At 44.8% G+C, this 555,678-nt stretch overlaps 2 protein-coding genes across 3 annotated transcripts; one reads left to right on the forward strand and one right to left on the reverse strand.

Annotated features, from left to right (window-relative positions):
* Positions 1-203: 203 nt before the first annotated feature.
* On the reverse strand, positions 204-247,023 carry TDRD1 (tudor domain containing 1). Its single transcript, XM_030204712.1, has 25 exons — positions 246,739-247,023; positions 246,254-246,340; positions 231,884-231,954; positions 205,608-205,761; positions 201,444-201,549; positions 189,821-189,884; positions 186,564-186,674; positions 176,229-176,411; positions 174,360-174,503; positions 166,894-167,065; positions 144,348-144,419; positions 143,393-143,581; positions 135,002-135,109; positions 113,461-113,631; positions 86,846-87,097; positions 72,380-72,502; positions 70,875-70,985; positions 68,151-68,321; positions 55,602-56,138; positions 21,494-21,613; positions 21,284-21,400; positions 10,104-10,271; positions 5,048-5,272; positions 4,717-4,757; positions 204-345 (listed from the first exon to the last, which is right to left on the reverse strand). The coding sequence occupies exons 2-25, from the start codon at positions 246,285-246,287 to the stop codon at positions 244-246; spliced, it is 3,546 nt and encodes a 1,181-aa protein (XP_030060572.1). The 5' UTR covers positions 246,288-246,340; positions 246,739-247,023; the 3' UTR covers positions 204-243.
* Positions 247,024-310,992: 63,969 nt separating this feature from the next.
* On the forward strand, positions 310,993-504,927 carry CCDC186 (coiled-coil domain containing 186). Of its 2 annotated transcripts, none has more exons than XM_030202692.1 (17): positions 310,993-311,223; positions 335,698-335,776; positions 340,801-341,492; positions 361,390-361,516; positions 375,387-375,515; positions 377,537-377,749; positions 384,073-384,192; positions 404,319-404,423; positions 424,737-424,835; positions 428,381-428,467; positions 438,498-438,640; positions 442,556-442,811; positions 447,315-447,504; positions 477,440-477,520; positions 484,370-484,589; positions 496,532-496,751; positions 503,675-504,927. In XM_030202692.1, exons 3-17 carry the CDS (start codon positions 340,819-340,821, stop codon positions 503,747-503,749), a joined length of 2,739 nt encoding a protein of 912 aa, XP_030058552.1. In that variant the 5' UTR covers positions 310,993-311,223; positions 335,698-335,776; positions 340,801-340,818; the 3' UTR covers positions 503,750-504,927. The 2 variants fall into 2 exon arrangements, with proteins under 2 accessions (XP_030058552.1, XP_030058553.1); XM_030202693.1 differs by having other exon boundaries at positions 484,382-484,589.
* The last annotated feature ends 50,751 nt before the right edge of the window (positions 504,928-555,678 follow it).

Below are 555,678 nucleotides of genomic sequence, written 5' to 3' on the forward strand. Positions count from 1 at the left end.
TAGATGGTAAAGTGAAGTAGTTATGCATAGGAAGAAAACGTATGTTTAAAGATAGAAGTCATGCAAAAAAAAAAAAAAAAAAGTGGCTATGAAGTGGGTAAAAATACAAAGCTCTTTGCACTAGGCTTTTGCAATTCAAGTTATGCCATATAAAGCCTGAGGATATTCTTTGATAAACTGAGATTTATCTTTAGGCAGAAAGATAACGACCACAAAAATACATCTTCTACCAATGCAAAGTGACTACTCTTCTATTAGTTTCCGGATTTGGTTCAACTCCTCCGATTCCATACGCTTTGTCAGAAAGAAGAGAAGAGCCTGCTGAATCTGTTCTACCTTTTTCACCTAAAAGGAGAATAAAACATAATCAATACATTTGTGAGGCCATGAAGGTAGGTTACTGTTGTGTCTACTTTCAGAGGGTTTGGGTGCCCAACTTCTGACATACCCAAATCAGCTGAGTAAGGCTGAGAACCTAGAGGTAGACGGTAATGGGGTAAATTAATATCGATATTGAACACCAGACACTTAACTTAGGACCCTACATGTATGCTAATGAACTGGCTCCAAAATTTTAAGTTATCTAGAGGGTCTTTTACTAAGCTGCGGTAGCGTTTTTAGCTTGCGGTGCAAATCAGATGGTGGTAAACGCCAAGATGCCCATAGGCATAACAACGACATTATGCAGTCTGTGTGCGCAAGGTGGGGGCAGTATATTCCACAAACAACACTTCTTAGCCCAGCACCAATAATCTCCAAATGTAGCAGGTATAACAACGGTCATCAGTCTTACCCAAACTTTTAATTATTATGAAAATAGCAAGCAATAACAGATAACCAAAACAAGGCTCAACATTAAAACTAACACTTGTTACACCCTGGGTAGCAGGAAATACAGCTGCTCACAGGTTATAAAAATGTAACTACTCATAGGGCCACAGTGAAGAGATCTTTCTCTCTCCTCTCCTTATCTGAGACTAAAGATTACCTCATAGGTTAGGTGGGAAAAAACTGGAGTCACTTCTGTAATACAGTTGCACAGGGACGGAAATCTAATCTGTCCCTGCCTCAAGTAACCTCCTCTATCCCAGTCTCCGGCCCGCCCTGCCCGTCGTCACCATGACCCCCTCCCATGAAAGTCAGATTCTATAAGCAGTAAAAATACTACTAAAAGTAACATAAATCATTTTCTTCCATACTCTGCTAAATACAAAATTAAGATACACATATCCATGAATAGTGAGAGTTCCCCTTACCTCTCTATCCCTTCTACCCCATGTGCTCTATTTCCCCTTCCCCACTCCTCCATGTATATTCCCCTTACCAATCTTTTTTTCCCTCTTACCTGCTCCCACACTCCCTCCACCCTTTTTACGAAGGAGATTAGATAAAACAGGAGATGGGGTGAGTTTATCTAGCCTGTTATATGGGCTGAAGCCAGTAGGTGGAGATTGCCGCCACACTGGTTCACTCAAAATAATAGCAAAAAGATTATTAGAAATAAGGGACTGTTTTTTTCATATCACACGTTATACCAAGCAAACTCATATTCAATGTAGCTTACATTTGAAAATACAGTGAGACAGAATAAAAGAATTCAGTTGCATCATGGGATCAAATAGATGGATATGTCAGAAACATTTAACAAAGCTGGGATTAGCATATATATCCAACTGGGCATTTAAAAAGAAGGCAAGTGTATTTTTATAATATAACACTACAATCTACAAAACAGAAGGAGCAAGTTCCCACAGGCCATTTTTTTCTTCCCACTGTTGCTGACCCTCTTGCTGTCGCTCCGCTTCTTTAAAATGGCTACCGAGACTTCTGCAGAAGTCTCACGAAGCTGCGGCTGGAAGTCTCTGCAGCCCTTTTTAAAAAAGTGGTGACAAGAGGATCAGCGGCAGCGGGCAGAAAGGAGTGGGGATCTTTCCTGCCCCGAAGAATCCACTAGACCACCAGGGTGGCTTAAGGCATGTGCCGGGAGAGCACCCTGTGGTTCGGGGGAGGGGAGGGGAGGCAAAGCTCAGATCGCCATGTATTTCTGCAGAGACACCTGGTTTCATCCCCAAAGGAATCCCACCGTTCCCACTCCCGTGCAGCTCTCTATTCTGTAACAGCTTTTTTTTAAAAGTCACCATCTGCTGGCCAAACAAGAGAAATGCACTTAATGAAATAATACAATTCACAGGCTTGGAAACCCACTTTTTCGCCACAGACATCTTGAAATTAAAACAAGGGCAGTGCTTAGCAATGGAAAAAAAGGAAACATCTTGCTGAAGAATAAACCAACTTAGGGAACAAAGCACATGGCACAGAAGGAAAGAGAAAAATCCATCTGAGCCAAGTGACTAACTTGGGAATTTTGACAGAATCAAAGAATTAGATGATTAAGACGACCCCAATCTGAGGTAATTTTTCTCTGTGATGTACAGCCATGGAGAAACATATTGAGCTCTGAAGGGCAGCATGTGTTCGTGCATGTTCAAGAATTTCCATGCATGCTCCAAAAAGTCCTTCAGTCACTGACAATTCACTGAAAGACTCATTTCAGCACACCAAATGACATCATTTATGGTCTATGCCCTATGCCCTGACTGGGCAGAATTTTACAGTCTGTGCTCTGACTGTGGCTGGCCAGATTCAGCTTCAGAAGTTGGAGAACAAGGCCAGTGCTGGGCAGATTTCTACGGTCTGATAATGGCTGAATAGATTTGGATGGGCTGCAATGTTGCTTTTTAGGGGTTTCGATGGCAACTTCAGATGTTTTAGAATGATAGTGCCAGGCAGACTTCTACAGTCTATGCCCTGAAAATGGCAAGGACAAATCAAGATCAGGTATATATATGAAGTACCATACTTTATGTAATTTGTTTATCTTGTTGGGCAGACTGAATGGACTGTACGGGTCTTTATCTGTAGTAATCTACTATGTTACTATGTGAGGCTGATTCATCCTACTTGGCCTCAAAAAATGTGGATTTCTTCAGAACCCCTTACACATACTTCTTAAATAAGGTCACTATCTATCACTTTTGTGCAATGTCAATGACTCCCTTCCTCAGTACTTGTGAATACTGGTATGGCAGTATCCCATCCCTAACCTGTCTTAAGGGGCTCAGTAATCAAATCAAAGCTTCCACACGTGTGTCCTGTGTATGGCCCCGCTCAACAAACTTTAAATTGGGTCAGTGAAAATTAATGATGAACTTCACCAGTGTCTATAGTACAGTATTCCACTACAACAGATTCAAAGAGTCACACCATCAGAACAATACTGGTACTGGGGAAGTGTCCTACATACTTATGTATAGCACTGCTGCTACAGAAATAAGTAGGAGCAGTAATGTCTACCACCACCTCAAAAACTCGGAGCAATGTGTTATTTTGCTCCTCTCCTTAACTGGCTTCTCTTGTATGTGCACCTTTCTAAAATCCACCACTTGCACCTGTAGGTGCCAGCAAATATACATGAATGCTATAAAATCTGTACATACACATGTACAGGCTGACAGCTACAGACAAAGCCCAGAGTGAAGCCACTGTTTTTATCCAAGTGTGAAGTAGATTTCTAAAATTACCTGCTCCCACTGGACATCCTTGCAAATATAAGGGTCTGCATTTGGAACAGAGCATGCCTTGAACTTGTCTCTCATTTCCTATCCTAATAACGAACGTAAAATGAGCCTTCATGTCTTGAAGTAACAGGCAATGGTGAACTGTATCAAACACTGCAGATAATTCAAGTTGAAGAAGGGCATTAAAACCATAATTGGCCTTCAGCCTAATGATGTTCACCATGGATTACTGGAACAGACGCATCACAAACGACAAGCAGGGCTAGCTGGTGGGACCCTGGGTTGTCACCAGATGTACAGCTGAGATCTCTAGCTACTACCCTTCTACTTTAGGGCCATGCCAAGCATGTGCAATTCACCACACAAAACCTGACAAACATACAATTGGGTGGCAGAGCCAGTGGTGGGAGGCGGGGCTAGTGCTGGGCAGACTTCTACCGTCTGTGCCCTGAAAATGACTGATACAAATCAAAAAACAACAACAAAGAGAGTCCAAAATCTCCCGCAAAAAAACAAGACCACAACAAAACGAGCGGAAGCTATCCAGAAGGACCAGACTGAAGCCACAAATGTTGGAAACCAGAATAATTTATTACGATCCAACACGGTCCGTGTTTCGGCCGAAAAGGCCTTCTTCAGGGGTCTTCAGACTGGCTTATACTGGTATTCCTCCAAAAAGGTCTCACAAAAAGAGTGAGATGATCTTCAGAGAATCTCTTGAAGTCTTCCTCTTAGCAAGTGAGAAACACTGACCACTATCACAGTGTTTCTCACTTGCTAAGAGGAAGACTTCAAGAGATTCTCTGAAGATCATCTCACTCTTTTTGTGAGACCTTTTTGGAGGAATACCAGTATAAGCCAGTCTGAAGACCCCTGAAGAAGGCCTTTTCGGCCAAAACACGGACCGTGTTGGGTCGTAATAAATTATTCTGGTTTCCAACATTTGTGGCTTCAGTCTGGTCCTTCTGGATAGCTTCCGCTCGTTTTGTTGTGATACAAATCAAAGTCAGGTATCCACATAAAGTAGCACATATCAGTTTATCTTGTTGGGCAGACTGGATGGACAGTGCGGGTCTTTCTCTGCAGTCATCTACTATGTTACTATAAATGCCTTTTATACAAAGTATATGGTACTCACTCGATTTTGGAGATCTCTGCAACAGTGCTCATTTGTTTGATCTGGGGGGGGGGGGAACACAAACATTAGTACAAATGAACATCCAATTTCTATTAGAACTGCTGCATAGGTACAAGATGTGTGCAGAAATAACTGCTGATCTGTAGCAGGACAACTAACTTGCTACAGGAATACATATTTCTCTTTGAACACATGTACATTATATATTACAATTCATATTTTAAATGCAAGACTTTACACAGCTCTCTATTAAGTAGCCTAATTAGTGATATAAAGAAAAAAGTTAATCTAGTAGAAATTCCTACTGCATTATCAGAAAAAAATATTTTACCCTGATCTGGAGAGTGACTCTTGGAGTTACTGTATTTAGCCAGATTTTCCTTGATGAGTTTCTCAGCTATGTTTATTCGCTCATCCTTAATCTCCATTTCCATAGAAAGCACATGAGTGTTATCAATGACTCTTAGCACTGTGGCCAAAATACTTGTCCCCAGCATGAGCTCTCTCAGCATTTCTTTTGCCAGTGAAGTCCAGACTCCAGTCAATGCCACTATTCCTTTAAAGAAAAAGGAACACAAATAAGCTGGTTGAGCTCTGTGTGGATAATGTTTTAAACATCAATTTTAACCCATACATTCCTCCATTTTTTTGAAATATGGAAATCACCCTAATTTTATCAACTGTAGCAGCCTCATTTTAAAACTCACAATCCCAATTGAGACTGCAACTGTAGCCCTAGCTCCGGCATAGACAGCAAGGAAGTTTTTTTTTGCAGGCTGCTGTCTGCCACAAATGGCCACAGCCAGGAGATAATGGCTATGGCATGCAATTACAAATGACTAAGGGCCAGATGCATCAACCAAACGTAAAAAAAATCTAAAACGTAAAAGTGCTTACCGAATTTGAATAAACGAAGAATGCACCAAAAAAACAAGTCGCACATGTTCAGTGAGGTACTGTAAAGTACAATGCACTACAGATTCGTAATCGGCTCCTAAAACATGCGCAGAGTAGCCAAGCGTTATGCTGGCTGCTCTGCGCATGCCACAAACTGTCAACACAAATGTATTAAACCTACATAGGTTGCTTAACTCAGATGGGGGTGTGCGAGGTGGGGGGGGGAGAGATCGTGCGAGCATTTAGCTCTGTGATCCTAGCAGGAGAGTGCAGTTGAAGACGTCTCCTCAAGACTCCAAAAGGACATCCTTCATAAACCCCCTTTCTAACAAAAGACGTCTTTCACTGTGATCCCGTTTAGCTCAGCAAAGAGACCTGCCCCCCCCCCCCCCGGGGGAACAGAGGAAGGGAGGGGGACCTGGGCTGCTTAAAGTTGTTTTCAGAACTGGGAAATTGGCTTCAGAGGAGAGCAGAGAAGCAGGGGAGCAGCGGCGACCTGGGGGGGGGGACAAGGCCGTCCATACGGGACGCTCCTGATGAGCGCCTTGCCCCCTTCCCGATCCTTTTTTGATTTTTGTTTAGATTTTATGCAGGGGAAAGCGGGGAGGTGTTGTTTATCTCACTTTTGTTTCTAAACATGCCAGCTTGGGTTTTTATGGTGCAGGGGGAAGCGGGGAGATGACAGCTCTGGCCTTTACGACTGCTCTGACCATACGTTAAATATGTCGCGGTAAATGATTCGGTGTAATCATTGGTATTGTTAGTGCATCCCGAATCGTCCACATTACAATGGTAGTTACTCTTTTGTATTCCATTTTCATTAGCTGCTTGCTTCGTTGGAAAAAGGCCTTTAATGCATGCTACGGTTAGGAATTCCCTTCGTTAAAGGGTTGTTAGAGGGCCGTTAAGGTTTAGTGCATCTGGCCCTAAGAGCCAGGAATGCCAGCCAAGAGTGATCATGAGCAATGAGGGCTGTAGGCAGTGTTTAAAAAATAAATACAATAAAAAGGGGTGCTTAGAAAAAGATTTTTTTTTTTGGGGGGGGGGGGGGGGGGAGGGGAGGGGAGAATGTGGATGTGGATTAAGGGAAGTGCCAGCAAAGCCCTATGCAAGAACCCAGAGGGAAACACCAGCTTCTGTGGCTAAATGGCCTCTACCAAACACTGCTGCAGTTAGAAAAAAGGCTCAGTAAATGGGGCCCATAATTAAAGGCCATTAAAAAGACAATGGAAATGCTAATGATATGTTTATGGGTTTTATCATACAGTATATCAAACAGCTGATTTAAGGGAACATAGCTGTATACTAAAACAACCATCTCCCTGAAAAAGAAAACATGGTTTTGTCCTTCTTTAAAAGGAGGCAGAAAGGGTAGCAAAACACCTTTTTCGAGGTAAGTGGGATCAAATTTTGCTAGCTCTACCCCCTAACTCCTACCTTGATTTCACACTCTACATTTCCACTTTATGTTATTTATACATATGTTATACAACTAATATAGAGTATATTTTTATTCACATGGGTCAATCTCAGACTAACCAATAAAAAAACCCTACCTGTAAGTGCAGAGCAGAAGTAGGATACTCTACTTTGCAGCTCAAACATACAAAAACATTCTCGTTAAATTTTGGAGTCATGTTAGTAACAGCAATGCAAACTCTCTCCACTACTAGAGACTGTGTGAAGTAAACACATTGCATAAAATGCAGAAGCTTACCTTACCATACCATTCTAGCACTGAGTCCAAGAACTCAAACTGCACCAATCCTACCTATAAAAAAACCCCGTCAGCCCTGCAAATACTCTAGAACACTAGCACATTAACTGGGAAAAGAGCTGAACTGCTATAATTTCTACAAACAAGCTAACATAATCCCTCACCTCAGTTACATATGCAAAATATACATCATCAAGAATGAGACTACAAAATTGTAACACAGAAAAAAAAATTAAATAGAAAACTCAAGAATCCAGATTCTGAGAGACCGGAACACTGAAGAAAAACAGAAATGCACTTCCTCCTGTTCCAAACAAAATACAAAGGAATGCACATTTTCAAAGCTGACACTCCATTCTCTTAACAAAAAATTGTACTTGTGTCATCTGATCATTTAATTTTTCCAGCTGGGTTGGTCCTGGTTTTTTTTACTGCTTCCTCCTGTTGAGATCCTGGAAAAGGATCTAGGAGAAACCCATTTCTATTTTCTGTTTCTTCACTATCCTTTTCTTCCCTTCCTCCCCTACTTATCTCTAATGATATTGATCCCTTCCATATAGTGAAGATACTTATCTGTAGCAGCAATTCTCCAAGGACAGTAAGAGACTGACCCAGGTCCTGTGGGATCCCCTTGGAAGTGCCTTCCCTCCCTGAGCTGCAGGGTGCCTTCCCGGCACATACCTCAAGGTACCCCCTGGTGGTCTAGTGGTTTCTTTGGGGCAGGAAACATCCCTACTCTTTCCTGCTCGCTGCCGCTGATCCTCTTGCTGTCTCCACTTTTATTAAATGGATGCTGGGACTTCAAGATTGGAAGTCTCAGCAGCCATTTAAAAAAAAGCGGAGACAGTAAGAGGATCAACGTTCTTTATTGTTGGTGGCATTTTTATTTAACGTCGCTTATATTTTCAAACATGCCACTTGTGTAGCATATGGATGTACACAGAGGAAGTATAATAATGGAATAACTTTTCATAGGTAATCTGTTATAAATCGTAATCAGTGTATCAATTGGAGGGGCTGGCTATAGGGACACTAGCACTTTTATACTCATGCAGAGATTTTTTTTTCCCTGGTAAAGGGCCACTAAAACAGACATCATGTTATGAGGTGCTCAACATTCAGAGTTTCTGTTTAACTTATGACATTTATATCCCACATTAAACATGAATTAGGTTGAAACCCGGGAGCATTTAAAATATTTTTTCCCCCTGTGCTTAGATCAACAGAGAAAGATGGCTTGTGGGAACTTGCTCCTTTTGTTTAGCAGACTGTAGTGGTACATTATAAAAATGTACTTGCCTTTTTTATTATTACTTTTTTTATTGAGAGAAATTGAATAATGAGAAAAGAGCTTCCTTCATGCAGAAGTTTTGTCTGGCGTCAGTCTAAATGTGCCAACATCGTCCAGTTCAGCACACTACTAGCTGCCAAGTTCATACAAAGTTAATTATGTTCAGTAGAAAATAAATCTGTTCCCTCAGACTGCTTGCTATGTGAATATTCCATCACTGTTTCATTATTGCTACCAAGTATTACATATTAAGGACACTTGCTTTAAACTTTGTTTTAATTCATTTATCCAGTCCTTACATGCATATGGTTTTGCTTTTTAAACCCAAAGGTGAATCCTAAGGGTGGTTGAACAATTAGGTATAAACTATGTTTCTGACTGTTTTGGAATTTGGAATGCTTTGGGTCGTCTACTGATTTGTATATCTGCTGTCTTAGCAGATTACGGAAGAAAATGATTTCTGTTACTTTTATTAGTATTTTTACTGCTTACAGAATCTGGCTTTCTTGGGTGGGGGGGGGGGGGAGAAGAGGGGTCAAGGTGGCTGCAGCATGGCAAGGGCTGGGCAGGCTGGGTTACATTCCTGAGGGGACGGGTTAGATTTCTGTACCCATGCAACTTCTCTAGTCAAGACTGGTGCCACTTAAAAAAAAAAAAAACTTCTCTATACCATTTTAAGGAAGTGTAATGTGTGCATGCAGCCAATGTTGAACCAGAACAGATGTACCTGAAGGTGACTGCCTTTCAACCTGAAGTTCACAGACTGAGTCATTATTATTATTTGTAGCATTTGTATCCCACCTATTTGCAGGCTCAATGTGGCTTACATTTGCCGTTATGGCGATTGCCATTTCCGGACTTCAGATATGCACATGATTTTGCAATCAAGTGCGTACATACATGGTGGAAGAATGCATTGTGTACTTGCGTACTTGTTAACACGTGGTTTTACAATCAAGTGCGTATATATGTGGTAGAAGAATACATTGTGGTCTTGTGTAGGTGTCGGCTTTATGTAGTTGCTCAGGTGATGGTATTACGGTGAGAGTAACAGTGTTGGGCAGTGATTAGGTCGTTTCAATCTTATTCTTCATTAGATGGGTGGGACATTTTTTGGAAGCACAAAAAAAAAAAAAAAAAAAAGGTCCCAGTACTCAGTACTGATGCATGACGACTGGAATAAAAAAGCCCTATCCAAAACTATTTCACTTCAAGTCATGAATAGTTCTATATTCCACTGTCAAACATCTTATTTTCCACCACACTACTGTGAACCGTTTAATAATAATCATATTCACAAAATAACTGGGGGTATAATTCAACATGTTTACTGTTCTCTTTTATGCATGTATGTTTATGTACTATTATGTAAAATTTCATGACCTGTAAGAAAAGTAATGAAAAAGAGGAAGTTATTAATTCACAGGCAAGTGAAAGCAGGCAATACAAGATACTACTATCATAGCAAAGGTATCCTCTTACCTGCCAGGGAACACCTGATTATCTGAAATGGGAGTTGCAGGCAGCTAGCTTTGATTGGCAGCACTCTTGTGAAGGGAAGGCTTTCAACGTTTCCATAGTCTGCAAAAACTACTTTCACAGCAGATTCCAAGGTTTCTAGCACGACTGCACGGTACCAGTGATTATCACCTAGAACAGAACAGTAGAAGCTACATATTGAGAACAATTTTTAAAAGAATAAAATTCAGACACATTTCATTCCCCAAACAATGAACCCTAATTTGAAAAATATTGTAGAGCTAATAAGATGATTAGCTAATAACTACTATACTCGGAGCTTGTGGCTTGTGTCCTCTGCTTGCAGTATCATTTTGCCCTAAAGTGCGTAAATATAAACACAGAAGGACAGATATATTAGGATGTCAAAAGCAATAAGGAAAACTTAGAGCAACACTTACCAGTACATGGTAAAACAGTAAATCAGCAATATCAGTGCAACTAATAATTATTCCTGAGATATAACTACCGGTGCTACCCTAAGACAAAATGCCAAAAGTTTCTAACTTTTGGAACTTGGCAATGCTTTCCATCTCACCCCCTATTATAGGAAGGATAACTGACCTCACCCTGTAGGCTGCCTGGAAAAGCCCTTTAGCTCCCTCTCTGTGGCAGGTCTCTCCTTTCCCTCTTGGACTCCAAGCTGAAGTTTCCCAGCTGGCTCCTGCACAAGGCTCTGTAGACAGACTGCCTGCTCCACTGTGTCTTCAGTCTAGTTGTGGAAGGCTATCAGCAATGAAGTTGGAATGCACATAGCTCTTCTCTGGAACTATCTTAGTTGAAGCTAATATGCTACCCAGTACTGGCACATATTCTTGTTCCATTCCTTTATGAGCAACGAGGGCTTTAGCACCTCAGTAATACTCAGAGGAACTACATGCCAACTAGTGAAATAACACCCATCCAAGAAAGCTGTCTGTCTGTCTCTCAGGGCCTGATACACAAAACTTACCGGGCTGGCAATGTTTGCTTTAAACTAGTTGTAGCCAGTCTAAAGCAAACGTTATTTAGTGAGTAATGCACAAAGGGGTTTTCCGTGGTTCTAACGTGTGCTTTTAGCAGCTACCGAAAACCGTATGCAAATGCATTACAAGGACCTCATTAATATTAGAATAAGCATTCCAAGCAATGCACAGACTGAGTGCCTACCTTTAATGTGCAAAATTTTACGGAAGGTCTGGACCTGTCGTTAAGGGGAGTAGCCTGCTTGCACTGTGCAAGCAGGCTGCTCCCCAGGGTAGGCACTCATGGTAGACCTCCCCCAACCCCATAGAACTGACACGACCAGCCCCAACCTCCCCCCACCCCCCCCCCCTCGACGACACATACACCCCCTCCCAGCCCCACACCTGCACCCCAAGCATAAAAACCCTGGTGGTACAGTGGACCTCGCAACCCAGGCCCCCCCACCCCCAAGCAAAAATATCCTGGTGGTCCAGTGGACCCCAACCCTCCCCCAAGCAAAAATCTACCAGGGGAACTAGAAACCCCCCTCCCCTCACCATCCCATACCTTAAAATGTTGGGGGCAGGAGGAACAGCTCCTCCCTTCTCAAAACGGTGGTTTGCCCAGCCCCTGCCTGGTGCATCCCTGAGAAAAAACCCTCCTGATATGGTGCTTAGCCCCTCCGGTGTGTCCCAGGGGCTGAGTGCCACCATTTTGTTCCAGGCGTACCCAGAGGCAGGAAGGAGAAGGTGTTAATCCTGCCCTACTGCCTTCAACTTTTCAAGGTATGGGGTCAGTAGACCACCAGATAGATCTTTGCTGGGAGAGGCCAGGAGAGAGTGCAGGGTCCATTGGACAACCAGGGTGTTTTTGCTTGGAAGGGGGTTGGGGAGAGGGTGTGGGCGGGGAGGTTCCACGGACCAACAGGGATTTGTTGTGATGAGGGATCACCAGGGATTTTCTTGTTCGGGGGGGGGGGGGGGGGGGGGGGTAGATGGTCCAACAAGGGATTTTGTTCTGTCAAGTGCATTTGACAGCTTCGACTCGCAAACAATGACCAATGCACAAGAGGGGGGGGGGGGGGGGTGGATCTGTGATTTCATCTGCATGCAATTCCCTTTGTGCACTGGTCGCTGTTTACGACACTTATTTTTTCCCACAGCACCTATATTTAATGGATGCTGCTGTGCATCAGCCCCTTGGTGTCACAAGCTAACTGCCTATGTAGCTCTTGTGTTACACCTTCAGAAGACTCCCCTCCTGTACACTAGTTCTGTGTGCATGCTATAGAGGACGTCGTATCCCATGTAGAACAGTTCTCTGATTGGATGAGTTGGGCACAAAGATTTACTTGCAGAAGGGGTGCACTTTAGACAGTAGGGTAAAGTTTTGGTCCACTAACTCACTGAGCTAATCAGATGGTAACTGTCATTAGCTTAGCACAGGAATGCCTGTACAGATGATGCAATGAGGCCCCTGGCCTTGGTGATGGTCCTCCTTATCAGAAATGGTACTGCTGGCACCTCAAGAGATGGTCAGCCAAGATTACCACATACCAATCAGTGTAAATTACAATATCCCACTACAGTATATGTCCTTGAATTTCAGTTAAGTAACAAGTTCTGAAAAGGATGCTGTACATGAATTAAAAAACAGAGTTACAAAGAGAACATGCAAAGTTCTGTGATGGAACAACATTGGCTTCCCATTTTAGGAAGGATCAGATTTAAATGCCTCATACCAGCTTTTGTTTGTTTTTGTGTTTTTTACACTAGCCCTCTGCTCCAAGTTGATTCCATATCAAACTTAACATAAGCTGTAGTCTTCGTGATCTGATCTTCTCGTCATACAATCCTACTCCAAGCTATGTTCAGGCATGCTTCTCTGTTCTGGACCCTACTCTTTGGAATTATGGAATTCATTACCTGTCACTTACAAAGGGAAGATTCTTATTGCAAATTAAAGACTGGGATTAAGACTTGGATTTTTGAGCAGTTTTTCCTTGCCCAATGATTTAGGGATCCTGGAACCAGCAGCCTACCTTTCAATTCTTTCCTCCTCCTCCCCACCCACCCCCCCCCCCCAAAGACGTAAATACTGTTTCATTGTGCTACTCATCCCCATACCATCACTTTCCCTTGTGTGTTGCTTATTCTAGTTTATTGTAGATTTTCACCCCTACTGTAAACCATCATGCTATTTAATTTAATAACAGAATTTATATCCCGCTTAACCACCAAGTTCAAAGCGGGTTACATCAGAGACGATTATACAGTACAAGGGCACATTCAATAACATAGGTATATTTTGTGACTGCCTCTGGGAAAAGGTGGCTAAAGTCTGGGATCCAAAATGTTGAAAACAGCTGATTTTTCATGTCATGGGTCCATAAGCAGTTTGAAAAAGTCATGTTTGAACTTCTGTAACTTTTCTTTTTTAACGTTAAATTTTTTTTATTGAATATATGGAAAATTTACAAAGAGTATATGCTCATTACAACTTAGCATATTTAATCCAACTTTTTAATTTTTTTCACAAATTGCTCTAGCGGAATTCATAAAAACCTATTTTGTTTTGGTTTCTAGTGACTTTAGTCATCTGTTCCCAGAGATGGTCACAATTAACTTTGAACAATTTCCCACAACTGGCCCAAAAGACTTGTAGGGACAATATGTTGGTCAAAGCAGCTAATATCAATACAGATACTTGATTTCAGGAATAGAAGCCATGGAATTGAGAAATTTGGTCTATCAGAGAAATCTTTCGGCTTCAAAGAACGCACTTTAGAATCTAGAACATATAGTTTTAACTTTCCTAGAGTATTAGCTTATAACTTTCCTTTCTTTTGCATCCAGATGCAAAATTCAGAAGCTCCAGATCCTTACATGGGAGGAAACCAGGAGTGTGTTAACAGTCATGCAAGCTTCCACAGAAAGCACGTTACATTGTTACATGGGAGTGTGCATGCGTGTAATAAAACAGCCAGAACTGCAAAAGGTTTGCCAGACTTGGCCTAAGTTATAATGGAAGTTGAACTGTTCCTAGGATTTTTCCTAATGGAAAAACTAGAACACAGCATTTAAAAAATAATTCACCAGCTACTAAATGGTTCCACACAGTTACTCGTGGCTTTTGTTCACCCAAAGCTTTTAAACATTTCTAAAGAGTGTCAAGCAGATCTGGAATGGAGTTTATGACTTACAAGAACAATACTACATCAGAGTACATTTCCACATAAGCAACTCAAATTCTTCTATTTATGCCTTTAAGGACCTCTATAAAAAAAAAAAAAACAGCAGCAGATACTGTTACAAACCATCCAAAATATTATTTTTCCTAAAACAATGACCCTTATTGAAGGCATTACTTTGGCAACTCCAGCTGGAGGATGAAAATTTGCGAAAAAAAAGAACACAATGGCATTACAGCTGGGAAAACCAATGAGAGAAACCCAGTTTACAAACACAAATGAAGTGCTGCAATGATGTCTTAGAAGGACAATTTTCCAAGTCCATCTTAATAATGGCATAAGGACTTTTTTTATCCAAACTTTTTTTAAACCCTGCTAAGCTACCGGCTTTTACCACCATTTTCTGGCAATGCATTCTAAAGTTTACTTACAGGTTTAGTAAAGAAATATCCCAGTCATTTACACTATAAGAGACCAACTAAGTTGGCTCCCAAATAGGGGACAAGTAAACCTCTCCACATCAAAAATTATCAACTCATAATTCTGATGCCCCGACTCTTCACAACTTGAATATCACTCTAATAAGAATGGACGGAAACCACTCAAACACAAATGTCAATTAAAATTATACCTCTGAAGGACACTGATGAATCTTATTTACCAATTCCCACAGGATATACTAATGCAAGATCAGTCGTCAATAAACCAGAAATCAAAGATGATAGAGGAGGAACAATTTGATCTCACCCTAGTCACTAAAACTTGGCTACATTCTAAAGATATCTATTATCCATGATATTTGCCCCCAAGGATATAACATCTTAAACTTAACTAGAAATAAAAGGAAGAGGCATTACTGTAATATATCAATCTTTCTTTCGAATAAAATCAGTCTCTAAATTAATGTCACCACAACTTGAAGCCTTAGCACATCACATCTCAGATGAATCTTTATCTAAACAACTCTGCCTTGTATTACTCTACCATCCTCCAGGAAACTGGGATTTAGCAGAAGAGGAATTACATGATTTTTAAACTTTGTGTCAATTCTGAAATTGTCTTACTGGTTGGTGACAATCTACATTTAGATATAATTCAACATCCTAATACCAAAAGTTTCTCAGATTTTCTCAATGCGTGGCAAGTCACTCAACTTACTGGAACATCTTATCACATTAAAGATCACCCACAGGACATACTAGCACATAGATTCTCCAATCCAGATTATTAGGATTTATTTACCGCATTTTTGAAGGCATTCACTCAAGGCGGTGTACAGTAAGAATAAATCAAACATAAGCAATAGACAATTACAGCAGTAAAAATATTAAAATACAAACTATTGCATAGTATACTACTTACAATTTCAACACAATACTAATAAGACACTTTAAATAGACAGCATATGGTATAAGCAAAGATGGAACATAAAGATAGGAAAGAGAATAAGAGGTAAGAGTAAGAAGATTTAGAAAATAAGGAGACATTTAAAGAAAGTTTCATACAAGGTAAGAGAGGTGATTAAATATTATATGGATAGACATGTCCTGCTTCAGTATGTGTAGCCTGTGTCCTTCATTGTATGTGTGTGTGTGTGAGAGACTAACAAGTTAGTTACTTCTTCCATTAAAGGCCTGGTTGAACAGCCAAGCTTTCACCTGCTTCCTGAAGTAGAGACAGCCTTGTGTTAAGCGGAACCTTTCAGGCAGTGCATTCCAGAGTTTGGGGGCTACTCCGGAGAATGCTTGCTTGCGGGTACCACATTGTGTAATGTCTTTTGGAGAGCGTGTGGTTGGGGATACAACTTGGGAGGACCTTAGTGTCCTTGGAGGTGTGTAGAGGGTGATCCTGTTCAAGTACTCAGGGCCATTTCTTTAAGGGCCTTGAAGATCAGAGTTTTAAATTTAGCCCTGTATTGTACTGGTAGCCAGTGAAGGTTTTGCAAAAATGCTGTGATATGGTCACGTCACTTGTAACCTTCCATTAGTCTTGCTGCAGTATTCTGACTCAACTGGAGCTGGAGCAGACCCTTTGTAGTCAGACCAGTGTAGTGCGCATTACAGTAACCCAGTCGATGTTATCATGGAATGAACGACTGAGATAAGATTTGCCTTTTCAATGTAAGGAGAGAGACAGTGTAGTTTTCGCAAATAGTAGAAACAGCTCTTGAAGGTTGTTTGGATTTGGGGAATCAGAGAAAGTGTTGAATCTAATTGTATTCCAAGGTTCCCGACTTCTGATCTGAGGGGGGAGTTTGTACTTCCCAAAAGAGATTTTGATGTCAGGTATGTATCCACTTGTGTTACAGACCCAGATAAGCTAGATTTTACTTGGGTTCAGGCAAAGTTTGTTGTGTTTAGCCCATTCTTGAATTGATGTTGACAAGTGTAGAAATCTCTGTGCATATGATACCTACTTGTTATGAAAAATGGAAATTGAGTAATTCTTTAACCCATGAGTGAAGCAGAGTTTGGCCAGCTTTGTTTCACTAGGAGGCTGTGCGATAAAAATAGCAGCCTGCCAGGGAAAACTGGTAACAAGTGAAGACATCAGCAGAATACCAGAAAGGTGAAGATGGACTGTAGACTCTAGGGCATAACGTGCAGCTCAGAGATAAGAATGTGAAACTAGCATTTCTGAAGGAATGGAACTGAGAAAGTAAACAAACAAGAAAGAGGGTAGGATGTAGAAGTAATGCAGATTCAGCAGAAACTAAAAAAGGTGGGAGGGGGTCAGCAGACGCTGAGCTTTGCACATATGCAGTTAGAAGTGAAAGAAAAAAAGGTATAAAAACAAGGCTAATGAAAGAGGCAGCAGGAACTTTAGTAAAACCGATCAGCGACTTGCTGCAGATTTTGCTTTAGTTCCCCTCACAGGAAGAAAGAAACCCAATTGCTTGTTACAGAATATATGTTTTGTGAAATTGCAATGTAATTGGCTTTGTCTGATTGGTGTCTAAAAAGTTTTTTTGAAAGGAAATTTCTTTCACAAATTCAGAGTATATCTCTTCCTGCGATAATAGAACAGAAGATTTAAAGTGTAAAAGAATGAATCCAGGGAGAAGCACACACTGAAGGTTTAGTCCGTATAGCCTTCCACCGATTATCCTTACAGGAATTTGGGAAGGGGGAGTAAACACAGGTAATCAGTTTATTCAGGGCTGTAGGTAAGTCAGGTTCAATGAGTATGAGTACATGCACATAATCCGTATAGATGTAGAACTGAGTGTCCACAATGACCAAATCAGCTCGTCTAGTGGCTTGAGGTAGATATTGAATAGATGACAGTATTGATCCTTGTGGTACCTCACAGGATCAGTTCCCATGGTGGTGTGGCCTGTCTGATAGATAGGATCTGAACTAAACAAGTACTGTTCCGTTGATACCTGCTGTACTAGCATGATATCTTGATCCACAGTGTCAAAAGCTGCTGAGAAATCCAGCAGTACTGAAGCAAAACCAGTCTCGGTTTCTGTGAAGATCATCTAATAGAGATATGAGGACCGTTTCTGTTCCATAACCAGGTCTAAATCCAGATTGACATGGATCTAGCCAGTTTCTCTCTTCTAGCCAATCACTGAGTTGAACATTGACTCTCTTTTCTGTAAGTTTTCCTACATATGGGATGTTGGATACTGGCCAGTAGCTTTCAAGTTTGTGCTGGTCAAGGTTTTTTTCTTTAGCAAAGGGTGAACCACTACCCTTTTTTAATGATGTTGGTAGTTGCTCATTAGAAAGAGAGGAGTTCACGATTTTTGTGGCACCTTCTATAAGGTCCACATTTGCCTGGTGTACTATCTTTGATGGGCAGGGGTCGAGGGAGCAGGTAGTTGGTCGAAGGTCTCTTAGGATTTTGTCAAGGATCTCCTGTTATTGGGTTAAAAGAGTCCCATATTTCTGTGTCAGAAGGGGGCGAGTTTGTGCACTACTGGTTAGCTGATTGGAGAGGGGGTGGGACTGCCTGTAAATCCTGGCAGAGATTTTTAGTTTTGTTGGCAAAGTATGCTACAAAATCATTGCAGTTCAGTTTTGACTGGGCAGGCTGGTTCTGTTGTGGGGGTTGCAGTAGGATGTTTACTACACTGAACTGCTGCTTGGTTGAAATGGCAGCCTGTGCAATGCATTGAGAGAAATATTGTTTATTGGTTGCTGTTAAGGCTTGGTGGTACTTTGTCATGTGCTTCCTACAGTTTAGCCTGTCTTCATCCAAGTGAGATTTACACCATCTCCTTTCCAGTTTCCATCCTTCGCGTTTTAAGGATCAAAAATTCTGGCGAAAACCAAAATGAGCATTTGTGAGTGGGGGCATAAGACATTTTTTAGTGGTGCCATTTTCTCTAAGGTCTTGGCTAGGTGTGTATTCCAAACGACAACCTGTTCCGACACTGTAGTTGTCTTTTCATCCACATATGGATAGTCAGGACTCTAGGAAATTCTCAGCAGTCAGCTTTTTTTTTTTTTGTCTCTGATCTCCTTCCAAACTCTGGGAGGTGCCATTTTATTTCATGTGATCGCTTAGGGAAAACTTAATTAGAAAATTTATCTCAAATCCAAAGTGTTTGCCCAATCCATAGCCTGACCATAGTAAACTTACTCTCACAATCAACTGGAAAGAAGTTTACAACACCATTAAATCAAGGGGCAAAATCAACATAATAGGCTTTTGGTCCAATCTGCCTTTCGACAATCAAATTCCCATTATCTCATTCACCAGACTTTATTCAAATCTGGGATATTTGTTGTGTTACACTAAATAAGATAGCACCAGAAAAAATAAAACTTAGACCCACTAATAAAAAAAACAAACTCTCTCCCTAGCTCACTTCAGATATTTTGGAGGTGAAGACGTTGCACACATCTAGAAGAGAACCTATCCTCCCAAATCTGTTCTGACACTGATACCGACTTCACCACTGATTATATCCAACCCATCTCCCTATTTCCGTTTACTCATCCCCAACCTTTTTCTTCTCCATCTCTCCTTTTTCATATCCCTCCTTACCCCCTTTTCCCTACTTATCCTATCCTGTTTACCTTCCCTTATCCTAATCATACATTATTAAGCTTTACCATTACTATTTTTTTTACAGTTTGAAATTTTTTCTCCTTTAAGACTTTGTATTTCTGATTACTGTGTAAGCCGCATTGAACCTGCTGTGTGTGGGAAAGCGTGGAGTACAAATATAAATAATAATAATAATAACATGGTTGAAAGCCAAAAACACTGAAAACTGGAACAATTGGAGGAATTCATTAAAAGAATACTAATACAAAATTTAAAAAGCCAAATCTACCCATCTAGGCAAAATTCATTGGAGGACACTCACTAAATACAAGAATACTTTATGCTCTAATGAACAATCTGCTAGATACAAAACCATTACCAATGAACCAACTCCAACTGCTAACCAACTGGCGAACTACTTCAAACAGAAAATAATTATAATTAGGAAAGTAATGAAGGACTCTAATATCAATATAGAAAAATATTTATTTGTGACAATTATATCCCACATTATCCCCAACAAGTTTGAGTTCAATGTGGCTTACAATAAACAGTATTTGTTACATTTGTATCCCACATTTTCCCACCTATTTGCAGGTTCAATGTTCTGTCCCAATGCTGCTGGATGACACCATTTGAGTGCCTGACTCAATCCTGCATGCTGAAGGAAAGATTGCCTACTTTGCAAGTTTATGGCGTCAAGAGGGCTAACAAGATACAATTTCTAAAGATTCCTCCAAATCATCCTGCAAAATTAAGGCAATACAATTCTCTGCTTCAAACAAAAGCAGTCAAGAATGCTGCTCGGGAGACAGGGAAAACTTTATTCCAAAACAATCTGAAAGAAAAGTAGAGTCTTTGCCCCATCTTAGGTAACAGCACTGTAATCAAATATTTACAAAAGAAAACTCTCAAAATGAGACTGACCATGATATTGCCACTGTAAGACAAGGAAAGACAGGATTCCAACTGGTTGACCTTTAGATCAGCGACACTGCAGTGGATCAATACTGTATCCCACTTTGTTTAAAATTTACAGCTGCATGCAAAAGTTCAGGCACTTTTGGTCAAACTGAATGTTTCAATGAATCTCTAAGCGAATATAAGCTGGTGCACTCTCTACGTGGTAGAAAGAAAAACAATGGAGTCATTATTCTAAAGGGTTTAACTGGACTATCAGCGGAACTTAGCAGGATGAATACTGGTTCTAACAGCCGTAGTGAAACCAATCAGTTGAAGGTTGGTCCCAGAAGGTATGTGGGCAACAGCAACATTCAGTATTGGTGCCTGCATAGCTAGATGGGCAAACTGGATCGCGCAAAAAGTAGTCCTAACTTTGCTGAGTTAGCTATGCAGGTACGGCACAGAATATCGGCTATACTTGCATAACTTCCAAGAATCAAGGCTAATCCAGATATAGCCAGTCATTGAATACCTGAGACTAAATCTGCCAGTAATGGTCAGCATTAAAAAAAAAAAAAAAAAAAAAGCTCACTGCCACCAGCTAAATATTGACCCCAACATCTTTCTGCAAATTTTAATGCATAATTACTATTGCTGATTTTAATAGATCTAAAGAAAGAGAATAAATACAGCAGTCCTCGCCCATTCCCGATAGTGACTTTTGTATCAGGTGTTTAGTGTGTGCTAACTGCGGTGTTAACAGTTAACATGGTGTCACAATAACTGTTAAATAATCAATGCAGAAATTGGCAAGTGCAAATTTAGGCCTATATATGTTAAAGTAAATAAAAATCTAAAGGGATGTAATGACACTCTTATGAAGAAAGGCTTAACGAGTCTTAGGCTCTTCAGCTTACAAAAGAGGGGATATGATAAACATTTATAAAATTCTAAAATGCAACAAATGGATAAAAAATGGTTACTGACTCTCTCAAATTGTAGAAGGACATTCATACATTCATCACATGACTATTTCAGAACACTTTCATTCATAGTGTGCTCTCCCCAACACAAGCCAACGCACACTGTTGGCATGCTTTACCTGTAAATCTAGCACAGCATGCTTCCCCGATTTTGGGCTGATACTCTTGATTGTTACCTTGGTGACTGCAATATTCTGCTATTTCAATCATTACCCACTGTAACTTCTCCTTATCCACTAAAAGAAAGAAGAATGAAACAAAATGTGGTCAGTAATTCAGAAAAATATGTTCCTATAGACAAGAAATTAAACCCGAGAAGCACAATTTACCTGTGTTTTCATTTGGTAAAACATAAAACAGATCAGGGCTTATCACCTCTAATACATGTCCTGAAATCACTGTATTTATTGGTAATTCCAGTGTCTTCCACTGCCCCGCCATGAAAGTGCCTGACGGAAAGAAGAACCAAAAGTCAGTGACTGAAGTGCATCTTGTATTCAAATGCATGTGCTATAAGGAGAAATTGTCTTATCTGATAATTTTCTTCCCTTTAGTCAGCTACACTGTTCTACACAAATGGGTGTTAAAAGAAAATGGTTTACCAGCGACCTCAAAGGTATTAGCGCTGGTGGTGCTCCCAGGACAGATCAAGTATGCATCTGCCAAAGTAGCAGAAGGTTCCTTTATGTAATAAACTCATGCCCCATCAACCACTGCAGCTGCAATGAACAGCAGGCAAGCATAACACAGAAGGGCACTTGTTACTCTGCATACTCCTGTATTGCTAGAAACTAACACTTGTGACTTTACTTCACATATATTTATTTGAGCACATCCCGAGTCTGGTGACCTAGTCTTCAGAGCACAAGATACAGAACAGTGTAGCTGACTAAAGGAAATAAAATTATCAGGTAAGACAAATTTTCCTTTCTTAGCATCAGCTCCATTGTTCTGCACAAATGGAATGTACCAGAGCAGACCTAGTGGGCTGGGGAAGACATACATGCCAAAGTCCGAATGGACCCAGGCTTCCATGTCCAAGTTGTAGTGCTTGATAAATGAATAAGAGCACTAACCACATTGCTGCACTACAAATTTTTTCAGACGTCACTGCCCAGGATGTGGCCTGAGCCCCCGTGGAGTGCGCCTTCAGGTCCTGAGCCATCGACTGTTCTTACAGATGTAGGCCGACTCAATAGCCGCCTTGATCCACCTCACAATGGAGATCTTAGAGCCTGGCTCTTCCATGGGCCACAGAAAATAACAAAAAGGTGATCCAAGAGGTAAAAATCATTCATTTCCTTCAAGTACAATAGCAGAGCTTTCCTTCACAAAGGAGGGCAAACAAACTTCCTGATTCACATAGAACAGAGAAAAAGGAAAGAAAGGGACCATGAAAAGAGAAACGGAACCCTCCGCAGTAGAGAGATATGGGTCTCAACAACACAGCGCCTGCAGCTAGGAAACTCTATGAGACACGGTGATGTCGATCACAAAAACATCTTGAGAGCCAGGTCTTTAGCGGAGGGCAAGCAGAGGGGCCCAAATGGAGCCAACTACTACTACTATAAATCACTTTTATAGCGCTACCAGTTGTATGCAGCGCTTTACAATTGAACATGAAGAAGAAAGACAGTCCCTGCTCAAAAGAGCTTACAATCTAAATCAGGACAAACAGACAGGACCAAAAAGGATAAGGGAAGGACAGACAGAAGGACACATAAGGATAAGATAAAAGTTACAAGTCAGGAGTTGAAAGCAGCATCAAACATGTAGGCCTTTAGCCCGGATTTGAACCAGACTGAGGTCCCATGAGGGAAGGGAGGGATGTAATGTTGGGGGGGGGGGGGGGGGTGCAAATGCACCACACCTCTCAGGGATGTGCCTTTCACCCAATCCCAAAAATCGAACAGAGGAGTCACCTGGACCCTCAGGGAGCTCAACACCAGAACCTGGTCCAGCCCCTGCTGCAAGAATCCTAGAATATCGAGGACCAGAGCCCTCCAAAGGGGACAGAGATAGTCCCACACACCAGGTTTCAAAAACCTTCCACATCCTAACATAAGCCAAAGATTTGGAGGACTTCAGAGAGCGGGGCAACATAGAAACCACTGCAAGAGAAAAACTGCACTTCTCTAAGCGCCTCCTCTCAATGGTCAGACAGTAAGCCAGAAGAGATCCGGATCCTCCATTTTACCAGCTCTTGCCTGAGAAGGCCCCAACCTCTGGCAAATTGGAGAGGATCACCCTCCAAGAGACGCATAAGATCTGCATACCATGGCTAGCGACGAAAATCCAGAGCCATCAGCAAAAGGATGGCATGTTGTCCTATATAACAGACTGCCTATCAGAGGCCAAGGAGAGAAGAGAGGGGCTCCTACGTCAGCTATGGTTGAATTAGGGCATGCATTCCTTGAGACCGGTTCCCTCCAATGACTGAAGAAATTTTCCGAACTATGGAGAGCCCTAGCAGTCCAGGATGTCGCTGTCTCCTGGATCCAGTGACATAAGTATGCTTGTACGTTGTCCTTGCCTGCAATATGGACCACTATGAGGGCCAACAGTAGCAGAAAGTGGGAAATAGACCGACCAGGACGGTCAGGAACAAACGAGGAGACTTCTAAGGATAGTAAAACATTTATTGGTGAAGACTCGACACAGCACTGTGTTTCAGAAGTTAGCCTGCTTCAGGAGTCTAAATTAAAAACTATGAACAATAAAAGAATGTACATAGGAAAAATATATATACATGCAAAAAAAATTTAAAAAAATATATATATATAAACAAAACTGTAAACATATTAAAAATTTTTATATAATGTATGAACAGAATAAAAAAAAAGTCATGTACAAATAAATATAAAAGACTGACCTTCATATAGTGTATGTAAAAACATCAAAATGTGAATAATGGTTGATAAAAGTGGATGAGAAAATCTGGTCTAAAAATACAGATACATATATATACTAAGATATATATGCATAAAGAAAAAAAACATTAAACAAGTAAAACAAATATACATGTTTTGGTTAGGTGCTCTATAGAATGATTGCTCACCAGTTTGCAACATGGAATATATAGCAGTCAATGTGGATATTTACAATTGAGTAATATAATACAGACAATGAATTCAAGGGCACCTGTTTAATGTGAGAGAATGTGTTCTCCATCGTCTTGAAAAATTAATAAAAGTCATAAGGAAATAGGGTCGGGTTAGGCTGACAGCCACAACAGTGTACACAAAATGGAAGTGAGACAACATGATTACACTGGGACAGATATGGAGATATAGAAAGCTCTTTGTAATGACAAACAGCTAAAAAAATAAAAAAAGACCAAGAAAGCTGAAGTTGTATATTTAAAACACTGTGAATCAGGAAGTGCTTGTGAATGTCAGGTTATGTGTTGCAAACTGACACGTGTATGTATATAAAAAAAACCAGAGTAATAAAGCATGAATGCTCTGATATGGTTATTGGTGGTGTGGTAATGAGTGACAAAAAATATGGTTACGTCAACATAATGAAATTGTACGCGCATAATATGGTGAGACAAAACTAGGAAAGGAGAAAATGAAGTGATGCAGTAAGACAATTTAGCACCAGGAAGGGTCGGGATAAATATATCTGCAGTGAAATAAAGTGGGTAAAAACGACAGACAAAAAATATGGGCAATGTGAACTGAAAAAAAGGGGGGGGGGGGGAGGGCGTGCAATGTAAAAAATGAAAAACTGATAAAATGTGTGCGAGTACAGTCAGGAGGTAATAGTGAGCATGAGAGTATGAATAAGTATTAAAAAATATGTTGTGAAGAGAAGCGAAATGAACTATCTACAGCACTGTGAGACTAACAGTGAGAGTATAACAATATCAGAAACAAGCGCTGAAACTATCACAGAGAAATCAAATGGAACATATAGTGGGGAAATGGACAGCGAGGTTAAATGAGTGGAACATACCTTGAAAAAGATCTCTGTAGAGAAATAAGAAGTGCAGCATCAGCGAGCTGTCTCTGGTCCAAGTAAAAATTCCAAAATGGTGACGCAGTGATTTAAATGGATAAAAAAAGGCGCCAAGAAAAGAAAATAAAGTGGGGGAAGGGACACATGTGAGCAGACATGAGGGCCTGCAGGTGTAATTCTGCCCACCAACAGAAGCATGCTGCTTCCAAGGCCACCGCCTGATGACTGTTTGTTGATATAGTGACACTGGACAACACCCTGACCACCTTTCCCTGAAGGAGCAGCAGGAATTCCAACAGGGCCAGGCAAAACACCTGGGTTTCCAGATGACTGGGACCAAACACTCTCCTGTGGAATCCAGGCTCCTTGAGTTACAAGGCCCGGACAATGAGCTCAACAGCTGAGGAGACTTGCATCTCTGGTTACAAGCAGGGACAGGTGAAATATGATACAGACATTTAAATACTTGAAAGGTATTAATATAGAAACAAATCTCTTCCAGAGAAGGGGAAATGGTAAAACTAGAGCACATGAGTTGAGGTTACTCAGGAGTAATATCTGGAAATTCTTTTTCATGGACAGGATGGTTGATGCCTAGAATGCAAAAACAGTGACTGAATTCAAAAAGGTGTGGGTTGAACATAGAGGAACCCTATTTAGAAAATAGATGGTGGAAAACAAAAAACAAATAAAAAAAAAAACCCTTAAATGGCTGCAGGGGGTGAATGTGTGAGTGACACTTGGATGGCTACTCCGGCTGTGAAGAACTAAGGCCGGTGACAGGCAGACTTTGTAGGTCTGTGTCTGTATATGGCAATCCAATTTAGGATAGACAGAAAAGGGTTTCAATAGCAACTTCAGTAGCTGGAACAGTGCTGGACAGACTTTTATGGTCTGGGTCCCATAAATGACAAGACAGATTTGGATAAGCTAGAATGAACTTTGACGGCAACTCCAGTAAGTGGAACATAAGGACAGAGCAGGGCGGACTTCTACGGTCTATGTACCAGAAATGCCTTTCATAATGAAGTATATATTATCAAATCACATTCATTGTTGATTTAATCATGAATTGATAAAGAGTGTGACTGTTGGGCAGACTGGATGGACCATTCAGGCCTTTGCCTGCCATCATTTATTATGTTAAGCACCCACTGGGGGAGATCCAGCAGCACCACCCCTATGCTGTCCCGCCAGGACAGACTGAGCCCCACCTTGGGGGAAGAGGCAGAGGATGGTGGAAGCCCTGAGAGACTGGAGCCCACTGAGACGAGGGCCCACAGTAGGGGCTGCATTTGAGCCTTCACTCAAGGCACCACCTCCAGCGTCACTACCATTGAGCCCAGGAGTTGCAAGTAGTCTCATACCATAGGAACTGGAAGATTGCACAACCTGTGCTTCTGCGCTCAAAGTTTCTCCACCCATTTCTCTGGGAGGAACACCATCCCCTGGACAGTATTGAAGCAAGCTCCCAGGTACTCCAGGCCTGGGAGGGAATCAGGTGACTTGCTCCAATTCACAACAGAGCCTATGGTCTCCAACCAGGAAATAACTTGAGAAGTGGCCAGGCTGGTCTACACTGCTGAGTCCGCTCAAATTAGTCAGTTGTTCAGATAAGGACAGACTAACACCCTGGCAGCACAGAAAGCCATGACCACCACCATAACCTTGAAAAAGGTGCAGGGGGCCATAGCCAGACAAAAGGGCAGGGCCCAAAACTGGTAATGATGCCCAAGCACACAGAAGTGAAGTGAATGCCTGTGAAGATCAACAATGGGAATGTGCAGATAGGCCTCAATGAAGTCCAGGGACATCAGGAATTCGCCCAGCTGGGTTTCCAAGCGAAAAAGCTTAACCCACAGGCAGGTGCCAACATCTTTCAAGTCCAAGATAGAATGGAAGGAACTGCCATTCTTCAGGAGCACAAAGTAAATTGAATAACAGCCCAGACTAAGCTCTATACGAAGCACCTGCTCGAAAGCAGTGAGCTCCAACAGGTGCACGAGAGTAAGTGTGAAAACCTGGCACTTTTGCTCGGATCCACATTGGAAAGGAGCAGGTAAGCTCCAGGGAGTATCCCTTCTTGACCACATCCAGAACCCACTGGTTCTGAGGAAGTGTGGGCCCACTCACAGTGGAAGAGACACAACCTGCACCCCCATCTGCACCACCAAGAGACCCAGTGCATCCTCACTGGGCAGGACATACCACTGGAGCTCCACTTGTAGGGGCTGAAGGTCCGGCTCTCCTAGGGTCCCAAAAAGGAGTCTGATGAAAGGGCCTCCCTAAACTGGAGGCCAGGGTTGGAGCACGTGCGGCTGGCTGGAACCTGCTCCCCCCCCCTTGCTCATGAAGATGAAGGGGGGTCTAGCCTCCCCCATATCCTTCAACTTCTCCAGGTCCTCTCCAAATAGCAAGCACCCTTGAAAGGGCAGCTTGCAAAGCAGCTTCTTGGAGGCCGCTTTTGCCACCCAATGGCTGAGCCACAGCCAGTGACGGTCTGCCACAGTCGAGCACACCGACCAAGACGACAAATGGACCAGATCATAGAGGACATTTGCCAAGAAGGCAGGAAACTTCTGCCTATTCCAGCTGCTGCTGCTGCAGCCAGCACAGCATGGCATGTGCCACAGAGCCATCACAGATGGCTGTCTGGATGGCTTAATACCCCTACTGAAAAGGCTAGGCTCAACCCCATTGAACATAGCAGCCACCTTGGTGACTGCCAAAATGAGAATGACCACCTTAAGGTATACCCAATACGTCACCTCCTCAGGGGCAAAGGAATAAAGGCAGTCGAGGGCTCGAGTCCCCTTGAGAGCCCCGTCTGGGGCCTCGCACTCTACCATCATCATGCAGGTGCCTTATGAAGCAGAAAATGCTTCAAAGGACAGCAAAGACCTCTAAGAGACAGTCCCCCTCCGAGAGGTCCACAGCGGTCAACCTGAGCATCCCAAAAGTCTTTTTAACCCCAATGAGACAAGAAAGCTCCTTGAAACAAAAGAGCCTGACCACCTCCTCCTCTCCCATGGGGGAATTTCATCTAAATCTGAGAGGAACTAAGGATCAGAAAGACCTCTAGGTCCTCCCTTGATATCCCAGACCTGACCAGGACATTCAAAACCCCCGATCCCCTCTGTGGTGCTAGACTCCTCCAGGGGGCCCTGGTCAGAAGCATCTGGGCCCCTAGGGGCCCCACTGCTAGGTGAGGGGCTAAAATCTTCCTGCACGGCTTGTTTAACCATTTGAATCAAGCTCTGGAGCCAAAACAACCCCTGCAGGTGGACCTGAGGTGGGTGGGGAGGCAAGGCCTCCCACCCCCCAATAGAGGCTGTGAGGGATCCTGAAAAAGTGGCTACCATTCCAGCTGAAGTTATTGAGACCGATGCCTCAGAGTAAGGAGATGAGGAGATAGTTCCGGTGGCCCCCTACGACCCTTCTCCCAGGACACTCATCACAGGAAGGGAAGACAGGGCTCTTGCAAACACTGCAGCATCTGCTTACAGCCATGCCCGGCCACATAACTGGCATGTGTAGGCTTGAGTAGTTCCTCAAGCCAACTTGGACCTGGGGTTCTAGCATCTCTGCCGATGCTCCTGCTCTTATCACATGCACATATTTTTTTCCTTTCAGCAAAAACCTTATTTGCTGCATACAGGAATAAAGCTAAGCCCGGCAAACCATTTAGGAATTTTGTCCCCCCAAGCCCAGCAACTGTAGGAAAGCATAAGGAAGTATACCCAAACATAGCAGGCAGGCAAGTAGGCGTGGGGGAATGGGGACCCAAATGCCTCAGGCAGGGTCCTGCAGGATCAATCCACAAGCCTCACCCAGTGGACATTAAGTAGCACGACTGGGGGCAGCAGAACCAAACTCCAAGCTCAACCAGGTCTGGTCCAGGAAATGGACAGTCAGGGAGCCACCCTTAGGCTCAACCAAGCTGTGCACATACAGCCAACAGAGCAGAGAGTTAGGCTACAGACAAAATCACCAGGCAGCACACCTACCATCTGCTGAGGTAGAGAAAAATATTGGGTCTTTCCAGGGAGCACCACCAGCTAATACTGACGAGGTCACTGGTAAAACTCATTTTTTTCTCTTCCTCCATCTACTGGTAGGAGGGGATAACACCCACTTGTGTAGAAGAGTGGAGCTGACGTTAAGGAAACAAGTATAAAAAAAAATTACATCCAGCACCATTTCCCCAAATATATATTTTTGGATTCTGAGACTACAACATGTGTGGGCGCATGATTTCATGTGACCTGCAGTGAAATCCCCATAATTTTCAAAGCCTACTAATTAAAAGGACTAACTAAACAGGAATATTAACTGCTGATCTGGCTTGTTTGTTTCCTGTCTATAAAATACTGAGTGGAGTGGAATAGGTAGACATGAATTGCATATTTACTCTTTCCAAAAATACTAGTACTAGGGCTGCATGCAATGAAGCTACCAAGTAGTAAATTTAAAGCAAACTGGAGAAAATATTTTTTTCACTCAATGTGTAATTGAACTCCAGAATTTGTTGCCAGAGAATATAGTGAAAGCAGTTAGCAGTTAGCATGGTTTTAAAAAGGTTTGGATGATTTCCTAAAAAGAAAAGTCCATAAGCCATTAAGATGGACTTGAGAAATCCATTGCTTATTTCTAGGATAAGCAGTATAAAATGTTCTACTGTTCTGGGATCTTGCCAGGTATTTGAGACCTAGATTGACCACGGTTGGAAACAGGATACTAGGCTTGATGGACCTTCAGTCTGTCCCAGTATGGCAACGCTAATGTTCTCATATCTCACAGGATGGCTTACCTTTAGTTTTCATGAAGTATTTTTGGACTTAATAGCTTATACTCTCTCCAACCCTATTTCTAAATTCCCTTATCTTCACTCCCCTAAATAGCTGGAGGAAAAGTGCAGGCTTAACAGTTCAGCAACATTACTCATTTGCAGAAAGCAGGTCCTATGCTTTCTGGGAGAAGAAAAGCTCCTATTTCTGCCAGTTTAAAAGAGAAGTCCAATAAAAATGAGGGTAAATTTCTTGCTTTCTAGTTGTCTTTTTTAATAATACTGCCAAAATACAAGGGCACTTCTCTACTAACCTCCGTTCACAGGATAAATCCCTCCTCTCAGTACCCTTCTCCACCACCGCCAACTCCAGGCTCCGCTCATTCTGCCTCGCCTCACCCTATGCTTGGAACAACCTTCCTGAACCCTTACGCCAAGCCCCCTCCCTGCCCATCTTCAAGTCTTTGCTTAAAGCCCACCTCTTCAATGCTGCGTTCGGCACCTAACCCTTACCGTTCAGTGAATCCAGACTGCCCCAATTTGACTGCCCCTATCGGACCGACCGTTCACTTGTCTATTAGATTGTAAGCTCTTTGAGCAGGGACTGTCTCTCTTTGTTAAATTGTACAGCGCTGCGTAACCCTAGTAGCGCTCTAGAAATGTTAAGTAGTAGTAGTAGTAGTACTAAAATATAAATTCAAAACAGCTCACACAGTAGAGGATATCAAAAGTACAGTTATGTTGTAATGGGTAAGTCTCATAAATCTGCCACGGCTGGTATCACTTCACTCTCGCGGTGAAACTCTCTCCGTGTACATATTCTAATCACAGACTTTACCCCCTACCAACCTGTTGGAGTTTGAGAGCACACCAGTTTGAAAATAAGATAAGTAACATATTGCCTCAATTTTTATACAATGCCAGTAATAAAGAGTTAAGAAACTCAAGCATTGGTTGGTAGGGGGTAAAGTCTGTGATTAGAATATGTACACGGAGAGAGTTTCACCGCGAGAGTGAAGTGATGCCAGCCGTGGCAGATTTATGAGACTTACCCATTACAACTTAACTGTACTTTTTGATATCCTCTACTGTGTGAGCTGTTTTGAATTTATATTTTTTAATAATACAGCAGCTTTCACAATTACCTTAATGAAATGAGATCACTGGGTATTTTGGAAGGAGCATTAAACATTAACCCCTCTGAAAACAAAAACTGCAGGGATGCCACTGAGATACTGAAAATAGAGATATTACAGCATATTTCCAACTGGTCTTATTTCATTACAATATGACAAAACCACTAACAGAAAACCAACTTGATTTCACCAGGTCATCTAATAATGACATTTTATAGAAAGTTCTTGTTTTGATTTTTATATTCTGAAATTTTCCAACTGGCTGTTCAATGGGGATCATAGAAAATAGATAAGTTAATAACAGATGTCACAAAATAAAAACATCTACAAAGTTGTGGCTAATAGCTTTATAAATATCTACTAATATAATCTAAAGGAGAAAGCTATCTGTTGTTTCACTAGTTGCAGATTTGTACCCCTATACCAGACGCATTCAGCTGTTAAAAGCCTCTGCCTCTGATATCCGTACGTTTAGGGCTGGCCTTGGAATCCGTGCTCTCTCTTTGGAGGATATATCTCTCTGGTATAACTCTGGTTTTCCAGCTGGTCTCCTGCAGTCTCAAACAGCGGAATGGCAAGAGAGGGGTGTATGGCAGCTGTCGCAACTGTATATTGCTGGTACTCTGTTATCGCCTGCTGCTCTGTCTGCATTGTATAATGTTTCTTTGCTAGATTCTGGCACATGGAAGGACATCTCCACATATATTGCAACCTTTCAGGTCTCCAATTCACTTATCTCGAATCCTTCAGAGTTTATCTCCTTTTGTCACACCATTACATCAGGTCGTAAGAAGGCTTCTCTGCTATATAAAAAAAATTCAGGATCTACATGCCGATGCAGTTGCTCCATTGAGGATGTCTTGGGAAGCGGAGTTCGGTTTGGATGCGTCTGAATTTGATTGGTCTACTTTCTGGGTTAACTCCATACGTCCCACGAAGTCAGCAGCAATATCTCAATCCTCATATTTCATCTTCCACAAAACCTATTGGACTCCTGCTCGAGTGGCCAGAATCACTAAGAGTGTCAACTTCAACTGCTGGTCTTGTCAGGAAAGAGATGGTTCACTGGCACATATGGTTTTCTACTGTAAAAACGTCAGAGCTTACTGGCAACTAATTTGGTCAAAAATGTGTCTTATCTTTCACTTGCCTGAGTCCACTGCGCTCTCTTATGAGGTTGTGATCTTACGAGCTTCTTGTCCTACTATCCCTCTTTTGGAGTCTGATAAGAAATTGTATAACATACTGCTAGCTGTTGCCTTGCATTTAATTGTCTCCAATTGGAAACATAATGTGTACCTGAATTATAATGAATGGTGGAGTTATGTATGCGTGATCAGAAAATATGAAAATTTTGGCCCATAGACGTCTAAATATTAGGTCTGTTTTGAGGACCTGGGCTCGTTTAGACCTTTTTTGTCAGGAGCCACATAGCACTCCTTGAACTTGTGTAACCCTGCAATTTGTCTCCGGGTATTGCCATGGAACTTTGGCGTTGATTATACTTATGATTTTTTTTTTTTTGGGGGGGGGGGGGGTTAATTTCCGGGGGGGGGGGGGGGGTTGTTTGATTTTGTGTTTACTTTTGCATTCTCTGTAGACAAAACCTTTAATAAAAATATAATTTAAAAGAGGATTTTAAAATATGTTTGGGATACCCTCCATTTGCAAGTTTGCTCATACAATGCTTGGCTTGATTCTTAAAAGTCTCCTCGTCTAAGCATATTCTTCTGAACTGGATAAATTGAGAGAAGGATAAGTTGACTTCAATGATCTTGAATGACTACTATCAAAATGAAGTATCATGCTATGATTGGTGGAATTAACATAAACTGAAGTTCTAAATCTTCGTGTCACTAGTTGTTCTATATTAACGTCTAAAAAATGAATTTGTTGTTCAGAAAACTGTACGGTAAATGTGATGTTACTGTCACAAGTAAATAGCCAATCATGGAACTCGTGTAATTGTGTAATGTCACCCTTCCACAAGAAGAAAATATTGCCAATGTATCTCCACCATTTATGAATGTAACTTTTCCATTAAAACTATTTCAGCTACATCAAGTAAAAACATGGCGGGAACTTGATGAGGTCTATCACAATTAACGTCCACTGTAGTATATCCAAAAGATGATAAAAATCAACACATTTGTGACGTGTTACTCTGATGGAGCCAGGAAGGCTACACAAATAATTTGTACACACTGGAAAATCATGCAAGTTCACCCTATTTTGGAAGATCAACATGTAAGGATCGCCTATTCCAGAGATCCTAATTTAAACAAATTATTAAGCAAAGATAGAAATTACAATATCAGAGAACCCTTACAACAAGTTACTGGACATTTTAAATGTGGATATTACAAAACATGTCAGATTACAAAAGAACTCTCTGAATTCTCTCATTGAGCATGTGAGGCGTCTTGGTTGAGGGGAGGAGCTTAATCAGACTCCCCCGGGTCGACAGAGTGAAAAAAGTCGACTACTGAAATAAGAATATGTTCTCCTGAAGACGCCAGTAAGGCGAAACATGGCACCGCGTAGAGAACAGCTGATATTAAAGAAATCAGATGACATTTTACTGCACTGACAGCACTAACACACAAACAGCGCCAGCAGCACTGATAAAGAACTTAAACACACAAGGACCAGCAATAAGGTAAGTACTATAATGCCTCTACCATGTAGTGATATGTGGTTCAAATCATATACCAGCAATATATAGAACTGGACTTTACCATCTTAGGAACCGATACAAGGGCTAGAACAAAGGAAGGTAGGCAGGGTCCAATGCAATGATGGGAATACATTTGTAGTGTTATATGCTGGTTCTGTGGAACAGAATAGTTAAACACTTCAACACACTGAGCACTGCAATATTTTTTTAATTTGTAGAAGTCTTTATTGAGCATTATGAACATAACACATAATATACTTAACTCGGCTTGTTACATCTTACTCCGAGTGAGCCAACCATAATACTGAGTATTAAACAAAGAATACCTTATACAGTCATCGGTTCCACTATAACATTTTATACTTCAATTTTTATCCATTTTATTGAAACCCTCCCCCCACCCTATTTACCTACCCCCCTTCTACCTCCAAGAATCGCCCTACCTACACTTCCCACTACCCCCTCCCTCCCCTCTCAGACCAACCATCTGCTATCACAAACATTCAGTCAAGAATGGCAGCCACACTTTTTCCCATTTGGGCATAGTTCTCTGTTTCACAGCTGTCAATCTCTCCATCTCACATATATATCTCACCTTGAGTATTGTGTTCAATTCTGGTCACCGCATCTCAAGAAAGATATAGTAGAATTGGAAAAGGTGCAGCGAAGGGCGACTAAAATGATAGCGGGGATGGGACGACTTCCCTATGAAGAAAGACTAAGGAGGCTAGGGCTATACAGCTTGGAGAAGAGACGGCTGAGGGGAGACATGATAGAGGTATATAAAATAATGAGTGGAGTGGAACAGGTGGATGTGAAGCTTCTGTTCACACTTTCCAAAAATACTAGGACTAGGGGGCATGCGATGAAACTGCAGTGTAGTAAATTTAAAACAAATCGGAGAAAATTTTTCTTCACCCAACGTGTAATTAAACTCGAATTCGTTGCTGGAGAAAGTGGTGAAGGCGGTTAGCTTAGCAGAGTTTAAAAAGGGGTTGGACGGTTTCCTAAAGGACAAGTCCATAAACCGCTACTAAACGGACTTGGAAAAATCCAAAATTCCAGGAATAACAAGTATAGAATGTTTGTACGTTTGGGAAGCTTGCCAGGTGCCCTTGGCCTGGATTGGCCGCTGTCGTGGACAGGATGCTGGGCTCGATGGACCCTTGGTCTTTTCCCAGTATGGCATTACTTATGTACAATCTGTCAGTGAGGGAACCCGCAATGCCCTCCAGTGCTTTGCCAGGTTAATCCGGGCAGCATGCAAGGATCCCCTCACCAAAGACCATTGATGCAAATGTACACCCTCTGGCTGCCGCCCCAGTACAAAGATCAGGGGATGCCACTGCACAGACCGTCCAATCCATATTTGGAGCCTAGACTGAACACCACACCAGTACGCCTGCACCTTATGACAGGACCACCATATATGTCCCATAGTTCCTACCCCCCACACTGCTTCCAGCATTCCCTCGACACTGATGGATACATATGGTGTAACCTTACAGGCGTAAGATACCATCTGTAAAAAGACTTTGATTGCTTTCTCCTGCAAGGCTACCGATCGTACAGACTTCAGTATACCACTCTCCAACTGCCCCCAGCTTTTCTCTGGTAAAGTTCAACTCTTGCTCCCACCTCTTCCTGTGTATATGAGAGGGTCTGTGTCGAGCTAACTGGTGTGCATATAAGGAAGATATCATTCCACGTGTGGTCTTAAAGTCTACACACAGAAGCTCCATGGGGTGAGCCTCCTTCTTCATGCATCCTACATAACTGGGTCCTTGCATTAAGTATAGGGTCTGTAAGTATGCGTAGTGATCCTCCTGCCTAAGTCTATAGTCCTCCACCAAGTTCTCAAAGGGTATCACTCCTGTTCCCACATGCAACTGCCCCCACGTCTAATCCATTTTTCGCCCATCTACAAAAGGTGGCATCCCCCAACCCCGAAGGGAACCCCGGATTGTCCACTATCTGCGCAAGGCTGGAGATTGGGGGCTGGCGTTCCCCAAACATAAGGTCCCAATAATAAAATGTGGCCTGCACTGTGGGTGGGAATTTATCTACCTGACCTCTATACCGTGCCGACAACCACATTAGATGGCCTAATTTACGGGAACCCACCAAGGTTTGCTCCATGTGGACCCACAGTTTATGTTCATCTCTGCGAAACTACTCCACCACCGCCCTTGACTGCGCCGCACAATAATACCAAAAGAGGTTAGGGATTCCTCATCCCCCCTCCTTTCTACTCTTATACAAGAGCGCTCGGGAGAGTCTCGGTCTCTTCTGGTTCCAGATGAACCTATTTAAGCTATCCTGCAAGCTTGATAGAAACGACCTAGCCACACGCATAGTAACATAGTAGATGACGGCAGAAAAAGACCTGCATGGTCCATCCAGTCTGCCCAAGACAAACTCATATGTGTATACCTTACCTTGAATTTGTACCTGTCCTTTTCAGGGCACAGACCGTATAAGTCTGCCCAGCAGTATTTCCTGCCTCCCAACCACCAGTCCCGCCTCCCATCATCGGCTCTGGTACAGACCGTATATTTATTTATTTATTTATTTTATTACATTTGTACCCCGTGCTTTCCCACTCATGGCAGGCTCGATGCGGCTTAAGTCTGCCCTCCCCTATCCTAGCCTCCCAACCACCAACCCCCTCTTCCCCCCACCTGCTCCGCCACCCAATTTCAGCTAAGCTTCTGAGGATCCATTCCTTATGCACAGGATTCCTTTATGCTTATCCCACGCATGTTTGAACTCCGTTACCGTTTTCATCTCCACCACCTCCCGCGGGAGAGCATTCCAAGCGTCCACCACCCTCTCCATGAAAAAATACTTCCTGACATCTTTCCTGAGTCTGCCCCCCTTCAATCTCATTTCATGTCCTCTCGTTCTACCGCCTTCCCATCTCCGGAAAAGATTTGTTTGCGGATTAATACCTTTCAAATATTTGAACGTCTGTATCATATCACCCCAGTTCCTCCTTTCCTCCAGGGTATACATGTTCAGGCGGGGAGAGTCTGATAGGCACGGACGGGGAGAGGGATCTTGGGGTGATAGTATCTGAGGACCTGAAGGCGACGAAACAGTGCGACAAGGCAGTGGCCGTAGCAGAAGATTGCTAGGCTGTATAGAGAGAGGAGTGACCAGCAGAAGAAAGAAGGTTTTAATGCCCCTGTATAAGACGTTGGTGAGGCCCCACCTGGAGTATTGTGTTCAGTTTTGGAGGCCGTATCTTGCGAAGGATGTTTAAAAAATGGAAGTGGTGCAAAGAAAAGCTACGAGGATGGTATGGGATTTGCGTTCCAAGACGTATGAAGAAAGACTTGCTGACCTGAAGGAATTACTTGAAATAAATACAGGAGCCGGGGCAACACATTCATCTTAATTGTGGCAATCCGACCCAGCCAGGATAGCCCCATAGGCGTCCAGCGATCCAAGTCTCTTAATATTTCTCTCTTAAGTCCCAGGTAGTTAACGTCAAACAGCTCTGACAAGTGTTTAGGAATTTGCACCCCCAGGTACCTTAAGTCCCTTTCTGCCCATTTAAAAGCAAAGGATGTCTTCAGCGTTTCCAACAAATTCGGCGAAATGCCCACTGCCACGCCAATCGATTTGCTAGCATTCAACTTGTATCCGGATATCCTGGTGTATCCCTCTATCTCCCTCATCAAATTGGGAAGTGAGACCAAAGGCTTTGTCAGATACAGGAGAACATCGTCTGCAAATAGTGCGATTTTGTGTTCCTGGGCCCCCACCCGGACCCCAGTGATGTTGACGTTCTCAGGTACTGCCGCCGCCAATGGCTCCATTGCCAGCGCAAACAACAAGGGAGACAGAGGGCAACCCTGTCTGGTTCCTCTTCCCAACCTAAAAGCCCCTGAGTTCCCCCCATTTATTCTCACACAGGCTTGTGGGGACGAGTAAAGTGCTTGGATCCAGGATCTGTAATACTGACCTATCCCCACTCATTGTAGTACTTTGTCCAGGTATCCCCAATGGACCCTGTGTCAAAGGCCTTCTCCGCGTAGTCCTAACAACACTACTGGAGTGGCCTTTACTTGTGCACTATACAAGTTCAACGTTCTGCATATATTATCCGTTGTCTACCTCCTAGCTACGAATCCAACTTGATCCGGATGGATTAGGGTGGAAAGCACCCCGCCCAGGCGGTTAGCTAGCATCTTTGCCATTATCTTGACATCGGCGTTACGTATCAAGATAGGGCAATAGGATGCACACTCTGCCTTATCCTTTCCTGGTTTTGGGATTACCGCCACCCAGGCCTCCATCATGGATTGGGGGAGCCTAGCCCCCCTCCCTCATAGAATTGATAACCATCACCAGATATGGTGCCAGTTCCCTCCCCCCCGAAGGTCTTGAAAAACTCATTTGTGTACCCCATCTAGACCCGGGGTCTTACCAGCCGGCAGTAATTTAATTACCTGAAGCACTTCGGCTACCTGCATCGGGGCTTCTAGGTCTCTCTTCTGCTGTTCTGACAGCACCGACAAGCCTCTGTCTTTCAAGTATTGCTCTATCTCCCCAGTCTGTACAGCAGCATCCTCCCTATATAATCATTCATAATACTGAGCAAATCGCTCCCTAATCAAGGCTGAGGTCTGCACCAGGGTCCCCTTATCATCTCTCACTCTCAAGATTTGCCAGTCAGCTCTCGACTTCCGCAACTTGTTGGCCAACAACCTTCCCGGCTTATTAGTGCTTTCATAGTAAACCTGTTTTAAACGGGCATATACAAACCACAAGCTCTCTTCATGCCATTCAGCCATCTCCAGCCTCACTTCTTGGAGCCTTCGGTAGTCAGACACAGAGCCAGTTGCCCTGTATCTGTCCTCCAATGCCCCCAGCCTCACCATACATTGAACCAAACATGCCCTTTGTACCTTGGCCCTTTGACTAGTACACTTGATGAAATAGCCCCTCGCTACTGCCTTAAAGGCGTACCATACTGTGCCCAAGGTAGGGCCTGATTCCATGTTGATGTCAAAGTATTCCTTCAGGACTGGGACAAATCTAGCCACAGTGTCCTGGTCTTGTAATAAACAGTTGTTAAGGGACCATCTTCTGTCTCTAATCTCCTCCCTAAGGGATGGGATGGTAGCCCAGACTGGAGCATGATCTGAAATAGAAATATGTCCTATAGAGGAGTCCCCCCCACCCCCACTTAGCAGAGTCTTATCAACGAACACATATTCCAGTCTGGAGTAGGATAAATGCACCCGGGAATAGAAGGTATAATCCCTCCCTCTAGGGTGACCCTGTCTCCACACGTCACATAGCCCCAGCCCCTCCATGTTTTTCAAGGCCAGAGAGACCATATTATCACTTGAGGCAGGAGGTGCGGACCTGTCAAGGCCGGGGTGCATGGTCGCATTAAAATCTCCTGCCACCAGCACCCTGCCCCTGACAAATGCCTGCAAGTCCCTCTGGAGACGCAGGAAGAAGCGTTCCTGCCTCTTGTTGGGCGCATATACACATGCCAATGTACATTCCTCCTGTTCAAGCATGACATGTACAAAGAGGTAGCGGCCTTCCGCTTCCCGTGCAATATCTGAGCCTGAATATCTTTATGAAACATGATTGCCACTCCTCTTTTCTTTGCTCCCTTCACATCCGATGCACAACACACCAAGGGGTACTGCCTTGAGGACAATAACCCCTCGTTCTGCCTGCGCAAGTGAGTTTCCTGCAGAAAGACCACCTGTGGGCACATCGGACGTAATTCTCGCCCCCAAGGCATGTCTCTTGTAGGGTGAGTTCAACCCCTTTATGTTATAAGTCAGAGGAGTGTGGTAGCCGTGTTAGTCCACTCTTAAGGTTATCAATAGAAATCAAACAAAATAAAACATGGAAAAGAAAATAAGATACCTTTTTTATTGGACATAACTTAATACATTTAATACATACTTAATACAGTTATGTCCAATAAAAAAGGTATCATCTTATTTTCTTTTCCATGTTTTATTTTGTTTGATTTCTATTGATAACTGTTATAAGTCAGAAATTTTAGGTCTGCCATCCTAGTGAATCATTTCATAACACAGTGTTACAAAAATATTTGGTCTGTTCCCTACACCCCGCCCCCCCCTCCCACCTACCCCCAACCCTGCCCTCACCCCATTCTACCCCCGCCCTACTCCCTAGAACCCCCCTCCCGTTCCCTTACCTCCTACTCCCCTCTACGGTGTCCACCCACCAACCAGTGTGACCCCACACTACTTGGGACTATAGAGAAAGAAACCCCAACAGCCAAACAAATAACTAATGTAAAACCCTTATCAATATACTTACAGGCGAAGTACACCACAATCCCCCCTCCCCGCACCCTACCTCCCACCCTCACTGTATTCACACACTCCCAACTGCCCATCACACATTCCAACCCTTGTAAAATGTCCTTTCGGCACCTTCGAGTCGTGTGCCCCAAATTGTTCCCCAAAGGAGCAATGGTACCCGATACCAGCATAGTCAGTCAGTGCAACCTCCTCTCATGTCTGGGCCACATTCTTCTTCGATGATTTCTCCACTCTTTTTCACTGCTGAAGTCGTGCCTTAGTGGAGGGTGCCATCCCAGTCGGCAGGGCCTCGGTCGGGGCCAGTCCCGCTGAGAACAAATACTGCCACGCCTTCTCCACTTTTCTGCAGCGAGCCCTATCTCCTTTAATCTCCAAACAGATGGCGAACGGAAAAGCCCATCTATAGGGTATCTTTTCCTTGGTCAAAATTTTAACTACTGGTTTCATGTCTCTTCTCTGGTTCAAAGTAAACAGGGAAAGATCCTGGTAAATCGTTATCCGTGCCCCATTGTATTCCAATAGAGGGTTCTGGTGCGCATTCTGCCATATCTGCTCCTTGCTCCCATATGCGGTAAATCTGACCACTATATCCAGCGGTCTATTGTCTCTTGTTTTCCCCAATGCTCTATGGGATCTATCGATGCCCATTGCTCCTGCGTCGAAGCTTTTTCCCATCAGCTGTATACAAATGGCGCGCACCACCACTGGGACGTCATCCATACCTCCAGCCTCTGGGACCCCGCGAAAGCGGAGATTCTGCCTGCGCCCCCTGTTTTCAATGTCGTCCAAATGGTATTGTAGCTGTACTGCCTGCTCCGCCATTTTAGTCAGTCTCCTATCTGTATCCTCGTTCTTCTCCAGCTAGTTATCTGCCCTCTTTTCTAACGCCTCCACCCTGCCCCCCCCCCCCAGTTCTCGCAGATCGACACTCAGGGCATCCACGTGTTCGAGGATCTCCTCCTTTGACGCCAGGATTTCTGCTCGAATCGCATTAAAGCACTTCTTCAGTTCCGTCAGGAATGCTGTTGTAGGGGCAGGGTCCTCTCGCTCCTCTCTAAGGGCAGGCGGCTCCGAGTCCGATGTGTTCCGCAGCTTAGGGGACGCAGGATGCGACAGGCCCTTTGCCAGCTGCCTCGTGGACAGGCACTCACTGTCCCGTAGCGGCCCGCTACTTTTTTTACTCATTGTAATGGGGTTCGGCAATCTCCACCTTTCCGCAGCAACTTCACTCGAAAGGCGATGCGAATGACCACAATTGGTGCTGTATTTGGGTGAGAAGGTGCGGAGCTAAGGAATCAAGCGGCCATTCAGCCTTGTGACGTCACTTCCTCTCGCACTGCAATTTAAAAAAAAAACAAAAAAAAAACATATGAATGAACAGACTGGTATAAAGTATAAGAGAGTTAAAATTTAATGCCAAGAAGTGAAGAGTGATGCACTTGGGGTACAGAAACCCAAAAGAGAGATACCGGATTGGAGGGGAGAGATTAGTAAGCTCGACTCAGGAGAAAGACTTTGGGGTGTTGGCGTCCGAAGATCTGAAGGTTAAGAAACATGGCGACAAGGCAGCAGCTGTGACCAGAAGGATGTTAGGCTGCATAGAGAGGGTTATAACCAGCAGAAGAAAGGAGGTGTTCATGCCCCTGTACAAGTCGATGGTGAGACCCCACTTTGAGTAATGTGTTCAGTTTTGGAGGCCATATCTTGCTAAAGATGTAAAAAGACTAAGCAGTGGAAAGAAAAGCTACAAAAATGATATGGGATTTGTGTTGCAAACCGTACGAGAGACTTGCCGACCTGAACACGTATACCTTGAAGGAGAAACAGGGGTGACATGATATAGACGTTCAAATATTTGAAAGGTATTAATCCGCAAACAAACTTTTTCCAGAGATGGGAAGGCGGTAGAACTAGAGGACATGAATTGAGGTTGAATGGGGGCAGACTCAGGAGTAATGTCAGGAAGTACTTTTTTCATGGAAAGGGTGATGGATACATGGAATGCCCTCCACGGGAGGTGGTGATGAAAACGGTAATGGAATTCAAACATGTGTGGGATAAACACAAAGGAATCCTGTTTAGAAGGAATGGATCCACAGAATCTTAGCAGAGATTAGGTGGTAACACCAGTAATTGGTAAGCAAAACCAGTGCATAGACATCTACGGTCTGTGCCCTGATCGTGACTGAATAGACATGGATGGGCTAGAGTGTAAATTTTAAGGGGCTTCGACAATAGCTTCAGAACTTTTAGTACAAGAACAGTGCCAGACAGACTTCTACGGTCTGTGCCCTGAGAATGGCAAGGACAAATCAAACTCAGGTATACATATTAAAGTCTATCTACTACTACTACTACTATAAATCATTTGTATAGCGCTACCAGTCGTACGCAGCGCTTCACAATCTAACATGAAGAAAGACAGTCCATGCTCAAAAGAGCTTACAATCTAAATCAAGACAGACAGGACAAATAAGGGATAATCAAGACAGACAGGACAAATAAGGGATAAGGTACAGTCTTTCATGCAATTTTTAACCGCTTTTTGTATTTCTTGAAGTTTGCTTCCATAATAATTTGGTTATTCTACCCCCTTTATTCCTCCTCCTCCACCACCATTCTAACCATCTACATTCTGATTTTTTTTTTTTTTATATATTTTTTATTTATAGCTTTTGAAAATAATACATTCATATCACTATAAATGCAAGGTTTAAGATTAATTGAACAATATTGTCATATCAAAGGAAAATTAAATCATATACATAACGACCACCATATTTGGGAAAACAAGATATCAGAAAAATAGAAAGGAAATAAATTTAATCAATCAAGGTGGAGAGCGTTATCCACACACAAGCAGGCATTAACAGTATCTTTTCCTATGTTGTCATTCAGGGTAGAACCTTCCCCTCTTCCTTGGCTTTTATAAATACAGCCAATTTTTGAGGGTCTAAGAAAACATAGCTAACATTTTCAAGTGTAACCAAGCATCTACAGGGATACTTCAGCATATATAATCCGCCTAAGGCAATAATCCTTGGCTTTAAAATTAAAAAGTCATGACGTCTTTTCTGAGTATCCCTGTTGAGGTCTGGATAAATCTGGATTTTATTTCCCATAAATTTGGCTTGCATATGCTTAAAATACAAACGAAAAATATTATTTCTATCTACTTCAAAAGCAAAAGAAACTATAAGAGTCAATCTCTGTGTCACTGTCTCTAAAGAGTTCTCCAAAAAAGCTGATATATTTAAATCAGGTGGGACTTCTGGTAAGGCAGATTTAACTCCAAAAATATACTGCGCCTTGGCAACCGGTGGTAAGGCATCCTTAGGAATATTTAAGACTTCTTCCAAATATCTTTTAAACATGTCAACTGGCGGAATTAACGGTATTTTAGGAAAATTAAGAAGTCTAAGGTTATTCCTTCTTGCTTGGTTGTCAAGGTATTCAACTTTTTTAACCAGTACCTCTTTATCCTTAAGCATTGTAGTTGTTAAGTCATGGAGAAGTTTAATTTCACCATTCATTGTCCCAATTTGTTCTTCATTTTTCTGTGCTTGAGAAGCAGTAAGATTCTGAAAAGTTTTTAGGGAATTTATATCCTCTTTTATAACATCAGTTACCTGGAGTAGGTTGTTGTTCATGCCCTGGATGGCGTCCCATAGGCTCTCTAGAGTGATCACTGCAGGTTTTACCGGTCCACGAATACCCCCGGAGGCACTTCCCAATTCACTGGTGTAGAGAGGGTTTACTACCCCTTCTTTCCAGGTAGTAGTCGTAACTGGGGTCGCCATTGTAGAGGGCCCTCCTCTCACATTCTGTCGGCCTGCCTCTTCGGACGGCTCTACAGGCTGGAATCCCGCTGCAAGCAAACTGCTTCCGGGTCGTGGAGGAGCAGAGAGTAATGGAGGGCTTAACGATGCCCCCTCGATACTGCAGTCTGGCGATCCAACGTCAGAGCTGGCCTTCGTGTGTGTCTGCGGCTCAATTCTCTGTACTCCACAACTCTCAAGTGTCAGCTGCCGGGGAGTAGAGCTTACGGGAGCTGAGGAGGTTAGCATCGCCGTCTTCCCTTTCCTCTTACCCATGATGTCCGTCGGGTAGGGAAATCTCAACCTAGAGCTTAGCGAGAGTCAGGAGCTCAGAGACCAACATCCTCCTCGAACGCCATCTTGTTTTCCCTCCTACATTCTGATTTTTGTAGAGCTAAGGGCAATTGTGAACCAAAGAGAATGTCTTTTAAAGGAACACTTGATCAATGGAGACAAGTTGTCTAGAGTAGACTGAATGATACTGATCCATTGATCTAATCAGCAGCTGACCATGAAAAATTAGCTGACCAAAATTGACTAGGGTCAATCCTACTTTTAGAATAACAACTCTTTAGGATAGGCGTATAGTTGTTTTCCAATCCTTTCTAATCAAATATTTCCAGTAGTTAATGATCTGACCATATTTTTGGAGACAATTTAATTTGAATAGAAAAAGATCTGTAAAGACGATATGGAATAAGCAAACAAATCCAGCGGATGACCTTTAAGATGTATACAATTAGTTTGAGAAATAAACTCTAAGGAATACAAGAACTGAAACATCAGCAACATTTGCAGCTGAAGTCTTATCTAAATGGAGACTATCACCTAGTATAATACAATACTGTAAGCACAGGCGGTCGGTGGTCCAACTGTTTGGGGAGGCTAAAGGGGGCAGGGTTAGGGGTGGGGCCAGGGGTGGAGCTTAAATCCATAATTGTCTGATAACACACAGAAAAAATAAAATAAAAGTCACATTACCTTTTATTAAATTTAGATATTAGATATATATCATATGTCAAAGAATAAAGTGATTGCTCAAAGCATATTCTAAGCACAATCGCTCAACTGCAAACACTATGCACAACTTTGAGCAAAAACACACTCAGAACCTTACTGTACGATAAATATTACACTGGGCAGAACCTAATACACCAATATACCACCCATACGGAAAATGCAGACCGTCATCAATATGAAACAAGGGATCATATCATCACAATTCTCATGTAGAGCCACAAAACACCCTAATTCATGTTTAATATGGGATAAAATGCCATAAATAAGTAAATAAATATAAACTTTTAATGTTGAGCACCTGATTCTCAAAGTGGACATATTCCAAACACTATAATGAAAATAAAATGATCTTTTCTACCTTTGTTGTCTGGTGACTTTTTCTGATCATGCTGGCCCAGTATCCGATTCTGCTGCTATCTGTCCTCAGTGCAGGTCAGGAAGTCATCCTCGTTAAATATCTCCCTGGCAACCCAGGACACCTCCAGCCAACCCCCCCCCCCCCCCCCCCCCCCTAGCAGTAAGGTAAACAAACCATAAACCAATTTCTACAACTGGTTACACAAGGCTAGAGGGCTTTCACTGCAGCTCCTGCTGTGAGGATGGAGGTAAATCAACAATTTAAACCCCTCAGAGCACAGCAGGGGAGGCTGAGCCTCTCCAAGCCTCTTATACAGGGCGCCTATGTCTGTAAGAGTGAAATATGTCAAATAAAATATTTTTAGAAGACAGGCTTAGAGCAATCTGTACAACAGGTCAGAGGGGTGTGGAAAGGGTAAATGTGAAGATTCTGTTTACTCTTTCCAAAAATACTAGGACTAGGGGGCATTCAATGAAGCTACAAAGTAGTAAATTTTAAACAAATCGGAGAAAATGTTTCTTCACTCAACGTGTAATTAAACTCTGGAATTCATTGCCAGAGACTGTGGTAAAGGCGGTTAGCTTAGCGGGGTGTAGAAAAGGTTTGGACGGCTTCCTAAAGGAAAAGTCCATAGACCATTATTAAAATAGGCTTGGGGAACTCCACTGCTTATTTCTGGGATAAGCAGCATAAAATGTTTTGTACTTTCTGGGATCTTGCCAAGTATTTGTGACCTGGATTGGCCACTGTTGGAAACAGGATGCTAGGCTTCATGAACCTTTGGTCTGTCCCAGTATGGCAATACTTACGTACTTATGGGAATCGACAGCACAGCAAAAAAGTGAAGTTGGCCACAAAGTGGAATGAAAGGAGTAACTTTATTAAGAGTAGAGTAATTTAGAGATTTTTTTAAAGTATTTTTGTTATGCTGTTATAGACTTAATATGCTACCATTTATTAAATTGTGTTATTTCACCTACATATATTGAAAATATGGTTCCTCAGATCTATGAAACCATATAAGAAATTTAGAACAGACTATTCAATGTGACAATTCTGCCATTTTCTAGTGAAGTGGAAGGCTAACTCACTGCTTTGCGTTTTCAGGTTTCTTTCTTTTTGTTTTGTGGAAACATTGAGAACACTGACACAGGCATTTCTGCTGCAACCTGGCCATGTGCCCCATTTCTACAATAAGTTCATTTGGTGCAATCTCAAGTGGTTCCTCCTTTCTTCCTCCACACTTCTGTGATTTACCCAGTGTTGTTCAAAGGACTACGTCAAGGTACATAATAAGTAAAAATAAACGGTTCTTTAAATACTTAAGTACAGTGAAGAACAAACAAAATATTTTACTCATGTGAAAAAGTTACTGATCTAAATTAAATATTTGCATGGGAATTTAAGAAAAAATGTTGCTCCAATAGCCAAAACTGTGTTTTTTAATTGCAAAAAAGGTTTCTTCCTTAACTGAGTTGCCTTAGCAATGCAAGGAAAACAGAATACTCTGCAAATGTTTATTTTCATATCAGAATAATCATTATGGGCTTTTTTTTTAAATGAATTTCAACTAGAATCTTTTTTGTGGGATAATGTATCTGTGGAACAAGTTAATATTACTTGATTTTGATTTCTAGGATGTCACGATGGTGACTGTTTCCTTGTCTGTGCTCACCTCGCCCTCTGGTGGCCAGAACCGGTGGCTGCTATGGACTGTCACACGTTCCAGACTTCAGCCCAGTCCGGTCTGGATCTTCCGGGCTGCTAGACTTGCTTCTCTTGTTTGTGCCTGAACAGCACCCATAGCTGCCTTGTGATTCCTGCAGCTGAACTTCAGCTGCTGATGGGCTTTATTAACCACCTGGAAACTTCTGTGTTTGCCTTTGCATCGTCTAAGGTCCCTGGTATGTGGGTGTGCTCTGTGCACTTCTGCCTAGTCCAGTTATAGTCTGAGTTTCTTGCCTGGTTCTGGTTTGTTTGTGTGTAGTTAGCTTTGGTTTTATTGCTTAGTTCCTAGTCTTGTTTCTGGTCTGCATTTCCTTGTCTTGTGTCTGTGTTCCTTTTTAGTGGCTGCCTGGCAGCCTTCAGTCCTGACTCTCACTTGTCTGTGTTTCTGTCTTAGTGGCTGCCTGGCAGCTTTCAGTCCTGACTCTGTTGTGTGTTTCCAGTTGGTTTCCAGTGGTCCAAGGGCTCACAAACCCAGTGCTTCTGTGAGAAGCCTGACATAGGATGAGATAGAATTAAAAGGTCTTGATAAATATTAATAGCCTGTTTTCCAGCTAGTATATTTTTTTCCTTTTCTTTCCATACTGTAGACACTTAATGTGAACTTTACACTTAAAATTATTTTTTGGATGATATTCCTATAGAAACACAGAACAGGAAATTGCACATCATCTTTCCTCCACTAAACTGACTACCTGAGCCTCTGATCCTATTCCCATCCATCTACTCAGCACTCTCTCTCCTGCTGTCATCCCTTATCATATCCTCAATCTTTCACTTTCCACTACAACTGTTCTTGATGCCTTCAAGCATGCCGTAGTCACACCACTCCTCAAAAAAACCTTCACTGGACCCTAACTGCCCTTCCAACTAGTGCCCCATCTCCCCCCTCCCTTTCCTATCCAAGATACTTGAACGTGCTGTTGACCGCCTTCAGAGGAGAGTCAGGCTTCTCAGCTTACCTCCCCTCCTACCCGAGGCTCTACTTCCAGAAGTAATGGAGAATTGGCGAGACCTGCTATGGTAACACTAGAACTATTATGGGATGCGATTCAGCGTTTAAATTCCTCCCTCCTTCAGGTTTCTAACTCTTTTAAAGGAGACATTGTGGATTTGAAACAATTAGTTCAAGTTTTGTCTGATAATTTTGAAAATCAGATGCATAAAACTGAAGGGGAGATAGCATAGAGCCTTTAAAAGGGAAGCGAGCACAACTTAGACTTGGAGGCTGCGTCTGCGACCCAACCTCATAACCAAAGCGCCCATCATGCTACCACGACTAGGGTCATGTTCTTAGATGAAGCCTGCAGCAAGTCGTAGAGAGCATCCGATAAAAAGGAACAGCCCATCTCTAACTTAGCTAAATCCTGAATCCAAGAAGCCCTGTCCACTACCGAGTCATCCAGAAGCTTCTTGGCCCAACAAAAACACGCTTGAGCCACCAATCCCCCACACACTGACGCCTGCAATGCCAGCGCCGATAAATCAAAACTACGCTTTAGAAACCCTTCCAACTTTCTATCCTGGGGGTCGGAGAGAGACTCCACCATCTACGGGAATAGCAGTAACTTTAGTGACCGCCGTGACCATCGCATCCACCGTGGGGGCTTTGAGAGAATCCCTATCCTTCTGGGGTAAAGGACAGAGCCTAGCCATTGCCTGAGCCACCTTACAAGGAGAGTCAGGGGAAGCCCATTCCTGGAAAACCATCTCTCTGATATCCTTATTCATAGGGAATGACCGAGCCGTACGTCTAATGCCCTTAACTAAAGGGTCAACCTGCTTTACCTCCCCTCCGGGAGCTTCAACCGGCTCAAACTTGAGAGTAGAGACCACTTGCTCAATAAGCTCCGAGAGCTCCTCCCTATGAAAGATACAGACCACCAAAGGGTCCTCCCCTGGAACCGTACTGTCCTGCTCAGCAGCAGAGTCCAATAGATCATCTTCCCCAAGCTCACTGAGGACCCCGTCCGAAGCGCCTGGAGAGAAACACTCCCTCTCATCCACCCAGTCCAGCCGAGGCCTTTTAGACACCACTGAAACGACCCCTCCCCCTGAAGGGTCCAGCTGTGAAGGCTCCAACTTCCAAGCCTGATATAATGTCCACACAAACCCATCAGAAAGCTCACCTCCGTGGGTCCTCCAGCACCCGAAATAGACGCCGAAGGGGGTGCAGCCGATTGGCTCCCCACAGAGCCAACACGGAGTTCCCGGCGCCTCTATACCCCAGCGCAAACATTCCCGACAACGAAGGAGCTTGGCTGCAGACATTAGCACCGCAGGCGGGAGCAAGACAAGAAACGATCCTGAGCCCTAGCTAACAGCTCTCGCGAACACCTCCTAACAAAAGGCACCAGCTCCTCCGAACAGCCCAGCAAAGAAGGCAGTGCAGCCAGACTGAACTGCTATGCTTCGTATTTTTTTTTTTAAAAGAAACAAGCACACTGGAGCCTGGTTGCTGCTGACTGAAGAGGCACTCAAGGCTCCCGCCCTGACACGGAAGCCAAGGCACAAGGCTGCCTAAATCGGAGTGAGCAGCACAGGGGGAGGGACCCGGCCAACTAGGTGCGACACCCCAAGAGGAAAAATGCAAGCCCCACCAGACCCGCACCCCCGAAGCACCCAGAGAACCAGTACAGGATTCTGCTTCCTTTCTTTCTCTTAATTTCTATTATAACCAAAGGCCTAACAAGACAAACCCCCAGGCCTACCAGACTAGTCAGACTGCACAGGCTGCATGTCTACCCTCTGCTGGAGACAGATATACTGGCTAGTTGGGGTTCTGCACAGGTTACATATGCAGTGTTCAAAGTTCAGTGTTTCTCAGTCTCCCTCTGCTGGTAGGAGTGCATAACCCAAGCGTCTTGACCGGTTTGAAGGGTCGCTGAGGAACAGGCAGTGGTGTGCTGGAGCCGGCTCGCACCGGCTTGTTAAATTTTCTTCCGGTTTGCGAGCCGGTTGTTGAAAATAGCGAGCCGGCTCTGGCTCTCCTCCCTCCATCCTCCCTCCCTCCGGATCCGCCTCACCGCCTGCTTGTTTCGTGAATTCTTCGGGGCAGGCAGTCATGCCTGCCCGCTTCCAGCGCTGACTGTCCTCCCTTGCTGATTCGCCCTTTAAAAATGGCCGCCGAGACTTCCAGAGGCGGCCTCGCGAGACTTCGCCTGAAGTCTCGGCGGCCATTTTGAAGCCCGAGTCGGCAAGCAAGGGAGGACAGTCGGCGCTGGAAGCGGGCAGGCAAGACTGCCTGCCCCGAAGAATTCAATAAACAAGCGGGCGGTGAGGGACCGGATCGGGAGGGAGGGTGGGAGGGAGAAGAATTCACGAAACAACTCGGGAGGGGGTGGCAGGGGGGAAAAGGGAGTCGCTGCTGGCCATGGGTGGATGGAGGAGGGGGTCCCTGGGTATGGGTGCATGCAGGGCAGGGGAGAGGAGGGTACACTGCTGGACATGGGTGCATGCAGGGCAGGGGAAAGGAGGATCACTGTTGGACATGGGTGCATGCAGGGGAGAGGAGGGTCACTACTGGACATGGGTGCATGCAGGGGAGAGGAGGGTCACTGCTGGACATGGGTGCATGCAGGGGAGAGGAGGGTCACTGCTGGACATCTGGGTGCATGCAGGGCAGAGGAGGGTCGCTGGGTATGGGTGCATGCAGGGCAGGGGAGTGGAGGGTCACTGCTGGACATGGGTGCATGCAGGGGAGAGAAGGGTCACTGCTGGACATCTGGGTGCATGCAGGGCAGAGGAGGGTCGCTGGGTATGGGTGCATGCAAGGCAGGGGAGTGGAGGGTCACTGCTGGACATGGGTGCATGCAGGGGAGAGAAGGGTCACTGCTGGACATCTGGGTGCATGCAGGGCAGGGGAAAGGAGGGTCACTGCTGGACATGGGTGCATGCAGGGCAGGGGAAAGGAGGATCACTGTTGGACATGGGTGCATGCAGGGGAGAGGAGGGTCACTGCTGGACATGGGTGCATGCAGGGGAGATGAGGGTCACTGCTGGACATGGGTGCATGCAGGGGAGAGGAGGGTCACTGCTGGACATCTGGGTGCATGCAGGGCAGAGGAGGGTCGCTGGGTATGGGTGCATGCAGGGCAGGGGAGTGGAGGGTCACTGCTGGACATGGGTGCATGCAGGGGAGAGAAGGGTCACTGCTGGACATCTGGGTGCATGCAGGGCAGAGGAGGGTCGCTGGGTATGGGTGCATGCAGGGCAGGGGAGAGGAGGGTCACTGCTGGACATGGGTGCATGCAGGGGAGAGGAGGGTCACTGCTGGACATCTGGGTGCATGCAGGGCAGAGGAGGGTCGCTGGGTATGGGTGCATGCAGGGCAGGGGAGTGGAGGGTCACTGCTGGACATGGGTGCATGCAGGGGAGAGAAGGGTCACTGCTGGACATGGGTGCATGCAGGGCAGAGGAGGGTCACTGCTGGACATGGGTGCATGCAGGGCAGGGGAAAGGAGGGTCACTGCTGGACATGGGTGCATGCAGGGGAGAGGAGGGTCACTGCTGGACATGGGTGCATGTAGGGCAGGGGAAAGGAGGGTCACTGCTGGACATGGGTGCATGCAGGGCAGAGGAGGGTCGCTGGGTATGGGTGCATGCAGGGTAGGGGAGAGGAGGGGAGAGAGAAGAAATGCTGACATGGATGGAGGGGAGAGAAGAGTGAGGAAGGAGATGAGATGAGGGAAAAGGAAGAGAGGAGAAAAACTGCACATGGATGAAGAAAATAGGCAGAAGCTGAGGACCAGAAATGAAGAAGAAAGGAGGAAAGAAATAAATGGAAAGGAAGCCCTGGAAATGGAGTTAAGAGGACAGATAGCAGCAGAATCGGATACTGGGCCAGCATGATCAGAAAAACAGTCACCAGACAACAAAGGTAGAAAAAAAAATCATTTTATTTTAATTATAGTGTTTGGAATATGTTCACTTTGAGAATCAGGTGCTCAACATTAAAAGTTTATATTTATTTACTTATTTTGGCATTTTATCCCACATTAAACGTGAATTAGATTGGAACCTGGGATCATTTAAATTTGTTTCCTGTGGAGAGAGTAATGCATTGCCCCCCCCCCCCCCCCCCCGGCTATAGCCAGCTCTGCAATTTTGGGGGGGGGGGGGGGGGGGCGCCGAGGTGGACGGGGGGCGCCGAGGTGGACTGGGGAGAGAGCCTGTTAAAAATTTACCAGCACACCACTGGGAACAGGCAATTACAGCAGTAAATATATTCAAACAACAATACAAAGTATGGAATAGTATACTACTTACAATGTCAACACAATATGTAATTGAACATTTTAATTGATAGTGAAGGATATAAGCAAAGATGGAACATATAGATAGGTAAGAGTAAGAAGAGTTAGAAAGTACAGTAATTAATTTAAAGAAAGTTGAACATTAGATCAGAGAGATGGTTAAATATCTCAGTAAGGTTAGAAGTGGATAAACATATCCTGCTGCAGTATGTGCAGCCCGTCTCACTTGTATTTGAGTGAGACTAACAAGTTAGTTACTTCTGCCATTAAAAGCCTGGTTGAAGAGCCAAGCTTTAACTTGCTTCCTGAAGTAGAGATAGTCTTGTGTTAAGCGGAACCTTTCAGGCAGTGCATTCCAGAGTGCGGGAGCAACTACGTAGAAGGCTCGCTTGCGGGTACCACATTGTGTAATGTCTTTTGGAGAGGGTGTGGTTAGCAATAGTCCTTGAGAGGACCTTAGTGTCCTTGGTGGTGTGTAGAGGATCATCCTATTCTTCAGGTACTCAGTGACATTTCCTTTATGGGCTTTGTAGATCAAACAGAGTTTTAAATTTAGTCCTGTATTATACTGGTAGCCAATTAAGTTTTTGCAAAAATGGTGTGATGTGATCATGTCGCCTGCAATCTTCTTATGAGTCTTGCTGCAGCATTCTGAATCAACTGGAGCTGGTGCAGGACCTTTGTAGTCAGACCATTGTATAGTGCACTACAGTAATCCAGTCTTGGTGTTATCATGGCATGCACAACTGGGATAAGATTTACCTTCTCAATGTAAGGAGAGGGGCAGCGTAGCTGCATATCAACCAATGCACACATGAAAGTTAATGGTGGTTTTTCCAAGTACTTTGAACAGGAGCAAGGGAAGAGGCAGGGTTGCCTACAGACTCCTTTAATATTCATTCTTTTCCTTGAACCACTAGCTGAAAAAATAAAAGCAAACCCAGACATTACAGGGGGGGGGGGGGGGGGGGGGGGAGTGGACACATACAAAACTGCACCTTTTGCAGATGATATGGTGACTCTCACCAAACCCAGAGTTATCACTACCAGTACAAATAAACTAAGAAAAAAATAGAGAAGGGAAGCAGGAATTAAAGTAAACAGACAAATAGAGACCACAAATATCTGTGTCAGATCACTAGAAGCAAATCAGAAAGCAAAATTGCTTGGGTTCAAGACCACTTAAAATACCAGACACTCCAGGGACATGTCCATGTTGGCAGAGCAAAACCACTTCCTTATTATGGATAGGATCCTTCAAGAACTCAGGGCCAGGCAAAATCATCATATATCCTGATTAGGCAGGATTACATAAGTACAGATGAATATCCTACCAAGATTATTATACTTGTATCAGATTTTAATGATAAAAATACTAATGCAATAAAGAAAAAACAGAAGAGGCTCTTCCCCTTTACCTAGAAGATTAGACCATCATAACTCAAAGTATTTTATATAAAAGCAAAGAGGGCAAAGGCTTCAGAGTTCTTAATCTAATATCATGCCTCAATTTTAAAACCAATGTAGGATCGGAGGGACTGCTCCCAAAATAAGAAATAGTTGGAAATAGAGCAGTTGTATGTATATCCTCTCTCTCAGTCTTTTAAAGCAAATCTTTACTGAACACTACTAAACCAGTCTTCACAATCCTAAGCCTTTGGTTTAACAGTGCGCCAAAAGGGGTCCTTTTATAAAGGAACGCTATCGTTTTTAGCGCACACTAAACGCTAGAGACACCCATAGGAATATATGGGTGTCTCTAGCGTTTAGTCTGCATTAAAACTTAGTGTGCCTTCGTAAAAGACCACCTGAATTATGTGTGCTTCTCTGCAACCTTCAGCTTGGGAGTCACCTCATACAGCTGTACAGATCCTTTATGTCCGTGGAGAAAAGCTTAGCTGCATACTTGTAACAGATGTTCTCCGTGGAAAGTAGGATCCTACAGTCACACAATTTTCCCTTCCCACCCACTGTTGAAGCTTGCTAAAGGAAGACTGAAAGCAGTTATCAAGAAGTGGAACACAGAAATGTATGTGCAAGCTCAGAAAACTTTCGAGTTTTCTGGTTAAGTTTAGACTTCTTGGATCTGCCGTCTGCGACATCACCACTTGTCTGGCTGTAGAGATCTTTGCTTTTCATTGAGAACATGCATTTTCTTAAAATTATATAAATTTACTTAGCTGAAATAAAATCCTTAACATTGCATTAGGATTGTGCACTATTAGCATTTGTATTGTGCTACCAGGTTTACAGAGCGCTTTACAGGTAATGAATGGTGAATCTAGACAAAACAACCATGGCACACAACAGAAAACAAATGAGGCTCTACATTAAAGCAGGAAGGTTATCTGCCCTTCAGATAGGAATCACTTAATGTTACTGGATAAACTGTAAGAAATCAGGACTGTCTTTCCAAACAGTCTATAAATGAAAACCAAAGATAGGCAGGACACTGAAGAAGGCAAGCAAGAGGGACCCAATAATTCACAGAAAAGTCAATACTAGTGAAGTATAAATACAGCAAAAACTGAAAGATGGGCTTAGGCTAGAAGGAGTGGAGGAGTGGCCTAGTGGTTAGGGTGGTGGACTCTGGTCCTGAGGAACTGAGTTTGATTCCCACTTCAGGCACAGGCAGCTCCTTGTGACTCTGGGCAAGTCACTTAACCCTCCATTGCCCCATGTAAGCCGCATTGAGCCTACCATGAGTGGAAAAGCGCGGGGTACAAATGTAACAAAAATAAAATAGATACTATTGGAGATTCTACATGGAATGTTGCTATTCCACTAGCAACATTCCATGTAGAAGGCTGCGCAGGCTTCTGTTTCTGTGAGTCTGACGTCCTGCACGTGCAGGACATCAGACTCACAGAAGCAGAAGCCTGCGCGGCCACATTGGTGATCTGCAAGGGCCGACTTCTACATGGAATGTTGCTAGTAGAATAGCAACATTCCATGTAGAATCTCCAATAGTAGCAACAGTGGAGGAGTGGCCTAGTGGTTAGGGTGGTGGACTTTGGTCCTTGGGAACTGAGTTCGATTCCCACTTCAGGCACAGGCAGCTCCTTGTGACTCTGGGCAAGTCACTTAACCCTCCATTGCCCCATGTAAGCCGCATTGAGCCTGCCATGAGTGGGAAAGCGCGGGGTACAAATGTAACAAAAAATATATATATTTTAAAGTAGGGTAGGTGTTGAAAAACAGTAGGTGTACATATTTGTTTGCAAGGAGGGCTAAAATTAAAATACATGAGGACAGAATAGGAAGGAAGTTAAGGAACAGGACCAAATGAGAACTCTTGGAGCCTTCTGATTTGTAGTGGTTAAACTATATGATGCCCAAGTAGGCTTCTGTGCTAACCAATTTTAGTCACCTGTAGATTCCACTCCATCACCACGTTCTGCTCCTAGCATCATGCTGACCATGCTTCCTGGTTTTCTGCTTAGCATTCCAGAAATGCCCAATTGCTCTCTCTTTGGCATTACACTGACTACGCCTGCCAATTCCACCTTTGGCATTACGCTGGCCACGCCTGCAAGTTCCACCTTTGGCATTACGCTGGCCACTCCTGCAAGTTCCACCTTTGGCATTACGCTGGCCACTCCTGCAAGTTCCACCTTTGGCATTACGCTGGCCACTCCTGCAAGTTCCACCTTTGGCATTACACTGGCCACTCCTGCAAGTTCCACCTTTGGCATCTCAAGTTTGTCCACTTCCTTTACAGCCATGTGCTCACTGACCAACAGTTCATTGATGCTCTGTGGACATTCCGAAGAATTATCAAAGATCTCAACTGCCACCTTATCTTGTTCAACGTAAATGGTACGAGCCTGCAGCTCTACCCCATCAACATATGTCTGAAATCTTTCAGTTGCTTCTCGGCTCCATTCCTTGGACACAGGTTTTACACCTAAGACACAAAGTAAAGAGACAACAGGTCTGATTCAAGATGGATTCTCCTTTGAAAGCACAATATTTAAGTAAACAAACTTACATGTATTCAAATAACACATGTGTGTGGGAGGGAGCTATTTTGGCTGTTCTCTGACCTCAGTGGAAAATGTATTTTTATAGCACTAAAGAGGAGCACATAACCTAAAATAAAGCATTTGCAGCAATAATATTTTTATTAACTTCCCTAACTAAATGTCATCTCCCCCTAGAAAATTAATATTAAATTGCTCAGTTTAAAAACAGAGGTTGAAGAGACTTAAAACCTATAAGGAAAGGCACAAAACATGAAGCAAATTGGTGATTCAAAAAATGGAGTAGAAACACTGGAGTCTCATTGTTATCAAGCAGCTTTCACATCAACTATTTTGTTGGGCAGACTGGATGAACCATGCAGGTCTTTTGCTGCCGTCATTTACTATGTTATTATGTTACACTTAACATTCAATGCATTATAAAAATCTTCAAACTCTAGTTTAGTTTTCATATTCTGCAGTCTAAAAATTTTAAATGTATTAAAAAGCGAGCTTGTTTCACTGATCTACATAACATTTACACTTTTAATGTGAAAGAACAATTACAGTAATATTAAACTAAAAAAAAAAAAAAAGTCTCAACTCTTAAGATTGAATAGCCATTGATTCAATACTTGGCAGAAGCAACCATGAGCCATTTAGGATAAGTGGTTACTAACACTGCACAGCAGGATCCTGCAAGTTTTGCCCACTCTTCTTAGCACAATAGCACCAGCACTTTCGAAACAGTCTGCAGTTTTCAAGGTCATACCAAAAGATTTTGGGTCTGGATTTAAGTGGGCCACTCAAGGACATTCTTTCTTTTTGATGAGCCACTGTACCATTTCTTTTGCTCCAACTGCAGACTGCTAAAAGATCAATCTTATCCTTGGTTCCAGGTCTGTCTAGGGTTACCATATTTGCCTTGACCAAAAAAAAAAAAAAGGACACCAATAGCGATGTCCCCTCCCACTCATCACGTCCCTCCCACCACACCCTCTGCCACGCCCCCACCCCATGCCACACAGTCTCCTTGATTCCCCCCCCCCAAAAAAGAAAGCCTCCCTCATCCCCTACCCATATTCCAACCATGATCCACCTCCCCTCCACTACTATATTGTGCCCTGGTTATATAGTGGCCTCTTCGGGGCAGGAAAGGACCCCATTCTTTCATGCCTGGCGATGCTGCTGCCCTCTCGGCGCGTCCCACCCTCCTCTGATGTAATTTCCTCTCCGCGAGGGCAGGACACACAGAGGGAAGGGAAGTGAAGCGAGTGAAGAGGCGAGCCCGCCTGCTGCTTTCACTGCCTGTTCGCAGCGACTTCGGGTAAACAAAAGTTTTGCAATGCAGGGAGCACGACCGGATGCACGAACGGAAGGGAGCGGGCAGGTGAGCCGGACCGCACAAAAAAGGTGCCAGTACGCTGTACCGGCACAAAAAAAGCACTGGTAATATACATACTTAACATTCTGATAAACAAAACATTTGAAGGGAAAACGCAGCTGAAAAGATGCTCCCCATAGCAAGAACTAATTGGAACAAGGCAGAAATGTTTTTCTTCTCTGCTGCAACCATCTAGCTACATCCCCTGTCTTCATGCATATAGACTGACTGAAATGCTTTGATGTTTTGCTCATATATACTGTTATCTACCAACATTTGCTTATTTCCGATCTGAGGAAGAAGGGCAACCTTCGAAAGCTAATCAAGTATTAAGTTATGTCCAATAAAAAAGGTATCATCTTATTTTCTTTTCCATGTTTTATTTTATTTCTATTGATTGCCTTAGATACATCAAGAAATACTGACACTTTACCACCATAGAACACAGAATTCCCAGACCTATAAAACCTCAGAATAGCCTCTTTATCTTGTTCAGTGAATCCAGAATGCCCCAATTTGACTGCCCCTATCGGACCGACCGTTCACTTGTCTATTAGATTGTAAGCTCTTTGAGCAGGGACTGTCTCTCTTTGTTAAATTGTACAGCGCTGCGTAACCCTAGTAGCGCTCTAGAAATGTTAAGTAGTAGTAGTAGTAAAAAAAAAAGAAAAAGAAAAAAGAAACCAGAAGAGTAGCTCTTCCTGATATCTCCACTTGAGAAGATTCCCATAAAGTTGAAACATCCAAATTCTCCTGTTGTTCCACAGATGAAGAATATAGTAGATCTTTTGTAGCGTAGGCATATTGAGTCTAGATATTTTAATACTTATGCTAAATAGTTTATTCCTTCAGTTAAAGCAGTCTGATTGGAAAATTAAGTAGACACAAATTCAAATTCCTATTTTCATTCTCCAGGTTTTCTATTTTACAAAAAAACCAAAAACTTTTCCCCAGGATGCTCATCTACTACTGTTTTGATATCAGAAACTGACTTCTCAAGTGTTCCCAGCCTTTCAGAATTCTGAGGCAGTATCTTTCCCAAAACTTTCAGCCAAGAAGACGACTCAGTCATAGTGGAAAGAAAACTGGAGCATACCCGATGAAGATTTTCCAAGGCTCCCCAGATAGCGTCCATATCCACCACAGTGGATTTAACCAGTAGCTTGAGAGAACCAAAGACCACCGGACTAGAAGCAACACTACCAGCCAGTAACAGATGATCTTTCTGAAACTCATAACTCACCACCACTGACCACTGGGGGAGACAATCCTCCCTTAGACACCAGTGTTTTTCTTCTGGGGACGACTGGGAGACATAAGTACATAAGTAATGCCATACTGGGAAAAGACCAAAGGTCCATCAAGCCCAGCATCCTGTCCCCGACAGTGGCCAATCCAGGTCATGGGCACCTGGCAAGCTACCCAAACGTACAAACATTTTATACATGTTATTCCCAAAATTGTGGATTTTTCCCATGTCCATTTAGTAGAGGTCTATGGACTTGTGCTTTAGGAAACCGTCCAACCCCTTTGTAAACTCTGCCAAGCTAACCACCTTCACTACATTCTCCGGCAACGAATTCCAGAGTTTAATTACGCGTTGGGTGAAGAAACTTTTTTTCTCCTATTTGTTTTAAATTTATTACACTGTAGTTTCATCGCATGCCCCCTTGTCCTAGTATGTTTGGAAAGTGTGAACAGATGCTTCACATCCACCTGTTCCTCTCCACTCATTATTTTATATACCTCTATCATGTCTCCCCTCAGCCATCTCTTCTCCAAGCTGAAAAGCCCTAGCCTCCTTAGTCTTTTTTCATAGGGACTGTAGCGATGAGTTCGGACATGCTCCCGAACTCCTTTTGCCGTCGTTCTTGAAACTCCTGCGATACTCCCTGAGACAAGGGAGGAGTGAGAGGCCCTGGAGGGCTCAGTGAAACTTTGCTAAGTCAGACTCCTTCCTGAGTCTGATAGCAGATTCACCCAGTGTAGGGGCCCTTAAAGGAGGTAATAAGCGGCTGACATAGAGAAGTTGTTACTGGGGCTGCAGGAGGAAGAGCCCACTGTTTCTCCTCAACATTTAGGCATGAAGTCAAACAGAAAAATCACAAACGAGAAAAGGTAAAACTGAAGAGGGCAGGAGCTTCTTTCAATCACATCCTACTCAGACACTATCTTGGATCATCTCCCCTTGACTTTTCGGCACCAGGGTTCTTTGGTGTTGAAGAGGACGACAACGAATCCAGACATTTCCTCTGTGTTGGGTCCGAATGAACTCGATCCACAGGCCCACTATCAGCACTTAACGTCAAGTCAGGCGAAGATCTCCTCAATGCTGGCACAGCTCCAGAGGCCATAGTGACTGATGTTTTCAATGCTGATGTGGAAGAATTGGACTTCTGGAGGGCAAAGAGCCTCTCTCACCACCTCTCTGGATTTCACGGGCCTCTTCTACATTTGGGACCAAAGAGGACAAATTAGTGAGTCATGGCCCCCTCTAAGTACTTCAGATATACGCCATGGGGGGGGGGGGGGGGGGGGGGGTCGGTGATTGACACAGTCCGAGTACACAGTGTACCACTTCTTGAACCCATTTGGCAGGTCCTCTGGGACATCGTGTGGAAGATAGGTGCAGCAAAGTCAAAATGACTCACTGATGCAGAGAAGGAAAAATAGGAAAGATCGTATAAAAAGATAAGTAAAATTTATTTCAAACAATATGTATATATAAACAGCCCGACACAGGCCGTGTTTCGCCCAACTGGGCTGCTTCAGGGGCTATAAAAAACATAAATAACAGTTATAATATCAAATTCTACATATAAAAAACATATATAATATAATTATATATACACATATATGTACATACATGTATATGTACATACAACAGATATAGATCTAAAATAATACATACCAGGACATGCTTTATATAAAAAAACATATAGACGGATTAAATTGAATAATAATAATAAATTATAAATTAATAACCAGGAATATCAAAAATGATATAATTGTGTCCTATATTTATAGTGACAAGTAAACTGAAGTTATTAAAACCAACCAAAAATAGAAATATAGAACAAATTACAATAAGTCAAATAAACAAAAAGATATATATATATATATAAAAGAGGAGAACTTAAGACACCCACCTATATATGTATTCTTTGCTACCATATATATGGTGCACTTTGCTACCAGATATAAGGCACATATACGATTGACCACTATAGGACAAGAAGAAAGTTTTACAATTAGAAGGATATTACTTGAATTAGTGCTATTGGATAAATACTGTTGAATAAAAATAGTAAGCACCTTTTTATTATTTATTTTCTAAATTAGATTAGCAAGCTTTGCTTTTGGTATCTCCGGCTTAGCTGTTTTTTTCAGACCAGATCCATTCTTCATACACGTGAGTTTTTATTCACAATTATATCATTTTTGATATTCCTGGTTATTAATTTATAATTTATTATTATTATTCAATTTAATCCGTCTATATGTTTTTTTATATAAAGCATGTCCTGGTATGTATTATTTTAGATCTATATCTGATGTATGTACATATATGTGTATATATAATTATACTATATATGTTTTTTATATGTAGAATTTGATATTATAACTGTTATTTATGTTTTTTATAGCCCCTGAAGCAGCCCAGTTGGGCGAAACACGGCCTGTGTCGGGCTGTTTATATATACATATTGTTTGAAATAAATTTTACTTATCTTTTTATACGATCTGCTCTTTTTATTTTCCACTTTGGAGTTTGCAGACCGTCTGCCTTTGTGCTTTCTTGGAGAAGGAAAAATAAACAGGCTCTGCAGTGAAAGAGAAAGCACCCAGTAGGGAGCTCTGGCTTAAAACAGCTGCATGGCACGGAAAAAAGAAATAAAATCAAAAGTGCCGAAAAGACTACACAAGGGATAGGGAAGGACAACAATCACCCCGAAAAGGCAAGCTAACTGAGGGAGGCACAGAAAAATCAGAGGAAAACCTTTCAGGTAACCGTGCTGCAAGGACGACAAGATTTATTTATTTATTGCATTTGTATCCCACATTTTCCCACCTCTTTGCAGGCTCAATGTGGCTTACAGTACATCATGAATTGTGGAGATAATCGTGTCAGCTCCTCAAGAGGAAAAAAAAAAAAAAAGAGTGGAGATCCTGTGCGACCTCTGGCAGCTGGGAAGGTACTCGTGCCCACTAAATGTTTGCTGAAGTAATGAGAACACTGCGTAGCGTCTGCACCAGGGCTCCACTGAAGATGTCCCCTCATGTGAGAAACTAAGTCCTGCTTGTCTTTGGAGAGAATCGATGCTACATAGGAACAGCCCAAGAACATGAAGAGGAGGAGCAGAAAGGGTATGATACATACCTGTAGCAGTTGTTCTCCGAGGACAGCAGGCTGATTGTTCTCACGACTGGGTGACGTCCGCGGCAGCCCCCACCAACCGGAAAGAAGCTTCGCGGGACGGTCGGCACGCAGGGCACGCCCACCGCGCATGCGCGGCCGTCTTCCCACCCGTGCGCGACCGCTCCCGCCAGTTGAATGACTAGCAAAAGATGAAACACACAACTCCAAAGGGGAGGAGGGAGGGTAGGTGAGAACAATCAGCCTGCTGTCCTCGGAGAACAACTGCTACAGGTATGTATCATACCCTTTCTCCGAGGACAAGCAGGCTGCTTGTTCTCACGACTGGGGTATCCCTAGCTCTCAGGCTCACTCAAAACAAGAACCCAGGTCAATGGAACCTCGCAACGGCGAGGAAACAACAGGAATTGACCTACGAAGAACAACTAAGTGAGAGTGCAGCCTGACCAGAATAAATTCGGGTCCTGGAGGGTGGAGTTGGATTTACACCCCAAACAGATTCTGCAGCACCGACTGCCCGAACCGACTGTCGCGTCGGGTATCCTGCTGGAGGCAGTAATGTGATGTGAATGTGTGGACAGATGACCACGTCGCAGCCTTGCAAATCTCTTCAATAGTGGCTGACTTCAAGTGGGCCACTGACGCTGCCATGGCTCTGACACTATGAGCCGTGACATGACCCTCAAGAGTCAGCCCAGCCTGGGCGTAAGTGAAGGAAATGCAATCTGCTAGCCAATTGGAGATGGTGCGTTTCCCGACAGCGACCCCTAGCCTGTTAGGGTCGAAAGAAATAAACAATTGGGCGGACTGTCTGTTGGGCTGTGTCCGCTCCAAGTAGAAGGCCAATGCTCTCTTGCAGTCCAATGTGTGCAACTGACGTTCAGCAGGGCGGGTATGCGGCCTGGGGAAGAATGTTGGCAAGACAATTGACTGGTTAAGATGGAACTCCGACACCACCTTCGGCAGGAACTTTGGGTGAGTGCGGAGCACTACTCTGTTGTGATGAAATTTAGTATATGGAGCATGAGCTACTAGGGCTTGAAGCTCACTGACCCTACGAGCTGAAGTAACTGCCACCAAGAAAATGACCTTCCAGGTCAAGTACTTCAGATGGCAGGAATTCAGTGGCTCAAAAGGAGGTTTCATCAGCTGGGTGAGGACGACGTTGAGATCCCATGACACAGTAGGAGGCTTGATAGGGGGCTTTGACAAAAACAAGCCTCTCATGAATCGAACGACTAAAGGCTCTCCAGAGATGGCTTTACCTTCCACACGATAATGGTAAGCACTAATCGCACTAAGGTGATTCCTTACTGAGTTGGTCTTGAGGCCGGACTCTGATAAGTGCAGAAGGTATTCAAGCAGGTTCTGTGCAGGGCAAGAACGAGGTTCTAGGGCCTTGCTCTCACACCACACGACAAACCTCCTCCACTTGAAAAAGTAACTCTTTTTAGTGGAATCCTTCCTAGAGGCAAGCAAGACCCGGGAGACACCCTCAGACAGACCCAACGCAGCGAAGTCTACGCCCTCAACATCCAGGCCGTGAGAGCCAGGGATTGAAGGTTGGGGTGCAGCAACGCTCCGGCGTTCTGCGAAATGAGAGTCGGAAAACACTCCAATCTCCACGGTTCTTCTGAGGACAACTCCAGAAGAAGAGGGAACCAGATCTGACGGGGCCAAAAGGGCGCTATCAGAATCATGGTGCCGCGGTCTTGCTTGAGCTTCAGTAAGGTCTTCCCCACCAAAGGTATGGGAGGATAAGCATACAGGAGGCCGGTCCCCCAATGAAGGAGAAAGGCATCTGACGCTAGCCTGCCGTGTGTCTGAAGTCTGGAACAGAACAGAGGCAGCTTGTGGTTGGTCTGAGAGGCGAAAAGATCCACCGAGGGGGTGCCCCACTCTCGGAAGATCTTGCGTACCACTCTGGAATGGAGCGACCACTCGTGCGGTTGCATGACTCTGCTCAGTCTGTCGGCCAGACTGTTGTTTACGCCTGCCAGGTACGTGGCTTGGAGAAGCATGCCGAACCGACACGCCCAACGCCACATACCGACGGCTTCCTGACACAGGGGGCGAGATCCGGTGCCCCCCTGCTTGTTGACGTAATACATTGCAACCTGATTGTCTGTCCGAATTTGGATAATTTGGCAGGACAGCCGATCTCTGAAAGCCTTCAGTGCGTTCCAGATCGCTCGGAGCTCCAGGAGGTTGATCTGCAGATCCTTTTCCTGGAGGGACCACAGACCCTGGGTGTGAAGCCCATCGACATGGGCTCCCCACCCCAGGCGAGATGCATCCGTCGTCAGCACTTTCGTGGGCTGCGGAATTTGGAATGGACGTCCCAGGGTCAAATTGGTCCGTATGGTCCACCAGAGCAGTGAAGTGCGGCAACTGGTGGAGAGGCGGATGACATCCTCTAGATTCCCGGTGGCTTGGAACCACTGGGAAGCTAGGGTCCATTGAGCAGATCTCATATGAAGACGAGCCATGGGAGTCACATGAACTGTGGAGGCCATATGACCCAGAAGTCTCAACATCTGCCGAGCTGTGATCTGCTGAGACGCTCTGGTCCGCGAAGCCAGGGCCAAGAGATTGGTGGCCCTCGCTTCGGGAAGGTAGGCCTGAGCCATCTGGGAATTCAGCAGCGCTCCTATGAATTCCAGAGACTGAGTTGGCTGGAGATGGGACTTTGGGTAATTTATCACAAACCCCAGCAGCTCCAGAAGTTGAATAGTGCACTGCATCGACCGGAGGGCTCCTGCCTCCGAGGTGTTCTTGACCAGCCAATCGTCGAGATAAGGGAACACGTGCACTCCCAGCTTGCGTAGGTAGGCCGCTACCACCACGAGGCACTTTGTAAACACTCGTGGGGCAGAGGCGAGCCCAAAGGGCAGCACACAATACTGAAAGTGCCGTGCGCCCAGGCGGAATCTGAGATACTGTCTGTGAGCTGGCAGTATCGGGATGTGAGTGTATGCGTCCTTTAAATCCAGGGAACATAGCCAATCGTTTTTCTGAATCATTGGCAGAAGGGTGCCCAAGGAAAGCATCCTGAACTTTTCTTTGACCAGGAATTTGTTCAGGCCTCTCAGGTCTAGGATGGGACGCATCCCCCCTGTTTTCTTTTCCACAAGGAAGTACCTGGAATAGAATCCCTGCCCTTCCTGCCCGGGTGGTACGGGCTCGACCGCATTGGCGCTGAGAAGGGCGGAGAGTTCCTCTGCAAGTACCTGCTTGTGATGGGAGCTGAAAGACTGAGCTCCCGGAGGACAATTTGGAGGCAGGGAGGCCAAATTCAGGGCGTATCCGTACCGCACTATTTGGAGAACCCACTGGTCGGAGGTTATGAGAGGCCACCTTTGGTGAAAAAATTTTAACCTCCCTCCGACCGGCAGGTCGTCCGGTACGGACACTTGTAGGGCGGCTATGTTCCCATGGATCCAGTCAAAAGCCCGTCCCCGGCTTTTGCTGTGGAGGCGCAGGGGGCTGCTTAGGCGCACGCTGTTGACGGGAACGAGCGCGCTGGGGCTGTCCCTGTGCCTGACGAGGCCTTCGGGCCGGCTGGTTGTACCTACGCTTCGCAAAAGAATAGGGTGCAGCCTGCCGGGCCCGGGAAAAACGCCCGCCCGCGGGGGCGGGTGCTGAAGGCGCCCGGTGGGAGAGCTTGTCGAGAGCGGTTTCCCGCTGATGCAGTTGGTCAACCATCTGCTCGACCTTCTCGCCAAAAATATTATCCCCCCGGCAAGGGACGTCAGCCAGTCTCTGCTGGGTGCGGTTGTCCAGGTCAGAGGCACGCAGCCATGAGAGCCTGCGCATCACTATACCTTGGGCCGCAGCACGAGATGCCACGTCACAGGTGTCAAAAATCCCCCTGGACAGGAACTTTCTGCACGCCTTCAGCTGCCTGACCACCTCCTGATAAGGCCTGGACTGCTCCGGCGGGAGCTTATCGACCAGGTCCGCCAGCTGTTGCACATTGGTCCGCATGTGGATGCTCATATAGAGCAGGTAAGATTGGATGCGGGTCACGAGCATGGAGGATTGGTAGGCCTTCCTCCCAAATGAGTCCAGAGTGCGAGACTCCCGCCCCGGGGGCGCCGAGGCGGTATCCCTCGAACTCCGTGCCCTCTTGAGAGCAGAATCCACGACCGCTGAGTCATGGGGCAACTGGGGCCGCATGAGCTCTGGGTCAGAGTGGATCCTGTACTGGGACTCTGCTTTCTTGGGAATGGTGGGGTTAGTTAGTGGTCGCACCCAGTTCCGAAGCAGCGTCTCCTTCAGGACATTGTGCAGCGGTACCGTGGAGGACTCTCTAGGTGGTGATGGATAGTCGAGGACCTCGAGCATCTCGGCCCTCGGCTCTTCCACAGAGACCACGGGAAAGGGAATGCTTATGGACATATCCCGCACAAAGGAGGCAAAGGAGAGACTCTCAGGAGGTGAGAGCTTCCTCTCCGGTGATGGCGTGGGGTCCGAGGGAAGGCCCGTAGACTCCTCTGAGGAGAAATATCTCGGGTCTTCCTCTTCCCCCCACGAGTCCTCATCCTCGGTATCGGACATTAGCTCATGTAGCTGAGTCCGGTACCGGGCCCGGCTCGACGTCGAGGCACCGAGGCCTCGGTGTCGTCGAGCGGTGGACTCCCGCGCCGGCGGGGACGGAGCTCCCTCCATCGACGTCGACGGGGACTCCACCTGCGTGGCGGTCGAGACCGGCACCGCAAGCGGCGGCGGTGTCGACAGCCCCGGCGCCGGGCTAGAGCTCGCCGGCGCCACAGTCATCGGCGCCGCATCAGCCCTTCCAGGATCCCCGGAAGGATGGCTCTGAGGCACTCGTCCAGGCCCGCTGCCGGGAAAGGCGGTGGGGCCGGTAAGGGTGTCGGTGCCAGAAGCTGCTGGGGGCCAGGAGACGGCACCGAGGTGCCGGAACCCCGACGCGTCGGTACCTCCACCACCGACGGAGATCTCTCCTCTCTACGATGACGCTTCGGCGTCGACTCCCCTTCAGGGTGCACCGAGGGCTCCCGGTGACGGCGCTTCTTGTCCTTTTTCCGGTGCACGTCACCGGCGCCGGAGGGCATGGAGGAGGAGGAGGTCGATCCCCCTCGGTCTCGAGGTACCGGGTCCGACAGGGTTCGGTCCCGTGGCTCACGAGCTGAGGGAGTGACCGGGGCCGACAGCCCACGCGGCCTCTCAACCCCACTCTCACCGGCGGACCGGCGGGCCGACGGGACCTGTTTCTCCTGGGGTCGCTGCCATCGGTGCCGATGTCTCGGGCATCGATACCGGTACCGAAGATCCGGCCTTCGATACCGATGCCGTCGAGGTCGACGTCGAGGGGCCGGCGCAAGTTCCAAAAAGACGGTCCCGCAGAACTTGCCTCGCAACCTGAGTCCGTTTCCGGAGACCGAGACACAGCGCACACGACTTGAGATTGTGCTCCGGCCCGAGGCACTGGAGGCACCAAGCGTGGGTGTCGGTCTGCGAGATCGGCCGGCCGCAGCGACCACACTTTTTAAATCCACTCGGGACCTTCGAGGACATCGACGGAAAAATCGCGTCGGCGAAGTCAAAGTCGGCAATGGTGGCTAAAATCACACCACGAAAAAACTAGCCGACCGAGCGGCCACTAGGCCGCAACAAGGCGTCCCCGCTGGAAGCGAGGGAAAAGGGGAGCGCGTGCTCCACACGCGCAGTCTTTTTTCTTTTTTTTTTTCGTAACAGAGAAATACTAAAAGGAAATTAAACGAAGCGCGATCCGCGTATACGCGATCGCAAGAATCCGGCGGCTGAAGTAGAGAGAGCGGCAAAGCACGACTCTCTCCAGGCGCGGAAAAAAAGGAACTGGCGGGAGCGGTCGCGCACGGGCGGGAAGACGGCCGCGCATGCGCGGTGGGCGTGCCCTGCGTGCCGACCGTCCCGCGAAGCTTCTTTCCGGTTGGTGGGGGCTGCCGCGGACGTCACCCAGTCGTGAGAACAAGCAGCCTGCTTGTCCTCGGAGAACTTGAGAGGATGTGAGCAAAAAACAACTAGGACTATATACAAGGTAAGCCATGATATGCTACATTATGATACCATGAAAAACCAGCCATGCTTTCTAAACATCCACAACTATAATTTGCAAGAATTCTGAGCAGAAGCATATCCCAATTTTAAGATCTCGTATAGGAGACAGTCTACAAAGAATATTAGTCTGACCTGCCAGCTTGCATCGGATTGCTTGGAAAGGCAACTTCAGAAACTCAGAGGAGATCATATGCAGTTTTTCCGGAGCAACTTCTTCCATATTGCCATAATCCACAAAGTGCACTTTAATAGCACCCTCAGGGTTAACCTTCTTCACCATACCTCGGTACCAATTCCCATCACCTGGATTTACACACACAAAATAGTTTGGGGATCATTACATAGAGAAAAGTTCACTGCTCATATCCCACCCATTGTACTTACATATGCAGCAATATGCTTACCGGGGACAGAAGATAAAACAGCCAAGAAAGCACTGTTCATACATGTTTTAAATAAGGCTTCTGAACCTAGGGTATTTACGATTTGGAATTTTAAGGGATTATTTTTGAAGTAATTAGATGCATTCTCAGGGTCAGAAAAAAAATAGTGGTTTATTTGTGTATTTGCATTATTTAAAAAATTTGGCTTAAGTGGATTCCATTCAATCATCCAAAATGTTTTCCAGTATCACCCATTTCTTCCAGCCACAGAATCAGGGCTGCCGAGGGGGTGGGGCAGGGGGGCAATATTTCCTGGGCCCGGCCTTCAAGGGGGGGGGGGGGGGGGGGGAACCCAGGCTCGGGCCTAGCACAAGCAAACTTCTTCCTGCCGGCTTCCGGGTCTGTACTTTCTCGAGCTTGCTGCCCAGGACCCAGATAATTACATTAATGTGAAAGCATATTAATGTAGTCATCCGGGTCCTGACTCCTCCCGAGTCCTGGCACACATGAGCAGGTGAGGACAGAGCAAGGGAGCTGCACAGTAATAACAGAAAGGTGGTGGGTGGGGGCACATGTGCAGCAGTCCAGTCCTGCCCCGGGCCCGGCTGTGTCTCTCGGCGGCCCTGCTGCGTGGCACAGTGGCAGGAGTATGTGCCTTTGCCCCAGTTGCCTTCTGCTTTTTCAGCCAGCTCTGCTGCAAGCACACTGGGAGGACTTGAAATGTGAGAACAAGCACTTCGTTCTGTATTCTCACAAGAAACAGAAGTGTGTGTTCTCTTGTTTTAAACTTACACACAATGTTGGCACTAGAGTCAGCTGAGGCAGAATGTGGTGGGAGCAAAGGCACATGCTCCTGCTGTTACAAAGGAACAGTGGCCTGCTCTGAGATCAGAGGACAAAGAGGAGCTGGAATCCCCAACTTCACCATCAAAAGTATTGTACCGGAGCTTTCCAATTATAAACAGAAATCAGAAGCCCCAATTTTAAGCCACACTGAAGCGTAAGATACCAGTTGGCTGATGATCAGAAGCAAACGTAGGAGCAAGAGGCTGTTAGCGCCGTACTAGAAACTGCGTTTGCTACCGCCCCATGATCAGAGCCCCCAAGCGCATGAAACAACGCACTCACGGGCTCTGAACGCAACTAGCATGCAAAACAGGGCTCATAGCGCAAGTAACAGTGGGCCGTGGTCAATCCACCCAACTTAGGTTGGAGGAGGGAGGTGGCCTCCCTTCTTTTCCTTTGGTGCCGCCCGCAAAATGGCTTAGGCACAATCCTCCCGCATCTCTACCCCATGATCAGAGAGAATTGCGTGCAATCATCTCTGATCATAGCTGCGGTAAAGCCCTGCACTATTTTTAGAGCGCTGTTTGGAACAGCGAAGGGCTTTTGATCATCTGCCTGTAAGTGCGTACAAGGGAACATTTTTCACTTTCATTTACAGTGGGGGGTTTCTATTACTGCATATTATCAGGGAGCAGGTACTCAGTGTGGCTGCAAAGGAAGCATGGTACTCACCAGAGCCACTGCTATGCTATGTGCTGGCTTTGAACAGCAATAGAAGCAGCCGTCACTGATGTCTCCTGCCATGGAAGTAGGGTTACCATTCGTCCGGATTTCCCCGGACATGTCCTCTTTTTGAGGGCATGTCTGGGACGTCCGGCGGGTTTTGCCCCACCCGCCTGTTTGTTTGGATTTCTGGACAAACGGGTGGGCGGGCACCGCCGCATGGGTCTCCCCTCCCCTTCCTTACTATCTGCCCTGGTGGTCTAGTGACCTCTTCGGGGCAGGAAAGAGCCCCCTCTTTCCTGCCTGGAGCGCTGCCTTACCCTTCATCCTTCTCGGTCTCGGCTGGAGATTCAAAATGGCCACCAAAGAGTTGGTTGAAGTCTCGGGAGGCCGCTTCAACTCTGGGCGGCCATTTTGAATCCCCAGCCGAGACCAAGAAGGATGCAGGGCAAGGGCAGGCAGCGCTCCGGGCAGGAAAGAGGGGGCTCTTTCCTGCCCCGAAGAGGTCACTAGACCACCAGGGCAGTAGAAAGTAAGTAAGGGGAGGGAAGGGGAATATGTGACAAGGGGGAGGGGAGGTGATGGGGGGAGGTGACGGGAGGGAAATATGTGACAGGGGGTGGGATGAGGATCCGAAAGGGACGTGGAGTGGGCAAGGGCGGGGCAGGGGGCGTGACGTGTCCTTTTTTCAGAGGACAAAATATGGTAACCCTACATGGAAGCAAGCAGCTGTTGGAATGCACCTCAACAGGAAATAGGTGGAGCTTACAGAATACTTACTTAACAGGATTTCTGATACACCATTGCAGCAGCATTTGACATATGCAAATCAGTTTGTACTGCAGAGGACATCCTCAATGTACCATCAAACCATGTAGGATTATATTGAATCAACTTTTTTCGGGGGGGGGGGGGGGGGGGGTGTTAAACACCACAGCTCCCAGTCTTAAAACATGGAACTCACCTGAGAAGGCAGCACAGCAAACTTTACCCTTTTCTGGCTTATAGATACTGGTGTGTGTTTCCTGGCAGAACTGACCCAAAGACATGTTCAGTTTGTTCAGTGCATATAGATCTGTGAGCGAAATATGAACTGCTATCAAAACATACAAGAAGCACATATTGCAGTCAAAATACAACTATGTAGATGATGTCGTGTCTGTTTATTCAGTCAGTATGTGAAAGGTCTGGTTTTGAGCTCACAACCTTCAAATGCTTTTACACAGATTCAACACCAATAACTGAGTGACCTCAAGAAAGTCACACCAAGTGCAAGGCAAAGGTTAGCCATGAAATGCTTCTCAAAATAACAGAGCCACATTCTTAAAATAAAAATCAGCCCTATTACAGTTTTTCCTTTTCCCATTTTTGCTCCAAATGCCATAATTCCCTTTTCATGACATGAAGCCCATCACGAAACCAAGGAACATTTTTAAGAGGATTAATCTGAAAGGACTTCAAAAGCGCTACCTTGATTAGGCTCTATTTTGTGCAGATTTAATCTTTGGAAAAAGTTCAATCAACACAGCCTAATTATCCTATAACCAACAGAAAGGTGGTTAATGGTTTATTGCAGTGGTTCCCAAACCTTGTCCTGAAGGCACCCCAGCCACAGGTTTTCAGGATACCCACAATAAATATTCATGAGAGAGATCTGCATGCAGATCTCTGTCATAAATATTTATTGTGGATATCCTGAAAACCTGTGGCTGGGGTGCCTTCAGGACAAGGTTTGGGAACCACTGGTTTACTGAATGTTTTATACTGCCTTTTGTTTCAAAAACAACAAAGCAGTTTATAAACTAAAACAGACAGAAAACGCCACCAATTCATGATAGGAAAGCAACAAAACAGGAGGTAAAAGACAGTGAGAGAGAGCAAATCAAGGGTGAATAAGATCAGGTCAAGACACAATTAAAGCGAGAGGAGGTACAGGCACAGGACATCACGTCCTAATGCTCCATGAGACTTTGCTAATTTACCAGAAGCCTGATTAAAAAGATGGGTTTTTAATGCAGAATTATATTTAGAAAAAGAGTTCTAAATGAAGTGTGGGAAGAAGGGCATTAAAGAGTGATGGTGCAGTGCAATAAAAAACTATAACAGGTAGTGCAAACACTTTTGTTTTTAAATAAGACTCCTACTTGCCACAATTGTTGAGTCTTTCTAAAGAGCCAATTAAAATACAATTCAAAATGAACTATAAAAATGGCATGACCAGGAAACTGAATGTAATGCAATAGTGTTTAATCCACGTTAACAGGAGACATGAAAACTAAATCAAAGGTATGCACAAAGAGATTTTTAGACAAAAGTTGAATGCAGGCTCTTTTATGTGTTTTCATGCACGTTAATTTTCAGTTGTGAATTTCTTTGAATGGCTGTTGCCAAGGAAGTGTTAAATACATTTTAATGAACTGAAAACAGACATGAAAGGTCCAAGACAAAGAGCTGGAATAGCACACTTACCTTCTTTTTTATACAGCTGACAGTAGAAATCTCCAGGATTGTACAACATACAAATCCTAACAGATGTTACTTGATTCACAGCCAACTCAGCCCATACCCACTCAGACTTTTCTGCAATTTCAGCTATAGGAAAAAAGGATAAATGACTACATCAAAAAAACGGCATCAACACAAGCCCCTGAACTAACTTCTCAATAATGAAGGCAGCTTAGGAATATGGTGGTGTTAACACACAGTCATGAGCCGTTCATCACACCCACTTCCATGAGTACAGGTATCACTATTGTTTGAAATAGAAAACTACTTAACATTTCTAAAGCGCTACTAGGGTTACGCAGCGCTGTAAAACGTGAGGCTTATTTGGTTTTATTCTGTTTTATTTGCTCTGTTGTGTCCACTGATAGTTAAAAAAATTGTTGAAGGTTGTAATACCTTCTTAAGGTATTCTGGGATGAAGTGGAGCAATTTCACGGCTCCACATACTGCACGAAATACGCTCATGGATCAGTGGTCTGCAGTCAGGGCATTGTTGCCAGATGGCAAAAGTTTGTCCAACCCAATTTGTGACCAAAGCAAAATTGCCCAATATGAACATTAATACTGTAAATATGAATATTAATATTGTAAATATGATTAATACTGTAATCACCATAAAAGATGGCATGTGGGAACTTGCTCCTCTAAGCACAGGGAAAAAAGTGTTGTTAAATGCTCCCAGGCTTATAAATAGTAAATCTGATTGTTAAGTACCTGATTCTCATAACATAACAACTGTTTTGATGGGCCCTTTACTAGGTGAAAACATCTCTGCACAAATACAGGGAGCCCCCTAAACAGCCCCTCCAAATGACACAATGATTTACAATTTACAACTGATTACTACTCAATGAAATCAATACTTCATATGATGTACAAGCATGTTTGAAAATACTAGCGAGATCAAATAAAAATGCTGCCAAGAATAAAGAACGTGGATACAGCAGCTGGGTGAACAGGGAAGACGGCGGCTGCGCACGCAGAGGAGAGCCTGTTGCAAATGGGAACAGGCTTTGGACATTGGAACCTGTTGGAAGAGACATATGGCCCTCCAGGGCATGGAGAAGAAGGAGGCGGCTGCAGCAACAGGGCAAGGGTGAACAGGGCATGTAGTGGAGCACAGCCCTACACTTGGCTCTCGTTGAGTGCTGTCTTCAGACAGAGGTGGCAGCAACCGTGGCGCGTCCTTCTCCAGCCCTCCTCACATGTTGCTCAATTCGGTGCTACTCCCACTTCTCTCCTTCTCGCAGCTACTGCTTGGTGGTGGGCTACAGCAGCAGCGGTCGACGCTGGTTCCTGCCTGCCGTCCTCATCCAGGTAGGGGGGGACTCTTCTTATGCACAGAAAAGATATGGCCCTTCAGAGCAGGGAGGCGGCAGCGGCAGAAGTGGGTGCATGGGGCACGTCATGGAGCTGCGGCTGCGCGGCTCTATCCTCAACTCTTTGTTGTGTCTTCCTGAGGCAGCAGTGACTGTGGTGTGTCTTCTCCAACACTTCTCATGTGTTGCTTGCTTCAGCTCTGCACTACCTTCTATCCCTCTCGCAGCCCCCTTGTGCACAGTGAAGTGACAGAAAAGAATAGAGAAAATTCACTAAAGCAAGCCCGCGCCAAGCATTTAAAGCGGGCCGGAGGCGGATCCCGCCTCCCTCACCATCCTACTGGTCAATTGACCAATAGGATGGTGAGGGAGGTGGGATCCGGCCTGCTTTAAATTTGACCAATTGGATGGCGAAGGGGAAAACCCACCAACTGCCACAGGCCCACAGCCCAGGCGGTGAAAACTGCCCAAAACACTGCTACCTGTAGCTTTTCAAATTTTTCCGTGACGGACCATTGGAAACCACCCAATTCCATGGTTTTACCACAGACATGTTAACTTTGATTCAAGAGATTCTCTAAATCCCCAGCCTGCCCAACCCAGCTCTGCCCTACCGACATGCTCAGGGCTGGTCTTAGCAAATGCGGGGCCCTGTGCAGACCAATTTGGTGGGGCCCCATCCTAGCCCCACCTGCCCCGCCCCCACCCTAGCTCCACCCCATTGATAAGCAAAAATAATATGCACCTTGATCGCACATGAAAAACACATGACAACAGATATGACACAAGGAACTAGAAATCAAAAAATATGAAGGCAAGAAGTCAGACTCAGCATGCAGCAATACCAGAAAAATTGAAACTTATATGCAACATATCACAGATGCACATTTCCAAAAGCTGACATATTCCAATTAATAAATTCTGAATAAAATACTTTTATCTACCTTTGTTCTCTGATCATTTAGTTTTTCTATTCGCTTTGGTCCCAGTGTCTTCTGTTTTATGCAGTGTCTTCTTTCCATTTGATATTTTTTCTCTCACCATGTCCACCATCCTCCTGTGTCCTTATGTGTCCTACCATCTGTAGCCCTGTCCCTTATCCTCCTCAAGTTTCAGTATCTGCCCTTAACGTGTTCCAAACCAGCCCTTAAACTCAGCAGTTTCCCCTCCATCCATATCCAGCACTTCTCCTCACTCCCCTCCATGTCCAGCATTTCTACTTCCTGTCTTCACTCCCGTCCATCCATGTCCAGCATTTCTCCTATCTCCCTTCCCCTCCATCCATGTGCATCTCCTTCGTCTTTCCTTCCCGCCATCCTTGTCCAACAGTTCTCCTCTCTTCCCTGCCCTCCATTCCATCCATGTCCAGCATTTCTCCTCTCTTCCCTCCCCTCCATCCATGTGCATCTCCTTCCTGACTTCTCTTCCCTCCCTCCCTCCCTCCATCCATCCGTCCAGCAACTCTCCATTCTCCCCTGCCCTCTCCTCCATCCACCCATATTCAGCAAATGTCCTCTGTCCCCTGCCCCCTCCATTCATCCATCCATGTTCAGCAATTCTCCTCTCTCCCTTGCCCTCTCTCCATCCATCCATATCCAGCAAATTTCCTCTCTCCCCTTCCCCTCCATACATCCATGTCCAGCAATTCTCCTCCTTCCCCTGCCCTCCCTCCGTTCCATGTCCAGCTATTTCTATTCTCTCCCCTGCCCTCCTCTCCATCCATGTCCAGCAACTCTCCATTCTACCCTGCCTTCTCCTCCATCCATCTCCAGCAAATTTACTCTCTCCCCTGTCCCCTCCATCAATCCCTGCTGTCCAGCAATTCTCCTCTCTCCCCTGCCCATCCTGTTTCTTTCCATCCCCTTCCCCATTCTATCTAGCGTCTCCCCCCCATCCCCCTTCACAGCATCTCCCATCTCTCTCTTTCTCTCTCCAAAAAAGGACGACAACTAGGATGCAGCAGCTCATAGGTTTGCTTGCTGTGTTTTGAGTGAACAGCGACGACTGCGAGGGAGTGGAAACAGATTTACCAAATGGCTTCCTTCCGTTACAGTGGACTAGATACGCTGGCTCACTTCCATTCCACTCTCACCAAATTTGCAGCGGCGAACTGGCGGGCGGGGTGCAAGTAGTAAAAGCAGCAAACAGGCAGGCTCGACTCCGTCCTTCATTTCCATGCCCTTTCTGCATCCCGCCTGCCCGAAAGGAAATGACATCAGAGGAAGGCGGGACGCAGAGAGGGCAGGGACGCGAAGAACGGAGTTGAGCCTGCCTGCTTGCTGCTTTTACTAAATGGCGCCCCGTCCGCTGCTGCAACTTCAGGACAGAAGACTAAGTCGTTCGTTTGCGCCCATGAGCGGAGGAGGCAGAGTTGAGGCGCGCCGCGCGGGGCCCCCTTAGGCGCGGGGCCCTATGCGGCCGCCTCGGCCTAAGACCAGCCCTGAACACGCTATTTTACCTTTGATTCAGTTGGTCTCTTCCCTTGTCAGCAAGAGCAGACAACACAATTGGTGCAAAGGAGTAACCCCACCTCACAGGGACTTCAGCGGATATACTGACTTTCCAAAGGTTTAGGGGGATCCTGACAGATGTGCTCAGGATTCAGGAGACTAAGACTGCCAACTGTCTGGATTTTTTTCAGGATTCTAAAAATGTGTAAGTGTGTGGATATTTATCAGAGCTTAGCCCAATTCAGGTCTCCAATTTCCCTTTCCTCTTCTAGTGCAGAGGCTGTGGTAGAATCCAGCCAATGGGAAGGCTCTAGTCACAGGAAGGATGGGCTGAGCTGCAAGGGTTGTGGGAACTAGGAAGATGAGCTCTTTCTTTCTGGGGCTGGGAGACAAGGGAAGGAGATTATTGAAAAGAGTAGGACTGAGGAATGGGGGAAAGTGTGAAGGGTCTGCTGTCAGCTGAGGAAAAGGACTGGCGGCAAACGCCAGAATTTTATATGATGAAGGGGGGGGGGGGGCACTACTTGAATGAGCACATGTGCAGCAGGACACCACTACAAAAGAGCTACAAAGTGCATGCAATTGTGTACATTTCTGTGTCTCTGGTGAGGACAGTCTGATATAAATAAACTTTCTTTCGCCTTCGAAAATCTAGGCTGGAGTGAAAAAGTTCAGTGAAGAAAAATCTTCAGCCCATGGAATGTACCCTGTTATTAAATTACTTGGGCAAAGTCCTTTGAACACTTTCTTAATGCTACCTACATTCTGAAGCATTAAAAAAAAAAAAAAAAAAAAAAAAAAAAGATTATTTTATTTTGCTCTTTTTTCACATGTAAAACTTTGCCCGAAACAGTGAGATTTAAGGGCAATGTGTTCAAGATATAAATTTACAATGTGTTCAAGACTCTCTAGTTTGTATCAGAGGCAACAGAAAGCAAATGTGACTTGCCCAGCTTCCCTGGTTTTCAGCCCACTGCTGCAGAGCTGCCAAGTTACCTAGCTCAGGAGGGAGACTGGTCAATCCAATTTTTGAACTTATTTGTAGTCCCTGATACCACCACTGAAATCAGACTTCAGGTCCACGTACCAGGATAGGGTTGCAGAAATCCAGGACAGGCTCAAAATTTCCCTCCTGGAACTAGGTAACTTGGCAGCTCTTCAGCTCTAACCAGTGTTGCCAGATGGGTGGGTTTCCCACCCAATTGGGCTGGTTTTTAAGCCAGGATGCTGGAAATTTTCGAAGGCTGCGGGAAATTGGGCTTCTTTTTCGTTGCAGCTGTGCGGGGTTTGGGCTCTTTTCCGGGGCTTCTATTGGGCCAATTTGGTCCAATAGAAGCTTTTCCGGGGCTTCTATTGGTCCAATTTGGTCCACTAGAAGCTTTTCCGGGGTAGGGTTGACATCGGGGCGGGGTTAATGACATCAGAGGTGACGTCAGGGGCGGGGCTAACAGCATCAGAGGTGACATCAGGGGGCGGGGCGGTGACGTTGGAGGTGGGGTCGGTGATGTTGGAGGCAGGGTTTGACTATGGGTGGGTTTTGGGCTGCTTTAGGGCCGATTTTGGGTGGGGAAAATTTTTCCCATCTGCCCACACTGGCTCTAACCATTAAGCATGTGCTTGCATAGTCTCCATGCTCACTCACAAACTTATCATACCCACAGCTAGGCTGTGTACTTTTTCATGCTATTTCTGGAGAGGTGAAATGATGGTGGAGGATGGGGTTCCTCAAAGGGGGGCCCACAAATTTATGTTTGCCTTGGGAACCAAACCAAGAAACACACAACAGTTTGAGAGACAACGGGCTCAAAAGCATTTTCAAAAGCATTTAGACTTACAAAGTTCCACAGGATACTACAGAACTTTGTAAGTCTAAGTGATTTGAAAATACACCTCTATATGTCCCTTCTCCCCCTTCCCTCCAAGTCTGTCAAAGGTCTCCTGCCACCTCTTCCTGCTGCTGTGCTACTTCTTTAGGCTCATATAGCCCAGTGCTCCCACTATTTCTACCTCTTGTGGGATATAATGGGGTGATATTTTTTTTTTAATTTTTGTGAGGAACAGGAATAGTGCTAGTCAATCTGTGTATAACTCTGAAGGATAGATTTCGGAAAAGCGATAGTGATACAGAATTTAAGTTTCTTCAAATCAACATAGAAGTCAAAAGGACTGGCAAATGTTATAGGTGACTCTCGGAAAGAGACCAAAATGTGACACTGGTCAGCACAAACTGAGTACATTAATCTTAGTTAAGGGTATACATTGTACAAATGTTTATCACATCTACTGAATCCCCTATGTCACTACATGCCACTGTCATGGAGTGAATGTCCCTATGACCTGAGATAGGTAATGTCTCTTAGGTTATACTTGATTTTTGGAAGGCTGTTCATTACAGGGCAGAAAAACAGGTCCCTCCTGTGTAAAATATGATCATGGTTACTGTCAGCATTACCTTCTACTGTGCAAGGTCCTAAGAATTAGTCTGAGGCTTCAAGGCCTACTCTGCCAAAGACCTCTGGGAGAGCAGCTCTGACATTACCCCTTCCCTATCGAGTCAGAGAAAGACAGATGTCTCCTGAGCAATAACCAATGCTTAGGAAAAACAATAGATAAAACCACTGTCTCCTTAAACTGTGCTAGCACAGGAATTCACACTTCCTTGGTGAATCAGGAGACATAGGATCAAAGCAAACCAAATTATATCGCAGGCTGGTGCAAGGGGAAAGGAGTTGAATTATTTAAACTATGAGGGACAAAGAGGGAAATATACATTTAGGTTCAGCAAATTGTTCTCTTCCTAGTTTCAAAAAATGATACCGAAACAATCTCCAAAGCCTCATAACAAAGCAGCAGCAGCACTTATTTTTAGCAGTAATCTCGACGGGGGATCTCCTCTTCACTGAGATGGATTCATTAGGGGAAAAATTCAGGAGCACCATCATTCACAATTTTCATTCATCCATGTTCAGAGCTGCAAATTGCATTCATCCATGTGCAAGACTCAGAGATATTCACTATGACACTGACATCGTGATTAGAATAGAGGTCATCTGATATTACCTCAATGATCTTGAGTGTGAAGACAGTTTCAAGGTGTGGAGGACGTTTGAAGGCTGATTTTCTGAGCGCAAACTATCTTCCTTCTCTGCTCAGATCGCACACATCCTAGCATTTCTCCAAGCAGGTCTTCAGAAAGAATTGGCACTGGGCTCTCTAAAGTTCAAGTTGCTGCTCTGGCCTGTTTCAGGGGCCAACTACAAAAGAAATCTCTTGCGACTCACCTGGATATCATTCGATTTTTGCAAGGAGCGGGCTTCCTTACAGTTTCTTTTTCATATACCATGTCCAGAATGGAACCTTAATTTAGTCCTTTGGGCTCTTCAGAAAACTCCTTTTAATCCACTCCGGAAGGCCTCCTTGAAAGATCTTAGGCTAAAGAAAAAGTTCTTGTTGGCTGTGGCATCGCCACATAAGGTTTCAGAGCTTCAGGCTCTTTCGTTGGGATCCCTTTCTTCACTTTTTGGAGGCAGGCGTCTCCCTGAGCACATTCCTTCCTTTCTTCCGAAAGTGGTATCAACATCATCTCAACCAATTTGTGGAGCTTCTATCCTTTCACAGAGAAGACAAAGAGACTCAGTATTCTTCCTTGAAGCTTCTTGATGTGAGTAGAGTCCTCATATATCTAGAAGTCACGAATAAGTTCTGCAAATCAGACAGACTATTTGTGCTTTTTGGTAAACAGAGGTTTGGCCTCATGGCTTCCAAGCCCACAATTGCTAGATAGCTACTACTACTACTTATCATTTCTATAGTGTGAAGATGAAGCTCCTGCTCCCACTCTCCAGCAGGCCTCACTGGCCTGTGGCCTCTGAACAGATCTCCAAACAGTCTGTTCTTAGCATCCTGAGCAATCCAACCTCAAGCTCCTGGGCCCCTTTTTCACTCAGGGTGAGCTGGTTCTCAGTATGCAAATTATATGCAGATTAGCCAGCTACCCTTTCACACTCAGGGTGACCTGGTTCTCCAGAGGCAAAATTAAAGAGGTCTTACCAACAGCATATTCAGGCAATTCTTTATTCCATCCCCCTGGGCACACTTCGTCTAGCTTAAATACTTTATAAATTCACATATCTTCACACTGAGCCTCCCCACACAGATACCTGGGCTCAGTGCTAACTTCAATACTTTGGGGACTTCTAACCCCAGGCTTTGCAGCCTGCGTCTCAGTACTGGGACACACAGCCCTACTTCTTCTTTGGACATACAGTCCTATTTTTCTTTGAACACACAGTTCCTCTAAGTACTGAGGCTACACAGTCCAACACCAATGCTTTAGGGACTTCTTTCCCCAGCCTGTTTTTCTTCCTTGAGCACACAGTCCAACAGGTCCATAGGGTTTAGCCAGATCTGTCCAGGGGGATTCTCTTTCTTCAGTTACCAGCTCTCTTCCTTTCCTTTCCCCTCTCAGGTGGGGTATAAAGTGGTTAATTAGCTACACAGGACCCAGCCCATAACCTCCTACACCTGTGGACCTCCCAGGGCTCTCCCCGGTCCTAGCGCCCTCCACCTATTCTCCTAGCGCCCTCTAGTGGCCTACCCCGGACATCCTGGACATTTTTAGGGGAACAGCGCCATCTAGTGGCCTGCCCCAGCTAGGTCAGCCTCTTATCACAATAGCGCTACTAGACGTACACAGTGCTGTATATATACCACAAGGAGGCTATCGCATCAGCTACAAGGCATACAGTGACATCATAGGCAGATATGAAGCCCATACAAACTAATAGATACGCACCATTACACTCTCTCCTGAAGTCTCCTCTCTTGCATTCTTACCACTCTTAAAACCCTACCCATAGATAAATCGTTAGACATATATGTTCTCTCAATACTGTTCTGCCCCCCTCTCTACTCACCACTGTTACACTCCGTTGTTCTATTCCAAAATGATATCCCGAATTTATTCTGTCTTTTATAACTCTTCATAATGTAACCCATAAGCGTATTGCAACCAATTGTACCTCCATATATTCCGCAGTTCTATTCCTAAATGATATCCTGAATCTATTCTGTCTTCTATAACTCTTCATAATGTAACCCACAATCGGACTGCAACCAATTGTACTTCCATCATTCACAATGTATTGTAAGCCACACTGAGCCCGCAAATAGGTGGGAAAATGTGGGATACAAATGCAAATAAATAAAAAAAAATAATATCTTACTGTCTCTGGCGGATATTTGCAAGGCAGTGATGTAACTGACACTACATACCTTTGCCAAGCACTACAGTGTGGACACTGTGGCGCACTCAGAAGCCAGTTTTGGGTCTTTAGTACTTAGGGCAGTGGAGAAAGGATCCCACCCACCCTAGGGATTGCAACATCCTACAGGTTCTGCAATAGTAAGAAGCTATGTAATGGAAAGAGAAATTAGGTCTTACCTGATAGTTTTCTTCTTTCTATTAGTCCTTCCACTATTCCAGAAACCTGCCCGAGGTTTCTGAGATGTTTAGTTGGGGTGAAGTAATAGGTCAAATAACAGTCACCTTGCACAGTGCTTCCTGCATATCTCTTGCTCTCTACAAATTGTCCAGAGATCAGAGGTCCACACATGTTTACTCATCTGGTTAGTGTTAGGTTAGCAAGCTGTTTAAGGTGGTTGTGTTTATTCTGAGTTTCTACTTACTGCTTGTCTATATAAAGTTTTCAAGTTTATTAAGCACTTGCTATCCTGCCTATCGGCAATACCAACTAAGCAGCTTATAAACTAAAAATAAAGAGGAAGAAGAGAGAAGAACTGAACAAAAAGCAGAGGGAAGGAGGGAGAATTACATTGTCATAGTAAAGAGGGGAAAGGGAAGCACACTAGGGAAGGGGAGCAGTCTCAAAAACCTTACAGTGTCAGGGCCAACCCATAGGGTATTAGGGACATGGAAAAGACTCTAGTAAGAGGTGAATCTTTAGTTTGCCCTTAAACCGTTCCAGGAAAGTGTGAGACCTCAGGTACTGTGGGAGCCACTTCCAGAGCTCAGGGCCTTCAACATGACCTGCAAGCCCTGATAGAGGCAGACTTAGACACTGTTGCAATCACGGAGACATTGCTCAATGATTCCCATGAATGGGATGCAAACATACCAGGCTATAATCTATTTAGGAAGGATAGAGATGGTCGAAAGGTGGAGGAGTAGCTCTGTATGTGAGAAATGATACCACAGCGACTGAAATGACAGGAGCCTGGGGAAAGGAAGATGCGATATGGATCACCTTAAAAACAGATGATGGAACCTCTGTCTACATAGGTGTTGTCTACAGACCTCCGACACAATCGGAGGAACTAGATAAAGATCTGGTCACACATATCCATAAGTTGGGAAAGAAAAGAGAGGTGCTGTTGCTGGGAGATTTCAATCTGCTAGATGTGGATTGGAAAGTTCCATCTGTGGAACTGGAAAAAAGTAGAAAGATCATGGATGCTTTTCAAACTGCTCTACTCAGACAAATGGTGATGGAACTCACAAAAGAGAAAGCGACGCTGGATCTGGTGCTCACAAATGCGGATAGTGTGTCAAATGTCCGAGTGGGTGCCCACCTGGACAGCAGTGACCATCAAGTAGTTTGGTTTGATATGACAGCTGAAGGTGGGGGCAGCCACTCAAAACTCAAAGTCCTGGATTTCAAGCATGCTGACTTTAGTAAAATGGGGGAATACCTGAGGAAGGAGATGATGGGCTGGGGGAATATACGAGAAGTGGAAGGGCAGTGGTCCAGGCTGGAAGAAGCTATAAATATGGCCACAAACCTTTATGTAAGGAGAGTAAATAAAAGCAAGAGAAAAAGGAAACCAATATGGTTCTCCAAGCAAGTGGCTGAGAAAATAAAGGCTAAAGAGTTGGCGTTCATGAAATACAGAAAAACTCAAGAGGAGGAACACGAAGAGGAATACCGGATGAAACTGAAAGAAGCCAAGAGAGAGATACGTCTGTAAAAAGGGCTGACAAAAATTTCTTCAGGTATACTAGTGAAAGAAGGAAGACTAAAAATGGATTTGTGAGACTGAAAGATGATGCGAACCGCTATGTGGATAATGATGAAGGAAAAGCAAATTTGCTAAACCAATACTTTTGTTCTGTTTTCACTGAAGAAAATCCTGGCGAAGGACCACGATTGATTGGCAAAAGTACATATGAGAATGGAGCGGATATAGCACCATTCATGGAAGCGAGTATGAACAACTTGAAAATCTAATGGTGGACAAAGCCATGGGACCGGACGGGATCCACCCCAGGATATTGAGGGAGCTCAGAGAGGTTCTGGCGGATCCTCAAAGATTTCTTTAATAAATCCTTGGAGACGGGAGAGGTTACGTGGGATTGGAGAACAGCGGATGTGGTCCCTCTTCACAAAAGTGGTGACAGGGAAGAAGCTGGAAACTACAGGACGGTAAGCCTCACTTCGGTTATTGGAAAAGTAATGGAAGCGATACTGCTTATCCGACATTGCTGCCTGGATGTCCAACCGCCACCTGAAGCTGAATATGTCCAAAACTGAGCTCCTCGTCTTTCCACCTAAACCCACTTCTCCTCTTCCTCCACTCTCTATCTCAGTTGATAACACCCCCTCATCCTCCCCGTCCCATCTGCCCGCAACCTTGGAGTCATCTTCGACTCCTCCCTCTCCTTCTCTGCGCATATCCAACAGACTACCAAAACTTGTCGCTTCTTCCTCCTCAACATCAGCAAAATTCGCCCTTTCCTATCTGAGCACACCACACGAACTCTCGTCCACGCTCTCATTACCTCTCGCCTTGACTACTGCAACTTACTCCTCACGGGCCTCCCACTTAGCCATCTATCCCCCCTTCAATCCGTTCAGAACGCTGCCGCTCGTCTTATATTCCGCCAGAACCGATATACTCATATCACCCCTCTCCTCAAGTCACTTCACTGGCTTCCGATCAGATACCACATACAATTCAAGCTTCTCCTCCTTACCTACAAATGCACCCGGTCTGCGGCTCCTCACTACCTCTCTACCCTCATCTCCCCCTATGTTCCCGCCCATAACCTCCGCTCACAGGACAAATCCCTCCTTTCAGTTCCCTTCTCCACCACTGCCAACTCCAGGCTCCGCTCATTCTGCCTTGCCTCACCCTATGCCTGGAACAATCTTCCTCAACCCCTACGCCAAGCCCCCTCCCTACCCATCTTCAAATCTCTGCTTAAAACCCACCTCTTCAATGCCGCTTTCGGCACCTAATCCTTTCGTGAAATATAGTATGCCCTATCAGACTGACTCTACACTTGTCTTTAGATTGTACACCTGTCTTTTAGATTGTAAGCTCCTTGAGCAGGGACTGTCCTTCCATGTTAAATTGTACAGCGCTGCGTAACTCTAGTAGCGCTTTAGAAATGTTAAAATGTGTTAAAATGTGATAGTGAATTTCCTGGAAGCCAATAAGTTGCAAGATCTGAGACAACATGGCTTTACCAAAGGTAAATCGTGCCAAACGAATCTCATTGAATTCTTTGACTGGGTGACTGGAGAACTGAATCAAGAACGTGCTACAGACGTAATCTACTTAGATTTCAGCAAAGCTTTTGGCACGGTTCCCCACAGGAGGCTCTTAAATAAACCTGACAGGCTGAAGATAGGACCTGACGTGGTGAACTGGATTAGGAACTTGTTGACGGACAAACACCAGAGGGTGGTGGTAAATGGAATTTGATCGGATGAGGGAAAGGTGAGTAGTGGAGTACCTCAGGAATCGGTGCTGGGGCCAATTCTGTTCAATATATTTGTGAGTGACATTGCCGAAGAGTTAGAAGGTAAAGTTTGCGTTTTTGTGGATGACACCAAGATTTGTAACAGAGCGGACACCCCGGAAGGAGTGGAAAACATGAAAAAGGATCTGCAGAAGCTAGAAGAATGGTCTAATGTTTGGCAATTAAAATTCAATGGGAAGAAATGCAAAGTGATGCACTTAGGGAGTAGAAATCAATGGGAGACGTATGTGTTAAGCGGTGAGAGTCTGATATGTGCAGACGGGGACAGGGATCTTGGGGTGATAGTATCTGAGAATCTGAAGGCGATGAAACAGTGTGACAAGGCGGTGGCTGTAGCCAGAAGGTTGCTAGGCTGTAGAGAGACGTGTGACCAGCAGAAGAAAGGAGGTGTTGATGCCCCTGTACAAGTCATTGGTGAGGCCCCACCTAGAGTATTGTGTTCAGTTTTGGAGGCCATATCTTGCTAAGGATGTAAAAAAAAATTGAAGCACTGCAAAGAAAAGCTACAAAAATGGTATGGGATTTGCATTACAGAACGTATGAGAAGAGACTTGCTGACTTGAACATGTATACCCTGGAGGAAAGGAGAAACAGGAGTGATATGATACAGATGCTCAAATATTTGAAAGGTATTAATCCGGCGACGGGAAGGCGGTAGAACTAGAGGACATGAAATGAGGTTGAAGGGGGGCAGACTCAAGAAAAATGTCAGGTAGTATTTTTTCATGGAGAGAGTGGTGGATACTTGGAATGCCCTCCTGTGGTAGGTGGTGGAGATGAAAACGGTAACAGAATTCAAAAATGTGTGGGGTAAACATAAAGGAATCCTGTTCAAAAGGAATGGATCCTCAGAAGCTTAGCAGAGATTGGGTGGCAGTGCTGGTGGTTGGGAGGCGGGGCTAGTACTGGGAAGACTTCTAGGTCTGTGCCCTGAAAATGGTAGATACAAATCAAGGTCAGGTATACATATAAAGTAGCGCAAATGAGTTTGTCTTGTTGGGCAGACTGGATGGACCGTTCAGGTCTTTTTCTGTCGTCACCTACTAGATGTTACTAAATAAAATGAACTGGTTTAGATATTTAGGGCCATCTCAAGTGAACGTGCAAGGAGGAGACTTGGAAACAAAAAAAAAAAAAAAAAAAAAGGAGGAAGGAACCCTGAAAGAATTTGGTAGATGAGAAACACCTGCATTATTATGAAGCTATTCCAGTGCTTATTTGTCTAGACCAACCATTCCCAACCCAAGTCCTCAGAGCACAACTAGTCCCACTGGGTTTTCAGGATATCCACAATGAATATTTATGAGTTAGATTTGCATGCAATTGAGAGTGCATGCAAATCTATCTCATGCATATTCATTGTGGATATCCTGAAAACACGATGGGACTAGGTGTGTCGGTTGGAAATGGCTGGTCTAGATATCTTATCTGCAGCTACAATGCTAATTATCTGGCTGGATATTGTGACTGACTACTGAACTAGATCACTTAGGCTTACAAAAGCAGGACATCAATAGAAATCAAACAAAATAAAACATGGAAAAGAAAATAAGATGATACCTTTTTTATTAGACATAACTTAATACATTTCTTGATTAGCTTTCGAAGATTTGCTTATTTCCGATCTGAGGAAGAAGGGCAACCTTCGAAAGCTAATCAAGAAATGTATTAAGTTATGTCCAATAAAAAAGGTATCATTTTCTTTTCCATGTTTTATTTAGTTTGATTTCTATTGATAACCTTTAAGAGTGGACTAACACGGCTACCACACCTCTCTACTTAAAAGCAGGACAGCAAGCGAGAATGATAAAACTATGGGCCAAAATACTACAGATAATCTGAAAGGGAAAAATACCAAATACCATATAACACTTACTACTTATTTCTTCTGCCAGGTTATTTGTTTCAAACTCCAGCGCCTCAGTCTTCCTTTCTTCTGCAGTAAGGCCCATCTCGATAAGACAATGTGCCACATTCACACATGGCGAGACTGATTCATCTATCAGCTCCACTACCGATGTGTTCTCATCCTTGCCCACCACTTTTACTGTGACAATTTTATTATTCACCAGCTGCTTCATCACAGCAAGAGCTTCTGGTTTCCATGTTTTTGACAGTGGCTTCACTCCTAAAGCATACAAATTGAAGAGGGGAACAAAGAAAATAAAATTGCTATAATATGGAGCTCAATGCCACAGCAGCTAAAAAAAAAAAATTGTTTTATTGGTGCTGATGTTAATGCAATAGATATCTATATAAAGTCCTAATTAAGCATATTTTATCTCCTCTTTTTATGTAGCTTCTGTAAGGTACACCTCAATCTTTCTGGTGTTCGCACTTTCTAACCATGAGCGGGGCCTCACGGCTCAGGTTTTCTGAAATCAGATGACATTTGTTTACAATCTTTATTTATTTATTAGGATTCACTTCTCCTTTACCCTTGGCAAGCTGCTCTATTTAGTCACTTCTAGATCCCATGCCTCATCATTTTACATTCATATACACCTTGGATAAGTCAATTTAGCTTACTGTAATGGAAGGAGAAAGCCATTTACTACAGTGCTACATCCAGCTTTATTTACTGAACACATTTATAATCCACCCACCACAATATTTAGGAGGAGTACAACCAAAGCATGCATAAGCTGAAAACACTGATCAAAAAAATCATCAAAATAAATATAAAATAGAACAAACATAACTAGCATTTGGTACCTCCATGAGAGAAGTCTTCAGCTTTCTCCCATTCCTTTTCACCCTCTTCCCATAAAAGGCAGCATGGCTAGCCCTAATTCTCTTAAGGAGCAAAGCAGCTGGATGGATGGGAATTCAAAAAGTCTTTGTACCTAGCGATGAACAATCTAGCCAGAGTCCATTTGTCTGGTCATCCACCCAATAACTTAAAGAGCCGTCAATCTTTTCTCAACAATTTTCAATATAAATATATACTTAAATGCCTTCAGCTGGGTGGTATTTGTAAGGTTTTATTACATTCTGGAGCAAGGTGAACAGGAAGCTATAAGAAATTTACAGATGGGATCCATACTAACAAAAAAAAAAAAAAAATTTAATATGCTACAAAGATCTTACTGAAATACCATTTCACATGCAAGATATCTCACCGCTAGCGCTACTACTTTCCAGGGTGGCTCAAGAATTAGACTAGGTGAGGCTCTGGCCCAGGGCACTAGCGATGAAAATAGCCAGCCTCTGACCTCATCTGGTCTACAGGTTAAGCCTCTTCACTCCCCCCCCCCCCCCCCAGTCCAGTCTGTTCCCTTCTCTCTCCCCCTCCATCTCCCATTGGTCTGGCACTGGTCCCCTCACCAATCTCATTTTTAAGCCAGCTTTTTTCATGAGAAACTGCAGATGCATAAAGTGCCTCTCTCTTTAAAAATACCACTGGGCACTCTAATGTCATCACATGGCAAATGCATAATGCCTTAAAATTGATAGATGTTCTCTGCAGTAACATTTGCGCTGGATGTGGTATATTATTCTAGTTTCTACCACTGGAAGAAGAGGAGGCACTGCCAAAACAAGTTGGTGCAACTATCCTTTGAGCTGGCCCTGCTAATTTTTATAATACTAGACATATGTTTTACCAGTTTATTGGAATATAAACTATTCTATTATTTTATATATATATATACACACACACACATATATACATATACATACACATAGTACACTCCATTTAAGTGCACGTCAGATAAGCGCATGCTCTGTTTAACTGCATGCCGTACTTCGGTCTCATTTTTGGCACCATCAATTTCTAGGGGGACAAACTTCGGTTTAACGCACCACTGATAAGTGCAAGATTCGCTTATATGCATGGTTTAAGACCGCTCCTCTGCAGGAAAGACTCTGCATAAGCACATGCATGGAATATGGAAGCCGATTGGCACGTGACAAAGGGCCAGTAAATTTGAAATCTTGTTGGCTAACTGCCACAGGCAGAATAAGCAAAAGAAGAGGAGTCGTCGCGCAACTGTAAGATTTAACACTGGCTGAACGAATAGAAGTTCTTAAAAAATTAGAAAACAAAGTCAAGCATCTATCGCTAAAGAATATGGTGTCAATCCCAGTCAAATTTCACGTATCTTGAAGCAGAAAGAACAGCTTCTGGAAGACTGGCAATACAATACAAATCCACACAGGAAACGAAAATGGGCGGGAAAAGCTGAGGAGGTAGAAAATGCTTCTCTTCGGCGGTTTTCTCAAGTCAGGAGCAGACAGTTTCCTGTCAGTGGTCCACTGCTTATGGAGAAAGCTAATCAGCTAGCTGAACGTCTTATACTAACTGAATTCAAAGCCACTGTTGGATGGTTGGAAAGATGGAAGAAGAGGACCAACATAAAATTCAAGAAACAGCATGGTGAAAAACAAGACGCTGATAACTTTGGTGCTGAAAATTGGGTTGTTTCAGTTCTTCCTACCATCTTGAACGAGTTTGCACCTCGTAACATTTCCAATGCTGACGAAAACGGTCTCTACTGGCGAGCGATTCTTGATGGAACACTTGCATTCAAACGAGCCAAAACTACAGGAAGTAAAACGTCGAAGGACCGACTGACAATCCTATTTTGCTGCAACAGGGTGGACACCCTGGAGGGTGTGAATGAAATGAGGAAGGACCCAGCGAAGCTAGAGGAATGGACCGATATTTGGCAACTAAGGTTTAATCCCAAAAAATGCAGGGTCATGCACTAGGGTCGCAAAAATCTGAGGGAACGGTACAGTATAGGGGGTGTAGTGCTTCAGTGTGCGAAGGAAGAGCGGGACTTGGGGGTGATTGTGTCTGACGACCTTAAAGCTTTCAAACAGGTAGAAAAAGCAACGGCCAAATGCAGAAGGATGCTTGGGTGCATAAAGAGAGGCATGACCAGCAGGAAAAAGGAGGCGATAGTGCTGTTGTATAAGTCTCTGGTGAGGCCTCATTTGGAGTACTGCGTGCAGTTCTGGAGACCACACCTATGGAAAGATATAAACAGGATGGAATTGGTCTAGAGGGCGGCTACAAAATTTTGAATGCAAAAATTATAGGGACAAGCTTATGAACCTCAACATGTATATGCTGAAAGAGAGGAGGGAGAGAGGAGACATGATATAAACGTTTAAATATGTCAAGGGCATTTATGTACAGGAAGAGAGCCTTTTTCAAATGAAGGAGAGCTCTGGAATGAGGGGGCATACGACAAAGTTAAGAGGGAATAGGCTTAGGAGTAACCTAAGGAAGTATTTCACAAAAACGGTGGTGGAGGCGTGGAATGGCCTCCCGGTGGAGGTGGTGGAGTCGAGGACTGTTCCAGAATTTAAAAAGGCATTGGATAAGCATGTGGGATCGCTTAGTAACAGGAAGAATAAGGGGTTACAGAGGACGGGCAGACTGGATGGGTCATATGGCCGTTATCTGCCGTCATGTTTCTAAGTTGTTGCTCATCATTGGAAAGAGCAAACAGCCCCGTTGCTTCAAGAATGTTAAGCGACTTCCTGTGTCATACGAGGCTAATGCAAATTCATGGATGACGGGAAATTTGGAGGCAGTGGCTAAAGAAGTTAGACACTAGAATGCGGGCACAAAAGCATCAGATTTTGTTGCTTTGTGATAATTCTGCTGCACACAGTGATGATGTCAGGCTGTCTAAAGTCAAGATGGTCTTCCTGCCACCAAACCTACCTCTCTGATCCAACCTATGGATCAGGGCATAATAGCCAATTTCAAACAACATTATCGGACTCTTGTGCTACGTCATCTGATGAGCGTTATGGATGACCAGACTGCCAAGGATAAATGTGCTGTTGAACTGGCTTGTAATCTATCACTGTTGGATTCCCTACATGTTCTGTCCTCCGACAGCCTCGCACTAGTTTATAACGTGATCCTAAAATGTGTGTAATGCCTTTACTGTTATTCTCAGTTCTAAGGACTATCATTGCTGCAGTCACACTGCAAAAAATACATGAGCAATGAACTGTGGGTAATGTAGTTCACAGGCAGTGCAACCACACTTGTTTGGCTGTGTAAGAACTGTTACCACAGGTTGTGAGGCTATATATTTATATGTCTTAGCCATAAACCAGTAGTAGAAACCAGAAAAAAAACACATCCAGTTCAAATGTCTGCAGAGAGCATTGCCCAACCACATTAATCAATTTTAGGGCATTATTAGGATTTATTTACCGCCTTTTTGAAAGAATTTACTCAAGGCGGTGTACAGTAGGAATAGAACAAACATGAGCAATAAGCAATTACAGCAGTAAAAGTATTCAAATACAAAATATGGCATGGTATACTACTTACAATGTCAACACGATATGCAATAGAACATTTTAATTGATAGTGAAGGGTAAAACAAAGATGGAACATATAGATGACATTAGATTGCCAATGCTGTATCCCTTAATGAATTTAACATTTTTTTAAAGACAATTTTATGCATCTCCAGTTTCTCAAGGTAAAAAGTTTGTTTAAAAGTAGTCATGTTACAGACCTGAGAAAAAGTTTATCAACTGCCAGGATGATCCATATTTCAGGGCCGTAGCAAGGTATGGGAACCCAGTGCAGATACACAAGGGATGCAGGGGTGCCAAAATTGTGCCCTGTCCACTGACTCCCCTGCTTGGCCATAACACAGTGGCAGGGCAAGTGCACTAGGGGGCATGCCATATAGTACATTTCTGTATTTTAGAACAATTTAGACTTAAAAACATGATTAGATCTTACCCTAAAAGCTTGATCAGAAAGACAAATAACCCACTGAACACAAAACTCAAGACAAAAAAAAAAAAAAAGGAAAAATATGGTCTTACCTACTAATGCTCTTTCCTTGAGTCCTACCAGACCAATGGGGTTATGCAAATAGACGACTGTCCAGAACCAATAAAATTTAACAAAGCAGCCCCTTAAAGTAGGTGGATCCTGAAACTCCTACTCTAGCACTCTTGCACCAAATGCTGACTCTCCTCTGGCAAAGAGATCTAACTTCAATTGAACAGTGAAAAGTATGCAAAGTAGATCAAATAGCAGCTCTGCAAAGCTCATCTGGACAGACAGCATGAGACTCTGCCCATGAGGCCACCAATCCTTTGGCCTAATGCACCCTAAGAGTTTGAGAAAATACTTGACTGACCTATTTTTGCCTTTTATGACACCCAGTCTGCCTGGCATTGGTCGTACTTCCCAACCTCTGAAGCTGCCAGCAAAGCTCACTCCAGTTATGAAGTTACGGGCACCACTCTTTTTTCCATATAGTGTTCCTCTTTGTTTATCCCATGCATTCTTGAATTCAGTCACCATATTTGCCTTCACAACTTCCCACGGGAAAGAATTCCAGGCATCTACTACCCTTTCTGTAAAAAAGTATATCCTGATGTTGCTCCCACCCTGCAACATCAAATTATGACCTCTAGTTCTACCACTTCCACAGCTCTGAAAAAAGATTTGTTATGTTAACACCTTTTAAGTATTTAAACTTCTGTATTATATTATTAGCATTTGTATAGCACTATCAGACGCACGCAGCACTGAACACCTGATACAAAGAGGCAGTCCTATCTCTTCTTTCCTCAAGTCTTTTAATGTCCTTAGCGAGATACGGCCTTCAAATCTGATTACACCAATGAGACCTCACCAATGACTTGTATAAAGGAATCAACCTCTCCTTTCTTCTGCTGGATATGCTTCTCTCTATGCAACCTAGCATCCTTCTGACTACAGCCACTGCCTTGTCATATTGTTTCACTGCTTCAATGAAATATCTGTCCAACACACACTTCGTCTTCATTCTCCTATGCAGCACTGTTCCCCTCCTTTGTTTATACTTCAAATATTTGCCTCATTCTTTTACGGTTTCTCCCTGCCATGGTTGTCGGCATCACAGACACTTGTTTTCCTGGACCTCTCCCGCATGCTGAGTTAATTTCTTCATTTCACTTTAGGCTATTCTCTGGTACCTATTCCATTCCATGTTTGATTTTTAACCTTTTTGTTTAGAGAGACTTTCTGTACGAATCTGCTTATTCCTTTGGCAGTGCAACATCTATATATGCAGGGCCATTTTAAAGACCTAACCATAATTTCCAGTCCCCGTTAGCACCATTCCTTTTTTCATTTTTACACCACCTGGTCAGTTGTTCCTTTATTTTCTACTATTTTTTTTATCATTCCAACGTTTTTATGTTTCATTCTATTTACGTTTCTTTTTTTTTGTACACCAGTAATACTAATAAGGTATTTTTATACTTTTATCCTTCTTTTACTCACAATGTGAAGGATGTTTGCATTTGATGGGGTTTTTTGGTATTTTAATGTACTTTAATATACATTTTATGATTATGTTCATATATTTTTGTTACATTTGTATCCCACCTTTTCCCACTTATTAGTAGGCTCAAAGTGGCTTACATAGTTCCGGAGAGGTGGTTACAGACTCCTGTGTGAATACAGTAGAGGTACTATTACAGTGACAAGTACAGTAAAGAAGTATTGGCTACAACCGAATCACACAAAGGAAGCCTTGCCTGCTCTCTTCCTTGGACTTGAGCAAATAATCCTTTATATAGTGATTATTTTGCATCCCTTTCCTAATAATTCCTAGCATCCTGTTTGCTTTCTTGGCTGCCGCCACCACCGCATGCTTAGCAGAATGACACCTAGATCTTTTTCTTGAGTGCTGATTCCTAAGGTGGACACTAGCATTAGGTAACTATGATTTGGATTATTCTTCACTTTGCGTTTGTCCACATTAAATTTCATCTGTCATTTCGATGCCCATTCTTTCAGTTTCCCAAGGTCTTCCTGTCATTTTTCACAATCCGCATGAGTTTCAATAACTTTGAATAGTTTTGTGACATCTACAAATTTAATTACATCACTCGTTCCGATTTCTAGATTATTTATAAATACGTTGAATAGCACTTGTCCCAGTACAGATGCCTTTGGCACCCCACTATTACCCTCCTCCATTGAGAAAAATGGCCATTTAACCCTATCCTCTGGTTTCTGTCCAATAACCAATTCTTAATCCATAGAGGCGCATTGACTCCTATCCCATGACTTTTTCATTTTCTCGGGAGTCTCTCATGAGGAACTTTGTCAAAAGCATTCTAAAAATCTAGATACACTACATTGACAGGCTCACCTTTATCCCATGCTTATTCATGCCTTCAAAGAAATTAAGCAAATTGGTGAGGCAGGACTTCCCTTGGCTGAACCCATGCTGACTCTGTCCCATTAAACCAAGTTTATCTATGTACTCCTTAATTTTATTCTTTATAATAATTTCCAGTATTTTGCCCAGTTTTGAGGTTCAAGAAATCAACAATTCCCCCATATCTACTTAGAAACACAGAAACCTGACGGCAGATAAAGGCCATATAACCTATCCAGTCTGCCCATCCTCTGTAACCCCTAAGTCTTCCCTTTCCTAATGTCTTTTTAAATTATGGAACAGTCCTCGACCCCACAACCTCCACCTGGAGGCCATTCCATGCCTCCACCACCCTTTCTGTGAAATAGTACTTCCTTAGATTACTCCTAAGCTTCTTCCCTCAACTTCCGTTATATGCCCCCTCATTCCAGAGCTCTCCTTCAGTTGAAAAAGGCTCTCTTCCTGTACATAAATGCCCTTGAGATATTTAAACGTCTCTATCATGTCTCCTTTCTTCCTCCTCTCTTCCAGCGCATACATGTTGAGGTTCATAAGCCTGTCCCTATAATTTTTGCGTTCAAGACCGCTTACTAATTTTGTAGCCGCCCTCTGGACAGACTCCATCATGTTTATATCTTTCCATAGGTGCAGTCTCCAGAACTGCATGCAGTACTCCAAATGGGGCCTCACTAGAGACTTATACAATGGCACTATCACCTCTTTATGCACCCAAGCATCCTTCTGCATTTGACCATCGCTTTTTCTACCTGTTTGGAAGATTTAAGGTTATCAGACACAATCACCCCCAAGGATGCTAGGCTGCATAGAGAGGGGCATAACGAGCAGAAGAAAGGAGGTGTTGATGCCCCTCTATAAGTCGTTGATGAGGCCCCACTTGGAGTATTGTGTTCAGTTTTGGAGGTCGTATCTTGCTAAAGATTTAAAAAGACTGGATGCTGTGCAAAGAAAATCTACAAAAATGGTATGGGATTTGCGTTGCAAACCGTACAAGGAGAGACTTGCAGACCTGAACATGTATACCTTGGAGGAAAGGAGAAACAGGGGGGGACATCCAGGCTAAAGGCCTACCTGTTTGATGCTGCTTTTTGACTCCTAACTTGTCACTTGCTCGTAACCTTTATCTTGTCTTCCTCTCTTCAATAGTCCCTTTCCCTATGTGTCCTTCTGTCGGTCTTACCCTTATCCTTATTGGTCCTGTCTGTCCTGATTTAGATTGTAAGCTCTTTTAAGCAGGGACTGTCTTTTCTTCATGTTCAATTGTGAAGCGCTGCGGAAATGATTTATAGTAGTAGACATGATATAGACGTTCAAATATTTGAAAGGTATTAATCCACAAATGAACCTTTTTCAGAGACGGGAAGGCGGTAGAACTAGAGGACATGAATTGAGGTTGAAGGGAAGCAGACTCAGGACTGCCAGGAAGTATTTTTTCACGGAGAGGGTGGTGGATATGTGGAATGTCCTCCCGCGAGAGGTGGTGGAGATGACAACGGTAATGGAATTCAAACATGCGTGGGATAAACACAAAGGAATCCTATTTAGAATAAATGGTTCCATGGAATCTTAGCGGAGATTGGGTGGCGACGCCAATAATTGGGAAACAAAACGGGAGCTGGGCAGACTTCTATGCCTGATCGTGACTGAATAGATTAGGATAGACTGGAGTGTAAATTTTAAGGGGCTTCGACATTAGCTTCAGAACTTAGTACAAGAACAGTACTGGGCAGACTTCTACGGTCTGTGCCCTGAGAAAGGCAAGGACAAATCAAACTCGGGTATACATATATATACCCAACCGTATGCCCAGCCCATACTTGTTGGGCAGACTGGATGGACCGTACAGGTCTTTATCTGTCATCATTTACTATGTTACTAAGTCCCGCTCTTCCTTCGTACACTGAAGCACTTCACCCCCTATACTGTACCGTTCCCTCAGATTCTTGCGACCCAAGTGCATGACCCTGCATTTTTTAGGATTCAACCTTAGTTACCAAATATCGGTCCATTCCTCCAGCTTCGCTAGGTCCTTCCTCATGTCATTCATGCCCTCTAGGGTGTCCACCCTGTTGCAGAGTTTGGTATCATCCACAAAGAGACAAATCTTAGACAGCCCTTCCGAAATATCGTTCATAAAGATGTTAAAAAAAGAGCCGGACCTAGGACTGATCCCTTCGGTACTCCACTGACATTCTTTTCTTCAGGGCAAGCTCCATTTACCACTACCCAGTCTCCTTCCATTCAACCAATTTTTAACCCAGTTACTCTCTAGGTCCCATACTGAGGGCACTCATTTATCAGTCGCCTGTGCGGAACCATGTCAAAGGCTTTGCTGAAATCCAAGTATACCACATCACGCACCCCTCCCACATCCAACTGTTTGGTCACTCAGTCGAAGAAGACAGTCAAGATTTGTCTGACACGACCTGCCACTAGTGAAGCCATGCTGCCTCGGGTCCTGCATTCCATTTAGTTCAAGAAATCTCACTATCCTCCTCTTTAGAAGCGTTTCCATTAGCTTACTCACCACCAAAGTCAGACTAACAGGTCTGTAATTCCCAACCTCCTCCTCACTTCCACTCTTGTACAAAAGGAACCACATCCGCCCTTCTCCAGTCCGCCGAGACCACTCCAGTTTCAAAGGAAGAACTGAAGAGGTCTGTCAGCGGAGCAAACAGAACTTCCCCGAGTACTTTGAGCACCCTCGGGTGTATCTCATCCGGCCCCATCACACTGTCTACTTTTAGTTTACTTGCTCCTCAAGAGCACAGTCCTCCGTAAACGGGTCTTGGTCTACCATACACCCATCCCCTTTAGCCTTTGTTTTCTGCAGCCCTACCCCCGGTCTTTCATCCGTGAACACAGAGCTAAAATAACTGTTAAGCAGTTCAGCTTTATCCTTGATGTCAGAAACGTTCTCTCCATTCGTAAGCACCAGGCCCTGAATAGCTCCATCCCACGTCGGTTTCATTACCCACTGCTGGAACAATTCTTCCTATAGGGAATCTAAGATCTCTTTGCCTCTAGACGACCCCGCGGCCAGGACACCCCAATCAACATCCAGCATATTGAAGTCTTCTATCAGTACTACTTCCCTTTTCCTATCTTGCGGATGTCTTCAATTAAGTCCCTGTCCATTTCCTCTAACTTTAAATTATGAGCATAGGATTTAGATTTAGAAATGTAAAATCCTTTGTGCCCAATCTATACTCTTCAGGTCAAGAATGGGCAGAAAGGAGACTTCCTTTTCAGCACCATGACGTATTGTCTTGTAACACAGTCTGCTTTGGGCACAGGAACTACCATACCTAAACTCTACCACTTCCCTAAAATTGTTAATGCAGCTGCCATTTTGGCTGGAGCATGGCATAGAGAAGCTACAACAAAATCTGCGAGATGGATTTACAAGTAAATCATCTACTGCAATTTATATTGTTCAAACTTTGCCAATTGCATATTAGGTGTTACTTTGATAGATCTCATTTTGCCATCCTTGTTCAATCAAGTATTTTGAGTTATCTTGACTATTGTAATGTTCTTTATTCATCTTTAATGGTGAAATTACATCTCAGATTACAACTATTACAGAATACTGCTGCTAAACTCATTTTGGGTCTCAAAAATTTTTGATAATCCGAATCAGTTACCTGATGCAAGGGTTCACACCTTGGGAGTCAGCACTCAAGAAAACGATCTGGGTGTCGTTGTAGATAATACGTTGAAATCTTCTGCTCAGTGGGTGGTGGCAGCCAAAAAAGCAAACAGGATGCTAGGAATTATTAGGAAAGGGATGGTGAATAAAACTGAAAATACTATAATTCCTTTGTATCGCTCCATGGTGCTTCTGCACCTTGTGTATTGCATTCATTTCTGGTCACCATATCTCAAAAAAGATATAGCAAAATTAGAAAAGGTTCAAAGAAAAACGACCAAAATGATAAAGGGGATGGAACTCCTCTCATATAAGGAAAGGCTAAAGAGGTTATAGCTCTTCCGCTTGGAAAAGAGACGGATGAGGGGAGACATGATTGAGGTCTACTAAATCCTGAGTGGTAGTAGAAGTAAATCAATTTTTTACTTGTTCCAAAAGTACAAAGACTAGGGAACACTCAAGGAAGTTACATGGAAAAAAACTTTTAAAACAAACAGGAGGAAATATTTTTTCACTCAACAAATAGTTAAGCTCTGGAACTCTTTGCCACAGCATACGTTAACAGCGGGTTAGCGTATCTGGGTTTAAAAAAGAGGTTTGGACAAATTCCTAGAGGAAAAGTTTATAGTCTTGCTATTGAGACAGACATGAAAAACAACTGTTTGCCCTAGGATTTGTAGTATGGAGGAGTGTTGCCACGATTTGGGTTTCTTCCAGGTACTTGTGACCTGGCTTGGCCACTGTTTAGAAAACAGGATACTGGGCTAGATGGACCATTGGTCTGATCCAGTATGGCTACTCTTATGTTCTTATGATAGTGCAACTGCAGCACTTGCATCTCTGCACTGGCTCCCAATACATTTTATGGTTTTATTTATGTTGGCCTGTGTGGTTTTTAAGATCTTTGATGGGTCATCTCCCAAGTATATACTCAATTTGATTATGTTTCCATCTTTTCATGGAGTGACAAGAATTAGAGATCCTTTTTGCCTGCTAAGGCGTTCTTTTTCTGGCATTAGATATCAACAGATCCTGGAGAAGTCTTTTTGCTATCAAGCCCCTCAGTTCTGGCTTTCATTTCCTATTGAACATCAAAGCTCTTATTTTTTTTTGTTTTGGACGAATTTGAAAACTTTTTTGTTTAAACAATTTCTTAATTTGGATGTGATATTTTTTAGGTTTATAACAATTTTTGTTAATTGCTTCGAACCACTGATAATTGGGATTTGGCGGTATAAGTACATAAGTAATGCCATACTGGGAAAAGAGCAAGGGCCCATCGAGCCCAGCATCCTGTCCACGACAGCGGCCAATCCAGGCCAAGGGCACCTGGCAAGCTTCCCATATACAAGAAACATATATCACATCACATCACAAAAGCCTACTGAACCAAGCTTGGTTTGGAGGCCATATTTGCTGAGCAATTTCCATAGCCACAAAGACACCAACTGAAACCATGATCATAACAACTCTGGCCAACGTCCAAATCAGGTCATACAATGCATCTGCAACATAATAAGTCAAGCCCCCAGGCAAGTCACTTTTCTCATGTCTCAATCCTCATTCTCCCATTCTGCAAGTCATAGGAGTCTGCTGTACCTAGCGTAAACGGGTCCCGGATACATAAGCGCTGCTCACAGCTGCCTATAGCTCCAACACTGCAAACTCAAATGCTTGCTTTAATAGACTTCCAGCTTACAATCTTAGATATCCTTCAAAGCTGCACCACCCTTAATGGTATAACTCATCTTTTTAGTTACCGCTTTAAACAAAGCTGTTCACCTCCATTTGCTTCAGCTTTTTCTTTTCTTCTGGGACCAAGGGGCATAGCTTACCTATAGTCCTGGCTAGCTGGAGACTGGCCTCCAGAGCATCTCAATCGGCTAGATCACTTGGTGGACTGGAAAGGCCTTTGTGGGCTTAAGTATAGAGTCCAGAATAGGGGTATTCCGAAGTCCCTGGCTCCTATATCACAGACTTAAATACTGAACACTTCCCACACCTGTGGGAAAATGGCTAACAGCTCTTCTATCCAAAAGAGTCATACCACCTAAGATCACCTCCTTCCTCTTTTAAGGTATCCGCTAAAGAATCCTTCCTGTCAGTTACACTGAAGGCCCTCTCTTGCTCCAAGGCTACACTAGAGTGTACAGACTGGGTCCTCCCAGTCTTCTCCTCCGCGGCCCTGCAATTTTTTCTTGTGCAAGCTCCTCCAAACCTCCAGAATGATTACCCACAGCTTGGGCCAGGGGAGATCCCTGAACCTGTCTCAGCCAAAATGCTCTGTGGAGGTATATGCTCAAGCGAGGGAAAAATCTCCTTGATTTAAAGATCCAGAAAAGCTCACCAAATCTTTTGCAGCCAAAGACAGAGGGAAGGGAAGCTGCCTGGACACAGAGGGAAGGAGGTGCTAAAATGGTCACTACTCCTGTGCTTTCTACATATTCCACACAGTTCTGTGAGATGGCCCCCACACTTTCTATTGCCAGTACCAGCTGTCTCTCTGCACTCTCTCAGCACACCTCCAACAGCCTGACAAGTGGTCCACATGCCTCACTGTGGGAAGAAATGCATCGACTGGAACTGACTCATTGCTCTTCACAGCAGAAGCAGCACTTAGAACACCTCCATTACACCTGTGGCCCAGCAAACTCTCACTGAAGGCAGCGATGCCAGGAATTGTCATGGGTCTCATTACCTGCACCACTCCCAATTCACGGCTTTGTTCCTTGGCATGGCTTGGTTCCTCAGCAATATTTATTTAGATTTTGCTCACATCTTTTTCGGTAGTAGCTCAAGGTGAGTTACATTCAGGTACTCTGGATATTTCTCTGTCCCAAGAGGGCTCACAATCTAAGTTTGTACCTGAGGCAATGGAGGGTTAAGTGACTTGCGCCCAAGATCACAAGGAGCAGCAGTGGGATTTGAACCGGCCACATCTGGATTGCAAGACCGGTGCTCTAAGCACTAGGCCACTCCTCCAATACCCTCTAAGCACCCTGATGCACTACCCTAAGTACAGTTTTGTTCCTCAGTGCCACTCCAGACACTCCAAAACTGCATGTGGACAGCCCACAGAAGTTACTTCCTGCTGCCCCAACCTCAGGAACTGGCTGCTGTTAACCCCAGAAGCTGACACTTACTCTTGCAGACCCTGCTCCCAAAGAGATCTTACTAAACTTTTACAAGGAGGGGGAAACCAGAGATCCCCAAGTCCTCCTACCCAAACGGTGAAATTAAGGTCAGGCGGAGAGCCCCGAGTAACCAGCTTTCCAGCTGGACTCAGAAGCAGCCTCACAAGACCAGATCAGAGCCAGCTGAACAGAATGTCCAACCCCCTATGCTGGAAATAGAGAATACTAGTAATGTAGCCAACTATTGGTCAATTTCCAACTTACTCTTTTTAGGGAAACTAATATTGTATGTACATTTGATGATTATTTCACAAACTCTGAAGACAAACAAAAGTTTTGAAGTCACCAAGGACAACACACAATCCCTCCACTGCAAAACACTAAGCACAAACTTGTGCAGAAACACACCCAGAACCTTATTGTACCATAACAGCACTAACCTCAAAGATGCAAAGAGAAACAACCTTATCTGTGAAAAGGCAGCACTGTAAATATTTCACAATACCCTAAAATCCCAATACGCTATCTAGTGAGAAAAAAAGGACTGCTACAGATCTCTACACAAAAACTACATGCTAGCCAAGCAGAGTAGTGCACTTTGCTCACAAATGTGAAACACAATATGAAACAAGGAATCACAGACCAGCAATAGAGATACAAAGGCAAAAATCTGAACTAGAAAACACAAGGAATCAGACTCTGCATATACAACAATACTAGAGAAACAGAAATGGAAATACAGAATATCCGAGATGCATATTTTCCAAAGCTGACATGTTCCAACTGATAAATTCAAAAATAAATTTTTTTCTACCTTTGTAGTCTGAGCACTATTTTTTTTACATTTGATTCGGTCCATGTTTTCCTGGATCTCCTGTTCATTTCACTTTTCTTCTCTCTCCATCCCCATCTTTCCTGTCCAGCATTTCTCCTCTATGTTCCTGTTCAGGATCTGCCTTCTTAGCATCACTATCCACCCCCTTTTCCAGCATTACCCTCTATCCCTTATTCTTATTCTATGCCCAGCATCTCTTGTGTGTGCTCTGTCCATTCCCTCTCTTTCCTTCCTCCCCATACCCCACAGGTCCAGCATTTCGATCTCTCTATCCCCTGCACTCCTCGTGGTCTGGAATAACTTCTCTCTGTCTGTGGGTCCAGCACTTCTCCTCTTCTGTTCTACTCTCCACTCAAGATCCGGTCTCTGTGTCCTCCCTCCCCTAGTCTAGTTTTTGTCTCCTCTCTTGTTGATCTCCTTTCCAGGGTCCAAATCACCCCCCCCCATTTCCATGTCCCTCCAACTCCCTCCTGGTCCAGCACATATCCGTCTCCATCTCCCTCCAACGCCACCTCCCCCCCCCCCAGTCCACAACATCTCCATCTCCCTCCTAGCCAGTGGTGCGCTGGTAAACTTTTAACAAGCTCTCTCACTGCCCTGCAATTTGGGGGGGGGGGACGCAGAGGTGGACTGGGGGGGGGGGGGCAATGCATTACTCTCTCTCCCTTTCCCCCCCTCATGTCAGAGCACCCATTAAACCATAAGACCCCCATTAAACAACAGATCTTTACAGCCCAAATCAAATGATAGATAGATAGATTAAAAGCTTTCAAAAAATACTGCCCAGCTGTTCAGCTTGCACTTTGGAATTTCTCCCCTGAGGCTTCCCATCATGAGACCCATCCAAAAAATCTTTAGGGTCCACACCTTCAGTTTGAGAACTTATTTCTGCCTGAGTAAACAGCTTGAATCAAAGAAACTAAAGGAGAAGGTTGTCATGCTGAAGTACAAATTTTGATAATGAAACAGTGATTGAATATTCACATAGCAAACACCCTGAGCCAACAGATTTCTTTTCCACTGAACATAATTAACTTTGCATGAACTTGGCTGCCAATAGTGTGCTGAACTGGACAATGTTGGCACATTTAGACTGACTCTGGACAGTTCTGCACGGACACCTTTCCCTCAATACTCAATACCTTCTTTGTGAAATAGTAGTAAAAAAAAAGGCAAGTGCATTTTTAAGCCGCATTGAGCCTGCGATGAGTGGGAAAGCGCGGGATACAAATGTAATAAATAAATAAAATAATATATCACTGCATTCCACAAAGCAAAAGGAGCAAGTAACTACATGCCATCTTTTTTTCTTTTTGTAGGCACAGGAAAAAAAAAAAAAGATTTTAAATGCTCCCAGGTTCCAATCTAATTCATGTTTAATGTGGGATAAAATGCCATAAATAAGTAAATAGATAGAAACTCTGAATGTTGAGCCCTGATTCTCATAACTTGATGTCTGTTTAGTGGCCCCTTATCAGGAGAAAAATATTCTCTGCACGTTTACAGTATATTTATTATTATAATTATTATTTGTAGCATTTGTATCCCACATTTTCCCACCAATTTGCAGGCTCAATGTGGCTTACATTTGCAGTAATGGCGGTTGCCATTTCCGGGTAACAGAATTACAAATGGTATTGCATTAAGGTGCATAAATACATGGTAACATACATGGAGCATAATATATATGGTAATGCTTGATCATTAATAGTAGAGAGGTTAAGCAGTCATGCGATAAAGTTTGGTTTTGTATAGATAGTGTATAATGTTGTTATTTAGTATATAAGATGGAGGTTTATAGTATGCCTTCCTGAATAGACCTGTTTTCAGCAGCCTTCTGAAGATGGTTAGGTCTGGCGTTGTTTTTATGGCCTTCGGCAATGCGTTCCATAGTTGCGTGCAGATGTATGAGAAGCTGGTCACATGTATGGATCTGTATTTTAGCCCTTTGCAGCTAGGGTAGTGGAGATTGAGGAATGTGCGTGATGACCTTTTTACTTTCCTAAAAGGCAAGTCTATAAGGTCTGACATGTCTGTCGGGGCTTCTCCGTAGACGATCTTGTGGACCAGGGTGCAAACTTTGAACGTAATTCGTTCTTTTAGTGGGAGCCAGTGTAGTTTTTATCTTAGGGGTTTGGCGCTTTCGTATTTCGCTTTCCCATATATAAGTCTGGCTGCTGTGCTTTGAGCGGTTTGAAGCTTCTTGATAATTTGTTCTTTGCATCCGGCATAGATGGCATTGCAATAGTCTAGATGACTTAGCACCACTGATTGTACTAGGCTGCGGAATACTTCTCTTGGGAAGAAAGGTTTGATTCTTTTAAGTTTCCACATTGAGTGGAACATTTTCTTTGCTGTATTTTTCGCATGGTCTTCGAGTGTGAGATTTCTGTCAATTGTGACTCCCAGAATTTTCAAGCTGTCTGAGACCGGGAGTGTGTAGTTTGGGGTGTTTATGGTATTGGGTTTGTGTGTGTTGTATTGTGATGACAGGATGAGACAGCATTTTTTCTGCGTTTATCTTTAGTTGGAATGCGTCCACTCATGAGTTCATTATTTGGAGGCTGTGTGTGATTTCATTTGTGATTTTGGTTATGTCTTGTTTGAACGGGATGTATATCGTGACATCATCAGCATAGATGTACGGGTTAAGTCCTCGGTCGGATAGCGATTTGGCTAAAGGTGTCATTAAGTTGAAAAGGGTTGGTGAGAGCGGTGATCCTTGTGGTACACCACATTCAGGTTTCCACGGTGTTGACTTTGTTAAGTTTGAGATCACTTGATAAGATCTTGCTGTAAAGAAGCCTTTAAACCAGCTTAATACGTTTCCTCCAATCCCAAAGTAGTCTAGGATGTTCGGGAGTATTTGGTGACTGACCATGAGGCATATTTTCAAAGCACTTAGCCTTCCAAAGTTCCATAGGTTTCTAAGGAACTTTGGAAGGCTAAGTGCTTTGAAAATATGCCTCCATATCGAACGCGCTGGACATAGCAAATTGTAGGAGTAGCACATTGTTTCCAGTTGCAATTAGTTGTTTAAATTTGGTTATGAGAGTGGTTATCACTGTTTCCGTACTATGGTTGGATCGAAATCCTGACTGTGATTCATTTAGTATTGCGAGTTTGTTTAGATACTTGGTGAGTTGTTTGGTTACCATACTTTCCATTAGTTTTACTATCAGGGGAATGGATGTTACTGGTCGATAGTTGGTTGCATCATTTAATTTTTTCTTTAAGTCTTTGGGTATGGGTGTAAGTAGAATATTTCTTTTGTCCATGGGGAAAAGTCCATGTTGTAGCATCTAATTCAGATGTGACATAAGGTCTGTGATGAAGCGTTTGGGGGCGAACCTCATTAGATTACTGGGGCAAATATCCAGTTTGGAATGCTTTTTGGAGAATTTGTTGAGTGCTTGAGTGATGGTTTCTTCAGATAGCAAATCGAAGTCGTTCCAGGTTCGGTCTGTTGGGTATTCACCGGGCGTAGGGTCCAGGCAGTCCATAAATTTTTCGTGATCAGTGGTATTGAGTGGTAGTGTGGATCGAAGTTTTATAATTTTCTCATTGAAGTATTTGGCAAGTTGGTCTGCCGATGGGGTGTCTGTGCTGGTTGTGGTAACCGGTGTGGTGTCTTTAAGTTTATTCACGAGTTGGTGGAGTTTATGAGCGTCTTTGTAGTCTGGTCCTATTTTGGTTTTGTAGTATACTCTTTTGGTTTGTCTTATTGTATATTTGTATTTTCTTTGCATTTGTTTCCAGGCTTTGAGTGTATGGTCATTTTTTGTTTTTTTGCCATGCGCATTCGAGTCTCTTGACTTGTGTTTTTAGTTTCTTCAGTTCTTCGTTGAACCAAGGTATTGAGCTGTGTCTTCGTGTAGTTCTTGTTTGTAGTGGTGCAATTTCGTCTAGTATGTTCCTGCATCTGTCGTCCCAGTTTTGGAGATAGTGTTTGGAGTCTGTCTGTGCTATCCAATCATTTTTGTATATCTGTTGCCAGAATGTAACAGGATCAATCTGTCCTCTAGTGGTGTAGGTTGTGCATTCTTGCTTGGGTTGCGTGTCTTTTTTCCGCCATTGTAGGGCTACGTTTAGCTTATGGTGGTCTGACCATGGTATGGCCGTCCATTTTGTATCTGTTAGTATAAGGTTTGAGTCTGAGGATAGTTTGTATGTAATGAGATCAACTGTGTGTCCTTTGACATGTGTAGCTTGCATGTTAGACAAGTTAAGGTCCCATAGTTGTAGGAAGTCTTTGCAGTCCTGTGTATTGGTTGCATTAGGGTCTTCCAAGTGTAGGTTTATGTCACCTATTATGAGTAAGTTGGAGTTGGATATGCATGTATTCGATATAAAATCCATAAAGTTTGACTGGCATTCTTGCCAGTTTCCTGGTCTATAAAACAGGACCACGTTTAGATGGTCAAGCAGGGTAGCATGGTGGATTCTGAGGCAATTTCGAGTACTGGTGTTATAGACTCTGCCGTTGTTGTTACGGTGAAGTGGAACCTATAGATTAGTGATATTCCACCTCCTCTTTTTTCTTTCCTTGTCCAGTGTGTAATTTTGTAGCCTGGGGGACATAGATCTAGGATTATGAGGTCCTTGTGATCGTGGATCCAGGTTTCGCTGATAAGTACTAGGTCAAGATTGTCTGCCGTAATCCAATCAGTTATTGTTGTTTTATTTACTACTGATCTGGCATTTATGTATCCTACTTGAATTGTTTGGTAGGGGTCTTTTATGTTCGTAGTTGTGATGATTTTCTTAAGTTGTCTGTTCGCTTGTTGTATAGGTTTGTTATGTCCTTTCTTTCCTTTGTGATATGTTTGTCCCTGTGGGTTGTATTTTTCATTGTTTTGATTATTGTTGTTCTGATGAGGTGTGTTGTGCCTGGGTAGTCTGAAGAGGTTAAGTCTTGTGGGTATGTTGTTGGTGTTTGTGAGGGGGTGGTTAGTGTTTGGTGGATTAGGGATAGTATGTAGGTTATTATAATTAGTTTGGTAATAATCATTTTGTTGTGTCTGTTGGGACTCTCTAAGTTGGGAGTGTTGGGGGCTTTTTTTGTGAGGAGTTTCCTAGGGGTCTATGAGGGGTGATCTTAAGGTAGTCTTCAACTCTCGTAAAGCCTAATGTCAGTTAACTGAGACAGTATACTATATGTATAATAATAGTACTGCAAACATGTTTATCAGATGTCAAGCTTCTTTGGGTCACAACGGTCAAGTGCACGCTCTGGTTACTGCGTGCATTTCCATGGTCCCAGGCCCTTGCACTTAAGTGGATTGCATTGTGTGTGTGTGTGTGTGTGTGTGTGTGTGTGTGTATATATATATATATACTAGTAAAAAAGGCCCGTTTCTGACACAAATGAAACGGGCGCTAGCAAGGTTTTCCTCGGAGTGTGTGTGTTTGGGAGAGTGTATGTGAGAGTGACTGTTTGAGAGTCAGAGTGAAAGTGTGAGTCCAATCCATGCTCCTCTGTCACCTGGCCCCTCCATTCATCCCTATCCAGCAATTCCGCTGTCTCCCTGAGGCCTGCCCTGCAATCGATATGCATCCATGGCCATCTGTCCCCTCCATTCATCCCTATCCAGCAATTCCCCTCTCCCTGAGTCCTGTCCTTCCAATCCATGCCCATCCATGCTCCTTTGTCACCTGGCCCCTCCATTTTTCCCTATCCAGCATTTCCCCTCTCTGCCTGAGGCCTGGCCTGCAATCCATATCCATCCATGGCCATCTGTCCCCTCCATTCATCCCTATCCAGCAATTCCCCTCTCCCTGAGTCCTGCCCTTCCAATCCATGCTCCTCTTTCACCTGGCCCCTCCATTCATCCCTATCCAGCAATTCCCCTCTCTGCCTGAGGCCTGCCCTGCAATCCATATGCATCCATGCCCATCTGTGCCCTCCATTCATCCCTATCCAGCAATTCCCCTCTCCCTGAGTCCTGCCCTTCCAATCCATGCCCATCCATGCTCATCTGTCACCTGGCCCCTCCATTTTTCCCTATCCAGCATTTCCCCTCTCTGCCTGAGGCCTGCCCTGCAATCCATATCCATCCATGGCCATCTGTCCCCTCCATTCATCCCTATTCAGCAATTCCCGTCTCCCTGAGTCCTGCCCTTCCAAGCTCATCTGTCACCTGGCCCCTCCATTTTTCCCTATCCAGCAATTGCCCTGTCTCCCTGAGGCCTGCCCTGCAATCCATATCCATCCATGCCCATCTGTCCCCTCTATTCATCCCTATCCAGCAATTTCCCTCTCTCCCTGAGTCCTGCCCTCCCAATCCATGCCCATCCATGCTCCTCTGTCCCCTGCCCCCTCCATTCATCCCTTTCCAGCAATTGCCCTCTCTCCCTGAGCCATGCCCTCCCAATCCATGCCCATCCATGCTCCTCTGTCCCCTGCCACCTCCATTCATCCTTTTCCAGCAAGTCCCCTGTCTCCCTTCCATGACCCCCTCTTGCATCCATGCTCCTCTCTCTCCCATGTCCCAGCCTGGGCCGCCCTCTTCTTCCCCCCCCCCCCTTCGCATCCATGGTGTCGTTTCTCCCCTGCCCTCCCGCTCCCATTGTTTTTCTTTTGTGACCACCCTCTTCGCTCCCCCCAACATGGTTTTTATTTTTTTTTCTTGTTTTTAAATGTACCTCCGTGGTTCCGGCAGCGAAGCGTCAGGGAAGGAGGCGGTGCTCCCGACGTCTAGGTTTCCCTTCGCTATGTTCCGCCTTCTTTTGACGTCATCCTTGACGTCAGAAGAAGGCGGAACACAGCGAAGGGAAGGCTAGACGTTGAGAGCGCCGCCTCCTTCCCTGACGCTTCGCTGCCGAGCGTTGCGATTGGATGAGTGTCATTGCTCCGCCCTCGACGTCATCACGTTTGACGCGTGGGCGGGGCAGACACAATGCGATCTCACCCCCTTCACTTTTGGCTAACAGAGGCTTCATTCGAACGTTGGAGGTGCGTTTTATATAGAGATATATATATATATATATATATACACACACACATATACATACATATATATATATACATACATATACACACATATACATATACATATTTATACATACATATACTCACATATACACACCCACATACATACATACATACATATTGCATCCATGTTAAGAGATACATGGCCAGTGTACAGTAAATTAGAGATTGTAATCTGCTTAGATTAGAGAAGATACTAAACTAGTAGAATATTTCAAATAATCAGTCAGTCTCCAACAAAGTATTTGAGAGCGTTAGGGGAGTAAATCATCAAACATTTCAGAATTGCATCAGTATTGCAGGATGTAATCAAATATTGCAACCTGCATAGTCCAGAGAGCGATAAGCAAGGTGGATACGACAGCTAGTCAATCAGTCTGTAGCAAAGCGGTCCAACTATACAGTGAGTCAGCTTCTGTACTCTACATAAACTAGAGAAGATGTTTAGCTAGGAGGATAACTCAGTCGTCCGCTTGCTAAGAAGTCATCCCTCGTGAAGAGAACACCGTCCGTCCTGTCCACTGTATAGCGCTTCTTTCAAGCGAGTTTGCGCTTCACCCACGAATTTCAGGCATAACAGTACTCTTCGCTTCATACGTGGGCAGTTCACGGACAGATCGCGGGCAGTTTGGTGGGGGTCTCTCTCGCCTCTCTGACGCTCTCGTGCGGCGTGGCCAACGCTGGATTTCCAGGCTTCTAAGGTCTCCCCTGCAGCTCGATCCCTCCAAGGCCTGTGGCTCCACCACGAGGTGTTCAGTTTGTCCCTTGGCACCCTCGGACGTCCGCTGAGCACGGTTTCAGGCGGCCACTGGTCCTCCGAACCCCGTGGGGAACGGTGCTGGGCCTTACGAGTCCAGGAGCTCCCCCATGACTCAGCCTGCCACCCGATCCGTGACCCGACTGTAGGGCCTCAGAAACCCAGGAGCTCCCCCGTGGTTCAGCCCGCCTCCCTATCAGTTACCTGACTGCAGGGCCTCACCTTTCCAGCCGGGCTCGGCTCCAAGCACTCGTCTGTCTCCTGATCCCCGCGAGGGATGGTTCAGAGTCGGTTCCCGCAACTGCTGACTTCTGACCCCTCGGCCGGTGTACTCCCTTGCCTGTTGCGCAGCTGGCCCAATACCTCTGGCCGCGTGGTCCGGCTTGGGCGCCGATGGTGCTGCGTCCCGGTGTTGGCGTTTTTGCTGCGGTGGCCGCTCCTGGCCCCTCGGACGGTGCAGTCCCTGCCAGTCGCGCAGCTGGCCCGCTACCTTTGGCCGTGTGGCCTGACTTGGTTGCCGATGGTCTGGCTTGGGCGCTGGGGAGCCGCTTGAAGTCGCAACATGTGACTATGGCTTACCCCTGTTCTTTCCCTGCCACTGAACGTCCCAGACACTCTCCAAGTCTCGACCCAGAGGGCTGTGTCAGCCTAGGAGTGCTTCAGGCTCTGGAGCTATTCACTAAGGCTCTGGTTTGTCGGCCATCTTACCTAGATTGGTTAATATTCCCCACCCCACAGAAACTCGTTGAGCACCTGATTCTCATAACATGATGTCTGTTTATTGGCCCTTTACCAGGAGAAAAAAAAACGTCTCTGCACGTTTACAGTATCCTCCCCACCCCACCCACCTATTCCAGACCTTCTTCCCTCTCCCCCAGTCCGAGCCGCGGGGTGCCCTCCTGGCACATATCTGAAGCCACCCTAGTGGTCTAGTGGATTCTTCAGGGAAGGAAAGATCCCCCGTCTTTCCTGCCCGCTGCCAGTGCTGACCCTCTTGCTGCCACAACTTACAACAGCGGCCTCGTAAGACTTCAGCGGAAGTCTCACGAAGCCACTGCTGGAAGTTTCAGCAGCCATTTTTAAACAGCGATGTGGCAGCAAGAGGGTCAGCGCGGGCAGAGAGCAGGAAAGACTGGGGATCTTTCCTGCTCCGAAGAATTCACTAGACCACTAGGATGGCTTCAGTTCAGGTATGTGCTGGGACCCTGCAGCTTGGGGGAGGAGAGGCAAAGATCGCGGCCGTGCATAAAAGAGCTTAACTGGCTCTTGTGAGCCGGCTCCAGCACATCTTCATTTCTCTCCAATGCCCACCCTCCTCCTACTTGACAAGCACATGCCCATCTCCCTCCAGCCCTGCACATATCCATCTCTCTCTAGCCCCCCCCCCCCCACGGGTTTAGCATATCTCCTTCTAGCATTCCCCCCTCCCCCCACCTAGTCCAGTATGTATCCACCTCCCTCTCCCCCAATAGGTCTAATATATTTCTCCCTTCTCCTCCCTCACCCCAAAACAAGTCCACTATATTTCTCCCTTGCTTTATTTCACCTAAAATCCAGCATATCTCCCTCCCTCCCAGATCCACTAAACTTGCTTCATCCCCTTCCCTGATGTCAGCTGCGATTAAGACACGCTGCTGCTGGGGCCTTCCCTCAGTTTTTCCCTCCTAAAATGACTTCGACTCTGACGGCCAAACAGGCGGAGGATTTACATAAGATTGCATGCTTCTCTGGACCTTGGTAAATTGATTGCTCATGTCCTACAACAGACTTATGTGAATATCAGTTTAGTACACAGTCTGTGCCCTGAAAAGGACAGGTACAAATCAAGGTAAGGTATACACAAAAAGTAGCACATATGAGTTTATCTTGTTGGGCAGACTGGATGGACCATGCAGGTCTTTTTCTACCGTCATCTACTATGTTATGTTACTATGTTACCTCCAACATTCTGAAGCTGACTGCATGGCTGAGGCATTCCTGCTCTCTGTATCCATCTCCTGAATTGACATCACGTACTTCCGGTTTTGTCACAAGCAGAAGTGACCAACCACATGAGGTTTCTCGGCTTCAGAATGTTGGAGGTGCATTCTATTAAATAGGATTGGTCAGTTCCTTGAAGCACAGCCAGAGCTCAGCCTCCTGCACAGTAATGCTCAGACACCAGAGAGGAGAGGGGGGGGGGGGGGGGGAGGTATCTCTGTCACACACACTCTCTCTCACAGTCAATGTCTTTCTCTCTCTCACTCTCACGCACTCTATGTCTCACACTATCACATTCACTCTCTATGTGTCACACAGTCACTCACACACCCTCTTGGTCTCATACACTCAGTCTCACAGAGTGTGTCTCACACACTCTCTCTCTCGCACACACTGTATCTGTGTGAAACACACTCTCTCTCACACTGTCTCACATACGCACTTGCACACACACACTCTTTCTCTCACACTGTCTCACATACGCACTTGCACACACTCTCATTCTCACACACACACACTCTCTCTGACACACTCGCACCCAGACTCTCTCTCTCTCACACACACTCGCACATTCACTCTCTCTCACACACAGTCACTCTCACATACACTCTCTCAAACATACACACTCCGAGGAAAACCTTGCTAGCGCCCGTTTCATTTGTGTCAGAAACGGGCCTTTTTTACTAGTGGAGTATATTTCTCTCAGATCCAACTGTTTCACATGGGCAGCACTGACACTCCCCTTTGTTTGAAATGTTATCAGCCTAATTCTCTCTTTCATGAGTTCTGAGAGTGCCCTGTGATACATCGTTTGTGGACACAAGTGGTTCACTACTTGGAAGGCCTGCTGAGTTCGGGTATTCCAATGTCAGCTGCTGTATTTTTTACTGACAAATGTAAGGCAGCACTTTTTGGGAAGAAATCATTTCTTAACGTGTGGACAGCATCAGATTCCCCTTTTTGGAGGGCGAGCTCGTGTAGCATACCCCACCACAATATGTTGTTGTTGAAGGGGTGGGTCTCTCCTTTAAGCGTAAGAAGAGTTTCTTGTTGGTCTGGGAGCCCTACATCTCCTTTCTTACTCCTAGGGCTTGCAGATAACATACGCTTTAGCTTTCTTGTTTGGTGGTTTGGTTCCTTAGCCTTGAGAGGTTCTTCCTTTTTTTTGGTGGTGGGGGTGGGGTTGGATCAGGAGGGATTGGAGGCTCATGACAGAATGATCTTTGTTAGGAAGGGAAGACATAAGAACCAAAGTCCATCCTCCCTTATTTTGGTATTTATACACCATCTTGTTGCAGTTTGTTTTCCCTGGTATTGCTCTTTTCTTGATCTGTTTCCTACTAGTAGTTACTATGATTCTGATCTGGCTGGGAGGGGAAGGAGTTGGTGGGTGGGGGTGACTTCTTCACGGCTGGTAGCTTTCATATGGAGTTATGGATTCTCGGTTTAGGATCGGTTTGCCCATCTTTGGTTATGCTACAATGTTGAGGGGGTTTGGGGTGGGGTTAAGTGGGAAGTTAACACTGTTTCAAGTTAGAGATGCATCACTGGATAATTTATCTGGTTATTACCTTTCAATAAAAATGATTTACACTAAAGGTTTTCATGGCACCCCTAGGCCACACATTTCCTCTCACGTCTTCATCGTCCCCTTCTCCACCTCCTTCAGTGTAAACAGGAAGTCCAACCTTTGCTAGCAGGGATGCCCAAGTCCCATCAGCTGAAGCAATTTGCTGACTGAGCTCCGAGCCCATTCCACCTGAGAAAGTCAGCAGAATGCACACTTCCTCAAGCAGCATGGAACTTGGGGGCTCAGGCAGTGGACCACTTCCACTGGTGGGGCTTGGGCATCCCCGCCAGTCATTCCATGGGTGCCACAATTATGAAGGAGGTCTTAAAATAAGGCCCAGGACACTAAAGGCACAGTTTGGGAAACGCTGAAATAGGCATTTCTTTACATATGATTTCATACCTGCTAATGTACACTTTATAGCCTGCATTGGCAGTTCCATAAGTTTTGTTATTATTGGACGAAGTCTAGACACTGAAATGACTTCACAGTTCCCATAGTCCACATAGCCCACCAAGGCAGTATCAGCTGAAAGGTACTCCAGAACAGTGGCTCTGTACCACTGATTGTCCTCTAAATGGGGAAAAACACAAAGAATAAATTAGTGCCTTGTAATGTATTACTACTACAATTTCTATACTGCTGCAATTAGTGCCTTGTAATGTATTACTAGTACAATGTCTATACTGCTGCTAAACACAGAAGGCAATCCCTGCATGACAGAATTTACAAATATAAATTCTGAAACAGGAAGATTCTGGAAAAAGAGAATGCAGGTATATAAAACAAAGACAGTGATACATACTGACATTCATACACTCATACACCCCTCTCCTCAGACACCTACAGAAAGACATCCACACATTTACTCACACACATACCCTGATCTTAAAAATCTGTTTTCAGTACTAAATAATATCATACAGCATAAATATAGGGACTTGGCCTTGTAAAATCTTGATTACCCTACAGTTTATTATAAAAATAATTCAAGGTGTTAGTGGTATCAGCGCAACTTTTGAAAAAGCAGTTACTCTTATTAAATTTACTTACATCTCTGATTTTTTTAAAAAAATTTTTGTGTGTGAGCACTTGATGCATCTGGAATGACCAAACAAATAAAACCCTGAGAGGGAAAGATGTGATAAACAAACCACCATGCTGAGTCAGACCAATGAATCTAGCCCAGTATCCTGCTGTGGCCAATCCATGTCATAAATACCTGGCAGAAACCCAATTAGTAACAACATTCCATGGTTTCAATCCCAGGGCAAGCAGTAGCTTCCCCTATGTCCATTTCAATAACAGACTATGGACTTTTCCTCCAGGAACTTGTCCAAACCTTTTTTAAACTCAGACATGCTAACCGCCATTACCACATCCTCCAGCACATGCTTAGGTGACTCAAGGTCACCTTGAAAGGTCATCTTGAGCAACAGAAGAGAGAGGTCTGTAAAAGGTGCCATCTGAATGGCATCATCAATGCTGCCTGCAACTTTCCTGCTGGACAATGGAAATAGGCTTTCTAGCCCTTTGTAACTCTAGTTAATAAATATTCCAACAACTACATACAGTGATATGAAAAAGTTTTTCTTCCCTACTCATTTCCCATCATTGCATATACATCACTCTGAATGGTTTCTAATCTTTAAATGTAGATTGAACTTAATGGAGATCAACTGAAAAAATGTCTCAACTACATGGACTACAACAAAGTGTTGTGCAGTGGGAAATGCAATAGTAACATAGTAAACATAGTAGATGACGGCAGAAAAAGACCTGCATGGTCCATCCAGTCTGCCCAACAAGATAACTCATATGTGCTACTTTTTGTGTATACCCTACTTTGATTTGTACCTGTGATCTTCAGGGCACAGACCGTATAAGTCTGCCCAGCACTATCCCGCCTCCCAACCACCAGTCCCGCTTCCCACCACTGACTCTGGCACAGACCGTATAAGTCTTCCCAGCACTATCCCCGCCTCCCAACCACCAGCCCCGCCTCCCGATCTTGACTAAGCTTCTGAGGATCCATTCCTTCGGCACAGGATTCCTTTATGCTTATCCCACGCATGTTTGAATTCCGTTACTGTTTTCATTTCCACCACCTCCCGCGGGAGGGCATTCCAAGCATCCACTACTCTCTCCGTGAAAAAATACTTCCTGACATTTTTCTTGAGTCTGCCCCCCTTCAATCTCATTTCATGTCCTCTCGTTCTACCATCGTCCCATCTCCGGAAAAGGTTCATTTGCGAATTAATACCTTTCAAATATTTGAACGTCTGTATCATATCACCCCTGTTTCTCCTTTCCTCCAGAGTATACATGTTTAGTTCAGCAAGTCTCTCCTCATACGTCTTGTAACACAAATATAAAAGTGATAAGGTTATACATTCCACTTTATAAAGTGTATAAAGCCACCTTTCAACAACATGATCACTCTTTGAAATGCTTCCAAAGTAGAGTTAACACTTGGACATATGTTTTGGCATTGCCCTCTGGTAGCTCAATTTTGGAGGACCATCTGCACTCATGTATCTCATTTGTGGCACTCTCATTGGATTTCAGGACTCTATATGCTATTTGATAAATTTACCCTTGTTGCCCGGTCCCAAAGGGCCACAGAAACTTTAAGAGGTCAATACTAATGAGGAAAAAGAGCAATGTTGGTTAATTTCAGACCCACCCTCTTTGACCCACTACTGATCACTAATGGTGATGCAAGCATCTTTGGAGCGAAAAGACATTACAGACATACAATTATGGGAAGGAAATTTTGTCATGCCTGGGAACCTTTTTAGCATTCACTTGCACCACTGGCATGCAGTAGGCTTCTTAATGTCTGAGCAATAAGCAAGATTTCTTTTTGGCACTTACATTACATGCAACTTAAATTGGGGGGGGGGGAGGGAGGGAGGGTTTGGGGTTAGTTTATATTTCAGTTTGGATATTGAAGGCAGCTTTGTATGTAACATGCTATGCAGGATGTTAAACATTTTTCTACATATCCTATTGTATAATGTTCAAGAAAACTATTGTTTTGTATACACATTGCACTTTGTTGCATATCCTTAATAAAAGATTTAAATATAAACAAAATGTAATATCAGATAAAGGTACCCTGAATAAACACATAATCCAGTTTCTAAATTACTTAAGAGTTGCATTGTTATGGTTTGTAGTCTTCTCTCGTTCTTTGTTCCTTTTCTTTTAGTCCCAAGTGTACTTCTCGGAGGCAGTGGGGTTCGTTGCACAATACAAACAGCATGGAAAAAGGTATTTTATGTGGAAGTGTACAGCACTTAGAACTAGGGCTGCATTTCTGAAGTAGGCTGTGAAAACTGTAAGGCTGTTTATAGCTATTCTGCATGCTGTTCCAGATTTTTAAAGCACCTGCACATAATGTGAACAGTGCTGCATACGTCTAGTAGTGATACAGATAATTTGTCAATTTGTATTTTGTATTTATTTTTTCATTACTTTTTATTCTTTTATTTAGGGCTGCATTTTGACTAAAATTTGTAATCACGATTAATCCCTCGATTAACCACGTGATTAAAAGTATGTTATTCCCCCTCCCCCAACTCCCTCCACTGCAGCTCCTTGTGATTCTGGGCAATGCAGGGTTAAGTGACTTGCCCAGAGTCAGGAGATGCAGTGAGAAAAAATTAACACATCTTTAATTGTGCAATCCAAATGCAGCCCTACTTAGAACAGAAAAGTTATTACAGAGTTGCTTATGTGTATGGGTCTCAGCGCTGAATGGTGCAGGGGAGGAGAAGGACATGCAAGACACGGTCTTTCTCTCTCTCCCCATGCAAAATTGCCCCTATCATTCTCTCTCTCCGTAAGTTTGGTCTCCATCTCTCTCCCCCACCATCCAGTACTGCCTCTCTCTCCCCCCCCTTGGTACGCAGCACTGTTCCTCTCTCTTTCTAGTTTCCCCATCCAGAATTGCCCCCCTCTAGCTCTGACTACCCCATGCAGTATTTCCCCTCTCTGTCTTCATCCCATTAAGCTTTGCCTCTGCCTCTCTCTGCCCCCTCCCATCTACTATTGCTCCAGTCTCAACACAGCTAGCACTGTTCCTGTTTTTCTCTCTCTCCCCTCCCATTCAGACTTGCCCCATTTCTTTCCTCCCCAACCATGAGCTAATATTTCCCAACTACCTCTCTCTTTCTTCTATCTCCTAACCCCCATCACAATGCAGCACCTTTTTGGCTCCGTTCCTCCTGTTTCCACCTCTGCCAGGTTCATGCTAGTTAAAGTGAATACAAGCAAGACCAGTTCTCCCTGCCCTGCTACTTCCTCTATCCTGCCACCTCCTTACAGCACCTTTTGTTTCCCTTCCTCCTGTTTCCACCTCTGCCAGGTCCATGCTAATTAGCATGGACCCTGCAGAGGTAGAATCAAGAGGAAGGTAAACAAAAGATGCTGTAAAGAGGTGTCAGGTTAGAGGACTGAAAGAGAGAGCAATGCAATACAGGAAAGCGATTTTCCAGTGGGTAGGAAAGGTTGCAGTTGGGGCTGGGGAGACTTAGCCACATTTTCCCACCTATTTGCAGGCTCAATGTGGCTTACATAGTACCGTAAAGGCGTTCGCCATCTCCAGTAGAGAGACAGATACAAGGAGTTGCTGTGGTCGATTAAGGTGCATGTGTTGTAGACACATTAGGAATCATAGAGAGAGTTATGCAGAGTCTGTAACAAGCTTTGGTTTCGTTGTGTTGCAGGGTTTAGGTATTTAGGTTGGGTCGATAGGGTATGCCTTTTTGAACAGGTTGGTTTTTAGTGATTTCCAGAAGTTTAGGTGGTCGTACGTTGTTTTCACGGCTTTTGGTAATGCGTTCCACAGTTGTGTGCTTATGTAGGAGAAGCTGGATGCAATTTGTATTTGAGTCCTTTGCAGCTTGGGTAGTGAAGATTTAGGTATGTTTGTGTTGCTCCGATTGTGTTTCTTGTTGGTAGGTCTATGAGGTCTGTCATGTAGCCCAGGGCTTTGCCGTAGATAATTTTATGGACCAGGGTGAAGATTTTGAAAGCAATATGTTCTTTGATTGGTAGCCAATATAGTTTTTCTCGGAGGTATTTATTTATTTGTTGCATTTGTATCCCACATTTTCCCACCTATTTGCAGGCTCAATGTGGCTTGCATAGTGCAGTAGTGGCAGTCGCCAATACTGGCATGAACAAATACAAAGTGAGGTTCAGACAGACTAATGATCAGAATTGATAGACATATTGGGGGTCAAGGGGAAGAGTAGGTTATGTCCAATATGAACATTTATATTGATTGTGTTGCGGGGTTAGGCATTTAGGTTGAGTCATTTGAGTATGCCTTTTTGAACAGGTAAGTCTTTAGTAGTTTCCAGAAGATTAAGTGGTCATATGTTTTCACAGCGGTCTGAAGCGCATTCCATAGTTGTGTGCTTATATAAGAGAAGCTGGATGCATAGGTTGATTTGTATTTAAGTCCTTTGCAGCTTGGGTAGTGGAGATTTAGGTATGATCGTGTTGATTTTGTTGTGTTTCTGGCTGATAGGTCTATGAGGTCTATCACGTATCCCGGGGCATTGCCATAGATGATCTTGTAAACCAGGGTGCAGATTTTGAACGCAATACGTTCTTTGATTGGGAGCCAGTGTAGTTTTTCTCATAAAGGTTTGGCGCTTTTGAATCTTGTTTTTCTGAATATAAGCTTGGCTGCTGTGTTTTGAGCAGTTTGGAGTTTCTTTATGATTTGTTCTTTACATCCCGCGGAGATTCTGTTGCAGTAATCTAGACGGCTTAGTACCATGGATTGTACCAAGTTGTGAAATATTTCCCTCGGGAAGAAAGGTTTCACTCCTTTGAGTTTCCACATTGAGTTAAACATTTTCTTTGTTGTGGCTTTCACTTGGCTCTCCAGAGTGAGATTTCGGTCGATTGTAACTCCGAGAATTTTCAGGCTGAGATAGGGAGGGTGTTATCTGGGGTGGTTATGTTGGTGGGTTTGATTGTGTTATATTGGGATGTGAGGATGAGAGTGTGTTTTGTCTGTGCTGAGTTTTAGTTGAAATGCATTCACCCAAGAGTTCATGATGTTCAAGCTGAGTTTGATTTCTTCGGTGATTTCCGTTAGATCATTTTTGTAAGGGATGTACGTGACGTCGTCCGCGTATATGAAAGGGTTAAGGCCTTGATTGGATAGGGGACTTGGCTAGAGGGGTAATCATTAGGTTGAAAAGGAGCAGTGATAGTAGTTATCCTTGTGGTACCCCGCAGTCTGCTTTCCATGGTGGTGATATGGTTGATTTCAATTTCACTTGATAGGTCCTGGTCATTAGGAAGCCCTTGATCCAGTTAAGTACACTTCCACCGATCCCGAAGTATTCTAGTATGTTTAGTAGTATGTTTTGGTTCACCATGTCGAATGCTCTAGACATGTCGAATTGTAGGAGAAGTATGCTTTTGCCTGTTGCAATTTCTTGTTTGAATTTGGCTAGGAGGGTAGTTAGTACTGTTTCGGTGCTGTGGTTGGAGCGGAATCCTGATTGTGATTCGTGTAGTATTGTGAAATTGTTTGTGTAGTCAGTGAGTTGTTTGGTAACCACGCTTTCCATCAGTTTGACTACCAGTGGGATTGAAGCTACTGGGTGGTAGTTGGTGATATCGTCTTGTTTTTTTCTTGGTATCTTTCGTTATTGGGGTAAGTAGGATGTTGCCTTTTTCCTTGGGGAAAAGCCCATGTTGAAGCATGTAATCTAAATGGGATGTGAGGTCTTATGAAGCACTTTCAAATCGCATTTTTCCAAATATAAGCCTGGCTGCTGTGTTTTGAGCGGGCTGAAGTTTCTTTATGAGTTGTTCTTTGCATCTCGTGTAAATTCCATTGCAGTAGTCTGCATGGCTTAGTACCATTGATTGTATCAGGCTGCGAAATGTTTCCCTCAGGAAGAATGGTTTCACTCGTTTAAGTTTCCACATTGAGTGGAACATTTTCTTAGTTGTGGAGTTAACTTGGTTTCAAGTGTAAGATTATAGTCGATAATAACGCCGAGGATTTTTAGGCTGTCTGAGATAGGGTGGGGTGTTTATACTTGCGAGTTTGTACGTATTGTGTTGGGATGAGATGAGACAGTGTGTTTTATCTGTGTTAAGTTTTAATTGAAATGCATTTGCGGTAGAGAATCCAAGATGGCGTCGGAGTAGGAGGACGTTATTCCAATCCCTCCCGACTTGTGCATAAAAATTAATTTCGGTGTCCAACCGCGTTTACCCAGAAAGAGCAGGGCAATAGTGGCCGCAGCAGTGAGTGGCCGGGAGAAGTTGTTTGGAAGCGGCGGACGGCGGTGAGCGGCGAAAATCGGGAGTGAGAGATTTGTGCTTGCACGTGGCGGGCGAGGCTGACAAGTGCGTACGGGAGTGAGGAGAGGAAAACGCTGACAGGCGGGCGAGGCGCATTCCGAGAGTCCACAGCGGAGAGCCGGCGAGAGGGACGACAATTGCAGCAGAGAGAGAGAGAGCAGTAAAGTGCAGCGATATCTGAGGTCCGTAGTGGGTGCTGGAGGCGGACTGGGGCCTGGCGGTGGTGGTGTCTTATCGAGGGGAGGAGGTGCAGGCCCAGTCGAAACTGCAGAATAAAGAGAGAAGCATAATAGTTGTCTTATCGGAGTGAGAGGCCAGGACACTGCGGGGAGAGGAGTGATGGTTTATTGAGGACTGTGAGTAGCTCCTTAACTGATAGTATTGAAAATAAGCCTGTTGCAGAGTTCAATTGTGTACTGAGTAGAGAGAATATATTCTATAGAAGAAAGTGGCATACTGAACTGTGTATTGAGGGGGAAAGGTCCCTGAGGAATGCCACCAGAGAAGGGATTGAAGCGGTTTCGTTTTACAACAGAATAAGGAAAAAAAAACTCCAGTGGCGTCAAAAGGGACAGAGCGGAGCGAAACAAAGTCCAGCAGTGGCCGTGGAGGAGCATGTGGAGGTGAGCCCTGAGTCTGGTGAAGTTGTGAAAAGGAAGATGGTGACTTGGTTTCAAGACCTGAAGGCAGATTTGGCAGGGGTTTGGCTGGATATACAAAAGGCCCTCAGATATCAAAGCTGACATTTGCGATTTGGGAACGTGGGTTGGCGAGATGGAGGAAGGGATGAAAAACTGCAAGCAAGACTTGGGAGATCTGCATAAAATGGTGAATGAGGAGACGCGGGAATTGCAGCAACTTAGGGAGCAGGTGGAGGACCTGGAAAATAGGTCATGCCGCAATAACCTGCGATTTAAAGGAGTTCCTGAGACGGAAGGGGCCAGCAACTGTGCAGCAGTGACTCAAGAACTGTGTGGATTCATTATGAAATCTAATGGAGGTCAAGGTCCGGACTTTCATATCCAGAGAGCATACAGAGTGGCTGGCCCGCAGCGGGATTGTCGTCAGAGAGACATTGTGGTGTGTTTTGCAGATTTCCCTTTGAAGGAGAGAATTTTGGCTAAAGCCAGGCAGCAAAAGGAGATTATCTGGAAAAATTGTAAAATTGAGGTATTTCAGGATTTGGCCTGGTCTACATTGCAAAAGCGTCTTTCCTTCCGAGAAGTCACAAGATTTATGAGATCTAAAGGGATTAGATTTAAATGGCTTTTTCCGTTTGGGATGTGGCTAACGGTGGATGGCAAATCGCGTGAGGTCCAGACTACAGATGAGGCATGGTCTGCTTTGCGCTCTTTGGGGTGCGGGGATGTTCCAATTCAGACGGAGAGCCCACAAGGGAGTCGGCGTGGCAGAAAGTGGTGAATTGAGGGAAGGCTACCGACAAACAAGTGACCTGAAGGATGACTGTGGACTAGTAGTGAATGGTTTGAATCAATGGGGGGGGGGGGGGGGGGGGAGTGTGAGATGTATGAGTGTCAGAATTGCGGGTGTAAGTAAGGTGTCGGGAAGGATGGGGATTTAGCGTTGGACAGGTCGAAGTTTGGGAGAGTGTGTGGATTCCTAGTGTAATGGCTGATTTTCTGATAGAGAGATCAGTTACAGGGACGGGGAGGGTAGGAGAGGACAGGGAACAGAGAAGTGCAGGGTTGGGGCAGGGGGAAGGGCATAGAATGCTTGTGGGGGAGGTGAAGGGACATGAGGTGGGGGGTGGGAGGGGAGAAAGATGACATGTTGTTGGTGGGCACCTAGAAAGTGAATGGATTAAATAATCAGGGAAAACGCAGCAGAGTATTTAAGGAGTTGGGTAGACTGAAGTGGGATGTAATGTTTTTTCAAGCAACACACTTAAGGCCGATGGATACTCATTTGCTGCGCCGTAGGCCTTTTTGGGGGTTGGTGGTACATCAGGGAATAGGACCGAAAAAGATGGGAGGTGTGGCTATACTCATTCGACAAACTTATGGATTTGTGATTAGAGAGAGATTTCGCGACACTAGTGGGCGGTGTGTGGGTCTTTGAGGGTGGTTACAGGGGAAAGAGTTGACATTGATTAACATTTATGCCCCAAATGTAGGGCAGAGGGAATTTTTTCAAACACTAAAAGAGGAAATCTTGGGATTTGTGAAAGGGCAAGTTGTGGTAGGAGGGGATTTCAATATTGCCCCGGATGTAAGGTTGGATCATTCGTCAGGAGGGTAGCAGAGCAGTCCGGGGAGGAAGGCATTGTTACAATTTTTGAAGGGGTTGGAGGTGGTGGATTGTTGGAGGTTGATACATGGGATGCAGCGGGATTACACCTTTTACTCACATGCAGCTCGGTCGTACTCCCGGATAGATAGATTATGGGTGCATCGTAATGGATGACATATGGTGGAGGCTGCTGAGATAGAGACCATTTGTGTTTCTAATCATGCGCCAATGTGGATTAAATTACATGGGGTGGGCCAAAGTAGGGGACAAGGAGCCTGGAGAATTAATGAATCATTACTTGGGGAAGAGGAAAGTGAGGGAAGATATTCAGCGTATTATCCGGGAGTACTGACATTTTAATGATAATGGGGAAGTAAAAGATGGGGTACTATGGGATGCGCTGAAGGTAGTGGTGAGGGGTGTTTTGGTCAAGTGGGGGGCACGTAAGAAAAGGGAAAAAGGTCAATTGGTGCTGACTTTACAAAAGAAGATATTGTATTTAGAGCAGATGCATAAAAGGAACCTTACACCGCAGATATGGGCAGAATTAAAACAAGTGTGAGGGGAACTAGCACAATTACAGATAGCAGAGGTAGATTTTATGAGAACTAAGCTCAAGCAACAATATTTTGAATTTGCTAATAAATCTAGTGCGATGTTAGCCCGTTATCTGCGGGTGAGAAGAGGACATTCTTTTATTCAGAAGTTGAGGGATGAGAGTGGAGGATGGCACTATACTGATGTAGATATAGGGAAATGTTTTGTGGAATATAGACCGATTTCACTTTTGAATGTGGATGCAAAGATAGTGGCTAAGGTCCTGGCTAACAGGCTGGCTAGGGTACTGCCGAACATGGTACACATCGACCAATCGGGATTTATTCCGAAGAGACAGGTAGGGGATAATATTAGGGGTACTCTTCATTTGATATGGGAGGCACAAAGATCCCGGGTTAGTACGGTCCTGTCGGCTATAGATGCAGAGAAGGCTTTTGACCGGGTGACTTGGGGGTTTTTGCATGTGGTGATGAATTGCATGGGCTTGGGAGACAATTTTGGGGCTTGGTTGGGAGCTTTGTATGCAACACCGAAGGCACGCCTTAACATTAATGGGGGTTATACGTCTTTTTTCCCAATCGGTAGAGGGACCAGGCAGGGATGCCCATTGTTGCCACTCCTTTTTGCTCTGTATATGGAACCACTGGCAGTATTGATACGACAGAATCCGGATATTCAGGGTACAAGGGTCAGGGGAATGGAACATCGCATCACGTTATTTGCAGACGATGTGTTACTTTATGTGGAGGATCCTGAGAGGACACTATCTGTTGTGTTGGGGATTTTTGAGGAATTTGAACGGTATGCTGGCCTAAGAATTAATAAGGAAAAGAGTGAACTACTGGGGATTTCTTTGCAACAGGGGGAAAAAGGTAGATTGAGAGCATTGTTCGAGTTTAAGTGGGCCAAGCACCATATTCGGTACTTGGGGATTCTGATTCCTAGGGATTTGGCTAGGGTGTATAGTCTTAATTATGGGAAGATCATAGACCAAATTCAGGGGGAGTTGTCTCAATGGAAGAGACTGTGGCTTTCGTGGTGGGGGCGTATGGCAGTGGTGAAAGTGAACGTGCTGCCTAGATTATTTTTGTTTCAGACGCTGCCCATGGCGGTTCCGAAACAGATATTTAAGCAATTGCAGGGGTTGGTGGCACAGTTTATATGGGGGGGGGGGGGGGGGGGGCAGACACCCTCATTTGGCTAGACATGTGCTATGGGGTGCCCCGGAGAGGGGGGGGGGGGGGGTAGAGCAGTACCCAATATTGAATGGTACTACATTGCTGCGCAATTGAGGATGATTATGGACTGGGAGAGGGCAATAACTAAACCTGCTAGTCAGTTGGAACACTCATATAGCTCGCATATGCTGATGAACACTTATTTATGGACAACTGAAGGAGTGGGAGGGATCTTGGCAGGGATACAGAATCCATTTGTTAGGCATCTGATGGAAGTGTGGAGAGGAGTGAGGAGGAAATTGGGACAGTCTGATGAGGTGTCGACATTGGCTCCCTTGAGATGGGAACCAAGGTTTGGGCCAGGGAGAGAAAATGCTAATTTTGTGCGGTGGGAGCAAGCGGGCATTGTGAATTTCCGGCCAATATTGCCGGGGGGGGGGGGGGGGGGGGGAAGGTGAAGAATTTTGAAACGCTGTGCTCCGCAAATAGTTTATCAGGGCGAGACAATTTTCCTTATATACAGATTCAACATTTTGTGGGGGCATCGGGTTGGAAGGAGGGAATCCTCAGGAGAGGGAAAGTTTGGAAAATTTGTGGCTTTTATTGAAGGTTCCCAGACCAATATCAGTGATATATAAATTTTTGAGGGGACATGATCCTAGGCCATTTGGATTTCAGGGGGATTGTGAGGAAGATTTAAATTATCGATTTTCTGATCAGGAGTGGGAGGTTATATGTGGGGAGGTTCAGAAAACTTCAGTATGTGTTTTGGTGCAGGAAAATGCATATAGTGAATGATACATACCTGTAGCAGGTGTTCTCCGAGGACAGCAGGCTGATTGTTCTCACGACTGGGTGACGTCCGCGGCAGCCCCCACCAACCGGAAAAGCTTCGCGGGACGGTCGGCACGCAGGGCACGCCCACCGCGCATGCGCGGCCGTCTTCCCGCCCGTGCGCGACCGCTCCCGCCAGTTGAATGACTAGCAAAAATGAAGAAAACGCAACTCCAAAGGGGAGGAGGGAGGGTAGGTGAGAACAATCAGCCTGCTGTCCTCGGAGAACACCTGCTACAGGTATGTATCATTCACTTTCTCCGAGGACAAGCAGGCTGCTTGTTCTCACGACTGGGGTATCCCTAGCTCTCAGGCTCACTCAAAACAAGAACCCAGGTCAATGGAACCTCGCAACGGCGAGGGTATAACAGAAATTGACCTACGAAGAACAACTAACTGAAAGTGCAGCCTGACCAGAATAAATTCGGGTCCTGGAGGGTGGAGTTGGATTTACACCCCAAACAGATTCTGCAGCACCGACTGCCCGAACCGACTGTCGCGTCGGGTATCCTGCTGGAGGCAGTAATGTGATGTGAATGTGTGGACAGATGACCACGTCGCAGCCTTGCAAATCTCTTCAATAGTGGCTGACTTCAAGTGGGCCACTGACGCTGCAATGGCTCTAACACTATGAGCCGTGACATGACCCTCAAGAGCCAGCCCAGCCTGGGCGTAAGTGAAGGAAATGCAATCTGCTAGCCAATTAGAGATGGTGTGTTTCCCGACAGCGACCCCTAGCCTGTTAGGGTCGAAAGAAATAAACAATTGGGCGGACTGTCTGTGGGGCTGTGTCCGCTCCAAGTAGAAGGCCAATGCTCTCTTGCAGTCCAATGTGTGCAACTGACGTTCAGCAGGGCGGATATGCGGCCTGGGGAAGAATGTTGGCAAGACAATTGACTGGTTAAGATGGAACTCCGACACCACCTTCGGCAGGAACTTTGGGTGGGTGCGGAGCACTACTCTGTTGTGATGAAATTTGGTATATGGAGCATGAGCTACTAGGGCTTGAAGCTCACTGACCCTACGGGCTGAAGTAACTGCCACCAAGAAAATGACCTTCCAGGTCAAATACTTCAGATGGCAGGTATTCAGTGGCTCAAAAGGAGGTTTCATCAGCTGGGTGAGGACGACGTTGAGATCCCATGACACTGTGGGAGGCTTGATAGGGGGCTTTGACAAAAGCAAGCCTCTCATGAATCGAACGACTAAAGGCTCTGCAGAGATGGCTTTACCTTCCACACGATAATGGTAAGCACTAATCGCACTAAGGTGATTCCTTACTGAGTTGGTCTTGAGGCCAGACTCCGATAAGTGCAGAAGGTATTCAAGCAGGTTCTGTGCAGGGCAAGAACGAGGTTCTAGGGCCTTGCTCTCACACCAAACGACAAACCTCCTCCACTTGAAAAAGTAACTCTTTTTAGTGGAATCCTTCCTAGAGGCAAGCAAGACACGGGAGACACCCTCAGACAGACCCAACGCAGCGAAGTCTACGCCCTCAACATCCAGGCTGTGAGAGCCAGGGACTGAAGGTTGGGGTGCAGCAACGCTCCGTCGTTCTGCGAGATGAGAGTCGGAAAACACTCCAATCTCCACGGTTCTTCTGAGGACAATTCCAGAAGAAGAGGGAACCAGATCTGACGGGGCCAAAAGTGCGCGATCAGAATCATGGTGCCGTGTTCTTGCTTGAGCTTCAGTAAGGTCTTCCCCACCAAAGGTATGGGAGGATAGGCATACAGGAGGCCGGTCCCCCAATGGAGGAGAAAGGCATCCGACGCCAGTCTGCCGTGCGCCCGAAGTCTGGAACAGAACAGAGGCAGCTTGTGGTTGGTCTGAGAGGCGAAAAGGTCCACCGAGGGGGTGCCCCACTCTCGGAAGATCTTGCGTACCACTCTGGAATGGAGCGACCACTCGTGCGGTTGCATGACTCTGCTCAGTCTGTCGGCCAGACTGTTGTTTACACCTGCCAGGTACGTGGCTTGAAGGAGCATGCCGAACTGGCAAGCCCAGCGCCACATGCCCATGGCTTCCTGACACAAGGGGCGAGATCCGGTGCCCCCCTGCTTGTTGGTGTAATACATTGCAACCTGATTGTCTGTCCGAATTTGGATAATTTGGCAGGACAGCCGATCTCTGAAAGCCTTCAATGCGTTCCAGATCGCTCGGAGCTCCAGGAGGTTGATCTGCAGATCCTTTTCCTGGAGGGACCACAGACCCTGGGTGTGAAGCCCATCGACATGAGCTCCCCACCCCAGGCGAGATGCATCCGTCGTCAGCACTTTCGAGGGCTGCGGAATTTGGAATGGACGTCCCAGGGTCAAATTGGTCCGGATGGTCCACCAGAGCAGTGAAGTGCGGCAACTGGTGGAGAGGCGGATGACATCTTCTAGATTCCCGGTGGCCTGAAACCACTGGGAAGCTAGGGTCCATTGAGCAGATCTCATGTGAAGACGAGCCATGGGAGTCACATAAACTGTGGAGGCCATATGACCCAGAAGTCTCAACATCTGCCGAGCTGTGACCTGCTGAGACGCTCTGGTCTGGGAAGCCAGGGACAGGAGATTGTTGGCCCTCGCTTCGGGAAGGAAGGCCTGAGCCGTCTGGGTATTCAGCAGAGCTCCTATGAATTCCAGAGACTGAGTTGGCTGGAGATGGGACTTTGGGTAATTTATCACAAACCCCAGCAGCTCCAGGAGTTGAGTAGTGCACTTCATGGACCGGAGGGCTCCTGCCTCCGAGGTGTTCTTGACCAGCCAATCGTCGAGATATGGGAACACGTGCACTCCCAGCTTGCGAAGGTACGCCGCTACCACCACGAGGCACTTTGTAAACACTCGTGGGGCAGAGGCGAGCCCAAAGGGCAGCACACAATACTGAAAGTGCCGTGCGCCCAGGCGGAATCTGAGATACTGTCTGTGAGCTGGCAGTATCGGGATGTGAGTATATACGTCCTTTAAATCCAGGGAACATAGCCAATCGTTTTTCTGAATCATTGGCAGAAGGGTGCCCAAGGAAAGCATCCTGAACTTTTCTTTGACCAGGAATTTGTTCAGGCCTCTCAGGTCTAGGATGGGGCGCATCCCCCCTGTTTTCTTTTCCACAAGGAAGTACCTGGAATAGAATCCCTGCACTTCCTGCCCGGGTGGTACGGGCTCGACCGCATTGGCGCTGAGAAGGGCGGAGAGTTCCTCTGCAAGTACCTGCTTGTGATGGGAGCTGAAGGATTGAGCTCCCGGAGGACAATTTGGTGGCAGGGAGGCCAAATTCAGGGCGTATCCGCACCGCACTATTTGGAGAACCCACTGGTCGGAGGTTATGAGAGGCCACCTTTGGTGAAAAAATTTTAACCTCCCCCCGACCGGCAGATCGTCCGGTACGGACACTTTGAGGGCGGCTATGTTCCCGTGGATCCAGTCAAAAGCCCGTCCCCGGCTTTTGTTGTGGAGGCGCAGGGGGCTGCTTAGGCGCACGCTGTTGACGAGAACGAGCGCGCTGGGTCTGTCCCTGTGCCTGACGAGGCCTTCGGGCCGGCTGGTTGTACCTACGCTTTGCAAAAGAATAGGGTGCAGCCTGCCGGGCCCGGGAAAAACGTCCACCTGCTGAGGTGGATGCTGAAGGCGCCCGGTGGGAGAGCTTGTCGAGGGCGGTTTCCCGCTGATGCAGTTGGTCCACCAGCTGCTCGACCTTCTCACCAAAAATGTTATCCCCCCGGCAAGGGACGTCAGCCAGTCTCTGCTGGGTGCGGTTGTCCAGGTCAGAGGCACGCAGCCATGAGAGCCTGCGCATCACTATACCTTGGGCCGCAGCACGAGACGCCACGTCACAGGTGTCAAAGATACCCCTGGACAGGAACTTTCTGCACGCCTTCAGCTGCCTGACCACCTCCTGATAAGGCCTGGACTGCTCCGGCGGGAGCTTATCGACCAGGTCCGCCAGCTGCTTCACATTGTTCCGCATGTGGATGCTCATATAGAGCTGGTATGACTGGATGCGGGTCACGAGCATGGAGGATTGGTAGGCCTTCCTCCCAAACGAGTCCAGAGTGCGAGACTCCCGCCCCGGGGGCGCCGAGGCGGTATCCCTCGAACTCCGTGCCCTCTTGAGAGCAGAATCCACGACCGCCGAGTCATGGGGCAATTGTGGCCGCATTAACTCTGGGTCAGAGTGGATCCTGTACTGGGACTCTGCTTTCTTGGGAATGGTGGGATTAGTTAACGGTCGCATCCAGTTCCGAAGCAGTGTCTCCTTGAGGACATTGTGCAGCGGTACCGTGGAGGACTCTCTAGGTGGTGATGGATAGTCGAGGACCTCGAGCATCTCGGCCCTTGGCTCTTCCACAGAGACCACGGGGAAGGGAATGCTGATAGACATATCCCGCACAAAGGAGGCAAAGGAGAGACTCTCAGGAGGTGAGAGCTTCCTCTCCGGTGAAGGCGTGGGGTCCGAGGGAAGGCCCGTAGACTCCTCTGAGGAGAAATATCTAGGGTCCTCCTCTTCCCCCCACGAGGCCTCATCCTCGGTATCGGACATAAGCTCATGTAGCTGAGTCCTGAACCGGGCCCGGCTCGACGTCGAGGCACCGAGGCCTCGGTGTCGTCGAGCGGTGGACTCCCGCGCCGGCGGGGACGAAGCTCCCTCCATCGACGTCGACGGGGACTCCACCTGCGTGGCGGTCGAGACTGGCGCCGCAAGCGGCGGCGGTGTCGATGGCCCCAGCGCCGGGCTAGAGCTCGCCGGCGCCACAGTCATCGGCGCCGAGGGCGCAAGCACCCCCGGCGCCGGCACAGCCTGGCGCATCAGCCCTTCCAGGATCCCTGGAAGGATGGCTCTGAGGCACTCGTCCAGGCCCGCTGCCGGGAAAGGCGGTGGGGCCGGTAGGGGTGTCGGTGCCAGAATCTGGTGGGGGCCAGGAGACGGCACCGAAGTGCCGGGACCCTGTCGCGTCGGTACCTCCACAACCGACGGGGACCTCTCCTCTCGACGTGGACGCTTCGGCGTCGCCTCCTCTCCGATGTCCGGATGCATCGAGGGCGACCGGTGACGACGCTTCTTATTCTTCTTGCGATGCACGTCACCGGCGCCGGGAGGTATGGAGGAGGAGGAGGACGATCCCCCTCGGTCACGAGGAACCGGGTCAGACAGGGTTCGGTCCCGTGGGCCACGGGCTGAGGGAGTGACCGGGACCGACTGCCCACGCGGCTTCTCACCTCTACCCTCACCGGAGGACCGGCGGGCCGACGGGACCTGTTCTCCTGGGGTCGATGCCATCGGTGCCGATGTCTCGGGCATCGATACCGGTACCGAAGGACCGGGCGTCGATACCGATGCCGTCGAGGTCGACGTCGAGGGGCCGGCGCAAGTTCCAAAAAGACGGTCCCGCAGAACTTGCCTCGCAACCTGAGTCCGTTTCCGGAGACCGAGACACAGGGGACACGACTTGAGATTGTGCTCCGGCCCGAGGCACTGGAGGCACCAAGCGTGGGTGTCGGTCTGCGAGATTGGCCGGCCGCACCGACCACACTTTTTAAATCCACTCGGGACCTTCGAGGACATCGACGGAAAAATCGCGTCGGCGAAGTTAAAGTCGTCGATGGTGGTGGAAATCACACCTCGAAAAAGGAAAAACGACCGTGCGGCCACTAGGCCGCAACGCGGCGTCCCCGCTAGAAACGAGGGAAAAAGGGAGAGCGTGCTCCACACGTTCAGTTTGTTTTTTTTTTTTTTTAAAGAAAGAAAAAACCGGAGGACGCGGTGTAGAAAAACTAAATAGAAAAAACGATCCGCGTAAACGCGATCGGCTTTCCGGCGGCTGAAACAGAGAGCGGCAAAGGCACGACTCTCTCCAGACGCGGAAAAAAAGGAACTGGCGGGAGCGGTCACGCACGGGCGGGAAGACGGCCGCGCATGCGCGGTGGGCGTGCCCTGCGTGCCGACCGTCCCGCGAAGCTTTTCCGGTTGGTGGGGGCTGCCGCGGACGTCACCCAGTCGTGAGAACAAGCAGCCTGCTTGTCCTCGGAGAAAAAGTTTTATCCACTGGGGAGATTGAAGAGGATGTACCCTGGTGCATCGGATTTATGTTGGTGGTGTAGTTTGCAGAAGGGTTCCTTTATGCATATATGGTGGACATGCTCTGGGGTAGTACCCTTTTGGCAAGCTGTCATGAAAGCATTAGTAAAGTTAACTGGATCATCCTTGGTGTGTAGCCCTGTGGTGTGTCTTTTGGGCTTACATAATGAGAGGGCAAGAGCGGAAATGGATGCGCTGGGGGTTGGCAGCAGCAAAGTGCCTACAGCTCAGTACTGGAAGAGGGTAGATCTCCTGCCCGTTTTCAAGTCCTTACTCAAAGCCCATCTCTTCTCCCTTGCTTTTGGCGCCTAACCACCTTCCCCATTCATGATACCTACACTGACTACATAGTTTGTAACCTTTAGATTGTAAGCTCTCTTGAGCATGGACTGTCCTTCCCCATGTTTAAACTTGTACAGCGCTGCGTAACCCTGGCAGCGCTATAGAAATGCTAAGTAGTAGTAGTGATTGGAAGTGTAAATTATGTCAGTTAATAGAGATGGAGAGATTAACGGCTTACCGCAGGGATGGGACATGGCGATATAAGGGGAGATGGGCTCGCTTACAACAACGATTGATAAGTGTTTAAGTCAATGGTATCGTATAGGAGGGGGGAGGGTTGGTGGGGAGGAATGTAGGGAGGGAGGGGGAGAGACAGTGCCACAAAGAACCACGGGGTGCTCTCATGTTGAGGTGGAGCTGGTGAGGGGTAGAGGGAAGGGAAGGTGGATGATGTATATTTAGAGTACAAGGGTTGATTGGGTGGTGGTGGTTGTTGATTTTGTTAATTGTGATAATCGGTTTCGTGTTAAGGTGGTTTTAGCTGTATTAGAGTAGTAGTAAATGCTTATGAGCCCCTGCGTGGGCAAATGTGAGCGAGATGTGCTCTTGTTTTGGAGTTATGGAAAAATAAAAAAATATATATTTTAAAGTGAAATGCATTTGCCCATGAGTTCATGATGTTTAGGCTGAGCTTGATTTCATTGGCGATTTCTGTCAGATCGTGTTTATAAGGTATGTATAATGTGACGTTGTCTGCACAGATGAATGGGTTGAGGCCTTGGTTGGATAAGGACTTGGCTAGTGCGGTCATCATTAGGTTAAAGAGGATTGATGATAGTGGTGATCCTTGAAGTACTCCGCAGTCGGTTTTCCACAGTGATGATACATTTGAATTTGATTTCACTTGGTATGTTCTAGTGGTTAGGAAACCCTTGATCCAACTACGTATGTTGCCACCAATGCCAAAGTAATCTAGGAGTCTTAGTAGTATATTATGATTTACCATGTCAAATGCACTAGACATGTCGAATTGAAAGAGAAGTATGCTTTTGCCTGTTGCTATTTCCTGATTGAATTTGGCCGGAGTTATGAGTACTGTTTCAGTGCTATGGAGAGGACAAAATCCTGATTGTGACTCATATAAGATTGAGAATTTGTTTATGTAATCATTGAAGAAGGTGCATAAGAAATTAAAGTATTTGGGGGTTTATTTGACCAGTAAGGTGTCCGATGCCTATCAGGAAAATTACACTGCATTGCTTAAAAAGACTCTGAATATTTTTGCTTTGTGAGCGGTCACTGCCGCTGTCCCTAATAGTACCAATTTTATATAAAGCTGTTCGGCCTATTTTCGAAATGGTTGTGTCTTACAGACCTTTCCCATGTACCTTACTAATCGGGATGTAGTTACTTTTCAGAAGAGTCTCAACAATAACAAGTGGCCTAAAGTTTATCTCAGCTCTCTCTGTCTTTTGGTAAAAAAAAGGAGGGGGGGGGGGGGGGGCTTAAATATGCCTGATTTGCAACGCTATAATGTGGCCTATATTGTGCGACACCTAATGGACTGGATAAAAGGGACTGCTCACTTTACTCCTACACTGCACTGGAACAACAATTAATTGTACCAACACAACTGTTGTATTATCTTCATACTACATACCCTACACGAGTTGTGACTGCTGCAGCACACCCTATTTTTAAAACCATGTGCCAAGGTTGGAAGTGAATTTATAAGCAGTTGAAACTCCAGTCCATCTTCACCATGTTGCTCCTTCTTTGGAGTAATAAAGACTTGGTCTCACTGTGGCTTAACTTATATTTGTGACCTGGTGACTGTTGCAGAATCCATGAAGCCCTTTGAACAGCATCAGGAGGAGGGGGGGGGGGGGGGGGGGGGGGCCTGCATTCTGGCGAATGGCTTGCTTACCGACAAGTACATCACTATGTGAGTGGACTGGATGCTTCTACTTTGAACAAGGATGCTGTGGATTTAATTTCTGAAATTTTGCTCTTATCCCAAACTTCTAAATCAAGTTTATGTTTTTATCAGCTCAGCTTGTGTAGCATGGCTCCTGCTTTTCATTATGATGCTGTGGCTGATATTTGGAATCGGCCTTTATCAATGGAGGAACGAGTTACAGGTGACCAGCTGCGGTTGCTAATGAAACACTTGAAGTGCCTTACACATTCATTGTCTTTTCAAGAGAAGCAATATAGAGTTTCTGCTCCACCTCTACATTTTCCCTCACTGGGTATTTTTGGCTATGTGGCGGCAATGGCAGATTGACAATGTTGAAGGGCTGAGCTGGCTACATTGCTGCATATGTTCTGGATATTTTTATTTTTTTTATTGCATTTGTATCCCACATTTTCCCACCTCTTTGCAGGCTCAATGTGGCTTACAATACATCATGATAATGATATGCCCCTTAATAAAACCTTTCTGGATGCAGGTGCTGACTTATCTATCTGCAATATTGGGTAGACGCCTGCTTCTCCGGGCGGATATTCAATTGTTTTCAAACTTTTGTTTCACTGGGCCTAAGATCGGGACCCAACCTTTTTTCTGCACAAGGCATTTGTTTCTAGCCAAAAAGTGTATTTTGATGTGCTATAGACAGGCTGCTACCCCATCAGTCACCCAGAAAGTGTCTTTTGATGTGCTGGAGACAGGCTGCTACCCCAGTCACCGCCTGGAGGAATGAACTTTTTAATTTACTAAAGATGGAGAGACTGGATGCTAGTTGGCGGTCTACTAGAGCCTGGAAACTTTTCAACAAACTTGGTCCCCAGTGTGGGATCGTTTGCCACATCGTGCTCGTAGTTACCTGTTCAACTTATGACTTTAGGGAGGAGGGGTGACAAGGTTTTGGTTTGCGGATCAGACTGCTATTCAGAAACAACATGTGTGGCCTGGCCTAATGTTATGTCTGTTTGGCTGATGGGTAGGGGGGAATTAAACTTGAAAAAATCACCACGATGCACTGTTATATTTTTTCTTTTTGGTGTCTATCTTGGTATTGTGTGAATCCAATAAAGATATTACAAAAAAAGTTAATTTAAAAACTGTTCTGTGCTTACTCGGGTACACTTTTTGTCTGATATTTATTTGATTTTATTTAAAGATGAGAAACAATTCAGTGTGACATATATGCAACAGAGGAAATCAGGAGCTGGAGGGGACTGATTAAAGCTACTTGTTTTTCATGGAGAATAGTGGGAGAAAGTCATCTGATCAATCTACCACTTGGTTTCTGAGTCAATCATTCTACTGGACAGACATGTCTAACAGGAAATGCCATAATTTTATACAGACTAGATGAAGATCCTAGTCTGACAAACAAAACCCTCAAACTTTTGCTAACTCATTCACCATAACCTGGGCAGTATTACAAGCAAGCTGTAACAGGCAAGAAAAGATTTATCTTTACCTGTGAACTGTGCGCAGCAGATATTTGCCACCACTGGAGAAAAACTGGGAATAAAAGGGACCACCCTACAGTGTTCACTCAAGGCTATCTGTAGCTCAGAAAGCTGGTCTACAAGAAAAAAATGTTAAGGAATAAAATCACAGAAATTATTTAATATATGCACAATGAAGTCTCAATCACTGCACAGTTGGTAAATTTTCAAAATAGATACATACTCTTAAGTGTTCAAGCTTTGGTGTTATTTCTTCTCCCTGTTCTTCACACAAAGGTCTTATAAATCTATGTCTGGCTGGATATAAGAAATGGAATAATCTGGTCTCCCTTGGGTCCTAACAGACCAGTCCAGATGAATAGGTTCTGTTTACCTGCCGTTAAGACAAAGAACACTTGTGAACCCTGTCCTATGTAGGATACACATGGCCCTCAGGTTTTTTCTCTAAACAGCAAATGTAAACTATCTATAGCCACCACTAGAAATGCCTACAAGCCCTCAATAAAGAAGAAAGCAAAACAAGGATAGGTGAAATTCCAAAAGAAACCAATTACTAGGGACTGGTCTGGTAGAACTCATGGAAAGAAAAAATTAGCAGGTAAGACTAAATTTTTCCTTATCATCCACCAGACTAGCCCAGATGAATCAGATGCATCAAAGCAACTCTTACACTGGGTAAGAATGAGAGAAAAATGCTCTGAGCAAACCTGCCCCAGAAGCCATACCCGTCATGAACATCAAGTCTAAACAATACTTCAAGGATGACTTAATCAAAACCACATAGCTACTCTGCAAATCTCCTCCGGAGAGCCCACACGAACCTCATCCCAAGAAGTTGCTAGACCCCTTCTTGAAAACCACCGACAGCCCCTTTGGCCACCAGACACCCTTTCAGAATATAGGCTAAACCAACTGTGTCTTTGAAACTTCTCAGTATAATTGACTTGGATATGGCTTCCCCCTTCTTTAGACCCTCAAAAGAAGATAAAATGCATCAAACCTCCAAAACTCATTCATAATCTCCAAGTAACATAAAAGAGCCCCCTGAACAATTCTCCCTATGAAAGGAAGTCAGAAAGAAAACTTGACAGCAACATCCAAATTGAAAACCACCCTCAGTGAACCACAGAAATGGATCCCTACATGAGAGAGCCTGTAGTTCTAAAATCCACCTTGCGAGATAATAGCCACCTTCAAATATACCTGCCAAAGTGGATCAAAAGGAAAAACAGAGTACTAAACCACCAGATTAAAATCCAAACAAATTGGAGGTCTCAGTGAATTACACTTCAAGAAATGGGCTACATCAGGGTTGACCAATGAAGAACCGTCAAGTCACCTCCCAAAAACAAGCCAAGGCCACTACTTGCATCTGTAGAGAATTCAAGGCCAATCCTTTTAGCCTCTCCTGGATAAAGGCCAAAATCCAGTAAAGAGGCACAAAAGAGAGACATCCCACACTCTCCACACTACACCTCAAAAACATTCCAAACTGTGATTCAGACCAAAGACGTTGACATTTTACATACTTGCTGGAAGACTGCACCGTGGTACGACCGCAGCTCGAACATTGTGATCAATTCTGGTCGCCGCATCTCAAAAAATATACAGTGGAATTAGAAAAGGTACAGAGAAGGGCGACGAAAATGATAAAAAGGAAGGGACAACTTCCCTATGAGGAAAGGCTGAAGCGGCTAGGGCTCTTCAGCTTGGAGAAAACACGGCTGAGGGGAGATATGATAGAGATCTATAAAATAATGAGTGGAGTGGAACGGGTAGATGTGAATCGTTTGTTTACTCTTTCCAAAAATACTAAGACTAGGGGGCATGCAATGAAGCTACAAAGTAGCAAATTTAAAACCAATCATAGAAAATGTTTCTTCACTCAACATGTAATTAAGCCCTGGAATTCGTTGCCAGAGAATGTGGTAAAAACAGTTCACTTAGCAGGGTTTAAAAAAAGGTTTGGACAGCTTCCAAAAGGAAAATCTCATAGACTATTATTAAAATGGACTTGGGGAAAATCTACTGCTTATTTCTAGAATAAGCAGCCTAAAATATCCTATATAATAAAACACACCTCCAACATTCTGAAGCTGAGAAAGTGAAGCCTTCAAGCCTTGAAGCATTCCTGCAACATTCCAGAACTACGTGTCATCAATTGAGGAGATGGAGCCTTACAGAGCGCACGAATGCTTGAAGGCTTCACTTTCTCACACACATACACTCAACTCTCTGTCTCTCACATACACTCTCTCTCACACACAGACTCACACATAAAACCCACACACACAGTCTCTCACACAAACCCACACACACAGTCTCTCACACAAACCCACACACACAGTCTGTCTCTCTCTCACTCATTCTCTCTCACATACACACTCCATCTCAAACATACACACTCCGAGGAAAGGGGGGAATGGAACACACTGAGGAGGCAAGGGAGGGGGGCATGGAACTCAGAGGGGGGGCAAAGAAATCGAAGGGGAGGAGAGAGAGGGAGGGAGGGAAGGAGGGGGTCATGGAACTCGGAGCACCACACACATGCACTCATTTTCTGTCTCTCACATACACTCTCACACACACTCTCTCTGACACATACACTCTCTGTCTCTCTCTGACACAAACACACACACTCTGTCTCTCTCAAACATACACACTCCGAAGAAAACCTTGCTAGCGCCCATTTCATTTGTGTCAGAAACAGGCCTGTTTTACTAGTATCGTAATGTTTTGGGATCTTGCCAGGTACTTGTGACCTGGATTGGCCACTGTTGGAAACAGGATGCTGGGCTTGATGGACCTTCGGACTGTCCCAGTATGGCAATACTTATGTACTTATTCCATGCTATTAATCCCAGTAAAAACAGCTGCTTCCCCATGTCTGTCTCAATAGCAGACTATGGACTTTTCCTCCAGGAAATTTGTCCAAACCTTTTTTTAAACCCAGATACGCTAACCACTGTTACAACATCCTTTGGCAAAGAGCTCCAGAGCTTAACTATTAGTTAAGTATTTCCTCCTATTTGTTTCAAAAGTATTTCCATGTAACTTCAAGTGTCCCCTAGTCTTTGTACTTTTGGAACGATGAAAAATTCAAATATTTCTCTGCATAGACACCTAAAAACCTTTCCTGGATGTATCCTTGACTAGTCATTCACCCAGGAAAGGCAACATATGGACTCCTAGTCTGCATAACAATGCGGTGACAACTGCTAGACACTTTGTGAACATCCTGGGAGCCCACGCAAGCCTAAACAGCCGAAAATAGTACTGGTAGTGACGTTGTCCCACCTGAAATCTGAGATACTTCCTGTGGCTCAGAAGAATCTTAATGCAAGTGAAAGTGTCCTTAAAATCCAGAGAGCATAGCCAGTCACCTGAATCATGAGAGGAAGGGTGTCCAGGGAAATCATCTTGGAATTCTTTGACTAGTTGTTCATGGCTCCGAGGCCCAGGATAGAAGGAAAACCCCTGTATTCCCTGTCACAAGGAAGTACCTGGAATAGAATCCCATCCCTTCTTGTGGTGGAATGTGTTATACCACATTAGCCTGGAGAAGGGCAGAGAGCTGCTCTGCTAATACTTCTTTGTGTAGACAGTTGAGGTATGAAGGTCCTGGTGGGCAAGCTGGTGCTCCTTTGCCAATTCAGATTATAACCAGGCAGGACTGTCTGAAGAACCCACCGGTCAGAGGTTACGAAGGTCCACCATTCTTGAAAAAATTTCAGCTTCCCTCCTACTGGCAGATCTTCTGCTTCTTCTATGGTTGCTATGCTCTCCAAGAGGCAGTCAAACAGTCACTCTCTGCTATGACTGGGGAGAAGACTGAACCTCCTGGGTACAAGGTGAACGCGGGCAGTTGTGTTGGAACTAGGCCCGCTGAGGAATATGGGAAGAACGGGTAAACTTATACCTGCGAGACTAGTAGCTACTGCTTCTAGGCCCACCCAAAGACCTCTCAGAAGAGGACATACACATCTGGAGGCAGCAGAGAAGAGGAACTTTATGGTGTCTGTGTAATTCTTAATATGGTCAGTGACCTCTTCCACCATGTCCCCCAAAAGATTGTCTCCTCAGCAGGGAAAACCAAGAACCGAGGCCCGCAGCCAAGAAAACTTGCACATTTCCACCCCAGAGCAAAAAATCTGGACGTAAGGTCAAAACATCAAAGGCATCTCTGGTCGGATATCGTCTACAAACTTGCTTCTGGTTCAGCATGAAAACTCAGCAGCCTTATCCATAGGGAGGAAGTGTCTGAACAAGAGCACAGTCTGTACCCTCAATAATAGTATAGAACTGATAGGTCCAAATCTGGTTCAACTTTCTGGCTTCTGTTCAAAAACTGTCTATTTTATGAGGTGCCATTTGGACAGAGGCACCTAGGTAGAGATTAGGCTGATCCTTAGTCTTCAAGAATGACCTCCGCTATTTCCTGTACAAAGCTCGTGAAATGTAAGCCCTCAGGAGGAAACGTACACCTTTCTTGTCGCAGGGAGGGGTTGGATGGCTTCACTAGTGGCAGGTCTTGTCAGATGAATCTGACTGTCTTCTTCAACTGGGTGACCAAACAGTTGGATGTGGGAGGGGCACTTGGATTTCAGAAAAGCCTGTGACACAGTTCTGCACAGGCAACTGATAAATATAACAATATATATATATAACAAGGCGATACAATATAACAAAAGACCGTAATGGACTCTTCCTCCCCACCTCCCTCTCCAAGTTCCCCCCAATTGTACCAACCATACATGTACCTTATCTACCATATCATCACCTTATAATCATTCATCTTTTATATCTGTTCAGACTAGAACCGGCAAATGCAGATAACGGTAATATGTAAGCCACACTGAGCCTGCAAAAAGGAGAGAAAATGTGGGATACAAATGTAACAAATAAAAAAAATAAATAAACTGAGTGCCCTAGGTGTGGGACCTAGAGTAACTGATTGGGTAAAAAATTGGTTGAATGGTAGGAGACAGAGGGTGGTGGTAAATGGAGCTTGCTCTGAAGAAAATGTCGTCAGTGGAGTACCGCAGGGATCGGTCCTGGGGCCGGCTCTTAAAGTCTTTGTGAGCGATATTGCAGAAGGGCTGTCTGGTAAGGTTAGTCTCTTTGCGGAGGATACTAAACTCTGCAACAGGGTGGACACCCTGGAGGGTGTGAATGACATGAGGAAGGACCTAGCAAAGCTAGAGGAATGGACCAATATTTGGCATCCCAAAAAATGCAGGGTCATGCACTTGGGTCGCAAAAATCCGAGGGAACGGTACAGTATAGGGGGTGTAGTGCTTCAATGTGCGAAGAAAGAGCGGGACTTAGGGGTGATTGTGCCTGACGTCCTTAAAGCTTTCAAACAAGTAGAAAAGGCGACGGCCAAAGCCAGAAGGATGCTTGGGTGCATAAAGAGAGGCATGACCAGCAGAAAAAAGGAGGTGATAGTGCCGTTGTATAAGTTTCTGGTGAGGCCTCATTTGGAGAACTGCGTGCAGCTCTGGAGACCGCACCTAAGGAAAGATATAAACAGGATGGAGTCGGTCCAGAGGGTGGCTACGAAATTAGTAAGTGGTCTTGAATGCAAAAATTATAGGGACAGGCTTATGAACCTCAACATGTATACGCTGGAAGAGAGGAGGGAAAGAGGAGACATGATAGAGACGTTTAAATAACTCAAAGGCATTTATGTACAGGAAGAGAGCCTTTTTCAAATGAAGGAGAGCTCTGGAATGAGGGGGCATATGACAAAGTTAAGAGGGAATAGGCTTAGGAGTAACCTAAGGAAGTATTATTTCACAGAAAGGGTGGTGGAGGCGTGGAATGGCCTCCTGGTGGAGGTGGTGGAGTCGAGAACTGTTCCAGAATTTAAAAAGGCATGGGATAAGCATGTGGGATCGCTTAGGAACAGGAAGAATTAGAGGTCACAGAGGATAGGCAGACTGGATGGGTCATATGGCCTTTATCTGCTGTCCTGTTTCTATGTTTCCTCCATTGAAGAGTACCGTGATCTCCCTTAGATTCCCAGAAAAACCCTGAATCAGACTGTGAAAAGTACCCATTATGGGAAGTAAAAGTCTGCACTTATTTGCCAGGCTGACAGCCATACATCAAAATGTTGAGGTACAGGCCAGCCTTCAGATGTAGGAGAAATCCCCCCCCCCAAATGTTGAGGGTTGCACCAGATTGGTGCATGCCAACCCCGACACAAGACCAGTATCTAGATCTTCTCCCTAGACCAAGCCTCCTTAGGTACCTGGGACTGTGTTGTGGCTGGCTGAAGTACCCTTGATGCTTAAGCACATATCTGGGACCTTTCTAGAAACTCTCTCTCCACGGGTAGTTGGAGCTGTGTTGTGGCTGGCTCCAGTGCCCTCGATGCCTATGCATCTTCAGAAGTCCCCTATCTACTCCTTCAGCATGGGCCGAACCTCCTCATGAAGGGCAGGCTGGCGTGAAGACTGGGGAGCCAACATGGAGAAAGCAGAGACCAGCAATGACGATGCTCTGGAACTCTAGGTACTTTGAGCCGAGGAGTAAGCGATGTTGATTCTTCTTTGCCGATGCACAGTGCCAGTCCTCAGAAATGTGCGGTACTGATGAGGACATGTACCGCACACACCTCCATGATGTTGAGCCCACCACCAGCTGGTATCAGTGGCTGATGCCGATGCTCGCAGTTCATGTGTCTAGAATAGCTCAGCAGCCATCAGACCCGATGTTAATGTCGAAGGACCGGACTGAGCGCCAGAAAGATTTTCATACTAAGCTTCCTAACCTCTTTTGTGACAGAGAACACAATTAAAAGATCCCAATGGTTTGGTCCCAAGGAGTGGAAACACCGGATATGGGGGTGAGTGCCTGAAATAACCTTGATGCACCAAGTACAAAGCTTAATTCTGCTCGTTGCCTTCTGGGACATGTAGTAGAAAATGGCCCAAATCAAAGGGCTCAATGAGTGAATTTTTTTTTTGTTACATTTGTACTCCGCGCTTTCCCACTCATGGCAGGCTCAATGCGGCTTACATGGGGCAATGGAGGGTTAAGTGACTTGCCCAGAGTCACAAGGAGCTGCCTGTGCCTGAAGTGGGAATCAAACTCAGTTCCTCAGTTCCCCAGGACCAAAGTCCACCACCCTAACCACTAGGCCACTCCAAAGTTAAATTACGCCCAAAAAAACGTTGATGCAACCTGGCTCAACATGGGCCCAAGAAGGCCTTAGGGCCAAAAAAAAAATAAAAAGTGCCAGAAATGTACAAAACCTGCTAGGGCACACGAAGTAAAGAAGAAGAAAAAAAAACCATGAAGGAGCGCAAAAACCCACAAGGGAAGGCACCACAAAAAGAAATGCTTGATGAACTTAGGAAAGATCACAGACGTGACCTCTATGCTCCACAGAAAAGAAAAGACTGTGGTCCATCTGCAGCAAGGTCCGTCATATGACATCACCCAAATGTGAGAAACAATGTCCTGCTTGTCCTCAGAGAATAGTGTCCAGATTCATCTGGTCAGCTTCTTATAATGTCCAGATTGTTTCTGAGATTGTGGATGGCCTCCTTTTCCATGAAACCAAAATTGTACTGCGAGTGGTGTAGATTATTAATTATCTCATTTTGGGCCAGTGTTGAAAACAAATCCAAATCCACCGTTACAACCATCTAGCGGTGTTGATTGAGAATTCCCATTTTTGTGGATCTGAATAGGTGACGATGGTGTCAGTGTCTTTTTCAACCTGCGGCTCAGAGAGTGCTGGTTTGTATGCTTGATGTGCTGTTTAGTATAGAAGTATAGCTGCAGTTCAGGATATCTGTTTGGCAGGTAGGAGACTGCCTAGTGCTGCTTGAAGGGACCCTTTTGCCTTTCTTTTGTGCAAAACTTGTTAAAGGAAACCAAAGAGAAGGGCAGGGGTATAAAGGAAGAAATATAAACAAATGTCAGGCAGGGCACTGCTAGGAGGAGGGACCTGACTCCTCTGGGTATGTCCCCAGGTGCAGAAGAGACACCATCAGGGCCCCCCCTTCCCTCCAATCTGTACTCAACTGGGTGACTATGCCTCCAGATGCAGGCCCACACTTGATGATGCTCTATGTAAGGCAGGGCTTACAAGTGTTTGGTCTTAATTTGCTGGCAAGGGGAAACCCATTCATCTAGATTGGTCTGGGGGGAAAATAAGGAAGACTATCTATTAAAAACATTTCTTTAAATGTATTTTACATAATTAGTTTTTGGTTTTTTTTAAAATTCATAAAGCATCTATCTGAATATAAACTATAATAGAATGTATTGTGGCAACTTCTTTATACAGCAACTAAATATCACTAATGCCTAGGAGCATCCATTCTGCAAGAAGGACCAATCTTTCCTTACCCTTTATACCCAGACAAAAGAAATTAATTTACGTGCACTCTGCAGCTGTTGGCAAAAAAATTCCTCTGGTCTTTTAAGTTCGGCAACAACAGCTGGAAACTCATCTCCCACGCTTGGGGAAATCACTTTAGGGACCAGCAACCGTAGGTCTTTGCAGAGTTCTTTCTTGCTTTCTGTCCTTTTTTCTTTGAAGTGCTTCAGAGATGCATCCAGAACGGGACCTATGCAACAAATTACAGCTGATATAGTTGGATTTACCTTTATAGTGTCAGGCAGGAGCAAGCACAAGGTAAACTGAATATAGCTACAACTGTGGACAGGAAGTGTAAAGGATTAGCACAGTTCAGACCTGTACAACAAGTGTGCTACTTTAAGAATGCTGAAGCACATGATAAAAAAAGTTCTCTACTTGAAGCTAAAGTTAGATCCCCCTCCTGATATCAGAGATGTAGAAAAACACTATTATTCAGACTGCCATTCATCTAAAAAAACAATTACAAAAGAATGGGTATCTGTATGCCTTCTCTCCTATCTTACCCCAGCCTGACTGTTCATTTTCCTCTTTCTACTGCAAGGCTGCTGTCTAACTGTTCAAGTCACACAGGCCAGACGCTGATGCCTGACCCTCCTTGCAGCTTGGACAGACACCATTCACATGCGTACCCCCTACACCCTAACACAGATCCCACTAGAGCATACCTAAATGCATTTAAGACTTACACAAGAATGAAACTGAAGTAGCATGTGATATTTCAAGAACAAGTTCCTTCTTTAGTAAATCCAGAATTTGTGGTCATACTTGCTTAACTCATTAGATCTTTAACAACACAACAGTATAATCCTTCTATTATATAAAGACTTTGCTACTGGTAAACAATAGCTGAAATTACACTTAAAATATCTGTACATCGAGTGTCAAGTTTTGCAAGTCTCTCTTCCCTTAACTATCTGTTATGTCTATGATACACAGAACATCCTGGCACTTACCAGTCTTCAGACTGATTTTCTTATTACTTTCTGCATGACCCATTTCCAGAAGCAACTGATCCAGGTGCTTCCCTGCAATGCAAAATCACCATCAAGACAATAGAAATGTTTCAGTATTCTTCCCTCCTCTTACTGTTCTTCAGGGTCCACCTCCTGCTTCCCGACAAATGTATCTTACCCCAAACATCTTGTGCTAGAATGGCAGTCAGCAAAACACAAAAAGAGCGTTATTTACACCAGGGCGACTCATGTTAAAGAAAAACAAAAGCTGGAAATGCAGGAGTATATTAAAATATAATGATAAATCAAAGGTGGCAAACTGGAAAGAGACAGTTTTTCAATTTAGGCCAGAAGACAGGAACGGGAAAATAGGAAGTATGTTTCATACAGCTGGTACTAGCAGAAAAGGGTGAACTGAGCACTTGCTATCTTGATACACAGGATGCAGACAGGACTGGATGACTGTAAGAAGATGGAAATTACCTGACTCAGAGGATGGAGAAAAAAACAAGAGCAAGGCCAAGAAAATAAATTTAGGAAGACTTATGCTACTGAACAGAAATCAATGCAGAGACCCCATCAGAGGAGTAAAGGTAAACCTGTATAGAGGGCAAGAGATGCATAATGTTTGGAAAACATTGATTTGGGATGTAATGCAACAATGCAAAACCTGAAACACCCAAAACATTGATATAGTGTTGCCCAAATGACATGCAACAGATATGCAAGAGCAAGGAAAAAATGAAGTGGTAATAAAGACTTTGCACAGTCAGCGATAGAAAGGAGGACAAAGTCAATACAAAGTAATCTTGGAGCAAGTACTTAGCTCCTAAAGAATTTTGATTTTATCAGGTTTCAGCAGAAGGAAATAAAAGATACAAGGGGACAAAGAGGAAAAAAAAAGCTGAGTGCAAACCGCAAAAGAATGTGGAAGAAAAAAAGTACCATCACTGAAAGAACTGCAATGAACATACAAAAGAGAAAATAAGGCCATCAAGAAGACCTGGACAGATTACATCCCAGAGATTTAGCAAATATGCACAAGCATAATGTTATACATAATCTAATGAGTATATGCATAACAGTAAAATTATGTGTTACCTGCTAATTTTTTTTTTCCTTTAATCGCAGCAGATGAAGCCAGAGACTTGTGGGTTGTGTCCATCTACCAGCAGATGGAAATAGAGATCACTGACTTTTAACCAAGTAATATAGGACAGATAGCTCCTCAGAGAGTCAGTATTTCTCATACAAAAGCAGAGGAAACATTACAGCCTTAATTCGCCCAAACAAGCTTCTCGGCAATCACCATAAGAACAGCCATACAGGGTGACACCAATGGTCCATCCAGACAGCAACCTGCTTCCAGCAATGGAAATTCAGTTCACAAGTACTGGCAGAAACACAATTAGTAGCACCATTCCACGCTACCAATCCCAGAGCAAGCAGTGGCTTACCCCATATCTATCTCAATAGAAGGCTATGGACATTTGCTCCAGGAAATTATACAAACCTTTTTTAAACCCAGATACACTCGTCGCCATTACCACATCCTCCAGCAACAAGTTCCAGAGCTTAACTATTCTTTGAGTGAAAATAATATTTCATCCTATTTGTTTTAAACGTATTTCCATGTAATTTCATTGAGTGTACCCTAGTCTTTGTACTTTTTGAATGACAGAAAAACCAATTCACTCCCACCCGTTCCACTCAGGATTTTGAAGAACTCAATCATATCCCCCCTCAGCTGACTCTTTTCCAAGCTGAAGAGCCCTAACCTCTTTAGCCTTTTCTCATATGGGGGAAGTTCCATTCCTTTTATTATTTTGATCGCTCTTCATTGAACCTTTTCTAATTCCACTATATCTTTTTTGAGTTACAGCGACGAGAACTGAATGCAATACTCAAAGTGAGGTCACACCATGGAGCGATACACAGGCATAATATTTTTGGTCTTATTTTGCATCTCTCTCTTCATAATTCCTAGCATCCTGTTTGCTTTTTTGGATGCCGCAAATTGGTGAGGAAAGACCTCTCCAAGGCTGAATCCATGCTGACTGTCCCATTAAACCATGTTTGTCTATGTGTTCTGCAATTTTATTCTTTTTAATAGTTTCCACTGTTTTGCCCGGCACTGAGGTTTATCGATCTGTAATTACTCGGATCACTCCTAGAACCCTTTTTTAAATAAATCAGCGTCACACTGGCCACCCTCTATTCCTCAGGTACTACAGATGACTAATGACAGGTTACAGATCACTAATTTCATGTTTGAGTTCTTTCAATACCCTGGGGTGTATATACCATCTGGTCCAGGTGATTTACCACTCTTTAGCTTATCAGTTTGGCTCAGTACTTCTTTCAAATTCACCGAGATTTCATTCAGTTCCTCCGCATCATCACCCCTGAAAACCATACCAGGAAGATTCTGACCCAGCACAGTTGTGCCATATTCAGTCACGATAACCAATGGATAATGGGTCTAAAACTGTTTAACTATTGCTTTTTTGGGGTGTCAGAGAAGAAAAAGCAACACTCTTTAAATCACACCGGTCCCTGATCCAAACTTGAACCTAGACAAACCTAGGACGAGGAACCAGAAGCACTACAGAGAAGATGTGCTGCTGATTCATCTGCTGCGATTAAAGGAAAGAAAATTATCAGATAAGACAATTTTACCTTCCTTAACATCAGTAGATAATCCAGAGACTTGCCAGATGTAGCAGAGCAGTCCCTAAATTGGGGGAGGGGGGATAAGACGACGCCACAGAAAGCAACGTAGCACCAAATGCGCATACTGATGAGCCACAATATCCAAGCAATAATGTTTAGAAAAGGTATGATGAAATAAATCAAGTGGCCGCACTACAGATCTCATCCAGAGAGAGGAGATTGTCGACTCCACTCAGGAATGTCACCAATGCGCAAGTAGAATGAGCCCGCAAAGAAATCAGTACCTGATGTAACACGAGAAGGTAAGCCGAAACAATAGCCTCTCCATCTAATGAGCCAGAGTAGGCTCTGATGCTGCCTGACCCCGCCAGGACCCAGCAAGAAGAACAAACCGTCCGACTCACGAAAGTCATTAGTCACATAAACATAGCGAACCAGAACACGCTGCACATCCAGACAGAGCAAGGCAGCAATCCCTTCCATAGTCCTCTTCCGAAAATGACAGCAGAAAAAGTGGCTGATTTAAATGGAAGGCCGACACCACCTTCGGCAAAAAAGAAGAGACCGTATGGATTGTGACCCTTGATTCCGAAAAACGCAGAAAGGGGCCCGGACAGTTCAACACCTGCAACTCTGAAACCCAATACACGGAGGACTTCGCCACCAGAAAAAAACGCTTTAAGAGTAAGGTCCTTCACTGTTGATTTCCACAAAGGCTCAAAGGGAGTCCGCTGAAAAGCCTTGAACACCAGAATAAGAATCCATTCTGGATAGGGAGCCCAGAGGGGCGGCTTCATTCCTTGCAAACAAGGGACCACATCCGGATGAGCAGCAAGAGATGAGTCTGCAATGCGTCCTCAATAACAGGCCAACATCGCCAGGTTTTTATCTGCCTTCACTTACTATGTTACTTGCATTTGAAGAGAATTAAAAGACCAAGCCTTTCTGAAGGCCCTCTTGCCTAGATCCGCAGTACAGACACAGCAAAGGGCAACAACTCCTATGCAGAACCCCATGGCAAAGACTGAGCTTATCATCTTTACCCCTAAACCAACCTCTCCTCTTCCCCCATTCTCCAGCTCTGTGGATAACACTCACCCTCCCCGTGTCTCATCCGCTCATAATCTTGGGGTCATCTTCAACCCTCTCTCTCCTTCTCTGCATATAGCCAAGAGACTGCTAAAACTTGTTGTTTCTTTCTCTATATCACCACCAAAATTCGTCCCTTCCTATCTGAGCACACTACCAAAATCCTTACCCACATTCTTATCACCTCTCGCTTAGACTACTGCAACTTGCTTCTCACAGGTCTCCCACTAAGCCATCTCTCACCCCTTCAATCTGTTCAAAATTCTGCTGCACGACTTAGGAGCACTCAGGAAAGGCAAAACCATAGCAGAGACATTAAATGAATTCTTTGCTTCATTCTTCACAAATAGTATAACATTTTGTATCCATTTTCAATTAGTGTGCTACTTACAGATGGTTTAAGAAGAAACTTAGAACTGAGATCCCAGTGTTTCCTTTCATAAGTAACTCCTATGTCCTGTTCCCAATGGTGCACATAATAGTCCACTGGAGAGCTCATCAATAATAAAGCTTGATACAGGTGTGAGATGCATCCATGCCCCACCCCACAGTGCTCTTTCCAATAGAGTTTCCTCTAAACCAGTATCACCCCGTGCTTTACATAGTAACATAGTAGATGACGGCAGAGAAAGACCTGCACAGTCCATCCAGTTTGCCCAACAAGATAAATCCATATGTGCTACTTTTTGTGTATACCTGACCTTGATTTGTATCTGCCATTTTCAGGGCACAGACTGTAGACGTCTTCCCAGCACTAGCCCCGCCTCCCAACCACTAGCCCCACTTCCCACCACCGGCTCTGCCACTCAATCTCTGCTAAGCTTCTGAAGATCTATTCCTTCTGAACAGGATTCCTTTATGTTTATCCCACGCATGTTTGAATTACGTTACCGTTTTCATCTCCACCACCTCCCGCGGGAGGGCATTCCAAGAATCCACCACTCTCTCCGTGAAAAAAATACTTCTTGACATTTTTCTTGAGTCTGCACCCCCTTCAATCTCATTTCATGTCCTCTAGTTCTACCGCCTTCCCATCTACGGAAAAGGTTCGTTTGCGGATTAATACCTTTCAAATATTTGAACGTCTGTATCATATCACCCGTTTCTCCTTTCCTCCAGGGTATACATGTTCAAGTCAGCAAGTCTCTCCTCATACGTCTTGTAATGCACATCTCTCATACCATTCTCGTAGCTTTTCTTTGCACCGCTTCAATTCTTTTTACATCCTCAGCAAGATACGGCCTCCAAAACTGAACACAATACTCCAGGTGGGGCCCTCACCAACGACTTGTACAGGGTCATCAACATCTCCTTTCTTCTGCTAGTCTCACCTCTCTCTATACAGCCTAGCAACCTTCTAGCTACGGTCACCGCCTTGTCACACTGTTTCATCGCCTTCAGATCCTCAGATACTATCACCCCAAGATCCCTCTCCCCTTCGTCCATATCAGACTCTCGCCGCCTAACACATAGGTCTCCATTGATTTCAACTCCTAAGGCATCACTTTGCATTTCTTCACATTGAATTTTAATTGCCAAAACCTTGACCATTCTTTTAGCTTCTGCAGATCTTTTTTTCCTGTTTTCCACTCCCTCCTGGGTGTCACTCTGTTACAAATAGTATCATCCGCAAAAAGGCAAACTTTACCTTCTAACCCTTCGGCAATGTCACTCACAAATATATTGAACAGAATCAGCCCCAGCACCGATCCCTGAGGCACTCCACTACTCACCTTTCCCTCATCCGAGCGAATTCCATTAACCACCACCCTCTGGCATCTGTCCGTCAACCAGTTCCCAATCCAGTTCACCACGTCGGTTCCTATCTTCAACCTGTCAAGTTTATTCAAGAGCCTCCTGTGGGAAACCGTGTCAAAAGCTTCACTGAAATCTAAGTAGATTACGTCTATAGCACGTCCCTGATTCAATTCTCTGGTCACCCAGTCACAGAATTCAATTACGATATATATAATCCCTATTTGCTATACCGGAAAAGATGGGACGAAGGAAATGCGATCTGAACGATAAGCACAGCACAGCCTGATGGCCATATTCTGGAGTATTTGTAATTTCCATAGTGTTCAACGTGGTAATCCTGCATAAACAATATTGCAATAATCTAAGCAGGAGGTAAAAAAAAAAAAATAAGTGCATGGAAGTTTGGGGTATTGAAGAGATGTCGAATTGCTCTAAGTTGATTAAAAACCAGAAAGCTAACTTTAGTTAAGTGTGAAACCTGAGGCAGGAAAGGGAGAAAAGAATCAAGAATTACACCTAGGCATATCGAAAGTTAGATACCGGAGTGACTGATGTACCAAAAAGCGAATGCTACATACCTGTAGAAGGTATTCTCCGAGGACAGCAGGCTGATTGTTCTCACTGATGGGTGACGTCCACGGCAGCCCCTCCAATCGGAAACTTCACTAGCAAAGGCCTTTGCTAGTCCTCGCGCGCCGATGCGCACCGCGCATGCACAGCTGTCTTCTCGCCCGAACCGGCTCGTGTTCGTCAGTCCATATGTAGCAAGACAAAGACAAGGGAAGACACAACTCCAAAGGGGAGGCAGGCGGGTTTGTGAGAACAATCAGCCTACTGTCCTCAGAGAATACCTTCTACAGGTATGTAAGCATTCGCTTTCTCCGAGGACAAGCAGGCTGCTTGTTCTCACTGATGGGGTATCCCTAGCCCCCAGGCTCACTTAAAACAACAACATGGTCAATTGGGCCTCGCAACGGCGAGGACATAACTGAGATTGACCTAACAATTTTTCCAACTAACAGAGTGTAGCCTGGAACAGAATAAACATGGGCCTAGGGGGGGTGGAGTTGGATTCTAAACCCCGAACAGATTCTGAAGCACTGACTGCCCGAACCGACTGTCGCATCGGGTATCCTGCTGCAGGCAGTAATGAGATGTGAATGTGTGGACAGATGACCACATCGCAGCTTTGCAGATCTCTTCAATAGTGGCTGACTTCAAGTGGGCCACTGACGCAGCCATGGCTAACATTATGAGCCGTGACATGACCCTCAAGAGCCAGCCCAGCCTGGGCGTAAGTGAAGGAAATGCAATCTGCTAGCCAATTGGATATGGTGCGTTTCCCCACAGCCACTCCCCTCCTGTTGGGATCAAAAGAAACAAACAATTGGGCGGACTGTCTGTTGGGCTGTGTCCGCTCCAGATAGAAGGCCAATGCTCTTTTGCAGTCCAATGTGTGCAGCTGACGTTCAGCAGGGCAGGAATGAGGACGGGGAAAGAATGTTGGCAAGACAATTGACTGGTTCAGATGGAACTCCGACACGACCTTTGGCAAGAACTTAGGGTGAGTGCGGAGGACTACTCTGTTGTGATGAAATTTGGTGTAAGGGGCTGGGCTACCAGGGCCTGAAACTCACTGACTCTACGAGCTGAAGTAACTGCCACCAAGAAATGACCTTCCAGGTCAAGTACTTCAGATGGCAGGAGTTCAGTGGCTCAAAAGGAGGTTTCATCAGCTGGGTGAGAACGACATTGAGATCCATGACACTGTAGGAGGTTTGACGGGGGGCTTTGACAAAAGCAAACCTCTCATGAAGCGAACAACTAAAGGCTGTCCTGAGATCGGCTTACCTTCCACACGGTAATGGTATGCACTGATTGCGCTAAGGTGAACCCTTACAGAGTTGGTCTTGAGACCAGACTCAGACAAGTGCAGAAGGTATTCAAGCAGGGTCTGTGTAGGACAAGAGCGAGGATCTAGGGCCTTGCTGTCACACCAGACGGCAAACATCCTCCACAGAAAGAAGTAACTTCTCTTAGTGGAATCTTTCCTGGAAGCAAGCAAGATGCGGGGAGACACCCTCTGACAGACCCAAAGAAGCAAAGTCTACGCTTTCAACATCCAGGCCATGAGAGCCAGAGACTGAAGGTTGGGATGCAGAAGCGCCCCTTCGTCCTGTGTGATGAGGGTCGGAAAACACTCCAATCTCCACGGTTCTTCGGAGGACAACTCCAGAAGAAGAGGGAACCAGATCTGACGCGGCCAAAAAGGAGCAATCAGAATCATGGTGCCTCGGTCTTGCTTGAGTTTCAACAAAGTCTTCCCCACCAGAGGTATGGGAGGATAAGCATACAGCAGACCTTCCCCCCATTCCAGGAGGAAGGCATCCGATGCCAGTCTGCCAGGGGCCTGAAGTCTGGAACAGAACTGAGGGACTTTATGGTTGGCTTGAGATGCAAAGAGATCTACCAAGGGGGTGCCCCACACCTGGAAGATCTGGCGCACTACTCGGGAATTGAGCGACCACTCGTGAGGTTGCATAATCCTGCTCAACCTGTCGGCCAGACTGTTGTTTACGCCTGCCAGATATGTGGCTTGGAGCACCATGCCGTGACGGCGAGCCCAGAGCCACATGCTGACGGCTTCCTGACACAGGGGGCGAGATCCGGTGCCCCCCTGCTTGTTGATGTAATACATGGCAACCTGGTTATCTGTCTGAATTTGGATAATTTGGTGGGACAGCCGATCTCTGAAAGCCGTCAGAGCGTTCCAGACCGCTCGTAACTCCAGGAGATTGATCTGCAGATCGCGTTCCTGGAGGGACCAGCTTCCCTGGGTGTGAAGCCCATCGACATGAGCTCCCCACCCCAGGAGAGACGCATCCGTAGTCAGCACTTTTTGTGGCTGAGGAATTTGGAAAGGACGTCCCAGAGTCAAATTGGACCAAATCGTCCACCAATACAGGGAGTTGAGAAAACTCGTGGACAGGTGGATCACATCTTCTAGATCCCCAGCAGCCTGAAACCACTGGGAAGCTAGGGTCCATTGAGCAGATCGCATGTGAAGGTGGGCCATGGGAGTCACGAACTGTGGAGGCCATGTGGCCCAACAATCTCAACATCTGCCGAGCTGTGATCTGCTGGAACGCTCGCACCCGCGAGACGAGGGACAACAAGTTGTTGGCTCTCGCCTCTGGGAGATAGGCCCGAGCCGTCCGAGAGACCAGCAGAGCTCCTATGAATTCGAGTCTCTGCGCTGGGAGAAGATGGGACTTTGGATAATTTATCACAAACCCTAGTAGCTCCAGGAGGCGAATAGTCATCTGCATGGACTGCAGAGCTCCCGCCTCGGATGTGTTCTTTACCAGCCAATCGTCGAGATAGGGGAACACGTGCACTCCAGCCTGCGAAGCGCCGCTGCTACTACAGCCAAGCACTTCGTGAACACTCTGGGCGCAGAGGCGAGCCCAAAGGGTAGCACACAGTACTGGAAGTGACGTGTGCCCAGCTGAAATCGCAGATACTGTCTGTGAGCTGGCAGTATCGGGATGTGCGTGTAGGTGTCCTTCAAGTCCAGAGAGCATAGCCAATCGTTTTCCTGAATCATGGGAAGAAGGGTGCCCAGGGAAAGCATCCTGAACTTTTCCTTGATCAGATATTTGTTCAGGGCCCTTAGGTCTAGGATGGGACGCATCCCCCCTGTTTTCTTTTCCACAAGGAAGTACCTGGAATAGAATCCCAGCCCTTCTTGCCCGGATGGCACGGGCTCGACCGCATTGGCGCTGAGAAGGGCGGAGAGTTCCTCTGCAAGTACCTGCTTGTGCTGGAAGCTGTAAGACTGAGCTCCCGGTGGGCAATTTGGAGGTTTGGAGGCCAAATTGAGGGTGTATCCTTGCCGGACTATTTGGAGAACCCACTGGTCGGAGGTTATAAGAGGCCACCTTTGGTGAAAAACTTTCAACCTCCCCCCGACCGGCAGATCGCCCGGCACTGACACGTTGATGTCGGCTATGCTCTGCTGGAGCCAGTCAAAAGTTCGCCCCTTGCTTTTGCTGGGGAGCCGAGGGGCCTTGCTGAGGCGCACGCTGCTGACGAGAGCGAGCGCGCTGGGGCTTAGCCTGGGCCGCAGGCTGTCGAGAAGGAGGATTGTACCTACGCTTACCAGAAGAGTAGGGAACAGTCTTCCTTCCCCCATAAAAACGTCTACCTGTGGAGGTAGAAGCTGAAGGCTGTCGGTGGGAGAACTTGTCGAAAGCGGTATCCCGCTGGTGGAGCTGCTCTACCACCTGTTCGACTTTCTCTCCAACAATATTGTCCGCTCGGCAAGGCGAGTCCGCAATCCGCTGCTGGATCCTATTCTCCAGGTCGGAGGCACGCAGCCATGAGAGTCTGCACATCACCACACCTTGAGCAGCGGCCCTGGACGCATCATCAAAGGTATCATATACCCCTCTGGCCAGGAATTTCCTGCACGCCTTCAGCTGCCTGACCACCTCCTGAAATGGCTTGGCTTGCTCAGGAGGGAGCTTGTCCACCAAGCCCGCCAACTGCCGCACATTGTTCCGCATGTGTATGCTCGTGTAGAGCTGGTAAGACTGGATTTTGGCCACGAGCATAGAAGAATGGTAGGCCTTTCTCCCAAAGGAGTCCAAGGTTCTAGAGTCTTTGCCCGAGGGCGCCGAAGCATGCTCCCTAGAACTCTTAGCCTTCTTTAGGGCCAGATCCACCACACCAGAGTCGTGAGGCAACTGAGTGCGCATCAGCTCTGGGTCCCCATGGATCCGGTACTGGGACTCGATCTTCTTGGGAATGTGGGGATTACTTAGAGGCTTGGTCCAGTTCGCCAGCAATGTCTTTTTTAGGACATGATGCATGGGTACTGTGGACGCTTCCTTAGGTGGAGAAGGATAGTCCAGGAGCTCAAACATTTCAGCCCTGGGCTCGTTCTCCACAACCACCGGGAAGGGGATGGCCGTAGACATCTCCCGGACAAAGGCCGCAAAAGACAGACTCTCGGGAGGAGAAAGCTGCCTTTCAGGGGAGGGAGTGGGATCAGAAGGAAGGCCATCAGACTCCTCGTCAGAGAAATATCTGATGTCCTCCTCCTCCTCCTCCGAGGCCTCACCATCGGTATCAGACAAGTTCATGAATCTGTGTCTGAAGCCGTGCCCGGCTCGACTCCGTGGAAACACGGCCACGGTGTGAGCGTCGAGAGGTAGACTCCCTCGCCAGCACCGGCGAAGCTCCCTCCGCCGACGGGGAGCCTTCCTGGGAGGCGACCGCAGTCAGTACCGCAAGCGGCATCGATGTCAGAGACCTCACCCCGGGCAAGGGGCCAGCCGGCGCCTCACTCGACGGTACCTGTGGCGCAAGCACCCCCGGTACCGGAGTGGAAGGGCGCAACAGCTCTCCCAGGATCTCTGGAAGAATGGCCCGGAGACTCTCGTGCAGGGCGGCTGTGGAGAAAGACATAGAAGCCGACGCAGGCGTCGAGGTCACAGTCTGTTCCGGGCGTGGAGGCTGTTCCGGGCTGTCCAAGGTGGGAGCGCATCGACACCTCCTGAACAGAGGGTGAGCGGTCCTCCCGGTGCCGATGCCTACTGGGTGCCGACTCCCTCGGCGACCCAGAGCTCTCGGTACCGATGCGGGAAGGAGACCGGTGTCGATGCTTCTTTGATTTTTTCAAACGAAGCATGTCACCGGAACTTCCCGGTACCGACGAGGAGGACGTAGAATCCAACCGTCGCTTCCTCGGGGCCGAGGCCGAAGGAGGTCGGTCTCGGGGGGGCTGTACCGCAGGAGCCCTCAGGGTAGGGGGAGACCCACCCGAAGGCTCACCGCCACCAGCAGGGGAATGGACAGCCCTCACTTGCACTCCAGTCGAAGCACCACTGTCCGACAACATCAGCTCTAGTGGAGGTCCCGGTACCACCGACGCTGACTTCCGATGTAACGGTACCAACGATGCAGAGGGTCGATGCCTCGATGCAGTCGATGCCGAGGTCTTGATGCTGTCGACGTCGATGCACTCGATACCCCCGGTGCTGTTGCCGACGAAGAGCCAGAGAACAACACGTTCCACTGGGCCAATCTCGCTACCTGAGTCCTTTTCTGTAAAATGGCGCAAAGACTACAGGCCTGCGGGCGGTGCCCAGCCCCCAGACACTGAAGACACGACGCGTGCCTATCAGTGAGCGAGATTACCTGGGCGCACTGGGTGCACTTCTTGAAGCCGCTGGGAGACTTCAATGACATGGGCGGAAAAATCACGCTGGCGAAATCAAAACTCATAATTGCGGTAAAGGCACCAAAAAGAGGGATAGAAAAAACTCGAACCGAGGCCTCAAAAGGGCCTACCCCGAAAACGAAAGTAAACTTAACGGGGCAAAAAACTGGAAATACGGGAAGGGGAAAAATACCGAAAAGGTCTTTCTCCGAAATCCCTTTTTTTTTTTTTTTTTTTTTAACTTAGCAAAAAGCCAAAAGACACACGAGGGTCAACTTAAGGGGCGCGAACGGAGCAAACACGACCGTCCCGAGCGCGGACAAAAGAAGACTGACGAACACGAGCCGGTTCGGGCGGGAAGACGGCCGCGCATGCGCGGTGCGCATCAGCGCGCGAGGACTAGCAAAGGCCTTTGCTAGTGAAGTTTCCGATTGGAGGGGCTGCCGTGGACGTCACCCATCAGTGAGAACAAGCAGCCTGCTTGTCCTCGGAGAAAGAGTAATCGGAGATGGAGGGGTTAAAGGTGCATCCAAAAACCAGCATGCCATAGCTATCAGTATTAAGTACTAATTGATGGTCCCGAAGCCAGGCAGCAACTGACTGGAGACAAGTACAGTGGTGGAAATAAGTATTTGATCCCTTGCTGATTTTGTAAGTTTGCCCACTGACAAAGACATGAGCAGCCCATAATTGAAGGGTAGGTTATTGGTAACAGTGAGAGATAGCACATCACAAATTAAATCCGGAAAATCACATTGTGGAAAGTATATGAATTTATTTGCATTCTGCAGAGGGAAATAAGTATTTAATCCCTCTGGCAAACAAGACCTAATACTTGGTGGCAAAACCCTTGTTGGCAAGCACAGCGGTCAGACGTCTTCTGTAGTTGATGATGAGGTTTGCACACATGTCAGGAGGAATTTTGGTCCACTCCTCTTTGCAGATCATCTCTAAATCATTAAGAGTTCTGGGTTGTCGCTTGGCAACTCGCAGCTTCAGCTCCCTCCATAAGTTTTCAATGGGATTAAGGTCTGGTGACTGGCTAGGCCACTCCATGACCCTAATGTGCTTCTTCCTGAGCCACTCCTTTGTTGCCTTGGCTGTATGTTTTGGGTCATTGTCGTGCTGGAAGACCCAGCCACGACCCATTTTTAAGGCCCTGGCGGAGGGAAGGAGGTTGTCACTCAGAATTGTACGGTACATGGCCCCATCCATTCTCCCATTGATGCGGTGAAGTAGTCCTGTGCCCTTAGCAGAGAAACACCCCCAAAACATAACATTTCCACCTCCATGCTTGACAGTGGGACGGTGTTCTTTGGGTCATAGGCAGCATTTCTCTTCCTCCAAACACGGCGAGTTGAGTTCATGCCAAAGAGCTCAATTTTGTCTCATCTGACCACAGCACCTTCTCCCAATCACTCTCGGCATCATCCAGGTGTTCACTGGCAAACTTCAGACGGGCCGTCACATGTGCCTTCCGGAGCAGGGGGACCTTGCGGGCACTGCAGGATTGCAATCCGTTATGTCGTAATGTGTTACCAATGGTTTTCGTGGTGACAGTGGTCCCAGCTGCCTTGAGATCATTGACAAGTTCCCCCCTTGTAGTTGTAGGCTGATTTCTAACCTTCCTCATGATCAAGGATACCCCACGAGGTGAGATTTTGCGTGGAGCCCCAGATCTTTGTCGATTGACAGTCATTTTGTACTTCTTCCATTTTCTTACTATGGCACCAACAGTTGTCTCCTTCTCGCCCAGCGTCTTACTGATGGTTTTGTAGCCCATTCCAGCCTTGTGCAGGTGTATGATCTTGTCCCTGACATCCTTAGACAGCTCCTTGCTCTTGGCCATTTTGTAGAGGTTAGAGTCTGACTGATTCACTGAGTCTGTGGACAGGTGTCTTTCATACAGGTGACCATTGCCGACAGCTGTCTGTCATGCAGGTAACGAGTTGATTTGGAGCATCTACCTGGTCTGTAGGGGCCAGATCTCTTACTGGTTGGTGGGGGATCAAATACTTATTTCCCTCTGCAGAATGCAAATAAGTTCATATACTTTCCACAATGTGATTTTCCGGATTTAATTTGTGATGTGCTATCTCTCACTGTTACCAATAACCTACCCTTCAATTATGGGCTGCTCATGTCTTTGTCAGTGGGCAAACTTACAAAATCAGCAAGGGATCAAATACTTATTTCCACCACTGTATATAGTGACGCAAGGGACGGTGTAGATGGGGACAGCTTCATGGAACAGCTAGTTCAGGAGCCGACAAGAGAAGGAAAAATACTAGACTTAGTCCTTAGTGGTGCTCATGATCTAGTGCAGGGGGTAACGATACGAGGGCCGCTTGATAACAGTGATCATAATATGATCGGTTTTGATATTGGCATTGAAGGAAGTGAAACTAGGAAATCAAGTACGCTAGCGTTTAACTATAGAAAAGGTGATTACGACAAAATGAGAAAAATGGTGAAAAAAAGACTGAAAGGAGCAGCTCGCAGAGTAAAAAACTTGCATCAGGCGTGGATGCTGTTTAAAAACACCATCCTGGAGGTTCAGGACAAATATATTCCACGTATTAGAAAAAAGGGAAAAAAGACTAAACGTCAGCCGGCGTGGCTAAACAGTAAGATAAAGGAAATCATTAGAGCCAAAAAACAATCCTTCAGAAAGTGGAGAAGAGAACCAACTGAAAGTAACAGGATAGATCATAAGGAATGCCAAACCAAATGCAAAGCGGAGATAAGGAGGGCAAAAAAGGACTTTGAGAAGAAATTAGCGTTGGAAGCAAAAATACATAGTAAAAACTTTTTTAGATACATTAAAAGCAGGAAACCGGCCAAAGAGTCGGTTGGGCCGCTGGACGAAAATGGTGTTAAAGGGGCGATCAAGGAGGACAAAGCCGTAGCGGAGAAATTAAATGAATTCTTTGCTTCGGTCTTCACCGAGGAGAATTTGGGGGGGACACCGGTGCCGGAAAGAATATTTGAAGCGGGGGAGTCGGAGAAACTAAACAAATTCTCTGTAACCTTGGAGGATGTAATGGGTCAGTTCAGCAAGCTGAAGAGTAGTAAATCACCGGGACCTGATGGTATTCATCCCAGAGTATTAATAGAACTAAAAAATGAACTTGCGGAGCTACTGTTAGAAATATGCAATCTGTCCCTAAAATCGAGTGTAATACCGGAAGACTGGAGGGTAGCCAATGTTACTCCGATTTTTAAGAAAGGTTCCAGAGGAGATCCGGGAAATTATAGACCGGTGAGTCTGACGTCGGTGCCGGGCAAGATGGTGGAGGCTATTATTAAGAATAAATTGCAGAGCATATACAAAAACATGGACTGATGAGACAAAGTCAGCACGGATTTAGTGAAGGGAAGTCTTGCCTCACCAATCTAATGCATTTTTTTGAGGGGGTAAGCAAACATGTGGACAATGGGGAGCCGGTTGATATTGTATATCTGGATTTTCAGAAGGCGTTTGACAAAGTGCCGCACGAAAGACTCCTGAAGAAATTGCAGAGTCATGGAATCGGAGGTAGGGTATTATTATGGATTAAGAACTGGTTGAAAGATAGGAAGCAGAGAGTAGGATTGCGTGGCCAGTATTCTCAGTGGAGGAGGGTAGTTAGTGGGGTCCCGCAGGGGTCTGTGCTGGGTCCGTTGCTTTTTAATGTATTTATAAATGACCTAGAGATGGGAATAACTAGTGAGGTAATTAAATTCGCCGATGACACAAAATTATTCAGGGTCGTCAAGTCGCAGGAGGAATGTGAACGATTACAGGAGGACCTTGCGAGACTGGGAGAATGGGCGTGCAAGTGGCAGATGAAGTTCAATGTTGACAAGTGCAAAGTGATGCATGTGGGTAAGAGGAACCCGAATTATAGCTACGTCTTGCAAGGTTCCGCGTTAGGAGTTACGGATCAAGAAAGGGATCTGGGTGTCGTCGTCGATGATACGCTGAAACCTTCTGCTCAGTGTGCTGCTGCGGCTAGGAAAGCGAATAGAATGTTGGGTGTTATTAAGAAGGGTATGGAGTCCAGGTGTGCGGATGTTATAATGCCGTTGTATCGCTCCATGGTGCGACCGCACCTGGAGTATTGTGTTCAGTACTGGTCTCCGTATCTCAAAAAAGATATAGTAGAATTGGAAAAGGTACAGCGAAGGGCGACGAAAATGATAGTGGGGATGGGACGACTTTCCTATGAAGAGAGGCTGAGAAGGCTAGGGCTTTTCAGCTTGGAGAAGAGACGGCTGAGGGGAGATATGATAGAAGTGTATAAAATAATGAGTGGAATGGATCGGGTGGATGTGAAGCGACTGTTCACGCTATCCAAAAATACTAGGACTAGAGGGCATGAGTTGAAGCTACAGTGTGGTAAATTTAAAACGAATCGGAGAAAATTTTTCTTCACCCAACGTGTAATTAGACTCTGGAATTCATTGCCGGAGAACGTGGTACGGGCGGTTAGCTTGACGGAGTTTAAAAAGGGGTTAGATAGATTCCTAAAGGACAAGTCCATAGACCGCTATTAAATGGACTGGAAAAATTCCTCATTTTTAGGTATAACTTGTCTGGAATGTTTTTACGTTTGGGGAGCGTGCCAGGTGCCCTTGACCTGGATTGGCCACTGTCGGTGACAGGATGCTGGGCTAGATGGACCTTTGGTCTTTCCCAGTATGGCACTACTTATGTACTTATGTACTTAATCGCACAGAAGTAAACCGAAATGCTAAAAGATTGCATGAGGGCAGCAAGAGGGCTTAAAAAAAGTTTGAAAAGAAGGGGGGGCATACTGAACTCTGTTATATCACTGTTATGCTCACAATCCAATATTTCTTCTCTACACCACAGATTACATCTGGGATCCAATCTCAACTCTCAGCTTCTCTGACAATTTTACCATACTGAACAATGAGGGTCCCAGAAAACAGCAAGGCAAACGATCTGCGAAATCCAACGTGGAAAATGAGCAAGCAGATCAGTATATTATCCAAAATATTTTATTGAAGATACCGTATTTAAGACAGATCTGCAAAAGAGGGGGATCTGAGAGAATATCTGGAATCCTGGCTTGCTAAGATGTTGCCCAATGAAAATACAACTGGACCCCTAAGAATAGAGCGGGCACATCGTTTAGGACCCAGGAAGATGCCCAACGACTGGCCGAGAGTGGTTATCCTGCGTATGCTCCACTACCAACATAAAATGGCACTACTCACTGCTCTTAGGAAAGGAGTAACACTCGAGCTTGAGGGTCATAAAATACTATGCTTTCAAGACTATTCTATTAAAGTCTCTCTTTTGCGCAAACAGTATTCGCAGGTCTGTGGAAGACTGCATAAACTACAAATCCGTTTTGGTCTATTATACCCAGCGAAACTACGCATTCAACATAATGGTGTGGTGAAGTTTTATGAAACAGTGGAGGCAGCTCAAGCGTTTGTGGATCAGCTGGAGAAAGACAGACCGAGTCCTTCCACAAACGAGTAGACTTTGTTGGTGAGATGAAAACCTGAGTAATGGTGAACAGGGTGGTCAAAGAGTTGATAATCACTTCTGTTGATATTGAGTTATATTTCTTTGAAATGGTTAATGTTGTTAATGTTGTTATTGAAGTTACATTGCATACAAAAGGGGGGGAGACTGGATACATACTTGCTAAAAGGGGTCCCCGATCGGAGACACGGAGGTTGAGCACCCTAGGTGCCCAGAAGAAGTAGGGGAAGACAGAGGTTGGGTGGGATAGGGGTGGGATTAGGGGGGGATTCTTTGAGGAGCCATAGCTTCATGGGCAGGTTGGAGAAGCAGGGGATAAGCAGCTGGTTAAGGGCCACATTGGGAACTTTACAACATAGAGAGACACTAAAAGGACAGCGAGGAGGGTATTGGCTGGGATGCCCCCATTGCTCAATACGTGCAGGTCTCCATTCGGTGTATAATCTGAACAATGAGTTCACGTAATGGCACTTAAGATGGTGACCTGGAACGTGGGTGGCATCTCCTCGCCGATTAAGAGACAAAAGATACTCCAAGCATTACATAATCAAAAAGTAGAAATAGCTTTTCTTCAAGAGACGCATTTGAATGCTAAAGAACATGAGAAATTACGTAGGTGGTGGGTGGGAGATTACTACGAATCCCCGGCACAAGCCAAAAAAGCAGGAGTTATAATATTAATCAAAAAAGGGATTCAAGTCCATACTCATAAGATTGTAGCAGATGCGGAGGGCAGATATGTACTTGTACACTTAACAATAGAACGACAACCAGTAGTGTTGTGCAATGTATATGCCCCCAATATGTACAATAAAACTTTTTACAAAAAACTCCTGCAACACCTAACAGGCTTCAATGGAATTCCCATGCTAGTAGGGGGAGACTTTAATGCAGTGGTTGATCCTAGGTTGGATAGATCACATGGGGAGACTTTAATGCAGTGGTTGATCCTAGGTTGGATAGATCACATGGGGAGAAGAGGGGGTCGGGGTCGGATTCGAGAGGCATAAACATGTTAAGTGAGGTCCTAGACTTGGTGGATGTGTGGCGGACCCTGCACCCATTAGAACGGGATTTTACCCATTTGTCCCGCGCACATGCCACCATGTCACGAATTGACTACATATTTCTTTCACGCAATTTATTTACAAGGCTGCGGGAGGCAGACATAGGTCCCATAAAAATTTCCGATCATGCGATGGTAACTGCAGTACTGGAGCCGCCCGGGCCCGCACCAGGACAATTTCAATGGAGATTCCCTACTCGTCTGTATACTGACAGAACATTTCTAAACTATATAACACAAAAGTATAAGTATTTTCAAGAAACTAACCAGGAGCATAGAGGCAACCCAATTTTATACTGGGATACAGCTAAAGCCGTACTACGGGAAGAAATTACAGCATACACGAGTCATCAAAAAAAGGTACGGGAGAAGGAGTTGTTTAGATTAGAAAAAGAAGTAACAAGAGTGCGGAAAGCACATGGGCGACATCATAGTTTGCAGCTTAAAGCCCAACTTTTAGAATTGCAGCAGGCCCTAAATGAAGGGATTCATCAAAAGGCCCAAAAAAACTATGCTTATTACAGATACCAACTATATAAATATGCCAACAAAAATAGTAGGATGCTCGCAAGGTTGTCAAAATCTAGGCAAGGGCCCTCAAAAATAGACGCCTTGTACTCTCCTAGTGGGGTATTAGAGAATACGGATGTTCAAATCAATAAAATCCTGGTAGACTATTACACGCATTTATACTCACCCCCTGATCCACCCCCGTTAGATAGCGAGATGTACTTCAGTAGACAAGACAACGTCCGAGTGGACCTGGACAGTCTGGCTATGTTAAATGCCCCTATAACAACTGACGAAGTAGCGTGGGCAATACAGCAGGGTCCCTTGGGAAAGGCACCAGGCCCAGATGGATATAGAGGGGAATTCTATAAAATGCTGAGGGAGGAGGTGGCGCCACCGCTCACAGCTATGTTTAATACCATAGTGCAGGATCAACGAATGCCTCCCTCCTTACGGCTAGCACAAATTATAGTAATACCGAAGCCGGGACGTGATACGAGGAAACCAGAATCCTATAGGCCGATTTCGCTCCTCAATTATGAGACCAAATTATACGCCAAAGTCCTAGCCAACCGATTAGCCCGTATATTGCCGGATATTATTGAGGAGTCATAAGTGGGTTTTGTGCAGGGCAGAAGTATTACCAAGAATATCAGGAAAATACTTACAACGTTGGAGGTAGTATCTAATCAGGCCATACCATCCATGTTAGTCAGCTTTGATGCCGAAAAGGCATTTGACAGAGTGGTGTGGGATTTTTTGTTTGGGACGTTAGAAGCATATGGAATAAGCGGTTTTTTTCAGGAGGCAATACGGGCGTTATACTATCTTCCACAGGCCCAAATGTGGGTTAATGGAATACTATCTGCCCCCTTCTCGATATATCGGGGAACTAGACAAGGCTGTCCACTGTCACCTTTGCTGTTCGTATTAACATTAGATCCCTTGATCAGAGATATTCAAGGGACGCCTGACGTGAAGGGAGTGGCGGTGGGCGCAGAAACGTTCAAGATCGCAGCATTTGCAGATGACCTACTAGCTCATCTGACTAATCCAAGTACCTCACTGACAGCTCTATTAGAATGTATGGCAGAATATGGGGATTTCTCAGGTTTTAAGTTAAATTTGGAGAAATCAGAAGCATTGCTGGGTGGGGAGAAGCGCGAGGAGAGTTGGCAAGGCCGTGTCCCATTGAGATGGGCAGATGGGTCCTTTCGTTATTTAGGAGTGCAGTTGTCCATGGATACCTCAAAGTTGTATCACCTGAATATAGAGAAACTGCTACAGGATACAAGACGCTCTCTTGAGCAGTGGAGCCATCTGCCCCTATCACTTACTGGGAGAATATGTTTAAAATGTTAATCTTTCCTAGATGGCTCTACATCTTACAAGCCGTGCCAATACACTTATTAAGAAGAGATATACGAAAGTTAAATAGGATTTGTAGGAATTTCCTTTGGGACGGGAAGAAGTCCAAATTACGTTTAGAATATCTTTATGATAATTGGACACAAGGAGGCTTGGGTCTACCCAATATTCAAAGATATAACCAGGCCTGTTTACTGAGACATCTCAGAGACTGGGTGCTAGGCACAAATCAGTATACCCCTATTGGGTGGGAGAGGGCACTGTATAGGCCTTGGCATATGAATTTTCTTCTGCAGGCTAAATCAACTAGTTTACCGCCTGTATGTAAGAACAGTATTTTGTTACAACCTTTAAGACAGGTCTGGCGTTTCCTAATGACAGCTTGAAATCATAATCCAAATGTCAGTGATCAGTTGCCTCTTCAAGGGAATGGGGACTTCCAACCTGGAATGGAAGCAGGGACCATTAAAAACTGGGCAGAAATGGGAATCACTTTAGTGGAACACTTAGTCAATGCGGATGGAAGGTTGTATACATTCCAAGATCTACAGCAGAGGCTATCCCTAACAAACAAGGATCACTACACTTATAGACAACTACACCACTACTGGTATAGCTTAGACCAAGAGGCTCTGGGTACAAAAATGGGTCAAAAGCTTAGAGAATTTTTAAAGGGGGATGCATACGATCAGGTTTCAATATCTAGTTTACACAAAGCACTGCTGTTGCTTTGCCCACCTCGCAATTATGAAGCACTCACTCAGCCTGGAGTAAAGACTTGGGATATGAATTGAAGGGAGTAAATTTTACAAAATTGATCATACATATCCCAAAACAGGTGGGGGGGGGGGGGGGGGGGGGGGGGGGCGGAGCTGCAGGAGAGTCAATACAGAATAATACACAGGGGATACATGACACAAACACAAGCAGCGAGAGCGGGGTGGACACCCGATGCCCAATGTTCCAAATGCAACAGAGGAAGGAATACCTTTTTGCATGCATTTTGGAGATGCGATAGAGTAAAAATATTTTGGAAGGCGGTGCATAAATACCTTGAGAGCATCATTGATCAAAAAATACTCCCATCCTGGAGAGGAGCACTTTTAAATAGAAGGACAGCCTACGGGATTTCGGATAGGAATTTGGAACAATTGATATGCAAGGCTTATGCCGTGGGGAAAAAATGTATACTTAGACACTGGATGCAGGTGGTACCACCCTCCTTCTGGTATTGGAGAAATAGGTTTCATGAATTGATGCTATGGGAGGCCAGGGAAGCCCAGGACACTTCCAAGAAAAGAAGGAAGTTTATTTCCATCTGGACCAAGTACTTACAAAGTATATCCCATAAAGCGAGAAGTGCAATATTAAATAAATTTTCCACATAGGGGACCATAAAGGAGGAAGAGGATAATGGTGAGACTGTGGGGGCAGGCAGGCAGGAAGAGGCTTGCCGGCGCCGGCCCACCCTTGGATGCTGAGACAGAAAGGTTGGGGGGGGGGGGGGGGGGGGGGGGGGGGGGGGGGGGGGGGGGGGGCGGTCCAGTTCTGTCCCAAGTCTGGAGGTCCAGTTCTGCCCCAGGCCTGGTTGTGTCTCAGCAGCCTTGCTCTCCCCCTACACTCTTACTTGTAAGCTCCACTCATTCCCCTGTGCAAGTATATTTATCTAAAGTCTCTACGTCAATGACTCCCAATTCTATGCTTTCTGCTGTGCCATACACTTAAAATAAACTTCTTCAGTTTGTGTGCCATGATCTCTCTGGCCTTACTCAAATATAGTCTGCTTATGAATATTAACCCTGGCGTCTTCTGATTACAACATTTTTCTTATTTGACCATTTTTTAAAGTCAGCCGAGCAAAGGATTAGCCTAATGGTTAGTGCAGCAGTCTGAGAACCAGGGGAACTGGGTTCAACATCCACTGCAGCTCATTACTCTGGGCAAGCCACTTAAACCTCCAATGCCCCAGGTACAAAATATGTACCTGTATATAATACATAAACCCTTTCCTTTCTTGATCAAAGTAGGCTCTACAGAGCAGGGTCTGTCTCATGTATATTGGTACAACACTGCATACACCTAGTAGAAGTAGCAAACCAAAGGGCGGGATCATTACAGTATAGTGAAAAAAAACCAGTATGATTTGACACACACAGATTTTTTTTTTAAACAATATTGACAGGTAAGACACGAACTCGCAGGGGAAGGGACCTAAGATTAAACATGCCTTTAGAAAGATAAGCTCAGCCAGTAACAGGCAGCTTGTGCTAATTAGTAAGGATCACTGAGTAAAAGGTTCTAGTACTTTTCAGGAGACTAGAAAAAGAAAAGGCAGGGAGAACATTAGTTTTACCAGATGCTAGGACAATATCTACTGCAAAGCATGTGTCATTCTCTTGCTGTATGTCCAGGACTGTAGCTGAGTAGCACTGTCCCCCCCGTAGCAACTGTCTTGCAGTACTAATGCATTCTCGTGTCCATCCTCCATGCTTAGATACAATATTTGCAAGACAACATTTAATGGCCTAAGAGAAAAGAAATAAGAAAATGTTCAATGAGAAGTGCAAGGCAGTCCTCTCAGTCAACCAAAGAGCACCCCAATCTCACACTCTATCAACACCCTAAAGTCAAACAAAATCTTCAGACTGACAAAGATTGGCAGCAGAAATGAGCTATAAGGAGAAATTAGGTCTTACTTGCTAATTTTCTTTCCTTTAGGCCCTCCAGACGGGTCCAGCTGCTGACACGTGGGTTATGCTCGCCTATCAGCAGACAAAGAATGAAAACACAATTTCCAAAACCTGTATAACCCACCTTGTACCTTTTCTCAGCCAGCTGATAAACTAGCGTCCGCTTGCGACTTTTCTCTCCATGAGAACACTGTTGTGACTTATGTCAAAGCTGCACAGAGCAAAACCTTTTTTTTTTTTTTATTGTGTATGAACTTAGAACAGAACTACACACACCACAGCAACCAACACCCACAAGAACAGGACATGTTCACAAACGATGTACAGCTTTACCTGTGAAGTAAGGAAGTCCTCTATTCTCAAAGTAGTAAAGTAGTATCACAGAAATGCACGGGTAGGCACTGGACTGGTCTGGAGGGCTTAAAGGCAAGAAAATTATTACTACTACTAATCATTTCTATAGTGCTACTCCTTTGTCAGCCCTCCAGACCGGTTCGGCCGCTGATGCGTGGGACATAGCAAAGAAGTAACTTACCTAAGGGCGGGAGCCATGCAACACCGCAGAAAGCACCCCTGAGCCAAATCTAGCATCCTGTCTCACCAGAACATCAATCCAATAATGAACAATGAAGGAATGCATGAAGACAAGACCACCACTTTGCAGAATTTCCAGTGGCGAAATTAAACTGTGCTCAACCCATAAAGCCACCGTCCCCCTGGTCGAATGCGCCATAAGCAAAGGAGGGATCGGCTGACCACTGAGCAGGTAAGCCAAGACGATGGACTCCTTGAGCCAATGAGCAATCAATACCTTGAATGCCACAGCATCCTTGTTATGCCAGATGTGAAGGGCAAACGGTCTGATGTCCGAAAATCCTCCATCCTCTCTAGATAGGCCAACAACACCCGCCACACATTCAGGCAGAAAAACTGTCACTGGCCCTTAACCCCTTTCTGATCGCCCAGAACCAGGAGCACCACAGACTGGTTGACATGAAGAGACAAAAGCACCTTGGGCAAGGAGGACAGAACCAAGCGAAGTATCACCTTTTCCTTGAATACCTGCAGGAAAGGCTCCCGGCAAGACAGCCTGCAACTCGGCAATCCTGCATGAAGATTAAATGGCCACCAGGAAGACTGTCTTCAATGTCAGATCCTTGATGGAATAACTCGAGAGGTTCGAAGGGAGCTGAAACCAAGGCAGACAACCCACTGAGAACTGGATGACAAGGGGGACACAGAAGTTTCACCCCTCTCAGAAAACAGCCTACAATCGGCAAAGAGGATAAAGGCTTGCCTCCAAGAGGGCCTTGAAAACAGGCCAAGGCAGCAACCTGTACCTTTAGGGGTGCCCAGGCTAGCCCCTTCAAGACCTCCCTGAAGAAAATCCAAAACCTCCGCTACTGACGCCTGAAGAGGATTCACTCCCTTGTCCTAGCACCAAGTCTCAGCAATCCACCAGACCCTCACATAAGCGAGTGGGGTAGAGCGCCTGCGAGACTTCAATATGGTGGCAATCACCGCAGAGAAATAACCCGTCTTCCGCAACCTTGCTCGCTCAAGAGCCAGACCGTGAGAACAGAGATGGGTTGGGCATGACCTTCGGCTATTGTAGGAGAAGCAGGCTCAGGCCTGAGAGGGGGAGTGGAGGTGCCGCCGTTAGGCAGACCACATCCCCATACCATAGCCGCTAAGGCCAATCTGGCGCGACCGTCTAGAATGCCATGCGATCCTTTGAAGGACACAGCCAACCAGCGGTCATGGAGGAAACACATGCAGCAGTCTCTGTGTCGGCCAAGGCTGCACCAATACACCCAGGCCCTATGCCAGAGGACCCTTTCTTTGACTGAAGAGGCGGGCCGCCTTGGCATTGGATGCAGATCCATCACCGGACACCCCCACGCCCGAAATATGGCTTCAATGGCCTCCAGACCCAGACACCATTTGGAGGGATCAAGTGTGTCTGCTGACGAAATCTGCCTGCAGGCTGTCTGACCCCACCACACGTGCCAAGGAGAGATCCAACAGATGATTCTCTGTCCAGGCAAACAAGGCTGAAGCCTCACTCGCAATCTGAGAACTCTTGGTGGCCCCTGACAGTTCACGTACCCCAAAATAGTGGCGTTGAACACCCAAACTGCCTTGCTGGTCAGGAGGCTCCTGGAAGGAGCGGACAGAAAGATGGCCCCGGTCTCCAGTAGGTTGATGGACCACCGACTCTCCTCTGCCATCCAGAGACCAGGAGCAACTTTCATAAGGCAATGGGTCCCCCAGCCCAAGAAACTAGCATCCGTCTTCACCACTGTCCAGCACCGCCAGAAAGGTTCCTCGCATTAAATTGATGGAGTCCAGCCACTATCACAGACTATTTATTTTGTATTTATTTATTGCATTTGTATCCCACGTTTTCCCACCTCTTTGCAGGCTCAATGTGGCTTACAATACATCATAGAGATACTGGAGATAAGAAGATATACATTTGATTTTACAGAAGGATTTTGGTTTACATGATCATGGAATATAAGATAGTGGTATTACAGGACATGTTAACATACATTAGTAATACAAGATAGTAGTACAGCAGAAGACATTATAAGACATTGGGCGCGTTTCGAATTTCCTGGGTATAATTGGAGATTTTTACATGCTTTGATCTTTGTGGTATATCTTTTCAAAGAGATGAGTTTTTAGTAATTTACGGAAGTTGGCCAGTTCGTTGGTCGCTTTCAAATTTCGTGGTAGCGCGTTCCAGAGTTGCGTGCTCAAATAAGAGAAAGAGGTGTGCATTAATTTGTATTTCAGACCTTTGCAGTTGGGAAAATGAAGATTAAGAAATGTTCGAGAAGATTTTTTTGCATTCCTGGGTGGCAGGTCTATTAGGTCTAACATGTAGGCTGGGGCATCTCCATGGATAATTTTATGAACTAGGGTGCATACTTTGAACGTGATTCGTTCTTTGAGTGGGAGCCAGTGTAGTTTCTCTCGTAGGGGTGTCGCACTTTCATATTTTGGTTTTCCGAATATTAGTCTGGCTGCCGTGTTCTGGGCTGTTTGGAGTTTTTTTGAGTATTTGTTCTTTACAGCCGGCGTAGAGTGAGTTGCAGTAGTCCAGATGACTGAGTACCAGTGATTGTACCAAATTGCGGAAGACGGTCCTTGGAAAAAATGGTTTTTTAATTTGCACATTGAGTGAAACATCTTTTTGGTTATGTTTTTCATATGATTCTCAGGTGCCAATCAATGGTGACTCCTAGAATTTTTAGGGAGTCCGAGATTGGTAGATTTAGTTTTGATGTGTTGATGGTGGTAAATTTGTCCATGTTGTGTTGCGAGGTAAGTACTAGGCATTAGGTTTTTTCTGCATTGAGTTTCAACTGAAATGCATCTGCCCAAAAATGCATATGTAGACTTTGGTTGATTTCGTTGGAGATTTCACTTAGGTTTTGTTTGAATGGAATGAAGATCGTTACATCATCAGCATATACGTATGGGTTGAGGTTTTGGTTCGATAGTAGTTTGGCCACGGGTGTCATCATCAGGTTGAAAATGGTCGGTGAGAGGGGAGATCCCTGAGGAACTCCGCATTCAGGTATCCATGTGGCTGATGTAGTCGAATTTGTTGTCACTTGATATGAACGTGTGGTTAGGAACCCCTTGAACCAATTGAGAACTTTGCCTCCGACGCCAAAGCATTCAAGGATGTGTAATAATGTTCCATGATCAACCATATCAAAGGCGCTTGATATGTCGAATTGTAGGAGTAGTATGTTCTTGCCGGTTGCTATCATTTGTTTGAATTTGGTCATAAGCGTGACTAATATGGTTTCAGTACTGTGATCAGAGTGAAATCCTGACTGGGAGTTGTGTAGTATTGCGAACTTGTACAGATACTCTGTGAGTTTGGTCACCATCCCTTCTGTTATTTTGGTGACTAGGCCTCAATAGCCCAAGAAGTGGGAGCCACACATCTAGATCATGGACCTGAGGTGATCAGCAAGCTAGAAGAGCCTGCTAGGCTCACTGTACCACCTCCAATTAAGTCATCATGGAGCCTAGCACCTGCAAGTAAACATGGGCTAGAGGTGCCCTGAAGGACAGAAGATGCCAGATCTGAGAATACTACTACTAAACATTTCTAAAGCGCTACTAGGGTTACGCAGCGTTGTACAATTTAACATAAAAGGACAGTCCCTGCTCAAAGAGCTTACAATCTAAAGGACAAGTGAACAGTCAGTTCGATAGAGACTGCAGCTTCTGGACCTGTGACCTGGCAGGAACACCCGCCCAACCAGGGTATCGAACCGGACTCCCAAATATTCAAGAGACCGCGATGGAAGATGAGACTTGGCACGACTGACCACCCAGCACAGAGGCCCTAACAATTCAACCAACCGGGCAGTGGCCTGCTCGCTCTACTGAGCCATCTTGGCCCTAATGAATCAATTGTTCAAGTAGATATGCACCAGCACCCTCTCCTTCTGCAGTGCTACCGCCACCACCTTTGAGAAGGTGTAAGGAGCTGTAGCCAAACCAAGAGAGAGGACGCAGAATTGAAAATGCCTCCCTAATGGGCACATGATCGAAAGTCCTGAGCTGTTCCAAACAGCGTTCTAAAAATAGTGCTTAACAGAATGGGGCTTTACCGCCCCTATGGTCAGAGATAATAGCATGCAAATTTATGCACGCTATTATCTCTGATCATAGGGTAAAGTGCGGGAGGATTGCGCCTGAGCGTTTGACAGGTCTGGGCTGTCAAAAGCCCAGACCTGTCAAACACAGGGGCTGGAGGTCATTGGGACCACCAGACCCCAAACAGCATGGCCTTGGTGGCCTAGTACCCTCACCCCGAGCCGGCGGATCTCCAGTCCCCCCAACACAAGTTCAGAACAGGCGGGCTGGAAATACAGTGTCTCCCCAGCCCCACTAACCCACCCCCCCCCCCCCAGCATCCCCTTAAATAGAGCCCTTGTTACCCTGTAGGGTGTGAATCAACCCCCCCTCCCCACCCCGGTGGTCTAGTGGCCCTCTTCCCCACCCCCTCTACCTTTGTTGGAGGAGGAAGGACAGGATGCACTGAGCAGGGCTGGGTGCCACCATTTTCAAGGCGGTGCTGATGGAAAAAAAAAAGTCCACTTCCCCCCTCAGACAAAGGTATGGGTGGGGGTAGAGGGCTACTAGACCACCAGGTCTGGGGGGGGGGGGGGTCTGATTCGCAGCCCACTGGGTCATCAGGGCTCTATTTGAGATGCTGAGGGGGGGGGGTTAGGGGAGCTGGAGACCCACTGGACCTCCAGCCCCCGTGTCACTGGGGGAGGGGCTGCTGCATTAGGAGGAATGGGGGACCTGCTAGTATGCAAATGCACGCTGGACAGGGCTCACCATTCCTCCCCAACGGTCTGCATACCCTAAAGCCAGCTCCGAGCTGGCGTAGGGTTTGCCATGGGCAGCGCGCCAATGTTTGCCGCGTTGCTCGCTGATCATTGGGGAGGAATACATTTGGCATGCATTTGCATGCTACTTGTACTAAGAGCCCTGTTTTGCATGGATTTGCATGCTAGCTGCGTACACAGCCCACAAGCATATTGTTTCACGTGCTCGGGGGCTCTGATCATGGGGCTGTAGCAAACGCAGGTGCTAGTATGGCATTAATAGCCTGTAGTGCCTCCGTTTGCTTCTAATCATCGGCCCATAAAACAGCACAATGTAGGAACCTCTGATAAGCCAGACGAATGAGAATATGGAGATAGGCTTCCATGAGGTCCTAAGGAAGTGAGGAACTCTCCAGGCTGAACTGCCATAATGACCGACAGAAGGGTTTCCATGTGAAAATGAGGCATCTTTAAAGCCCTGTTCACATGCTTTAAATCTAGAATAAGACGCAAGGTACCATCTGGTTTGGGTACCACGCAGTAGATGGAATACATGCCCGTGCTGCATTCATGCGAAGGAACTGGAACCACAGCGGACCCCCTCAGTCCCCATCCCACTTATCTCCCGCATGTCCGGAGACTGTAGCTCTCCACAAACTTTACAGTGTGCCATTGGGGATTCAGGCTGCGGCAGCAACACACCTTGCAGCAAAGTGGGAAGACATGTCGCGCCACTGCGCAAATGCTCATGAAGCACCAAGGGCCTCCATACTGCTTAGGCAGACTCATAGAGGACTTCTACAAAAAAGGCACCAGCTCTAAGAGAACGAGGGAGCCGGCCCCCACCGGCAACAAGGGAGCTGCTGTGTCTATTTTTCCTTTCTTTCCAACCCCTCCCCCACCAAGCACAGGAAGGCTCTGAAGGCACCGAACAGAAGTCTGGGCCAAGGCCCCAGCATCAAGGGAGCCAGCTCCGACATGCACAAAGGCAGTTGAGGGCCTCAGGGGAGGACCCCAGCCACCTGGGTTTGCACCCCAGGGGTCGCTGTGGCCATGAAGCACACGAACCTTTTTTTTTAAACTTCTATGTAATAGGAAGAGCAAAGGCTTCTTCAAAAACATAACAAGCAACCAAGGGAAATGGCTCCCTATAGGCCTACCAGACTGGCTACAGACTGCATAGGCTGCTCGACTACCATCTTCTGGAGACAGAGAACATACTGGCTTGCTGACAGAAGGCACATGGCTTATTATACAGTTCTTGGAAATTGTGTTCAGGTTCCATCTTGCTGGTAGGCGAGCATAACCCATATGTCAGCAGCTGGACCGGTCTGTAGGACTGACAAAGAAGTACTTTTTCGTAGAGTCCACTACGTAAACTACGAAAAGCTACTAGGTATCACTGAAATGAAGATTTCATGCTTTTTAAAACTTGCAGAATAATTTATAGTATATACAAATTACAAAACATCACCCCTTTTAATAAGATAAAACACAGGGACCAAATTAAAATTCATCCAAGTTTTTTTTTTTTTTTTTTAATTCAAGCAAACTTCAAAACAGGCATAACAAAATACCTCTCCTGAAATGCAAAGGGGACTAGACCCGTCCCTGAGCTTAATGACTAACATTAGCACCTTTTTCTGTGCAGAAATCCATGACTGCAAAATAAACTAGCCTTCTCTATTCACTGGTTCCATGGAAATATTAAAGAGAGGAGAGCAAATGGAATGCAAGCTAGCATCAAGATACAAACTCACACAAGGTGGAAAGAGTTCAAGCTCCTTGTGTAGAGGCTGAATTCTGTTAAATTCAACATCCTCCTCATTCCCATAATCGATATATAATGCCTGCGCTTTCCTCTGAGATACGTTCACATCCTGTATTAAGACTCTGTACCAGTTCTGTAGGGGATGCAAATGAATTACAGGTCACCATTACATGTAGATTTGGCCTCATCTGACAGCATACTATTCTAACTGCCAGTAGGTTACTTTTCCTTATTTTGCAAAGAAAAAGAAGGCGTTTCAAAGATTATTGTTAAACAACTCTTTCAAAATCCAGCTCACTACCCATCAAAAACTGTATTTCTCATTAGAAGTTTTCTTTAAAACCCACAAGAGTAGTGACATGGACACTGAACATACTGATGCATTCTGGGACAAAGGAAATAGCTAAGTTACTTACCCGTAGCAGGTTTTCTCTGAGGACAGCAGGCATATATTCTCATATGTGGATGATGCTATGGAGCCCAGTACGAACAGTACCAAGTGTATTATCACTTTAAATCTTTGGGGCAGTACTCCCAACATGCATGCATAGATGCCTTCCCGCAGTACAGTACTTAAGCTAAAGAAGACAACTCCAAGGGAGGTGAGAGGGATGTGAAAATACATGAAAAATAATTGAAAAAAAAAATGTATAATTTCAACAACTTAATACTGGGGAAAAAAAAAAAAAAAGAATGTGAAGAAAAAACGTCCCAAAAAAAGGAAAGCACCAAAAAAGGCAAAAGTTTGACATGCTAAAGAGAGATTAAAAAGTCAACATTTCTGCTCTGCAGAGAATAATAGACTGCTGGTCCCACCTGAGCATCATGCAGAGATTTAAAGTGGAAGTGCACTTTGCAGTGTCCATATCGGGCTCCGTGGGTAACATCACCACATCTCAAAAAAGATATAGTAGAATTAGAAAAGGAGCAGAGAAGGGCGACGAAAATGATAAAGGGGATGGGACGACTTCCCTATGAGGAAAGGCTAAAGCGGCTAGGGCTCTTCAACTTGGAGAAAAGGCGGCTGAGGGGAGATATGATACAGGTCTATAAAATAATGAGTGGAGTTGAAAGGGTAGATGTGAAGCGTCTGTTCACGCTTTCCAAAAAATACTAGGACTAGGGGGCATGCGATGAAGCTACAATGTAGTAAATTTAAAACGAATCAGAGAAACTTTTTCTTCACTCAACATGTAATTAAACTCTGGAATTCGTTGCCAGAGAATGTGGTAAAAAGGCAGTTAGCTTAGCGGAGTTTTAAAAAGGTTTGGGCAGCTTCCTTAAGGAAAAGTCCACAGACCGTTATTAAATGGACGAGGAAAATCCACTATTTCTGGGATAAGCAGTATAAAATGTTTTGTACATTTTTGGCATCTTGCAGGGTATCTGTGACCTGGATTGTCCACTGTTGGAAACAGGATGCTGGGCTCAATGGACCTTTGGTCTTTCCCAGTATGGCAATACTTACCTACTTATGTACTTATCACCTACATGTGAGAATATTATGCCTGCTTGTCCTCAGAGAAATGCCCTATGCTGCCTCCAAATAGTTTCTTCTGACTAGAGTGCACAAATATAAAACTGGAAGAGAACCAGACTTCTACAAAATATTTCATTTTCAAGAATGGAAGATTTGACAGCCTATAAAATGATGAACCCCTGGATATGAGAACCACTTTTTTAATTTCTCGCTACATGGAAAACATTAGTACTGTTTCCCTATTCTTAACATCCAACAGGTGATTTGAGCCTAATTCTCACAAGCCATAGGCCAAAATAACAAAGTTAAATGTCATGCTGAATTACGTGATTGCATGTAAAAGAACCAAACACTACATAAACCTCAAAGTTACTGCACCTGATCCTGGGAGTACTTGGCAGCACAAATTTCCTCTTTCACTGGCAAATATTCCCCTGAACATGCCAAGTTCATGTACTTTTCCTTTAGTGCCAAGGTAAGTTTTCCAAGACATTCAATAACTTCAGAAGAACACATCTGCATAAAAAACTCAGTTGGATCCTTAAATTCATGAATGGTACCCTAGCAGTAAATAAAGAGAGAATATTAAGAACTCTGAACTGAAAAGGTATGAAGGTGGTACGGATAAATGCATTAGGACAAGGTGGTCTATTACAGCTGTTCAGGTCTCCAGTCCTAATTCCAGTTCTGCCACCTCTTCAGCACTGCGGGGGTTATGCAGAAACACAAACATAGAAATATGATGGCAGATAAGGGCCAAATGGCAGCGACTGATTTTTCTCCATACATGGGAATGGGGGGAAGGGGAGAAGTCTTCTATTTAATTCCTACAGTGGTGGAAATAAGTATTTGATCCCTTGCTGATTTTGTAAGTTTGCCCACTGACAAAGACATGAGCAGCCCATAATTGAAGGGTAGGTTATTGGTAACAGTGAGAGATAGCACATCACAAATTAAATCCGGAAAATCACATTGTGGAAAGTATATGAATTTATTTGCATTCTGCAGAGGGAAATAAGTATTTAATCCCTCTGGCAAACAAGACCTAATACTTGGTGGCAAAACCCTTGTTGGCAAGCACAGCGGTCAGACGTCTTCTGTAGTTGATGATGAGGTTTGCACACATGTCAGGAGGAATTTTGGTCCACTCCTCTTTGCAGATCATCTCTAAATCATTAACAGTTCTGGGCTGTCGCTTGGCAACTCGCAGCTTCAGCTCCCTCCATAAGTTTTCAATGGGATTAAGGTCTGGTGACTGGCTAGGCCACTCCATGACCCTAATGTGCTTCTTCCTGAGCCACTCCTTTGTTGCCTTGGCTGTATGTTTTGGGTCATTGTCGTGCTGGAAGACCCAGCCACGACCCATTTTTAAGGCCCTGGCGGAGGGAAGGAGGTTGTCACTCAGAATTGTACGGTACATGGCCCCATCCATTCTCCCATTGATGCGGTGAAGTAGTCCTGTGCCCTTAGCAGAGAAACACCCCCAAAACATAACATTTCCACCTCCATGCTTGACAGTGGGGACGGTGTTCTTTGGGTCATAGGCAGCATTTCTCTTCCTCCAAACACGGCGAGTTGAGTTCATGCCAAAGAGCTCAATATTTGTCTCATCTGACCACAGCACCTTCTCCCAATCACTCTCGGCATCATCCAGGTGTTCACTGGCAAACTTCAGACGGGCCGTCACATGTGCCTTCCGGAGCAGGGGGACCTTGCGGGCACTGCAGGATTGCAATCCGTTATGTCGTAATGTGTTACCAATGGTTTTCGTGGTGACAGTGGTCCCAGCTGCCTTGAGATCATTGACAAGTTCCCCCCTTGTAGTTGTAGGCTGATTTCTAACCTTCCTCATGATCAAGGATACCCCACGAGGTGAGATTTTGCGTGGAGCCCCAGATCTTTGTCGATTGACAGTCATTTTGTACTTCTTCCATTTTCTTACTATGGCACCAACAGTTGTCTCCTTCTCGCCCAGCGTCTTACTGATGGTTTTGTAGCCCATTCCAGCCTTGTGCAGGTGTATGATCTTGTCCCTGACATCCTTAGACAGCTCCTTGCTCTTGGCCATTTTGTAGAGGTTAGAGTCTGACTGATTCACTGAGTCTGTGGACAGGTGTCTTCATACAGGTGACCATTGCCGACAGCTGTCTGTCATGCAGGTAACGAGTTGATTTGGAGCATCTACCTGGTCTGTAGGGGCCAGATCTCTTACTGGTTGGTGGGGGATCAAATACTTATTTCCCTCTGCAGAATGCAAATAAATTCATATACTTTCCACAATGTGATTTTCCGGATTTAATTTGTGATGTGCTATCTCTCACTGTTACCAATAACCTACCCTTCAATTATGGGCTGCTCATGTCTTTGTCAGTGGGCAAACTTACAAAATCAGCAAGGGATCAAATACTTATTTCCACCACTGTATATGTTTATTAAGTTTTGAAGCATTAACAAACAACATATCCAATAACAAGTAAAACAAACTTGATTCAGGCCGTAACAGTACACCAACAAAGCATAGATGAAAAGAGGGTCTAGTTTCTTATAGACCTGCTCCAAATCCAAGGACACCCCTGAGCAATTATATCAACCCCCCCCCCCCCACACACACAAAAAAGGGAGAAAATATGTATAAGGGTTGAGAGTGCAAACATCCACACCATATCCAAGATTATAGAGTATTTAGTTATCAGGCTTCAGGCTCTTGGTGAAAGTTAATGTATGTAGCAATCCCAAATGGATAAAGTATTTCTTGCATGTGAAGGACAACCCGACGGAGAAATTGGGTCTTACCTGATAATTTTATTTATTTGATTGCACTTTTATCCCACATTTTCCCACCTATTTGCAGGCTCAATGTGGCTTACAAAAACCTGTCATGGCATCACCATTTCAGGGTAAGAGATACATTTAGTGGTACAAAGATATCAATGATAACAGGCTAACAGTCAATCTGATCAAGCAGTTATAGAAAGAAGATGATCAAAGTAAGGGAGGATTGGTTATGGATTCAAGAGGTAGGCTTTGGTAAAGAGATATGTTTTCAATGATTTGCGAAAGTTTATTTCGTTAATTGTTTTCAAGTGGTTTGGAAGAGTATTCCACATCTGCGTGCTCTTGTAGGAAAAGCTGGACGTGTGTGTTAGTTTGTATTTTAATCCTTTGCAGCTAGGGAAGTGTAGATTAAGGAAAGTGCGGGCAGATCTTTTGGCATTTCTGGGTGGGAGGTGCACAAGGTCAAGCATGTAGGACGGGGCGTCTCCGTGAATGATTTTATAAACAATCGTGCAGATTTTGAACGTGATCCGTTAAGTGGGAGCCAGTGTAATTTCTCTCTTAGGGGTTTTGCGCTTTCATATTTTGTTCTTCCAAATATAAGTCTGGCTGCAGTATTTTGGGCAATTTGAAGTTCCTTAATGAGCTGTTCTTTACAGCCCGCGTAAAGTGCATTGCAGTAGTCCAGGTGGCTTAGTACCACTGATTGTACCAGATTTCAAAAAAATGGCTCTTGGGAAAAAAGGTTTTACTCTTTTGAGTTTCCACATGGAATGGAACATTTTCTTAGTTGTGTTCTTCACGTGGTTTTCAAGTGTGAGATTTCGATCAATGGTAACTCCTAGAAGTTTCAGCGTGTTAGAGACGGGAAGGGAGAAGTTTGGGGTGGTTATGGTGGAGAATTTCCTTGTGTTATGTTGTGAGGTAAGTATAAGGCACTGTGTTTTTTTCTGCGTTGAGTTTTAGTTGAAATGCATCCGCCCAGGAATGCATGATCTGGAGACTTTGGTTTATCTCGTTGGTGACTTCATTTAGGTTGAGTTTGAAAGGGATGTAGATCATGACGTCATCTGCATATATGTATGGATTGAGGTTTTGATTGTGCAGGAGCTTGGCTAGAGGTATCATCATCAGGTTAAAGAGGGTTGGTGAGAGGGGGGATCCTTGAGGAACTCCCCATTCGGATGTCCATGGGTTTGAAGTCGCTACTTTAGTTGTTACTTGGTATGATCTTGTTGTCAGGAACCCTCTAAACCAGTTTTCTTTCCTTTAGTCATACCAGACCAATCCAGATCAATGGGTTATGTCCATCTACCAGCAGACAGACGAGAAAAATAGTCCCTGTGATTTGCCCTTTAAGGGTATCGTGCAGCCAGGAATGTTCAGTATTTCGATTAGCCAAGAAACTGAGAACAACTGCCTCATTCAGCCCAAAACCCATGAAGGAAGAGGCGGCATCTTCCACCATCCAAAGTGGCAGCGAAGCAGATGAGCGCGACTGACCAGAGAGCCAAAGCTGTATCCAACAAAGGAACGCCATCTAAGAAAGGTGCAAAAGAAATAGGGAGGGTGTCTGGACTGGTCTAATATGACCAAAGGAAAGAAATGATAATTCCCATTCCTTGTCATTACACCAGACCAGTGCAGATCAATAAGCTATAGTAAAGCAATATCTATAAGGGTGGGTGCAGCAATACATATAAGGAAAAGCCCTTATCAGGGCTTAACCAGCAGCCAGTGTAGAATGCACTTCACCGACAGTGAACACACCATCCTCCTGGTGAGGTTCAAAGTCAGACAAACCGGATGCAGAGACAGGAGAAGAAAGCCAGACTAAGAAACACAGAGGAAACATGGACACCACACCTAGGAGCCTCCACAGACCTACGGAATCTCAGAATAGGCCTCTGAAGAGAGACAGAGAGACTACTTGAGGAAGAAGAAAGGATCCCATAATGGAAGAGAGGGGAGAAAAATGATCCCTCATCCAGAACCGTCCCAGCCCAATGAATCAGGAAGGGAAAAAGCCCTAACACCAAAACCAAAGACTCAGCCTTGAAATTGGAATGACTTCCCCACCAGAAGATAACAGGAGAGGAAAGATGATATATCTGTGGTTGAAGGCTACCCCCCCCCCCCCCACACACAAAGCAAAGGTATACTAGTCGAGGCCTCCCTTCAAAAGCCCCAGGCAAACAAGGCGAAGTGAGAAACTCCCCTTGGCTAGAGTCAAGCAACTGGAGACATTGTCTAATATTTGAAAACACTGGTTTTGAAAAAGTCTGAGAATAATTAGTCCCTTGCTGTTGCAAAAGTTATCCCCTCCCACACAGTTCTTCTAAAGCAGTCACCTGGCCTTGGAGTCAGGCCTTTGTTATTAGCAGAGATGTGATAAGGTGGTTTAAATACAGCACTGGAGATAGGTTAACACAGTATTCAGACTGTTGGTTGTTTAGAATACGGAGTAAGGAAGAAGCGCTCTGGGTCAAACTGATAAGAGGAAAAGGAAAATTTATTTACATTGGTGTAACATACAGGTCACCTTCATGGCCAAAAGAAATGAACAGAGAATTAAATTGAAGACATCCACAAGATAGCTAGGAAAGGAGAAGTACCACTGATAGGTGATTTCAATATGCCGGACATCGACTGGTGGGTCCCTGCTACGGGGTCATTTAGAAGCAAAGGTATCTTGGATTCTCTACAGGAAGAATTGTTTCAGATGCGGGTAAACAGAACAGACGAGGACTGGAGCTATTCTACATCTGGGGAAAAATGTTTCTGATGGGAAGATCATTTGCCATCTAGTGATCACCGAAGGGAGTGGTTCAATATTAAAACAAAGAAGGAGAGGATTTACTCAAGACTGAAGGTCCTAGGATTTAAAAAAAAAAAAACCTAACTTTGCCAAGATGGAGGTATTTATCAAGGAAGAGTTGGTTGGATGATAGCACCTGCAAGAAGTAGAACAGCAGTGGGCAAAACTGAAAGGAGCTATTTTAAAGGCAAAAAACCTTTGTTAGAAAATTACATGGGAAAAAGAAGGCCACTCTGTTTCTCAAATGTAGTAGCTGAAAAGGGAAAGAGGGTTTGCCTTCTCACTCTGCAAGATGGCTCAGAACGAGGAAGACAGGCAAAAGTACCTGGAAAAGCTAAGGGAAGCTGGAAAAGTTGTTAGGAAAGCAAAGAGGCAAATGGAAGAAAAAAAAAAAAAAAGATAGCCGATACAGTAAAATTGGAGGATAAGATCTTTTTCAGATATGTAAGTAACAGGAGGAAGTACCATAATAGTATCGTGAGGCTTAAAGCAGAGGGGGGGGGGGGGGGGGGGGGGGGGGGGGAGATACATAAAAGCTGATAAGTATAAATCTGAACTGCTTGACAATTATTTCTGTTCTGTTTTCACGGATGAAAGGCTGGGGGAAGGACTGCAGAACACAAATGCAAATGGGGACTAACGTATGGTAGACTTGGACCGATTCACAACTGTTCCTGAGGAGCTAGCTAAACTATAATTAGACAAAGCGATGGGGCGCGATGGGATACATCTGAGGGTGCTCAAGGAACTCTGAGAAGTCCTGGCGGCTCTGCTGTCTGACCACTTCAATGCTTCCTTACGAGTCTGGAGTGGTCCCGGAGGACTGGAGAAAGGCAGATGTGGTTCCCATGCACACGAGCTTAAGTAAGGAGGAGGTTGGGAGTTACAAACCTGTCGGTCTAACCTTGGTGGTGAGTAAACTAATGGAAACGCTTCTAAAGCGGAGGATTGTAAGGTTTCTCAAACTGAATGGACTGCAGGACTCGAGGCAGCATGGCTTCAATTGAGGCAGGTTGTGTCAGCCAATTACGATTGATTTTGTTGACTGGGTGACCAAACAGTTGAATGTGGGCAGGGCGCTAGATGTGGTGCACTTGGATTTTAGCAAAGTCTTTGACAGGCGACTGACAGAGTGCCCTCGGTATGGGGCCTAAAGTAACTGACAGTCAAAAACTGGTTAAGTGGGAGGAGACATAGGGTAGTAGTAAACAGAGCTTGCTCTCAGGAAAGGGATGTTATCAGTGGTGTGCCACAGGGGTCAGTCCTCGGGCCACCTCTCTAACATCTTTGTGAGCGATACTGCATAAGGACTGTCTGCTAAGGTCTGTCTTTTTGCAGATGATACCAAACTCTGTAATAGGGTGGACACCCCGGAAGGAAGGATCTGGCAAAGCTTGAATGGTCCAAAAATTGGCAGCTAAGAAATGCAGGGTCATGCACTTTGGTTACAAGAATCCAAGGGAATGTTACAATATAGGGGGTGAAGTGCTTTTGTATATGGAAGAACAAGACTTGGGGGCTATTGTGTCTTACGACCTTAAAGTGGCCAAACAAGTAGAAAAGGCGACAGTCAAAGCCAGAAGGATGCTTGGGTGCATAAGGAGAGGGATGACCAGCAGGAAAGGAGGTGATAGTGCCCTTGTATAAGTCTACGGTGAGGTCCCATTTGGAATATGTGTAATTCTGGAGACCGCACCTACGGAAAGATATAAACAGGATGACATCAGTTCAGAGGGCGGCTACTAAATTGGTAAGAAGTCTCCGTCAAAAAACATAGGAACAGGCTTATGAACTTCAACACGATTGTTCATATAATCATCCACGGAGATGCCCCAACCTACAAGCTAGACCTTGTGGACTTACCACCCAGAAATGCTAAAAGATCATCACGCACCTTTCTTAACCTACACTTCCCCAGCTGTAAAGGATTAAAATACAAACTAACACACGCGACCAGCTTCTCCTACATGAGTACGCAGTTATGGAATGCACTCCCAACTCACATGAAAACGATCAACGAATTAATTAATTTCCACAAATCTCTGAAAACCTCTCTCTTTAACAAGGCCTACCACGAGAACCCATAACTAACTATAACACTACACCTAACCACCTCTATTCAGAATATATCTTTCTATAACTGCTTGACCAGATCCCCTTGTTTTCCCTGACTTCTGTGTTAACACCAACTGTATAACTGCTTGACCAGATCCTCTTCTCTTCCTTGACTTCTGTGTAACACCAATTGTATTCCGTACCCTGGTATGGAGATGCCATAACAGGTCTTTGTAAGCCACATTGAGCCTGCAATAGGTGGAAAATGTGGGATACAAGTGCAATAAATAAAATAATAAACATGTATAAGCTGGAAGAGAGGAGGGAGAAAGTGAATATGATAGAGACATTTAAATACCTCAGTGGCATTAATCTACAGGAGGAGAGACTTTTTCAAATGAAGGAAAACTCTAGAATGAGAAGGCATAGGATGAATGTGAAGAAACAATGTGTTTTAAGCCTGTAAAATGTATTGGATACTTTCCAGTCCTAAATATGTCTGAAGTGTATTTCTCCTGTTTGGCCAGCAGATGGTGCATGTTTATGCTTAAAGCTATTACAGAGGATTGACTTCTCTTATTTGACATACAGATAATAGGAGCTCTGATTGGCCTGGAGTTTTGAAATTACCCAGTAGATGACTGTTGCGGACTCCGGCCCCTCGGGGGATACTGTAAGCTCCGCCTGGGTGGCGGAAATAGCAGCGGAGGTCTCACAGCTGTTGGAACCCTCTGTCGACCTGAAGCTGCAGAAAATATCTGAAAAATTGGACGGTCTAGATGGTAAGCTGGAAGGATTGAAGACAGATATGACCGGTTTCCAGCAGAGGCTATCGGAGTTGGAGGACCGGAGCGCACAGCAGGAAAGCCAACAGAAAGAATGGCAGAAGAAACTCTCCCAACTTGAATCGCAACTAGAGGACCTGGAGAACAGGTCCAGAAGGAATAATCTCAGACTAGTTGGGATCCCCGAAGTGGTAAGGGAAGTGGACCTGAGAGTGTGTCTGGAAACATGGCTGCCAAAGGCATTAAATCTGAAGACCCTGGAAAACACCTTGCGAATAGAATGAGCACACCGGCTGGGTCAACAGAGAGAAGTAGCGCAGCGTCCGAGAGTGGTTATATGCAGGATCCTAAATTACGCACTTAAGCAGGAAATTCTGAAGGCATGGCGATTGCTGGGCAAAGTGTGCTATGAACAACAGGACTTCTCAGCTGCAGTGGCGACGCAGCGTAAGCAGTTTGTAGGAGCCTGCACGGAACTCTATACAAAACGAGTAAGATTCGCTTTGTTTTATCTGGCCCGGTTGCAGGTCCACTACGAAGGCCAGGCCTGTTTTTTCATCTCTGCTAAGGAGGCGCTGCAGTTTGCCAGCCAGATCAAGGGAGAAGTGGAGAAGAACACTTTGGAGACTGAAAGCTGACAGACGCAAATACATTATCATAAGACAACTGGATAGCAGGTTACCTTAACGCCACAGAGTTGGGATATGGGACTTAATACCATGTAGCGGGAAATGAGATGTGTGGAAATAGCATATTTCTTTAAGTGTGAAATAAGGAACAGTACTTCGGGCATGGGGCACTAGAAAGCAAAGTGATGTGATGATGCTTTTAAAGCACTGTTGGTTATCTGAATGGGTAATGCATGTTTGCAGTTGGGAATAATATTTCTACCAAGTAGGGAGGGGAGGGCGATATGAAATCCTGGGACTAGATCAGGGTGCGTTGTGGTTGTTAATTAATCGTTGGAATAGCAAGGGGGGGGGGGGAACGGCCGACACGTGTCTAGTTCTCAAGAGAGAACAATGTATGGTAGACCACTGAAAGGGAAGGGGGGATTTTGGGAACATTTGGTTTTCTTCTAAGGTGTTGTATTATTTACTTTTGACATTTTTGCGCACTGGAGGGAGGGGGGGGGGGGAGAGCTATGGAGGATAGAGGAGGGGGTATCTAAGGGCTGGGAGATGCGCCCTCCAGCGGGAATACAAAATCACCAGGCTATTCATATGCGGATTGATTACTGGGGAAAATTAAATTGATGTCCTGGAATGTGTGTGTGTGTGTGGGGGGGGGGGGTTCATTGCCCATAAAACGGAAAAAGATCTTGCAAGCATTGCAGCGGCAGGCACCAAATATTGTGTTCCTCCAGGAGACCCACCTGACCACAAGAGAGCATGATAAATTCCAGCAAGGCTGGGTGGGCACAGCTGTAGGATCCCCGGCAGACAATAAACAGGCAGGGGTATTGATATTATTTCGAAAAGGACTACCATTGACCATCAAATCGGTTAAGAGGAGTGCAGTCCTTTCTGTTGGGTGTTAAAATATTCAATCATTCTGACTTCAAAGGTCTTACGTTCTTGTATGGTTTTAAAGTTACCTTTCAGTATTCTCACTGTGAAATCACTGGTACAGTGTCCTGGTAGGGACCCCACCACGGTGGGACAGCACTTCACAGAACCAGGACACTGTACCAGTGATTTCACAGTGAGAATACGGAAAGGTAACTTTAAAACCATACAAGAACGTAAGACCTTTGAAGTCAGAATGATTGAATATTTTAACACCCAACAGAAAGGACTTAACAAGGACCTGGGGTTCCTAGCCCATTATAAACCATAAAGCTGTATGTCTCTGTTGATCACCCCACCCCTCATCTATCCACACCCATCCTGTTAGAATTTCAATGATATGCTTTGATGTCCCCATGCATACCTCCGACCCACCCCCATCCTCCCACCCTGTCAGACTGTCATAGTAATGCTTGAATGTTTTCACTTATATACACTGTCGGCTAGCACATTTGCTTATTTCCGATCTGACGAAGAAGGGCAACCTTCGAAAGCTAATCAAGAAATGTATTAAGTTATGTCCAATAAAAAAGGTATCATCTTATTTTCTTTTCCATGTTTTATTTTGTTTGATTTCTATTGATATTCAAATGTGTTAAACAAAACATCAGAAAATTGGGGATGTTGGCCCTGTGTGCATCTCTATAATGTGCACGTATACATATATATATCTAGCCCCTTATTAACTACTCAAATATAGCCAAAGACATACCTGAAATGTCGTTCCCTTTTTCAGCTCATAACTCTGCAAATCTGAAAGCATGATTTTCTTCTGGATACTACTCCCAGTCTTACTGGGAGATTCCAAGCTAGGGAAGTCAACCTAAATAAAAGCAAAATCTATAAAAAGAGTTATGTAAAAACCAAAATGTGCATGCTTTTGTTGATGAGCAGCATTGTCTGTCACATGAGAACAAGAATGGGGCCTTTTATTATGGCTACCCAGTATTACTATAGCTCAGCAACTTTCAAATCTGTATTGGGGGGGGGGGGGGGGGGGGAAGGGGGCTGGCGGACATGAACTAGTAATCTTTTCAGGATATCAGAATCACTATATTGCAAATACATTGCTAAAAAGAATTCTCTACATATCACATCAACAAAACTGCCATGTGAACGTCCTCACCGAACTTACTTACAAAAATGCTTACAGAAATGTAAGTTTGGTAGTCACTTAATGATATGAAGAAGCAGCCTCTATCGGTCCCTTTAAGATGAAGTAAAAAGCATATCAGAAGATGACTGGTTTGACTATATCCGCGTCCTTTTAAAAATGGTGGATGTCATCTTCAAATTTGTTAACACAATAGAGTCAGACTTGCATGAACACCATTAGGTAAAAGTAAATGCAATCACTAAAATAGGAAGCAAAAAGCTGAAGTATAAAGTTCATGTAGTTCTAGATTTTACCCATTTGTTCTCTCATAGACAGGACACTACGAATACAAAGCTGGCGGTTTGTCACCCAAGGAAGCACACAGTGAAACTGAGGTGCTCTGTTGAGCAAACCGAGAAGAGATGAGAAAAATTTTCTCTGAAGTAGATAAGTGTCCTTCAAGTCTTAAGATTCTTAATAGGGAATAATAAAGTAAAGAAAAATAGTAAAGAAAAGGATTAACCAATATATGAAAAACATTTTTGAAAAAAATAAGCTGTAAGGAGGTTTTTTTTTTTTTAGACCGGTGAGGACATTCGAACGTCATTTTTGTTGATGTGATAGTGACAACAAGCTGAGCATCTGAGGTCTTCTCCTCCTTCCAAAAAATGAAGTGAAATCAGTAAAATCAGTCAAACTTGCTATTATATGTATGTACAGGATATTGGAATGAAATGTGCATGAGATTAGTATATGTACAGTTTCTCATGCTTATTCATTGCCTCCCCAAAACAGAAACTGCATAAGCTATTTTCTTAACCTTCAATTACTTAGAGGATTTAAAAAAAAAATATCTTGTAAGTGATGGATCAATTTATTCTTATAAAATCATCCACGGTGAGGCTCCGGTCTACATGTCAGATCTCATAGACTTACCAACCAGGAACACTAAAAATCAGCACGTACATTCCTGAATCTCCACTACCAAGCTGCAAAGGTCTAAAATATAAATCAACATATGCATCCAGCTTCTCCTACATAGGTACACAACTGTGCAATGCACTACCAAAAGGCACAAAAACAATACATGACATAACTAAATTCCGAAAAATACTAAAAACCAACCTGTTCAAAAAGGCATACCACAATGATCCATCCTAAATACCAGACAACAAAACCCATACCAGAATTGGACAAAACCGAACTCTCTATACCTGACTGCTTAAATTACTCTGTCACTAATGAACTTTAACGGAGTTACCACTTTATCTCTCATTATGAAAATGAATTCTCTATTCTTGATTGCTTACTCTACTCTGTCACTTATGAACTTTAATGCAATACCACTTTGTATTTCTCATTCCAGAACTGGCGATCGCCATTACGGAACAATGTAAGCCACACTGAGCCTGCAAATAGGTGGGAAAATGTGGGCTACAAATGCAACAAATAAATAAATACTTCCCCTTGCTAATTATGCCATATAAACTCATATACACTCGTGCTAACCATTCACACACCATATTAATACTAAAATGATCTCTCACTCGTTCTCCTGAAGTGATGATGTATTCACAAATGCAAGCTGCACTCAATACACCACAAAGATTTTCTTCTGCAACTTCACGCCACCAGTGAGGGTAAAATTATACAGAAAATGTTCTTCAAGGAACGATTGATTTATGAATGGAAAACAGTGAGCCCTTTGGGTTTAAACAAGGAAGTGGAGTGGTTAGGGATATGCACCCAACATGCTCAAAGCACCTTTAAAAAAGTGTAAGATGTGTTCACAGCACATGCTCCAGCATTCGGAGAGCACAGCACCATTGTTCCTGGTACCAGTTTGTGGCCCGCTTTGTTTATGAAGCTAAAATAATGTTAGAATGTTCAACAAGGTTAAGAGGTGATCAAATTACGGTTTTAATAGGGGGATGGAGGTACAGTGATGGTATCAGGCTTCTATGATATTTTACTTTTACGTTCAGTTAAACCCCTGATGACACACTTGGTGAAATGCAACGACTAAGTTAGGTTTGACGCCAGCCTTAATCGATGTTAAGACTCAAAACGGAAGCCGAAAAGCAATGGACACAAGTTTACGGATATAAGTTCATCACTCGACTACTGAAGGAACTTTTGATTACTGATAACATGTTTGTCTTATATGGACAATTATGTCATCATGAACTTGGTATCTGGACAAGCCAGTTACCATCGATGTCTATGTAGTTTGCTGTAATAGCTAGCAAGTTATGTTATGTCAAATGTGGTGTTCATATATGAGAAGATAAGATGTGACGTGCAGCTTCCATTTGTGTATATATCACTTCAGGAGAATGAATGAGATATCATTTTAGTATTAGTATGGCATGTGAATGGTCAGCGTGCGTATGAGTTTACATGGTATAATTAGCAAGGGGAAGTATAATTTGATCCACCATTTTGAGGATTTTTCAAAATAAGTAAATAAAGTTGACTAAGAAAATAGCTTATGTAGTTACTGTTTTGGGGAGGTATTAATTCTTGTAACTAGAGCGAAATCAATTTACTCATTGAGAAGGAAAGATGCTTATTCATTGAGGATATCCTGAAGACTTAATAGTTAGTGCTCCCCCAGGACAGGTTTAACAGCAACAGTTGTAATTAATTAGGGGCTCAGTGATGTCCTACATAAATGCATACCCTCCTCTTTCAAGAACTGGGCACATATCAGTACAACACAACAGAACCTGGGATTCAGTGGCACAATATTGAAGATACTGACCAAATCTTATCCCAGGAAATTACATTTTTATTACATCTGTAATTACAGCAGAGTCCTTATTTGGCAGAAGCTCTCAAAGTCAATTTAATACTGCAGAACAAATACAAACTACCTGCTGATCAGTCTCTTTCTCTCTGGACTCAGTAGGTGACTTGCAAGGGTCTTCCACTTTACTGAAAATTGAAAAAGAACCTGTTTGTCACCTCTCAATCAAATCAATTGTATAGGGCAAAACCAATGTTGCACACACTTTTACTTAAAAACATGCACTTTTAAAAAATTCACCCCCCCCCCCCACAACCCTGCCTTCCTCTCTAAAATTATAACACTTTCTCCTCTGCTGACACCTGTGCTGTTGCAAGATGACTAGCACCAGACCACTGCTGCTGCTGCTACTACCTCCCCCCACCCCCAATCCATTCCATACCACTGCAGGGATACCAGAGATTTAGAATAGTGGCAGCAGGACATATGGACTCCTGCTGCTCCTCCCCTGCTTTGCTGTGGCATGTAACTCCTTGACTAAAATTGCACAACCTCACAAATGTGCCAGCGATTCCCCAAACATACAGATGGACAAATGTTGCTCAACAGGAACTCGTGTTTTTTGTGAAACATGCTTAAAAATAGCAAAAATACAACAGAATTCAATGTTTTGCAATAAAAGAAACAAAGTCATATACGATAAGGATGTGGACAGTGATTTAGGCAATCTAGAAGCACCACCACATTAGATCATTGCATCAATGCCTTACAGTGGCGTAGCCAGACAGCCAATTTTGGATGGGCCTGAGCCCAAAGTGGGTGGGCACAATATTTTCTCTGCCCTGCCGCAAAATATAAATACATTAGCTAATAAGGATCCTCAAGCTCTGTCAGCTGAAGACTTTCTATGAAGATGGCCAGAACTCCCTTTTACCAAACTTGGCAGGCAGCAGCAACATCCGTAAGCCACTGATGCCAGCACCCTATGCGTGCTTCGCTGTCGGTGACTCAAGCATGCTGTCACCGACTGCAGAGCTTGGTAGAAGGAAGTTCTGGCCGGTCTTTAGAGGAATTCCTCAGCTGGGGAGGCTTGGGATCCCTACCAGCTATACAGCAAGGGTCAGAACTGGTGTTAGACATGCTAGGGCCCCCTCCCTGATCCCCTCTCCTCCCAGCCTTCCCTCCGATTTCCCAACCTGCCATTACTGTCACACCAACAGACCCTCACCAAATACAGAACAAGGGATCACGTATCAGAAATAAAAATATTTAGACAAAAATTGAACTCGGAACCCCAAAAAGTTAAACTTAGCATGTACTTCAACACTGGAAAAATAAAAACAGAAATGCATTTCCTTTCTCCTGAACACGATACAAACACATTTGCTATGTAGATTTCCCAAAGCCAACATATTCCATTTAAAACACTCAATCAAAATACATTGCTTTTTTCTACCTTTGTGGTCTGGACATTGTATTTTTCCATCATGTTGGTTCCAGCTTCTTTTCTGCTTTCCTGTGTCGTCTTCTAATTCTCTTTCAAGCGGCTGCTGTCCATTTGTCGTCTTTTACCTTCACTACACCTGCTTCTGACATATTGACTGTTCTTATTTTTAGCTCTTTCCTCTCTTTTTTTCTTCTTTCTGCCTTGCTGTCAACTCAAATTTCACCCTCTCACTGTTCTCCTCCTTTTTAGTTTACAGCTACCTATCAGATTTTCATCTTTTTCTCTCACCCACTAGCTTTTCCATTTCCCCATCTCACTCCTTCCTCAGCCCTCCATTCCCTTTCATTACCATATTTCTATCCTCTGCAATCACTATCTTTTTATTTATTTCCTTGCCACCCTCTTCCTCTCCATCCTGGCCTCTCCCACATGGATCCACCATCTTCCTTCCCTCCACCCTTCTAGACCAGCATCTGCTCCCTCTTTCTCCCCACCCCACTCTTGTAGCCTTACATCTCTCTGCCCCTTCTCTCTTCTCTCCTGCCCTCTCCCCCAATACCAACATTTCTCCCTCTCTTCCCTCACTCCCACTGTCCACCATCTCTCCATCACCCTTCTGCTCCTGAATCCCTTCTCCTCCTTTCTCCCTTCTCCACCTCCTGTGTTTCTCTCTCCCTCTCATTCACCCCCAGGTCCAACATATCTCCCTCTCTCCCACTTTCTGCCATTTCTCCCTCTCTTGTGCCATGGGTCCAACACTTCTCTTCCTCCCTCCCCCCATGCAGCATTTTCTCTCCTCCTCCCTTTCACTGCCATGTCCAACATTTCTGCCTCTCCCCCTCCATTGTGCCCCATCCAACATCTCACGCTTTCCCCTACATCTCTTCCTGCCCTCCACCATGTCCAATTTTTCACCATCTATCTTCCCCTCACCACCCCGTCCAACATTTACCATCTCTACCTCCCCACTACCCCTCCCTATGCAGCATGTCCCTCCCCTCCACATGCAAGATTTTTCCTTTCTTACCCCTCTCTACCCTATGTCCCACAATTCTCTCTCTTGCCCCTCTCCACCTCATGCCCCCCCATGTAGCATCTATCTTTTGAAAGGAGACCTCCCCCCCAACTCTCCCTCTCTTCAATGGGGCACCACCCTTAACAGCCCCGGTATTAGAGGAAGCAGGCTGAGCTCCGATCCTGCATCTGCCTCCCTCACTCTCACGCCACCGCTTCCCAGACGCTGCCTACCTACTGCTGCCACGATCCTGCATCTACCTCCCTTTGTCTCAGCAGCAGTGGACCAGCGATAGCGATTCATGCTGCCTCCTGCTTCATTCTAACCCGGAAGCGTCTCCTCTGCCAAGCGCCCGCGTCCTGCCCCAGCAGAAACAGGAAGTTGTAATAATGGGGGCGGGACACAGCAGAGGAGATGCTTCTGGGTTAGAACGAAGCAGGAGGCAGCATGAATCGCTACCGCTGGTCCACTGCTGCTGAGACAAAGGGAGATAGATGCAGGATTGTGGCGGCGGTAGGTAGGCAGCGTCTGGGAAGCGCTGCTGTGAGAGAGAGGGAGGCAGATGCAGGATCAGAGCTCAGCCTGCTCCCTCTGCTGCCGTTCTAATGAAGGTGCTCCACTGCTGGGTTGGCCTAGTGGCTATGCCCCTGATGCCTTAGCTGCATCAAGATATCAACCTACTCCTTTCATGGATTCTTTAGGTTATATCTTATTTAAAATATACATTTTCACACACCAACTGCAACTCACGCTAACAGAAATTACCAGACCTAATGCACAAAAGCAGAGGGGGAGAGGATGTCTGTGCTGAAGTGGGTGGCACCCTGAGATCTCAATCTAACTAGGACAGTGCCTTTTAATATAGGAAATAGGGCAGATCAGGACAAAGTCATGAAATAATGGACAAAACTGAAAAGTAGTCATTACAAGTGCAGACCTTTAGGTTAGTAAAAAAAAAATGTATTTTATTCATTTGCATACACTTGATTAACTGAGAAGCTTCAGGCAAGTTACAACACACACATTTCTTTTTGTATCAAATTTTTATTGACTATTTTACATAATAACAGACCTCAAACACCCTTCTTTAACTTCTCCCCAAACCCCACCCGATCCTCCATATGAAATACTGTCCACCAGCAGCATCCATCATTGTTTCTTCAATGAATGCAGACATCAAAATCCCTTCCTTGAAGTCCTATTCCCCCCCCCCCCCCTCTAGAAAAATAAGATCCAGGCGAGTCCATTCCTCATAGTTGAGTCAAAACAAATCTTACATCAGTCAATTGTTCCAAATCACATACCACTTTTCAGGCTCCGTGTCCAATCTGAAAAGGTGGTTCTCTTAGGCTGCTTCCATTTGGCTTCTAAACACAATCATTTAAGTCTACTTTGCCATTTGAAACTTTGTTTATAAGACCAAGCAAACAGGCCTTCAGGTCCAGAGGAAAGGTAGTACCCAAGCCACTTCTATCCATTTTACTAATAATCTCAATCCAAAAAATGTGTATAGGCCTCCAGGACCACCAGATATGATAAAAACTGACATTCTTGGCATCACCAAGAATGGAGGAGTGGCCTAGTGGTTAGGGTGGTGGACTTTGGTCCTGGGGAACTGAGGAACTGAGTTCGATTCCCGGCACAGGCAGCTCCTTACGACTCTGGGCAAGTCACTTAACCCTCCATTGCCTGCCACATAGAGCCTGCCATGAGTGGGAAAGCGCGGGGTACAAATGTAATAAAAATATGATGCATTCATCTTTAATTTTACTGGCGTATAATAGATAGTAACATAGTAGCTGACGGCAGAAAAAGACCTGCACGGTCCATCCAGTCTGACCAAGAAGATAAATTCATATGTGCTACTTTTTTATTTGTACTGTCCTCTTCAGTGCACAGATCGTATAAGTCTGGCCAGCCCTATCCCCGCCTCCCAACCACCAGCTCTGGCACAGACCCTATAAGTCTGCCCAGCACTATCCCTGCCTCCCACCACCGGCTCTGGCACAGACCGTATAAGTCTGCCCAGCACTAGTCCCGCCTCCCAACCACTAGCCCCAGCACAGACCGTATATGTCTGCCCAGCACTAGCCCCGCCTCCCAACCACCAGCTCTGCTTTGCCATTTGAAACTTTGTTTATAAGACCAAGCAAACAGGCCTTCAGGTCCAGAGAAAAGGTAATGCCAAATGTGTAACAACCTTGTAAGTGTTTTCCTTGATTAACACACATATAGAAGTCTTTTTAACTTCCAGAAAGATTCGTTTCCATTCCCTTTTATTTAATTCCACTCCCAAATCATGTTCCGATTAGACCATATAATACTTTTTAAAATATTTCCCACAAAAGAAGGGGGGAAGGGAAATGGGACTTGATATACCACCTTTCTGTGGTTTTTGCAACTACATTCAAAGCGGTTTACATAGTATATTCAGGTACTTATTTGTACCAGGGGAAATGGAGGATTAAAGTGACTTGCCCAGAGTCACAAGGCGCTGCAGTGGGAATCGAACTCAGTTCCCCAGGATCAAAGCCCACTGCACTAACCACTAGGCTACTCCTCCAATCTAAATAGGCCCCTTCAATTTCCACAACACTAATCACGATTCTTCCAACTGCTCGCTGTTCCCTGGATCCTCCCAAAGCCATCCATATGAAGCAACAAAATGTTTAATTTATAAATATGGAAAGAGGTCACCACCATGGATAATGCATAAGTTTCCTGTAACTCTGCAAATGGAGAGACTTCCCCAAAATCCAGTAATTACCAAAATCTAATCAGATCAGATATCTTATAAGCGCCCCCAAATTTGCCACATACTCGTGCCCAAACATCTAATAGATGCCTCATAAAAGGATTAGCTATCTACCTAATCTGCGTCTCTACAGAACCAAAAATCCACAGTAACATAGTAAATGGCAGATAAAGACCTGTATGGTCCAACCAGTCTGCCCAACAAGATAAACTCATTTTACATGGTATGTGATACTTTATACTCAAGTTTGATTTGTCCTTGCCATTCTCAGGGCACAGACCGTAGAACTCTACCCAGCACTGTTCTTGTACTAAGTTCTGAAGCCAACGTTGAAACTCCTTAAAATTTACACTCCAGCCTATCCATATCTATTCAGTCACGACCAGGGCGTAGACCGTAGAAATCTGCCCAGCAGTCGTTTTGCTTGCCAATTACTAGCATCACCACCTAATCACTGCTAAGATTCCGTGGATCCATTCCTTCTAAACAGGATTCACAAATGTTTTATTGAAAAATGTGAGAGATGATAGTGCTCCCACATGACCCCTGCTTTATGCACACCAATTTCCCAATCTAGCAATAGACACAATTGTGCTTCCCAATATCAGCCTAAGTTAAGAAATGCCCTACCTCCCCATTCATGGGCCAACATTATGGTGGAGTAGAGAGTAGCACACTCACTCCTCTTCAGTGCTGCCTTCAAAATTGAGGCACCCAGCTCTGCCCAGTGTGGGTCTTCCCTACAATATAAGAGGGAATGCTGTAGATGGCTGTAAAAAAAAAACGGGGGGGGGGGGGGGGGTGATGCTGTGGGTGGTTGTAAAAAAAAAAAAAGGGATGCTACGTGTGGGTGCAGGCAGGGAAGGAGTGAGGTAGGGAGGGAGAAAGGGCTGTAACAAAAAAGGGGATGCTATGTGTAGGTGCAGGGGGGCTGGAAAAAATATTAATGGTGTGTGTGGGGGAAAAGGTGGATGCTACGGGTGCTGGGAAAAATATAGATGTATCTGTAAGCAGGGAGAGGGGGCTATAATATTGGATAAATTATGCCAAATAAAATTGCAGAATTTGCAAATTTTATATGCAGAAGTTTACTGAATTTGTTAATGTGCGCAAAATTTTGAAATTTTTTCTGCAGAATTTTGATTTTTTTTTTTTAGGCATAGACTTCCAGTAAGAGTAAGGAGGGTCGAATCATGTTCTTTATGTTCACTCTAAGCAAACCAAGTTCTTTATGCTGGAACTCTAATCAAACTAATTTCTCTCTGAGTAGTAAAGCGAAGATACTTACCTGTGGTAGGTATTCTCCGAGGACAGCAGGTCATTCATTCTCACATATGGGTGACGTCATCCATGTTGTCCGGTGTGAAGAAACAGTGTTTTAAGCCTGTAAAAATGTATTGGATATTTTCTTGCCTTAATTACGTCCTGAAGTGTATTTCTCCTATTTGGCCAGCAGTTGGTGTTTCTCTGCTGTAAAGCTGTTACAAGGAACTAAACGTTCTTTTTCTTAAACACAAGCAGGAAGCAAGCAGCAATATACTTTTAAATCTTGTTGACTGGGCTCCAATTGGTCCAGGAACTCATTTCCTTTAGAGCGTACTGATTATGCCTTCAGACCCAGTCAGGAAGAAAAGAGTAGAATCTCTTTGCTAAGGCTCTGTGAACAATTATATATCCTGATCTTCCCAAGTACTTTTCTAAAAAGTAAGCAAATGTCTAGTTAGTGTTATAATTGATCCATATTTCGGTTACCTGTTATTGTTTGCTATTTGCACTATTTTGTTCCACTGTTCAATTTTTAAAAGACAATAAACAATATTTAGTTTATTGCCTCTCAGTATAGACTGATAAAGAATCCTGGTGGTTTGTGTGTTGGGTCTGTGAATTCTTTATGGGAACTGTGGGACGAGTGGGAGTGTGGCCCAAGTAACCTAGAAATCACTGGGATAATTTGGGGACGGGAGACTCACCCAGAGGCAGTTGTGACCCAGTCAGTGGGAGAAGGGTGCTAGTGTAGAGCACAAGCGGCAAGTGCAGGTGGACCTGAGCTGTGCTGGGGATAGACCCTATAAGTGGTCGCGAGGTAATCCCAGGCGGGTGGCTAGGCATTTTGTGACACCTGGTATGAACCATAAAAAAGCTAATACCACTTTAAGAGCATGTGTAGCATCCCCACCGCACATGCGACAGTTCCTTCCACCTGCAGAAGTGTGTGGTACCATCATTACAATACTAAAGTATGGCACCAATTCCAAGGAGCGTTGAGAGACTATGTGAAAATCAACTGCCTCACAGAATACCTACTACAGGTAAGTATCTTCACTTTCTCTGAGGACAAATGGGCCATATTCTTACATGTGGGAATCCCTAGCTACCAGGCTCGCCAAAAACAACCACCACTGCTCAACTGGAACTCGCAACTGCGAGGGCTAAATAGTAATTAACCTGAAACTATATACAACTGTGTGAGAGTGCAGCTTGAGGAACAGAACAAAAATGGGCCTAGGGGGATGGAGTTGGATACTAGAACCCAAACAAATCCCGCATTACTCTCTGCCATAGTGACAGCAGATAAAAGACCTGAATGGTCCATCCAGTGTGCCCAACAGTCACATTCCGTATCAATTCTAGAATGTGATATTATTTACTTGACCATGGTCTTTCTTGATGTTTCAGGGACATAGACCATAGAAGTCCGCTAGGTTCCTGGAGGATTAGCACCACTGGGAAACTAGGGTCCACTGGGCAGTTCTCAAATGAAGGTCTGAAATGGACAGTGAAGACCATGTGGCCTTACCACCACATCTTCCGAGCTGTAACTTGCTGGCTGGCTCAGACCTGAGTTGCAAGAGTGATGCGTGTCCACCCTCAGTACATGGAGAAAACACTGAGCCTGCTGTGTGCCTAGCAGGACTATGATGTGCTCCAATTACTAAACGGGATGAAGATTGGATTTGGGATAGTTTAAAATGATACCTAGCAGCTCTAACACCTGAGTACTTCTCTGTGTGGATTCCTGAGCACTGTCCCTCAACATGCTCTTCACCAGCCAATCATCCAGATTACTACTGCAACATATTTGGTGAAAACCCTGGGAGCTGCCACGAGGCCAAAAGGCAACACACAGTACTGGAAGTGATGTGTAACCAACCAAAATTGTAGATACTTCCAGTGACCTGGAAGTATCAAGATGCGAGTGTGAGAATCCTTTAAGTCCTGACAGCATAGCCAATTATTTTTTGGAATCATGGGGAGAAGACTGCCCAGGGAAACTACCTTGAACTTTTCTTTGACTAGGAATCTGCTCAGGGCCCTTAGGCCTAGGATGGGATGCATTCCTTCTGTTTTCTTTTGCTTAAGGAAGTACCTGGAATAGAATCCCTTCCCTTCTTCCCCTGGTGGAATGGGTTCAACCGCATGGACCTTTAGAAGGGGGGAACATAGTAACATAGTAGATGACGGCAGAAAAAGACCTGCATGGTCCATCCAGTCTGCTCTTCAAGTAGCTGCTTGTGCGGAGAGCTGAACCAAGACACTCTGTGGGCAATTTGGTGATCTTTGCCAATGCAGAGTATAACTGAGATGGACTATTTGAAGAACCCACAAAGTTACAAGGGGCCACCTTCCTTGGAAAAAATTCAGCCTCTCCTCAACTGGAAGGTCATCTGGACTCTCAGTTTTATTGCAGCTACACACTGCTGGACCCATCAAAAACTCATCCCCAGCTTTAACTGGGGAGCTGGCTGGGCCCTAGATGCACACTGCTGACAAGAATGAGCGCACTGGTGCTGGGGAGAAGCAGCATGCCTACGTCTCAGAATAGTAGAGACCCCTCTTCAACTTGCCCCAAAAGCTCCTAGATGAGAAGGATAGTGCAGAAGACCAGCAGCAGAGAGTGTGTCAGTTGTATCAGTGTGCCTCTTAACATCAGCAATCTCCTCCACCTAGTCTCCAAAAACATCATTATCCCCAGCACAAAGCATCTGCAAACCACTGCGTCGGGTCAGAAATAGGCTTCTGGCCTGCCAGAGTCAAAATGGGTGCTGGGTCCTGGCTGCATGGAGACCTATGCACTGGCACCTCTTGTATATAGGGGGGAACAGTCCTCCCAGCACAGAGACTTTTTAGGGACCGGGAGTTCCCATGGTGCCCCAGAGCTCCCGGCACCATGCTCGGGGGGGGGGGGGGGGGGGGGAGGAGAATCCATGCCGATGCTTCTTGGCCTTTGCTCGATGCTGGTCATCAATGGTCCGCAATGCTGACAAAGACGACCAAAAAACAATGAAAAAAAGAAAGATCTCCTAAGGAAGGCACTACTTGCTTCAGACGGTGTGCGAAGCCGCAGAAAGCACATTCTCTCCTCACAATGGATGAGAACAAACTGATGGTCCCACACTCTCTCAACACAAAGGGAAGAACTTATCCATGTGTGGTGAGGACGCTGACCGTGCTCTTAAAGCATATTAGCCTTATTATGCTCCAAACTGAGTGATGTGGATGTCACCCACATGTGGGTAACATGTAAGAATATGGCCTGATTGTGATCTATAACCTGTTAAAATCATACATAGTAACCGAAGATTGGAGGGTGGCCAATCTAAAGCAGATTTTTTAAAAGGGTTCCAGAGTGATCCGGGAAATTACAGACCAGTAAGCTTGACTTCAGTGCCAGGGAAAATAGTGGAAACTATCATAAAGAATAAGATTAAAGAACACAGACAAACATGGTTTAATTATTAGGAAAGGGATGCAATATAAGACAAAGAATATTATAATGCCTCTATAGTGCGACAGCACCTTGAGTATTGTGTTCAATTCTGGTCACCGTATCTCAAAAAAAGATATAGCAGAATTAGAAAAGGTTCAAAGAAGAGCGATGAAAACGATAAAGTGGATGGAACTCCTCCCATGTGAGGAAAGGCTGAAGAGGTTCTCTCTTAACTTAGGACACAGAGAGGCATATTTTCAAAGCACTTAGCCTTCCAAAGTTCCATAGGTTTCTATGGAACTTTGGAAGGCTAAGTGCTTTGAAAATATGCCTCAGAGTCATACACTAATGTCCCACAAAACGCGTCTAGAAACCATCAGAAATATACAAGGGCGGGACCAGAGCTTGAGAGACAGAAGGGAAGGCCGAAGGTGCGCCGAGCAAACAACACACTTTTCGCTGCAGACGCCACCTTAACCCCGACCAGGTATGCCTTTTAAATTTCAGAGGGGGGGGGGCCCTGGTGCTCAGAGGGAGGCCTGCCTGATGCTGGGTGGGAGGGAGGCCTGGTGCTGGGAGGGCAAGGGGGAGAGGAGGGTGACTGGACATGGATGGCTGGAGGGGAGGGCAGGGGGGAGAGGAGGGTGGCTGGACATGGATGGAGGGCAAGAAATGAAGAAGAAAGGAGGCACCCTTCAACATCTTCAGTCCTTCTGTGACTGTTCTCTTGTGCTTGACTGCTTAAATATTTTAAATTTAAATGCTTTACTTTTTGTCTATTAGATTGTAAGCTCTTTGAGCAGGGACTGTCTTTCTTCTGTGTTTGTACAGCGCTGCGTACACTTTGTAGCGCTCTAGAAATGTTAAATAGTAGTAATAGTAGTAGTAGTAAAGGAAGCCCTGGAAATGGAGTTAAGAGAACAGATAGAGAGCAGCAGAATCAGAGACTAGGACCAATATGGATAGAAAAACAAAATCACCAGACAACAAAGGTAGAAAAAATAATTTTATTTTCATTTTAGTGTTTGGAATATGTCCAATTTGAGAATTTACATCTGCTGTCTTATTTTGCACTGGTTATACTGGAGCTGTAACAGCTTACAGAAATGATTTATAATGAAAAGAAATCATGTTTTTTCTCCTATACTAGTATAATATTTTCAATGATGTCTGTTTATATGCGCCATGGCTAGTGTAAGGGGTGTGGCTATCATAGGGGTGAAGTAGTAGTAGTATTCAGGTTAAATTGCCCTGTTGGCACTTTGCGATAAATAATTAGATTTTGGGTTGCTGTTTGGGCACTCGGTCTCTGAAAGGTTCGCCATCACTGAACTAGGCCCTAGTAACCCAATTGAGACAGCACCAGCTCACCACATCCACCATGTCTGAGACTGAGATAATACTGGTTCTATGCAGTTATATAGGCTCTCTCAGGAATCAGGAATTCTCAGTCTCCACCTGCTGGTAGGAGTGCATAACTCCATCAGTCCTCTCTGGGCCAGTCTGGAGGGATGCTAAGGAAGAAAAGGTTTTACTAATTCTTTTCAAGTGGTAGACACTCTATACAAACTTTAACTGTAATGTTGAGCTGAGGGTAGTTTACAAGGGACCTGACAACATTCTAGTCCTGAAGCTACAGAGTAGCAGGGCGCTGTGGAAGAGTTACCATACCACAATTCTGAATTCTACAAAAATTGTCACCATAGGGTGGAAAGTGGGGGAAAGGAGGGATTTGCACATAACAGAGACAGAACATATATTCTACTTATAGCACTTTTTCAGGTACCACTTAAGCTAGTAAAATCGATCCTTCCCCACTTACGTCTGTCTAACGGGTTTGCACACAACACTGTGCACTGACCAATCCTCCTTCTGACAGCTTGTCGAACAATAATAAGCCTGCTTACATTGTGCACACCTCTGTGGCCCTATAAAAAGGCAGAAAAAGAAAGTCCTTGTCAGAAGATACACATGAAATTTAGAGCACAAAGTTAGTCATCTTCAAATGAAAGTTATATTACTGTTCCAGAGAGCATTATCAAATAGCAAAGATTTATTAAGTACAAAATAAAAGGTTAACCTCCCACATATAACCCTATCAATATTAAAGAATAAATGTAGCTGTTTAAAGCAATAGATCCACAACAGTTTTCTAGAACCAGTCTTCAGATCTGCTTGTAACCTAGAACTCCAGGCTCTTGCAGGAACTCACCACTACCTTCTAGAAAATTCTGCAGCACAGCTTGATACACAAGAGGCACATTTTTATATGCTATTTTTCTCTACCATTGGCATTTCCCTGGAGTTCCGCAGAGTATGGGGTCTTGGGGGCAGTGGGCACTATGCAGCGCCTGAACTCTCACCCTGTTCTCAGTGTCTCATGGACTTTCAAGGACCATGCAAAGAGTTTGAGCACTATATACTACTACTACTACTACTACTAATGCTAAATAGTAGTAGTAGTAGTATTAAACATTTCTATAGCGCTACTAGACTTACGCAACGCTGTACAAATTAACATGAAAAGACAGTCCCTGCTCAACAGAGCTTACAATCTAAATTGGACAGACGAACAAACAGTTAGGGGTGGGGAAATTGCAGTGGTAGGGGTGATAAGTGAGGGTGTTGAGCAAGAGAGTCATGGTTAGGAGTCGAAAGCAGTAGCAAAGAGGTGGGCTTTTAGCCTAGACTATATAGCTCAAACTCAGAGCCACATGACAGTACAAGGCAGCAGCTGTCCCAGGGCAGTGAGCATTTGAAAGTGGGGAAGGCCAACTGCATGAAATACAAGTTTGTTTCTACTGTTCCTCTTTTCTCTCTACCATTGTTTTTTTTTTTCGTTGGGGGGGGGGGGGGGGTGCAAATCAAATTCCACAGGGTCAGCATTCCCTCCCCTCTGAGGGTATTTATTATGAGGGGATTCCACAGAATTTCACATTACAGGGTTCCTTAACAAAAACTGAAAACCACATCAAGTAGTTAGGTGTACAGCTGTTTTCACCGTTGCGATGGCTTCGCTGTACTTTGAGGTTGCGGGGGCCATATAGGAATGTGCAAGTAAGCTTCTTTCAGGTCCAGAGACGCGAGGAACTCTCCTGGCTGAACCACCGCAATGACGGAGCGCAGGGTTTCCATGTGAAAATGCCGCACTCTTAGTGACTCTGACTTTCTTTAAGTCGAGAATGGGCCGGTAAGACCCGCCTTTTCGCGGCACCACAAAATAAATGGAGTAACAACCGTAGCCGTGTTCGGCGGGAGGCACAGGGATCACCGCTCCAAGGTGCAACAAGACTTGTAAGGTCTCCTCTACCACCGCCCGTTTGACGGCAGTGCAGCATCGGGACTCCAAAAACACGTCTCTCACCGGGGCATCTAATTCCAATCTGTATCGGTCTCTGATCAGGTCCAAAACCCACTGATCTGAGGTAATCTTGACCCACTCCTCGAGAAACAGGAAAAGCCGTCCTCCAACTGCAGGTATCAAGGAGTGGGCCGGCGCACCATCATTGAGAGGGTCGCCCATGAACTCCAGGCCTTGAACCGGCCACTGTGGAGCGTTTGTCCGAGCGAAAGGAGTTCCTCTGCTGAAAACGGGCACACGAAGTAAACCCAGCAGAACGCCCCGGGCGGTACCTTCTAGCTTCACGGAAGCGAGGTCTGGAAGAGGAGGGAACCGCATGACCCTTGGAAGAAGGCCACTGCCTATCCTCGGGTAGCCGCTGGGGTTTAGCATCCCCCAGGCCCTTGACAATTTTCTCCAACTCTCACCAAATAGAAGAAGGCCCTGGAAGGGCAACTTCACCAACCTTTGCTTAGAGGCCATGTCAGCTGCCCAATGCCACAGCCATAGAAGGCAGCGAGCGGCCACCGCCACAGACATCTGTCTAGCCGAGGCTCTGACCAGATCATAAAGGGCGTCAGCCAAAAAAGACAAGGCCGACTCCATCCGCGGTGCCACCTCCAAAAGGGGCTCCGCTCCACCCCTGGGCTGTTCCACTGCCTGTTGCAACCAAGCGAGGCAAGCTCGAGCAGCATAACAACTGCACACAGATGCCCGTAAGGCTAGGCCTGAAATTTCAAAGGACCGTTTCAATGCTGATTCCAGCCGTCGGTCCTGCATGTCCTTCAGGGCGACCCCGCCCTCTACTGGGAGGGTAGTCTTCTTCGTCACAGCCGTGACTAGGGCATCTACTTTAGGCATGGCCAAGCATGCCAAGTGCTCCTCACTGAGAGGGTATAAGTGCCCCATTGCCCTGGCAACTTTCAAAGGCCCCTCGGGGTCAGCCGATTGAGCCGAAATAAGCTCTTGGATGGAGTCATGCAAAGGAAAGGCTCAAGCAGGCTTCTTAGTACTTGCCATCCTCGGATTACCAGAGGAGGCCTCGCCAAGCGCAGGATCTTCAATAGAGAGGGCCTGCAAGGCGTAAGAAATAAGCGCTGGCAGTTCCTCGCAGTGGAAAATCCTAACCGCGGTGGGATCATCTGGATCCAGTGGCAATTCGGCACCTTCTTCTGGCTCCTCAGACCATGAAGGCCTGCCAGACCCCTCAGAATCCCCACAGCCTGATGGGGGGGGGGGGGGTGCACCACTCTCTAAAGGGGAATGTACCCTTCTACGCTTGTCATGCGGCCAACTGTCTGGGGAAAGAACGCCTGATAGCAATCCCGGGCCGGTTTCCACCGGAGGGGAACCAGGTAGCAACGCAAAGTCAGACACCTGTAGCAGAGCCCTCTTTAACATGAACGCTTTATGTAAAAGCAACACAAACTCAGGGGAGAAAGGCTCACCCTGGTCTCCCAGTTCCAATCCGGGGCAAGCAGCTCCTCTGGTAGCCTCCATCCGAGACCCCCCTCCGGCTCAGACCCCTCCGCTCCCGCGGGGGTCGGGCCATGCAGCGCATCCAGAATGGCGCCCGCTGCCAGCTACACCGAGTGGGAAGAAACATCGCTCGCCATGCTCGTGCCGGCTCTGACGTCTGAAAAGCACGATTTACAGAGCCCCGCTGCTGATCTGCGCTTGCCACAACGTGAACAGTGCTTAACAACCTCCGCAGCCATCGCCAAAAACGGCAGAAAATTTCAAAGTGGCGGATTCGCGCCAAACTACTACTACTACTATTTAGCATTTCTATAGCGCTACAAGGCATACGCAGCGCTGCACAAAACCGCCCCAATCGCGGGCCCTCCCCAGAGGAGCTACAAGACGTTCTTACCTCACCAGACAGAATTCCAGAGCTCCTGTCACAGCTGCACAGACAGAAGATAGCCTCAGAATCACAGCGCTAAAAAGCGCGTTGCGTCTTTTTTTTTTTTTTTTTTTTTTTTTTTTTAACGCTGTGAGGAAAGTTAGAGGCAACAGCTACAGAGGCACTCCGGAGGTCCAGGAGAGTGGGAAAGGCAGGGAAAGGGTGAACCAGTGTGCCTGCATCCACATAGAAGAGAGTGGGAAAGGCAGAGACAGGGCAAACCTATATGCCTGCATCCATATAGGGGGAAGGGTAAGGCAGGGAAAGGGCTAACCTATTGCCTTTAAACTGGAGCTGCAATAGCCACAACACCCCTGCTACAACTGGCAAAAGCACAGGAGCCACCCCAGGCAGATTCTTGAAGGAGCTGAATAAGCTGCGTCCAACCCTGCTGGGAGATAGAGAATACTGAGAGGCAGATGGAGTTAGCCATCCAGGAGGCACTATGGTTTTCAGTGTTCTCTATCTCCCCCTGTTGGTAGGTGGACACAACTCATTCGTAATGGATTCATCTGCTGCTGATGACAAGGAAACATATGCTACTTTTAGGTTCAGATGTTTACTTAATCTCCCATGAAGGTTCAGTGCCATTTGGATTCATCATCTTGCAGTCAAAGAAGACTCAAGACTACACCTCGGGGGGAGGGGGGTACACTATTCCTAGGACTCCCAAGTACATATAAATTAAACCAAAATTTTCACCTTAAAGTACACATTCTGGTATGAAGATTAATTCTTACCATGCAAACCACAGCGATGACATGTCGTTGTCCGAGGTGCAGGTGCTAAAGAGTTGAACAGGCTCAAATCATAACCTGGGTGGAAATATGTTTCAGAAAAGCTCTTCACCTTGCTCATTCTTGCATGAGGTGACTTGCTTCCATAATCATGACTCTGTATTGAAGATATTTTAAAAAATAAGATTAATATTTATAGAACACTGGAAAAATTATTTTCTAATTCAAGTCCGAAATCCTCATTATCACTCTGGGTAATAAGATCTTCCTATGAATTTCATTAAGAGAAGAAGATGCATGATCTACTGAAAGGAGCCAGTTCCTATGTCTGCTAGCATTATTCATGCTCTTTAAGCCTGCCAGGACGAGCCCCTCCCAAGCAGCTACAAATTTACAGAAGATACCTGACAAGGCAACCAGTCCACAATACAAATTAGTACTACATAAACAAAATAGGGCAGTTTATTGCTCTTCATAAAAAGGTACTTAGATTGTAAGCTCTTTCAGTATTCAGGGTACAATATGTCCCTTCCTTATCACTACAGTACAGTGCTGAATATATCCAAGCAGCACTATGAAATTAAGTATTTTTAGGCACAGGAATAGTACCCTACTCTTTAACATATAGAAAAGATCCATTTTACTAGAGCTTCTAAAGCTTTTGTTCCAAGTAAAGCTTGTATGAGGTCTATCTAAGCCATAATGCACTAAAAGGGGCAGAGACCAACAAGCTATAGCTCTACAACCTCCTCAAACTGGTACTGGTATTAGTGTTCCAAGACTTCAGGAACATCAGGTCTCAAGTATCCGCTTTTCCCTATAATAATCCAACTTTTTGATTCAGACAATCTTACTTCAACAAGCAGTATATAATTTCCTTTTTCTGATAAGTGAGAACTTTTGCTGCTCCTCCAAATACCCAAAATATGCATTTTTGGAAAAAATTAAATTCTGTTGTGCTCTTGCATTTTTATTTATTTTATTTGTTGCATTTGTACCCTACATTTTCCCACCTCTTTGCAGGCTCAATATGACTTACATAGTACCGTAAACGGCTTTAACCGATTCCAGTGTGAACAAATACAAAGTGTGAACAATATCAAGGTGATATTATGGTAGAATGAGGGACATGTATGGTAAAGACAATTGGGGAGAGCTTAGGGAAGGAGAGGAAGAGTTAGGATATGTCCATTACGGTCTTTGGTTAAGTTGTGTTGCAAATGTCGTTTTTTATGTTGGGTCAGTGGGATATGTCCTTCTGAACAGATCTGTTTTTAGTGCTTTCCGGAAGTTCAAGTGGTCAAGTGTAGTTTTTACTGCTTTTGGTAGTGTGTTCCACAGTTGTGCGCTCAGGAAGGAAAAGCTGGATGCATAAGTGGATTGGTAGTGAAGGTTTAGGTACGATCGTGCTGATTTTATGGTGTTTGTGAGTGGCAGGTCGATGAGGTCTGTCATGTATCCCGGTGCCTCGCCGTAAATGATTTTATGAACTGTCGTGCAGATTTTGAAAGTGATACATTCCTTAATTGGAAGCCAGTGCAGTTTTTCTTGGAGTGGTTTGGCGCTGTCAAAACGCGTTTTTCCAAATATAAGCCTTGCTGCTGTGTTTTGGGCGGTCTGAAGTTTCTTCCTAATTTGTTCTTTGCATCCCAGATAGATTCCATTACAATAGTCTGCGTGGCTTAGTACCACTGACTGTACCAGGTTGCAAAATAGTTCCCTCGGGAAGAATGGTTTCACACGTTTTAGTTTCCACATTGAGAGAAACATTTTCTTTATGGTGACTTTAGCTTGGGTCTCTAGTGATAGGTTTCGGTTGATTGTTACTCCAAGAATTTTCAGGCTGTCTGAGATAGGGAGGGTGTATCCTGGGGTGTTAATGTTTGTAGGTTTGTATGTGTTGTATTGGGATGAGATGATGAGAATGTGTTTTTTTTCTGTATTGAGTTTTAGTTGGAATGCGTTTGCCCATGAGTTCATGATGTTTAAGCTGAGCTTGATTTTATTGGTGATTTCTGCTAAATCATTTGTAGGGGATTTATAGTGTAACGTCATCAGCGTAAATAAATGGATTAAGGCCTTGGGAGGATAAGGCATTGGCTAGTGGGACCATCATGAGGTTGAAAAGGATCAGTGATAGTGGTGATCCTTGCGGTACTCCGCAGTCTGGTTTCCAGGGTGACGATATGTGTGTGCTTGATTTCACTTGGTATGTTCTGGTGGTTAGAAAGCCCTTGATCCAGATGAGAGTGTTACCACCAATTCCGAAATAATCTAGATCTAGGAGTCTTAGCAATATGCTATGGTTAACCATGTCGAACGCACTTGGACATGTCAAATTGAAGGAGGAGAATGCTTTTGCCTATTGTTATCTCCTGCTTGAATTTAGTTAGGAGAGTAAGTAGTACTGTTTCGGTGCTGTGTTGGGGTTGGAATCCTGATTGTGATTCATGTAATATAGTGAATTTATGTAGTCGTTGTTTGGTCAAGTCCTTCCATAAGTTTGACTACTAATGGGATAGATGCCACTGGGCGGTAGTTGGTGATATCATTTGTTTTTTTCTTGGTGTCTTTTGGTATTGGGGAGAGCAGGATGTTGCCTTTTTCTTTAGGGAAAATACCCTGCTGAAGCATGAAATTTAAGTGGGATGTGAGATCTGTTATGAAGCGGTGGGGGGCAGATTGTATTACGTAGCTGGGGCAGATGTCCAATTGACTGTGGCTGTTGGAATATCTTTTAATCACCTGGGTAACTGTGTCGGCGAGAGAGCGAAATTTGACCATGATCGATCCACCGGGTATTCACCATGGGTTGGGTCTAGCCCATTAATGAAGATTTCTATGTCCGTGTTGTCCAGAGGTAGGGTTTTGCATAGATTTATAATTTTTTTGTTGAAATATTTAGCAAGGTTGTCTACAGATGGGATGTCAGTGCTGGTTGCGATGACCGGCGTTGTGTCTAGTAATTTGTTCACGAGATGGTATAGTTTCTTCGTGTTATTGTAGTCCGGCCCAATTTTAGTTTTGTAATATGACCTTTTGGTCTGTCTTATTGTGTACTAGTAAAAAAAAGCCCGTTTCTCATTGAAATGAAACGGGCGCTAGCAAGGTAATCACCTTCTGCCATTAACGTTTTTAAGGGAAGCTCCAGCGTCCCCCCTCCCTCCCTCCTGCTCCCAGTTCCAGGGTCCCCCCTCCCTTCTTCCCAGTTCCAGGGTCTCCCCCCCCTCCCTTCTTCCCAGTTCCAGGGTCGTCGTCCCTCTCTCACTCCCAGTTCCAGGCCCCCTGCCTCCGAATTTTAAAAGTCATCCTGACTTACCTCGTCGGGGTTACGGCGGCCGGCAGCAATGGTAAAAAGCGTGAAGGCTTGGCACTTACTTCAGTTTTCCCTTCTCTCTCTCTCAGTTCTGGTCCCACCCTCTTTCCTGTTTCCGCAAGGGCGGGACCAGAACTGAGAGACAGAGAAGGGAAAAGTGAAGTGCCAAGCCTGCACGCTTTTTACCGCACGAGGTAAAGTCAGGATGACTTTTAAAATTCAGAGGAGGCCTGGAACTGGGAGGGAGGGAGGAGGGACGACGACCCTGGAACTCTGAGGGAGGGAACAAACTTGCGGTGGGGTGATTATATGCAGCCTTCCCTTCCCTCCAAGGGCGGGGCACTGAGAGCGAGTGTGAGGCCCGTCGGTCACTGCGCCTTCTGACGTCACGTTTCTTTCTCTGGCAACTATACAGAGTTCCCTCAAGGGCGGGGCAGTGATCGGGAGTGCGATTACGAACCCTACGAACACTACACGGCTTCACTGACAAGGAGTTAGCTTCAGAACATTGGAGGTGCGAATTATTATATTAGATTTGTATTTCCTTTGTATCTGTTTCCATGCAGTGTGTGTTCGTCTTATTTTTTTCCATGCATGTTCTAGTTTCCTTGATTGTGTTTTTAGTTTTTTTTCCACTAAATGAAACCTGCATAAACATCTAAATAACAATATCCACTCCCGTTAAAGAGAGGATAAGGGGGCTTCAGAATCCATTTTCATGTCATTTAATGGAAATTTGGGCAGATGTGTGAATATTGGACGGGTCAAGGTGGTTTTCCACATTGGCACCTATTAGATTGGAACATGCATTTTGAGCAGGTGGGGACTGGGGGGGGGGGGGGGGGGGGGGGGGCGCATTTAGGTCTTCAGAATGAACAATGTTAATTCGCTATTGACAAGTTTTAGAGTGTGGAGAATTCCTAGGGGAATGCTATACTTTATCTGCTGGTGATTTTTTTCCCCCATATTTACAACTGCAGCATTTTATGAGAGCACGGGGTGGCTTAAAGATGACCAAAGGATATGGAAGAACTGGAAAATTTGATGGTGGCTCTGAGCAACCAAAAACAGTTTATTTCTTTATTATACAAGCATTTTAGGGGTTTCACCTTCCAGAAGTTTAGGACGGGGTCAGAGTCTGTGGGAGAGTGGAAAACAATATTTACAGAGGTTTAAAAAAAGCATCTACATATATACTTGGTTCAAAAAAATGCTTATAAAGTAGCAACTTAACAGTATTATACTGCTGCCTCAGATTTATGTTGAAGGAAAGGATGGAGACATTTTTGAAGACATGGAGGCATATTTTCAAAGCACTTAGACTTACAAAGTTCCATAGTAACCTATGGAACTTTATAAGCCTAAGTGCTTTGAAAATGAGCCCCATGATGGTCCTGTGTAAAGCAGAAGGATTTTTGGGCAGAGGTGATTCAGATGTTATAAAGATGGATAGAATTGGGTATTGATGCTACTCCTAAAATGTGTTTGCTTGGATTGAGTAACTAACGAGGAGTTCACTGTCGGCGTCGCCTGAAGTGTTCTGCCTGGGCAGCTGTAAAGTTTGAGATTGCTACACGCTGGAAGACCAAGTCAGGACCTTTACTCCCTAACTGGAAACAGTAGCTGAGGATATCGCTAGAAATGGAAAAGCTTATGGATAAGCGAAAAGGACTTTTTGTTAGAACCAAAACTTAGGATGTAACCCAAGGACTGTTGGGTTAAGCGGGGGAATTTGACAGCTGGTGAGAGGGGGGGCATGTGGTTACTTCTCGTGCCAGGAAAGATATGAACTGAAAAAAACAACGGTGCATGTCCGATTAGATGCATTCTTGGCAGTTTCAGGGGCTTGAGGGAGATTGGGGTGGTTCGGGGAGTTATTCTGTTTGCAAACTGTACCTGAGGGTTTCATACTGAATGCATTATGCCACCAAGGATTATGGTACTGTTACTTCAAATTGTTGAGTTAGTTTTCTTTGACTATAATTAAAAAAAAACATTTAAGGAAATAGAATATTTTAAATAAAGTGGGCGGAAGTGCTGTCGTCGCCAAAGAGGGAGGAAGTGACGTCGTCGCCAAAGTTGGACACCAATTTGAAACTCGAGACACTTTCGTTCCTTAAAGCTGCTATATTGTCCGTTTGTGGCACTTGCTTACTTTCAGAATTGTGTGAAGCCTTGGGCTAGCAGATGGCGACAAAAACACGAGTGAATAAGAACAGGCCTCCATCAAAAATCAGCTGACAAGCCTGTGGGGTCAGGGGCCATGTGGTCTTGTGCAAGTGGCTACAGTACTGGAACCTGGGCTGGAGCGGACGTCGACTGCCACTGGGGAGCCGCTGGTGTTCGAGAGCTCCGGGTCGATGGGTTTTCCCTGATGGATTTACAAATGTGGTTTGGGGAACTCAAAACAGAGATTACGTCAGTAAAATCTCAAATAAAAGAATGAAGTACAGGAAATCAAATCTGACTGAGAAGACATGGATATCCGCATTGATAATGTAGAGGAAAACAAGGACAGCTGTGAAAATTTGGTGGCAGCACTTCATGAGAGGCATGGTGACATGCTTTCCAAACTGGAATAGAACGAGATACAATAATGTGAGCATTCAAGGCCTTCCGGAGGCAGAAGAGTATAAAGATTTGCTGAAAATTTTTATACTTTGTTGTAACAGTAACAGTTGTGGTGCTAGCTGCTTAGTACTGACCCCGAGGATCACACCCCCTCCCCCTTGAATGTGTCCATCAGACTTTGGGGCCAAAGATTACCACCCTCGGGATGTGGTGGCATACTTCCTGCGTTTTTCTGAAAAGGAGACCATGTTGCGCTGAGCACGGAAAAACAGCACACACTGTGCTCGCACGGATGTGAGGTAGAACTGTTCCAGGATTTGGCAGCGGCCATGCTGCTGAAGCGCAGGTCCTTTAAGGAGGTCACCCAGGCTTTGGTGGAATGCAGATCCAGTAACGGTGGACCTTCCTGTTAAGAGTTGTTGGTCCACCTCAATGGAGTCCCCATGAAGTTCACTATGCTATCTGGGGCTTGGGAAGCACTGCAGAGTTCGGAAGATCCAGAAGCCCGAGACAGCGCAGCAGCAGAAGGACACTCATCGGTGGCTAGCGGGGTTCAGTTGGCGTGGTGTGAAAGGCCAACCTTGGAGGCAGCGCTTGGAACCTTGGCCTGCTCCCACCTGAGGGCACTTGTTGAGACCTTGTGATTTTTAGAACTGTTAATGTGTGAGAGATGTGTGTGTAACATATGTGTGTGACATGTGCATGTAATGGGGAGTGATGGGATAGGGAAGGAGTTCAGGCAATGTATTTTTACCGTTTTAATGAAAAAGGATCTGAGGAAGCTAGAAGAATGGTCTAAGGTTTGGCAATTAAAATTCAATGCAAAGTGATGCACTTAGGGAATAGGAATCCACAGGAGACGTATGTGTTAGGCGGGGAGAGTCTGATAGGTACAGACGGGGAGAGGGATCTTGGGGTGATGGTATCTGAGGATTTGAAGGCGACGAAACAGTGTGATAAGGCGGTGGCCGTAGCTAGAAGGTTGTTAAGGCTGTATAGAGAGAGGTGTGACCAGCAGAAGAAAGGGGGTGTTGATGCCCCTGTATAAGTCATTGGTGAGGCACCACCTGGAGTATTGTGTTCAGTTTTGGAGGCCGTATCTTGCTAAGGATGTAAAAAGAATTGAAGCGGTGCAAAGAAAAGCTACGAGAATGGTATGGGATTTGCGTTACAAGACGTATGAGGAGAGATTTGTGGACCTAAGCATGTGTACTCTGGAGGAAAGGAGAAACAGGGGTGATATGATACAGACGTTCAAATATTTGAAAGGTATTAATCTGCAAACGAACCTTTTCCGGAGATGCGAAGGCGGTAGAACGAGAGGACATGAAATAAGATTGAAGGGGGGCAGACTCAAGAAAAATGTCAGGAAGTATTTTTTCACGGAGAGAGTAGTGGATGCTTGGAATGCCCTCCTGCGGGAGGTGGTGGAAATGAAAACGGTAACAGAATTCAAACATGCGTGGGATAAACATAAAGGAATCCTGTTCAGAAGGAATGGAAGCTTAGCCAAGATTGGGTGGCAGAGCCGGTGGTGGGAGGCGGGGCTGGTGGTTGGGAGGCGGGGATAGTGCTGAGCAGACTTAATATGGTCTGTGCCAGAGCCGATGGTGGGAGGCAGGACTGGTGCTGGGCAGACTTATATGGTCTGTGCCAGAGCCGGTGGTGGGAGGCGGGGATAGTGCTGGGCAGACTTATATGGTCTGTGCTAGAGCCGGTAATGGGAGGCGGGGCTGGTGGTTCGGAGGCGGGGATAGTGCTGGGCAGACATACAGTCTGTGCCAGAGCCGGTGGTGAGAGGCGGGGCTGGTGGTTGGGAGGCGGGGATAGTGCTGGGCAGAATTATACGGTCTGTGCCAGAGCCGGTGGTTGGGAGGCGGGGATAGTGCTGGGCAGACTTATACGGTCTGTGCCCTGAAGAGGACAGGTACAAATCAAAGTAGATTATACACAAAAAGTAGCACATATGAGTTATCTTGTTGGGCAGACTGGATGGACCGTGCAGTTCATTTTCTGCCGACATCTACTATGTTAATGTTTTCTGACTATTGGAGTTTTCACCTCCTTGATGAATAGGCTTCCCGCCATAGGGGTGGGGGAAGGGGGGCCAGTGTTGTGCTTGGGGGAGCTTTTTCTCAAGTGCTTTTCAGTATGGGTAAACAGTGAAAGTAGTCTCTTATAATATTAGGGGTCTTAACTCCCCAGCTAAGCGTAACGTGATGTTTAAGGAAAACAAAAATGACGATGTTATAATGCCTTTGTATCGCACCATGGTGCGACCGCAACTCAAATATTGTATTCAATTCTGGTCGTCGTATCTCAAAAAAGATATAGTGGAATTAGAAAAGGTATAGAGAAGGGCGATGAAAATGATAAAGAGGAAGGGACAACTTCTCTATGAGGAACTCATGCAGCTAGGGCTCTTCAGTTTGGAGAAAAGGCGGCTGAGGGGAGATATGATAGAGGTCTATAAAATAATGAGGAGTGGAATGGATAGATGTGAAGCATCTGTTTACGCTTTCTAAAAATACTAGGACTAGAGGTCATGCGATTAAGCTACAATGTAGTAAATTTAAAACGAATCGGAGAAAATGTTTCTTCACTCAACATGTAATTAAACTCTAGAATTCGTTGCCAGAGAATGTGGTAAAAACGGTTAACTTAGCGGAGTTTTAAAAAGGTTTGGACGGCTTCCTAAAAGAAAAGTCCATAGACCATTATTAAATGGACTTGTGGAAAATCCACTATTTCTGGGATAAGCAGTATAAAATGTTTTGTACATTTTGGGGATCTTGCCAGGTATGTGAGACCTGGATTGGCCACTGTTGGAAACAAGATGCTGGGCTTGATGGACCTTTGGTCTTTCCCAGTATGGCAATACTTATGTACTTGTGAACTGTGACACCTACAGTGCGATATCTGTATGATACAGGAAACATCTTACGAGAGTGCATGAGCATCTAGTGACATCTTTACATTACCCTACCCAAGTTTGGGCTGCTAATGTGTAGGAATCTACAAAGGTGGTGTGTGGTGGTTGTTTGCTAAACCAGTGGTTCCCAAACCTGGTCCTAAAGGCACCTCAGCCCGTCAGGTTTTCAGGATACCCACAATGAATATTCATGAGAGAGATTTGCATGCACTGCCTTCACTGCATGCAAATCTTTCTCATGAATATTCATTGTGGGTATCCTGAAAACCTGATTGGCTGTGGAACCTCCAGGACCAGGTTTGGGAACCACTGTGCTAAACATTTGTCTGTGGAGTTCTGTTTAGTAAAAAGGGATAAGTAGGGACACTTCCTTCTGGTGGTGGCTCTCATCAATAGATACTTGTGCACTATCATAAATCTTTACATTCAACACTGGCCAAGGACACTTCTTAAGTACATAAGTAATGCCACACTGGGAAAAGACCAAGGGTCCATCGAGCCCAGCATCCTGTCCACGACAGCGGCCAATCCAGGCCAAGGGCACCTGGCGAGCTTCCCAAACGTACAAACATTCTATACATGTCATTCCTGGAATTGTGGATTTTTCCCAAGTCCATTTAGTAGTGGTTTATGGACTTGTCCTTTAGGAAACTGTCTAGCCCCGTTTTAAACTCTGCTTAGCTAACCGCCTTCACCACGTTCTCTGGCAACGGTCTCCAGAGTTTAATTATGCGTTGGGTGAAGAACATTTTCTCCGATTTGTTTTAAATTTACTACACTGTAGTTTCATCGCATGCCCCCTAGTCCTAGTATTTTTGAAGAGCGTGAAGACGTTTCACATCCACCTGTTCCACTCCACTCAATATTTTATAGACCTCTATCATGTCTCCCCTCAGTCGTCTCTTCTCCAAGCTGAAAAGCCCTAGCCTCCTTAGTCTTTCATAGGGAAGTCGTCCCATCCCCGCTATCATTTTAGTCGCCCTTCGCTGCACCTTTTCCAATTCTACTATATCTTTCTTGAGATGCGGTGACCAGAACTGAACACAGTACTCAAGGTGTGGTCGCACCATGGAGCGATACAACTGCATTGTAACATCCTCACACCTGTTTTCCATACCTTTCCTAATGATACCCAACATTCTATTCACTTTCCTAGCCGCAGCAGCACACCGAGCAGAAGGTTTCAGTGTATTATCGACGACGACACCCAGATCCCTTTCTTGGTCCGTAACTCCTAACGTGGAACCTTGCATGACGTAGCTATAATTTGGGTTCTTTTTTCCCACATGCATCACCTTGCACTTGCTCACATTAAACATCATCTACCATTTAGCCGCCCAGTCTCCTAAGGTCCTTCTGTAATTTTTCACAATCCTCCCGCGAGTTAACGACTTTGAATAACTTTGTGTCATCAGCAAATTTAATTACCTCGCTAGTTACTCCCATCTCTAAATCATTTATAAATACGTTAAAAAGCAGCGGTCCTAGCACAGACCCCTGAGGAACCCCACTAACTACCCTTCCCCATTGTGAATACTGCCCATTTAACCCCACTCTGTTTCCTATCATTCAACCAGTTTTTAATCCACAATAGGACATTTCCTCCTATCCCATGACCCTCCAATTTCCTCTGTAGCCTTTCATGAGGTACCTTGTCAAACGCCTTTTGAAAATCCAGATATCATCTGGCTCCCCTTTGTCCACATGTTTGTTTACTCCTTCAAAGAATTGAAGTAAATTGGTCAGGCAAGATTTCCCCACACAAAAGCCGTGCTGACTTGGTCTCAGTAATCCATGTCCTCGGATGTGTTCTGTAATTTTGTTTTTGATAATAGTCTCTACCATTTTCCCCGGCACCGATGTCAGACTCACCGGTCTATAATTTCCCGGATCTCCCCTGGAACCTTTTTTAAAAATCGGCGTTACATTAGTCACCCTCCAATCTTCTGGTACCACGCTCAATTTTAAGGATAAATTACATATCACTAACAGTAGCTCCGCAAGCTCATTTTTCAGTTCTATCAATACTCTAGGATGAATACCATCCGGTCCAGGAGATTTGCTACTCTTCAGTTTGCTGAACTGCCCCATTACGTCCTCCAGGTTTACCATGAAGTCAGTAAGTTTCTCCGACTCGTCCGCTTGAAATACCATTTCCGACACCGGTATCCCACCCAAATCTTCCTTGGTGAAGACCGAAGCAAAGAATTCATTCAATCTCTCCGCTACGTCTTTGTCTTCCTTGATCGCCCCTTTTATGCCTCGGTCATCCAGCGGCCCAACTGATTCTTTTGCCGGCTTCCTGCTTTTAATATACCGAAAAAAATTTTGCTATGTTTTTTTGCCTCTAATGCTATCGTTTTTTCTTAATCCCTCTTGGCCTTCTTTATCTGCGCCTTGCATTTGCTTTGACACTCCTTATGCTGCTTCTTGTTATTTTCAGATGGTTCCTTCTTCCATTTTCTGAAGGCGTTTCTTTTAGCCCTAATAGCTTCCTTCACCTCACTTTTCAACCACACCGGCTGTCTTTGGACTTCCGTCTTTCTTTTCTAATTCGCGGAATATGTTTAGCCTGGGCCTCCAGGATGGTATTTTTGAACAGCGTAATAAAGTACCAAAGCAGAAGGAAAGTCATAGGAAACATACAGGACCTGTGCATCCAAAAACCTGAGCAGCCACCGGCACCTTGCCAACAACGGGTGAGTGCCTGCAAACATATCATGGTCCCTCATCCCGGACCTTTAGTAAAAAAATTGTTTTTAAATTATATAGACCAAGAAACTAACAATACAGCTCCTAACAAATCCATATATCTGAAGGGAGGGATCTGGGCCGGTCCAGAGGGACTAAAGGAAAGCAAATTAGCAGGTAAGGCCTAATTTACCCTTCCTTAGCATCCCTCTGGACCGGCCCAGAATGTGACTGATGGGAAGTAACAAAGCAGTGAAAATATGGGAGGGACCCTAGCAGCCCCGCCGACAAAAAACGCACGCTCCCAAAAGGAATCTGCCGATGACTGAGGACGTCGAAACGTCAGAGCTTAGAAAAAGAATGCAGAGAAGACTAGATTGCCCCAATATCACTGTCTTGTGGAAGCACCAGACCACACTCTGTCTACAAGACTACATGACCTGTTGCAGAATGAACTTCAACATGCCCTAGAACAGGTTTCCCCGAAAGAAGATAAGCTGAAAATCATCGAGGAAAAAAAATAGGGTTTAAGGCCATGAAACTCCGTACACCTATCTTGAAACAGAACAAACAAAACAGTGGATGAACACTCCCTTTGACATCCAAAGACTTCAAATGCCGCTGTTCCTCTGAGCCGGAAAAAGAACGCAACCTAGGCAATACCACCAACTGAGAAGCATAAAGGCAATATACCACTCTGGGGAGAAAGAAAGAAACTGGCCAGAACCCTACGCGATCGGAACAGAAGTCCAAGAAAGACGATGTACACGACAACGCCTGCCACTCCGAAACTTAGCAACGGCCAGCAAAAATAATGTCTAGTAAGTCAAGTCTTTCAGAGTACAGTACGAGAAAGGCTTGAAGAGAGGTATAGTAAGAACTGTAAGCACCAAATTCAGACCCCAACGAGGAAAAGAACAGTGGTAGGGAAAAAGAAGATTAAATGCGCTCAAAAACGCACCACAGCTACAAAACTAGCTAAAGACCTCTGCTGAATAACACCCCTCAAGAGCCAGGCCGCCAGATAGCATTGATCCGGGTTCTGATGAACGACAGGACCCTGTAAGAGGTAAAAAACCTCGCTGGACCAGAAGACTGAAAGAAAGGGCCACCAGAAGACGTCGAAAACCGGCACACCATGGTCTTCGAGACCAGACCAGAGTCACCATAATCAGACGTCCCCTGTGTGTGTCTCGCCTTTCTAGAAGAAGACACCCTATCAGAAGACAAGAAGGAAAGGCATACCTTAAACCAGCTGACTAGCATAGTAGAAAAATGTCCACGCCTCACGTTCTGGAATCCTCAGGACGACGGAAAAAAAAACCCAGAGGAAATTAGCATCGCTAGCAGAGGCAAACCAATCCAACTTGGGAGACCCCCAACGATCCAGTAACAGCCGCAAACCCACTTAGGTTGGCGACCACTCTCTGAAAATGAACCTGTGACGACAGAGAAAATCTGATAGAACATTGATGACCCCTGCTACATGACCCGCTGAATGAGTTACCAGATGAGCGTGCGGCCCTTGAAACAATATCATCGGCTTTCGCTCTAACGGCAGAGTCCTCATTCCTCTCTGTGGAATGATAAATATACGACCGCCGCGACGTAGCCTGAGATTACCCGAACTACTCAGCCTGCCAGAATAAGAAGAACCCTCTGCAGCGCCATACGAAGTGCTCTGGTCTCCAACTGGTCTAATCGAAAATAATGTCTTCTGAAGAGGCAGAGACCCTGAACAACTGCTTCAACCAGAACAAAAGAAGCAAAGACTGATGAAGGGAAACCTTCTGAGATAAACATCTGGGCAGGTGCAACCTCTGAAAAGACTCCAGGAGAATCCTAGTGCAAGGCACCGCCTCGATCGGTACCGCCATGGTTCCCCAAAACCTGAAGAAAATCTCTTTCTGATGGAGTCAAAGTCTGCTCGAGAGACTAAGCTTAGTCTGGAGCCTGAGAACTCAAGCAGACAGAAAAACAATCGACTCTGGCTTATGGGGAACCTAACGCTCAGATACTCTAACGACTAAGAGGGTAGAAGACAGTTCCTGTGCCGAACCACTACCCAAGGTAGGCATGGCAAGAATTCTGCCCCCCGAGCTGACACCAGAAGACTCTTGTGGCAAGACTTTGCCCAGAACAACCAATCTTCCAATTGAAAATGCAATAAAATGCCCTTGGGTGAGAGAACCACCGCTACAACTACCATGACTTTGGTAAACGAAGGAAACCAATATGTGCAGAACAAATAGAAATGTAAAAGTAGACTTCTGCAAGAAACGAGAGAAGTCAAAAAATCCCATGACCGCACTGCGACAATGACAAGCTGCCAAGCTCCCCTTCGAAAAAGGGCAGCTAGAGGTCTTGAGCGACCGGCATGAGATCTAAAATCAAATAGAAAATGGAAGAACGACCTTGGCAGTGGATCACCCGATGGAAAGAAATTGCTCAAAGAACCAGACGCCTGTATAGAACCTCTCTGACGGCAACGAGTTTGACGCGAGCACTGGAAAGAGATTCTTGAGCAATCTGATATATGTACCCTACTCGCATAATCTGCAATACCCAGCAATCCGAAGGGTAGACTCACCTCTCTTGAAATGACGCCAAGCGAGCGCCTACAGGGAGCAGCGGCTGTGCCTGCACCCTTGCATTGCCCAGAGCAGGCGAAGCAAATGAGAAGTATCTGACAGCAGGAAGACCCATAAAAGCAGACCAATACTAGAATGCTATAAGAGGTATAACTCATGAAATTGCCTCAGACCAGGAACTAGACTGTAGGTGACCTATTGCAAATAACTCCCATAGAAATCAGAATTCCAAGAGATGTAACTGGAAAACGCTGCAGTATATTAGTGCTCACCGCCTAAAACGAAACTAGAAATTTAGTGGATAGTCTGAGAGCAGATGTGAGTATTGCTGGAGACTGGATGCCACACTTGGGGGACCTATGGATTGGCCTAGAGTGGGAACACTTATGCTCCTAGAAACTCAATCAGCCTTGATTGTAAGAAAATGATCAGCCAAAAAAGGACTAGAAGCCCTACCACCTTTAGTTGGACTGACCTGGCTAATTCGGGACAAGAGCTAGCTCGGAACCAGATAAATAGTATTAGCAGTAAGTAGGTGCCAGATGTGCACTCATCCCCCAAATGCACTATGTGGACACGGCCCAGCATTGGACAAAAGTCATATGAAAAATCATATACTGAAACTGGAAAACTGCATCGGACAAAAGTCATATGAAAAATCATATACTGAAACTGGAAAACTGCATCGGACAAAAGTCATATGAAAAATCATATACTGAAACTGGAAAACTGCATCGGACAAAAGTCATATGAAAAATCATATACTGAAACTGGAAAACTGCATCAAGAGCTTCTTATGCCAGAAAATGTCACCCCCCCCCCCCCCCCCCAGAAACTGGATAAAAAGAGGGAGAGGGGGAAGGAGAGGAAGGGGGGAGGAGGGGAGAGGGACAGGAAAAAATGAAGTTGCAAGTGCCTGATTATACATATACCGCTGTGCAGAAGGGAAGCACGATAAGACTGCAACAAAAGTGGCCACCTGCAGAGCTGCCTGACACTGGCCAAAATAAAAATGCAGATAGAAACCATTTTTCTTTGTCTTTTCTTTTTTTTATAATAAGGATGACCTGCTAAGCATGCCCTAAAGCAATCTGTGTTTGATATACAGTGGGGGAAATAAGTATTTGATCCCTTGCTGATTTTGTAAGTTTGCCCACTGACAAAGACATGAGCAGCCCATAATTGAAGGGTAGGTTATTGGTAACAGTGAGAGATAGCACATCACAAATTAAATCCGGAAAATCACATTGTGGAAAGTATATGAATTTATTTGCATTCTGCAGAGGGAAATAAGTATTTGATCCCCCACCAACCAGTAAGAGATCTGGCCCCTACAGACCAGGTAGATGCTCCAAATCAACTCGTTACCTGCATGACAGACAGCTGTCGGCAATGGTCACCTGTATGAAAGACACCTGTCCACAGACTCAGTGAATCAGTCAGACTCTAACCTCTACAAAATGGCCAAGAGCAAGGAGCTGTCTAAGGATGTCAGAGACAAGATCATACACCTGCACAAGGCTGGAATGGGCTACAAAACCATCAGTAAGACGCTGGGCGAGAAGGAGACAACTGTTGGTGCCATAGTAAGAAAATGGAAGAAGTACAAAATGACTGTCAATCGACAAAGATCTGGGGCTCCACGCAAAATCTCACCTCGTGGGGTATCCTTGATCATGAGGAAGGTTAGAAATCAGCCTACAACTACAAGGGGGGAACTTGTCAATGATCTCAAGGCAGCTGGGACCACTGTCACCACGAAAACCATTGGTAACACATTACGACATAACGGATTGCAATCCTGCAGTGCCCGCAAGGTCCCCCTGCTCCGGAAGGCACATGTGACGGCCCGTCTGAAGTTTGCCAGTGAACACCTGGATGATGCCGAGAGTGATTGGGAGAAGGTGCTGTGGTCAGATGAGACAAAAATTGAGCTCTTTGGCATGAACTCAACTCGCCGTGTTTGGAGGAAGAGAAATGCTGCCTATGACCCAAAGAACACCGTCCCCACTGTCAAGCATGGAGGTGGAAATGTTATGTTTTGGGGGTGTTTCTCTGCTAAGGGCACAGGACTACTTCACCGCATCAATGGGAGAATGGATGGGGCCATGTACCATACAATTCTGAGTGACAACCTCCTTCCCTCCGCCAGGGCCTTAAAAATGGGTCGTGGCTGGGTCTTCCAGCACGACAATGACCCAAAACATACAGCCAAGGCAACAAAGGAGTGGCTCAGGAAGAAGCACATTAGGGTCATGGAGTGGCCTAGCCAGTCACCAGACCTTAATCCCATTGAAAACTTATGGAGGGAGCTGAAGCTGCGAGTTGCCAAGCGACAGCCCAGAACTCTTAATGATTTAGAGATGATCTGCAAAGAGGAGTGGACCAAAATTCCTCCTGACATGTGTGCAAACCTCATCATCAACTACAGAAGGCGTCTGACCGCTGTGCTTGCCAACAAGGGTTTTGCCACCAAGTATTAGGTCTTGTTTGCCAGAGGGATTAAATACTTATTTCCCTCTGCAGAATGCAAATAAATTCATATACTTTCCACAATGTGATTTTCCGGATTTAATTTGTGATGTGCTATCTCTCACTGTTACCAATAACCTACCCTTCAATTATGGGCTGCTCATGTCTTTGTCAGTGGGCAAACTTACAAAATCAGCAAGGGATCAAATACTTATTTCCCCCACTGTAGCACAGATTGAAAGATACCAAATATTTTGGTTGGGAAAGTAGAGACATAAGCTTTGCCTTCTTTAATGGAGAGACGTTCCCCTTGCTGTTTTGTCAAGGTTGTAAGCTCACTGAGCAGGGACTGCCATTTTGCATATGTTGACAGCGCTGCGTATGCCTTGGAGAGCCATAGAAATGATAAGCAGTAGTGGCATTGCAGAGAAAAGCTATGTAAAGCGCTGCATGACCAGCCAGGTCCTGACCACATTTACTGAACTGGCAAACACGCTATGGGCGACCCACAGAAGAAGCATAAGGTCAAAAATCCCCCCAGGCGCAAGCTCCAGCCCCGCAGAAAAAGCACCAGGCTCCCTGCTTCAGAATGCTGACATCCGACAGTATTATCTCCAAAATGGCGGTGGTTCCCGCCAAAAATCGGCAACGAAGAGGAAAACGCGAGTAGCGGCAGAACAACGGAGACGATCTCGGACAGCCTCCCCCCCCCCCCACCCCCAACGGGGCCTACAGGAAAAAAAATGGTACCAGAACCCTGATCCTCTTATTACAACCCGTGCAAAGACAGCACACACACACAGCCGCTCCTAAACCGCACCGCTGACAGAAACAGTGGCGGAGCTCGTCTACATAGCGAAAATCAAAGACAGGGAACAGAAACAGCTGAATAGGAAACATTTGAGCGCTCCGGAGAAGCCCTGCTAGTTCTTACCGCCCACCAACAGCTCTTCCAGGCCAGCAGACCGGGAGGCTCGCTTCTTTCATTCAAATAATTATTTATCTTTTAAATTCAGTAGCTGCCTCTCCCATCCTCCAGCGCTGCCCCACCCCCGAGGCGCTTGAGAAAATTTTTATTTTGCTTTGAAAAAGCAAAAACAAGCTACCAAAGTTAAATTAGCCAGCAAGAGGGAGAATTGTTTTTTTAAAGCAGCTGCCTCTCCCTGCCTCTACAGTTCTTACAACAAAGAGCTGGAGGAAAACTCACATCAGTCTGACTGTTCCTGACAACAGTCTGCTTTCCAAAGTATCAGAAATTAGGACAGAATGCTTTTACTTCAGGGAGGAATAGGGGGGAGGGACTCGGCCTTCAGAGTGTGGCACCCCCGAGGCTCTAAGGGACCCCCACGGGTTTCAGGCTTCAAACAGCAGGTTTTTGTAATATCTCTTTAAAAATGCACAGGGACACAGATGAAAATTATACCAATACTTAAAAACTAAATCAAAAGAGAGAAAAGCATAGAAAAGTCTGAGACTGAAGGGCTCACCACCTTCCACCTGCTGGAGACTGAGATTACTGGATCTTTCTCTAGCTGGCAAGGGCTCTTATTGGCTGGCTAGAGTCACAGTTTTCTTCTCAGTCTCCACCTGCTGGAAGGCGTGCACAACCCATCAGTCACATTCTGGGCCGGTCCAGAGGGACGCTAAGGAAAAGTACAATTAAACAGTGTAAAAGTAATATAGTAAACATCATTTAAACAGCTATACGTAGAAGATATATAAGGATAATTAGTGTCCATGAATCTTGTTGAACTGGGAGTTAATCAAAAATTATGTTGAACCTGGAGAATAAGCCTTCTTGAACATGACGGGCTTCAATAATTTTTTGAAATTTAAGTAGTTCTAGGTAGATTTAACTGATTTAGGTAGAGCATTCCACAGTTGTGTGCCTATGAATGTAAAGTTGGAGGCTTAAGTGGATTTGTATTTAAGGCCACCACAATCTGCGTAGTGTAAATTTAAGTAAGATCGAGAGAGACTGGATCTATTTCTGGGTGGTAAGTCAATCAATTAAAGCATGTAAATGAGGCATTGGGAGGAGGATTTAGGGAGGGAGCAGAGTCTGGTGGAGTGGGAGAAAGTGTACTCAGTTTGGGATCATCTTTGATTATTAAGAATGGTTATAAAGTTATATTGCACTAGTATTATACTCCCCTACGCTTTTCTAGGATGTTTGGGAGATACCCAGATGGATATTGGGAGAGCTATTGGGTTCCAGGAACTTGTCATATGTGGTGGAATGTTCTTTGTTGACACAGTTTTGGCATCAAGTGTTTTGTTACGTTCTCCCAAATTTTACAGAGAGACCTGGAGAATCCAGCATGGAGGTAACCCTTTTAAACCAACCAGTCCCTCAACTGAGTATGACAGCTGCCCGACAAGTGGTAGCTGCAGAGTGGAAGCAGCCCTAGACGCCCAAGATTGGTCAGGCTGTGAGCAAACTGGACCTCTGGTATGATATGTATCACCTTGCGGCCCTGCATAGTTATAAGGAGCCTTTGTTTGAGAGTCGATGGGCTGCCTTTTGCTGGTGGTGTAGAGCTCATTGGCTCTCCAGGACTATGACTTTGAGGGTTTTAACATACCGTTTTGGTTAATAGACTGAGTTTGTGCCTTGCTGGGGTGGGAGTTCTTTGCAGTGGGCTGCATGCTAAGGCAGTGGGTATGATGAAGAAACACCTGTGTATCCACGATGATTGTGTACTGTTGTTTGCAGTTGCATAACCTAATAAAGATGAGTTAAAGTTTTGTTACAAAAATATCTAAACATAAGCCTTTGAAACCACAGATTCCTTCATGTCAAATAAGCATATTAGCATCAAAGGATGTAGCTTCTATTTTAAGCCATCCAATGCAAGTGGGAAAATTAGGTTCTTACCTTGGTAATTTTCTTTCCTTTAGTCATAGCAGATGAAGCCATTACGTATGGGTTATGTCCATCAACCAGCAGGGGAGATAGAGAGCACTCAAACTTTCACAGTGCCCTCTTGGCCAGCTAGCTCCACTGCCTTTTCAGTATTTGAAGCTTCCAAAGCAGTATGGCAAACCGCAATGGGAATCACAAGAGCTTTCCTCACAGCGAACGATGGCCCATCACAAGGGCATGAACTCAAAGGAGGGAATGCACATCCTCCTGGAGGGAATAAACTCATCCTCCTATTTATAGAACTGGAGGGGAACACACGCGCCTCCTGGAGGGAATCACACATCCTCCCAACACACTGGAGGGAATGAACTCATCCTCCTATTTATAGAACTGGAGGGGAACACACGCGCCTCCTGGAGAAAATCAACACATCCTCCAAAAAAAAACATGCTGGAGGGAATGAACACATCCTCCTAAATTTAAACTGAACATGAATCCTGAAGATTGTTTTCCAACTTTCTCCCAAGGAAAGAACTTCAGGAAATTAGAACAGAACCTGAAAAACAGATTCACAGCATACAGACAATCATACAGGGAGGGCTCATGGCTTCATCTGCTATGACTAAAGGAAAGAAAATTACCAAGGTAAGAACCTAATTTTCCCTTCCTTGTCATCAAGCAGATGAAGCCATTACGTATGGGATGTAACAAAGCAATCCCTAGATAGGGTGGGAACAAGCCACACCACGCGCTAGCACTTGTGCACCAAAACGCGCATCCCTCCTGGCAGCCACATCCAGCCTGTAATGTCGGGCAAAGGAGAGCTTAGAAGCCCATGTTGCTGCACTGCATATCTCTTGAAGAGAGAGTGCTCCAGTTTCAGCCCAAGAGGAAGAAATTGCTCTAGTAGAATGTGCCTTAAAGGCTACAGGCGGAACCCTGCCGGCCAGCAGATAAGCTGAAAAGATAGTTTCTTTGAGCCAGCGGGCAATAGTGGCTTTAGACGCTGGAGACCCTCTGCGAGAACCGGATAGCAAAACAAACAGATGATCAGAAGTCCTGAAAGAGTTAGTAACTCGCAGATACTGCAGCAGAGTCCTGCGCACATCCAAAAGGTGCAGCTGCCCAAAAGATTCTGGAAACTCTTCCTCTGAAAAAGAGGGCAAGAAAATAGGCTGGTTTAAGTGAAAGGCTGAAACCACCTTAGGCATAAAGGAAGGCACGGTCCGAACCGTGACTCCGGACTCTGAAAATTGCAGAAATGGGTCTCTACAGGACAGCGCCTGGAGCTCTGACACCCGTCTCGCCGAGGTAATGGCCACCAGAAAAACGGCCTTCAGTGTCAAGTCTTTCTCCGATGCTCGCCGAAGCGGCTCAAAAGGAGATGCCTGCAGGGTTTTCAAAACTAGCCCCAGGTTCCAAACTGGACAGGGTGCTCGCACTGGAGGTCGGAGCCGAAGCACCCCTCTAAGAAACCGTGCCACATCTGGGTGAGCAGCCAAAGACACGCCTTCCACCTTACCACAAAGGGAGGCCAACGCTGCCACCTGCACCCGCAGGGAATTACTACTATTATAGGCCAAGCCTTTTTGTACACCTTCCTGCAAAAAGTCCAGAATCGGCAAGACAGGAGCCCGCATTGGAACAATGGCTCTGGAAGCACACCAAGACTCAAACAGGCACCAAATCCTAGCATAAGCCACAGAAGTGGACCGCTTGCGGGCTTGCAGGAGAGTGGAAATAACTTTATTGGAATAACCTTTATCCCTCAATTGCGCCCTCTCAATAGCCATGCCGTAAGACCAAAGCGGCCGGCGTCCTCCATGGCTACCGGTCTCTGAGTCAAGAGGTTCGGTACCAGAGGTAACGGCAGAGGAGCCTCCAGGAGCATCTGTCGGAGGTCTGCATACCAAGGTCTCCTTGGCCAATCCGGGGCGATGAGGACCACTTCTCCTGGGTGCAGCCGAATCCGCAAGAGCAGGCGCCCTATCAAGGGCCATGGGGGAAACACATAAAGTAGACCCGGAGGCCAGGGTTGAGCCAAGGCATCCAACCTCGCCGAGCGAGGATCTCTCTGTCTGCTGAAGAAGCACGGGACTTTGGTATTGGCACTTGTCGCCATTAGATCCATCACGGGCTTGCCCCATTTGGCACAGATCTGCAGGAATACTTCGTCTGCCAGATTCCATTCTGCTGGATCGATCTGATGCCTGCTCAGATAATCGGCCTGCACATTGCTCTGAACTGCAATATGAGCTGCCGACAGACACTGAAGATGCAGCTCGGCCCAGTGGCAAATCAGTTCGGCCTGCGCGGCTAGTGCTCTGCACCTTGTTCCGCCTTGTTCATTTATATAGGCCACCGTTGTCGTGTTGTCCGACATCACTCTGACAACCAATCCTTCCAGGGTCACTTGAAAGGCCAGAAGCGCCTGAAACACCGCTTTCAACTCTAGGCGGTTGATGGACCACTCCGACTCCTCGGGTGTCCATAGACCCTGGGCATGCTTCCCCTTGCAGTACGCGCCCCAGCCCTTCAGGCTGGCATCTGTTACCACTAGGCACCAAACGGGGAGCGTCAGCGGCATTCCTCGCCGCAGCATGCTGTCCGAGAGCCACCACTCCATGCTGAGTCGGGCCGCAGGGAGCCAAGTAAGTCTGCATTGGTAATCCTGAGAAATAGGAGACCATCTCCGGAGTAGGGAATACTGTAGAGGTCTCAGGTGCGCTCTCGCCCAGGGTACCACTTTCATCGTGGCTGTCATCGATCCCAGCAGCTGGACAATGTCCCAAGCTCGTGGGCAGGGCATCCTCAGGAGCAGACGGACCTGATTCTGAAGCTTCCACCGCCTTAGCTCGGGTAGGAACACATAGCCCGAGACTGTGTCGAACCTGGCCCCCAAAAACTCTAGAGATTGTGAAGAGGACAGGTGACTTTTGGCCATATTGACGACCCAGCCTAGAGATTGCAGTACTGAGACCACTCTGGCTGTACCTTGTAAGCTCTCTGTTGCAGAGTCTGCTCTGATAAGCCAGTCGTCTAGGTACGGGTTGTTTTAAATGCCCCCCTTTTAGACCCCTTCTTGACTCCTCTGGGAGGCATCAGAAGGCAGAGTTCACACCTTATTCCCATGACCACAGCTTTCTGTCTAATAGGATTTAAGGAGATCTTTGGCCAATTATGTTCCCATATATAAAGATCTATCTTAGTTAGTTCAAGGAGTGAGGATCTCTTGTGTATGGTGTTCTTTGTAGAATAAAAGACAGATAAAGAATAAGTAGAAATAAAGACAAGGATAGTTTTCAGAAATAGGATTTTGTTTATTCTTACCAAAATAAAGTCTTCTATTCAATACATTCATCAGACAGGTTCTGGGTTCATTGGAACAGAGCTTCTGTTCTCCAAGACAAGTTGGGGAGTGTTTTCCAACTATCTGCCAAAATCTCATCCCTTTTATAGGCGAAGATCTGAATGCAAGTCAATGGCAAGACCCTTTTTTTTTCTAAATATTGCCTAACCTCTGATTCATTTCCAGCAGGTGTCCATCTGTACCATCTCCCTTCCTGTTCTAGCTATTTTGAAATATTTCCGTTATTGTAAACAACATGTTATTTCTTATTACAAAAATATCTTGCACCTGTTTGTGACATTTCCGCTCTCGTCAACATCTTTTTACAAAAATATCTTATTATTGACATCTCAGTTTCATATCAGCTTTCATATGCTCTTATGATCTGAGTACCACAAACTTCATTTTAAAAACCAGATTTTATCCATTTTAGTCCATTATTCAATCATCATATGTGCTATATTCAATTTATAAGGTGTACCAAGTTTTATTAAGACTCATCATATAGTCCTGCTTTTGCAGGTTCTCAACTGTAATGCCATTAGTGGGTTATCAGGCCTAGTCAAGGCTTCTCAGCTGACCAAAGTCCTGTAACTTGGCCCACCACCATTCCAGTGGATAGGCCTTAAGCTACAACACATTAACAGGGTGAACCCTGATACCTTCTCACCTGAGAAAAGCAGCTACTACCACCATTACCTTCGAAAAGGTTCGGGGAGCTGTGGCGAGGCCAAAAGGCAAGGCCCTGAACTGGAAATGTTTTCCCAACACCGCAAACCTCAGAAACTTCTGGTGCGGGGGCCAAATCGGAATGTGCAAGTAAGCTTCTTTCAGGTCTAGAGACGTGAGAAACTCTCCTGGCTGAACCGCCGCAATGACGGAGCGCAGGGATTCCATGTGGAAATGCCGCACTCTCAAGGACTTGTTCACTTCTTTTAAGTCTAGAATAGGGCGAAAGGACCCACCTTTTCGCGGCACCACAAAGTAGATGGAGTATTGGCCGCAGCCTTGCTCGGCGGGAGGCACCGGGGTCACTGCCCCTAACTGAATCAGACCTTGTAAAGTCTCCTCCACCGCCGCCCGTTTGACGGCAGAACCACATAGGGACTCCACAAACACGTCTCTTACTGGGGCGTTGAATTCTATTCTGTATCCATCTCTGATCAGGTCCAGAACCCACTGATCTGAGGAAATCTTGGCCCACTCCTCGACAAAGAGGGAAAGCCGTCCTCCGATGACAGGCATCGAGGAGAGGGCCGGCGCACCATCATTGAGAGGGTCGCCCCTGAACTTCTGGTCTTGAGCCACCGGCTGCGGAACGCTTGTCCGAGCGAAAGGAGTTCCTCTGCTGACCACGGGCACGAGAAGTGAACCCAGCAGAACGCCCCGGGCGGTACCGTTTAGCTTCACGGAAGCGAGGTCTGTACGAGGAGTGGACCGCCTGGCCCTTAGAGGAAGGCCTCTGCCTATCTTCGGGCAAGCGCTGGGGTTTTGGATCACCCAGGCCTTTCACAATTTTCTCCAACTCCTCACCAAATAGGAGAAGTCCTTGAAAAGGCAACTTCACCAACCTTTGCTTAGAGGCCATGTCCGCTGCCCAGTGTCGTAGCCACAGACGACGGCGAGCCGCCACTGCTACTGCCATTTGTTTAGCCGAAGCTCTGACAAGGTCATAAAGGGCATCAGCCAGAAAGGACAAGGCCACCTCCATCCGCGGATCCACATCCAAGAAGGGCTCCGCTCCATCTCCGGGCTGAGCCACTGCCTGTTGCAGCCAAGCTAGGCAGGCTCTCACAGCATAACAGCTGCATGCAGACGCCCGAACAGTGAGACCTGCAATTTCAAAGGACCGTTTCAACGCTGTTTCCAGCCTACGGTCTTGAACATCCTTCAGGGCAACACCTCCTTCAACAGGGAGGGTAGTTCTTTGTCACCGCAGTGACTAGGGCATCCACTGTAGGCATTTGAAAACGAGCCATATGTCCCTCACGCAGAGGGTATAACTGCCCCATAGCCCTGGAAACTCTCAAAGGTCCCTCGGGGTCAGCCCACTGAGCCGAAACAAGCTCTAGGATGGAGTCATGCAAAGGGAAGGCCCAAGCAGCTTTCTTGGTACTAGCCATCCTGGGATTACCCGAGGAGGCCATGCCACTGTCAGGATCTTCAATCGAGAGGGCCTGTAGGGTATCTGAAATAAGCGCTGGCAGCTCATCACGGTGGAAAATCCTCACCGCGGAAGGATCATCCAGATCCTGTGGTAAATCCGCACCTGACTCCGGTTCCTCAGACCAAGAACGTCTGTCAGAGTTCTCCGAATCCTCACACCCCGACCACAGGGGGGAAAAAGGTGCACCACAATCTGAAGGGGAATTAACCCTTCTGCGCTTATCTTTAGGCCAAGCATCCGGGAAAAAAGCCTCACTGGGCAGTCCCAGGCCAGAATCCATCGGGGGGGCAATCAGAGGAGCCTCAGGCGACCCTTGAGGAAGGGCTCTTTTCATCATGTATGCTTTATGCAGCAAAAGCACAAAATCCGGGGAGAAAATCTCACCCTGGGCACCCAAATCCTGTCCGGTGCTAGCCACTCCTGAAATAACCTCATCTCGAGGTGCCCCACCCGGCTCAGGTCTCTCCGTGTCCACGGAGGCCGCGCCATGCGGTGTAAGCAAAATGGCGCCCGCTGCTAGCTCAGAGCGGGAAGAAACATCGCTCGCCATGCTCGGGCCAGCTCCTACGCTAATAGAGCACGATTTACAGAACCCTGCTGCTGATTTGCGCTTGCCACAAGTGGAACAGCGCTTTACATTGTCCGCAGCCATCGCCGAAAAACGGCGGTAAAATCCAAAATGGCGGTTTCGCGCCAAAATCGCCCCGATCACGGGCCCACCCCAGAGGAGTTGGAAAACACTCTTACTTCAAAGGATCTAGTGTACAACTACGATCCTGCTGAAAATCAGGTCAAAAACCTCTGTTCCAGCGTCTCTGCGTTTAAAAACGTGACGCGACTTTTTTTTTTTTTTTAAGCTGTGAGGAAAGCAGAGGTATTGAAGACTCCGGAGGCTCAGATGAGTGGGAAAGGCAGGGAAAGGGCGAACCTATATGCCTGCATCCACTGTTGGTGAGTAAGGACAGGGAAAACAAGGCAATATGTCCACATCCACAGGGGTATGGGTAAGGCAGGGAAAGGGCTAACGTATGTGCCTTTAAAGTGAAGCTGCTATAGCCTCCAACACCCCGGTTAACAACTGGCAAACCAGGAACCACCTCCCGGCAGATTTTTCTGGAGCTCGAACAAGCTGCAGCCACCCTGCTAAGGGAGATAGAGAATACTGAAGAGGCAGTGGAGCTAGCTGGCCAAGAGGGCACTGTGAAAGTTTGAGTGCTCTCTATCTCCCCTGCTGGTTGATGGACATAACCCATACGTAATGGCTTCATCTGCTTGATGACAAGGAAACATATGATATATTAACAACAAAAATCACTTAACTCACAGCGCTCACACCATCCAAATGGGAAAACAATGATGAACTGCTTCCACTGCTCAGGCTTTCTATCGATTGCTCTAAAAAAAAAAAAAGGTATTAAGGAGAAATAAGGTTTTACCCAATAGTTTCTTGAGCCCTTCACACTATTCCAGACAAGTGGGTGTTAAGACCAATGACCAGCAGGTGGAGATAACAGAACACACCACAATTCTGTCTTATTTAAGATCTGTATGCAGCTCCCAAAATTTAATGATTTCTCAAGCACCTGAAATTAAACATGACCAAAACCGAGCTTCTCATTTTTCCCCCCAAACTCACCTCCCCACTCCCCCCATTTTCTATTTCTGTTGATGGCTCTCTCATTCTCCCTGTCTCCTCAGCTCAAAACCTTGGGGTCACCTTTGACTCTTCTCTCTCCTTCTCTGCTCATATCCAGCAGATCGCCAAGACCTGTCGTTTCTTTCTTTACAACATACGTAAAATCTGCCCCTTTCTTTCCGAGCACTCTACCAAAACCCTTGTCCACACGCTTGTCACCTCTCGTTTAGACTACTGCAATCTGCTTCTTGCTGGCCTCCCACTTAGCCACCTCTCCCCTCTCCAATCGGTTCAAAACTCTGCTGCCTGTCTCGTCTTCCGCCAGGGTCGCTTTACTCATATTACCCCTCTCCTCAAGTCGGTTCACTGGCTCCCTATCCGTTTTCGCATCCTGTTCAAACTTCTTCTACTAACCTATAAATGTACTCACTCTGCTGCTCCCCAGTATCTCTCCACACTCGTCCTTCCCTACACCCCTTCCCGTGCACTTCGCTCCATGGATAAATCCTTATCTGTTCCCTTCTCCACTACTGCCAACTCCAGACTTCGTGCCTTCTGTCTCGCTGCACCCTACGCCTGGAATAAACTTCCTGAGCCCCTACGTCTTGCCCCATCCTTGGCCACCTTTAAATCTAGACTGAAAGCCCACCTCTAACATTGCTTTTGACTCGTAACCACTCGCCTCCACCTACCCTCCTCTCCTCCTTCCTGTACACATTAAATGATTTGATTTCTTTACTTTTTGTCTATTAGATTGTAAGCTCTTTGAGCAGGGATTGTCTTTCTTCTATGTTTGTGCAGCGCTGCGTATGCCTTGTAGCGCTATAGAAATGCTAAATAGTAGTAGTAGTAGAAATCAGGGGCAGATGAAGAGGTTGTGGTGCCGAGTCAGCTTTTGCTTTTGTACCCCTTGCCACACCCCCACCTTGGACCCAATCTGTTGATACAAGATGCACAAATTACATTTCATATAAATAATCCAGCACAGAATAGCCACCAATTTCAAATACTCAAAAACCAAATGTAAAATGCCATAATAAAATATTTCAAAAACAGATCTGATAAATACAAGATGAAATTAGGTCTTACCTGGTAAATATTTTTCCATTAGTCCTTCCCACTATTTCAGAACCTGTGGGCTGTTCAAAGCAATCCTAGAGTGGGTGGGATCCTGGCACCGCCACCCTGAGGACCAAAGTTACAAAACTGGCTTATGAGCACACGTCACCAACCCTGTAGTGCTTGGCAAAGGTATGCAGCATCAACCACATTGCCACCTTGCAAATATCTGGAGACAATAAGGTAGTCTCGGCCTAAGATGTTGCTATACTCCGCTCATTCTGCCTCGTATCACCCTATGCTTGGAACAACCTTCCTGAGCCCTTACGCCAAGCCCCCTCCCTGCCCGTCTTCAAGTCTTTGCTTAAAGCCCACCTCTTCAATGCTGCGTTCTGCACCTAACCCTTACCGTTCAGTGAATCCAGACTGCCCCAATTTGACTGCCCCTATCGGACCGACCGTTCACTTGTCTATTAGATTGTAAGCTCTTTGAGCAGGGACTGTCTCTCTTTGTTAAATTGTACAGCGCTGCGTAACCCTAGTAGCGCTCTAGAAATGTTAAGTAGTAGTAGTAGTACTATACACCTCATAGAATGAACCCACAAGGCCCAATGAGCCTACTTCCCCACAAGCAAAAGCAGCCAACGTGATAATCTCCTTCAGCCATCTAGCAACTGTGGGCTTGAAAGCCACGAGGCCAAGCCTTTGTTTACAAAAAAACACTCTGTACGATTTGCAAAATTCATACATGACTTCCAGATGTCTAATGAGGGACTCTACATGCACTGAGGAATTTCAAGGAAGAATACCGAGCCTCTTTGTCCTCTGTACCGAAGAACAGAAGCTCCACAGTTTGGTTGAGATGAAATGCTGACACCACTTTCATAAAATAGAAAGGAACTGTGACACACACAAGCCCACTTCCGAAAAGCAAAGGTACTCAAGAAAGAGCCTGAAGCGCCAAAACCCTATGTGCCAGCCCAACAACCACAAAGAACACAGTCTTTAGCACAAGATCTTTTAAGGCAGCCTTCCAGAGTGGCTCAAAAGGACGTTTTTGAAGATCCCAAAAACTAAATTACGGTTCCACTTGGACACGGCATACGAAAGAATGAATCAAATTATATCCGGGTGATCCACAAGAGACGTCATCTGTAATAGGCCCCTGAAACAGGCCAAAGCCACAACCTGAACTTTCAGAGAACCCAATGCTAATCCTTTCTGAAGGTCTGCTTGGAGAACAGCTAGGACGTACATAATCTGAGCAGAGAAGACGACGTACATAATCTGAGCAGAGAAGACAAAGTGCACGCTCTGAACAGCAGCCCTCAAAGTCCTCTACAGCCTCGCATACGCAACGGATGAAGGGCGCTTATGAGCCTGAAAAAGGTAGCAATGAACGAATCAGAAAACTGAGCCCTTTCAATGGCCAAGCATTAACAGCAAAAGGGGCACGGATCATCCATGAGCACTGTATTTTAGTAGGCCATCTACCTGTGGAAGGAGAGGACCTCACTCCAGCACTCAAATCAGGTCCATGTACCACAGCCTCCGGAGCAAACTGGGGCTAGGAGAATTATTTGACCATGGTGCAATGTGATCCATTTCAACACACAGCCTACCATGGGCCAAGGACGGAAGACATACAGCAGATATCTTCGGCCAGGGCTGAGGTAGGGCTTCAATCCCCATCAAGCACGGTTCTTTCCAACAGCTGATGAACATTTAAGTACATAAGTATTGCCACACTGGGACAGACCAAAAGGTCCATCAAGCCCAACATCCTGTTTCCAACAGTGGCCAATCCAGGTCACAAATACCTGTCAAGATCCCAAAACAGTACATTTTATGCTGCTAATCCCAGAAATAAGCAGTGGATTTTCCCCGTCCATTTTAATAATGATCTATGGACTTCTCCTTTAGGAAGCCATCCAAACTTTTTTTAAACCCCGCTAAGCTAACCGCTTTTACCACATTCTCTGTCAACAAATTCCAGAGTTTAATTACACATTGAGTGAAGAAAAATTCTCATTCATTTTAAATTTACTATTTTGTAGCTTCATCGTATGTCCCCTAGTCCTAGTAATTTTCAAAAGAGTAAACAGACGATTCAAATCTATCCATTCCTCTCCACTCATTATTTTATAGACCTCTATCTTATCTCCCCTCAGCCGTCTTTCCTCCAAGCTAAAGAGCCCTAGCCGCTTTAGCCTTTCTTCATAGGAAAGTCGTCCCATCCCCTTTATCGTTTTCGTCGCCCTTCTCTATACCTTTTCTAATTCTACTATATCTTTTTTTGAGATGCGGCGACCAGAATTAAACACAATATTCGAGGTGCGGCGGCACCTGGAGCAATACAAAGGCATTATAATGTCCTCATTTTTGTTTTCCATTCCTTTTCTAATACCACCTAACATTCTATTTGCTTTCTTAGCCGCCACAGCACACTGAGCAGAAGGTTTCAACATATCATCAGCGACACCTAGGCCCCTTTCTTGGTCAGTGACTCCTAATATGGAACCTTGCATGACGTAGCTATAATTCGGATTCCCCTTTCCCACATGCATCACTTTGCACTTGCTCACATTAAACGCCATCTGCCATTTAGACTCCTAGTCTCCCAGTCCCGTAAGGTCCTCTACAATCCTCCCGAGATTTAACTTGAAAAACTTTGTGTCATCAGCAAATTTACCTCACTAGTTACTCCCATCCCTAGGTCATTTATAAATATGTTTAAAAAAACAGCGGTCCCAGCACAGGCCCCCGGGGAACCCCACTAACTACACTTCTCCATTGAGAATACTGACCATGTAACCCTACTCTCTGTTTTCTATCTTTTAATCCGTTTTTAATTCACAACAGGACACTACCTCCTATCCCATGACTCTACAATTTCCTTTGGACTCTTTCATGAGGTACTTTGTCAAACTCCTTTTGAAAATCCAGATACACAATATCAACCGGCTAACCCTTATCCACATGTCTGTTCACCCCCTCAAAGAAATGTAATAGATTGGTGAGGCAAGATTTCCCTTCACTAAATCCATGTTGGCTTTGTCTCATTAATCCATGCTTTTGAATATGCTCTGTAATTTTGTTCTTTATAATAGTGTCTACCATTTTGCCCAGAACCGACGTCAGACTCACCAGTCTATAATTTCCCAGATCTCCTCTGGAACATTTTTTAAAAATCAATGTTATATTGGCCACCCTCCAATCTTCTGGTACCATGCTCGATTTTAAGGATAAATTACATATTACTAACAATTCTGCAAGTTCATTTTTCAGTTCTATCAGTACTCCGAGATGAATACCATCTGGTCCAGATTTGCTACTCTTCAATTGGTCAAATTGCTTCAGGAGCTTGACAAATCTGGACTTGGATGCTGCATCTACAGACCGACGTCTCAGCCACAGCTAACAGTATGCAGACACAGAGCCATGGAGTGCGCCAAGCTGCAGAGATTATCATGGATGGATGGCATCTGCCATCTAAGCTAGACCCACTACCAGTCTAGAAACACAAGGACAGGTCCAGGCTCTCCAAATCTGAGTCCGAGTCTGACAAGGTAGCTCTGACGTCACTTGAGAAATGTTCTGGCCACAAAATAACTGCAAACAGTGGCTTGCAACCCAAGGGATAAAACCTTAAAAAAATGCTTTAAGGCAGCCTCAATCCTACAGATCCTGCAAATCCTTAAAAGCGACGCCCCCTTCCATAGGGAAAGGGGTCTTCTTTGTAACTGTAGTCACCAGGGAGTCTACTCCTGGCAACTGCAGCTTTTCTTTCTCCTCAGAAGTCAATAGATACAAGCATGCCATAGCTCTACCCACTTTAAGACCTACGTGAAGGGACTGTCATGCAGCTAAATTAAATTTGGAATAGTAGGATATATAGGAAAAGCTTCAGACCAGACATAATAGAAGGATCTTGAATCACAGAAGATGAGACTGCAGGATAAGGAATAGACAATCTCCAGAGCTCTAGTAATCAGGGAAGAAAGCTCTTCCTTATGAAATAATCTTAGCACCTTAGAGACATCTCCCTCCTCTGGACGGAACACACCTTCCTCAAGAGGCTCCCGCAATGATGAACTTACTGAGTGACAAAGTTCTAAAAATTAGGAAGGCTGTTCTGAAGGCACCATGGAATGGACTGATTCTGTATCTGCTAAGTCTGCCTGTTCTACATGGACTTGCTTAGGAACAGGAAATATAGAGCAAGCATCCTCTAGGATACCCAATGCTTCAATGAATATGCCCAATGCATAAACCAATAAATTCAGGAGAGAACCAGAATGACCCAGAACGGTTACCATTCCCATGGTTGTCTCAGGAGAACTGTGGGCAGAGAGAACAGAAAAGGTTGGATTTAAAACCACCAACTGCAGAAAAAAAATGCTAAGTTCCCTCTGCTGGAATAAGGACCAACTGACTGCTTATGGGATGGTTTTACACTTGTCAGCAACAGAATGGCAAGCCCCACAGTAGGAACAGTGTTTTACTGCTTCCACAGACGGGAAAATTAGGTTTTTACCTTGGTAATTTTCTTTCCTTTAGTCATAGCAGATGAATCCATTACGAATGGGTTGTGTCCATCAACCAGCAGGGGGAGATAGAGAGCACTGAAAAACCATAGTGCCTCATGGCCAGCTACCTCCATCTGCCTCTTCAGTATTTGAAGCTTCCAAAGCAGTGTTACACCGCAAAGTAGCATAACATGAACTTTCCTCACAGCGGATGAACGCCCCAGAATAGGAGCAACAACACAAAGGAGGGACGAACTCAACCTCCTATAACAGAACAGAAATCCTGAAGACTGTTTTCCAACTTCTCCCAATGAGGGAACAGATCTACAGGAAAAACTGAACATAAAACATCAATCACACAATGAATCACTGAGGGAGGGCTCATGGATTCATCTGCTATGACTAAAGGAAAGAAAATTACCAAGGTAAGAACCTAATTTTCCCTTTCTTGTCATCAAGCAGATGAATCCATTACGAATGGGATGTATCAAAGCAATCCCTAGATAGGGTGGGAACAATCCACACCACACGCCAGCACTTGTGCTCCAAAATGCGCATCCCTCCTGGCAGCCACATCCAGCCTGTAATGTCGGGCAAAAGAGAGCTTAGAAGCCCATGTCACTGCACTGCATATCTCTAAGAGAGAGTGCTCCAGTTTCAGCCCAAGAAGAGGAAATCGCTCTTGTGGAATGTGCCTTGAAGGCTTCAGGCGGAGGCCGGCCAGACAGCAGATAGGCTGAAAAAATAGCTTCCTTGAGCCAACGGGCTATAGTGGCTTTAGACGCTGGAGACCCTCTGCGAGGACCTGGTAACAGGACAAAAAGATGATCAGAGGTCCTAAAAGCATTTGACATGCGCAGATACTGCGACAGAGCCCGTCGCACATCTAGGAGGTGCAATTGCCCAAAGGCTTCCGGAAACTCCTCTCTGGAAAAGGAAGGCAGGAAAATAGGCTGGTTTAGGTGAAACGCTGAAACCACCTTAGGCAAGAAGGAAGGCACTGTACGTACCATAACTCCGGACTCTGAAAATTGCAGAAAAGGGTCTTGACAGGACAGAGCCTGGAGCTCAGACACCCGTCTCACCGTACTAATGGCCACCAAAAAGACCGTCTTTAGGGTCACATCCTTCTCTGAAGCTTGCCTTAGCGGCTCGAAGGGCGAACACTGAAGGGCATTTAAAACTAACCCCAGGTTCCAGGCCGGACACGGAGCCCGCACGGAAGGACGAGCCGAAGCACCCCTCTAAAAAACTGTGCCATATCCAGAGAAGCAGCCAGGGAGAGGCCAGCGACCTTCCCTCGAAAACATGCTACGGCTGCCACTTGAATATGCAGGGAATTATAGGCAAGGCCTTTTTGTAAACCATCCTGCAAAAAGTCAAGTATCGGCGAGACAGAAGCCCGCATAGGTGTAATCGCTTTAACAGCACACCAAGCCTCAAATTGGCACCAAATCCTGGCATAAGCCACGGAAATGGAACGCTTGCGGGCCTGTAGGAGAGTGGAAATGACTTTACTGGAATAACCCTTGTCTCTCAATTGCGCCCTCTCAATAGCCATGCCGTAAAACCAAAGCGGCAGGCGTCCTCCATGGTCACCGGTCCCTGTGACAACAGATTCGGTACCAGAGGCAAAGGAAGGGGAGCCTCTACCAGCATTCGCCGGAGGTCTACTACTACTACTACTACTATTTAGCATTTCTATAGCGCTACAAGGCATACGCAGCGCTGCACAAACATAGAAGAAAGACAGTCCCTGCTCAAAGAGCTTACAATCTAATAGACAAAAAATAAATAAAGTAAGCAAATCAAATCAATTAATGTGAACGGGAAGGAAGAGAGGAGGGTAGGTGGAGGCAAGTGGTTACAAGTGGTTACGAGTCAAAAGCAATGTTAAAGAGGTAGGCTTTCAGTCTAGATTTAAAGGTGGCCAAGGATGGGGCAAGACGTATACCACGGCCTCTTGGGCCAATCCGGGGCAATGAGAACCACCTCTCCTTGATGTAGCCAAATCCACAGGAGTACTCGCCCTATCAAGGGCCATGAAGGGAAAACATACAGGAGGCCCTGAGGCCAGGGTTGAGCCAAGACATCCAACCCCGCCAAGCGAGGATCTTTCCGTCTGCTGTAAAAGCACGGGACTTTGGCATTTGCGCTTGAGGCCATAAGATCCGCTACGGGCGTCCCCCACTTGGCACAGCTCTGAAGAAACACTTCGTCTGCCAGTGTCCACTCCGCTGGGTCGATTTGATGCCTGCTTAGATAATCAGCTTGCACGTTGCTCTCACCTGCAATGTGAGCTGCTGACAAACTGCAGATGTAGCTTGGCCCAATGGCAAATTTGCGCGGCATGTGCGGCCAGTGCTCTGCACTGAGTGCCACCTTGTCGATTTATGTAGGCCACTGCTGTCGTGTTGTCCGACATCACTCGGACAGCCAATCCTTCCTGGGTTGAGTGAAAAGCCAGTAGAGCCTGGAAAATCGCTTTCAACTCCAAGCAATTGATGGACCACTCCGACTCCTCGAGTGTCCACAGACCCTGGGCATGCCTTCCCTGGCAATGTGCACCCCAGCCCTTCAGGCTGGCATCTGTTACCACCAGGCACCAATCGGAGGGCGCTAGCGGCATTCCTCACCGCAGCATGCTGTCTGAGAGCCACCACTCCATACTGAGCCGGGCCGCAGGGAGCCACGTGAGTCTGCACTGATAATCCTGAGACACTGGAGACCATCGTTGAAGCAGGAAGCACTGCAGAGGTCTCAGGTGCGCACTCACCCAGGGCACCACTTCCAAGGTGGCCATTATCGACCCTAACAGCTGGACAATGTCCCAAGCGCGGGGGCGAAGTATCCTCAGGAGCAGATGAACCTGGTTCTGAAGCTTGCACCGCCATTGCTCGGAAGAAAAACAAACCCCGAGGCTGTGTCGAACCGGACCCCCAAATATTCTACAGATTGAGAGGGGGTCAGGTGACTTTTGGCCATATTGACGACCCAGCCCAGAGACTGAAGTACTGAGACCACTCTGGCTGTTACCTGATGACTCTCCTCTGTCGCGTCCGCTCTGATGAGCCAGTCGTCTAGGTACGGGTGAACCTGAATATCCTCTCGCCTGAGAAAAGCAGCTACCACCACCATTACCCTGGAAAAGGTTCGGGGAGCTGTGGCGAGGCCAAAAGGCAAGGCCCGAAATGGAAATGTTTTCCATCACCGCAAACCGCAGAAACCTCTGGTGCGGGGGCCAAATAGGAATGTGCAAGTAAGCTTCTTTCAGGTCCAGAGACGTGAGAAACTCTCCTGGCTGTACCGCCGCAATGACGGACCCCAGGGTTTCCATGTGAAAATGCCGCACTCTTAGAGACTTGTTGACTTCTTTTAAGTCGAGGATGGGCACCACAAAGTAAATGGAATAATGGCCAGAGCCGTGTTCGGCGGGAGGCACAGGGGACACCGCCCCTAGGTGAATCAAGCCTTGCAAGGATTCCTCTACCACCGCCCGTTTGACGGCAGAACCGCATCGGGACTCCACAAACACATCTCTCACCGGGGCATTGAATTCTATTCTGTAGCCATCTCTGATCAGGTCCAAAACCCACTGATCTGAGGAAATCTTGACCCACTCCTCGAGAAAGAGGGAAAGCCGTTCTCCTATTGCAGGAATCGAGGAGAGGGCCGGCGCACCATCATTGAGAGGGTCGCCCTTGAACTCCAGGCCTTGATCCGGTCACTGTGGAACGCTTGTCCGAACGAAAGGAGTTCCTCTGCTGAAAGCGGGCATGAGAAGTGAACCCAGCAGAACGCCCCGGGCGGTACCTTCTAGCTTCATGGAAGCGAGGTCTATAAGAGGAGGGGGAACGCTTGTCCGAACGAAAGGAGCTCCTCTGCTGAAAGCGGGCATGAGAAGTGAACCCAGCAGAACGCCCCGGGCGGTACCTTCTAGCTTCATGGAAGCGAGGTCTGTAAGAGGAGGGAACCGCCTGACCCTTGGAGGGAGGCCTCGGCCTATCCTCGGGTAAGCGCTGGGGTTTAGCATCCCCCAGGCCTTTAACAATTTTCTCCAACTCCTCACCATATAGAAGGCCTTGGAAGGGCAACTTCACCAACCTTTGCTTATAGGCCATGTCAGCCGCCCAATGCCGTAGCCATAGAAGGCGGCAAGCCGCCACCGCCACCTGTTTAGCCAAAGCTCTGACCAGATCATAAAGGGCGTCAGCCAAGAAAGGCAAGGCCGACTCCATCCATGGTGCCACCTCAGTAAGGGCTCCGCTCCACCCCCGGGCTGTTCCACTGCCTGTTGCAACCAAGCGAGGCAAGCTCGGCCAGCATAGCAGCTGCATGCAGACGTCCATAAGGATAGGCCTGAAATTTCAAAGGACCGTTTCAAAGCTGATTCCAGGCGTCGGCCCTGCATGTCCTTCAGGGCAACTCCTCCTTCAATTGGGAGGGTAGTCCTCTTTGTCACAGCCGTGACTAGGACATCCACTTTAGGCACAGCTAGGCACGCCAAATGCTCCTCACTTAGAGGGTATAATTGCCCCATTGCCCTGGCGACTTTCAAAGGCCCCTCGGGGTCAGCCCATTGAGCCGAAATAAGCTCTTGGATGGAGTCATGCAAAGGAAAGGCCCACGCAGGCTTCTTAATACTTGCCATTCTCGGATTACCAGAGGAGGCTTCGCCACTCTCAGGATCTTCAGTAGAGAGGATCTGCAAGGCATCAGAAATAAGCACTGGCAGCTCGTCGCGGTGGAAAATCCTCACTGCGGAAGGATCATCTGGATCCGTGGAAATCCTGCACCTTCCTCTGGCTCTTCAGACCACGAGGGCCTGCCAGACCCCTCAGAATCCTCACATTACGACCACGGGGGGGGGGGGGGGGGGGGGGGAGAAGGGGGGTGCGCCACTCTCTGAAGGGGAATTAACCCTTCTGCGCTTGTCTTGCAGCCAGCTGTCAGGGGAAAACGCGCCTGACAGCAATCCAAGGCCGGGCTCCACTGGAGAGGGAACAGATAGCAGGGCAGAATGAGACCCCTGTGGGAGAGCTCTTTTTAACATGAATGCTTTATGCAGCAGCAACACACACTCAGGGGAGAAGGGCTCACCCTGGCCTCCCGGTTCCAGTCTGGGGATAGAAGCTCCCCTGTTAGCCTCCACACGAGGCTTCCCTCCAGATTCAAACCCCTCCACTTCTGCGGGGGTCGCTGGCGCCTGCTGCCAGCTCCACTGAGCGGGAAGAAACATCGCTCGCCATGCTCGGGCTGGCCCTGACTTCTGAAGAGCACGATTTACAGGGCGTTGTTGCGGATCTGCGCTTGCCACAACGGGAACAGCGCTTAACCTCTGCAGCCATCGCCGAAAACGGCGGAAAATTCAAAATGGCGGATTCATGCCAAAATCGTCCCGATCGCGGGCCCTCCCCGGAGGAGCTACAAAACGCTCTTACCTCACCAGACCGAGTCCACAGAGCTCTGGTCACGCTGCACAATCCGAAGAAAACCTCTTTTCTGGAATCGCAGCAGAACGCAACTTTTTTTTTTTTTTTTTTGTAAACGCTGTGAGGAAAGTTAGAGGCAACAGCAATAGAGGCAAATTTCCAACTCCGGAGGATCATCAGAGTGGGAAAGGCAGGGAAAGGACTAACCAATGTGCCTGCATCCACAAAGGAGAGTGTGGGATAAGACAGGGACAGGGCAAACCTATGTGTCTACATCCACATCGGGGGCCAGGTAAGGCAGGGAAAGGGCGAACCTATGTGCCTTCAAAGTGGAGCTGCAATAGCCACCAACACCCCTGCTACCACTGGCCAAAGCACAGGAGCCACCCCAGGCAGATTTTTTTGAAGGAGCTGAATAAGCTGAGTCCACACTGCTGGGGAGATAGAGAATACTGAAGAGGCAGATGGAGCTAGCTGGCCATGAGGCACTATGGTTTTCCAGTGCTCTATCTCCCTCTGCTGGTTGATGGACACAACCCATTCGTAATGGATTCATCTGCTTGATGACAAGGAAAACCGTCTTTGAAAGAGAGAGGCTGAACTCTTAACAGACAATGAAAAAAAATAAGCAATGCCGGCACCAGAGAAGATGATATGCAGCAGAACCTCGTGAAAAAACTGAAGCAGTCAGCCCTCCCACAGAGACAGCAGTGGACCAAACACTCCCAAAGTGAACAGAGAGAAGAGTCAGACTTACCATAACTGACTGAAGTTTCCCCAACAAAGCCCCCCCTCTGCAGAGTAAGGCAGTGGCAGACTTAGGAGAAATGTCAAGAAATTCTTTTTCACAGAGAAGGTAGACATAATTGGCAATGGAATTCAAGAAGGCGTGGGATGAACACAGAGCATCTTCAATTATAAAATGGATGGTGTAAAAAAACAAAATAAATGACTGCATGTGTTGATACGTCGATTGATGCCTGGATGGTAACTCTGGCTGTGAAAAGCTAAGGACAATGCCAGGCAGACTTGTACAGTCTGTATTTCGTATATGACAAGACAGTGTGGAAAGGGCTGGAGTGGGCTTTGATGTAACTTCAGCGGTTGGAAACTGACAGTGCAAGGCGAACTTCTACGGTATGTGTCTCAGAAATATCAAAGAAAGATCAGGATCAAGAATTTTATAAAACTATGGAATGGACTCCCAAAAGCTGTAAGAGTAGTCCATGACCATCTAAACTTCAGAAAAATCACTAAAAACCAACCTTTCCAAAAAGGCTAGCCCACTGATCCAACGTAAATCCCCACATCCAGCAACACAGCACAACCAATGATCGTACTGGCCAATATACAATCCTCATTCCCTTCAACCTTCACGGTGCCTGACACACACCTACCTCATTTGACCACAATACAACCTTGTATTTGTTATCAACCGACTGGCGAACGCCTTTACGGTATTGTGCAAGCCACATTGAGCCTGCAAACAGGTGGGAAAATGTGGGATACAAATGTAACAAATAAATAAATATCACATTCATTGTGGGTTTAATCATGATTTGATGAGCATGGCTGTCGGGGAGATTGGATGGACTGTTCAGGTCTTTATCTGCTGACAACTATCTTACTATGTAAGCCTGCAGAGAAAATTCCATCTGCTGCTCTCTCTCTCTTTTTTTTCCCAAATAATGTAGACAGGAGAGAACAGGGTACTGGGGGGGGGGGGGGGGGAGAGGAGAAAGAAAAACAACAGCAACATAGGAACTTCTAGGTATGACCTAGCTACACTATCATTAGTGTACCCCTTAGCTCAATTGGGAACCAGCAACCAACTGGACCAGGAGCACCTCAAGACTACAATCCGAGCTGTGGAGCACAACCTCATCCACCTGCTGGACATGAAGTGCTGAACTGTGGAATCTGCATACAAATCTTAATAGAAAACACCACCATTTTAATTCTCTACCTCCACCTGCTGGTCAGTAGTCATAACACATGCTGGAATAGTCTAAGGACACTAAGAAAGAGTACATTTGTGCAAAAAATTACCTAAAAAAAAAAATCAGCCTACAAACAAGAGAAAGAAACATTCCAAAAATTTAAATCCATCATGAATACCTTAAGCAAGGAAAAACATCCAAAGTTCTTAAGCAGAGCTGGCATAAGTGGTGGCAACCAAGGCAACTACTACTACTTAACATTTCTAGAGCGCTACTAGGGTTACACAGCGCTGTACAGTTTAACAAAGAAGGACAGTCCCTGCTCAAAGGAGCTTACAATCTAAAGGACGAAATGTCAAGTTGGGGCAGTCAAGATTTCCTGAATAGAGGTATAGTGGTTAGGTGCCGAAGGCGACATTGAAGAGGTGGGCTTTGAGTAAGGATTTGAAGATGGGCCGGGAGGGGGCCTGGCGTATGGGCTCAGGGAGTTTATTCCAAGCATGGAGTGAGGCGAGGCAGAAAGGGCGGAGCCTGGAGTTGGCGGTGGTGGAGAAGGGTACTGAGAGGAGGGATTTGTCTTGAGAGCGGAGGTTACGGGTAGGAACATAAGGGGAGATGAGGGTAGAGAGGTAAGGAGGGGCTGCAGACCGAGTGCATTTGTAGGTTAGTAGGAGAAGCTTGAACTGTATGCGGTAGCTGATCGGAAGCCAGTGAAGTGACTTGAGGAGAGTGATATGAGTATATCGGTCCAGGCAGAACATAAGACGTGCAGCCGAGTTCTGAACAGACTGAAGGGGGGATAGATGGCTAAGTGGGAGGCCAGTGAGGAGTAGGTTGCAGTAGTCAAGGCGAGAGGTAATGAGAGAGTGGCTGAGAGTTTGGGTGGTGCCCTAGGCATCAATGGTACAGGGAGTCTCAAACCTACCTCAGATTTTGGACCCTCTCCCCACTTCTACTCTAGCCTTCTGCATATGAACACCGGTCTTTTAAGCATGCTGTAATAATACACATGCTTTACTTTAAATAAAAAATATAAAACCTTTGAAATAAGCCTGTACCTCTCCTATCCATATCAATACATTTTGGCGTCACACTCACCTGTCTTTAACGTTAGTGCTTTATTACTTTCCATTTCACTACTCAAGGCATTTCCTGTTTCTTGACATAACTGATCCAGTTGCTTTCCTGCAACAGAAACAGCATCACAAAAAACACAATGTTGTAGCTCCTTTTTAATTACCTCACACTTTCTCCTTAACCTAATCAAGACTGTTACTGCTGGTGACAGGTCTGACTGAAAGGGGAGCAGTTCCATGTCAAGCAGGGGTGAGAGAGAAATGGCTCAGAGGAATAGCCAGATCACTAGGTTAGCCTCCAGTTCTTACTCCTGGGAGAACTCTGCACAAAACATCTGTGCACAACTAAAATTTTGCAATTTTATTTGTAACTTTAAGAACTCCCTCATCATAAAAACCTGGCTCCTCTTTGCTCCAGGTCTGCTGCTGCCAAGCTTTCTCCCTCTGCTCGTTTGACTCTCCTCCCCACAGCCACATCAACCTCCAACTTAGCTTGAATTCTCTCACCTATAATCACTCGTCCACTAGTCTTTGGTCCAAGTTCCTCTTTGTTAATGCCACTCTCGCTGTGATTAGAACTTCTTGACCTGCTTCCAAGATCTGCAAAATGCAGCTTAGTGTCTTTGGACTTCAGAAAGGTCTCATTTAAAGTCGAGAGGTGACCATCTCTAATCTCTGGAGGTTTGAGGGCGAAGCAGGGAGATGAGCAAGGGTATCGAAGAGATTCCGGAGGCTTTATGAAATCCTTGCTCTCCTTTATGTGAAACTGCCTCGTTTTGAAAGCACTCTCGCGTTCTGACATTTTTTAACTAGTCAAATCTAGGCAAAAAAATAAAATATAAGTATAAAGATATAGTCAAAAACTATGCTGTGCATCAAATTTCCCCTAGGAGTTAAAAAAAAAAAAAAACACAACAAGAATTTGGAACCAGAGGACATAATGTTACTAGATTTCATTTATTTCAAACATTTATTACTCACCCACTGAAATGCTCAGAGCAAGGTACAACAATCCAAAACTCAACACCTTCACAGGGTGATACAGCACAGTTTAATGAAAACATGTCTTACCTGATAACGTTTCTTTCCTTTAATTCTATCAGACCAGTGCAGACAAATGGATTGTGTCCCTCAACCAGCAGATGGAGACAGAGGAAGAAAATAGTTCCTATGACTAGACCCTTAAAGGTATTACACAACACAGAATTTCAGTATTTCAAACAGCCAAGCAATGGTGCTCAAAATCTGTCTGATGGCCAATACTGAAACTTTAAGACCATGAGACAATCAGGTCATAACCTTCACAACTAGTTAGGCATATACTCTACTGATATGCAGATATTTCACAGAATCAGGAGATGAGCGACATACAATAGGTTAGGAAAAACAGAGTATAATCTTAAAAATATAGCTTGTAAGCAAAATAAAATTAATCAACCAGGGAGGGATTCTGGACTGGTCTGATAGAAAAAAAAAAAGTTAGCAGACAAGACAACTTTTCTTTCCATAGCATCCTATCAGAACAGTCCAGACAAATTGGATGTAGCAAAGCAGTGTCCCCAATACAGGGCAGGACTAAAAGATCTAAACACTCCAAAAAAAAAAAAAAGAGAAAGAATTTTGCAGAAAGTGCATCATTAATCTCTCCAGTCTAATAAACTGACAGATAGATAAACTGGAATAGCAGAGTTTCTTTCCAGTGGCATCTAGTAGAGAAAACCAAGAGCAATCAGAAGGGCTCTGGAAAGACAAGGTATAGAAGAGGAGAAGGAAGTCCCATAAGAAGGAATAACAAAAAAAATCAATGATAGACCAAGGAAGAGATGCACAGACCAAGGAAGAGAAAGAGATGCACAGACCAAGGAAGAGATGCACAGACCAAGAAACAAACCTAAATGATGTTTTCCTTGAGAGAAGGCAAAAGCCCGACTAAGGTGCCTCAGGCATCGCACCAAAGTGTCACACCTCGCCCCTTTGTACACAACTGACAAAAAATCCTGGAAGTGACAATCTAGACTTGTTATAATATATTTTTGTAAGAGCTTGCTGGCATTCATTGTACAGAATGTAGGTCTTCAGAAAGGAAGTGGAGGAAATGTAAATGCTGATAAGCCGTCTACAGGGAAATTCAAAGGGAACACTCGAACCCTGGGATCAAGTAGCACTCAACCTGTAAGTCACAGCCTGGAGCTGAGTTAATCAGACTCGAGGAACCAATCGACCAGCCTGGACGAAGAACTATCCTCGACAGCCCATCATCACCCTAGGACAACTTGGTGACCATGCGAAAGGAGAGGTGAACCAGGCTCTCCTGCAGCGTGAGCAAGCTCAATCTGAGCCAGAGTCCAAGAATGCATTAGGACCGTGTGGAGAGCAGGCTCTCTAGCATGGTGGTCAACTCAAAACAGAGAGGTCCTGGAATTCCTGAATTGAATCGGATACAGAACTCTCAAGGGCAGAAAGAGCATCTGCTCTCTCCAACCCATGGTGAAGCCAGAGACAGCGTATTTTTATTTTTATTTATTTAATGCATTTGTATCCCACATTTTCCCACCTCTTTGCAGGCTCAGTGTGGCTTACAATACATTATGAATGATGGAAATACAATTTGTTACAATTTGATTATGGGTTACATGAGATTGAAGGGGGGCAGACACAAAAAAGATGTCAGGAAGTATTTTTTCACGGAGAGGGTGGTGAATGCTTGGAATGCCCTCCCGCGGGAGGTGGTGGAGATGAAAACGGTAACAGAATTCAAACATGCGTGGGATATGCATAAAGGAATCCTGTGCAGTAGGAATCGATCCTCAGAAGCTTAGCCAAAATTGGGTGGCGGAAGAGAGGTTGGTGGTTGGGAGGCGAGGATAGTGGAGGGCAGACTTATACGGTCTGTACCAGAGCCGGTGATGGGAGGCGGGAAATACTGCTGGCCAGACTTGTACGGTCTGTGCCCTGAAAAAGGCAGGTACAAATCAAGGTAAGGTATACACATACGAGTTTATCTTGTTGGGCAGACTGGATGGACCATGCAGGTCTTTTTCTGCTGTCATCTACTATGTTACTATGAATTATGAAAAGACAAAGTGAAGATAACATTATGAGGCAATAAGAAATATAGGATAGCAACTTGAGGATAACTTCACGAGACATGACATTTCTAGATATAAGTGAGGGGTTTCATATGTGGTGAAGGTACGTAAAATGAGAATGCAAAAGGAAATATTATGAGACATTTCTAACTATATATAAGGAATTTATGCGTTTTGATCCTTGTAATATATTTTGTCAAAAAGATGGGTCTTCAGTAGTATGCGGAAGTCGGTTAATTCGTAAATCGTTTTCAGGTTGCGTGGTACTGCGTTCCAGAACTGTGTACTCATATAGGAAAAGGTTGATGCATGCATTAATTTGTATTTTAGGCCTCTGCAGTTAGGGAAGTGGAGATTAAGGAAAGTTCGGGATGATTTTTTAGCATTCCTGGGTGGTAGGTCTATCAAGTCTGACATGTAGGCAGGGGCTTCACCATGAATGATCTTGTGAACCAAGGTGCATACTTAGAAAGTGAAACGTTCTTTGAGTGGGAGCCAGTGCAGTTTCTCTCATAGGGGTTTTGCACTTTCGTATTTTGGTTTTCCGAATATAAGTCTGGCTGCTGTGTTCTGGGCTGTTTGGAGTTTTTTCAGTATTTGTTCTTTGCAGCCTGCGTAGAGTGAGTTGCAATAGTCTAAATGGCTGAACACGAGTGATTGCACCAGGCTGCGGAAGACGGACCTTGGGAAGAACGGTCTTGTTCTTTTTAATTTCCACATTGAGTAGAACATCTTTTTGGTTGTGTTGTTCACGTGGGTCTCGAGTGTTAGGTGCCGGTCAATAGTAACTCCAAGGATTTTTAAGGTTTTTGAGATTGGCAGATTTAATTTTGGTGTATTGATGGTGGTAAATTTACTCGTATTGTATTGGGAGGTAAGTATTAGGCATTGGGTTTTTTCTGCGTTCAGTTTCAGTTGGAATGCATCTGCCTAGGTGTTCATGATGTGTAGACTTTGGTTGATTTCGTTGGAGATTTCACTGATGTCTTGTTTGAAAGGAATATATATCGTTACGTCATCGGCGTATATGTATGGATTGAGGTTTTGGTTTGATAGTAGTTTGGCCAAGGGGATCATCATTAGGTTGAATATAGTCGGTGAAAGGGGGGATCCCTGCGGGACTCCACATTCAGGTGTCCATGTGGCAGATGTAGTCAAGTTTGATGTTACTTGATATGAGCGAAAGGTTAGGAACCCCTTGAACCAGTTTAGGACATTGCCTCCGATGCCGAAGTATTCAAGGATGTGTAATAGAATTCCATGGTCAACCATATCAAAGGCACTTGACATGTCGAATTGTAGAAGTAGTATGTTGTTGCCGGTTGCAATCGTTTGTTTAAATTTTGTCATAAGGGTAACTAGTACTGTTTCAGTGCTGTGGTTAGACCAAAATCCTGATTGGGAGTCATGTAGTATTAAGAACTTGTTTAGGTAATTTGTGAGTTGTTTGGTTACCATCCCTTCGGTTATTTTGGTTATTAATGGTATGGATGCTACTGGTCTATAATTAGTTCGCTAGAGTTTTTCTTTGCATCTTTGGGTATGGGGGTGAGTAGAATGTTTCCTTTTTCCTTTGGGAAGAGTCCATTTTGTAGCATAAAGTTCATGTGGTTCGTTAGATCTGTTATAAATTGTTGTGGAGCCGATTTCATAAGGTTATTTGGGCATATATCTAATTTAGACAGAAGCCCCAATTTGATTGCAGAGTGAACCCCACAGCTGTCTCCCAACTGGCAAAACGGGATCCTAAGGCAGACTAAACAGCGAAGCTAAAACAGGGTATTACTATCATTCCAGCTAAGTGCCCATGCGTTTAGAGCCATCAAGCTACAGAAATAACAGAAGGCAGCCAACAAGGCTCACAGAAAACCTACCCAATATATCATGGCTTCTCTCAAAAAGCTAGTAATAATAATAATCCTCCTCCTCATAAGTAGCCTAGTGGTTAGAGCACCAGTCTTGGCATCCAGAGGTGGCCAGTTCAAATCCCACTGCTCCTCCTTGTGATCCTGGGCAAGTCACTTAACCCTCCATTGCCTCAGTTATAACATTATATTATCAGCTCTCCAGGAACAGAGATATACCCAGTGTACCTGAATGTAACTCATCTTGAGCTACTACTGAAAAAGGTGTGAGCAAAATCCTAAATAAATATAAAATAATCAGCACCCACTACTAGAACCCTTATTCGAGGAAAGCTATCTACCCATCCTAATAGGTTACACGATCTGTAGTAAACAAAGCAGAAATCAAAGATTGGAAAGAGGAAGAAAACTTAAGGCTAACCTTTATCACGGAAACATGGATTAGCTCCAAAAAGGGCCACGTCCTGAACAAGGTATGCCCCCCCCCCAGGTTACAATATATCACAATGGACCAGAGAAAAGGGGAGGAGGAATTGCAGCGATCTACACATCCTTTTTCAAAACCAAGACAACTCAAGAACTCAAACTCCCCACCTAGAAATAACCACTCTCAAAATAACAGATTAAATCACTAATGGGTGACCTTTGTGTTATATTATTCTATAGACCACCAGGCAATTGGAAGGAATCCTGACCAGACTTCATGGACTTTATATCAAACTCCTGCATTCTTTAGGGAAGAGCTGCTTTGTCTGTTTGACTTTGGTGATTTAAAAAAAAAAAAAAAGGGCCAGAAAAGGAATTGAACTGAAAAATACTTAACTATCGCAGTCTATATGATATCAGGAAATAAACTACACTTTTTTTTTATTTAAAGTGGAGGAAACAACCTCAGTAGTCAAGGCTTGGCAGCAGTGTAATAATAGCACTCAATGCCAGTGTCAAAGTGACTCCATTGTTATCACCGGTCTGAAAACTCCACTTGCGTGTAAGGGCACTAAATGGGGGTTTTATTTATCCCATTAGAGAATAATATGTTCAACACGTGATGTTAGGCAATTGCTTGAATGATAATGTTACTTAGCTTTAACAATTTCGCCCAACAGGGCTCACCGTTTCACTATTACTTTTTTTTTAAAATAAATTTTCTTTTTCATTTATGCATATACATAAAATCAGAAATACACAAATAAAAGTTAAAGAATTAACACTTAAAGATAAATTTTTTTTTCAATATTAGATCACAACAAACAGATCCAAGATCAAGGAAATATTATTAAAAATAAAGGAAGAAAAGAAAAGAAATAGAGGCGGAAGAATTCTCTTTGAGCACAGCCGATACTTAGCTTTCAATTCAAGGCATGAATCACTATTCTTTACTCGTAATAAATTCTAGAAGTTTCTCAGGTTCAAAGAAAATATAATTCTGAGAAAAATGATACGACATCTACAGGGATACCTAAGGAGGAAGGAGCCTCCAGTACTAAGCAACCTAGGTTTCAAAGTTAGGAACGCCTTCCTCCTTTTCTGGGTATCCCTGGACAAGTCTGGAAAAACCTGAATTTTTGCTCCTAAGAATTCTTCATTAATATTACGAAAGTATAACTTAAATACATTATTACGGTCAAGTTCAAATGCAAAAGTCACTAGCATGGTGGTTCTTTCCTGAAGAAATTCTGTTAAATTCATTTGTGGAGTTTCCCCCATCCCCGAGCGAATACCAGATATATATTGGATCTTTGTTATACCAGTGGATAATTTACCACCAATATGTAAAATCTCTTTCAAACATTTCCTGAACATCTCCAAGGGGGCAATTAAAGGAGATTTGGGGAAATTCAATATCCTCAAGTTGTTCCTTCGTAGTTGGTTCTCTAAATGTTCAATTTTCCTAAACTGAATAGTCTTTTCCTTGGATACTAAAGAAGAAAAAGTTTTCAAAGTTTGTACCTCATTATCCAGAGTCTCCATTTTAGTGTCTTGAGCCTCAAACCTGGCCTTGAAATTTTCCAGCTTTGATTTAATCTCCGTTAGTTCTACTTGCGTGGTGCTTGAAATTTTTTTCAGAGTAGCATTCATGCCTTGGATAACATCCCATAACATTTCAAGGGTAACTACAGCAGGTCTAGTTTGTTCCCCGAGAGTCCTCGTTGGCGTCTCCTGCGTTGGCAGATTCAGGGACAGAACAAATTGAATCTGCCCTGGCTGCTCAGCTATCCCCGCTGGAGAAGAAGTAGCGACGGGGTCTCCTACTACAGCCCCAGGGGCTGAACCGTCGTCGGGGCTCCCATGACGCTGTTCCTCCGGCGCTACATCACGCCCGCGGGTCTCGGAGGTGCTGTATTAGGGGGAGGACTCAAAGAGACTCCCTCCAAGCTATGCTCCAGCATAAGCATCGGAGCCATCGAAGCACTCGTAGAGGATCCCGGCGTGCGCACCACATTTGCATCCAATGTTCCCTGGCGCATAGTGGAAGATTCCGCCCGACTCAAGGAGGTGAGCACAGGGGGCTTCCCCTTTCTATTCCCCATAATGGGTGCTAGGAAGGTCCAATATCCCAGAGAAACGTTTGGAGGTGCTCACACGCACGTCCGCCTCAGAGGCCATCTTGGATCAGACTCCGATAGATTTTAAGGTTGGAAAAGCTCCGTTTCACTATTACGATTAGCTTCCTCAGGGGGCCAAGAAACTGTCGGCAAGTCACACTGCCTGGAAATCACAATAATATCCCGACATTTACTTAGACTTGATAGTATAAGCAAAAATGTAATCTATATATATATAAAAGGCAACCCCAACGTTCTGAAGCCTCCACGGAAGTTGAGGCGTCCGAGATATCCGGTGTGCCCTGGAGTGTCTGCACCGCCCTCGCGTCAAAACGTCATGACGCATCAAAACGTCATGACGTCGAGGGCGCAGCTATTGACACTCGAGGGCCGAAACGGCCCACAGCGAACAAGGCAAGTAGCTTCGAGGGACGGAGGCAGGGTCCCCTTGCTAGCGCCCGTTTCATTCCGCTCAGAAACAGGCATTTTTTCCTAGTTTATAAATAAAGAGTCCACTGGTACTAACCTTATACATTGACGTCCATGGCTTCCATGATACCGGAAATGAAAGCACCAACCGGAAAAACTACACCGGTATTTAAAGTGCAGAGATAATAAGCCACACCCCATATGATGGTAGGGAGGGAGTGGAATTAAAAGAATACAGACCATTCAATCAAGGAATTTAAACCATGTGGTTCCAGTGACCGTAGCATGCAAATCCATTTTTGTTCCTTCCTAATCAAAATCTTATTATGTCTCCCCTTCGAATGTTATGAGGGACATGATCAATAGCAAAACATCACTCGTTGGGCGAAATTGTTAAAGCTAAGTAACATTATCATTCAAGCAATTGCCTAACATGTGTTGAACATATTCTCTAATGGGATAAATAAAACCCCCATTTGAAGCCCTTACTTACATGCAAGTGGAGTTTTCAGACCGGTGATAAGAACGGAGTCAATTTGACACTGGCATTGAGTGCTATTATTACACTGCTGCCAAGCCTTGACTACTGAGGTTGTTTCCTCCACTTTAAATAAGAAAAAAAGTGTAGTTTATTTCCTGATATCTTATAGACTGCGATAGTTAAGTATTTTTCAGCTCATTATTAGTACTCTACTTTTTGACTTGCTGAAAATTGGGTCTAGCATTATCTGTATTCAAAAAAGGAATTGACCATAAAGTGAAGGTCTACAGGTCTTTTCCTGTATGCACACAGTGGCTGTTTTGAGTTCTCTGGTTGCACAGAAGCTTTTCTCCTTTCTATCCTGTTTTGTAAAGGTAATAGTGAATCTCACTCTAACTACCGAGGGCTCTTATTGGCTCTCACGAGAGTCTGAATTCTCAGTCTCCACCTGCTGGAAGGAGTGCACAACCATCAGTCACGTTCTGGGCCGATCTGGAGGGACGCTAAGGAACTGCAAAGGTGGTTGGTGCCATCTCAGCCAGCACAGCTGGATGCTGAAAACTGTGCAATACCAGTGGGTGCAGTTAGTGTACAATACCAGTGCCAATAGGTGCAAGTGTGCAATCAAGGTGGTTGGTGCAATTTGCAACCCAGGTGGATAACTGAACTCACAGGGGTTCAAGAAGCCTAGGAAGATATTCTACATGTGGAAGCGAACCACAGCAGAACAGAAAAAAAAAACTGTGTAATTGGGCCAGCTCCAAATCATCAGTGGCTACCAAACTTCAGCTGCACTAATTTCCATAACTGAAAAAAGTAATACAACTATCCTGAATAAAAGTAACTCAAGCTGAGACCGAGTGCACCCATCAAATTTGGTAGAACACAGCCAAGAGTTGAACCAGGTAAGAAATGGGGAGCAAGTTTGGCTATTTATGCCAAAATATAGCCAGCTGGTTGAAGATAAGACCAAGTGACTCATAGGAACTCCATACAGAAAAAAACAAAATACAGCTACAATAAATGACTGAGTGCTGCACATAAGAACAGACTTGGCCTAATTGATATTCAAATTAAACAGAGAAAGTAGTAGAATACTTTCTATTTAGTATACTGTAACCATTGATTGCAACAGAAATTACAAAATTAAAATCAAATTGCAGCATACAGCAATGAACTAAAGAATAGGAGAACTTGTCCTAGTAAAGGGTATTTTTTTTTTTTTTTTAACTTGGAGAGTTAATAAATAACTGGGTTTGCTTACTGTGAATCAAACTACCAGAAAACACTTGAAAAAATGCACACACTAGCTGACAAACAGAAAACTTTTGGAAAGAATTATTATTATTATTAGCATTTGTATAGCGCTACCAGACACCCGCAGCGCTGAACACCTGATACAAAGAGACAGCCCCTGCTCAAAAGAGCTTACAATCGAACACTGAGGAAAACAAATGTCTTACGAAGAAAAGTAACTAATCCTCCACATACGGGAAAAACAAATATTCGCTACTTATAGTCATACAAAACATTTAACTGTTTCTAGAAACCGAAGAACAAAAGGGTTCCTGTCAGTAATCCCTGCTATGAGAAAAAGCCAGGCCACATATTAGTGACAACTTAAGCAATAGAGGAACAAACATCAGAGCGCTGAAATAACTGAAATCAGGTTTACCAAATGCAGGCTGACTTCCACAGGAGATGGTGGTAGTCCAATGGTCCATGGGGGGGGGGGGGGGGGGGGGGGGGGGTAGGGAAGGGAACTTGGACCTGAGATATACCTCAGCTTCAAAGAACAGCTTTTTTTTTTAATAGGAGTTTATACCAAAGGCAGCACCCTCAACTCAACTGAAACAGCTGAGAAGCTGGTTCAGGAGATTATTAACCAAATAGAGTCCCCAACTCAACTGAGACTTAGCACAGAACTGGATCAGGAGCACAAAACCTCAAAAAGATAAAGCACAACTGAAACTAGTTATAATCTAAGTCAGGAGTAGTGTTGTTAGCCCATCAACCATCTGATTGGGAGACAGAGAAATCCTATATAATAAAACTCACCCTCAACGTTCTGAGGACACTGACGTCAGTGTCACTTCCTGCGGGCACTTCCTTCGGGTTCGAAGGGTTCGTGGTGGTGAAGCCACCAAAATCACTGTGTCTGGGCCCCGCCCTTGCGTCAAACGTGATGACGTCGAGGGCGGAGCAATGGCGTAAGTGGATGAAGGTGGCGTGCATTGACGAGGTGCGGAGCAATGGCGGTCAGTGGCTTCACAATGCCGAAGGGGTGGGTAGGGAGGGGAGGGGTTCGGGAGGAAAACCTTGCTAGCGCCCGTTTCATTTGCTCCAGAAACAGGCATGTTTTACTAGTACTGAACATAAAACATTCTATGCTGCATAATACTCTTAAGGGGCAAGTCACAAAAACAAATTTCCTTCTTTGTCCCCATGTGCTGGTAGAGACACACAACCCATTTTGTCCAGGCTGGTATGATAGGATGCTATGGAAATATAGATAAATCAGGAGCAAGCTTATATACCTAGAATATCTTAAACATACACTTGAAATTAAAACAGGCAACCAGTGAAGTTCCTTTAGAAAATGCTGCCAGAACTGGAACCAATTGAAGCAATTAAGTTGCTGCATATACAGTCAAGGGAAGTTTTGGGACTAAAAATGGCCACAAATACTGTGACCTGTGTATTAGTTGTTCCTTCTCTCTCCCCACTCCACCTCTGGATTCAACATTGCTTCCCCTCATCCTTCTCTCTCTCCCCCACTCCCCCCCCCCGCACATGTTCTAGCATTTCTCTCTCCCCTTCCTCTGCCAGATCACAATTTGGCATTTCAATTCTTCCCCCCCTCCCCATGTACCTTCAAAACTAGTCTTCTGTAGAGCAGCCTAGGTGTGTATCATGGTGCTGCTTCTGCTCTACAGAAGACTAGTTTGAAGGTACAAGGGGGGGGGGGGGGGGGGGAAGGACGAGATGGCTAATTGCAGGTAGGCTGGTGGAGGGAGAGATGCCAGATTTTGTTGCTGATGGGGATGGTAGAGGAGTGATTAATTTTATGAGCTACTATGGAGAATAATCCATAGATAAGATAACCCTGGTTTCTTTAAGGCATTTTGGAATCAAAATGTCTACATTTATACATGAGTATATACACTAACCAAAAAAAAATAGTCCAGGAGTATAAGGAGCATAATGAGTAGCCTGGTGGTTAGAGCACCATGCTGATAACTAGCAAACCCAAGTTGAAATACCACTGCTCCTCCTTGTGATCTTGGGCAAGTCATCTAACCCTCCACTGCCTCTGGTACAAAATCTGATTGTAAGACCTCAGAGAACAGGAAAATACCTAATGAACATGAATGTAACTCACCTAGAGTTACTGTTTAAAAAAATATGAACTAAATCCAATTATATAAATAAAATAGAACATTAAATCCAAGCACAAGATCACAACATATCCCTAAGAAAAGAGAACCATGGTACAATTTGAAACTGTTCCTTCTCAAACATCAGTTATGGCACACAGAATGTAAATGGGGGAGGGGGGAGGACAGACATGCTCTCAGTCGCCAAAGAAAACATCCCATATAAAACTGCTGTCCAAACCACAAAGAAAATACATTTCTCTAACCAACAGCGAAGATTTACAAACTTCTTCATTCTCTGACGTGTCTAAAAACAAAAATAATATATCAACTGCAAATGAGACAGCTTCACATTTTGCTTTGAAAGTAGAATTATTACAGCCATCTTTATACTCCATCATCCCATGCATATTCTTTTCCTGTGGTAGAAACAAAAGCTCTCCTCAATCACTTGATGTTACAGATATGCTATCAAAGAATCAGTTTCTTACTATGCCATGATCATATAGCTAAATCATCTTTCCACCTGTCCACTATCAGAACTGTCCAAAAGCTCTTAAATATAGAGAACAGTCCAGAAACCAAAGGTGGTGGGCCAAACCTCACGAGTGTGCAATAGCACAACAAAAGAGAATGAGGCAACAGAAAATAAAGATTCCAGAAATGTTGTGGGAAAAACTTTTTCTGTCATCAAATCGAACTGCCACATTAAGATTCAACACGGCCATGTTTCGGCCTATGCGCCGGCATCAGGAGTCAAAAACCATGTTACATTCGTCGGTTATGGTCAATACATGTACAGGAACAGAGTAAAACATCAAGCACTTGGTGCCTGGATAGGAAAATGAGCAGCATTTCGCATGCAAATGAGGCACTCCTGATGCAGGCACCTAAGCCAAAACACAGCTATGTTGAGTCTGTTCTACATTAGGCAATTGGATTTCTTACCTCATGACTTTCTTTCCTTTAGTTGCCACAGATGAATCCAGAGATTTGTGGGTTGTAACCATCTACCAGCAGGTGGAGACAGAGTGCTGAATTGAACCCTGTCTTACAGGACGGAATGCTCCTTGGTTAGTCAGTATTTCTCATAACAAAGAAGGAAACAGAATTGTAACGTAACTCCTTTCCTACAGGGAGGGAAAAGCGATAAACCAAGAACTGCAAACAAAGAAACCTAATACAACAGTGCATCGAAAATTAAAAATGCCGCAACAAGTTCCAACAGAGAGAACCAACCAAGAGGAACTGCCAGAAAAAAAAAAGGTGGGCCTCTGGATTCATCTGCTGCAACTAAAGAAAATTATCAGGTAAGAATTTTTTGTTCTTTAGCTTCAGCAGCAGATGAATCTAGAGACTTGTGGGATGTAGCAAAGCAGACCTTAAATAGGGTGGGAACTAGAAGCTCCCGCGGATACACAGATACTCCAAAAGAGGAATCCAACAGTGGAAACATCCAAACAGTAGTGTCTGGAGAAGGTGCATAAGGAAGACCACATTGCTGTCCTACGTAGTTCCAACCTGGGCCTGGCATAGTTAAAAAGAGGGCAAGCCTATGCAAACTGAAAAAATGATTACACTTGTCCTCAGGAAGAAGCCGAGTCTTTGAGCCATCCACATCTGTAACCAATTTCTTTAAGTCCTCACCAAAGAACAGCATGCCTGTAAAAGGGAGCTCAACCAGTCGCTGTAGGAAAGTTATTCCAGGGCTGTGTTAAGACAGCCTAAAAGAGGAAATTTTGAAGACCGGTAAAAATAAAAAAAGTGCCACCAGATTTAGTATGTACATTAAAATTTTCATTTTTATCACATGATATTGGGAAAATTATCCTAAAACATTGGCATTTCTTGTAGAACAATGTGTTTTAAGAATATAAGACCCACCATTACTTATTCATGTAATTAGAATTTGAGGAATTATTTGGTTCCTTCACTTTTATCTGAATATGTCACCAAAGAGGTCGTAGAAAGAGAACACAGCCCATGTGGCCCTTGCTCTGTGTAAACATTCCCTTACACTTTCAGAGTTTATACACCTCATACCTGGAAAGGTATATAAACTGAATTTACTAGCAACTGTAATACAGCTAATGTTATTTGATTATGCTTCCCCGGAGGCGTCTATATATAGGTAAGGCACCCCTAGTGTAACATTGGGTTCTTAAACAACATATGTAGATGTATTTATTTAGCACATTTATACCCCACCTTTTCCCACATTGTGCAGACTCAAAGTGGCTTACAATGTACTGATCAGGCTATCGCTATTGTATTGAAAACAGTTAAACGCAAATGGCATGGTAGAAATATTGATATAACCCTTTTACATTTAGAACGGAGACTCATTTACAAATTATGCACTATGGAACCATCAAATTCAAATCGTGAAGTCAAAATGATTCACTTTTCATAATCTCTTGTTTTAAACATTATTCTTATTTTATTTTCTACTGTTTTGTCATTCAATTTAGAGGAGTTTTAAATGCTTTTTAATCATATCCAATATGTATCATATCCACTTAAGGATGGTTCTTATATTTTAGAATTTGATATGCTTTATTATATTTAACATAGTAACATAGTAAATGAAGGCAGATGTTACTATGTGATATTTCATGCCTGTCAAAATTATACTATGGAATATTTTGGAGACCTTTATTAATGCTGTATATCTTTATGATTTGCTTCACAATCATCATTTTTGTTTTTTCATATCATGTTTTCCTTCTATACGCTGATAAGCACTAATTGCACTAAAGTGAACTCTTACAGAGTTGGTCTTAAGACCAAACTCTGATAGGTGTAGAAGGTAATCAAGCCGGGTTTATGTATCTATTTATGAACATTTATACCCCACTTTTTTTCCACATAAAGCAGACTCAAAGTGGCTTACAATATACAGATTAATCAATTACAGTTACACTGGATAGGAACAGGGTAAGAAGGAAAGGGAAGAGAGTAAGATGGACGGTGGAAATCCAGATGCGGAGATGGCCCAGAGTGGTTCTAACAGTTCACGGCAAGGCGATCCACAATTGGGAGCTGTAGCAATACCCAGTAAGCGCAGGCGAAGTGCAGAAGAAACAGCAATGTGCGGCCAGGAGAGTGGTAGTGGTCACCAGAGGCAGACAACAGCAGCTGGAGGCGGACAATGCCGGCGGGGCCCAGGATGACAACGTAAGGCAAGCAAGGGGATGTAGGGCCTTGCTCTCACACCAGATGGCTAACCTCCTCCATTTGAAAGAATAACACCTCTTAGTGGAGTCTTTCCTGAAAGCCAGCAAACCCGGGAGACACCCTCCAAAAGACCCAGGGAAGCAAATTCCAGGCTCTCAACATCCAAGTTGTGAGAGCCAGAGACTGGAGGTTGGGATGTAGAAGTAACCCCTCGTTCTGCTTGGGAAGTGTCAGAAAACACTCCAATCTCCACAGTTCTTCAGAGGATAACTCCAGAAGTAGAGGGAACCATATCTGCCACATCAAGTATGGCATGATCAGAATCATGGCTCTGCGGGCTTGTTTGAGTGTCAACAAAGTTTTCCCCACTAAAGGTATGGGAGGATGCGCATACAGAAGACCTATCCCCCAATCAAGGAGGAAGGCATCCGAAGCTAGTCTGTCATAGGCCTGAAGCCTGGAACAGAACCTAGGGACCTTGTGGTTGATCTGAGTGGCAAAAAGATCCACAGAGGGGGTGCCTCACGCTGGGAAGACCTTGCGTTCTATGCCCATATTGAGAGACCACTCATGCATTAACCTGCTCAGTCTGTCAGCCAGGGTATTGTTTCTTTTCCGCCAGATTTAAGTGGCTCGAAAGAACACATCATGTTGGAGAGCCCAATGCCACATCCGGACGGCCTCCTGCTACAGAAGTTGTGATCCTGTGCCCCCCTACTTGTTGGTGTAATACACTGCAACCTGATTGTCTGTTAGAATTAGTACAATTTGATGAGACAGCCGATCTCTGAAAACCTTTAGAGCGTTCCAGATCGCCCAGAACTCCAGGAGATTGATCTGAAGATTCGATTCCTGGGTGGACCAAATATCTTGGGTGTGAAGTCCAACTACATGCGCCCCCCCCCCCCACCCATCCCAGGAAAGATGCATCCATAGTCAGCACTTTTTGTGGCTGAGGAATTTGGAATGGAAATCCCAGGGTCAAAGTGGATTGAATGGTCCACCACTGAAGGGAGCTTACAAGCTCTGGGAACACTTGGATCACATGTTCTAGACTCCCTGTTGCTTGATACCACTGAGAAGCCAGGGTCCATTGAGCTGATCTCAAGAAGACACGTCATGGGTGTAATATACACTGTGGAAGCCATGTAACCCAACAATCTCAACATATGCAGAGCTGTGACCTGCTGAAAGGCTTGAACCTTGGAAGCGAACATGACGACGGTGTCCGCTCTCACGTCTGAAACATAGGCTCAAACCTTTATGTGTCGAGCAGGGCTCCTATAAACGCCAACTGCTGGACAGGGCGAAGATGGGACCAGGGATAGTTTAAAATGAACCCTAGTAGCTCGAGCACCCAGTCATTCGCATGTACTTCTGAGCAGCAACCAAATTGGTGCTTTTTAAAAGCCAATCATCAAGATATGGGAACACATGGACTCCCAGTCTGCATAGCAATGCTGCAACTACCGCTAGACAATTGGTGAAGACCCTGGGAACTGACGTGAGGCCAAAAGGCAATACCCGGTACTGAAAGTGATGTGTTCCTGGTCAAAATTTAAGATATTTCCGGTGGGTTGGAAGTATTGGGGTGTGAGTATATGAATCCTTGAAGTCCAGAGAACATAACCAATCGTTTTCCTGAATCATTGGGAGAAGGATGCCCAGGGAAACCATCCTGAACTTTTCTCAGACAAGAATTTGTTCAGGGCCCAGGATGGGACAAATCCCCCGTTTTCTTCTGCACACGAAAGTACCTGGATAGAATCCCTGTCCATCGTCCCCTGGTGGAATGGGTTTGACCGTATGGGCCTTCAGAAGGCCGGAGAGCTCCTCTGCAAGTACCTGCCTGTGCTGACAGCTAAATTAATGAGCTCTCTCAGTGGGCAATTTGGAGATCTTTAAAATGTATATTATGAACCATTCTCTACACTTTGGTTCAGGTATGAAAAAGGTAGTAGAACTGACAGGCCAAAGTCTGAAGCGACACTAACTTGAACTCCAGCAATGGAAAGAGCTGAGACAACCTTGCAGTGATGAGAATGAGGAAGGGGGGTTTGAAGGTGCAAGGCCTGCAAGTATAAATTAGCGCTGTGTGGCAACCTGGTGGTGAAGGTGTTTCGGAGAAATGCAGTAATGGAAAATTCCCCTGAAAGATGACTGTGCTTACTAGGAACAGTACAGCTAATTTAGACTCTCTCAGAAATAATAACCAACATATTAGCCTAGCCAATTAGTAAAAAAAACACTATATTATACTATCCAATAGGTATTAACCACTGCATTATAAAGCGAATGCTACATACCTGTAGAAGGTATTCTCCGAGGACAGCAGGCTGATTGTTCTCACTGATGGGTGACGTCCACGGCAGCCCCTCCAATCGGAAACTTCACTAGCAAAGTCCTTTGCTAGCCCTCGCGCGCCCGCGCGCACCGCGCATGCGCGGCCGTCTTCCCGCCCGAAACCGGCTCGAGCCGGCCAGTCCAGTATGTAGCAAGACAATACACTTCAAGGGAAGACACAACTCCAAAGGGGAGGCGGGCGGGTTTGTGAGAACAATCAGCCTGCTGTCCTCGGAGAATACCTTCTACAGGTATGTAGCATTCGCTTTCTCCGAGGACAAGCAGGCTGCTTGTTCTCACTGATGGGGTATCCCTAGCCCCCAGGCTCACTCAAAACAACAACATTGGTCAATTGGGCCTCGCAACGGCGAGGACATAACTGAGATTGACCTAAAAAATTTACCAACTAACTGAGAGTGTAGCCTGGAACAGAACAAACAGGGCCCTCGGGGGGTGGAGTTGGATCCTAAAGCCCAAACAGGTTCTGAAGAACTGACTGCCCGAACCGACTGTCACGTCGGGTATCCTGCTGCAGGCAGTAATGAGATGTGAATGTGTGGACAGATGACCACGTCGCAGCTTTGCAAATTTCCTCCATGGTGGCTGACTTCAAGTGGGCTACCGACGCTGCCATGGCTCTAACATTATGAGCCGTGACATGACCCTCAAGAGCCAGCCCAGCCTGGGCGTAAGTGAAGGAAATGCAATCTGCTAGCCAATTGGATATGGTGCGTTTCCCTACAGCCACTCCCCTCTTGTTGGGATCAAAAGAAACAAACAATTGGGCGGACTGTCTGTGGGGCTGTGTCCGCTCCAGATAGAAGGCCAATGCTCTCTTGCAGTCCAATGTGTGCAGCTGACGTTCAGCAGGGCAGGAATGAGGACGGGGGAAAGAATGTTGGCAAGACAATTGACTGGTTCAGATGGAACTCCGACACAACCTTTGGCAGAAACTTAGGGTGAGTGCGGAGGACTACTCTGTTGTGATGAAATTTGGTGTAAGGGGCCTGGGCTACCAGGGCCTGAAGCTCACTGACTCTACGAGCCGAGGTAACTGCCACCAAGAAAATGACCTTCCAGGTCAAGTACTTCGGATGGCAGGAATTCAGTGGCTCGAAAGGAGGTTTCATCAGCTGGGTGAGAACGACATTGAGATCCCATGACACTGTAGGAGGCTTGACAGGGGGCTTTGACAAAAGCAAACCTCTCATGAAGCGAACAACTAAAGGCTGTCCTGAGATCGGCTTACCTTCCACTTGGTAATGGTATGCACTGATTGCACTAAGGTGAACCCTTACGGAGTTGGTCTTCAGACCAGACTCAGACAAGTGGAGAAGGTATTCAAGCAGGGTCTGTGTAGGACAAGAGCGAGGATCTAGGGCCTTGCTGTCACACCAGACGGCAAACCTCCTCCAATGAAAGAAGTAACTTCTCTTAGTGGAGTCTTTCCTGGAAGCAAGCAAGATGCGGGAGACACCCTCTGGCAGACCCAAAGAGGCAAAGTCTACGCCCTCAACATCCAGGCCGTGAGAGCCAGGGACTGGAGGTTGGGATGCAGCAGAGCCCCTTCGTCCTGCGTGATGAGGGTCGGAAAACACTCCAATCTCCACGGTTCTTCGGAGGATAACTCCAGAAGAAGAGGGAACCAGATCTGACGCGGCCAAAAGGGAGCAATCAGAATCATGGTGCCTCGGTCTTGCTTGAGTTTCAACAAAGTCTTCCCCACCAGAGGAATGGGAGGATAAGCATACAGCAGACCTTCCCCCCAATCCAGGAGGAAGGCATCCGACGCCAGTCTGCCGTGGGCCTGAAGCCTGGAACAGAACTGAGGGACCTTGTGGTTCACTTGAGATGCGAAGAGATCCACCAGGGGGGTGCCCCACGCCTGGAAGATCTGTCGCACCACACGGGAATTGAGCGACCACTCGTGAGGTTGCATAATCCTGCTCAACCTGTCGGCCAGACTGTTGTTTACGCCTGCCAGATATGTGGCTTGGAGCACCATGCCTTGACGGCGAGCCCAGAGCCACATGCTGGCGGCTTCCTGACACAGGGGGCGAGATCCGGTGCCCCCCTGCTTGTTGACATAGTACATGGCAACCTGATTGTCTGTCTGAATTTGGATAATTTGGTGGGACAGCCGATCTCTGAAAGCCTTCAGAGCGTTCCAGATCGCTCGCAACTCCAGAAGATTGATCTGTAGATCGCTTTCTTGGAGGGACCACCTTCCTTGGGTGTGAAGCCCATCGACATGAGCTCCCCATCCCAGGAGAGACGCATCCGTGGTCAGCACTTTTTGAGGCTGAGGAATTTGGAAGGGACGTCCCAGAGTCAAATTGGAGCAAATCGTCCACCAATACAGGGATTCGAGAAAACTCGTGGACAGGTGGATCACGTCCTCTAGACCCCCGGCGGCCTGATACCACTGGGAGGCTAGGGTCCATTGAGCAGATCTCATGTGAAGGCGGGCCATGGGAGTCACATGAACTGTGGAAGCCATGTGGCCCAGCAATCTCAACATCTGCCGAGCTGTGATCTGCTGGGACGCTCGCACCCGCGAGACGAGGGACAACAAGTTGTTGGCCCTCGCCTCTGGGAGATAGGCGCGAGCCGTCCGAGAATCCAGCAGGGCTCCGATGAATTCGAGTTTCTGCACTGGGAGAAGATGGGACTTTGGGTAATTTATCACAAACCCCAGTAGCTCCAGGAGGCGAATAGTCATCTGCATGGACTGCAGGGCTCCTGCCTCGGATGTGTTCTTCACCAGCCAATCGTCGAGATATGGGAACACGTGCACCCCCAGCCTGCGAAGCGCCGCTGCTACCACAGCTAGGCACTTTGTGAACACCCTGGGCGCAGAGGCGAGCCCAAAGGGTAGCACACAGTACTGGAAGTGGCGTGCGCCCAGCTGAAATCGCAGATACTGTCTGTGAGCTGGCAGTATCGGGATGTGTGTGTAGGCATCCTTCAAGTCCAGAGAGCATAGCCAATCGTTTTGCTGAATCATGGGGAGAAGGGTGCCCAGGGAAAGCATCCTGAACTTTTCTTTTACGAGATATTTGTTCAGGGCCCTTAGGTCTAGGATGGGACGCATCCCCCCTGTTTTCTTTTCCACAAGGAAGTACCTGGAATAGAACCCCAGCCCTTCTTGCCCGGATGGCACGGGCTCGACCGCATTGGCGCTGAGAAGGGCGGAGAGTTCCTCTGCAAGTACCTGCTTGTGCTGGAAGCTGTAGGACTGAGCTCCCGGTGGACAATTTGGAGGTTGAGAGGCCAAATTGAGGGTGTATCCTTGCCGGACTATTTGGAGAACCCACTGATCGGAGGTTATAAGAGGCCACCTTTGGTGAAAAGCTTTCAACCTCCCTCCGACAGGCAGGTCGCCCGGCACTGACACTTGGATGTCGGCTATGCTCTGCTGGAGCCAGTCAAAAGCTCGCCCCTTGCTTTTGCTGGGGAGCCGCGGGGCCTTGCTGATTCGCACGCTGCTGACGAGAGCGAGCGCGCTGGGGCTTAGCCTGGGCCGCAGGCTGTCGGGAAGGAGGATTGTACCTACGCTTGCCAGAAGTATAGGGAACAGTCTTCCTTCCCCCGAAAAATCGTCTACCTGTAGAGGTAGAAGCTGAAGGCTGCCGGCGGGCGAACTTGTCGAATGCGGTGTCCCGCTGGTGGAGAGACTCTACCACCTGCTCGACTTTTTCGCCAAAAATGTTATCCGCACGGCAAGGCAAGTCCGTAATCCGCTGCTGGACTCTATTCTCCAGGTCGGCGGCACGCAGCCATGAGAGCCTGCGCATCACCACACCTTGAGCAGCGGCCCTGGACGCAACATCAAAAGTGTCATAAACTCCTCTGGCCAGGAATTTTCTGCACGCCTTCAGCTGCCTGACCACCTCCTGAAAAGGCTTGGCTTGCTCAGGGGGAAGAGCATCAACCAAGCCCGCCAACTGCCGCACATTATTCCGCATGTGTATGCTCGTGTAGAGCTGGTAAGACTGGATCTTGGACACGAGCATAGAGGAATGGTAGGCCTTCCTCCCAAAGGAGTCTAAGGTTCTAGCGTCCTTGCCCGGGGGCGCCGAAGCATGTTCCCTAGAACTCTTAGCCTTCTTTAGGGCCAAATCCACAACTCCAGAGTCATGAGGCAACTGAGTGCGCATCAGCTCTGGGTCCCCATGGATCCGGTACTGGGACTCGATCTTCTTGGGAATGTGGGGGTTAGTTAATGGTTTGGTCCAGTTCGCAAGCAATGTCTTCTTCAGGACATGGTGCAAGGGAACAGTGGACGCTTCCTTAGGTGGAGAAGGATAGTCCAGGAGCTCAAACATTTCAGCCCTGGGCTCGTCCTCCACAACCACCGGGAAGGGGATGGCCGTAGACATCTCCCGGACAAAGGAGGCAAAAGACAGACTCTCGGGAGGAGAAAGCTGTCTCTCAGGAGAGGGAGTGGGATCAGACGGAAGACCCCCAGACTCCTCGTCAGAGAAATATCTGGGATCTTCCTCTTCCTCCCACGAGGCCTCACCCTCGGTGTCAGACACAAGTTCACGGACCTGTGTCTGCAACCTCGCCCTGCTCGACTCCGTGGAACCCCGTCCACGATGGGGGCGTCGAGAGGTAGACTCCCTCGCCCGCGTCGGCGAAGCTCCCTCCGCCGACGTAGTCGGGGAGCCTTCCTGGGAGGTGGCCGCGGTCGGTACCGCACGCGGTACCGACGTCGGGGACCTCAACCTGGGCGATGGGCCAGCCGGCGCCACGCTCGACGTACCGGTGGCGCAAGCACCGCCGGTACCGGAGGGGTAGGGCGCAACAGCTCTCCCAGAATCTCTGGGAGAACGGCCCGGAGGCTCTCGTTTAGAGCGGCTGCAGAGAAAGGCTGAGAGGTCGATGCAGGCGTCGACGTCAGTACCTGTTCCGGGCGTGGAGGCTGTTCCGGGCTGTCCAGAGCGGAGCGCATCGACACCTCCTGAACAGAGGGTGAGCGGTCCTCTCGGTGCCGATGCCTGCTGGGTGCCGAATCCCTCGGCGACCCAGAGCTCTCGGTGCCGACACGGGGAGGAGACCGGTGTCGATGCTTCTTCGATTTCTTCCGAAGCATGTCACCGGAGCTCCCCGGCACCGACGAGGAGGACGTCGAATCCACCCGTCGCTTCCTCGGGGCCGAGACTGAAGAAGGTCGATCTCGGGGGGGCTGTACCGCAGGAGCCCTCAGGGTAGGCGGAGACCCACCCGAGGGCTCACCGCCACCAGCAGGGGAATGGACAGCCCTCACCTGCACTCCACCCGATGCACCACCGTCCGACGACATCAGCAGACGAGGTCCTGGTACCACCGACGTCGATGCAGCTATCCGATGTCTCGGCGCCGATGCAGAGGCCCGATGCCTCGATGCACTCGATGCAGGGGCGGCCGAGGAAGATGGTCTGGACGCTGACGACGTCGATGCACTCGAAGATCCCGGTGCCGATGCCGACGAAGAGCCCGAGAACAACACGTTCCACTGGGCTAGTCTTGCTACCTGAGTCCGCCTTTGAAGCAGGGAACACAGACTGCAGTTCTGAGGGCGGTGCTCGGCCCCCAGACACTGAAGACACGACGAGTGTCGATCAGTGAGCGAGATAACCCGGGCGCACTGGGTGCACTTCTTGAAGCCGCTGGAAGGCTTCGATGTCATGGGCGGAAAAATCACGCCGGCGAAATCAAAAGCCGAAATGGCGAAATTTGAAGCACCAAATTTAGAGGGAGAAGAAATCTCGACCGAGGCCGAAAAAAGGCCTACCCCGACGACGAAAGAAAACTTACCGGGGCAAAAAAGCTGGAAGTACGGGGAGGATTTACACGAAACCCGGCGGGGGGTTTCCGGAGCACTTCCCGACTAGGACAAAGCTTTCCCGAAGGAAAAAAAACACGTTCAAACAAATTGGACGCGCGAGGTCGACTTTCCGGGGCTCGACACGGCGAAAACACGACCGTACCGAGTGCGGACAAAAGAAGACTGGCCGGCTCGAGCCGGTTTCGGGCGGGAAGACGGCCGCGCATGCGCGGTGCGCGCGGGCGCGCGAGGGCTAGCAAAGGACTTTGCTAGTGAAGTTTCCGATTGGAGGGGCTGCCGTGGACGTCACCCATCAGTGAGAACAAGCAGCCTGCTTGTCCTCGGAGAATATGTATTAACTGTTACCTGTATAAAAGTGCATATACCAGATCTTATCTGGGGGAATCTCAGATGCAAGCATCACAGTTGTTGTGTGGCTCTGTGATCCCCCCCCCCCCCCCCCCCCCCAATGAGAAGTTAACATTTGTAATTGTAACTTTCTCTTGGTGAGTAATAAAATATCTAACTTCACTTTCTCATATGTGTGGCCTTGTATTTTATCTCTCTAAAGCCGTTATACTATATATGATAGTTTAGCGAGGTGGTAAAAACACCACTGGTCTTTCAGCACTCCACAATACTAATTAATGGATATTTGGGACACTGGAGTGTAAGTGAAAATACAGTGATAATCCTAGAGTGGCAAGGGGGAGCCCATTATTAACAAAAACCAACTGAGTGCGTATCCGAGACGGACTATTTGAAGAACCCACCGGTAGGAGGTTATAAGGGGCCAACTTTCGTGCAAAAACTTCAGCTTCCCCCCAACCGACAAGTCATCTGAGACAGGCACTTATGGCAGCTATGCTCTGCTGGAGCCAGTCAAAAGCTTATCCCTTGTTTTAACTAGGGAGCAGCAGGGGACTTAGGCGCACGCCGTTGAGAACAAGTGCACTGGGGCTGAGCCTGAACAGCTGGCGAGCTGAGGGGTTACTGTGATAGTAATAGATACTCCTCCTTGGTTTGCCAAAAGTCCTCGTAGCTGAGGATGCAGATTAAGAAGGTGCCTGGCAGGAGACAGCAGAGATGGTATCAGTATGGTTTTTTTTTTATTTGATCAGTGACCTCCATAACCTTCTTTCCAAAAAGGTTATTCCCCTGGCATGGGGCATCCACCAACTTCTGCTGAACAGAATGTTCCAAGTCAAACACATAGCCATAAGAGTCTGCACATTGCTATAATCTGAGCGGAGATCCTGGATACCACAGAGCCCCTGGACACTCCTTCTGCTATTTGACCAACTAGCAAAGTGACTCGGCCAGGTCCGACAACTTGTGCACCGAATTTCGCAAGCGGATGCTTGAGAAGAGCTGGTACAACCGTATACAGAAGAGAAGAATTGAAGCCTGGTACATTTTCCTTCCAAAAGAATCCAGGGTTCTAGCTTCTCTCCCTAGGGGTGCAGCGGTATAGTCCCCAGAACACCTGGCCCTTTTGATAGCAGATTCCAGCACCATGGAATTGCGAGGCAACCGAGGCTTATCAAAACCAGGTGCACTGTGGATCCAATACTGGGTGTCGATCTTCTTGGGCATGACTGGGACCGACAGAGGAGACTGCCAGTTCTAACGAGGACTTCCTGGAGTACCTCATGGCGAAGGTCAGTCACAGCCTACCTAGGAGGTGGCGTGTAGTCCAGGACCTCAAGCATCTTGGCCCTGGGCTCGTCCTCCACTTCCAAAGGAACGGGAATAGCATCAGCCATTTCCTTAACAAAAGGGAATGAAAGGCTTTCCAGAGGATACTTTCTCCTTTCAGGTGGCGGGGAGGGTTCAGAGGAAATTCCATGGGACTCATCAGAGGATAATTACCTTGGATCCTCCTCTGAATCCCATGAGCACTCCTCTTCGGTGTCAGACAATACCTCCTGATGGGAGTGTCGAGACCAAACCTGCCTCGATGTGGAAGAACCATGTTCTAGAGAACAGAACTGAGAAGTCGGTTCCCACCTCAACTCCAGCGAACCTTCCTCTACAGATGTCGAGGGAGTGCCGGCTTGGGTGGCAGTCGACACTAGAGCCGCATGTAGCATTGGTGTTGCAGGCCGCACCACAAGCTAAGGGCCAAGCAGGGCTGCAACGGTAGGCAAGGTAGGTGCAAACACGCCCAATGCTGATGCAACCTGCTGCATGAGGCCATCCAGCAGCTCAGGGAGCAAGGTCCGGATGTGCTCATCGAGGGACAACACCAGGAAAGGCTGGGGTGCCAGCTCAGGTGCAGGTTAAGAACTGCTGTGTCAATGCAGGAGCTGCGACTTGACTGCTGGGAGACTGGCGCATCAGCACCTCCTGTATGGTGAAAGAGCGGTCCTCCCGGCGTCGATGCTTCTCAAGTACCGAATCCTTCGATGCCCCGGACCTCCCGGCACCATGCATCAAGGGCGACCAATGACAATACTTCTTAGCCTTCACCCAAAGCGTGTCCCCGAGGTTCCTTGGTGCCGAGGACAACACTGAATCCACACGTCATCTCGGGGTCAGGTCCAATGAAGGATGATCCCAGGGGCCCTACACAGCAGGCAGCCTTGAGACAGGTGTTGACATCGACGCTGATGTAGAAGAACCGGACTCGGTGTCTACAATGTCCTGGGCCCAACCATAACCCCACTAACTAGCATTTACTCAATAATACTTAGGACCCAGAAACAGATGGATGCTGTTTATTTCAGCTACTTCTCTTTCACAAGACTGAAAGGGGACAAGTCACTAGACCTTTAGTCCTGTGATTCAAATACTACAGTCAACCCAAGTGCTAAAGGAGGGAGTCAGCTTGACATGTAGCCTCTTTCCTCCTCCACTGTTAAATAATAGGTTCCAGGGTAAGAGAAAATATTAGGAACAGTCTGACTCATGACAGGGAGGGGTGCCTGAGTGTAGGAAAAAATGGGCTAAGTTCTGAGGGTATATAGGTGGGGTAGAAGAATATGTGCTGGGGAGGGGGCAGGGCAGCGAGAGAAGTGGGTGCTTTGGCGGGAGGGAGGCCGCAACTGGGAGAGGAAAGACAGCTGGATATGTGCATCAGGGGACAGGACTTGCCTGGGGGTAGGCCAGAACGGAAGAAAGTCTTAAGTATATGGTAAGAGAAAATGGGATGTCTGCCTCAGGAGAAGCTATGCAGAAGGTGGGAGGACTAAGTTGGAAGAAATCCCTATCTGTTTCCGTATACAGTTCAAGCTCCTCTTAACCTATAAGTGCTCTGCTGCCCCTCACTACCTCTCCACCCTCATCTCTCCCTACACTCCTTCCCAGGAACTCCATTCACTAGGCAAATCTCTCCTAATTGTACCCTTCTCCTCCATCACTAACTCCAGACAACGTTCCTTTTATCTTGCTGCACCTTGTGCCTGGAATAGACTCCCTGAGCCATTACGTCAAGCTCCATCCCTGGCCGCCTTCAAATCCGGGCTAAAGGCATACCTGTTTGATGCTGGTTTTACTTCCTAACGTCACCTGCTCGTAACCTTTATCTTGTCTTCCTCTCTTCAATAGTCCCTTCCCTATGTGTCCTATCTGTCTGTCCTACCCTTATCCCTTTTTTGTCCTGTCTGTCCTGATTTAGATTGTAAGCTCTTTTGAGCAGGGACTGTCTTTTCTTCATGTTAAATTGTGAAGCGCTGCAGAAATGATTTGTAGTAGTAAGATATGCAAAGATGGGGAGAGATGGGAATTCCACAGCAAGATTCAGGATAACAAGCTTGGGGGGGGGGGGGGGTTGAAAGGGATGTATAATTAAGCCAGTACATGGAGGGAGAGGAGATTGAGAAAGAGTTATGGTGGAGTGAGTAAGCTACAGGGGGGGGGGGGGGGGGTGTTGACAAAACATTATGAATAGGTATGTGGAGAGAATGAAATGTGAGAGCAGTGTTTGTTAGGGGAGGGGAGAAAGGTTTAAGAGAGAGCTATGGGGGTCTATAATGGAAGAGGGGGGTGAAAGTGCTATAGCTGAACGTATGGGGGAGAAATTGAGAGCACTTTGGTGATGTCTGTTCCGACAAAACAGTCTGAGAAAGTCTCCCTAGGGAATGGTGAGAAGGAGCAGAGAGGAGGTTAAACCTGCAAAGGAAATCATGCCAAGAGTGTTTCTTTAAGCCAGGTTGCAAAGGAAGATTGCTCAGAGAGAGGCTACCCTAACAGGAATAAAGTTTGGGTTGTCAAACCTGGGCAAGGCCCACTAGGCCTAGAACTACACACACAAAGCTTAAAAACCTAACGAAGAAATAAAATTTATTTTTTTAAAACCATTATGCAAACACCTCCTCAGGATTAAAAGTGTTTCTAGAAGTATTGGTCTGAAATGAAGGCGCAGCCTCCCCCCAAACACACTCACCATCCCCTTAGTTTTCAGCTTTCTGCAAAAGAAAAATTGATTAAAATAAAAACCTACAGCATTAAAACAGTAAAAATTAAGGTACTAGGAATAAGAGCCTGCTTAAAGTTTTTTTTTTTTTGCACACATCATCTTGAAATATGTTCAAGCCGCATTGACAATACCCACTCACTGCAGGATTATAAAAACAAGACAAGATAAAGGATTACACCGATATAACAACAACAAAGACGTAGAGTAGGGGTGTTTACAATTTAGATCCACAGGCCCCCCAAAAAGGGCATATTGGCACCCATTAGAAGTCAGGACCCCCCCCCCCCCCCCCGGGACAAAAAAAATAAAATTAAATAAAATCGGATTTCAGCTCTTTTTCGTTCATTTTCTGCAGTTTGTGTGGCATTTCCTTTAGCTCTAATGTCACTTCGTATTATTAACTGCAGGGTACACTTGAGTTATGCGTATACGTAAGAGCGAGGGAAACGGCTCCGCGGTTGTCGACAGCGCCTGTGGGCCAAAACGTTGAACAGGTCGTGTGGCCGCCCCACCCTATTCTTCTGCCCTAGCCAGACCTGCACTTCCACAAAGCAGGCCGGAAGCCACGGAAGAACAAAAAAAAAAAAGAGACTTCCCGCGCGGAGCGGCCGCGTCACTCTTACCCTGCGCGTGGACAATCAAAACATGGGACAGCGCGCGCTGCTAAGTCCGTGGCAAAGAACGTCGAGGAATTTACTTCGACTTCACTTACAGATCAACCGTGTGAGGGACGCTGCGCGCGCCTGTTGTGTTGCGGCTCCTCCTCCTGTTCTGTACCGCACGTGCAGCTACTGGGAAAGTTAGCCAACCTCAATGGACGACGAGGAGCAGCAGCAGAGCCTCGGCTATGACGTCACTTCCTGAAGACTGTGACGCGCGGGAGAAACCAGCCTCGCGCGACCTCTCGAGTCTCCGCGGCGCGGACTTGTCTTGCGCAGGTCGACTCGCGCGGCATAGATGGAGAACTAGACTGGCTGTAGAGTGAGACGAATTGCTCACAAGTAGGTCCTGATGTAACCCGGCTGCCGAGCATAGGTGCTAACGTTTCAAAATGGTTGGGGGGTGCTGAACACAATGCAATAACTCTTCCTCTCTGAACACGATGAAGGAACTTGTTCAATGTTGGGGAGCTGTTCAGCACTCACAAAGCATGCTCTGCACAAAACAATTGCACTTTGCAACAATTCAGTTTTTAGCAAGGCGTCTAAAAACTTCACTGGAAATGTTCATAAATCAAAGTAGACAGCTGTTTTTTTTTAATCTTTACAAATCCTAGGGCAAGCAGTTGCTCCCGATGCCTGTCTAGTAGACTATTGACTTTTCCTCCAGGAATTTGTCCAAACCTCTTTTAAACCCAGATACACTAACTGCTGTTACCACATCCTCCAGCAAAGAGATCCAGAGCTTAACTATTCGTTGACTAAAAAAAAATATTGCCTCCTATTTGTTTTAAAAGTGTTTCCGTCACCCGTGTAACTTGCTCAAGGGCCCCCTAATCTTTCTACTTTTGGAACAAGTAAAAAAAATTGATCTACTCGTTCTAAACCACTCAGGATTTTGTAGACTTCAGTCATGTCTCCCCTCATCTGTCTCTTTTCCAAGCTGAAGAGCCCTAACTTCTTTAGCCTTTCCTCATACGAGAGCAGTTCCATCCCCTTTATCATTGTGGTCGCTCTTCTTTGAACCTTTTCTAATTCCGCTATATCTTTTTTAAAGATATGGTGACCAGAACAGAAATCACCATGGGTCGATACAAAGGCATTATTTAGTATTTAAAACTTTTTCACAATCCCTTTCCTAATAATTCCTAGCATCCTGTTTGCTTTTTTGGCTGCTGCCGCACAGAAAATTTCAGCGTATTATCTACAATGACACTCAGATCTTTTTCTTGCAAGGTGGACCCTAGCATCAGGAAACTATGATTCAGATTATTCTTTCCAATGTGCATCCCCTTCGTCAACATTAAATTTCATCTGCCATTTGGATGCCCAGTCTTCCAATTTCCTAAGGTCTTCCTGCAATATTTTACAGTCTGCACTTGTTTTAGCAACTTTGCATAGTTTTGTATCATCTGCAAATTTGATCACCTCACTTGTTGTCACAATTTCCATATCCTATATAATAATTCTCAACTCCAACGTTCTAAAGTAGCTGCCTGTGTCTGTGGCTCCTGGAGTTGCTGAGCTAGGCTCCGTAGCCAGGCTGACGTCACTCACAGCTGATTCCCAGGCAAGAGGAGGAGTAGGGAAATGTTTCCTTAATCCTCCCCCTGTCTGGGAATCAGCTGTGAGTGCACCGCTCAAACACCCCCTCAGCGCATCACCCAAGCCCCCTCCCCCAAATCACATCAACCCCCTCACCACCCGCAGCTGCCACTGGTAATGCTGTCCGGCCGCTGCTGCTTCTCCTGCTGAGCAGCAGCGGCCGCTACAAAAAGAAAAAAAGCAATAAATGTTTTCAAACCTCAAACGCGGCACTGTAGACAGCCATCAGGCATTGGCTGTCGGCTCTGCAGCCGCTCCTCCTCTCGCCTCCACGTCACTGCCCCTGGAGTAAGACCCCGGAGGAGAAGGGTTTTCAGCCTGCACAACTTTAGGGACTTCTCTTACCCAAGGGTTTTCAGCCAGCATCTGCTTCACTCTACCCTCTTCTCTCCTTCTGCTTCTCTCCTCCTGGGACTCCTTCCCCACCTGCCTAATCAATCCCTGGCTTATGCTCTCACAACCAATCATTCTCCTTCCATTAGCTTCCCCACACCCATACCAGCTGAGTTAAGCATTAGACTAATGATGAGCTCCTGCACACAGGGTTTCCTATCTCTCTTTCCCCCTAGTGGCAGCCAATCTACACATCCTGCTAGCTTACACCCCTGCCTTCCCTTATTGCAGCTAGGAGTCCAGTCCGGGTTTTCCATCTCACCCCCTGGCTCGAGGGCTCGAGTTCTGTTCCAGGGGCAGCAGTCGGTAAGTCCAGTGCTTCACCTGTGATGACTGCGGTTCCCCAGCGATTGAGCACCTAGGTGCTGGCGGCTGACAGGACTTGAGAGGAATCTGGGCACCAGATGGAACAGCGAGAAACAGGAGCAGACTGAAAATCCAGACAGGTGACAACAGGAAACAGAATCAGGGCAGATTTAGGGTTTAGCAGGAGATGGAGTCAAGGTTCAGGCTCAGGGTTCAGGCAGGCGACAAGCAGCAGGCGGAGTCAAGGTTCAGTCTCAGAGTTAAGGCAGGCGGCAAGCAAAGGTGCCTGTACTCCAACCGAAGTTGTAGCTGAGGCCCAGAGGATAGGACTGACCTGGCCTAAAAACTGATGGAATCTGACGTCAGGAGAGGAGGAACCAGGAACCGCTGTCACAAGGAGAAGAGCCATGGCCGTCAGGGAAGGAAGGTCCAGCCATGTCAGAGGAAGGAGGAATGACAGCTGCGAGTCCCGCACCCAACCCGATGAGGAGCAGCGTCCATCCTACGTTTAGTCCGGCACGCATCGCGCGTCTTGCGACCGGACCGGCACCCCGGTAAGCACTGTGACACTCACCCTGATGAGAGAACTGCAGCTTATTTGTGTTGGAGAAACTGTGGGCAGGTGGGGAACTATGAACACTTATGAAGGGATTGTCCAAAAAGTACAAATTTCTGGTCTGAAATTTGGAACAATGTGAAAGAGTGGAGTGGTGTGGCCACTTGATTCAGCAATATGTTTATTAGGTTTGCTACCATGTGGGCCCTCGGGTTTTGTTAGGTAGAAACTAGTGGCATCATTATTGTTGGCGGCCAGAATGACTTTTGCAAGGACATGGAGGGACCCAGAAGAAATGGTGGTCACTAGGTGGCGCCAGATATGTGTCTGAATTAGAAAGTATGAAAAGATAACTGCTGCTTTCACAGGTCAGAAGGTAACTTTAAAACCATACAAGAACGTAAGACCTTTGAAGTCAGAATGATTGAATATTTTAACACCCAACAGAAAGGACTTAACAAGGATCTGGGGTTCCTAGCCCATTATAAACCATAAAGCTGTATTTCTCACCCCTCCCCTCACCTATCCACACCCATCCTGTTAGAATATCAATGATATGCTTTGATGTCCCCATGCATACCTCCGACCCACCCCCATCCTCCCACCCTGTCAGACTGTCATAGTAATGCTTGAATGTTTTCACTTATATACACTGTCAGCTAGCACATTTGCTTATTTCCGATCTGACGAAGAAGGGCAACCTTCGAAAGCTAATCAAGAAATGTATTAAGTTACTGTATGTCCAATAAAAAAGGTATCATCTTATTTTCTTTTCCATGTTTTATTTTGTTTGATTTCTATTGATAACAGTATGAAATTTAGACACCAGCCCACGAGTACTTCTCTCGTCTGTGAAGGGCACATATGGGCAGAGCAACTTATGTACAAAAAAGAACCCTTGGCACGCAGTGCACGCATGTTGGATTTCAGGAGAGGTAAGGTGCTGACTGACTCTGAAGGTTTTAAGACAAGTCAAAATAAAAACATAAATATTTTGTTTCATGCAGATCTCTTTTGTTTAAACATAACTAAATGGGCTATAAGCCCCTAATGCTTTTGGTTTTTCCTATATTGTTTGTGATGACTTAGACTGTGATCTCAACTTTTTGGATACAGGAATTTGTCCATTATTAACCCTCAGGACATTTCAAGTCCATTTTTGATATTTTGGCCGTTTAATAGTGTGGAGTTTTGGGGGGGGCTAGATGATGTTGCGCCGGGCCTACGCCTTATATAGTCCGATCATCTTGGGCTGGCTGGGTGACGTTACTGAACCCCCCCCCCCTTTTTTTTTTCTCCACTCTATGTGCTGAAAGAAGATTCACATTTAACTGCGGGTGATGATAACTTGTTCCTGTAACCTGTTTTATACACAGGTAGTAGTGTGAGACTGTGGCTTTGGAGTTTCAAACTAATTACTTGCAAGCTTGAGTGCATCAGTAGTCATAAAGATGACTTATACTGTGCCAAAATTGAAATTTGAAAACTCTTATCTCTATCTGGTCGTTAATAAAAGGAGCTCATTGTGAATACTACTGTCCACCCTAAAAGGATGTTTTGTGGCTGTACATGAGAATTGTGATATGATCCCTTGTTTCATATTGTTGACGGTCTGTGATGTTGTCTGTTTGGGTGGTATATTGGTGTATTAGGTTCTGCCCAGTGTAATATTTATGGTACAGTAAGGTTCCGAGTGTATTTTTGCACAAGTTTGTGCATAGTGTTTTGCAGTTGAGCGATTATGGTTAGTATATGTTTTGAGCAACCACTTTATTCTTTAACATATGATACATATCTAATATCTAAATTTAATAAAAGGTATTAATTGTGACTTTTATTTTTATTTATTTTTTCTGTGTGTTATCAGACAGTTATGGATGTAAGCTCCACCCCTAACCCCGCCCCAACCCTGCCCCCTTTAGCCTCCCCAAACAGTTGGGCCACCGACCACCTGAAATCCCCTAATAAGATAAAATGATCATGTTCCAGGCTGCATTGGATGAGAAGCAAGTGGCTTGCTTGAGTTGAAAGAGAAGTAGGGGGAGGATGGTAGAGGAGCAGGAAGGTGGAAGGATCATATTTCTAAAGATGGGATAGTGGTGGTGGTGGGGGTAATAGGGACTGAATAGGGAGTCAAGATGAGAAAACGATAGCTAGTCTGCCACCTTTCTAATATGCTCTGTTGTGGTAGAGGAAGGAGAAGCTCAGCGGAGCAGCTTGGTTAAGGTAAGAAATATCAGCGTTTGATAGCCATGTCTTGAGAAGACATAGATTCTCGGATTCTATAAAGGGCACTCAAATTTGCACTCAAACTTGGATCAGCATGCAACCTAATTGATTAACAAGCCAATTAAATTGGGTGCTAACAATCAGTTATTGATGTTAATTGGTGCCAATTAAGGGTTGCATGCACATGTGTCTGAATACAGTTCTAAAACACTATGTGCCCAAATTCCATAGCGCACAACCCAAAAGGGGTATGACTATGAGAGGGGCATGGGCGGGTCAGGAGCATTCTCAAAAGATCCATACAATGCTATAGAATTCCAGGGATCTGCGCCCAACTTACGCACCACCAGTGGCGATCCTAGGTCGGCTGCCACCCGGGGCGGATGGCCGCTGCACCCCCCCCCCCCAGTGCAGTGGTGTCCATCCCCCAGGGTGCAGCATGACACCCCCCCCCCCCCCCCCGGTGCATTCTTGGCTGCTGGAGGGTGCATAGAGCAGCCGCGCGCCTGTCGGCTCCACTGGCTCCCTGTTCCCTCTGCCCTGGAACAGGAAGTAACCTGTTCCGGGGCAGAGGGAGCAGGGAACCAGCGGAGCCGACAGGCGTGCGGCTGCTCTCTGTCTGCACCCTCTAGCAGCGTGCACCCGGGGTGGACTGCCCCCGCCGCCCCGCCCTTGCTACGCCACTGCGCACCACTATTTACACCTGGTTCCAGTTGGGGCCAGTCCTCGTACCCAAAGCTGGACGTGGGAATTCCCATTAAGCACTATTCTATAAAGTGTGCTCATCCCAGGGTGCCCTTTATAGAAGAGTGCTGAGCTCTGATTTTTCCTGGCACCTATTTTTCGGCACCATTTACTGAATCCGACCCAGAACGTTTAAGCCATTTGCAAGAATGAGGTCCTTAATATAATAATGGTTGCTCCTAAGTGGGCGGACATTGAGCATACCTATGCACAGAAAGGCCTCGGAGGTGGCAGAGGCAGGAATTGCATGAGACAGAATTATGTTTTTATTTACTTATAGTGCACCTGGACCAAGTTAGATAACAAAATTATACACACAGCCATAAAACAATAAACTAAGAAACAGACTAAAATACAAACAAATATGTATACAAATAGATACCTCCATCCGTACCCTATATTTGCAGTTCCCTGTCATTGCATATTTGTTTATTAAAAATAAAGTCACAGTCTACAACTCTTGGCATTCTCCAAATCACAGTTGTTACCAAAAGCAGCCATAAAAATATACTTTTAATTGTGCTTTAAAAACCATTGTATCTGACAGTTTGCTAATTGAAATTGGCAAATGATTCTGTTCCACAGGGCCAGCAATAGAAAATGTGCAGGTTCTGGTAAGTGTATCTTGTGTAAAGCTGGCGTTGCTAGCATACTGCATGCATCCACTAATAGCAGTAGTCTTGGAGGATTATAAACCTTCAATGCATCCATAAAATAGAAGGTCTTGATTGAAGGCTGTCTGGATCACCAGCAAAATTTTAAGTGTAATCTGAAATTTAGCATTCAATTGGCAACTAAAGTAAGCTTGCCAAGTAAGATGTATTGTGATGCCAATGTGACACACCTGTCACCACCCTGGTGGCAGCATTCTGAACCATCTGCAACCAATGCAAACTAATTGAAACCAATACCAGATACAGAGAAGTACAGTTGCCCAATTTAGATCAAATTAATGTTTATGGAACTGTTCCGAAACCTTCAGACAGCAAGCAAGGGCTTCATTCTGATAAACAGGTGCAACTTGAAAAATGACCCATGCGTGGAAATTTGAATCTGTGGCTTACAAGACAATGCTGAATCAGTAACTACACCAGGACTGCATACCTGCTCTACAGCTTGTATAATCTTCCCTCCTATCACTTCCCATTTAGGAATACCACATTCTTAAGACCATAACCTCTGCTTTTTTGTTTTTCAACATTGAAAGCTAGCTTATTATTTTTTGAGCCCTCTAGCAATATAAGTAAAAACTTCTTGAAACCTAGCCACTGAATTTATTAATGAATCCTCAGTCAGGAAAAAGTACATATCAGCTGCATAGGTCCTATTTTACAGTCCCAGAGCACTAAACCTGACATAAATATATTGTATTTAAATATATTTATTGATATCAAACAGTAATAAGACAACATAAAATGAGCAACAAAGCAAAGGCACAAAGATTTTCCCCCAAAATCTCACTTTGAAAATTCCACTCCCCTCCCCCCCCCCACCCCCACAAAACAAAATCCCAAACATTCCCACCAAAACGTGTCCCGCATCAAATCCACTAACAATGTGCAGTGATCAAAATTAAAGTTCCAAAGCATTCAGGAGAGCAGAGCATACTCTGGTTGAGAGGGTATTCATATAAGGAGACCAGGTGCAAAGGAACTTTTTCCTCGCCCCAATGCTTTTTACCTCTACAGACATACGCTCCAGGTTGAGAAGTTCATACATCTGATTGAGTAATATCGTCAAGAGTTTTTTTTGGGGGGGGGAGGGGGGGGATCAGGATTAATCCATTGAATCAAAATACCTTTCTTCACAATCAATGTCGCTTTCTGAAGAAATAATGCGGAAACTTGGGTACCCTCCACAACAGTTGACATGTCATCCAAGAGATTCATCCTATGAGTGGCGCCCCATTGTCGATTTATATAGTTTACTAAGATGGAGCCACAAAGCTTTCCAAAAGAGTTGGATCCCCAGCCAATCCCATATACAATGCCAATAGGAAGCATTAGGAGCATGACATTTCAGACAAGTCCCATCAGAAGAGAGACCCATCTTCCACACCCTTGATGGATGAATATACATTCTCTTAAGAAATGTATTATGAAGTTTTTGAAATTGGATACTCTCTGCTAAGTGAGGGCCATCAGTTAAACTTTGGAGACAAGAGTTCACGCTATAGGATCCAAAGTTATGAGTCCAGCGATTAACTACCTTCCAGACAGCAGACATATTCAACAGCCTCTTCATAATAACGCCCTCACCAAGCTCTTGTGAACAGTGGGAAGGGGTCACTTTTCATCAAAGAACGATTCTGAAAAATCTGCAGGATTATTGCGTATCAGAGTTCCAATATAATGATGTAATTGCTGGTAAGCAAACCAGTCCCGTGGTTGAAGAAGATATAACATAGTAACATAATAGATGATGGCAGAAAAAGACCTGCACGTCACCCAGTCTGCACAACAAGATAAACACACATGTGCAATTTTTTGTGTATACCTTACCTTGATTTGTACCTGTCTGTTTCAAGGCACAGACCGTATAAGTCTGCCCAGCACTATCCCCACCTCCCAACCACCCGCCCCGCCACCCATGTCAATAGTATGGGTTATCCTTATCCAGAGCATGTTGTATGAGTGCCAAACCTTGGGGGGCCCAACACTGGAAATGAGATTCTGAAAGTCCTGGAGGGAAGTCAAAATTGCCAACTATTGGAAGGTAGTGAGATGAAGTGGAGTGTAATTCAAACATGTCTGGATGCCCACACCCACCTCATTGAGCTTAGTAGTGGTGTTGTCTCAATGGAGAAGAATGGAGTTCACTGTGTGCATGTATCAGATAAGCAGGAGAAAGTGGGTCCCCCAGATAGCTTTCAAAGTCAGTCACAACAGATGATTCAGTGTTACGACTTGGGATGAGCCCTTGGGCTGAGCAAACCCGAGCACTGGCTAGGCCCCAACTGGTGGTGGGTGAGACACCTGGGCAAGGCTAAAGACAAGGCTGGAGCAAGGCAGGAAGCAGGGCAGGAGCAAGCCTGGAACATACAGCAGGAGCAGGGCTAGAACAAGACACAGGCATAAACAAGAGACAAACCAGAACAAGGCTGCAACATACACTAGACAACTCTAGGAGACGTGATGCAAGAGACTGGCTGGAAGTCAGGAACTTCCTTATATACTTCTAGCCAGGAAGTGATGACATCAGAAGCTCTCTCTTGCAGGGCTATAGTGCTGGATTTTCAGGAAGTAAACAGATCTTTCTTTGCACAGAATACTGCTGGAGATTACAAGAACAGTGAGGAGCATGACAGTACCCCCTCCCTGAAGCCCCCCTTCCCAGACCCACAGGTTTGGGTTTGAGGGAATCAAAATGATGACTGTCTTATAAGTACAGAGGCATGAACACTGATAGTAGGTTTCCACAGGTTATCCTCCTTATCCTTCTGACATCTAGAATATCCTGAGTATCCTGTAGACTTGAAGTTGTGTGTCCCAAGCAAGGTCCGCTTCCTTGGCCACTTGGGGTCTGGCATACTCTCTGCAGGTACAATGATCTGGAGACAAAAAGAATCTTAGCAGGGTCCAAGTTGGGTCACGAGTCCAAGATGGAAGGCTTGCCCTGGGGTGAATCCATCTTAAGAAGGGTTAACTGAGGTTGAACAGATGTTAAGCAAGCCTGAGAACAGGTTGGACCCCAGGCTAGAATGTCTCCAGAGCACCAGTCAATATGAGGTTCATGTTTCTGCAGCCAGGGAAGCCCCAAAATAACCTGATGGCCAGATCTGGGGCATACATGAAAATCTATTGTCTCTTGATGCTGAGAACCCACCTGAAAGGAAATAGGTTGAGTAATAGCCCACATATGTTCTTGCAGTGGGTTTCCATAGACCGAGGAAATGCAAAGGGGTTCTCTAAGGGGCTTCATAGAAATGTTATACTGGCATATTAGATGTTCATCCACAAAGTTTCCGGCTGCACAAGAATCAAGGAGATCTTGGACTACAATCTGTTTATTGTCCCATAGAAGGGTGACAGGAAGAGTACAGAGAGAAAGTAGAGAGGGAGGTTGGAACAACTTGGGAAGGATCTAGGTACATCTCCCCCATAACTCCTAGGTTTGGAAGAGTTCCCAGTTTCCTAGGACAATGCTTAGCATAATGTCCCAGGTCCGCACAGCACAGACAGTGGTTTTGCTCTCTCCTACGCCTTTTCTCCTCCTCTGACAGTTGAGAATGTCCTATTTGAATGGCGACCTCTTCCTCTAGGTTGGCAGGAGAAGCTGGAGTCTGTGAGTCTGGGGGATCCTGAAACTGGGGTGTAGAGCAGCATTTTCCTCCATGCTCTAGCCCTCTCTTGAAAGTGGATGTCCACCTTGATGCATAGGGAAACTGGGTCATCAAAACTGGTGGGGAGATTCCGTCCCGCCATTTCATCCTTAATGTGGCCCACCGGGCACTGCCAAAAGATAGTCACCTGGGACTCCCAATTCCATTGCAGTTCAGAAACCAGGGTCTGGAATTGAATGGCATACTGGTCCACAGTTAGGGCCCCTTGTCTTAGGCAAAGGAGCTCGGAAGCTACCTAGGAAAGATGTCCCCGGCTCATCAAATACCTGCAGGAAAAGTGTGAGGAATGCAGCCAAGTTGGACATAAGCGGGTCATTCTGCTCTCACAGGGGAGAGGCCTAAGCCAGCAATTGCCCAGAAAGAAGAGAGACAATAAAGGTAATCTTGACTCGATCTGAAGGAAAGCTAGAGGGCTGTAATATAAAGTTAATCGAACACTGGTTAATAAATCCTTGGCATGCCTAGGGGTTCCCATCAAAATGCAGTGGTACTGAGAGTTGAGGCTGAGTCACCAGGTAAGCTGGAGTGGGTCCTGGAGGTGGCTTCGGACCCGGAGGTCCTGCAGGTTGAATTGCTGCAAATTGAGAAGAGACCCCCTGAAGGGTTTCCGTAATCTGCTGAAGTTGAGTCTGTTGCTGCTGGACCTCCTGGGCAAGGTTCTGGAGATGCTGGATCTGGTCCATGCAGTCAAGGTGGATGACTCATCCAAGCTCATGGTCTTTGCAATCTGTCACGACTCGGGGGTGAACCCTTGGGCCTAAGCCAAGTTGACTGGGTTGGCTAGGCCTCAACTGACAGCGGATGAGACACCTGGGCAAGGCTAGACTAGAGACTGGGATAGAACAGCTGCTGATCACAAAAGGCATGCTAGGAAAATGTGACTCTCTCACACAGCAGCCCAGGGCCAGATAGGGAGGGCTGGCCCTAGCTCAACGCTAACAGCCAATAGGGAAAGCTCATAAGAAGTCGATTGCAAGATACTGCAATTAAGGGGTGGGGGAGGCCCAGTACACAGTGCTATCTATTACTCAGACAATGCAATAAAATACAATTAATACTCATATTAAATATACATAACAATGCACCCTGCCACCATTAATTTGGGGGCAGAACACAGAGAAAATAAAATAAGATGAAACCTTTTTTTTTATTGGACTGAATACAATACAGTTTTTGATTAGCTTTCAAAGACAACACATTTTTCTTCAAATCAGAAGAAGGTGGTATTGCCTTCAAAAGCTAATAAAAAAGGTATCAACTTATTTTTCTGTTTTGTTTTATTTCTAGTTATTACATTTAAAACTGGACTAATACGACTACCACAGGTCTTTACATAGTAATGTATTAAATGAGGAACGATAAATCTTACCATGGTAGAATTCAGACTTTGTTAGTGCTTTGGATTTAAGTTATGGTACACTTTGGAAAAACTGCAGTACAGCATGATGCTTTAAATTAACTTTCCAGCATTTTTTTTCTCATAAATATTTTAAGAATATGCATTCATGGGACTTGGGAATTTCAGGAGAAACGTGATACGTGATCAATTACTACGGACTGTACCAGCTTGTTCAATGGAATGCTGCACCACCCACACTTATGAGCTATGCGGAAAAGCAGCACTTCCCTTCCTGAGTGGCAAATTCTCCCAACTGTTTTATTTTTCACTGCTGGCACAATTATTTGCAGTGCAGCAGTGAAACACCCTGATGAGTGATGCCTTACGTGTAAAAGTGGATCACCCTGAGTCATACCTTTGCAGCACGTGAGGCCTTCCCATATTCATTCTAAGGGAAAGGGCAAGGGCAAGGTGTGCCCTGACACAACTTTTCAAAACATCTAGGTGTACTAAACTCAGGGCCGTGCCCAGGGTCTCTGACGCCCCCCCTGCAGACCATCAGTTGGCGCATACGCGCGCCCCCACTCCGCGTTTTAAATTTACCTCCCTCCGGCTCCGACGTCTGCGCAGTGTCAGTGAAAGCGCTGCCTGTCTGACATCTCTCCACCAGCCTTCCCTTCGCTCGTTCATTCCCTCTGTGTCCCGCCTTCTTCTGACATCATTTCCTTGAGGGCGGGACACAGAGGGAGCGAACGAGTGAAGGGAAGGCTGGTGGAGAGATGTCAGACAGGCAGCGCTTTCACTGACGCTGCGAGACGTCGGAGGCGGAGCGAGGTAAATTTAAAGCGCCGGGGAATCGGGGATGGAGCGGAGGAGTAAGGTTTTTTTTTTTTAAAATACAACTTGACGGCGCGGCGCCCTTGAAGGCAGGCGCCCCCCCCCCCCCTGCGGCGCTTACCACGCTTACTGTGTTGGCACGGCCCTGACTAAACTGATCATTAAGGAGTTTGCTCAAACACCCACTGCCCCCATGCTCTGACGTGACAACAAACTGGCATGGATTGGCTATCTGGCTGGCAGATGTTTACCATCTTAGCCGCTATCTTTGTTGATGTGCCAGCTTTCTGACTAGGGTTGCCAGCTAGATCCAGATTCACCCGACAGGGTTGGTCTAGTCCTGGGCTTACCCCATTGCATGCAGGGACTTGTGGTTCTGATTTCCCCATCGGATTCCCTAAGAAAAGCAAGGCTATAAGTCCCTGCATGCATTTGGGGTATGCCCAGGACTGGATCCACCCTGTCAAGAGAATTCTGAAGCAGAAGGTGAAGGAAGTAACCTCAAGCTAAGAAGCACAATGAAAGCAGTAAGGTCTCTTGCATAGGCGTAGACTGGGGGGGGGGGGCGAGGAGGGGCAATGCCCCCCCAAACGACGACGAGGCGCTGCCGCGCCATTAGTTAAAAAAAAAACACATGCAGGCACGCGCTCCTCTCCATCCGCTTGGCTTCCCTGCCCTCTCTGTCTGCGTCCCGCCTTCCTCTGGAAGGCGGGACGCAGACAGAGAGGGCAGGGAAGCCAAGCGGACGGAGAGCAGCGTGTCCGTCTACCCCTCTCTCTTCCTCCCTCCCTCCGGCGCAGGCAGCAGTCTTTTTCAGCGTTCCTGGCAGTGGTAGCAATGTACACGCTGCCTTTGGCTCTGCCCCAAAGCCTTCTCTTCAAGTTCCTGTTCCCGCATAGGTGGGAACAGGAACTTGAAGAGAAGGCTTCTGGGGCAGACCGAAGGCAGCGTGTACATCGCTACCGCTGCCAGGAACGCTGAAAAAGCTGAAGACTGTTGCCTGCGCCGGAGGGAGGGAGGAAGAGAGGGGGTAAACGGAGTCACGATCTTGGACCTCGCGGGGGGGGGGGGGCAGTAGAAGAAGATGGATGGAACTGGGAGGGGTGGGGAGCATTGGGAAGATGGATGGTACTGGGAGGGGTGGGGAGCAGAGGGAAGGAGCAAGAGACGGATGGGACTGGGAGGGTGGGGAGCAGAGGGAAGCCTACTGGAAAGAAGACACTGCATAAAACAGAAGACACTGGGACCAAAGCGAATAGAAAAACTAAATGATCAGACAGCAAAGGTAGATAAAAGTATTTTATTCATAATTTATTAATTGAAATGTGTCAGCTTTTTGAAATGTGCATCTGTGATATTTTGCCTGTAAATTTCAATTCCTTCCTCCACATTAGCATATTCATTTGCATATGTATATATGCAAATGATATGCTAATATGCTCCGCCCATTCTTTGCCCCCCCAAATGAAACAGTCAAACTACGCCTATGGTCTCTTGTTAACAGTATGGAGTGGGTCCTTCAGGATAAGAGACACTTCTGTTTACCCCGTGTAACTGCAGGCAGAGGAAGAAGGCTTGCAGCCACAATATCCATGTCTTTCAGGCTTCCTGTCTAAAACATCCTGTATCATCAGACACCTTTAAAGTACACATCAAGGAGGAGGCAATGGGCAACAGGGCCGCCGAGAGGGGGAGACAGGGGGGACAAAGTTCCCAGGGCCCGGGCCTCCAGGGGGGGCCCGGTGCCGCAGTCCCACCCGCCACCGGGCCCCTTCCACTCGAATCCCCACCAGCAGAAGTGCTGTCTTCTGACTCCGGCGTGCGCAGCCCATACAGACGCGCGCTCCTCTCAGCTGATCTTCGCTGTACTGTGCAGGGCTTCGGTGCGTCTGACGTCCTGCAGCTGAGAGGAGCGTGCGTCTGTGTGGGCTGCGCACGCTGGAGTCAGAAGACAGCACTTCTGCTGGCGGGGGTTTGGGTGGAAGGGGCCCAGTGGCGGTGGCAGAGGCGGGTGGGACTGTGGCGCCGGGCCCCCCTCAGGGGGGGCGGCGACGACAACCTGGGGGGGGGGGGGTGGCAGTGGGGGCGGCCTTGTCCCAGGCCCGGCCCAGTCTCTCGATGGCCCTGATGAGCAATTCTGTGACTCTATCTCCAGACAGCTCTTTCCCGCCAAAATTAAAATTTGCAATGAACATACTTCCCACCTCAGTTTCCTGTGAAAGCCTCCTGCCTTCTTGAGGAAACACCCAACCAATTAGGTTTGAAAACCCACTATTGAAACACAAACTGCAGTCCTTACAGGCAGCATAGCCTGAAGAAAGCCACAGCACAATGGCTGAAATGTTGGTTCCACTTACTTGGTAAAGTCAATGGGGGAACAGGAAGATACCCTCTACGAAATGCAACGGAGATCACAGAGAAGTAAGAGGGACTCTCAAGCAGACAGAATTCAAGTCGAAACTCTTTTTATTAGGCACCAAAGTTGAAGACCCAACACGGGCCAGTGTTTTGACGGGAATGACAAGACTGCAGATAAAAATACATAATAAAATCAAAAAGCAGTGAACTTCTGTAACTTTAGAAATATGACATCTATAAACTTTCATGTATACAGAAAAATGTCACAATACTAAAAACCTTTCAAAGCAAATAATAAAAACTCAAACATATTAATGAAAAAATATGTATATAAAGTGTAAATAAAGATAAAAACCTTCGAAATGAGCATAAGAGCAAACTAAAACAACTGAGCAATCCTAGTACAATTTATGAGTGAGATGAGATAAAAGAACTGAAAAGAGATGATGCTGAATAAAATTAACTGGAATGAAATTCAAATCACCTTGAAAGGAAGTCATTATGGTACCTATAATTGGATATTTCTTTTTCAAAATTGCCACACAGCCAAAGCTATAGGGGAAACGAAAAAGAAAAAGATAAAGGAGAAGGAAAAGGTAAAATTATGTATAATCATACCTGATAATTTTCTTTCCATTAATCATAGCTGATCAATCCATAGACTGGTGGGTTGTGTCCATCTACCAGCAGGTGGAGATAGAGAGCAAACTTTTGCCTCCCTATATGTGGTCATGTGCTGCCGGAAACTCCTCAGTATGTCGATATCAAAGCTCCATCCGCAGGACTCAGCACTTAGAGAATTACACCCACGAAGGGACACTCTGCCCAGCTCACCACCGCCGAAACGGGGGAGGGGAATTAACCCAGCTCATCCCCACACAAGTGGGGGAGGGGAATCCGTCCAGCTCATCCCCGCGGAGCGGGGGAGGGACACCACACCCGCCGATGCGGGGGGATCTGGCTTATCCTGCAACCGCAACCGCGGGAGGAGCTGACTGACCCTAACACCGCCGAAGCGGGAGGGGTACAAAGCTGCCCTACAGCCGCACGAAGCGGGAGGGAGTGCCGGCAGAATTTATGTCTCAATCCAGCCCCGTAAAACGGAGGGGAGAGGAATGCAGCAGCTCACTGTAACACAAAGTCGTCTCAACTCTTGAAGAATCCAAGTGAAAGAAGAACTTGAACACGAAGTCCTCCTGAAGTAACTGAAGGCTAAACTTGAACCTAAAATTCAACCAGAATATAAACAGTACAGATATCTGGGAGGGGCTATGGATTGATCAGCTATGATTAATGGAAAGAAAATTATCAGGTATGATTATACATAATTTTACCTTCCATATCATCAAGCTGATCAATCCATAGACTGGTGGGATGTACCGAAGCAGTACTCACCCAGGGCGGGACATAGAAATCCCTGACCTCAACACTGAAGCTCCAAACCGGGCCTCCGCCCGTGCAGCCACAGTCAAACGGTAATGCTTGGAGAATGTATGAGCCGAAGCCCACGTTGCCGCCTTGCATATCTCTTCCAAGGAGACGGATCCGGCCTCTGCCATCGAGGCCGCCTGAGCTCTCGTGGAGTGAGCCTTCAGCTGGATAGGCGGCACCTTCCCCGCGGCCACATAAGCCGCTGCAATGGCTTCCTGGACCCATCTTGCCACTGTAGGCTTAGCAGCCTGCAGACCCTTACGAGGACCTGCAAACAGGACAAACAGATGATCCGATTTCCGGAAATCATTGGTCACTTCCAAGTATCTGATGATGACTCGTCTCACATCCAGATATTCAAGAGCGGAGTACTCCTCTGGGTAGTCCTCCCTACGAAAGGAAGGGAGACAGAGCTGCTGATTCACATGGAAGCGAGAACCAATCTTGGGCAGGAAGGAAGGCACTGTGCGAATAGTCACTCCTGCCTCAGTGCACTGCAGAAAAGGCTCTCGACATGAGAGCGCCTGGAGCTCGGAAACTCTTCTGTCTGAAGTGATAGCCACCAAAAAGACTGCTTTCAACGTCAGGTCTTTCAGAGATGCCCTCGACAAGGGTTCCAAAGGCGGCTTCTGCAATGCTCTTAGCACCAGGTTGAGATTCCACGCAGGCACCACTGAGTGCAGAGGAGGGCGCAGGTGATTAACTCCCTTGAGAAAGCGCACCACATCTGGCTGCGAAGCCAGGGAAGCACCCTTCAGGCGGCCCCTGAAGCAAGCCAGAGCCGCTACCTGGACTTTAAGGGAACTGAGCGACAGGCCTTTCTCCAGACCTTCTTGCAGGAACGCCAACACTGAAGAAATTGGAGCAGTGAAGGGAGAAAGTGAGCCTGCTTCACACCATGCTGCAAAGATACGCCAAACCCTGGCGTCAGCAGTAGAAGTAGAGCGCTTCCTCGCTCTCAGCATAGTGGCGATGACCTTGTCTGAGAAGCCCTTCTTCCTCAGACGCTGCCGCTCAATAGCCAGGCCGTAAGACCAAAGGGAGAGGGATCCTCCATCACCACGGGACCCTGATGTAACAGGCCCTGCTCCACTGACAGCCGCAGAGGATCGTCGACTGAGAGCCTGAACAAGTCCGCATACCAGGGACGTCTGGGCCAATCCGGACCCACCAGGATTACCCTGCCGGGATGCTTTGCCACCCGGTCTAGCACCCTGCCCAACATGGGCCAGGGCGGGAACACATAGAGGAGCTCTTGTGTCGGCCACTGTTGGAGAAGAGCATCTACTCCCAGGGATCGAGGGTCCCGTCCTCTGCTGAAAAAGCGCGGCACTTGGCCATTGGCCGATGACGCCATCAGATCTAGGCTCGGCTGGCCCCAGCGCTTCGTGATGTCCAAGAACGCCTGAGCAGATAGTTGCCACTCTCCGGGCTCCAAGGTATGGCGACTGAGAAAGTCCGCCTTGACATTCATGACTCCGGCAATGTGGGCCGCTGAAAGCTGCTCCAGGTTCGCTTCCGCCCACTGGCAAAGACTCATAGCCTCCTTGGCTAGAGGGGCGCTCTGGTACCTCCCTGGCGGTTGATATAGGCCACAGCCGTGGCATTGTCCGACAGGACCCGTACAGGCTTCAACACGAGTACCGGGATGAACTCCAATAACACCAAGCGAATGGCTCTGAGTTCCAGGAGGTTGATAGACCACTTGCCTCTGCAGGAGACTAGAGCCCCTGCGCTGTCCTTCCCAAGCAGTGGGCTCCCCAGCCCATCAAAGAGGCGTCTGTCGTGACGACAATCCACTCCGGGGTCACCAGAGGCAATCCTGCAGACAACTTGTCTGTCTGCGTCCACCAGCTCAGCGCCTTGCGCACTGCTGGGTCCACGGGAAGGCGCACAGCATAATCCTCCGACATCGGAGTCCAGCGCAGCAGCAGAGATAGCTGTAGTGGTCTCATATGAGCCCTGGCCCAGGGCACTACTTCCATCGTGGCCGTCATAGAGCCCAACAGCTGCACGTAGTCCCAAGCCCGAATAGGAGAGGTTACTAGGAACTAGTCCACCTGAGCCTGAAGCTTGACAATCCGATTGTCTGGCAGGAACACTCTGCCCACTTGGGTGTCGAATCGAACTCCCAGATACACCAGGGACTGAGTCGGGCGCAGCTGGCTCTTCTTCCAGTTGATGATCCATCCCAGGGAGCTCAAAAGAGCAACTACCCGGTCCATAGCTTTGCCGCACTCTGCATAAGAGGGGGCTCGGATCAACCAGTCGTCCAGATAAGGATGGACTTGTACTCCTTCCTTTAGCAGGAAGGCCGCTATGACCCCCATTACTTTGGAAAAGGTCCGCGGAGCAGTAGCCAACCCGAAAGGGAGGGCTCTGAACTGGAAGTGTCGTCTCAGGACTGTAAAACGCAGAAAGCGTTGGAGAGGAGGCCAGATGGGAATATGCAGGTACGCTTCCTTGATGTCCAAGGAAGCCAAGAACTCTCCTGCCTTCACTGCCGCTATAACAGAGCGGAGAGTCTCCATGCGAAAGTGCCTCACTTTCCAGGCCCGATTGACCCCTTTGAGGTCGAGGATAGGCCGGACAGAACCTCCTTTCTTTGGAACCACAAAGTAAATGGAGTAACGTCCCTTGCCAATCTGATTTTTTGGCACCGGAACGACCGCACCCAGGCGGATCAGGTTGTCCAAGGTCTGCTGCACTACCACAGCTTGACCGGAGACTTGCAGGGAGAGAGTACAAACCCGTCTCTTAAGGGTTGGCAGAACTCTAGCTTGTAGCCGTCTCTGATGACTTCCAGCACCCACGCGTCTGAAGTTATAGTGGTCCACTCGCCCAGAAACGAGGACAGCCGTCCTCCAATCTGCACTGGGGCGTGGACCAAGGCCCCGTCATTGGGTACGAGACCCTGGGGGAGGACCGGAGGGAGCACCTCCGGGACGGCGGTCTCTGCGAAAGGAATGCTGCTTGGGGGAGAAATTCCTCTTGAAGGAAGAGGGGGCAGAGGAACCCGACTTGCCCGGGCGGTATGGAGGTATCGGGACGAGTACTAACCCGAGCCCTGACCTCTGGTAATTTCTTGCCCTTAGACGTGCCGAGATCGGTCACGATTTTGTCCAGCTCGACCCCAAAGAGCAGCTTGCCTTTAAAAGGCAATCTAGCCAGGCGGGATTTAGAGGCGTGGTCAGCAGACCAATGTTTCAGCCAAAGCCACCGCCGCGCAGAGACTGTCTGAGCCATGCCTTTAGCTGAGGCTCTCCAGACATCATACAGCAAGTCTGCCAAATAGGCTAAGCCCGATTCCAGGGCCGGCCAATCAGCCCTCAAGGAATGATCCGAGGGGGAAGCCCGCTGCACCATAGTCCGGCACGCCCTGGCCACATAGGAGCCGCAAACTGAGGCCTGCAAACTTAAAGCAGCTGCCTCCAAGGACGACCTTAAGGCCGCCTCCAATCTTCTGTCTTGGGCGTCCTTTAGGGCCGTGCCACCTTCCACCGGCAACGCCATTTTCTTAGTCACCGCAGTGATTAAAGAATCCACGGTAGGCCACAGATAGGCCTCACGTTCACTCACAGCCAAAGGATAGAGGCGGGACATAGCCCTAGCCACTTTAAGGCTCGTTTCCGGGACATCCCATTGAGCCGCAATTAAGGTGTGCATGGCATCATGCACGTGGAAGGTTCTAGGCGGGCGCTTCGTCCCCAGCATAATGGCAGAGCCAACAGGGGCTGAGGGAGAGACGTCCTCCGGAGAGGAAATCTTCAAAGTGTCCATGGCCTGTAACAACAGGTTGGGCAAATCCTCTGGGCTAAAAAGCCACGCTGCAGAGGGGTCATCCGCTCCATCCGAGCGGGGATCTATCTCCTCCAAGGAATCCGCAAAGGATCGTTGGGAGACCTCAGACACGCTGCCCTCATCTACATCGGAGGAGACAAAAGTCCTCCAAGGCCTGGAAATCAACCCGAGGGCGTTTACCTCTGGGAACCTCAACCTCTTTATCAGAAGAGGGAGCAGGGGCAGCGTTTTGCATGAGGAAAGCCTGATGCAGCAGCAAAACAAACTCGGGGGAGAAACCCCCCAGACTGTGCACTTCCGCAGCCTGGGCAACAGCCCTAGGCGCACTCTCAACCGGCGTTCGCAATAGCGGGGGAGAGACATGCTGCGCATCCAAAATGGCGTCCGGCGCGAAACTCCGTGAAGGAGCCGCGCGGGAAGAACGGCGCTTAACTTTAGCCGCTTTTGTGCCGTCGCCCAAATTAAGGGCGTTCATGGCATTAATGTCTCCAACCTCAAGGGCGGCCCCGAAGAAGCCGTCCGAGCCGCGTGGCCGGCCAAGATGGCGGAGGCGAGGAGCGGGGGATGGGCGTTTATGGCGGGAAAAAACCGCCACGCCGGAGGAACGACCGGGACATTCATCGGTCACTAAACTATCACCCATCAAGGGCGAATCAGGTTGTAAAACCCCCGCATCCCCTCTAGAAGCGCTCCAGCGATCCGGGGAGCGACCCTTTGCGCCCTCGCCCTCAGACGCCATTGCCACGAGGAGAAGAATCGGGGAACCCCCTGCCCGCTATAAAAAGGTAAAATTACCTGCTTGCCGCTCCGAGCTGTAACGAACTGGTGTCCCAGTGAGTAGCTGCAATGAACGTTTAAAGAAACGTCGAATTAAACGCCTTTAAAGACGTTTAAAAATTTTTTTTTTTTTTTTTTTAAACGGAGCCAGCGGGAGGGGGGAGAAAAGGAGGGACCTGGCACCACCAGGTTTGCACTTGCTCAAAAGAGCCCTCAACCCCAGGCCTCAACAAAACCTAAGGATTAGGCTTGGAGGCCTAGCCAGAGCTGCTGCTGTGTGTGACCACCACCTGCTGAGATAGAGAACATACTGGGGAGTTTCCGGCAGCACATGACCACATATAGGGAGGCAAAAGTTTGCTCTCTATCTCCACCTGCTGGTAGATGGACACAACCCACCAGTCTATGGATTGATCAGCTTGATGATATGGAAATAAAAACATTAAACCACTTTTAAAATAAAATCCATGTTAAGCCACTTTTAAAATAAAAGCCCCACCCAAAGTGTTGAAAAAAGGTACAAAATGACAAAGGACTGAGGGGCCCTTTTACTAAGCCGCATAGATGTCTACGCGCCAAATTGGAGTTACCGCCCGGTTACCACATGGCCCTTGCGGTCATTTCAATTTTGGCATGCATCTGCTACGCGCGTCCGAAAAATATGTTTTATTTTCGGACGCGTGGCATTTGACGCTCGTAGACCATTACCGCCCGGTTACCGCATGAGACCTTACCACTAGGTCAATGGCTTGTGGTAAGGTCTCGGACCCAAAATGGATGCGTGGCAATTTTCATTTTGCTGCATGTCTGTTTTCGGCAAAAATTTAAAAAAGGAATTATTGGATAATTCAGTCATGGGTGCAAGATATACAACTCTGGGAACTACAGTTCAAATTAATATTACGTTTATACAGAGCGCCTACATGGGCTTACAGGGCGGCACTTAGGACTTCAGATAACTGTGCCAAATGTGGAAGACCCAGGGCGATGCTGGGACACGTTTTGGCATTGCCCCATAGTTGCTGATTTTTGGCTCCAGGTGTTTACTCAGGTGTCGATTATGTGGTCACCCAGGATCACCCCAACACCGTTATTGTTGCTGGACAGATTCCAAATAGCAAAGCCACGAGCCCCAGGCCTGACTGGATTCTTGAAATGAACTGTCCTGATGGGGAAGAAGGCAATTCTTAGCTGGCTAGATTCGACAGTGGTTCCTCCATCACTTTGGCAAACACAGATGATAACATTGCTGACAATGGAACGATTAGGTATAAAAAACATAACTTCAGAAAGAGGAATCTGATTCCAGCGGGTTTGGGAGCAGTTCTAGGCCACCCTGACACCGGTGGCGCGGAGCCATATCCTGAAACAGTAAGCCCAGGTCCTCCAGGCATTACTGCTTGTAACTTGGAAGAAGGGAGGGAGGGGGGGAGGGAGGTAGTAAGAAAGGGATAGTTAGGAGAAGTCAGAAAGGATGTTAGCAGAGGGATCTACGGAAACTGTTTGATGATAAATGTTTAAACGTTGCTTGCATTGTATTTGCAATTTTGCTGTCATTAATAAAAATGATTTCAACATTAAAAAGGCATTTTTGTAGGTGTGCTGAAAAATAATTCTGCGCATGCCCAAAACACACGTCTACACTACCGCAGGCCATTTTTCAACGCACCTTAGTAAAAGGACCCCTGAAAGACCAAATCAAAAAAGGTACCATATCGGATAAAATTATGTGGTTATGAAATTAACCAGCTTTACATAACTGGTAAAGAGTACTGTTAAGCGTGATTGTAGAAAACTGGCATAGTTTTATGGCATGAGAAAGCGTAGAGGATCCAATTCACTTGGATCTTAAAAGGGCACACTGCCATATCTGGGGGAAGAGAGTAGAGGAAAAAAGAAAAATTAAAAACATGTGCGGATCCCTTTGGAAATAAAAGCCCACCAAGTAATATACTGAACTAAAAAACGGATCAAAACAAACAACCGGACATACAAATAACTGGGTAAACATAACTGGTTTAATGTCTATGAAGAATAGCTAGGTAAACGTAACTGGTTTTGGGTCCACTATATGAAAAAATAGTAGAAAGCTGGTATTGCTAGATGCCGTGAACAGACGCGGTAAAGAACATACTGCTAAAAGTTAAAAAAAAAAAAAACTTAAAACCTAAATGGATATAACTATATGCCATTATCAAAATACATAAATAAAATAAAGTAAAATAAAACAAAACCTTACCTGTATGAGTACCGGCAAAAACTGCATTTGAAAATGCTGTTGTCACAAATTACATCAAAGATAGCAGTCCCGGGATTTTAGACCATGTATTTAAAAGAACAGCCCATGAATATGCATAGAAATCATGGGAATCACTGTAAAAAAATCATAAAATCAGCTGAAATATGCCCTATTTAAGATCAACTCAGCTACAAATGCACAAAAACGGCTAAAACAAAACCGGTTATAAAACCTGTTAAAAACATAACTGGTTAAAAATGTATGTATGTAAGAACACGAACACACCAGGCTAAATAAACAAACAAACAAATAAATAAGTAAATAAGAAAGAATAATAAATAAATAAAAAGCTAAAAATAAAGGGGGATAAGAAATATAAATATAAAGAATATATTCATAAGAAAGGTCTGAGATTTATCTCCGAGTTCAACTGTAATGGTATAAGTGTATTAGGATAGTGAATTGCCCTCTGCTCTTTTCTCAACAAGCTTAAATCTGTGTTGCCACCTCTCCAAGATTTCTGAATCACCTTATATACTAGAAATTTCAGGTCACCAATAGTCTGATTGTGTGTATTCCAGTGTTCTACTATTGGTGCCAAAGTGATGTTCCTACTCCTACAGCTCCTGTGTTCAATGATTCTGTTTTTTACAGGTCATATTGTTTTACCCACATAGAGGAGATCACAGGGACATTTAATAATGTAGGCACATCCGGGACACTCTTCTCTCCGTCTTCTATCAACAAGTCACATCTATGTTTTTGTTTGGCTTTTTGCAAACCTTCCTGGATACAGTTGACAGAGTAACCCCTCCTGTGAAATCTCTCTGCCATCACCGTTGATTGTTCCTCAAAGTCATCGTAGTTAGAGCATATCTTTTTCAACCTTTAAGAATTGACAATATGGAAAATTCCTCTTTAAAGAAGGATTACGGAAGCCAGTGTAAGCCAATAAAGCATTTATGTCTGTGGGTTTTCTATACAGCGTTATTTCAAAACCATAATCTTTTTTCTTGATTAGCAGATCCAAAAAACTAACTTCAAATTTGTCATAATGCATCTTAAATGTAAGATGTTGGTCACATTGGTTTAACCATGATAAGAAATCTTGTAATATACTGACATCTCCACTCCATAAGATAAAAATATCATCTATATAACATTTGTAGAAGATGAACTGATATTTGTAGGGGTGATCTTGCAGATAAATATCGTTGAAATTTGCAACATACAGGTTTGCAACTTCTGGCGCCATTGTAGCTCCCGTGGCAGTGCTGCGTATTTGAAGAAAAACCTTTTTTTAAAACAGAAATAGTTTTTGGTCAATGCTATAGTGGCCAGAATGAGAACAAACCATGCCGGTATCCTCCGGTGAGTGTTGCAATCTTGAAGAGCTCTTTCAATGATGTTAAATGCTTACAGTTGAAGGATGCTGGCATACTAAGCAGTAACACTAAATTGTCAGTAACATTTAAATAGCTTAAGATAATTAAATGTTGTTTAATAGTAATATGTACAGTGGTGGAAATAAGTATTTGATCCCTTGCTGATTTTGTAAGTTTGCCCACTGACAAAGACATGAGCAGCCCATAATTGAAGGGTAGGTTATTGGTAACAGTGAGAGATAGCACATCACAAATTAAATCCGGAAAATCACATTGTGGAAAGTATATGAATTTATTTGCATTCTGCAGAGGGAAATAAGTATTTGATCCCCCACCAACCAGTAAGAGATCTGGCCCCTACAGACCAGGTAGATGCTCCAAATCAACTCGTTACCTGCATGACAGACAGCTGTCGGCAATGGTCACCTGTATGAAAGACACCTGTCCACAGACTCAGTGAATCAGTCAGACTCTAACCTCTACAAAATGGCCAAGAGCAAGGAGCTGTCTAAGGATGTCAGGGACAAGATCATACACCTGCACAAGGCTGGAATGGGCTACAAAACCATCAGTAAGACGCTGGGCGAGAAGGAGACAACTGTTGGTGCCATAGTAAGAAAATGGAAGAAGTACAAAATGACTGTCAATCGACAAAGATCTGGGGCTCCACGCAAAATCTCACCTCGTGGGGTATCCTTGATCATGAGGAAGGTTAGAAATCAGCCTACAACTACAAGGGGGGAACTTGTCAATGATCTCAAGGCAGCTGGGACCACTGTCACCACGAAAACCATTGGTAACACATTACGACATAACGGATTGCAATCCTGCAGTGCCCGCAAGGTCCCCCTGCTCCGGAAGGCACATGTGACGGCCCGTCTGAAGTTTGCCAGTGAACACCTGGATGATGCCGAGAGTGATTGGGAGAAGGTGCTGTGGTCAGATGAGACAAAAATTGAGCTCTTTGGCATGAACTCAACTCGCCGTGTTTGGAGGAAGAGAAATGCTGCCTATGACCCAAAGAACACCGTCCCCACTGTCAAGCATGGAGGTGGAAATGTTATGTTTTGGGGGTGTTTCTCTGCTAAGGGCACAGGACTACTTCACCGCATCAATGGGAGAATGGATGGGGCCATGTACCGTACAATTCTGAGTGACAACCTCCTTCCCTCCGCCAGGGCCTTAAAAATGGGTCGTGGCTGGGTCTTCCAGCACGACAATGACCCAAAACATACAGCCAAGGCGACAAAGGAGTGGCTCAGGAAGAAGCACATTAGGGTCATGGAGTGGCCTAGCCAGTCACCAGACCTTAATCCCATTGAAAACTTATGGAGGGAGCTGAAGCTGCGAGTTGCCAAGCGACAGCCCAGAACTCTTAATGATTTAGAGATGATCTGCAAAGAGGAGTGGACCAAAATTCCTCCTGACATGTGTGCAAACCTCATCATCAACTACAGAAGACGTCTGACCGCTGTGCTTGCCAACAAGGGTTTTGCCACCAAGTATTAGATCTTGTTTGCCAGAGGGATTAAATACTTATTTCCCTCTGCAGAATGCAAATAAATTCATATACTTTCCACAATGTGATTTTCCGGATTTAATTTGTGATGTGCTATCTCTCACTGTTACTAATAACCTACCCTTCAATTATGGGCTGCTCATGTCTTTGTCAGTGGGCAAACTTACAAAAACAGCAAGGGATCAAATACTTATTTCCACCACTGTAAGTATGATGACTAAATAAGTATTCAGAATTTCTTGTTGAAATTCAAAGCGGTTGCTGAGAAAACTGCAAAAAACTGTAGAGGGTTACTTTTTTTTTTTTTTGCTTCACCCTGTTTACTACTACTACTACTACTATTTAGCATTTTTATAGCGCTACAAGGCGTACGCAGCGCTGCACAAACATAGAAGAAAGACAGTCCCTGTTTAACCTTCTTTTTTTGTTGCCAACACTTCTTCTGCTTTTTCTAGGTTGCTTGAAACACATTTTTAATCTGATGCTATAGAAAGCATGAATTAGAGAAGAGCTGGGCCCACAGTGCACTCCTGCCGTCAGCAGAGATTGGACACCTGCAGAAGGAGGGGACCTAGGGCCAGATGCACTAAACCTAACGAGCCAGCAACGTGGTTTTCAAACTAGTTCTGTCCGGTTTAGCAAGCAAGGAGTTAAACGTGGCATGCACAAAAGGGCTCTCTCCTATCACGGTAGTAGCTAATGAAAACGGAATGCAAAGCTATTATAATCAGCTAATTACTATACAAATGTGCTATTGCAAAGCCGTTTTCCAACCAGATGCACACAAGCAAACCCTACCTTCAGTGCTGAAATAGGGAATAGAAATCCACGGGAGACGTATGTGTTAGGCGGCGAGAGTCTGATAGGTACGGACGGGGAGAGGGATCTTGGGGTGATAGTATCTGAGGATTTGAAGGCGACGAAACAGTGTGACAAGGCGTTGGCTGTATCTAGAAGGTTGTTGGGCTGTATAGAGAGAGGTGTGACCAGCAGAAGAAAGGGAGTGTTGATGCCCCTGTATAAGTCGTTGATGAGGCCCCATCTGGAGTATTGTGTTCAGTTTTGGAGACCGTATCTTGCTAAGGATGTAAAAAGAATCGAAGCGGTGCAAAGAAAAGCTACAAGAATGGTATGGGATTTGCGTTACAAGACGTATGAGGAGAGACTTGCTGACCTGAACATGTATACCCTGGAGGAAAGGAGAAACAGGGGTGATATGATACAGACGTTCAAATATTTGAAAGGTATTAATCTGCAAACAAACCTTTTCCGGAGATACAAAGGCGGTAGAACGAGAGGACATGAAATGAGATTGAAGGGGGGCAGACTCAAGAAAAATGTCAGGAAGTATTTTTTCATGGAGAGAGTGGTGGATGCTTGGAATGCCCTCCCGCGGGAGGTGGTGGAGATGAAAACGGTAACAGAATTCAAACATGCGTGGAATCCTGTTCAGAAGAAATGGATCCTCAGGAGCTTAGCCAAGATTGGATAACAGAGCCGGTAGTGGGAGGTGGGGCTGGTGGTTGGGAGGCGGGGATAGTGCTGGGCAGACTTATAAGGTCTGTGCCAGAGCCGATGGTGGGAAGCGGGGATAGTGCTGGGCAGACTTGTATGGTCTGTGCCCTGAAAAAGACAGGTACAAATCAAGGTAAGATATACACAAAAAAGTGGCACATTTCTTGGGCAGACTGGATGGACTGTGCAGGTCTTTTTCTGCCGTCATCTACTATGTTACTATGTTACAGAGAGTCAACGTCCAGGGTAACCAATATCACATCTTCTAAATTTGCATCAAAGTCTTCTAGGAGATTGATCATATGACCTGAGTCATGTATATAAGATTTAATTTTTGGAACCAGTTAGTAGTGGATTTGTGAATCTTTGGCACAGTGTAAATGGTTGGGATGATCGAATATTTCACTATTTAAAACTCTTTCTTTTGCTCTTAAGAAATCTCTTGTTGATGCCAGTTCCACTATATCTGTTTTGATCAATGCTGTGATTCAAGAATCATATAATATTGTTGGTCATTCAACTGTCTCTCAATCGCTGTGACGTAATCTTGTCTATTCTGGATATTAATACCACCACCTTTGTCAGCTGGTTTGATCACAATGTTGTGATTGCTCATTTGTTTTACATTGCTCTTATGTTCGTTTCTAAGGTCTATATCTTTAACATTTTATTCATTGTTCACACTTTTTTATTGGTATGTTTTTTTTATATGTTTGAGTTATTTATTATTTGCTTTGAAAGGTTTTTAGTATTGTGATAACTTTTTTTTCTATATACATACATATTTATAGATGTCAGATTTTTAAAGTTATTTATTTATTTAACACATTTATATCCCACATTTTCCCACTTAGTTGCAGGCGCAATGTGGCTTACACAATACCATAGATGTAGGCTCTTGTTCTATAATACAAATACATAGTATAGTAGTAAGCATGTTAGAAACATAAGTATAAAGCAACAAAGAAATAAAGAGGGGATTGTGATAGAAGTCTAGTACGGTCCATATTTTGCTGTGTCGCAGGAAGTAGAATGTTAATTTGGGTCATGGGTGTATGCCTTCTTAAGCAAGTTGGTTTTCAGTAGTTTCCTGAAGTTAAGATGGTTATGGATAGATCTCACGGTTTTGGGCAAAGCGTTCCACATTTGTGTACTTATGTAAGAAAAGCTGGATGCATAAGTTGATTTGTATCTATGTCTACTGCAGTCTGGATAATGCAGATTTAAATAAGTTCGGGATAGGCTGGTACTGTTTCTGGGTGGTAGTTTTATGAGGTCCAACATCACTTCACCGTAAATAATCCTGTGGACAAGAGTGCAAACCTTGAAGGCAATACGTTCTTGGGTGGGAAGCCAATGCAGTTTTTCACGAAGGGGTTTGGCACTTTCAAATTTTGGTTTTCCGAATATCAGTTATGTAAGTTCACTGCTTTTTTTATTTTATGATTATGTATTTTTATGTGCAGGCGGTTTTCCTGCTGAAACACTGGCCCGTATCGGGTCTTCAACTTTGGTGCCTAATAAAGAGTTTCAACTTTTATTCTGTCTGCCTGAGAGTTGTATCTCCCTTTGCTTCTCTGGATGCCACTTACTTGCACATGGCAAGACCTGGACAACCACAACCAGGTCTTTGTGCTGGTGCGCGCTGGTATGGTGTACCGGCACTTTTTTTTCCTAGGGCCAGCTCATCTGCCTGCCCTTAGCTCCCCGACAGCCCTGCTTTCTGTTCCTGCCACCCCGTGATGCGTTTAAATCTTTTTTTTTCCTGAAGTTGCACAGCCGGCAGCGGTGTTACTGAAAGGACCAGGCTCGCCTCCTCCAGCCTTCCCTTCGTTCAGTGTCCTGCCCTCAAGGAAACAAGAAACGTCAGAGGAAGGCAGGACACTGAATGAAAGGCAGGCTGGAGGAGGCGAGCCTGGTCCTTTCACTAACACCACCGCCTCGACTTCAGGTAAAAAAAAAAGATTTAAAAGCGTTGCGGGGAGGCAGGAACGGAAAGCAGGGCTGTCGGGGAGATAAGGGCGGGCAGGTAGGGCTGGGGTTGGTAATGGAACTCAACAGGGGACAGGTGGAGGCTGGGGCGAGTTACTGGACATGTGTTATGACTGTGCCCCTGTGTCATGCTCTCATTCATCTCGCTCCCTGGTGGTCAGACCTGGTGGTCGCAATGGACTGTCTGTGGTTTTCCCGGTTCCAGAAGTCATGCCGGTCCGGATTTTCTAGCCTGCCAGTTGGTCTTGAGACTTTTTGGAACTAAGCAGTTTCCGTACCTGGTGACCTCCCTGGCTGTTTGCCTTTATTAACCACCTGGAAGCTTTCCTAGTTTGCCTTGCAACAGAGCTCTTCAGAGGTTTGTCTTCTGCAATTGATTGTTGCTGTGCTTCCTTGCTACTTTCAGTTTCTGCCTATCTCTGCCTTTGAACCTTTGCCTGAACCTGGACTTTGCTTGCCGCCTGCTTTTGAACCTTTGCCTGGACCTGGACTTTGACTTTGCTTGCCGCCTGCCTTTGAACCTTGGCCTGGATCTGGACCTTGCCTTTATTTGCCTGCTCACGGCTCTGCTGGGTTTGTGGACTATCTTCCTGCTGTCTGCTGTGGCTTCTGTTCTGGACCTGCCGCTCCAGTCCGGAGGGTACCGGTCTATCTGGGTTCCACCTTGTTCCCGGTGGGTGTTCCTCCTGCCACTGCCGCTCTTCGGCAGTAGCCCAAGGGCTCACTATCCAGTGTTTCGTGTGAAACGTGACAACATGGAGGGGAGGATAGGGGGCAAAGGGAGAATCGCTGGACAAGGAGGGCAGGGGAGACAGGAGAATCGCTGGACATGGGGGGCAGGGGAGAGAGGAGAATCGCTGGACATGGTTGGGAGTGGAGGATAGAGGCAAAGGAGAATCGCTGGACATAGATGGGAGGGGAGAGCAGAGGAGAATCGCTGGAAATGGATGGGGAGGGCAGGGGAGAGAGCAGAGTTGCTGGGCATGGATGGATGGAGGGAAGGGCAGGAGAAATGCTGGACATGGATGGAGGAGAGGGAAGATAGGAAGGAGATGCACATGGATGGAGGGTAGGGGAAGGAGGAGAAATGCTGGACATGGATGGAGTGGAGGGCAGGGAAGAGAGAAATGTTGGAGGGAAGGAAAAACAGAGGAAAGAGATGCACACGGTTGGAGGGGAAGGGAGAGGAGAAATACTGGGCATGGATGGAGGGGAGGGAAGACAGAGGAAGTAGATGCACATGGATGGAGAGGAGGGGGAGAGGAGAAATGCTGAACATGGATGGAGGGGAGGGAAGACAAGACAGAGGAGGAGATGCACATGGATTTAGTGGAGAAAGGAGAAATTCGGAACATGGATGGAGGGGAGGGGAGAGAGTTGAAATGCTGGACATGGATGGAGGGGAGGGAAGAGAGAGGAAGTGAGATGAACATGGATGGAGGGAAGGAGAGAGGAGAAATGCTGGATGTGGATAGAAAGAGGAAGGAGATGCATACTGACGAGATGAGGGAAAGGGAAAAGAGGAGAAAAACTGCACATGGATGAATAAAATAGGCAAAAGCTGGATCCACTCTATACCTCCTCCAGTCAAGTCCGAGGAGGACCCAGCTTTTACCTATGGATGTAGGACAAGAAATGAAGAAGAAAGGAGGAAAACAAAGAAATAAACGGAAAGGAAGCCATGGAAACGGAGTTAAGGGAACAGACAGAGAGCTGTAAAATCAGAGACTGGAACCAACATGATCAGAAAAACAAAGTCACCAGACAACAACGGTAGAAAAAAATCATTTTATTTTCATTTTAGTGTTTGGAAGATGTACAATCTGAGAATTTATATCTGCTGTCTTATTTTGCACTGGGTATACTAGAGCTGTAACAGCTTATAGAAATTATTTATAATGAAAAAAAATCACGTTATTTTTTTCTCCTATACTGGTATAGTATTTTCAATGATAACAGCTCTCTGGCCATATCGCTTAAAAAATGTTAAAAAGAACTGGGCCAAGAACCACTAGTAACATCCCTTTCCTTACAGTGAGCTTAATTTACCACTACCCTCTAAGGAGAAAACCAGCAGCTATGTGATCTAATATTCAGCCAGGGTGGCTACTGTATCAACCATGGTGTTTAGTACCACACTCTGCTTGCTTTATACCACTAATATATATGTCCGTGGTTCAAGTTCAAATTTATTCTAATTCATAGCTATATTTTAGCGGTTTATAGAATTAAACTTTATATAACAAACATCAACAAATGCTAGTTAGTTGCCACTGTAGACCATTCATTTAATTTAGGCCTACTACTGGGCAGGCCTAAATTAAATGGTTATTATTAGTTTAGTAGCTAAAAACTACAGTTTTAAATGGCTAGTTTACTGTGTTATCTTTGCCCCACCCCTTACCCAGCCCCTTTTTGTAAAGATTATACTTGGCGTTTCAGAGACTTAAAGGGCTCGCTGTTAGCCATATTACTTTTAAAAAATGTCCAGATAAGCAAGTAATGTGTTCGTGGGCAGGTAGCAAATGCATAACTCACTGTGAATATTGGACCTGTTTATCTTAGAAACATAGAAACATGATGGCATATAAGGGCCAAACGGCCCATCCAGTCTGCCCATCCTCAGTAACCCTTAAATTTTCCTTTTACTAAAAGAGATCCCATGTGACTGTCCCACGCTTTCTTAAATTCTAACACAGTCCTTGTCTACACTGGGAAGGCCATTCCACGCACCCACCACCCTTATCTTCTGCTACCCTATTTATAACTACCTGATCCACCAGCGCAGTTTCTCCTCCTCTCCAGATTTGTGTTGTTTTGTCTAATTTTTAAAAATCAAAATCAAAAAACAAGTTCTAATTTTTTCTACTACTCCCTGCATTGAGGATGCTATTTTTTTTTCACATCAGTTAGAAAAAAAAAAAATCCTCCTTGCAGCCTTCCTTTAATCCAAGTACAGCTTTCTGAGAGCATTTTTTCCAGCAGTCTTTGGAGGAATAATAATCACTGTGATAGTAAAGGACCCTAAACAATCAGCAACTTTACCTTCTAATTATAGACCAATAGCTTCAATACCCCTTTTGCTAAGCTTACAGAAGGTTTGGTTACTTTAAAATTGGAGCTTTACCTGGCTAATTATAATATTTTGCATGGCTCAATCTGGGTTTTCGTTCAATGTATAGTACAGAAACAGTAATTAGTTCTCTATTAGAGTTCTGTTAAGTGAAGGGCAGAGTGCTCTGCTGCTCCAATTCAATCTTTCAGCAGCATTTGATTTGGTCAATCATGCCATTTTATTACAGGTCTTAGCAGATATTGGTAATGTTTTGAAGTGGATTCAAGGCTTTCTAACAAACAGATCTTACAGGGTGAAGGTTAAAGATTATTTTTTTGTAAACATGGTTGAACCCTTGTGGTGTTCCTCAGGGTTCTCTTCCCTTTCCCCTATTTTATTTTAACATCTTTTTACGATCATTGGGGTTCATGTTGGTGAACAATGGTTTCATAGTATATAGCTATGCAGATGATATTTCTGTTATTATCCCGTGTAATTCCATCTCTGAAATTGATATTTCAAGGCTACAGTACTGTACGGCCCTAATAAGGTAACTGGATGCTTCAGCATAAATTAAAACCCAGTGCTGATAAAACTAAGTTTGTATCTATTAATAGTAAACCAGATTCTATTCATTGGCTCCCTATCAAAAACCGAATAAAATTTAAAGTCCTCACATTGCTACATGTACAACCTGATTGACCTTCCAACCAGAAACAACTCTAAATCTTCTCGAACTTATCTGACTCTACATCTTCCCAACTGCAAAGGAGTTAAATACAAAACATATTATGCATCCAGTTTCTCTGTTATGGGTAGTCAACTCTGGAACACCTTGCCAAGAACTATTCGAAGAGTCAGTAACCTTTTACCCTTCCGGAAGTTGCTAAGAACTCACCTCTTCAAGCAAGCCTACACGAATGACATGACTTAACCTAGAAATCCTACCTGGATCAGACTATAAAGACAGAACCTGGATTATGCTCCCCTACTCAATCCTCTATAAACTCATCCCTCTTCTAACCCTTACTAGTTTGCCTTACTTACAATACACTACCCATTACTCTCTCCCTCCTTCACTCCCTACCCGACTAGTCTCCTACCTCACCCATCTAATTTTCCCACATCTAATTAACTACATCTTTCACTAAATGTAAGCTGTATCCATTCCTTGTTATTTTGTAAACCTGTTATACTATGTAAGCCGCACTGAACCTGCTAATAAGTGGGAAAGCGCGGGGTATAAGTGTTACAAATAAATAAATAGTGGTTAGAGCACCAGTCTTGAAATCCAGAGGTGGCCGGTTCAAATCCCACTGCTGCTCTTTGTGATCTTGGGCAAGTCACTTAACCCTCTATTGCCTGAGGTATAAAATTAGATTGTGAGCCCTCCACGGAAAGACATACCCAGTGTACCTGAATGTAACTCACCTTAAACTACTAGTGAAAAAGGTGTGAGCAAATCCAAATAAATGTCAGGAAGTATTTTTTCACGGAGAGAGTAGTGGATGCTTGGAATGCCCTCCCGCGGGAGGTGGTGGAAATGAAAACGGTAACAGAATTCAAACACGCGTGGTATAAACATAAAGGAATCCTGTTCAGAAGGAATGGATCCTAAGGAGCTTAGCCGAGATTGGGTGGCAGAGCCGGTGGTGGGAGGCGGGGATAGTGCTGGGCAGACTTACACGGTCTGTGCCCTGAAAAGAACAGGTACAAATCAAGGTAAGGTATACACAAAAAGTAGCACATATGAGTTTTTCTTGTAGGGCAGACTGGATGGACCATGCAGGTCTTTTTCTGCCGTCATTTACTATGTAAATAAATGTTTAGGAGAAAGGCTAAGACTTTATTGTTTGAGAAGTTTGTTTTAAAAGAATCTTTATTCTGATTTGCTTGCTTGGTTACCCACTTTTAACTGTAAGGTATTAGCGGAAGGGATATAAGCTTGTATAGTAAAATGACCTGTTGTGTGGATTGTATTTTTTTCACCATATGGCACTTGTGTAGTAGCGATGGTATAACCACTAGCCATGACTAGGCACGTGCCTAGGAGAGCAGCTTCTAAGATGGCTGCTGTAAGAACCATTGAACCATCCTTTAACCTACAGGAAAAGTGGTAGGGAACTTAGAAAAATTGTGAACCACGAAGAAACACTGCTGTAGACATGGGAGTACAAAATACAGTATTATAGCACAGTCACTCACATACTCTCTTGGTCTCATACACTCAGTCTCACAGAGAGTCTGTCTCTCACACATTCTCTTTCGCACACACTCTATCTGTGTGAAACACTCTCTCTCACAGTGTCTCACATACACACTTGCACACACACACACACACTCTCACAATGTCTTTCTCACTCTCACACACAGTCTCTCACACACTCTATGTCTCACACTGTATCACATTCACTCTCTATGTGTCACACAGTCACTCACACACTCTCTTGGTCTCATACACTCAGTCTCACAGAGAGTCTGTGTTTCACACACACTCTCTCTCTCGCACACACTGTATCTGTGTGAAACACACTCTCTCTCTCTCAGTGTCTTAGATACGCACTTGCACACACACACTCATTCTCACACACACACTCGCACCCAGACTCACTCTTTCTCTCACACAGACACTCGCACATCACTCTCTCTCACACAGTCACTCACATACAGGGTTACCGTTCGTTCGGATTTCCCCGGACATGTCCTCTTTTTGAGGGCATGTCCGGGGCGTCCGGCGGATTTTGCCCGCACGCACGTTTGTCCGGATTTCTGGACAAACGTAGGCGGGCGTGCGGTGGGCAGGCGATCGGCGCCGTGGGTCTAGTCTCCCGTCCCCCCCTTCCCTTCCTTACCATGTTCCTTGGTGGTCTAGTGACGTCTTCGGGGCAGGAAAGAGCCCCCTCTTTCCTGCCCGGAGCGCTGCCTCCCTTGTCCATCATCCTTCTCGGTCTGGCTGGGGATTCAAAATGGCTGCCGAGAGTTGAAGTCTCGTGAGGCCGCTTCAACTCTCGGCGGCCATTTTGAATCCCCAGCCAGACTGAGGAGGATGCAGCAGGCAAGGGCACACAGCGCTCTGGGCAGGAAAGAGGGGGCTCTTTCCTGCCCCGAAGAGAAGACGCCACTAGACCACCAGGGCTAGATAGTAAGTGGGGGGGGGGTGGTATGTGACGGGGGGGCGCGAGGGGGTATGTGACGGGGGGCGGGGAATAGGGGGCGGAATGAGGACCCAAAAGGGGCGTGGTTGGGGGGCGTGACATGGTAACCCTACTCACACACACCAGTGTTGCCAGGTGGGCGGTTTTCCGCGACCCGCCGCGGGAAATTTTTGCCCGCGGCGGGTTGCGTTTTTTTGGGCTTGTTTTGTGTCTTTTGGGCGGTTTTTTGAGCGTTTTTTTTTGTGGCCGCGGGGGCGGGGTTAGTGACGTTTTGGGCGGGGCCGATGACAGGGGAGGTGGGGCCGATGACGGTGGGGGCGGGGTTGATGATGGCAGGGGTGGGGGTGTCAGGGGCGGGGTTTGAGTTTGGGCGGGTTTTGGGCTGGATTTGGGCTCGTTTGGGTGGGAAAAAATTTTCCACCTGGCAACCCTGACACACACTCTCTGAACCATACACACTCCGAGGAAAACCTTGCTAGCGCCCATTTCATTTGTGTCAGAAACGGGCCTTTTTTTTTTTTTTTTACTAGTGTAATATAAAAGAAAAGGGTTGGAGGTAGCGGTAGGGAACTTTTAAGCAGCTGTTTTACCTGGGAAATGACGAGAAGCGTTAAAGATTAAAATAAGTGCACAGATATTTTTACTCCATGGCGTGCCCTCCCTCCCTCCAGGCTCCTCCTCCCTTTCTTCTCTCCGCCCTCCGGCGTTTGTTTCCGGCCGGGCCACTTTCAGTGTTGCATTTTTTCATGATTCCTCGGAGATTCTCGGGGACGACGTCGTCGTCGTCACTCGGTTTCAGGTTCTCCCTCTTCTGCTGTCACTGCGCGCGAGAGCTGCCTCGCCTCCCACCCCCTTCCCTCTCCGTAATCGCGCGGCGGTGGGTGGCTCGTGGCCGCCTGCTCTCAATTTCCCGCCCCCTGCAGGCGCTCAGACTCAGCGCAGCTGCTGCCACTGACTGTTCAGTCTCTTTTCTTCCTGCTGTTGCGCGGCCTCACTTCCGGGTTGGCGGTGACTGAGCCACTGACTGAAGCTGCCGCCCGACAGCTGAACGGCAATTGGGAGCAGGCTGACGGTGGCACCGGGACTCTTTTGACAGGGCTTCTTCCGCCGTTTGCCACGTAGCCTCTATTACAAATATTAAACCGGGGCTGCCCGGAATCAGCCCTGCCTCTACCCCCCGGCCCACCGTGCGGCAGGGGGGCAACACCCCCACCAAGTAAGGCGATGGGAAGCGTTATTCTGCTTACCCTGAGGTTATGCAGTTTGCATGTGTGACTTAGAGGCATATTTTCAAAGCACTTTGGGAGGCTAAGTGCTTTGAAAATAAGCCTCTTTGTGTTCTACTCTTTTGCAGTCACAGCTATTAGTTATGCTGTCGGGCTTTATTTTTGTTTTTGTAGTGGGTGAGTGTTAATTAGGCAGCGTTACTAGTTTTAGTTTTAGCTTTTGAGGTTTACATTGCAAAGTCTCTGCCAAGAATGAATCTAGCTAGGTTCCTTTATATCGCAAATGCTATGCAAAATCTGATTCTGTATTTTCATTACTACAACTACTGCAAATCATTTCTATAGGCTTATTAGGTGTATCATTAGTATTATGCTAACATTTTGTTATATCTCTGGTACTTGAATTCCAGTGCTGTTAAATGTGGATATTTCTGATACTGTTTCAGGGTAGTTCTATTATTAGGTTTCAGTTCATCTCATTTATTGTATTTATGTTTATTCTTGGTTATTTTACTATTGTTATGCTATTAACAAAATTGTTAGTTTTTTGTTAAAACTGTACCTGCTGTACACCGCCTTGAGTGAATCTTTTCATAAAGGTGGTTAATAAATCCCAATAAATAAATTACTACATTGGACACAAGCTGCCGTTGCAAGTTATATATTGGGTCAGTTTTTATGGCTTTAGGTTGGATGTGATTGCATTGACCTTCGTTGGCTTTGTCTTACTTCGCAATCCTATTCCAGTGTGAAACAGAGGGCTTTCTTCAGGGCTATCAGATGAAACGAATCTGTTTTAAAGTTGTGTGATACTATTTATTTATTTGTAACATTTGTAGCCCACATTTTCCCACCTATTTGTAGGCTTAATGTGGCTTACATAGTACCAGAGAGGCATTTGTAGACTCCGGTGTGAACAAATACAAAGTGGTGATGTGGTAAGATAAAGTTCGTGTGGCACAGCCACATTAGGGCATCATATAATGGAGAAGTTGTGTTATGTCCTTTATGTACTTTAGTTTTGTTGTGTTGCAGAGATCAGGCATTCATGTTGGTTTTTAGTGTTTTCCGGAAGTTTAGGTGATCATACATAGTTTTCAAGGCTTTTGGTAATGCATTCCACAGTTGTGTGCTTACGTAGGAAAAACTGGATACGTAGGTTGATTTGTATTTGAGTCCTTTGCAACTTGGGTAGTGCAGATTTAGGTACGTTCGTGTTGATTCAGATGTGTTTCTAGTTGTTAGGTCAATCAAGTCTGTCCTGTATCCCGGGGCTTCGCCGTAGATGATTTTGTGAACCAGAGTGCAGATTTTGAAAGCAATGCATTCTTTGATCGGGAGTCAGTGTAGTTTTTCACGGAGGGGTTTTGCGCTCTCAAATCGGGTTTTTCCAAAGATAAGCCTGGCTGCCGTGTTTTGAGCGGTCTGAAGTTTCTTTAAGGTTTGTTCTTTACATCCCACATAAATTCCATTGCAGTAGTCTACATGGCTTAGTACCATTGATTGTACCAGGTTGCAAAATGTTTCCCTCGGGAAGAATTGCTTCACACGTTTGAGCTTCCACATTGAGTGGAACATTTTCTTTGTCGTGGATATCACTTGGCTCTCTAGTGTTAGGTAGCGGTCCATTGTAATGCTGAGGATTTTCGGCTGTCTGAGATAGGGAGGGTGTAATCTGGGGTGTTGATTATGGGGTTGTCCACGCTGTGTTGATCCTACATGACTTCTGATATTATTGTAGCAGCACTTCTTCAAGCCATTATTTAATCTGCTACGGGGTGGTGGTGGTGTCAGGGGAACTAGGAGTAGGGGAAGATACTACAAGTGGAATCTGTCCAGTAGCAGGTGATATCATGCAGGAGTTGGAGGTGGGGTATAGTGAAGGTAAGAAGAGGTCTGGCTAAAGAGGTTTAATTGACAGGAGACGGCGTCACATGACAAGGCCGAAGGTGTAGCTGCCATCTGGATACCCTCAAACCAAAGCAAACTATTTGTCCACACTGAGCCGTGCTTAGTCAGGCCTTATTTCTGATAAGCGTTTACTATTGTTTTGGGTAACTCAGTATGGCATCAGGTTCCGCCTACTGGCTTCAGGCCATATAATGGGCCAAGCACCCTCCTGCTGTTTCCTGTCAATTAAACCTCCTTGGGTCTAGCTTGGTCTAAGGTAAAGAGAGAGAGAGTGTGTGTGTAGGGAAGGGGGTGGGCGTGGTGGTGATCTTGAGTGCCACATTGGAATTCAGGAAAAAGGAATGGAGGGGGGGGGGGGGGTTGAGAGATTCGGGACTTGGAGAAACAGAACAAAGCCGCCTTTACTACTGAAAACCTAAGCCGGCTCGGAGCAGGTTTTAGAATAGTGAGAAATCCTCTCTTCAAACACCCTAACACCTGCTCCGAGCTGGTGTTAGGTTTTCAGTGGTAAAGGCAGCTTTGTTTTGTGCACTGTTCTCTCAGCATTGGGAGGGAATAGGAAATGACCTCATTAACATATATTTGACTATATTTGCTTGCTATTTGCACTAATCTTTGGTGCGCACATTGTCTCCTGCGCTACAGCCCAGTGAGCATTCTGTGCTTATTAACGCCAGCACTAGTCTGGTGCTAATTGCCTCTAGCGCTGGCGTTACACTTTGAACATCAGCTTGTTGGCATCTTAGTTTGAACCCCTCCCTAAGCTCAATCTCCACCCCCCCCCCCCCCCCCCCCAAGCAGGTTCAACCTCAAGTTCTCTCTGTACCTTCTCCAGGGTGGACAGCTCCCAGGTTTTTCTTCTCACCCTCCCTGTCCTCCAAGATTCGCCTGTGTCATCTTTGAAAAATTGATCATATTACACCATATTTAAAAGATCATTGGCTACTGCTCTGTTGCCACGTTCAACATAGACATCTTTTACTGACATTTTGCGCCAGCTCGGAGCAGGCGTTAGGGTGGTTGAAGAGAGGATTTCTCACTATTCTTTCTTTAAAATCTGCTGGTTTTCATTTCTTTTGGAAGTAGAAGAAAGCCTTTGCAAGACTTGTAAGCACTGGTACTAAGAAATTTATTTATTCAAAACTTAATATACTGCTGTAGCTGACAAACGGATTATAGTGGTTTACAAACAAATTCACCCTCCTCTCACCTACCCACACCTATCCTGTTAGACTATCAATGAAATGCTTTGATGTCCCCATGCATACCTCCTACCCACCCCCCACCCTGCTAGACTGTCAATGAGATGGTTGAATGTTTCACTTATATATACTATCAGCTACTACATTTGCTTATTTCCGATCTGACGAAGAAGGGCAACCTTCGAAAGCTAATCAAGAAATGTCCAATAAAAAAGGTATCATCTTATTTTCTTTTCCATGTTTTATTTTGTTTGATCTCTATTACTAAACAAATTCAAAAGCATAAGATATGATAGAAAAGAACTCATACACACAAATAAAATCAGATAAAAGCCGTAGTGACAACTGTCATACATACCTGCCATCTGCCAGGCACTCGTCCTCAACAGAACCGCCTCACTCGATGGAATATGCCTTTTGGAATAACCGTGCTTTTAATAGTGCTTTAAATCTTTTAAAATTGCATTTGCCGTGTATAGCTAATGTTGCGGAATTCCAAAGATGTGGGGCATCAAAGAAAAAAATGCACTGTGACATGTAGTTTCAAGTTGGGCAGATTGAGGCCCAGGTAGGACCATACAATGATCGTTAATGGATCGAAGAATACGAGCTGAGGAATGTGGTATTGTTAGTGAAGAAAGATATAATGGAGTGCCCCGTCTAACGGCTTTAAAGGCCAAAAACAGCACTTTGAATTGAATACAAAAGTTTACCAGGAACCAGTGGTGGTCTTTCAAAGCAGGTGAAACATGATCAGATTTCCTGAGACGACATAAAAGACGAATAGCTGTGTTCTGTAACGACAGGAGTCGCTTAAGTATTGAGTTAGAAGTCCCTAAGTAGATAATGTTGCAGTAATCTAAGTGAGACAAAAAGAGGGAAAAGATTAAAGAATGAAATGTCATGATCAAATACAGAATGGACCGTTTGTAACTGGTGTAAAAGAAAAAAACCTGAGATTTGCACGAAGAAGAGATTTGAGGCTCAAATGAAAGAAATGTGCGTGAGTCCGAGGAAGCCTGAAAGCGAAAGAACAGATTGGCGCCTGTTTCCTGTGCTCAAATGTAAGCCTTCCAAGTTAATAGATAAATTAAAAATTGAAAAGCTTATATTCAAAGCTGCACAAAACAGGTGCTAAATGTGTGCTTCTCTTTCAGGCTTGCCTGGCGCATGTGCACAAGGGCTGAACTTACTGCAAAACTCTTCTATGCATGCGCCAAGCATGTTCACCCCCCCCCCCCCCCCCCCCCAGCTTTTGCTTTTACAGCATGCATATAATTTGAATACCTGGTGGTATGGGTTCTGTGCTGTTGGCTTTACTGCAGGAATTCTGAGCATTGGCCTGTGAATGAGGCTGCAGGGGGAGAGGAGGGGTGTTGAGCAAGAGGAGAGAGAAATTGTGTGTGTGTGGGGGGGGGGGGGGGTGTCGGGCCTGGGGCAGGGATGATCCATGCCTTTATGTTAGGGGAATTCTACACAAAACAGTTGCAAATGAACCTTTTTCGGAGATGGGAAGGCAGTAGAACTAGAGGACATGAATTGAGGTTGAAGGGGGGCAGACTCAGGACTAGTGTCAGGAAGTATTTTTTCATGGAGAGGGTGGTGGTGGAGATGAAAACGGTAATGGAATTCAAACATGCGTGGGATAAACACAAAGGAATCCTGTTTAGAAGGAATGGTTCCGTAGAATCTTAGCGGAGTTTGGGTGGTGACGCCGGTAATTGGGGAAACAAAACGGGAGCTGGGCAGAGTTCTACGGTTTATGCCCTGATCGTGACTCAATAGATGGGGATAGGCTGGAGTGTAAATTTTAAGGGGCTTCGACATTATGATCTGTGCCCTGAGAATGGCAAGGACAAATCAAACTTGGGCATACATATAAAGTATCTTCTTGGGCAGACAGGATGGACTGTACAGGTCTTTATCTGCTGTCATTTACTATGTTACTAAATAGAGACTGTACACTTTTAGCAGGAAGTTTCAAAATGTTGGGTGTGTTGAAGTTTGTCTCTTGTGGATAAAACAAAGGTCTGCAACAGGTTGGAAACTTGAGATGAAAAATAAAATTAGGAATGATCTAATTAAAGCTCAAGGAGTGGCCAAAATGGAAGTACAATAGAAAATGGGCAGGTCGTGCATTTGGAGCACAGAAATCTAAAGCAGCAGTATATACATGATGAGGGAAAGTGAAGAATTAATGTTTATGAACCAGGAGGGAGAGATTGGGGTGACCCTATCCAACAATCTTAAGGTAGCAAAAAAGTATGACAAGGCAGTAGTGAGGACTATATAAAAAAAAAAAAAAGCTTGGGTAAACAGATGGTCATCTGTGGTGCTTATCTGTTCCGTTCTCTTTAATAAGTCCTGCAAAATGAGACTTTGAGGCCTAAGTGTGCATACCCAAGGGAGGAAGGGGGATACCGCAAGGGACTACTGATCTACCACAAACAAGAAAGAAAGTCTTAAAGACAGGAGGGCAGACTGCCAGTAGCATAAGTAGCAGACTGCCCATGGGTGGGAATATTGTGGGATATAAATGCTATAAATAAATAAGGAAATGGAGTGGATACACGGAACAGCTTTCCAGTGCGGGTTATAAACAGTAAGTGAATTCAGGAAAGCCTGTGGGGAGAGAGAGAGGATGGAACCTCTGGAGGAATGATAGAATTGTTAACAAAGTATAAAACATACCTTTTTCTTTTATGTTTTTAACTGTTACTCAAAGGTACTGATTATATTTCAGACAAAGTTTATACTGTAATTTAAAATGCAGTGTGCAGAATTCCATAGCAGACTAAAATAATGCATTTTGCATCTGGGCAGCCTCCAAATACTTCATTGTTTTTACATTATTTTCTAATTTGCCAGTAGTTAGTATCCCATCCAGTGTCTGATCAGGCTTTCTTCTCGTTCAATTGCCCTGCCTGCACCCTAATTCTTCTAATTAAGAGCTCTTATAATTTGCCCGTCTCCTCTTAATGGCATTGCATTTAATACCATTAGCTTTTTGTTGTTAGCTATTTACTCATCTCTTTGTAGGCTTGGAGGCATATTTTCAAAGCACTTAGACTTGCAAACTTCCATAGTAACCTATAGAACTTTGTAAGTCTAAGTGCTTTGAAAATGAACCCTGTAGTGTACTTTCCTCTTGTGTTCACTCGTAGCATTCTTATGTTTCAATATTTTTATTAAGTTTTCAACAGGATACGGGAAACAGAAACAAACCTTGATACTAGTCTCTTCATGTTCAAGTGTACAGCGCTGCGTACGTCTAGTAGCGCTATAGAAATGATAAGTAGTAGTAGTAGTCTTTGGGAATCCGGAATCTTGCTACTCTTTCGGATTCCGGAATCTTGCTACTCTTTGTCCTTATACCTTATTTGTCCTGTTTGTCTGTCTTGATTAGATTGTAAGCTCTGTCGAGCAGGTACTGTCTGTTCATATTCAAGTGTACAGCGCTGCGTACGTCTAGTAGCGCTATAGAAATGATAAGTAGTAGTAGTAGAGTAGCAATCCAAGGGAATGTGGAGAGCCTGGGCTCTTATGACCCTCCACAAGATATCAGTAGGCAGAGCAAAACAGTCCGAAATATAACCTCAGTCCTCCCCATAGCATTTTTTTCATTATTTTTTAAAATTAAATTATATATATTATACAACTCAGAGCAATAATACAAGAAATTGGAAATGCCACATAATGAAATGTTCAAAGTTATCCATAACTGAAATATATTCAACACTTTCGTCCACTATATATTAGGTAAATTAGATCCAAGAAAGGAAAAATAATACTTAACATTGTATTTAGGAAGTAATTAGTAAATTAATGCTACCCAGGTAGCCTACTCCAAGCTGTCTTACAGTGTACATCTGTGCCTAGACCATAACATTAACCTCTTCTTTAGACAGCAAAAAATCTTCTAACTGCTTGGGGTCAAAGAATTGAAATTGTTTAGACTGAAATATACAGCATATATAAGGAAATTTAAGTACAAAATTTGCACCTAATGCCAAAGTCCTTGGGCGCAAAACTAAAAAGGCTTTACGCCTTTTCTGTGTTTCTCTAGATAAATCTGGATAAATTCTTATTTTAGACCCCAAGAATAGAGAATCCAAATGATGAAAGGAAAGTCTCAGTACTGCATCTCGATCCATCTCCAGGGCAAAGGAAACCACTACAGTATTTCTCTGAGTAATTACCTCTAATGAGGTTTCCAAAAAAGATGTGAGGTTCATAGCATCTCCTACTTGGGTTTCAGATGTTCCAGGCAAAGATTTTACGTTAATCTGTAAATACTGCGCCTGAGTTATAGGAGGCAGAGAGTCCCCAGCCATACCTAGTATTTCAACCAAGTATTTTTTAACCATCTCTGTAGGTGTAATTAAAGGTGATCTAGGAAAATTCGTCAGCCTCCAATTAAGCCTCCTAGATTGATTTTCTAAGTATTCTAAACGGCGAAAGGTAAAGTTTCTTTCTTTAATTGAGACCTGTCCCACAGATTCTAAGTTTTGAATTTTCTGATCTAAAAGTTTCAATTCAGAGGATTGTCGAGCAGTCGCCTGTGCCTGGATAATGGCTGCTTCAGACAATACCTTAATTTCACTAGTGGTTTTAGTTATCAATACTTGTAAAGAAGATTGAATGTTAAATGTCAGGTCCCAGAGTGACTCCATTGTCACTACGGCTAGTTTTGCTATGGTCCCCAAAGAGAAAACAGGAAGGGGAGCATCAGTAGACTGTTTCAGAGTACTCGCTATCTGTGATGGCAATATTTGTATTGCTAGTTGTTCTTCCAGCCTGGTGCTCCTAGCCGTTTCTCCCAGCGTGGGCGGGTTCCCTCCCTGCATAGTCAGGTCCCCTACATTCGGAGCCTGTGCTGCCAGACTTGACTCCGCGCTGTCCCTTCCTGGCTAGGGGGGGAGCTGCACGTTGGACGGGGCACAAGGAAACCCCGTTGACACTGCTGGCCAGTGCTGAGGCGCCAGCTCCAATGGCAGGAGAAGAGGCCGCTAACCTGAACTGATCCAAGGTCGTCTGGTGGTGGTTGGGTCCCGGTGGAGGTTGAGGGATTCTCCCGCACCTTCCCCCTCCTTTTCCCCATTGTCTGCGGGGGTCCGGAGCCTCTCCCAACAGCGCTTCAATCAGGTAACTGGGCAAGTCTGGTGCGATTAAACGCTATTCCGCCATCTTGGATCCTTCCCCCACAGCATTTTTATATAATCTGCTTTGTGCCTTTCGATAGGAAAAGGTTAAATATCAAAGAAATATTTCCTGTCCTTTACATTCTCCATTCCAGCCTCAGACTTGCTGAATCAGGCCCAATTTTGCTAATGTCAGATATGTAACTGGATCTGCTTCACTTAAATTGCTGCAGCAGTAGCAATAAGTTATGGTTTAGTTTCCTGTGCCCAGAGTTGTCTAGTTGGAAGGGAAGGAGTTCCTTTTATCCCTTTATTTCAGTTCTCTAAAGATTTTTGGAACTTCGATCCATTTTCTGCGCAGTGCTGAATGTCTTAGAGATGTGCAAATGAAACAAATATTAGTATAGTGGGTAAAGGCATTGCTTTTTTTGCTTAATACTTTTTCTTAACAAACATGACCTTTTATGTGCATGTGTGTGTTTTCTTTTGTAATTTGCTTAGTTTTAAGTAGAATATAAATAATACTAGCCTTTGAGCCCGTAAAAATGGGCTATTATAGGAAGGGGGGGTTGAAAGGCCCGCCCCCGCTGCCGAGTTCGCCGCTGCCCCTCCCTCTCCGAATTCGGGCCCCCCCCCCCCCCCCGAGCCGTCACCATCCACCTTCCACCCGGCCGGGCCCTCGCTCCGCTATTGAAACAGCGAGGGTCTGGGAACGCAGCACTGAGCTCTGCTGAGCTGCCGACGTCGGCCTTCGTTCTTCTTCTCTGCCTGTCCCGCCCTCGTGTGACGTAACGTCGTCGAGACGTCAGACTCACAGAAGCAGAAGCCTGCGCGGCCACATTGATGATCTGCAAGGGCCGACTTCTACATGGAATGTTGCTAGTGGAATAGCAACATTCCATGTAGAATCTCAAATAGTAGCAACAGTGGAGGAGTGGCCTAGTGGTTAGGGTGGTGGACTTTGGTCCTGGGGAACTGAGGAACTGAGTTCCATTCCCACTTCAGGCACAGGCAGCTCCTTGTGACTCTGGGCAAGTCAGTTAACCCTCCATTGCCCCATGTAAGCCGCATTGAGCCTGCCTTGCGTGGGAAAGCGCAGGGTACAAATGTAACAAAAATAAAATAGATACTATTGGAGATTCTACATGGACTGTTGCTACTACTGGAGATTCTACATGGAATGTTGCTATTCCACTAGCAACATTCCATGTAGAAGGCTGCGCAGGCTTCTGCTTCTGTGAGTCTGACGTCCTGCACGTACAGAAGCCTGCGCAGCCTTCTACATGGAATGTTGCTAGTGGAATAGCAACATTCCATTTAGAATCTCAAATAGTAGCAACAGTGGAGGAGTGGCCTAGCGACAGTGGAGGAGTGGCCTAGTGGTTAGAGTGGTGGACTTTGGTCCTGGGGAACTGAGGAACTGAGTTTGATTCCCACTTCAGGCACAGGCAGCTCCTTGTGACTCTGGGCAAATCACTTAACCCTCCATTGCCCCATGTAAGCCGCATTGAATGAGTGGGAAAGCGTGGGGTATAAATGTAACAAACAAAAAAAATATGCTAAACATGTAAGTAGCAGTCATCACAACATTGCTTTAGACTAGGAAGGAAAAAGGCCTCAAAGAGCTCCAGGACATAATCAATCCTCTAGAGCTAAACAGATCAATAAGATCAACTCTTCATCATTGGCCACCAAAAAAACCTTCCGGAATTGCAATAAATTGTATGGCCATAACCAATCTCTGTATTCTTAATTTGCACACACATTTTTTTAATCTTTAAATATCTTATACTGATAATGCTAGTTGGCTATTAAAGTGCAAGGTAAAGGCAAAAAACAGGCAAAAATATGCAATCGCTTGGCTGCTCTGCCCATGCTCTACCGGCTGATTCTCCGACTATTTTACGGGGGATTAGAGAATTCAAGTGAACTGCAATGAGCAGCTCATTTGCATTCCCTTTCCTTGATGCATTGCCGTTCCCTACCGATTCGCTATGGAATCGGTAAGGGAAGGGCTCTTTACGTGGGGTTAGTGCATCTGCCCCTCAGTCTCATACTTTATTTTCCTTTAATATCACTATGATCATGTAACCTGTCTCCTCAAGTAATTTCATTGTTCCCTTTTAGCTTCTACAGAGAGAGTTCAAGCTTCACTTATACACCTATAGATCCATTAACTCTTCCTTTCCTCACTACCTATCATCTTTATTCATGCACTGTGTCATCTGACAAGTCTCTTATCTGTTCCTTTCTTCTCTGTCTACTCCTTATTCCGTGCTTTCCTCCTTGCTACACTGTGTGTCATGCTCCCCTGGGCATCTGCAGTCTAAAAATGCACCTTTTTGGGTTGTTTCTTTATAATAAATAGTCTTATAGGCTTTATCTGTTCTTTTGATTAGACTGTAAGCTGGACTGAGCAGGCAGGGGCTGTCTCTAATGTACCTAGTGTACCTGAGTGTAACTCACGTTGACCTTGAGTTACTTCTGAAAAAAGTATGAGCTAGACCTAAATAAATAATGGGTATTTGTATAGTGCTGCATACGTCTAATAGTGCTTTAGAAATTAGCAGTACCATTTTAGGAAGCTTGGAATTAGATAATGTTGTGGTAAAAAGCTTTGTTTCTGTTCAAATCCGCGCAAGCATGCAATATTAGTTCACCACCATCAAATGGGTTTGATTATAATATGATTTTGTGCTGGCTTAGGCTGTAAAACTAGAGAATGAGATGGATGCATTAAAGTGAAATTTGAATCCCTTGAAGTACTGGCATGTAATTAATGCGAATGGTACATATAGGAACATGACAACAGGTAAGATCCAAACGATCCATTCTGCCCATCCTCAGCATTTGCTGTCTCTTTCCCTAAGAGTTTCCATGTGCCTGTCCCATGCTTTCTTAAATTTAGACACAGTCCTTGTCTTCACCACCTCCACGCTATTCCATGCGACCACCACCCTTTCCGTTAAAAAGTATTTCCTTAGATTACTCCTGAGCCTTTAACGTCTTAACTTCATCTTATGCCCTCTCATACTTTTTAAAATGTCTCTATCATATCCTCTCTCTCCCACCTTTCTTCCAGAGTCTACATATTGAGGTCTATAAGTCTGTCCTCATATGCTTTGACAGACACCACTGACCAATTTTGTATCTGCCCTCTGGACTGACTCCATCTGCTTATATATTCTCGTAGCTGCGGACTCCAGAATTGCATCTTTATTTATTTATTTATTTGTGGCATTTATACCCCGCTCGTTCCCACTCGATAGCAGGTTCAGTGCGGCTTACAAAGTATGGTACAGAGTATCGCAGAGATAATGCAAAGTATGGAACAAAGTATCACAAAGATGACATAATTATATAGAGTAGGACATTAGTAATAGATGTGGGGAAAGGATTGGAGTATGGATGATACTAGTGGTGTGGAGTTAGGTTTGAGAGTTAGGACGGGTCATTTGGATAGGCTTGTTTGAAGAGGTAAGTCTTCAGCAGTTTTCGGAAGGGTAGGTGTTAGTGGTTTTCGGATGTGTCGAGGTATGGCGTTCCAGAGTTGGCTGCCTATGACAGAGAAGTTGGATGCGTAGTAGGTTTTGTATTTAAGGCCTTTGCAGTTAGGGAGTTGAAGATTGAGATATGTTCGAGAAGATTTGGTCCAGTTCCTGGCTGGAAGATCGATCAGGTCGGACATGTAGCTTGGAGATTCGCCATTGAGGATCTTGTGGATCATTGTGTGGGCTTTGAAGTTTATGCATTCTTTGATGGGGCGCCAATGAAGTTTTTTCTGTAGTGGTGGTGTGCTTTCGAATTGTGATTTGCCAAAGGTGAGCTAGCTACTGTGTTTTGGGCGGTTTGGAGCTTTTTCATGATTTGGGCTTTGCATCCTATGAAGATGCTGTTGCAGTAGTCGGCATGGGTGAGCACTGTGGATTGTACTAGATTGTGGAAAGTTTTCTGTGGGAGGAATGGTTTCACTCTTTTCAGTATCCACATCATGTTGAACATCTTCTTCGTCATGGTTTTTGCATGAGATTCTAAAGATAGGTGTTTGTCTAGTGTTACTCCTAGGATTTTTAGATTGTCAGATATTGGGACGGTGGTTGGGAGCTGAGTAGCATGTTGTGATGAAAGGATTAAACATTGAGTTTTTTTCTTTATGCATTTTCATCTTGAAGGCGTTGGCCCAGGCTGCTAGGATTTAGAATATAGTATTCTAAATGGGGCCTTGCCAGAGACTTATACAAGGGCACTATCACCTCTTTTTTTCTTGCTGGCCATTCCTCTCCCTGTGCTCCCCAGCATCCTTCTGGCTTTTACCATTGCTTTTTCTACCCCTTTGATCACCTTGAGATCATCAGATAACAATGGGTGTGAAAGAAACCTTTCTGTAAACTGAGTTCAATAAACGCAGGTCAGTTCCTTTAGAGGGGCATTAAAGTAATGGAGAGTAGCTTTTTATATAGTAATTCCAGGTTAGTTTTCACAAGAATCAATCCTGTATATTCAAAGGGTAGCACATTTAGATTTCAGTTTTAGAGATTTGTTCAATAAACCTAAAATCCAGTACTTTGCTTTGAAAGAGCTTCTTGAACGAATGAAACATTTGTCAGTATGTGAAGGTCATGTTGGTGGTTTAGTATCAGGTTAATGACGTATTTCCCTACAGCAGAGCAATATCTCTTCAAAAACAATATAGTTCTTGGAACTGTGCAGTCCCCACCCCTCTCTTTCACACTGCACAGCAGCTATTGAAAAAGAAACTCCCAGTAGAAGTAGACAAAACTGCCTTGGGAGCTGTGTAACTGTCTTTTTTTTTTTTTTTTTGCTATTGGTTATTCTTTGTCTTGTAGGAGCATTCATTCCAGAGAGCATGAATATTTCAGATACAAATCCATTGTATCTAAGGGAGGAGTGGCCTAGTGGTTAGAGCACTGGTCTTGCAATCCAGAGGTGGCCGGTTCAAATCCCACTGCTGCTCTTTGTGATCTTGGGCAACTCACTTAACCCTCCACTGCCTCAGGTACAAACTTAGATTGTGAGCCCTCCAGGGACAGAGAAATATCCAGTGTACCCGAATGTAACTCACCTTGAGCTACTACTGAAAATGTGTGAGCAAAATCCAAATAAATAAATACTAGTTTTAGATTCTGTTGCTACTATTGGAAATTCTAGGTGGAATGTTAATGTTGCTATTCCACTAGCAACATTCCACGTAGAAGCCTGCCCTTGCAGATCAGCAACGCGGCTGTGCGGGCTTCTATTTCTGTGAGTCTGACGTCCTGTACGTACATGCAGGAGGTCAAACTCACATAAACAGAAGCCTGCGCAGCCGCATTGCTCATCTGCAAGGGCAGGCTTCTACGTGGAATGTTGCTAGTGGAGGAGTGGCCTAGCGGTTAGAGCACCAGTCTTGCAATCTAGAGGTGGCCGGTTCAAATCCCACTGCTGCTCCTTGTGATCTTGGGCAAGTCACTTAACCCTCCATTGCCTCAGGTACAAACTTAGATTGTGAGCCCTCCTGGAACAGAGAAATATCCAGAGTGCCTGAATGTAACTCACCTTGTGGTACTACTGAAAAAGGGGTGAGCAAAGTCTAAATAAATATTTGAGATTCCACATGGAACATTGCTACTATTTAGGGTTACCATATGGCTCCAGAAAAAGGAGGACAGATTGAGCCAGCTGGGTTTTACTTCCATTGCTTGAAAGCAATGGAAGTAAAACCCGGCTGGCTCAATCCGTCCTCCTTTTTCTGGAGCCATATGGTAACAAGCAATGGAAGTAAAACCCTGCTGGCTCAATCCGTCCTCCTTTTTCTGGAGCCATATGGTAACCCTACTACTATTGGAGATTCTACATGGAATGTTGTTATAGTAGAGGAGTGGCCTAGTGGTTAGAGCACTGGTCTTGCAATCCAGAGGTGGCTGCTTCAAATCCCACTGCTGTTCCTTGTGATCTTGGGCAACTCACTTAACCCTCCATTGCCTCAGGTACAAATTTAGATTGTGAGCCCTCCTGGGACAGAGAAATATCCAGAGTACCTGAATGTAACTCACCTTGAGCTACTACTGAAAAAGGTGTGAGTAAAATTTAAATAAATAATAAATTTACACTTTTGTTTTGTTTCAGAGGACAAATGACGCTGGCTGCACATACTATAGCAGTACATGTTTATCCACTGCTTTGTTAACATAATGTTTAAGCACCTTTCTGACTTCATTTGCAACTTTCTTTAAACTAATCCCTTATTTTCTTAATCCTGTTACTCTATATGTTCCATCTTTGCTTACACCCTATTCTGTCTGTCAAAATGTTTTATTGTGTATTGTGTTGACATTGTAATGTAGTGTACTATGCCGTACTTTGTATTGTTGTTTGAATATTTTTACTGCTGTAATTGTCTATTACTTGGAGGAGTGGCCTAGTAGTTAGGGTGGTGGACTTTGGTCCTGAGGAGCTGAGTTCAATTCCCACTTCAGGCACAGGCAGCTCCTTGTGACTCTGGGCAAGTCACTTAACCCTCCATTGCCCCATGTAAGCCGCATTGAGCCTGCCATGAGTGGGAAAGCGCAGGGTACAAATGTAACAAAAATAAAATAGATACTATTGGAGATTCTACATGGAACGTTGCTACTATTGGAGATTCTGTTGCTACTATTGGAGATTCTACATGGAATGTTGCTATTCCACTAGCAACATTCCATGTAGAAGGCTGCGCAGGCTTCTGTTTCTGTATGTGCAGGACGTCAGACTCACAGAAGCAGAAGCCTGCACGGCCACATTGGTGATCTGGGGAACTGAGTTTGATTCCCACTGCAGGCACAGGCAGCTCCTTGTGACTCTGGGCAAGTCACTTAACCCTCCATTGCCCAATGTAAGCCGCATTGAGCCTGCCATGAGTGGGAAAGCGCGGGGTACAAATGTAACAAAAAATAAATATTTCTTATTCTTGCTGTATACCTCCTTGAGTGAATTCCGTCAAAAAGGGGGTAAATAAATCCTAATAAATAAATCTATGAAAATTTGGATTTTGCTAAATTACTGTCGTAAAAGAATGCACATAGAGGGGAATTTTCAATATGATGTTTAAGTCCAACTTTGGACGTTTTGCTAAAAAAAAGTCAAAAATTCAAGTGGGGGATATAGACATTTTCAAAATAAGAAAACGTTTATCTTTTTATGCATATGCTCAGTTATTCTCTTCCCAACGCAGCTGTTCGCGCTTCAGTGTGCAAATAACTACCATCTCTGCTCGTGTGCTATATGGCTGACACTGAATGTTTCTCCTGATGAAGCTCAGTTGAGAAGAGAATAACTTTGAGAAGATAAGTGTGCACCTGCAAGATTTAAGACTGCTGATAAGCTATGTTTTTGTATTGACATTATTAATAAATACAATACAAAAAAGGCTTTCAGAAAAAAAATGAAAACAGATTTTATTACTAAAGAGTAATTATATAATACACACCAAAGATAAATGAGACAGCTTGGTCTCTTAGATCAAAAAATGTGCAGTCAAGAATAAATCACAGTTTCTCTTTAATGAGAAATTACATATAAACATCATTATTAGCTAAACTAAGCATCTACTATAATAAAACTCACCCTCAACGTTCTGAAGACAACGTTCTGAAGTCACTCAGTCACTCACTGAAGGGTTCATGGATTCATGGTGGTGAAGCCACAACACTGACCATGTCTCTCTGCCCCGCCCTCGCATGACGGACCAATCAGAAAAAACACACTCAACATTCTGAAACACAAAGGACCATCACAACACCATTCCCAGGCAACACTAGGCAACGTAAGACGGACCAATCAGAGGAAAGTACGTGACAATAAGGGAGGAGCATTCCCCAGCAGAATGGCTCATTATCTGGGCAGCACGGAGAGCACAGAACCACCGCTGGAACGAGAGAAGAATATTCCTGCTGTGGGTATGTGCAAAAATAGACCGGGGGGGGTGGGGGGGGGGAGGGAGAAATTTTTAAATGCCTAATGCCAGTACTGAAGAGTGCCAGAGGGCCTATAGCACAGACTATATTTGGGATCGCTTGACATGGAGTCAGAGGAGCCGGAAAACAACATGCCCGTCACCATCTGGGACGTGGGCGAACAGGACAAGCTGCGGCCCAGCTGGAAGGATTACCCGCGACCCAGCCAGCAGCAAACAGCGACCAAGGAAGGGGGAGGAGTACTCCTTCCCTGCCTAGAAATCGCTGGAGACTGGCTGCAAAACTAACGAAACAACCGCACACCAACGCACCACCTCCATCATTAGAAAGGCATCCACTCTTTGTTCAACAGAAATGCAAACTAATAATACAAAACAAACAAAGAATACATGGTTTCTCAGGCGGCTGCAGGTAACTCCCCGCCCCCTTCCTCTTCCCCTTTTGCCGAAGCGGCCAAGGACGTGCCCAACCATCCCCAGCCTCAGGCAAGCTGTCTCCCACCTCGGGGATTCCCCGAGCACCCGGAAAAAGACGGCGCTGATTCCTGCATCCCATAAATGTTCCAGCATTCCCCTGCAGCCGTCAACAACCTGCACACACACCACACACACACACAAAATAACTCTGTGACACATACACACACACACAAAAAAACCCCACATGCTAGCGCCCGTTTCATTGGTTTCGGAAACGGGCCTTTTTTTACTAGTAAACTAATAAATCCTAACTACACACCAGAGCCAGTTCAGAATCCTTTAACAATAATCTATTACTGGTACATTCAAGTAAAACCTTAAATAGCTCTTAACATTCCCAGCTGTTCTTCATCAGGATTTAAATCTGCAACTTGATCCCTCTCAGGGTTGTAGTTTTGTTTGAAACAAATCACCATTTAAAAATAAGTAAACACTGATCAGTTTCTTCAAATGAACTTCAGCAACAAATAGCAGCTCCAGCTGATTCCCATCAAGGTTTTAAGATAGCTTGTTATTCCTTGCTGGTTCAACTACAAGCAGATCCACTTTGTTGTGCAAATGCCTTTAGAAGCACAGACAAACTTAAAGCACCAAGCAGTTCAGATAATCAAAGTGTGCTAAAAAGTTCTTATGTAAATAAATTCACCAAAGATCAAAATCCAATCTTCAAACAAGTTCCCAGGCAACACAGAACTGTGTTTCATTTACACTTCATCAGGAGTGAGGCTACTACTACTACTTAAAATTTCTGTAGCGCTACTAGACGTACACAGCGCTGTACACTTGAACATGAAGAGACAATCCGTGCTCGACAGAGCTTACAGTCTAATCAGAACAGACAAACAGGCCAGAGGTTCCGTGCGGGTTCCCAAAGAGTAGCAAGATTCCATGCAGAACCCCAAAGAGCAGCAAGATTCTGGAATCTCAAAAGAATAGCAGATTCCAGAATCCCAAAGACTACTACTTTTACTACTACTTATCATTTCTATAGCGCTACTAGACGTACGCAGCACAGTACACTTGAACATGAAGAGACAATCCGTGCTCGACAGAGCTTACAGTCTAATCAGGACAAATAAGGCATAAGGACAAAGAGTAGCAAGATTCTTTGCGGAATCCCAAAGAGTAGCAAGATTCCGGAATCCCAAAGACTACTACTTGTACTACTACTTATCATTTCTATAGCGCTACTACGCGTACACAGCGCTGTACACTTGAACATGAAGAGACAGTCCGTGCTCGACAGAGCTTACAGTCTAATCAGGACAAATAAGGCATAAGGACAAAGAGTAGCAAGATTCTGTGCGGAATCCCAAAGAGTAGCAAGATTCTGTGCGGAATCCCAAAGAGTAGCAAGATTCTGTGCGGAATCCCAAAGAGTAGCAAGATTCCGGAATCCCAAAGAGCAGCAAGATTCTGTGCGGAATCCCAAAGAGTAGCAAGATTCCATGCAGAACCCCAAAGAGCAGCAAGATTCTGGAATCTCAAAAGAGTAGCAAGATTCCAGAATCCCAAAGACTACTACTTTTACTACTACTTATCATTTCTATAGCGCTACTAGACGTACGCAGTGCTGTACACTTGAACATGAAGAGACAGTCCCTGCTCGACAGAGCTTACAATCTAATCAGGACAGACAGATAAGGGATAAGGACAAAGAGTAGTAAGATTCCGGAATCCCAAAGAGTAGCAAGATTCTGTGCGGTATCCCAAACACTACTACTACTTATCATTTCTATAGCGCTACTAGATGTACGCAGCGCTGTACACTTGAACATGAAGAGACAGTCCCTGCTCGACAGAGCTTACAATCTATAATTTGAATCTAAAAACATACAAGCAATCCAATAGTTACTAAAGAACCACACTTCTCACATTATTATTATTATTTGTATTGACATTATGAGATATTTGTGGATTTGGAAAATTGATTATTTTGTGTAAAAATTGGGAAGGAGTTTTTTTTTTTTTCTGACTAGTGATGCATTCTTTGAAAGGCTCTCCGGCACTGTTTTGGCTGGTAGTAGTCACTGAAATCAAATTCTCCTTGCCATTATTTTGTTTAAAGCATTTGCTGGTTGGATTTTCTTGTTCAACTTCCTTTAGGCTTTTTATTTTGGAATTGTTTGTGAGTTTTAGTGCTGTTATTGGGTTGGTGCTTTTTTCACATTAAAAAAAAAAATCAACATCATTGAATATGAGAGATTTCAGGTACGCAGGAGGCACAGGGCCATTGCAGATGTTCCGTTAATACCCTCTGCTCCACTCTCATGCTGTTTTGAGCCCCCAAACCCAAATATATGTACATAAGTACATAAGTAGTGCCATACTGGGAAAGACCAAAGGTCCATCTAGCCCAGCATCCTGTCACCGACAGTGGCCAATCCAGGTCAAGGGCACCTGGCACGCTCCCCAAACGTAAAAACATTCCAGACAAGTTATACCTAAAAATGCGGAATTTTTCCAAGTCCATTTAATAGCGGTCTATGGACTTGTCCTTTAGGAATCTATCTAACCCCTTTTTAAACTCCGTCAAGCTAACCGCCCGTACCACGTTCTCCGGCAACGAATTCCAGAGTCTAATTACACGTTGGGTGAAGAAAAATTTTCTCCGATTCGTTTTAAATTTACCACACTGTAGCTTCAACTCATGCCCTCTAGTCCTAGTATTTTTGGATAGCGTGAACAGTCGCTTCACATCCACCCGATCCATTCCACTCATTATTTTATACACTTCTATCATATCTCCCCTCAGCCGTCTCTTCTCCAAGCTGAAAAGCCCTAGCCTTCTCAGCCTCTCTTCATAGGAAAGTCGTCCCATCCCCACTATCATTTTCGTCGCCCTTCATAAGTACATAAGTACATAAGTAGTGCCATACTGGGAAAGACCAAAGGTCCATCTAGCCCAGCATCCTGTCACCGACAGTGGCCAATCCAGGTCAAGGGCACCTGGCACGCTCCCCAAACGTAAAAACATTCCAGACAAGTTATACCTAAAAATGCGGAATTTTTCCAAGTCCATTTAATAGCGGTCTATGGACTTGTCCTTTAGGAATCTATCTAACCCCTTTTTAAACTCCGTCAAGCTAACCGCCCGTACCACATTCTCCGGCAACGAATTCCAGAGTCTAATTACACGTTGGGTGAAGAAAAATTTTCTCCGATTCGTTTTAAATTTACCACACTGTAGCTTCAACTCATGCCCTCTAGTCCTAGTATTTTTGGATAGCGTGAACAGTCGCTTCACATCCACCCGATCCATTCCACTCATTATTTTATACACTTCTATCATATCTCCCCTCAGCCGTCTCTTCTCCAAGCTGAAAAGCCCTAGCCTTCTCAGCCTCTCTTTATAGGAAAGTCGTCCCATCCTCACTATCATTTTCGTCGCCCTTCATAAGTACATAAGTACATAAGTAGTGCCATACTGGGAAAGACCAAAGGTCCATCTAGCCCAGCATCCTGTCACCGACAGTGGCCAATCCAGGTCAAGGGCACCTGGCACGCTCCCCAAACGTAAAAACATTCCAGACAAGTTATACCTAAAAATGCGGAATTTTTCCAAGTCCATTTAATAGCGGTCTATGGACTTGTCCTTTAGGAATCTATCTAACCCCTTTTTAAACTCCGTCAAGCTAACCGCCCGTACCACGTTCTCCGGCAACGAATTCCAGAGTCTAATTACACGTTGGGTGAAGAAAAATTTTCTCCGATTCGTTTTAAATTTACCACACTGTAGCTTCAACTCATGCCCTCTAGTCCTAGTATTTTTGGATAGCGTGAACAGTCGCTTCACATCCACCCGATCCATTCCACTCATTATTTTATACACTTCTATCATATCTCCCCTCAGCCGTCTCTTCTCCAAGCTGAAAAGCCCTAGCCTTCTCAGCGTAACAGTATCTCGGGAAGGTCTCTTGCTGAGGCTCCGTAACTTCTATTCTAGTGTATATGATGGCCAAATTGATATCTTAGTTTAACAATAGTTGTATTGAGTGCCATGAATGCTTTAAAGACGTTACAGCTTCCTCTCTGTTAGATCACAACATTCATTGTTTAGAGAGAGCCTAGACACTGTATTTTTGTTCCCAGTTTGCACAAAGCATGCCATTAATCCTGTAGATCAATAATGCGTGGCTGCACTTCAAGCAAAGGTGTCCTCAATTTTACACGTTAGGATTTTCTGCAGTCTGTAGTAATGTCTTTGAGGCTGTCTGGTTCAGGCCTTTGCTTTCTTGCCAGCATCACATTAGCAACTTTCACAACATCATCAACGAGCTGCACAGTTTATCCTCACAGCGGAAATAAATTTAGGTGAAAATTACAGAGCACTTTTTTTTTCACTTATTCAAGTATACCCACGAGTATCTTGTCTCTTTCTGCTTCACGGAAACAATGTCTGCCTGTATGAGAGCCATCTGTAGCTTGTGCAGAGCAGTCGCACATAGCGATTGACTGGTCTGCGCATGCTCAGCTCGCCCACTGGCTTCCCCGATATCGCATGCAAATGAGCTGGGTCGCAAAAGCAACGAGCAGCTCATTTGCATGCGATTCTCTTTGTGTTTCTAAATCGGTAAAGTTTTACCGATTTGGAAACGCAGACGGATTCTTAACGGGACCTTTGTGCATCTGCCTCTTATCTCAGATCTTATGGGCAACAGTGCAAGAAGATCCTCTGTGCTTCAGATTGTGAGCTCTCGCTGACTATTTAAAAAAAACAACCCAAAAACCAGAATCTATAGTAACATAGTAGATGACGGCAGAAAAAGACCTGCACAGTCCGTCCAGTCTGCCCAACAAGATAACTCATATGTGCTACTTTTTGTGTATACCCTACTTTGATTTGTACCTGTCCTCTTCAGGGCACAGACCGTATAAGTCTGCCCAGCACTATCCCTGCCTCCCAACCACCAGCCCCGCCTCCCAACCACTGGCTCTGGCACAGACCGTATAAGTCTGCTCAGCTCTATCCTCGCCTCCCAACCACCGGCTCTGGCACAGACCGTATAAGTCTTCCCAGCACTATCCCCGCCTCCCTACCACCAGAATCTATGAGAAAGTATATGCAGCTGTTTGTCTCCATTCCAAACAGACTGGAATTATTGTGTCTAGTCATATTGTAACTAATTGACTAGCATCCTGTGTTCAACACTTAGTCTTATTAGTAGGATTCAGTTTGCCATCTCCAAGCTTACCGTATTGATTGTATTTATGCTTATATTTCATCATTTTACTGTTATGCTGTTAAAAGTTTTGTTTTTTTTTATTTCAAGCTGTATCTGCTCTAAGTTGCTGCCTTGGGTGAATGTTTCCATAAAGGCGGTTAATAAATACAATCTTGTTATGTGTAAACTGGTATCCCTTTAACCAGTATAGTCATCAAATCAGATCCACTGCTTCTAGTGTTGCTCTTGAAATCACGCTTTGCTGGAAAGCTTTTGTGGAGCAGTTGGAGTGGCCTAGTGGTTAGGGTGGTGGACTTTGGTCCTGAGGAACTGAGTTTGATTCCCACTTCAGGCACAGGCAGCTCCTTGTGACTCTGGGCAAGTCACTTAACCCTCCATTGCCCCATGTAAGCCGCATTGAGCCTGCCATGAGTGGGGAAAGCGCGGGGTACAAATGTAACAAAAATAAAATAGATACTATTGGAGATTCTACATGGAATGTTGCCTCCTCTCATGCAATTTCCTGTGAACGGAACGTGGCAGAGGGAAGACCTGGAGCTGGTCGAAGGGAGCCTGTCATGCTTCTGCTGGCATTCAATGTAAACTTTGAGAGTGAGAGAGATGAGAGAGCATTGCTGGAACCTTGGGGAGGAGGACAGAGACTATATTGGACTGGGGGGGGGGGGGAGATGCCAGCCCTGTGTATATTGCACCAATCAATTTCCGCATAGTTCAGTTTGGAGAGAGAAGCGAGCAGTGCTGGAACCGTGGGGAGAGGGAAAGAGAGTATACTGGCCTGGGGGAGGGAGGCGGTGGAGAGATGCCAGCCCCGTGTATATTGCACCTATCCATTTTAGCATAGTTGAATTTGGTTCCATGTGGTTCTCATATGGTAACGTTTGTTGTTTGTATGCTTTTGAATTTGTGGCCACTAAGTATAAGACATAAATGCAGGTGAAATGTATAGTTAAATAGAGAAATGGATTTAGTTAGATTTGCTTTGGTTTTGTATGCAGTGGTTTCGTTTCACAAGAGACAAAAGCATCAGAAACGTTTTATTAATTAGTCCCTTCCATGCCTTGTTAGTGTGGGGAGTAAGGGTCAAGGAATGTCTCTATATATATATTTGTTGGATATGAGCAGTTATTTTGCTGAGAGTTGTCCAGTGTGAGCTGGTTGTGTGTTTGGAGTTATTTATCGTCATTAATTACTTTCTACTCTCCAGTAGGCACTCTCCACTCATGACGTGATTTTTCTCTCCATCCCTTCATTTTCATGAGCTTGACTCTGCTCCAGCCACTGTAATTCACTGCCTCTCCCTTTTGTTTACACGCTTGCATTATTTCTCTATGCTGAACGTTTGCCAAGTTTAAGGCTGCACTAAAAACCCTTTTCCCAGTTCACATTTTGATGAACAGGCCAAACGCACATTGCGTAGCATTGCTAACTATTTCCTATGTACATACGTACCCTCAAGTTTGTACATCGGTCCTCTTTCCTGTTGCATTCTGGCGTTCCTTTCTGCTTGTCTGAGTTGAGAATTTTTAAACCCCTTTGCTTTACTTGTTAAGATAAACCATGTATCATCAAAACATAAACATGACCAGGGTAAACTGTAGTAGCACTGGGATTTTTACTGGTGGTGGTGGTGGGGTGTGTGTGTGGGGGGGGGGGGGGGGGGGAGTAATCTTTTTGTTACTTTGACAAAAGCAATCTTTTATAAAATTAGCCCCAAAATGTAATCTTTTATTTTCCGGTAAAAATAAAATGGTATAAAAAGGTTATCCATAATCACATGAAGAACAAAATTGTGCTGTAAAAACCTATAAAGAGGGTAGAAAGGCTCACCGGTGCGTATATTGTGCTAGTTCTGGAACAACTGGTGTCTGCACAGTGAGAAGATGTTGGTGACGTGTCCTGCTGGTGTGAGAGCGCAGTGCAAATTGGTGGATTAGGTTATACAATTGGACACCTCTTCAATTTTTTTTTTCTACGAAAGATAACTTCAAGTAGTTTTTTTAGGAACTACCAGTGTATGTTGGGTTTTTTTGGGACTGCTTTTGATAGTTGATATTTTTGATTTTTCACTACTGCCTAGAGTGGATTATATGTGCTTTGTCATTTGTTCGGGTTTTTGGGGAGCAGTCTTCTTTTTCTCTAATTAGTGGAGGTTTTTGGGGGACCGTTTTTTTTCTCTGTTTTTTTTTTTTTTTTGCTACATTTGGCCAATGATGATAAATTGGAATGATGTTGTGAGGCTGGAATGGCATCATGTGCCGTGTCTCATCCAGTGCTCTATGAGGTTTGAGGCCAATATTTATTTATATTGAGATAATTGTTGAGATGCCCAGTGTAATCTGCTCTAGACACTAGTTGTTGGTAAACACATTTTTGAATTTACCTGTTTTTGTAAAACACATGTGCTCGCAGGTCTGACATTGACTAAATCCTGGATGAGTTGGGGCAGTGTTTGATGGCAGTGTTTTGTTTTTTTATTTGCCTCTGAGTAGATGCAAATGTTTATTTAGCAAATTCTTAGCTTGGATGCCACCATCCTCTGCTGAATGTTGTCTCTCTGCACTTTCTTATAGTATGTCTTGTGTTTCTCTTCACACAGCAGTATGAGGAAAGGGAGCCCCAAGACCCAAGATATCCAAGTTCCTCCTCGTGTACCAGTTTGCCATAAATATACACAGGTAATGCTATAGAAGCCATATTAATTTTGATAGCCGCCTGGGAGTCTCCTCAAATTCCCCACAAATAGTCTGACATCAAGATGTTTCCTTTCTATTTTAAAAACATCTGTATCATCATATCGACAATTCAAAAAACTCAAAAATGTCAAAAAAAGGGGGGAAAAGTCTCAACAAGTACGACAGCCCTCATAAACAATTAGTTGAACGTACAAAAAGTCGTAGCAACAGACACTATAAAGCTAAGTGTTTTGGTGCACTTTATTTAACCATGTTGACATTGTTCTAAGTATATTCAAGGCTCCACAGATTTTTTGTGACTGTTCATGTGAAAAGCGATTTAAAAATATATGTAAAAAAATGTTGTTGTCTATGGGGGTTTTTTCAGTCTATGATGACTTTTTGTACGTACAACTAATTGTGTTTATGAGGGTTGTCGTACTTGTTGAGACTTTTCCCCCCTTTTTTTGACATTTTTGAGTAATTTTTGAGTTTTTTGAATTGTCGATATGATGATATAGATGGTTTTGCTTCTATTTGGGTTTTTGAAATTTTCGCGATAAACTAACAGTTTTGTCGATCTGTGTAGTACATTGTGATTTCCTTTCTATTTTAGCCAACACTTATGGCAATGCTGTGTGGATCCTGCTTTATTGGTAATAGGTTAACAATCCAAGAATTACCCTTTTGAATAACTGGGAGACTGCCCCATAGGAGCAGCTAAGGTGTTTTGTCCCTGATGCAGGCAGTTGTTGTCCAGACATCTAGATTTTATTAATTTGGCTCAAAGTTAATTCATTTTGATACAGTAGATGTTGGGTATTAATATTTAAAGCTGCTAGTCTGCTTAAAGTCATCGGGTAAATTCCTAACACAGATTGGCTCCTTTGTTACATAATAGATATCACTATACATTTTAAAAGGAACTTCTCGCTCTGTTTGGTTCATCTTGAGTTTCACTCTACGCTTCCTGAAGCAGCTTGAGATGTTTACTTTAAAGTAAAGGGTACTTTTGAGATTGATCACCTCTACACAGTAAGGAGATGGATGATTATATTATCATAAACTGCAAGGTTTTAATCTGCCTAACTTGAATGTCCTGGACTAGGAGCAGTGTTATATATATCTTCTAAAGAATATTGTTCCACAGAAGTTTATTATAAGAAAATGTTCTTATCCTGCTAGACCAGTCCAAAGTGGGTTGTGTCCCTCTTGCCCCCCCTCAACCAGCAGATGGGGGCAGAGCTGAGCTGAGCTGTCCATGGCATCATTAGTATAAGGAGCAGTGCAGCCTTGGAACTCATCAACATTTCTGTGCCTCAAAGTGAAGGTGCAGCTTGGACTGATGCAGTAGATGTCTTTGAAGCAACCCTGATTCCCACAGGCTTGTGGCCCTGTGGTTGAATCCATAGGCTGCAGAATGGGGTGGGGCACAGGGCCATTGCCCAACCCAGCATCTGCAACTAGAGAAATTTGGGGTGAGGCTGGTGATTGGTTTACTTGGATCCTCCAACCGAAAAGGTGGTGTTCTGCCCTTGGTTGAGTCCCTTGGACAGTGTTGGCTCTGAAGAATCAGTACATGGATTAATGGCTGGTGAGTCTTGCATGATGGAGGTAAGTGATGCTACCCTGGCTGGTATTCTTACCTGATCAGACCAGTTCAAAATAGGGCCATTATGTGGTAGCCTTGCTTTTCGAGAGTTTCCACTCTGCTCGGCTCATGTTGGCCTCAATTTTGGGGACAATATAATCTTCTGGTATCTTAAACGCCAAAATCCTGGGTTGCATGGCAATGTTTCTGGAGCAGTCTTCCACTAATGATCGTGGTTGGTCCAAAGCTTTAAGCAATACTGTTCAGGCAGCCCTTCCCTCTTCTGGTAGGTAGTATGGGTTGAGGAATTAGCTGGGGTTCTCCCTCCCCCCCCCCCCACCATCACCCAGTGTGCAAAACTGGGTTCTGGCTGTGTCCCTTCAAAGTTGGTTTAGGTTCTTCTATTGGAGGTTGGTTACTGCTTTAGGAAATTTATCTTCACCCTTGTGGTAGATTTCAGGAACAGTGGGTCACAGGAACTGTCAAAGGTTCCAGATTCTCCATGCCTTGAGATTAAGAGCAGAATGGCATCTCTCTTCTGAGCACACTACCAAAACCCTTATCCATACTCTTATGATCTCTCACTTAGACTATTGCAACATGCTTCTCACAGGTCTCCCACTTAGCCATCTCTCTCCTCTTCAATCTGTTCAAAATTCTGCTGCATGACTAATATTCCGCCAGTGTCGTTATGCTCATACTAGCCCTCTCCTCAAGTCACTTCACTGGCTTCCTATCCCTTTCCGCATACAGTTGAAACTCCTCTTATTGACTTACAAGTGCATTCACTCCTCAGTTCCTCAGTACCTCTCCACTCTTATCTCTCTCTACGTTCACTGGGTAAATCTCTCTTATCTGCACTCTTCTCCTCCACTGCCAACTCCAGACTCTGTTCCTTTTATCTTGCTGCACCATATGCCTGGAATAGACTTCCTGAGCCGGTACGTCAAGCTCCATCTCTGGCCGTCTTCAAATCTAAGGTAAAAGCTCACCATTTTTGATGCTACTTTTAACTCTTAACCCCTATTCACCCTTGCATGTTTTATCTTTCCCACCTTATTAATTTCCTTACCCTTATTTGTCCTGATTAGATTGTAAGCTCTTTCGAGCAGGGACTGTCTCTTCATGTTCAAGTGTACAGCGCTGCGTACATCTAGTAGCGCTATAGAAATGATAATTCTCCGAGGACAAGCAGGCTTCAATCTTCTCATAAGTGGGTGACACCGATCCACTTTGCCCGGTCCAGCTTTTGCCATAGTAAAAAAAAAAAAATAAAGAGAGAGTTTGTGGAGCACAAGCCGCGCTCTACCGGGCATACATGAATGCGGTCTCCTCAGTTCTCTCTTTTTTTTTCCGCATGAGAAGGTGCGTTTTTTTTTTTGTCCTCTCCTCACTTTCCCAGTTTTTTGAGAGCTTTTAGTGCCTTTCGGTCGTCTTTTTTTTTTTTTTTCTGCTTCTCTTGTGGCTCCTTTAATTGGGCCTTACAAACCCGTCCTTTATTTTTCCTTAGTTTTATTTTGTCTTGGTTTGTTTTCTTTATTTTCTGCATCATTGGGCCGTTTTTAGGCCCTGACTTTTGGTCAGATTTTTCGCTTTCTTTTTCTCCATGCCTTGCCCCTTTTTCAGGTGTTAGCCGATTACGGTCTGAACAAATACATGGTATGAATGAATACAAAGTGATATTGTAGTAGAATGAGGTACATGTATGGTAGGTACAGTTGGGGGGAAGTTAGAGAGGGAAAGGGGGAAGAAGAGTCAGTTAATGTTCGTTATGGTCTTTGGTTACATTGTGTCACAAGTGACCAGGTATTTTTATGTTGGGTCGGTGGGGTATGTTCTTCTGAACAGGTCTGTCTTTAATGCTTTCCGAAAATTTAGGTGGTCAAGCGTAGTTTTTACTGCTTTTGGCAATGCATTCCATAGTTGTGCGCTTAGGTAGGAAAAGCTGGTTGTGTAGGTGGATTTGTATTTGAGTCCTTTGCTGCTTGGGTGAAGTCTGAGGTGGCAGTGCATGAGATTATGGGCTGTGCGCTCTTAGACATTGTGGCCTCCATGTTGGAGTGACTCAGGATGCTTGGGATGAGAGGGATGTTTCCTGACATAGTTGATATGTAAGAGATCATGGTCTTCCTCCCAATTGGGTTCATAAAGCTTTGCTCTAACAGGATGATAAGAAGTGAAATTTGTTCTTACCTGCTGTTTTCATGTCCTTGAGTCCTGCTAGACCAGTCCAGGATTCACTTAGGAAGACTAAGGTTTCAGTTTTCCCCCTTTTGACCTCTTTTTAAAAAAAAAATTTTAATGGTTGAATTGAGCTCTAGTGTTTTCCTTGGGAAGTGCTAGGAACTTTGTCATCAGGTAGGCATGCATTTGTCACGTTACATAGTAACATATAGTAGATGACGGCAGAAAAAGACTTGCACGGTCCATCTAGTCTGCCCAAGATAAACTCATATGTGTATACCTTACCTTGATTTGTACCTGTCTTTTCCAGGGCACAGACCGTATAAGTCTGTCCAGCAGTATTTCCTGCCTCCCAACCACCAGTCCCGCCTCCCATCACCGGCTCTGGCACAGACCCCGTATATGTCTGCCCTCCCCTATCCTAGCCTCTCAACCACCAACCCCTCTTCCCCCCGCCACCCAATTTCAGCTAAGCTTCTGTGGATCCATTCCTTCTGCACAGGATTCCTTTATGCCTATCCCACGCATGTTTGAATTCCGTTACCGTTTTCATCTCCACCACCTCCCGCGGGAGGGCATTCCAAGCGTTCACCACCCTCTCTGTGAAGAAATACTTCCTGACATCTTTCCTGAGTCTGCCCCCCTTCAATCTCATTTCATGTCCTCTCGTTCTACCGCCTTCCCATCTCACGTTAATATGTTCAGTTGTTTTTTCTGATGCTTTGTCACTCCTTATACTAGTGATGTCACTGAAAACTCCATCTGCTGGTTGAGGAGGGGGCATAAACCCAACTTGTCTGAACTGGTTTAGTTGGAATCAAATAAATTAGCAAGTAGGAACAAATTTTACTATACATATTATTGGAATGCCATTCTCTTTCCATTTCCTAAGGTAGGTTCCCTTCATATGGTGTGATTTGTTTTTTTGGAACCTTTTATTTGCCTTTGTTAGGGGATAAGGTTATCTGTATTTGCATTTTTAGCAGGAACAGAAAATCTAGGCCAGTTTTTCTTTCCTGTTTTCTGGAGTATGTTATCTTGTTTCAGTGTGTCACTAGACTCGAATGCAAAGCACAACTGGATGAATGGTACTGCTTGTTATGTGAGTCGGCAGACTATCAAGTAATGGTAACACAAGCCAACAGGAGTTACATTATAGTGAATGTCATTTGCCGCCTTGTTCACTTATGATCTTGCTAACTTTAACATAGTTCCTTGCCTACTTAAAAACAATATATTTTTTTCACCTCAGGTATATCTTTAGCAGAGGATGGAAGAACATTTAACAGAAATACCAAATGTGCAGGCACCTGAGAGCCTGTTGCAAACAGGCTGCACAACTTCAAACTTATCAGAAAGTGATAACATGAGTACAGATGCAGACACAATATGTGAATCGAAGGACAGATTAAATACAAGATGTTGCAGTGAGGAAGACAAACCAGGAGAGAAATCTTTGTTGGAACTGAGCGGTGAATTGCAGTCTGTGCCTGGAAGCAACGACATGACTGAAGGAGAGCAACATGGATTATCGGATATCGTTGGCAGTGGGGAATCCTGTGCTAAAATCCATGTGGAGGGATTACAGAGAACAGACTGTTTGCCCAGTGAAGATTTTGCACAGCAGCAAACAAAAACCAACGGGCATGAGCAGTCTGTAACGGAACTACTGCAAGAATTAGGGACTTGTGATTCAGCGGTCAAATCCATTAAACACCTTGATTCAAACAGTCCTTTTGACACAGAATGCAGCAAGAAACTTCTGTCCAAAATACAGTTTGGATTGTCACAGGAGACTTTGTTGGAGGAAATAGAATCTGAACTCCAATCAAAAGATCTTATCAAGGATTACCCAAATGGAATAAGACAGCGGGAACATACTCTAGCTATGCTGGAAAAATATGTGCACGAGAAATACCTGCAGCAAGAGAATGATATTAAGAGGTGAGGATCTCCTGAGCATTTTATTCTTGGCGTTAGCCGTTAAGCCCGTTAAAACGGGCGAGATTTCCAGCTACCCTCCTCGCCGCCGCTCCCTCCCCCTCCGTGCTGGGCCCCCTGCACTGACCTGACAGCGCCTCTTACCTCCGTGTGAAAGCGCTGCAGGCAGCAGCAGATCGCTCTGCTGCTGCCTGCAGCGCTTCCACACGGAGGTGAGAGGCGCTGTCAGGTCAGTGCAGGGGGCCTGATACGGAGGAGGGGGCGGGAGCGGCGGGGGGATGGGGGGAGGGTGGAGGTTGGTTTGCGCGATGTTCGTTTCCAGGCATCGGCGGCGTCCGACAGTCCGACTCCGTTTCCCTCTCTGTTCCGCCCTCTGACGTCATCACGTCTTGACGCGAGGGCGGGACAGAGAGGGAAGTCTCTACTGCGCATTTGCAGGTGAGTCGGTCACTTGCCGTTTATATGTTTGATATACAGGTGCTTATTTTGTACCTGGGGCAAAGGAGGGTTAAGTAACTTGCCCAGAGTCACAAGGAGCGGCAGTATATCAAATCCCATTAACAACATTCCATGCACAGATGTCTGGATCCGGAATGTACTTAGTCTGTTTTGTGAACCTGGTCTTAGGTGATATATAAATTTTATAACAGGCTGAAAGTTCTAGTTTTATGGTAGTTCTATCCCATTATGTTATCAGAGAGTCTCCTGTATTTCAGGATATGACAAGAGGCACAAACTTTGTGGGCAGAATTAGGGTTTTTAACATTCTTCTTGTTTAATAAATTTAATTCAAGTGTGGTTTTATTCTGCTTCACCAAAATTACATCAAGGTGGATTATAAAATATGTAAAATGTCATTCCCTCATAAAAATCAGTCCATCATATAATGCAATAAGAAGTTTATCATACAATGTTCAAACTGTCTTTTAGTAAGCAAACAATAGTTTTGTGTATTGTGAAATTTAAGATACCTGATTTCTGAAGTAACACTGTTTTCAGGCCTCTTCTAAAGACTAAATAGTCAATCTTTCTACAGACTTGAATTAACAATGGTGGTCTTTTTACTAAGCCGCGGTAAGGAATATAATGGGTGTCTGCGTTTATCGCCAGTTGATTTCTACCACGAACTAAGAATTCTACCACAGCTTAGTGAAAGACCCCCCAGTGTATTCTTTCCCCTGGGATCTTTATAACTAATGATTTTCTCAAGTGCTTTCACAGTGAAAAGAATTTTGGTGCTACCTTTAAAGATCAAGTGGCTAAGTTTCAGTATCCTTACTTTATACATTGGCGATAACAGTAAGAAATCTCTAACTTTTGGACTGCTGCAGTCGCTACGACATATTGAACTCTAGTACTCTTTATCCTTTTCCTCTCCTTTGCTGTTACTCGCTAATCTCTTTACTTCATTGATTTTGATTGTTTGCTGAATTGATGTATGTTTTTGCAGACTGATGTAAGCCACATTGAGCCTGCCCATGGGTGGGAAAATGTGGGATATAAATGCTATAAATAAATAAATAACCCATAGTTATTTTAAGTTAACAAAACACCCTTTTAAATAAATAATTTTTCTGTATTGATAACCAGTGCAACTGTATTAGTAAAGAGTCAGCTCTTTCTCTTTTCACTCATAAAAAATCAGGCTGGCTGCTGTATTATACAAAATTTGCAACCTATGAAATAATTTTCCAGGAATCCCCAAATAAATTAGCATCACACAGGCTTTTAAGAATAGCAGTCTTCCTCATGCCTTCATTAATAGTTGGCAAGTCTGGGTTTATATTTTTTTGTGGGGTTTTTTTGCCGTCATGTTTCAGAATGAATTTTGCTTAATGTAGAATAGACCAGGGGCGTATCTGCGTGGGGCCACAGGGGCCTGGGCCCCCGCAGATTTCGCCCTGGACCCCCCTACCGCCGTTAACCCTCCCCCGCCTACCGCCAACCCTTTCCCCGCCTACCGCCGTCACCTACCCCCGAGGTCCGCTCCTGCCGTTTTTTTTAAATATTATTTCAGCTGGCGGGGGACCCCAACCCCCGCCAGCCCAGCCGAGGTCTTCTTTAACTTCTTCATCCTCGTGCTGTTAAAGCTGCATGATGCATCCTTCCAGTTGGACGGAGTTTGACGTCGCAGCAGGTTAATGTCCTGCACGTACAACGTGCCGCGACGTCAAACTCCGTCCAACTGGAAGGATGCATCATGCAGCTTTAACAGCACGAGGATGAAGATGAAGTTAAAGAAGACCTCGGCTGGGCTGGCGGGGGTTGGGGTCCCCCGCCAGCTGAAGTAATATTTTAAAAAAGCGGCAGGAGCGGACCTCGGGAGTAGGTGACGGCGGTAGGCGGGGAAAGGGTTGGCGGTAGGCGGGGGAGGGTTGACGGCGGGGTGGGGGGGGGGTTATAATGTGCCCCCTCACTCTAGCCCCTGCCCCCCCCCCTACCGCCGAACCTCAGATATGCCCCTGGAATAGACTGCAGCACAGAAAGTCAAGGGCAATTACCATTGTGGTACCTGTTATTCATAGAGCTTTCTTAATGTAAACTTTTAAAACCTTTTTCTAATATAGTTTTGGTGATGATTGGCCTGATTGTAAATTAAAGTTCTTCATTTTTCTACAAGGTGTGTGTGTGTGTGTTGTCTTCCCTACAGTTCCCAGAAGATAAGCTTCAACTGTGTTCTGCAAGGACTGGCTGAGAAAGAGAGGGAGGAGATCAGTTCATTTACTTCACTAATCATTTGATTTCTTTTTTTTTTTTTTTTTTTTTTTTTAATAATTTTTATTGATATAACCACAATCAGATGCATACAATAATTTGCCATCTCACATGACTTATTTAGCCAGCAGTAACATCAGCTTCAACAAAAGCGAGTAAAAAAAAAAAACAACAGAGTCCCCTAAACTACTACATCCCCATACTAATCCTGCCTCCCTCCTCCCTCCCCATCCCGCATCATGGTGAGGCTGATACACGAGTTTGTAATTGTTCGTATAGTTGCCATATTTTATTGAATGCCTCCATATTGCCTCCTCTCTTCAACGCTGTTAATTTTGACATTTGGTGTAGGTAGTCCACTTTTTGACTTATCACTTGCATATCTGGAAGGGTCCGTTGTTTCCAGACCCTGGCAAGTGCTAGTTTCGCTGCAGCTAAATATTGAGTTGCCAGTTTGTAATGGGAGGTCATTTCATTTCAACCGAGATTACAAACAAGAATGTTGATTGTGCAAGTGTGAATTATTATTATTTTTTTTTTTTAATTTTAAGTAATTTGGATATTCTTTCTTTAGAAATGGGCCAAGACCACCATTTGTGAAAGCCAAAATTTGTGATCTGGGTTATATAACTTTGCTGCATAAGTGATCTTACAAAGAAAACTAGTTCAGCCCCCTGATTTCCTGGCAAATTCCTTCTTTCCAAACCTCCACTGACAGCTTTCAACCACCTCCTTTGATAAATTATTCTGGTGATTAGTGAACCTAAAATACTATCTTCTCACATGCATAATCAGTTTGAAAAAAAGTCTGACTGACCACAGGCAAGTAGATTTTTCATGAGTGAGGAAACAGCATCCTTGATCAAATCTGAGGAGGAGAACCCATATCTTCACTCTCCACCACTGTAGCCCTCTCTGGGGCCTCAACTGGGTCTGAAGTGGTGCGGGGCAGTTGAAGCATGCAAGGGCTAGGGGGTGGGATAAGAGAAGAGTGTGAGAGAGTTCGTGGTGGTGGGAAGATCAGTTAAGTGTGAAGGGGCTATATGGGGTAGAATGGAGCTATACATTCATCATGGAAGTCATGTACTTATGTACTCTAATTATCTCATAGTCATAAAGGCAGTTTTCCAATTCTGATCATCATTACTGTTGTATATACATTTAAATTTGATATTTTATAGATATTTATCGCTGGCTTATAATTTGCCTACTGCTACTACTATTTAGCATTTCTGTAGCGCTACAAAGCGTACGCAGCGCTGCACAAACAGAAGATGAAAGACAGTCCCTGCTCAAAGAGCTTACAATCTAATAGACAAAATAAAGCAAGCAAATCAATTAATGTGTAGAGGAAAGAGGAGAGGAGGGTAGGTGGAGGCGAGTGGTTACAATTGATTATGAGTCAAAAGCAATGTTAAAGAGGTGGGCTTTCAATCTAGATTTAAAGATGGTCAAGGATGGGCAAGATGTAGGGGCTCAGGAAGTCTATTCCAGGCATAGGGTGCAGCGAGACAGAAGGAGCGAAGTCTGGAGTTGGCAGTAGTGGAGAAGGGAACAGATAAGAAGGATTTATCCATGGAACGGACTTCCGTTTTGGATTGGATTTACACCACTGAAGTGCAGGTTTATTAGGATTCAGTCAAGCCTTACATTTCTTTCATTTTTATAGTTGTTACTTTTCACACTTAATGGTAGAAATTGGAAACGTGCTTCACAGCAGTTGGCAGACGAGGAACTACAGTATACAAGGTCACATGGGCTTCACAAGAATGAAGCCAGCAGCATAAACTTGGCTCTTGCTTTGATTTATTTTGTTTAATATATTTCCCGCTCCGTCAGTTGTATGAATGTTTTAATTTTTCCTTATATCAGCAAGGTGGTGGCTGTAATTTTGCCAGCTTTCATTTGCCACCTTCATTAAAATAGATGAGAGAGATGACAACTGTAGAGCGACTGGCCGAATCAGGCAGTCAGCCCCAAGAAGCAAACGAAGTAAGCGACACAACACACAAAGTAGCGAACAGAGGGGAAAAAGACAGTATAAAATATAATACTGAAAAAGGAAGGAGTGTGGTATCTCTTTCGATTGTTATATTTGCGAATCCCTGCTGTATGAGTAATCACATCTAACCCTTTTGTAAGTCAGGGTACAAAAAGGCTGCTAACTACAGGTCCGCCTGACCTCAGTGTGGGGTAAATCTAGAGTTCAGTGACATAAGTTAACGCTCCTCCCCTAAGCAAACTTTTAAAGAGCCTCACCCTACTGGCGGGGGGGGGGGGGGGGGGGGTCATCCCTATCTTGGGAGTGGAGGGAAGGGAATCCCTCTCCCCATTCCCCCGTATCAAGAGGTCAGCATGGCAAATGCTGAACATAGCTTCAGCAGTGTTGCCACACCACTTCCCAACTTTGAGTTTCCATTATCTCAGTGGGCCTGACGGCTACTGCTACTATGAAACCAAGTCCTGCGATAAGAGCCATCCATAGAGTGAAAATTTATAGCAACATTTTTTTAATTCAGCAGATGGTTGTGGGGAGGGGGGGGGGGGCCTAGGCAACATAGATTTGCCAAAAGGAGATCATGTAAAACAAATCTAGTAAATTTCTTTGGGGGAAAACAAAAATTTAGCTCAAGGGAAATGCTAGTTTTGGTACGTTTAGGTATTAGTAATAAGTCTGCTATTGCACCACACAGGAGGCTCATAAATGGGTTAGAAAACTGCTCGGAGATGCTGGGGATTAGGGAATGGGGAAAGACAAAGGACGAGATGCACAAAGTTACTGGGCTTGTAACATTCTATTTTGACTGGTTTTAGCCGTTTTTGTTCATACGTTATTGTGTGCCTAATGCTCAAAGGGTTTTGGTGTTACTCTTTGTGAAACCAGCAGCCAAACATTAGATGCAAATGTATTAAAAAGAAAAGTGTTCTGGTTGCCATACACAAAATAAAACAATCAAAAAAGACAACAAAAAAGAATAGTCCATGAACATCCGCATATGGCATCCGTTTGACACATGCATAGTAAAACTATGGCGTACCATTGCAAACTGCAAGGAAGCACTGTCCTCCACGTGGACAAAAGAATCCTGGTACATTGGCAGAAAAGTTAACATAGCTGATATGAACAGCAAAGAGGCTGGTATATCAAAAGGTACTGGACTTTTAATGTGGATTTGCGATACATTACTACACTTGAGTGGCTTACTGTGTGATTTTACAATAGACTTCTCTAACATACGCCTATGATGCACGTCTTTATGGCAGGGTCCAAAGTAGAGAGTTGCACAGGGACAAAAATTTCACCCATATCCCACCCATTCTGAATGGAACCTAACCATACTGATCCGTATCTGCTACTACTAATCATTTCTATAGCGCTACTAAGTGTATGCAGCACTGTACACATTACCTGCAGGTACTTTCTCTGTCCCTAGAGGGCTGACAAGTTTTGGTACCTGGGGCAATGGAGGGTTAAGTGACTTGCCCAAGGTCACAAGGAGCTGCAGTGGGAATTGAACCCATGTTGCCAGAATCAAAGCCCACTGCAATAACCATTAGGCTACTCCTCCACTCCACCATCTACTAAGATCCATTCCTTCCCCACCTGTACCCGTAGGAGTCGATGCTATTATTTAGTTGCTCGCAGCCCTTTTTTTCCTCCCAACCCCAACAGCCTCCTGTGGTTTTTAGGATGGTATTCACTTTTCAACCAGCTGGTCATTCGAAGCTTCACTTTGGCGCTCCAGCTGCCTCTCTCCGTACATTCCAAGCCTGTGTCTGGTGCTCCAAGTGCCTCTCTCAGTGCATTCCAAGCCTCATTCTAGAGTCACCAGAGGTTTTTGACTATATTCCCTGCAGGAATCCCATGGTAACTTTTTCCATACCCACAGAAATTCCACAGTCCCCATTCCTGTGCAGCTTCCTAGTCCAAAGAGCAGTTTTTCAAGCCTTGGCACGTGCAGAATATCAAAGCTTACCGTGAGACTATTCACATGTGCCGGGTGCTTTCCCTACCGAACTGTAGAGGAGTGTGGTAGCCGTGTTAGTCCACTCTTAAGGTTATCAATAGAAATCAAACAAAATAAAACATGGATAAGATGATACCTTTTTTTATTGGACATAACTTAATACATTTCTTGATTAGCTTTCGAAGGTTGCCCTTCTTCGTCAGATCGGAAATAAGCAAATGTGGTAGCAGATAGTATTTCCGATCTGACGAAGAAGGGCAGCCTTCGAAAGCTAATCAAGAAATGTATTAAGTTATGTCCAATAAAAAAGGTATCATCTTATCCATGTTTTATTTTGTTTGATTTCTATTGATAACCTACCGAACTGCAAGCAGTGTTTCCCTGCATCTTGTTTGCATAAGATTTCCTTTGAGCATCGACTGCTGTTACTCGTTTGGTAAGTTCAGTCGAGGCTATAAACGCACGTGATTATTACTGATGAATTTTGAGTATCGGCCCCCAAAGTTGCCTATTTTGGTGGTCAGAGGATTAGACTAAAACAGAGCAAAAAGCAAAGATCATTAAATAATCGATGAGGTAGATGAAGAAAAAAATCTGAAAAATAATGAATAAAAAACAAAACAAAAATAGTTTGCACGGAAAACGTTGTCCTTGCTCCTAACAATTTTGGTTCTTGTCCAACTTTTCTGCATATTTTTCCACCTCTGATCATTGGTTAAATGCTGGAGTCTAATGTTGTTCACAGCTGTGAGCTATGTGAACTGCCACCTGCTAAGTGCCTTTACAGTTCAGATGTTTTAACACCTTCACACTGTTTGTGTAAATCCGCTTAACACATTGTAAGTGAAACAGAGCTGTATCTCGTATTCACAGCTGGTATTCTGCTTCATATAAGGAACTTATGCTGGATTTGCAGTATATTGCCTGAGTCCGGAGTCTGGGAAACCCCAAAAGATTTTATCTTTTAACACTCTTCTGCCTTGTCATCTCATCAGTCTGTTGGCTTACATTTATTTGGAGCAATAAGGCTATATATTATTGTGCTTTACTCCTTTTGTAATCTCTCTTCTTTGTGCTTAGTAGCTGTCCTTTGTATCTGTCTTTAAATATGCTTGAATTATCACTTTTTTCTTTACTGCCATCCCTCGGGAAGTTTATTCTAGACTACGACTACATGTATCCTTTAATAAAGTATAATTTCATTTTTTTTCTGTGAAGTTTCATTCGTTTTCTCATGGCCTTTCACCTATGAGCTTAAACTTTCAAAACTTTGCTGTTCTTTTTTTTTTTTACTATTTGTATTGAGTTTTTCAAAAATAAAGCAAACAAAAGAAAAAAACAACTTATACTATACAAGACAATGTTATACATTAAGCTGAGATCAAACATTAGGCAATGCAGTTAGACAGCTGATAAAAGAAAGAGGTCGAAAGTTTTCTATTTCTGAGAACCATAATTAGACCCAGGGATATCATTCACTGACAGCTGCTCATATTTCTTGTACAATAAGACCCAATTCCATCAAAGAATGACGTTGACTGGAGAGTTATCTTTCCAATACGATATTATTAATGTCAACGCAATAGAGACCAAGAAGTCAAAAAGCAGTTTATCGTGCTCTGCAAATATAAATGGGGTGCAAATTGACTTCCAGATTACATACTTTGGTAGAAAAGAATTCTAAAACCCCAAAATCCTTTGCAACTTATCCCTAACATCTGCCCAGAACAATACCAGATTAGGACATTTTAACAAAAGATGCAAACTTTGCTGTTCTAACATAAGAATTGCAATACAGACCAAACATCCATCAAGTCCAATGTCCTGCACCCAGCAGTGGCCAATCCAGGTCACAAGTACCTGTCAGCATACAAAAAAAATAGATTCCATGCTGCTTAGCCCCGGGGATAAGCAGTCTCTTTTTCAGGTCTGCCTTGTTTTGTGTGTGTCTGCTGATAGACAGATGTTACATGACTCTTCTAGTTTTTAATTTTTAGCTCATAAAAGGCTTTCAGAGAGATTGTGGTGGTGTGTAGAGCATATTTTACTATTTGGTCAAATGCGAATAACATCAAACATATAAACGGCAAGTGACCGACTCTCCTGCAAATGCGCAGTACAGACTTCCCTCTCTGTCCCGCCCTCGCGTCAAGACATCAGAGGGCGGAACAGAGAGGGAAACGGAGTCGGACTGTTGGCCGCCGCCTGGAAACGAACATTGCACGAACCAACCTCCACCCCCCCATCCCTGCCATCACTCCCGCCCCCTTCGTATCAGGCCCCCTGCACTGACCTTACAGCGCCTCTCACCTCCGTGTGGAAGCGCTGCAGGCAGCAGCAGAGCGATCTGCTGCTGCCTGTAGCGCTTTCACACGGAGGTGAGAGGCGCTGTCAGGTCAATGCAGGGGGCCCGGCACGGAGGGGGGAGGGAGCGGCGGCGAGGAGGGTAGCTGGACATGGGGGGAGGGCAGGGGGGAGAAGAGGGCATAGTTGCTGGACATGGGGTGAGAGCAGGGCAGAGAGGGAGGTTTGCTGGACATGGGGGGAGAGGGGAGGCCAAGGGAAGGAGGAGGGTTGCTGGATATGGGGTGGAGGATCGGTGGACGGGGTGAGGCCAGGGGAGAGAGGAGGGCTGCAATACTCTGCCGTTTTTACGGGCTTAACGGCTAGTAACAAATAATAAAAGAAGCAATGTGACATCAGAGATCAAGTGTTGTTTCAGTGCGATTTTTTTTAGCACAGCAGAGCCCCAGTTATTTGTATTGGAATTTAAATCACTTTTTGACCGAATACAAATAATGTATTCGGGGCCGAATCGAATATGTATATTCGATTATAGTATTGGTATGAATCACAAAAAAATTGGAATTAAGAAGAGATGGTGATAGTCTCTGTTGCAACCAATGATACTGGCATTATTGATAAGACTACTAGAACAAGACACCCTATTCTGACTTTCAGTTCAAGTATACCTGGTATTAGCCTGCATTTAACTATATTGCTTGATTTTTTACAATACTATACAGTGTGACAGAACAGTGGCCCAGATGCACTAAACGTTTTTCATAGTTAAATGAGCCCTTAAGGAAGAATTTCCTATCCTTTCCATGCACTAAAGCCTATTTGCCGACGACAGTAGCAGCTAACGAAAAGTGAATGCAGATGAGCAATTCTTCCACAAATCCCATTGAAATGACATGCACTAACCTTTTCCGATTCGTTTAACGCAGGAAAACACCGTGAAATCTAACGAGAGTCTGTACCTCTCGTTAGGGCTGTCTGTCTGCTAGAAGTTTACAAAATCCATTAAAAAAATAACTGGGGGGGGGGGGGGGGGGCGAAAACGCGTCAGGGGCGTCCTTTATTGACGCCCCAGGTCGCCGCTGCTCCCCTCTCCCTCAGCACCAAAAAAGAAAAAAATTTAAAAAAGGATCAGGAGGGGGCAAGGGCGCTCGTCATGAGCGTCCTGTATGGACGCCTTGCCCCCCCCCCTGCTGCTCCCCGCTCCCCCCCCCCCCCCCGGCACGAAAAAAACTCCAATTTTAGCAGCCCCGGGCCGGCCCTCCTCCCTTCCTGTGTATTCTCCCACACTAGCTCCGCTTCCTGCCATGCTCCAGTCCCGTGCCCCGCCCCCCCCCCCCCCCCCCCCCTTTGGTTGTGGCTGCCGCTCCCCCCTCCAACGACCCCCCCCCCTTTGCCTTACCGGCCCGTGCAGCGCCTCTCACCTCTGCTGCACGGGCAAGAACAGCTGATCGGCGATTCTGAAGGCCTCCTCAGACGTCCCTTCTTTCTTCCTGGGCCAGCCCTCCTCTGACGTAGTCCATACAGGACGCTCATAACGAGCGCCTTTGCCCCCTCCCGAAACACACGTGTTTGTGTGTGGGGGGGGGTTTTGTTTTGACAGCTGGGCCTTTGTGGCATGCGCAGAACAGCCAGCATAACGCTTGGCTGCTCTGCGCATGCTTTAGGCGCTGATTAACGACGGGTTTAACGATTCTGTGATACATCCTACTTTGCAATACCGATCCGAACATTTCTGGAGTGTTTTTGTAGTGCATTCCTCGTTTTTTTAAAATCGTTAAGCACTTTTATGTTTCTTATTTTTTAAAGTTTGGTTGATGCATCTGGGCCAGTGTGTTTTAAACCTGTAAAATTGCCCATATTAACTCTTGAAGTGCATTTCTGTAGTTTGAGCAGCAGATCTTGCATGTTTTATGCTAAAGCTGTTATAGAAAAGTGCGTACCCTCTTTTAGTTTCACTTACTGAAGAAGTGAATCTACAGTACTGTGTTCTGATTGGCCTGGAGTTTGAAATTACCCTGCAGCTGTTGCTGGCTGTTGTTTCAGTCTTGGCCCGGGAGAAGAGAGAGAGACAGATCTCTTTGCTAAGGCTCTGTGAACAGATATATGTCCTGATCTCCCCAGGTACTGTTTAGATCATATACAGATGTTTAGTTAATGTTATAATTGATCCATATTTCAGTTACCTGTTATTTTTTGCTATTTGCACTATTTTGTTCCACTGTTCAATTTTTAAAAGACAATAAACAATATTTAGTTTATTGCCTCTGACTGAACTGATAAAGAATCCTGGTTGTTTGTGTGTTGGGTCTGTGAATGTTTTCTGGGAGTGTGGCTCCAGTAACCTAGAAATCACGGGGGATAATTTGAGAGTGGGAGATTCGCCCAGAGGTGGTTGTGACCCAATTGGTGGGAGGAGAGTGCTAGTGTAGAGCACAAGCGGTAGGTGCAGGTGCTGGGGATAGACCCTCTAAGTGGCCACGGGGTAACCCCAGGCGGGTGGCTAGGTGTTTCCTGACAAATAGCATAACCACCATTTCAGTGTATTGTTCTCTTGAAATATCTCATGAGTAGAGCGACTCTAATGATTTGTCATTTAAAAGCATGCACCTAATATTTGGATTTAGCTCACCCCTTCTTAGTGGTAGCTCAAGATGCTTTATATTCAGGTACAGCAGTAGGAATCCAGGCCCAAGTCTCAGCCTGCTTGTCTAACCTTGCTGCCTGGATGTCCTACCATCATATGAAACTGAACTTCATATCTTCCCCGCTAAACCCACTTCTCTCCCCTCATTCTGTATTCCTGTGGGTAGCTCTCATACTCCCTGTCTTATCAGCTCATAAGTTTGGGGTAATTTTTGACTCCTTTCTCCACTTCTCTGCACATATCCTACAGACTGCTCTCTGTAACATTACCAGATTTGCCCCTTCCTTTCTCAACACAACTAAAACCCTTATCCACACTCTTATCACCTCACACTTTGATTACCGCAGCTTGGTTCTCACAGGTTTCCCACTAAAACTATCTCTCTCCCTTTCAATCTGTTCAAAATTCTACCACATGATTTATCTTCTGCCAGTATCGCTACACCCACATAACCCATCTCTTAAAGTCACTACATTAGTTCCGTTTCCATATACAGCTCAAACTCCTCTTACTGAGGAGCTGCAGCATGAATGCAACGGTATCCCCTACACCCCTCTTTGGGAACTCCATTCATCCATTTATCTATGTTGTTCTCCATTGCCAACTCCAGACTCTGTTCCTTCCGACTTGCTGCACTCGACACCTGGACTGGATTTCCTGAATCGGTATGTCATTTTCTCTCTCTGGCCCTATTCAAATCCATGGTAAAAGCCCACCATTTTCTAGCTATAATAAATGAAACTTTCTAATCCCTTATTTGTCCAGTTTGTCTTGAATAAATTGTAAGCTCTGTCGAGCAGGGACCACCTCATACATGTTTTATGTATGTCAAGTAGTGCTGTAGAAATGATTAGTAGTAGTAGGATCTAAGCTTGCACCTGATACAATAGAGGGTTAAGTGACTTGTCCCTGTATTTATTTTAAAAGGTAAAATGACTTTTACGTACACATACAAGCTTTTTCGCTGTTTTCTCCCAAAAAGCCAGGCGAAGATGTGGGATGCAGATATTGTGTATCTGGATTTTCAGAAGGCGTTTGAAAAAGTACCTCATGAAAGACTCCAGAGGAAATTGGAGAGTCATGGGATAGGAGGTAGTGTTCTACTCTGGATTAAAAACTGGTTAAAAGATAGAAAACAGAGAATAGGGTTAAATGGTCAGTATTCTCAATGGAGAAGGGTAGTTAGTGGGGCTCCCCAGGGCTCTGTGCTGGGACCGATGCTTTTTAATATATTTATAAATGACCTAGAGATGGAAGTAACTAGTGAGGTAATTAAATTTGCTGATGACACAAAGTTATTCAAAGTCGTTAAATCGCGGGAGGATTGTGAAAAATTACAAGAGGACCTTGGGAGACTGGGCGTCTAAATGGCAGATGACGTTTAATGTGAGCAAGTGCAAAGTGATGCATGTGGGAAAGAGGAACCTGAATTATAGCTACATCATGCAAGATTCCACGTTAGGAGTCATGGACCAAGAAAAGTGATCTAGGTGTCGTCGTTGATGATACATTGAAACCTTCTGCTCAGTGTGCTGCTGCGGCTAAGAAAGCAAATAGAATGTTAGGTATTATTAGGAAAGGAATGGAAAACAAAAATGAGGATGTTATAATGCCTTTGTATCGCTCCATGGTGCAACCGCACCTCGAATATTGTGTTCAATTCTGGTCGCCGTATCTCATAAATGATATAGTGGAATTAGAAAAGGTGCAGAGAAGGGCGACGAAAATGAGAAAGGGGATGGGACGACTTCCCTATGAGGAAAGGCTAAAGCGGCTAGGGCTCTTCAGCTTGGAGAAAAGGCGGCTGAGGGGAGATATGATAGAGGTCTATAAAATAATGAGTGGAGTTGAATGGGTAGATGTGAAGCGTCTGTTCACGCTTTCCAAAAATATTAGGACTAGGGGAGCATGCGATGAAGCTACAAAGTAGTACATTTAAAACGAATCGGAGAAAATCTTTCTTCACTCAACGTGTAATTAAACTCTGGAATTCGTTGCCAGAGAATGTGGTAATGGCAGTTAGCTTAGCGGAGTTTAAAAAAGGTTTGGCCTGCTTCCTGAAGGAAAAGTCCATAGACCGTTATTAAATGGACTTGGGGAAAATCCACTATTTCTGGGATAAGCAGTATAAAATGTTTTGTACTTTTTGGGATCTTGCCAGCTATTTCTGATCTGGATTGGCCACTGCTGGAAACAGGATGCTGGGCTTGATGGACCTTTGGTCTGTCCCAGTGTGACAATAATTATGTACTTATGTACTGCCAGACTGGCAACTGTTCCTAAGAGATTAAAATACGATAGGAAGACAGGAATCTAACTAAACAGAGAAAATAAAGAACAAATGATGCTTGTTAAATGGTAATTACAATCAATAGGATCAAAATGAGGGGCCCTTTTTACTAAGCTGTGGTAAGCACTAATCTGTGCTTACTGTATGATAAAATCCACTACCAAGGTGCGCTGAGGTGTCTCACGGTAGTTTTCTGTTGAGCACACAGTACCCACGTGTTTGGGGGCGGAGAGTAGACGTGCCCAGTCCTGCTAATAGTGGCCTCAGTGCGCAGGAAACCCCATGCTAGAGATATCGCAGGCTACTTTTTAACACAGCTTAGAAAAAGGGCCTCTAAATTTGCAAGATAGCTATTCCTCTAATGCCCCATAAAGCCTTAAAATGTTATCCGTTTGTTCGTGTCTGTTTGGGCAGAAAATACATTCAAGGTGTATGAACAATATGAAGCCTATTAAATGTAGCACTCCTACAGAGAACACAGTTCATAGATAACTTATCTAACAGGGTATATTGTCAGACTTTGTTCCATTACTTTATAACCTATCTGTCAAATAATGATGTGGAATGGTTAGAAATGTCCGTGAATTCCTGTTGTAAATTTTTGGACCCTGTACCTAGACTATGATAAATGATAAAGGGAATAGGATGACTTCCCTATGAGGAAAGGCTAAAGTGGCTGGGCTCTTCAGCTTGGAGAAAAGACAGCTGAGGAGAGATATGATAGCGGTCTATAAAACAAAGAGTGGAGTGGAACAGCTAGACGTGAATCGCTGGTTTACTCTTTCCAAAAATATTAGGACTAGGGGACGGACACACAATGAGGCTACTAAGTAGTACATAGAAAACAAATTGCAGAAAATATTTCTTCACTCAACGTGTAATTAAACTCTGAAAATCGTTGCCAGAGAATGTGGTAAAAGCAGGTGGCTTAGTGGGTTTAAAAAAGATTTGGATAACTTCCTAAAGGAAAAGTCCATAAGCTGTTAAGATGGATTTGTGGAAAATCCAGTGCGTATTTTTAGGATAAGCAACATAAAATCTATTGTACTGTTTTGGGATCTTGCCAGGTACTTGTAACCTGGATTGGAAACAGGAGGCTGGGCTTGATCTGTCCCAGTATGGCAACGCTTATGTTCTTGTGTAAAATATACTTTTTAATCATAAGAACATAAGAATGGCCATACTGGGTCAGACCAATGGTCCATCTAGCCCAGTATCCTGCTTCCAGCAGTGGCCAATCGAGGTCACAGATTCCTGACTGATCCCAATTAGTAGCACCATTCCATGCTACCAATCCCAGAGCAAGCAGTGGCTTCCCCCATGTCCATCTCAATAAAGGACTGTGGACCTTTCCTCCAGGAACCTTGTTCAAACCTTTTTATAAAACTGGATATGTTAATTGCTACCATATCCTCCAGCAACAAGTTCCAGAGCTTAACTAGTCTTTGAGTGAAAAAATATTTCCTCCTATTTATTTTAAAAGTATTCCTATGCAATTTCATTGAATGTCCCCTAGTGTTAATACTTTTTGAATGAGTGAAAAGTCAATTCACCTCCACCCATTCCACACGACTCAGGATTTTGTAGACCTCAATCATATCTCCCCTCAGCTGTCTCTTTTCCAAGTTGAGGAGCCCTAATCTCTCTAGCTTTTCATCATAAGGGAGCAGTTCCATCCCCTCTATCATTCTGGTCACCCTTCTTTGCACCTTTTCTGATTCTGATATATCTTATTTTGAGATACGGCCACCAGAGTTCAGCACAGTACTCAAGGTGAGGTCGCTCCATGGAGCGATACAGAGGCAATATATTTTTCATCTTATTTTTTTCATCCTTCTAATAATTCCTAGCATCCTGTTTATATTTTTGGCCTCCACTGCATGGTGGTCAGAAGATTTCAGTGTATTGTCTACAGTGACACCTAGGCCTTTTTCTTGACTGCTGACCCTTAAAGTGGACCCTAGCATCAGATAGCTGATTCAGATTATTCATCCCAATGTGCATCACTTTGCATTGGTCTACATTAAATTTCATCTGCCATGTGGATGCCCAGTCTTCCAGTTTCCTAAGGTCTTCCTTCCATGTTTCATAATCTGCATACGTTTAGACAACTTTGAATAGTTTTGTGTCATCTGCAAATTTAATCACTTCACTTGTCGTTCCGATAGCCAGATCATTTATAAATATGTTAAATAGCACCGGTATCCCAGTACAGACCTGCGGCACTCTACTATCTACCATCCTCCATTGAGAAAAATGCCCATTTAACCCTACCCTCTGTTTTCTGTGCAATAATCAATTCTTAATCCATAGAAAGACATTGTCTCTTGTCCCATGAGTCCTTAATTTTCTCAGGAGTCTCTCATGAGGTACGTTGTCAAAAGCTTTCTGAAAGTCTAGATACCCTACGTCAACTGGCTCACCTTTATCGACATGTTTATTCATTCCTTTAAAGAAGTGAAGCAGTTTGGTGAGGCAAGACCTTTCTTGGCTGAATCCATGCTGACTGTGTCCCATTAAACTATGTTTGTGTACGTGTACTGTGTTTATTGTTTATAATAGTATCCACTATTTAGCCCAGCACTGAAGTCAGGTTTAGTGGTCTGTAATTTCCCGGATCATCACTGGAACCCTTTTTAAAAATCGGCGTCAACGGCGTCACATTGGCCACCCTCCAGTTTTCAGGTACTATGAACAATTTTAATGACAGGTTACAAATCACTAGCAGCAGATCAGCAATTTTATGTTTGAGTTCTTTCAGTACCCTGGGGTGTATACCATCCGGTTCAGGTGATTTATTGCTCTTTATTTGGTCAGTTTGGCTCAGTACATCTTCCAAGTTCTCCAAGATTTCTTTCAGTTGCTCTACATTGTTGCCCCTGAAAACCATTTCTAGTATAAATAGATCTCTTCATTTTCTTCCATAAAGACCAAAGCAAGGATTTCATTCAGCCTTTCCACTATGGCCTTGTCCTCCCTGAGTTGCTCCTTCCTGATCTAACAGTCCCACAGATTTCCTGCATCTGATATACCTGAAAAAGTGTTCTTATGAGTTTTTGTCTCCATGGTGAGTTTTTCTTCATATTCTGTTTTCACCATCTTTATCAGTGCTTTGCATCTGGCTTGATAGAGCTTATGTTGCTTCATATTTTTTTTTCATTCAGATTTTTTCCATTTTTTTTTGAAGGATGTTCTTTTGGTTTTGATAGCCTCTTTTGCCTCAATTTAACCATGCTGGCTGTTGTTTGCTCTTTTTTCCACCTTTGTTAATACGTGGAATACATCTAGTCTGGGCTTCCATGATATTTTTAAACAACATCCATGCCTGATTTAAAGTACTAACATTTGCGGCTGATCCTTTCAAAATGTTTTTAACCATTTTCTTCATTTTGTCATTGTCGCCCTTTCGAAAATGAAAATCTGCTACAGTAGATTTCCTTAATAACTTTACTCCTGATATCAGCTCAAATTTGATCATGTTATGATCACTGTTTCTCAGAGGATCCAACACAGTTACCTCTCATACTGTGCCCTGCATTCCACTAAAGATTAGATCCAAAACAGCTCCCCTTCTCGGTTCCAGTACTAGTTGCTCCAAGAAACAGTCATTTATTACATCTAGAAATTGTACCTCCCTAGCACTCCCTGATGTAACATTTGTCCAGTCAATATTAGGATAATTGAAATTGCCCATTATTATAATGTTGCCCAGTTTGCAAGCTTTTCGAATTTCTGTAAACATATTTTCATCTGCCCATTCTGTCCTGGAGGACAGTAGTACAGCCCTACCAGTATACTCCGTCCCTTCAAACCTGGAAATTCTATCCATAAAGATTCCACACTTCTATCTGTTTCATGTAGAATGTTTATTTTGTTTGACTCAATTCTCTCTCTAACATATAGCGCAACCCTTGTTCCAATTGCGATATAATTTGTACCTTGCCAGGTCTCTGAGATACCTCTTATATCTACCTCTTCATTTAGTGCTATACTAGCCTTTGAGCCCGTAAAAACGGGCTATTATAGGAAGGGGGGGTTGAAAGGCCCGCCCCCGCGTTCGCCGCTGCCCCTCCCCCTCCGAATTCGCGCCCCCCCTCCCCCCCCCACCGAGCCATCACCACCCACCTTCCACCCGGCCGGACCCTCGCTCCGCTATTGAAACAGCGAGGGTCCGGGAACGCAGCACTGAGCTCTGCTGAGCTGCCGACGTCGGCCTTCCTTCTTCTTCTCTGCCTGTCCCGCCCTCGTGTGACGTAACGTCGTCGAGGGGGGACAGAGGCAGAGAAGAAGAAGGAATGGCGATGTCGGCAGCTCAGCAGAGCTCAGTGCTGCGTTCCTGGACCCTCGCTGTTTCAATAGTGGAATGAGGGCCCGACTGGGTAGAAGGTGGGTGGCGGCGGCGACTCGGGTGGGGGGAGCGTTAGACGGCGGTGTCCCTCCCTCAGAAATGCGCAGTACAGATCCTCTGTGTTCCGCCCCCCGTCATCACGTATTGACGCGGGGGCGGGGCAGAGAAGGTCTCTACTGCGCATTTGCGAGTGAGTACGGTCACTCGCCGTTTATATGTTTGATACTCCAATTCTTCTTTCTTATTTTAAGGCTTCTAGCATTTGTATAGACACTTCAAATTGTCTTTTTTTCCTTTCATCTACAGGCTGCTTTGAAGTTAATAGGAATAATTTGCATCCCGTTGAAAACTCCTGGCTTTCTTTCATCATTATTGAAACCTCTCTGTTGGGATTCCCTAAAGATCCTGTTTCAATAATATCCTTCTAGGATACTTCACACTGAACCAGGTGCTTCTGGGCGACTGTTGGCTCCCCCCCCCCCCCCCCCCCCCCCCCCAGTTTAGTTTAAAAGCTGCTCTATCTTTTTTTAAAATGTTAGCTCAAGCAGCCTGGTTTCATCCTGGTTAAGGTGGAGCCCATCCTTTCGGAACAGGCTCCCCTTTCCCCAGAACGTCGACCAGTTCCTAACAAATCTAAATGCCTCGTCCCTTCACCATCGTCTCAACCACGCATTGAGATTTTGGAACCTTGGGTCCTGCGCGTGGAAAGGGGAGCATTTCTGAAAACGCTACCCTGGAGGATCTGGATTTCAACTTTCTATCTAGAAGCCTAAATTTGGCTTCCAGAACCTCCCTACCACGTTTTCCTGTGTCATTGGTACCCACGTGTACCAAGACAGCCGGCTCCTCCGCAGCACTATCTAAAATCCTATCTAGGTGATGCGTGAGATCCGCCACCTTTCATTTTTAGGTCCCCTTAAGTGGCATCAGGACATGGCTGAATTTTAATATGTAATATCTATTGTTGTAGTAGACTGTAGTCCCCAGTATTTTTTATAAATTTGCACCTATTTCTCTCTTTTTTTTTAAACACTTAGAAGGAAATAAAAAATAATGTAGCTTCCAGAGTTAAATCCCTTGACTTAAAATTAAGACATTTTTATGTCTAACTTGTGTAGCTCTGGAAAAATCTATATTTTCCTCAACAAACAGAAATTCTTTTTTCCTAAAGTAACTTTTCAATTCCACCGTTTTCCTAAATTTTTGAGGAAAAGGAAACTAGAAGGGATGAGTGCTCAGAAAAATCATCCTGATTAGTTTTCAAAAAAGCAGTTAAGTCTGAAATATCCTTACCCTTAACAGACAATAATTCTGAACCCTGTTCCTGCCCTGCCCTTAAAACTTCCTTCTGAGTGTATTATTAACTTTTTAGATGCTAATTGCTTTCTTTGAACCAGATCAGCTAGAAAGACCTTTGATAGGGAAGTGAAGTAATGCGATCATTGGTGGAGGAATGATAGATCACCTTTGTTTACACCAGGTTATATTGTGATACGTCTTGATTTTTTTTTAGGTTCATTTTCCTGTTTAATGCCTCTTCTCCTTCCATGATGCGGGTTGTAATTGATTGCTTGATACAGCACTTATTGTACTGATTTTCTAAAACTGAAAAATTTCTGCTTTCAAAATAGGTTGATTAAAGAGAACAAAAAGCATCAGGAACTGATTTTAGAGATCTGTTCGGAAAAAGACAACTTGAAAGAAGAATTGAAAAAACGAGCAGAAACAGAAAAGCACCACGTTGGCATTATTAAGCAGGTACTAAATTCAGTAAAGTCTTCTGTAATCTTGATTAATAGCAGAGTTGCTTTGTACTGTTAACAGTGCAGTGCTTGACCTCATGTCCAGAATCCCTTGCTTACTGAGGAGATGGACACCACTGTCCCTGCACGTGAATCATGATGACAGGCACGGGCAGGCTGACTGCATAGGCTAATTGGTGTGAAGGGAGGGAGTTTTATAAACCATTTTTACACTTCTAATGCTATTTATGTGTGTAATTACCTCATGCTTAAAGTATGGGCGGTGTATTAGGTGTATCCCTCCTTGTAAGTGACTCTAGAGTTAAGCATGTTCAGGGGAGGAGTTTGAGTGCAGCTTGGGCAGAGTCCAGATAGGAATATATAAAATATGCATGTGTATGTGTGAAATTTACATGCTGATATTTACACCTGCTCCGGAGCAGGCATGATCTCCACATTAAATGTAGATTCAGTTTCTGCTGGATTTGTGCTACTATTTCCTAAACACAAAAGACACATACATGTCTGTGTTTTTAAAACAGGTGTGTCTTCTCCAACTCCAGATCTGTGTGCTCTTTATAAAATTAGTCTCTTAAGGACCGGATTCAATATAAGGTGACTAAAAAAATCCACTCTTAGTGCTTTCTGTAAACTTCACCTAAAATTAGGCACGTTTTATAGAATACGTGTAGCGCCCGTACCCACGGCTAAAATTTAGGCGCCACCGTTTGCACCAACTAAAACCTGGTGTAAATGCCTGCACCTAACTTAAGCGCAGATTGGACATTCTATGACAGTATGTGTAATTTTTAGGAATGCTCACGACCGCCCATGGCCACACCCCCTTTTGTGATCCATTTGTTAGAATTTATGCTCACCACTTTACAGAATACGCTTAGAAAGTTGCACTCATAAATTCTAATTAGTGCTAATAATTGCTTGTTCATGACCAATTATCGGCACTGATTGGCTTGTTTAAACAAGTTGTGCATCCAGTTTGCACATGTGCGATTTTAGTTGCCATATATACAATGCAGGGGTTATTGTCTTGCTTTCTGATTATTTCTTTTTTTTTTTTAATTTTTAGAAGTCTTTATTGTACTTATTCAGATACATAACAAAATAGTTACAGCTAATAAACATTACAAAATTATAGCGGTAGTAGGAATACAAATATAAACTATGATCTGAAGTTGTGTCGAAACAAACTGAAATCTGTAAGCAACTTCAACTTTTTCATTTTTGTACAAAGAAAACTCTCCCCCCCATCCAAACCAACCCATCCCTCCCACCCCCCCCCCCTTCTCCCACTCCCCGTGTCCAACTATGAAGCCCTATTTTTAGAGACGTTCCGGTGGCACTACCCCTACTCAGCGTTCAAAAAAGGCCCCCATATTCTCTCCCACTTAGGCAGGACCTGGGCTTTAACTGCAATCAATCTCTCCATCTCGCACACATATCGTAACTTGGTAAGCCAGCGTGTTAATGGTGGTACCAATGGCGACTTCCAACTCTGAGCCAGATTCGCTCTGGCTGTCTGCAAGGCTCCCCTTGTCAGAAGCCATTCATGGTCTTTGAGACCTGCTGGTCGCTGGCCCAGTATGTATACTAATGGATGCCACCGCACAGGTCCCCCTATCCATCTCTGAAGGCGCGCCTGGACTGCTCTCCAATACGCTCTAGCCTTTGGGCAGGTCCACCATATATGGCCCATTGTACCTAGAGCGTCACATCTCCTCCAACATCTATCTGAGACCTGCCCAAACATATGGTGCAAGCGCGCCGGAGTAAGATACCAGCGGAAGAAGACCTTAATTGCATTTTCTTTCATAGGTATTGATCTCGCTGCACGCATTGTCCCCTTTTCCAGCTGTAGCCACTTTTCGTCCGTTAGGGTGAAACCCAATTCCTGCTCCCACTTTCTCCTATGTAACAAAGATGGCTTTTGGTGTCCGGCTAGCACCGCATAAAGATAAGTGATCATCCCCCGTGTACTGTGATATCGCACACATACTTCTTCCATGGGGTGCGTTTCCCTCTTAAGACAAGTTACATAAACAGACCCTTTCAGAAAATGTATCAATTGTAAATAAACATAAAAGTCACTCTGCCGCACCCCAAAATCATCCTTCAAAGCCTCAAAGGTAACCACCTCCCCTCCTACATGCAATTGGCCCATCATATCTAGTCCGGCTTCAGCCCAGCGTACCAACACGGGGTTTCCCACACTCGGCTCGAACAACGGGTTGTCAACTATGGGCGCCAAGCCCGAAACAGGCGGTTGCCGATCAATAAACATCCGATCCCAATAATAAAAAGTGGCTTGTACCGCCGGTGGAAAGCACTCAACCCGCCCTCTATACTTGTTGGGTAGCCACATCAAATTACCCAGCTTACGGGATCCCACCATGGATTGTTCCAATTGTACCCAAAGCTTATGATCTTCCCCTCTGAACCACTCTACCGCCGATCTAGCCTGTGCCGCCCAATAATACCAACACAGATTCGGAACTGCTAAACCTCCCTGATTTTTATTCCTATAGAGAATTGCCCGTGCCAAGCGGGGTCTCTTTTGATTCCAAATAAACCGCATCAGACGGTCCTGTAAATTAGACAGATAAGCCCGGGGTACCTTCAAGGGAAGGACCTGAAAAAGATACATTAGCCGAGGCAAGACGTTCATCTTAATTGCCGCTATTCGGCCCAGCCAGGAGAGTCCAATGAGGGACCATCTGCCCAAATCTCTATAGATCTCTTTTTGCAATATCGGGTAATTAGCTGAAAACAATTCCGACTGGTCCGCAGGGATCTGTACCCCCAGGTATTGTATGGATCTAGTTGACCATTTAAAGACAAATGACGCCTGCAAGGCCTCATACACTCGTGGCGACACTCCCACCACCAGTCCTTCTGACTTATTAGCGTTAAGCTTATAGCCTGAGACCCGCGAGTATTTCTCAATTTCCTTTAGTAAGTTAGGCAATGAGGTTAATGGGTTTGTTAACGACAATAACACATCATCCGCAAACAATGCGATTTTGTACTCCTGCCCCTTTACCTCCACCCCTGTTACATTCACATTCTCCCGGATTGCAGCAGCCAGTGGCTCCATTGTCAAGGCAAACAACATTGGGGACAGCGGGCATCCCTGTCGGGTGCCCCTCCCCAGCGAGAACATCTCCGAGTTCCCTCCGTTAATCCTAACACATGCCTGCGGTCTTGTATAAAGCGATTGGGTCCAAGCTCTAAACAGGGGCCCTATCCCGAGCCTGTGCAGGACCTTATCCAGGAATCCCCAATGGACTCGATCGAAGGCCTTCTCCGCATCCAGCCCCAACAGGACCAACGGACAGGCCCTCGACCGAGCCCAATGCATCAAGTCCAGAGTTCTGCGCACATTGTCCATGGCCTGTCTCTTTGGCACAAATCCCACTTGGTCTGGGTGAATCAAGGTAGGTAAGAACCTCCCCAGCCGATTGGCAAGGACTTTTGCCAGGATTTTAACATCCGTATTTAAAATTGATATAGGGCGGTAGGAAGCACAATCCGCTCCATCTTTCTGAGGTTTAGGTATTACTGCCACCCAGGCTTCTAACATAGTTCTAGGCAGTGCCTGTCCTTCTCTAACTGAGTTAATGACCAATGTTAAGCAGGGCGCCAACTCTCGCGCAAATTTCTTGAAGAACTCATTAGTAAAGCCATCCAGGCCTGGCGTCTTTCCCGTTGGTAAGTCCCTAATAACCTGCAATACTTCTTTTAGTTGCACTGGGTCATCCAGTTCTTTTTTCTGCTGTTCGGATAATACTGCCAGCCCTCTATCTGCTAGATATTGGTCTATCCCCCCCACCTGTACGGCGGCATCTTCTCTATACAGAGACTCATAGAACTGAGCAAAACGATCTCTAATTTGGGCAGATTTATACAGCATTGTACCATTCTCAGCTTTCACTCGCATAACATGTCTGTCAGCTCTCATCTTTCTCAATTTCCGCGCCAACAATCTCCCTGGCTTATTAGTCCCTTCATAATACACCTGTTTCAATCGAGCATGCACAAACTTCAAGCTTTCCTCATGCAGCACAGTCAGTTCCAATCTCACATCCTGTAACTTACGATAATCAGCCACCCTACCCGACGTCCTGTATTTGGACTCAAGGTCCCCAATGAGATCCATACATTTCAACAAGCGCTCTCTGTGTATCCTATTTCTGTGACTGGCACACTTAATAAAATATCCTTGTGCCACCGCCTTAAAGGCGTCCCACACAGTACTCAAAGCTGGCCCCGAGTCCATGTTTATTTCAAAATATTCCTTCAGGACCGGAAGGAAATCCGCTACAATCTGAGGATCCTGCAACAGGCAATTATTAAATGACCACCTGCATTCTCTTCGCTCTCCCTCTAACGAAGGAACCACAACCCACGCCGGAGCATGGTCTGAGATTGTAATATGGCCAATAGCGGATTCCCCCCCCCCCTCCGAGAGGGTTCTGTCCAGAAAGACATAGTCTAGTCTCGAATAGGACAGGTGCGCTTGGGAGTAAAAAGTATAATCCCGCCCCCTCGGGTGACACATTCGCCACCAATCACACAGACCCATTTCTTCTACTAAGTTCCGCAAAGCTTGGGAAATGTTGTAATCAGCTTTAGTAGGAGATGCTGACCTGTCCAGACCAGGTTGCATGGTTGCATTGAAGTCTCCTGCCATGAATACCCTCCCCCGGGAAAACGATTGCAATTCCCTATGAAGTTGTCTGAAAAATCCCTCCTGGTTTTCGTTGGGGGCGTATATATTGGCCAAAGTAAACTCCTCCCTCTCAAGCTGCACATGCAAAAAGAGATATCGCCCCGTTACGTCTCTCCTCAGGTGGAGAACCCGTACCTGGATATCTTTATGAAACAAAATAGCAACTCCTTTTTTTTTCCCCCCTTTAACATCAGAAGCACAGTATACCCCTGGATACATTTTAGATGCCAATAACCCCTCATGCTTTGGTAACATATGCGTTTCCTGTAAAAACACCACCTTCGGGCACATTAAGCGTAACTCACGCTGAAGGGCATGGCGTTTGTATGGGGAATTAAGCCCTTTTACATTGTAAGTAAGTATCTTAAAGTCAGACATTAAACTTGTTCAGTAAATCATCCCTATGAAACAGTGTATGAGGAACATTCAAACCTTCTGGTATCTGACCCTTCTTGCCCCTTCTCCGGATTCTCCCCAAGTAGTTTAGTTCTTGATCCCCCATTCTATACTTCATAGTACATTTTTTCCCTAATGAACAATCGTCCCCCTCCCCCCCTATACTCCCTCCCTCCCATCTCCCCCTTCCCAGGAAACCACTAGCGAGGTTTTTAGTCCCTCGACTAGGAATACAGAAGGAAGAACCCATTAACCCAAACAGCTACCCAAGGCCCCCTCCCCCCTCCCCCATCCCTTCATATCCCTGCTTTTTACGCTATAATCCCTCTTCAATTGTACAAAACTTTTCGCCCCTGTGGGAGTGGTTCATCTATTTCCAATACTACTTTAACATCGGTCAAGTTATCCCATTCCCAGCACTCTTACTTATATAGGCATACTTAACAAATACAAATTGACATGACTCTCCACTGCAACGCACAGCACAAGTTCATTTTACAACTTCAGGTGCCTGATCGTGCCTTTTTCCCCTTGCCCTGGACTCTCTGCCATTTCTGCAGCTTAGCTCGCGTGGTCGGATCTAGTTCAGTTGGTGGGCCTTCTGTGGACACCAGTCCCTCGGTTCGTAGTATCTTCCACACTTCTTCCAGGGTCCGGGTTCGGTACATACGTCCACCTGTTGTGAAGCAAAGGGCAAATGGAAAAGCCCATCTGTAGGGGATTTTATTCTTTGTTAATACTTCCAGTGCTGGTTTCATCACTTTCCTCAGGGACAAGGTGTGAGCAGACAAATCCTGAAAGACTTTAATTTGTGCATCATTATACTCAATGTGCTGTACTTGGCGCGCTTTCTGTAGCAACTGTTCCTTTGCGGTGAAGGAGGTGAAGCAGACCACAATGTCCCGTGGTCTATTGTCTGTCTGTCTCCCCAATGCTCTGTGTGCGCGCTCAAATGTGATATCTAGAGTGTCTATCAACTTGCTACATAGCAGCTTTACTATGGCGCCAACATCCTCATGGTCCCCCACCTCCGGGACTCCACGAAAACGCAAGTTGTTACGACGCCCTCGGTTTTCTAAATCGTCCAGTTTAAGCTGCATTTCGGCATAGGAGGTGAGTATTTTCGAAAGACGGGTTTCAGTCTCGATCAGTTTTTCCGCGTTCTCATCTACCCGCACCTCCAATTCTTCCACGCGGCCTCCCATCTCCCGGAGGTCTACGCTCAGCCCGTCCATCTTTTCTAGGATTTCCTCCTTTGACGCTTTGATTTCCTTGCGGATCTCCATTAGAAAACGCGTTAAGTCTTTGGGCAACCCCCGCTTACCTGTTGATTTTCCCGATTCGCACAGGGATGGAGCGGAGTCCGAGTCAGAATGTGAGGCGGGTGCCGACGAGAGCACATGGCGCCGCGTGGTCCGGAGCGCCGGCTTCTCCAACGTGGGTTCACTCTCCCTCCGAGACGCCGCCATGTATTTCAGCGGGGAGTGTCGCTTTAGATTCCACACACCACAAGGAACGTTGCAGTAGCTAATTTAGTTCGTCAAACAAGCAAAGGAACGCTATTATTGCTCAGTTACGGAGGGTGGCAACGGAGCTAGCTCTCTAGGCAGCCATTCAGGTCCGTGACGTCACTTCCTCCTCGCTTTCTGATTATTTCTCTCTTTAATAGGATAGCATATAAACTCGTGCGTGTATACATGCGTGCATACATGTGTTTATATGCAGTCGTACTAAAATGATGTATAACTTTAATTAAAAAATATATGGAGTTAGTGATGGTCTCCACCTTTTATTTATTTTATTGGGATTTATTCACTTCCATTATAAACAGATTCACCCAAAGCGGTGTATAGCAGGTCCAGTTTAACACAAAAAATAGAATTTTGTTAACAGCTTCACAGTAATAAAATGACCAAATATAAACATAAATCTAATCAATGAGGTAAAGTTGGAAATATGATGTCAGGACAATTCCAACAATACCATAATAGACAGTATGGAAGAATATTCAAATAACATAGATACAATATGATGTCAGTATAATACCAATGAAACACCTAAGAAGCAACACAATAGAACATTCAAATAGCATAGATATGATGATAATTCTTTTCTATGTAGCTGAGGGGCCAAATGCAGATATATAGATGGGGACAAGATGGGTAGTACAGAGTCAATTGGGATAAATGGGTGGCTAAACACAAGTCATTCCGGTTACAGTAGAGAAAAGGAAACAAGTTCAGAAAGGTTCCAGAAGGGCGAAAAACTTTCCAGGCAGCTGACGGAACATTATCACTGGTAGCAACTATTACCTGCTGAAATGACGACAAGAGAGTCAAACTTAAACAGGAGTGTTGCCTAGGGGCTGTGATGTCCTCAGTTGTGTAAGTCTCTTCTGATAGCAGTTTGCTCAGAATCGAAATCAGACTTTACTACTACTACTACTTAACATTTCTAGAGCGCTACTAGGGTTACGCAGCGCTTTACAAATTAACAAAGAAGGACGGCCCCTGCTCAAAGGAGCTTACAATCTAAAGGACGAAATGTCAAGATGGTGCAGTCTAGATTTCTTGAGTAGAGGTGTGGTGGTTAGGTGCCGAAGGCGACATTGAAGAGGTGGGCTTTGAGTCTGGGATTTTGGAAAAAGATCATGCCTTGGCTATAAAGGAGGAAATGAAATTATTTATTAATTATTGCATTTGTATCCCACATTCCCCCATCTATTTGCAGGCTCAGTGTGGCTTACGTAGGTTTGTTAACATTGTCATTTCAGGATATCAGATCAGATACAGTTAGTAATGTGTAGCGATTAAGGAAGGGAAGATAGAAGAAGGAAGAGAGTGATTAGGGTAGTTATAGAAGGTGGGCGTTCATAATTGAGTGGGTTGGTGAGGTGACTTAGTGAGGCTGTGGATTCTTATTGTAGGCCTTGTTGAAGAAGAATGTCTTCAGAGATTTTTGAAAGATAGTTGTTTCGTTCATTGGTTGATTTCGTTGGTGATTTCATTTAGATCATGTTTGATTAGAAATGCTGATGGGAACCTAGGTTTTGGGAATTTGGGAGGGAGGTTAGGTTTATGGAATTTCTAAAAATTCTTGGGAAGAAAGAAGAAGGAGGAGGATTTTATTTGTATTTATTATTTACGTTGTAACTGTCCTTTAGCCTTTTTTATGACCATGTAACTCCTTTGCTCAGTCACTTTCAGGATCCAGTTCAGAATCCTCTTTCTCACTCCTAAGTCCTACTATAGTGGAATGCCTCCTTATTTATCCAACATACTTGTTTCTTATCGCTTCTCTATATCGCTTTGGGGCCCTGTTACTAAAGGAATGGAAAGCAAAAATGACAATATAATGCCTTTGTATCGCTGCATGATGCGATCGCATCTTGAATGCTGTGTGCAAATCTTGTCACTGCATCTCAAAAAAGATTTCGTGGAATTAGAAAAGGTGTAGAGAAGGGTGACAAAAATGATAAAGGGGACTAGACGACTTCCCTATGAGGAAAGACTGAAGCGGCTGGTTCTCTTCAGCCTGGAGAAAAGAAGGCTGAGGGGGAGATAGGATAGAGGTGTATAAAATAATGAGTGGAGTGGAACGGGTAGATGTGAATTTCTTGTTTACTCTTTCCAAAAATACTAGGACTCCCAGGGGGCATGTAGTGAAGCCACAAAGTAGTAAATTTAAAACAAATTGGAGAAAATATTTTTTCACTCAACATGTATTTAAAATCTGGAATTCATTGCCAGAGAGTGTAGTAAAAGCAGTTAGCTTACAGGGATTTAAAAAAGGTTTGGATATCTTCCTAAAAGAAAAGTCTGTAAGCCTTTATTAAGATGAATTTGGGGAAAATCCACTGCTTATTTCTAGGATACAATACATAAACAAGTAGAGATAATCTTAGGAGTATCTGTTAGTACACAGGTAAAGGATTGTGCACTGTTCAGGTGTGAGGGGAAAGTCTCATAAGGTCACTGGGGTCATGTATGCTGCTTTTAGTGCAAATATACCCCCTTTCCTACCACTATTTACGAATTTTTATATAATTTTTTAAAATTTTTTATTATATTATTCATCTATTATTGTAGATATCTTGTAGCTTCACAATCGTTTCTATCCTTATTCTGTATGTGAGCTGACCTCTACTCCTGTTTAGATCCGAATATCCGGCAGTATTACCTGCCCGTCACAGCTATGGGAGCTATATGTTTAGCGCTACACTTATTACTATTAGCACTTATCTTTAGATACTGGTGCTAATGCTGTTCCGCACTTTCCGGTCAGTCCCGGTGGTAATGTTGCCCCGACAGGTACCTGTTTCGCTCCTTATGGCTTTTTCAAGGGACGCCTGCACTAGTCAAAGTGAAATATAGATTGCTTTACTACTAAGAATACAGCCAAATATCAATGGTCAGAAGTAAAACAGCCCAGTCAGCGATTCCAGAAGCTAAAAACTGTAAACACATTACAAAATACACTAGGAAGTGCGTCCAAATGTAACATTGAGAAAGAGACCCTTGTTCAGAATTGTTTTGCTGCGTTCATCATTTTTATAGTGTTACTGCATGTACATATCGTTTTATGTTGGGAATAAATATTCAGGCTGAATGTGTCCATGTCCCAGAGAGCTTACATTCTGTATCCCTGACAAATGAGAAATGTAGAAAGTATAAAATAATGAGTGGAGTGGAACAGGTGGATGTGAAGCGTCTGTTCAAGCTTTCCAAAGATACTAGGACAAGGGGGCATGCAATGGAACTACAGTGTAGTAAATTTAAAACAAATAAGAGAAAACTTTTCTTCACCCAACGCATAATTAAACTCTGGAATTCGTTGCCGGACAACGCAGTGAAGGCAGTTAGCTTGGCAGAGTTTAAAAAGGGGTTGGACGGTTTCCTAAAGGACAAGTCCATAGACCGCTACTAAATGGACTTGGGAAAAATTCACAATTTCGGGAATAACGTATAAAATGTTTGTACATTTGGGTAGCTTGCCAGGTGCCCTTGACCTGGATTGGCCGCTGTCGTGGACAGGATACTGGGCTCGATGGACCTTTGGTCTTTTCCCAGTATGGCATGTACTTATGTAGGTTAAGAAGCTGAGAATGCACCTATCTTAAAAAGACACGCAAACACTTACATGATTTATAAAACACTAAGGGACTCTGTTTACTAAAGTGCACTAGCATTTTTAGTGCACGCTAACGCTAGAGACATCCACAGGAATATATGGGAGTCTGTAGTGTAAGCGCACGCTAATTTTTAGCACTAGCACACCTACAATGCGGCTTAGTAAATCTGCAGAAATTGTGGCTAGATTGAAGCCATGGATATTCAAGCTGCCTCAAGAGCAGGTATATAAAGTACACCGATAAATAGCAACTCTGGTTGCACTCCATCAAAACTCTGCCCAAAAATACACCTACGTGCTGTTTTGTCACGGTATGTACTTTCATGCATATCCCCGGGAATACCATAAAGGTCCTTTTCTGGGCATAAAACAGAGTTTTATGAATGGAAAAAGTTTGTTACTGCCCAATGACACAAGAGCATCAGGGGCAGGAATGGGTATTGATTCTCAGCTGATTGCTTTAACCACTGAGCCACTTCGTCTCCTAAATGTACTTTAAAAAAAAAAAGTATATATTCTTTATTTATCGGTTTCAAAAAGAAACAAATTCACAAGCAAAAATAAAGCAAATTTAAATACATCAAATCCACATTAATGGTAGCATTGGCAAAATGACGAATAAGAAAAATAGGGTACCAAAACTGATAACCACAAAATGCTGACTATCTAATTACAACTCATTTCTTACCTACATTTGCCCCTGCTGTCGATCCTTTCTGTGTTAAGACATTTTGTAGAGGACCAGGATCCAAAAACACATACCTATGGCCCTGAAAAGCCATCAGACACTTGCATGGGAACTTCAAAAAGAATGTAGCTCCCGATGCAAGGGGACGAGACTTCAAAACAAGAAATTTTTTATGTCTAACCTAGGTGGCTCTAGCAACATCATTAAAGATCTGCATTTTTTGGCCACAAAATAAAGTGCCCTTATTTTTAAAGAAAGCTTGCATAATCATAAATTTATCTGCTTCTGACGTAAAAGTCACCAAAAGAGTTGCCTGTGTATGAACTCATCCAGAGAAGTCTCTTGAAATTTAGTAAGGTTAAATTCAACTTGAGTCTATTATATCCAGTGCTTCTCCTTCAGATTTCTGTGTAATCTGTCCCTGAGGTATATAATATAAATTAGATAATTGTAGTGAATCAGTATAAGGAAGGGCCAACACCTTGTTTACATATTTGCAAAGCAATATTTCAGGAGACAATACATGAGTAACAGGAAAATTAAGAATCCTAAGATTCCTAGCTTTATACGTGTTCTCCAAAGATTCACACTTATTATGTAGCACCAGACTATCCTTAATACCGGCGGAGGATGTCGCCTGAAGTGTTGCCACCTTAGGTTCCAGACTTCGAAGGCGTCGAGCACAGTCTAGCACACCAAATTCTAATTGTCGAGACTTCTTAGTTGCCTGCTCTGAATAAACACATAACTGAGTAACGGAGTTCTGTAGCGTAGTCTCAGCCCTTGTTAATGTCTTCCATACATCAATAAAGTTATATCTGCTGGAGCCTGTTTGATCTGCCCAGAACACAATGCCACTTGCAAGAGGAGACCTAGCCAAGTTAATCAGCTCAGCTGTTCCAGAGGGAGAAGACACCTCCTGGGAAATTGTTACTTCTGGGTATACTAAAAAGGAGGATACTGGGCGAGGAGGAGTTGAGGGACCACCTGGACTTAGGGACGCTCCTGAGGATGAAAGTGGAGTAGAGGTTTTGGTGTCTAAAACCTGTGACTTTACTTGCACAGATAAATGTCTGTCTGTGGGGCCCACATTGGAGCAGGAGCATTCTCCTTAACCTGATGTTTTCTCCCCATTAGAATAGGAAATAAAGTACTCACATTAGTAGATAAAAGTTCAGAATTGGGGTCTCCCCGCCCCTCTGGCCTCCTTCGGGCTCCTAAGGGGCGTGCCCCTTAGGTCCTGTCCCTTTGGCCCATGCCCCTGCGGCCACTGCTATATTTTAGTTGTTCTAGTGAGGACACCCCACTGATGTCAGGGGGGTCCAATTCGCAGATGTCTCTGCAGCGCATATTCCACTGGATGTGGGCTCCCATGAGGACACACTCCCTCTTAGCATGCAAGTTCGCCAAACTCCATAAATTATTTACTTTTTGTGGAGAAAATATTGCCGTGTTGAACGTTGTCACTACATTAAAGAATTTTTAGGTGACTCACATTTGTTGGGGTTCTACAAAGTGCCTGTTAACCTTTCATGCAATGGATTCAGCAAATTTTTGCAAATAACTATTTCTGGCCACACAAAAGGAGGGTAATTTCATAACAAGATACCTCTAAAATGTTCAAATATCTGCCTAAAATTGGCAATAATGTGGGTTTACGTTCGCATCTTGTTAGGTGCTATTCTATAAAGATTCACGTGCCGTTAAAAGGGGGAATGGCCATGGGAGGAGCATGCATGGATCAGGGGCATTCACTAAAGATGAGCACTCTGTTATAGAGTTTGGGGGATCCGTACCTGATTTATGCACGAGGACTTACACCAGGTTTTGGTTGGTGTAAATCCTCACGCTCAGAGTTGGGTGCTGATCCTGGTGCTATTCTATAAACTGCACCCAAGTCAGAGTGCTGTTTATAGAATAGCGTTCAGTGTCCAAATTTGGGAGCCATTTACAGAATCTAGTCCCATGTACTTAAAAGCGTGTGTTCAGTTGTGCAGTTTAGAAGACCCAAATATCCATATGTAAAGCAAAATGCTTTAGAACGCTACTCCTTGTAATGCATAGACATCCTAGGAGTTTTCCTTTCTGTATATTACTACTACTAGTAATCATTTCTATAGCGCTACTAGATGTACGCAACGCTGTACACAATGTATGCAGGTACTTCCTCTGTCCCTAGGCTCACAATCTAAGTTTTGGTTCTTGGGGCAATGGAGGATTAAGTGACTTGCCCAGAGTCACAAGGAGCTGCAGTGGGAATCGAACCCAGTTCCCCAGGATCAGAGTCCACTGCACTAACCACTAGGCTACTCCAGTAGCAACATTCCATCTAGAACCTCAAATAGCAGCAACATTCCAGAATCTCAAATAGTAGCAACAGCAACATTCCATCTAGAACCTCAAATAGCAGCAACATTCCAGAATCTCAAATAGTAGCAACAGCAACATTCCATCTAGAACCTCAAATAGCAGCAACATTCCAGAATCTCAAATAGTAGCAACAGCAACATTCCATGTAGAATCTCAAATAGGGAAAGGGAAATTCGACTTGATATACTGGCTTTCTGTGGTTTTTGCAACTACATTCAAGGCGGTTTACATAGTATATACAGGTACTTATTTGTACCTGGGGCAATGGAGGGTTAAGTGACTTGCTTAGAGTCACGAGAAGCTGCAGTGGGAATCGAACCCAGTTCCCCAGGATCAAAGTCCGCTGCACTAACCATTAGGCTACTCCTCCACTTCCAGTTGCCTGCTTATTCATGTCATAATGAGTTTAACACCACTCAGGACCACATCATTTGTGATTTCAGAATACCCAAAGCTACCTTGTAATGATGTTTTTATAAAATTTTGCACTTTCTAGTAGTAGATTGAAATTTGTGCCTTTGCGTTCTGTGAAGTGAACTAGTATTTGTTTTCCAGTTGGAAGGCAGGATAGAGGAACTCCATAAGGAACTTAAGGATTCCAAAGATAAACTAATCTCCCAGGATGCAGGAGCCAAAAATGCCATTCAGCAGCTGCACAAGGAGATGGCCTTTCGCATGGACCAGGTAGGTAACTTGGAGAGGGAAAAACACTACCTTTCTGTTGAAAGTAAAGCATGATATGGTGGAGTTATTACTTTTCATCAGATCACATTGCATTCTGTTCCAAGCTGTCAGACTGCCGAACAATTTGCTGGGAATCCTGAATTATCTCACAAGTGTTTGTGATGTTTCACAGATAATTTGCATATGAGGAAGTTGGTTCTCATCTGAAGAAGAGGCCCGTAATGTTTTTTTTGTTTATTTTTTTTGGTAATTTGAAAAGCACCAAACCCTGTAAAGACTCATTGTGCCAAAAATGTATGAAAAAGATTTGGTGGCTGTATAATCCTGTAGCTGAAACATTTCCCTCTGAACTTAGGAATATTACCAGTGGTGTGCCACAGGGATTGATCTGTGGGGCACTTCTTTTCAACATTTTTATAAGCGCTCGCATGAAAGGGCTGTGGAAATAATTTGACTCTTTGCAGTGTGATGCAAAATCTGCAACAAGGTAAAGGTGTGGATAACATAAGGAGGAATGTTCCAGTATTTAGCAACTAAAATTTAATGCTTCAAATTGCAGGGCCATGCATTTTGGGCTGCAAAAACCCAAGGGAGCAGTACACTATAGAGCAGGGTTGTCCAACACCGGTCCTTGGGTACCGCAGTCTAGTCGGGTTTTCAGGATTTCTTCAATGAATATGCATGAGATCTATTTACATGCACGTCTCCACTGTATGCAAATTGATATCATGCCTTTTCATTGGTGAAATCCTGAAAACCCGATCTGGCGAGGGCCGAGTTTGGACACCCCTGGTGTAGTACTTCTGTGCATGAGAGAAGACTGGGACCTGGGCTGATCGTGTCTGGTGAACTTAAGGTGGCCAAACAAGTAGAAAATGCAACAGTAAAAGCCAGAAAGATACTTGGTTGCACAGGGAGAGGAATGGCCAACAGAAAGGAGACCGTGATAGTGTCTCTGGTGAAACCTTGTTTGGAGTACTGTGAGCCGTTCTGGAGTCTGCACTTTAAAAAGCATGCAAACCAGATGCAGCCAGTCCAAAGGGTTTAGTTTCAACATTTTTTTATTGATGAATTTCAATATTTAAACATACAGTCAGTAATACCAAAATGAAACAGACCTTCATCAATCTTTTAACAGTATGGCCCTGCCCCATCCCCCAAATTGTGTCAAACTAGCGACAACTGTTGTGTCTATGAATCCCACCAGATCAAAGTGTCCCCAACAATATGCTTTACATTGTTTTTTAATACACAACATCATCAATACGCATATTATCCCATGAGGGTTCAGTAGACCATTCTACATATTAACCCCTCCCTATCCCCACCTCCCCCTCCCTTCCCTCCCACCCATTCTCTTTCAACCTATCCGTACCCCTGACTGTCATTATGCCTGGTGTCTCATAAACTCCCTTCCCTAAGTCAGCCTTTACGTAGATCATTCAATGGTTCATTGCAAGCATTGGAGCCAGTCCAAAGGGTTAATCATAAATCATATAGGACAGTCTTGAAGATCTTAAAGTGTATACTGAAAGAAAGGTGGACAAGGGGAAATATGATAGAGACATTTAAATAACTCCATGAGGTCCTAGGATGAAGGTGAAAGGGGATAGACTCGGGAGTAATCTTAAGGAAATGTTTTTATACAGAAAGAGGTGGATGTCTGGAACAACTTCTCAGGGTGATGAGGACTGTATCTCAATTCTAGAAAGCATGGGACAAGTACAAAGGATCTCTGAGGGAGAGAAAGGAGTTTGTAGAGCTTAGCTGTTAGAATAGATGAGCAGACTGGATAGGCTGTATAGTCTCTATCTTCCATAATGTTGTTTGTGTTTCTTTCTTTGCCTTCTGCTACTGAGTATTAGCTTTTGAACACAGTACTCTTTGGTTTATATTGCTATAGAGTTCTGCCATAGCAGGTGCTTGGTCAGTTTTGTGTTAAGAGCGTTCACTTTGTTCTTTTATACAGTCTGAAATGATAGAACAAATTAATTTTGTTTATGAATTATCTGTTTTGTAAGGCAAATAAAAGGTGTGACGAAGCTCGCCAAGAAAAAGAAGCGATGGTAATGAAATACGTTCGGGGAGAAAAAGAATCGCTGGACCTTCGAAAGGAAAAGGAAGCACTGGAGCGTAGATTAAGAGATGCTAATAAAGAAGTCGAGAAGCACGCTACGAAAATCAAACAGCTCACCCAGGAGAAGGGGCGACTGCAGCAGCTCTATGAGACAAAGGTAGTTGCACGAGACACTCACGCTTTTATCCTGCTTTTGAAAAGTGGCTGGAGCTGCTGCTTGCGCAACTATTCTCACCAGGGTGACCATCTAGCCCCTGACAAGTGACAAACTGAGCAGGTCTTGGTTTTACTTCTGTTACATCTGTGGACTTGTAAACTCAGAAACTGAACTAGAAGGCTGGAGATGCAGTGTGGGTGTAAAATCAGAACTGGTTCAGGCGTTCACTTTAGATGGTCACTCCAGTTCTTACACCCATGTTCAGAGCTTGTGATTATGATTTTCAAAAGGGATTTGGCCTGGGCAGTGCGTTTTATCTAGCGAGAAAGCTGCCGGTACTCAAATGCCAGGCCACCCTTCAGGGGTGGGGTGATCACTGAGGGACCCTCCCCACAATAGCCAGGCCCCCCTGCAACCACTCACAGAATCTATGACAAGGCAGAATTGGTGTGTAGAGCCTGAGGTTTTTCATTAAAACTTGGGGACCAGGGGTCAATTTTAGCAGACCATGGAAAAGGTGCCGGTACTCAGTAGCCCCTCAAAAAAAGCCCTGCTAAAAAGAGTGACAAGATTCCATGCAGAATTTCAAAGAGTAGCAACATTCCATATGGAACCCCAAAGAAGAGCAAGATTCTGGAATCCTAAAGAGTGAAAAGATTCCATGCAGAATCTCAACGAGTAGCAACATTCCATGTAGAACCCCAAAGGATAGCAAGGTTCTGGAATCCTAAAGAGCAGTGTGTTTTTTCTAGCAAAAAAGGTGCCAGTACTCGAATGCCAGGTGACCCTTCAGGGGTGGGGTAATCACTGATGGACCCACCCCACAATAGCCAGACCCCCTGCAACCAGTCACAGAATCTATGACAAGGCAGAATTGGTGTGTAGAGCCTGAGGTTTTTCATTAAAACTTGGGGACCAGGGGTCAATTTTAGCAGACCATGGAAAAGGTGCCGGTACTCAGTAGCCCCTCAAAAAAAGCCCTGCTAAAAAGAGTGACAAGATTCCATGCAGAATTTCAAAGAGTAGCAACATTCCATATGGAACCCCAAAGAAGAGCAAAATTCTGGAATCCTAAAGAGTGAAAAGATTCCATGCAGAATCTCAACGAGTAGCAACATTCCATGTAGAACCCCAAAGGATAGCAAGGTTCTGGAATCCTAAAGAGCAGTGTGTTTTTTCTAGCAAAAAAGGTGCCAGTACTCGAATGCCAGGTGACCCTTCAGGGGTGGGGTAATCACTGATGGACCCACCCCACAATAGCCAGACCCCCTGCAACCACTCACAGAATCTATGACAAGGCAGAATTGGTGTGTAGAGCCTGAGGTTTTTCATTAAAACTTGAGGACCAGGGGTCAATTTTAGCAGACAATAGAAAAGGTGCCGGTACTCAGTACCCCCTCAAAAAAAGCCCTGGGCCTGGGTAACTAGCTGAAATTTGGGCTGAAAATTGCTCTCCTCAGCTTTAGTCATAGTCCATGTACTTCTAGTTGTGGGGAAAAAGAGATGGGATGAAAGGTGGGGAAGATGAGACATGCAGGGATTTCGTTTACAGGTACTTCTGTATCCATAATCCCCCATGGCCTAGAGTTTTTAAAGATGAACTCCACAGGTTTTCTGTTTGAAAATGAACTTGCAGTTCACCCTGAGCTTGTAGGCTACCCATAAGGTTTGCAGATGACACTCATACCCCCAGATTCTATATAGCCCGCCTAGAGAGCTGTGCCAGAATCCAAGCGGATTCTATAACAACGCACGTAACTTAACAAGCTAATGAGCGCTGATAACAGCATGTAACAAGAAATAATGAGCTGTAATTGGCACTAATTAGAATTTACACGCACAACTGGCTAAGCGTATTCTGTAATGAAGCGTGCTGAACTATATCGCGCGCAGGCAAAAGGGGCGTGGTTATGGGTATTCCGAAATTTACACGTTATAGAATATGGCCCAGTGCACTGAAATCTGCGTGCCAGGATTTACGCTGTGGTTTCGTTGGTATAAATGGATATATGTTGTTTTAGGCCCCCGAGTTATCAACTAAGCGTGTTTTACATACTGCGCCTAAATCTAGGCACAGCTTACAGAATATGCTTAGTCGGCTCTGATATCTGCGCCTGTTTTTTAGGCACCGTATATAGAATCTCCCCTGTAATACTTAATTGGAGCAAAAAATATCCGTAAAAAGCAAGTAGAAATAAGCTTGATGGCTTCAATGTGGGAACTAACCTAAACTTCAGAAAATTATTGAAATCAGTACTGTTTAAGAAGGCTTATTCCCCAGGTTCAACATAATCCGAACTAACTCTTACCATTAATATGTTTCAAGGACACTAATTACCCGTTATTATCATTTATCTATTGCTGCTTAATAGTTATTCTATTCATACTTCTCAATTGTATAATTGTACCTCTTGTACTATAGTGTATTACAGATTTATTGTAAGCCACTTTGAGCCTGCAATCAGTGGGAAAATGTGGGATATATCCAGTGGTGTGCTGGAGCAGGCTCTCACAGGCTCGCAAGAGCCGGTTGTTAAGTTTTTAAGAATTTTGGGAGCCGGTTGTTAAAGTAGGGCCTTCCATGGCTACTTTAACAACTGGCTCCCAAAATGTGGGCTTGGGCCCCCTGCTGAATTCTCTTTTACTTTGCTGGTGGGGATGCTGAGCCCTGCCAGCCAAGTAAATAGACTGCTGCTGCTCCCCACTCCTTGTTTCCAGCTCTGAGCAGCAGGCTGGGACTTCTCTAGCATGTGTGAGAAGTTTCAGCATGCTGCTCAGAGCAAGAGGTTGGGAGTGGTGGCAGTCCATTTATTGGCTGCCAGCAAAGGTATGTGTAGCATGCCCGCACGAAGGGAGGGAGGAGAGAGAGGCAAGTGTTGTTCCCCCCCCCCCCCCTCCGCGGCCATCCCTGGCCCTTCCAGCTGCAGAGCTGGCTACGTCCGGAGAAAGAGCCTGTTGTTAAAAATTTACCAGCACACCCCTGGATATAAATGTAGTAATAAGTAAATAAAATGCTTGTTAAAAAGGGAGAAATAGAGCACTGCTTCAGTAATGGAAATGATTCTAGAGAAATGTGGATACTGAGCAGCTGATTCAATAAAGTGCACTAGGTTTTGTGCACAGGTTAGCTTGGCTTTTGTGCCCAATTTTGTGTACAACCTATTTAGAAAGATACGTGTGTGAGCTAGTGGTGCACAGCATATTTAAATTGATGCTAATGCAGAGAAGTTTGCAGAAGACGAGACTTGAGCACAACACCAGTGCTTTCACACAAGGTCTGAGGAGGTGTGGTTTGGGCGTTCTGTGGCAGGGTACACAGTACTTTCTCTGTCCCTAGAGGGAGTTCACAATCTAAAGTTTGTGTACCTGGGGCAATTGAGGTTTAAATGACCTGCCCGAGGTCACAGGGAGCTGCAGTGGGAATCGAACCCAGGTCGCCAGGATCAAAGCCTGTTGCAGTAACCATTAGGCTACTCCTCCAATGAGGGTGCCTGTTTTTTTTTTTTTTTTTTACTTTTGCTGCTTTGAGCATAAGGGTGCACAATTTTCTCTGACTTTGTGGAGGAGTGGCCTAGTGGTTAGGGTGGTGGACTTTGGTCCTGGGGAACTGAGGAACTGAGTTTGATTCCCACTTCAGGCACAGGCAGCTCCTTGTGACTCTGGGCAAGTCACTTAACCCTCCATTGCCCCATGTAAGCCACATTGAGCCTGCCATGAGTGGGAAAGCGCAGGGTACAAATGTAACAAAAATAAAATAGATACTATTGGAGATTCTACATGGAATGTTGCTACTGTTGGAGATTCTACATGGAATGTTGCTATTCCACTAGCAACATTCCATATAGAAGGCTGCGCAGGCTTCTGTTTCTGTGAGTCTGACGTCCTGCACGTCAGACTCACAGAAGCAGAAGCCTGCGCGGCCATATTGGTGATCTGCAAGGGCCGACTTCTACATGGAATGTTGCTAGTGGAATAGCAACATTCCATGTAGAATCTCAAATAGTAGCAACAGTGGAGGAGTGGCCTAGTGGTTAGGGTGGTGGACTTTGGTCCTGAGGAACTGAGTTTGATTCCCACCTCTGGCACAGGCAGCCCCTTATGACTCTGGGCAAGTCACTTAATCCTCCATTGCCGCATTGAGCCTGCCATGAGTGGGAAAACGCAGGGTACAAATGTAACAAAAATAAAATAGAGACTATTGGAGATTCTACATGGAATGTTGCTATTCCACTAGCAACATTCCATGTAGAAGGCTGCGCAGGCTTCTGTTTCTGTGAGTCTGACGTCCTGCACGTACGTGCAGGACGTCAGACTCACAGAAGCAGAAGCCTGCGCGGCCACATTGGAATAGCAACATTCCATGTAGAATCTCAAATAGCAGCAACAGTGGAGGAGTGGCCTAGTGGTTAGGGTGGTGGACTTTGGTCCTGAGGAACTGAGTTCCATTCCCACTTCAGGCAGCTCCTTGTGACTCTGGGCAAGTCACTTAACCCTCCATTGCCCCATGTAAGCTGCATTGAGCCTGCCATGAGTGGGAAAGCGCAGGGTACAAATGTAACAAAAATAATTAAAAAAGATAAGACAAAGTTGAGGGGAGGTGTGCTGGACTGTTGAGAAATGGATATCGACACTCATCTGATTCGTACAAGTATATGCTAGAACTATTAGTGTATTATGCAGAAAACAGCATTCCAGCTTGTGCACGGATGTGTATGCGTGCAATCTGGCCAGTGCCGATGCATAATTTTGTGTACAAGACCTAGTTCTCTCTCTCGTTCTCTCTCTATCTCTATCTCTCTGTACTACTACTACTACTACTATTTAGCATTTCTATAGCGCTACAAGGCGTACGCAGCGCTGCACAAACATAGAAGAAAGACAGTCCCTGCTCAAAGAGCTTACAATCTCTCTCGTTCTATCTCTCTTCATTCTCTCTCTCTCGCTCTCTCTATCTTTCTCATTCTATTTTTCTCTTTTTCTCTTTCTCTGTCTCTGTTTCTCTTTCTTTCTTTCTTTCTCTCTCTCTTTCTCTCTCCTCTTTCTCTTTCTATCTCTATCTCTCTATCTTATTTTATTTATTTATTTTGTTGCATTTGTATCCCACATTTTCCCACCTTTTTGCAGGCTCAATGTGGCTTACAATACGTCTTGAAAAATGGAAGACATTAGGAAATACACATTTAGTGTTACAGAGGAATCTTGGGCAATATGATAATGAAAAGCAAGATAGTAGTATAACAAGCAATGTAATTATGATAAAACAAGATAATAGCATGACAAGCAGATATAAGACAGTTTTGAATATATGTGGAGGAATTGTGTGTGTTACATTGGTTGATCTTTGTGGTATGCCTTGTTAAAGAGATGGGTCTTCATCAGTTTGCTAAAGTTCATTAGTTTCTCTCTCTCTCTCTCTCTCTATCTACCTGCACTTGTGTCCAATGTACTCTCCCATGACAGCACACATTTATTGTGCTCAGCCTATTTGTATACTGTTTGCTTACATCATTTGAGAACCAAATGTTTGCATTAGGAAACTGTGCAGTGCTCTAACGCAAGGTAACTGCATCGGCCTCTTGAGTACGAAAATAGGAAGGAGGGAGCGCTCCCAGCTGATTTAGGAGGGAGAACCCAAAAGAAGTTTTTATCTATTAGTGAGGTACACATCACCAAATGTTGGATTACATGTTCTGTTCTAGTATCGAATACTATTTGACTCTGTAGTCTTAATGTGAAAGAGGTGTTTAATTAAAACACAAGTTTGATATTCTGTATATGCTTTCCAGATTTCAAACCTGAAGATGTATTATTCAAGTGAATGTCTATTATAAAGAAAATACTGTTTTTCAAATATAGTGAATCGTTTGTAAAAACATACTTGATAAATTAGAAATATTCCTGAATCTGTCCGGGTAAATACTTTTTACGACAAAAGATGGTCGCCAAGTCCCTGAAATGGTGCAAGCAAATTGCTGTCCACTGCCATCAGAGGCCAAGTTCAGTTTCCAAACCCCTCTTCCCCTGTTTTTGTGAGGTAGTGTCCCAGCCAATGATGACACCTAGTGGCCAAATTCTTGGCATACTAATCCTTGTCTTCTACTTCAGGATTGTTGCTTCAATGATTGGGAGGGAGGGAGGAGGACTAAGAATGGTGAGAGAAATTCTTAGTAGTGGTGAATGGAAGCTCACTGTTCCGACTGAGTTGGAAAGCTCAATGGAATAAGAGGAGATTGCTGGGCAAAATAAATAATCTTTAGAGTTGTTTAAACAAAGCTTAAAATTGAGCTTTCAATTTTATGTAATTTTTTTTTTTTAAATTCTAGGAAAGTGAAGCTGTTCGACTCAACAAGGAGATTGAAAAACTAAAAGAAGAAATCAATTCTCAAATTATTAAAGTAAAATGGGCCCAAAACAAACTAAAGACTGAAATGGATACTCACAAGGTTAGTGTGTGAAATTAAAACAACGAAGTCCTGACAACGAAGTGTACCTACTCTTGTGGGCCAACTCGACCCTTACTAATCTAATTTAGTTTTTATCTAAGCTCATGGAGAAATTGATTTCAGCTATTTGACCATGTAGACGTTCTAATATTCTTCATCCTCACCAATCTGGATTTAGAGCTGGACACAACACTAAGACCATCCCGACTGCCCTCTCATATTTCTCCACTCTTTCTCCAGTGCAATCAGCTTTCAGTACAGGATTCACTTTAAACTTTAACTTGGGCCCATAAGGTCTTACATACTAGCAATCCCTCTTACCTGTCCTCTGCAATCACATTGGCTACCTATAAAGTTTTTCACTTGGTTTAAGATTTTAACCATTGCACATAAGACACTCCATTTGGGTATTCCATCTTTCCTTTCTTCTTTGACTATCCCTTATACACCATCTTGCATTGTCTGGTCTACGAACGCCTATTGCCTTGTCTTTCCAGCACCATTATGAATGAACTAGGAATTTCACATACTTTTTTATTTACTTATTTATTTGTTACATTTGTATCCCACTTTTTCCCACCTATTTGCAGGCTTAATGTGGCTTACATAGTACCGTAAATGCGTTCGCCAATACCGGTATAAACAGTTACACAGTGATGTTATGGTAGAATAACATTCATGTGGAACAAACATATTAGGAATCATATAGAGGAAGAGTTACGTTATGTCCATTACGTTCTTTGGTTTGGTAGTGTTGCAGGGTTCAGGTATTTTACAGTGGGGGAAATAAGTATTTGATCCCTTGCTGATTTTGTAAGTGTGCCCACTGACAAAGACATGAGCAGCCCATAATTGAAGGGTAGGTTATTGGTAACAGTGAGAGATAGCACATCACAAATTAAATCCGGAAAATCACATTGTGGAAAGTATATGAATTTATTTGCATTCTGCAGAGGGAAATAAGTATTTGATCCCCCACCAACCAGTAAGAGATCTGGCCCCTACAGACCAGGTAGATGCTCCAAATCAACTCGTTACCTGCATGACAGACAGCTGTCGGCAATGGTCACCTGTATGAAAGACACCTGTCCACAGACTCAGTGAATCAGTCAGACTCTAACCTCTACAAAATGGCCAAGAGCAAGGAGCTGTCTAAGGATGTCAGGGACAAGATCATACACCTGCACAAGGCTGGAATGGGCTACAAAACCATCAGTAAGACGCTGGGCGAGAAGGAGACAACTGTTGGTGCCATAGTAAGAAAATGGAAGAAGTACAAAATGACTGTCAGTCGACAAAGATCTGGGGCTCCACGCAAAATCTCACCTCGTGGGGTATCCTTGATCATGAGGAAGGTTAGAAATCAGCCTACAACTACAAGGGGGGAACTTGTCAATGATCTCAAGGCAGCTGGGACCACTGTCACCACGAAAACCATTGGTAACACATTACGACATAACGGATTGCAATCCTGCAGTGCCCGCAAGGTCCCCCTGCTCCGGAAGGCACATGTGACGGCCCGTCTGAAGTTTGCCAGTGAACACCTGGATGATGCCGAGAGTGATTGGGAGAAGGTGCTGTGGTCAGATGAGACAAAAATTGAGCTCTTTGGCATGAACTCAACTCGCCGTGTTTGGAGGAAGAGAAATGCTGCCTATGACCCAAAGAACACCGTCCCCACTGTCAAGATGGAGGTGGAAATGTTATGTTTTGGGGGTGTTTCTCTGCTAAGGGCACAGGACTACTTCACCGCATCAATGGGAGAATGGATGGGGCCATGTACCGTACAATTCTGAGTGACAACCTCCTTCCCTCCGCCAGGGCCTTAAAAATGGGTCGTGGCTGGGTCTTCCAGCACGACAATGACCCAAAACATACAGCCAAGGCAACAAAGGAGTGGCTCAGGAAGAAGCACATTAGGGTCATGGAGTGGCCTAGCCAGTCACCAGACCTTAATCCCATTGAAAACTTATGGAGGGAGCTGAAGCTGCGAGTTGCCAAGCGACAGCCCAGAACTCTTAATGATTTAGAGATGATCTGCAAAGAGGAGTGGACCAAAATTCCTCCTGACATGTGTGCAAACCTCATCATCAACTTCAGAAGACGTCTGACCGCTGTGCTTGCCAACAAGGGTTTTGCCACCAAGTATTAGGTCTTGTTTGCCAGAGGGATTAAATACTTATTTCCCTCTGCAGAATGCAAATAAATTCATATACTTTCCACAATGTGATTTTCCGGATTTAATTTGTGATGTGCTATCTCTCACTGTTACCAATAACCTACCCTTCAATTATGGGCTGCTCATGTCTTTGTCAGTGGGCACACTTACAAAATCAGCAAGGGATCAAATACTTATTTCCCCCACTGTAAGTAGGGTCAGTAGGGTATGCTTTTTTGAACAGGTAAGTTTTTAGTGATTTCCGGAAGTTTAGGTGGATGTACGTTGTTTTCACGGCTTTTGGTAGTGCTTTCCATAGTTGTGTGCTTATGTAAGAAAAGCTGGATGCATAAGTTTTTAGCACCAAAAACATGGAATTTATTTATTTATTTGTAACATTTGTATCCCACATTTTCCCACCCATTAGCAAGCTCAACGTGGCTTACATAATACCATAAAGGCGATCGCCAGGTCCGGTAAATGTTAAACAAATACAGTATAAAATAAGGGTCAGGTAAGGTTAGGGTATACAAGTACAATAAGGGTCAAGGAAATAAGGAATATATAATGTCCTTTTATTGAATCAGAACTTTCTTCACCCAAGTTGACGGTTCTGCTGAAAACCCACTTTTTTCAGCTTTCATTTAGATTTCCTTGAATGTGATGTTGGGCTAGGTGGTATTCTGACACATCACCAGATTTATGTGGTAAATTGAAGTAGTTATCTATGCTGTTTGCTTTAGTGTGAATGGGTTCTTTTTATGTATGTTGTTTTTATAATTTTATTGTAAACCGCTGTGACCTCAGACCAGATGTGGTGGCAAATCAAATCTTTTAAATAAACATGAACATTCCACACTCCTGCTTGTTCGCTCCGTTCGCTTCATGATTACTCTCATCACTCCCCACTGTGTCACGAGCCAGGCTTGAATCAACTAAGCATTCTGTCACCACCTTTGCTGTTCCTCTGTGGAACACCACCTCCCTTTCCTCAGAGAGCTGAACCCTCCTTTCATTGTTTTAGGGCTCACCTCAGAACTGGCATATTCATTCCCATCCAGGTGGCTGGATGGGAATGTGAAATTTTACTTTCTGTTCTCTCTGGACTTCTGTTTTTCTCCTTTCTTAACTAAATTGATGGGAGTTCTTTTCCTCTCTTTTGATTTAAACTGTGTCGTAGGAAGGGCAGTATACAAATTGAAGTAAACAGTGAAAACAATAGAAGATGAGATGCAGGGAGGTCAAATGTTAAGAATGAAATGTGATCTAAGAAGATTCTAGGAGCGGGCTAATACCTACCAATTAAGATTCAGTGCAAAAAAAAAAAAGTGCAATGTCATGCATTTGGAGTACAGAGATCTGAGAGGAATGGTTAGTTATTTATTTTAGTTACATTTGTACCCCGCGCTTTCCCACTCATGGTAGGCTCAATGCGGCTTACATGGGGCAATGGAGGGTTAAGTGACTTGCCCAGAGTCACAAGGAGCTGCCTGTGCCTGAAGTGGGAATCGAACTCAGTTCCCCAGGACCAAAGTCCACCACCCTAACCACTAGGCCACTCCTCCACTGTTGCTACTATTTGAGATTCTACATGGAATGTTGCTATTCCACTAGCAACATTCCATGTAGAAGTCGGCCCTTGCAGATGACCAATGTGGCCGCGCAGGCTTCTACATGGAATGTTGCTAGTGGAATAGCAACATTCCATGTAGAATCTCCAATAGTAGCAACATTCCATGTAGAATGTCCAATAGTAGCAACATTCCATGTAGAATCTCCAATAGTATCTATTTTATTTTTGTTACATTTGTACCCTGCGCTTTCCCACTCATGGCAGGATCAATGCGGCTTACATGGGGCAATGGAGGGTTAAGTGACTTGCCCAGAGTCACAAGAAGCTGCCTGTGCCTGAAGTGGGAATCGAACTCAGTTCCCCCGACCAAAGTCCACCACCCTAACCACTAGGCCACTCCTCCACTGTTGCTACTATTTGAGATTCTACATGGAATGTTGCTATTCCACTAGCAACATTCCATGTAGAAGTCGGCCCTTGCAGATCACCAATGTGGCCGCGCAGGCTTCTACATGGAATGTTGCTAGTGGAATAGCAACATTCCATGTAGAATCTCCAATAGTAGCAACATTCCATGTAGAATATCCAATAGTATCTATTTTATTTTTGTTACATTTGTACCCCGCGCTTTCCCACTCATGGCAGGCTCGATGCGGCTTACATGGGGCAATGGAGTGGAGGGTTAAGTGACTTGCCCAGAGTCACAAGGAGCTGCCTGTGCCTGAAGTGGGAATCGAACTCAGTTCCCCAGGACCAAAGTCCACCACCCTAACCACTAGGCCACTCCTCCACTCATGATGGGAGGTGAAAGCTGATGTGTATTGACTAGCAGAGAATCATTGGGATGATAGTGTCTGATCTCAAGACAGTGGGCAGAGACAGAAGACTTCTAGGATGCAAAGGGAGAAGCGCATAACTAGCAGCAGAAGAAGTGATGGTACCCTTTACAGTTTGTTGAGTTGTTTACACTGGGGGCTGAATTTCAGAAAGTATATAGTGACTCTAGAAGTAACGCAGAGAAAAGCATCCAGAATAATGCACGGTCTGCAATGATAGTCGTATGAGGTGAGTTGTAGGGTGTTAGTTAGTGCACAAGTAAACCTTTCTCGAGATTCATGAGGTGGAGCTACAAAGTGACAATGTAAGGAAATACTTTCTCACGGAAAGAATGGTGGATGCTTGAAATGCTCTTCTGGATCAAGTTGTGAAAGCTAAACCAGTAACGGACTTCAAAAAGTGAAGGAAATAAACACAGAATATCTTATTTGAAAGGTATTAATCCGCAAATGAACCTTTTCCGTAGATGGGAAGGTGGTAGAACCTAGAGGACAAGAAATGAGATTGAAGGGGGGGCAGAATCAAGAAAAATGCCAGGAAGTATTTTTTCATGGAGAGAGTGGTGGAGTGGATTCTTGGAATGCCCTCCTGTGGGAGGTGGTGGAGGTGAAAATGGTAATGGAATTTAAAAATGCGTGGGATAAACATAAAGGAATCCTGTTCAGAAGGAATGGATCCTCAGAAGCTTAGCAGAGATTGGGGAGCAGAGCTGGTGTTGGGAGGAGGGGCACATATGAGTTTATCTTGTTGGGCAGACTAGATGGGACCATACAGGTCTTTCTCTGCTGTCATCTACTGTGTTACTATGTTATTTGTAAAGAGGGAGGATACAGTGGAAGCATGACATAGTGGCACCATAAGCCATGGGAGTAGCCAAGAGGTAACTTGCACAGATTGCACACTGGGTAACCTGCATGGAATCACCATGGCCTACAGCCCGCGTTCACTGAGCAGGGGAGGATGAATGGTTTGGCCAATGGATTATCTAGTTTTGGACTGTTAAAAAACATAGTGATGAGACATTGAAAAAGAACCTAGGTGTTAGAATTTTGTGTTATGTCTTGTAGAAATCATAGATGTATATGCCAAGGTCTGAAATGGCCTTAGCAGTGAGGTGGTAGATACTAGGGCTGCAGTTTGATTAAAATGTTTAATCACGCGATTAAATGTGGGTATTTCAAGCATCTGTGGCTGGAGGCACCCTGCTGACTTCTCGCTCCTGAGGCAGTAAGAGGAGGAAGAGGACGGCTTTGGTACTGGATTTTAATTGAAAAAAAAATTGCAATTCAAAACATGTTAAAATCCATGGAAATAGAAATAAAGGCATTCCTTCTGTGGGTGTACATTTTAAAAGCTACATGTGTAGCTTGCTATTGAAAATCCATTTCACCAAAGCTTCCTCTCGTGTATTTGGGATAATTACTGTCAGCAGCAGTAAGAATTCTAAATGTACCTCTAATGAGCCTTGATTGAGAATGCACTTAGTGTCCTGAAGTAAAGGAGCAAAATGAAAATAAAAATGTCTGTAGGTCACCACGGCCACATGCAGTCTTTTAAATGTAATTCATTGCGCTATCTAGGAAGATGTTAACCATCAATTGGGAAATGTGTTCACGAAAAAACAAACATTTTTGAGGTACTTAAGCTAATGCGGCAGTGCATGAAAATGTTCCTCTGTTTTTCATGAGGAAATTTCAGTAGTCCGTTGGTTCTAAATCTTTTTCTAGCCGTGTCCCCATGTTTGTGACAGCAGTGACACCCGCTACCCTGCTGAGATGCATCATTTATTTATTATTACATTTGTACCCCGCACTTTCCCACTCAAAGCCGGTTCAATGCGGCTTACATAATAATATGGATTACAGAGTATTGATAGAGAAAATATTAGTTAATTATAGCAGAGTAATAAAAAGAGATAGGTAGGTAGAGATGGGGAAGAGTGAAGGGAGTATCAGAGGTATGAGCAAGGGGGTAGATGAGCATTGGAGGAGGGGTAGAGGAGGCGGGAGGGGGATGGGACGCGGGAAAAGCATAGGGAAATATGGTGGGAGATGTAGTCTGAGTCATTGTCGTCTTCTGGATCGAATCATGATGATTTGTCTGTGTAACGTCTGTCTGCCCCAAATGCGGTGTGCGAGTTACTATTTGGAGTTATGACCTACAGTTTTGGAAGCACTGCTGTAATTCCTGCTCCCAGTTTGGCCTGCATCCCAACTGATGTATGCAAGTGGAGGAGTGGCCTAGTGGTTAGGGTGGTGGACTTTGGTCCTGAGGAACTGAGTTAGATTCCCACTTCAGGCACAGGCAGCTCCTTGTGACTCTGGGCAAGTCACTTAACCCTCCATTGCCCCATGTAAGCCGCATTGAGCCTGCCATGAGTGGGAAAGCGTGGGGTACAAATGTAACAAAATAAAATAGATTCTATTGGAGATTCTACATGGATTGTTGCTACTAATGGAGATTCTATATGGATTGTTGCTACTAATGGAGATTCTACATGGATTGTTGCTACTAATGGAGATTCTACATGGAGTGTTGCTACTATTGGAGATTCTACGGGGAATGTTGCTACTATTGGAGATTCTACATGGAATGTTGCTATTCCACTAGCTGAAACCACAAAGATCTCCAATACCAAAAATCTTTGGAAACTGCAATCACACACTACACAAATCCAAAGATAAGAACTCAGTGTGTGCACACAGCATATAAGTACCTTTAGTAATACAAAATCACGTGTTATTTGTATATTGGGAGCCCTCGGACGATGCCACTTAAAAGCAATTTCATTAGTTTTTGCCTAGTGGCCAGGCCTCTCTTCATCGGATACTCCCTTTTCTTAAACCTTAAATAAATGCCGTGGCAAACACACTCCACTGGTGCTCAAAAATATACGTGCTCAAAATTCAAAAGGAAAATAGAAAAAACTTATCTTGAACATTACTGCATGTCTCTCGCTGTTGAAGTCCGCTTTGGCTTCCCCTAAATTACGCCCGACGCCGCGGGTTTCAATATTTTCATCAGGGACTCGGGTTAAACTTGCCCGCCTTAAATCCTCAACAGTCTGTGCACGCAGACTCTCACAGTGCGTCGGCGTCGGGCGTAATTTAGAGGAAGCCAAAGCGGACTTCAACAGCGAGAGACATGCAGTAATGTTCAAGATAAGTTTTTTCTATTTTCCTTTTGAATTTTGAGCACGTATATTTTTGAGCACCAGTGGAGTGTGTTTGCCACGGCATTTATTTAAGGTTTAAGAAAAGGGAGTATCCGATGAAGAGAGGCCTGGCCACTAGGCAAAAACTAATGAAATTGCTTTTAAGTGGCATCGTCCGAGGGCTCCCAATATACAAATAACACGTGATTTTGTATTACTAAAGGTACTTATATGCTGTGTGCACACACTGAGTTCTTATCTTTGGATTTGTGTAGTGTGCTATTCCACTAGCAACATTCCATGTAGAAGGCTGCGCAGGCTTCTGTTTCTGTGAGTCTGACATCCTGCACGTACGTACGTGCAGGATGTCAGACTCACAGAAGCAGAAGCCTGCTCGGCCACATTGGTGATCTGCAAGGGCCGACTTCTACATGGAATGTTGCTAGTGGGACTCTGGGCAAGTCACTTAACCCTCCATTGCCGCAATGAGCCTGCCATGAGTGGGAAAGCGCGGGGTACAAATGTAACAACAACAACAACTCTTTATTGGGCAAATAAACAACCTTGATACCATTACAGAGAATGAGATGTCCCATCACCATTGCAATTCATTTTAATTTTAAACCATATTGTAATCAGCAATAAACACCCCCAACCCTTCAACAGTCACCCAAAACGGTATTCCCCCTCATTTCCTTTTAACTGAATGGAACAGTAGATATCATGGCTTTATAATTGTCTAACTCGTTTAATATCATACTCCTCACTCTGAGAAGCGGAGACTGAATATAAACCTCACAGATAGACCAGAAGGTTATTTTTTTTTCTTTTAAAGGTAATAGGGGCGTTTTTGGCTTCTAATGTCATGAGGGTATAGAAGGCATTTCTCCACAGTCAGTGGGATGGAGGACCATCCCCTGTCCAGCATTGCATAACACATATTTTTGCTATAATACAGGCTTTAATAGAAAGTGTTCCCCTTTACGCAAGGGACTACAAACTGTTATGTGGCCAAACAAAAGTTCTAGATGGGTCGCAACTATATATGGGGGGAATGGGACTTATATACCGCCTTTCTGTGGTTTTTCCAACTACATTCAAAGCGGTTTACATATTATATACAGGTACTTATTTGTACCTGGGACAATGGAGGGTTAAGTGACTTGCTCGGAGTCACAAGGAGCTGCAGTGGGAATCGAACCCAGTTCCCCAGGATCAGAGTCCACTGCACTAACCACTAGGCTACTTCTCTACTACCTTCCCGTCAGCGCTTCCAGTTATTGTATAATGTGCAACCACAATCGTTTTATCATTGGGCAACTCCACAGGGTGTGCGAAAGTGTGCCATGCGCAGTTGTGCATTTATAATAGAGCGGAGTAGGGATAGAACCTTCTCTGTGTGCCTGTACTTGTGAAAAATATACTCTCATGATAGTATGAAAATGGCAGTCCCGCAAAATGGCGCTACACATTAAGGTTTTGATGCCTGACTCAATAACTGAATTAGTTCTCTATTAGTTAATCTCACACCCAACTCTATGGCCCAGTTAAGGGTTATCTAATATAATAATTTGCTCCTTGAACGTTCGAATGTGTCTCACTGGGATCGTAACCACCTCCTGACGTCACTGGCCTGCACTAGAACCCTGCTTGCCTGACGTCAGGAGATGTTACTAATCTTAGCAGGGAGGCGGGAAGCGCGCGGCCGGCAAAAAAGAAGAGCAGGCAGAGATGTTGCTCACGAGGACACTGACAGCTGAACGGCAGGCAGAAAAAATGAAGACTGGCAGCCGCTTGTTAGTGAAGACGACACTGAAAGCTGAACGAAAAACGAAGACCGGCAGCCGCTTGTCAGTGAAGACGACACTGACAGCTGAACAAAAAACGAAGACCGGCAGCCGCTTGTCAGTGAAGACGACACTGACAGCTGAACAAAAAACGAAGACCGGCAGCCGCTTGGCAGTGAAGACGACACTGACAGCTGATCGAAAAACGAAGTCCGGCAAAAACAGGTAACCCAGCAAAAAGGAAAACACACACACACACACGTGGTATGAGGAACCTGATGGGAAAAGGGGGAATTGACGTTGAAGCACACACACACTCTCTGTCAGCCAAACTCCCCCCTCCCTCCCCCCACCCCACAGCATATTAGCAGCAAAGGTGAGGCATCGGAGAATCGCTCATCCCCATACAGAGGAAACATGCAAACCTCTCTCTTTCACACACATACACTCTGTCTCTCTCTCTCTCTCTCTCTCTCTCTCTCTCAACCAAAATTAGGAAACCTGCAAACCTCTCTCTTTCAAACATTGTTCATTGTACACCCTAATTTTGGGAAATGGCTCTGTTTAAACCAGAAATGCAATCACATCATCATTATTCTAGTGCCCGTTTCATTCCTGTAAGAAACGGGCCTTTTTTTTTTTTTTTACTAGTTCTAGTATAATCTTTTGGCGGAAGGATTTTGTATAATGCCTTGTGTAGCCCGGGGATGCATCCTAAGTGATTATAGTGGCGGATGGATCTGTGTGTCCATCACAAAAGGTGGGTGTAACCAATCCTGTACCTTGGGTGGAGGAGTATAAAATCTGAGGCTGATGGTGTTGGCACGGGGAGTTCTTCTCACCTTTTTATTCCAGCACTAGTTGTTGAGTCTGGTGGATCACAAAGGCTGCCGTTTCTTCCTGGCTGGCTAGGCCTTGCAGCATAGAGAGACAGGGCCTACTCAATAAAGAAGAGGTCAGGTCTGTAGTTGGAGTGTCCAGCTGTGAGCAGCTATTGAAGGCAACAGAACTGTGAAGACTCACCCAGAGATTCCATAAGGATTCAAGCAGCAAGATTGGGTTCTTTGTCCCCAGTGCGGAATGCTACCCTCTTTTAGTGCAGGAGTTTACTCAGTTTTACTACTACTACTACTACTACTATTTAGCATTTTTATAGCGTTACAAAGCGTACGCAGTGCTGCACAAACTACGAACTGTTATGTAAGACTGTAAGTCATCCTAATCTCAGGAAAGTCGACGTAAAATCGCCTCACTAGAGGTAATGCAATGGATGATTAACAATTTGCTCTTAGTCATGTTATCAATAGAAATCAAACAAAATAAAACATGGAAAAGAAAATAAGATGATACCTTTTTTATTGGACATAACTTAATACATTTCTTGATTAGCTTTCGAAGGTTGCCCTTCTTCCTCAGATCGGAAATAAGCAAATGTGCTAGCTGACAGTGTATATAAGTGAAAACATTCAAGCATTACTAGGACAGTCTGACAGGGTGGGAGGAGGGGGGTGGGTCGGAGGTATGCATGGGGACATCAAAGCATATCATTGATATTCTAACAGGATGGGTGTGGATAGGTGAGGGGAGGGTGATCAACAGAGACATACAGCTTTATGGTTTATAATGGGCTAGGAACCCCAGAGAATCCTGAAAGGTAACTTTAAAACCATACAAGAACGTAAGACCTTTGAAGTCAGAATGATTGAATATTTTAACACCCAACAGAAAGGACTTAACAAGGATCTGGGGTTCCTAACACATTTGCTTATTTCCGATCTGAGGAAGAAGGGCAACCTTCGAAAGCTAATCAAGAAATGTATTAAGTTATGTCCAATAAAAAAGGTATCATCTTATTTTCTTTTCCATGTTTTATTTTGTTTGATTTCTATTGATAACCTTAAGAGTGGACTAACATGGCTACCACACTCCTCCTCTTAGTCATGAAAATTAAAAAAAAAAAAAAAAAAAAAGCTAAAATCTAGTGCAGTTTTTTAAATGTTTCCTAACGCTGAATCTTTAGGCTAGCTCTGGACTTGGGTCATCTGGGTCACTTCACCTCAGATGACCCAATATCCGTGGCAGTACCTGGCTGTTCAAGTAGACCCCTACACCCTCTCCACGCCTTCCAATTCCTCCCCCCCCCCCCCCAAATATAGTACCTGTGGTCTAAGTGTAAGCTCAATCCCCCCTCCCCCCAACTCTGTGAACTTTATTTGTCAGGATGACCTCCAGTGGTGTGTCCTGACATGCTACTAGGGGTCAGGCAAAAATATTTTGGATGATAGTTTCGCTGGAGGCAAGATTGAGTGTGCCTCGCTCCTGTCGCCCAGTATTTAGAGGTGGGCGGATGTGGGGCCCTGTAGGGGTCCACTTTGACCACCAAGTATTGTTTTTATGGAGTTGGGGTTCCAAGGGTGTACTTGAGCCACCGGACTATTTTTGTGGGGCTAGGAGAGATGTCTGGGGCTCACTGAGGTACTAGTGAAATTTTTAGATGGTGGGGAGTTCCCTCTGTGTCAGTGTGTGAGACAGTTTCTGCCCACACACCAACAGGAAAGGAGGCCTTTCATATCCTGCTGGTGTCTTTTCAGGGAGTGAAAAAGAGCTCTCAGTCTGTGGTAGCCGACTTAGGACCCATCTGAAGAGGAGAAGAACTAGTCAGTGAGGAGGCTGATACACTGAAGATACCAGGAGATAGCCCAAGAGAATTAAAATGAAGTGTTTGCTTGTGTAAAGCAGACTTTTAAAGTGGACGTTGATTTAAAACAATTAAACAGTGCTTTTTTTCAGTGAACCGTTTTTCCTCTTCTGAAACACTCAAAATGTGTGTGTGTGTTTTTTTTCTTTTCTGTTTGCTCTTTTAAATTTGGGGGATTTCACTGAATAAAGGTGAATTGTATTAAAAAAAAAATTAATAAGTACACTGCATGTGCACTTATTCATTGGAGTGGTGTGAAAGTAAATATTTGTGTTTAACAAGTCAGGTAGTAAGGCCCTTGGGGCAGTTGCTTCTCTCCCCTCGCCTTAAATAAAAATGACACCATTGGAATGGAAAACACACCCACTGTTGGGAAGACAATTACACTATGTATGTACAAGGAACTCTTGCTTGGTTTGTTTCTCCTTGATTGTTACAACGAGTACTGGTTCACATTACAGAGACTTGCATTAGTTTGGAAACTGTAGGCTCTGTTGGAATTTCTTCCAGGAATACAGATCACAACTTTACTCTTAGGCAAACTGAAACATAGGTAAATAAAAGATGATATTTTCCTTCTGTATTCTTCCCAATGGAAGCTTGCTTACATTTCAGATGCCAGAGATATGCTTTGAGGTCATTTACCCCTTGGTACCTGATGGTATGTTACCAGAGTGTTAAAATGGATAGACAGTGGTTGGTTGAGAGATCCTTTTCATTTCACAACCTAACTGCAAAGGTGGCCATGGATACTGGATCATTTAGTGGTCAGATGGGACACCATCGGACTGTCAGATTATCTTCTGTCTTCCACTCCTATTTGCGTTATGCTGTACTTGGTAACAGTGTTTTTGCTAATGGGCTACTGATAGGTTTCAGTGTTTATAGTTAATTTTTTTCCTAACTTGGCACCTCTGGTCTTGCCTTCCTTGCTTCCTTATATGTTTTTGATATTTCAATCAAGGATCATGTCCTTCAGCTGAATCATTATTGCATGGATAATTGTTTTGCTGCTCAATCTTGCATGAATTCCAGCTTGTCTATCTGGCTGTTTCAGCCTTTCTTCCTCAGGACTTACTACTTCCTTTTAAAGATAAAGGCCATCTAGCATTCTGTATCACCACTTTTCATTCTTTGCCCTCCCGACTGTTTGTGCCTATTTTCTACTACTCTATTGAGGATTCCTTTGCTACCTCCCACTTGTCTGGACTGGTCTGATATGTATGATAAGGAAGGAAAACTTGTCTTACCTGATCATTTTCTTTCCTTTTGTCCTGCCAGACCAGTCCAGAAACCTTCCCTTTTAGTAACTGATTTCTTATTGTTTCCTTTTAGTTCATTCTGTGGATGTTGTTGCTTCTCATAATCTTGACATGATGTATTATGTTTCATACATCTCTTGACTCAGTGGAAGCACTTCATGTCAGTAGAATCTATGCCTACCTGGTTGGTAGTATGGTGTTTTGCCTCAGTTATTGACCACCCCTCTGCACTTGAGCACTGTTGCTTGTCTATTTGTAATACTAAGCATTCTATGGCTGCACAGTCCCCTTTAGGGGCACATGGCACTACTTTCTTTCTCTGTCTCCATCTGTCACGCCCCTCACCTTGCTGGTAATGGTGCTGTCTCTGTCGGTGTTGGGCCGGGCTTCCCTTCAGCGGTGCACGCTGGCATCTGTCCGTCGTTGTGCACGTGCATGCTCCCCATTTGGCTCGCCAGCGCGTACGCCTGCTGGCACCTTCGACCTACATTTCTCTCTCTCTGGGGCTTCGCTCCTCTCCCTTGCGGACACTGACTGGGCAACTCCCAGCGTCTCTGCCCCGCCTCCTTGGTCCATGGGGATTGGCTCCCCGTCAGTGGTGTCCTGGTTGGCCATCTCTCAGCCCTTAATGTGTGGGGCTCTCTCTTGTCCCCTTTGCGCCTTCCCTATTGGGTGCCTGGCTGCTTGTCTTGTTCCCCTTCTTCCAATGGCTGCTCTCCTTCTCAGCTGTTTCCAGTTGATGCCTAATGCCAGCACTATTTTTGTGGAACCCTTCCCTTCCTCAGTGCTTCGGCTTCTACTTTGGTAGGTGTTTACGTTGCTCTGTTGTTGCTTCTTCTCTACTTTGTCCCTCGTTGCTTGACTTTGCCTGTACCTGGATTACTCTCTTGCCTGCTGCCTGCCTCTGGACATTGCATGTACCTGGATTACTCTCTTGCCTGCTGCCTGCCTCTGGACATTTCCTGTACCTAGTTACTCTCTCGGCCGCTGCCTGTCTACTCGACAATGCCTCCATCTGGACCACCCTCAGTGTCTGCTGCCTGCTTGGCCGATACATTCGACACCCCACTTCCAACCTTGTCTTGTAAGTCCTGTAGGCCGCCCGCACCTAGGGGCTCAACCTCTGGGGAACGGCAGTCATCGCAGGTGAAACCCGGGGTTGTCCGGCTGCCAAGCAGAACTGGGTCCGCTTACTTGGTATAAGAACTCGCAAGTCTGACATCATCCACTGGTCGATGGACACAACACCCATCTGTCAAGTTAGGTACAGGACAAGTTGCTTTGAATAGCATTAGAAATTAAGGCATTTTGTCTCAGCTCATCTGAAAGACAGGCTCCAGGTAATTTTACTCAGCAAGGAAGAAAATCAGATTAGAGCATTCAGCTTCTTTTAAGCTACATTTCCCAAAATGGAAAGCTTTTTTTAAAAGGACTGTTCTGCCTCCATAGTAGTATGCCATGAAACAAGAAGGCAAGTGATCTGCAAAATCCAAGATGGCACAAACAAATAGCAGATCAAGCAAAGAAAGTCTGTCACCAAAATTTATTCACCACAACATAAATTAAAAACTAAAAGTCAAACACGGCCATGTTTCACCCTCTGCATCAGTGGCATAAAAGAACTGTTGTTAATAAATATACAAAGAATGTAAAATCTAAAAAAAAATGATATGAATAAAAACATGTTTTAATCATTATGATTCTTATATATTTATGTATTATCGGTATATGATGTTTTATAATTAACCTATTAATGATTTTTATTCATATCATTTAATGCCCCTGATGCAGCCCTTATGATGGCAGAGTATGACTGTGTTGGGCTTTTATTTTATTTATGTTGTGGTGAATACATTTTGTGATGGACTTTCTTTGCTTGCTCTGCTGTTTGTACTCACTATAGTGTGTGCATGTTTTGTATTTATTCTTTATATTATAGCTCTAAAATGTGTTTAATGCTGCTGTGCAATGATACTGTAGGTACTTTGGGCTTTATTGTGTAATCCTTACTTATAGTGCTTGCTTGGTTTGTTTGTAATGTGATCCCAGTGTGTTAACTGCAGCTACTCCTGCTTTGTGTGTAATATTTTCTCCTAGTGGTTATTCCTTTGCATATAACCCCCCTCTTTCCCTCCCAGCTGAGCCTGAGTACTTACATAGTAACATAGTAGATGACGGCAGAAAAAGACCTGCACGGTCCATCCAGTCTGCCCAACAAGATAACTCATATGTGCCACATTTTGTGTATACCTTACCTTGATTTGTACCTGTCCTTTTCAGGGCACAGACCGTGTAAGTCTGCCCAGCACTATCCCCGCCTCCCAACCACCAGCCCTGCCTCCCACTACCGGCTCTTGCCACCCAATCTTGGCTAAGCTCCTGAGGATCCATTCCTTCTGAACAGGATTCCTTTATGTTTATCCCTTCATCTCCCCGCTGTCATTTCTTGATTGTCTTTACAATTTACACTTTGATAGGTCAGCCCTTGGCAGATGCGTGCTATCCTCTCCATCCCTACAATCAAGGGATGCCCTCAGGCCCCAATGATCAGAAGCAAATGCTATCTCTAGAGGCCATTAGTGCCGGACTAGCACCTGCGTTTGCCTGCGCCCCAGGATCAGAGCCGGTGAGCACGTGAAACAATGCGCTTTGCTGCCTCTGATTGCAAACTGCATGCAAACGAGGGTCTCCCGCATTCCTCCCTAATGATCAGCGGACAGTGCACCAAACAAAGGTGCTGCTTTCACTGCAAACCCTACGCCAGCCTGGAGCTGGTGTTAGGGTTTGCCAGCAAGGGACGAATGGGGGAGACCCACTGAAGAGGATTGACAGGTCCGGGACTTTCTCCTGGATCTGTCAAAACCAAGCTTTCCCGCCCCTCCCACCCCCCCCCCCCCCAAACATTGAAAAAATGGCCTAGTGGGACTGCTAGCCCTCCCTCACTTCCTCCTCTTCACCTGGCACTCCCCCCCCCCCCCCCCCAACCTCTCCCCGCAGCCTACCGTGTCTATAGTTAGAGGAGGGAGAGATTTGCACTCCCTCCTTCCTCTTCAAGCGCCTCCTCAAAATGGCGGTGCTCTGCCTGCCCGGTGCACAGACACCCAAACAACCTCAGGGTAAATAAATATGTTCTTTTATTATCTAGGAACCTCCAAGATTTTCATGACATCTTGTCCTTGATTTTATTTTATTTTTTTTTAAGATACCTGCTTGAACTTTTCCCGAAATGTGCTAAATGTTTGGATATTTCTCTCATATATCCCACCTTTTCCTTCTTCTAACGTATAGTTTGCGTTCTTAAGCCTTTCCATTTAGGGCTTTCGTTGCAGCGTTTTCAATTTAGGAAGATATAGCCTCCAGAACTAAGCTAACAACAAGGAGCTCAAGAGTAATTATCTGTGGTTGATACCTTTACTGTAAGTGTGCCGCTTACTGGCAAGTTTCATCTTGTGTAAAATGATTACTCCTGGGACGCTTTTCTGTCTTAGTCAATGACTAATGGTTTTTTAGCCCTGGATGAATAACTTTAATGCAGCATAGCTTTGTAACCCATGACCATTCTTCCAAGCAGGTTGTCTTTCAACTTATTTGGCTCTTCTTGTGTATCTCCCTTGTTACTGTTTTTTTGTTGGCAACAGACATATTTTACCTTAAAGTATCTCTGCAATGTTGCTAGCAGCAAGCCTCAAGATATTCCACTGGACTCTTTACTGCCACCAAAATGGCTTCAATGTGTTTTCCACTTTAACAGATTTTTGTTGTTGTTGCTGCCATTTAACATTTGTTTACCTAGTTAACTTTCTGCTTTTATTTAATTTAGTTTAATTCAGGCTTTTATATTTATCCCCTTCCCTCTTTCAAGAGTACTGATGAACTAAAAATCAAATTTGGTAATTTATTAGTCACAGCAATAAACAAATTCAATATAATTCAAGGTACCAGAATGAGGGAAACTTTAATTCATTAATTAATTAGGATGTAGATCCACAAACGAGAAGCAGTCTGCCAGATGAAGCCTACTTCTGATGAATACAAATTTCTTCCCGTATTATATACTTAAAAAATATGCCTTCTTGTCGCCCGACTAGCGCACATGGTTAATCCTGGTCTTTTAGCTTGTCGTAACATAAGTTAGTCTGTTACCTTAATAGTGTACATTTTCTTAGGGGCTGATTAGGGCTTTCCCTCTTGACCTCTGTGCTCCCTACTCAGCTGGGCCTCAGGCCATCTGTAAGGCTGGGATTGGGGGGGTGGGGGTTGGCAAGACTTTACATCCTTATCTTATTTTCAGCAGAGGGGTTGGGGGTCTACAGTCTATTTGTATTATCCTCTAGTTCTTATATTAATTTATATATAAGTTATATTAGTTTGTGTTATCCTAATTAGTTGATTCATTTTAAGCTACTATCAGCTGGCTATTTATTTTTTCTCAGTACAGAGCAGATTTCAAAACAATACAATAAAATCAATAAAGACAGTAAATAAAAACAGCACATTAAAACAGTGCAGTAAATAAAACATACAAATGGGAAAAGGAGCCTTCATCCATCTGTCCTGAAGCTGCATTCAAATTGACCTAAAACCAAGTGAAAAGCCAGGTTTTTATGTGATGTCAAAAAAGGAGGTGACTTGTTCTACAAAGTAGGAACCAAGCCACTAAAGGTGCAATGCATACTACTTACTCAATTAAAAACAGAGGAGAGGTAGGGATAATCAAGTTAAAAAGATGCTGAGAGCACAAAGAATGCAAAGGAACGTACCTAACAAACTTATTTGCCAGATAGTCAGGGTCCATTCCTTGTAAGGCTAGAAATGCGTCCTTCTGGCTTTGGCCACCAGCTTTGGGCTCATTTTCAAAAGAGGAGGACACCCATCTTTTGATATAAATTGGAAGATGGACATCCTTCTCACAGGGTCGTCCAAATCAGTATAATCGAAAGCCGATTTTGGACGTCCCCAACTGCTTTCCGTCGCAGGGACAGCCAAAGTTCAAGGGGGCGTATCGGAAGTGTAGCGAAGGCGGAACTTGGGCGTGCCTAACACCAGGACGTCCTCGACCCATAATCGAAAGAAACAAGGACGTCCCTGATGAACACTTGAATGACTTTACCTGGTCGTGTTTTTCTTACGACCAAACCACAAAAAAGTGCCCGAAATGACCAGATGACCTACGGAGAGAATCGGGGTTGACCTCCCCTCCCCCAGTGGTTACTAACCCCCTCCCACCCTCAAAAAACATCTTTCAAAATATTTTGTGCCAGCCTCAGATGTCATACTCAGGTCCATCACAGCAGTATGCAGGTCCCTGGAGCAGTTTTAGTGGGTGCAGTGCACTTCAGGAAGGCGCACCCAGGCCCATCCCTCCCACCTGTTACGTTTGTGGAGGAAACAGTGAGCCCTCCAAAACCCACCTGAAACCCACTGTACCCACATGTAGGTGCCCCCCTTCACCTGTAAGGGCTATGGTAGTGGTGTATAATTATGGGTAGTGGGGTTTGGGGGGGGCTCAGTACACAAGGTAAGGGAGCTATGTATCTGGGAGCAATTTATGAAGTCCACTGCAGTGCCCCCTAGGGTGCCCGGTTGGTGTCCTGGCATATTAGGGGACCAGTGCACTACAAATGCAGGCTCCTCCCATGACCAAATGGCTTGCATTTGGTCGTTTCTGAGATGGACGTCCTTGGTTTCCATTATCGCCGAAAATCAGAAACGACCAAGTCTAAGGACGACCAAATTTCAGGATTTGGGCATCCCTGACTGTATTATTGAAATGAAAGATGGACGTCCATCTTGTTTCTAAAATACGGGTTTCCCCGCCCCTGGATGGGGACGCTTTGCGAGGACGTCTTCATCAAAACTTGGACGTCCCTTTCGAAAATGCCTCTCCACGTCACCTTGTTTTGTTGCCTTAAGGTCCTCCCAGCACTATCACCCCAAGGTCCATCTCTCCGTCTGTTTATCAGCCTTTCATCTCCTAGCAAACTCAGCTCTTTTGGGTTTCTACACTCCATGTGCATCACTCTGTACTTGTTTGCATTAAATTTTAACTGCCAAATATTAGACTGTGCTTCTATTTTTTTTTTAGATCACTTCTCATGTTGTCCACATTACAAAAGCTAAAATGAAACATCAAAATTTTGGAACATATACTGAGAGGTGATGCAGAAACAGTACATCTCCTGTTTTTACTCTCTTCCTGTGTTGCAGCAACAAATGTGAAGTGACACAGTATGATCTTGCCCACCTTGGCTAAACCAGTTATTCTCTTAAACCAACGCTCTCAATGGCATACCTCTAATCCAGGGGTTTTCTACCAAGTCCTTAGGACCCACCAATCCTGTCAGGTTTTCAGGATACCCGCATGAAATAAATCTATATATCATGGAGGCAGTGCATGCAGATTTATCTCGCATACATATTCTTTAAGCTGATTTATCTCACATGCATATTCATTATGGATATCTTGAAAACTAGAGTGGCTTAGAGAACTGGGTTGAGAACTTCTGCTCTATCCTGATCACTCCTAAAGGTTTCATTTTTTTTAAAGCTCAATTTGTAGTAAATGCCAGACTAAAGATTAAAAAATATTTTAGTCATTCAATGCTACGATAAATTTTTTAAATTTCGCCACCCTCTGTTTTCTTTTTTTTATTGCAGGAAACCAAAGATAAGCTTAAAGAAACATCAATAAAGCTAACTCAGGCAAAAGAAGAAGCTGACCAAATAAGGAAAAACTGTCAAGAAATGATAAAAACGTATCAAGTAGGTATACATTCACTCGTACCACATGTTGAAGTTAAGTATTTTTCTTGGCAATTGGGTAGAACAGGATAACCGGTGGGGCACTGTGATATTGCGGTACAAAACATATTAAAGTGACATTGAAGACTGAACTTGTGATGGGGTCGCTGTATATCATGTAGCATAATCTGCAAGAGACAGACTGCACATTGAAAACCCTATGAGCAGAAATTCTGTGCCTAACACTACTACTACTACTACTATTTAGCATTTCTATAGCGCTACAAGGCATACGCAGTGCTGCACAAACATAGAAGAAAGACAGTCCCTGCTCAAAAGAGCTTACAATCTAATAGACAAAAAAAAAATAAAGTAAGCAAATCAAATCAATTAATGTGGACGGGAAGGAAGAGAGGAGGGTAGGTGGAGGCGAGTGGTTACAAGTGGTTACGAGTCAAAAGCAATGTTAAAGAGGTGGGCTTTCAGTCTAGATTTAAAGGTGGCCAAGGATGGGGCAAGACGTAGGGGCTCAGGAAGTTTATTCCAGGCGTAGGATGCAGCGAGACAGAAGGCGCAAAGTCTGGAGTTGGCAGTAGTGGAGAAGGGAACAGATAAGAAGGATTTATCCATGGAGCGGAGTGCACGGGAAGGGGTGTAGGGAAGGATGAGTGTGGAGAGATACTGGGGAGCAGCAGAGTGAGTACATTTATAGGTTAGTAGAAGAAGTTTGAACAGGATGCGAAAACGGATAGGGAGCCAGTGAAGGGTCTTGAGGAGAGGGATAGTATGAGTAAAGCGACCCTGGCGGAAGATGAGACGGGCAGCAGAGTTTTGAACCGACTGGAGAGGGGAGAGGTGACTAAGTGGGAGGCCAGCAAAAAGCAGATTGCAGTAGTCTAAACGAGAGGTGACAAGGGTGTGGATGAGGGTTTTGGTAGAGTGCTCGGAAAGAAAGGGGCGGATTTTACGGATGTTGTAAAGAAAGAAACGACATGTCTTGGCGATCTGCTGGATATGAGCAGAGGAGAAAGAAGAGTCAAAGATGACCCCAAGGTTTCGAGCTGAGGAGACAGGGAGAATGAGAGAGCCATCAACAGAAATAGAAAACGGGGGAACGGGGCGGTGGGTTTGGGGGGGAAGATGAGAAGCTTGGTTTTGGTCATATTTAATTTCAGGTGGCATTGAGACATCCAGACAGCAATGTCAGACAAGCACGCTGAAACTTTGGTTTGGATGCAAGGTGAGATATCAGGAGTAGAAAGGTAGATTTGGGAGTCGTCAGCATAGAGATGGTAGGAAAAGCCATGGGATGAGATTAATGAACCAAGGGAAGAAGTGTAGATAGAAAAGAGGAGAGGACCAAGAACAGAACCCTGAGGTACGCCGACAGGCAGAGGGATAGAAGTAGAAGAGGATCCACCAGTGAACACTAAAGGTGCGGAGGGAGAGGTAGGAAGAGAACCAGGAAAGGACAGAGCCCTGGAATCCAAGTGAGGACAGGGTATCGAGAAGTATGTTGTGATCGACAGTGTCAAAAGCAGCGGAAAGATCAAGAAGAATGAGGATGGAATATTGACCTCTGGATTTAGCCAGTAATAGGTCATTGGAGACTTTAGTAAGCGCAGTTTCGGTTGAGTGGAGAGGGCAATAGCGGGACGGAGGGGAGGGGGGAAAGGTATGTCATTGTCCACCTGATCAAGAAGGTGAAACAGATTAAGCAATGCTAATGCAGAGAACGGAAGTGACGTCACCGGGCAAAATGGTCCCTTAAAGCGAGAGCTCCCGCTTCCCCCCCCCCCCCCCCCCCCCCCGCAAATATTTTTGGCGTTACCCCAGATAGAGTTACAGCTTAAAGTGTGAGTCGGGTGCACGAGAATGCCTGCGAGCCTCGCTCAGTTCACTTTTTCTGGCAGCTCGGCGACAAAACACGTGGCCAGCATGGAACCAGCGGCATTAGTTCCAGCATGCTGCACTGAGAGGCCCGAGTCCCAAACTATAATAGAATAGCAAACTTTTCCTTATTGACTATGCTCCACTACTGGTTTCTAAGTAGGGGAATTCATGTTGAATAATAAACCCTCTACTATATTAGGAGTCCTGTTCTATCATTGGTTTCAAATACCAAGGGGGAAAAAAAGGATCAATAGAAAAAACTCTCCATGAGATAAAAATGATTGATTCCAAAAAATCCCCCAGTATTATTGAACACAGAATACCAGAGTGAGTGTGCTTTAAAACCTCAAACAAAAATTTTGATGTGCACTTATCCCATATACAAAATTCAGTATAAAAAATAGCAAAATATCAAAAATCAGCAGTCTGCTACCATATCTTTCTCATGGGTGTTCATTGTGGATATCCTGGAGGCCTGCCTGGCTGGGGTGCCTCCGGGACCAGGTTTGGGAACCACTGACTTAACCCTCCATTTCCCAAGGTACAAAAAAACTTATCTTATGTTCCAACTTTGCTTATTCTCTACGCTATTAAAATGTTTTTATTGTGTTGACATAAGTAGATACTATGCCATAATTTGTATTTTTATTTGAATATTTTTACTGCTGTAATTGTCTATTGCTTATGTTTGATTTATTCCTACTGTATAACCCCTTGAGTGTATTTCTTCAAAAAGCCAGTAAATAAATCCTAATAAATAAATATCACAAATGCTACTTAGAAGGAGCCCAAGACTCTCTTCTGTCTTCCGGTTCTGTATCATCATATTTTTCTATCAAGACTCTTTCCTATGCTGCTCTGTTCACGTTCAAAAACAGCAGTGCACTGCAACCAATATACTTTCTCTCCTGTCTTCAACAAGAGTTCCTTGTTGAAGACAGGAAGTATTTTTTCACGGAGAGAGTGGTGGATGCTTGGAATGCCCTCCCGCGGGAGGTGGTGGAGATGAAAACGGTAACGGAATTCAAACATGCGTGGGATAAATGTGGAGGAGTGGCCTAGTGGTTAGGGTGGTGGACTTTGGTCCTGGGGAACTGAGGAAGTGAGTTCGATTCCCGGCACAGGTAGCTCCTTGTGACTCTGGGCAAGTCACTTAACCCTCTATTGCCTGCCGCATTGAGCCTGCCATGAGTGGGAAAGCGCGGGGTACAAATATAACAAAATAAAAATAAATAAACATAAAGGAATCCTGTTCAGAAGGAATGGATCCTCAGGAGCTTAGCGGAGATTGGATGGCAGAGCCGGTGGTGGGAGGCGGGGCTAGTGTTGGGCAGACTTACACGGTCTGTTCCCTGAAAAAGACAGATACAAATCAAGGTAAGGTATACACAGAAAGTAGCACATATAAGCAGTGGCGTTCCTAGCGTGGATGGCACCCGGGGCGGATTGCCGATGCGCCCCCCCCCCCCCCCCCGCCTGCGAAATGACACCTTCCCCTCCCCCCGCCCCGGGTGCACGCCGCTGGGGGGGGGGTGTGTGCCGCGGCACGCGCCTGTGGGCTCCAACTTCGCGAACTTCGCTCGTTCGCTGCAGCTCCCTCTGCCCCTTAACAGGACCGCCCCCCCCCCCCCCCCCCCTTGGTATGCCACTGCATATGAGTTATCTTGTTGGGCAGACTGGATGGACCGTGCAGGTCTTTTTCTGCTGTCATCTACTATGTTACTATGTTTTGCAAACTTCTGCTCCTTCAGGAAGATGCCGCTCTGTAGAAATTTTTCACACAAATGTTTGACTCTATTGATCCTTTCTTTCCTCTGTATTTGAAACCAATGATAGGATTGGACTCTTAATATAGTAGAGGGTTTTATTATTCAATTTGAATTCCCCTACTTGGAAATTTGAGGTAACTCTTGTTTAAATATATATTCACAGAAACCAGTAGTGGCCGGGCTTTATTTTTTTAACAAACTTTATTCGATGGAACATTGTCCCTAGAAACCCATGACATCGGCAGCTAATTTTGATATAGTCTTCAGTGGAACACAGGACTTGATGCGAGGGTTGCTGATGGTGATGCCACTTTGAAAGAGTGATCATGATGGAATTGCATTTAATCGCTGGAGAGAGAATAAGTACAAGTACTGCAGTTGCGGCATTAACAAAGGAAGATTGTAATGAAACAAACTTAGGAAATGTTTGTGCTTTTCGTGCCACGCCTCCAGAGTCTCTAATCACGGCTGGGTGCTACTCAAACAAATGCAATCCCCTCGACCAGTACCTTGAAAGAACCCGACAACTGGTAGCACTATTTTAGACTGCAACCAAGACAAAAAGAAACCAAGGAAGCGCTTCCTGGGGTTAACACAGGTTTATTTAATTATCCAGAGATTAGGATAAAAAATAAGAAAATATTCAAGTATAATCTAGTATAGAAAAGAGGAGAAAAGACATGAAAGGACAATGGAAATGGTCAGGTCAGGCTCTCCATCCCCTGGCATGGGGCAGAGTGCACTAGACACTGACCAGCTTCTTATCTGGCAAAGACATAATATATAGAACTTTCTTTCCCTTACAGTACAAAAGAGCAAGAGAGAGGGGAGGGCTTCCCTCACCTCCTCAGTTAGTATCCCACAGTCAGTCAGGATCTCCCGTCAATAAAGAAATACATAGCATCTGTTTTGAGGAAAACATTTGGTCTGTTTGTCCGTCTTTACAGCTTTTCTCACACAAGGATATATTTCTCAGAACCTATGATCTTTTATCTTAGTATTTCCCCTTATTCTAAAAGAGGAGACAAAAGTTGACTATTGCTTCCTTATAGAGGTAGGTGTTAAGATTTCTTTCTTGCCAGTTTATGTCATGTTGCTGCCTGTCATAAAACCACCACCACTTGGTTCCACAGTGTTTGTTTCTCAGAGAGAGACACAGTGTTTGATCTCTTCTGCAAGGTGTTTACCTACTATGTCTCCACATAGTTGAAAAGAAGGTGGTTCTCTCCTGGATTGAAGAAGCCTTACTTCCAAGGGGCATGGGAAAAGAATTCTGTCACCTGAATTTCCCTGAGACCGGTCACACTTAATGGGTGAGATTGGGGGCAATTCAGCTTTACAATTCACCTGGCTTGGCAAGAGGGGGGAGGTAAAGTGTAGTTGCTATTCCAGCAAGCTCTGTTTCTCATGATTTGGAAGGAGAGAAGCCGTCATTCCTCTCTGTCCAATATGAGAAAATTAATTCTGTATATTAAATATTTGGAGGCCTTCCACCTCTATATTAAATATTTGGAGGCCTTCCACCTCCTACAACAATCCTACAACAGAAACTAAAGAGAATAGTTATAGTGGTTAAAAATCTGCAAGAGGCAAGAAATTTCTATCTTGGAAGCCTAGATAGAATGTTTCTAAAATATTAAAAATAAAATAAAATCTTGAGATAACTAAACGGCTACCTACATAACTGAGTGAGTAGTGGTGTGAAACACTATGAAAGTAAAAAAAAAAAAAAAAGCAATGGCACCTCCTGGGAACTCATACAGAGGACCGGGATTAGAATCCTGGATCAGATTTTCTGCTTACTGAGAAGTCCAGGCTTAGGGATGTTGTGGCGCCAGCATTCGCAGTCCCTGGGGATAGGGCAATCAGTCATCTGGTAATGGCAAGATCTTATGACTGGATTTAGGGCCCATGATTGTGAAATTGCCAGCACAGGAAGTGGACTAAACAAGTTGCAGGTAATAGACTTCCTGAGCCTGTACGTCTAGCTCCATCTCTACCTGTTTTCAAATCTATGCTGAAAACCCACCTTTTCACCACTGCTTTTGGCTCCTAACTACTACTCAATTACCTCCCCTTGTTCCGTCTCACCCTGTACTTCCCTCGCCCTTAATTGTCTTGTCTGTCTGTATTATTTTTAGATTGTAAGCTCTATAGAGCAGGGACTGTCTCTCTATGTCAGGTGTTCAGCGCTGCGTGCGTCTGGTAGCGCTATACAAATGTTAATAATAATAATAAAGCAGCACTTATCATGTAAAATGAGTTTATATTGTTGGGGCAGACTGGATGGACCATACAGGTCTTCATCTGCCGTCATTTACTATGTTACTATGTATATGTTGAGGGGGGGGGAGGTGATATAAGGGGAAAAATCCCTAGGAACTTGCAAATGAAAAATCACGGTGTCTGATCCCAGCCCTGCATTTGAGTGTGAAGCCCAAAGAGGCAGCAGAAACCTGCGGGCTCAAGAGGATAATTTTCAGCACACCTATGGTATTTGCAAGCATGTGAATACTTTGGCTTGCAGGGCCAGTGGGTCCTGGTAGAGAATCTTTAACCTTCTAGATTCGAGCCAAAGTCTGCAAGTTAAGGCTGTGAAGAGCAGGCCTAGGTATTTCAAAATGTAATTCCTTTGCATTTTCAGGGACATATCAGCCGTATCTCCATAGGCGCCAACTTTTCAAAATGATTGAGGGTGCTAAACCCAATGGAAATTACCCCTCCGTGGACACAATCAAGGAGTTTGCTCAATATTGGGGGTGCTCCAGCACCCGCAGAGCTGGCTCCTGTGCATATCCCTAGTTCTATCTTTCTCTCCAGGAGGTCTGGGGCAACTTTTAAAGTTTTCTTGGAGAGCTTTTTCACAAATCTAAGTTATCCCTATGACTATGTGAACTGTGTATTGGAACCAGGTAAAGACTGAATATTTAGACTATTTTTCAGGCACAAGGAGGAATTTGTGAACTTCAAGGGTAGAACTATGGAGCTGTTGCGAAAGTCATTGAGAAATAAGAGGCAATTTGTGTTTTGCAGATTGATGCTCAGGTTTTTCATTTTATTTTTTTGACCTTGTATGAGTACTGTGTTTGATACTACAATTAACTGTTCTTCCTCATCTATAAGTTAAACCAGGAAGCCGTTCAAGTAATTGCATTTGTGGCAGCCTCGGGACCTGAGCAATAATTGTTTACTCTCCCTTCTTTATAGAAAGATTAAGTGTCATTTAGGCCAGATTTATTGTCCTTTATGTTCTGCTACTGGTTTGCTTTGCATTTTCTTCATAGTTAAATGAATGCCTCACCCCCTATTATGACAGACTTTTTTGAGAGGAGTGGATTTTTTTCTTTACTTTTTGATGATATAATTTCCTTTTTTTAATTTGTCATTTTTGAATACAATTGTCATTAGAAAAGTAAAACATAAATTCTATAAAATGGAAAAATAAATAATAAATTTATGTGTAATCTGTTTTTATTAAAAATGCAATCGAAGAGGAGTGGCCTAATGGTTAGTACAGTGGGCTTTGATCTCACTGCCACTCCTTGTGACCTTGGGCAAGTTACTTAACTCTCCATTGCCCCAGGTACAAAAAAAAAAAAAAACCTTAGATTGTGAGCTGTCATGAAATGCCTGTGGCTATCCTGTGGCCACTTAGAGGATCTGTCCCCAGCACAGCTCAGGTCCACCTGCACCTGGCGCTTGTGCTCTACACTAGCACCCACCGACTGGGTCACAACTGCCTCTGGGCAAGTCTCCTGCTCTCAAATTATCCCCAGTGATTCCCAGTGGTCCCACAGTTCCTAGAAAACACCCACAGACCCAACATACAAACAACCAGAGTTCTTAGTCCAGATGAGCAGAGGCAATAAACTAAAAATGTTTTGTCATGAAAAAGTTTGAACAATTAATAGAAAACAGTAGCAGATAACTGAAATATGGATGTTAATCATTGTTAGTATACAATAATCCTGTGGAAGTAATTGATGAATATTTATTGTGGATATCCTAAACTCCTGGCTGACCGGGTTGCCTCCAGACCCAGGTTTGGGAACCATTGATGTAAGACATAAGAGTTTTCTGCAAGAAATGATTTGAAACCATTGTAACAGTCCTGTTACACTCAATGTCTTTTAACCGGCCAGGTTAAAGATGGTGAGGTGCAGATAGGTCTAATGAGACTGAGCTCAATATTACCTTTATCGAGTTGCTCTTGGATATCACTACAGACACTTCTGTCTCTGTGCTATGAAATTCACTGCCTTAGATGGATCTCTTCATAAAGGCGGTTAATAAATCCCAATAAATAAATAAAATAAAATGAATATAATGTGCGGAAACTGGATTGTCGTGGATGCAACAATTTTGTTTTTTGTTTTTTTTAATAAACAAAATCCTAATTGATCTAGCACAACTTTTTCAACTCTTTTTGAAATAAAAGACAAGTTAGAAACTGATCTATAATTTTCCAGCAGAGAAAGATCTAAGGAATTGCTTTTAAAATCGATCTTATTACTGCTTTTTACAAAAATAGAAAAAGAATCCTATTTGAAGGCTAGTATTTACCATGCCAACTATATAAGGGAATAGAGCTTGTAAATTATGAGCTAAAAAATGAAGGAACTGAGTCTACAACAGAAGATGATGTTATACGAATTGAAGAAATCTGTTTTTTTCAAAATCCTGTACTTGCAAGAGGTTAAATTGTAACCAATATCCCTGTAGGTTATTATTATTATTATTATTATTATTATTATTATTATTATTATTTGTAGCATTTGTATCCCACATTTTCCCACCGATTTGCAGGCTCAATGTGGCTTACAATTGTTCCGTAATGGTGATCACCAAATTCCGGAAAGAGAGAAATACATAGTTAAAATATGGAGGTGACAGAGTGTAGTTAGGTAGTTAAATAAAGTTCATTATCGTAATAAGAAATAAAAGATACTTCGATGTGCATCTGGTTCATACCGAGAGGCTAACCACACCTCTTTGTTTCTTGTTTGATACATGGCTGGTGATTGGTGTTATGTTTACTTGAAGTGTATTGTGTAACACATGATGTTCTATGTTTCTGAATAGTTGTACTATGTGACAATAAAGACTTCATGCAAATAATAATAAAAAAAAGAAATAAAAGATAATTGGATAAAACTTCAAGCGTAATAGATTAGACATGAGGAAAGGCTCAAGATGTTAGGATTCTTCAGCTTTGAAAAGAGACGGCTGAGGGGCAGCTTTGGAACACTGAGACGAGCACGCAGCTTTGGAACACACTGCCGCGCAACCTAAGAGCGATCCACGAAGAAGCATCCTTCCGCAGATTACTGAAGACCCATCTATTTGAATCAATTTACGGAAAGAACAAAAACACATAGAGTCCACACTCAATGTTCATCAATGCATCATACATCCACCTATGATCTCCCATCCCCCATAATTCCACATTACTCATACATTTACTCACAGAAATATGTACACCATGTGCCTTTGTGTCTTAACACTGCCCTTAAGCTTCCCATTGTCTCCTCCCAATGTCTCAATGTTAATGTCCCAATGTGATTTTCCTAATGATAATTCGATTATCTCGCATAACTTGTACAATATAACCCATAACCAAGTTGTAACAAATGTATTTTCATTATTCATATCTTATTGTAAGCCACACTGAGCCCGCAAAGAGGTGGGAAAATGTGGGATACAAATGCAAACAATAAATAAATATGATAGATGTCTACAAAATACTTAGTGGTGTAGAAAGGGTAAAAATCTATTTACATTTACCCATTCATTAAGTGAAGTATCTAATTTTTCTCAGTCCGCTTCCTTAAATACTGGTGCTAATAGTGGCGGAAAGGAATCTTTTATTTGCCTAACCTTATCTTGGAAAAAGACATCTAATTGTTCGGCTGATACTAGCAAACGATCTGGGTCAGCTGTTCCTGAGAGTTCTCTAATTCTCTGCAGGCCCTGTCTATCTCTGCCGTAGATGGACAATTACTGGCAGAAGTCTTAGTTGAATAAAAGTCTTTCTTTGCCTGTTTAAATTTGCAACCACATCCACAACTTTGTTTAGATGATAATTATTAGATTCTGTGAATTTCCTTTTTGTAGATCGACTTGAAGAAAAGAGGTCTATAAAATAATAAGTGGAGTGAAACAGGTAGACATGAATCGTCTGTTTACTCTTTCCAAAAATACTAGGACTAGGGGGAATGCGATGAAGCTACAAAGTAGTAAATTTAAAACGAATCGGAGAAAATGTTTCTTCACTCAATGTGTAATTAAACTCTGGAATTCATTGCCAGAGAATGTGGTAAAGGCAGTTAACTTAGCGGTGTTTAAAAAAGGTTTGGACGGCTTTCTAAGGGAAAAGTCCGTAGACCATTATTAAAATGACTTGGGGGAAATCTGCTGCGTCTTTCTGGGATAAGCAGCATAAAATGTATTGAACTTTTTTGGGATCTTGCCAGGTATTTGTGACCTGGGTTGGCCACTGTTGGAAACCGGATGCTGGGCTTGATGGACCTTTGGTCTGTCCCAGTGTGACAATAATTATGTATTTATACCCATCCTCTGTTTGTCTGTCCTGATTAGATTGTAAGCTCTGTCGAGCAGGGACTGTCTCTTCATGTCCAAGTGTACATTGCTGCTTATGTCTAGTAGTGCTATAGAAATGATAAGTAGTAGTAGTATTAGCGGAGCAAGGAGCAGTGAGTGTAATATGATTAATGTGTTAAAATTGTTAACGGGATAAGGGGCCCTTGTACTAAGCTGTGGTAAAAAGTGGCCTGTGGTAGTTCGGATACATGAAACTGGTGCATGCTGGTCCATTTTGTTTTTTACCACAACTGGGGAAAAATACTTTTTTAATGGAGCAGTAAATGGCTGTGTGCTATAATTAAAAGTAGCAAGTGGCTATTTACTGCCTGAACCCTTACTGCCACCCATTGACCTACTACTACTACTTAACATTTCTAGAGCGCTACTAGGGTTCTCCGAGGACAAGCAGGCTGCTTGTTCTCACGACTGGGTTGACGTCCGCGGCAGCCCCCACCAACCGGAAAAAAGCTTCGCGGGACGGTCGGCACGCAGGGCACGCCCACCGCGCATGCGCGGCCGTCTTCCCGCCCGTGCGCGACCGCTCCCGCCAGTTATTTTTTTCCCGCGACTGAGAGAGTTGTGCTTTAGCCTCTCTCTCGACTCAGCCGCCGGATTTTTCGACCGCGTTTACGCGGATCGTCGTTTTGGCCTATCTGGCTTCCTTTTATTATTTTACTTCTTTCTGTTAAAAAAAAAAAAAAAAAAAAAAAAAGACTTTGCGCGTGTGGAGCACGCGCTCCTCCTTTTCCCTCGCTTTCCAGCGGGGACGCCTCGTTGCGGCCTAGTAGCCGCTCGGTCGGTTTCAATTTTCGTGGTGTGATTTTAGCCACCATTGCCGACTTTGACTTCGCCGACGCGATTTTTCCGTCGATGTCCTCGAAGGTCCCGAGTGGATTTAAGAAGTGTGGTCGCTGCGGCCGGCCGATCTCGCAGACCGACACCCACGCTTGGTGCCTCCAGTGCCTCGGGCCGGAGCACAACCTCAAGTCGTGTGCTTTGTGTCTCGGTCTCCGGAAACGGACTCAGGTTGCGAGGCAAGTTCTGCGGGACCGTCTTTTTGGAACTTGCGCCGGCCCCTCGACGTTGACCTCGACGGCATCGGTATCGAAGGCCGGTTCTTCGGTACCGGTATCGATGCCCGAGACATCGGCACCGATGGCAGCGACCCCAGGAGAACAGGTCCCGTCAGCCCGCCGGTCCGCCGGCGAGAGTGGGGTAGAGAGACCGCGTGGGCAATCGGCCCCGGTTACTCCCTCAACTCGTGAGCCACGGGACCGAACCCTGTCGGACCCGGTACCTCGAGACCGAGGGGGATCGACCTCCTCCTCCTCCATGCCCTCCGGCCCCGGTGACGTGCACCGAAAGAAGGATAAGAAGCGCCGTCACCGGGAGCCCTCGGTGCACCCCGAAGAGGAGTCGACGCCGAAGCGTCATCATCGAGAGGAGAGGTCTCCGTCGGTTGTGGAGGTACCGACGCGTCGGGGTTCCGGCACCTCGGTGCCGTCTCCTGGGCCCCAGCAGCTTCCGGCACCGACACCCTTACCGGCCCCCCCGCCTTTCTCGGCAGCGGGCCTGGACGAGTGCCTCAGAGCCATCCTTCCGGGGATCCTGGAAGGGCTGATGCGCCAGGCTGTGCCGGCCCCGGGGGTGCTTGCGCCCCCGGCGCCGATGACTGTGGCGCCGGCGAGCTCTAGCCCGGCGCCGGGGCTGTCGACACCGCCGCCGCTTGCGGTGCCGGTCTCGACTGCCACGCAGGTGGAGTCGACGTCGATGGAGGGAGCTCCGTCCCCGCCGGCGCGGGAGTCCACCGCTCGACGACACCGAGACCTTGGTGCCTCGACGTCGAGCCGGGCCCGGTACCGGACTCAGCTACATGAGCTAATGTCCGATACCGAGGATGAGGACTCGTGGGGGGAAGAGGAGGACCCGAGATATTTCTCCTCAGAGGAGTCTACGGGCCTTCCCTCGGACCCCACGCCGTCACCGGAGAGGAAGCTCTCACCTCCTGAGAGTCTCTCCTTTGCCTCCTTTGTGCGGGATATGTCTATAAGCATTCCCTTTCCCGTGGTCTCTGTGGAAGAGCCGAGGGCCGAGATGCTCGAGGTCCTCGACTATCCATCACCACCTAGAGAGTCCTCCACGGTACCGCTGCACAATGTCCTGAAGGAGACGCTGCTTCGGAACTGGGTGCGACCACTAACTAACCCCACCATTCCAAAGAAAGCAGAGTCCCAGTACAGGATCCACTCTGACCCAGAGCTCATGCGGCCCCAATTGCCCCATGACTCAGCGGTCGTGGATTCTGCTCTCAAGAGGGCACGGAGTTCGAGGGATACCGCCTCGGCGCCCCCCGGGGCGGGAGGCTCGCACTCTGGACTCATTTGGGAGGAAGGCCTACCAATCCTCCATGCTCGTGACCCGCATCCAATCTTACCTGCTCTATATGAGCATTCACATGCGGACCAATGTGCAACAGCTGGCGGACCTGGTCGATAAGCTCCCGCCGGAGCAGTCCAGGCCTTATCAGGAGGTGGTCAGGCAGCTGAAGGCGTGCAGAAAGTTCCTGTCCAGGGGGATTTTTGACACCTGTGACGTGGCATCTCGTGCTGCGGCCCAAGGTATAGTGATGCGCAGGCTCTCATGGCTGCGTGCCTCTGACCTGGACAACCGCACCCAGCAGAGACTGGCTGACGTCCCTTGCCGGGGGGATAATATTTTTGGCGAGAAGGTCGAGCAGATGGTTGACCAACTGCATCAGCGGGAAACCGCTCTCGACAAGCTCTCCCACCGGGCGCCTTCAGCACCCGCCCCCACGGGCGGGCGTTTTTCCCGGGCCCGGCAGGCTGCACCCTATTCTTTTGCAAAGCGTAGGTACAACCAGCCGGCCCGAAGGCCTCGTCAGGCACAGGGACAGCCCCAGCGCGCTCGTTCTCGTCAACAGCGTGCGCCTAAGCAGCCCCCTGCGCCTCCACAGCAAAAGCCGGGGACGGGCTTTTGACTGGATCCATGGGAACATAGCCGCCCTACAAGTGTCCGTACCGGACGATCTACCGGTCGGAGGGAGGTTAAAATTCTTTCACCAAAGGTGGCCTCTCATAACCTCCGACCAGTGGGTTCTCCAAATAGTGCGGTGCGGATACGCCCTGAATTTGACCCCCCTGCCTCCAAATTGTCCTCCGGGAGCTCAGTCTTTCAGCTCCCATCACAAGCAGGTACTTGCAGAGGAACTCTCCGCCCTTCTCAGCGCCAATGCGGTCGAGCCCGTACCACCCGGGCAGGAAGGGCAGGGATTCTATTCCAGGTACTTCCTTGTGGAAAAGAAAACAGGGGGGATGCGTCCCATCCTAGACCTGAGAGGCCTGAACAAATTCCTGGTCAAAGAAAAGTTCAGGATGCTTTCCTTGGGCACCCTTCTGCCAATGATTCAGAAAAACGATTGGCTATGTTCCCTGGATTTAAAGGACGCATACACGCACATCCCGATACTGCCAGCCCACAGACAGTATCTCAGATTCCGCCTGGGCGCACGGCACTTTCAGTATTGTGTGCTGCCCTTTGGGCTCGCCTCTGCCCCACGAGTGTTTACAAAGTGCCTCGTGGTGGTAGCGGCCTACCTACGCAAGCTGGGAGTGCACGTGTTCCCATATCTCGACGATTGGCTGGTCAAGAACACCTCGGAGGCAGGAGCCCTCCGGTCCATGCAGTGCACTATTCAACTTCTGGAGCTGCTGGGGTTTGTGATAAATTACCCAAAGTCCCATCTCCAGCCAACTCAGTCTCTGGAATTCATAGAAGCGCTGCTGAATTCCCAGACGGCTCAGGCCTACCTTCCCGAAGCGAGGGCCACCAATCTCTTGACCCTGGCCTCGCAGACCAGAGCGTCTCAGCAGATCACAGCTCGGCAGATGTTGAGACTTCTGGGTCATATGGCCTCCACAGTTCATGTGACTCCCATGGCTCGTCTTCACATGAGATCTGCTCAATGGACCCTAGCTTCCCAGTGGTTCCAAGCCACCGGGAATCTAGAAGATGTCATCCGCCTCTCCACCAGTTGCCGCACTTCACTGCTCTGGTGGACCATCCGGACCAATTTGACCCTGGGACGTCCATTCCAAATTCCGCAGCCCATGAAAGTGCTGACGACGGACGCATCTCGCCTGGGGTGGGGAGCCCATGTCGATGGGCTTCACACTCAGGGTCTGTGGTCCCTCCAGGAAAAGGATCTGCAGATCAACCTCCTGGAGCTCCGAGCGATCTGGAACGCACTGAAGGCCTTCAGAGATCGGCTGTCCTGCCAAATTATCCAAATTCGGACAGACAATCAGGTTGCAATGTATTACGTCAACAAGCAGGGGGGCACCGGATCTCGCCCCCTGTGCCAGGAGGCCGTCGGGATGTGGCGTTGGGCGTGTCGGTTCGGCATGCTCCTCCAAGCCACGTACCTGGCAGGCGTAAACAACAGTCTGGCCGACAGACTGAGCAGAGTCATGCAACCGCACGAGTGGTCGCTCCATGCCAGAGTGGTACGCAAGATCTTCCGAGCGTGGGGCACCCCCTCGGTGGACCTTTTCGCCTCTCAGACCAACCACAAGCTGCCTCTGTTCTGTTCCAGACTTCAGGCACACGGCAGGCTAGCGTCGGATGCCTTTCTCCTCCATTGGGGGACCGGCCTCCTGTATGCTTATCCTCCCATACCTTTGGTGGGGAAGACCTTACTGAAGCTCAAGCAAGACCGCGGCACCATGATTCTGATCGCGCCCTTTTGGCCCCGTCAGATCTGGTTCCCTCTTCTTCTGGAGTTGTCCTCCGAAGAACCGTGGAGATTGGAGTGTTTTCCGACTCTCATTTCGCAGAACGACGGAGCGTTGCTGCACCCCAACCTTCAGTCCCTGGCTCTCACGGCCTGGATGTTGAGGGCGTAGACTTCACTGCGTTGGGTCTGTCTGAGGGTGTCTCCCGGGTCTTGCTTGCCTCTAGGAAGGATTCCACTAAAAAGAGTTATTTTTTCAAGTGGAGGAGGTTTGTCGTGTGGTGTGAGAGCATGGCCCTAGAACCTCGTTCTTGCCCTGCACAGAACCTGCTTGAATACCTTCTGCACTTATCGGAGTCTGGCCTCAAGACCAACTCAGTAAGGAATCACCTTAGTGCGATTAGTGCTTACCATTACCGTGTGGAGGGTAAAGCCATCTCTGGAGAGCCTTTAGTCATTCGATTCATGAGAGGCTTGCTTTTGTCAAAGCCCCCTATCAAGCCTCCTGCTGTGTCATGGGATCTCAACGTCGTCCTCACCCAGCTGATGAAACCTCCTTTTGAGCCACTGAATACCTGCCATCTGAAGTATTTGACCTGGAAGGTCATTTTCTTGGTGGCAGTTACTTCAGCTCGTAGGGTCAGTGAGCTTCAAGCCCTGGTAGCTCATGCTCCATATACCAAATTTCATCACAACAGAGTAGTGCTCCGCACCCACCCAAAGTTCCTGCCAAAGGTGGTGTCGGAGTTCCATCTTAACCAGTCAATTGTCTTGCCAACATTCTTCCCCAGGCCGCATACCCGCCCTGCTGAACGTCAGTTGCACACATTGGACTGCAAGAGAGCATTGGCCTTCTACTTGGAGCGGACACAGCCCAACAGACAGTCCGCCCAATTGTTTATTTCTTTCGACCCTAACAGGCTAGGGGTCGCTGTCGGGAAACGCACCATCTCTAATTGGCTAGCAGATTGCATTTCCTTCACTTACGCCCAGGCTGGGCTGACTCTTGAGGGTCATGTCACGGCTCATAGTGTTAGAGCCATGGCAGCGTCAGTGGCCCACTTGAAGTCAGCCACTATTGAAGAGATCTGCAAGGCTGCGACGTGGTCATCTGTCCACACATTCACATCACATTACTGCCTCCAGCAGGATACCCGACGCGACAGTCGGTTCGGGCAGTCGGTGCTGCAGAATCTGTTTGGGGTTTAAATCCAACTCCACCCTCCAGGACCCGAATTTATTCTGGTCAGGCTGCACTCTCAGTTAGTTGTTCTTCGTAGGTCAATTTCCTGTTGTACCCTCGCCGTTGCGAGGTTCAATTGACCTGGGTTCTTGTTTTGAGTGAGCCTGAGAGCTAGGGATACCCCAGTCGTGAGAACAAGCAGCCTGCTTGTCCTCGGAGAAAGGGTATGATACATACCTGTAGCAGTTGTTCTCCGAGGACAGCAGGCTGATTGTTCTCACCTACCCTCCCTCCTCCCCTTTGGAGTTGTGTGTTTTCATATTTTGCTAGTTATTCAACTGGCGGGAGCGGTCGCGCACGGGCGGGAAGACGGCCGCGCATGCGCGGTGGGCGTGCCCTGCGTGCCGACCGTCCCGCGAAGCTTTTTTCCGGTTGGTGGGGGCTGCCGCGGACGTCAACCCAGTCGTGAGAACAATCAGCCTGCTGTCCTCGGAGAACAACTGCTACAGGTATGTATCATACCCTTTACGCAGCGCTGTACAATTTAACAAAGAGAGACAGTCCCTGCTCAAAGAGCTTACAATCTAATAGACAAGTGAACGGTCGGTCCGATAGGGGCAGTCAAATTGGGGCAGTCTGGATTCACTGAACGGTAAGGGTTAGGTGCCAAACGCAGCATTGAAGAGGTGGGCTTTAAGCAAAGACTTGAAAACGGGCAGGGAGGGGGCTTGGCGTAAGGGTTCAGGAAGGTTGTTCCAAGCATAGGGTGAGGCGAGGCAGAATGAGCGGAGCCTGGAGTTGGCGGTGGTGGAGAAGGGTACTGAGAGGAGGGATTTATCCTGTGAACGGAGGTTACGGGCGGGAACGTAAGGGGAGATGAGGGTAGAAAGATAGTGAGGGGCAGCAGACTGAGTGCATTTGTAGGTAAGGAGGAGAAGCTTGAATTGAATGCGGTATCTGATCGGAAGCCAGTGAAGCGTCCTGAGGAGAGGGGTGATATGAGTATATCGGTTCTGGCGGAATATGAGACGTGCAGCAGAGTTCTGACCTAGAGGTAAGGGCTCATGCACTACTCTTGCGGTAATCATGCAACATGTGCCAATGTGGTCACGCTGCACGGCAACTTCAAAATTACAGTCCTGTGATCTTGGCATGTGCTACCTGTGCATTAGCCCTACCTCTGCTTAATAAAAGGGCCCCCAGATGTGCAGCCCTACTATTTTTTGTATTTACTTTGAATGCACTACTACTACTTATCATTTCTAAAGCACTGCTAGACGTACGCAGCACTGTACACTTGAACATGAAGAGACAGTCCCTGCTCGACAGAGCTTACAATCTAATCAAGACAGACAAACAGGACAAATAAGGTATAAGGACAAAGAGTAGCAAGATTCTGTGCAGAATCCCAAAGAATAGCAAGATTCCGGAATCCCAAAGAGTAGCAAGATTCCAGAATCCCAAGGAGTAGCAAGATTCCGCGCAGAATCCCAACAGTAGCAAGATTCCGGAATCCCAAACACTAATACTACTACTACTACTTATCATTTCTATAGCACTACTAGACGTACGCAGCGCTGTACACTTGAACATGAAGAGACAGTCCCTGCTCGACAGAGCTTACAATCTAATCAAGACAGACAAACAGGACAAATAAGGTATAAGGACAAAGAGTAGCAAGATTCTGTGCAGAATCCCAAAGAATAGCAAGATTCCGGAATCCCAAAGAGTAGCAAGATTCCGTGCAGAATCCCAAACAGTAGCAAGATTCTGGAATCCCACAGTAGCAAGATTCTGTGTGGAATCCGAAAGAGTAGCAAGATTCCGGATTCCCAAAGACTACTACTACTACTTATCATTTCTCTAGCGCTACTAGACGTACGCAGCGCTGTACACTTGGACATGAAGAGACAGTCCCTGCTCGACAGAGCTTACAATCTAATCAAGACAGACAAACAGGACAAATAAGAGATAAGGACAAAGAGTAGCAAGATTCCGGAATCCCAAAGACTACTGCTACTACTACTTATCATTTCTATAGCGCTACTAGACGTACGCAGCGCTGTACACTTGAACATGAAGAGACAGTCCCTGCTCGACAGAGCTTACAATCTAATCAAGACAGACAAACAGGACAAATAAGAGATAAGGACAAAGAGTAGCAAGATTCCGGAATCCCAAAGACTACTACTGCTACTTCTACTTATCATTTGTATAGTGCTACTAGACGTACACAGCGCTGTACACTTGAACATGAAGAGACAGCTCGACAGAGCTTACAGTCTAATCAAGACAGACAAACAGGACAAATAAGGGAATTACTAAGGTGGGGACCAGCTCAGGAAGTTTATTCCAGGCACATGGTGCGGCAAGAAAAAGGGAGCGGAGTCTGGAGTTAAGCAGCAAAAAAGAACAAAAAAAACCAAAAAACAAGAGAAAAAAAAACCCCACACCCGTGTGAACTCGTAGCCAAAGCTAGACTAAAGGGACTCATGAGGTATCAGTGCATGGGAAGACGTTTCTGAATTGAGAGAATATTCTGTGTCGATGCCGTTGTTATGTCATACACTTGTCGATGGAGAATCAAAGTCATGCTATTGGAAAGGAACATTATGAGGAAAAGGCAAAGACCAAATAGAAGAGCACACTTATATACATAAATGGCAGCAGCACACCCAAGTAATACAGTAAGTTAAAAGAACCAGGTTGTGAGAGAACATTGTGGAATACATCATCAGTTTTATAATTAGGGGCATAGAGGCGTGAAAATGAGCTAGACCAAAAATTGGCAACTCCTGGTACATGTGCTATTCCTGACTGGTAAATCACCAGCACCACAAGCATTCTTGAAAAATTCAGGTAGCATGCATGTGCCAACTTAAGCTAGATGTTTAAAATGTGCTTGAAAAGATATGCACAGGTTTATATAAATTATTTATCTTTTTTAAAATCCCACTAAGATCAAATCATGCATATACATTTTTTTTCTCGTCAGATTTGTTTATGTATATTTTAATGGATGTTCAGAAAATGTCATCCTTAATCTCTCTTGCCACACTGTGGCAGTGCAGATTTGTTATCTTATTCTGTGCAGTAAGGAAAAAGTGCCTTAGAAGTGATACTTTATAGCTTAATGTTAGCAATATAGACTACTATTAGAAAATTACAGCAGGGAGAAATTTAAGGAAAGCAGTCTAGAAATAGAGTGTAATTTAATACCACAGATTTTTTTTTCTTCTATAGAGCAGGAGTTTTCAACCCAGTTCTTAGGACACACTCAGCCAGTCAGGTTTTCAGGGTATCCACAAAGAATTTTGATGAAACAGATGTGCATACACTACTTCCACTGTATGCATATCTCTCAGGAAAATTTGACTGGCTGGGTGTGTCCCGAAGACTGGGTTGAAAATCCCTGCTCTAGAGGCTTTTTTATTTTATTTTTTATTTATGAAAATTTATACATTTATAATCAAGCAAATGCTTGTTTGAAAAGCAATACATTTCAATCTGTTTAAAGGAAATACAAAACAAAAGAAAAAGATTTGAAATTTCTTGCTGAAGTCCACATTTTTGGAACAAAATGTTAAGAAATGGAATTTGTTTTATAACATAAGCTTCTAAGATAGAGCAGTAGATGATAACAGCCATCATTACACAGTGTTATAATTACAAATTAAAGGGGAAAAAAACAAGATGTTCTAAGAACCCCTATTTTGCCTTGAGGAAAGAAATGCTGTTAACTGAGCCGGATCAAAAAAACATATACTTATTTGATTGATATCTCACCCACACACTTGCAAGGATATCGCAAGTAAAATGTTGCACCCAGCTGGGTTACAGCTGGTTTCATTAAAAGAAATAGTTTCCGACGCTTTTGCATGTCTGTGGAGATATCGGGAAACATTTGTATTTTCTGACCAAGAAATGTTTTTTCTTTATTCTTGAAATACATGGACATTAACAACTGCTTATCTGGTGCCAATGCCACTGTTACTATTAATGTCGTTGCAATTTTTAATTCTTTTTTAATTCCCAAAATGTTTTCCTATTTTATACTACTACTACTATACTCCTATTAAACGGTTGAAAGAGATCATTTATTTATAAGAAACTAATTATTTTAATTTTTATGCTAGGAATCGGAAGAAATTAAATCTAATGAACTTGACGCAAAGCTCCGTATTACGAAGGGAGAACTCGAGAGACAAATGCAAGAAAAAACGGACCATTTGGAGGTGACTTGACGTTTCTTTGCCGATCTGCAAAATGTTCCCAGCATGGCAGTTTCTGATGTGTCCACCGGAAGGTGTTCTGTTTACATATAGTCTTAAGTCAAATCATGGCAACGTCAAGCTCTTTGCCTCCCTGACATGGATGGTGGGCACCCCATCCAATTTTAAGTCTGCCATAGGGCCTTATTTTACTAAGGCAGCCCTAGCTTGTATCTTCAGGGTAAACTCTTAGCAAATCAAGCCCATTGAGGGCAATTCTGTAACGTGGCACCTGTTCTGTAAAGGAAAGTAGGTGCCAGAGTTGATGCCTGGATTGGAGAGCTACACATGCCCAGGTGAATGCCCACCCGCAAAGTATGCATTACCGAAGAGATGTGCATATTATGTAGCCGGATAATTGCTGTTTACTCATGTAATTGACTAGAACAAGAACTGTATAAATCGGAGCAGCTCCTTAGAGAATTACACCCTTTGATTTCTATCCTGTTGTGTGTCTCTCCCTTCTTCCAGCCCATCCCCATTTCTCAGACATAGAAACAGAATTTCCTTCCTTCCTCACATGTTTCTTCTGGCCTCACACAGCTCACCTCTTTACCACCCCACTTACTTTGCCTTCCACTGTTCTCTCCTTCGATCCCTCCAGCATGTGTGTATTCTACTTCTCTTCTCCATTTGCCCCTTCCCCCAGCATCTTCGCCTGAATTTTATCCCACTCCCTCAGCATGTGCCCCACCCACCTTTGCTTGTCCTACAGCCTTTCACCCCCCCTCCCCACTGTCTCTTCATTCTTTCCTCAACATCTTCTCCTCTGTCACCTTCTGCCTCCCATCTCATGGGTAAACCTGCATTGCTTGGTGGTGCATGCCGCTGTCCCTGCGTTGTGCTCAAGTTGCAGACAGTGAGGCAGCACTTCTGTAAATGTCTGTAGGGTGGTGTTAGGTTTGTACTTTAAGGAATGAACCGGTCTTTCAACTTTCTATTCCAGATTTCATCTCCACAAAAGTGAATAGGCCTTTTGCTCTCTGAACTGGGCTTTTGTCTTATACTTTAAGTGGACTAAAGCTGATAGAAAGTTCACTTGACTTTGTTTCTCTTGGCCACACTAGTCCATGGATTGTTCTAACCAAAAGTACTAGTTGATATTTGGATAGCAGATTGCCTGTTTTATTATGGCCAGACAGGTTTGACTTGGGGTATGCAAAAGCTCTTAATGTTAAGGCCCTGATAATGTTCGCTATTTAGTGGCTTTGATGGGGAGGTGGATTGCATTGTTCCCATTGGGTCTGTTATTTGGAAAGGCAACAGGGTGTGGCCCTTTGAACAAAGGGGAAAGAATGCTCTTGAATAAAGCTAGTGTTGTAACAAAACGCTGTATTAAGCAATGCTTGTTGAGTATTAGTCCGCTTTCACACTGGCAATGAAGATATGCGTTCTTTACACTTATGACCCTTGGAACTAGAGATGCTCACCTCACCCTTGAGAGAGAAATTGTTTTTATTTTGTTTGGGAGGTATACATCCAGTCCTCACCAGCTAAGGTAAGAAGCATGATTTTAAATGACCTGGCCCTATAGACTTATCTGATGTTTTCTATTCTCCTTGATAGCTCCTTTTTTTGGGGGAGGGGGGTGGGGGTTAAAGTTCAGCAATTCAGGAATTACTGTTGCATAAGATGTTGTTAATCAACACCAGATTTTACTTATGACATTGTTAGATGCTGGTTATTCATTTCTTATTTTATAGTGTTACATATTCAATAAAGAGAAATTTCATAACAATTCAAAAAAATGTGGCTGAACTATATTAAACACAAAAGTGTAATGCAGATTTGTTAAATTAATTACAGAAAGGTTAAGTGTTTCTTGGGCGATATTTCATTGTTAATTATTTTTTATTTTATTTTTGTTACATTTGTACCCTGCGCTTTCCCACTCATGGCAGGCTCAATGCGGCTTACATGGGGCAATGGAGGGTTAAGTGACTTGCCCAGTTCCCCGCACATTCCATGTAGAAGTCAGCCCTTGCAGATCACCAATGTGGCCGCGCAGGCTTCTGCTTCTGTGAGTCTGACGTGCAGGACGTCAGACTCACAGAAACAGAAGCCTGCGCAGCCTTCTACTTGGAATGTTGCTAGTGGAATAGCAACATTCCATGTAGGATCTCCAATAGTATCTATTTTATTTTTGTTACATTTGTACCCTGGGCTTTCCCACTCATGGCAGGCTCAATGCGGCTTACATGGGGCAATGGAGGGTTAAGTGACTTGCCCAGAGTCACAAGGAGCTGCCTGTGCCTGAAGTGGGAAATGAACTCAGTTCCTCAGGACCAAAGTCCACCACCCTAACCACTAGGCCACTCCTCCACTGTTGCTACTATTTGAGATTCTACATGGAATGTTGCTATTCCACTAGCAACATTCCATGTAGAAGTCGGCCCTTGCAGATCAGCAATGTGGCCGCGCAGGCTTCTGCTTCTGTGAGTCTGACGCAGGACGTCAGACTCACAGAAACAGAAGCCTGCGCAGCCTTCTACATGGAATGTTGCTAGTGGAATAGCAACATTCCATGTAGAATGTCCAATAGTAGCAACATTCCATGTAGAATCTCCAATAGTAGCAACATTCCATGTAGAATCTCCAATAGTATCTATTTTATTTTTGTTACATTTGTACCCTGCGCTTTCCCACTCATGGCAGGCTCAATGCGGCTTACATGGGGCTATGGAGGGTTAAGTGACTTGCCCAGAGTCACAAGGAGCTGCCTGTGCCTGAAGTGGGAATTGAACTCAGTTCCCCAGGACCAAAGTCCACCACCCTAACCACTAGGCCACTCCTCCACTCCATTATTGATTATTGATCATCCAAGAGCATTTGTGCTCACCTATAAACAGGATTGACTTGATAAAATTAAGGATATCTAGTCATTGTTAGAACAAGTGGAAGGTGGGGTTTGGGAAAGGATAGATACTCAGTGTAGTATAAATGAGGAAATGGTCTTGAATTAAAGGGATAACCTTGGACAAGTCACTTAACCCTTAATTGCCTTAGGTACAAAATTAGATCTCTGGGGACAGGAAAATACCTAGTGTACCTTAATGTAATTTATTTTTTATTTTTGTTGCATTTGTACCCCGCGCTTTCCCACTCATGGCAGGCTCAATGCGGCTTACATGGGGCAATATGTAACTCACCTTAAGCTACTATTGGAAAGGGATGTAAAAGAAACTGAAGCAATGCGAAGTAAGAATGGCAGTCATAGTGTAATAAAGATAACTGGATCTTTTCCATATTAAATTTGGTTGTGTTGGTGTAACATTTATCCAAATCAGACTATGTAGAAGGAAAAGTATTTTTATGAATTAATTACCTGATACAGTTAATACTGAAAACCTTAATGCAGGTGTTCGGTTGAAATTGTTTAAAAGATGGTAAGAAATGTTAACGCATGAAAATAAGGAAATTAGAATTACCCTAATGTGTGCTGTGGTTATGGCATCTTTTGGTTTTCAGGTGAGGTGACATTCACACATTTTCTCCTCCCTCTTCACAAGGTACACCAGGCCAAAATAAAAGAGCTAGATGATCTAAAGAGAACTTTTACGGAGGGCATGGATGAGCTGCGTACACTCCGAACAAAGGTAATGAAACATGGCACATGCCATCTTGCTGTACGTAATAACAACTATTTTCACAGTACAAAGAATAGAACTAAAACATTTAGTGAAGTTGCTTTGGTGCTGGTGGTGTCTGCTTCTTAGGTATTGCTTGTACTTCTTTGAAAGGGGGAATTGGAATGACATCTCTTCTGGTTATTTGTCACTGCCTCCCTGTGCTTCACTGTTTCTTTATCTCTATTGCTCTCTTCTGCGGTTAAGTCAAGAAACAGTTTTAAAAGAAAACTTCAGCTCGTGCATCTGCAAAATTTCATTGAAGACGTGCTGTGTGTCTGTTCATTTTATCTTTATAAAATTGGTTGGGAATTTCATTAATTTCTAATGGTTTATGCTTCTTATTTAATTGTTTTGAAATCAACCTTTATTACGTTAGACATAATGGAGGAAGTTTTTGTCGCATGTGACGCTGCTTTCATATGTGGAAAAAGAGCTGTTAGAGAATATGCACAGATAGCTTGTGGAGGAGTAGCCTAGTGGTTAGTGTAGTGGACTTTGATCCTGGGGAACTGAGTTCGATTCCCACTGCAGCTCCTTGTGACTCTAGGCAAGTCACTTAACCCTCCATTGCCCCTGGTACAAAATAAGTATCTGAATATATGTAAACTGCTTTGAATGTAGTTGCAAAAACCTCAGAAAGACGGTATATCAAGTCCTATTTCCCTTTCTCTATTTGAGATTCTAAATTCTACATGGAATGTTGCTGTTGCTACTATTGGAGATTCTACATGGAATGTTGCTACTATTGGAGATTCTAGATGGAATGTTGCTACTATTGAGATTCTGTTGCTACTATTTGAGATTCTACATGGAATGTTGCTATTCCACTAGGAACATTCCACGACGATGCCTGCCCTTGCAGATCTGCAACGCAGCTGCGCAGGCTTCTGTTTCTGTGAGTCTGTCGTCAGACTCACAGAAACAGAAGCCTGCGCAGCCGCATTGATGATCTGCAAGGGCAGGCTTCTACATGGAATGTTGCTAGTGGAGGACTGGCCTAGTGATTAGTGCAGCAGACTCTGATTGTGGGGAACTGGGTTCGATTCCCACTGCAGCTCCTTGTGACTCTGGCCAAGTCACTTAACCCTCTATTGCCCCTGGTACAAAATAAATACCTGAATATATGTAAACCGCTTTGAATGTAGTTGCAAAAACCTCAGAAAGGCGGTATATCAAGTCCCATTTCAGTTTCCCCTTTCCCTTACTTAAACAATTATTGCATAGACATTCCTGGGGGGCCATAGCTTGGGCAGAACAAGAGTGGAGTTGTGATGGCCATGTGCTTTCCATCAAATAGGCAAAGTTAACATGGCAAGTGACAGCAGCGTATATGTGCACCTTTGGAGCAGGTTGTAAGTATTTGCATGAGAACATATGCACTGTTGGGAATACCTCTGGGTATTTTGGGGATAATGTGCATTAAGGGGGTCGTTTACTAAGCCATGGTAGGTTTTTTTTTTTTTTAAGCTCACGTTAGAAATCAGCAGGCAGTTAACATCAAAATGCCTATATGGGTGTCTCGGTGTTTACCGTCAGCTGATTTCTACTATGAGCTGAAAATGCTACTGGGGCTTAGTAAAAAACCCCTAAAGGCTAATGCTACTTGCAGTATCCTTACAGGTGTTCTGGGTCGGAGAATAGGTGGCCAGTATTCTTACCAGCACATTCTCACACACGGTTGCACCAGGAGGTGTAATTACTTTCCCTGGGGTAATTAGTACATAAGCACTGCCATGCTGGGAAAAGACCAAAGGTCCATCAAGCCCAGTACTCTGGCTCCGACAGCGGCCAATCCAGGCCCCAAGAACCTGGCAAAAATCCCAAATTTAATAACGATCAATGGACCTTTCCTTCAGGAATCTGTCCAGACCCCCTTTAAACTCAGCAAGGCCAGCTGCCGTCACTACCTTCTCCGGCAATGAGTTCCAGAGTCTAACCACGCGCTGAGTAAAGAGAAACTTTCTCTGATTCGTTTTAAACCTACCACATTCTAATTTCATCTTGTGTCCCCTGGTTCTATTATTGTTAGAAAGCGTAAACAAACGCTTCACATCTGTCCGCTCTACCCCACTCATTATTTTGTAGACCTCTATCATATCGCCCTTCAGCACATGCAGGCATCTAGGTGCATGTGCTGCCTTAATAAAATAGGCCCAATATAAGCTCCTACATGCCTTTTCTCTATAAGGCCCTATTACAACATATGTTTTATGGGGCTTAGCTGCCTCCCACCTCTCCCTCGAATTAGGAGGCCTATTTTGGAAAGGTCATGAATGTACAGAATAACTTCCCTATGATGGTGATGGGTATAAAAACAGTGCTGAAATTGTAGTCTGCAGGTTTGCAGTAAGTGCAATAAGCACTAGAAGAACCTTGTGGTCTTACTCTGCCATCCTGTATTTTTATCTCTTGCTCTTTGTTCACAGAAATAAGTCAACCACAAAAATATAAGGCGATAACTTTTTTTTTTTTTTTGCTTACATTTTTTGTTGACTTTTTACTTCATTGCTTCACAAATTTTTATCCAGTATGACCCCCATTTTAACACTTAAAAATTGACTGACCCCCAGATTTGATGATAAAAATAGATTTTCCACTTCCCTCTTTTCTGTTATCCACTTTTTCCTCTCCTCCAGTTATCCAAAGCATGAAGGCAGCAACATAATCGGAGGTGGCAACAGTGGCAGCACTCAGCACAGGGCTTTGTGTATCAAGGTACCCTTATAGACCCCTAGATGGGTTTCCAGGTTATCAGGAAGCCCACGGCAGGAAAACAGAAGAGCAGTAACCCTTGTAGGCACACACAAACCAAACAGTCACAACAAGGGTGATTAAGGAAGAGCAGCAGACGGTGTCCGAACCAACTTCTTTATTGTATCATCCGAGACTCGACACGAATCGTGTTTCGGCCTGCAAGGACCTTCCTCAGGAGTCTTTGTATGGATGTCTGCTGTAATCAATATCAATATAAGCTTAAAGATATACAGATGCACTCTTGGAAGTCCAAGCAATTTACTCTGAAACAAGCAGCAAGAGTGCGAGAGGATGTGGTAAAGAAGTTTAGTACCAGGGTTGAAAGGTGGGTGGGGTGGTGGGAATGCATGTGAGAGACACAGAGCAGGGAATTCGATGGGAGGATGAGAGAGAGAGAAGTTCTTCCTCCTCTTTTCCCTCATTCCAGATACTGCCTCACTCCTTCTCCAATCTCATAGCTTCTCCTTCATCCATAAATGTTCCTTTCCTTCCCCTCTCTGATCCTCCGTCTTCAATTCTTGTTCCTTCCCATATTGATCGTTAGGATTCCTTTTTCACCACCCAACATGACTCAAAAAAGAATAACTATCCAGATATGAAAGCTGTTGCAAAATAACTATTTTTGTCAAATAAAATTTACATTAGTTTATTCAACCTTGTGCAAATGTGCCACAGAATGTTTCAGGAAACTGGAGGCTGTGAGTAAATTGTTGACTCATGTCAGACTCTGAAAGAATTTTCTTAAATTATAGCATATTTTACTGCATCATAATTAGGGTCATTAAACAACCTTATGTTGGAAATATAATAAAATTAGTTTTGCAAAGTTTTTTCACTTTTTTAGATTGTTAGAATATATTAATCAGTAAACAGATGGCATGGCATGCACAGTCGGTGCTTTCAACCTTTATAAAACATAATAGCCCATACAAAGGAAACAAAATCAGTGTGCAGTTACAGTATAATTGTGCAGGAGGTGGCCATAATCTGATGTGTGGGCGACGCCATCCACGTTGCTCGGTGCGGAACATTAAAAAGCTAATATTGCTTTAAGAGCACATGCAGCGTCCCCATTGCACATGTGCAAGTGCCTTTCCGCCCACCACGAGAGTGTGGAACCATCACTTTCTTCTCATCCGCTATGAGAGGAGGACATGCTATTCATGGCTTCTTACACCATCTGGTGCATGAGTACTTTTTCGAGTGAGTTTTTCACCTTCCCTGGGAGACCTTTTTTCCTATTTTTCTTTTTTGTTCCTTTTTTTGCCTTCCCTTATTGTTTTAGGTATTTTTTCCCCACTTTTAAGTTTTCTTTTTTTTTTCTCACACTGTTTAGGGCCTCTTAGGCCTGAGCTCTGGTAGGGACTCGTTCTTTGTGTTTTATCGGGTGCTTTGTCACTTTTTTCTGGTACTATCAAGCCATTTGATTTGGCCACAGCTGTTTTCCTTTTCATGTCATTGAAGGTTCCCAGTGGCTGTAAGCGCTGTACCCTCTAGCAAAGACACTTATTCTTGGTGTCTTCAGTGTTTGGGGCCTGAACATACCCTTTCCAGCTGTGTTCTGTGTCTTCATATGAAGAGAAGAACCCAGCTGGCCAGAGAGGCTCAGCGAGATAAATGTTTTGGAGTATGGTGTGACTCCTTTGTGTTGATGTTGGTATCGGCATCGACGTCTAGAGTTGTACCGACATTGAATATATTGGTCCACATAGCTGCTAAGTTTGTCTTGGACACTGGGAGTGGGCATGCATTGAGTGGATGTCCACCTGCCTTGATGCTGACTGCCGTGCAGGGCCCCGGGACCGGTCAGCATCGGACCCAACCCCTAGGAGAAGTGAGGATTTAGCGTCACCCTCTTTGGCACTGAGAAGCTTTGATGACTAGCTTTGGGTGAAGACCAAAACCCATCTGCATTGATTCCCCTGTATGCATGGTGAGGGAAGCTCCAGGGCACCGAGGGAACCCCCGGTCCCTGAGAAGCATTGATGCTGGGAGGACTGCACCCCCTCCATTCAAGAGGTGCCAATGCATGGGTCTCTATGCAGCCAGGACCCAGCACCTGTTTCAACCCCGGCAGTTCAGCTGCCTGTCTCTGACCCATTGCCCCAGCCTTTCTGGATGGTCTCTCCCGATGAGCACATCTGAGTCGTGCTTCATGAGTACTTGGTAAGGCTTTTAAAACAGTGCATCAGCATCTGGGGTGCTTGCACCTGCCATGCCTCCTGCTGCTGCCCTGCTTGGCCCTCAGCCTGCAGAGTAAGGTTTCTGACGCCAGTGCCACCTGTGTTGGCACCCACTAGAAGTTGGTAGAGGAAGGTTCATCGGAGTCAAGGGTGGAGCTGACATCTCGACACCCATCTCGATGACATGGTTCCTCTCCATTGGGAGGCTCAGTCTCGGCCCTCCCATAAGGAGTTCTTTTCCGAGACCGATGAGGAGCGCTCATGGGAGTCTGAGTTGTACTTCTCGGAGGAGGAGTTCTATGATATTCTTTTTGACCCCTCCCTTCTTGAGGAAAGAAGAAAATCTCCACCTGAGAGCCTTTCCTTTTCATCTTTTTTCCGGGAAATGGTGACTGCCATTCCAATTCATATAGAGGCGGAGGACGAGCCCAGGGCTGAGATTTTTGAGGTCCTGGACTACGAGTCTCCTCCTACAGAGGCCATGATAGTCCCGCTAAACAAGTTCCTGTGGGATGTTCAGGTGAAGAACTGGGAGTTTCCTCTGTCTGTCCCTGCCCTTCCTAAGAAGATTGACACGATGTACTGATTCCAGAGCGCCTCTGGGTTTGATAGGACCCAGTTGCCTCTTCACTTGTTGGTGGAATCTGCGCTGAAAAGAGCCAGGAGTTCCAGGGACTATGCTTCAATGTCCCTTGGCAGAAAAGCTAGAACCCTGGATTCTTTTGGAAGGAAGATGTATCAGGCCTCTATACTCATCTCCCATATTCAATCTTACTATCTCTACATGAGCCTATACTTGCGGAACTTGGTGCATTGTATGTCTGATTTGGCGAATTCTTTCCCACAGGAGCAGACAATCTCTTTGCCAGTTGGTCAAGCAGCAGAAAGCGTGTTGAATGTTTTTGGCCAGGGGTGCCTATGACACTTTGATGTGGCATCCAAGATCTCTGCCCAGAGTATTTCGATGTGCAGACTCTCCCATGGCTGCATGTCTCTGACTTGGACCCGGTGGTCCAGCAGAGATTGGTGGATGTCATGTGCTGGAGGGATAACCTTTTTGGAGATAAGGTGGAGAAGGTTGCAGACCTCATCAAGAAACACACTGATACCATTGATATTCTCTCCCACCGAATGTCTTCGGCACCTTCCTTCTCATCCAGGAGGTTTTTGGGCAAGTCGAAGAGGGGTCCCTACTTCTCTCAGAGACATAGGTATGTTCCTTTCTCTCACCAGTCTCAACAGGTTTAGTCCCAGCAAGCTCGTTCTCGTCAACAGCTTGCTCCCAAGGCCCAGCCAACACCCTAGTCAAAGCAGGGGGGTGGGCTTTTGACTGGCTCCAGCAGAGCATAGCCACAGTAAAAGTGACCATCCAGGATGATCTGCCAGTTGAAAGAAGGCTGAATTTTTTCCAAGAAAGGTGGATCATTGTAATCTCCCACTGGTGGGCTCTTCCAATAGTCCGTCTCAGTTACACCTTACATTGGCTGCAGAGACCACCAAATTGCCCATTGAGGGCGTTTTACATCAGCTCTCAGCTCAAGGTATTTGCAGGAAACTCTCCACCCTTCTAAAGGTCCATTCAGTCTAGCCTGTTCCACCAGGGGAAGAAGGGCAGGGATTCTATTCCCAGTACTTCCTTGTGCAAAAGAAAACAGGGGGGATGTGTCCTTTCCTAGACATAAGGGCCCTGATCAAATTCCTAGTCAAAGAAATGTGCAGGATGGTTTCCCTGGGCACCCTTCTCCCCATGATTCAGGAAAATGATTGGCTATTCTGTCTGGATTTAAAGGATGCTTACACTCACATCCCAATATGTCAGGGTCATAGGAGGTATCATTGATTTTGGCTGAGGACACATCACGTCCAGTACTGTGTTTTGCCAACAAGCAGGGGGGTACCAGATCACGCCCACTGTGTCAGGCGGCTATCTGGATGTGGCACAGGGCAGTCCAGCATGGGATGCTTTTTAAGGCCATTTACCTGGTGGGCAAATCCAGCAGCCTGGTTGACAGACTGAGCGGTTTCATGCAGCTGCATGAGTGGTCCCTCAGCATGGGCGTTCCAAGTGTGGGGCACTCCCTCGGTGGACCTCTTTGCCACTCAGTTCAATCACAGAGTCCCTCAGTACTGTTCCAGGCTCTAGGCCCATGACAGGCTAGCATTGGATGTCTTTCTCCTTCACTGTGAGACCGGTCTTCTTTATGCATATCCTTCCATCCCTCTTGTAGGGAAGACTTTGTTGAAACTCAAGCAAGACCGGAGAACCATGATCCTGATTGCTCCATACTGGCCCAGATAGATCTGGTTCCCCCTTCTTCTGGAGTTATCCTCTAAAGAACCTTGAAGATTGGAGTGTTTTCTGACCCTCATCACACAGAATGAGGGATCTCTTCTACATCCCAACCTCCAGTCTCTGTCTCTCTCAGCCTGGATGTTGTTAGTTTAGAATTTGCTTCTTTGCATCTTCCTGAGGGTGTCTCCAAGGTCATGCTGGCTTTCTGGTAAGATTCCACTAAGAGGTGTTACTCTTTCAAATGGAGGAGGTTTACCTTCTGGTATGAGGGCAAGGCCCTAGACCCTCTTTCTTGCCTTATACAGACCCTGCTTGAATATGTCCTATACCTCTCTGAGTCTGGTCTCAAGGCCATCTCTGTAAGGGTTCACCTTTGCTCGATTAGTGCTTACTATCACTGTTTAGAGGATAAGCCCATCTCTGGACATCTTCTAGTTGTTTGCTTCATGAGAGGTTTGCTTTTGACAAAGCCTCCGCCTGTGTCATGGGACCTCAGCGTTGTCGTCACTCAGCTGATGAAAGCTCCTTTTGAGCCACTTGATTCCTGTCATCTGATGAGCTTGACCTGGAAGGTCTTGTTTTTGGTGACTGTTACTTCAGCAAACAGGGTGTCAGTGAGTTTCATCACAACAGAGTAGTTCTCTGCATGTACCCTAAGTTTCTGCCTAAGGTTGTGTTGGAGTTCCATCTAAACCAGTCGATTGTCCTTGTAACAATTTTTCCCAGACCTCATGTCTATTTTGGTGAAAGCGCTCTGCACACCTTGGACTCAAGTGAGCATTAACCTTTTACTTGGAGCAGACTAGGCCCTACAGACAGTCTACCCAGCTTTTTGTTTCTTTTAATCCCAATAGGATGGGGGTCACTACTGGGAAATGCAGCATTTCCAATTGGCTAGTAGATTGCAAGTCGTTCACTTATGCCCAGGCTGGGCTAACCTTTGAGCAGGGACTGTCTTTCTTCTATGCTTGTGCAGCGCTGCGTATGCCTTGTAGCGCTATAGAAATGCTAAATAGTAGTAGTAGTAGTAGGTCAAAGCTCACAATGTCAGAGCCATGGTGGCATTGTTAGTCCTCTTGAGATCAGTTTCGGAAGCGGGGCTGGTGGTTGGGAGGCAGGGATAGTGCTGGGTAGACTTATACCGTCTGTTCCAGAGCCAGTGGTGGGCAGCGGGACTGGTGGTTGGGAGGCGGGGATAGTGCTGGACAGACTTGTACGGTCTGTGCCAGAGCTGATGGTTGGGAGGAGGGGCAGGTGGTTGGGAGGCGGGGATAGTGCTGGGCAGACTTATACAGTCTGTGCCAGAGCCGGTGGTTGGGAGGAGGGGCAGGTGGTTGGGAGGCGAGGATAGTGCTGGGCAGACTTATACAGTCTGTGCCCTGAAGAGCACAGGTACAAATCAAAGTAGGGTATACACAAAAAGCAGCAAATATGAGTTATCTTGTTGGGCAGACTGGATGGACCGTGCAGGTCTTTTTCTGCCGTCATCTACTATGTTACTATGTTAATATGTAAATATGCAGTGCTGCAATATGGTCTTCATTCCACACATTCACATCTCATTACTGCCTTGAGCAGGATACCCGACTTGATAGTCTGTTTGGACAGACAATGCTGCAGAATTTGTTCGGTGGCTAGAATCCAACTTGACCCCCCCCCCCCCCCCCCCCCGAGCCCATTTTGTTCTGTTCCAGGCTGCACTCTCAAACAGTTGTATACAGTTTCAGGTTAATAACTATTTTAACCTTGCCAATGCAAGGTCCAATTGACTAGTAGTATTTGATGAGCCTGGTAGCAAGGGATTCCCACATGTGAGAATATGGCCCACCTGTCCTCGGAGAAAACAAAGATACGTACCTATAGCAGGTATTCTGCGAGGCCAGCAGGCCATTCATTATCACATACCCTCCCACCTCCCCTTGGAGTTTATTCCATGCTATAGTATTGTACTGCTGGTTCCACACTCTGGTGGTGGGCGGGAAGACACTCGCCCATGTACGACGGGGGCGCTGTGTGTGCTCTTAAAGCAATATTAGCTTTTTAATGCTCCACACTGAACAACATGGATGATGTCACCCACATGTGAGAATGAATGGCCTGCTGTTGGAATGAGGGGGCGTAGGATGAAGGTGAAAAGGGATAGAGGAGTAGCCTATTGGTTAGATCACTGGGCTGACAACCAGAAAAGCCTGGTTAAAGTCCTGCTGCTGCTTGTCACCTTGGACGAGGCGTACTCCCGGGACAGGGAACCAACTGAATGTAAGTCACCTTGAGCTACTGAAAAAGATGTGAGCTAAATCCAGACACAAACTCGAGCATAATCTGAAGAAATACCTCTTTACAGAAAGGTTGATGGATGTGTGGAACAGCCTACTATTGGAGGTACTTTTGTACTTTTTTTTTTATTTGTACCCCGCACTTTTTCCCATTCATGGCAGGCTCAATGCGGCAGGCAATGGAGGGTTAAGTGACTTGCCCAAAGTCACAAGGAGCTGCCTGGGCCGGGAATCGGACTCAGTTCCTCAGTTCCCCAGGACCTAGTCCACTACCCTAACCACTAGGCCACTCCTCCACTCCAGTTGTGTCTGAACTTAAGAAAGCATGGGACAAGCACAGAGCATCTGTGAGGGAGATGAAGGGATTGTAGAGCTTTGTAGTTGGTAAGGATGGGCCGATTTGAGAGGCCATATGGTCTTTATCTACCACCATTTTCTGTTTTTCTTTCTATTTACCTAACTAACCTAGAGTGTTCTGTTTTGTTATTAAGGTGAAATGTTTAGAGGCTGAACGGTTGCGAACAGAAGATGAATTATCAAAATACAAAGAAATTATTAACAGACAAAAGATTGAGATTCAGAATTTACTGGACAGAGTAAAAATTGTGGAGCAATTACAAGATCAACATCAAAGGTATACATTTTACCCTTTTGTGGCCCTTTTCTTAACTCTGCGTTAGTGCTGCTTTCAGACAAATCCGGAAGCCTGTGAAACTGATGAAAGTGTTCCAAGCACATGCACTCTTCCCCTGGTGCAATGCGTTTTCAGAACTTCTTTCCCTACTTCTTAACACCAGAAGTATCAGAAAGCATTATTTTAATAAACTCTGACAGTCCTAAGGTTAATTAGCAGCTCTAATCAGTAGGTAATATGGGTTTAATGGTATTAGCACATATTACATTAAATGTCATGGTCTATAGTAATTTAATTGAAGGACCATTTGTGTGAAACAAACATGTCTGATTACTGTTTCTATATCACACTAATACAATTAGCATTAAACAAATTATGTAACTGTTGAGTTTGATCTTTATTCTTGTTTAAGGCCTAATGCTTGTAATCCTTTTAATTGCATATCCCTCTTGGATACACAATAGTTCAGTTAGAGGTTTTTAAAGCTTTTTTTTTTTTTTTCAATAAACTTCACTGCACCTACAGTATATGTCATGTTAACAGTTTCTCGTTGGTGGTGATGATTCTCAACTTGTTCCTTTCCTGAATGAGACATCTCTTTGACCGTGAGATATTCCCAAGCCTTATTTTGTCAGTGCTTATTGCTAAACTTGATTATTGCATCATTTATTCAGGTCTGAAACTTTCACAGTTCAAGAAATTGCAATCAATCCAAAATATTGCTAGAAAGTTACTATATCATGCGAAAAAAATCTGACCATGTTACCCTTATGTTTAAAGAAAGGCATTGGCTACCTATCGAACAAAGAATTACTATAAAATTACTACTGCTTACTTTTAAGGCATTTAAGGTGGGTGCCCTGGATTATCTGGCATCCCTTACAATTCCATACAGCAAGAGTTCTGCATTCAATTAATGATTGGAATGCCCTCCCGCGGGAGGTGGTGGAGATGAAAACGGTAATGGAATTCAAACATGCGTGGGATATGCATAAAGGAATCCTGTGCAGCAGGAATGGATCCTCAGAAGCTTAGCTGAAATTGGGTGGCCGGGGGAAGAGGGGTTGGTGGTTGGGAGGCTAGGATAGGGGAGGGCAGACTTATACGGTCTGTACCAGAGCCGGTGATGGGAGACGGGACTGGTGGTTGGGAGGCGGGAAATACTGCTGGGCAGACTTATACGGTCTGTGCCCTGAAAAAGACAGGTACAAATTCAAGATATGAGTTTATCTTGGGCAGACTAGATGGACCATGCAGGTCTTTTTCTGCCGTCATCTACTATGTTACTATGTTACTATGATTGTCGATTGGTTCTCCCAGGACTGAAACAGGCACACCTTGAATCAATGACACATAATGCCTTCTATTTTACCACAGCTGCATCTTTGAATAATTTACCACTATGTATTCCTTGTATTACTTCTATCAAATAGGTCAAGCAAACTATAAAAACTTGGTTATTTGGGCAGGCTGTTGACCCATAAGAGGCTGGAAAAAGTTATCACTCTCACTACTGATTGGTTAACCCTTGAAGCTTTTTTGTTTTTTTTTAAACTTCTTGCAATCAAAGTTTTTAAAATGTCTTTTTATCTGGTTGTCGATTGGTATCTATCTTTCAGGTATAAATGTTTTTTCTGTGTCCTATGATTTTTTAGTTCCTTTCCTACTTCTTTTATAAATTTAATTTATGATTGAGAGGTGTGGTAGCCGTGTTAGTCCACTCTTAAAGGTTATCAATAGAAATCAAACAAAATAAAACATGGAAAAGAAAATAAGATGATACCTTTTTTATTGGACATAACTTAATACATTTCTTGATTAGCTTTCGAAGGTTGCCCTTCTTCGTCAGACACTGATTGGACACTGTCCTGTTCTGAGGGTGATATAGAAAGTCTAAACAAACTGTAAATTTTATGATTGGAGACTAGTGTTCAGAGAAAGAGGTTAGCCGGACTGCTGAAAGTGTTGCCTCTGTTTAACAGCCTGTTGTGATATTTTGGCCCTGACTTACTTGTGAAATGGTTGATGATTTGCTCACAATAGAGTAAGACAAAAGTTAAAATTTAATGCTGTAAAAGATGTTTAATGCCGGTGGTCCGTCAGTATGGGCCCTTTTCCCCCTTTGTTCAGTTGATTCCTGCTGAGCCTTCATAGAACAAAGAGAAACAAAATGTGAAATAGGTAGAGTTGGATAGAGATGGTATGAAGGGTCATTACATGAGTGGTACAATGTAGGCTCCCTGGCCAGCAGTGAGCCACCGGGAGCTGTGGAATTGGTGCCCAGGACTTGACGTTAAAAACCCTATTGCTACTGAACTTAACAAATGGGGGGGGGGGGAAGAGGGAGGAGGTGTGGGACTTATTGTTTTATTTAGCTCGCGTTTTAATTGATAGCTCATGGTGAGGTGCAATTAGTGGTCAAAGTTTGCCCTATTTCTATATTTTTAATTGATTTAAATTAACATTCAGCCTATTTTTAAATTCTAGATGGTTTTTCTTTTCTTTTTTTTTTTTCTCGTTGGCTAGCTTTGTGTTAGAAGCAGAGAGGCACAAATTGGAGAGTCATGGGATAGGAGGTAGTGTCCTATTGTGGATTAAAAACTGGTTAAAGGATAGAAAACAGAGAGTAGGGTTAAATGGTCAGTATTCTCAATGGAGAATGGTAGATAGTGGGGTTCCTCAGGGGTTTGTGCTAGGACCGCTGCTTTTTAACATATTTATAAATAATCTAGAGATGGGAGTAACTAGTGAGGTAATTACATTTGCTGACGACACAAAGTTATTCAAAGTAGTAAAATTGCGAAAGGATTGTGAAAAATTACAAGAGGACCTTTGATTCCCCCCCCCCCCCCCCAGTGTTAATTTGTTATAACAGTGGGGGAAAAATGACTCCTATTCATGGGCAATTATCTGAGTTTATTTTGATGGACAAGAAACCAAGACAAAACAAGTGAGGTCAGAGTGGGATTCTAGAGCAGATTGTCCCAAACGCTTTGTGAGAAGCACCATTTAACATTTCAGAATTGTCATGGTAAAACAAAATATGAAAGTGCGAAACCTCTACGAGAAAAACTCCACTGGCTCCCACTCGAAGAGTGTATCGCATTCAAGATCTGCACGATTGTTCATAAAATCATCCACAGAGATGCCCCGAGCTACATGCTAGACCTCGTGGACTTGCCTCCCATAAATGCTAAAAGATCAGCCCGCAAATTCCTTAATCTGCACTTCCCCAACTGTAAAAGACTAAAATACAAGCTATCACGCGCGACCAGCTTCTCCTACATGTGTACGCAGCTATGGAATGCACTACCAACTGACTTGAAAACGTTCAACGACATAACTAACTTTCGTAAATCTTTGAAAACTTTTTTCTTCAACAAGGCCTACAGTGGGAATCCATAGCTAATTACAACACTTCACCACTTCACTCTATTCCGATATTTATCTTTCTATAACTCTGCTTAGGCCTTTTTTCTTCAGTCCAGAATCTTTTTGTAACACCAATTGTATCTATCTCCTGGAATGGCGATGCCATAACAGGTGCTTGTAAGCCACATTGAGCCTGCAAGTAGGTGGGAAAATGTGGGGTACAAATGCAATAAATTAATAAATAATGGCCTATTTCAAACCTCCCTAATGTAATTGGGTAAGGTGAAAATGTTCCTTTATGGTCATAAGATGGCCAGTCACTAAACAAGAGAAAATCTTTAGGATGACTGATAGAAATGTTACGTACTGTGTCAGGTGAACTAAAGGTTGCAGAAGCAATTGAGGGACACATTTTTCTTTTTCACACATTGCACAATTTAAAGGGACGATGATGGTCATTAGTTCTTTGCTAGAGAATTTTAGCAATATTGTAGTCCTTTTGCCCATCTTGGATTGTAATAAAACAGCTTTTTGCTTTGCCAGGGCTGAGCAAGAAATTGGAAACCTGAAGGAAGAAGTGGACAGCTTAAACTCCCTGATTACAGATCTACAGAATGACATTGAAGGTAGTCGAAAAAGGGAATCTGAGCTGCTGGGCTTTACCGAAAAGCTGAGCAGCAAGAATGCCCAGATTCAGTCTGAAGCTAATACTTTGCAGATGCAACTTGATAAACTCAGCTATAGTGAACGGGAGTTGCAGAGTCAGCTGGAACATCTAAAGCTTTCTAATACTGACCTGGTGAGTGCATGTGAGAGTGTAGTTATTATATGTATGTGTACATGTATAGTGGGTTTAAGGTTCGTGGCTCCTGGTAATTAACTGATAGGAAGTCTCATGAAATGTTGGAGAAATAGGATGATGAAACATTGCTAAGCCTCTTATCAGATAAAAATCCTGTGAGAGGCAAGGTCAGCTTATTTTTCTCTCTGTCCTGTTTTGGGTGTACTTTTTATTTTAGGGGGCAATATTATAAGCCTTTTTTATTCTTTAAACCCTATTTTACGTGCAGGCGTAGGCATTTATAAAATACATGTACAGTGTGCTGTGAGATCCTTGAAGGACACTTCAAAACATGGTATCATGTCAAATACCTCAAGGCAACTCAAGATGCAATATACCAGTTTTTTAAGATAAGTAATTTAAATATTGAGTATTCATAAAAAGTATGTTTTATTAAACCACATTCTATCAAACTAATATATTTCCTTAATACACTCACATAAATTCACAGTATAAAACATCAAAGAATACTTCTACCTCCTCCCCCCCCCCCCCCCCCCCCCCCCCCCCCCGCTATATACTGTTCCTTTATTTTGTCTTCCTTTACAGCCTATGACTTACTAGCATTGTTCATTCACTGCAGTCATGGTATTACGGAATGATTATATATATAAAAGCTCTCTCTCCCCCTCCCATTCTGATGTAAGCCATGACCCTCTCCAACCCAAATACAAATTTAACAATAAACTACATGCTTGGGGGAAAACATCCCAAACAGACCAAGTCTTAAGGTTCACTATCCCTTTGGTGAACCTCTCTTAGCATCTATTCTTTCAAGTTTTAACAATTAATATAACTCATTTTTCTACTGTCTCATTGTAGGCAGATCTTGAGTTCTGCAGTGGAACAATATACGTTTCTTTGCAAGGAGAAATGTTTTTTTTCAACCAAGTTAACCCCTCTTTTTTCATATCCAAAGTGTATAGGTTATGAAATAGTTGTATTTGCATTTTAACTATAAAATTGTTGATGAAGTATTCTAGACAAATATTTGACTAATTTTTGCCAGAAGTCTCAAATTTTCTCACATGACCAAAAGATATAGACCAAAAGCAGTTGAGCGTTTTGGGCAAATGTCCTTAGTGGTTAATTTTGCAAGAAATGCTCAAAGAGGAAGAATAAGTAATCTCAACAAAAATTTATAAGAAATATTGGTTGTTGGTGCATTAAAAAAACAGAGTGATATGGATTTGTACTTGGACTGATGATGAGATTGTGGCAAATACTGATTTTTAGCTATATTTTGAAAAAGCATCGTAAGCAGCTATGTGCTTTAATAAAATAGACACCAGATCTGTCTTTAGTGCATAAATTCTATTGCATAAATTTGCATTTCTTTCAAAGAAGATGTAAATCTTTGTCTGTACTCTATGGGTTTGTATGTGTGTTCTATAAACTCTTCCCAAACTATACTGCACTCCTGGGAATGCCTGCTTATGATGTTATTGGCATACCTGTTTATATGCATGTGTTTGGCTGCACAGTTCTGTAAGAGCCAGTCCAGACAAGGTGGGTTTTGTTGACATTTCAGTGTCATCACCACCAGTATAAGGGGTGGTGCAGCCCTGGAACTTGCCAGTATTTCTCTGCTTCCAGCAGATGGTGCAGATGAATATCCTACAGGATGAAGTTACTATTTTGATCATAACTTCCAGGGATACAGACTATGTAGCCATGTGGATGAATCCCCTGGCCCACAAAGGTTTCTGGGGTTGGTCCATGGACCTTTGTCCTGATTGATTTTTGTGAGGTGTTCTCCCCCCCCCCCCTCAAGAACCCAAAACTTGATTTTGTGATATGGCAGCAAAGGTCCTGTTGGAGTTGGGGGATGTCTTTGTATTCCCTGGGCCAGTTGCCTGTGGTGGAGGCTAGGTCCAGTCCAAACATTGGTCTCTTCACAGGTTATGATGTCCTTGGGGGTCTGAAGTCTTATGGCCTGGGCCTGACTGATCCAGTCAAGGTCCTTGAATTCTCAACAGCGGTTGATTTGGAGCTTGCTGAACATTCCAGTAAGTTGAAGGCCCTAGGTGTGATAGTAATGGTTCCCTGTTTAGGAGGGTTTCAGAACAGGCTTATTAGAGTTCTTTTCTGTGGCTTTTAGGGAGAGTGCCAGTGACCCTTCTGGCAAAGATTTGAGTCCTTCATAAGACCATAGCCTCGCTCCATTCTAGCAACAGATCTACAGCTAGACATTAGGGGCATTGACTGGATCCCCCCTTGATTGCTGCTACTACTACTACTAATTTATATAGCGCTACTAGACATACACAGCGCTGTACACATATGCAGGTACTTTCTCTATCCCTAGAGGGATCACAATCTAAGATTTTGTACCTGGGGCAATGGAGGGTTAAGGCTACAAGGAGCTGCAGTGGGAATTGAACCTAGGTTGCCAGGATCAAAGCCCACTGCACTAACCATTAGGCTACCCCTCCACTTGAGTATTTGCAGCTCTTAGGTCCTTCAGATCACCGTTTAGGCAATCTCTCGGTTTGGGGTGCCTTGCTAAATTACATATGGCTCAGTGCTTGGTCTGCTTGGCTGTTTTGGCAATCTTACAACCACCTCCAGCCTTGGTCTTGTGGCCATATTTCCAGGGAAGTTGTTCTTTTGATGACTCCTTGCAGATTGAATGGGCGTACAGGCTGCCTCATCTAGAAGTCTGCCACACTGGGAAAAGACCAAAGGTCCATCGAGCCCAGCATCCTGACCACGACAGCGGCCAATCCAGGCCAAGGGCACCTGGCGAGCTTCCCAAACCTACAAACATTCTATACATGTTATTCCTGGAATTGTGGATTTTTCCCAAGTCCATTTAGTAGTGGTTTATGGACTTGTCCTTTAGGAAACTGTCTAGCCCTCGTTTTAAACTCTGCTAAGCTAACCGCCTTCACCACGTTCTCCGGCAACGAATTCCAGAGTTTAATTATGCGTTGGGTGAAGAAATATTTTCTCCGATTTGTTTTAAATTTACTACACTGTAGTTTCATCGCATGCCCCGTAGTCCTAGTATTTTTGGAAAAGCGTGAACAGACGCTTCACATCCACCTGTTCCACTCCACTCAATATTTTATGTTCATGATGGCTAGCTGTGAAGCAGATTGGTGGCAGTGGTGTTAGGATGGTGGACTATTGAGCAGTGGTTGTCTTGCTTCTTTCAGAGAATTTGATGGTTTTATATTTCTCTTGGTGGTAGCATGTTTGTATTGGTCCATGGTCATAGAACTGAGACTCTGGGCAGTGCAAAGGTGTTGTTCCCATTGGGACTTTTTAATGAAGATGCTCAGGGTGAGGGGAAGTTCATTTCTCTGGACACTGTTTACGAGGTCCTGATCTTCCTCTTACCCAGGGTCCTTAAAGCTTTTCTTTGTCTCACTTGTTGCTGTTTCCTTGAGTCCTGCTTATCTAGGCCAGGACCCACATGGAAAGGCTACAATTAGCTGTTCCCTTTCAGTATTTGGCAATTTGAGAGGGTGTCCAAGGTTTTTTTTTCTGTTGCTGGGTCCAAGGAAAGGCTTTCCTACTCTTGAGATGGCGGGAATCCTGATTTAGGTCTGAAAGGTTGATCCATGGTATTGATCCATACAGCCAGTTTATGATTGTTGTTTCCGATCCTCTGTCAGTAGTGTACTGGCAAGTTCCAGAGCTATGGCACCCCTTCCGCTGGTGATGGTCATATTGAAATGTTGGTGTTCTCTGCCTTCATCTGCTGGTTGGGGATCATAACTCACTTGTCTGGACTTGGTCTAACAGGACTCAGGGAAAGGAAATTATCAAGCAAGAAGAAATTTCAGCTTTTATGCCTGTAAAATATGGTTCTTACATGAAATTGCTATATGAAATTACTTCCTTTATCTGTATCCCAAAATAGAATTGGCCTAATCAGTACTCTGGGCATGGACATCTCTTCTTGATTTTTTTTTTTTTGCAAATATTCTTATGCCATCCTTAGACTTCCCTTTTTATATTAATACTAGCATGCACTGCTGCTATCTTATAATTTATATGCTTACATGACTGTCAATGTGCACATTTCAGCATTCTGTAACCTCAATATTCAGTCAGGAATGTTCATACAGGAAGATGCGCTTGTCACAGTATGTCCTAACTGATCCTACTTTTGTTAGTGATTTGGAAATGATTTTGTAGTAATTCAGAGTTACCCCATGATTATCGGTAGAATGGTACAGAGGTAGTTCCACAGTAGTTTGACTTAGCACAGCATGATGTCTGTAATACTAATATATAATTAAAATGTTCTGTGTCTGAATCCTTTGTGCAAAAAAAAAAAAAAAAAACCCCTAGGGTTATTTACTTTTATTGTGGACTTGATACGTTAGTTGTGAAATACACTTCCAAGGCTAACCAACCATTTTTACAGTACTTTGATTACTACTGACTATCTGCTGTGTGGTTGATCCTTCTGACTGTTACCACTAACAATATTTACTTTGAATTTAGGAGAACAGGTTAGTGAAAGAAGAAAAGCTGCGAAAAGAAGAGGTTCAGACCTTACAAGCGGAGGTGACATCACGACAGAAAGAAATTACAGCCTTGAACACGCAGGTAGAAGAACTGAAAGATGAGGTAGCCACTCAAAAGCGCAAACATACAGTGAATCTTAAGGATCTCACCAAGCAACTGCTACAAGGTTGACATCTTTTTTTCAAATCACATATTTATTTAGATAGTCTGCATGTGTTTCTATAAGATGTCTGTCTTTCAGCTTGAGTTACTAATGTACACCGTTAACGTGTGGTGTTGGCGATGTTCCTGTTGCATAAAATGAGACCTGCAGTAAAATAATGTACATTTATAATGTTGTTTTGCTAACCTTGCATCACACATTCCAGCTGTTCACCTTTAAAGATTGATATCTGTCTAATGTAAATTGGCACTAGATTGCATTTTCTTTTGCAAGGTATCAGAGGAGCCCTCTTAAAGTCAAGAATATTTCATTTCCTATTGATGTAACACTTTCCTGAGGGTTTCTTTTTGGTATGTTTGTCACGTTCTATTTTTTTGCCTGGTGAAGGTTGTTTTTCTGCGTACATGAGTGTGTTATAATTTAAGTTCACAGCAAGAGCTTATTTCACAGCTGGCTCATAGAGGCTAAATTTATAGAGGTGCATATTGGGGAGACCCAGCCTATCCATTGCCCAGTTCCCTTGCAAGAATTCCATCTTCAGTTTAGAATTTTTGCCTTTCCAACAAAATTTTGTATATGTATTTATATGGCTAAATCTATTTATTAAAACACCAAAGAACAGTTCCACATACAAAGCCCAGCTTGTAATCAAAAAAAATGTGGAACTCAGTACACTTATGCAAAAATTATGATAATGAGGATAAATTCTTTCAATATTATGGTGCCAAAAGTTTTTAATTCGTCATGTTTATGGTAATGGGAGGAAAAAAAAGCCTCAGCCGTCACAAGCTATTTGCTGTGGCGTTCAAACGTTGTCATATCCACTCCGCCAGGAGGACCACAGCAGCTTGTTGACTCAGACCAATCATTTACAAAAACCTCCCAAAAACATTTTTTGAAATTTCAACGCTTATATCAAAATACTTTCAATATCTTCTGAACTTCAATCAAAATATTGGAGTGGAGGAGTGGCCTAGTGGTTAGGGTGCTGGACTTTGGTCCTGGGGAACTGAGGAACTGAGTTCGATTCCCACTTCAGGCACAGGCAGCTCCTTGTGACTCTGGGCAAGTCACTTAACCCTCCGTTGCCCCATGTAAGCCGCATTGAGCCTGCCATGAGTGGGAAAGCGCAGGGTACAAATGTAACAAAAATAAAATAGATACTATTGGAGATTCTACATGGAATGTTGCTACTATTGGAGATTCTACATGGAATGTTGCTATTCCACTAGCAACATTCCATGTAGAAGGCTGCGCAGGCTTCTGTTTCTGTGAGTCTGACGTCCTGCACGTACGTGCAGGACGTCAGACTCACAGAAGCAGAAGCCTGCGCGGCCACATTGGTGATCTGCAAGGGCCGACTTCTACATGGAATGTTGCTAGTGGAATAGCAACGTTCCATGTAGAATCTCAAATAGTAGCAACAGTGGAGGAGTGGCCTAGTGGTTAGGGTGGTGGACTTTGGTCCTGGGGAACTGAGGAACTGAGTTTGATTCCCACTTCAGGCACAGGCAGCTCCTTGTGACTCTGGGCAAGTCACTTAACCCTCCGTTGCCCCATGTAAGCCGCATTGAGCCTGCAATGAGTGGGAAAGCGTAGGGTACAAATGTAACAAAAATAAAATAGATACTATTGGAGATTCTACATGGAATGTTGCTATTCCACTAGCAACATTCCATGTAGAAGGCTGCGCAGGCTTCTGCTTCTGTGAGTCTGACATCCACATATGTGCAGGACGTCAGACTCACAGAACACAGAAGCAGAAGCCTGCGTGGCCACATTGGTGATCTGCAAGGGCCGACTTCTACATGGAATGTTGCTAGTGGAATAGCAACATTCCATGTAGAATCTCAAATAGTAGTAACAGTGGAGGAGTGGCCTAGTGATTAGAGTGGTGGACTTTGGTCTTGGGGAACTGAGTTTGATTCCCACTTCAGGCACAGGCAGCTCCTTGTGACTCTGGGCAAGTCACTTAACCCTCCATTGCCCCATGTAAGTCGCATTGAGCCTGCCATGAGTGGGAAAGTGTGGGGTACAAATGTAACAAAAAAAAAATTCCTTTATGACAAAATTCCTGGCAGCAGAGTCACCAAGTCATATACATGCTCATCGGTATATGATCACATAATATAACAGCACTTAGCTTTATGAGTGCTCCATCTCAGACCTGATCCCAGCGGGGACCTGTTTCACCGATACTGGCTTCTTTAGGGGAAACTGGGGTCGTAGTAAGTCCTCCTATTGTTGTGAGCTCCGTATTAGACCAAAGCAAGAACAAGTGTGTGCAAAGCATCAGACGGCAGACAGCTTCTTACCGCCCAAATCTGGCACAAGAAAAACAGTTCTCACTACCAATGATAATGTTGTGTGAAAGTCAGCTGGGAGTCTATAGTTACCCCTATATACTTGAAAGATGGAACTGCCGGGACCAGTAAACCAAATAGGGTAGGAGTGAGTGATAGAGCATTGGCATGCGCAGTAAGCCAACAGACTGTGGTCTTAGATGGATTTAGCACAAGCCTGTGGTCACAAAACCAAGTATAGACAACCTCAAGAGAGAGGTCTAGGGCATCTAACCTTGTGTAATGTAAGAGAAGGATCTCATCCGCGTAATAATAGGCACTAATCCCGTGCTCCTGAACTAATAAAGGCCAAAGGACTGAGAAAAAGATTGAACAGTTGGGGACAGTTTAGAGCCTTGAGGGACCCCACAGTTTAGTGACTGGGAAGATAACGTGGATTTCCAAGAGACCTGAAGAGAACAGTTATGCAAGAAAGAAGTAAACCACACTAATACAGTACATGAGATCTCATGGAGAGAAAGACGTTCTAGTAGTAACTCATGATGAACCAAATCGAATGCCGCACTGAGATCTAATGACGCTGCTAAGGTTATAAAGCCAGCTTGCCGTGAACCTCACTAAGAAGTGAGGTGAGAACAGTTTCAGTGCTGAAACCAACCCTAAAACCGGATTGTCTAGGGTAAAGTGCTAATGTGGATTCTAAGATCCCTTGCAATTGGATGATGTGAGCTTTTTATGAATACAATTTTCTTGCTAATTTGGATAAAGAAGCAGATTAGAGACTGGGTGATAATTGGCAGGGTACTGAGGATCAAAGGACGCATTTTTAAGAATTGGGGGAATGATAGCTTGCTTCCAAGAGGAGGGAAAGATGCTCATAAAAAGACTTTCCATGATAATGAGGTGAGCCAAAGGCAATGTAGTTGAAAGCCAGCGGGAAGGAATTGGGTCAGACAGACATGTAGAAGCGTTGAAAGTTGATAAAGTTTTGGAAGTCTGGGAGAGTGAGGGAAGACTAAAAGATGACTAGGTGTGATGGGGTGTATGTGCCACCATGGGAAGGTGAGGACCCCAGCCAAGCTGGCCTTATAAAATGACAGCTTGGGTATGAGGTTAGTCCTGTGGCCCACTCATTAAGTTAAGGTAAAGACATTGGGACCCTGCTTTGGGGGGGGGGGGGGGGGGGGGAGACTAACCCTTCTGGATTCTATTCATACAGTTCTTTGTGCACTGGGAGCGAGAGAAGAATACCCAGTAACTTAACTAGGAGAGACATTAGCATACAATTTGTAAAGTAGGTGAAACAGTGGACATTGCTTGCTAATAAGACCTTTGAAGGGAGGAAAGGGACCCTGTTAGGCCCCAGAGGGGGACAGGAGAGGGGATACCTGTTTACCCCAGGACTGAAAGGACTAAAAGACGCTTAATTGTTGGTGGTTACGGACTCACCCTAACTGTAAAGGAAGACCCTACAGCTGTTGAGCTGAAAGAGTTGGATTACTACAGAGGATGGTGGACAAACTTCTGGCTGGAGGAGCGAAGCTGGAGGACAACGGTCGACACCAGGTTGGTCCCTAAGAGAACATGACCTGATTCAGGTCCGCTGGGGCGGGGCCGCTACCATCCCCACCCCTTCCCGCGTCTGCTCCTCCCTCAGTCTGTCACTGTCCTACTTCTGTCCTACTTCAGGTTATGTTAATGCAATCACCCGGGTCCTGACACACAGGAGCAGGAGAGAGACAGACCCCGGCTCCAGGCCCCCTTGGAGGCCGGGCCCATGGAATCTTGCCCCCCTGCCTCCCCCACTTAGTGACCCTAGCCTGATTGGTAGGCATCACAGATGCCAGGCTAGACTGAAGTGAAAATGAAGCTTACAGTGATTCAGTCTTGGTACAAAAGTACCTGGCTAACATGTCCGCAGAAGGATGAAAGATAGAGGAGTCCAATTTGGTAGTAGAGGTTAGTAGAGAAAGCTCGAAATAGCTGTTTAGAGCGACAGGGAGCTTTTGAGATAAACTTAGAAAAGTAAGCCATTTTGGCTTTCCTAATCTGAATACTATAGAACCTTTGATAGGCCCTACAGTGTTCAAGTGCCACCTGGGGTCTATTTTTGAGCCATTGTTCCTCTGCTCGACGAACTTGTTTCAGAAGACGGCATCCAACATGATACCAGGGCTTTTTTTGTTGGGAAGAGCATTGAACAAAAGGTAAGGGAGCAACAGAATCTAATTGCTCTCTGAGCATAGAGTCCCAACAAGAGACTTGATCTTCCATAGATAGGGTAGGAAAGTCTACTGGAAAGTACTGTCTTTTCATAGATGGTTTAGGGCTGTTATGGTGAATGGTGAGTTTCCTATATAGCTTTAGAGTGTCTTTTTTTCAGAGCGATGTGTTATTTTGCAAAGTGCCTGGCCCTATTTGAAAAAATAAAAATGCTTATGATTAGTGGTTTCCACATCCTGTACAGTCACCACAAAACAAAAGCCTGTCTGCTTTAAACAGTGTGTCTGGCAGTGGAAGGAGTGTGTGCTGTTCCTGAGGTGATAATCAAAATGAATATTTTTTTGTATGGTGTATTATAAGGGGCTTAGCTTTGTTGTCAGAATACGCAGTTTGATACAGAACTGGAAATGCAGAGTTTATTTGAGATTCTGTCCAATCCTGTAAAGAATCCAGATTTCACTCCCATACAGAAGAATTTGTTGAATGATGCTATCTGTTATAATGACTGTTTTACTGGGTGTCTGAAACTGGCTGAAGGAGGGAGGGTTTCCTTAGGCACAGAGGGCTGTGTTATTTTATATTGCAAATTTATAAAGGGGGGAAGAAGGGTATGATTTATTTATTTATTTTGTTAAATTTGTACCCCGCGCTTTCCCACTCATGGCAGGCTCAATGCGGCAGGCAATGGAGGGTTAAGTGACTTGCCCAGAGTCACAAGGAGCTGCCTGTGCCGGGAATCGAACTCAGTTCCCCAGGACCAAAGTCCACCACCCTAACCACTAGGCCACTCCTCCACCCACTAGGCCACTCCCCACATTTATACCCCATATTTTCTCGTACGATTTCAAGTTCAATGTGACTAAAAAGAAGTTAGTACAGAATATGAAACAAAATACATAAACCTACACATATCAATAAGGAAAGAATTGCAAATATATAAAGAATCAAACATATAAATGGCAAGAGGCATACTCACTCGCAAATGCGCAGTAGAGACCCTCTCTGTCCCGCCCCCGCGTCAATGTGTGATGACGGGGGCATGACAGAGAGGGAACCTGCGCACCTGCGAGTGAGGGAAACGCCGTCGTCACCGCTCCCCCCCCCCCCCCAGGGTTACTGCTACTCCCCCCACCCACCCGGAGTCGCCGCCGCCACCCACCCTCCACCCGGCCCGGGTACCTGGCTTCACTATTCAAACCGCCGGAACGCAGCACACAGCTCATCTGAGCTGCTGTTGGCCTTCCTTACCTGCCTGTGTCCCGCCCTCACCGACGTTACGTCATACGAGAGCGGAACACACGCAGAGAAGAAGAAAGGCCGACGGCAGCTCAGATGAGCTGTGTGCTGCGTTCCGGTGCTTTGAGTAGTGAAGCCAGGTACCCGCCCCGGGTGGAGGGGTGGCGGAGGGGACTCCGGGGGGGGAGGGGCAGCGGCGACCTATCCGGGAGGGGCCTTTCAAACCCCCCCCCCCCCCCCCACCACCCCCTTCCTTTACTAGTCCGTTTTTATGGGCTCAATGGCTAGTTAAATAATAAAGCATAATGGGGAGAATAGAAGAGATTAGGCACCAGGATCAATTGACAGAAATTTTTTAAAAAGGAAAGATTTCAGAAATGTATGAAAAACCAAATCATAAATACATAAGTATTGCCACACTGGGACAGACAAAAGGTCCATCAAGCCCAGCATCCTGTTTCCAACATGTTCGGATCTTATATTTTTCGGCAAGGAATGCCACCATTTTAGTACCTTGGTATGAAAAAGTAGCTGAATATATAGATTTATAAACTACTTTCTTACAGGTAGGAAAATGATGATGCAGGTAGTCTCTTGCACCAAAGACTGAACTGTGAGAAGGCAAAGTAACAAGGGCAACATATAGTCGGGGGCAAAACCATACAAAATCTGAAATATGAAAGCACAGAATTTGAAAACAATCCTGGTCTTAATGGGAAGCCAGTGCAAATGTATCAGCAAAGGAGCAGCCCTCTCAAAGTCAAGCACAAGAGAACAGTCACAGAAGGACTGAAGATGTTGAAGGGTGGTCAGTGTGATTAGGTGTAACTCTGGTTGGAGTAGTGGGAGAAGGTGATAGAAGAATAGAAATGGGTGAGGTAAAAGTAATGAGTGGGTTGATAGGGAGGTTATATAAGACATGTCACTCTAGGGGTGGGTGGGTAGAGGAGTAGGGTGGGCGGGATTAAGTCTAAAGCAGGAAGAAGGTATTCTCTGCAGCCTATCTGTGAGATGGAAAATGCTCTCTGAAGCTGCTGCTATAAGTTGTTAGTTTTCTCTCCCTGAAAGAGATCCAAGCCACACTCACGAAGTTCAAACTGGCTGTGGGGAGGGGGATGGGATGAAATGGCAGTGCTTGATGAAAAAGAGAGCTCAGTTTGATAGGAGATAATACTATAGGATGTCATTCTGAGGCCAGGCTAAGTCTAAAGCAGGAGAAGGTATTCTCTGCAGCCTATCTGTGAGATGGAAAATGGTACTGGGGCTGAGGAAATAAGGAGTAAGAGAGAGCCAGGATAGGGGGTGGTTAAGAACTATACAAGAGGTTGTCTGCTAGAGTGATTGACAAGGAAGCATAGAGGTGCAAGAGCTGGGAAGGAGGGTAGACGTGAGAGAATATAAAGGGATAGATGGGTGTTGAGAGAGTCAGGGTGTATGAAAACTGGAGGGGAAGGGTGTTTGTGAAAGAAAGCCAGAGATTTGGGACGGGGCAAAGGTGGTGATGGAGTGTGTCTCTGAGAGAGAGGTCTGATGTGGTAAAGGTGGATTCAGTGATGGAGCCAGGAAATGAGGAGAGGGCAGAGGGCTGAAGGAGAGATTTAGATGGTGACTTGACAAACACACTCACACAGGGAGCTAATGGGGATAGAGTCGGTGCATGAGAGCTTAAAGGGGTGATGGCAGTGTAATAAGAGAAGCCGAGGATGATACTGAGGGAACAGGGATTATTGGGGGTGAAAATGATTATTGAGGGTGAGAGTGGGTGTCTGGGGGAGCATTAAAGAGGATAATTGGGGATGGATGAATGAATGAAACCAGAGGTTTTAGAATGTTAGGGGGAGTGAAGTCAAATGGTTGAGATGGGGTGAGGACAAGGGAGTGAGTGTATGTAAGGGAAGCTATTTGGAGAGAGATTGTGTGGGGATGATGGTGAGAGAGCTAGAAAGAGGGCAGCAGCTGGTTGAAGAAAGGAGCCATAAAGCAAGAGATTGATAGAGGAACAGCCCAGTATGAGAACTGATAAGAGATGATAACTGGGAGGTGAAACATGGTAAAGGAAAGAAGAGAAGGCTAGCAGAGGTATGATTCGATAATAAGTGAATAGATGATGCTGTAAGGAAGGGAGAGATTTCGAGGTAAAACGGAAAAGGAAGGATATGATGTTGGAGAAGGAGAAGAAATGATGAAGAAAGGCAAAAGAAGAAAAGTGAAATGGAAAGTAGAGTCTGGAGAAGGAGTTAGAAGAATACAGATGAGAAGAAAAAATGTACTCGGACAACAAAGGTAGGAAAAAACATTGTCCCAGATAGCAATGTTTAAAATGTCATGGCAGTTTAAGGATCCAAGATGGTGCTGGCATTTGAATTGGAGTGCTCTTTTGCTGTGCCTTTTAAGTTTTTATTTTTTATTTTTGGGTTATTCTAATATGGTCAAATGGAAGGGCAAAAAAGGGTCTTTTCCTCTGATCCTATCTTACTGGGTCAGATCATGATATCCCAGTTTATTTAGCGTCAAGATGTACTCTTTTTCATGGACTTGCCTCATTGCCATGTGTGAATTGGAAGCGCTTACCTGGCCTGCAGTAGAGGTGTGTCTCAGCCTTCATGACCGTGCACCCCTGCATGCACCTGGTGGTGCAGTCTGCTCTGTGTCAGAAGAAGTAGTTGCTGGGAGTGTGACTCTTGAAGATGGAGGAGTTGTGAAGGAGTGCAGCAGATCAGTGTGACATCCCCCTGTGCCTTACTGCAGGATTATCTGTGGCAATAACATTGGCTGATATGTTGGACAGTGAATCATCTTGTTCCATTTGCTATGAGTAAAGAGTAACTGATTGAGAGTGGCGTCTGTGACTGAAGTAATCTCTGTATTTCACCACCCAAATTTGGTGACTTGGGAGTGCCATTACACTCAGCGTGGGCAGTAATTGATAGGCTGAGTGCTGCTGAAATATCTCTGAAAGGGTAAGGAGCCTGGGGCCCAATACCAAGTTCCTTGGCAGTGACTGGGATTTCAACTATGCAGTCAGTGGTGCGGGGAAATAAGGTGCTCTCCTATAGCCTTGAATCACTGAAAAATAAATCTGAGTTGAATGTTCAAGCCTTAAATTTTCCAGGAGGACCATTGACTAGTCTGTGGATATGTTTGAGAGATTTAACTGAGGCCCTCAAGAATCCATAGAAACTGTGTCACCTTTGGTTGGATCATGGAGAAAGAGAAAGCTTTAGTGGAAGCTTCCTGCTTGAGTTTGGATGCCACAGCTGTTCTTGGGGGCCCAGATTCTTCCTGGGTATCTACATCTGTGGTGCTTGTTGCTTGGAATTGAAAAGAATAGTATTACAAGGCTTTCTTTTGAACTAAGGGTGTTTTGTTTATTGGCCAGAAGGTTAAATAAAATTGAACTGTGAAATACACATTGGAAAAGATAAAAATCTTACTTTATAATTTTAAACAGTGGATTCTAATAAAAAATACAAAATCCTCTTTATAAAATCATAGATTTTTATCCATGCGTGGGAACAAAGTCCAACAAGAAGTCTGTTTCGCTATTTTACAGTGGATAGAGTAATAGAATGGTCACAGGGGGAAGAGAGCAGGTGATTATAGGGGAAGGGCTCCATTCACCAGATTTCAGAGTTGAGATCTTCTACGGATCGAGAACGTGCACCTTTTCTCTCGTCCATGCAGCCTGCTGGCAGAAAGTTTGAACTTGGTCAGAAGACTCTAGGGTGAAATGAAAATGTGTACCCTGTTCATCTGCCCTGAAGAGAGGGTTTTTGAGCTTTGCCAGTCTTCATCCCAAAATGTATTTCAACCTTTGGTTTACTTTCTTAATTAGACAAATTATTTCTAATGTGCTCCTGGTAGGTTTTTGTGTCTGGTAACTCTCATTCTGTTGACCTGAGAATTTTTTTTTCAGTCCTATTGAGGGGAAAACAAAAACTGGTAGCTTTTAATCATCCCTGGTGTTTTACGTCAGAAGGCCGTTCTGTGAATTAAAATGAAATGCAATAATTGTGTTTTGCTGAAGGAGATGTATTTGGATGAGTCATGGAAATGTATGAACATATTACGTTAATTGTAAAGAATATTTTGCAAAAAAAGGTAGTGGTCTTTGTGGTAATTATCATTTTTACATGTAACAAAGCATACAATAATGTCATTGAAGTTAAGACAGAAGTCATTTTGTGCTCGGCCAGTTATGAAAAACATTTTTCATTAAGCACGCATCTGCTGGACTTTGCGAATCATTCTGGTTAAGTTCAGTTGACAGTTATCTACTATAATAAAACTCACCCTCAACGTTCTGAGGACACTGACGTCAGTGAAGCCAAGCTCTGACTTCCTTCAAAAAGGTTCGAAGGTTCGTGGTGGTGAAGCCACCAAAATCGCTCTGGGCCCCGCCCTCGAGGGCGGAGCAATGGCAGAACAACGAAGGGGGAGGGAGGCGGGGGGTGGGAAATCGCTCCGGGCCCCGCCCTCGAGGGCGGAGCAATGGCAGAACAACGAAGGGGTTGGCAGGGAGGGAGACGGGGGCGGGGAAATCGCTCTGGGCCCCGCCCTCGCGTCAAACGTCATGACATTGGGGGCGGAGCAATGCCAGAACAACGAAGAGGTTGCCCAGGGACGGAGGGGGGTGTTTGCGACGAAAACCTTGCTAGCGCCCGTTTCATTTGCTCTGAAACGGGCTTCTTTTACTAGTATGCAATAATGAGCAGGTTGTTGTTGGAAAAATATATTGTGTGTTTATTTTATTTTATTATTTTATTTATTGCATTTGTATCCCACATTTTTCCACCTGTTTGCGGGCTCAGTGTGGCTTACAATACAGTGTGAATGATGGAAATACAATTTGTTACAGTACAGTTATGGGTTACAGAGTGAGGAGTTATGGGAAGACAAAGTCAAAATCAAAAAATCATTTGGGAAATAGAACAATGGAATGTATCAATGGGGAAATGATAGGGCGATAGAATGTCATTTGGGAAGTAGAACAGTGGGATGTATCAATGGACAAAATATCATTTGGGAAATAGAACAATGGAATGTATCAATGGGGAAATGATAGGGCGATAGAATGTCATTTGGGAAGTAGAACAATGGGATGTATCAATGGACAAAATATCATTTGGGAAATAGAACAATGGAATGTATCAATGGGGAAATGAAAGGGCGATAGAATATCATTTGGGAAGTAGAACAATGGAATGTATAAATGGGGAAATGAAAGGGCGATAGAATGTCATTTGGGAAGTAGAACAATGGAATGTATCAATGGGGAAATGATAAGGCGATAGAATAAAAGCAAGAGAACATTAGGGTATAGCAATTTTATCTAAGGGTAGGGTTTTAAGTGTGGTGAAAATACGGGGAAGAGAATTCAGAAGAGAGTGTATTGATGCATTTCTGTTAGTGTGTATGGACTTCATGTGTTTTGATCCTTGCAATAAATTTTGTCAAAGAGATGAGTCTTCAGTAGTTTGCGGAAGTGTTTAACTTCTCTAAGCGCTTTTTGTTTCCATTTCTTTTTCTTTCTGCCTGTTTGTTGCCATCTGATGTCGTAAGCTCTCTATCCTTTTAGTGCAAGTGGTTGACTCCTTATTTTGCTATATTAATAATGCTTTTGATGTAGGAAGAAATTTTTAGCTTAGGAAAACCACCGCTAAAACGTGATATAGTGGTTATGCAGAATACATGCATGAGGCCAAATTTTAAATTGCTCCAATCAGGAGTGGCCCAAGGCAATCTGCTGCCTGAGGCAAGGGATGAGATGGCACCTCCAGCCCCCATGGTGATTTCTGTCAAATCATGTTTGAAAGGGATGAATCTTGTAACATCATCAGCATAGATGACTGAGTTGAGGCCCTGAGTGGATAAGGTCTTGGCTAATGGAGTCATCATAAGGTTGAAAAGGATCGGTGATAGTGGTGATCCTTGAGGTACTCCACAGTCTGCTTTCCACGGGGATGATAGATTTGAATTTAATTTCACTTGGTAAGTTCTGGTGGTAAGGAAACCCTTGATCCAACTGAGCATCTTACCACCAATCCCGAAGTAGTCGAGGAGTCTCAGTAGTATATTATGGTTAACCGTGTCAAATGCACTAGACATGTCGAACTGGAGGAGAAGTATGTTGTTGCCTGTTTCTATTACCTGCCTGAATTTGACCATGAGGGTAGTTAACACTGTTTCAGTGCTGTGGCGGGGACGAAAACCCGATTGTGATTCATGTAGTATAGAGAATGTGTTTATGTAATCGCAGGGAAAAGCACCTAGCACATGCGCAGAATATCGACGCTTACCGTGAGACTGTTCTGTGCACGTGTTGTGCGCTTTCCTTACCGAGCCGCTTTACAGATTTTCTATGCATCTGATTTGCCTGCAGTTTCCTTTGTGAATCGGTCGCTGTTTCAAAAATCGTTAGGTTCACTGGCCGATAGAAATGCGCACGGTGTTTTAATGGCGACTTTTGTGCATCGGGGCCCCAGTGCTGTAATTCTGTGCCCGATAAACTGAGGGCTTGTGATAAATTTAACTTTTTTTATTTTCCTCTTTTGAAAGATAGTTGTCAAGCCTACTGAAAGACAGCCTGAAACAGTTCATTCTTATGGGGAGTCCATTGCACATGAAAGGTGTCAGATTTATCAGACACAGAAACAAAAGGCAATCAAACTGAGACACTTTTTGACAACTTAAGTATCAGTTTTCTCACAAAATGATTTGTAATCACATTAAATTGTCAAACAGCAAGAGCCACAGTTTTTCCTACCCTATCCTGAAAATTCTGTCAAATCCCATCTACCCAGCAGTAGAAGAAATAGATGTGATCTCATTCAGACCATAACACTGCTGTTCTTACCTTTTTGAAACAACCCCCAAAATAAATAAAACTGAAAATTTTAAGAGCTGTTTCCAAGCTACCTAGATAAGGGCCCTTTTATTTATTTATTTAGATTTTGCTCACACCTTTTCCAGTAGAAGCTCAAGGTGAGTTACGTTCAGGTACTCTGGATATTTCTCTGTCCCAGGAGGGCTCACAATCTAAGTTTGTACCTGAGGCAATGGAGGGTTAAGTGACTTGCCCAAGATCACAAGTGGCATTTGAACCAGACCAGTGCTCTAACCACTAGGCCACTCCTCCACCCCAAAGAATCTTGTTACTCTTTGGGGTTCTACATGGAATGTTGCTACACTTTGAAATTCTGCATCAAATCTTGTTATTCTTTAGAATTCTAGAATCTTTATTTAGATTTTGCTCACACCTTTGCCAGTAGTAGCTCAAGGTGAGTTACATTCAGGTACTCTGGATATTTCTCTGTGCCAGGGGAGGGCTCACAATCTAAGTTTATACCTGAGGCAATGGAGGGTTAAGTGACTTGCCCAAGATCACAAGAAGCGGCAGTGGTATTTGAAGTGGCCACCTCTGGATTGCAAGACCGGTGCTCTAACCACTAGGCCACTCCTCCATTAGCAACATTCCATCTAGAATCTCAAATAGTAGCAACATTCCAGAATCTCAAAAAGTGGCAACATTCCATGTAGAATCTTCAATAGTAGCAACATTCCATATATTTATTTTATTTAGATTTTGCACACACCCTTTTCAGTAGTAGCTCAAGGTGAGTTACATTCAGGTACACTGGATATTTCTCTGTCCCAGGAGGGCTCACAATCTAAGTTCGTACCTGAGGCAACGGAGGGTTAAGTGACTTGCCCAAGATCACAAGGCGCCAGCAGCGGGATTTGAAGCGGCCACCTCTGGATTGCAAGACCGGTGCTCTAACCACTAGGCCACTCCTCCACTTTTGCTAAGGTCCTTTACTAAAGCTTGGCATGCGCTTAATACTGCACAGCCTATTTTATACCTATGGATCACATGGCACTTAGCGCATGCCGAGCTTTAGTAAAAGGGCCCCTTAGTAACATAGCTGCAGTAAAAAGTGACCTTAGCGCACCCTTGTTTGTTTTTGTTTTCATTAGTGGCTGCACGTCAATGTTGCAATTAACGCAGGGCCATTTAAGAAATGTACTGCAGGAGAATTTACTGCCACCTAGGAGGTAGGGACTTCCCTGTTATCTGTGTGCTAACCAATTAATTTGTGGCAGTGTAGATGCACTAAATGGTTAGTGCAGGAATGCCCTTTCTGTGCCCTTGACATGCCCTAAGAAAATATTTTAAAAAGTATTTAGCGCACGATTAGAATGTGTACATGGCAAAACTAATGGCAAATGCTTTAGTGGGTCCCATGTTGAGCCATTTTTGCTGCATGAAACATGCAGCTTAGTAAAAAGGCCCCATCGTAAATAATGGCAGATAAAGGCCAGTATGGTCTATCCAGTGTGCCTAGAAAGGTGGCTATGGTTGGATCTACTCCTCGCTGCAGGTTATATCCCCTTCCCTTTGTCATTAGGGTGATACCTGCCACTCTGTGCTGGTTACCCTCCCACCTCCATTTATCCCTAGGGTTGTCCAGATAAAATTTAATTTACCACTTAGATGCCCAGATGTCTAGTCTAGCAAGATTCTTCTGCAGGTCCTCACAATCCTTCTTAAGAGCCTTGAATAATTTTGCATCATCTGCAAATTGATTACTTCATTTCTGTCTCTTGGTCATTTATGATATAGCAGAGAGAGGGAGCGAAGCACAAACAAAAAGCAGAAGAAGAAAAAAAAGCACCAAGGGCCTTCAAAAAAAGGGAATCAGAACCTTTAATCATTTAAGAATTGTTTCATCAACATATATGATTAAAGGTTCTGATTCCCTTTTTTTGAAGGCCCTTGGTGCTTTTTTTGTTCTTCTTCTTGGTCATTTATGAAAATGTTAAACAGCACAGGTACTTGTACAGACCCTTGAGGCACTCCATGCAAGTTACTCCCCCTTTATACTCTTTATACATTTTTTTTTTTAAAGGCACACGTCATTAGTGTTTTGCACTGAGTGGAAGCACTCTACACTTTTATTTTATCGTCTTGCCTTATAGGGATCCTCTGTGCTTATCCCATTCCTTTTTTGAATTCCGTCATTATTTTTGTCCACACCACCACCTGTGGAAGGCCATTCTGAGCATCCACCATCAGTTTCCATTTTTGCATTCCTGTATAGAGCTCATCCTCTCTTAAAGATTCTGTTGCATGTTGAACAGCTTCTCTCTAAAAAGAGCTTACTTTTATTTATTTATTTATTTTATTTTATTGCATTTGTATCCCACATTTTCCCACCTATTTGCGGGCTCAGTGTGGCTTACAGTACATTGTAATGATGGAAGTACAATTTGTTACAACACAATTATGGTTACATTTGGAGGAGTTAAGTTAGAACAAGGTCCAGGTATCGTTAAGGGGAGTAAAACAATGGAGAAAGACGATTGAACACTAGAAGAACAACGGATACTGGTAGGGCAACAGAACATTAGCAGGAAAACTTTCGGGCTTAATGTTTTTTACCTGTAAAATTTAGGTTTAAGTTTGTTGAAGTTACGGGGGATAGTAGTACTGAGGAGAATGTATTGCTGCATTGTTTACAGTGTGTGTGGACTTCATGTGTTTTGATCTTTTCGATAGACTTTTTCAAAGAGATGAGTCTTTAATAGTTTACGGAAGTCGGTTAATTCATAGTTCGTTTTCAGATTTCGTGGTAATTTATTCCAGAATTGCGTGCTTAATAAGATCATTCTTTAGTCAGTCACATCTTTCTACATGTCTATAAACCAGGCCAAGAGCTGAGGCATATATCCATGTTGTTATACTACTTATCTTCCAAGAATAAATGTAAATATTTCTACTGATGCTTTGGTTTATACTACCAATTTAAAGAGACCATTCAGTACTGGTGTGGGGATATATAGCAATAAATCATCCTTGTAATCCCAAGCAGTCACAAGTTGTACATATCATACAGTCCAAGCTGACATCCTTAACGCTTTTCTCTTTTTTATATTTACGGGGATCATCAGAATAAATAGCGGCAAATCCCATCTGGGAACAGCGTCCCATATATTATGGCGCTGTATGAATCTTCATAGATCAACCCGATTATTATTTTTTTAAACTTTTTTTTATATATATATCGTTTTCACCAATGTTTATCCAATCCTTAAAGTTGCATAAAGCCATAACATTTGAGATGCATTCTGATGTAGCATGGTATAGCATAGTTCATAATACTTAGCTTTGGCAGCGATTTTCAACTGAGTCAAACCTCTGCCAACATGGCCAGGTTTCGTCGTCCTTCTTCAGGGAAGAGGTTTGCTACAACAAAAAAGTATAAAATTACAACACTGCTAACTCATTTATAATTCCTTCTCTACATCAACTGAGACTGTACCATCTCATTCTCTGCTTTTGCTCATGAAAAAAATGGCCGCGGCATGTAACACGGGACCAATCTATTAAATAGCTAGCAGCTGATCAGAGCTCTCTATCCTGATAGGGCAACATACTACTAGCTGTCAACCCTCAAATCAGCGACCACCAATCAATTTCAGAATTCAACCCACCAGGATGCAGGGTCTGTACGTGAAAAATCCACCTTTGCTCCTTATGGTTTAGTAAACGCCCATGCAGTGGTGTTCCTAAGGGGGCTGGCACCCGGGGCAGTTCGCCGATGCGCCCCGCCCCCCGGGTGCAGTGCCCCCCCCCCCCCATGCAGCGCGGACCCCCCCTGGCGAAAGGACATCCCCGCGAAGGAACCCCCCCCCCCCCCCCCCGCCAGGTGCACGCCGCCAGGGGGGTGCTGCATGTGCCTGTCCTCCGTTGTTCCATGCTGCTTCTCTGCCCCGGAACAGGAAGTAACCTGTTCTGGGGCAGAGAAGAAGCATGGAACAACGGAGGACAGGCGCGCACGGCACCCCCCCGGCGGCGTGCACCCGGGGCGGACCGCACCCACCGCCCCCCCTAGGAATGCCACTGCACCCATGCTATACCATGCTACATTAGAATGCATCTCAAATGTTATGGCTTTATGCAACTTTAAGGATTGGATAAACATTGGTGAAAACGATATATATATATATAAAAATAAGTTTAAAAAAATAATAATCGGGTTGATCTATGAAGATTCATACAGCGCCATAATATATGGGACGCTGCTCCCAGATGGGATTTGCTGCTATTTATTCTGACGATCCCCGTAAATATAAAAAAGAGAAAAGCGTTAAGGATTTCAGCTTGGACTGTATGATATGTACAACTTGTGAGTGTTTGGGATTTATTGGTTTATACTACAGCGTGTTCTATTGAAGTTTATGGCACGTGATGTTGCACCAAGGAAAGGCTTATAGGTAAAAAAAAAAATCAGATTTTTCTTGTAAAGCTCATCTTTTGGCCATTCCTAATAAGAACTGAAAGCCTTCTTGTTTTTTTTTTTTTAATTTTAATTGTATTTGTTTGACGACATTGTCTTAACTGACAGGTCTGTAGGGTTAAATATTCTGGTACAAGCAGAAAACTTCTCATGCCCTAGTTCTATATAAAAAAATGTGCTGCTTCATACCTTATGTCAAAATGGCCAAAAATACATCTGAAATGCCATTTTGTTTTCAATAGTAATTGAATGGGAAAGGTTTATAAGAGTGTTTCTGGATTTTCTAACTCTACTGATGAAACTTATCTTTCTCCATCTGTTTTTCTGTTGCCAACCGATGTGGCAAATTGATGGTCTCAATTTGCCCTTCTTTACCTACCATACTCTCTACAGATGACCCCACTAGACAGTGGTTATCAAGCCCTTCACTGATCCTCATTCAGTATCGAGAAGATCCCAAGAGTGGCAGATTCTTTCCACTCTTGCCTGATTAAAATCCTGCATTAGGCTTATTAATTTCTCTCATTTTTTGGCAAATTGTAGCCTGACCTTAGGTAAAGTATAGTGAGATAACTTTGTTAAGAGGAATGTAGGTTCATACAGTCTTAGAAGCTCCTGTAAGTATTCTGGGCCTTCTAATCACATTGCGTTGAACACTAAATAGCAGTTTGAAATAATTTAGTTGTTCCACTGATAGCCAGTTTAATTCTGCTAAGATAGGAGACAGTCTTGGGTTCTATACTTAGTAACATCTGAGAAACCCTTGATGGTGTGGGACAATGGTCTTTTTAATTTTCACTTGACTTCTCCTCATGAAGTAGTCAGTCATCATGATCTTCTGCTAAAGATGCGTGGTTGACATTAGGTTTCAAGAAGATCCTGAAATGGTCTGCTCTTACTTTACAGATAGATCTTTTTGGGAGGTATTTGTCTCAAGTTTTTCCGTTATAATCTTTTTGCAGGGTGCCTTAGGGTTCCCTTGTAACCTTAACACTTTTTAACCTCTTCCTCAGCAGCTTAGCTGCACTGATAAAGATGCGGTATCTCATGATGATATTATGCTGATGGTGTGCAATTACTCTGCTTTGCAGATCTGAGAAACTAAGATCTCAAGCCCTTAATCACTTGTCTAAATGAAATTAAGAACATAAGATTAGCTATACTGGGTCAGACCAATGGTCCATCTAGCCTAGTATCCTGCTTCCAGCAGTGGCCAATCCAGCCTGACTAGATGAAAATAGGGTCAAACTAAACTTGAGTGTATTTCAAGCAATGTGGTTCACTGACCTTTAGACCACTCAGATGCAGGCACTTTCTATTTTTTTTTTTATTTTTGTTACATTTGTACCCCACGCTTTCCCACTCATGGCAGGCTCAATGTGGCTTACATATTGTATACAGGTACTTATTTGTACCTGGAGCAATGGAGGGTTAAGTGACTTGCCCAGAGTCACAAGGAGCTGCCTGTGCCTGAGGTGGGAATTGAACTCAGTTCCTCAGTTCCCCAGGAGCCAAAGTCCACCACCCTAACCACTAAGCCAAGTCCCATTTCCCTTTTCCTATTAAAGCAGTATGTCTTGATTGTATCAAAGGCTGCTGATATGTCAAATTGTAACATAGTAACATAGTAGATGACGGCAGAAAAAGACCTGCACGGTCCATCCAGTCTACCCAAGAAGATAAATTTATATGTGCTACTTTTTTTTATTTGTACTGTCCTCTTCAGTGCACAGACCGTATAAGTCTGGCCAGCCCTATCCCCGCCTCCCAACCACCAACCCCGCCTCCCAACCACCAGCTCTGGCACAGACCGTATAAGTCTGCCCAGCACTATCCCTGCCACCCACCACCGGCTCTGGCACAGACTGTATAAGTCTGCCCAGCACTATCTCTGCCACCCACCACCGGCTCTGGCACAGACCGTATGTCAAATTGTAACAGAACCATCTGTTTACTTTTGCTTAATGCCTCCCCTTAACTTCTGTCAATGCTAATAAGAGCGTTTCCATACTATAATAATATCTAAATCCATACTGTGAGTCAAGCAACAAATTAAATTTCTGTATATAATCCGACAGCTGAGAAGTAGCTATAGATTCAACAAATTTTATAAAAAAAAAAAAAAAAGTATACTTGCCATATGTCTAAAATTAATAACCTGAGAAAGATCTGATCCAGTAACCTTTGGGATGGGAGTTAGAACATTTTCTCCCATAGCTGGAGAAAACCAGCCCTGTTCTAGAATCAAATTAACCCAATATACTAACCATTGTAAGGAGCCTAAAGGTGGATCCTTCATCAAAATAACAGGGTGTTTGTCTAAAGGGCAAGAAAGGGGAAAGGGAAATGGGACTTGATATACCGCCTTTCTGTGGTATTTTGCAACTACATGCAAAGCGGTTTTACATATATTCAGGTACTTATTTTGTACCAGGGGCAATGGAGGGTTAAGTGACTTGCCTAGAGTCACAAGGAGCTGCAGTGGGAATCGAACCCAGTTCCCTAGAATCAGAGTCCACTGCACTAACCACTAGGCTACTCCTCCACTAGCAACATTCCATGTAGAAGCCTGGCCTAGTGGCCGCACAGGCTTCTGTTTCTGTGAGTCTGACGTCCTGCACATACATGCAGGATGTCAGACTCACAGAAACAGAAGCCTGCGCGGCTGCGTTGCTGATCTGCAAGGGCAGGCTTCTGCATGGAATGTTCCTAGTGGAATAGCAACATTCCATGAGAATCTCCAATAGTAGCAACATTCCATGTAGAATCTCAAATAGTAGCAGCATTCCATGTAGAATCTCAAGTAGGGAAAGGGAAATGGGACTTGATATACCGCCTTTCTGAGGTTTTAGCAACTACATTCAAAGCTGTTTACATATATTCAGGTACTTATTTTGTACCAGGGGCAATGGAGGGTTAAGTGACTTGCCCAGAGTCACAAGGAGCTGCAGTAGGAATCGAACCCAGTTCCCCAGGATCAAAGTCTGCTGCACTAACCACTAGGCTACTCCTCCATTGAAGACACTGAAAGATGCTTTTCCAAGGGAATAATAGCAGCAGCAGAAATTGGCCCAAATGAAGACCATACTCTATTGCCGGGAATCAGATGGCAATTCCCCATAAGCCTCGTCAGCCTAGCCAGGCTTTTCTAAAGAAATAAGATGGATGCAGATCATAGTTGTTGCACACTCAAGATGTTGGGGAGCAGTATTGACAAACATATTTGCTCAAGATCAGAGCTTCAGTGAAGATCTTGTCATATGAATGTTTTGACAGGAAAATAGTATTCAATGTATACATTTTCTAGACTTTCTCAAACTTTTGATTTTGTAAAGGTTGTTTAATATAACATGGTGATAAAATTGAACCTAACAAGGAAGTACAATAATTACATTGGTGATGAGACCACAAATGTTTTGAGTCCTGTTTATTGCGTATGATGGTCATACTCAAGGGGGACATGAACAAACATACAAATTGGCTTAGCATATTTGCTGTACATCGAGAACAATGGAAAAGGAAAACAAAAAATATTTAATTTGTCAACAGCAGTGAGCTTCATCAATAGGTAAGTACATAAGTATTGCCATACTGGGAAAGACCAAAGGTCCATCGAGCCCAGCATCCTGTTTCCAACAGTGGCCAATCCAGGTCACAAATACCTGGCAAGATCCCCAAAAAGTACAAAACATTTTATACTGCTTATCCCAGAAATAGTGGATTTCCCCCAAGTCCACTGAATAACGGTCTATGGACTTTTCCTTTAGGAAGCCGTGCAAACCTTTTTAAAATTCTGCTAAGCTATTACAACAATGTAAGAAAACATAAAAAAAAAAAGCACCGAGGGCCTTCAAAATCAAGATAGCAAGCAAATCTTTATTCCAAGACCCGACACGGGCCATGATTTGGCCTGAACGTCTGCGTCAGGGGTCTGTTAAAATAATACAAACATATACACTTCATATTGAAAGACATCCACATAAACTCAACACGTGAAATCAACACAAATTAAGAACCTAAAGTGGAACTCATGAAATACATATAAACTATGCGGCTTAACATGCCATAGATTTTGAGTACATGAGCACATTGAAAAGTAAAATGAATGATAAGAATCCATGAAAAATGAAGCTAAAAGGCGGTGTAGAATGTGACATAAAATATGAGAGATGACCATACAAGTGAGTGGTGAATGAGTGAGAAAACAAATCATTTAATCTAAATGTCATGCGATAGGTTTTTGTGACCAGAATTCTTTCTGATAAATGTGAAATAAAATAAACATCTCTGTGGTTGAACCGGTTCAGTTGGTACTCACCAATCTGTACAGTTCAGTGCGTGGGTGCTATCCAATATAAGTCTTCAATAGGTTGTAAAATGGCAAATATAAATTGAAGTCTAAATTAAAAAAAAAAACTCGTGTGACGGCCATTTCATAGGAGACATGAACAAATATGCAAAGTGGCTCAGCATATTTACAGTACGTCGAGAACAATGGAGAAAAGAAAACAAAAAATGTTTAATTTGTCAACAGCAGTGAGCTCCATCAATAGATCAAATTTTCATGCCACAGAAAGGTCACTAAGAGGTGTATTTTCAAAGCACTTATACTTACAAAGTTCCATAGTAACCTATAGAACTTTGTAAGTGCTTTGAAAATGAGCCCCTAGGTATAGTGATGGAAGAAAAGGCATAGGTAGCTGTTTAGTCAGAGAATTTAGATTACCTTTTCACTTACTGGTTACTGTTGGGTTTTTGTTTTTGTCTCTTTATGGAAGATCAGTTACATAAGACCATAAGTGTTGCTATACTGGGACACACCAAAGATTTATGGCAGGATCCAAAACAGCAAAATAGATTTTATAGTTTATTAACAATTTTCTGTACTGCACAGACCAGCAGAGCTTGGCAGTTTACAGGCTAAACAAATGTTATAAAGAAACTTTAATTTATATAACAGAAAAGGGCACCAATCACACAAGAAACTAGAAATGGAAAAAGGCAAAATAAAAAAATCAATAAACTATAACAGAACTAAAATTACAAGTTCAACAGAACAAACAGAAGTAAAATAATAAAATTAAGGGAAAGTGAAAGGGAAATGGGACTTGATATACTGCCTTTCTGTGGTTTTTTGCAACTACATTCAAAGCCGTTTACCTAGTATATACAGGTACTTATTTGTACCTGGAGCAACGGAGGGTTAAGTGACTTGCCCAGAGTCACAAGGAACTGCAGTGGGAATTGAACTCAGTTCCCCAGAATCAGACTATGCTGCACTAACCACTAGGCTACTCCTCAACTAGCAACATTCCATCTAGAATCTCAAATAGTAGCAACCACTAGGCTACTCTTCCACTCCTTGGAATTCCGGAATCTTGCTATTCTTTGAGGTTCTACATGGAATGTTGCTACTCTTTGAGATTGTGCATGGAATCTTGTTAATTGCACTTGATATACTGCCTTTCTGTGGTATTTTGCAACTACATTCAAAGCAGTTTACATATATTCAGGTACTTATTTTGTACCAGGGGCAATGGAGGGTTAAGTGACTTGCCCAGAGTCACAAGGAGCTGCAGTGGGAATCGAATCCAGTTCCCCAGAATCAGAGTCCGCTGCACTAACCACTAGGCTGCCCCTCCACTAGCAGCATTCCATGCAGAATCTCAACTAGGGAAAAGGAAATGGGACTTTTGATATACTGCCTTTCTGTGGTTTTTTTGCAACTACATTCAAAGCCGTTTACCTTGTATATACAGGTACTTATTTGTACCTGGAGCAACGGAGGGTTAAGTGACTTGCCCAGAGTCACAAGGAACTGCAGTGGGAATTGAACTCAGTTCCCCAGAATCAGACTCTGCTGCACTAACCACTAGGCTACTCCTCCACTAGCAACATTCCATCTAGAATCTCAAATAGTAGCAACCACTAGGCTACTCTTCCACTCCTTGGGATTCCGGAATCTTGCTATTCTTTGAGGTTCTACATGGAATGTTGCTACTCTTTGAGATTGTGCATGGAATCTTGTTAATTGCACTTGATATACTGCCTTTCTGTGGTATTTTGCAACTACATTCAAAGCAGTTTACATATATTCAGGTACTTATTTTGTACCAGGGGCAATGGAGGGTTAAGTGACTTGCCCAGAGTCACAAGGAGCTGCAGTGGGAATCGAATCCAGTTCCCCAGAATCAGAGTCCGCTGCACTAACCACTAGGCTGCCCCTCCACTAGCAGCATTCCATGCAGAATCTCAACTAGGGAAAAGGAAATGGGACTTTTGATATACTGCCTTTCTGTGGTTTTTTTGCAACTACATTCAAAGCCGTTTACCTTGTATATACAGGTACTTATTTGTACCTGGAGCAACGGAGGGTTAAGTGACTTGCCCAGAGTCACAAGGAACTGCAGTGGGAATTGAACTCAGTTCCCCAGAATCAGACTCTGCTGCACTAACCACTAGGCTACTCCTCCACTAGCAACATTCCATCTAGAATCTCAAATAGTAGCAACCACTAGGCTACTCTTCCACTCCTTGGGATTCTGGAATCTTGCTATTCTTTGAGGTTCTACATGGAATGTTGCTACTCTTTGAGATTGTGCATGGAATCTTGTTAATTGCGCTTGATATACTGCCTTTCTGTGGTATTTTGCAACTACATTCAAAGCAGTTTACATATATTCAGGTACTTATTTTGTAATTAACAGTGACCACTGCGTACCCTAGGAATAACCAGTAGATTTTCCCCAAGTCCACCTTAATAATGCTTTATGGACTTTTCTTCCAAGAACTTGTCCAAACCTTTTTTTAAACCCTACTGTTCTAACAGCTCTTAACAGCACTCTCTGGCAACAAACTCCAGAGCTTAATTATACATTGAGTGAAGAAATATTTTCTCTGATTTGTGCTAAATGTACTATTTAGGGACTCATTTTCAAAGCACTTAGACTTACAAAGTTCCATAGTAACCTGTGGAACTTTTAAGTGCTTTGAAAATATGCATTATAGTAACTCAATTGCTTGCCCTGAAGTCTTTGTACTTTTGGAAAGAGTAAACAAGCGATTCACTTCTTACTTACTAAGCAAACCGTGGGTCCCGGAACTTCTAGATGTTGGCCTAAAATTTTCTTTTGTATCCAAAACTAAGATATCTGAACTTTGATGGCATAGAAGTTGAAATAACACAGAGTTGTGATGGGACATAAAGTAAAAAATTAAAAAAAAGTTTTTTAAATGGGGAGCCTGAGCCTCACGTTTGGTACTTATCAACAGTTGACTGGCACAGCGTTCAGTACTATCTACTTCAAGAATACAACTCAACATCGGAACCCCTACACACAAGCTAGTAAATCTAATATAGCAGAATATCCCACTACTACTGTTCTGTTCCCTGACAGCCTTGCACTAGTTCATAACGTGATCCTAAAATGTGTGTAATGTCTTTTACTGTTATTCTAATTTCTTTCGCTGCTGCAGTCTCTCATTGTAAAGATATATGAGCAAGGCACTGTGGTTAATGTAGTTCACAGGCAGTGCAGCCACACTTGCTTGGTTGTGCAAGAGTTGTTACCACTGGTTGTAAGGCTGCCTGGACCTCCCCTCTCTCTCTCTGCCAAACTTGGCACTTCTGTTTTCCTGTTCAGCCTTACTATCTCTGTCCTAAGAGGTCAGCCAGGTATGACCTTTCCTTCATATCTCTAGGACCACCCCTTGCCACCCGATGGCAAGCTCTGTTCCCACTGGCCTCTATCTGCCCCCCCCCCCCCCCCCGAGCCTATAAAAAGCCCCATCACCTCTTTGTCCTTTCAGCCATGAGGTATGCTAACACCATCCAGCCAGGGGCATGGAGATGACCCCATCTCGCTCCAGACAGCTCTGTCCTGCTGAAAATCCCTGTAACGAACCTGGATTTTTTTACCCTGTAAATATCTTCTTCCAAATGAGATATCGCACATTGCAGTCACCCAGCTTTGGACTATTTCTACCTGTTCAACTACTTTCCCCTCCCCCTGCAATACAACTACCTCTCTTCAAATCTCCACCTCCCACAGCCTCCAGATTAAGAAGTCTCTGTATCCTGAACATCAATTTACTCACAGATAATCTGTGATTTATTCAATAAAAGAGACTTCATAAAATAATAGAGACTTCAGGTGATTGCTGTGCCAGGGTTATGCTCCATGATATTGGGGCTTCTAATTACCAAGCTCCAAGAGTCATGACAACTACTTCTCATTTTTTTTATAGAAGGCACAGTAGTGATCTAAAACTTTCTTAAGCCTTGGACTTGTTATGCATTAAATATGTAAGCAGCTTGAGCATGCTTGCTATTTTCGTTTCCCTTACTGGCAGATGACATTTAATGTGAGCAAATGCAAAGTGATGCATGTGGGAAAGAGTTCCCCATTATTTTTTGCTACATTTGTATCCCGCGCTTTCCCACTCATGGCAGGCTCAATGCGGCTTACATGGGGCAATGGAGGGTTAAGTGACTTGCCCAGAGTCACAAGGAGCTGCCTGTGCCTGAAGTGGGAATGGAACTCAGTTCCTCAGGACCAAAGTCCACCACCCTAACCACTAGGCCACTCCTCCTCACCATCCAGGAAAAGGATCTAGATGTCTTTGTTGAATACACATTGAAACCCTCCACACAGTGTGCAGCGGCGGCTAAGAAAGCAAACAATGTTAGGAATTATTAGGAAAGGAATGGAAAAGAAAAATGAGAATGTTATAATGCCGTTATATTGCTCCATGGTGCGACCGCACCTTGAATGCTGTGTGCAATTCTGGTCAACCCATCTCAAAAAAGATCTTTAAACATTTTTTAAAAAGGTACAGAGAAGGGTGACGAAAATGATAAAGGGGATGGGAAGACTTCCTTATGAGGAAAGGCTGACGTGGCTCGGGCTCCACAGCTAGGGGAGATATGTTAGAGGTCTATAAAATACCGAATGGAGTGGAACAGGTAGACGTAGATCGCTTGTTTCCTTTCCATTCATACTAGAAGTAGAGGGCATGCAGTAAAGTTACTGAGTAATACATAAATGTTTCTTCACTCAGTGTGTAATTAAACTCTGAAATTTGTTGCCAGAGAATATGGTAAAAGCAAATAGCTTAGCGGGGTTTAAAAAATGTTTGGATAATTTCCTCAAAGGAAAGTCCATAAGCCATTATTAAGATGGACTTGGGGAAAATCCACTGCTTAGTTCTAGGATAAACTGCATAAAGTCTGTTTTACAGTTTTGGGATCTTTCCAGGTACTTGTGACCTGGATTGGCCACTGTTGGAAACAGGATACTGGGCTTGATGGACCTTTGGTCTATCCAAGTATGGTAACACTTATGTTCTTATGTTATGTATTTTCCTCTACTGTTTCCGCCAGAAGGACATTCCAGACATCCACCACTCTATGAAATAATATTTCTTGATATTTTGGATCACCCTTGGAGTGTCACATTATAACCTCTAGTTCAACTACATCCCTTCCTTTGAAACAAGTTTGTTTCCTGTTCATTAACACCTTGTAGGTTTTTAAATGTCTCTGTGTAATCCACACATTTTACCTTTCATTTAGACTATGCTTCTTTAGATCCTTAATTCTCATCTCGTATAGTTTTTGCTGCAGTTCTCTCACTATTTTGGTTGCTTTTTTTCCTGTAACCCTCTCTCTTTACTCTGAGATATGGCATTCAGAATTGAACACTGCTAGATCAAGAAGTGGTCATTGGCTGATAACTTATTTGTAAGGGTGGAGAGCACGTGGCCTAATGGTTAGAGCAATAGGGTTCACGGTCTGCCTCTGCCATTGACATTCTTTGTGATGATGGGCAAGCAGCGTTATCTTCCATTGCTTCAGGTATCCACTTTCCCCCTCCCCCTTTTACAAAGCTGCAGCAGCTGCCGGTGCAGTAATGCTGACGGGCTATTGGCATTACTGCGCGGCTTTATAAAAGGGGGGGTAGATTGCAAACTCATTGAGGCAGGACATGCTGTACTTCTGTGCTGCCTGTATCCAGTAACATAGTAGATGAGACCGAGAAAAAGACCTGCACGGTCCGTCCAGTCTGCCCAACAAGATAAACTCATATGTGCCACTTTTTGTGTATACCTTACCTTGACTTGTACCTGTCTTTTTCAGGGCACAGACCGTAGAAGTCTGCCCAGCAATATCCCCGCCCCCCAACCACCAGCCCCGCCTCCCACCACTGGCTCTGGCAGACCGCATAAGTCTGCCTAGCACTATCCCCGCCTCCCACTACCGGCTCTGCCACCCAATCTCGGCTAAGCTCCTGAGGATCCCTTCCTTCCGAACAGGATTCCTTTATGTTTGTCCCACACATGTTTGAATTCCGTTACCGTTTTCATCACCACCACCTCCCGCGGGAGGGCATTCCAAGCATCCACCACTCTCTCCGTGAAAAAATACTTCCTGACATTTTTCTTGAGTCTGCCCCCCCTTCAGTCTCATTTCATGTCCTCTCGTTCTACTCTCTTCGCATCTCCGGAAAAGGCTCGTTTGTGGATTAATACCTTTCAAATATTTGAACGTCTGTATCATATCACCCCTGTTTCTCCTTTCCTCCAGAGTATACACGTTCAGGTCCGCAAGTCTCTCCTCATTCATCTTGTAACGCAAATCCCATACCATTCTCGTAGCTTTTCTTTGCACCACTTCAATTCTTTTTACATCCTTAGCAAGATACGGCCTCCAAAACTGAACACAATACTCCAGATGGAGCCTCACCAACGACTTATACAGGGGCATCAACACCCCCTTTCTTCTGGTGGTCACACCTCTCACTATACAGCCTAATAACCTTCTAGCTACGGCCACCGCCTTGTCACACTGTTTTGTCGCCTTCAAATCCTCAGATACTATCACCCCAAGATACCTCTCTCCGCCCGTAGCTATCAGACTCTCACCGCCTAACACATAGGTCTCCCGTGGATTTCTACTCCCTAAGTGCATCACTTTGCATTTCTTCGCATTGAATTTGAATTGCCAATAAGTGGTGATATTCCTTTAGGGATGTTACTGTTAATTTTTCTGACTGACTGATACTTGTTTGGCAGTTGTTTTTGTTTGACTTAAAATAAATATAAGTTTTAATAAATAGGTAGTGATATTTTTGGTACAGACCCAGTTGTGTGTGTAATAGAAGAAATTTGTCTTGTTAATTCTTTTCTATGAACTCTCCTATGTACCTGAATATACTAACCTTACCCGACCCTAATATCAAATTGTATTTGTTTCCATACCGGACTTGGCGATCGCCTATTATGTAAGCCACATTGAGCCTGCAAATAGGTGGGAAAATGTGGGATACAAATGCAACAAATAAAATAAATTATGATTACAGGTCTTGTGGGAGAGATGCTGGTTACATGGTCACTGTTGGGCGGGCATGGGCGTGGCTACCAGATGGCCGGCGTTTGTGGATAATGGAAAAACAAAAAAGCGGCGTTCATCAGTATTTCGCCGGGTTTACTTGGTCCTTTTATTTTCACGACCAAGCCTCAAAAAGGTGCCCCAACTCACCAGATGAGCACCGATGGGAATGGGGGATGACATCCCCATACTCCCCCCAGTGGTCACCAACCCCCTCCCACACTAATAAAAATAAAAATCTTTTTTGCCAGCCTGTATGCCAGCCTCAAATGTCATACCCAGCTCCCTGACAGCAGTATGCAAATCCCTGGAGCAGTTTTTAATGGTTGCAGTGCACTTCAGGCAGGCAGACCCAGGTCCATCCCCCCCCCCCCCCCCCCCCACCCCACCTGTTACACTTGTGGTGCTAAGTGTTGAGCCCTCCAAACCCCCCCCCCCCCCAAAAAAAAAAAAACCCACTGTACCCACATGTAGGTGCCCCCCTTCACCCATGAGGGCTATGGTAATGGTGTAGAGTTGTGGGGAGTGGTTTTGGGGGGGATTTGGGGGGCTCAGCACCCAAGATAAGGGAGCTATGCACCTGGGAGCTATTTGTATATATATATTTTTTTTAATTGTTAGAAGTGCCCCCTAGGGTGCCCGATTGGTGTCCTGGCGTGTCAGGGGGACCAGTGCACTACAAATGCTGGCTCCTCCCACAACCAAATGCCTTGGGTTTCGCCGGGTTTGAGATGGCCGGCATTTTTTCACATTATCGCTGAAAAACAAAACTGGCGATCTGAAACCCGATGAAATCCAAGGCATTTGGCCAGGCTAAACCGTATTATTGAAAAAAAAGATGGCCAGCCATCTTTTTCGATAATACGGTTCCGGCCAGCTGTTGCGCCGCAGCCAAAATAGATCGCCGGCGACATTCGATTATGCCCCTCTGTGTCTGTCAGGAAATGCTCTCTGAGTTGGCCTGACATCATTATGAAGTTTTTTTCACTGCCTGAGACGCTGCATTGGAGAAGCTATAGGTCTCTACTGTGAGCAGCTGCAACTACTCACACTGTCCCTATTAATGCTTAGCTCTCATTTGAGTCTCATATTTCCTCTGAATAAAAATGGGCTTTGTGCCAGATAACTCATAACACCTTTACAGCCCTGTTTACTAAGCCGCGTTATAGGTGCATTAGAATCTTTAACGCTCCTTAACCATGTGTGCGCATTAACCGTGTACTCGTCTACAATATCCCTATAGGCACCTACATGGTTAGCACGTTTGCTAATTGTAGGTGCGTTAAAAGTGCTAACGCCCTTATTGTGCTAAGCGTTAGTAATTGGGGGGCCACTGTGCATTGGGGTTAATGTTAATAAAAAGAAAACTGAGAGACAAAATTGCTTTTTGTTTTATAATAGAAACATCTGTAAGTTATTTTTAGTTGCATTTCCCCGCTATAGTTTTTCTCTATTAATGCTCCTCTCTTGATTTTTGTTTCCTACAGCCCGAAAGAAGTTGGATCAGATGGAAAATGGCAGCTGTGACCGTGAAGTGAGCAGTATGGGAAGCCGTTCTAGCTCTTCAGGTAAAACTCTGTAATAGCTTCTGTCTAGGAGCTGAGCCGTTACTGGGGGAAGCAAATATACTTCTCTGTTGACAGTCATACATTTTGAGAAGATGACAAATGGGAGTGTTGAATATGTTAATGAGTAGGATAGTGGGCTGTTTCTCCGTTTGGGTTAGTTTTGCGCATTGTAAAAGTCTCCTTCACTCACAGGTCAGGGAATGGGCTCCTGCAGTCCAGTGTTCACCTCCAGATGGGGTTAAGCACCACACTGTAATCCAACTTGGTTTTAAAGCGAAACACAAAAGAAGAAAAAATTCCAACTCACTTGGTTACCAGCTCCTCCTGAGCCAGGTGCTGGCCTGCTTAAATCCAACAGAAAAAAAACCCACTCAGGTTATCACTTCAGCTCAGCACAGTTCTACCAGTCAGCTGAAGTGCAATCCACAAACCTCCAAAAAGGAAGGAAAATAGGCCAAAGAGTTCAGTTCACTTACTTCCTCAAACACTAATGCAAAAGTTTAAACTAAAGTCTCTCAGTATTTCACCAGAGCACTATAATGATCCTGCAGGACTAGCAGAGCACCACCCTCTTCACAGTATTCGCATCTGTGACCACCCACACTCTGCTCCTCAGTGCTAGAAAGGCTACCTTTTAGGTGTTTTGCTCCCTGTCCATATGTGCTAGATCTTCTGAGCCAGGCAATTCAGAAGGTGCCTCCCTCCCTTCTTCCACACCTTCCATGGGCTCTGCCACCTCCTTCCAACCTTCACTCTCCTCTTCTCTGCTCACTGTTCTCAGGGAATCAGTTCCCTCCAGTGTTGCCAGGTGGAAAATTTTTTTCCCACCCAATCCAGCACAAAAACCGCCCAAAACCCGCCCAAACTCAAACCCCGCCCCTGACACCCCACCCCCGCGTCATCACCCCCGCCCCCGCCGTCATCAACCCCGCCGTCACCGGCCCCGCCTCCCCATCATCGGCCCCGCCTCCCACGTCACTAACCCCGCCCAAAAACGTCACTAACCCCGCCCCCCGCGGCCGAAAAAACCGCCCTGAAGCCCAAAAAGCAGCCCAAAAAACCGCAACTCGCCGCGGGCAAAAATTTCCCGCGGCGGGTCGCAGAAAACCGCCCAATTGGGCGGTAAAACCGCCCACCTGGCAACACTGGTTCCCTCCCCCCTTTCACAACTGGGAGGTATCTGGTACTGATTATGTACCCAAGGAAATTGGGCTTCATCTCTCCCTGTCCCTCTGCTGGTGACTGACTTAAATGACATCCATTTTCCTGAGCTGCATCCCTTCCAGTTATTCTCGGGAATCCCTACCGGGCTTGCCTGTCTGCCCTTTCCTTTAGGTCTCCTGGAGAACTCTGGGTAGGGTAGTTCAGGACCTGCCTGCCCTTGGCTGTAATCGGTGTGCTTAGCCTTCTCACAGCATATCATGATAGGAATTAACCTAGTTCCTAAGCCAGGGCATATGGACTATGATCTCAATCTCTCAAATTTACTGTTAACGTTTGTTGTACTACTTGAATTGTACCAACGAGAGCTGCTTTCTGGAGTTCATAAGATATAACATGTATAGGCAGTTCATCCAGGTGTGCTTGGAAGATTTTTGATCAAACCTGTGGCACCCAAAGCAGTGGGGAAATATTTCTGTATCTTTCTACCACATTTTCTTAGTCTCAGACTGCATTTTTTTGGTACTTGAGGATCCTCTCTCTCTGCACGCGATTCACCAAGTAATCACTTGGGACCTCCATCATCAGTGCCATTCTGATGTTTTCCTCTTTTTACCACTATATCAGGTTTTCTGGCATCCAGCTTTTTATTGGTTGGGTTGGGGATGTCCCAGGTGATCATAAGCTCTTCATTTCCCACAATTCTCTTAGGGTCATGATCCCAGTTCTTTTCCTTGTGCTATAAAACTTTTTGTTTTTGTTATTTGTTTTTGTTACATTTGTACCCCGCGCTTTCCCACTCATGGCAGGCTCAATGCGGCTTACATGGGGCAATGGAGGGTTAAGTGACTTGCCCAGAGTCACAAGGAGCTGCCTGTGCCTGAAGTGGGAATCAAACTCAGTTCCTCAGTTCCCCAGGACCAAAGTCCATCACCCTAACCACTAGGCCATTCCTCCACTGTTGCTACTATTGGAGATTCTACATGGAATGTTGCTATTCCACTAGCTTGTATACACAAACCAGGACTCATAGCCACCAACTTCAAGAAAGTGCTATAAAACAGTTCACACCAGTATAATGTAGTAAATATATAATTTGTGTGTGTAGAGTACCCTCAGATATAAACCACTATAACTGCAGACAATAATGCTGCTAAAAAGTGGCATAGCACTTCTTTCATTGGGTAACTCTAGCAATTTTTTGGGAGAGCAACATATGCTCGTTTTTATATGCGTCCCAATCACCACAGTGCTATAAAATCACTTATTGCTTTTAAAATTATATATACTAGGTGAAAACTGTGCACTTATCTCTTAAGTTCTTGCCTCCCAGGCAGAACTATCTTGCCTTGCTGAAACATTTGTCAGTTGCCTTCCCCTGGAACCGCCTGACTCCGCGGGGTTTCAATCACTTTCCTCAGGGACAAGGGTTAAGGCTGCATAAATCTTTTCTTCCTCCTTCTTTTTTTCAAGCAATCCACAAAACAAGGCCTTGAAGTTGGTGGCTATGAGTCCTGGTTTGTGTATACAAGTTGTTGAATGTTACCAGAGACATTGATATTGTGAATTCGTTTTCTGTTGGTGGACTTTATATATCGCTATTCCACTAGCAACATTCCATATAGAAGGCTGCGCAGGCTCACAGAAGCAGAAGCCTGCGCGGCCACATTGGTGATCTGCAAGGGCCAACTTTGCCGACTTTCTACATGGAATGTTGCTAGTGGAATAGCAACATTCCATGTAGAATCTCAAATAGTAGTGGCCTAGTGGTTAAGGTGGTGGACTTTGGTCCTGGGGAACTGAGTTCGATTCCCACTTCAGGCACAGGCAGCTCCTTGTGACTCTGGGCAAGTCACTTAACCCTCCATTGCCCCATGTAAGTCGCATTGAGCCTGCCATGAGTGGGAAAGCGCAGGGTACAAATGTAACAAAAATAAAATTCTGTTAATTCACTCTTCATTGTCAGTTTTAGTTTGCTATAATAATCTTCACTGATTTTATTTCTATCAGTGATTTCTGCTTATTTCCTTCCTCCACTCCTAGGTATTTATATGTACTGCCCTGTTCAAATTCCTTTATCTCACGGTCATCAGTCAGAGAGATGTTTTCAGTTTTGCTTAACTACAGTGATCAAATTTTGTTGGTTGCCCATTAAAGCCCAAATTATTTTAAAGCTTGCTTGTTGGGTATATAAGATGTTCTGCAGCATATGTCCATTTCCTTTATCTCCTACTTCATAACGCACCATAGATTCATGCCTTCTTTATTTTCCATCATTTGTAAAAGTAAGATTTAAGAAATCTTTATTGACATCATTTCTGTATCAGGCGGTTTCTATGTGGTGATCACTCCCAGTTGATATTAGAAAGATTACCGTATTTTTCGGACTATAAGACGCACTTTTTTCCCCAAAATTTGGGAGGAAAATGGGGGGTGCGTCTTATAGTCCGAAGGTAGCGTTTTTGGACCTCCGTCCCGTACTTACACGATTCCATGTTCCCTGGTGGTCTAGTGACGTCGGGGCAGGAAAGAGCCCCCTCTTTCCTGCCCATCGCGCTGCTCTCCGTGCTCCTCAATGCTTTCTGACGGTCTCTGCGATATTCAAAATGGCCGCCGAGATTCTCAGCGGCCATTTTGAATCTCGCCGAGACCGTCAGAAAGCATTGAGGAGCACGGAGAGCAGCGCGATGGGCAGGAAAGAGGGGGCTCTTTCCTGCCCCGACGTCACTAGACCACCAGGGAACATGGAATCGTGTAAGTACGGGACGGAGGTCCAAAACTCGGACAAGACGCACCGGAGCACCTAGGTTTTAGAGGAGGGAAAAAGGAAAATTTTTTTTTTTCCTATTTCCCTCCTCTAAAACCTAGGTGCGTCTTATGGTCCGGTGCGTCTTATAGTCCGAAAAATACGGTAAGTCTTTCTTATTGTTTCAAAAACAATTGAAAGCTTATTTGTTTTAGTGATCATTTTTTTCTAGTATCTGATTCTCTTCATCATTGTGTAGTAATTAATACTTGTGTTATCTGCTTTGAACATATGATTGGCATTTGGTGGACTACAAGCACTCTTACCATTACCATTAATTTCCCCTAAGGAAAGTCACCTTAGCACATTTGTTCAGCCCCAAAATCATCTTGATGTCATCTGAAAAGCTTTTCGCCACTTGAAGTGTTCCGCTAATTGCTGGTCACTGGAGCCTGTAGAGTTTGTCATCTGCAAACAGTAACTGCGATGTAACCTCTGGATTGTTGACCTCTTTTCGAGTAAGGCTAAATCCATAACCCAGGGAGTTAATAAGAGTAGTCAGTGGATTAAGTGCTAAACAAAAGAGAAGTGAGGCCTAAAATAGGCCTTGCTGAATCTTGATATTAGGAGTGACAAAATTGTCTGCATACTGTAGATGGAGTGAGGTAAACCTGATGTATTCAATCAATTCAGGGTTGATTTTGTGTATTTCAAGTCAGTGTATTCTGGAATGTAGGACACTGTCAAAGGCTTTCTTATAGTCAATCCATGCTATACTAAGGTTTCTGCTATTCAACATTAACTGATCTTTCGTTCCATATGCTCCTCTCATATTGCCCTTACGCTCTATTGTCATGATGAGTCTATATGATTGTATATTCTATTGGCATCTATTGCAGTGAACTAGACAAGTTATCGGTCTATAATTTTTAGGAATGTTACTTGGATCTCCCTTTTGGAAGGAGAAGTGTTCAGCCCAATATCAGCCACTATGGTGTCAGATCTGGCTGCCTGATCAATTGATATTAATGGTTTGCTGTATCTTGGTGCAGAGATGTTAACTGTGTGAGCCAAAAAAATGGTCATGCCATGTGGGTCAGGACTCTTCCAGTTTGGGGCTCTCTTTAACCTGTTTTCCAATTCTTTTGTTGTTACTCCAGGCCATTCCACAGGGATAATATTTATCTGTTCCAAATTCTCCTGTATGCAGTGTAGCCATTCTGCATTTTGGTTATGCTGTACAGAGTCCTCATATAATGTTCACCAGAATGTTTCTGTCTCCGCTTTAGTTGGTGGTGTTATCACCATAAGGATATTTTTTCCCCAGTTCCCTGTAGAATTGTTTTGGGTTCTCTCTAAATTTATTTTGATATCTCTTTTCTGTTTTCTTCATATCGCATCAATTTCTGTGCTTCAGCTGTTACTATCAATTTACTGTTGGAGCATATGAATTCATGATTTTCCTCCATCAGTGCAGCATGTCTCAGTTTGATATTTTGGGTCTTCCTCAGTATCTTTGGTGATCGTGATCTTTGTAGGTATCCATCTATCAAGGCCATTTCTATTCGCAAAGATTTTATTTTTCCCTCAATGCGAAGTTTCCAAGAAGGTGGAGTTGTCTTTCTTGATGAAACCCTCCCTTTAACAATTTTGGTCGCACAATAGTGTACTTAATTTCGTAATATCCAAAGTCTTTTTATACAGCTTAAGACCTTATTCGTCAAATTCCTTACTTTAGTTGTTAGATTCCTCTTGGTTAACTTTTCTCTCACCTGGAGCCCAGCAAATTCAACTGTAAGTAATGCCACACTTGGAAAAGACCAAGGGTCCATCGAGCCCAGCATCCTGTCCCCGACAGCGGCCAATCCAGGCCAAGGGCACCTGGCAAGCTTCCCAAAGGTACAAACATTCTATACATGTTATTCCTGGAATTGTGGATTTTTCCCAAGTCCATTTAGTAGTGGTTTATGGATTTGTCCTTTAGGAAACCGTCTAACCCCTTTTTAAACTCTGCCAAGCTAACCGCCTTCACCACATTCTCCGGCAACGAGTTCCAGAGTTTAATTATGCGTTGGGTGAAGAAAAAATTTCTCCTATTTGTTTTAAATTTACTACACTGTAGTTTCATCGCATGCCTATATAACCAGCAACTTAACTGCTAATTCTTCCACCTCCTGGTACCTCTCCTGCAATTCTTGTTCCTCTTCAGTTGACCTCTGTTCTCCCTCATTGATTATACTGTCTTGTGTTTATTGAGCTCCTCTCTCCACCTCAACTTCATCTACCACAGAAATCTTCTCCATTGCTGCCTCCAAATGCTGTGGCACCTCCCCTCCTGCACACCTTGTTCCTCTCTATTTCTCTTTCTGCGACATCACTCAGATGTTTCAAGACATTCTCACTCTAATTTGTCCAATCAAAGATCTTAGATTGGCATTGGTTGTCTTTTGGAAATGTGGAAATGTCTTTTGCTTCTTGGTGCTATATGGAAATATTTATCAGAATCGAGTTGGATGTCCTCACATTCTCTATTCTTTGCTATGTGAATTGTTTGTCTCATGGTGGTTTGTCTTTAGCTGTCAGTGTCAGGAAATATTGACGACTGCTCTTAGTTATGTGAGAAAGTACTAGCCAGTTGGCTTTCTTATTATATTGTATGGATTTTCGAAATATTATATGCTGGCATATGTTGTCTCAACCCAAACTAATTGGTTCCACATTTGAAAACAAACAACATTGCCATGGCTTTCATGTTTGAAAAGTAAGTTTAATTTTATCAGTCGTCATGTGCTTTGTGTCTCAGTGTCCTTCATTACTGTCAAATTGAATAAAGTTAAGATAACTTAGTCATAATATTTAGCTACTTTCTTTGTCTGTTAAAAACCCCAAGGCCCAAGAGCTGCTGAGCTGCGGATTATTTTACATTTCTCTAAACATCTCAGTTTTATCTTCAGGATCCCTTAATGCCCGAAGCAGCAATGAAGAGCGATCTCCAGAGAATTCTGGTTCCTCGGTTGTGGATAACTTCCCAGAAGTGGACAAAGCTGTGCTGATTGAAAGAATCGTACGTCTGCAGAAGGCTCATGCCCGCAAGAATGAAAAGATCGAGTTCATGGAAGATCACATCAAGCATCTGGTGGAAGAGATTAGGAAAAAAACCAAGTATGTATGACATTTTCTAACAGAGGATCTCAGCAAATAGCTTGCATTTTCTGAAATTTGCAACTTGTTTTTTTCTTTCAATAGATACAAAAGAAACATTGGTAACTTCTCCCTCTTTTTCTGTTTTTTTGGATAAATTGATACAGTGACTGAATCACTGAAGTCTTCTTCCTCTGCCTCTACCTAGACATTAGATTATCTGGTCTCATAGGTTCAGTTGTCTGAATTTCTTCTCCACAGTGCCGTAGTGAGGGCTAATGGCACCCGGGGCGGGTCGCTGCTGCGCACCCCCCCCCCCCCCGGGTGCAGCACGGCGCGACCCCTCCCCTTCTGTGGCGCAGCCCCCCCCCCCCCCACCGCATTCTTTACCTGCGGGAGGGCCGATCCGCCCCGAGTGCACGTCACTCGGAGCTGCGTCGGCCCCGCTGGTTCCCTGCTCTCTCTGCCCCGGAACAGGAAGTAACCTGTTCCGGGACAGAGAGAGTAGGGAACCAGCGGGGCCGGCACCCCCCGAGTGCGTGCACCCGGGGCGGACCACCCCCCCTTCCTACGCCACTGCTTCTCCAGACTCTGACTGAGTCCTGTAGTCTCTTTGAATTTCACCATCACCTGGCTGTCTGACCTAGCACTTTTATTTTTAAACTTTTCCCATCTTTTTGGCAAGCTACTGTGTCCATGCGCTGTCTCCTTATTTATTTATAGCATTTATACCCTGCTCTTTCCCGCTCGATAGCAGGTTCAGTGCGGCTTACAAAGTATGGTACAAAATATCACAGGGATGACCCAAAGTATGGTACAAAGTATCACAGAGGTAACCCTGGTATATAGAGTAGGACCAAACTTAGTCCCCACCTTCACCAGTTGCCCCTTGATTATAACCCTTTCGTGCCCATAATATTTCTGTCCTCATAAATGTTTAACTTATTTCAGTTGCCATATGGGGTTAACAGAATCTTTCAGGCTTGGTAAAATGAAACATTTTTTTGTTGTTGTTACATTTGTACCCTGCGCTTTCCCACTCATGGCAGGCTCAATGCGGCTTACATGGGGCAATGGAGGGTTAAGTGACTTGCCCAGAGTCACAAGGAGCTGCCTGTGCCAGGAATTGAACTCAGTTCCCCAGAACCAAAGTCCACCACCCTAACCACTAGGCTACTCCTCCACTGTTGCTACTATTTGAGATTCTACATGGAATGTTGCTATTCCACTAGCAACATTCCATGTAGAAGTCGGCCCTTGCAGATCACCAATGTGGCCGCGCAGGCTTCTGCTTCTGTGAGTCTGACGTGCAGGACGTCAGACTCACAGAAACAGAAGCCTGCGCAGCCTTCTACTTGGAATGTTGCTAGTGGAATAGCAACATTCCATGTAGAATCTCCAATAGTAGCAACATTCCATGTAGAATCTCCAATAGTATCTATTTGATTTTTGTTACATTTGTACCCCACGCTTTCCCACTCATAGCAGGCTCAATGCGGCTTACATGGGGCAATGGAGGGTTAAGTGACTTGAAATTTTATTTCAAGCTATGGTATAGCAGCAAAGATATGCAAATTAAAAGCAACCAGGACTTAACTGCAACTTACTATGAATCTGTTCAGTTTCCCATGAGACAATAACAGCAGCAAAAGAGATTGAATGAGTTGGCCTGTAACACATCAGGCTTCAACTTCTTTTCAAAAAGAGACAAAACTTAAAAGAATTGTAAAGCTTCATTGAAATGATGTAAGATACCAAAATGCTGTTTTGCAGAAGATATTTTCTCTCCCATTATCAGTTTTTCCGGTAGTGCTTCTTTTACCAAGTTGGTTCTTTTTCTTTATCTTAATCTCTGTGGCGAGTTCCCTGTTACAAGATAATGCTTGCATTGTCACATGTTGAACTATTCACTTATCTGTGACCCCTTAAAGGCGTGCAGGATTGAGGGTAGAAACTGGCAATGTACTGCTAGCCTTGTATCAGACATAACAGTTACTGTCGGGCCCGTTACAGTGAATAATTGTAATGTACAATTTATATTCCACCTTTAACCTTAAGGATGCAAGGTGGATTACAAATAAAAGAAAATTTCTCATTCAGAGAAATTTACAGCAATCTTCCTTATCAAGCTAAGCCAAATAAAATTTGTTGATTTAAAAATAAGCTTTGAGTGCCTTTCAAAGAAGATTGGCCACTGTTGGAAACAGGATGCTGGGTTTGATGGACCTTTGGTCTGGCCCAGTATGGCAATACTTATGTACATATGTAAGATAAGATATGATAAATATGGTAGGGAATATTATTCAAGATTTTGGCACTTTAGCCAAAAGTCTATTTGGGAGCCATATTGGTGTCAATCTTTTTCATTGATGGAAAATCTAGGTTCAATCTCTGTATGCTTCTCAAATTTGACCTATTAATAGAAATGTTAAAAGCTGCACTGTATTTTCAGAACTAAGTCCATAAAAGCTTTTATAAACCATACAAGCTATTTTGAAGTGGAGGTGACTCCACTTTAAACCAGAGTAATTTGTTCAAAAGCGGAGTAGTTTTATGAAACCTTATTATCTTAAAAATCAATCTTGCAGATGTATCTTGCAACAGTTGCAAGAGGAGTGGCCTAGTGGTTAAGGTGGTGGACTTTGGTCCTGGGGAACTGAGGAACTGAGTTTGATTCCCACTTCAGGCACAGGCAGCTCCTTGTGACTCTGGGCAAGTCACTTAACCCTCCATTGCCCCATGTAAGCCGCATTGAGCCTGCCATGAGTGGGAAAGCGCGGGGTACAAAAAAATAAAATAAAAATACTTAATTTTAATGTAATAAAACGATACAAGGAACTTCAATAGTCCAATTGAAGGATTAAAATAGCCTGCGCTATAGTTCTAAAACTTAAAAGGCTTAAAGATGATTGTATTTATTTGTTTGATTTTATTTTATTGTGACATTTATATCCCACATTATCCCAAGGAATCTTGAACTCAACGTGGCTTACAGCAAGTAATCATTATAGCAGTAGAAAGGAACAGAGTACTACCAGTGTAGTAAGTTAATTTTAAATTGAAAAATTTGGAGGATTATAGCAAGGATGTAGAAGAAAATGTTGACTATAATGTACAGCAAAGAACAATCATTATAACAATGAAATGGAGAGATAATAGCATGTTAAAATTATCATTATGAGCACCATACAATTTAAGTTTGTGCAATTTAAGTTATAGTTCTTAAATATCATATAGTGAAATAAAAATTCTTTACAAGCTCGTTGATCTAAAATTCAAAAAATTAAATTTGAATGTTGGATCACACCTAGGATTTTAGATTTACTTTCCAATTTGAGCGATTCCCCTGAGAACAGGATCTCTGTTCTGAGACTCTCCATTAAGAAAATTATGAGAAGCATATCTTGCATTCTCCGAGGACAAGCAGGCATAATATTCCCACATGTGGGTGACGTCATCCACGGAGCCTGGTGTGGACACTGCCATAATGCACTGTCACTTTAAAACTTTAAGGCAGTGCCCCCACCACGCATGCGCAGGTGCCTTCCTGCCCGATGCTCGAGCGTGGGACCAGCAGTTTATCATTTTCCACGCAGCAGAGAGGTTGGTATTCTAATCTCTCCTGAGCGTTTCAAACGTTTGCCATTTTGGTGCCTTCCCATTTTTTGGGATATTTTTTCTTCATAGTCTTGTTTTCTTTCTTAATATTATTCAGTTTATTTTTTTTATGATTTTTCATTTTTTTTTTCAATTTATACATAGTAACATAGTAGATGACGACAGAAAAAGCCCTGCACGGTCCATCCAGTCTACACAGTATACACAAAAAGCAGCAAATATGAGTTATTTGCTGCTTTTTGTGTATACCCTACTTTGATTTGTACCTGTGCTCTTCAGGGCACAGACCGTATAAGTCTGCCCACTATCCCCGCCTCCCAACCACCTGCCCCTCCTCCCAACCACCGGCTCTGGCACAGACCGTATAAGTCTGCCCAGCACTATCCTCACCTCCCAACCACCAGCCCTGCCTCCCAACCACCGGCTCTGGCACAGACTGTACAAGTCTGTCCAGCACTATCCCCGCCTCCCAACCACCAGTCCCGCTGCCCACCACCAGCTCTGGCACAGACCGTACAAATCTGTCCAGCACTATCCCCGCCTCCCAACCACCAGCCCCGCCTCCCGATCTTGACTAAGCTCCTGAGGATCCATTCCTTCAGCACAGGATTCCTTTATGCTTATCCCAAGCTGGCCTTTGGGGCCTCTGAACCCTTCTTTTCCCGGGAAGCATTGACCGTTTTCAGGTACGCAACTACTCACAAGGTCAAAAGGTTCAATGGCCTGGGAAGACTGTCGGCCATTTTCCCCTCCATATCATCAAGGGTGCTGAGTGGCTTTAAGAACTGTACTTGATGCAGTAGGATCATTTCAGGCACAGACCCCCATAACTGGTGTGTTCAGTGCTTAGGACCACATGGCCTCTGCCTGTGCATGCAAGTAAGGATACGTAAAGCCTGTTGAGTCCAGCGTGAAAAATGTTTTGGTTCTGTATCAGCATCCGCCGCTCCCGCACATTTTTGTCTTTGCCTCCGGGGGGGGGCCCCCCGCACCGGCAAGCTGCTTCCTGCATGCCTGCTCCCACATTCTGTCCTCTCCTGCTCCTGTCCGTACAGGGAGTCAGGACCCGGATGGTTGCATTAAAGCAATATCGCACTAATGCAATCATCTGGGAGCTAGGTGGCATGCAGGAGCAGGGGAGGACAGACCCAGAAGCAGGCAGCAAGAAGAAGCTTACCGGGCCTGGGCCCCCACTTGGAGGCTAGGTTCGAGGAATTTTGCCCCCCCCCCCCCCACCTTCATCCCTCTCAGTGGCCCTGCAGAAGAGGAACCTAATTCAAAACTCTTTCAGGTTATAGATTGATTCTTCTCCTAGAGAAGGTATTACTGTTCCACTTCATACAATTATGAAGAATACTTTAATCAGAAATTGGGAGACTCCGCTGATCAAGTTGCTCCAAAGAAAATTTGTACAATGTACAGGATACAAAAATGCACTGGGTTTGAAAAAAAAAAAAACTCAGTTACCTCATCATTCCTTACTTGTGGAATCTGCTTTAATATGTACACGCAGTACGAGATCTCATGCTTCTGCCCCTCTGGAAATTGCCACTCATAACCTCCAACTTTTGGTGCTACGTATCTTACAGCACGGTTACACTCTGTGTTGGAAAGAAAAGATATCCCGACCATCCACCAAGAGAGTCTTGTTTCAACTCCCTCCAAAATAATAGCACGTTGGAAGGAGTTCTTTGCCCTCCTCTGGCAGATTGCAATAGAACAAGTTCCTCTGCCAGAGAGAGGTCATGGGTTTTACTCGTACTTTGTCATACCAAAAAAGATGGGGGGAGTACGACCAATTCTCAACCTGCGAGATTTAAACAAATTTCTACTCGAGGAAAAGTTTTACTTGGTTTCCCTGGGATCACTTCTCCCCATGATCCAACTCACCGACTGGCTTTGCTCTCTAAATCTCCGAGGCAGACACTTGCATACCTATCCTTCCTGTCCACAGATAATTCCTGCGCTTCCGCAGTGGAACTCTGCATTGTCAGTACAAGATCTTACCATTCAGCTTGGCTTTGGCTCCTCAAGTCTTCACAAAATGCCTGATAGTGACAGCTGCAACACTCTGCAGGTGGGGAATACATGTCTTCCCCTACTTCAACGACTGGTTAATCAAGTCAGCCTCCCGAGAGGCGGCACAGACTTCAATTCTGTCCTCCATATAGCTCCTAGAGCTCCTCGGATTTGTGATAAATTTCCCAAAATCACATCTTCAACCAGTTCAGACCTTAGAGTTCATCGGGGCTTTCCTGGATACTACTTAGGATTGAGCCTTCCTTCCTCGACTGAGAGCAGACAATATAATGCATCTCTCTGCTTAGATTTCCAAATCCACTCAGGTATCTGCACATCAGATTCTCCGCCTTCTTGGTCAGATAGTGTCAATAGTCTATGTAACACCATTGGTTCGACTTCACTTCCGAATTTCTCAGTGAACACTCTCCTCTCAGTGGTTCCAAGCCACGGAATTGCTCTTGACCTGTATTGGAATGGTGATGGTCTGTGAGCTGCAGCGTTATTTTCAGCAACTGGGGCACACAGATTTAAGCTATGGAGGTGCTGGTATGTAAGCTTTTTCAGCTTTGTGAGAGCTGCAGTGGAGGCAAGGTATATTAAAGCACAGAAGCTGACTTAGCAACAATCTCAGTCCCTCATTATGCAAACTGAGGTATTCAAGAGAAGACACTCAAGTGTTGATGTAACACTGCCTTGTTTATGAACTAATTATGAGGAGGCCGACTCAGGTGTAACACCTTAAAAATTCAGTTATAAAGTTAGAATGGAGACACATTTTTGTCTTCTGCGGTAAGGATGTTTTAGCATTCCTTATTTTTGTAAATAACTTTTGTCTGCCTATCTGCTGTCGACATCATTTCTCTCCCTCTCTTACTGTAAAAGCTTTGCTGTGGTGATCTTCATGTTTCCTCGGATGGTGGGAGACCAGCATTCTTTTTCTTGCATGGTACTGGTTCTTTTGTTAGATTGTGAGCCCTTTAGGGACAGAGAAAGTACCTGCATATAATTTGTACAGTGCTGCTTACATCTAGTAGCAATATAGAAATGAGTAATAGTAGTAGGTTTCGGCAATCAAGTATTCTGCTTATGATGCTGTAAATGTAACTTGCTTCCAGAATTATTCTATCATCAGTCCACTGGTTACCCTTCACTAGATATTTGGCTGTATGATGCTCACTTAGATCCATTTGTGTAATTCATCTGCAGATGATCACACATGGCATATGATCATTCATGCAAAAGAAATCAGTTAAAGTACTGGTTATCTATGCCTGCACAGAGCCTTCAAGGGGCAAGTTATAGGGAACTAATTTGTTTTTTTTATTTTATTTATTTATTTTTTAAATCTCCATCCACTGGTAGGCAGGCACAATACCCACTTTTTCTGGATTGGTCTGGTAGGTCTAAAGAAAACTGCATAAAACTCATACGTAGTATCTCCTGCCTTCCCTTACCTTTCACAGTTTTCTTAATGTTTCAGTTTCCCAGCGATGCAGGGCATCTGCACCTTTCTTTTCACGGACATGGAAGTCATAATGTCTCCTTATTAATATTTTCACTATACAGCTGCCATTGCTGGGTACCTTTTTGGGTGAAATCAAATTCATATGTTTTACACAGCTGAGGAGTTTTCAGTGCAGAAAAGTGACAAAGAGAAGGGAGTATCAAAGACAGTCAAATGAAGACATGAAAGTAGCAGGAGAAGCAGCGGTTTCCTGTTCAGCCAGTAAACATTTTTTTTTTGTATCAGGGATGTTTTGTGAGTGTGTGGGCATGTGTTATTAAACCTAAAGTCAGAAACCCTATAAATATACTGTGTGCTGGTGTTTGGTTTGCCCATTGGGCTCCGAGTCTAACTAGAGTTTAAAAAATGCAAAACAAAAACAAACTGCCAATGATAAGTTGTCAGAGTAATTATTCGCCTACTTTAGACATGGCCAAGTATGTTCCTTGGCCTATATTACGAGAACTTGAGGATTAGAAATTGCCTATGATCCAGATGGAATTTGATGGGCTAGAAACTGGATATAGTGACTCTTGTGATAAAGGTGTAGGTCATGCCGTGACATGACCTGGCCACCCAAGGGAGCTCTCCTAGGGGGAGGACCTGTGTAATGACCTGAAAGGGGCCGATAGAGGGTGCTTGGAGGGGACCTCAGAGAAGAAGGAAGGATACTAAGCGGCTGGTGAGCCAAGACCAGAGATATGGACGATGTGGGCTGAGAATCCCGGGGCATGGACCCTAAAGAAGAAGCTAAGACAGCTACACCAAAGGAGATACTTATCCTGAAGTTGTGATGATGAATATTGTAACTGTGGTGAGGATCCTAGTGTGAGGCAACACTGGGTCTTTCAAACTAAGATTTGGACTAACAGCCAGGAGGATAGGACTGTAAAGTTGTGGTGGAAGGTGTGGAGGCTCCAAGGTGTGGAGGCTGTTTTAACTGAGATTCCAATTCTTCCCAAGAAGGACTCAGTTGGAAGAGTGTTTTATGACTTATCTGTGTGAAGAAGTCATCCCCCTACAGAGTGGTTAGAATAGTCTAGAGGAAGCTAATTTGAATAATGATGGAGGAGTGGCCTAGTGGTTAGGGTGGTGGACTTTGGTCCTGGGGAACTGAGGAACTGAGTTCGATTCCCGGCATAGGCAGCTCCTTGTGACTCTGGGCAAGTCACTTAACCCTCCATTGCCTGCCGCATTGAGCCTGCCATGAGTGGGAAAGTGCGGGGTACAAATGTAACAAAAATAAATAAATAAAAACCTGATTTGCATAATATCTTCAGCCTGATAACCAGTGTGACTGAGGGAAAAGTACCAGAACTGTTGTATAATTTTTGAAAGACCTTTCCAGAGGTGTTGGGAGTTAGGAACCGGAGGGGGATAAAAGTCACTTTAAGGTTAAAGAGGAGCCCTAACCTTGACACTGATTGTATTAGGTGCTATAGTGGAGAGCTGTCTCTGAGCAAAATTCTTAAGCTCTGGTGAGCACTGGAGGATTAGGTGGACTGGGACGTGGACCCACAAGGGGCTTATCTCAGTGGGCCGGGCTGTGGCCTCTAAAGGCTCATCACACTCTGTATGGGAAATCTGCACTTAATAACGTTCTGCCTGCCTGTTTTGGAAACCACTCTATATTTATTTATAACATTTGTATCTCACATTTTCCCACCTGTTTGCAGGCTCAATGTGGCTTACATAGTTCCGTAAGTGGTGATTACCATTTCCGGAGAGGAGAAATACATAGTTGAGGAAGAGGAGACAGAGTGGACTAGGTTATAGGAGGAAAGTTCGTCTTATGATAAGAACTGAAAGGTGTTAGGATAAGCTTCATTCATAACAAACTAAACTTGAACAATTAGGAATATTAAACTATAGATCTGGATAATTTGGCATAAACAATTAAGTCATAAAGAATACACTTTGCATAGGTACTTTTTGTTAGTTGGCATTTAGGACGAGTTGCTATTGTATGGTTTCTTAAATAGATAGGTTTTCAATAGTTTACAGAAGTTCACTGTGTCGTGGGTTATTTCCTTTCATCAGTCAACGTTTTAAAATAAAAATACTAAAAACGCACATTGCTGGAGATCATGTATGCAGGGGTGAAAATAGTCTCTCATTAATGATTATGCAGTCTCTATGGCCTTGCTCCGTCATTTTTTTTTCCCCACCCAGCAACTTCCTTCTGTTCCCTTGGTCTCTCTCAGCTCATTCAGAAGTAGGGCAAAGATTTTTTTTTTTTTGTATCCCAAATTTTCCCACCTATTTGCGGGCTCAGTATGGCTTACAATACATTGTAAATAATGGAAATACAATTTGTTACAATCAGTTATGGATTACATTGTGAGAAGTTAAGCGAGACAAAGTCAAGGTATCGTTAGGGAACAGGACAAGGAAAAGAACAATGGATCAATGGAAAGAGACAACGGGAAATTGGTAGGATGATAGAACCTTAGCAAAAGAACATTCGGTATAACATTTTCTGTGAGTGAAGGTTTAAGTGTGATGAGATTACGGGGGATGAGAGTTCAGAAAAGAATGTATTGGTGTATTTCTGGAATAGTGAGTGTGGACACCATGACCATGACCCTTTATGCACAACCGTAGTCAGCAAAACAGGGTGAGCCACCAGGGCCTGACCAACGTTTTGTCCTACGCAGTATTAAAGCCTTGGGAGCAGAGTTTAGTTTGTTTGGCCCCACCAATCAAAAGGATGTTACACTACCCCAGTTTGTAGTTTATGTGGATATATTCCCCCCTCCCCCAGTTTGTAGTTTATGTGGATATATTCCCCCCTCCCCTTTCCTCAACCAAACCAGTGATTGTCTTAGACCAAGAGCAAGCATGGGTCTTCTTCCAGTGAGTTACAAAGGAGAATAAATGAAACAAAATGGGCTCTGAATCCAGCTACTAAAAAGAGCTTATTTTAAAAAAGCCATTATAACCAATAGTTGTCTCTTAGAGCACAGATTTACACCTACATGTAAATGTGTGCATTTATTCCATGTATGTTCTGTTCAAACTGTGCCCTAATTGATATCTTCATGTTATATATGCCTCTTAGTGGCACTTAAAAACGTAATATAGGGAGATGTTTGGAAGCTTTGTTGATTTATTATCCAGCAAAACAGAAAGGCTACGATCCCAAAATAATCTCCAAGAATGTTGCCTCCTCCCTTAAAACACCTAGAGAAAATCTATTACAGTACAAGGAAAAGAAAGCCACAGACAGAATCCACCTTGTAGTGACATACAACCCAGAGCTAGAAAATTGAGAAAAATCATAAAACATCTATAGCCAGTACTCCAGGAGGATGAACTACTTACTGAAAGAGATATGCCCATCCCCACCAGTGCTGGCCTTCCGACAACCACCCAACTTAAAACACAAACTAGTGAGAAGCATGCTCCCGATAGAAACTCAAAAAGATCAGAGTGGCACACATCCTTGCAATATAGCCAGTTGCAAACTATGCCAAAACATTTCACATTCATAAAGGAAAAATATACAACATAAAGGGATATTTCACTTGCTCATCTTCCAATGTGGTATATATCATTCAGTGTAAAAAATGTAACGAAGGATGCTATATTGGAGAAACAGGCCAGATGCTTAAGACAAGATTCAATTTACATAGACATCACATGAACAATACTGGTGCCAGTAGGGCTCCCACCCCTGTTGGTCAGCATTTTACAGGACCAGGACACTGTACCAGTGACTTCACAGTGAGAATCCTGAAAGGTAACTTTAAAACCATACAAGAACGTAAGACCTTTGAAGTCAGAATGATTAAATATTTTGACACCCACCACACAGGACTTAACAAAGATCTGGGTTTTCTAGCCCATTTTAAACCATAAAATTCTACTGCTTTGTCACCCTCTTATCACCGTGCATCTCTCCCTGTCTCTCATCCACCCAGCTCCCCCCGTTTCTCACTTAACCCTCCCCATCTTCTTCTTGTGAGACTTTCATTGTAATGCTTTGATTTTTCACTTATATACAGTGCTTTTTTTTGTAGAAAAAAAGGTGCTGGTACTCATTGTGGGCGGGGTCAACACTTGACTCTACCCCTATTATAGCCACGCCCATATTAGCCACACCCCTTACACCAGCCATGGCGCATATAAACAGACATCATTGAAAATATTATACTAGTATAGGAGAAAAAACTAACATGATTTTTTTCATTATAAATAATTTCTATATGCTGTTACAGCTCCAGTATACCCAGTGCAAAATAAGACACCATTTGTAAATTCTCAGATTGGACATATTCCAGACACTAAAATGAAAATAAAATGATTTTTTCTACCTTTGTTGTCTGGTGACTTTTCTGATCATGCTGGCCCAGTATCCGATTCTGCTGCTATCTGTCCTCTTAACTCCGTTTCCAGGGCTTCCTTTCCATTTATTTCTTTACTTTCCGCCTTTCTTCTTCATTTCTTGCCCTACATCCATAAGTAAAAGCTGAGCCCCATCCAACTAAGTGGCAGGTTCTCGCCCAGCACAAGAATTCTGTTTGTATCCGTTTTCAAATTTCCCGTCTATTTCGTTTATCGGAAACATTTTGGTGTGAGTTACAGTATAATTTAATCACAGACTAACCAGTTGACTTACCTTCTTGCACAGGAGCAGTGCTTATAACTGTATTTTTGAGGTTTTGTTTCACTTACTATTTGAATGTGATACAATATTTTATGTATGTTTTTCCACTTCCATTACATTGTATTTTATAGCCCTTCATATAATCACAGGACAATGACAAACTGTGTTCAGACCAGTTATTTAGTGAGCTGTCATTTACTGTTTTTACAGAATTATTCAAAGCTACATTTTGCGGGAAGAAGCTGGTACACTCTCATCGGAGGCCTCGGATTTCAACAAGGTTCATTTGAGTAGACGTGGAGGAATTATGGCTTCTCTGTATACATCGCATCCAGCAGACAGTGGCTTGACCTTAGAGCTGTCTTTAGAGATAAACAGAAAGCTACAAGCTGTGTTAGAAGACACTCTATTAAAAAATATAACCCTGAAGGTAAGTACCCTGCAATTTTCTTGTTAAAAGTTTTCTATAAGGTAGTGTTTGGGGGATTAATAGTAATTGTACATTTGGGTACATATTTGCTTTTGACTCGTAACCACTTGTAACCACTCGCCTCCACCTACCCTCCTCTCCTCCTTCCTGTACACATTAATTGATTTGATTTGCTTACTTTATTTTTTGTCTATTAGATTGTAAGCTCTTTGAGCAGGGACTGTCTTTCTTCTATGTTTGTGCAGCGCTGCGTATGCCTTGTAGTGCTATAGAAGTGATAAATAGTAGGTTAGTAGTCTCTTGTAACCAGAGCTAATGTTGTGATGTCATAATGCCTCAGGCCACCAATAAGAGCCAACCTCATCAGTGATGTCACAATGGCTTGATTGTCCTATACTTGGCTCACTTTTATTACATAGCTCTTTGAGCAGGGACGGTCTTTCTTCTATGTTTGTGCAGCGCTGCGTATGCCTTGTAGCGCTATAGAAATGCTAAATAGTAGTAGTAGTAATATAGAATCTGTCATCTTACCAGGATCTTGATGCACCTATTTTGACCTTAATATGACCCCAAAGAGACTGACAGGGTTACAAACTGGTTGAGTGGGAGGTGATAAAAGAGCAAAGGGTCATAAATTGATACCAGAGCGCTTTACATTTATTCTATGCAGGTACTTTTCTCTGCCCCTAGTGGGCGCACAATCTTAAGTTTTTGTACCTGCAGCAGTGGAGGGTTGAGTAAGTTGCCCAGGATCACAAGGAGCCACAGTGGGAATAGAACCCAGTTCCTCAGCCCACTCCACCAGCCATTAGGCTACTCCTCCACTCCAAGGAAAGGGCCACACAGGGATTTTTTTTTGTTTTTGTTACATTTGTACCCCGCACTTTCCCACTCATGGCAGGCTCAATGCGGCTTACATGGGGCAATGTAGGGTTAAGTGACTTGCCCAGAGTCACAAGGAGCTGCCTGTGCCTGAAGTGGGAATCGAACTCAGTTCCTCAGGACCAAAGTCCACCACCCTAACCACTAGGCCACTCCTCCACTTGGTACTTAGTCTGGTTCTTTTCAACATTTTCATAAGCAATATATTATAGAAGGGCTTTTGGGAAAGAATGTGCTTTTCTGTGGATGACGTTATAATGTGCAACAGGGTAGGCATCCTGGAAAGTATGAATAACCAGAAGAGAAATTTAGTGTAGCTGGAGGAATGATCTAAAACCTGGCAGCTATGATTTAATGCGGCAACAATATAGGGTCATTCATTTGGGCTGCAAAAGGGAGATAAAAGCCAGAAGGATATTTGTTTGAATAGGAAGGGAAATGACCAGCAGAGAACAGAGGCAAACGTTTGACTACAGACCTACACAGGCTTTTTCCTCCGAAGCATGTTGCTTTCTTCTTAGTAGATTGAGAGTTGCATGAAGAGATTGTAGTTTATTTACCACAGTTTCACAACCACGTTAATGTTTAGAAAGTGGTTTTTCATTCACGGGTGGTTGAGTTCTTTATGTTTAGAAGTGATGTTGTATCGAAGCCAATGATGATATGAGTGAGGCACTGGACTGTGTCGTAGTGGGAAACGAGGCGCCTCCGAGGCTTCTGTTCACAATTGTGATTCCATACCTATAAGAAAGTATTGGGTTCTGTTTGTATTTTGACACTTAAACCCCCGCAGTTTTTTTTTTTGTGTTACATTTGTACCCCGTGCTTTCCCACTCATGGCAGGCTCAATGCGGTGGGCAATGGAGGGTTAAGTGACTTGCCCAGAGTCACAAGGAGCTGCCTATGCCGGGAATCGAACTCAGTTCCTCAGTTCCCCAGGACCAAAGTCCACCACCCTAACCACTAGGCCACTCCTCCACTGTTGCTACTATTTGAGATTCTACATGGAATTTTGCTATTCCACTAGCAACATTCCATGTAGAAGTCGGCCCTTGCAGATCACCAATGTGGCCGCGCAGGCTTCTGCTTCTGTGAGTCTGACGTCCTGCACATACGTGCAGGACGTCAGACTCACAGAAACAGAAGCCTGCGCAGCCTTCTACATGGAATGTTGCTAGTGTAATAGGAACATTCCATGTAGAATCTCAATAGTAGCAACATTCCATGTAGAATCTCCAATAGTATCTATTTTATTTTTGTTACATTTCTACCCTGCGCTTTCCCACTCATGGCAGGCTCAATGTGGCTTACATGGGGCAATGGAGGATTAAGTGACTTGCCCAGAGTCACAAGGAGCTGCCTGTGCAGGGAATCGAACTCAGTTCCTCAGTTCCCCAGGACCAAAGTCCACCACCCTAACCACTAGGCCACTCCTCCACTCCAATTTTGTGGGACTTAATTTGTCATTCCTCTCCATATGCACCCGAACATTCCATTCCTTTTATACCTGTTTGACCACCTGAAGGTAAATGACGGTAATCAGATAAGATCACTCCCAGGTCTCTTCCCCCCCCCCCCCCCCCCCCCCCCCCCCCCCCCCATTTTATCTTATTGGCTATTTTGAGGTTTGCATTGCCAGTAATGTAAAAACTAGCGGTACAGAGTTCATACATTTATTAGAAAAAATAGTTACTGTACAAAAATACTTTTAACTTTTTTTGTGTTTTAGTTCGGGCCATTCAAAATATAACCAACACTCCAGTATTTATTTCCCAGAGGAGGGAGTATCTGTCATGTAGCATTAATAGGGACATGGCTGGGGAACTGATGAGTTCTTAGATGCACAAAGGGCATGCTCATTTCATTTAGAAATGTTATGAACAGCTTAAGCCTTGAAATGTATTGTTTAATCAAAATAACCAAAGATTCATCCACACAAGCTAATAAAGGGTTTCAAAGAAAATTCCCATACATGACGCTTAAATCTCCAAAGGATTTTGTTTAATAAGGCTTTGTAGCTGAAGCTTTATTCTTTATTTCATGAATGATTATTCCAGAAGATATGGAAATGAATCTATGATCAAAGCCTCTCCTTTTATTCCCAGTGGATGGCATGGTGCTTGTCACTTGCGTGGTATGCAATGTAACATCCTCTGTTAATTGCGTGGAAACTTCTCAGTAATCAGACAGATTTCAAACTTTCTGCACATATTACATCATGGTTTTAACTCTTTTCTGGTTTTGAGTTCTTTTTAAGTAAATACCATAACGCTTATCAGAGCTAAGCCCCCCTCTATATGGTTTTGGTTTTAATTAAATCATTATTTAATTTAAAAACAAACTAGAAATGTGGACATGCCAATTTATGAAAATGGACTAGTGCTCTTTCACAAGTGTTATATGCATTCAGTATGATATTAATATGTATAGCCTAGTTTGTGATTTAACAGTGCTTTTTAAAATGTATTTAACAAGAGGTCTTTATTTCAAAACTAGTAAAACAGGCCCGTTTCTGACACAAATGAAACGGGCGCTAGCAAGGTTTTCCTCGGAGTGTGTATGTTTGAGAGAGAGTGTGTGTGAGAGTGACTGTGTGAGAGAGAGAGAGTGAATGTGCGAGTGTGTATATGTGACAGAGAGTGTGACTGGGTGCGAGTGTGTCTGTGAGAGAGTGTGTGTGATTGTCCCCTGCCCCCCCTCCAGCCACCCAGCGATTCTCCTTGCTCCCCTGATTACCTCGGTCGAAGCGGCCGCATCATTGAAAGCCCTGCCCGTCTCCAGCCTTCCCTTTGAATTCGTTCCCTCAGAGTCCCGCCCTCATGGAAAGAGGAAATGATGTCAGAAGGCGGGACTCTGAGGGAACGAACTCGAAGGGAAGGCTGGAGAGGGGCAGGGCTTTCAATGATGCGGCCGCTTCGACCGAGGTAATCAGGGGAGCGAGGAGAATCGCTGGGGGGCAGGGGAGAGAGGAGAATCGCTGGGTGGCTCGGGAGAGACCTGTGAAGTGACGCATGCGCAGAACAACCTCTGATACGTCCTTCATGCTGGTGACGTCGCGTTCCTTTGCCTAGCAACTCTGCAGCGTTCCCTTCCCTCTCACTGTTTCGCCCTCGACGTCATCACGTTTTGACGCGAGGGCGGGACAGAGAGAGATGGTTACAGAGTTACGAACCCTTACAAACCCTTCACTGCAGTGTGCCACGGAGTCAGCTTCAGAACGTTGGAAGTGCAAATTATTATAGTAGATCTGTAATTTACAAATAACAAGCATCATATAGCAAATGATACCGGTAAACTGCAGATAAAGTTTATAACAAATCCAAATCTACGGAACCTCCAAGTTTAGGGCATCTTTTACTAAGGCTCGTTCACGGTTTTAGCGCCTGCTAAACATTAGAAACGCCCATAGGAATGCATTGGCAACTCTAACGGTTAGCGCGCCCACAATTATAGCGTGCACCAAAAACGTGAGTGCGCCTTAGTAAAAGAACCTCTTAGTCATTTTCATATAATACAGAGAAAAAGTAAAGAGCACAGAAAATTGAAATGATACAAAGGGGAAAAGAGGACCTTATAGCTACACCAGTGGTTCCCAAACCTGGTCTAGCCAGTCAGGATACCCACAATAAATATTCATGAGAGAGATTTATTTATTTGTGACATTTGTATCTTACATTATTCCAAACAAGTTTGAGTTCAATGCGGCTTACAATAAACAGTATAGGATACATAACAAAGATTAATGCATAAGAAAGTAATTTGTTGTACTCACTCTGCTGCTCCCCAGTATCTCTCCACACTCGTCCTTCCCTACACCCCTTCCCGTGCACTCCGCTCCATGGATAAATCCTTCTTATCTGTTCCCTTCTCCACTACTGCCAACTCCAGACTTCGCGCCTTCTGTCTCGCTGCACCCTACGCCTGGAATAAACTTCCTGAGCCCCTACGTCTTGCCCCATCCTTGGCCACCTTTAAATCTAGACTGAAAGCCCACCTCTTTAACATTGCTTTTGACTCGTAACCACTTGTAACCACTCGCCTCCACCTACCCTCCTCTCTTCCTTCCTGTACACATTAATTGATTTGATTTGCTTACTTTATTTTTTTTTCGTCTATTAGATTGTAAGCTCTTTGAGCAGGGACTGTCTTTCTTCTATGTTTGTGCAGCGCTGCGTACGCCTTGTAGCACTATAGAAATGCTAAATAGTAGTAGTAGTAGCAGTTTTAGCTAAGGATATTTCTTAGCAGTCAGCTGTACAAAGTTGCCCACCTGTAGTGCTCTAGCAGTGGTTACCAGTATCACGCTGCACTAACACGTTTTGAAATATATGCACAGATTGAAGTTCTGTCTACAGAAATAGCAGCCTTGATGTGTTCTTTCCCATAGCGTCTGATGGGCAGAATTGCCTCAAAATGTTGCTAGGCTCCCCAATTCATTCATCATGTCCTTTACAGATGGTAGATGTAGGGCCAGCCATAGGTATTTTAAAAATTAAGAATTGGAGGGGGAGTTTTTTCCCCCTATTGCTTATTTTAGTTATTTTAATGCCTTTTATTTTAAAAACAAAGAAGGCAGGAAAAACCCCATTGTATATTTTACTCAGTCTTAGTTAAAATTAGCTGTTTGCTGCTTTGGACCCATTATTAGGGATTAAGGGGGTCATTTACTAAGGTGAACTAGTGATTTTACTATGCGCTAGAAGAGACGCGTGCTGAACGCTACAGATGCCAATGTATTCCTATGGGCATCTGTAGCGTTTAGCACATGCCTGTTTTTAGCGTGTACCAAAACGATAGCACGCCTTAGTAAAAGATACCATCAGCCACTTACAATAAGAGAATGTTTGTCTTTATTCTTTTATCAGGCAGCAGGACTTTGGTCTAGTCTCCCTAATGAAGTTAGTTTTATCAAGCTTTAAAAACAATTTTGTTTCAAAAATATATTCTTGATAATTAAACTGTTATGACAGTTTTTTTTATGATTATAGTGTCACATCCTAGATGCGCTAGACGGGGTTTCTCCCTTATATGGTGTGAAGCCCCGCCCAGCGCATCCCAGGAAGCACCAGGCAGGGCTGGGCGCCGCCATTTTGCAGGCGGCGCCGATGGAAGAGGAGGAAGGCCACCTCCCTCCAACTTAAGGTAGGGGTGGGGAAGGGCCACTAGACCCCTAGGTGGGGGGTGGGGGATTGACCCGTGGCCCACTGGGCCACCAGCAACATCCAAGGGATGTTGGGGGGGGGTAGTTAGAGGGGCTGGAGACCCACTAGATCTCAACCCCCCCCCCCCCCCCCGAACCTGTTTCATGGGGAGGGGGTTGGGGGGACTGGATGTCCGCCAGACCTCCAGCCTCGTGTTGCTGGGGGAGGGGGTTGGGAGGGGTCAGGGTTCCTGTGGGGGGCTGCTGCATTCGGGGGAATGGCGGCCTTCTAGCATGAAAATGCATGCTGGACAGGGCTCACCATTCCTCCCCAATGGTCTGCAAACCCTAACGCCAGCTCCGAGCTGGCATAGTGTTTGCTGCGGCCAGCGTACCAATTTTTGGTGCACTGGTCGCTGATCATTGGGGATGAATAGGTATAGCCCTGTTCTGCATGCATTTGCATGCTAGTTGCATTCAGATCCCGCAAGCACGTTGTTTCACACGCTCGGGGGGGCTCTGATCATGGGGCGGTAGCAAACACAGGAGCTAGTATGTCACTAACAGCCTCTAGAGCCTGATCATCGGCCCATTAGTGTGCATATAATTTTCATGCTGTTAATGTTGAATATTGGTTGGTAATTCTGATTCGGTGTTCAGCTGGTGTGTTTTTTTTAGCGCTGTTTCCTACTGCTCCAGAGTTCTGTGCATCTTCTCCTGAGAGTCTTCCTTAAATCTTGACTATCTCACCCAGACATTAGTAATAGAATGGGACTTGTAGAGAGTGGTGAACCTGGCTCCTTCAAGTTCAGTATGAAATAGCAAAACTTGTCAAATTTGAATCCTGTGCTTTGCCATCGCTGACTTTGGCTTTTTCTCTTCTCCCTTTTTCTGTTTGAAGGAAAATCTGCAAACACTAGGAACAGAAATAGAACGGCTTATTAAGCACCAGCGTGAACTGGAACGAAGGGTGTAACAAAGCGAAACTAAAAACACAGTTGGAGCGTTCAGCTGAGCCAAGCAAGTGCTATAGGCGGTCTTGCTGTTTCTCCTTTGGGATCTAAGACAGCCATGGATTTCTAAGCATTCACTGTGCGCTTCCTGCTTAGGAAAACTTACTCCTTCAGAATTCTTGCGAGTTTTTTTTTTTTTTTTTTTTAAACACAGAAGCATTCCTGAGGGTGAATTTGCTTGGTTTATTTTTTTTAAGACATCAAAACCTGTGCTGTCATCATATCTGTGAAACAAAATAATATTTCTGCACCCAAAACTTCAGCACACTTTTCTCTTACCTTGCTTGTGATTTTATGGCATGGTTGCAGTGTCCCATCAGAATAATGTCATGGCTAACCATGCGAAGATCACACTGCTCTCCTGTTTGACCCTGCTGTAGATGCGAGATCAGCAAGGACACGAAGGAGCACTGAGGAAGAACATTTTTCTTTTGTATGCTCACAACAGCAGAATTTCTCCACGGAGAGACCTCGTCCAAGAGGAAGAGTCAAGGACTATGACGGGATTAGTTTGAATTTTTTTAAAAATTAATGTAATAATTTCTCCTCATCGTACAAATGACTTCAAAAATGTCACATGATTCACAAGTATTTTACAAAGGCCAAGAAAAAACCTAAGACAATGAAACGGTAATAATTGATCTCATGGTTAAGTAGATGACGAGGTGGTCATACATACATCCTCTCCGATTCTCCATGGGTGCCACAATAGAGGTGCTAGGTGCAGGAAAGATGTTTAAGCAAAGCATGTCTTTGGCATGACATCCTAGAATTAAGCCTGGTGCATGCATTTTAATATTCTATCATTAGGGGGGTTTTTTTTGCCATTTTTTTAAATTCTTTGTACATAAAACGAATTCATAAATATGCAAGTACTTGACACATATAAGGTTAGGTATTTAATGAATAGCACATACAGCTAAGGGATAATGATAAAAGGGATACGCTCCATTTAAATGTCCCATGGTGTATTGTAACAACTGTGCTAAATTCTCTTTAGTTTGCTGTGGTGAGTAGAAAATCTGTCTCTTGAGGTCTCACATGGTTCCCCAGAACATGGCATGGATTTAGAACCAGGAGCAGAGCCAAAATTCTAACCAAAGCATCCTACTGTGATTGAAAATGGTGAATGACTACAAAAGATAAGCCCAAGTATAAAAACACAAACCTAATTGTAAGTATACTTGTCCTTCATCATAGTGGGCCATTACCCTGGCAGCTGCATTCTGAATTGTTTTTAATTCCAAAGTCTTGACCAGCATAGCGTTGTGTTACCATGCAAAATGCTCTTGCAGAGAGGGTGGAAAAAATATTAAGGAATGAGAGCGTTCGGTGAGCTCTTGTTTTCTCTGTCACCTTTTTACTTTGAGAGTGAGACACTGCTGATGTAAGCAGTATGCTGTCTTGTGATAGGATTTCCCAGGTGGTTGGTCGATTGACCATAGTCTAACAACAAAAGTCTTGCACTTTGATAACAGCTTAGTATTATTCATGGTTCCTCCTATTTCCCTTAAAATGGACATCTATTTTATGCCGAAATTGGGTGGCGGAGCAGGTGGGGGGAAGAGGGGTTGGTGGTTGGGAGGCGAGGATAGTGGAGGGTAGACTTATACGGTCTGTGCCAAAGCCGGTGATGGGAGGTGGGACTGGTGGTTGGGAGGCGGGAAGTACTGCTGGGCAGACTTGTATGGTCTGTGCCCTGAAAAAGGCAGGTACAAATCAAGGTAAGGTATACACATATGAGTTTGTCTTGTTGGGCAGACTGGATGGACCGTGCAGGTTTTTTTCTGCCGTCATCTACTATGTTACTATGCTTTCCAGAATGAACTAGCATGATTCTTTGCTTTTATGTGGTTTTCCTGTGTGTTTGGGGGAAATGCCTCCCTTAAAAACATCCAGAAGAGACGATGTAAAAAATAAGAGAATCTTCTGAAAATGTTTTAAAATTTTAGCATAACATCGCATTTTGCCTTTGAGCCATGAAGAATCGTCTTTGGAATGTTGCTGGGCTACTTGATCCATTCAATCATGATCCTCACAGCACAGGAAGTTTTCAAAATGCAGGTTTTTCTGGAATTTTTGTTCAGTTACTTCTTTGCCTTTAGAAACAAAATATCCTGAATGGAAAGTTTTGAGATTTTCATTTTAAAATACAATTTACTTTTGCAGATATCAAAGAATACTAAGGGATTGTCCGTATCCATGTTCATCTTTGTCATTTTCATATGTTTGAAATTATGTTGGATTTGTAAATATGATGTATGTGTATTTTGGAAAGTGACGTTTTATTTTAATGTTGAGCATGACAGTGATGTGGTTTTGCTTTGCATTTGTACAAAAAAAAATTGTGAATGACGTAAAGCAAGGTTGTGCAAATGGGATAAGTGCAATCACACTGTATATGAGATCAGTGGAATCATCGCTTTTGGCATCGTTTCATTACAGCTTTTAATATAATTTACTGAATAGGACTTATCTCCCTATCTTATGAGTATGCTGAAACCATTCAGCACATCCATCTGAAAACAGTGGTTGATCCAGTGCTTTTCAGTTTAATACTTTTCATTTGTAAAATTTGCATGTGACACTGATATATCTTCCTTCCACAGCACCTTACTTAGAACAGGATTTTTAAAAATTAAGACTTGCATTGGTTTACACCACAGAAGGTCTAAGAAAACAGCACTCCATATCTGTGACTTCGGAGCATTTGGCTTTGTTACTGGAGAAGTGCAAGGAAAGAGTCTTCTAAACCTATTGCAAGTGGGCCTTTTCTTGTTCATATTCTTGTGCAGACGCGCACAAACGCAGCCCTAAGGAATCGGGGCACTGCCCAGTTTGCTTTAATATTTATTGGACAGTTCAGTAGAATTCTTTAAGTATACCGGTTATCTATCTGGCATCACGCATGCAACCTCAGTCCTGGACATTTGGGAGATGTGCCCTACATGTTTAGTAAAAAAAAAAGAAGTAAAACCAAAGCAAATCCAGGGCAAGCGGTACCGTTAAGCCTGGTTTAAAAAAATATGAACATTAGAACCAGAGGTGCGGTACTCAGCCACCGAATGTCTGTACTGTCTGTGACAAAAGAGTGCGGACTCACAGAGTTTTGTTCCTGTGTGCCGGGACCATCATGGTATATCATAAAAGGTTAAAACAGCAGTCCGCAAAGATGCAGATATTTTCATAAAGTGTAATCACTCTCTTTTGACTGTATTATGCTGCTATATTAAATAGTGTTATGGAATTTATAGGGCTTGATTGTGCCTGCATGAAAAACACTCCAGCCAATGTCTATCAGCGCCTCGGTGGGCCCATGCATTGTTAAATTATTTAGGACTGGTACTAAACCTCCAGCTTCAGGCTTAAAGGGGGTAATTTGGTAACTTCATAAGCTGCCTAGTTTTAAGCAGGAATGACGTACGTTTCATGGTGCATACCATGGGTGTGCAAGGGATGGATCATGGGTGCAGGTCCACCCTAACCTTATGCGTGTGGATGATAAAACCCCTTGATTTACATATGTACTTGTGGAAAGTGTGCATTAACATTTCCACCAGCCCTCAAGTCAGTGTAAGTACTGGTGTCTGCACATTGTCTTGCACCTACACTAGTAGTTAAGTCCAGTAGGCACATATTAGGCGTTAACAAAGCATGATGTAATATTACCCTCTATATTTATTTCTTACATTTGTATCCACATTTTCTATTTTGCAGGCTCAATATGGCTTACATAGTACCATAAAGGGCGTTTGCCAAGTCCGGTAGAGAAACAAATACATGGCGATGTGGTCGATTAAGGTTCAGGCACAATGGGGAGAGGAGAGGTTATATGGAGGGGCAAAAAGCGGTCCCGACCCATATTATTGAAAAAGATGGCCGGCCATCTTTCATTTCGATAATACGGCTGGCCAAATGTCAAAGATGGCCGGCATCGGTTTTCGCCCATAATGGAAACTAATGCCGGCCATCTCAAACCTGGCCAAATCCAAGGCATTTGGTCATGGGAGGAGCCAGCATTTGTAGTGCACTGGTCCCCCTGACATGCCAGGACACCAACTGGGCACCCTAGGGGGCACTTCTAAAAATAAAAAAAAAAATTTAAAATAGCTCCCAGGTGCATAGCTCCCTTACCTGGGGTGCTGAGCCCCCCAAATCCCCCCCAAAACCCACTCCCTACAATTGTACACCATTACCATAGCCCTTATGGGTGAAGGGGGACACCTAGATCTGGGTACAGTGGGCTTTGGGGGGGGGGGGTTGGAGGGCTCCCATTTACCACCCCAAGTGTAACAGGTAGGGGGAGATGGGCCTGGGTCCACCTGCCTGAAGTGCACTGTACCCACTAAAAACTGCTCCAGGGACCTGCATACTGCTGTCAGGGAGCTGGGTATGACATTTCAGGCTGGCATAGAGGCTGACAAAAAAGATTTTTTTGGGGGGGGTGGGGGGGTTGGTGACCACTGGGGGGGAGTAAGGGGAGGTGATCCCCGATTCCCTCTGGTGGTCATCTGGTCAATTGGGGCACTTTTATGAGACTTGGTCCTGAAAATAAATGGACCAAGTGAAGCCGGCGAAATGCTCGTCAGAGCCGGCCATCTTTTTTCCGTTATCAGCTGAAGCCGGCCATCTCGTAACCACGCCCCGTCCCACCCCCATCCTGCCTTCGCTACCCTGCCAAAACGCCCCCTTGAAGTTTGGCCGGCTCTGCGACGGAAAGCAGTTGGAGCCGGCCAAAATCGGCTTTCCATTATACCGATTTGGCTGGCTTCAGGAGATGGCCGGCCATCTCCCGATTTGTGTCTGAAGATGGCCGGCGATCTCTTTCGAAAATAAGCTGGATAGTGTCCATTACGAGCTTCGGTTTTGCTGTGTTGCAGAGTGTAGGCATTTATGTTGGGTCGGTAGGGTATGCCTTTTTGAACGGGTTGGTTTTTAGTGATTTCCTGAAGTTTAGATGGTCGTAGGTTGTTTTCACAGCTTTTATCCTCATGAGCTCAAGCTCTTTTCAGTGAAGTGCTAGATCTCCTTGACAAGTGCCACTCCGTTTCCTTATTACTGACATGAATGTAAGTGGAGGTGGAACGTATAGACTGCCCCTATTTGATTGCCCCTATTTGATTGTCTGTACATTTGTCCTTTAGATTGTAAGCTCTTTGAGCAGGGACTGTCCTTCTATGTTAAATTGTACAGCGCTGCGTAACCCTAGTAGCGCTTTAGAAATGTTAAGTAGTAGTATGTCAGGATAAATGAATATGTACAACTGTTGTGTAGCCCTGTAGAGAGTGTTCGTGTGTCAGAGTGGAGACCGCATTCATGCTTTCAGCAAGTGTTTGTACAGTTATTCAGGTGGACTGGGACGGGCCAGTGCTGGCGCACCTTTAGAAGCCCTAAGGGCGTGGCAAGAGGACTGTACAACATGTGTTATGATGCAGACCTCTGATTATCTGAGGGAATTTTGGTTAGCGTCCTCTGACTTTAGACATTTGAGCAGTTATTTACAGTTTAAAGGGCAATATAAGGAATCGAAAACATTTTTTCAAAAACAGGACCCAAACTCTAAAGTACCAGCAACGTGAAAGACATTCAAGTTGGTTTAAAGGATGGAGCGTGTTTTATTAAGCAAGTGTATTTTATGAACGGCAGGCATTTTTCTGTTTTTATGTGTGCGATAGTTAATGCACTCTCTGCTCTGTCCTGCAATATACTGTAATGGATATTGCCAAATGAGGATGTTTCTGCTTAAATTAAAAAAAAAAAGAAAGAGAGAGCTACAGATACTTATGTTATAAGTTTTGTCTAACAAATATCCATTATTGCAGAAGCATGTTCAAAATAAATGTGAAAAGTTTTTGCAGAAAAACCACTGGGGCTGTGTACGTAGAGCTCTTAGCTGGTGTATGTATTTGTCACTTGTTTGAGGTGTCTTTGTTACTGTATTTTATGTACAGGTACATACATAGATTTGTAACCCTTTTGTGCAATACCCTATCCTTACTCATTTCACCACATTCAAATCCCTTACACACGCCAGTTAGGACAGGGGGAAACAGGAGGCTGCTGCCGGAGCCTCGCTGTCACTGAACACTAAGACAGTTCTTCAGCACGATTTCTGCTATATGACTCCTTCAAAAGGAGAACTCAGCATTCATTACCCACATGCCAGCTGGAGATCCTGTTTGCATGTATAAACACAAAGCATGGATAAGGAGAAGCCGAATTCAGACCTTTGCATGGGGGTACTTTCCATGGGTAGAAACCCCCGAATCAAGCAATTGGGATGATTTTTTTTTGTCTTTCTAGATGAATACAGCACCTTATACAACTGTAGATGTTGGATTTAAGTTGGATTCATAGTGTGTGATTCTTTGAATCAATTACATTATTGGCAATTAATTTTGTAGATAATTGGTTTCTGTACAAATGAAGATTTTAAAGATGACCTGATTCTATACATTCTGTATATATTGTACTTTGAATTAATAAATAATATGCACACATACAAAAATTGAGAAATGACTGTTCTTATTTTAAGAAACCATGGGGAAGTAACGTGTGGCAGATATGACCCCCCCTCCCTCTTCTTATTTTAAGAAACCATGGGGAAGTAACGTGTGGCAGATATGACCCCCCCCTCCCTGTTCTTATTTTAAGAAACCATGGGAAAGTAACATGTGTGGCAGATATGACCCCCCCCCCTCCCAGTTCTTCTTTTAAGAAACCATGGGGAAGTAACGTGTGGCAGATATGACCCCCCCCCCTCCCTGTTCTTATTTTAAGAAACCATGGGAAAGTAACATGTGTGGCAGATATGATCCCCCCCCCCCCCCCCGTTCTTATTTTAAGAAACCATGGGGAACGTGTGGCAGATATGACACCCCCCCCCCCCCCCCCCCCGGAAAAAGGCATGGGGAAAATAATCTGCACTGGGAAGTAGATACTGCACGTGCAACCCTACTGGGACACTAGATTAACCATATTAATCTTCTATCTGTATCTGTCGTTATTTACCATTTTATGTGGCCATGAAGTTTGTTTTGTATGTTCATTTTATTCATTTATTAGGATTTATTTACCAGCTTTTTGAAGAAATTCACCCAAAGTGGTATACAGCAAGAACAGTCTGGACAAACGCAATAGACAATTGCAACAGAAAAAAATATTCAAACAGTACATATGACACAGTATACTACTTACAAGGGCAATGCACTGCACAATGAAACATCTTAATATAGACAGCATAGGGTGTAAGTGGAGGTGGAACATATAGACAGATGAGAGGACTTAAGAGGAGTAACTTAAGCAAAATTGCATGTGAAGTCAGAAAGGTGCATGAAAATGATCCCAGCTCGGGTAGGAGTGGATAAACAAGTCATGCAACAGTATGTCTAGCTGGTGTTAGTCGCAAGTATGTGACTGGAAAGTTAGTTGCTTCTTCCATTAAAAGCTTTACCTGCTTCCTGAAGTAGTGAAAGTATTGCTTTGAGTGAAGCCTTTCAAGGGAGTGCATTCCAGAATGTGGGGGCTACTCTAGAGAAGGTTCATTGGTGGGTGTCACATCATGTGATGTCCTTTGGCGATGGTATGTTAGGGATACTTCTTGGGAGGACCTTAGCTACCTTGGAGGTGTATAGAGGGAGATCCTGTTCAAATACGCTCTGGCCCATTTCCTTGAAGATTAAGCACAAAGTTAAATTTAGCCCTGTATTGTACTGGTAGCCTGTGAAGTTTTTGCAGAACTGGTGTGATAAAATCATGCTTACAATCAATGTTGAATCAGTTGGAGCTGGTGCAAACTCTTTGTAGTCAGACCAATGTAATTCACTCCTAAGCAGCATGTTTTTGTCCACATGGCACCTCCAAACTAACTGTAATCATGTTTCTGTATTTGATGCAACGTTTTGCACTCCTGCGTCCCAAGTGTTTGAAGCGAGCGCTTGAGGAAAATACTTCGTGAATTAAACTGGATCCACTTCTGAACGGAGGTTGTGATGTGAAGCAGTAAAGTTCAGAACTGCAGTGCAATGCCAAGGCAGACAACAGCTACAGTGGTTTTATTTTATTTTTATTTTTTTTGGATGGTTTTTAGCATTTTCCTTTAGCAATAATCCTGTTTATTAAGCGCACTTATACCAGGTTACTCTATTTTTCTGTAACAGAACCTGGGCATGGAAATACTTTTAAAACAAATAGGAAGAAATATTTTTTCACTCAAAGAATAGTTAAGCTCTGGAGCTCGCTGCTGGAGGATGTGGTAATTAGTGTATCTGGGTTTAAAAAAGATTTGGACACGTTCCAGGAGGAAAGGTCCATAGTCTGTAATTGAGATAGACAGACATGGGGGAAAGCTACTGCTTGCCCCGGGATTGGCAGCATGGAATGTTGCTACTGCTTGGGTTTCTACTACTACTACTTAACATTCTAAAGCGCTACTAGGGTTACGCAGCGCTGTACAATTTAACATGGAAGGACAGTCCCTACTCAAGGAGCTTACAATCTAAAAGACAGGTGTACAATCTAACGACAAGTGTACAACCTAAAAGACAGGTGTACAATCTAGAGACAAGTATACAATCTAAAAGACAAGTGTAGAGTCAATCTGATAGGGCAAACTATATTTCTCGAAGGTTAGGTGCCGAAGGCAGCATTGAAGAGGTGAGTTTTAAGCAGAGATTTGAAGATGGGTAGGGAGGGGGCTTGGCGTAGGGGTTGAGGAAGATTGTTCCAGGCATAGGGTGAGGCAAGGCAGAATGAGCGGAGCCTGGAGTTGGCAGTGGTAGAGAAGGGTAATGAAAGGAGGGATTTGACCTGTGAGCAGAGGTTACGGGCGGGAACATAGGGGGAGATGAGGGTAGACAGGTAGTGAGGAGCCGCAGACCGGGTGCATTTGTAGGTAAGGAGTAGAAGCTTGAATTGTATGCGGTATCTGCCAGGTACTTGTGATCTGGATTGGCCACTGTTGGAAACAGGATACTGGGCTAGATGGATCAGTGGTCTGACCCTGTATGGCTATTCTTATGTTCTTATTGTGACAAGATTTGCCTTCTCAATGTATGGAGAGAGAGAATGTATTTTTGCAGATGATAGAAGCACCTCGGCTGCTTGGATTTGAGGGATCAGCATAAACGTTGATTCTAGCTATACCCCAATGTTCCTGACTTGCAGTTTAAGAGACAATTCGTATCTCATGAAAGAGATTTTGATATTGGTTATTTGCTCACTTTGTTTTAGGGACCCACAGGAGCTCCGTTTTATTTGGGTTCAGGCAAAAATGTATTTATTGGGCTTTATTAACTGCCTTTATGAAGAGACTAGCCATTAAGCCCGTTAAAACGGGTGAGATTTCCAGCTACCCTCCTCGCCACCGCTCCCTCCCTCCCTCCCTCTGTGCCGGGCCCTCTGCACTGACCTGACAACGCCTCTCACCTCCGTGTGAAAGTGCTGCAGGCAGCAGCAGAGCGATCTGCTGCTGCCTGCAGCGCTTCCACACGGAGGTGAGAGGCGCTGTCAGGTCAGTGCAGAGGGCCCGATACGGAAGGGAGCAGGAGCAGCGGCGGGGAGGGCTCCTGGAGGTTGGTGCGTGCGATGTTGGTTTCCAGGCTCCAGCGGCAGCCGCAGCGTCCGACAGTCCAACAGTCCGACTCCGTTTCCCTCTCTGTTCCACCCTCTGACATCATCACGTCTTGATGCGAGGGCGGGACAGAGAGGGAAGTCTCTACTGCGCATTTGCAGGTGAGTCGGTCACTTGCCATTTATATGTTTGATTCACCCAAGGTGGTGTACAGCAGGTACAGTTTAACATAAAACTTACTTTCTGTTAACAGCATAACAATAGTATAATAGAAACAGAAAAATGTGGGCAGATAAAAATCATATGGCCTGTCCAGTCTGCCCATCTGTGGCATCTACTCTCCCTATCACTCCCTTAGAGACTTTATGAACTTGCCCAAGTTCTCTTGAATTCAGATACTGTTTTTGTCTCCACTCCACCGAGAGGCCATTCCATGAATTCACCACTCTTTCCGTGAAGAAGTATTTCCTCGGGTTACTTCTGAGTCTATTCCCTTTCACCTTCATCCTTTTCCCCCTCGTTCCAGAGTTTCCTTTCAATTGAAAGAGACTCTTCTGTGCATTTGTCACATAGGTATTAAAATGTCTCTCATATCTCCTGCCTTTCTTCCAAAGAATATGTATTGAGATGTTTAAGTCTGTCCCCGTATGCTTTATGATGAGGACCACTGACCATTTTAATAGCCACCCTCTGGACTGACTCCATCCTGTTTATATCTTTTTGAAGGTGTGGTTTCCAGAATTGTACACAGTATCCTAAATGGGGTCTCACCAGAGTCTTATACAGGGGCATCATCTCCTCCTTTTTCCTATTGGTCATTCCTCACCCTATGCACCCAAGAATCCTTCTAGCTTTTGCTGTCACCTTTTCTACCTGTTTAGCCATCTTAATATCAGTCCATTCAGACCTCTGCTGCGCGTCTTATCTTCCGCCTAGACCGATATGCTCATATCACCCCTCTCCTCAAGTCACTTTACTGGCTTACGATCAGGCACCGCATACAGTTCAAGCTTCTCCTACTAACCTACAAACACACTCAATCGGTAGCCCCTTACGCTCCTACCCGTAACCTCCGCTCACAGGACAAATCCCTCCTCTCAGTACCCTTCTCCACCACCGCCAACTCCAGGCTGCGCCCTTTCTGCCTCGCCTCACCCTATGATTGGAATAAACTCCCCGAGCCCATACGCCAAGCCCCCTCCCTGGCCATCTTCAAATCCTTGCTCAAAGCCCACCTCTTCGATGTCGCTTTCGGCACCTAACCATTGTACCTCTATCCAGGAAATCTAGACTGCCTCAATCTTGATTGACTGCACTTTTTGTCCTTTAGATTATAAGCTCCTTTGAGCAGGGACTGTCCTCCTTTGTTAATTGTACAGCGCTGCGCAACCCTGGTAGCGCTTTAGAAATGTTAAATAGTAGTAGTAGTAATGTTTCCTCTTCGGAGTGGCCTAGTGTGAGCAACAAGTTTTAAAAACCATTTTTGAGCGCCAGTATTAGCAATGCATTTCTATATATAGCCCACCCCCCACCCACCCCCATTTTTGTGAGCAACAATGTAAACTGTGAGCGATGCACCTAAAATGTATGAACAATTGCTCCTGCGCTCCGCTTAAAGGGAACATTGCTTAAGGTCATCATATACGATCACACCCAAGTCCCGCTCCTCTTTCATGCTCAAAAACTCTTCACGCCCTAAACTGTATTGTTCCCTTGAGTTTTTGCAGCCCAAATGCATGTCCCTGTATTTTTTTACCATTAAATCTTAACTGCCAAATTCCAGACCATTCCTTTAGCTTCACTAAGTCCTTCCTCCAAGTTATCCACACCATCAGGGGTGCCTACCCTATTGCAGGTTTTTGTATTATCTGCCAAGAGGGAAATCTTACCAGCAGCCCTTCAGCAATATTGCTTACAAAAATGTAAAAAAAAAAAAAAAAACTGTCCCAAGAACAGAACCTTTGGGCACACCACTGTTGTCATCCTTTTCCTCAGAATGAGCTCCATTTCCCAAAACCTTATGTCCGCTTTTGTGGAGAAGGGACCACATCTGCTCTTAAGTCCTCCAGGACCGCTCCCAATTCTCGATAAGCTTTGAAAAGGTCAGCCATTCGGCCCCACTTCTTTTTCCACCTTTAGCCAGCTCCTCACAAACACAGTCTTCTGAAAATTGTTCAGGGGCTACCACCCCTCCATTTGTATTTGCAGTCCTGCTCCTGGCCTTTCAAATGTGAACACAAAACAGAAGCAATTCTGCCTTATCTTTATCAGCTTCTACATATTCCTTCCTTTCACCTTTGAGTGTCACAGTCACTTTTGCACTTCTTCCTATCACTAATCTATATATATAAAACTCACCCTCAACGTTCTGAAGACAGTGACGTCAGTGAAGCCAAGCCCTGACTTCCCTCAAAAAGGTTCGAAGGTTCGTGGTGGTGAAGCCACCAAAATCGCTCTGGGCCCGCCCTCGAGGGCGGAGCAAGGGCAGAACAACGAAGGGGTTGGCAAGGAGGGAGGGAGGGAGGCGGGGGGGGGGAAATCGCTACGGGCCCCGTCATGACGTTGAGGGCGGAGCAATGCCACAACAACGAAGGGGTTGGCAGGGGGGGTGTTGCCGACGAAAACCTTGCTAGCGCCCGTTTCATTTGCTCAGAAACAGGCCTCTTTTTTACTAGTATCTAAATAATGTCTTGTCTCTCCATTTTACTGTATTGGCTATTTTTTCTTCCATTTGCATCTTTGCTTTCCTATCAGCTTCTCTTAACTTTTCCAGATATTGCCACCTGTCTTCTTCCTTCTGCAATCTCTTGTAGTTTATAAAGGCTAACCTCATTTTCCATACCTTTTCAGCAATTACTTGTGAGAACCAAAGTGGCCTCCTTTTCCTCTTACCTTTATTTAGTTTCCTTACAAAAAAGGTTTGTTACCCTTTCAATAACTCCTTTCTGTTTTGCCCACTACTTTCCAACTTCTTCCAGATGTTCCATCCAGAAAGCAATTCCTTAAGGTCATTCCCCATCTGAATAAAGTTAGAGGTTTTTTTTTTTTTTACGTCTAGAACGTTCACTTTTGAATAAACCCTCTCCACGCCTATCTTAATATTAAACCACACCATCTGGTGATCACTGGGTACCGATGATCATCTACTATAACATCAGAAACACTCTCCCCATTAGTAAGTCCACCCTAGGAACGCCCATTAAGTCTGCCCATCTGTGGCATCTACTCTCCCTATCACTCCCTTAGAGACTTTATGAACTTGCCCAAGTTCTCTTGAATTCAGATACTGTTTTTGTCTCCACTCCACCGAGAGGCCATTCCATGAATTCACCACCCTTTCCGTGAAGAAGTATTTCCTCAGGTTACTTCTGAGTCTATTCCCCTGCATGGGTTCCATTACCAACTACTGGAATAGTCCCCCTGTAGAGACTCCAGGATCTCCCTGCTTTGCAACAGTATTTTCTTAGGCTGCAAAGCCTATATCCTAAAAAAAACTTCAGACCGCCCAAAATACAGCAGCAAGACTCATCTTTGGCAGATCACGTTTTGAGAGTGCAACTCCTCTCCGTGCAAGACTGCACTGGCTCCCAATCAAAGAACATATCAATTTCAAAGCCCAGACTTTAATCCACAAGATAATACACGGAGAATCTCCGAACTATATGATAAATCTGGTCGACCTTCCAGCAAGAAACATGTCTGTATCCTCACAAAAGTACCTCAACCTGCACTACCCCAGCTGTAAAGGTCTCAAGTACAAAACTTATTATGGATCCAATTTCTCTTTCCTGGGCAGCCGTCTATGGAACGCGCTCCCTAGACCTATCCAAGCAATCCATGACCACCTACCATTTAGAAAAGCACTAAAAACCCATCTATTCAAACAAGCCTACCCAAAAGGCCCAGATTAATCTCTTGAACCCATCTACCTTACATATACTAAAGAGAAAACGACATTGAGCCAGACTCTATCTCCCACCTTACCTTCCTCTCTATCACCTATCTTTACCTACCCATCCGTCCTATTACTACCATCATTACTATGTTATACTTAATTTCCTACTTTACATAACAAAATTCTGTGTTACCTATTACTATGTAAGCCACATTGAGCCTGCTTTTAGTGGGAAAGTGCAGGATACAAATATAATCCTATATAATAATTTTCACCTCCAACGTTCTAATGTGCCTGGTACCGTGGCTCCCTCGGAGGTGGTCTGCTAGGCAGTTTAGAATGCACTGATGTCAGTGATGTCACTGACAGCTGATTCCAAGGCAAGGGGAGGAGTAGGGAAACACGCAGAGCATGTTTCCCTACTCCTCCCCCTGCCTGGGAAACAGCTGTCAGTGCCCCCCCCCCCCCTCGGCGCAACACCCAAGCCCCTGCACTGCAAAACCGCGAGCCAGGCAGGGGGAGGAGTAGGGAAACACCAATCAGCTCTCAGTGCCCCCCCCTCGGCGCAACACCCAAGCTCCTCCGCCCTGGCGCAGCACCCAAGCCCCTACCCCCCCCTTGACGCATCACCCAAGACCCTCCCCCCGGCGCATCACCAAAGCTCCTACCCCCCCGGGCACATCAACTCCCTCGCCACCCGCAGCCGCCAATACTAACGCTGTTTGGCCGCTGCTGCTTCTGTTGAGCAGCAGCGACCGGTACAAAAAGAAAAAAGCCAAAAAAAGATTTTTAACCTGAAACGCAGCTCCATAGACAGCCATCTGGCATTGGCTGTCGTCACTGCAGCCGCTCCTCCTCTCCCCTCCACGTCACTGCCCCTGCAGGAAGACCCCGGAGGAGCGCAGCGACATCAGAGGGGAGAGGAGGAGCGGCTGCAGAGATGACAGCCAATGCCAGATGGCTGTCTACGGAGCCGTGTTTCAGGTTTAAAATCTTTTTTTGGCTTTTTTCTTTTTGTACCGGCCGCTGCTGCTCAACAGGAAACGCAGCAGCGGCCAGACAGTGTTAGTATTGGTGGCTGCGGGTGGCGAGGGGGTTGATGTGCCCGAGGGGGGGTAGGGGCTTGGGTGATGCGCTGGGAGGGTAGGGGTTTGGGTGATGTGCCGAGGGGGGAGGGGAGGGTCGCTGGACATGGGTGGCTGCAGGGGGAGAGGAGGGTCGCTGGACATGGATGGCTGCAGGAGGGGGCAGGGAAGAGGTGGGTAGATGTGGGTAGATCTGGTTCAGTGGAGACTACTAGTTGTACATCTATATAATAATTTGCTCCTGCAACGTTCCAATGTGTCTACCTGCGTTCGTTACCATCTCCTGACGTCAGCCAGCCTCCAGCGTTCCATTCCCCCTCACTGCCCCACCCTCGTCTCAAAATGATGTCAGAGGGCGGAACAGTGAGAGGGAAGGGAACGCTGGAGGCTGGCTAACGTGAGGCGATGTTATGAACGGAACGTTACGGAAGCCAGCCAGAGGGCGGGACTCTGAGGGAACGAACTCGAAGGGAAGGCTGGAGACGGGCAGGGCTTTCAATGACGTGGCCACTTCGATGGAGGTAATCAGGGGAGCGAGGAGAATCGCTGGGTGACTGGAGGGTGGGCAGGGGAGCGAGGAGAATCGCTGGGTGGCTGGAAGGAGGGGCAGGGGAGAAAGGAGAATCGCTGGGTGGCTGGAGGGGGGCAGGGGAGACAGGAGAATCGCTGGGTGGGTGCAGGGGGGGCAGGGGAGAGAGGAGAATCGCTGGGTGGCTGCAGGGGAGAGAGGAGAATCACATACACTCTCTCACAGACACACTCGCACCCAGTCTCACTCTCTGAGAGAGTGTGTGTGAGAGTGAGTGTGTGACAAACATACACACTCAGAGGAAAACCTTGCTAGCGCCCGTTTCATTTGTGTCAGAAACGGGCCTTTTTTTACTAGTAGATATAGAATGTTGTATCCATCGACCGAAGCATCTCGGTCAAAGGCTTGAGGTAGATATTAAATAAAACGGGAGACAGGATGGATCCCTGTGGCAGCCCACAGTTCAGTGTCCAAGATCATGATATGCTGTTGCTGAAGAGAACTGACCAGTAGGATTTGTGCCACTGACACCTGTTTTGCCAGTCTTGTTCCCGTGATGTTATGATCCGCAGTGCCAAAGGCTGCTGTTTTGTTGTTTTTAGCACATTCTTTAATTGTTGTTAAACAGGTTGTGTTGTGTGTGTGTGTGGTGTTTTTTTTTTAAGGTTGCCACATGGACTGGTTAACAAAGCATGTATTGCTACAATACAATTCATTGATGGTCTCTAATTTCCAAGTATAAAACTGAGATACAGAAAGTGGGAGTCGAGCTGTAACTGTAAAGGATTCTTTGTTTTTAATTTGCATAAAGATTTGAAATTGAGGCATCCTGAAATTCTTGGACCTCATTACAGTATGACCCGAATTAAAACGAAAAACAACAATGGCAAAACAAAACTACAGAAGCAAATACAGAATTCATAATTGCAAAAGCTTTATTGCTTTAAAAGAATAGGCCTAGTCCTCTTGCAACACAGTGGAACATGATTTCATAACTGTGTTGCTGTTGTGCTCTTGCTGTTCTGCTGCCCTAAGTTACATCCAGTACGGTACAGCCTGTGTTTCCTGTGTTATTTTTGTTAACCTAGTGCTGACATAGCTCTGTTTCCTATCCTGTTAGGTTCAGTGATTCAGACTTAGTAAGTTGCTGAAACATTTAAATTTGCCATTTCACAGCGTCTGATTTTTATTGTATATGGAAGATATTAATGAAATTGGTTCTGTTTATTATTTGCTAAAGAAAAATCGATCTACTGTCAAATAATTTAGGGCCCCTTTTACTAGCATTCTTTAGCGCATATTCCTAGGTATGTCAACGTTTAGCGCATACTTATTTTTAGTGCACCTTAGTAAAGGGGAAAGGGAAATTTGACTTGATATAATGGCTTTCTGTGGTTTTTGCAACTACATTCAAAGCGGTTTACATAGTATATACAGGTACTTATTTGTACCTGGGGGCAATGGAGGGTTAAGTGGCTTGCCCAGAGTCACAAGGAGCTGCAGTGGGAATTGAACCCCGATCACCAGGATCAAAGCCCGCTGCACTAACCATTAAGCTACTCCTCCACTCATATAAGTAGAGCAGTGGCAGTGATGGAGGGGATTGTTATGAGTGTTTAAGAAAAGGCTAGAGAAAGGGAAATGGGACTTGATATATCGCCTTTCTGAGGTTTTTGCAACTACCTTCAAAGCGGTTTACATATATTCAGGTACTTATTTTGTACCAGGGGCAATGGAGGGTTAAGTGACTTGCCCAGAGTCACAAGGAGCTGCAGTGGGAATTGAACTCAGTTCCCCAGGATCAAAATCCACTGCACTAACCACTAGGCTACTCCTCCACTCCAAACCTTCTTCTCAGTGTGCTGCTGCGGCTAAGAAAGCAAATAGAATGTTAGGTATTATTAGGAAAGGAACGGAAAACAAAAATGAGGACGTTATAATGCCTTTGTATCGCTCCATGGTGTGACCGCACCTCGAATATTGTGTTCAATTCTGGTCGCCGCATCTCAAAAAAGATATAGTGGAATTAGAAATGGTGCAGAGTAGGGTGACAAAAATGATAACGGGGATGGGACGACTTCCCTATGAGGAAAGACTGAAGTGGCTAGGGCTCTTCAGCTTGGAGAAAAGGCGGTTGAGGGGAGATATGATAGAGGTCTATAAAATAATGAGGAGTTGAACTAGTAGACTTTAAGCGTCTGTTTACGCTTTCCAAAAATACTAGGACTAGGGGGCTTGCGATGAAGCTACAAAGTAGTAAATTTAGAACGAATCTGAGAAAATCTTTCTTCACTCAACGTTTAATTAAACTCTGGAATTCATTGCCAGAGAATGTTTAAAAAAGGTTTGGATGGCTTCCTAAAGGAAAAATCCAGAGACCATTGTTAAATTGGATTTGGGGAAAATCCACTATTTCTGGGATTAGCAGTATAAAATGTTTTGTACTTTTTTGGGATCTTGCCAGGTATTTGTGACCTGAATTGGCCACTGTTGGAAACAGGATGCTGGGCTCGATGGACCTTTGGTCTGTCCCAGTATGTCAATACTTATGTAGAGTTTACAAAGGTAGGCCAAGGAGTCCTTCAGGGAGGAAAAACCTGAATGCAAAGTTTACTGCTTGGGGGTGCCTTGGTTTGGGGAGGAGAGGGCCACTATGGCCACTACAAATTTGCAGCCCAATGGAGCCGATGGAATAATGCTGCTTGTGAGATGGTTTATCAGCAGTGTTATTCATTTACCGCAAGAGTCAGCAACCTGTGGTACTGGAATACAGCAGGCTCGTGACTCACCATGGTAAATCAAGTTGTAGTAAAAGTTTGCCTTTTTACTGCACCTTGATAACTTCCCTCTTATATACTTGACATGTTTTAATGCGCGAGAAGTGAACATTTTCCAAAGGAAAGAAAGCTGTAGAGCTAGAGCACATGATGTGAAGCTGCAGGGAAGTGCAAGATCCAGAAACATTTTGTCACGGGAAGGGGCAGTGGATGCTGGGGAAAGTCCTGGAGAAAGTGATGGAGAGAAAATCAGTGGTGGAATTCAAAAATGAATGGAATGTACACAAGTGGAGGAGTGGCCTAGTGGTTAGGGTGGTGGACTTTGGTCCTGGGGAACTGAGGAACTGAGTTGGATTCCCACTTCAGGCACAGGCAGCTCCTTGTGACTCTGGGCAAGTCACTTAACCCTCCATTGCCCCATGTAAGTCGCATTGAGCCTGCCATGAGTGGGAAAGCGCGGGGTACAAATGTAACAACAACAACAACAAAAAAAAGATCCCCAAAATGCAAAAAGATGGAAACCAAATATTGAGCACCTCAGCTCAAAACAGCACTGAGATCTCTCTTCACATAAAAAGGCTCAGGGTCTACTGAAGGATGTGTTCTTTGGAGACAGGAGTAACGGGGGTAAACAATTGCTCACTGTGAATTACATTGCTACCCACGTTGCTGAGTAGACTGGATGAGCCATTACTGTACTACTTCAAGTTTCTTTGTCCATCATCTCCTGACTTTGGAGGAATGGCCTGACTGAGGTAGTATATTTTGGGAGTGTCAAACTATTAGCTGACAGTGGTCCAAGAGATGTCCAAACACATTGAAATGTTCTTATAGTCTTCCCCCTACCTGTACCTTAGAATATTTTGAAAACTCCCTTTTCAGCACGTGTAAACCTTTACATCAAATTCACTTCATACAACAGAAGCAGCTCAGGTCTTCATACAGAGCTATTTGGCTACTACAAGTGGCCACAGATGAAATATCTTCAACATCTTGGGCCTTGTTAAGCCAATGTTTGGAAATTGAACTAATATGAGTTTGCCCCTCCACCCTCCAAACATCTCCACCGCCTCCCACCCCCAATGCTCCAAAAATGTCCAGGTCAACACAAGAGTAGACGAAAGTTCACTATCACTGATTCCAAAGATGACTGCTGTCAACGGTGTGAGTTATTTAGAATTTTTTAAAAATAGTTGTGCTTTTATTTTGAAAGCTCAGAGTATATGGTGTAGATCTGTGGGACAAACTCCTATTTTAATGTTTTTGGGGGGGGGGGGGGTTTTAGACAGCAGAATGTGAAACATGCACAAAGATGTGAAGTCTGTTTCAAGACAAGGCTGTATGAATATTACTGGTTGTAAACCACCTTATAGATTGGACCAGATGGTATATAAATGTGTTTAATAAATAAAGGTTTAGTGATAAAATGATTCACCTAATACTGCCCATTAAAGCTGATTTAAAATATAAAAATATTACTTGTGTAATAGATGCATTGTTATATGACATGTGCTGAAAGGCAAACACTGGAAGTAGAATGATTTTCTCTCGCCTACAGAATTGAACATCATACAGGATTATTTAATGCGAAGTCATCGATCTCTCCAGTATATTAAAACCTCATCTGTGCATGTATCATAAGCGTCAGCCAAGAAAACATAGTGTAGTTTGGGCAAAATTATTAAAATAGATGTTTATTGGACAAACATCTATTTTACTAATTTTGCTTCCCTTAGTCTCTCAGCCTTCCCCTTGCCTGTCTTGGATTCTTCACTTAGTTTTTGTGCCTTTTTTTGGGCTGGTTCCTCAGCTGCATAAAGGTATATATTTAATTCTACAGGAAAAATGGATTTAGCACTTGCACCCTGGTTCACAAAATTATCTACGGTGAAGCCCCGGAATACACGACAGACTGGATCAATCTACCAGCTAGAAACTCTTCCGAATTAACATGATCATATCTAAATCTGCACTACCCAAGCTGCAAAGGACTTAAATACAAATCAACTTACGCATCCAGTTTTTCCTACATAAGCACACAACTGTGGCGCGCACTACCGAAAGCCTTGAAAACGACATACGTCCACCTCAACTTCCGGAAAACACTAAAAACTAACCTGTTTAAAAAGGCATACCCTACCAATCCAACATAAATGCCTGATCTCTGCAACACAACAAAACTAAAGCACGTAATGGACATAACACAACTCTTCCGTTGTACGATTCCCTAGTGTGGCTGTGCCACATGAACTTTATCTTACCACAACATCACTTTGTATTTGTTCACACCGGTGTCGGCAAACACCTTTCCAGTACTATGTAAGCCAAATTGAGCCTGCAAATAGGTGGGAAAATGTGGGATGCAAATGTAACAAACAAATAAATAAATTGGGGTTTATTAACTGCCTTTATGAAGAGATCCACCTACAGCTGGATGTAAAACTTACAATTTTGTGAACAACAAAACAATAGCAAAATGACCAAATGTCAGCATAAATACAATCAGGGGTCCTTTCACTAAGCTGCAGGAGAAAGAACCTTGCGGTAGCAGCGGAGGCCATTTTTCCCACGTGCCAGGGCCCTTTTTACCGCAATGGGTATAAAGCCCATAAAATAAAAAAGGGTCGTGTGGTAAGATAGCTCTTACCGCATGGCCAGGCGGTGGGGAGCACTTACCAAGGTGGCAGTAAGGGCTCCTGTGGGAATCCGGCAGTAACCAAGCGGCACACAGCGATACTCGATTACCACCAGGTTAGCACTATGATACAAAAAAATTTTCTGGTGTGCCGGAAGTGGCACGCACTGAAGCCAGAACTTCTGCCAGTGGTCACGTTGGGCAGTGGTCGTTCTCGGGTAGCTTGCGGTAAGCTTGCATTGGGTTTACCGCCATTTTATAAAAGGGCCCCTCAATGAAGTAAACTTGGAGAAAGATTAATTGAATCTTAACAATAGGAATAAGAGGATACAGCGTCGGAAATATACAGTTCAAAACTGCACAGTTGAACAATTTTGTAACAAATGTAATTGCTAGCAAGGTATAAATGATATAATAGGGCAGCACGGAGGAACATTCATATAACACAGCACCTACTCTGCAAAAACACTGGGTTTTATGTACTCTTAGATAACCCCTAATTAGCTAGAAAATGAGCTCCTAAATTTGCAATTTCTAAATACATAAGAATAGAAGACCTGATTAGGGGGTCTTTTTTTCTAGGGTACGCTAGCAGGTTTAGCTTGTGCTGCATGATAAGATGCCCATAAAAATATAATCGTTAGCGCACACTAAATCTGTTAGCACACCTTAGTAAATGTTCGGCAGCATTAAGAGGAAAATAACTAACTTTAATTGATTCCTAGCAGTCAGTCTGTTCCTAAATAAATACTGGACAACTAGCCTTAGGGCCCTGTTTACTATGCCGTGCTGTAGGCGCGCTAGCATTTTTAGCGTGCTAAAAAATAGGTAACACTAGAGACACCCATATATTCCGATGGGTGTCTCTAGTGTTAGTGCGTGATGAAAATTCTAGGGCACCTTAGTAAACAGGGCACTTCGGGCTTCTTTTACAAAGCTGCGTTACCAAATCTCGATGTGGCAAATGAGAGAAAACCCATTCAATTCCTATAGGCTTCCTCTCATTTGCTGCATGGGAATCACTAGTACAGCTTTGTAAAAGAAGCCCGCACTACTAATCATTTCTATAGCGCTACTACATGTACGCAGCACTGTACACATTATAAGCAGGTACTTTCTCTGTCCTTAGAGGGCTCACAATCTAATGGGCCGATAATCAGAAGCAAACGCAGTTGCTAGCACTATACTAGTACCTGCATTTGCTACCGCCCCATGATCAGAGCCCCCGAGCATGTAAAACAATGCGCTGGTGGGCTCTGAACGCAGCTAGCATGCAAATCCATGCAAAACAGGGCTCTTAGCGCAAGTAGCATGCAAATGCATGCTAAATGTATTCCTCCCCAGTGATCTGCGAGGAGTGCACCAAACATTGGGGTGATGTCCATGGCAAACCCTACGCCAGCTCGGAGCTGACATTAGGGTTTGCAGACCAGGAATGGTGAGCCCTGTCCAACATGCATTTGTATGCTAGCAGGCCCCCATCCCCCCCAATGCAGCAGCAGCCCCCACCACAGGAGCAGGACCCCCAACCCAGACCCCCCCAGCAACATGGGGGTGGACCTCCAGTCCCCCAACCCCCCTGACACAAGTTCGGGGGGGGGGGGCTGGAGAGCTGGTGGGGCCCTCTTCCCCACCCCCTACCTTCCTTTTGACTGAGGAAGAGGGCCGCTAGACCACCAGGTTGGGGTGGGGGTTGACTCACAGCCCACTGGGCCACCAGGGACATTTGAGAGGATGCTGGGGGGGGGGGGGGGTTAGGGGGCTGGACACCCAGCTCCCCAAACATGTGTTGGGGGGGCAGGGGCTCTCGAGGTCTGCTGGACCTCCAGCCCCTGTGTTGCTTGGTTTGGGGTGGGGGTACTTGGGATCTAGTGATCTCTTGGACTTCCTGCCCCTGTATTTGACAGGTTTGGGCTTTTGACTGACCAGACCTATCAAACAAGTGCAGGCGGATGCGCTCAGGCACAATCCTCCCACACTTTACCCTATGATCAGAAATAATAGCGTGCTTAAATTTGCATGCTATTATCTCTGATCATAGGGGCGGTAAAGCCCTGTGCTATTTTTAGAGCGCTGTTTGGAACTGCACTGGGATTTCGATTATCTACCCATAAATTTTTGTACCTGGGACAATGGAGGGTTAAATGACTTGCCCAAGGTCATAAGGAACTACAGTGGGAACTTAACCCAGGTTACCGGGAGCAAAGTGCGCAGCAGTAACCATTAGGCTACTCCTCCACTCCTTTCATCATTAAAAGCAGAATTAACTAATCATGTTTTTAATAGGCTTGCTTTTCTGACGTAGGCTCTGAAAGCCGTAAGGCTGTTTAGAGTTATGCTGCATGCTAATTAGATTCTTTAATTTGCAATTTTTCAATTTGTATTTCTTATCTTTTTATTATTTGTTTAATTTTTTTAGGGCTACATTGTGATAAAAATTTGTAATTGCAATTAAATAAATAACATACCTTTAACCATGAGATCATTTGTTTTTCCTATTACAGCTCCTTATGGCTCTGGGCAGTGGAGGGTTACATGACTTGCCAGAGACACAAGGAGCTGCAGTGGGGATAGGTATCATAGCTTTAATCTCATGATTAACCACAATTAAAATTTTAATCAAAATGCAGCCCTTAAGTGATGTCTAAAAATTCTTTCATACCTAGATACAGCTCCTAGAAAGGGCATTCCACAAACATGGTCCCTTCCACTGATGCTTTCTTGTTTCCACCAGGCAAATTTCCAGATGTGAGAGAAGTTATAATAATGCCTCTAATTAACGTTCCCATTGGCAGTATGTCAGCTGAAAGGAGCCTATACCAGGACTGTTTTACTAAACAGTGACGGTGGGAATAATTTATAATAATAATGTGCACCAACAGAGACCTCACCAGTTTCAGAAGAAATGTCAGCTAAGCGAGTTTTATGATTTCTGGGGTTGTTTGTTTTAAGTAATAATGACTTAAGCAAACCTCATTTCCCAGTAGCGAAAAGCAGTCTTGAAGGACTTGTGAGGTCAAATCAAAGCTGAGATCCTCAAACCAATAGGGCATTCGCACGTGGGAAATGCTATTTCCCAGAAACCCAGGAAGCGTCCTCAGAATTTGAGAAAACTAGAATATAATAAGATTTTCACCTCTGTTGATAAACATTTTAGGTTGATTCCCTATCCTGCTTTCTGAAACTGTGATAATGCAAGACGATAACAGGTTATTACAAGAACATCAGGCAGTCTTGAAGTTTAAAATAAGGAGCTATGGCCAGGGACTCTTCAATGGTTCTGACACTGAACATTCTCTCGGGCATGAGAATGATTTCCTATCACTTGGGTTATCAATAGAAATCAAACAAAATAAAACATGGAAAAGAAAATAAGATGATACCTTTTTTATTGGACATAACTTAATACATTTCTTGATTAGCTTTTGAAGGTTGCCCTGAAAGGTAACTTTAAAACCATACAAGAACGTAAGACCTTTGAAGTCAGAATGATTGAATATTTTAACACCCAACAGAAAGGACTTAACAAGGATCTGGGGTTCTTAGCCCATTATAAACCATAAAGCTGTATGTCTCTGTTGATCACCCCACCCCTCACCTATCCACACCCACCCTGTTAGAATATCAATGATATGCTTTGATGTCCCCATGCATACCTCCGACCCACCCCCACCCTCCCACCCTGTCAGACTGTCATAGTAATGCTTGAATGTTTTCACTTATATACACTGTCAGCTAGCACATTTGCTTATTTCCGATCTGACGAAGAAGGGCAACCTTCGAAAGCTAATCAAGAAATGTATTAAGTTATGTCCAATAAAAAAGGTATCATCTTATTTTCTTTTCCATGTTTTATTTTGTTTGATTTCTATAGATTCTACATGGAATGTTGCTATTCCACTAGCAACATTCCATGTAGAAGACGGCCCTTGCGGATCACCAACGTGGTCGCACAGGCTTCTGCTTCTGTGAGTCTGACGTCCTGCACGTACGTGCAGGACGTCAGACTCACAGAAACAGAAGCCTGCGCAGCCTTCTACATGGAATGTTGCTAGTGGAATAGCAACATTCCATGTAGAATCTCCAATAGTAGCAACATTCCATGTAGAATCTCCAATGGTATCTATTTTACTGTCATAGTAATGCTTGAATGTTTTCACTTATATACACTGTCAGCTAGCACATTTGCTTATTTCCGATCTGAGGAAGAAGGGCAACCTTCGAAAGCTAATCAAGAAATGTATTAAGTTATGTCCAATAAAAAAGGTATCATCTTATTTTCTTTTCCATGTTTTATTTTGTTTGATTTCTATTGATAACCTTTAAGAGTGGACTAACACGGCTACCACACCTCTCTACTATCACTTGGGTGAAGTGACGCATTCTCAATGTTAGTTCACTCTCATACATAGCAGAAAAGCAAATACACTAACTTAATGCAACAGAGAGTATGATGTGAGAATCTCTATTCAATTCAACGTCTCAAATCAGTGCTAACCTGCCCTGACCTGACTGCAAAGATTAAAATTCTCAAAAGCTAGGCACAAAATAGATTAGATGAGGCTAATTAAAAGTACATCACCTGCAGCTTAATTGCTGAAGTTTATTTCGCATGCTATGATGCCAATTGCAAGTATCCAAAATAGGTTTAGCAATGCTCAAATTAAGCACTGGAAAAATATGAGCTGCTCTCTTTATAAGAAACACATCGTTTCCATTAAGGGCATTATTGTTTAATGATGAGGATGTATTTTAAAAGTCTTGTATAGCATCTTCCATGACAAAATGGAGTGAAGGAATAACTGAGTGGTTAGAGCACTGTGGCTCCTTGTGAGTCTTGGGCAAGTCAGGACGTTCCATTGCCTGAAGTATAAGATTAGATTGTAAACCCTCCCTGGCAGGGACCTACTACAGTTCTGGTCGCCTCATCTCAAAAAAGATATAAAGGAATTGGAGAAGGTGCAGAGAAGGGCGACAAAAATGACAAAAGCGATGGGACGACTACCCTACGAGGAGAGGTTAAGACGGCTAGGACACTTCAGCCTGGAGAAAAGGCGGCTGAGGGGTGATATGAGAGAGGTCTACAAGATAACGAGTGGGGTAGAGCCGACAGATGTGAAGCGTTGAGCCCGTGAAAACGGGCTACTTTTGGAATGGGGGGGGGTTTCCGAGCCCCCCCTCCCGGAGTCGCTGCCGCCGCCCCTCCACCGGGCCCGAGCAGCACTATAAGGTTACATCAGCACACAGCAGCAGGCACATCAGCAAAGCTGCCGTCGGGACGGGCTTCCTTCTCTGCCCCGCCCTCGTGTGACGTAACGTCGGCGAGGGCGGGACAAAGGCAGAGAAGAAAGCCCGACGGCAGCTTTGCTGATGTGCCTGCTGCTGCGTGCTGATGTAAGTTCACAGTGCTCGGGCCAGATGGAGGGGCGGCGGCGACTCCGGGGGAGGGGGAGCAGTTCCGATGTCTGCAGCATGCCAGTAGAGACTTCCCTCTCTGTCCCGCCCCCATCATCATGTATTGAAGCAGAGGTGGGGCAAAGAGGGAAGTCTCTACTGCGCATTTGCGAGTGAGTACGGTCACTCGCCATTTATATGTTTGATAGAACCAGGGGACACAAGATGAAATTAGAATGTGGTAGGTTTAAAACGAATCGGAGAAAGTTTTTCTTTACTCAGCGCGTAGTTAGACTCTGGAACTCATTGCTGGAGAAGGTAGTGACGGCAGCTGGCCTTACTGAGTTTAAAGGGGGTCTGGATAGATTCATGAAGGAAAAGTCCACTGATCGTTATTAAATTTGGGGGTTTTTGCCAGGTTCTTGGGGCCTGGATTGGCTGCTGTCGGAGACGGAGTGCTGGGCTTGATGAACCTTGGGTCTTTTCCCAGCGTGGCAGTGCTTATGTGCTTATATGTACCTGCAGCGGTTTGAGTGCAAGATGGTGGGCAGAGTTTGGATGCTACAGAGGAGTGGAAAGTTACTGAAATCCTGAAGCAACCTGAGTGGGCCTAACAGAACAGCAGGCTGAGAACTGGGGACCCTGGTTCAAATCCAGCTGCAGCTTCTGGTGATCTTGGACAAGTCACTTAGGAGTCTTTTTTGCAAAGGTGCGCTGGTGGGTTTTAGTGTGTGCTAATCATTAGCTACCCCCGTTTTCTATTTCTGTTGATGGCTCTCTCATTCTCCCTGTCTCCTCAGCTCGAAACCTTGGGGTCATCTCTCTCCTTCTCTGCTCATATCCAGCAGATTGCCAAGACCTGTCGTTTCTTTCTTTACAACATCCATAAAATCCGCCCCTTTCTTTCCGAGCACTCTACCAAAACCCTCATCCACACCCTTGTCACCTCTCGTTTAGACTACTGCAATCTGCATCTTGCTGGCCTCCCACTTAGTCACCTCTCCCCTCTCCAGTCGGTTCAAAACTCTGCTGCCCGTCTCGTCTTCCGCCAGGGTCGCTTTACTCATACTACCCCTCTCCTCAAGACCCTTCACTGGCTCCCTATCCGTTTTCGCATCCTGTTCAAACTTCTTCTACTAACCTATAAATGTACTCACTCTGCTGCTCCCCAGTATCTCTCCACACTCGTCCTTCCCTACACCCCTTCCCGTGCACTCCGCTCCATGGATAAATCCTTCTTATCTGTTCCCTTCTCCACTACTGCCAACTCCAGACTTCGCGCCTTCTGTCTCGCTGCAACCTACGCCTGGAATAAACTTCCTGAGCCCCTACGTCTTGCCCCATCCTTGGCCACCTTTAAATCTAGACTGAAAGCCCACCTCTTTAACATTGCTTTTGACTCGTAACCACTTGTAACCACTCGCCTCCACCTACCCTCCTCTCTTCCTTCCCGTTCACATTAATTGATTTGATTTGGTTACTTTATTTATTTTTGTCTATTAGATTGTAAGCTCTTTGAGCAGGGACTGTCTTTCTTCTATGTTTGTGCAGCGCTGCGTATGCTTTGTAGCGCTATAGAAATGCTAAATAGTAGTAGTAGTAGTAGTAGAATAACATGTATAGAATGTTTGTATGTTTGGGAAGCTCGCCAGCTGCCCTTGGCCTGGATTGGCCGCTGTTGTGGACAGGATGCTGGGCTCGATGGACCCTTGGTCTTTTCCCAGTGTGGCATTACTTATGTACTTATGACATTTACTATGTTACTGTATTACTATGCCATGTGATCTTTATCTGCCATCATTTTCTCTGTTGCTATTCTAATTCATCAATAAATGAAACAAAATAAAACATGGAAAAGAAAATAAGATGATACCTTTTTTATTGGCCATAACTTAATACATTTCTTGATTAGCTTTCGAAGGTTGCCCTTCGAAAGCTAATCAAGAAATGTATTAAGTTATGTCCAATAAAAAAGGTATCGTCTTATTTTCTTTTCCATGTTTTATTTTGTTTGATTTCTATTGATAACCTTAAGAGTGGACTAACACGGCTACCACACTCCTCTATCAATAAATGAGAATCCAGCTTATACCCAGAAGAATTAGCTTAACTGTGTCAGGGAACAGCTAGTTAAGGCTGTGCCGTAGATGCAGAGAAAATGTGCCTGCTATGGCATGGACAGCAGGACTGGCATGGGACAGGAGCCAATGAGTTGAGTTGGAGAGCCAAGGAATAGAGCAGGAACCAAGGAGCAGCAGGAAGGTCAGATGAATAGAGTCTCCACTGTTTTATTATACGGTGCTTCCAAGGACACTGGTCTGTGTTGGACCTATGGGACCTTCTGGAAACATGTCTTGCTTCCTGGCAACTAGGAGCTAAGTACATAAGTAATGCCACACTGGGAAAAGACCAAGGGTTCATCGAGCCCAGCATCCTGTCCACGACAGCGGCCAATCCAGGCCAAGGGCACCTGGTAAGCTTCCCAAATGTACAACCATTGAGTGGAGGAGTGGTCTAGTGGTTAGAGTGGTGGACTTTGGTCCTGGGGAACTGGGTTCAATTCTCACTGCAGGCACAGGCAGCTCCTTGTGACTCAGGGCAAGTCACTTAACCCTCTATTGCCCCAGGTACAAATAAGTACCTGTATATAATATGTAAGCCACATTGAGCCTGCCATGAGTGGGAAAGCGTGGGGTACAAATGTAATTAAAATAAAAAAATTCCTGGAATTGTGGATTTTTCCCAAGTCCATTTAGTAGCGGTTTATTGACTTGTCCTTTTGGAAACCGTCTAACCTCTTTTTAAACTCTGCCAAGCTAACCACCTTCATCACGAATTCCAGAGTTTAATTATGCATTGGGTAAAGAAACATTTTCTCTGATTCGCTTTAAATTTACTACACTGTAGTTTCATCGCATGCCCCCTAGTCCTAGTATTTTTGGAAAGCGTGAACAGACGCTTCACATCCACCTGTTCCACTCCACTCATTATTTTATATACCTCTATCATGTCTCCCCTCAGCCGTCTCTTCTCCAAGCTGAAAAGCCCTAGCCTCCTTAGTCTTTCTTCATAGGGAAGTCGTCCCATCCCCGCTATCATTCTAGTCGCCCTTCGCTGCACCTTTTCCAATTCTAAGGAGCTAAGGAGGGTCTTAAGGCGCGCTAATATTTAGGATGCACTAAACGTTAGCAACATCCATATATTCCTATGGATATCACTAATGTTAGTGCTCCGTGAATATTAGCATTCGCTAAAAACGCTAGTGCGCCTTAGTAAAAGTCTTCCTGATATTTGCTTGTAACAGAATTTCCAGCGACTTCAGGATGCCGGTTCAATTCCTGCTAACCCTGATACATTGTGAGAGGAGATTAAAAGGAAATCTTTTGATTACTACTTCATCGCAACATTAGACACTTGCAAAAATAAAGTGTGTCAGTCGAAAGTTGATTATTTTGATTAGCTGATGTCTTATTCATGATTTTTAAGTCGGGTCGCTATGGGAACCTGAATCTTGTCACCTACAACTTTTCTTCTGTTCGATGTATTTATAATGACTTGACAACTTGCAAAAATTGAAAATTCAAAAATGAAGTTCAAAAAAAAAAAAAAGCACAGGAAATCCACCATTAAGATTTAAACTAAGATTTTCATTAGTGCAGGTAGCTTCATCATTAATTTATTTAAATCTCCCTTCTGACTCAAATACAGGAGCACATATTTCCCTATATAATATACTGCTTGCAGCTGGTACGATGGCAGCTTCCTTTCATATACTGTATCAAACTGAATATGTTTCATGTGCTTACAAATCTTAAAGTATAAGCTATTTTTGCAAGGCCTCTGAATGACTTATTTATTTATTGGGATTTATTAACCACCTTTATGAAGAGATTCGCCCAAGGTACAGTTTAACATAAAACTTACAATTTTGTTAACAGCATAACAATAGTAAAATAACCAAGAATAAACTTGAAAACAGTATGTTGAAACCTAATAATAGATCTACCATGAAACAGTATCAAAAATATACACATTTAACAGCACTGGAATGCAAATGCCAGAGATATCTATATATATAAAACTCACCCTCAACGTTCTATTTGCACTGACGTCACTGAAGCCAGGTTCGTAAGTTCGAAGCTCTGAAGCCACACAAAATCACAGTCTGTGGGCCCCGTCCTCGCGTCAAACGTTATGACGTTGAGGGCGGAGCACATTCTCAGCTCCAACGTTGTACTGCACTGTAGCTCTCGCACGGAGGCTGCAGGGGGGCCGGCGACACACGGAGACACAAAGGGACGGAGGGGAGCCTTGCTAGCGCCCGTTTCATTGCGATTTGAAAAGGGCCTTCGTTACTAGTAATACAATGTTAGCGTAATACTAATGATACACCTAATAAGCATGCATTAGAACATTCACTACCCAAATTACAAAGGACTGAAATACAAAACAACTTACGTATCCGGCTTCTCCTACATAAGCGCACAACTATGGAATGGGCTCCCAAAAGCTGTGAAAACAATCCACGACCACTTGAACTTCAGGAAAGCACTAAAAACCAACCTCTTCAAAAAGGCCTACCCCAACGACCCCACGTAACCTTCTTCACCTACCAACACAGCATGACTGTGATCGAACAGGACATCACACAATCTTCATCCATTCCGACCCTCCACTTATACCTCATACGATCACTATACAACTTTGTATTTGTTATCCACCGACTGGGCAAACGCCTTTGACGGTACTATGTAAGCCACATTGAGCCTGCAAAAAGGTGGGAAAATGTGGGGTACAAATTCAACAAATAAATAAATGACTTCTACATCAACAGTTTACAAATACAAGCATTCTTCAGGCAAGTACTTGCAGACTGAGAGCTCATCACCCAACTCTTCCCATGTTCTTGATTGTCCATGATGCCCCATTTTTGTGACTTGTTAGGTCTTGTTCTTCATTGTAACAAAGTAAACTCTGATTTTGCTTCCTTAAGAAACTATTTCTTTGCAGAAAGTGACGGTTAGGACTTGAATTTGTGGTTTAAATTTTGCCTTTTCCAAAGTTGAACTCAAAGATCAGTTACAATCAGGAACACGTTATTTTCCTGCTCTAAGTAGCACCTGAGGCAGTGGAAGGTGGTGACCTGCCCAAGGTCACAAGAAGCTGCAGTAGACAAGCAATTAACCATTAGGATAAACGGTCACTGAAGCCATGCTACTTGCAGATCAGGGAAAACTCTTGCGCACATTGAACATGGCTGAGCGATTTTTCTCGGTTCTTTTAGTTTTTATCTCAGCTTTTGATGTTCGTAAGGGAGGTGTTCTATTCCTTTTTAGAATTTTTTCATCCGTCTCTGAACCTTTTTCAGTTGAACTATGTCCTTATGAAGAAAGCTCAACAAGTTAGGTCTGTTCAGCTTGAAGAAGATAACTGAGTGGGAATATGATTGACGTTTATAAAAATCATGAGTCGGTAGAACAGTTAAATAGAGAGCAATTGTTTAACCTTTCAAGCAGGACTAAAACAAGACGATGCTCCATGACACTAATGACCAGAAGATTGAAAACAAACCATAAAAAGTATCATTTTTTTTCATGCAGCACATACAGTAATGTGAAAAATGTTGAGTTATTCAAGTGCCCTTGGAGTAATTTTGGCAGGTCAACCACTCCTGGAAAGATTTACCACTGTCTGACGTCTTCTCCGTTTGGAGATAATGGATCTCCCTATGGGTCAATGAGTCCCAGAGCTTTAGAATTCGCTTTGTAACCCTTTTCAGACCGATATATTTCAACAACTTTTTTCTCATCCCTTCTAAAATTTCCTTTGATCATGGCACAGCATTCTTGTAGATACTTTTGTGATGACTCCTTCACTCTCAGGGTAAGATTTGTGCATGCAACTTTAGTCGTCATATATAGAATCCCAGGGTAAATCAGTGGCTTAGCTATGGGTAGCCTGGGCCCCCATAATTGGCTCTGGAGCCCCTGGTTTGGCTGGCGAGAGTCCCCAGCTTCCGCCAGCTGAAGCATTTGTCCCGCACTGGTCTCGCTGCATTGCCTACCCTGCTATTCACAGTCGTGCCGTGCATGCTCATTTTAGTGAAACTGAGCATGCACATGCTCAGTTTCATTAAAAAGAGCGTGCATGGCGCAATTGAGAACAGAGCAGGGCAGGTAATGCGAGACCAGCGCAGGACAAACGCTTCAGTTGGCGGGGGTTGGGGACCCCTGCCAGCCAAGGTACCATCATGTGGCAGCAACGGGGGGGGGGGGGGCAGCAGTGGAGAGGCAGGCCAAAATATGCCCCCACACACACACACTTTGGACTCTGGCCTCCCCCCCCCCCCCATCGAGATCTGGCTATGCCCCTGGCACAAATCAGTGCGCATTGACGATTTGTGCATGCAACTTAATTAAGGAGCCAATGAGTACCAATAATTAGCTGCTAACAACCAATTATTGGTGTTAATTGGCCTTAATTGGGAGTTACACACACATTGTATTCTATAACACTGTGCATGAAACTCCTATACTCCTAGATTCCATATCACTCGCCCAGTGTTCTGCGCAGAAATTCCAAGCGTATTCTACAACAATATACATAACTTAATTGGCTTAATAAGCTAATCAGCATTAACAACACTTAAGCAATAATGAGCATTAATAGGTAATAATTAGAATTTCCTATATAATATTCTCACCTCCAACGTTCTATGCGTCTTGCTTCCTGTGTTCGTGACATCTTCGGGGTTGGTCTGCTAGGCTCAGTAGCACAGGCTGACGTCACTGCGAAAAAAGGCGCCCATTGGTCATGGTGACGATGGATGAGCAAGGGAAGAAGATGAGCGCCGTCAGCAGCAGCGAGTAGGGAGAAGTAGACGTGGATCGCGGTGCCGCCAGCGATGGCGATGGGAAACAGCAGGGTGGGCGGCAGCAGCCAGGCCGCGGCGATCAGGAGCTGCACCTGCCACCGGCTCATCAGGCGCCCGTAGCGCAGCGGGAAGAACACTCGGAGGGAGGGACCCTGAAACTCGGAGGGAGGGAGGGGACGATCCTGGCACACACTCTCATTCTCACACACACACTCTCTCACAGACACACTCACACCCAGTCTCACTCTCTGTCACACACACATACTCACACATTCACTCTCTCTCTCTCTCTCTCTCTCTCTCTCTCACACAGTCACTCTTACACACACTCTCTCAAACATACACACTCCAAGGGAAAGCTTGCTAGCGCCCGTTTCATTTGTGTCAAAAACGGGCCTTTTTTACTAGTACACACATAATTTGCTAAGCGTATTCTGTAATGCACTGCACCTAAATTTTAATGTGCACAGTCAAAAAAGGGGCATAGTTATGGGTGGGGAAATGGGCATTTCATGGGTGTTCCTAAATTTACACACACTGTTATAGAATATGGCCCTCTGACCTAAATCTACACACCAGGTGTCAGGTTCTCAGGTTCAGAGCCCGCGGGGCCGGGCTCTGGAGCAAACGTGAGCCCTTGGGCTGCTGACGAGGAGCGACAGCAGCAGGCAAAACCCACCAACCAATGCTGGGCAAGCACACCGGCACCGGCAGGGACTGCAGGCACCGCCCAGTGAGCCGGAACACATGGACTGGAATCCCCCAGACTGGAGGACACAGAACTGGAACACTGGACTGCAATCCCCCGGACTGGAACACACACCGGACCGGAACACACTGGACTGGAGCACACCAGACTGGAACACCCTGGACTGGTCCCCCGGACTGGAGGACACAGGACCGGAACACGGGACTGGAGCACACTGGACTGGTCCAACAGCTTCACCTGTACTTAGCTACTAAACCCCCCAAGAGTTGAGCTCCTGGGTTCGAGTAGCCGACAGGACTTACTGGATACCGGATGACATAGGGACCAGGACTGGAAACAGAAGTGCTCCTAAACCTAAACTGATCTACTTGCTCCCAAGCCCTAAACCAGCAGGAGTGTTCCTAACAGTAAACTGACAAAAGGACTTCCTAAGCCCTATACTAAACAGGAGCTCCTAAGCCCTGCTCAAGAAAGGGACTTCCTAAGCCCTAAACTAACAGAGCAGGGTACTAAATACAAAGCTAACACAGGTGCTACTAAGCACCAAGCTACAAGCAGAGCTTTACACTAATAAGCTAAACACAAAACTAAACCAGCTACCTAAGCACTGCTCTAGCAAGCTAGATACAACTAACAAGGTGCTTCCTAAGCACTACTCTGGCAAGCAACCAGAAGAGCTCCTAGCACTAAAAGGGAAGATAGGGGAGCCACAAGGAGGGAAGCTAACACATAAGCCAAAAGTGCTTCTAAAGCACCAAACACCAACAGCAAAGACTGCAATGCTCCCAATAGCACAATCCCAGAAGTACTTCTAACAGCAAACTCTGCAGTGTTCCTAACAACACCAAACCCCGAAGTACTTCTATCAACAACAGAGCTTCCAAAGCCCTACACACAGCAATGCTACCAAAACCAAGAGGGAACAGAAGGGAACCAAAAGGGAAAAGCAGGAAAGCTAAACACATAGACACCAGTGCACAGTGCACTAACACTAACCTGGACCTTAGCAAAAGCAAGCAGGGACCCTAGACACAATGTCAGAAGTGCACACTGCACCACCCTACCTAAAGCAAACACAACTGTTGCAAAGGCCCTGAAGGAAACAAGACCACTTCCTTATCAAGGCCCTCCCTGATGATGTCACACTCCCTAGACCTAGGCAAAAGCACACTGACCCAGAGAGGCCCAACCCACACCAATGCAAAACCGTGAAACACTTGAAGCCAGTACACCCAAAGAGAGTTAGAGCAACTCAGGCAACACACACACAGCTGTAGTGAAGTGAGACAATTAACCCCATGCTGCTGGAAGCTGCCAGCACAGAGAAACAGAAGCCAGCTAAGAAGCTGACCCCCAGGAAAGAGGTAAGTTTGAGAGGGGTTCAGACCCCAATCATAACAGCACCTCCCCCTCAAGGCTCCCGTGTCCCCACAGGAGCTCCAGGTCTCAAAAGACAATTTAGGTCTCCATGGGTAGCTGTGATGAAATCTCCCAATGGGTTTCACAACATAAATCTGGGCGGCTGGGCAGGACGTGACATGTACATCTGGAACTAGGAAACCAGAATGGCTTTGGCCGCCACGAGGCTCTTTAGAACGGCTGCTAGGCAGGATCAGAGTCTTGGATGCAACAAGTGGAGTTCTATTCAACAGGAACCATTTCCTGAAGGAGTCCACAACTTCTTTGACTTCCTGGCACTCCACTGTAGCAGCCAGAACTGGGCTAGAGCCCACACCCATCCTGGAATCTGAAGCCGGACAGGAACTCGAACAGGACTTCAGACTGGACCTTGCCTCTTGGCTGGAGCTGGAACTCAGGAGGAGTTCAACATCTTGGTTGAAGTGGGAACTCAGAGTAGACTCAGCATCTTGCCTGAGACTGCAATCTGATCCGGCCTCAGCATCTTGGCCGGAACTGCCACTCAATTCTGACTCAGCCTCTTGGCTGGACTCGGTACTCAGCGTAGACTCAGCATCTCGGCTGGCACTAGAACTCGCTCCGGACTCAGCATCTTGGCCGGAACTGCAACTTGACCCGGACTTAGCATCTTGACCGGGACTGCAACTTGACCCAGACTCAGCATCTTGACCGGGACTGCAACTCCAACTTGACCCGGACTCAGCATCTTGGCCAGGACTGCAACTTGACCTGGACTCAGCATCTTGCCTGGGACTGGAACTCCAACTTGACCCGGACTCAGCATCTTGACCGGGATGGCAACTCTCACCGGACTCAGCATCTTGCCTGGGACTGGAACTCCAACTCGACCCGGACTCAGCATCTTGCCTGGGACTGGAACTCCAACTTGACCCGGACTCAGCATCTTGACCGGGACGGCAACTCTCACCAGACTCAGCATCTTGGCCGGGCCTGTAATTTGACCCGGACTCAGCATCTTGCCCGGGACTGTAACTCAATTCTGATTCGGCATCTCGGCTGAACTCTGCACTCGGTGTAGACTCAGCACTCATCATGGACTCAGTATCTCGGCTGGGCTCTGCACTCGGTGTAAACTCAAAATCCCGGCTGGGACTGCAACTCGATCCAGACTCAGCATCTTGACTGGAACTACAACTCGATCCAGACTCAGCATCTTGACTGGAACTGCAACTCGATCCAGACTCAGCATCTTGACTGGAACTACAACTCGATCCAGACTCAGCATCTTGACTGGAACTGCAACTCGATCCAGACTCAGCATCTTGACTGGAACTACAACTCGATCCAGACTCAGCATCTTGACTGGAACTACAACTCGATCCAGACTCAGCATCTTGACTGGAACTACAACTCGATCCAGACTCAGCATCTTGACTGGAGTTGCAACTTGACCCGGACTCAGCATCTTGCCTGGAACTGGAACTCCAACTTGGCCCAGACTCGGCATCTTGGCCGGGACTGCAACTTGAGCCGGACTCAGCATCTTGACTGCCAATGCTGCAACTCACTCCAGACTCAGCATCTTGACTGGAACTACAACTCGATCCAGACTCAGCATCTTGACTGGAACTGCAACTCGATCCAGACTCAGCATCTTGACTGGAACTACCCCTCGATCCAGACTCAGCATCTTTACTGGAACTACAACTCGATCCAGACTCAGCATCTTTACTGGAACTACAACTCGATCCAGACTCAGCATCTTGACTGGAACTGCAACTCGATCCAGACTCAGCATCTTGACTGGAACTACAACTCGATCCAGACTCAGCATCTTGACTGGAACTGCAACTCCATCCAGACTCAGCATCTTGACTGGAACTACAACTCGATCCAGACTCAGCATCTTGACTGCCAATGCTGCAACTCACTCCAGACTCAGCATCTTGACCGGGACTACAACTCGATCCAGACTCAGCATCTTGACTGGAACTACCACTCGATCCAGACTCAGCATCTTGACCGGGACTGCAACTTGACCTGGACTCAGCATCTGGCCTGGGACTGGAACTCCAACTTGACCCGGACTCGGCATCTTGGCCGGGACGGCAACTCTCACCGGACTCAGCATCTTGGCCGGGACTGTAACTTGACCCGGACTCTGCATCTTGCCCGGGACTGTAACTCAATTCTGATTCGGCATCTCGGCTGAACTCTGCACTCGGTGCAGACTCAGCACTCATCGTGGACTTGTCATCTTGGCTGGGCTCTGCACTCGGTGTAGACTCAGCACTCATCGTGGACTCATCACTCGGTGTAGACTCAGCATCCCGGCTGGGACTGCAACTCGATCCAGACTCAGCATCTTGACTGGAACTAGAACTCGATCCAGACTCCGCATCTTGACTGGAACTGCAACTCGATCCAGACTCAGCATCTTGACTGCCAATGCTGCAACTTGATCCAGACTCAGCATCTTGACTGGAACTACCACTTGATCCAGACTCCGCATCTTGACTGGAACTGCAACCCGATCCAGACACAGCATCTTGACTGGAAAAGCCCTTCAGGCTCGACTCAGAAATTTGGCGGGAAAAATCAGGAAGCCAACTCGATCCAGACTCAGCATCTTGGCAGGCAAAGCCCTTCAGGCTGGACTCAGAAGTTTGGCGGGAAAAATCAGGAAGCCACCTTCTTTCAGCTTGGGCTTCAGGAGTATCCCGTAGGGTTGGCTCTGAGAGGAGTTGGAAGCGGTAAAAGAACAGCTTGGTAGAGGGATCAATAGCAGAAACTGGGTTTTCTTCGAACCCAAGCCAGGAGGCACGCCTTCTTTCCGCTGCAGCTTCAGGAGTATTCTTCAGGGCTGGATCAGACAAAAGTGCAACCCGGTAATCCTGGAGTGTCAGAAACGGATCCAGATCAAAAATGGGGTTGGAACTGGGCTCCAAACTGGTACTAGGAGGCTTGGTTTGAAGCGCCACTTGAACTGGACGCAGAGACTTGGCTTGAAGCGCTGCTTGGACTGGAATCGGAGACTCAGTCAGAAGCATCCCTCGGACTGGACTCAGAGGCTTGAGTGGAAGCGCCACCTGAACTGGGATCGGCGACTCGGTTAGGAGCATCCCTTGGACTGGCCTCTGAAGCTTGGCTGGACGTGCTGCTCGGACTGGACTGGACTCCAGCTGAGCCCATAGCGTAGAATTCCCCAGACGTCTCCTCTCAGCGACCGCTTCAGGAGTATCCCACAAAGCTGGATTCAAGACAAGGCTGCGGCGATACTCAGCGAGCGTGATAAAAGGGTCCATATCTGAAACTGGGTTTTCAGTGATTCCAAGCCACCGGACACGTTTTCTCTCAGCTGCCGCTTCAGGGGTCTTCTTCAAAACAGGATGAGACAAAAGTTTCCCACGATACTGGCGAAGAGTCATAGAAGGATCAAGAACAACGATGGAGCTGGACCCCAGCTGGGTCAGCTGGGCGGGGGTTCTTGCCGGGCTCATGGCCTTTGCAATCTGTCAGGTTCTCAGGTTCAGAGCCCGCGGGGCCGGGCTCTGGAGCAAACGTGAGCCCTTGGGCTGCTGACGAGGAGCGACAGCAGCAGGCAAAACCCACCAACCAATGCTGGGCAAGCACACCGGCACCGGCAGGGACTGCAGGCACCGCCCAGTGAGCCGGAACACATGGACTGGAATCCCCCGGACTGGAGGACACAGAACTGGAACACTGGACTGCAATCCCCCGGACTGGAACACACACCGGACCGGAACACACTGGACTGGAGCACACCAGACTGGAACACCCTGGACTGGTCCCCCGGACTGGAGGACACAGGACCGGAACACGGGACTGGAGCACACTGGACTGGTCCAACAGCTTCACCTGTACTTAGCTACTAAACCCCCCAAGAGTTGAGCTCCTGGGTTCGAGTAGCCGACAGGACTTACTGGATACCGGATGACATAGGGACCAGGACTGGAAACAGAAGTGCTCCTAAACCTAAACTGATCTACTTGCTCCCAAGCCCTAAACCAGCAGGAGTGTTCCTAACAGTAAACTGACAAAAGGACTTCCTAAGCCCTATACTAAACAGGAGCTCCTAAGCCCTGCTCAAGAAAGGGACTTCCTAAGCCCTAAACTAACAGAGCAGGGTACTAAATACACAGCTAACACAGGTGCTACTAAGCACCAAGCTACAAGCAGAGCTTTACACTAATAAGCTAAACACAAAACTAAACCAGCTACCTAAGCACTGCTCTAGCAAGCTAGATACAACTAACAAGGTGCTTCCTAAGCACTACTCTGGCAAGCAACCAGAAGAGCTCCTAGCACTAAAAGGGAAGATAGGGGAGCCACAAGGAGGGAAGCTAACACATAAGCCAAAAGTGCTTCTAAAGCACCAAACACCAACAGCAAAGACTGCAATGCTCCCAATAGCACAATCCCAGAAGTACTTCTAACAGCAAACTCTGCAGTGTTCCTAACAACACCAAACCCCGAAGTACTTCTATCAACAACAGAGCTTCCAAAGCCCTACACACAGCAATGCTACCAAAACCAAGAGGGAACAGAAGGGAACCAAAAGGGAAAAGCAGGAAAGCTAAACACATAGACACCAGTGCACAGTGCACTAACACTAACCTGGACCTTAGCAAAAGCAAGCAGGGACCCTAGACACAATGTCAGAAGTGCACACTGCACCACCCTACCTAAAGCAAACACAACTGTTGCAAAGGCCCTGAAGGAAACAAGACCACTTCCTTATCAAGGCCCTCCCTGATGATGTCACACTCCCTAGACCTAGGCAAAAGCACACTGACCCAGAGAGGCCCAACCCACACCAATGCAAAACCGTGAAACACTTGAAGCCAGTACACCCAAAGAGAGTTAGAGCAACTCAGGCAACACACACACAGCTGTAGTGAAGTGAGACAATTAACCCCATGCTGCTGGAAGCTGCCAGCACAGAGAAACAGAAGCCAGCTAAGAAGCTGACCCCCAGGAAAGAGGTAAGTTTGAGAGGGGTTCAGACCCCAATCATAACAGCACCTCCCCCTCAAGGCTCCCGTGTCCCCACAGGAGCTCCAGGTCTCAAAAGACAATTTAGGTCTCCATGGGTAGCTGTGATGAAATCTCCCAATGGGTTTCACAACATAAATCTGGGCGGCTGGGCAGGACGTGACATGTACATCTGGAACTAGGAAACCAGAATGGCTTTGGCCGCCACGAGGCTCTTTAGAACGGCTGCTAGGCAGGATCAGAGTCTTGGATGCAACAAGTGGAGTTCTATTCAACAGGAACCATTTCCTGAAGGAGTCCACAACTTCTTTGACTTCCTGGCACTCCACTGTAGCAGCCAGAACTGGGCTAGAGCCCACACCCATCCTGGAATCTGAAGCCGGACAGGAACTCGAACAGGACTTCAGACTGGACCTTGCCTCTTGGCTGGAGCTGGAACTCAGGAGGAGTTCAACATCTTGGTTGAAGTGGGAACTCAGAGTAGACTCAGCATCTTGCCTGAGACTGCAATCTGATCCGGCCTCAGCATCTTGGCCGGAACTGCCACTCAATTCTGACTCAGCCTCTTGGCTGGACTCGGTACTCAGCGTAGACTCAGCATCTCGGCTGGCACTAGAACTCGCTCCGGACTCAGCATCTTGGCCGGAACTGCAACTTGACCCGGACTTAGCATCTTGACCGGGACTGCAACTTGACCCAGACTCAGCATCTTGACCGGGACTGCAACTCCAACTTGACCCGGACTCAGCATCTTGGCCAGGACTGCAACTTGACCTGGACTCAGCATCTTGCCTGGGACTGGAACTCCAACTTGACCCGGACTCAGCATCTTGACCGGGACGGCAACTCTCACCGGACTCAGCATCTTGCCTGGGACTGGAACTCCAACTCGACCCGGACTCAGCATCTTGCCTGGGACTGGAACTCCAACTTGACCCGGACTCAGCATCTTGACCGGGACGGCAACTCTCACCAGACTCAGCATCTTGGCCGGGCCTGTAATTTGACCCGGACTCAGCATCTTGCCCGGGACTGTAACTCAATTCTGATTCGGCATCTCGGCTGAACTCTGCACTCGGTGTAGACTCAGCACTCATCATGGACTCAGTATCTCGGCTGGGCTCTGCACTCGGTGTAAACTCAAAATCCCGGCTGGGACTGCAACTCGATCCAGACTCAGCATCTTGACTGGAACTACAACTCGATCCAGACTCAGCATCTTGACTGGAACTGCAACTCGATCCAGACTCAGCATCTTGACTGGAACTACAACTCGATCCAGACTCAGCATCTTGACTGGAACTGCAACTCGATCCAGACTCAGCATCTTGACTGGAACTACAACTCGATCCAGACTCAGCATCTTGACTGGAACTACAACTCGATCCAGACTCAGCATCTTGACTGGAACTACAACTCGATCCAGACTCAGCATCTTGACTGGAGTTGCAACTTGACCCGGACTCAGCATCTTGCCTGGAACTGGAACTCCAACTTGGCCCAGACTCGGCATCTTGGCCGGGACTGCAACTTGAGCCGGACTCAGCATCTTGACTGCCAATGCTGCAACTCACTCCAGACTCAGCATCTTGACTGGAACTACAACTCGATCCAGACTCAGCATCTTGACTGGAACTGCAACTCGATCCAGACTCAGCATCTTGACTGGAACTACCCCTCGATCCAGACTCAGCATCTTTACTGGAACTACAACTCGATCCAGACTCAGCATCTTTACTGGAACTACAACTCGATCCAGACTCAGCATCTTGACTGGAACTGCAACTCGATCCAGACTCAGCATCTTGACTGGAACTACAACTCGATCCAGACTCAGCATCTTGACTGGAACTGCAACTCCATCCAGACTCAGCATCTTGACTGGAACTACAACTCGATCCAGACTCAGCATCTTGACTGCCAATGCTGCAACTCACTCCAGACTCAGCATCTTGACCGGGACTACAACTCGATCCAGACTCAGCATCTTGACTGGAACTACCACTCGATCCAGACTCAGCATCTTGACCGGGACTGCAACTTGACCTGGACTCAGCATCTGGCCTGGGACTGGAACTCCAACTTGACCCGGACTCGGCATCTTGGCCGGGACGGCAACTCTCACCGGACTCAGCATCTTGGCCGGGACTGTAACTTGACCCGGACTCTGCATCTTGCCCGGGACTGTAACTCAATTCTGATTCGGCATCTCGGCTGAACTCTGCACTCGGTGCAGACTCAGCACTCATCGTGGACTTGTCATCTTGGCTGGGCTCTGCACTCGGTGTAGACTCAGCACTCATCGTGGACTCATCACTCGGTGTAGACTCAGCATCCCGGCTGGGACTGCAACTCGATCCAGACTCAGCATCTTGACTGGAACTAGAACTCGATCCAGACTCCGCATCTTGACTGGAACTGCAACTCGATCCAGACTCAGCATCTTGACTGCCAATGCTGCAACTTGATCCAGACTCAGCATCTTGACTGGAACTACCACTTGATCCAGACTCCGCATCTTGACTGGAACTGCAACCCGATCCAGACACAGCATCTTGACTGGAAAAGCCCTTCAGGCTCGACTCAGAAATTTGGCGGGAAAAATCAGGAAGCCAACTCGATCCAGACTCAGCATCTTGGCAGGCAAAGCCCTTCAGGCTGGACTCAGAAGTTTGGCGGGAAAAATCAGGAAGCCACCTTCTTTCAGCTTGGGCTTCAGGAGTATCCCGTAGGGTTGGCTCTGAGAGGAGTTGGAAGCGGTAAAAGAACAGCTTGGTAGAGGGATCAATAGCAGAAACTGGGTTTTCTTCGAACCCAAGCCAGGAGGCACGCCTTCTTTCCGCTGCAGCTTCAGGAGTATTCTTCAGGGCTGGATCAGACAAAAGTGCAACCCGGTAATCCTGGAGTGTCAGAAACGGATCCAGATCAAAAATGGGGTTGGAACTGGGCTCCAAACTGGTACTAGGAGGCTTGGTTTGAAGCGCCACTTGAACTGGACGCAGAGACTTGGCTTGAAGCGCTGCTTGGACTGGAATCGGAGACTCAGTCAGAAGCATCCCTCGGACTGGACTCAGAGGCTTGAGTGGAAGCGCCACCTGAACTGGGATCGGCGACTCGGTTAGGAGCATCCCTTGGACTGGCCTCTGAAGCTTGGCTGGACGTGCTGCTCGGACTGGACTGGACTCCAGCTGAGCCCATAGCGTAGAATTCCCCAGACGTCTCCTCTCAGCGACCGCTTCAGGAGTATCCCACAAAGCTGGATTCAAGACAAGGCTGCGGCGATACTCAGCGAGCGTGATAAAAGGGTCCATATCTGAAACTGGGTTTTCAGTGATTCCAAGCCACCGGACACGTTTTCTCTCAGCTGCCGCTTCAGGGGTCTTCTTCAAAACAGGATGAGACAAAAGTTTCCCACGATACTGGCGAAGAGTCATAGAAGGATCAAGAACAACGATGGAGCTGGACCCCAGCTGGGTCAGCTGGGCGGGGGTTCTTGCCGGGCTCATGGCCTTTGCAATCTGTCAGGTTCTCAGGTTCAGAGCCCGCGGGGCCGGGCTCTGGAGCAAACGTGAGCCCTTGGGCTGCTGACGAGGAGCGACAGCAGCAGGCAAAACCCACCAACCAATGCTGGGCAAGCACACCGGCACCGGCAGGGACTGCAGGCACCGCCCAGTGAGCCGGAACACATGGACTGGAATCCCCCGGACTGGAGGACACAGAACTGGAACACTGGACTGCAATCCCCCGGACTGGAACACACACCGGACCGGAACACACTGGACTGGAGCACACCAGACTGGAACACCCTGGACTGGTCCCCCGGACTGGAGGACACAGGACCGGAACACGGGACTGGAGCACACTGGACTGGTCCAACAGCTTCACCTGTACTTAGCTACTAAACCCCCCAAGAGTTGAGCTCCTGGGTTCGAGTAGCCGACAGGACTTACTGGATACCGGATGACATAGGGACCAGGACTGGAAACAGAAGTGCTCCTAAACCTAAACTGATCTACTTGCTCCCAAGCCCTAAACCAGCAGGAGTGTTCCTAACAGTAAACTGACAAAAGGACTTCCTAAGCCCTATACTAAACAGGAGCTCCTAAGCCCTGCTCAAGAAAGGGACTTCCTAAGCCCTAAACTAACAGAGCATGGTACTAAATACAAACCTAACACAGGTGCTACTAAGCACCAAGCTACAAGCAGAGCTTTACACTAATAAGCTAAACACAAAACTAAACCAGCTACCTAAGCACTGCTCTAGCAAGCTAGATACAACTAACAAGGTGCTTCCTAAGCACTACTCTGGCAAGCAACCAGAAGAGCTCCTAGCACTAAAAGGGAAGATAGGGGAGCCACAAGGAGGGAAGCTAACACATAAGCCAAAAGTGCTTCTAAAGCACCAAACACCAACAGCAAAGACTGCAATGCTCCCAATAGCACAATCCCAGAAGTACTTCTAACAGCAAACTCTGCAGTGTTCCTAACAACACCAAACCCCGAAGTACTTCTATCAACAACAGAGCTTCCAAAGCCCTACACACAGCAATGCTACCAAAACCAAGAGGGAACAGAAGGGAACCAAAAGGGAAAAGCAGGAAAGCTAAACACATAGACACCAGTGCACAGTGCACTAACACTAACCTGGACCTTAGCAAAAGCAAGCAGGGACCCTAGACACAATGTCAGAAGTGCACACTGCACCACCCTACCTAAAGCAAACACAACTGTTGCAAAGGCCCTGAAGGAAACAAGACCACTTCCTTATCAAGGCCCTCCCTGATGATGTCACACTCCCTAGACCTAGGCAAAAGCACACTGACCCAGAGAGGCCCAACCCACACCAATGCAAAACCGTGAAACACTTGAAGCCAGTACACCCAAAGAGAGTTAGAGCAACTCAGGCAACACACACACAGCTGTAGTGAAGTGAGACAATTAACCCCATGCTGCTGGAAGCTGCCAGCACAGAGAAACAGAAGCCAGCTAAGAAGCTGACCCCCAGGAAAGAGGTAAGTTTGAGAGGGGTTCAGACCCCAATCATAACACCAGATTCACAACCACATTTTCCATGGTGGAAATGAAGGCGCATAGATTTAGGCACTAGAATATCAACTAAGCGTATTCATATATACCATGCGCTAAATGTAAGTGCCCGCTTATAGAATACGCTTAGGCGGAAATGTTTTTTCGTGTAGTTCTTCTAGACACCACCATATATAGAATCTGGCCTGTAGCATGTAATTTCAAGGAAGCATTCCAGGGCATTCCCAGAATTTATGCGCATTGTTGCAGAAATGCTCGATCTGTGCCTAGCTTAAGCCAGGGCCGCCACAAGAGGGGGGAGGCAGGGGGGAAAAAATTCCCCAGGCCCAGGCTCTTTGAGCAGGGACTATCTTTCTTCTATGTTTGTGCAGCGCTGCGTATGCTTGTAGTGCTTTAGAAATGTAAATAATAGTAGTAGTTTAATATTACATTTAACATAGAATACCATCCCTTTCTTCCTTTTCTTTTGTCCCTCCTGAACAGATTTAGTCCGGTATAACTATGTGCTTCTCTGTGAAACTACTTCTTCATCACCACCATTAAATCCAAGTCAGCCTCTGAAGGCTAAGATCCTTTAATATAGTTGTGACTTTCCAGCAAGTGAATCTTGTTATACTACGGGCTCATTTTCCAAAGAGAAAAACATCGAAAAGGTGTCATAAAGCACCAGTTGGACGTTTTTCTTCTCAAAACGTCCAAATCGGTATTTTTGGAAACCTATTTTGCAGACGTTTATACAATTCATCTGCAGTGCATCCAAATCAGAAGGGGGGCGTGTCAGGGGTGTTTTGAAGGCAGGATTAGGGCGTTCCTAACACTTGGACAGTTTATAGACAATACACCCCAGTGGTCATTGATCTCCTCCCACCCCCCAAAACGCGTGAATAAAAATAAGACTTCCGAGCCTCTATGGACAGCCTCAGATGTTAAAAGTCAGGTCTATTAGTGCAGATTCCCTGGAGCAGTGTAGTGGTTGGTGTAAAGCACTATGGAGTGGGGGGACTTAGGTCCTATTCTCTTCTACCTGTCACACTTGTGATGGAAACTGTGGACTCCTTCCCAAAGTCACCAAACCCTACTGTACCACATTAGGTGCACCCTTTACCCATAAGGGCTATTGTAGTGGTGTGTCCAGTGGAGGGTAGTGGTTTTGGAGGGCTCAGGGGATAAGATAAGGGAGCAAAGTACCCTCTAGGGTACCCCATTGCTCTCTTGGGATGTCTGGGACCGTCTACTAAAATGTTGGTTTCTCCTACGTTCCAATGGCATGAGTCTCTATGTTTCGCACTTACTCATTTAAAAAAAAAAAGGATGGACCAAAAAACAGACGTCCAAAGCACAAACCTTGTTCGAACACAGTATTTAATTCCAATATTTCTTTGTTTAATTCTTTATTTCTAGAGGCTGAAAATGTTATTATTTCCCCTCTGATAAATGCCTTAAAAGCATCCAAAAGTTGTGCCAAGAGGCGTGATTTGGCAAGTTGAAGTGAAGATTATTCTTGCATCGCTTTAGAGATATTTTTCTCTAAAACTAGGATTAGTAGAAGTGTGGAATTAAATCTCCAACGAGGCCTCCAAGATGGCGCTGTGAAATGGACACACCTGAGTTTGCTCCTGGAGGCTGTCGTCTTAGTGAGCTTTTTTCAGTGCCTCTGTAGCCTCGTTAATAATGGGGAAGTGGAGGGGAAAGGTAAAGGAATATCCCTCGATTCCTGGGACCCTCGTCAACGATGAAGAAAACGACTCTACAATTCTCCACGCTGCAACCGGGTCCTCAGGGAACTTCGACCCCCTCTGCAACTCTCGGCCCCTCGGAGCCGATAGAGAGTGGAAACGGGGCTTCCTTGAGCCCTGTGGAACGAATTGCACCGCCCCAGCCTGGAGGAGAATTGCGGGCAGTTCAAACAGAGACAGACACCGAAGTGGCTCTACCTGTCCTGTCTGAGGGAGTGACTGCAGCAATGGAGACAGATTCTCAACTTCGGGAAAACATTATTACAACAGGCTTCAAAGGTTATTGCCCCAAGCTATTGTTTCTAAGTTAGCTGGTGCTGAGGATCAATCTCAATCTCCTCCTGTGGCTAGTGGAGTGATTAGACCAGCAATTGTGATGCTTGAGTCACTATGGGACATGGTTTACAACATTCAAACCTCTATGCAAACTACTTTAAAGCAGAATACTGTTGATATTAAAGTTCTTTCTGAGGCTGCCCTGCTTCAAGCGCAAATGACTGCACAGCGAAACCCAGCAATTGGGAAATGTGGATATTAAAATTCAAGAAATGGGATCTGTAGAAACAGCTTTGGTTAAAGATAATAATTTCCTACATAAACGACTGGAATATTTGGAAAATCAGACTAGAAGACTTAACCTTAGGTTTCTTAATTTTCCCAAATCGCTGTTAATTTCACCTTTGGAAATGGTTAAAAAATATATGGTGGACATTCTGGGAATGGACAAGAACTCACTCCCCCCATCACACGGGCGCATTACATCGAGGTATTGGAGCGGTGGAAGGAAACCCCCTGTAGTGGAGGAGGGAATGAATCTTACTTCTTTCCTTGAAAGTTCACTAGAAATAGTTACTCAGAGGTTAACTTTGCTTGTCACTTTTGTGGCTGGAGCCTGATAGGAATCTGTATTAAGACTTTCCCTGAGACATTTAGAAAATCTTGTTTTTGGGCTCAAAGGTTCGAATTTTTCCAGATCTCTCACGACCTACACAGATGAGACGAAGGGCCTTTTTGGAACTTCGTCCCAGGGTGGTGGCATTGGGAGCAAACTTTGTTTTGCGTTTTCCTTGTTTTTGTAATGTAATACTTGAGGGCAAACATTTTCAGTTTGTAGACCCAAAACAGTTAAAAGAATTTATTGATGCAAGAGTTGATGTGAATGTAGTAAGCCCTCCCTAAACTAGCAGGTTGGGGTCTGAACCGGAGGTAGCATCCATTGAATTTTATTTGTTTTCCTTTTGAATTTTCTTAATCTTGGAATCTAATTTCTTAATTTGTGGACAAACTGGCTGTTAAGATATTTACTTATTATTTCTTCTATTTCATGTTAAATAATGCTGATTGCATATTCACCTTTTTGTGGTGAAGTACTGAATATTTAAATAAAGAAATAAAAAATCTCCAACGAGGCCTATGTATTGATGTTTGGCTTATATTGAGCTGTAGGGTAATACGTGCGTGATCAGATAATAAAATGTTACCAATGTCAGTATTAAGGACGTCAGGTATCAATGATGCCGATATTAAAAAGTAATCTATCCTGGAGTAATGAATTATGGGGATTTGAGTAAAAGGTATAATCATGTTCTGTCATGTGTGTTGTTCTACTACTACTACTACTTAGCATTTCTATAGCGCTACTAGGGTTACGCAGCGCTGTACAAGTTAAAACATGGGGAAGGACAGTCCCTGCTCAAGAGAGCTTACAATCTAATCAAGAGAGACAAACAGGACAAATAAGGGATAAGAGAAAGGTGGGAATGATAAAACCAGTGCATTTTTTCTACTACTACTACTACTACTTGCATTTCTATAGCGCTACTAGGGTTACGCAGCGCTGTACAAGTAAAACATGGGAAGGACAGTCCCTGCTCAAGAGAGCTTACATCTAATCAAGAGAGACAAACAGGACAAATAAGGGATAAGAGAAAGGTGGGAATGATAAAACCAGTGCATTTTTTCTACTATACTACTACTACTACTTAGCATTTCTATAGCGCTACTAGGGTTACGCAGCGCTGTACAAGTTAAAACATGGGGAAGGACAGTCCCTGCTCAAGAGAGCTTACAATCTAATCAAGACAGACAAACAGGACAAATAAGGGATAAGGACAAAGAGTAGCAAGATTCCGGAATCCCAAAGAGTAGCAAGATTCCGTGCAGAATCCCAAAGAGTAGCAAGATTCCGGAATCCCAAAGACTACTGCTACTACTACTTATTATTTCTATAGCACTACTAGACGTACACAGTGCTGTACACTTGAACATGAAGAGACAGTCCCTGCTCGACAGAGCTTACAATATAATCAAGACAGACAAACAGGACAAATAAGATTCTGGAATCCCAAAGAATAGCAAGATTCCGCACAGAATCCCAACAGTAGCAAGATTCTGGAATCCCAAAGAGTAGCAAGATTCCGTGCAGAATCCCAAAGAGTAGCAAGATTCCGGAATCCCAAACACTACTGCTACTACTACTAATCATTTCTATAGCACTACTAGACGTACCCAGTGCTGTACACTTGAACATGAAGAGACAGTCCCTGCTTGACAGAGCTTATAATCTAATCAAGAGAGACAAACAGGACAAATAAGGGATAAGAGAAAGGTGGGAATGAAAACCAGTGCATTTTTCTACTACTACTACTACTTAGCATTTCTATAGCGCTACTAGGGTTACGCAGCGCTGTACAAGTTAAAACATGGGGAAGGACAGTCCCTGCTCAAGAGAGCTTACAATCTAAAGGTAACAAACTATGTAGTCAGTGTAGTCAGTGTATCATGAATGGGGAAGGTGGTTAGGCGCCAAAAGCAAGGGAGAAGAGATGGGTTTTGAGTAAGGACTTAAAGATGGGCAGGGAGGGCGCATGGCGTATGGGCTCGGGGAGTCTGTTCCAGTCATAAGGTGATGCGAGCAGAAGGGGCGGAGTCTGGAGTTAGCGGTGGTGGAGAAGGGTACAGATAGGAGTGATTTGTCCTGAGAGCGGAGGTTACGGGTGGGGACATAGGGGGAGAGGAGGGTAGAGAGGTAATGGGGGGCTGCAGATTGAGTGCATTTGAAGGTCATTAGGAGAAGCTTGAACTGAATACGGTAGCGAATCGGGAGCCAGTGAAGCGACTTGAGGAGAGGGGTGATATGAGAGTATCGGTTCACAAAGTTCACAAAGTTTAAATTTTTTTTTCATCAGCAATAGGGAACAAAAATGGTGTTATGACTTTAATAAAAAAAAACATAAGGATTTAGTCATATCTATCATAAAAATGATAACATGGGCAGATGGGCTAACGTTAATATAAAAATATGTAACAAAATAATATCGTTATTAAACATTTATGCACCAAATTTGGACTCACCTGAATTTTTCCTATCTCTAGCAGATATGTTAGCAGCTGAAGGTGATGCACCTTGTATTATAGGTGGCGATTTTAACCTCATCCTAAACTCTTCAATTGATAGGAAATCTAAATATGCTTATAAACCCCCTAAAATATTAAAAAACAAAACACAACAACAACAAAAAAATAGATGTTTTTCTTTTTCAAAAATGACCTTTTTGCCTATTTGGAATTTGGACGTTTTGTGGAAAATGTCCAAAGATGGACTTCAACGTCATATCAAAAATGCCCCCTTCCCCCCCCACATCTGTTCCCATTCATAAGGTTTAGTAATGAACCTGTACAGTTTGCAAACATACCTTAAGTAGAGGAGTGTGGTAGCCGTGTTAGTCCACTCTTAAGGTTATCAATAGAAATCAAACAAAATAAAACATGGAAAAGAAAATAAGACGATACCTTTTTTATTGGACATAACTTAATACATTTCTTGATTAGCTTTCGAAGGTTGCCCTTCTTCCTCAGATCGGAAATAAGCAAACGTGGTAGCAGATAGTATATATAAGTGAATATTTTGACACCCAACAGACAGGACTTAACAAGGATCTGGGTTTTCTAGCCCATTATAAACCATAAAGTTGTATTTCTCTGTTGATCACCCTCCTCTCACCTACCCACATCCATCCTGTTAGAATATCAATGAAATGCTTTGATATCCCCATGCATACCTCCTACCCACCCTCCCACCCTGTCAGACTGTCAAAGTAATGCTTTGATGTTTCACTTATATATCTGTCATCCACCAACATTTGCTTATTTCCAATCTGACGAAGAAGGGCAACCTTTGAAAGCTAATCAAGAAATGTATTAAGTTATGGCCAATAGAAAAGGTATCATCTTATTTTCTTTTCCATGTTTTATTTTTTTGATTTCTATTGACAAACATACCTTTTGTCAGCTGCTGAGCAGTTATACCATCCCGTCAACAGATGGCAGCGTCCCTTTTGTTTATGGAGTCTTTCCACTCATTGGTGGAAATACACAAAAAGTAATGGGTGAAACTGTTGTCAGGTTTTTTTTTAAAGGTGAAATTTTTTTGGATGCTATTTAAGATGAAGGGGAATATATTGTAAAACCAAGAGAATATTCATCATATTCTAAATCGGATGGCAATGTGCTACAGTAAGTTCAGTTTAGATATGGAATTAATTATCAGAAGAAGCAGAGATCGGCGTGACTATGGTAACACCAGTCAACTATTCAACCAGTGCGAGATAGTGTCTGATTTTAGTTGATGGTGCTGGCTAATGGCACTCCTGAACCTTGAGTTTTCTTATAACTATTCGTGACTGGTGCCGGTGAGGTGTGATATGCCTAAGTCAGCCTAGATGAAATTGATTTGCCTTATGTTTTCGTACATATAGCCTGCATTATCTAACATAGTGACGGCAGATAAAGACTGGAATGGTCCACGCACTCTGCCCAACAGTCGCACTCACTATCAATTCGTAATTAAATCAATAATGAATGTGATATTATATACTTTATCGTGAGTTTTTTTGACGTTGCTGGGACATAGACCATAGAAGTCCGCCCAGCTCTATCCTTATGTTCCACCTACTGGAGTTGCCATCACATCCCACTCCAGCCTATCCAAAATCTTGTCATTTGCGGGACCCAGACCATAAAAGTCTGCCCAGCACTGTCCTCTGTTCCAGCTACTGGAGTTGCCACTGAAGCCCTTTCCAGCTTATTTTATTTATTTATTGTTACATTTGTATCCCACATTTTCCCACCTATTGTAGGCTCAATGTAACATAGTAGATGATGATGACGGCAGAAAAAGACCTGCATGGTCCATCCAGTCTGCCCAACAAGATAAACTCATATGTGTAACCTACCTGATGTGTAC

The sequence above is a fragment of the Microcaecilia unicolor genome, chromosome 5 (genome assembly GCF_901765095.1).
Source record: "Microcaecilia unicolor chromosome 5, aMicUni1.1, whole genome shotgun sequence".
Lineage (NCBI taxonomy): Eukaryota > Metazoa > Chordata > Amphibia > Gymnophiona > Siphonopidae > Microcaecilia > Microcaecilia unicolor.

What these genes read in the sequence shown, in the direction of transcription:
- TDRD1 (XM_030204712.1), bottom strand. Translation starts at nt 246,287, where the DNA reads ATGGAAAGTAATAAAGCACTAACGTTAAAGACAG. An exon ending in TGCAAACCCGTTAGACAGAC is followed by an intron (nt 189,885 to 201,443) that starts GTAAGTGGGGAA and finishes TTCAATTTTCAG; the next exon opens with TAAAGTGGAAGACCCTTGCA. An exon ending in AAAAGGGAACGACATTTCAG is followed by an intron (nt 176,412 to 186,563) that starts GTATGTCTTTGG and finishes ATTTACTGCTAG; the next exon opens with GGTACCATTCATGAATTTAA.
- CCDC186 (XM_030202692.1), top strand. Translation starts at nt 340,819, where the DNA reads ATGGAAGAACATTTAACAGAAATACCAAATGTGCAGGCACCTGAGAGC. An exon ending in ACGTTGGCATTATTAAGCAG is followed by an intron (nt 361,517 to 375,386) that starts GTACTAAATTCA and finishes TTTGTTTTCCAG; the next exon opens with TTGGAAGGCAGGATAGAGGA. An exon ending in AGCTTTCTAATACTGACCTG is followed by an intron (nt 442,812 to 447,314) that starts GTGAGTGCATGT and finishes CTTTGAATTTAG; the next exon opens with GAGAACAGGTTAGTGAAAGA.